Source organism: Dromaius novaehollandiae, chromosome W (assembly GCF_036370855.1).
Source record: "Dromaius novaehollandiae isolate bDroNov1 chromosome W, bDroNov1.hap1, whole genome shotgun sequence".
Classification (NCBI taxonomy): domain Eukaryota; kingdom Metazoa; phylum Chordata; class Aves; order Casuariiformes; family Dromaiidae; genus Dromaius; species Dromaius novaehollandiae.
Window position 1 is genome coordinate 50689614 of NC_088130.1, and position 544642 is coordinate 51234255.

At 40.4% G+C, this 544642-nt stretch overlaps 6 protein-coding genes and 3 long non-coding RNA genes across 14 annotated transcripts; 3 read left to right on the plus strand and 6 right to left on the minus strand.

The window, feature by feature from the left end:
* Positions 1-84993: 84993 nt before the first annotated feature.
* On the minus strand, positions 84994-108019 carry LOC135324386 (uncharacterized). Its single transcript, XR_010385727.1, has 3 exons — positions 107886-108019; positions 106432-106554; positions 84994-85917 (listed from the first exon to the last, which is right to left on the minus strand). It is a non-coding gene; the product is annotated as an uncharacterized LOC135324386 (long non-coding RNA).
* Positions 108020-180109: 72090 nt separating this feature from the next.
* LOC112995739 (uncharacterized) lies at positions 180110-329210 on the minus strand. The gene is made up of 5 exons (XR_010385570.1): positions 328185-329210; positions 261758-261828; positions 256902-257090; positions 185424-185514; positions 180110-183725 (listed from the first exon to the last, which is right to left on the minus strand). It is a non-coding gene; the product is annotated as an uncharacterized LOC112995739 (long non-coding RNA).
* Positions 255429-307626, plus strand: LOC112995738 (ankyrin repeat domain-containing protein 55). Its single transcript, XM_026120909.2, has 11 exons — positions 255429-255974; positions 265298-265420; positions 267281-267411; positions 269451-269560; positions 273137-273197; positions 276801-276929; positions 288934-289118; positions 290834-291001; positions 292479-293146; positions 298708-298809; positions 306859-307626. The coding sequence occupies exons 1-11, from the start codon at positions 255935-255937 to the stop codon at positions 307140-307142; spliced, it is 2001 nt and encodes a 666-aa protein (XP_025976694.1). The 5' UTR covers positions 255429-255934; the 3' UTR covers positions 307143-307626.
* A 6132-nt stretch (positions 329211-335342) lies between the features above and the next one.
* Positions 335343-369585, plus strand: LOC112995745 (interleukin 6 cytokine family signal transducer). 3 transcript variants are annotated; one of them, XM_064500453.1, is made up of 16 exons: positions 335343-335516; positions 342976-343056; positions 344119-344430; positions 346258-346390; positions 347591-347751; positions 348106-348257; positions 349996-350155; positions 354025-354107; positions 355309-355528; positions 356736-356912; positions 357616-357717; positions 358273-358419; positions 359384-359524; positions 360798-360894; positions 362309-362390; positions 363249-369585. In XM_064500453.1, exons 1-16 carry the CDS (start codon positions 335435-335437, stop codon positions 363975-363977), a joined length of 2859 nt encoding a protein of 952 aa, XP_064356523.1. In that variant the 5' UTR covers positions 335343-335434; the 3' UTR covers positions 363978-369585. The 3 variants fall into 3 exon arrangements, with proteins under 3 accessions (XP_064356523.1, XP_025976699.2, XP_025976703.2); XM_026120914.2 differs by lacking the exon at positions 335343-335516 and adding an exon at positions 335923-336132; XM_026120918.2 differs by lacking the exon at positions 335343-335516 and adding an exon at positions 335924-336132 and having other exon boundaries at positions 363446-363621.
* A 259-nt stretch (positions 369586-369844) lies between these two features.
* On the minus strand, positions 369845-371929 carry LOC135324378 (uncharacterized). The gene is made up of 3 exons (XR_010385719.1): positions 371683-371929; positions 370742-370879; positions 369845-370127 (listed from the first exon to the last, which is right to left on the minus strand). It is a non-coding gene; the product is annotated as an uncharacterized LOC135324378 (long non-coding RNA).
* A 2753-nt stretch (positions 371930-374682) lies between these two features.
* LOC135324167 (interleukin-31 receptor subunit alpha-like) lies at positions 374683-416674 on the minus strand. Of its 3 annotated transcripts, none has more exons than XM_064499832.1 (18): positions 416370-416674; positions 414956-415073; positions 413609-413793; positions 409390-409474; positions 406763-407059; positions 405294-405414; positions 403556-403740; positions 401699-401853; positions 398576-398741; positions 397384-397466; positions 396162-396378; positions 394496-394678; positions 391831-391932; positions 390572-390718; positions 387847-387987; positions 386983-387076; positions 385281-385359; positions 374683-384417 (listed from the first exon to the last, which is right to left on the minus strand). In XM_064499832.1, exons 4-18 carry the CDS (start codon positions 409442-409444, stop codon positions 383821-383823), a joined length of 2622 nt encoding a protein of 873 aa, XP_064355902.1. In that variant the 5' UTR covers positions 409445-409474; positions 413609-413793; positions 414956-415073; positions 416370-416674; the 3' UTR covers positions 374683-383820. The 3 variants fall into 3 exon arrangements, with proteins under 3 accessions (XP_064355902.1, XP_064355903.1, XP_064355901.1); XM_064499833.1 differs by lacking the exon at positions 416370-416674 and adding an exon at positions 415512-415775; XM_064499831.1 differs by lacking the exon at positions 416370-416674 and having other exon boundaries at positions 414956-415474.
* Positions 416675-432986: 16312 nt separating this feature from the next.
* Positions 432987-454654, minus strand: LOC135324480 (probable ATP-dependent RNA helicase DDX4). The gene is made up of 13 exons (XM_064500972.1): positions 454642-454654; positions 453590-453832; positions 452881-452922; positions 452769-452807; positions 451482-451624; positions 448818-448972; positions 446801-446930; positions 445664-445830; positions 442780-442925; positions 441926-442025; positions 437167-437437; positions 436920-437027; positions 432987-433616 (listed from the first exon to the last, which is right to left on the minus strand). Exons 1-13 carry the CDS (start codon positions 454652-454654, stop codon positions 433536-433538), a joined length of 1638 nt encoding a protein of 545 aa, XP_064357042.1. The 3' UTR covers positions 432987-433535.
* Positions 454655-456600: 1946 nt separating this feature from the next.
* On the minus strand, positions 456601-466281 carry LOC135324481 (probable ATP-dependent RNA helicase DDX4). Its single transcript, XM_064500973.1, has 6 exons — positions 466192-466281; positions 465949-466037; positions 464135-464201; positions 459473-459547; positions 458147-458218; positions 456601-456674 (listed from the first exon to the last, which is right to left on the minus strand). The coding sequence occupies exons 2-6, from the start codon at positions 466018-466020 to the stop codon at positions 456601-456603; spliced, it is 360 nt and encodes a 119-aa protein (XP_064357043.1). The 5' UTR covers positions 466021-466037; positions 466192-466281.
* A 6850-nt stretch (positions 466282-473131) lies between these two features.
* On the plus strand, positions 473132-526879 carry LOC112995751 (neutral amino acid transporter 9). Of its 2 annotated transcripts, XM_026120930.2 has the most exons (15): positions 473136-473281; positions 483104-483251; positions 491678-491810; positions 492389-492510; positions 492654-492717; positions 492828-492921; positions 494059-494229; positions 497082-497141; positions 499354-499551; positions 501772-501879; positions 505425-505531; positions 512235-512348; positions 513651-513799; positions 521802-521891; positions 523600-526879. In XM_026120930.2, exons 1-15 carry the CDS (start codon positions 473185-473187, stop codon positions 523763-523765), a joined length of 1821 nt encoding a protein of 606 aa, XP_025976715.2. In that variant the 5' UTR covers positions 473136-473184; the 3' UTR covers positions 523766-526879. The 2 variants fall into 2 exon arrangements, with proteins under 2 accessions (XP_064356905.1, XP_025976715.2); XM_064500835.1 differs by lacking the exon at positions 483104-483251 and having other exon boundaries at positions 473132-473281.
* Positions 526880-544642: the final 17763 nt, after the last annotated feature.

Genomic DNA, 544642 nt, shown 5'->3' on the forward strand with positions numbered 1-544642 from the left:
AGTTTGTCAATGATATTCAATGTGGCAGCTTGCTAGGACTGCTGCCTTGATCTGAAGCAGTAGTAGCGTGAGAAGTGCCTCCTAACAGAAGCAGATTCTTCCTTGTCTTGCATATTTCATCAGATGCTGACCTAAATGTAGACTATCTTTGCAGCACATTAAGAAAGAGTTCTTTCCCTGTAGACTTGTAAGAGCAAAAGGCAGAGATGACTATCAGATGATATTCCATATAACTGCAGAATAGTATCAGTATGCACAAGGCCTCAAGGTCACACTAAGTAAATCACTTAGATGATCTGTCAAGATGCCACAGTATCATTATGAAAGTTTTTCGGTGAAAGATGCAGTGACGAAGTCAGCGTCATTCATTGTCATGTTGTAAGCGGGGTACCTTTGGGATACATAGGTCCTCTAAATATCCTCTTGTAATGCATAACACAGGGATATACATTTAAAGAGAAATTCATCCTGAATTTCATAATATTTCTTATTTTTCTTGTTTTCTTGTTTTCTTGTTTAAAATCATAACTATACAAACTTAGGGACAGTTTTCTGGCAGGTTCCCAAACTAGGCCTGCGTGGAAGACCACAGAGAAGTATGTGCTTTGTAGAAGTGGGAGGAGATTAACCGCATGCAAATTCTGAAGCAGATGGTTGAAATGAACTCAAATTATTACCAGTTGTTGGCAGTGTAAACTGCATGTACGCAGAGCCCTTTAGTCTTCAGTAGGAAAAAAAGTGCAAAATCCTATCTTTCAAGATACTCTTCTGTACCATAACTCCCTTTCACAGAAAAAGAACCTATGCCTTTAAAATAGTCTGAACAGAAAAGCAACTTTACAAATTTACAAGACTCTCTAATGCCTAGTCTCTCACATGGAGAATGAATATGCCTTTGAATAGCAACCGCTTGGTTAGAAAGGGACACAGAGAAGAAAAAGAGTAAGTCTCTGATAAAACTAGATAGAGGAAATAGGAATGCAGACACATCTTTTTGGTCTAACAGAATCCTAGAGGACAGATGTCCCAGAATGCCAAAGCTCCAACAGGGCTTGAAGGAGAAGGAAGCCTGTGGAATTAGAAGCAAAATGTCAGAATGAGTACTGAGTGCATGTGTACTGAGGAGAATTTTTTTTCTGAAAAGCAGCTGAAGAAGAACAGGGCAAAACCTGAAATTCAGGGACAATGGGAGGCACCTGTGTAAGAAATAATTAAATATGGACAAGTGCCATCCCTGTTAAGTTGCTGCTGTGCTACTTGAGCAAGGCCCGTTCTATCAAGGTTTTGACTTAATTTTTGGGTAAGATGGAAAATGGAAAGACCTCACTATTTAGTCATTAAACAATCCATGGCATGCCTTATAGGGGCTGTTTATCCCCTGATTAGTGGCTGAAATCCAATTCTAGTAAACTATATTCATCCTATTGTTTCAAATGTTTTTTTCTCCACTCTGCCTTGACCAGGGGAACACAGTGGCACATGAGAAAATACCTGCCATGCTTCTTCACTCCAGAGTGCAAGATAAAGCAGTGCCTCTATACAACAGAGATTTACGCAGAATACAAGGACTCTATATGGTAGAGGCACTACTAGAAGCACTAAAATCTGTGAACATTAATTGAATATTCTGACTTGAATGTTTTCTTGTGATCTGCTTTTAAAAATCGTTTTGCATTAAATGAATATGAGTGGGCCTGACAGTAAAAAGCATATAACTTACTGAAGCATGGAGAAAAAAGATATTGAGATACCTCTTGCACCTATTCTTTCTTAGTTTGTCAAGCTGCTGAGTTCCAATAGACTAATTTAAAATATGGTTCAGGAGGGTAATATGAAACTTAGAGCAGTTTTCAGTGGGCCTTTTTCCCCTAAGTCATAAGTAGCGGCACGCAGGGTTTGTTATGAAACAGAAGCCTTTAGCCTCAAATTAGCATCGTGCAACATTTGGAACATCAACTGTTGTAGACAAAGAAAGTTCTGTTTGGGAACACTCTAAGTTTTTGCAAGCGAAGGAGTTTCCTTATTGCACAAAACCTGTAACAGTGTCATGAATAACCAACAATTTTCAACATGCTAGAGATAGGAATCTGCCATGCCTCTGAATACATAAAGTAGGCATCATCATCCGCAAACAGAATAAATTTGAGAGATAACACAGTCCATAGCTTCTGGTCCTGACTAAACATGCAAAAAGAGCTTTAATACTGTATACAAACTAGATTCTCCCTTCCTTATTTTTCTTTGTAGAAAGAGTTATCCCCACCTCGATCTTCTATTCATTCTTTCCATTATGAGAAAGGGGAAGCAAACCTATTCCTAAGCCATCATTCTTTTCTGTTTAATTTTTTGTGTAAGGGAGAACTCAAGCAACTAAATGAGGACCTAGAGACTGAGGTCCTTTTGGTCCTTGTTTGCAAGGACCTGCTGAGACTGCTGGCATTTCTGTTGCTTTTAAAAATGCTGTTCCACCTTACTGACTCTCAGCTCTTACTTGGTAGCATGACAGGTGTGCCTTTTAGAAGCCGTTCCACTTCAGAAACCAGGTTACTGTATAACTTTTCAAGAGAGAGAAAGCTAGGCAGAAACAGACTCTGTTACGGGGTGTCTCTGCATTTAGTTCAGACATTGACATAGACAGGGAATGTCTAGCCTTACTGTTTTTTACGTAAGTATTTTTCTTGTTGGCTGTGCCTATTAATTTCAGCATTGATTTCCAAGGAAAATGCATTTAAAGGTTTCTTCCCTCACATTTCACTTCACACAGAACTGAAATCCTGTTAAGAATGTACTCTGGATCAACAAAACTTAAGATTACATCTTGACCTAGGTGTCAGACACATTATGTAAGAAAACAGCTGTAAATAAAGCCTCTTTTTCTCTGCCAAAGCACACAGTTCTCTGTTTCTCTTTAAGTATTGACAATACTGATATTTCTTCTAACAGCCCTGTACTGTCTAGTCACATTTGTCATTAATTTTCTTCCTGTAGCATCTAGTCATGAACTGGGAAGCCTTTTGCTCTATGCACCATATGATCCAAAGTAAAAAGGTTCCCAAAGGATTTGTAGTAGACCGGCAAGGAATGGAGCAATCAGCAAGCTACATAGCAGTCCCTGTGCAGCAGAAGCCTATCTGCTATCTGGGACTTTTTGTCAGCAGTTTGTACAACTTGCATTGCCTACTAAAATCAGTTCATTTTGTGATCTCAGATAGTCTTTAAAATGGCAATAATTTGTGGATATTCTTCCTGGCTTTGCCACAGAGGATTTTTCTGACCTTTGATAAGACACTATCCTTTTGTGGTTCAATTTTGCCAACTGTAATGCAGTAACAAAAATATTTATCTACCACAGGCCTGTTAGAAGACTGAGGGATTTAGTATTGTTGTGTTTCCAAGTGACCTTTTGCTCAAAGGAAGTGTAGTAATGAAGTGGGCAAGACCCGTTAAACCTATTCTTGTACATCACTTGGGAAGAGCTACCAAAACTATTACAGCCATCAGCTCTTTTTCTGATGATCTTCCAGGCTATTAAATTGACAACATAGCTCCCATCCTGATCAGCAGAGTTACATCTATTGCGAGCACTGCTATCAGTGCTCTCTCCAAGGGAAAGCAACTGTACCATTTTGGACTCAGGAAACTAGCAAAAGCTTAGTGGTCCTTTACCCTGCTGCTACCACTGGTTCTTGTGTCTCTTTCAGTCTGAGTGCTTATTGTTCTGTTCTATAAGACAAAGGCATAGGGAATAAGCACAGCTATAAATACACCATGGAGGCCATTCTCCATTGGTAGCTATAGATTTCCAAATTACAGGGGAATAGATGCAAGAGTTTCACTAATTTTGGCCTCTAAGGAGAATATGGCAACCTACTGAAAGTGAAAGGGAGCGTGAAAGGTCAGGATGGAAGAAGGACCGCTTCTGCCCTCCTGCCGAAGAGGACCCCCTGTTATTCTTTTCCTCTGTCTGCTGCTCTGTCGTCCTTCTTCTGCCAACAGCAGGATCATGCAACACCAACTGCAGTTACTGGAGGACAGTGACATGACACTAGCATAAACATCCAACCATCAGCAAACACAAAAACTAGGCCAAGTCTTGCTGGTGTGTCACAGCATGGCTGTGAGCTGAGAACTACAGTCTAGTGTGATGGGTATATTCAGCATATACCACACAAGCTGTATGAGGAGCCTGTAGAAGGGTAGCAGACCAGAGGGACACAGTTTGACAACTATGTCTCTGGACAATTGCATCGCTAGATAATTACCAGACAGGCAAGGAACTGCCAAGTACACCCTCCACAGAGTACCCTACTTGCTATGTCCAGTGCCAGGGCATATCTGAATAATCATTTCTGGGTACAGTAATGGTGGCACCCTGCCTGACACATTCTCTCCTTTTTATTTCTGTTCATCCCACCCTGCCTCTCTAGTAGTATTGTCCGTATGCTTTCATTCATAATGGCTAGCGATGGTGGCAGTGCTGTTCTTCTTCTTAAATCCAGCATGCACACTCTGCCAAGGCCCGCACAGCTGTCAGAAAGAATAAGAAAATCCAGCAGCGACATTAGTGCCTACTCCATCATGTGATTCCTTCATGCCAAGCCTGTCAATTTTCTGGCACTATGGCAGGAGTAAATCAAATAGCTTTTTTCCTGTAATGATGACACAGAGTCCATAGACCTTTGAAATAGTTATGGAGACTAACTTTTAGGAATTTGCTGAACTTTTGTGTCCAGACAGTCAGATCCTTACTATACCCACCTTCTAGAAAAGGTTGCTTCATATTTTTCATAGACTCTTAAACATCTTATGCCCTCCAGCAATTATACTATGTCCAACACTGCTTTATTGCTTGCATGCCAGTGTCAGTCCATTTGAGCAGAATTTCCAGAGCCGCTTGATCACAGTGTCTCAAGCTGTCATCTAAACTGAACATTCTCCAACTCCAAAGATGGCCTGGACATGATTATTAATTATTTACCTATCCTAAGACAAAATATTTTCAATACTGTATTACTTCAACAGTTTTCTCTCCTGTGCATGCATAATTACCTGTAAAACAGCCAGTAGTCATGCAAAGTTTTCCCAGGCAGTGTTTCTGGAAGAAGAAATATTGCACCAGAGAATTTTGAGAAAAGCAACCTTTCAGTCTTACTGTTTGATTGGTATTAAAACCAAATATCTTACCTTTATACAACATGAGCAGCTAGGTCCATAAGAAATACAACAACAACAAAAATGTCTTTGCAGAACACAGGAATTACTCATCTTGAGATCTGATTTACTAATAAAAAGACATTTCAGAAAATATACTATGTATTGCGAAGTATAAAAATACTTCTTGAATTTGGTTGTTGTTCCTGGGGTTCATTTGTCATTCACAGGGCTCTTGCTGCCTTATACCATAGTTTCCTTTGCCAAGCCTGATTCATTTACATTTTTATGACATTTATAGAGATGAGACTAATGAATCTCACCTATGAATGAATCATCAGTAAACAAATCCACAACTTTCTGCATACTTACCTTCATTTTGTTAGATATTGAAATCATAAAAGTAGATGTTATGTTAGCTGATCATCTCTGACATCTGCAAAAATAAATTCCTTAGCATGTATGACAAATGCATGTGCATACTATAAGTAGATGCATAAAATATATATGCTTTTTATCTAATAGACTGTTTTTATACATTGCATTTTAATTTTGCTGATTTCATTTCATCCTGCTGATGAAACCTAAAAACATGGTAGGGTATAAAATTGAGCTGACTTCTCGTGCTATATCTATTTTCTCTGTGAGAGGCCTTGAGAATGACCTTGACTGATGATGTTTGTGTGGATTTAGGGGAAGGCATTAATTTAATGCTTACTGAGGTAGGGTACCTAATTTATTTTGACAGATTGCCCATCTTCATCATCAAAGAAAATGATCCTTGTGGTCTAAGCCAAATTTTTTCAGATTCTGAACAATAACTTGCAAGTCTCAAGAGCATAACTGACTACTTACTGTTTAACATATTGATCATGCAAACCACTTCCTTTAAGTTGCATAACTGCTTTTCAAGAACTGTGCCATAATCAAGTTTATCATGCATGGTGCTAACAATGCAAGTCAGATCATTATTAAAGTAGGTATTACTATTTTCTCTTGAATTTTGATAGAAAATCAACACAACTGAGCTGCTATTCTTAATTTCTCATGCCCTAGACACAAGATTTGGAGGTGACTTTATTTGCAAGCATTAATACCAATTTCATTATGTTAACTTCATTAGGTAGTCTCTAACGTCTTAATCATAAAGCTGCAGGCATTTTCTGCATTATGTTAAAAAGACCAATCTTCCTTTTAGTTTTTATCCAAGATAAGAATGTGTATTGACATATTTACATATTGGGCACAGAAGTTTTGATATTGTAACTATTTGTTTGCTCTGTTTAATCAGAACAAAAAATCATTCTTAGAATGGTAACATACCTTTCAGTCTACTACTACGGGAACTTCTGCAGGCCCCTTTCCAATGACTTCTTGCATCCTGTGGATCATACCCATTCTGCTGCAAACATTTACATTTTAAATATGGAGAGATATCAAATATAAAAATAAGGTATGGGCTGCAGGAGCTAAATAAAGCTAAAATTAGCTCCTCCTCTTATTTTCCTGTTCCTTCAGCTAGAACTTTTTGAGTTATTCCCTAAATTTCTTTATATATTATAACTCCCCATCGTTACTACGAACTATGGCAATATATATTCCTTCTCCCTCTTTTGCAGAGAGCTCAGATTTATGTGGTTTTAGTTCAGGAAAAGCACGATTGCAGCTACACCTTACATTAAGTACCAGGAAAACCTTGCTCTCCATGTCAGTTAAGATATAGGCAGGCATTAAACTGTTAAGCCATAAGAAAACATTGATACACTGAAACAGCCTCATCAACCTCAGGTTAATCCTTTATTCTCTTATCCTACCAATTAGATTTTAATAGAGTAGATTGCCATTCACTGAATGATTATCAGTAGATATCTCTTTCCTTTCCCTAATAGAGTCCTTGTTCTTTTACACGCTTTCACAGATCCTCCTAGAATTTCAACACTTGGCGTCGTTTTTGTGAACCTCCACTCTCATCACAATGATTGGGTATGTACTTCTGTAGTGCCCTATACTTGTCCCCTAAGATCTTGGATAGTATAACCCAAATATATGTAGTATACTCCTACATGAGAATCTAGATATCAAATTTCACTCAACTCATCTCTTCACCATCCTAAACTACCCTGTGTTTGAAGTAAGCTGCAAAGCATTTGAAAAGTATCACTTCAGAAAATTGCATAGGAAGAGTGTGGCCAACTGGACATGACTGCAGGAATGGGAGAGAAAAATCCTGTTTTGTAAACCCAGCATTTCCCCTAATATGAGTGGTATAAAGCAAATCATTTACCTTTTCATGTCTAAAATAAAACAGCAGTATTTCTCTCCCTCATGCAAGCCTGTGTATTAATTAGTCAATAAGCGTAAATTCTTTGTAAATAATTAATTTTTTTTCTTAAAATTATCTTTATTTCTTGGCTTTTAATTTTAAAACACTTTCTAATGCCAGCATATTAGAAAGGTATGTCGTATAAGCTCATGTCTCCTTCCGCCTCCCCCTTTTTTAAAGTACTGAAAGAAGAGAAGCTAAATACCAATGCATTTTGATGATGTCATGAAAGCCAAAGTTATAGCTATGAAAAGAAAATGCTTCTATCTTTTTCCCCAAACAAAGCATGACATAAAAAACTACTGTTTGAAAAAGAAGGATTCATGTATGTGGATTAGAGTAGCTTTATAAGTCTGTGAGTGAATTTGCTTGAAACCATAACCAAAAGTAGATCTGATGTCAGATGCCTGTTACAGAGCTGTGTGAGTGTGTTCATAGTCTGTGTTGGTACATGGAAAGGCATTCCAACTATCTTATTTTAGTAATTGTACCACACCAAAGACAACAAAAGCTTTCCTGAGATTGAAGTGTATGATGCTTTCAGAGCGGGTTCATTGTGAATATTCAGAAGGTCGTAGGTCTGAATTCCTCTGATGTCTTGCATTCTGGTCTTGCTGCAGAAGATGGGAAAGTGTGAATGAAAATTTTGCTAATAAGCTGAGGCTTACCATATGATTTACTGAGTATTTTCGCATTCATTGGTCTAGAAGAGGATACATGAAGGCTCTGAAATTACAGAGAAGAGGCAAAATTTGTCCACATCTTTTCACCCCTCCAATCTCAGCTAGGGTTTTGCAGGGTGGCAGTCACAGTCCCAATGGCTCAGCTCCACTGCCTGGGAAAGGATGCTGTTACTTTTCCTGCTAAGATCTTTGGATCCAGTGAAGGCAATATCCATCCGGAGCCCAACTTTAAGTGTTTAAAGATTGCTATGTGAACTCCAAGCTCAGAAAAGCCTTCTCAAAAATGGATGGTATTTTTCCACATGAAGCAAAAATAAATCAAAATACTGTGTGTCAATCCACGTGTCTAATGATAGGTATATGGTGGATTATATTAATACTGATATAGAGATCTACTTAAGCAGTATCACAAAGCACGCCTTACAGGGGAAGAGGGTTAAGGTTGCCCCACAAATGTAACATGTCATTCTCTGAATTTCCAGACTTATTTGTACAACAGCAATTCTGAAAGCTCACCAATCTAAATAACTTGCTTAACATCGCACAGAAAACTCATGGCCTAAGCTGGAAATGAGATCAGATCAGACCATCTGCTCTGGTCACCAGGCAGAGGCACATATCCTTGCAGGGAGAGGAAGGAGTTACTGGGCTTCCATGCCATGGCTTAGGCTGCCTTTTTGCCTCAGCAGTGAGTGTTTTGAAGACAGAGATCTAGTGCTTTGTTTGGTGCTTCTTACTCAAAATACCATTGATTGCAGTAACATAGCAGGTTGGCTAGATATTGTTTCTGATTCAAGCATTGAGATACTCTTACTGGAATCCTTTGAGACTTATCTAAAGCAGAATGTGTTTAACTCTCCTTGCTGCAAACACATGCGCTTCCCTCCAGAATTGATATGAAGTCTTTGAGGATTAAATTAATTCATCTAGGTCATTGAATTCTAGTATGCTTACTTCCTTTCCTTGTTACAGTCAGAAAAAACACATTAATATTTTTAAGCTCTAATAATTTTTAGATAGCATGAATTGGATAAGGGGGGTTGTAACAAAATGTTGTAGTAAATAGCATAGCTTTTTTTGCATTTCAAGAACAAACACCAAAATTACAACTGCAGTCCCAATACACGTTGGACAATGGACATAGCTCAATTTTCACTTGGTCCAGGTAGTAGAAACCATGACAACGGGGCTAGGAAGTCTGCCGAAAAAAGAGGCTGCAGTGGTCACGCCCTCCTCTTTGCCGGCACTGGACTCAGCAAAAAGCGAACAGAGCTGGCCAAAAATGAGTTGATTCAGCATGCTCTGCTGAAAAGGCTCTTAAGCTGTTCCAGACAAAACTATGAGGAAGGATGACAGTGACAACACCATCTATCCTTCAGACTGAGTCCCCCCTAGGCTTTGGACTACTGCCAAAATGAATCATCCCTGCTTTAAAATATTCTAGGAAGTCCGTGTCTGGCACAGATTGTTCCTTAGTTCTTTGTAATTGTCCTCCACAGCTGCGCAATCCATTGAAAGTTGCAAATATGGTTTATATTGCAGCACAGAATAACATGTGGTTGAAGTTCAGGTAAAAAGACTGGATCTCATTTGCTATTACATCCATTTGCATAAAGTAATACCAAATTAAAGCAGAAGAAGGTCAAAGCCAGTGAGAACTGGTTGTGACCAAAGTGTTTGCTTCAGATAATTTTGCTCTGTCCTGCTTGACCTACCGATATATTCCCTTTCCCCTGTATGATTGCTTCAGGCTTTTTCTTTGGTCTTTTCTGTACACAGAAGCTATATTGATTTAACTAAATCACTTTCTAAAGGAACATATCTAAACCAGAGCAATCCCTTTGTATGAACACTCAGAGCAGTCCCAAGTAATTCCAAGAAATATGACCTTGCGTGTAATATCAGTGAAGTCTCTCATTTACTATTTTTCATCAATAGATCTCAAAACACTTTATAAAGTATGTCACTGCCGTTTACTCTGTCTTGCAGAAGGGGAACAGTTGAAATGATTTGACTATTGCAGGCAAATAGAAAGCTGGGAATAAAAACCTGTGTCTGTCCAATTCAGTGCTGTAGCCACAAAGCCACATGGGGTTTCCAGGTTTCCCTGCCATGACTGTGCTTTGAGGATCACATTTCTGCTAACCTTGTAATGATGTACCAGTGATTTCACAGTAATCACAATCAACTTTAAAATACTACAAAATAATAGGCCTTATTTAATATAAAGTGTTTTTTTATACATTGATAGTTCCTTCCGTCTCTTAGAACTTACTCCCAAGGCATGAAAATATTGGAAGCATCTGTAAAATGTCTAGAAACTCTCCTCCCCCATCAAAAATGAAGCCATAAAAGATTTGTCCCAAAGATATGTTCATCCGATAAAAAAAACATCTAAAAGCCAAAAGGCAGTGCTATAGCAGTAAATAAATCAGCCAAAGTATGAGCATATAACAAATTTAACAAGGAGCAAGAAGCAATAAAAGTGGTTGTATTGAAACACCACCCCATTTTCCATCCAGCCTTCAGGATTCAGAGATAAGCTTAGCTTCCTTTTACAGTAGGGCAGTCTTCCTCTGTCACTGGAAGAGGATACCAATGGATGTAGTGGAATCTCCATCCTTGGAGGTTTCCAAGGCTCAGCTAGACAGCGCCACAACTGACCTGGTTTAATGCTGGCCGTAGTCCTGCTTTGAGCAGGAGGTTGGACTAGATAACCTCGAGAAATACCTTCTAAACCCCATTTCTGCAAGTCCTGTGGTTTTAAACTCGGTGTGAATGCAATGGATCTTATACTGAGATTGGCTTGTAGTATCTGAGAAAGCATGAGAGTGGATAAGCTGTTGCTAACTGGCCAAGTTAGTAAAATTCTTGATCTCAGAAACAGAAACATTTCATTTGTAATGGTGTGCTATCTGTTACGGTAGGAGAGGAAATCATCTGTTTTTTATATTAGTTAACTGTCATATTATATATAAGGAGATGCCAAAACACTTTACAGATAGGTCACAGTCATTAACCCAGTTTTACAAATGAACAAGAAGGTGAGTTCCTGTTACAAACGATACTTAGCCCTTTTCTAGACTTTATCTGGTGTTCTTCTCTCCCTTGGCAAGAAAATTGCAGATCAGCCCAGGCGTTGTCACGTGTATCCTTTACCTTTGTGCTGCCTTTCTGCTCAGTACTGCTAAAGGCTAACTTGCAAGAAGGATCCTGCAACAGGAAAGGTACTGCGGTCTCATTTTATTGTTAATCCCTTGCTAGACCTGGGAAGGCACTTCTGTTTATTGTCACAGGGAAGAAATGAAAGCAAGAAAAGTACAAACATCCACATTATATGCTATGTAGGGCATAGCTAATATGAAGGCACCACTTTTCAAAAGTTATATGTATTATGCATTGCTGCTAATTCAAGCCAGCCAGAAAGAATTAAGGGAACCATTATTTACCCAGAAGTGTAATCACACCTAAAACAGTGTTTGGCATGTAGTTATTTGGCTAAATTTTGTTTGGGTAAAGAAGCCCCTGGAGATTTCTGATGATGTCTAAATGTCCTGTTCTGCAGTTTTCTAAATTAATTTTTCCTGTGCATTTTAAGTTACTTATAGTGTATAAATTGATCACATGGGGAGTAGTCAGACCTGAAATAATCAGAACAAAATGCTTGTGTTGATTTCAAGTGAATTTTTTCCTTAAATTTTTCACTTGAAGTGTTAAATAAAGTTTTCTAATTCAAAAGAAAGTCAGATTTTGAAATGAAGAAATCCTTCCACAGAGAGAATTCCCCTGCTCAAGTCTGTTACTAGGCACATCCACAGGATTCTGCAGAGCTCTTACAGAAAAGTGAAATTTTGGTTCCATTTAGGTTATTGGGAGTTTTTCCTCTGACTGCAGTTGTAAACTTTGGGTAAAATTATTTTTTAAGCAAATGGGGTGCTCAAGTACAAGACCTTTCTTTGGGGACACCTTAGATATATTTGGGTTCAAACATTTCCATATATCTCTGTATAACTGCAAACAATCTTTGTATGTTGCTCAGTTTTCCCAGAGCAAGTAGTCAGCATGATGAACAGTTGCTGGAGTGAAAATAATGCAGAATTAGGATCAACATTCATCAAAGCTATCAAGGTTATTTTGCTTAGAGTGAAAGTTAATGGTATTTTTTCAGTGCTTCCTGTTAAGCTCATTCATAGAACAATAACTTACCAGAAAAAATATGTATACATCAATAGAAAGTCAGAAGCAGACCGTATCAACACTAGCATATTGGAGTTCTTTTTGTTAAACTTGGATTTGTCATGGTTATTTTACGACTCTGAAATCATCACTTTAGATATGGAAAAGTAGCAAGATGCTAAAAAGAAGCTGGGGCTGAATGAAATGATGTATATAGCAATAAATGCAGAATAGGCATTTTTCAAGACTGTAAGTCAAGGGTCCTGCTGATTTTGTTGCTACATAAATAGTATTAAATCTTTTCATGCAACTGCACATACTGCTATCAACAGCTGAAAACTGACAACTCATGTATCTGACCTGATGCAAAACGTCAAGAAAACTGGATATCCAATAGAATTAAGTGAAGTACCAAGTTCAATAACCATATTTTTGTTGGAAATTCTGAAAGATACTTCAAAGCACTTTGACAATGGAAAAGGACGTGCAGGCTTTGTGACATTAATATATATCTAAAGAAGAATACAATACAGTAAAGGAAGATATGTATGAGAAAGACCTTTCTGCAAATAAACAGTTGCATATAAATGAATATAAGTAAATAAAAATATAATATAAATAAATAAATAATAAATATAAATAAATATTAAGCAAATAAATATTTACAGCAATAGTCCATGGATTTCTAACTGTTCACATTTAGCATCTCCTAAAGTGTTGATGTGTGAAGAAAGATCTTTTGCTGCTTAATTTCTAATTAAAGAAAACTGTTTCTTATTAGTTTCTTTTGCTTTAATTTTTTTTATACACAGTGATTTTTTTTCACCTATGAAAACCGGAAAGTTTTGGGAGCATGAACCTGCAAACACTGGCACTGGAGAATGCATATATCCTTATAGCTTTCTGAATCACAAGCCGTGTCACGCTCAGATCCTTTGCTCTGATCATAGTTACCTGTGCGTCCAAACTGGATTCCCATTACACATGACTAATCTGCTGGGAGCAGATCTGTTCAAGATATTACCAGGCTTCTGAGCCCAGCAACTTGGTGTCAGCATCCCAAAGGTTACCGTCCGCCCAGTTGTGCCTGTTGAGTTTCTTATATGGCTGGTCTAAACCAGAATTGTGAAATGACCCTGCTTAAAAACCAAACAAACTCCTCTGAGAGCCCTGACTCCGAAGCAGATGTGCCTGGCTTAGGCTGGCGACTCAGGAACTGCTCGCCGTGCGCCGAAGGCTGAGCTGCTTACGGATCAGCCGCCGGAGCAGCGCGGACTGCAGCATGGCACGTGTCCTCAAACTCTGTTGTAAGCTGCACCTACACTGACCTTCTGTCAGATGGGCTCACCAGCAGCCTCAGGCCCTACAGGCATTTCCAGCCTCCTCAGTAGTTATTATTCCTAACGAAAACCTCACTAGAGACAACAGCACGTGTGTGCAGAGGACGGCAACTGTGGGAGTCCCTGGCAGGATGAAGTCCCAGCAGAGTCCAGTACTGATGTCACTGGGAGGAAGCCTGGAAGAGCTGGGATTTATCTGGAGCTCTGCATAGACTTACTCCCCACATCAACGTGTTCTCGAAGAAGGGGACTATCTCGCCCACATGTTGATAATCTGCTCTCCCTGCTGTGCAGCACTGATCTTAAATGGTGCCTTGAGGCTAGGGGTGGCCAGCTGCTGGCTCACGAAGTTTAGGGCCATCCACCTGGCCAATAGTCCAGTGTGGCTGCCATACTTGGGAATTTTGATCGGCAGCGTCTGAAGTTAGCTGATAGCAGGGCTGTGCTGGCAGGGAGCATGTTAGGCCATCACATTCCTTCCCTGTGGAGCGAAATGAGCCAGCGCAGGCTGGTGAGAGGGCCAGGCACAGCCCATCTTACCCTGCAACAGAGCAGTGGGACCTAAGAAATCACCCTTATTTCTGTCTGAACTACTTCTAAACCTCCTTGCTACTCTACTTTGCCACGATCACTGATAAACAGAGGTTAAAAACAGAGAATCTGCTTGCATTTTATGACCTTCGTTTAAACAAGTTGCATAAAAATCATCTGTACAGTGTTTCAATAATCACTTTGATGGCAGACTCTTCAAAATCAGAAGTGCCATTTCTTTGCTGCCATCTGAACTATGTAAAAAAGGCGATGTCTATGTGCATTTAAATGTAGTTCAAGATCTTATTGACTTGAATGCATGATGAAAAAAAAGTTAAATTACCTGAGATCAGGACATCAAAGACCTTGCAGAAGGCAATACAGATGACTGGCACCACAACACTGTTCATATTTATGACTTATAATGCTGCAGTCAGTCCAATAAAAAGAAAAACAATTTAGTTTAATGTCTGCAGACAAACATATCACCCTATCTGCATGCTTTGGAGAGACAGGAAATCCTCTGGCCACGGAAGCAGTAAGAAAATAAGGGCCAACACAAACTCACCATGGAGGGCAGGCAAAGGATGGACAGGTCCTTGTTATAAACATATTGGTGTGTTATAAACATACCCTTCTCTTAGCTTTCAGCTCAATGATACGGCCCCAGTCACCGGACCCCATGTTCATCAGCTGAGCTATCCTGTCTGCTGCCGGTCGGATGGTGAAACCCCAGGAATCTCATGTACTTGATGGGAAAAAGGTTGAGAAGTTTGAAGTAGCATCAAGATTTATCCATTTTGCCTCCTATCAAATTCTTGGAGTTAATAAAACAAGTTGTCAGAGATAAGTGTTAGTTTCATAACATTATCTACCTAACTCAATGGTAATGTTACTAAAACCTTTTTTATAGCAAGCCCCCTCCTCCCTAGTTTTCCAGCAACGTTTAAAAGGAGATGTAAACTGATAGCACTGACTGTCGCCAAGGCAGACTCGTTTGTGTGTTGCTTCAGTGTTGTGAAACTGGTGTTGTGAAACCAGCAATTGAAAGAAACCTCTCCCAACACAAAGAAAGGGGGATTTGTGCTACTGACTTGAGAAAGAAAACTCAGACACATTAAAAATAAATAACGGACTGGGATGTTTTAACTTATTTCTGTAATTATTGCCAACCGCATACTGATTTCAAATCTTAATACTATACAAAACTGCCAGCAGTGAAAGTTGGCAGGGAATTAACAGCTGAGACAGTGCTGCAAACACAATATACAGACAGTATAATTTGTAAATGGAGAATAACCATGCAAGAATTAATTATTCTTTCAATTACAATGCATTCACTTCTTTTAATAACCTGTTGCTTAAGAACAGTTCTAACAATGCCATTTTGGAGACCAAAATTCAAAGATCTGGAAGGGAATATATATTAGAGTCGCCTAGGCCAATTAATATCTTGTGTGAAGCAAACACTCCTTCTATGGGCAAGCTGAACTGATTTCAACAAGGATTAAATTGATTTAAAGGTATGCACACTCAGGGTTTACACTGTTAATACTAAGCCAACTTTTAAGTCTACTTAGATCTATATGATCTATACAAGCACTTGTCAGCTGGGTGCTGTCTCTCTTCCGTAAGTATAAAATGAAGGCAAAAGATACATTAAAAACATGTAAGACTGTCTAAATATGATAGACATACTTTACTATATATAAGAAATGACCAAAGGAGTTGATAATATTCTCTTTACTAACATGAATCATCTAAGACTACCTAATTAGAAAAATCAAGTTCAAGACATGTCTCTTGTATCATATTCTTCTAAAAGAAAAAAAAAGATTATTGATACTAAATGAAAGTTTTCTTTTGATTTCTCTCACTTTTAACATTTAAAGCCTCTCTAATTTTTAATGATCGATTCAGGAAGTACAAAGAAATGCACTTTAATGCTTGTTATAAAAAGAACAGGAAAAAAAGATTTAAAAAGTGTTCCACTCGTGCATTTGAATTACTATTTGTTTTCTTCTTTTATAGCTTTATACTCAGAGAGTCAATTTAATAAACATTTCGACAGAAGTCAGTTATGGCTGACCATGTCTGAAAATTCAGAGTGAAAAGTATTGATCATTTTGCACACAATAGGTTAAAAGTTAGGATAGTTTCCAGGTCACTAGTTCAGCTCTGGCATTGATCACAATAGTAATAAAAGAACTACTATCTGATTTCTAAATGTCCATCTTCTTCCATTTCTTAAGGGCTACATATCCACATCTCTACTGTTACACAGCTGACAGTCTGAGGAATGACCATGAGAAGAGATCATCTTTTGAAGTGAGAGGTCAAGAGATTTCCAGGGCAGGAAAGGATTGCATCAGTAGGACTGTATTCAGAAATTGGTACCATAGTTACTTAACCTGTGATGTGCTGCTTAGATATGGGAGCTTGATAGTTGGTTCAGTCATGATAGTAACATAGTAGTTTTAATAAACCCTGAAATAGCTTTATCAAAAAGAAACTTGGAGCCTAATTTAAGTGGTTTATTTTCTGACAAATCATGTATGGCTTTGTGGATAGCAAGAGAAATTTCAGGCTTAATGCATCTCTCTTCTCAATTTGTTTCTCACTGTATCAATTACCTCTAACAGAAAGTTGAGGTAATGATTATCTTTGTGTCTAGAAATACAAAATAACCCAAAGGAAGTCCCCCCCCCCCCCCCCCCGAAATTCTGTTTGTGGCAATTTAATGCACAAGAAAGCATTATGTTGAGGGAAAGGAATTTACCATTTATATAAGATCACAGTGTTCTTACACTTATATCTTACATCGCTGCAACACAGTGTATGGTGCTTTGTCCCAGTTCTGTTGTTAGATCATATTGGCTACAGCTCCATTCTTTTATAATGTACCAGATAGTGGTAGGAGTGGAGGGACAGAATCAGGAAATATCCATCTTAATCACAATGTTTTGATTAAAATTTGCACTGGAATGATTGCAAAAACATATTCCTATGGCACTTACATTAAAGACAGAAGAAGGTTAATTTTCCTTTAAAAACATAAAGTAATACATAGATAGAGACATGTGAGAAGGCAGAGATGTTTAATCTAAACGAAAGTCTTTCTCATATTGATGTGATTGTTTTAGGTGAAACATGCTTTCCTGGACTGAATAAGAGAATAAAAAATTCAGAATCTTCCATTTTGACAGGATGTATTTTGCAAAATACTGAAAATGGCTTATAAAAACTTTTGCTACTGCTTTATGTTGTTGGAATGGGCTAAATTAGTTGAAGCTCATGGTGATATCTGTCCTCAAATGCATCCTGATGTCCCATTATGTGGGGATCATTGGACAGATTAGTGGACTGGCCAGGAAAACTGTCATATCACAGTCCCTTAGGAAGTGCTTATCACATAAGGACATGCAGATTTTAAGACTACCCTGAAAACTCTTCAGGACTGTCTATGAATCAGTTGTTGGACTTAGATCCTCAGGTCCTGAAGGATTATAGAGCACATATATCTGGATTTCTTTAACTTGATTTAAATGCAAAAGGCCCTCCAGTTAGCTGGAGTTTTAATGCAACAGGCTGTTTTATCTTTCAGGAAACTCATCATTCTCAGCAGGTTCAGCCTGCTCTGCTGAAAGCACTGTTTAGGACTTCAGGTGCCGCCATGCATAGCATGCTCCTAGTGGGTGTGAGCCAAGGGGAACAGCGTTGCTCTCATGGACTCTAGCTTAATTGATGTACATGCATGATTAAATATCATTAATCTTTTAGTTGCTTTGGAGTAAACCCCTTTGCATTTCAACACGTACACTTTAAAATTTATCTGGGGGCACGTTTGTGGATACCCATTACAAAGATCCACTTAAATTTATATTCTCGTGCGCTGGAGACACGATTATTGGAAAATTTGTTTCAAAATGTGCATGATTATAAACGTGCATTGTTGCGGATGCAAGGCTGTAGCAAGGGCATGCTGCACAGCTACCAGGGCGTTGCACCCTGACTGATCACAGAGAAGATGGGATAGCCCTAGGAACCGGCAGCTTATACCGAGCTGTCGAATTGCCTGACTGTGCTGTGTTCTGCAGTTCATCTTTTCCTGTCCTTAGACGAGAACTTACCTAAGGGCCTTCAGCGCCCGGAGCCACTCGGAACCCGTCAATACTTAGGCGAGAAAGGACAGGAGCAGAAAACAGCACAGATAAAGGAGACTCTGAGGCGATAAAATACCAAGAGAGAAAAACAAAAAAACACTAGTGGAGACAGAAAGCAGGCAGAGCAAAGGCCTGATTCTTGTCTTTGATAAGAGAACGTGTATTATTTCTGCGTGTTTTCAACTCATGTGCTGTGATCACAAGCATATGTTTACAAAACTCAGGGTGTTGTGTGCCCACACTTTGGAGAGCAAAGTTGAAAGGAATAAAAGAGAAATGTAATAAAGAAGATGTAAAAATGTAACTTATTCACACTTGTTGTGTATTTACTACTTGCCTGTGATTGATCAGAAGATGCACTTCAAACTGTTTGCTGTTTTCTCTTCCAGAATTCTGTAGAAAGATTGATCATGCCGCGTTGTTCTAAGCAGTGGTAGGAACTCACAGAAAGACTTTTAAAAATGTGAGTGCCGTCAGAAACTTTTATTATAAGAATGCCAGCAGTAAAAGCCGTAAGAGGTACAAAACAGGCTGTTAACAATCCTTATGATTAATTTTAAATGTTTTATTATATGAGGAAACAACACAATCTACTGAGGATGTCAGAACATCAGAGGCTTGTATGTTTGTACTTTTCTCCTCATTCCAGCTTCTTTGACACCAGTGATCTACTTACATAGCTCTTACAGTTAGAAATTTTACAGTCTATGTATTTCAGCCAGCAGTTTTCCCTAATTGCAGTGAGGGGCTGTGGAAGTTTTAGCTACGCATTTGGGTTTCCACAGACTAGACCTCTGCATCTTTACGTTAATTTAGAGACAATGGATATTTTGAGAACTGTAGTAGTAATTCTATATCAATAGAAATTAGTACTTGCAGTCTTTTTTAAGGATCTGCAAGCTAACCGGCCCCACAAAATGGAGACAGCTTTGTGTTTCTCTTCTCTGAGGGTATTTGTGTGCTGTAAAATATGAAACAGAGTTCACACTCATCCTGAGTTGTCAGTACTTACATCAAGTGCCTCAAAAGCAAACGGAATAAAATAACACTGCGTGACCAGTAATAGAAATGACATGTTGCTAAAATGTCACCATATGTTACTATTTTGTACACTTCAAAAAGCAGCACTCTAGCCTTTAGAGGATAAAAAATAGAGACATTTGTTTGGCTTTCAAAATGTCATTTTCAATTCCCCACCCATTAGAAAAAATGAAAATTTTAAATTAGTTCAGAAATGCATCATATTTGTCTTTTAGCGAACAGTACTTTGTCAGACCAAAAGCTAGAAAATATTCCGACAACTGGAAACTGTCAATGTGATGAACCAAACAGCCTGACATCTATTTCTATCTCTAACTTTTATGATCTGAGAAAAGATGTCTTCGCAACTCTCTGCATTTAAGACCACTGATTTCTGAAGTGCTTATGCTTTGCCAAAGTCTAAGCAATGACGGATAGCATCATAACAAAACACAACAAAACTGCAAATCTCTTATTGCTTCAGACATATGGCCTAAATGTCTCTTATTTTACCTGATATTACAGATTAAGATGAATCTGTCAGAGAGCCACCCTTGGGACTGTGAGGGACCCTTGGCCTCCAACCGATGATCGGGTCTCTGACAAACATGAGCCAGTGCCATACCTTGAAAAAGAAATAAGGTGAAGGGTTCATCCAGAGTCACCACAGTTGAACTGATGGACTGGTAAGAAGTGAAGAAGTCCTGATAATTATTTATCAGTCATTCTTGTAATTAGGTAAAAATACTAACTTTTAGGCCCCTTTGAGGAAGACAGGTTTTATGGAAACACAAGAAAATAACTGTGAGGCACACAAAATAGGATTAAAAGACATTGTGACATACTGAAATGTAGGTGAATCCCCCGCGAGGGTTTGTTGTTGACTGTTTGGTGCCCACTGGAAGACTTTGAGACATATTCCTATCAGCCATAACAACCCTTCAGCTTGTCAAACTGATGGGTCTACAGGTGGTTTCCAGCCTCCCCAGGCACTGAACTCTTGGCAGCTTTATGACTAAACCAGACCCAGAGAATGAGATTACTATGCAAGGCATGAAGTCCTATACAGTATGATATCCTCACTTCTGATGTACATATTGGACCATTTGGTCCTTCAGTGTCAAATGTACTGCTGCGGCCTTTCCTGAAGGTAACTGAGGCATATGACTACCTGACCACCATTTGATCCGTATCTGAAAGGGCCATATGACTTAAGATTTCCAAATATATGTTTACATTCATGCACCTAAATTCATATGTAGCAATTAAACAAGTAGCCTGATTTTCAGAAGTGAATTCATTTGATCTTTTTAGTGCTTACAGTCAGTAACTCTTAAGCTGCATATCTTGTAGATATGTTTTTTTTTAATGACTGTGTTACAAAAGTCTCTATAAATTGATTTGCAAGTGTTTTGCTCATTATTAAAGAGCTAGATGGGATTATGCTTAGCATGAAAATCTATGACAGCCTTTGGTTAGATTTAAGCCTATAATTCCACTTTGATTCAAATATCTTAAAACATGTTAATAAGGGCTAGTCTGCTTAGTTTCAGTCCTCATTCAGGCACGTACAACTAGATCCTCATTTGTGTTTGACTGTCCTGGAGACAGTATGTGCAAGGTTACATAATATATAGCTTCTCCTTCAGACCAAGTACAATTAAAACAGAGGTAAAGACAGAATTAGCCAATTCACCCTTAATAAAGCTCCACTCTGTATATTTACCTGCACAAAAAATATCCGTTAAAATGCAGCTTGTTTCAGTTAACTGAAAACAGGTAAGTTTTAAAAAATTAGAGGGCAAAATAAGTGGGTAGACTTTATACTTGTTACACAACAAGGAACTAATAATCCTTCTGCCTTCCTTGAGAGAGAGTCAGGGGTTCAGTAGCTTTATGTGGGATGACTGTCATCATTTGTTGTACTGTGGTGCTTGCAGGCTCCAGCTGAGAGGAGGGTCCCACTGTGCTGCACAGAAACAGGGAGGCAATCCCTGCCCCAAAGCATTTACAGTCGGAGGCTGCAAGGGTACAAGGGCTGTGACGGTCTGCGCTCTCCTGCTAAATACCTGGGTCCCAGCACAATGGCGGTGGCTGAGCTGAGTTTTCCTGGATGTCCTTCGCTGTCAGTCTATTTAGCAGGACTTTGAGGTCAAGGTGCCCTACATCTTAGGGCCCATGCTAACATTTCAGGTCTGTAGTTTAAGCTTTCTAAGATTTTGATCAAACAAGTGCTTCATCTCACTGTTTTATCTCTCCAGACAAATACTAGCTGGCTCGTATAATATATGTAATTATTCTTTCTTTGTATGGATCAATAAATACATAAATCTATATCGAACTGTAGTTCCTTTCACAGTTTCACAAATTTAGATTCAGTACTCTGAGATCAGGGTCTCCAGTGAGTAAAGAATCACTGACTGAGTCTCTCACTCACTTTCTGGATGCAGTCTCTCTCTTAAAAGGTGGGATCTCTCTAATCTTTTCTGCCTCTGAGAGATTACCTTTTTTATGACCTCAGGTCTTCAGATGACTTAGGTTCATCAGCTATTTTATTGTTTAGTTACTTCTCCAGAGAAGTTGAGATTTAAACTTGTTTTGTCTGTAGCTGTTTCTTTAACTGAGGCCATTTCCACATGAAGAAAGATCTCATAACTACTCACTTCACACATGTCTACTCAGTTCATGTGCTAGGTCATCTCCACGGGACACTGAAGCCTCTGTACCATGAACCAGGAGAGGCCTTTCAGCATTTCCTTGTCCAGATAAAACCTATCATCTCACAGTCTGGGCTCACAAGAGGATGCCTTACAAGAAATAATCTAGCCCACTACCCTTTTACCTTGGAGCTCTCTATTGCACATTATCATCCTACAGAAATTATGCTGGAAACCCAAACTCCACCTTGACTGCAACTGAAAATACATCTTTCCATAATAAATTTGAAACTAACAAGGTACATGCTTAAGTATCTGCTCAAAACCAGAAAACATCAGGTGATCCCCTGCTACAGCCCTGATGAGAGCTCAAGCTCTTGGGAAACTTTCTGGGACAATTTCCGTGACAGCCTGGTTCTAGCACAAAGCTGCATAGTCCATGTAGTCCGTGTTTAAACCTGGGTCTATGTTATTGAGCATAAAAATATTTTTATGCTGTAACATTTCCTTTAAAACTGCAAATCTGTGATGGTGTTTTATTTCCTCTCTTTCTTTGTTCAGGTCAATGTTTCAAATTTTAAGGCTGTCTAAAGAATCTTAAAAGGTAATATTAAAAAACTGTTTTCTGTTGAAAATGACAGTAAATAACCAAATTCCATTTCCAAAAAGAGTCCAAATGGCTGCAGAATAATGCAGAAATTATTCATGTATCTCTTATTCACACTAGTTGTTTTAATTTTTTTTTGATGATCCATAGAAGTATCTTTATACAACAAAGTCACTATATATTAAAATCCTTCCAGCTTGTTTCCTTTCCATTTCTCAAAGCAATATTGATACCATTCTTAATGAAAAATGCCAGGAACATGAAGACGCAGAGAAAAGAGAAAGGGACTATCCAGTTGTAACTTCAAAAGTTCTCATTAACCAAAAATAACCAAATATTTTAGAAACCAAGCTTGATTACTAATGCTAAAGGCAAGAGGCTCTTTTGCTGAAATTCAGTCTAGTAAAAATCTTCTTTCTATGATTCATCCTGGGAAAGAATCACAATTTCTCAAAGTTCACAGGAGCAGGGCATGTGTATACAGGAATTAAATCTTTACCAAATATTTACCAAAGAAAAATGCCTCCAGTGTAGATGCTTCTGGAATTTTATTGTGCTTAAATAAGAAATAGTACTGGAATCTAAAATTCTCCCAAAATGTGAGAAAATGCTCCCGGGTGTCTAGTCCTCTAAATACGAAGGAGAAAAGATGCATACCGATCAAGGCTTTTTCTTAAATAAGAAATGATTATTTGATTATCATCTGTGTCCTATATCTCAGAGAGGACATGTATCTTTGTTTTCAAATGCTCAGAGGGATCAAACACAGATAGGACCATTACTAGATAAACTCAGAGGGAAAAATAGAAGTTGACAATATTTGCTCCTCATATTTTAAAAACAAACAAACAAATAAATATTCAAAGACATAAATTGTTCCATAAATACAGTCAAATTATACAACACCATTCAGCCAGGCCATAGGTAGGTAACCACTGAGTATCAGAACTAATGTTAATTAATACAGAGCATCAAGAATCACTGTCTGAAACATATTGTCTCAGCCCATGATCACAGGACATACCAAATTAAGTGTAACTATTACTGTGTACTGTCAAAAGATACCAAAAATTGAGGCATAATAATGGGGCCAAAAAAGCCCCCAAAAGCATGTGATTAAGCATGTCATTGCTCAAAGAAATATCTTTTAAGTGGTTAAAATCCTAATAATTGAGCCACGAGACATCATAAAGAACTTGTGGCATTTCTCATATTCTTGAAGAGGAACGTCCGTACCAATGTTCTCACTTAGCAGTTATTTTTCTAAAGGGTTAGTGAAAAGTAGCTCAAACACAAGTACGTTATTGAGAGGGTTGTTTGCTAAAAAGTGGCTTGCACCCACCGGTAGATTTTAGTGGCTTCCAAGCAGAAAGAGACTGAAGAACATTGCTGCAGCTAATTTCCCACTATATAATTAACATTTTTCTTACTTCAACCATCTTCTTTTTCCCTAGTGTTTTCTGCTTCCTGTCACAATAAAAAATGTAGTGTTGCAGTAAAGTGTTGGTTGAGTGCTTCTTACAGTCTTACAAATAAAAAAGTCAAATCAGAATTAAAACAATATTGATTCCATTCTATGTCAAAGGAAAGTATAGATCAGAGACTGGCCTCACACAAATTCATTAAAAATACTGAAATGAAGAACTAATAGTACAGCCCACCACACTCACAAACTGCTAAACTTACCACAGATGTTAGAACGTACAAGCTTAACTTTACATACTGATTTTTAACACGGATCTCAAGAGCCATCTGGGTTCCTACAGAGAACCCCAAGGTGACTTATACTGAAGATCAGATGGAAAGGGTTTTTCACAGTTAGAGGAGTAGAGCCATCAGGCCCTTGAAGACTTTCATAGCTCTGCTCCCTGTAACTGTAAACCAGCAGCCTGAGTGAGTTAAAAATACAAGAGAAACCATGATTTGTTTTTTTCTAGGGAAAAGGCTAAGAAGAATCTATACTGATCTTTCTGGCTTTTTCAGTGGAACTAGTTGCAGAGACTGAACAAAGCTTATTACTCTAAGCAAGGCGAGACCACTTAGCATCTCGTAAGATTTGGCCCTCAGACTTCAGCTTTCTACAAGTACTCTTGCTACACTTATTAGTCTTGACGTAGAGCTATGTCCAGACTTTCTGGGAAGCGAGTGTATTTTCTGTTTGATCCTGCTAATGACCCTATTAGTACAAGATTGCCACAAATGTCTCATAATTATAAACATCCTTCTTTCAACAGTCATATGAAGAAAGGAATAGAGTGCTACATGCTGTTGTATACTTACAGAGCCTCCTTTTTATAGATCATGAAAGTGGCTCCTGGACTCCAGGTAAGATACGTGGCATTTTGTTTGGGTAGTAATTATGTACTAGCTGAAGAAAATACCACACACTGATGCTTTCCATGGGAATTTGGACTGCATTAACTTTTTGGCTGTGGTCTGACACTATTTTTGGAAGCTTTATTTAAAAGAATCCAGGAAATCAGTTTCATTTTAGTAAATGCTTCTATTAATGAAATACAAGTGATTTCAGTTTGTTTAACTGTCTTGTATGTGAACACTATATGGGAAAGATTTTCTGAGTGTGGCCAGGTTACAACAAGCTTAGCTAGCAGAGTTAGCTTTCAACAGGCAGTCTTTCTGTCTCCATGTAATTAAGGCCTTTCTCCTTCAAAACCCACCAGGCCATATTCACTTCTTCCATTTGCCTTATGACCTTAAACAAGAATATCTTCTGGGGCCCCAGGGTTCAGAACACATGAATAGCTGTTTATATGGAAAGTAGAGTAATAGCCCTGAAGGGTCTCCATTCTCCCCTAGATTTAACTTTGGTCAGGCTACAGGTCTTTCACATCCCTGCCTACAGTTAGATCTGTTAAAAGTAGACATTTCCTCAGACTCTAATTTTTCATATTCTCTAGTAAGGAATTTATGTCAGATCTTTTCATAAGAGAGCTTTCTGTCCCTTTTCCTTGCACATCTGAGATCACTCCGCACAGATGGGCACAGGCTAGTGCATAAAACAGAGAAGTAGTACTGAGAATATCCAAAACTGCAATCATAGCAATACTACCTTGGGTGTTTATTTCAGGATTAGGCAAGCGACTTCACTCTCTGCCACGTGTTTTTCCTCATTTGCTGAGTAGAAAGAGTCAGTTTAGTCTACTTATATCCTTCCATACTCTGGGAAAGACTGCCCTGTAATTTACAGTGAGCTGTGTTTAGTTTTGCCTGAGAGTTTGTTTGCCCTTACAGCATTAAAATAGTTTGCTTGAGGTTATGTTTCCTTCTAGGAGAGTTTCTTCTAAACCTTCAATTGGCATTAAAAGTAGACCAAGAGGTATCTTGCACTTCACTGTGTTTATTTCAAGGTATGCTTACTATTCCTAATACTGGTATTTTTAAACTACTGCCAAATTCCTCTGAAAGAAGATTGAGATTCTGTACAAGAAAGAAAAATGTTGAATACTTACTATCAGAGGAAACAATGCAATCGAGTACAAGTCAAGTATCTAGCCAGAATTAAAAAAAAAACAACTAATATTAAATTCCCCCCTTTTCTTCCCCCTTAAAGGCTCACCCCCTAGGAAGGCCTGCTGGGAAAAAAAGTGTCCTCTATATATATAAGCAAGAAAAACAAACAAACAAACCACTTCTATTAGAAGGAGTAAGGTCAGAAAATGTTCTAGTGAATACCTTGAGGTTTTGATACAGTAATTTTTAGGATTTGCTGTTATATTAGTCTGCTCTAAAACGAAGTATGTTTTGCTTACTCTGCTGTTGGACATAACATTGTTTTCCTTTTCCCACAAGTAAGTAACTAGGACTCACTAAGAACTATTTTGTAGCTATAACATTTTTAGAGCTGTGTGGAGAATTTAACTATAATACCTCACTCCTAGAAGAAGGTCTTCTGACTACTTACAAATAGGAAGAAAGCTGAAGAATTTAAAAAAATGTTTTTATCTTATGCATTTTCATAGCCTTCAGCCAAATATGTTGCTTAGGTGCATTAAGAAACCCGAGTAAGTACTGTGCAAGGTAATAGGAAAACCTATCAGAGCAAACTGGCAGCTAGATTTGCAAGCAACACTCAGGTGTTGCAGTAAGTAATTTCAGAGGATGAATAATGTTAGTGCACTTACTGCTCCAGAGTCAGTCCAGGCTCCTCCCAAGGTATATGTAGTCACCCAAAATGAAATTCATAAAGGTCAGCGTGCTGTGGTTATTTGTCCTTAGGTGGGGAAGAGCTGAGGAGCATTGCTTTTAGCTTCAGATGGCTGCTGAGAAACATTGTCTTCCATCTGAACCTCCTTATCTGAAGGTATCTAAAACAGTCACTTTGTTTCACCTTTTCTTTCTTCCTGTCTGTCTGCCCTTCTTTCTGTCTCTGTTTTTCAAGTGTCATTTCACTCCACTGCCAAGACGTGACAGCCAGTGGTAGACTGCTTACACAACAGACTTAAGTTAAAATCGTTATTCTGGCTGATGCAGATGAATAACCTCGCCTCACATTCTCCATGTTCCAGTTTGACAGACTGAATGTGGCTGGTGGCTCCCTCTGAACTGCACTGTTTTGTTTAACGAATAAAACTTTCTCTTTGAGATGGGACTCTAACATCAGTGCTTTTCATCTCAGGCTGCTGCTGTAACCATTCGGGTACAGAATTTCCATCACTCACCCAAAAATACATAGTCATTTAGACTAAAGAACAGTCACACCAGGGGACTGAGAGGCCTTTCATCTCTCCTCACCTTCCAGCTACACAAATTCTCTCACCACTGGACTTCTTGGATGGTAGATGTCTGCACCCATTTTGCACAGACGGGTGCTGATTGTGCCTAAAGAATTAGGTCACCTAAGCAGGAAATATTTATTTTAAGACTCTTGCTTTGAATCCTGTCAAAGATCCAGGTCTTGGCTGTGACACAATATGGCTTTGTGCCAGGGCACTGATGGGAGGTGAGGTGCCCGGAGAATGGAGGTGCAGGTTGGTGTAGCTGCGTGGAGGCTGTGGGCAGTAGATGTGGACAAACAGGCAGCTTCGGGAATCTGTGATCAGTTCCTTGCCTGTCGTATAGAGATAAGGGTATTTTTGTACTTCAGTGAGCTGCTGTAAGGGTGAATATGTTGAAGAGTATCAGAGATTCATGTGCTGTGATGGGTCTTGCAGGGAGAAGTAGCCAGCTTCTCCTTATTGTGTAAACTCCCACAACATTGCTACATGTTTTTACTTAAATAGAAGTAAAATAATACCTTGCTCTTTTCAGCAGTTGACCTTCAAGAACCATGAGGAAATATTGGTAGCTCTATTTCAGAGACGGTGAAACTGAAGTACGGGAGGTGAAGTGAGGTCTGAGGTGACCCAGCAGGCTGCTAGCCAAGTTAGCTGTGAAGGAAGCCTAGGTTTCTGGAGATGTGTCCCAATACTAGACTGTGTAGAGGGTGAATTAACATGGCAGGATTTAGCCTGTCAGAAAAGACTTGATCTCACAAGCTATTCCCTGATCTCAGATGGTGAGATTGGAGCCAAACTGAAGTTCTTACGATCTGTTTCTTTCAGTATTTGAGCTGAGCACTGCCCAGAAGGCAAGCTGCTGAAGACGTCTATCTTTTAAGTGTGCTGCACTGTTAATTTTTCTGTTTCTTAAAAAGAGGCATTTATTTGCATGGGAACCATTTCTGCAGCATTTTGAAGCGTGTTGCAAATCACTCAGAGTATGCTACTCACAGTATGGGTATCTCTGTTCTCTATGGGCAACATAGGCCTGATTCTTCCCTATTGCTTTTAAGGAAAGTTGAAGCTATGAAAGTTTGGTATCATTAGAAGCAGCATGCTCATACAGCCTGAACAAGGAAATATCATACAATATGAAACTGGGTTATAGTAAGAGAAAAGGAAATAAAAATTACGGGAATGAGGATATTAATTCTTGCACATAAAAATGTCTCAGGGAAAATCCAAGGGAGATTTGAAAATCAGGGCTACCTATTCCAAATCGTGATCTGAAACATGCTCTGCGACACAACATGAACAATTGCATAGGCACATGTCCACTGAGTGAAGGTGCATATTAAGGCCCAAGCATACCCATCAGCAAATTCTGTACTTGCAACTGGCACTGAACAAATATTAGAGGTCAGTGGGAGCCATTGCATGTCAGCATACATAGATTATATAGCATGCCATCCACTGAGATGTACATATGGAAATATGAAATATGAAAATGAAGTGTGCACTGAGCACTACTGACCCATTTGTGAGAAAAACTGGTATTACCAAATACAGGAAAATATCATCTGTGCAATATTGACTCAGTGACCCAATGGTTAGGCTCTCAGCCAAGATCCTAGATGAAAATAATGTGTGAAGATGCACGTACTATTGATTGGAGCCAAAAGCTGCAATCCTTTTAAAGGACTACATGCCAGCACAAGCTGTGTGGCATGAGTACAGGTATCTGTCATGTCAGTACAATGTGACAAGTAAAACTGTGTCCTCTCAAATATCTAAACACACTTCAGCTTAACCCTGAAAATCTGAATGTCTTCAAGTCTGCAACAGTTTTTTGTTCTCTGTCATTGGATACCCGCTGGACATGATTCAACAACTTATAGGTAGATATGATTTCTTTGGTGTATTTCTCTCATGAATCCATTCCAATATAATGACTTCCAGAACAGTGAATATTTATAGCACTCTCTGTGAAGATGTATTACTTGATGCTTACATGCACTCTTTGACAATCATCATATTTCCTGTACTCCCCATGTAGTGGGCCAAATTTTTGAAGTAGGTCATGTTCGCCAATGCTCAGCCCTCAAACACAACGGGAAAACACTTGGAAAAAGTGCTCACTCAACAGCCAACCACTCCCATAGTGGAACTGATGGCCAGATTCCAAAAAAACCCTCCTGACACATATTGAAATATGCTTCTTTTCTCTATATTTATTATGCAGAAGAAATCTAAAAGTAAATTCAGAGATTCAAAATACATTTTTAGACCTTGATGTTCCAAATTGAGCCATGTCTAATTTTGTTCTAGTTAATCTGAAATTTTTTTACCACAAGTTTTTGAGCACTTACAAAGATCTGAGAAAAAATTCTAATAGGTATTTGGCAACAAACCTAATCTGAAAATACAGTTCTAGTTGTGTTTTCTAAGTTCTTGCAAACATTTTAATGTGCATCACTTTGCCTCAATGTAAATTTTCTGAACCACTTCATTGATGATGAAGATTTAGTACAATCGCATTGCTATACTTAGTGTTATTTCAGGAATTAGTAAAGAAAGAAATTTTAATTACTGGTGCTAAAACAAAGGAAAACAAAGAAGTTCATCTGAAATGATCCTCAGGCATGAGAATATTGTAAGTAGACTTAAGTGTTGCTGATGAAATGAAAACTTACTGGCTTCTTATTTCAGTTTGAAAATCGCCTAAAGCTGCAATGTGAGTATTGCTTCCTATCCACGTGACTCCAACTCTTTACTGACAATTAATTCTTAGCTGTTCTTGGGCTTCAAACGTTCCCTTTTTCCTATATTTGGTAGCAGAATACAAATTCAGATCTGCATAATCTCTCTTGACTACTAATCCATACTCAGAAAAAGTAAGGCATTTTTAGACCTCTCTAAGTGCTTAGAAATGATTTCTGAAGTCTGAAAAGCAGATTTATAGTGTGCAAAATTGGTCTTCCAGTGAGCTTGTTATGGTTCTTACAATACCTTGATTTGAAAATGTAACTGCAAAAGCAAGTAACATTAAAATTAGAGACAAAGTGTCCAATTTAAAACTTTTTCAGATTAACCAGAACAAAATTAGACATTGGTCAATTTGGAACACAAGGTCTAAAAGCGTACTTTGAGTCTCTATATTTATTTTTGGTTTTCATCTGCATAATAAATATGGAGGAAAGAAGTGTATTTCAAAACTGCATGCTAAGGTCTGGGTCATATGCTTAAGACAATATTATCTCAGTGTTTTAATTAACACCAAGGAAATCTGACAAATACCTACTTTCTTTTCGTATCTTCCCCATTATATATAGAAACCCATTTGATTTTAGTGGAAGGGAACAAAGCTGGTAATGACACAGTCCGCACCAATGGATTTCAAGGCAATTTACCGGTGTTTCAGAGGAACCTCAAAGCTCCCTGCCACAGCAGAGTCACGGTGCCCACCTGTCCTGAGCTAGGGGCTGTCAGTGGGGACCTGGCGGTGGATGTGCACTGCAGCAGACGGCAGTGCCTGGCTCCTGGCCGTCCCTGGACACCGGCTGGCCCAGCACAGAGGGCCGAGGAAGCCGCCAGCTGGCTCCTGCGAGGTGACAGCTGCCAGGGTCACTAGTTGGCTGGTTGTGCCGGCGTATTGCACCCGTGCACTGCGCTGAACCTTGTCGGATCAGATCTTTGCCTTCACCTTTTGCTGATAACTTTCATGGTTGGCACCTCCTGGGCCAACCAAGTGCAGCCCTTTGAGTGGGGACTGAAGATGTCTCAATAAGTTGTAGGCACTGGGAATCACTTCAGGTTTTATACCCGTGAGTCCTTTTTCTAAGGACCACTCCTTTAGTCAGTCAAGAAATCCTTCAAATCAGTGCCGTTATGTCTAAGAAAGGAGCGGTCCTGTGACTTTGGCTGTGCTGGATCAGGCCCAAGAGCAGCAGACATGGTGAGAAGTTGCTGTTTAGCCTCAGGGGTGCTCGCTGGCCCTGCACATGCCCTGCAGCAAGGAAGGATGCATGACTGTGAGGCATTTAGGGACTGTCATATGTCAGTGGTGTTCCTGCGGGCCACTCTTTCTCTTCTATTAGACCTTGTTAGATGCTTCTGAGAAAGGGTTTGTACAAAGTTTTTTCTTAACTCCAGGAATAGGCTGGATAATGCCTTGAAATGTGAAGGTTTCTCTGCTATCCGCTGAGAATTTCAAGTGTAATTAGAAGTTTGCAGGAGCGGCACAAAAGCTAATCCATTTGGAGTCTTCTTGAGCAATTGGCCTCCTTTGATCTTGGGGCAGGAAGCCTCACAGATTAAAGAAGTGTTGCAAGACTGTCGCTCTTCGGCATCATCAGGTCTTTGCTTCTCTGAAGACAGACCAGGAGGAGCAGCCTGTTCATGCGGTGTGGACGCTTCCTGGGTGACTGTGGCCCAGCTGTGAGGAGGAAGCGCTGCAGCACTGGTAGGCTGGGGTCATTGGTCAGTTGCGGAATCAGCCTGAACTAGGCTAAATGACTTCCACGTTTGGAGAATTTTTATTCACTAGCATTTTGTGCTCATTTTGCACTGCAGCAAATGAGACAAACTGTCCAGAGAGAATCAGAAATCTGTCACATTCAAAGCCCACATGTCATGCATCTTTGCATGAATTCTGACTTGCCTACATGAAGAAAGCCATGTCATACTCTGGCAGCCCCAAGTTATTACAGCTAGGCCTGTAAAGTGTAAGCAAAATTACTAACTCCCATAAAGAGCAACCAGACCAAAAAAAAAAAAAATCTCTGAGCCCAGTCATTCCTTGTACATCCGAAACCTCTCCAAAAGCCCAAACTAATAAACGGGTTGATTATACTATGCCTGAAGGTCAACATTTTGGAGCTATTTCTGACCAGCCAGGGAGGAGGAATGAATTCCAAAACTGAGTAGCCTTTGCATAGCCTGCCACAAGCCCTCTTTGGGTTGAAGGTGCACCAACCCGAGCTCCCCGCTCTGCCGGTTATTAGTGCCTCTGGGATCCCTGCCTTTGCAGACAGGTAGCTAGAATTTTGCTCAGAGTTTGCTCAGGGTTTGTCTGCTTTTGTAGCAGGATCAGGAGGGTCGTGCTCCCCGCTGCATGGACACACTGTGCTTTAGGCTAGTGTTTGGGCCCGCTAAGCAGTGCAGCTGACACAGCCCTTTTGCATTCTCTGTTATCTGTAACTGAGCGCTTGCTCCTTGCTGTGTCAGTACCCTCTGAGTCAGGGAGGCTGGTTAAAGGAAGGGGTGAACGAGTCTGAAGAAAGCCAGACACCTCATATTTTCCACCTGTGAGTTGAATATCATTATATTTAGGTAATAGGAAAATTGCAAATCAGTTCAACTCTACAGCAAAAGATTTAATGGGGATTTTTCTCAAACGGTCAGTCTGTATTCATCTTTAACTGCTGTGCAAATGACAAAAGTGTGATGCTTATGCAAAGGGTGATATGTTCAGTGCCCAGTAGATCTGCTACTTTATTCTGAAAAGGATTACAGGACATCTTAGAGCTCCTCAAAAGCAATTCTAGTGGCTTGTCCAGTTTGCTCACGACAGCCTAAACTTGCCCTCGGCAATATCAACAGGCTGTTTTAACCCTAGATTTGATAAAGGGTTGGACATAACTAGTTAAAGTGTAGAGTGGCTCTCTTTGAGATATATTCAAGCACTTGGCAGCGTGAGGTGTCCATAGCAGGTGCTGGATTTGCTATAAATGGACAATTTATAAACAGAGCTGACAACTGGGAAAACAGAGCGGTGGGAATGCTGGCATTCCTGAGCCCGTAGCTGCTTTCCTATCAGATGGTCCCCGGCGCAGTTAGTGACAGCTACTGTGCTGAAAGGGAGCCAGCTGGCTTACATGTAAAAGAGTGCTACCTCAATGCATGTGAGAGCTACTGCTAGATATTTTCAACAGGCCAGTGCAAATTAGTTTTTACTTTTGTCCTTCCTTAGGCAACAGTATATATCGGTTAATTCCTGCATTAACTGCTCTTTACTATCTGTTTTGCTAGAAGGAGGAACCCCAAAACAGTTTTACTCAAACTTGCTTTTAAATGTTATATAGGGTTTTGTCATTATCTCTGTAAACAGTTTGGCTAGACATATGTTTACACACCACACATTTTTGGAACAAATTGTTTTCACCAACAACCCTTAAATTAGACCAAAGCCTTCAGCAATTTAAAAATACAGAGCATCCTTCAAAGAAGCAGGGCTTGTGGGGCTTATTTTAGCAGATCTAGCTGTGAGACATTGCAAAGCAGCCAGCTGAAAGCCGGGGGCCCAGCCCATCTTTCCACTCCATTCACGCTTCATGGATTAGATGATCCTTACATTCGTTTTGCTTTCTAAAGCCAAGCGACTCCAGCAGGAACACAAGCTTCCCACCACTCCTTCCATAGGTCCTGATTTGTTTTCTTTGATAACAGACAAGCCAAGGAACAGAAAAGAAATGGAGAAATAATGCAAACTCCCTTTTTTTTTCCCCTCTTGCTTTGAGTAAGGAGATCATCTGGGCTGGGGAAGAGAAGAGCTCTGGGGTTTCAGCCGTTTCCCTCAAAGCATAGGTAGTAATGCATATATTGTCACTTCTCCCGATGTGCTTGCAAACTCACTGTTTCTCTGCTTCAGGCAGGGCTATGTCTGCTTCTGTTTTGCAATCAGCTCTTCTTCCTCCTTCTCTTTACTTCTACACTCTTCCAGAGTTCAGATATACATAGAGGTGCAATCTTTTTTTTTGCAGTCCTGGCTGTAATAATGGGGCTGCAGAATTTACCTTTTTTTTCTTTTTTTTTTTTTTTTAACTCCAACATACTCATCTTAACACTATATCAATGGCAATTTTTCAGATGACTTCTCCTTTCTACTGTTTTTCCTTCTTTGTCCAGAAATGGGGAGGTAAAACCTACCTCTGTGATTCCTACCTGTTCTAATACAGTAACTCACTTCCTCCTCAAAGCACCCATTTAGGGTGCTGGGGACACAGGTTCAAATCCTTGCTCTATCTGATTCATACTGGGAATTGGTTTAGAAGAGACTTTGTTCTGTTGAAGTTGATTCACACTGTGTAAGTAATTAAATATTCATTGGGATAGAAAGAGAAGTTTTGCCCTAGGCAGTAAATCACTCACAGCAGGAGGTTTTTCACTGTCCAGGTGGAGTGAAGCTCTGAATATCAGAATATCCGTAATACCTGTGATTCTGCAGCAGGGGCTTGTACATGTGCTCTCTCTTTCTTCCTCTTTGTCCAGAAACTCATTCTGGGATCCAAAAAGCATTTACTGATGCAGCTGCTATTTTGATTTGCTGCTATTTTTGATTTTAGCAGTCACGTTTTCAGGGAATAACTTTCAAATAAAAGGCTCCTAAGCAGTTGTAGATGTGCTAGCCAGGATACTGATGAGCTCTGACAGACACTAATTCAGAAAGAGTGATGGCAGGTTTTAATGATGGAAGTTTGGGTGGTTAGTACTCATGGTATTGCTCTCTCTCTAACTCCGCTATTTATAGTCCTAAATCAGTAAGGCCTTTAAACACAGCAATAGCACTGTGATTTAATAGGATCATTTACTTGCTCTCATTTCTGAAGATCCTTATGTATTTTGCTGGATCAAGGCTGTGGAGAACAAGCCATGAAGATTTTATCTGAAGGTTCACAGATGTGAATCGTGTGAAATGTAGATATATTTAACCTCCTAATATACCATGGATGTGGTGCTGAAGTATATAACAGGTTATAGGCTGAGCATCCACGGTGTCACCTATCACAATGTAACAGTGATGTTAAGTAGATGCTTCATCTTAAACATATGAGTAATATCTGCTAGCAGCGATTGCTGGTTTTGTATTTTTGTGACTTCTTTTCAGTTTGGTGCTAGAGGCAGCTGGAAATCATTTAAAGATGTGCTTAAATTCAGCCCTATTCTGTAAAGTTCTTAAGCATGTGGTAAACTTTAAATATATGTCAGCTAGCTTTTCCAAGCAGGATAATTTCCACAACTGATCAAATTCCACTTAAAAAGGAGAATGACTATGATAAAATTTTCATTCAGCCCATGTAGTATAGATCTGTGAACTTTCGTTGACTTTTTGGTGGTCTCATGCTGTCAGTGTTTCAACGTCCTTGGAATTTTAAGAATGCCTCAAAAGAGGTTATATTCAACCCTGGGAATTCTGTATTAGACCTCTCATGTTATCAGATGAAGAATTAATTACAAAACTAAAAGTTAGCGTTTGTTTAGACAAAAGCGATCAAGATACATGACTTTGTTATACTACATGTAAACAAATTATACGTATATAATATTTTTATATATAAAACCAAAAATATATAGTCTACCTATTTCGGTCATTTACAAGGGACTATTTCTCAAAATTGAAAGTAATTGTAAGTCAAATCAGTCAGAAAGAAAAATAGAAATAGGAAACTGTGGCTAACAACTGAGAGTTACTTAAGAACATATGTAGCTTAAAAGCTAAAATCAAAACAGAAATTTAAAGACAGCTTGATAAAAGTAAAGTGAAAGAGCAATAAAAATGAAAATGTAAAATTAAAAAGAAACAGGTTGTTATCAAACAAATTCATAACAATGAATATGAGTAGGAAGCCAGATGTAGAAAACTAATAGGGGAAGGAAAAAGACATAATAAGGAATATAATGTAGCAGCAGATGTTCAGGATCAGAAGTAACTGATAAAATACTGGATTGAAAAGAAAGAATTATCAATAATTATGAAGGAATCTCACAACTGGTCCATATATATTGTAAAACATTATTCATTCCTGATAACAACAGTGAAATTCCTCATTCCAAAGATAATAAAGGATAATATAAAACAAAAGCTATTAAGTCATTAGTAAATCATGAAATCAAGATAACTTATATGGGAACACTAATAAAGGGTTGTGGATCAATGCTGCTCATTTTTAATACATTCTGGAACCCTGGAGATATTCCATAGGACTCAAAGGCAGTTAACGCTGATCCAACACTTAAAAGGAGAAAACAACAAAATAAGTCTAGGGCTTACCCTGATCTTGATCTTAGGAAAAATAATGGAATAGTTGATACAGGTTTCAGTTAGTAAAAATTAGAGACCCAGCAATATATTTTAAGACCAGAAACACAGATTTGTGGTAAATCAGTCTTCCCAAAGTAGGCTGCTATTTTTTCAGGATAGTATGCTGAGTGCTCATGGTAGAAGTGTTAAGATAAAAAGGCATTTAATTTGGTTCTATGATATTTTTAATAACACATTAATAGTATATCAATGCATTAAACAGATTCAATATTCTAGTTAATATGTCTCAAATGTAATTCTGTGTGAGGATTTACCAAGTAAGTGTACTTCCACTGGGGACTATGACATTTTATAGTTTGATCAATGGCTTGGAAAAAAAATGTTATATCGTTGCAAATTCTATTTGCAATGACATGAAGATTAGGAAGTGGAAGAAGACGGGTTGCTGATACAGAGTGCTCTGGAGGGCTCTGCAGTGTTGGCAGTGGGCAAGCAATGTGCATTTCAAAAAAGCCAAATATAAGACCATGCATCTGGGCACAAATGCAAGCCAGGCTTACAGGACAGGAGAGCAATCGCTTGATAAAGGACCAGGAAATTATGGTGGATAATCAGCTACACAGGAAATCTCAAAGTAGAGCAAGAGGTTCTAATTGTTTTGTAGTCAAGGTCAAAGCCTGGGGGCAGAGCAAAATCGGCAACCTCCCTGCAGAACGAGGCCTCCACTTGGAGGCCTCAGTTCCCTCTCAGCTGTGCGGGGACAATATGCCATCCCTAGACTGGTTGTGTGGGGCAGGAGAAGGTCGTGGGAGGAGGTGCCAAACTGCCATCCACCGCCACAAGTCAGACGGCGCTTCTGTCTGTATTTTGTATTAGTGCATCTCTTCTTGGAGTGTTAAGCCTTCTTTGAGTAGCCATACTCCGAGAGTGGTATTGAAGAGGTGAAGGTAGCTCGGAGAAGAGCTCTGAGAGCTAGTAAGGGACAGGAGAGCATGCTCTGCTGGGAGACACTCCAGAAATTCCTCCTATCTAGCTTACTGAAGAGGAGGTTGCCTCTTCTGCATGTCTTCCAGTCCTCTTCCAGGAAGCTCTGCTCTCCTTCAGTGCTACTTCAGAATGTTTTCTTGCTTTTCTAGGTCTTTTCTGCACTGCAGCCTTTCTTCCTCAGACTGCTGCCCTGCTCTTCCAGCCAGCTGAGACTCCCCTCCACTCCTGCACAGCTCAAGTGCTTCTTCAGCTTCTGCTCTAGCTGTGACACTCCTGCAGTGTTTTGGAGCTTCCCCCAGTGCTTTCCCTGCACTGGAATACTCTGAGATTTCCATATCCTGTTTTTAGCCTTAATCTATTTAATTTTTCAGCATTTTTAAATTATGTAAGAAAAAAAATCTCCATAAAATCTTGCAAGTTAACCCACATAGGAAAGAAGCAGTTGTATGTGACAGTAATGGCAAGCGGCTCTGCATTGAAGGAAGCCAAGCAAGCTTAAAATGAGTATAGCTAGGTCATAGATTATATTCGGTCAAGAAAATCTGTTCTGTTTTCAAGTGGAGCTAGCATGGACCACCAATGGGAATGAGAAGCTATGACAGTCAAGGGAATGACAGCACTTACATTGCCTTTTAGATTGATGTCCAGCAACCTTCCTTCAGAAGTAACAAATTACCATATTTATTCATGTTTAGACCTTGAATAAAATAATACACTGGTTGCTGCAGGTCAAAAACTGTTCTGAACTGGAGCAACAAATCAATAATTATCCCAAAGCAAATCCATAGTACCTAATTATCTGATGCTAAGATGCAGCAGTCATTTGTCTTCTCTCTGGTAAGACTAAATTGCTGGTTATATGTCATCTCACAAGTAACACTTTTTCCAGGTAACAAGAAAAAGTGAAGTACATGAAAAGCATGTACCTCTGTTAGAGTAGAAATGAGGGCTCAGTAACCAGCTATACAATGCAGACTCAGTGGGTTTGAATGTCAGGGGTTGCAGCTTTGCTTCAGGTGTTGCTCTTCCAGGTTTTAGTGAATGACTTTATGTCACCTTAAGTTTGATCTAGATAATCTCACAGATCAGTTAGTTCCTGTTATTAGTATCTTTCCCTGGAAAAAAAATATGAGGAAACAATGCATTCATGACCCTTGTTTATAATGGCAATGCAGTTCACTTTAGGTATTCAACTTTGGAGGAATGGGAAAGATAATATGGTCCCTAAGTGAGTTTCTTGTAGAACCATGCAGTTACAGGAAGCACTGGGTTTTAAATAGTACATTATATCTCTCAGGATCTCAGTATGTGAGAAGACCTGGTCTGTTGGCACTGATGAATGTTAGGAGTGATTCTGATCCTACAAGCTTAGTGGATTCTGAATCCGAATTAACTAAAGCTGTAATTTCAGGACTGAGAATGAAATAGCTTTTTATCTTTCTTGTAAGATAGCAGCTTTTCAACTGTTCGAGTTCTTTTCAGACCTGTCGATTAGCACAGGGAAACTAGGAGATGGCACAGCAGAGGCTGCAATTACCCAACAGGTTGCTGATGCCCAAAGCACTCACAGACGTCATCCCGGTGAGGAATGTTGCTGAACACGAGTGCTTCCTGGGGGCTGAGGGTGAGCACAAGTGCTCAGGTATGCAAGGGCAGTTCCAATCCCAATGTACTCCTATGTCTCTTCCATCAGAGAAGCATAAGAAATAAAATCAGAAGAGTGTAGGAGATCTCAAGGAAAGCACTGGGCATTGTCACACTTCAGACTCAGATATGCAAGCAGCTGAATGTATCAGGCAACAGATATTTTCCTTAATCCACCCACTGCAAGAACATCAGTCTTTTCAGTATCTAGTCTTCTGCAGCTAGACAGCTGAGAAGAAATCCACCCCTGCTCCAAGATCCTCCACTAGTATGTCTTATCCTAGGATATCTCTGTCTAAATATTTCTAGTGTGTTTAATTATTGAAGACAACCATTTAATCCTTTACTGCAGCAATATACATGCTAACCCCTCCTTCTATGCCCAATAGTTAGTCTGGCAGTTTTTGATTTGGAAATATTTTTGACCAGGTTACTCCAAGGAAATCTAGACAACATCCTTTAGCCCTGAGTAACCTTTTCATTGTGTGTCTGTAATCCTCCCATGGGAATATGATGATTTCCCTGCAGGGAATGCTAATTCCTCAGTATATGCCAAGTCTCATATGAGGCAGAGTGCTGGGCCAGGGAACTGTAGTTGGGATCCTCTGTGCTCTCTCAGCGATAACACTGAACCCACACTTCCAGATGTCTGCTGAAGGAATCCTTCTACTTCAGCTTATGAATAGGCAGAATTTGGGATGCTAAAGGACTACTTCTGTAAATCAGATTCCTGCTATTAGCATTCCTGTGCCTGTTGCCATCTTCGTGATGCCTTGCACGTGAGCAGCTGGTAGAAGTAGCATGCCTGATGTCTCATTAACATTGCTTCAGTGACACTCTAGCCCCAGGCTAGGAGGGTTCAGCTACTTTGTGCAGAAGAAAGCCCAAATGGTTCCAAAACAGCAACAGGAAGTCATGGGGGGGGGTTTTTTACTTGGCAGTCAGGATTGTTTGAACATGCCTGATCTTTGTTGTCCTGTTGCAGGAGGAGTGGGTAGGACAACCCAGAGCATGCCTCTGTACGAGCTTTCCTACCCTGAGAAGGAAAGAGTCGTCCCTCTTCTTTTGTTTGCTGCCCTGGCTTTGAGAAGGGAAAGATGTGAGGAGTTCCAAACCCTGAGCATTCTTAGGTTTGTCTTGAAAAGACCCTAGAAGAAGCTGAGATGAAAGTGAGGTGGAATTTATTAAATAACAGTGCTGTAGTCCAAACTTTGTCAAGAAAGCATGCTGAATTTGTGTAGTTACCTGTCTGGTGACAGATATCCTCAGTTATACTTGAGGGCTGCTGTTTGTATGAGGCTCTTTAGATGTACTTATAGATTTATGAGCAGACATTTCCTATTACAGGTCTGAACAAGTCCAAGGAACATAATCACTTAGCAGTTTGAAACCTCTGTGCATCATGTCAGAAATAAAGCTGGACATAGTTTCAGACAGTGAGTGCCCATGTCTCCTTTGAACATCTTGTTCTCCTACTTCTCAGACCACAGTGCATACCCTTTCTCTCTATGGGTTTTAGGAATTGCTGTGTTTACTTACAAGACTCTGACTGTGTGCACTGAACTCTGCTTAAAATCCTACCCCACACATGCAAATGAGATACAGCCCTAGGGCTCCTGGCAATAAGCCATCGAAGCCCTCCGACTGCGCAGCTGATGCCCCAGTGTCCTAAACTGTGCTGCATCCTACTGGGCCACGAGTACTTGAAGGACAGGCTTTGTTTTGGAGTTTTGCCTCATGAATAGTGATTTGTTCTGTGGCAACTTCACAGTTGTTTTTCAATGGGTGGCATGTGACAACATGATGTCTCCAGTCAGCCGGAGGCCTTCCAAACCTGCAGCCATGATGAGGGAATATTTGTATCTCACACGCATAGCAGGCCAACATTTTCTAAGTTGTCTTGGCTCTTTTTCCCCACCCAAGCGTTCTGTGTGCACTGACTCTTTCCAGAGGAGAGGGAAGTAGGAGCTGACACAGAGTTTGTCGGATGTCCTTTCATGTCCGACATCCTGCCTCTGAGAGTGGCTAGGTGTAAATACTTCAGAGGAAGAAGCAAGAAACCTTAAAAACAAATAGTATGTCTACTAACCACCCTCTGTATTTGTTAGGTGATGATTTATATCACGATAGATAGTTTACCTTTCTCGATATATTTTTTTCCTATCTGAATAGGGAATACTAAATTTCTGCTAGCTCTTGACCACAATAATATCCTCCAGCAGTGAATTTCATAGGATAATACTATGGAAAAAGACAATTTCCCATTCCTCCATTTACAATTGTTTGTCCTTCCATTTCTTAGGCATGACTTCCATTATAAGAAATGTCAACAGGCCCTTCTAGTATGCCCTCCCAATCTAGGGAGCTATTTATATGCACTTCCAAATTCTTGCCTTTAATTTAACTGACTGTAATCATTCAGCCACATCTCACATGCTTCAAACTCCCACTTCCCTTTGAAGATTTCTTTTGCTTTCAATACACTTTCTCTGACTCCTCTCATTAATATTTCTGATGAATTAGACATTCATTTAAATGCAGTTTTAGTGTACCCATTACTATATCATGGATATTGCCCCACAATTATATTATCTACCATATAACCACAATTAAAGGTAGTATCAGCCTAACTAAGAGGATAAGTACTCCCTTCCTCCATCATTTTTTAAATGATTTTGTTGGTCCTAAATCTCCTCTATTTCAAAATAGGAGTTAATAAATAAAATCCATTTTAATAAGATTTTCATGCATAGCTACAGAAATATCATCGCAGAGTTCTTCCAGTGAAGTCTTCCCAGTGTGTTCAGCAACATAAAAATGTGCATATTTCATTCCTGAAATGCGCCACTGAAACCAATCTTAACCAATGCCTTAGTTCACTGGAGGAAGAATGGGACACTTCTGTACAGATTCACAAGGCAGTTTCTGTGGAGGGAGGAAACACCCTTCCTCCAAGTGATACTATTAAAGCTCATTAAACTTTGAGCAGTACAATGGTAGTTATTATGAAGACATTGAAGAAAATGCTTGAGCTCCTCCTCCTTGATCTTTCTATCCAATGTGTTATGGACTATTTTAAGAAAGGAGCTGTTACTGCATCTAAACTACCTTGGCAGCACAAACAGAAAGCATGTAATAGGCCCAATCCTTGGTTGTGTTCTTATACACCATTGACTTACAAATGGTGTAGAAGGATGAAGAATAGGCTTTTCAATATATTTGTAATGTGGCATGTAAGAAATGACCTGCTGAAAGATTGTAAAGATTGCACAGATTCTCAAAATGTTAAGAAATGAAGCTATATTTCAAATATAGTTTGTTAAAAAAACATAGAAATAAACATTTTTTAAAGTTTTAGTGTTGATGGGAAGCTTTCCCATATCCCACTTTACTAAGCCCAAGTCTTAGCGATTAGTTTCAGTAATCAAATCATTGGCCAAGTTGCCTTCTCTCTGTTTTCAATACCTTTATTGGCAAAACAATGTGCACCAGGTCTGCCAACGATAATAAGGTATGCTAAATACCTGGCTACTGAGCAAACTTCCCAGTAGTCATGGAGTTTCACACAACAGATTCATCTTTTATGTAGGCTATTCCTGAGAAGGAGTTGGAGATCACTATAATAACACATTAGAGTTAAGCACATAATGATTTTTTGGCTTTACGATCATACTCATAAATGAAGAGAAATAGATGTAAGATAGGTCAAACTGAAATGGAATTTTTCACTTTTCTCAAAAAAAAAAAAAATCTCCACAAAATGCTTGGTTTCCTTTCACCCAAAATGTTCCATTTAGTTTCAAGTTAGACATTTTTGTTGATCTTTTTCTTCAAGTTTAGGTCTATTTTAAAAGGAAAAGAGCTTTACCAAATAAAAGGTAGAAAAACAGTTACGATAACTTGGAAAAGCAGTTTTTTTTTTTTTTCAGAATGAATCACAGCAATTCAACATCTTCAATGTGAAAGATTTTAACTTTTTTAAAAATTCCCTTCTTTTTTTCTAAATGAAGAGGATCACTGAATCCAGCCAAAATTTGCAAATTGCTCCATTCTCATACTGCAGTTTTCAATGAATTTGCTGTTACCTGAAATGATTTCACTCCCTTTCATTCTTCTACATTTGAAGCAATTTTTGAAGTGCTTCATCTTTCACCCAATTACATTCTTTTGTAGTCTTTCCCTCCTAGCCTTCTAAGTTCCCAAATTCTTATTTACATAGCCTAGAAAATATTCATTTCCTTTTGAGAACATGGAAGCCTTAATCACATCTGATTGTGCAATAAAGACCTCAGGAAAAGAGTTAGTTCACCAGAACCTGTAATTCTTAAGCAATCCACTCAGATCAGCCACCTCAGAAAGCTCCCCGTGTGCCGGGAAGGCACTGCTTTTCCAATATGCAGAAATCCATAGCTTGGAGGATGGTGCCATGCAGAGCCACCGGTACCTCGGCTGACCTGAGTTAACACTAATTTGATGTGACCAAATTAGAATGCATAGCTGTGGCCAAAAAAAGAGGAAATGAGGTTCAGCAGCAGCACATGATCCAGAAGACTCACTGACTGGCAAATAGTGGATAATCTGATATGAACAGTGAAATGTCCCAAAGGATGGAAGAAAAAAGACTGTTTGCAGTAACCCTCCTAACTACATTTCATTGTAATATATATAGTGATACATCAATAAAGTATAGAACTAACTGACAGAGGGGAGCCACTTTTCTGCACCTCAAATTGTATGCCTGGTAACTATATGCTTCAAAGGCCGTCTAATGGCAGAGACTATGCTGGTATCTATATATCTAGGTGTATTTATTTGAGAGCATGCAAGTGCTCAGGGAAAAAATCAGTCAGTTTGTGGGGAATGGGGTCAGGCTATTCTAGAAAGGCCAGGCCATTTCATGGCCTAATTTACTCTAAATTTTGGGGCCTTGCTTTATGATTTAAGGTCCTATACAACAAAACCATGATTTGTGAATACTCTTAATAACTTCACATCACATAATCACCATATAGGCACAATCCTTTCAAGAGAGTGTTGTTTTTACCTCTTAAAATGTGTAATTCCAGTTCTGATGAGGTCAACCCTAGATAGCGGCCCAATCCTGCGGGGACTCAGTACCTACTGGAATTGCCAACCACAAGATGAGAGTGCTTAGCACCTTTCAAGTTCAGGCCCATGTAGCACAAATATCTCTGAATCTCTGAAAGGCAAGTGTGTGAGCTAATCACAGTAACACACACACATGCTCCCAGCAGTGCAGTCCAAATGGCGTTATGTTTATGAAAGATGTTTGTTTAAGGATTGCTGACTTTTTTTCCTAACAACTTATGCACTCTGTTTGGCAACCTGTGCTAATTTCAGTTTTGGCCTCAAATGCGGCAGACTCCAGAGACTTTCCCTGTTTAACCGCTAAATATAGTGAGAAGAAGAAACCACCTTTGCGCTGTGCCCAAAAGCTATTGCACCTGCGCCGTGGGCAACCCCACCTCCTTGGCTGCCAGTGCGCAGATACGTTCCCAGCTCCTTATATGGAAATCAGCCCATGCTGATCTTGCACAACTCCCTTTATCTTGAAAAGAGGAATAAAAGATGCTGGCACAGTGAGATGGTTGCCTGAGCTTAAGCTATGCCTGATGCACAAGCAGATAAACACACAAAAGTATTTTGCCACTGTATCCATTTATGCTGGCTTTCTTCTGCATAGAAGGGTACTGGCCTTTCATTTATCCCCAAGTTCTCTACACTTAGCCATTTTGCTGTGCTCACCTATCATTATTTTTTCCCCTTCATCATCAGTCCCATCTCTTCTTCGCTTATGGTCTCACTGTGCTGAGCATTTAGCAGAAGAAGCACTATGAAATTCCCAGGTGCATCTCTTTCAAGTTTGCTCTCTCTTCTCTTTTTGGTTTCAAGCCAGGCAAATCTGCTGTCCTCTGTTCAATTCTGCCCCTCTTCTGCTGTTCATCTTTGACATTCTTTTCCCACCTCAACCATTGTCAAACACCTTTCCATGTGCCTTTTATCCTTACTTCTGGCCAGGATCTTAAAACAAAGACACATGTGCTTTGGTTTGCGTCTGCCATTTGCCGAATGCCTTCCTTTCTGCATACTGTCCTTCCAAGGCCACACTTTTTCGCTCTCTCTCCTTCTCTTTCAACCAGGTGATCAAGTGCGTCCTTCAGGGCAGGCCAGGGCACCTTTCCGCTCTGTTGCTGGAAGCCAGGTGTGGAACTCCACTGGCAAAAGGCAAACTGTGGCCTGTTCCAGCTGCAGAACGTGCTGTTAACTAAGAAAATATCTGCATAAAAAACCCCAGCAGAGTTCTGCGTTTGCCCTTCCAGAAACCTCCACTATACATTAATATATTTTCTCCAAACATTTCCACTGCAGCTACTCCTGTGCCTGTCTTTATACTGCACTTTTAGCAGATTTTCCTCTTCTTAGTCTTACGATATTTTCTTTTCTTTTTCCTTTACAACCTTTTCTGTCATTCCCTGCCACCTCCTCTTCTTGTCTTACCACCTCATTTAGGACATTATTCCGCTTAGAAGTCTTCCTTTTTGCTCCTCCTTCTGCTCTCCCACCTTATTCCTCTACCCCACTCTCCACAGAAATACATCATTGGGCAGATTGGCCCTCCCTGGAGTCTGTTCCCCTCCCAGAAGATGCTGATGTCAGGTGCCTGGGGTTTAGCCCCCGGGAGGAAAGCCCTCCCCCTGAGGCTGAGCTGCCCAGAGAAGCAAGAAGAAACTTCCACTCCTGGACTGCTGCAAATGGCTCAAGAGCAAGGAGTGGGTAGGAGAGGCCAAGAAAGGACTAGGCAGTCCTTCAGGCCTGTGCTGGGGTGCTTTTTGGGGGGTCCCGGCTGCTCCGAAGCAGCAGGAAGGGGTTGGAGAGGGGCTCAGCTGCCTCCCCCAGCCAGCCGCCTTGGGCCCTCCCGGTCCCAGGGCCCTCTGCAGCGGGAAGCTGCAGCCATTCTCCCCGACGGGGCGGCAGGAGAAGCTGCTAGCTGGGAGATGAGGTTGCAGGGTATGGGCCTGGTCCACCGCCTCAGGATTTGGCAGCCTGACACTTCACCCTTAAGTGACAGATCTGTGTTTTTTAATGTAACAGCTTGTGCAATAGTGTCCCTTAACCAACATTGGCCTTTGACTCCACTGAAACAAAGACGATGAAACAGCAAATAAAAATAAGAGGACTTGGCAGAAACTCACCAGCTCCTACCCACATCCTTCATCTATCTTCTTTCTTTGCTGTCTCCAATCTGAGAAGATTTTTATTCAGAAATGTTCCCCCTCTGTCCCCCTCTTTTTCTTAAAAAGCCCACTCTGCTCTGGCTTCGTTGCCTCCTCACTCTTATATACTCGGTTCCCAGAAGGGAAGCCCACTTCTGCCTTCATCACAGTATCTATACTGTCATTGCTAATCATAAGGAGGTCACTTTCCCTACTTCTTGTTCCCATTGTCCTACTTTCTTATCCTTGTGCTCTCTCCTTAATCCTTCCTAGGCTGAAAAGAAATGCTATTGTCGATCCTCAACTCAAATGGCTCAGAGCAGAGCTCACAAGGGGGAATTTCCACATCTCTGCTGAGACTGAGGTTATTCATTAGTCCAGTCTTTTGTTGAAGGAGTGCTGAAAAGTTTTCTCTACCATAATTGCAACGTCAAACATAGAGTGAAACACAGTGGTGCAAAAAGACATTCTTACAAACTCCTCCTCATGCTTCAGGCCAAATCTTCCAGCAGTTTGTCATTTACGCATCCCAGAAAGTGGCCATTCTCTGCAGGCTTTGTGGTGCCACTGGGCCTTCCCAGGCAGGACATGGAGGGCAAGGACTTCTAACATACACCCTCTGTCTTTGGAGCAAATCAGCTGAGATCTACAGGAAATGAAGATCCTTTCTAGTCAGGATCCCACTTTGTATTTTGCAAGCAGAGGTGCCGCCTGAAGCTTGTGAGAGTCAATAGCTGGCTGTTGCTTTTGGAAAGAAGGGCACTCCTTCCATTCTGTGAGGAATGAGCACAGCTCATTTCAACATATTCCTGTAGCTCTAATCTGTCTGTAAATGGAAAAAAACAAAACACAATTTAATAGATGAAAATACCACAGAGCAAGTAGTGGTAGCCTTGGCAGTAGGCAACAGGAAGCTGGCAAGGGAACTGTGGAGATAATTTCCATATCATAATTGCTGTCCTCAGTGCACTTCCAACTGCTCTGAAAAATCAAAATGTACATCTCCAGTTTCTATCCGAAATCTGAAATTTTATTTTTGTTGTTTATGCTTAAGATTAGGGGAACATGATCTGAAAAGAAATGATATTTCTCCACACCCCAATTGATCACCATCATCACTAGCTGCATAGCCAACACTCTCTTACCAGCTTTCCTTTTGGAGTCATTGTATTTTCATTATTGGTTGTGCAGAGATCCTGCTTCAACAAGCAAAAAGGTGGTGATCTCTGCTATAGTCCGACAAATAGGGATGTGATCTTGTGCGTTCAATTCTTTCTCCTCATTCTCAGGTATATGCCCTAACCAGCAGGCTGGACCCTACCAGGAGCATCCTAAAATAGGTGAGAGCCATCCTGAATGGAGCTGTCTGACTACATCTACACAAATAAACGAAACAGGGCCAGGTCTAGGCCTGAGCAGCAGCACGCTATTGCCCATATGGTTAAACTGCTAGAGCTGCCCCAGCATGGTTTTGGCTGTTAACAAGCCACACTGTCGCTGGCAGCCCAGGTCCGGTTCAGGGTCAGCACGGGCCGGGGACTGTTCCCGGTAGGCATTTGAGTGAGGCCACCCGTCCTTGGAGACAAACAGAGTGAAGCCATATAAATGCATGCTGTGCTGTGCTGGCTGGCCTGAGGGTTAGAGAAACATTTTCTTTACTAGAATAGATGTAGTTTCTCAGTTTGTCTTAGGTGTGTTCTAGTATGCATAAAAAATCATGATCTTCAGGGGATTTAGGCACAGGGGCACTTAATTTCTGAATCTGAAAGAGCCATAGGCAAAGAGATAGGTAACTAGATAGACCAGCCAAGAGAGTAATGCTATTGGGCATGCAAGATAGCACAGCTACAGTTGCCTAAGGATGTTTTTACCAGAAACTGTAAGTGCTTATGGTATTTCAAGTGCCTCAGCAGGTTAGTCAGGTTTTTTGAAAAATTGTTTTCTTGCAGATAGGCACCTGAAATCCATGTGTGTTGCACTGAAGCTCCTCAGTGCTGTTTTGAGTCTCACCCAAATCTTTCAACCTGGTTTGGATATCTTTGTTTAATGGACTGATCCACTCACATTTAGATACATTCTGAAATTCTCCTTGTAGTATGTTTCCCATGTAGTGCTGGTCTGGCAAGTTAACAGTCTGTCTGTCACTGTGGCATTAAAATGGCTCTTTTTCTTTCCCTTCAAGATGCTGTGGAGTCAGTAAAGGAGGTCTGTGTGCTGTGGAATTGGCAGCTGGAATTTCCGAAAACGTCCATCACAATTTTTGCAGCACCACTGAGCATCCTGGCCTGATTCCTCATCTGTTTAGCATTTGTGTGGCCACGTCCACAAAAGGATAGGGTGCATTATGCATCTCCACCTGTAAATTCATAAGGCAAACAGCTGCTGTTACGATTTCCGTCACTTTGAGTGATTCTAGGATCAGCCTTTTTGCTTTTCATAAGGGCAGAGCTAGATAGGTCTCAGAAAGCTCGTCAACAGTGTTAGCAAGATATGCTATTTCACCTATATATAGACAATTGTCTCCTGATCTATCCAATTGTCATGATTTCTGGAACCCATCTTAAAATGTCTCACTAGTATGATCGTTGTCAATATCTTGTTCTAATTTGATGACACGTATGGTTGTTTTAAAGACATTATTATATACCATGGAGGATTTTGGCCAGACATTTTTGCCAAAGATTTCTTGTGGTGATCTGGGCAAATCATTTAATCTCTTGGTGCCTCAGTTTCCCCCCTTTAAAATAGAATAATAGGATCTCCCTCCTGGGAATGATGAAAGCCAGCACAGTAAATATTGTGGCTTGCTTCCATGGCTGGTCTAATGTGACACATTTAAACATCCCATCCTGGTGGGAATCTAAGCATAAAAAGATCTGGAACATAAATCTTAACAACAATATTCATGTCTCCATTCTGGAGATGGGGACTTTCCCAGATTTCTCTCTCCCTGTGTTTATGATCCTGCCCCACTTAAGTTAACAGAAGTTTTTCCAGTGCCTGAGATGGGGTCAAAACCAGCTCCTAGATGAGAGATAATACATATTTATGTTCAGTTTTTCTAACAACACTTTTCAAGTAACAGCATGGCTATGATTTAATGTATGTATTCTATCCTCATGTTGAACAATATTGGTGAAAATGAAACAAGAGATTTCTTTGTTGATAAGGCCCTTGTGGATAAGTGCACAGAATACAGACATTCTCTATATATTTAGGCCTCGGACAATTAGTCATGGGCAAGAAGAGGAGATACACTGGATTATCCTAGGAAACCCGAGAGAATTGAAATTGATATTGGTAAGCAGCCCACAAATTAAATATTTAAGTAATTTAAATATTTATCCAGTTCAGTTGTGAGCTTGTTGTGGACAGCATCTCACACTTATGCAAAACTAGTTTATGGAAAATGCCCTGATATAATCTGACACCATGTCATAGCACATCAGTGGTTTAAAGAAATATTTCTTATTCAGGGAAGCAAATTATCAGGTTCCTACCCGAGACATATATCTACCCTACTCATGTCAGGTACATGTCATAAGGTAAAAGTTGCCACTCTGTTTGCATGGCAACATAGTCTTGATCTTGGACTCTCAGGCACCCAAATCCAAATGATACTGCACCGCACAGTGTGGGCCAAATTATTCTCTGAACACACTTCATATACCTCTGCCTTCCCCAGCTCAGAGCAAAAAGGCCGTGCAGGGTTAAAGCAGAAGAGACTCTAGCTTTCTGAAATTTCATATTTTTATCTTCCTTCATTTTTGTATGCTATCACCTTTTAAAGTGTGGGCAGCTAAAAATGGTAATAGCTCTGGTTTGTCTCCTTCAGAGTTTCTAATTATCTTATGTGAAATAGAAAGCAGTACAGCATGTTACTACAAAGCAACTTAAAGGATGCATTACAGTATGGACACACACAGGCATTCAGGAGGGCAATGAATGATCTGTGGAGATGTGTTGGCCAAGTTCAGCCTTTCATTTGGATATTGGATAATATATAAGGTGCAGTGTAAATGTTGTCCCCTTTGAAAAAGGAGCCATATAACAGTCAAGAGAGAAGAGATTGACTTTGTTTTACAGGGCAGGCAAAGGGAGATCAGCAATCCTCTCTCAACAAACCACAGCAATTATACAGCAGGTGAAAGAGGATGAGTAGAGCTGGTTAAATGAGATCTTTTTTAATGGCATAATATTATAGAAATAACAGAGTTATATATTATTTATTAAGAGAAGCAGAATCCTGCATGCCACAGACCTCTGGAGAGTTGTTGGTAATAAGTACAATATTCTCTCTGTAGCGATGTTCTGCTTTATTATTAATGGACAAACTTATGAATTAACCATATCTATACGTGCAGACTGCACAACTGGCTTTAAGAAGTTACTTTGGTATTCACAGAACCAGAGAATATGTGGCTGGAAGGAGCTTGGGAGATCATCTGCTCCCTCCGTTTGCTAGAGCTGCTTGAACATTTTCAAAGGGACAAGCTTCAGCCTTTCCATTCTCCCCATGGGACAAAAATTTGGTTTAAACTACCTTTCTACTTCCTGACCAACTGTGATTTATGGCAAGGTGTTTTTATTTTCCCCTACCTTGAATAAACTGTTTTTATAACTTTAAAACATCAGCAAATGAAGGCAGGTTTGCAAGAAGTACAAGCAGCAAAACCAAAAGATTGGTATCCTCATCATAAACTATGTCCGTGGCTTATTGAACTGTTAGCTGTCGTAGGTGCCTTTTTTAGTGAGTGAAATCAATTGTGCACTGCAGGTTTAACTGCCACAGGAAGGTCTACTGAAAACAGGCAAAATGCTCAAGGTGCTCTTTGCAGCAACAGGACAAGAGAAGAAAGCACATTTGAGAGAGGTTCTTGCAGCAACTGAATGGTGGACTTAGCGTATGGCAAAATATTTACATCTATGGACTGGCACTTCCCTGCTCAGCTGGCTGGCTTGCATGTGGGATTTGCTTGAACTCAATGCAAATTTTGCACATCCACAACCAGCAAGCCATTTGAAAACACTGTGCTGCCATTCCCCGTGTCCCTGTTAGATCATTGATCTGCAGCAGTGTCCAAGAGGAAGCGCTGGCAGAGTGGAAGGGGTCTTTGAGAGCAGAGTTTGCATTAGTGCAGGAAAACCCCTAAGGCACAGGGAGGCTCGAACTCCAGCCCACAAGGATTTCAGCAGTTCCACATGACAACAGTGATAATCAGTCACTTCTGTCAATTCGTCTGTCTCAAAGTTGTCATTCAGAGGTGAGTTTATAGCATGCTTGCTGTATGGTGCTCACTTTCTGCACTGATGCAGAACCAGCTGCAATTTACTTTGTGGCTAAAAGCGAGCAACCTACAAAAGCCAGTTCCATGGGCTGCGATTGATTGCTCCAAGTGTTGGCTTGGGTAATTGCCTGCAAAAGAATATGCTTATCTGAAAGACATTATTGACTCAGCTGCAATGTTCAGAAGGTCTTCAGCAGAGGCTAGGCGGCATTTAGCCTTAATGTGGTATCCAAAAACAGCTTGCTCTGTTGTTTTTCTCTAGGTGTGTCTTTCTCCTTTGTTTCCAGGGAAGGACTGGGGGAGCTGAATTTCCACTTGTCTGGCTCTAGTGGCTCAGCATGGAAATGTGATGACTGCACTTTGTGTATTATAAACTGCTCCATATCTGCCACATTAAAGATGTAACATCAGGCCTGTTGTTGGACAGTACATTTTTGGAAGATACCCTGATTCTGCAGTGCATCTGCCAAGGGTAATCTGTTACATCAGTGCAAATTAGGAGTAAAATTCTGCCATTCTGATGTTTTACACATCTAATGATAAAAGGAGAAAGGCAAGAAGATAGTTAGCTGGGTTTTAAGGAAGCTGGGTGCAGGCACAAACCACAGTGTTTATGAAAATGAATCAACTCAGAAGCGATCTGGACTGTCTCCAAAGGGCAAAGTAACGTACTGTATTGACCTACTGATTTTCTCTGCCCATGTTTCTATCTCCAGTGGAAGTTCCTCTGTTTGTATAGCTACATAATTCCTATACTTTTGAGGATGAACCAATTTAGTTGGCAGAGTATGTGTCTAGGGGCCAGCAGTTACTGAAAACTGCCATGCTGTATGATTGTGTCTTTGTAATTTAAAATGTACTCAGTGGGAGCAATAGGACACCCAAAGCCTCTGCAAATGGGACTAGATTGTAAAGTTTCTTTTGGGTTTCCATTTTTGATATGACTGTAAAACATTTAAACTTCACCTGAAGCTGGTGAAAAAGCCATGATTATTGTGCTGTTTGTGCTGATTGCTCCTGGATGACACAGGGATTGGTCTCACCAAAAGCAGGGGTCACGCAGATGGGCAGGGAGCTCTTTGGCTTGGATGTCCCTGTGCACTGGCACTTCATGGGATGGTGACAAAGTCTCCTTTACCTTTTTGATCACTCTGAGATAGCTTCCTTCCCTGGCATAAGGAGGGAGGAAAGGAGAGCCGTGGGGCAGATAAAGCCTGAGCTACCACGCTCAAGGCAGGATGCAGACAGAGAAGGTCTTTTGCTCCCTCCCGTGCCCTGGTGCCCGGCCCTGCTGCTAGGTCACTCCCAGGCTTCGTGCTGCAGAGGGTCTCACTTCCTGGTGCAGGTCCCAGAGTGGCTGGGGCACCCAAAAGTCCTGCGAGATGCAGCATGAGGTGAGCCTGTCCTTCCTCCAAGGGGCTGTGGAAGTGCGGACTGTCATGTCATGACCTCAATCCTTGCTTGCTGTGGCGACTACTATAGAAATTAAATAATGCTATTATAAAAAGCCTGTCTGGGGATCATTGTGGTCACAGCTCCTAAAGGGATGTCTTGCAAGGCAGCTGCATTGGACTGAGCCTGTAAGGCAAATACCGTTGGTAGGAGGGAGGCTGCTACCCTGAGAGGGGAGGAATGAGCTGCAAAGGTTTGCTATAAGGAGGTGGAGACAAGAGCCTGGTCACCTGAAGGCCCAAGAAGAGACTGAGAGGTCAAAGATCCAGCCAGCCCTGAGCTGAGGCCAGTGCAAACCCAGTGACATATGTCGTATTTGAAATTCACTGGAACACACTGGCATTCATGAAAACAAAGTTAAAAATTCAGTGACTGTGGAAATATTGGCTGCCCCAGTATGAGAGTTTTGGGATTAAGCACACAAATAGCAATGGATAACTTCAAATGAGTTTACCACTGTCTTTTTTAAAGCTTAAAATACGATGAAAATATAATGAAAATAATCCTTATTTTCAACACTGCAATAGTGTTTCTTTTAAAGAACTGTTACTCTGTGTTCTCTCTCTCTTGCTAATGTAACTTTCTTCCTCACATAATAAGCTAGTTAAGGACATATGATGTGCATTACATTTGATTCATAATTAGCTGGAAAAGTTGTATTCAGAAATATTCCATCAATAGTCTGATCTTAATTAGATGCCTACAGCGGTCTGTACTAGACCCTCTAAATTCAGTATTTTCAGTTATAATTTTGATGAGGGAATAAAACACATAGCTACAAAATAGGCTAAAAAAGATTGCTCAGACTTTGGAAGACTTTGGAGGGAAAGAGAGAAAGAGGGAAAGAAAGAAGATAGAAAGAAAAGACAGACTTGCTAGACTGCAGAAAGTATTGAAAATGAGCAAGATGACATTTAGTAAGACAGGTGTGACACTATAGTTAGGACACAGAGGTCTGTAAAATGCAAAATGGGCAGGCAGTAGCCTTGCCACAGGATATCAGGGTTATAGTGGAGTCAACAGTGTGAGGCTGTTGCAAAAATGGCAAATATTATTCCATTATATATTAACAGGAGCATCATGTGAAAGTCATGGGAGGTAATTATTCTGCTGTATTTGCTTGGGTGAGGCCGCTCAGCTGGAATGAAGTTTCTACATTTGGACGCAGCACTTAAAGTTGTAAACAAATAAGAGAGAGTCCAAAGAAGATCAGAGATAACAAGAAAAGAAAACACAGTTTGTGAGGCGCTGGAGTTATTCCGAATAGAAAAAAAGAGCATTGAAAAGGGACATGTTAGCTAAACATAGAACAAAAGACACGAATCAACTGTGTGCCAGCTTCACTAAGAGTGGAAAAAGATGCAAGAAGTTTAATTTATAGTCAGTGAAGTTAGATATGAGGAAAACTTTTCTGACTATAGGGATAGTTAATGTCTGAATAGATTACTTAGGAACATAGTGGCATTCCTATCATCCCTATTCCTATATCCAGGGATATCCAGGGACATCCCTATCCCTCGACAAATGCTGTCTGGGAGTGTGCTTGATACTGCCTTATAGCATGGGAATGTAACTGAGGTCCTTTCTGATTCTACATTTCTGTGATTCTATGTTACTTAAACTGTTTCTGTGCAAAACCTCCTCCACCATGTGATCCAGAAGACACCAGCTACTGAGACTTAAATTTAGGTAGTTTCCTTCTTGCATATATCACAACCAGTCTTTTCATTAACGATAACAATGATAAGAGTGTAGGATGAAGATAACACCTTTTACCCATTGCTCTCCAAACTCCTTACAAAGGTGAAGTTATTATCGTATTTATTGATAAAGCAGGAAACTGAGACACAGAAAGGTTATGTGATTTTTGAGTGTTCATAAAGTAATCTGGTAGCAAAAATGGGCACAGAATCTGGGAGATGTGTCTCCCAGCCCTTTCACTAGCTGCCAGACCACACTATTTATCCAACAAATTATGCAGATGAAGGAGTACCCAATTTGCAGCTCTGACACAGCTTGTTTTTTCTTTTAATATATGAAATCATAATTCTCTGAATGCAGAGGAAGTCTTGGCTGGTAGAGATCCAAGGTAAAATTCATTCCACTAATCTCTCACAGAATGTGGGTTAATACAACCTAAGAAGTGGGGCCACGATGTTAAAACATAATTACCTATTTTTTCTCTAGTGAAAAACATTTTGTTCTGATTGCGAAACTGTCTATAATTTGACTTGGTAAAGTAGGAATACTTGATGTCAACAGAAACTAATATTGTCTAATTAATTAAACCACCTCATGATGCAATATGTAATATAATATGTTTTCACACAGTATTATGTTTTCACAGTGCTGTCACTCACTCTAAAGGTTACTATCTTTCCTTTCTTTTCAGTACAAAAGCTAACTGTAAATCTTGAAATCTTTCTGGGAAATTGTTTGGGTACACAAAGAACATAGGAGCCTGTTTTTCAATTTTCCGTGCTTTCTGAACTTCATATAAAAACTTTTTTGTCAGTTCCCTTCTGCTCATAATGGAGTAGATCTACAGAACCAGGTCCTCTAGGGTTGCGGTTTATTTCACAGCTTTCTCACAACCTTTATAACTGCAGATGTACATTAAGATAAAGCTCAGCTCTTTTGCAGGAGTCTGTTATAATTTATAGATTCTTGTGTTGCTCAGTTTGCTGTTTTATAAAGAATGCTCTGTATTCAAGAGCAAATCAGGTTAATGCTATGAAAGTGCTGCCTTTTCAATGTCTTCTTGTTATCTGTTTTTTACAGTGTGCTGTATAAATGGCTATGTGGCATTTTACAAATGAGTAAGGAGAAAATAGCCTGGCTATCTTTATTGATTATTTTTGTTTCGATATGACTATCAGTGTTTGCACTGGAAAAAAATATCTAGAAGTCACATGAAGAGATGAACACTTCGTTATGTTGGATGTTCTCTACGTATATGACAGCTTAGTTTGTGCTCCACTGATATTACAGTGCCATTCTTTCTTCTTGCTATCTCCTTTTCCTTTTTTTCTTCTTTCTGTATCAATTGCAAGTAGTCTGTGCTTGACAAAAATAAAGAAAAGCCATACACTACAGTTCAAAGTAATTAGACTTAAAAAAACTTCTTTTCTATTTTCTAGTTGCAATTAAATTCTCAATATTTCAGTAAAAATGTCTGTAAGAGAAGATGGTAATCCAGTATGTTAAGTGAGCAACCTCATAAAACCTCCTCTCACTTTAGGTAGATTACTCGCTCACAGGAACCTGACTTCCCCAAAATGTCGGAGCACAAAGTGATTGCTAAACCTGAATGCCTTGAGGAAAGGCTGTTCTCTTTTGCTCCAGAAAGAGCTTTTCTCAGGTAGCCATGTCCAGAACCCCTACGGGCTTGCAGGGGTTAGCAGCCATGGCAAGCTAAATTTGGCCTCTTCCCTGAACTGCATAATGCTTAATAATCAGCATTTTTGAACGCACCACTCGGGTTGGTCAGGAAGTGTTTTTTCCAGTCCCATAAAGCTTTCTGAGATTTCAAAGCTTTTCCTGTACCTCAGACGACAGACGCATGACCCTTCGGGGGGGGGGGGGAGGGGCTGCACGCGCACATGTGTGTGAGACTTCAGCAAGGGAGCAGGCAGTCTGGTGGTTTGTCATCTCTACTGATGTGAGGCAATTGCAAACCGCACGAGTTGTTCCCCTTCTTCTCATACCACTCACCTGCCTGGTCTGTGGGCTCTGCTCCCGGGGTCGATCCAATGGCTCGCGGTCGTCACCAACACTAGCCAGGTCTCTGCGTGAGGCCCTGACTCACGGCGACGCTCCCCTCCCACGGGGGCCGGGGCTAACCCCATGGCTAGAGGTTCGGCTCTTAGATGAACAAGAGGGCAACAAATCCATTGGCTTCTGGCACCGAGTCTTTTCCTGTTTATTGATAAAAGAAGCCTGTTTTACCAATAGTGTCACACATTGCAGATGGTACAACCAGTTCATCCTGGAAGTCCTCCCCAGGAGGTAACGGCGTCTCACCCAGCCCCATCTGCTTGGTGTGTGTAAAAATCAGTACGAAATACTAGTCAGGGCAGTTTTAGTGTTATCTGCTATACAACACATACTGACTCAGGATAAACAGACTCTGGAATCGCCGCCCACCTGAGTTGACGCCTGGTGCTAGTGTCAGCTGATAACAGCAAGATTAGCTTAAGCGCGGATCAAGACCTCATGTATGTAAATATAATACAGAGGGGAAGATGGGCAGAGAGCATCATCACTGGTTAGGCTGCTTCAACCACTTTCAGTGTGTTTTCAACAACTTTCGGTGTGTGTATGGCAGCATGAGACAGTGTGTGCATGTACATAGCATGAACACACTGGACTGTGCAAGACATGCATGTTTGATGGACGTGAACATGCACACAGCAGCAGAGCTTCAGTGCTGGGCAAAAATATGTCTAAGAAACAAATGACATACATTTGTGCACTGTTTAAATGTGGTCAAATAACATCCATCATTTCTTTGTTAATATAGTTTATTCATCATGTTTTGTTGCCATTTGTCACTCAAATTATTTGACTAATAATTTTTCACATTATAGATCCACCTCTATAAATTAGTCAAAAAGAGTTTGTTTAATAATTTAATCCCTTCAGTGTTTCAGGGAATTGATGATTAAATTATTGATGGCTTTTTCTACATTATTCACTTGGCCTTACTAAAGCACATGAAGTGTTGGCTAAATAAAATTGCTCCCACTGATTTCACAGCAGTGTAATGTACATGCCTTAGTCTGTTTTGATGCAGCTTTCTCATAGTATTTGATTTATAACATATCAATTGATAAGCCTGTTTCCAAGTGCGTGCTCTTCCTCTCTTACAGTTCCCTTTCCTTGATTTCTAATTAGTGCCTCGTGAACAGCATAACTGTTTTTGCATTCATTTATAAAACGTCACCAAGCAGCAAGAATTAAGTCTGATACAAGCAGGAAATCACCCATGGTTTACAAAGAGGCTGATCACAATAAGACAGCCCAGTTGGAGGCCAGTTTAGTGCGTGAAGCTACCTGCCACAGCCCAAATCAGCTTGATTTATTTATTTAGGTGAAGGAAAACGTCACTCTGTTTTCAGTAGGTTTCTCTCCACATTTACGTGGAAGTTTTCCTCCTGCAGGACGCCCCACTCCTTCCTGCGCCTGGGGCGAAGCTGGGGCCGCTCGGGGGGTGCCGGGCGGCAGGGGAGGGCGCGGGGCCATCCCGACGCCATGCCGTGGGTGCAGGGCCGACCTCGGCCCACGCGGGGACGCCTGGGCAGGGCACAGGCCGCAGCATGTCCGGGGCCAACTTGGGCGCCCGGGGCCCACCCGGCCAGGGCGACAGGGCAAGCGCAGCCGGCAGAGCCGCGAGGCGGCCGGCGCGCTGCTCCCTGCCGTTGGGTGGGACGCGGCTGGGGCACAGGGAGGGAGATTATTTTCCTGGTTTACATAGCCAGGTGGAGGGAAAATGAGCACCGCTTTCCCTCCCGTCTCCGTGCAGGGCAGGCCGAGTGCCCCCGACGACGAAGCTCTCGTCCGGGACGAGGCAGGCAGCGCTTTCCCCACGTGCGCATCTTCTCAGCAGCAGGAGCCGGCTGCATCTGTTTTTGTGCTGCTGCACAGCTGAAGGAGGACGTGGTCACAGTTTCCAAAGCTGTCTGGTCTCTTGCAGTTTCTGTAAGCCACCGGGAAGGAACCCGAACAGGAAATATTTTCTTGAGTGCAAGGTGCATTTTAGCAGCAGAACTGAAACCGCCAATGTCAAGTCTGAAAAACAGATGGCTGATAAAAGTAAAATATAGTCCATTCAGGAAGCACATAAATTGATGCAGCATGTTAATATTTCAGTAGTCGAGGCAGCTGCACTGTTTCTGATATGGTGAGACCACCCCTTTCCTCCTGCACGCAAGCCGAGCTGCAGCTCTTGCGAGCTGGAGACAGTCAGGTTGCTGCTCTCTTCCTCTCAGTCTGTAATTTTTATGTACCTTGGTTGGCCAGGGTTTGGCCAACAGTGGGAAAGAAAGCACTGAATACTGTGAGGAAAACTGTTTTTGACACAGAGCCAGCAGCGCACCTCAGCATAGGAATGGGCCTTTTGTCTGGACAAATCCTGAGCATCTCACTCCTGTGAGCAATTGCATCAAAATCAGTGAGGCTGTCCAGCTACTTATCCAGCCCTGAGAAAGGGTGGCTCTTGGCGCCCTGGAGCAAGTCATGCTGCTGGCCTTCCTGCCCTTGCTCCGTGTGGGTGTCCCGGCCCTCCCGGGCCAGCCTGCCCTGCGGGGTGTCGCCACGGGGTGACGTGCATCCATACAACCCCGTGCACCCTGCCAGGCGTCTTCTAGCCTCACCTGCAGGCTCGTGGCACTTAACGGGGGTGGATCGCATCTTCAAGTCAGCCTTGAAGCTGCCCCTTACCACAGAATACAGACATGAACTGTGTTATCTCTACGCTTTTATGCAGAGACTTGTTTTTCAGATTTTTTCAGCAAAAACTTGACCAATTTTGACAGAAGGGTTCTTTAAAAAGTGGTTTGTTTTTCACGTGGAGGAAATTTGCTCTTAAGGGCAAAATCACTTCCTGGTTTGCTCCGCTCAGCGGCAGAGATGCGGCTGGCTCTGCAAAGCAGGGGAGTGCGGTCAGCAGCTTCCTGCAACTGAGTCCAAGCATCAATAGTTTAAAAGCGGGAGCTACGCCAGCAAGCCAAAAATATATTCCCATGTCCTTGTGAAAAATCCTCATATCCCCTAACATGACCCATTAAAAATCACCTACAGGGGATCACAATTTGATGCGGCTTGTGTACTTAGGAGTTGCGTGGATATAAAATGTCTCAGATTTAAAGGATGAGTAATAATCCAAATTCCTGCAAGTAACTACAAGTCCAAATTCCTCAGCAATCGCTGAGCGGTTGCAGCCTGCTTTGAACATGCTTTGCTCAGGATGATGAAACCAAGAAGGCTTACAGCAAATTTGACTCTCAAAAAAAAAAAAAAATGTTTTTCTTCAGAACTGTAGATATGGGCTAATACCACAGTTGTTTGGATCTGGCTTTAGTCATGAAGTTTTCCAAAGTCCAAGAGGAATGTGGGCCCTTTGGGGTTCAGTGTTGCAAACGCGCTCTGAGGTCTGGATTCAGACTGAGCTCTCAAACGCCCGGTGGGAGCTGTGCGCAGATGCAAGGGTCTGGCGCTCGGCAGTGCACCTCTCCGCAGGGCGGTTGCTCCAGCCCCCAGACGGCTCCTTGGTGCTTGTTTGGTTTGGTTTTGCTAAGTGCTGCTGCTTTCGGTTCCTGTACAATAGCAGAGCTTGTGTACAGAAAGGTCAACTTCAGGTCAAGCCAGGATCTTTTATCTTTTTTCAAACCTGGTATGTGGACAAGCCTTATCCTGTAGAGATAAAGCAAATTTAGGCATTTGAAAGAGATGCTAGAAAATATTAGAAATTAATTATTGGACCAGTATCTTTTAGATCCATTCTTTTTATGTGAGCATCATTAATACATTTTAAAAGCGGACTAGATGCCCAGCATCTCTGAAAAGAACACAAAAACATACCACATCTGGATCAGAGTGTGTTTTCAAAAAGTGTTATTAAAATGGGCTGACAGGATTAACCGCTGCAACTGAGGAAAATAAAATCCACATTTTCCCACTGAATGTGAGCTGCACTTTTACCATATAGGGCAGTATAAGTCTCTCGTTTTCAGTTGCTAGCAAGAATCAATCCAAACATTTTATCCTGATTTTAACTTCAAGGCTAATCAGTGTAATCATGTCCTGTGACGATTCAGAGAGTGCTGTGGTGGTTATGGCTGTTGTTTTGCTGAACACTTCCCTGAGAAATAGATTTTGGCCAGAGGCAATGTCATGTGTTGTCCCCCCCCTCCCATGTCTCATTGCTGTGTATCTAAAGCCTGTGCCCAAGGGCAACTTTTTTCTCCCTGGGTATCTGAGTTTCTCTCCATATTTCATGCTGGGCAAGAGGTACTAAATAATTCTGACCTTGCTGCTGCTGTTCGCTGATTAGACAGCCATACAAAGGGGTGTAGCAATGGCACGGAGGATTTATTTCAGCTGCCTGTGTGCTCACCAACGATGTCTCTTGGTCAGTCTGCTGGAGCATGTTATGGAAACCCCTTTAGACTCCCAGCCAAGGTCCGCTCTTGTCATGTTGGGGCACTGTATAAACATGTAACCAGAAAGAGTGCTTGCGCCAAAGATCCTCAGTTCTGCATAGAAAAAGTAGATGAAGGGCAGGGGTGGAAAAATGCTCAGATAGATGGTGACTAGAATGAATTCACCCCAAAGCATCAGGCTTAAACCTGGTGCCCTAGGCAGCGTGTGGTTTGCAAGGCTGTGCTGCACTCCTATGTGAGTGTGGGGCAGGAGGTTAAGGCAGTCCCAAATTACAGGGTTGCTGGTTCCAGCTGGGCACCCAGTTTTATTTCCAGCTTAAAGTGCCCAAACTGATCAACTGAGAGGAAATTTGCAGTTAGCAAGGGAAAAGGGAGTTGTGGCACTAGCTCTGGCACACAAGGGCCCCTCTTTCTGGCTCTCCCTGGCCCTCTGGTCCAGGAAGGGAAAACTATGTTGGGGAGCCCAGCTGCATGCCCCCCTCCTCTTGGAGGACAAGGACACTTGTTCCATCATCAAAAAATAGTAAATTTTTTCACTGATGCACTTTTTTTTTTTTTAGTTATTAATTAAAGAAGTGCCCTGGCTTGCTGAGGTTAAACTTTCATTGAAGGTGTCTTTTTTGTGAGAGTTAGAAGAAGCCTGCACCTGTATCTACTGAAAACAACAGGAGTCTGTCATGGACTTCTGCAGGAGCAAGCCTGTAACCGAAGTGCTACAGCCCATCTATGCACTTTGTCTTCGCTTGCCCAAACCTGGAGGTGATAAGACCAATCCTGGAGCTGCCTATTGAAAGCAAAGGCATTTTGAGGACCATAAAGGACTCCAAATCTGACAGGATCGGGCCCTACAGCTGTAATAACAAATTACCAAGCATAGAAAAGAAGCTTGCATGGCTAAAAAGCTGAGAAAGTAAAAAAATTGCATTATGCCAACAATTGAAAAGCTTGAGTGAAGACAGAGCAAATGGGCTGACAGAGTTAAAGGCAGCTCCCTGGAGGGCTAAACATCCATAGCTCATCTTCCTTGGAAGACAGCAGTGAAACAGCCCCTGCTGCCTAGCCAAGATTGCAGCTTGTGTGTCAGATTTGACTTACATGCTGGGGACTGACCACAGGATACCATCTGAGGAAGGATGTAAGGGCTAAATCACAGCATGCCATACAGCTGCCCTGGCCAGGTAGTCTCCCAGCCGTCCCTACCCCAATGGATAAGTTTCCAAGTCCAGGAAAGGTCCAGCTGACCCCAAACAGAGCCTGGCGGGCTCCAGTGTTGGTCTGCAAGGTGGAAAACACAGCAGCAAGTACTGGTAGCTATCTGCACCACCAGGCAGGACAGGGCCTCCTCAGGGTTCCTTACTACCCCTCAGCCTCATGATATGGAGGGTTTTCCAGGGAAGGGAAATGGCAGGGTGCTACGAGTTTACTCCTCTCGCCTTTGCACTCCCCAGATCCTTTGCACTATATAGTCTGGGCAGTATCCTGGGATAAGCATGAACACATCCATGGAAGTGCAATGAGTCAAACCCACCATCCATCTTATTTTGTAATTACCTTGATTTTCTGGATCTCCAGCATGTCTGAGCACCTGCTTATAGACTCCCATTTGGCATGGGAGTGTAAAATGATGGATCCCTTCTGTATCTCTGGGCTTCTTTAGAAAGTGCATGGAATCTGCATAAAATGAGATCACCAGCCAGAGCCTTACAGTGGGAGACAGCTGAAGTAAAGGATATACACCTGCACCAGGCAGTTAAGGGGCAAATAATGAATAATTACCTCTACGTCTGGTGGTTATCTGCCACTGGCATGATGCCCAGGAGGGACAGGGGGAATATTTTCTTCTTCAGACTGTTGGTTGCCTCTGCAGACTGCAGATAAGGTAAGTACCAAAGGAAAATGTTGCTGTCCTAGACATCACAAAGGTTCCCCTTGGATCAGCCCTCTTTGTAAAGGACACTGTGAAGCCTTTGATTTGCTAAATCAAAGCACCAACAATCCTATATAGTAGGTTTGCAATTTAAAACATTGGAAAAAGTATTTCATGAGCCAAAAATCTAGTTGTCTCTGGTGTAACTCGGTTGAATTGAATAGAGCTACATGGGGAAAGGGTGGAGGCTGTGAATTTCATCAGTCTGCGAGATCTCTTTGAATCTGTCACATTTTCATCATAAAAAAGGAACATCTGGACATATTGTGCAAGGGCCACATTCTGCTTTCAGTTGTGTTGAGACAAACCCAGAGTTGTCCCAATGGGATAATTCAGGATTTACCCCAGGATAAACAAGAGCAGTATCTGTCACCGTATTTTTGGCTTTATTGATTTGTTCTCTAAGCTTAACCTGTTTTTGGCCAGCTTGCTCTGATTTTCTACATCTTCCTGTTTCTGAGTGAAACACAGAAGCAGAAGGGAGTATCTAAGTCTCCAGTCTTTCATTCTTGTGAGGATTTTATCATCCTTAGCATTCTCCAAAAACTCTGTCCTTTATCACTGCTTCTGACCACCTTTTCCACCTTTGGCAACCTATAAATTACTCCTGCTCTCTTCTCTCCCCCACAAACACACACTGCTTATTCTTCTTTATTTCTCACTTTCATTTAGGAAGAGTGAAAATTAGAGGAGTTTGTTGTTGGTTTTTTTTCCCCATTGGCTCCAAAGGCCTCACCGTAGAAAATATCACAATGCAGCCCACTCAGGGCCATGCTGGGAATTGTACTTTTCAACTAAATGCCTTTAACACTCTTTAGATATGAAGAATTTAGGGATCAGAAAAATGCTATCAAATGTAGCAGTCTTGCACTTGTTTAATTTATCTCTAATTCCTTTTCTTATTTTCTGACCATATCTTCAATCCTGTCTTCTCTTGGCCAGGGTGAAAATCTGAAGCTACAATTTGTAAGATTGATGAGTGACTTTAAGTGCCTCCTGCAAAGGGCATAATTTTCAGATATTTGTTCTAAACACCTTATGAAATTCAAGCTTCCTCATGGGGCAGCTCAAATGCTTTCTGCATTCAGGGTGTGCTGGAAGGTCTCGGTTTAACCATCCCAAAACAAAGGCACCTGAAAGCCCTAGACGCAGCTGGTTCCTTGCTTTGTGTCTGGAGGTGCCTGGCAGCCAGACCCAGCCTTGCTCTGAGCTGCCCAGGAGCTGGGCGGGAGCTGCAGTGCCCTGACTCTGCGCAGACGTTTTAGCTGCGTCCCATCAGCACACATCGGCGGCTGTGTGGCTGCTGGTGCCAAGGTGGGCTGTGTCCAGCCAGCTGAGAAAGCAAGCACAAGGAGCTCCCTCCTGCAAACGGGTGCCTTGTTCCACCTTTAGTTACAACGTGCAAAGGCTCAGCTCATGCCCACTCTGCTTTTCCTCTTTGTGGGACCAGCGCATGTTCTCTCACACCTTCTCTACTCCTTCTACTTAAAAAGGTGCAGAAAAGGGTACTCACTGCAGTGGTACTTAGAGAAGTATCCACAAAGAATACAGGCAATAACCTCTTCTACCTATTCCTCCCTTTCCTCCAGCTCCCTGTCCCACTTTCCCAGAAGGCACCTGGAAGCTTGTAACGTATTCTGCTCGATGCCACTGTAATTTTAGGATAATTGGCTTTGTTCCTGAGAAAGAAATGTTCTTGCCCTGGTAGACATGAAAAAGCATCTCCATGCAGACATTTCCTGGTACTTCTCTTTGCCAAAACTAGAACAGTGGAGCAGGAGTTGATGCTAGAATAGCCTTGGCATAAGGACAGGCTGATGCATGTAATGCATATCATTAAAAATAGTTAGCACAAAGAAATGGTTGTTATTTTGCTTAAATCGAGCTGGACTCAGTAGCTAATTAAGTACAGACTTTTTTCCATGGTTATATGCAGTTTTCAGATTCCTATAACACAAACTGTTTTAGAGGATAAGTTAAATACAGAATGCATTGAGTTTGGTAGAGAAAGTTTAAAGGTCTGCATTTTCCCACCAAAGCTATTTGATATCAGCTACAGAGTGGGTGTGTGTGTGTGTGGAGGGGTTGTGACCTCTTTTATTTTTACAACCATTGCCATGATTTCATAATACTGGCAGCAGTCACTTCAAGTGAGGGACCAGACGTTATTACTATAATTATATGCTAGAATGTGGGCATAAAACAGAAAAACTTTTCTATAGATAAATGCCAGTAGCAAAATCCTTTTGTCCAACAAAAGTCCTTTAGCAGTGTTATGAATATTATATTAACCTCAATAAAAACTATGCCAGAAATGTCTACTGTACATGGTGCAAGTTCTGTGCTCTTATAGTAGCTTTGTTCTAAGAAATGAATATACTTAGCGCTTGGAGTATGCAGCGCCTTTCCTCTGCAGAGCACATTACAGACGTCCACTCATTAGTCAACACAACGGCCCATTGTGGGAGGCAATAGCACCATTTCAAACATGGGGAAACTGAGGCAGGGAGGGTAAGGTTAAATGTATTGACTGCAGTTTTGAGTGCCTCCACTGAAATACCGCCGGCATGTCGAGGCAGCGTGATGCAGGTCCACAGAGCTACCCAGAGTGCTCTAGCTGGGCTAACACCTCCTGGCATTTATTACTGTTCAAGTTTCCAGTGAGAAACCAAAGGGAAGGATGAATCCCGCCAGAGAGAGCTGGGTGCAGCCACCGCAGGGCTTGGGGAGGCTACGTGTGCACCGAGCTGCACCCCCCAAGCCGGGAAGGAGGCTGGTCCCCACCAGCGCCTGGATAAACCCCCGGTCCCAGCCAGGGCAGAGCATAGCCAGAAGCTCTCAGGCTCCTGTGCATGGGAGCTGTACCAGCAGAGCAAGCAAAAGAGTGATAAAGAGATGAACATGACAAGGAAACAGGGCACCACCCATGGTTTTGCTCGGGCCCCGCACCTCTGAAAATCAGCTCCTAAGGCCTTCCAGCCTTCATGTCTAAGCTGCAGAGACACCCACCTGCCAGACATCTGGGATCTCGGGCAATGCATTTGGAATAAAAATGCAACCTGGAGAGTTAAAAGTCTTGGTTGTGAGATTCAGCATTGAGTCAGGATGGGCCTCTGCAGCATTCAGCTGTGCAGGAGATGGTGGGGGTGGCTGCTGTCTGAATGGGGCTCCAGGCACATCCCTAAAGACTAGGAAACACCCATAATTAGTGAGAAAAATTTTAGCCCAAGTGCCTTAGCCTAAGCAAGAGGAGGATTTGCCATCAGAGTGGGATTCGGGATCCGGCAGTCATTCTCCCAGCCCTGACCCAAACCCACCGCTCTGCCACACGGACCCGGGGGCCACGCGGCTGGGCAGCACCTCCTGCAGCCAGCGCGGAGTTCTGCTTGGCAAAGAGCTGAGCAAGACTTGCTAGCAATTTAGTTAATAGGATTATGCATTTAATAAATTGGATATAAGCAACACAGAATTGATCTTTAATTTTTCAATTTATTTGCCTTTCCCTGTTTTCAAATAAGCTGATGGAGGAATGCAGAGTGCTATATCTGTCTCAGCAGACACTTAGTGTTTTTCCTCAGTGTATTTTATTGTCATTTATATTTTCTATTGGGAAAGAAAAAGGACCAATTAAATAAATAGTGTATTAACTTGCAAAAGTAGATTGACTCAACTTAGTCTCAGTTATCATATTAGCAAGAAATTAGTAGAATTACTTTCTGTGACTATTTCACAATGTCATTTTGAGTACTTTCCCTATTTGTTAAAGAAATTATCTGATTTTGACAGGTAAAATTATTTTTAGGTAGTTGCCTGATAGCATATGGAAACAATGTTGATGTATGGATGATTCACAAGCTGTTATTAACTGTTTGCTATCAGACTTATAAGCTATAGGGGTATGCAGTATGTTTTGTAATCTGCTTGACTGATACTTTCATAAACAGAGGATAATATATAACAAATCAAGTGCTTTGTGATATATGTTTCAGTCTAACCATTTCTTTCTGCTACAAGTCAAGAAACACTGATATTCACAGATTTAAAAGATGGGAAATGGTGGTGAATAATGAATATGATCTTGCCACCACCAGTCGCATGCATTGTTTATACCCATGTAAATATTCACAGAATAAACTGATTTAAATAAATGTAAATATTGTCCATCTCTAATGACAAATGCTAGCATCAACTCATATTTCAAAAATAAATTCAGGTTTGTAAACGTGTGGTGTTGATCAAGACTGCAGTGACACAGCTTTTTCAAGGTATGCAGACCAGCAATAAGAATCTCAGCTGGCAGGAACATATATTTTAGCTGACTATATTTAAATCAAAGGTCAGGTGGAAAACAAGCATGACTGCAGGTAATAGGGACATTGGAAATGGAGAAAAAGGTCTGAGGGCAGAACCAGAGACTTATTCGAAGTGAGAGATGTCGTCTCTCGATCGCTGACGAAGAATGACCACTGGGCAATTCAGACATGAAGTCCCAGTGCTTTGTGATTTATTCACTGTGTTTTAAAATAACACGAGAGATGCCCTTGTAAGGAAAATCTACAGTGAGGCTGCAGCTCAAAGGAGGATTCAGGTTGCGAGGGGACACAGGGACAGCCTGCAGCTCCTCTGCTCCCTCCGTCAGCAGCTCCCCTCATCAGGGCAGAGACAGGGATGGTGCCCGGCCCTGCAATGGGCTCCTGTGTCGCTCTGGCTCAGCTCCTCTTCAGACATCCCGTGAGCGTGGACATTGGAAAAAACGGCTGTACTGTGCTAAGAAGGGGAATTTTTATATCATCATTTGTTTCTGTGAGTGTTTGACAATGATGAAGACAATGTGGGCAGCACAACCCTGCCAATGACCTGCATTGCCTCTTCTCACTGAGGATGCAGAATTATTTTGATTATAGGATTCCTTGCCCAGTTATTATTTCCATTGTACAAACAGCATGATGTGCAAGACAGGCGATAGAGCTGAAGAATTTACATCCAAAGGCCTGATTCTGCCTTGTTCATTTTCAGGGTAGTATCGTACTCTGGTTTCAGTATGGTGGTTCTTAGTGTGGGTGTTGACAGCTCTGCAATGATGTTTAAACTTGTACCGAGTTGTGCTTCCTAGGAAAGGCAGTCTGCTGTTTAAGTGAGTGAGGATCATCAGTACTTTTGTGACATACTTCTCGCACCAACTCTGTTTTGGAAAAGGAGGTGGAGTGTATAATGTGTTCCTGATTGAAAATGAGGAAGTAGCTAATAAGAATACCAAAAGTCATGACTGAACACAGTATTGTATGACCCAGTACTCAAGCAAGGATACTGAATTCTGCATTTGCTCACCTGACAAATATTTTTGCCATTCCTTCACTTCACTGGCACAGTCTTTTCTAGGCTTCCTGTTCACCCTCACAAGGATCAATATTAGGCCTTACTCAGTTACTGTAACAGATCTTTATTTCTCATTCACTGGGATTAACAGAGCAAAGATCACCAGTGTTCTGGGTGATCATATCTGGACTGCTGGTTTGAAATGCATAAAATTAAATTTCAAAGTTAACTAAAGATAGGGATAAGATAATGTTATTTTATTGACATGTTAATTATCATTTCCAAACTCCCACCCAACTTATTTGTCTCGCGGCATATAGATAAAAACAAAGAGAAACCAGTTTGGTGTCTATTCTGATACATAGGACCGTGATAGGAGGGGGAGAATTTTATCAGGTGCTGGTAAAAGGACCTAAATATAGCTCTGGTTTAAGGATCTGTACACCTGTCCCACACTACCTCATCCCAGGTTAGGACATGCAAAGATATTTGGTAAGAGACAATGTCATTTGTGCTGTCTGCATGGTGTGGACCAGCCATGGGGCAGCTTATGGGGCACACTGACTTACTCCTTACCCTGTATTGGTGAAAGAATATCATCCAGATTTGTGCTAGGATGCTCTGGACAGCACTGCATCTCCCAAGAAGAGAAACACAAGAAGTATTTTACAATTATTGCTTTTGATGAAAATTACCTCAAAGCATTTCCCCAAATAAGCAAACATTAAGCCCTTTGGTGCATTATCTTGAGCTTCCAGCCTATGCTGCTCATTTTGTTCTGTTCTGATGAAAGAATAACCCAAATCAGGGAGCTTGTTCAGGTAGGTTTGTTCTCCAGGTCTGGTGTTGCAGCTCAGGGACACAATCCTTTGTTTCCCAATTCTGCAAGGAAATACTTGTGTGTGAACTTTATAATTTGCATCCCGAATTTCTCAGAAAAAAAAAGTGCAACACAATTTCTCATAATATCATACTTTGCAGAAACTGTTTAATACTTGTCTGCTGTTTAAATTGTGCAGAGATGGGGAGCCTAACATACCTCACATGGGCCACTTTTTGCTCCAGACACTGGATACCAAGTGGGACAACTTACATTTGCAACTGCTGGTACATATGCTAAAATTAGAGTAAATAAAAACCAGCAGCTGCATGGGTGCAAACAAACCAAAACTCAATCACAGATGAGAGAGAGCCTGGGGAACTCAGGCTTTCTAGCTAGATTTGACACAGAGGCTGGTCCAGTGTAAGAGCCTGGTGCCTAAAATGACACAACAGCCTATGCTGGTAAGCCAAAGCTATGTCCTGCCCAACTCCCTTGCTAGGGAAATCCTTTCACAGCCCTGCACTTTTTTTTTTCTTAACATATGTTACAATGTCTCATTATGTAGGAACACACTTCCCTTTAACATGTCTGTCTTCTTCTATCCCCTCAGCCTCCCCCACAAGCTTGCCCTGGACAACCACAGTCATTGTGGCCAATGCCAAGAAAAGCCCACTCTCCGTTTGTATCCCGTCCTATGTTCCCTGCTTACTTCATGCCAAGACATTGACAGAGTGCAGGATCTTTCTCCGCAGCCATGTCACAGGCTATTTTTTATAGGATTCCCTTTCAAAATGCTAGTGCAGTGGAATTTCATGACCTCTTCCACAGCAACTCCATCCCATGCATTATATTCAGATAAAAGGATATATTGTGGCTTTTAAGGCGCAGTCTGTGTTATGGGGAAGAGGCTGCAGAAAGGCCAGACTGCACAATCTGCATACTCTCTGAGCAGTCAAATTTGACTTTCCCAGAGCAGAAAAGACCAAAAATTTCAACCATTTTTCATAGCTAATCTCAGCAAAAATCCTTTCAGCAGCTTTTATTTAAATGTGCACTCTATTCTTTATTATGAAGGATCATGGCTGGGACACCCCCTCATGGAAATCCCAGATAATATGGGTCCTGCAGGATTTCTGGGCAATGACTCACTGAGATATCCCTGTGACTGAGCACAGAGTCAGCTAAGGCTTATTGCCTGCACATCAGGCCCTGCATTCTCTGTTACTCTTGTTTGTAGGCAGGTTGAGGAGCTCAGGCTCCTCACAAGTGTGGCGCTTCTGGCCCTGGGAACAACCTTGCGTGCTGTTTTTCCTGAGCTAGGAGCTTCCACCAGACCCAAACTGCAAATTGTATTCCCAGGTGGTGACAAGTATATGGCACAAACACAACTCTGGTGTCAAGTTTTCAGGCAGCTCTATTTCTACACTTATGCAAAGTGGAAAAGGGACTTTACCACCTTATGAAGGTTCAGCTACATTTTTCTCTCCAGCTTTTCTCTGTCTCCATTCAAAGGCCCTGCTAGGACATTGCCTGGCAGCCACACCACCTTTGCTAGTGTTACAGCAGCAGTCTTTTATTGCTTACCTGCACAGGACTGTGCCAGCTACAGACGAATGCAGAATCAAGCACTCTGACCCCAATTCCTCTTTGAACAATAGGCATCAAGAAGGGAGGCAAAGACTTTGCTCTGGCACAGGTTACAAACAAGTTAACTTGCAGTCAGCTTCAAACAGCCTCTCTGAGCGCATCCCTGGTGGCTGGAGCACAGGCATGATGTAGGTGTGCCGCTGGGGCACTCCCAGCGCTCCCGCTCCCTGCCCCAGGGGTATTTTCCAGATGGGCCTGGTGGGTGCTTCACAGGCACCCTGCCTGCTCCAGTGGCTGCAGTGGCTGCAGCATAGGTTCAAAATCTCAGAGGACAAATTAAGCGCTTTTTCTACGAAGGGGCTCACCTCCACAGCTGAGAGCGTGGCACCCAGACCCAGGCTGAATTCCTTCTTCATCCTCAAGTAACTTGTTTAAGCTTTATCTCCTACCCAGGATTTATCTTCTCTCTTCTACAAACTGTCTTTCACTTCATCTTATTTTTATCTTGGATCCAGCTTCAACCAGAAAGCAGGACAATGTCTTCCTACCCTCCACACTCAGGTACTGAGGGCACTCTCTGAGGAAGTGAGAAACGTTTTAACCTCCTTGGGCTGAAGACGGAACTGAACCCATGTCTCCCATTTCAGGGGCTGCTACATTAGAGAGGGAACAGCTACCGGCTGCACACAGGAATAAGGGGACTGCTTGGTTTGTATCAGATCTGGGCATGCTAAGGAGCAGAATTTGATATACCGTGAGAGCCTTCAGTCAAATAACAGAGGCTGCTACATTTAAGGATAGGAACTTTTGGGATTGCAATTTTGTTCCAAGGCATCGCAATTCCACTTAAGCCTTCCTTTAGGCAAGTCCTCCCCTTCCTGAAACTTAAGCATCCTCTTTAATGACAGATGTCCTTGGATGGCATAGCAGCAGACAGAGGGGGAGTTTGAAAGCCTTCACCCTAGGCCGGTTCTGCACCACGTCTCAAACCCGTTTAGTAGCCCGAGTGTGAATGGGGCCTTTGTTAGTGACTGATGAGTAGGACGTTCAGAGAACTTGGGAAAGTATGCTTGGCAAGTAAACTCACCTAACTAATAATAAAAATGGTCTTCAAATTTGCCAGCCTTCTTTGCCTGAGGCGAGCACAATTAAAGTCAATGAATTGTTTAATGCGAGGAAATAATAAGAGAGGGAAGAAAAAAAGCATACTGTTCCGTGATGCTGTTTTGGAATTTCTCTTGTGTAGATCCTCCTCCGGATTGATGATAAAAGCCTTTGGCATGCATCCTGCAGAGAAATCAAGAAGCATAGCAGAGATATGTGCGTCTATTGGGAGCTATAGCCTACCTTAGCAGGGGGATGGGCTCTGTGATCTAAGGCATTTTTCATCTTTAGCTGGGATGATCCTCTATCTGGCAGACACATATTTGATTTTGGACCTGTTAACAAGCCAGAATGCTTTCATGGGAGCACTCCCAATGACATGGAGGGTTGTTTCAAATATGCTGGCAAACGACAATCCTCCTCCACAAGAGGCCCAGAGCAGGCGGTAATTACGGGATGGGTGTAGCGCATACCTGCCCATGATGGGAAAAAAACGAGCCTGAGAACTGCATCTCCAACCAGCTCACTCTCTTCCATGCAAAATCAGAAGACAGAAAATATTTTTAATGCTTGAGAAGAGACACAATCCCTGCAGATAAAGCAGGAACTTGATTCAGAAGCTGTCCTTGTGGCCTGCACAGAATTTCCATCTTTTTTCCATCACTTTTCACTTCACCTCTCATTTTAAGGCATAACAGCCCTGAGCATTCTTAAGAGGCAGACATCTTCCAAAAACTTGCAGATTAAAGCAAGCACTATATTTGTCAAATAGATATGGTGCTTATTCTGTGCTTTGGGAAGACCTCATGAATTCTTTCAGAGTTCTGTGTCTTAAACGACTCCTTACACAGAGTTTATTACAGATTTTGTATCTTTTTCTTAGATGATGTATAGGTAACCTGGGTTTGAATGAGAAGAACATATTTCTGGGTGGTAGCATCTATTATTCTGTAGTGCCTAGTTAATCTGCAATAGATTTTTGTTTTTTAATAGCAAAGAGAAAGAGGAAGGGGGAGAGATTGTTAGCGATGCCTAACCTGCATTTTTCTGTTGTGGAAAACAATCACAAAGATGAAATTTCTTTATTCTTCTGGTCTAAGCTGTTTGTCAGGGCTCAGGAAGAATGAACTTTTCGCCAAAGCGAAACAGCCTCGTGCAAGATCATTCCAATTTGGAATAAAGACACAATGCTTTGTGCTGAAACAAGCCAATGGCTGAGTTGTGCCCTTGTGGTTCCTCTGCTGCTGATTATTCCTGGGAGCAAAGAGCTCAGCAACACTTTGGTATTGGCAGTGGAAGAGAGCAAGATGTGATGGGACACTGCATTGGACCGAGTCTTGAGGTATAGCTGTCACATCGCAGAGTGTGCCAAAACCACAGATTTCCAATCTTTTGGGCTAACTTTTTATCAGAACACTAAACTTCAAGACAAAAAAAGATGGAAAAACTTAGATCTGCTGTGTGAGATAGATTAAAGCACATCTCCCCTCTTTGCAGAGCAAATCCAGCCCCACTTCCAGTGCAGCAATTTTCGGAGGCTTCCTGGGTTGCAAAAATCTCCATGCTGTCCTCTCTGGCTCCCTAGGAAATCCATATTTTCTCTATCAAGGCTGCGGTGTGGGTCCACTGAGACAAGCCCTCTGCTCTCCCCAGGCCTCCTTCCAGGCGGTCCTTTCGCCACTCCCTGCTTGTGGTTTCTCTGTTGCGCTGCCCATCCCATCCTGCCTTCCGCAGCCCCCCGGCAGCGCATGCCCAGGAGCTGGGGAGGAGGGCAGCTCCCAGCACAAGGTGCACCAGCAGCCTCCCTTTCTTCCACCCAGGCACAGCCAACAAGGCAGATACTCTCTCTGCCAAACAGATCGCATTTCATGCTGCAGGAGGCAGTTCTATCGGCCCCAGGGTGGCCAAGTGGAAGGCTGAAGTCTGATTGCTGAAGCACCTGGGAAGTCCAAGGCTGTACTTTGCAATCCCAAGGGAAAATTCAGTTGTAACTGTAATTCAGTGGCAGGCCTCGTGCAAAAGACGCTCCCCTCTTCCCCCTCTCCCTACCAATATACTCTGCGGATTGCCAGTGCCAGCACTAACAGCCCGGGAAGCACGCAGCTGGTGCCTCCATGCATGACACAGGCTGCAAGTTCCTTGGCTCTTGTTATCATTATCAATAAATAATTCATTCATGGGAGAGGACGGAAGAGCCAGGCAGCTAACACCGCTCTTGGGGTTGCTCAATGGCACCACTGTTTCTCCTTTTGCTGATGATGGTTGTGCGTGTAGAGAGGGTTGTACGTTCCTTGTGAAGATATATTTATGTAGTAGGCAGATTGTGTCTTTACCTCCAGGCAAGCTCAGCGCAGGGTGTCATGTTTATTTAGAATGAAGGAAATAACAGTTCTTCCTCCCTTCCCCCCCTACCCCTTATTAAAAACCTTCGTTGTTGCTTAAGGAAGAGGCTGAGGTGGAAAACAGTCCTGAGCTGTGCTGCCCAAGGAAGAGTGTGAGGAAAGGCTAAATTTCACATGACTAGAATAACTCATGGACCTGTTGGAGCTTGTGGAGAGAGCAGAACTCCTTTAATCACCCTATTTCAAGGTACACTGCATACTTACCTCTAGCTTCACTGTTTATGTCCCCCTTTTTTTGTCTCATTTAGTGTGACCATTGCAGCCTGGGCTTAGGTTTTGTGCAAGGTTTGCCATGCTCAGGGACTCTATTTGTGCACAGGAAGACATTTTTACTTCCCTAGCATATCCTTGGACACTCACTCAAGACCATGTACTGCCTGGTCCTCTGTTTCAATCCCTAAACATCGAGCCCTCAAGACTTGCAGAAACCTCCTTTCATGTGGATGTGCCTTGCTCAGGTATAGACTTCACCCCACTTGAGGGAGACTACTCATGTGAGCAAAGGTAAGGGAGATCCACTCTGATCACTCTCCATCCCTTTTCTGCTTCCGTCACATGTATATGTCAAAGGTAACATCCAGTGCACAGTCTTAAGCTAGTCCCTCTTTTCTTTCACTGCTCTCAGTCTTCTAAAAGCTTTTCTAAAAAGCAGAGCACTTGGAAGTAATGCTTTCAAGCTTGGGGTGCCTATACTCTCATCGCTTGGATATATTCTACATATGACCCGCAGAGATGTCGGGGTTTGCTCTTAGGGTAGACCACAAGACCTTCTGAGAGACAGGGAGGAGACAAAGGGGCATACAGAGTAAAACAGTCAACAGTGAATTATTCTCCCTTTCCTCTTGGTTTCTTTTTAAGTAGCTCAGGTGATTTGCTGTAGTTTGTCCCGCCACAAGCCATGCTTGGCAGTCCACTAGGCCCTGAAGCCCAAGAAACGCAGCCTTTGCATGGCCAGCGGAGCAGCCACAGCTGCCTCAGCTCCAGCACTGCATGACAGGGGCTGCCCTGAGCAGTGTCAGCGGTCGCACACCAGCTGGGCACGTCTGAGGGAAAGAACCGGATCTTTCTGCAGGCCCCTACCATGTGGGAGATTAAAGGAAAAGATGAAAGTATGTGTAGTATAACAACCTTATTTCACTACTTCATGATGTACAAAGGTCTTCTTGCCATGGAGATAATCTGTAGCAAGGTGTGATATGAGATGAATCTGTGAGTTAAAGACGTTTAAGTGAGAGTATGGTTTTAAACAGCATTTTTTCGTAAGGAGAGAGGGGTTAAAAAATGTAATAGGGGTGATGCTGTTTCAGGGAAGCAGGTTCAGTGCTTGAGTAGGCGTGGGTTCCTCCCACCAAGTGCAGCTCTCTGAAATGTAACCTTTGCCTTCAGTGGCCATGGCCCAGGAGCTCTGTGTGACGTCTGCAAAGGTAGGATGTGCACAGCGGGCAAGCTGGAGCATTGCTCAAAGGCGACTTAGCATGTGCCTTAGCTCTGCATTTCCTGGTTTACAGGAGTTTAAGTTTTGCTGAACTCAGTACTCTGAGTATGCAATCTTGGCACTGCATTAATGCAAATCTTTGCCAGTAAATTTCTTGGTGATTAAAAGAAGGAGCGATTTTCCCCTTAATATGTATTTAGGCAGCTGTCATTACTCCCAAGCTGTGCAGGTGACATGTTCTGGTGCCCAGCTGTGGGTAAAAGACCTGCCGAAATTGTGTGGAGCTCTTCCATTTTTGCTTTATACTTATCAAGAGTGAACTAGAAATAGTATTTAGAAGGCAAAGCTGTTGGCAGAGTAGGAAAAGAAACTATAGGTAGCGTTTTTAACCAAAAACCCTTGACAGCTCCATTCCATATTGCTTAGTGTCTCTCATACAATAGAAATGCACAGCTTGCTCGCTCTCACCAGTCCTGCTCCCACCACATCTTGCAACATATATCCACTACTATAATTTCCATCGTAACTTCTCCATAAGCTATTAACTCTTTAGAAGCCATAGCACATACAAGCCTAACTGCTTTGCTTTTACTTATATGTTTATCACTGGCAGTTGGAGAGAAACAGGCCTTTGCTTACTTTAGCTGAGCTGCACGTTGAGCCCAATACCCTCCTCTTGCATCTTCAGCCAAGTTTTCCCAGCCATATCCGCAGTCCATCTAGTCTTCCCCCACCACTGGCCAGCCCACGTTTCTCCCATCCCTGTGCAGCCATCCCCTGGCTCCCCACCACCTGGAGGTGCTGTATGTCCTAGCTTCATACTTCCTGCTTGACAGGACTTGGATTTGGTGTTACCTTAACTCATCATTTTCCAGATTTTCAGGATATAAGGCCAGATTATCATTGCCCCTCCTGCAAGATTCTGCCCCACATGATGGAGATCAGGAAGAGAGACTTCCACCCTGCCTCCTGATCCTAACACACACACTCGAGGGGTTGGGGAGGGTTTCAGATTGCTGGCATTTCCCCTGCCAGAGGGCAAACCCTCCGGACGCTGGCATGGATTCAGGAAGGGAAGCATGGGGTGACTCCTCGCTGTGACGGCATTGCCATCTGTGGTCTATGAATGTTGACAACTTGGTAATTCTGTGAGTTGTAAGACTGGCTGGTCCTGTTTGACTCTAAAACTGCGATCAAGAAATTCCTCTTGGGACCTATCAAAACATAACAAGCTCTACACTTAAATGTGAGCTTGGCAGCCAAAAATACAGATAGCCCAAGAATCATCAAATTAACAAATGAGATGACGCAGCTATGTTTTGTAAACACACTGGATGCAGCTAAGCTCCCATGAAAAGCCACAAGGCTGCAAAAACTGAAATGTTTATTCTTCCATTCCATCCAAGGACACGTGTAAAAATAAAATAAAGTAAATAGATGCTGAGACTAGAGGATTCCCAAATACTAGGTAAGGAAGCAAGTCTGCAAGCTGGAAAGAGAAGGAAACGGGGCTTGGTCACTGGAGCTGTTTTCATTTGTAATACCTAGTTCCTCTCCTGCTGCTTGCCAGGACACCAAAACTTCACACCTCAAGAAAGACTTTTACTTAGGAAAACCTCAAGCGGAGTGTCTAAAGAAAAAGCTGTTGCCCATGGCAGCACACATTTTCCTTAGTCATTTTGTATGTACTACTGGCAATAGAAGAGATGTGTGTGTTTCAAGAGAGGATTTTCCCCCCTTGCATACTGTCCTAATGACTCTGTGCAATGTGTTTACTAGATGAACCACACACAAAAGTGCTTTGGAGACCTAGGACCTTCCACCTCAGATATACAGGCTGCTCCGTATGTGATACTCAATTAATTAAATAGGCCCAGGTAACACTTTATATACACACGCACACCTATTTAGGCATAGCTTCAGGCAGTACATAACACTGCAGTAGCCAATAAATTCATACAAGGCAGCTCCATCTTCCATTTGGGGAAGGAAACAGAAGGAGGAGTTCTGATATGATGTTACTGGCAAACACCAGAGGCTGCTTTGACCACTTTGCAACCTTCCTTGCTTTTCTACTATTTGTGGGATCTCATGTTCTCAAATTTTCAAATATCTTCCAAGTCTTGTGCAAACTATCTCTTAGCAAATATTTTTTCCTTTTTTTTTTCTCAAAAGTTTTTTACTCCCTTTTTCTCTTTCTTGAACCTCATCCTACCTTTCTTGTTGCAGGTTCCCCCCCTTGTAATGCCCAGTCCTTAAGGCTCTCTGTATAGCTCTGGGGAATCTGCCCCTTCGGATCTTCCTTCATGTCTCTTCTGAAAGCGTTCTTCTCCTGGCAAACTTGCCTACCTTCTCATCCTCCATAATCCCTACTTTTCTTCTGATCTGAATTATTACCACTGTAATTTGTCTTGCCTTTGTCTGTCTTGTCTACCTTTCATTGCAAGCCCTTTAGAGCAGAGAAGAAGGCTTGCTCTGTCTGTAAAAGTTTGCTACTATCTGTGTCCCTTTAGACAGCAATAAATCTTGAATCTGCCTTGCTATGCCTCTGAGACTGCTTCAGACTTTTCTCAGTCTGGGTCTGATGGAAGATGGTCCTCTGGCACATTTGGATTGCAGAAAGGGGCTCTCAGAAGCCCTGTGGGATGCATGCTAGCCTTGCTGGCAGCACAGCTCTTCCATACTGCAGTGGGAGTTCTGCACTGAGGCCCAGGGCCACAGAGTGTGCTCAGGGTGCTGTGACAGAGGGTCGCTTTCCCTGCTCAAAATCATAATGAAGGAGAGGACAAAAATTGGGGAAAATATTACTATAAATGGAGACAATCCCATTCCCTGCTGGCAGGGGTATTCTGTGAGTCATGGTTATTTTCTTTTGAATACAGAGCTTCTCTGAGCTGATTAAGTGGAATTAACAACACGGTCGGGAATCCTTACAGATCCCCATTGCTCTGATCCCCGTGGCTCTTGTTTTACCTCTCTGGCCTTCTGAAGCACTTGAGGAATTTATTAATGAGGCCCAATTACAGAAAACTGTGGGTTTATAATCAACATTCTGGCTAATGCTGGAATGGTTCTTTAACTCCTTGGGAAATTAAAGCAAACACCAGAACTCACCTTCCCAGGCACATTTGGTCCCCAAAACACACAGAATGAAAGCTGTCCTCAGAGCTGGCCAGTTATCCCCGCTGGGGCATTGCAGCTGGGTCGCCAATTAGGCATAGTCTCCTGAGCAGCAGTATATTGAGGACTCCAGAAGACTCTGAGCAGGCTTTAGGTGGGGGGGACATCATGGGCAGGAAGGGGTTTCAATTAACTGTCCAATTATTCCCCAGCATTGTTTTTATTTGAGCAAGTGATTGGTATTGTGTGTGAAGCAGAGACACCCAGGAACAGTTTATGCTGACTGACAGCTGGGTTGAGCTGAAAGGCACACAACGGCTGCTGTCACACTTCTGCGGGTTCAGAGGGGCTCCTTTGCACTGATTTAATTTCAGTGTCCAAAAACTAGCTTCTAGCTCTTTCCACAGACAACAAACCTTGAAAATGGACAGCTGCTGCTGCAGTCCTGAGACCTCATGGTTTGGCAAGGGGTTCCTCCACTAGCAGAGTGGCTTCCTCTGGGTGACACTAAGGTCCTGTGAAAACACAAACCAAACCGATAAGATCCATGAGGAACAGAGGGGCCTGGGTGTTGGTGTGTAGGACTATGCTGCTGAATCAAGGGAGCCAGTGAGTGATTCTTGGTCCTAAGGACAAGTAGACAAGTAGGTTGACTCTACACAGCCAGCTTCTTCTAGGGCAGAATTGTCTCATGCACACTGCATAGCATTTGGCAAGAGGTCCCTAAGAGACAATTATTATTCTTTGCAGGGCTTTTTTCCCCATTTTAATGTGTTTGGAAATAATGGTCAGGCAGCTCACAAAAGTGGTGTCTACACAGTATGAAACCGAGCATATATGTTCAACATCCTAGGGTAAAGCACATGGCCATTGATGGTGCAATGCCTTTTGGGATAGTGTTGGTGGACTCAGCAGCTAGGAAGAATCAAGTCTAAAGAGAATATTTCATTCATGCCACCTCCTGGGAACAGGCCCTGGACAAATTGTTCCCTGAATCAAGGCTGGGTGTCGTCTTGGAGAGAGATGGTTGGGGCCATCTAAGACAAAGCCAAGAGTGAGCTAAGAAATATGGCATGTGGATGAGCAGGTGTCCAGAGGCTAGTCTTCCTTCCTTGTTCTCTTATTTAGCAGCATGGATGTATTTAGTATACGTCTGTCATATAGCCTTCTAGATATCTCATAAAAGCTCTCAGCTGAGGTATTAATAAGCCTTTCTCTTGTTTATATAAAGGCCTAATTTCACAGAACTTGCAGGATTTTTTTGATACATCTACCTTTTTTTCAAAATTATTTTGAAAGCTTTTAAGATCAGACTGAGAGTTAGGCAGCTCCAGAGAAGCGTGCATAGCCATGGGGGTGGTATGGTCACATAAATCCCTTTACGCTAGCAAAGCTGCCTAAAATCAGATCACACAAACTCCACTTTCTGTTTTTACAGGAGTGCTACAACTTATGAGGACTTCTGGCCCAGAAGAAAATTACCTCAATATATTCTGTAGTTCAGGGAGAGTATAAAGCTCTAACACTTTAGGATTTCCTGTTAGCTAAGGTTGAGTAAGACTACTTTGGCTTGTAGTCTTCTACCACTTCAGAAGTGGAGCTGTAGTTATTCTCCATTTCAAAAGGGAAAATATTCCATTCTAGAAGTCTTTGATTCATGAGATGTACCACAGATTCTCTCTTCCCCAAGCATCCAGCCCAGTTCCAGGGACGTCTATTGGTAAATTGCTGGTTTGGTGCTTCTTAATACTTACGTATAATTCTGCTTTCCTCTCAAGAACCCTCAGCCTAAAATATAGCTCCAGCAAAGTCTAAAGAGGCCTGTATAGTCCCAGAATGTCATTCTTTGTTATCCAGAATGATCTACAATGACAATGAGAAACATATGCTTCCTCCCCGTCAAATATGGCAGTGAGCTGGAAGTCCTCCACACCAAGAACACTGGATTTCTTAAGCAGGAAGGTTGTCTTCAAACTGGCCTGAGAGTCAATGTCCTGCCTGGGCAAGGAGCAGATCTTAGCCTTGTAGTTGCCATCACAGCCTCAGGAAGAATTTCTGGGTCTGAGTACAGGAGCTAGCGATGTATAGCTCCCTATCCAGCTGTACAAGGGAGCCTCCAGCATGGTCATGGACTCCTGTAACCTCTGTAACCGCCTGTCACTGAATAGCAGCTCTCCGAGGGCCAAGCAGGGTCGAGGGTTGGGCTGGCTCTCCTGGTGAAGAGCTAACATCCATGGCCTTGCACAGACTGCACAGCTCACAAGGCTTCAGATACTTTCAGCTTGATGAGGCCCTTTGGGATTTATGGGACTATTAGCATTGTCTCACAGGGGAGAATATACCCTATAGATTACATTACTCATTGTGTGAGTCACCACGTTCAAAAACATATGTTTCCTATATTTGGTATATGACCCAATACATTGCAGTTCTATCCAAAATTATATTCCATATAAACACCAGCAGCTTTTTTTATTTTTATTGTATAAGCCCCAAAACACAAACTTAGGTGTACTGCAAATTGATTGACTATGTCTGTATTTTTATTCTTAGCATACCCGATTACAAGACTTGTAGTATGAAGCCAGATCAGCCATATGCTTGCTGACAGTAGCTAGGTTATACCAAGTTTGTATGCATTCTAATGGAACATATGTTTACTTGACAGAGGAGGATTTCAGGGGTTGGCTAGGTTAAAACAAACAGAAAGAACATTTAACTTCAAGCACTTAGGTAATTCCACTGGAACCAATAAGACTATTCAGGTGCTTAAAGCTAAGCCCATGCATATTTGTTGGCATGGTTGCTGAACTATTGTTCTTCTAAGGGAATAATAGTGATCCATCATCATCAAATGTAATGCAGCGCTAGGGGCTACTTTCATAAGAGAGAATGGCAAAACTCCCATTGATTTGAATGGAAGCAGGAGCAGGCTCTGACACTGAAGTACTAAGTTTGTGTAAACAAAAGGTATAGAGAAAGCTCCTCATTAGAAGTATTTATGATGACTGTGGAGCCTGGGAGCCTTTTGGGTGTGGAGCCTTGGAGATAAAGTGATGTGGTGTGCAGGGTTTTCTAGAGTTAACTAGTTTAGTGCGTGCTATGGCAGTTAGTGGGGTGGATGGCTAGAGAGTGTCTCCTCAGATTCCTCAAGGCACAGAAATCATGTGGAGCATCTGTCATGGTTTAAACTGTAATGCTGGTTGCTCATGGCAAGCCTTGTGTAATCTTGTGGATCTTCTTGATTAATGATGAAAAATTACTCTCTGTTATCTTTAAAGGCTGCTGTAGTGCAAATACATGGGCATTTTAATCCATCTTGCCTCGACGTCATATGAAATTCCACTTGTGTGACAGTGGTTTGGATTTGACTCGTATTAGGGACAACAGAACAACGGTGGCTTGATTCTGCAAGACACTGAGGTTCTGGTCTTGGTTCAGCCCGGTGCTCATTAATGTGCTGGTAATACTCAAATGAGAAGCCAGTGTCATTTCCAGCATCTCCTTCCCACCTCTTTCCTCACTAACTTTAAATCAAAGAGTGGGTGAAAACAGATCTACTCTAGATTACACTTATGAAAGACCAGTCTTTCAAATTCAGATTTGCCATAGCAAAAAGACAGTGGTGTAGCTCTTTTTAATTCACTTTACTCCAGCATGATTAAGACCATTAGAATCACTGATGCTGAGCAAGGCCATCAACATCAACCCACTAACTTAAGGTAGGTAGGCTCTGACTGCTAAAAATGAAATTCTCTCTAGTGGATGGTTTCAAAGAGGGTATTAACTGCATTCAAGCATTTATTTTTCACCCTGTACATGTTCACTTCTTGCACTTGACTCTCTACTACAGTGAAATTAGTGTTATTTTTAGTTTTGCCCTCTCTGTTTCTAGAGCAGTGGTTCTCACTGTCTTGAGTGTGTGGAACCTCAGGTTTTCCTGATGAAGGCCTGGACCACATCACAAGGGTCACATAGATGATCACTGTCAAACAGGCAGGTGAATTTGCTTTTCCTGTCCCCTTCCTCTCACATCTTCAAACTAGTCAGCAGGCCCTGTGGTACACACAGACTTCTAGTTGAAAAGGGTGTTTCAGTCAATCCTAGGGTTTTGTGTTATGTGGGAATACCTGTTTACAGAGGAGTGTTTTAAACTAAAACCCCTACTTTTATTGAAAAGTAAAAAACTGACTGTTCTGTGGCTCTATATCAAGGCATAGAAAGCAGCAGAACCAAGTAAGGGATAAATAATCCGAGAGTCATTTGAGAACATATGAATTTCACAGAGCCTTTGGCTCAGGACCTAAAACCCGAAGAGTATCATCTTTCCTTATGACTGCAGAGGTTACATACAAAAGCTATGCATATGCATCATAAATATCTTGTATTCACAAGTTTCTACATCTTCTTTCACTATTAGATCCTCAAATTTGAAAGTGGTATAAGTTCTACTACTAAATAATGAACATAGCAATTATCACCTTGGACCCTGGCTATACCTTTGGTTCAGCCCTAGGAATGATCACAGCAGGTAATTCAGAAGGTACAAGAAGCCCAATAGAAGAAAACAATCTAACAATCTACCGCAGGTATATTTCCATTCTGAGTGTTTCCTCATTCCCTTTTAACTTCAAGTATAAATGCTTACATTGCTAATGTATTTACTTAGTAAGTTTTATGATCTATAATGTAATTGAGGGTATTCACATTACTTAGAGGAGTGCCTTTAATGCCTTTGAATCCTTTAAGCTTTTGATTTCTGGGATATCACGTGGAGGAGACTTCTACTGCATAAACACATAACTTGTTTTACCTTTATATCCCTTCACTTGAACTAAGTTTCTCATTATTTCCATCTTCACTTTTCTTTATTTTGCTATTTTGTGTGCCTTAACTTTATTGTGACAGAAGGACCAGAATAACAGCTATTTCTTTAGTGGCATTCTCATATTTCTAGTTTAGGGTTTCCTCTCTGTTCCAGCTTCAGAGTGATTCTTTCCCTGAATATTAGATTTAGGTTAAATCAGGATGTATAATTTGTTCAGCTTCTAGGACACAGTTTTGGTGATCTAGAAGGCAGGTTCCATTCTCCCAGAAGTGAAAAGAATGAAAAAGAAGAAGAATATAAACAAAACACTTTTTGGCATTTTTCAGGCCCAAGGTCCTTCCATGTGAAAATGGCTAGATTATATTTTCTATGTGTGTCTGTTTGACATTTTATACTGCAATGTATGTACTTGAAAGACATGATCAGACATGACTAGAAGAGAAGCTGTTAAATCCAAAGCCCTTTTGTGTGGATCCTGCCTAAAACATCATAATCTGTTTGTTCATCTGATAATGGGAGAGGCTACACTGTTAAGAGAAAAGAGAGTTTTTGCATACAAGCCTTGACTTGAACCCCAACAGCTTTTGACAAACAGTGTAATATAAAACTTACTCCTGGCTTGCATAAGTGTGAGATGTTCTGGAGCTTGTAGGAAAAAAGATGCAGCATGTCAAGTGTGTCTTTCTTCTCTTCTTGTAAGCTCTTTACTCTGCAGTGAGGACAGGCTTTTGATTAATACTGTGAAAAGTTCCTTGGATGACCTTCAGCAAGTCACTTGGAAGGGTTGTCATTGAGTCAATGAGCTCTGGATTAGGAGCCAAATCTCCCAGTCCCCACTTGGAAAATGGAAGATAAAATACTCCTTTCTCATTACCACTTTGTATTCAATTGTTTCCAGAGCAGAGACCAATTCCAAAGCAGATATATCTACAGTGAAGTTAGGGTGTATTTTTATCCCTTTTTGGTAGGGCATAATAATCCAACTGAGTGCCATGATATTCCAGATGATTATGATACCCCAGTACCTAAACTACTGGGACCCTAAGCATGGTTGTGGCATTGCAGAAGTAACTATAACCTCTATTTTTGTACAGTGTCACACAGCTTGTTTTAAAGCAAACTGATCCTACTGTAATGTAAGTCATAGAAGTAATACACGCAAATGCTGTCTTGCTCTTCTTTCAACAGAAAGAGATGACAGTAGCAGAATACCAAGGCTGGAAATGTTTTGTTTTATACAAGCCTATGAGAAACAGGAGAACTGCTGCACAGGATAAATATATCTGACTTCTTTGTGTGTCTTGATTTCAGTGGCTCTTGTTGAAGAGCTATTTGGCAGTATGGAAGGTTTATTGTGACTGTTTTTGTGAAAGCAAACATAGCCAGGGTAAAAATACCCAAATGTGACTCACAGAAGGAGATATCTTTAAAATCCTATAGTGAAATTGCATATTAATTGGAGTTAGGCACAAAAATCTCTGCACTCACAGTCTTTCAACATGAAACAAAGGTCTAAGCCATGTAAATTCCTTTTGGTTTTGTCATTTGCTTGTGTATCCTGTCAGAGATTAGATGCGCAAAATATTATTTTATAGTACCTTTTTCCCCATCAATTCAATCATAAAATTAATTATAAAATCAATTTATAATGTAGAGAGAAATATTATCCCCATTTTACAGTTAAGGCAACAACATAAACAACAAGCATAGCAATACAGGATTTTTAAGCAACTGATAATCATGCTTTGGCTCCTCTTGCTGCTTTTCTCTACGTGCGGCTTTGAACTCTTCAGAGCAGGTATGTCATCTTCTGTGTATCTTCAAAGCGAAATGCCCCTTTCTGGGGTGTTTGATTAACCAGTGTAATCCAGGCTTCACACTTGCAGCATTCCTGTGAAATGTATTGCTAGGTAAGCAGTTTGAGGAAAGATTCCACATTTTTTGCTTTTTGGTTGAACATTGTCTACAGATGGTGTAAGGATCCCAAGTCTGACTCCAGACTCTGGATACAAAATCATTTCAAGGTTGAGATTCAGTTCTGGTGGTGTCAAAATCTCACAGAGACCCTTGCGAGGGTTTAGCTCCAAACAGTGAGAAGACGGTGGGTTCTTGGGCTCTCCTGAGACTGCTACTGTCTCGGGCCACACTGAAAGCCAGTCCAGGACAAAAAAGCCAGTCCACTTCGACCCAGCTCAGCACTAGGAAGAAAGAAAGGGGAACAGATGCTCTCAAGTGCAATAGCAAGAGTGGGGGATTCTGGTTTAGACCCATGTCAGATAAAAATGCACCAGGACTATGCTGGCCCAATAGCCATCATACAAATTTTGTTGCCTCCTGTTAGATGCCTGCAGTTGTATTTTGACACCTTTAGGTAGACCTTGAATTTCAGATGCACTGTAGACCCAGGGCTCTGGCTTTTCAGAGAGTTTAGGTGCACCTTTTCAATCCTTTGAGCAACCTGCAGCATTTTTATTCGCTCATTTTTTAAAAAAAGTGATTTTAACTGAATATCTGTTGTTCTTTGAGTACTGAAAAGCACAACAGTGTTTAGATAAATTGGCTACAGAATCTATTTCATCATAATGAAAGCATTCACATCTCTGCAGAGGATTATTTCCCTGCTTCTGCAGCGCTTTCCACGTGCATTGGCCTTCCTAGGTTATTTTAATTTATGATTCTTAGTGTAGCTACAGGCGCTCTGCTGCTGGAACAGAGGGTGGTTTTACAGAGCAAACATCTGTGGGGGTTTCCAGATGTAGGAAGAGTATGGAAGTGGGTGTTATCTCTCAATGGGAAGAGAGGAATGTGGCTAGCAGCAGCAAATATTTGGATATAACAAAGCATGCAATTAAAATGTATCTATACTGTGCCCTTTAGAACAAAATAAAAAGAGGAAGGCAAGGTAAAAATTACCAAACACTGAGGCTCTAATTCAGTAAAAGACTGTAGGATTTCACATAACTGATCATATCCACAATCCACCTATTTCTTTGTTCTACCCTTGGCATTTGTCTGCACCAGATGCTTTGCTGTGTGTACTTAGGTCCTACAGAAGTCAATAAAATTGAAGCGTGTGCCTGAAATTAAATGTTTGTTGAGAGTTTGTTTCTTCATTAAATCTCACATGAGGAATGATCCTAAGTGAGAGAGTATGAAAAATCTGCATGAAAGGGAAAATTGGCCATGTTTTTAGTTTCACATGAACATTGTCAACAAAAGCACAAAAAGGGACTTTTCCTTGGAACTTCCCATGTCGACACAGCTGGAATCGTCAGAGGTGGGCAAAGATCTATACATGGGATGGGGATATTGTAGGAACAAGTCCTGAAAGAAAAGAGAATTAAAAATTTGGCCATCTAGGATTAATCAAAAAAATCTGCCTCCCTTTTAATTTCCCTTGACTAACTCAGGTCACAGTTTTGCTGCTGCATCTTAGGCCACGTGGAACATCAGCTGCCAATATCAGCTAGGGACAAGGGAGCCTCCCTCCTGCTCAGCACACAGTGGGTGTCAAAAAGGAGTCTGGCTAAAAGCCTTATAACAAATAATTAAGTTTAATATCTATTTTCTCTCTGGTTTCACTTGATGTGAAACTGCCTGAGAGATGTGTTTATATATTCACAGCACACATGAAAAGAAAATCAAAGCATGGCAGAAATGGATACTTGGGATACAACATATGTGAGGAACTTCTTGAAGCTGGGCTGAGGATCAGACAAACTTATAAAAGTGCAGGGAATGGTCATTATGTAATGAGTCAGCTCAGCAGCTGCTAGGCTCCTCCCTCCCATCTTCAATTTTATTACTGTTGTTCTGAGCTGCGGGCAGGCACTTTGGAGAATTTCTGTCGGCCCTGGATCTCTCTCTCTGCTGGATGAAATCGCGCCTGGGCACTTGGTCCTTCTGTTGCCCTTGTGAAGTCTGACTTGATGTGACATCTTTTGACAGGATGCAGGTGGCAAAATCCAGAGCAAAGTTATGAGCTCTTTGGAGACTTGACCTGCTCACTATCCGATGAAGATATTGCTAAACTAAAACAAAAATGGAAACAGAGTACTAGGTCAACTCTGACTTGACCTGCAAGTTTTAGATTAGGTCCTTTCTTTTGTCTCAGGTGTAGAATTTCCCAGTCCAGCTAATATTAGTTTGGACTAGTGTGTTTTTCAAATGTTTCCTCTCAGGTCCACTTTGGATTGGACATTCATCATAATCCAGCTTCTAGCTGCATTCTCAAGTGCTGAACACATAAATGTACTTCAACCAAAATGAAATCTGCTCATTTTGGATTGCACTTTTCCTCTCCTTGTTATTTCTTTTAAAGGTCATTTTGATGAAACAAAGATCTGAAACGTCAGGCAATAGCTGCCTTTTCTTTTCCTTTTCTTTATTGCTATGGGGAGAAAACTGAGAAGGTATCTCCACTTGATTTTTTTCTGTCTTAACCTCCAAGGATAACCCTAGTCCTTTTTGAAGCAGATGTTCTTCCCTGTGTGTTCTGGTCTGAGCCATAACAGAACTGGTGGTTATGCTCCATGCTATAAAAAAAAGAATTCTATGTATCAGAAGTCTTAAAAAACAAAAGATGATCAGAGAGAGATCTGCTCTGATGTTCCCTCCTTCCTTTGAAAGAAAGTGAACTTTGGCAGGCAGGAATAGACAGGGTTAACCTACTCTACATCAGTAAACTCTTTCTTTCAGAGCCAACCAGAAGGATAAAGCCATGCGTAGGATACATGAAAATCCAGGCCTGGGGTGTATACACTCATTTTTCAATAGTCTGTTGAAGCACATATTCTGGTTAGTGGTGTTGTACCCAGGGGAAGGAATGCCCTTCCAGCGGTGCTGCTGTCTGTGCCCACACGTGCAGTGCCCTCTCCCATAGCCTCTGAGCGCCGTACCACCTTTAGCCTGTCACCTCTTGTAAAGTGCAGAGGTGCTGCTACATCATTTTACCACCTGCTTTGCCAATAACAGTGCTTTCGTTTTCAAACATTTTAGTAAAATTTTGAATGAACCCTCCCAAGGTGGTAGAAGCTGAAACCCCATGTTACAGAGAGAGAAACGACACCATTGAGTATTAAAAATCTTGCTCCAAGTGGCAGGAAAGGACCATCTGAGCCATGGTCACAACTTCAGAACTCCTAGCTCGTAGCTTTGATCTCAGAAAACATCAGTTCTGTCAGTGCAAAGAATCTTACTGTACCATCTTAGCTGTGGGAATACATATTCCCCCATCACATTTCACAGCGTAGATAGTTCATCAGAAACACGGATCTGCTATCCACCACATATATTTTAACTTGCTGCCTCACCCCCAAATATATGTTAGGCTTAGTGGGTTGCTAAATGAAACAGCTCTCTCCCTCTCATACTACAGTGTCTTGCCTCATGTCATGTATATATACAAAACGGTAACAGGAAAGCATTAACTGAGTATATTTGTGTTTTCTTATGAATCAAATCCTGAGTCCTTCTTTTTGAGTGGAAATCTACTGCACTAAGTCAGCATGTGTTTATGCTCGTCCTGAAGGATTACCGCCACCAATCTCATTATTAAGTCTGTTTCTGCTAATGGCTGCATGCGCTGCCTAAATACACAGATAAGAAGGGGCAAGTACGGTAGCAATGACTCCACTGCAGAGCCCCCCTCCCCCAAAAGAAAATACATCTGTGGGACAGTACAACTGACTTTTGCAGCCAGGCAGGAGAAACAGGAAACGTTAGGAAGTGGCTAGACAAACCCAGCAAATACAAGCATGTTCAGAGGTGATTTACAGCAGCAGGTAAAAATTCAAAACATTAAAGACAATGCTAGCATTGCTCACGCCAGAGAACCTTGACTATGCAAGTTTATATGACTGTTTGGTGTGACTGCATGTAAATCTCATCTAAATACTGCAGTGGCACAGTCCTAGGAAAGCCTCACTTCACCTTTCCAAACAGCCCAGCAGAACACAATAGCACCATTTTAATCTGCACCAAGATTAAATCTGAGCACTCCAGATCAGACTTTTCCTTTCATTGAATGTAAACAATCAAATCTCACTCTGAAGTCCTTTCCTGCTTTACTCAGTAACAGGCTCTTACATTTCGCCTTTTTCTTTTATTTAACGAACACTGTCTAATTTAAAAGATGCTTTAAATAAAAATGTACTTCTTATTCAACAGGATGTATCTGAAAATCCATTTTAAACTGGCAATATAGAGCTGGGGGAAATCTGACCCGAGCAAGTCTGAGAAAACGCTTTTTAAGCTTTGGGGTCAGATCATTATCTCCTTTACCCCTGCATAAATCCAGAATACCTCTACTGATTTCTGCAGAGCTGCTCCAGAGAGGCATAGCTGCAAATAAGATAAAAAAGAACATTCTGCTTTTGCAAGACTCTCATCACACATTTCACCCTTGCAGCGGTCAGCTCCAAGTGTCTTGCTCCTGCTCTACCTCCCACTACTTCCAAGTGCCCTTCCTCAAAGAGCTTTTTGCCCACTTGGAAGCTCAGCCGCTCTAAAGACTACCCAGAGCCTTCCCCGTGCCAGGCTCCCTGGCCGCTGCCTCCAGCAGGCACCGACCGGGAGAGCCTCCAGCCCCGCAGGAAGCCGCCGCGCGCAGGGTGGGTCCCCCCGCCTTTCCGACACACCCGGGGGACCACGCAGATACGCACAAACGCCAAAAGGCAGCTTTAACCCTCTGCGGCCAAAACTCGAGGTCAGCGAAAGGCCGCTTGTAATGTGACATCCCATGTGCACCGCTCAACTCTGTCCCTTGGCAAGCATCTTTCTTTGTGCAAAGAGTTTTAGATAGTGTCAGTCATCTAAGAAATGCAGTTCACTTTCTAATCATGTCACAGAGAGGGAGGGGACACAAAAAAAGGAGAAACTGGCAGGGAAGTCAGTCATTCTGGTCTGTAAATGATTAAATCCTGAGTGGTGCTCAAATGTATACATTGAAAAAGCTTCTTTTGCCCTCTCCCTCCTCAGGACTAATTTAGAACATATCAAAGTTTTTGCAAAGGCATTCCTAATACTATTGTGCTGCAAATCCTGTCTGATCCAACCTTCAAATATTTATGTAAACTGCAATATGTCTGGAAAGAAGTCAAAACAAAACAAATATGCTACACAACCTCATTCCCGTATATCCCTCCCTCCTCATTTACATTCATGCTAAACCCTCTCCAACTGGCTCCCAACTGTTAGGTGGTGGTTAATGAGTGATAATCGCAGAGTCTATTTCTTTGAGTGCACTGACGGCTTTAGGTCTTACCAAACAATTTAGTCTAGAGTTTTCAGTATTTGCAAAATGCTTTTGCAACATTTTTTTTTTATCTCTGCAAGTAAGAACAGTAGTTTGGGGGTTTCTTTTTGTTATTATTGAGAGTGTTTAGAAAAAAAATCAGAATTTTTTTAAAAATTCAAGTGTACTGTGGGGTCCAGGGTGCGCTTACATACCATATCCTTCTTAGCTCACAGATGCCAGTAAACTCAGGCTAAATATGTTTAAAATGCAGCTACTTGTAAAACACTTTTGTATCATTGCAAACTGCAGCTGTCTCTGTCTTTGCAAAGGTATGGTTGACATATGCTGCCACTGAGCTTCCCAGAGGAACTGGGACTCTGCGCAGCATGAAGGATGCATGTGAAATGTGCCCTGTTCCCATGTGACTCCTATATGTGACCGTCTGCCCCCGGAGGTGATGAAAGCCTGCAATTGCATTGACTTCAGTGGTTGAGAATGCTCCTGGGCAGGAGGGCTGGGGCCAGCAGGCAGCTCCCCGGCCAGGGGCCAGGCAGGACCGCAGCGCGCTTCTGCTGCATAATGACAAGGAAGCTGGAGAACTTCTCAAGAAGTACCTGAAATCTGAAAATAGATGAGCTTTGATGCTCTCCCTTCTTGTATTTCGTCCCTGGGCATTAAGTATATCATGGGACTAGTGCCTTGTTGCGGGGAGCAGTGTTATTCCTTTCACAAACTGAAACGTTCTGTCCAGCACTTCTGACTCATGCAGGGCATTTTAAAGGATGCTTTTGGCAGTATAGAGCTATTTCAAGCCCTCCAGTTGGAAGGGAGATTGCATCTGCCACTGCTTAGGAAGGTCTGGATGGCCCTGAAATGCAGAGCAGCCTGGGGGAAGCCATAAATTGAGAAAGCACAAAATCCCAAAGCCTCAGAGGCGGCTACATCCTGCTCTACAGCAGCAGGAGGAAAAAAACAGAGCAGAAACCAGAGCCACCTCTGTGACGCTGTAATTATGACAGAGTGCTAGTGGCGACCTTAGAAGTATGAGGGAAAAATGCCTTTCCAAGGGGTTTATTTGTAAGAGTCAGATATGCTCATCTGGTGTTACGGCCATATTTGCAAACAAGAATGAGGTATATTAAATCTGGCATCCATATAGCTTTGGGGCAAGTCTGGGAAATGGAAGCTAATGTCCTCCTGAAAGTGAAGCTGGTCATCAAGAGTAATAGGTAGGACAGGAGCAGCAAGAAAAAGGTGACTTACCCTCATTTTATGTTTTCATACTTGTAAGAGTTTGAATACATGGCATGTATCAGATCCTGGCAGGACTAAATGCAGTGGCACTTAATAGCCCAAGGCCTTTTTTTTTTCTTTCTTTCTCAAAAGCAAAACTCTGGCTATATCCAGTTTTTCCAAGTTCTTGCTCCTGGCACTTTTTATCATTTCCCCACCCTGCTGCCCGAGGGAAAGGAGACTCATGTAATCAGTATCCCTATTTTGGTTTCAAAGGGACTACCAACACAAGCTTCACACCAGTCCTTTCACCGCTGCCTTGTGGTCTTGTGAGTGGGAACCTAACCCAGCAGAGCATCCTGACCCTCAGAAAACATATGCTGGGAAAAGGTGCTGTACCCAAGCTGGTTACATAATGGTAAGTCAGTCGTGCCAAAATGGAGAACGTTTGGTTTCAGATCTAATTTTGTTCCTTCCTGCAACCATCTCCCAGTGAGTGTGGGAGATTTGCCATAGGCTGGAGATCATGTGCATGTTCCAGAAGAGGTTTTCAGAAGGCACAGGCCTTTCTTTTTCTGACTAAAAGAAGTAAGTTGTAGTGTTTGCACACATATGTACATATATGTTTACCATTAAAAGGCATTTACCTCCGTTATGGTTTAAGTGCTGATAGCTATAGAAATAATTCCTCTTAGACAGGGCTGAAACAGGAAGTCCAGGATTCACTTCACTCCTTGCTCTGCGAGGTGCGTGCAGCAGTTTAGGGTATATGGGCATAATTTTAAGCAGAATTTGGCTGCAGAGCTTATGACCATTTTGACCCTCGAGAACTTGACAGTAACCAAACACTTTTTCTGGGTTTTGTGTCAAGCTCTTCTTCCTGTTAAATCCATTTCATTTAAAGTCACTTTCAATTTAAAGACATCTCTGTGTCTGCTAGCTACTCTAAGTCATACTTAAGGTGTGCTTTTACTTCTGGAAGAGTCACACCCCTGGGGCAGGTCTGGCAGAGGGAGTGCAGCCAAAACTGTGGCTCTGTGGGATTCTGCTGTCCCAGGGCTTAATGCTGCTTTTATGCCCGTGGGCAGAAGCCAAAGGTTGGGAGGAGGGGAAAGATGCTGGTGTCCATCCCTCTCTGGTCATTTGCCTGTACTGCCTGCCTCTGTCTTAGGGAGACTCCCATGTTGTCCCCCGCTACAGATGCTTTTGCCAGGGATATCTCAGTGGCTGATGATTCCTGCTTGGAGAGGATGGTGTGGACAATCAGCTGCTTCAGAGTGAGTCCCACAGTGAGGACTGAGTTTTTGAGGAACTGAGATCCTTTCTCCCGTACCAGGCTCCTTGGCCAGGTAACACACCTTCCTCCTCCTCTTTCAAAAGTAGTTTCTGTCTGCTTGGAGTGCCCTTTCCAGACACTCACATTCCCAGTTCTTCCATGTGTTTTCCTCCACCCTAGTTGGTTCCAACAGTCTGACGTGGGAAGTCTTCCTGGGAAAAAGGATCTTGTGACTTTCAGAAGACCCATATTTGCTTGGCAGAGCTTCAGTAAAGTCTAAATTCCATTAGTCAGCAAAAATCTATTGTACCAGTATACAGAGGAAAAACTAGCTCTCCTTTCTAATGCCAAATGATTTGTGTTTTGTATCTATTTGTATTTGTTTGTTTAAGCCTTTCCACTGTGAAGAAGGCACACCATTGATTTTCCTTTCTGAATTTGAAACTCCACCTGCAGAAATGAACAAACCCAGCCTGTTTCCTACCGAGTTTTGAGGCCTACAGGGGAAACAGGTCAGAGCTGCTGACTTTTATGGTCATTGCTCAACACTGGAAGTATGAGTAGTGACAATAAATCCTACAAAAGCTAGACTTTTTTCAGTTTTGTAAAAGTTGTTGCACTTGTCCGTATTATAATCCAATGAAGAGCGTCAGACTGTCCCAGTGCAACCGGTTGCAGACAGCTCATTCCAGAGTGGGTATCAAACTAACCAACTTCTGCCCCAGCTACTGAAACTCTCAATAAGTACATGCTTTACTCTTCTCTCCCCTAGTGCTTCTGAGAAGATACAGAACACAGAGATTCTCCAGAGACTGCATTGTGAGGGAACACCTTTAATCTCGCACGCAAAACAAGGGTTTAAGTTAGGAGGTATTTTTGTTAACTACTAGATCCCCCCCTGAAAACTTTCTCTGCACAGACTGCTCACCTGTGAAACTTCACCACATGGAAGACGAACAGTATCAAGCTTTAAACTCCCGTCTTTAATGTCAATACTTTTCTTCAAATAGACTTATTCTGATATTTCTCTAAGATAATATAGTATAAAAAAACAGCAGATAGTCTCAGTGGAAGCTAGTCAGGTGTAATGGACTATGGTTGGACTATGGATTTGTCTAGAGAAAACTTCTGCACCCTGACTATGATTAGGCAGAATTAAGCAGGAAAACGAAGGAGAAGGAAATTGTTATATTAAATATGTGTCAGTTATTTGCCAAAATAGGACCCAGACTGGGAATCTGTATCTGGGTGAGGTAAAGAAATATGTCTCCATTATTTCTTCCACATATGATTATTAAATCATGTCTTTTTTAGACATCTAACTTTATAATCCCTCTCTTTTGGCACTAAAGCTGCATTACTGAAGTGGGAGCAGGCAAATTTTAAAATAACAGCTCATAACTTTAATTCTCTTATAAATTTAGAGAGTTTTGTTGCCAGGTGTGTCTTCTCAGTTTTTCAAAGCTCTGGAATTATTCTGATATTTATCAGCTGACTTAACAGGAATCCTTTAGTGGGAGACTAGGCAGCTGGGAAGCTAGTTAATGAAATGCAAAATCTAATTCTTTACTCTGTTGCATCTATATTGCCTTGATATAACTTAATCATCTGCAGCAAGGTCTCTTTTACCAAAAAGAGTATTTAGAAGCAACAGAGAGGTCATAGGTAATGTATCTAGTCAAATAATTGCATTCTATCTTTGAAATGGTAGAATTTAAAGCATCCATAAGATCTAATGGTTTGGGACTGATTCATGCCTGTAAAAAAGGGATCATAGTCAAAAGTCCAACCCATCTTCTTTGAAGAGTGATCCACTTTTGCAAAGCAAAAAGTGACACACTTTTTAAAATTAAAATAACATAACACTTAGCTGTCATGTGCAGCCCACTCTGTAATAACCTGAATAGAATCCAGTCACTTTTGTTAAGTAGGTCATTTGCAGGTCATAGGACCTGAAAAACTAAAAGCTATTCTATTCTAACCAAAGCAAAATCTTTTTTTCTTTGCAAAAGTCTAGCACACTTAATTCAAAGAAGTACAATAGACAGCAGAAAGATTAAAAGAACAAAACTTGCTCTCAGCTAGTGGTGTCAAATATTGATAACTCCCTTAATGTTCTTGATGGCACTCCCTGCACAGCTTCTGTGATTGACACAGTCTGCATCCTGTCCAAGAAAGATTATTTTCCTTCTCTAGTGGAAGATGCAAAGGTGCTAAGCCATTGTAATGGGAAGCAAAATCTATCAACAGCCAAGAGGTACTTATACTGCTTTCAGTTCATTTCATACAGTCAGAGCATGGTTGGGGTTGGAAGAATCCTCTGGAGACCATCTAGTCCAACCCTCCTGCTCAAAGCAGAGTCAACTCAGGATCTCGTCCAGTCAGGTTTTAAATATTTCCAAGAATGGAGACTCTACAACTGCTCTGGGCAATCTCTCCCAGGGTTTGATCACCCTTACAGCACGAAAGATTTATCTTCTGCTTAAATGGAATTTCCCGTATTTCAGTTTGTGCCCATTACCTCTTGTCCTTTCACTGGATACCACTAAGAAAAGTCTGGCTCCATTTTCTTTACTCCCCCTCCCTCAGAGGATTGATACACAGTGATAAGATCCCCCCCGAGCCATCTCTTCTCCATGCTAAATAATCCCAGCTCTTTCAGCATCTCCTCATGTGGAATATGTTCCTGTCCCTGAATCATCTTTGTGGCCTTTTGCTGGACTCATTCCAATAAATCCATGTTTATCTTGTACTGGGGAGCCCAGAACTGGATGCAGCACTGATGTGAGCTCACCAGTGCTGAATAGAGGGGAAAGATCACCTCCCTTGACCTGCTGGCAAGGTTGCTCCTAATGCAACCCAGGAGGCCATCGGCCTTTGCCTCAAGGGCACATCGCTGGCTCACAGTCAACTTGTTTTCCACCACAACCCCCAGGTCCTTCTCCGCAAAGCTACTTTCCAGGTGGTTGGCTCCCAGCCCATACTGGTGCATGGGGTTGTTCTCCCCCAGGTGCAGGACTTGGCACTTCCCACTCAGTCACATCATCCAGGTCATTAATGAAGATGTTAAACAGCATTGGCCCTTGTATCTACTGCTGGAGTAGTCCACTAGTGACTGGCCTCCAGCTGGACTTTGTGCTGACACACACAACCCTCTGAGTCCAGCAGTTCAGCCAGTTCTCAATCTACCTCACTATCCACTTATCTAGTCTGTACTTAATCACTTTGTCTATGAGAATGTTATGGGACACAATGATGAAAGCTTTACTGAAGTTGAGATATATAATACCCACTGCTCTCTCCTTGTTTACCAAGCCAGCCATCTCATCATAGAAGGCTATCAGATTGGTTAAGCATGATTTCCCCTTCATCAATCCATAGTGACTGCTTCCAGTCAGCCTCTTGTCCTAAACATGTATGGAAATGGTTTCCAGGATTATTTGCTCCATCATCTTCCCAGTGGTCTCAGGGGTCTTAGATTCCTGAATCCACTCTTGCCAGTAAAGACCAAGGCAAAGAACGCATTGAGTACCTCAGCCTTTTCGGTGCCCTTTGTCACCAGGGCCCCTGAACCATTCAGCAGATGGCCCTCGTTTTCCCTAGTCTTCTTTTTGCTGCTGATGTACCTGTAGAAGCCCTTCTTGTTGCCCTTCATATCCCTCACCAGAGTCACCGTGAGATGGGCTTTGGCTTTCCTAACCCTGTCCCTGCATGCTCAGATGGTGCCTCTACATTCCCGCAGGTCCATTTCCAAAGCTGCTCCTAATCCTTCATCACAAGCAATCCTCTGGGATGTGGTATAGTCCCAGAAGCACCAGAAGTGAAACTTGCTAACTGCTTTTGTTGCATTTTTTAGCATAGGAATTGGACAGCAGAAGCGGGGCCTGGATTCATTCTGCTGAAGCCTGTGAAAAAGAGCCTGTCTTGGCCTGCATTTCTAATAGGGCAACACATCATCCAAACATCAAAGGGAAGAGGAGAGGAGCACATGCAGGTGACTTTTCATTAAAACTCTCCCTTGTTTTTCACTTGGCTCAGGCAGGCTATTCATTAGGTGCTCCTGGCCCTCTGATCACTTGGATGCAATCCATTCTTGCATTCATAACATTTTGCCTACTTTGGCATAGGAGTTATAGGTAGCAAGACTGGCTAGAAAACAGGAATTCAATTTCATGGAAGATTTCAAGGTTTCTTCCGTTAGTTTTTCATTCTGTTTTGGGACAAAACTGAGACTTCATAGATTCAAGACTCAAACTGGCTTTAAAACAGTATTTTCCCTTCAAATACAATGCTTTGTGATTTTTCCTTCTCTCTGCTACTCTGTGAAAAGAAAACAGGAGAAACATAAGAGAGTTGAGTGAGGTGACCAGTTTGCTTCCTGTGTATTTCTGCACCCTCCTTACTTGGAAATCTGCTTTACTCCTTCACATATGTTCATATCTTATTCACAGGAAGGTAATTTTTTAAAAATTTTCCTGAACTCTTTCCTTTTCTGCACTTTTTTTGATGAAGTGCTCCAACGTTTAAAAGGTGAAGCCACCAATACACTTCAGACACCTGTAACATATATCTTATTTGTACTACCTTCTTAATATTGCCTTATTTCTTGGGCAGGTACTGCACACTGACCTTGTGGCTTCACTGATCTGACCATGATAAGAAGTAAAACTCTTTCATAGGAAAAGATGTAGGAAATAATGGTAGAGTTCCAAGCTTTATCTGCTGCATAAGCTCCCTCCACCTATTTGAAGTGTGGCAATAGTATACCATTTGGAGCAGACTATATAGCAGTTCAAATGTGATCATCATGCTGTTCTAAAATGGCCCTGGGCTACTTCCCTCTCAAAGTCTCATCTATCTCTCCAACTTGTACTTCTCCCTCCAGTTTATCGGTCAGATAAGATGAAAGAGATTACATTATCCAGACCTCTGCTCCTTCTAGATCCCCATGTGAGATGTCAACCACAGAAGAATATGAAGATATTCACAATGAGATCAATTCCTGTATATGTTTTAATCAAATTAGTAAATGGTGCTGACATTTAAATAATTGTTGTTAGGATCTTGCTTTAAACCTCTTCTGAGATGAACAAAGCAGTTCACTCCTTTCTGCGTTGCTACTTCTGGTTACGTGCAGGTTCAGAATGACAACCTCCTGTTGATTTAACCTTAGCATTTTGAACACTCTTTTTGGAACTGGATTTATTATGATTTAATGGTTGTTTCTCTGCTCACTGCTTCCTCTCACAGAGAATCTTAAGTTCCAGAGTACAAGACCCAAGCTTGCTTTAGCCACCATGGGCACCATAGTCAGTAGAAAGTAATGGACATTTCTTGTGTGTGATTCTTCAAGCATATTTCAGATGTCCACTTCAAGATGAGATGAATCACACCCTGGATGTGCTTTCTCCATTATTTACAATGGAAGCCTAGAGTAGATTAGCTCAAAGGCTGACCTCTGCACAGCTGCCCAATGTTTGATGAGATGAGTCCTCTTCCAAGGGACAGCCCAACTCAGTCTTTATACCCTGGAAGCTTTAACTATCAGTCATAAAAAAATGCCAAGGGACAAAATTTTGGGACAAAGGGACAAATTTTGCATATCTTGCAAAATTGATGAAAGAATTGGTTGAACAGTATCAATGTAACTGGTTTGATCCCTTTCAGACTCTTTTACTTGTCAAATACCCCTAGCAGAAACATGCGCTTAATGATCTCCAAGACACGTCTCATCTAGTTTTGAAATGTAATTCATCAGACAGCAAGCTTCAGCGGGAGATCTGTGGGTGTGGGAAGTCTGTGTGAAACTTAGATGACATTAAAACAATTGACTTTTGTCTTGTAGCAGCAAAATCATTATTTTCCACTAGTCATCAACTAATTAATCCCCGTATTTCTTGTTTCCACTTCTGATTTGGAGGAATGTACAACAGCGGATGAATCATTATGAACTTATGAACATTTGAAGCTCTGGTTTTGTATATATGAAACCTAATAATTTCTTAATGGATCTAAATTTAGTTACAGAAGCTAAATTGTACCACCCACATTAGAAAACTCTGTAAAGTAAAAACTGCACCTTAACAAGAGCAGTAGTGCATGGAGATTAAAGCAGGCAGAAAGGGCAGAGGAAAATTCAGAAGACTGCGAATGAATGCAACCACAAAGTCATCTTCTGGACTTCATAAGAAAATAATCTATTTTAACTTCTTGTTCTGTCCTCTGAACAGGTGGAATTTTGAGAGGTGAATGGATTCCTTGCCAGTACAGGACACAACTACATCAGCTTAGGGCATGTAATAACGCTTCCCACCAAATAAAGAGGGCAAAGGTGGCAGTCTTGGACACATCAAGTCCGAGCACACGTGTGCTTTCACAATGCCAGATAAAACAGCTGTATCCAACAGCTAATCTGCTCCAAGCAGCTACATCCTCTCTGTTTCCTAAGAACACTGTCTCTGGTTCTGGGATGTCTGTCTTCACCCAGAATATGCAAAGCAAGTAGGCCTGGTAGAGGACCTCAGGTCATCTGGTCCATGTGCCCGGCCCTATGTAGGGCACAGCAACACTTTATTCTTTCCCCTGAGAATTGTTCTTATCTGAGCTCAAACTGCTGGTTTGGAGTATCACACGCTACATTTGCATCAAAGCTCAGCCAGCATTGGCAGCTATACCCTTCATATCCATCTCTATTTCTCTGGGTTTAAGAACCCCCAGCAGGACTCAGGGCTGTAACTTACACAACCAAATGAGTAACATAAAACAGCCCCATATTCAAGGAGCTCACAGTCCAAGACCAAGAAAACATGTGCCAGGTGAGCCAACAATTTGATAAGTAAACATGGAAAAGTCGTATTTGCATGTTGCTTTCAGGTGGTACCTGCTTACCTCACATATTAATATCAGAATATAACAGAATACACAAGAGTTCTGTGTGCAGGCTCATTCAGAAAGAAATGGCAGTCCATCTCAAATATGTAGAAGGTTATTGACAGTGATATAACATTATGCATTTCTGAAATGTTTTATGGAGGAGGTGACCTTTCCTTTTCAAGAAAGGGGGAAGAAGAAGGTAGCTGAATTTTCTGGTAACTTTTTCACCAAGAAAAGGGACTATCCCATACTTGATAGTAATTCAGAGTCTCCAGAATTACAGCAAAATAAGGTCTTTAGTGTAATAGGGCTAAAGCCATCTGCCTGTACACTTAATTTTTATGTTAGTGCATGGTCTTTTTTCTTATTTAGTCAGAGTCTTCCTAGTGGAGGATCAAAGTGCTGTTTGCATCTTGTTTGTAATGAGGAAGGAAGCACTTTTCAGCAGAGAAGACAAGTAACCAGCATCCCAGTTCCCACACTGGCAGGGCCTCTGTTCACTGCCATAGTACAAATGTATAATCACTACAACTTTCTCTCTGGTCACAGTAGAAATTGCCACAGACATTGGTTCCTTCTGAAAAAATAGTATTTAATCTGGGTCAAAGTAGGCAACCTTTTCCCTTCCTGTCCCTTTGCTCTGTGCAGCACCATATATGTAGCATTGTAGTAAAAAATAGCTCACATATTGTGCCTTTTTCATATCAATAGGTTCATTCTTGGTATAATATGAAATGATAGGCAGTACTTTTCTGCCCTGTTTTGACATCCTTCAGACAGTATTGTAAAGCATGAGTCCAAAAGCTGACTGCAGACAATGACATGGTCTTGCTTGGAGAACAATAATCCCCTCCAAATATACTGTTTGGTGTATATCACTGCTCTTATAACAAGGAATTTATAAACAGAGCTTGGAAAATGGCTAGGCCAGTGCATTAGCTGGGATCCAACAAGAGAGCTTCAGTGAGGTCTGGGACTCTGCAATTCTTTCATAGCTGAGAGGGCAGCATTACTGGAAACATCTTCAGTTTATATCCCTGTAAACAACTTTCTGAGCTAAGGATAAACAAATCAGGAACCATGCTCTCCTCCACGTCTCTGTGGCCAATATGGGCCCATTTCAGCTTGTATAGAGCATTGATGAAATAGGGGCTGCAAAAGCATTTCCATGAAAGTCAGTGATTGCCTAATCCCTCACTAGTGTACTGTTCAGAAGTTACACTAATTTGGGGTTTTCTTTTATTTGCGAATGTTGCAGCAATTTTTTATTTTTTACATTTGGTCTCCAGTCCATTCTAATTCCAGTGACTTGTATTATGGGGAAAATAAATTATGTTACACTCAGAAATGTTGGTCTTCTTGATTCAAAGATACAAGGAGAAGTACAGCTTACGCCTGCTCAGTGTGATATGCGTTGGATGCAAACTAGCAAGTGCTGAGGTGTTTACTGGATCAGGACTGAATGACTACAGCCACAGTGGGAGCAGGCTGGTGCAGGAGCAGAGTGGGTATTGACTCACATGACCAGGTGGGAGCACAGAAGCAGGGGATGCTGGAAAAGGGAAGAAGGGAAGGGGGATGGGATCTCTTCAGGTTTCCCTCAGCTTCATGTTCTCATTAAATCTGCATTGGTGCTGGACCAAGACTGATGAGATGAGCATTTTATTGCATGAGAGGCTAAGGGTGCAGACATTAGCCATGCTGATGCTGCAAAGTTGGGATTTGGTTTGCACACTTTCCATAAGCAATGCTTGCTGAAATATACTGTGAAACCATCTAGAGACTTTGTGCATATCCTGCATGATATTCAGGGCACTGAGCATTTGTTTCTGGAAGTTTTAGTCAAAGCTCTGTAGAAGCGTGTCCTTACCTCACTTGTGGAGCTAGGAGCAGTGCTGCAGGGACTGTACAGGAGATGCTAACTACAGAATAAGGGGTCTCAAGAAATTTATAAAGCTACAAAAGTCAAGCCGTGAGGATGTGACATCAACCTCTCTCATTTTCCCCCCACATCTTTAATTATTTATAACAAAGAAGTGCCAAAGGGGAAAACAGATCTGTTCTGAAAAAGGAAGCAATGAAGTGAATCTGGCAAAATAATTAAAAAAAAAGTCTGGAAAACAAAAAAGGATTTGGAGATGGAAGCTAAGTAAACACAAAAATGATCTGAAATACTGAAAGGTTTCCATTTAAACTCTGTTCAATTAAAAATAAGTCATCTTTTTTCAACCTGTAAACGATTCTCTCCATGAAATGTCTAAAGAAGGTCCCACCCAATTATTAAGAGACTGCATATGAGCAAATAAAACGTTTGCACAGCTAACACAACATCCTGCTTGCCAAGATCATCTTGCTCTAATTCTCTTGTCAGCAAAGCCACTTTATAGAAGAACTATTAACTCACAATTTGTTTACTTGATTTTTTTTCCTTCCTAGCAATTTTATCACTTTGATATTCTTTGGGCTTTTTTCCAGTTCCAAAGCATTAAGAAATTCAGTTGAGAACATAATAAACTAAAACAAATCAATGCATGTGAATGGCCACAAATGTCACATTGCTTATCTTGCTCTGTGAAACACTAAGCAGCTGCTGGCTTTTAACGAGGAGGAAAAACAAAGCTCTGTTAGTATTCCTGTGCACACTTTGTTATTTCACTTAGCAGCTGATTTTGGAAGAAGAAAGAAACAGAACTGATCTGATGTCTTTCCTCTCAAGATCAACCCACATCCTTCCTAGGGCAGGAAGAGCAGGTGAATAGGACACGGGACATTTGCCACTTCTATGGCTTCAATTATCTAGTTTATTCCACGGCTTCCCTGAGAACACCAGTAACAGACTCTAACAACATAATTAGTTCAGCAGAGAAGTGAAGACGAGAGAATCTGCTGAGGCATTTTGGCATAATCACACTGAGCATTGAAAAATCCCTTCTGCAAAGGACTGTTTTCCCTGGTCTGCAAGTAAATCTGTAGGGAGCAGTTGTCTCCTCAGTTGTGTGGATTGTCCTTGCATGGAGAAGGGCAAGTTGCATCTGGCTTGGTAAAAGAAACGCAAGATAGGCGGAAAGGGGGGCAGACTGGGGGGACACGGAGAGCACTGGCAGAGCGGGGTTAGCACAGTCCGAAAAGGCAGGCAGCGCAGCGAGTGCTGGGACTGTGAGGGGTGCACACCGAAAGGGCACATCAGTGGAAAGGTCTTTATGTCTGCCTGACATTGGTGCCCTCCACCTGCCCCCCTGCTCTGGAACTCACTCAGAGGCTGTGTGATGGGGTTGGGGGTTCGGGGGGAAGTTACCTTTTCGACCTTGCAGTCCATTGCCAAATCACCTGAGGTGATCACCTTCCTACCTACCACGAGCGATCCTGGACCGAACGTCCTGTTTATCAGCAGAGGCAGGGTGAGGTCATGAGGACCTGGGAACCTGCCCCTGCCCCCCAAAATGAGAACTATGGTGCAAGCTGTTTTAGGCATTTTATAGCCTCACCCTCTAGATGCACCTAGTTATGAGTGGGAGGAAGTACCCAGGATTTCCATAAAAGGTTGCTGTAGGTATCCTTCCGCATGATAAGGTAAGGTAGGGATCTGTAAACCACAGATAAGGAGTTGTTAAGCCATAGACAAACACTTTAGAAGTGAAGCTCAGTCATCTGTTCATAGGCATATTTTGGAAGTTTCAATGAGAAAGGAAGGATGTAGGTGATAACTGTAAGTGCACACATGAACTCTGCAGCCTTCTGCCACCAATAGCTAAATCCCAGATAATGGAAGTAATGTGGTTAATCGTGTAGCACGAAAGCAAGGGGTACAGGAAACTTGGACTCTCTAGGCTCTATTCCTGCTTCTACCATTGATCTAGCCCACTCACTTTAGCTCTTTACACCTGGACAGACATGTGTTCTGCTGTGTTCTCTGAGATCAACTAATGAAAAGCTTTGTATGAGATCTAGATATGATTATTAAAAGGTACACTGATGCTTGCATATGGACATTAATATGCTGTCATTGGAGTGCTGTGGATATGGCATTTATGATCCTAATGAGCAACTGTATCCCCCTGCCAGGTGCATCTTTTTGAACTTGCACTTCAAGAGGGACATTCAACATGAGGTATTGCAGATCTTAACCACTGCTGCCCAGCTTTCACTTCACTGCCAATATTCAAATACCCGCTGTGGGCTGCCACCACCCTATCAGCCATGGTAATGATCTTCCTCCACTACCTTTGGAGTGGTTACAATTGTAAATGCCACTGAGTGTCGGAGGGAGTTTCCTCAGACGTTTCCAGCTGATGTCAGGAAGGTGCGTGCACAGTCACAGCACTGGCTTGAGCTCGTGGCAGATGCAGCTCACCAGCAGCGCCTACAACTCTGCGCCCACGACGGGGAGTGCACTGTGCTGCCTGCTCCACGAGAGCTGTGCATGTAGGACTAGCTCGTGAATTTGCCCCAGATAAGCACCTAAGTTCAGATGGTTCAGCATGACCTATATTAGCCAGAGAACATAGGTTTTTACCTCTGAACAGTTTTCAGTAGGTACCTGTTCCTCCAATCCCTTTTGTTCAGCAAGCAACAGCAGAGTTGTAATAGCGTGATATTAAAAGACTGACTATCCTTTGGGCTCAGCGCACTCAGCTTTCACAGAAACTACTTTCTGGAGGGTGTCCCAGAGTCAGGAAGCTCATGTTTACTTTCGTATCAAATAACAGTTATGAATATGGCACAGCGGATACATTTAAATTTATAGGAGATCAGAAGTTTCCATGGTGTGATCCTGTTAATTTGCCCCATAGGCAGAAGTTGGTAGCGTCAGCTTTTGCCACTTCAAAACCTTACCAGGACAAAGATGTAAGTGTTTATTTTGGGTATTTCCCAAAATACAAAAATAGTAGTAATAAAAACAGAGAAAGCATATGGTGGGCCTGTGTCTGGGGATGCAACTGAGGCTGAGCAGTATGTATATATTTCATTTTTCTTTCAGAGGGAAATATGTTTATTCTTTGACTTTGTAAGAAAAACAGTGGTTTCTTGTTTTGAGCCAGAGGTCAGATAATTGCTGTGTTGTAATAATATATGCATTGTCTTATATCTGATAAAAGCAAGATCCTAGGCAACATAAGGTTTCAAAGGCAGTTAACTATTAATTCTTTTGCTTTAAAGTGCTTGGGGTTTGCAAATAGCTAAGAAGTAACTACACTGCTGGCACTGAGAATCTTACCTGTCTTTGAAATTGTTTGTATTTGAATAAGTTAGAAATAAATTCTGATGTACTAAAGAGATTTTAATGGCGTGCATTTGAGATGGTCATGAAAGGAGAAAGGGGACACCAATTACACTACAGCACTGAAGTTTTAAAGGTTAATTACTTTCCCCATCCCCCATCAGATGGGTTTAGAACAAGATATTGTTCAGATATAATGAAAGAGGGAGGTAGTGGAATTTGAACAAAAGCAGGATGGCATTTGCTTGCAACTGGTCTCGGTTCATATGCTTCTGCAACAGCTACGTAAGATGAAGAAAGACATGCAGAGATGGTGTCAACTGAGAGTTTGTTTTGCCTGACACACACTGGAAAAATTGTTCAATACTGGTTCATCTCAGCAAAGCTATTACCCTTTGAATGCTGGAAAGGTCAGCTGGGGTTATCTGCTGCATAAGTACTGGCTGCGCAAATTCCTGGGAGTAAGCTTAGCTCTTGTATTATGCCTTCGGAAACTGATTTTTAGATCTTTGTTTATGAATCTGTATGCTATGATTCAGTCCTGGTCTCTGTCCCCCTTTCAGATGGACTGTAAACAACTTTACAGATGGGCATACATCCCACTGTTGATCAAGAGCTCTAGATGAATATCCTTTTGTGTTACTCCAATAGAAGAGGTATGTTGTGCAACTTCTCTTCATGTAGAGCAGGAGATAGGAAATTAAAGCTGTGTGTGGATCAAGCTCATAACAGTGACTGGAATCCAAAAGGAAATCAGCATATTCTGCTTATTCTCCTCTGTCTCTGGCTATTCTGGATATTTCTGGAGGGCTTTGGATGAGAAAGATATACAAAGAATATTAAATAGCTTCAGAGAGAAATCTAGGTCCACTTACCTGAGCACCAGGCTGAAACAAAGGGACATTTCCAGCCAGCATAGCCTACATCTGACGGGGTCTTCTCTCGTGGATTGGTCTAGTCATTTAAATCATGCTTGCGTTTCCTCATTAGAAAAATGACTGCAAAAATAATGATATATCCCTCTCATTATTTCATACTGTGTGGGACACTTCCTTAATACTAAAAGTACCCTGTTTATGGCATTGTTAGCCATAATAGTGCTTGTGCAAGGTACAGTGAGATAGTATGCCTGGCAGCTAGAGTCCAAGTAATGAGTTTTAATCATTTCTATCTGACAAAATGCTTCTGATCTAGATTTCACTGGTGGCCAAATTTTGCAAATAAATGATTGTTAAATTCATCCAGTTCACATAGGTAAAGTGCCCAAGATCTCCTTCTCATTGCATTTAACTGCAGACTACATTAGTGATTACTAATATGCATTGCTCCTTAATGTGCAGTAATTCGTTCAGTTTAATTGTTATAGGACTGGCTTTAGTACTTTGATAGTTTTCAGATGTGTAAGAAGCCAGAGAGAGAAAGTACAGACCATTAAGAATGGTGTATTATTGATTGCTCCAGATAAAACAAAAAAAGTTGTTTAATCACTGCATAACGAAGTCTTAGTTGGTTTATTCTGAGCCTTAAATGCTGTTAAATGGGTGTAGTTAATAACTCTTGAGCTTTTTTGAGAGCAAGGGGTTCCTTGACTAGCATATCTACCATGACACCCTGTCATTCTCCTTCTTGGGTGAGAACTGAGCAATATTGAGGAAGAAATTAGTTAGAATGCAAACATGAATGTTTCTTTTTAATTAGAATTTGGTCTTTCCAGCAGTATTAATTTTACTAGGCTTTAGCTTAATAATAGTTTCCAAGGACCTTAGATGATTATTGAAAGTCAGCTACTTTGAGAAAGTTTAGTCTTTCACTTTCAGGCCAAATATGAACTGCTGGCAAATCTTCATAACAGATTAGTAATTCTCTAAATCCTTTGTAAATGGGATTAATTATTTCATCTCATTTGCAAGTGTTGCAGATCTGGGCAGATATTACTCACTAGAGGTCTTTTATTATTTCGTATTCTTACTACCAAAGTGTTTCTGTGTTTCTAGTACTACTCTGACAACAGCAGGTCTCCATTTTCCTGTCATTACTCTAACAAATAAATCAAAGCCATGGGACTCCTGAGCAACCATTTTCATCTCCTGACTATGAAACTCTTCCAGACCTCTGCCTCCCTTTGGCTCATCTGTATGTGTCTTGTGATGCCTGTGTGAAGACTTTGGTCTGAGGTTTGCAAGGCCAGGGAAGTTGGCTGTCCCTAACAAGTTTCTGCACATTTTGTGGTAGACAAGCATCTATTTCCTGAAACTATGATCTTGGTTGAAATCACTGTTGTCAGATACAGGAGCCATATACAGGAGATAGATATAAATGGATACTCAACTGTAAGAATTTTAGTCTTTTAGAGTCAGTTTGAGACATGTGAAAGGGCAGCGTGATGACGATTTTGCTTTATTGTCCCTTGTTTTTCTGCATGAGGCCTTTCAGTGTCCAGTTCTGATATTGCAGTCTTCCACCGCATGATGTGATGAAGCTGCAAAAGCAAATAAACAGAAGGATCTGGAAATATTTATTATAAAATATCAGCAAACATGCATATAGCAGCAGCATGCCTTGTCTCACGTGACGCTAAAGGCCTTTTGACATGGAGCAATTGTCTTCTAACACATATTGGTCAATCAAGCTGTTGTTCAGCTGAAAAGCTGTTTCTGGGGAAAATATGCTTGGATGAACTGTTGTTAATCAACACTGAAAATGAAAGAGGAATTCTGGAGCTGTATGCTTACGTTAGTTCAAGGTGAGCAGTAAGTCTATGGTATCTATAAGCATAGTCTATGCTCTCTATAATCCAGTCTCTGAGATAATTCCCTATACTCCATTATTTGTGATCTGTACTACAGCATCATCCTGAACATCCACCCTTTAATTATTTGGAAGTGTTTTAAATTCCAGTAAGAATTCATAATTGTGCAGCTCCTGATATTTGATTTGATGCTCTTAACGTCTGCGGCATTGAAATAACAAGAGTGAACAGCAATCTGCTAATAAATTATACTTAAAGAGAGGTAAATTGGGCTTAAACCTCTATTACTTGTCAGCTAAAATCAAAGCCATGCTTCTCATCAGACTCTTGTGCCATTGCAGAGTTGCTGGAGCTCCAAATATAAAAACATGGAGAGCCTGTGAGAAACTTCCTTAACTGGGTTTCACAGCATGCAGAACCTTTAATACACTGACATATGCACAGCTCTTATTTCATTGCACAGGGAGCTTAGAATAGACCTTCTGGGAGAACATCAGCGCACGCCAGAAATCTGAATGCGCCTGACTCACATTAAGAAACAGTGAAGAATTATTACGCACTCCAAGCAGGATCTCCCCTTCTCACAGCACTGATGTTGGCCAGCAAAATGCCATCATCTCCTAAAGCAACTAGCTGTGGCTGAAATCAAATTTCTGTTCTTGCAGGGATTGCTGTCAACCACCTCTTCTAGTGACGACAAGAAACAGTACTTCCTCTTGGACAGGTGTCTATTCTTTATGTCAGCAGAATAGTGACATTTCGAGAGTTGAAATTATCACAAATTTTGTTTCTGCATAGCCCAAATGAATTCTGAGGATTTGTTTTGGATTTGCAACAGAGTAATGATCATCCAAGACTTAAAAAGCTGAATACAGTACAATGTTTTCATTTTTGTGGGCTCAGTTTAGCTATCTTACTTGTCCTGAAGTGCAGAACACCTACTGAAAATCCCATCATGTTAAGATATTTGTCATTTGCTCTCCATAATCTTTTGCAATCTCCATAATCTCCTGGAAATCTTGGCCTGCATGAGAAGCATCCCACCTCCAGAAGTGCTCCCTGCTTAAAATATTAAAAAGAGAAACTAACGACAGACCTGAAGGAGGAGAGTGACAGGGTGGTTTGGTAGTATGAAATGCCTCTAGACAACGAATTAAAGACTTAGGCTCTTTCATGTGCGTTTGTTTTCAGATGAAAGTATATTAAATCCAACAAAGCCTTGGAGTCAAAGAATCCTTAATCAACAGGAGATATTGATGGTTAACCATGGCTGAAAATTTTCTGACAGTGGTTTTCCATTTGTGAATGTTATTGAAGCAGCACTGAACTGAGATGTTCCACAAGAATGTGTGAATAATGCCAGTCCTAGAGGATGACAGAAATACTTCGTTTTCAAGAAACCAGAACATTTTATGCCAGCATAGCAACTTTCATTTCTCTACAATACGTTGTGTCAGAGATGCTAACGGTAAAGTCAAAGAAAGATAGCCATTTTAGTACCACTTTTAGAAACAAATATTTTCTTTCATGAGGAGAATAATAGAGAATGTCATTTTTTGACCCACTTTGGGGAAATAATACAATGTCAAAACCTCAGAATTTTTCACTTGACAGCAGTTTTCTTTTCTGCCCAGGCCATTGAAGCTATCACATTGAATTTCTTCTCTGCCATCTCCATATAGCACTTTGCTGGGAGTACCAGGATGGCCATGATTCTTGAGGATTTAAGGGAAATTTAAGGTGCTACTTTCAGATCACTAAATGAGGACAGGTCTGAGAAGATCCTTCAGGCCAACCACAATATAGCAGTACAAAATGGTGTTTCAGCAAAGCCACTGCAAGGGCAGGACTGACACAGCACCAGGAAATGCCAGGAAGAAAACCATAATAGCAATGTGACATGGGAATGGAGAGCAGCCCTGCATAAAATTGTGACATAAAAGGGCCCCCTAAAGCCATGCTCGGTACCAGTGCGAGTGACTGAATGTGGAAATGAAAAAAAGTGTATTGAATAGAGCAGCTAGGGCCCTTGCGGGATCTTGTGACTGTGGCTGGCAGCACGAGTACCAGTGCAGAAAGAAAGAGGCAGAAGCATCTCACGAAACCTGCCTCCTCCCCGTGCACCATGCTGGAGCCATGATTAGAGCTCAGCTACAGCTTAAATAAACTACATTTACTATAGATTAAGTGGCCAGAAGGAACTGAGGAGGCAGAATTTTCTGTCTTTCATGTAGAAATAGGACTAGTTTATATAGTTCACTTTAAAATCCCAGAGCATGGAGTGTCCTTCCAAGTCATACTCAGACACACCTCTGAGGGATACTGCTGCTGGCTGCGCCTGGACACGGACCTGAACACTCTGCGTGGCGCAGTGCAGGGCGTTGCAGAGGAGTCCTGATGGCCTAGGGAAAGCACTGAGCTACCGTGGCTCTTCTGCACCCAGCAGCGTGAACCAGCTCACTGAGGGCTAACGCAGGCATCTCTGCAGAAGGCTGCCTGAAGTAGATGTGAATCGCGGCAACAATGCATTTGCCAGTTACACATTCTTTGCTATTAGTAATAAATGAGTCAGGCATCTTCATTACCGCACATTTTCTAGGATGGGAAGCAATCGAAGAAACATGTGTTTGATGTGCAGGCTTACAAACATTAGAAGATTAAGCTTCTACAGGGTTTATGAAGACTAAGAGTCTCCCATCTGTGCCTCCAGGCCCCTTAAATTAGCAGCTTCTGGCCACGCATTTTTGCACAAGCTTTTGGCACAGTGATATATGTACTGTAACAAGGCAACTGGAATTGTTACTCGTGAAGACAATATTTCTCTTCTCCTTCCTGTGAAAAAGTGCAAGACAAAGGGGAATGGAACTTGCTTACTTACACATGTCCAGCTGACAAATTGCCCTCGCTTACTCTGGGAAATAAGAACCCTGTTGCCCCTAGGGAAGTTGTGTCTTAGCACAAGTCCTTGTGGCTATTTTGCCATGGTTTCTGCATACCTGAAGTTGGATGATCTCACTTCATACTTAACTACCAGATGCCTTCTTTAAATAGATTATCTTCAGCCAGGCCCATAAACATAAATTCATATCTCTGGGCTACGAGAAGTTCCTGCGTGTTCTTTCCATCTGCGTTCTGCTGGAAAGGCTCTGCCCAGACTTACCTTGGGATTGTTTACTTGTATAGCAATATCAAATAAGAGTGAGATTTTTTTATGATGTTTCGATATAGATTTATTCTCTTATGTTGAAGCACTCATAAAAATATGAAAGAGCAACTTCACTTATTTCACTTTTGTGAGTGTAGCTTAGTTAGATATTTATTTTCTGCTATTGCTTGTATATCCAAACAGTAGCAGAAGGAATATCTTTTACTTTCTCAATGGATAAACTGCACATATTTAATAGCAGCATCTGCTGTCACAACCAAACCATTTAGCTAAAATGAAAAATCCTGTCTTATATAAACTAAGTTTTTAATGTAAATTAATTGCTTATGTTGAAACATAGTTATTGTAGGTAGCTAGAATGATTTGCCCTTCAGTGATAAAAAATACTTCATTTGCAAGTACCCTTATTACAGCCACTATTTTGATGAATTAAGACAATTCATTCCTCATCAGAAAAAAGTGCAAATGTCAATAGTGTAAAAAATATACAAGAAATTTATGTATCTGAGGGAGTGGGAATGGCAAGAAAGACAAATCTTATTTTTTAAAACTACATAGTATTTTTTAATCTCAGTTTCCAGTAGAAATTGAAAGCAACATTTATCTGCATTGTTGTAGGTGTGATAGGGGGGTTAGTAGCTGCCTTCTTCTAAAGGACCTTGAAATGTGCCAGAGTTGCTACACAGAAGCGTGAAGTATTCGAACAGCACAGTTAACAGGCAACACGTGAATGCCACCCCTAGCAAGTGACAACAAAGTAGTATCCAGGGCAAGGGAAGGTGTTATTTCTTGACCATAACACTCTAATAACATCCCTCCAGAAAAAAACAATATAATTGAGAAATCAAAATAGAATAGTAACCTCAGGAAATGATGTATCTATTAGCTAGATATGGAAGAATAATGATAAATTGTAATCAACATTCAGGAGACATCTTAGTAGAAGTTTTTGCTGCTACATTCATACCCCTTTTTACTCCCATTTACCTTTTTACAGACATCACTTTGAGTGAATGTTGGTTCATTACAGGAGACTGAATTGCAGGCTCATAACCAAGACAACCTTAGCTGCGAAACAAAACAACTGTGACAATGGAATTAAATCCTTTGGGGGCAGAAAAGAAATATAGACTTCAATAAATCCCTCACATTTATGTACATTAAAGGTACAATAAATGCCTATTTTGTCCTCTCTTTTTCTCTTGTCTTAGAAGAAGATAATTTTTTTTCCAGGTTCAGCAGAATTAAATTCTCTCTTTGCCTACTGCCACGGGAACACTAACAGTGCTTGTCCCTGTTATGCAATGTCAAAATATCCCTCATTTATATACTTAGTCTCTCTCACAAAACTATTTTTCCCGAATTTTCCAGCATTGTTCCTTGCAAAGACAGTATGTAGAAATTATTTGTGTAAATTATTTTGGGGACAAGGCCATGCCAAGGCCAACCATATTGATTGTCACCTCTCCAAATTAGCAGGAACATTTAAGACTTCTGGTCAAAACACTGGAAAATAATGCCAGGGCAGCTGTTCACAGGAGCAGCACTTCCACCTCGTTCCACAGCTCCTTCATCACCCAGGGAAGGTGTTTCTGGGCACGGACATGTCTCTGTGAAATGCCTGTTATCATCGCTGATTCCCACGACTCACATAGAAGATCACACCTGAATATTCACGTTGCTGAAGGCATATAGCAACATCACACCATTGTTGTGAGCTTTGGTCTTCTCTCACATATAAAACTTCCCCCCCCCCCAAAAAAAGGTAGGTGAAAATGGCCAATTATATTTAGAGAGCTAAACATATTTATATATTTGCCATGCTGAGTGCTGATGTCTTACTAACTGCTCAGCCATATGGATGCATGTATTTATAGCAGTTTAAAAATGATCGGTGTTAAGCCAGTTTCAATACAAACATAGTCGGATACTATTTTGCTGAATTTCTAGATTCCTGTCTCACAAAAGCTGTCTAGGCTCACCACTGCTTGGATGTTCTCCCTAGTAGGAAAGCCTTGTACTGGTGATAGCAGCTGCTTTAAAAAATAATAGAGGAGGGATGAACACATCATAAGGTGAATCTCCAAATGTGTTTTGGTCTCCTGTTGTTTGAAAAACAAAATTGCAATTTGGAATCCAGTTTGAGTCTCTGAAATGCAAACAACTGAGGTGTGTGGGGAAGGCTGTGAATAGCCCTACACAGTTAATAATTAAAGTAAAATTAGTTGGGCTGCAATACTGTAAATGATGTTACAGTGCCCTCAGAAAGTAGCTGGCTTGTAGAGCTTGATACAGTACATCTTAAATGTTTCAGAAAAACCAAGGATTCAACTTCTCTCTGTCTCTGAACAGCAGTGGTTTTTCTTAGAAGCACTAATAGGCAAGACTACCCAGGTACTTACAAATTCGCAGTTCAAAAGTCACTTTCCAACCGAACAGTAAATTCTCTGCAGCCTCGTTCATGTCAGCCATTCCTTTTCCTTGACCACTTTCTTTAACACTCACCCATGAGAGGGAAAGGGACAAACGCTGGTCATGAAGGTGCCACAGAAGGAGAGGTACAGGCACATGCTGTACAAGTGACGGCACCCTACATACTGTTTTACTCAAAATGAGCCCTCAAAGGAACCACTTCCTAACCTCGGGGTCCAGTCTTGTCAATTCTGATACCTCTTAGAAATTCTCAGCAGCCTCTTTTTTCACTCAGGAAGGTGGCAGGTATTTAACCTTCTGTGGTTACAGAGTGAGGACATTTTACACATTTACATGGTTAAGAGCTAATAGCGCGCCATGTTTAATTCTGCCATTAGAAAAGAATGCAAGTTCGTCTGAGAGCTAAATGAAACAGTATGTGCACAAAATTCAAATGGCTTCACAGCACAACTCAAAAAAGTGGCATAGTGGGAATCAGAGAGTGTCTTCTCTAAAGTCTTTTGCCTACCTATGAACTCTTTTCTCCCTGCTTCTTGCTACAAGCAAGAGCTGCACCGCATGCGCACTGAGATAGCTCCTTACATGGGTTTGCACTGTCAGTCCTCCAGCCGCCCCATTCTGCCAACCCCCTGCAACACAGACTCTACCTGTCACTTCAGGTACTATTCCAAAGCTGGAGGAAAAAATTATAACTACTTTATCCATTCAATGCGAAGGGCTTGCAAAATGAACTCAGTGTGGCTTAGGCATAACCTCTGTTTCTGACTCTGAACGGTTCCTGCCTATGTGTGAGGGGAGAAGGGGGGATTTAGGAGGAAGTGCAGCACTCTAGAGGAGCCTATAAGATAAGTGGCAGATTTAAATTTCTCACTGAAGTTAGAACTTTTTATAGCATCATTTTTGCTTTGTGGCTATGTCTAAATGTAGAACGAAGCAGCATGAAACTGTCTTTCCCACAGCCACCTGGCTGTCAGGGAACATGGCCAAGGGAAAGCCATCAGAGAGCGGAGGATCGCAAAAGGACTTCTAGCAGTCTTTTCACAGGCTATTAAAAAAGTAAATTCCCAGAAGGTTGATTTTTCTGTTCATGCCTCTCCACACAAATTCAGAATGAAGTTTTCCATGTGACAGGGGAAACAGGCAGCACAGGAACCCAACTGCTCTCTGAATAGCAGCCATACCATGAATGATTACTTGCTATCTTCATCTGTTGACAGAATGATTTGAATTGATTTAAATAGTTCCCAGATGGCTGGCTTAAAGCATAAATCTAATATGCACCCAAGATTCATCACCTCCTTATTGATTTCTCAGTCTACCTATCATTTCTAAGCAGTCCCACATCTCAGGTCCAGTGTGCATGTTAGGTGAGTAACCACTTGAACTTTTGTTGAACTGCTGATCCTCAGTCCACCTCTTCCTGTTACCAAGGAGAAAACTCGCTGCTTCTGTTTAATAGTAATAATACTATAATAGCTGCAGTGAACAGAAATAGCTTTTCATGTCTTGGTGTACCTTTAGCTTAGGGTTGAATGCCCTGGGAGACCTGCCAGCCAGTCACTGAAACTCGGTGTCTGCCCAAGCCATCATACTTCTGACTACTGAAAAAAGAAAAAGATTGTAAACAACCACACGAGTTCTGACGCAGGTCTGATGCACTGGTAGGATTGTGCAGTGGAGCTTGCAAGGTCAGGTATTCTGGTCGTGTAGAAGAAGAAATAACTTGAATTTGTGGTATTCGTCTAGAAGTAATGTGGAATTGGTGAAGCTATTAAGAGGGAAGGAATTTAGTACATCCTAACTTTTCAGTTCTTGAGGTATTTTCCACTAGACTTGCAAGTTCCATTGTGCATCAGTAGATGTGCATTGCTGGAACTTGCAAGTCTAGTTGGAAATAGCCTGTTAAAAGTTAACTAACTGTTAAGTCAGCTGATTCCTGAATGCAGCTACTGTGTTTGTGATATGAAGATGCAATTGGAAAATACACGTTTCATGTACCAGATTACCTACATTTAGAACCAAAGCAGCTTCAGGAAGCATGAAAACAGTTTCATTAAATGCAAGGCTTCTTCTCAGCTGCGCAATTATAATCCGTTTGATTATGCAGCAAGGACACATCAGTAGGAAGGCGTGTTGAATTCTGATCTTCCTAGGATGAATTTTGGAAATTTGGCCCTATATTCTTGGCTTTCTAATCTATATCCAACCCCAATTCAATATTTATTCATTTTTACATGTGTGTCCAAGCGTGTGTCCAAGATCTTCAGCTACACCCTCTCTGCAGCATCCTGAAATAACCTGGCAGTCAGGATCCAATACACCATATTTTCAGTAATGAGATTAGGAAACTGCTGGGAAAGGCATTCAGGTTACAGGCATAAAAACAAGGTACTGGAAGATAAAGAAAGATGTGAATTTATAGCACTCTATGTGCCATAAAAGCCTGCAGTAAATATGGAGCTGCTTTTCCTACTCTGCGTGAGGACTCAGGAAGGTATTCTGCATTCATGGTGCAATGACCACACGCACATGGGCACTGCCGTGAGTTCACACCCTACCTTACTTTGCAGAGACTTGTTTGGGTGCCCTTACTGCAAGTTATCCACCGACTAGATCTTGGTCAGTCATAGACAGAGAATCTCTAGTAACATTTTGAAAAGATCTGGTGAAGTACATGCAGTCTAGATGTGATTGGTTTGGCCCTGATTTACCTGTGATAAAGAGAGGAGCATTCTGTAGGTTTTGAAGCCAAAAAGAGCAATTTACCAGTGGCTGGGATTTACAGTATCCTCTCTTGCTGGAGACTTCTCGGAGGGATTTTGTATTTTCTATTAGCAAAATATAATGAGAAACCCAAATATAGTCGCATGCAAGACGTGCTTCTGCCTCATCAAGTTTGAGCACTACAGATTTTGCTACATGCTACATGTACTGCAGTCCAAATCACTCATCTCAGGTTCCTACCACGGAAATGGTTCACTGATATCGATAACATGTTCAGCATCTGCGTTAATCTCAGAACCAGACATACTTGGCTTGGATCCCTAGTTTAATTAAAAAATTAAATCACTTAATCTTTCACAACAACTCAATCACTAAAGAGTTTATTTTCTTCTGGATAAGCTTTCATAACTCAATAACACCAGTGGAATTTAGACAAACGTGGGGAAAAAAGCCTCAAGAACTTGTATCCATGAGCTACAAGGTTTCACCAAGAGGAAATGGAACTAAATCCTGTTCATATTATGTATTCTGTTTGTTTATCAAGGGCAGGATACAGTCTTAAAATACTATATCACTGTGGGATACACACCTCACTTCAGAATACCAGTCAGTCATATGGTGTAATCCCCATTTCTAAAAAACACATCCATGTTAAAATCAGCTTTCTCAGTTATTTGGAAAATGCAGCCACAGTACCTCTGACTGACTACAGGCAATTTTAAGAAGCTGGGCATGTTTACCCCTCTCCAGGGAATGCCAGTATTCACACTATATATGGGTCCTGCTTCTCACCCCCTTGCGCTAATGTAATTCCACAGACTGATGTGACTGAGGGGAGAATCACCCTCAGGCAGACTAACACAAACCCTTAGAAACAGAATCCTATGTACTTAAAAAATAAGCTGTTCTGCCTGGTACTGATGAACTAGAAACACAGCAACCTAACAAGAACTTCTGAGTGGTACCTAATGGTAAGGATGGTCTGATGGGGCTTTCAGCTGTCAACGAGGAGACAGAGAAGAGCATTTCATTATGACAAGACCTTATTTTGTGTCTTTCCTTTATATAAAGAGGTTCTCTTATGGTTTACATTCAGCAAACTTTGTTTAAGAAACATATGAACAAGGGGAGAAGGGGGAGAATACCACCTGCATTGGTCACATTGTCATGCTACCTGGAGAGTTTAGTTCCACATGGATGCAAAGAGTAAGAGCAGCATGACTGAGACTCATCTCACAAACCCCATATTTACACTGAAATAACTTCAGTGGAATTCCTGCTGATTTACACTAGCACTACAGAGAGCAGCCCCCACACTGGGAATGTCACCCCAAGTCCCAGTGTTAAATTGTCCCAACTGTCAAAATTTCTAACAAACTGTGATGTATCCTGATTGGTAAAGCTGACTGCAGTTTAAAAGGATATAACAAGCTCTGCATAAACATATTAACTGAATCAAACATTAGCAGGGAGGTTACTTCTCATGAAATAATTGGAGTCCTGTGAAAAAAACCCTGCGTTTCATATTTTCCACCCAATTTCTATGCAGCTTTGAGTGTCAGGCGTCCAAAGAAAATTGTGCTCTAATCACCCAGCCTTGTGTGGATGTCATGCCCTCTAACACATGCAAACACCTTATCAAGTTATCACAGCGTATCCTTTCAAGGACTCCGAAGGCAGCTGCCACCCACGATGGCTGCTTGCTCCCTGTAGCATTCCAGGCACTCGCACCTCACTTAATACAGCAACAAAGACAGCTTGGCTGCCACGCAGCCCACAGTGTGCTATTACAGCTGTGAAACAGCTAACTTTGGCAGCCATATATCATTAAGGCTTTGTTTAAGAAACTCAGAATAGCTTTTCACCATGAAGCCACTAGCATTATGCTTGTAGACTCGCACAAATGAACAGAGTATCTTGCTTATAATTGAAAGTGATGGAATGAATTTTTGAACCGGTCAAAATGCAAATCAAACAGCCTCCATGCTCATATGCCCCTTGTAGTCATTTAACAGTAGTTCTTCCCCTAATTCTGCAGTTTTGCGGCTCTTAAATCAATAAATGTGTTTGGGCTCTTGTCATTTTAAGACAGAAATAAGGGATTGGACAAACTCAGGCTAACTGTTGAAAGTCACTAGGCTGAAGGCGAACTGTTCTGAAATGGGACAGAGGTAGCGCATGTTGAAACCTGGATCCATTTTCACAGAGCAGGGCTCTGCTGGTACTGCCTTCAGGATATTACCAAAAAAAGGAGGGGGAGGGGAGTAGGTAGTCATCAGAGAGAAAATGGGTCAGATATTACAAAACAGCACCAACAAATAAAATGCCACCTGCACAGGATACATTGAACATGTCAAGGCTCAGAGCATGGGCGCATCCTTTCAGGCAGGGCTAGTGTTTTCTATGAGTGCTTGGTCTGCAGGAGACAAATGATGGCAAAAGTAAGTAGCAAGTGCATTTCTTCCCCAGAGATTTGTTTCTCCCTGCAGAGGCAGCCTTTTGATTGAGGGGCAAGCCTGCAAGCGAGCTTTTCCTCAGGACTTCTCTCTCCAAACAGGGGACTCGTGGCCATACAGTGTTCCCACATATCTGGGCAGCTGTCAGACTATGAATAAGGGAAGACAGGGAATAGCCTGTGATTTTTAGGAAAAATTTAGCTGACTAACTTTTAAAATTATTTTAGCAATCTAGAGCTCTGCTGTGGCTTTGAGACATGACCTGGACTAGAGAGGGCATGCACTGAACGTGTGTGTTTATTTTTGTGTATATGTACGTGTGTGTGTGTGTGAGAGAGAGAGAAAGAGGAGTCCCTCAGGAAGATACAGCTGAGCCATGTCACAGTTTGGGCTGGGTACACTCGAGTGACAGCCCACCATTTCCATACTGGTCCAGCTCTGCTGTGCAAGGTGGGGCTGAGGCAGGAGTCCCGAGTTTCCTACCCTCATTCATAAGCTAGCAGTGGGCAGTACTTCTGTGCCCCCATCAGACGGTGACTCACTCCTCTGCAGGCAGGAGAAAGCTCGCCCTCTCTTCTGGTCCTGTCTATACATATGCATGCAAGCACACACGCACATGTGAGTGCACGCAGCCTTTCATAATCCAGCCCAGACATTTTCAGCACTAAAATGAGCATCGACTGAAAAAAAAATAACAATCTCATACTGGAGAATCCCTATAATTGTGGTTTTCCCCTAACTCAGAAGATTGACTTGCCTGCACAGGTCTCTAGAAGAGTGGACTTTCTTTCCTGCATTTAGGTCAATGCTCCTTTCCATTCACATTCCATATTCCCTGTCACTGCATGCAGAAAGGACTAAAGCAGTAGATGATTCATATGGACGTTCCTCAGCTTATCTTTTCTTCCTGTTCTTAACCAGATTTGTAGGAAATACAGATGAATGTTTAAAGAAAGATAGATTTGTAAAATCCAACACAGAGATTTTAGAAATGCCAGAACTGAGGTTTCTTTTACAGTCTTAATTTGATCTCATTTGCTTTCATCTTTAATCAGTGATGACACTTCTGTTACTTTTCACAGGATCACTTTTCCATTAATTACTAGCTCTCATAGCCTGGGCACCTTTAGGATGACATTACAAAAGAGACTGAGAAGCACAGAGAGGATTAAGATTGAAAGAAGAGACCAAATTTCCCAACTTCTAATGTCTATTGCCTGGCTTTTCTATTTAAGCATCACTGAGTTTTCTAGTAACTGGTTGTCCTCTTGAAAAATCAACAGCAGACGCAACATCCCTAGTAAAGTACAGGGAATCTGGCATGTTTCCCTTTAGAGGGTCAAAGCCCAGCGGGGATATAATGCTGGCTGACTGAGCATGGTGGGCGCAAAGCTGAGGGCAGGAATGTGGAGCTGGAGGAGGTGTGGAGGTGGCACAGTCATGTTTAGCTTCAGCCTGCTCTAAAGCTGGTTTACTGTGATAATGGGAACATGTGTTAGAATAATTACAGGAGTAGATGTTTGGCGGTCCTGTATCCAGGCTCTGCCTCAAACCAGACCCCAGAAGTGAGGTATACATGGCTAAAAAATACATAATACGATGCTCAGAATGAGCAACTAGCCTAGTAACTTGCATGAATTTTGTGGCCAAAAAGCAATCCAGCTGCTAAGCAAAACATTCAGGCACGTTAACCTTGAGATCGCTCCCTGCAGCCCCTGCCTCATTTATTGTTTTACAACAAATGAGGCAGGTTGCTTGACACAAAGAGTTGAAGTGGTTTTGTGAGCCCTGCGCATCCTGTGCATCAAATGAGTTGGCTGTATATCAAGGATGCATGAGTACCCCTGTTGCCTTTACAAATATCACCACCAAAATGTCAACACCTTTTCCTTACTTAGCGCATCAGTGTAGATAAAGCAGATTTTAAAACCCTTTGCTTGTGGCATGAAAATACAAGCACATGCAAATACAGGGAACAACTAACAAATGTGCATTAAAAAATGTTAGGAAAACATTACAATGACACACTGCTGAAGCCGTAATCTCCCAGCACAAACCGCCAGAGTGGTTTTCCCACTAAAGAAACAAGATACTGTCCAACAGAAGACAGGATGCTGCGACATTGCCTTTTCATCATTTACCCCTGGGAGAGGAAGCAATGTGGGGGAACTCTCCTGCCTGCCAATGCCACTGGGGCAGATTCATAGCAAGTCTGAGTTTGGGAAACTGTCTGGAAGTTGGGGATATTTACCAGATTTACAATGCCAAAGATTTCACCCACCTGCATTGTGGTTGCTTTGGGGTTTGCATGTTGGATAACTGAGAGTTGTGAGCAGCACAGTGGTGTCTCCACAGGTGTTATTCCTATTTTCATTGGGTTCCTGCTGATTTAGGAAGTCATCTGTGTTCTTCCCCCTTGGCAGCAGAGCAAGTGCAAAACAGTGAAACCAGACAAGCATAATCAGTGAAATCAGTAAATTAACCCTTAGGAGGGAGGACCACCCTAGAGGACACAGTAGAGGCTAACAAGCTTCCTCTGCTAGGCTCTTCTCTCGAGGCCTGTTCCCTAACAGCTTGCTGCTGCAATGCACAGTGAAGGCAGAAATAAGCATGGCTGCCGGATAATAATGGACCCGTATACTGAGCCATGTGCTTGCCTGCTTTACTGTTTACCAAAAACTGAGACCAGGACTAATCGGGAGAGGAGGAAATAGTGGCATCATTGTGTGTACCTGAAAATTAACCCATTTATCTCCTTCCTTACACAATATACCAGATCATCAGATAGGCGTTGCAGAGTCCAAATCCGAATACCAAGTCCCTGTGCATGCCAAGCATTCAGACACTGAATGCAGAAGAAGAAAAACTGGACCTACACAAGATAGCCAAAGGGATGCCAGTTGTCTGTCTGTTCCCAAGTTTCTATCAAATCGCTAATTATTTTGCTATAGCTGCTGGTGTCAGGGGATGAATAGCAAATGGACAGTCATGAAGAGAGTCCCAACAAGTTAAAGGGAGGACTGAATTCACAGGAAGATAGTAAAAATAACAATTATCTCAGATTATAAACCAAGAGAGGACATTAGTTAAAGGGCTTTCTCAGATTCAAAATACCAGGGCAATTTCTCACAAGCTGGAAGGATGAAGGTCTACAGAAAGTTTGACTCTATATATTAAAAGAAATCCTTTACATGGTATTCTAAATAATAAGTTAACTTAAGCAGCTAGATAATATTACACAGATAACTGTGTTTTCTCTTTGTTCATGAACTTCCATTGCCTTTAGTTTTGCTATGTTGCCTGTGGTTGAGGCATTGGTTTCACTTTTACTTAACAGCTAATTTTCCTTTGATTTCACTTCTCTTTTTATCAGCCCTCCCCTCATGCTGTCCTCGCTGGGATGTGTACTCACTACTGGAAAAAGTTCATCTGAGTAAACCTGCTTCCCTTTGTCGAAGGAGAAATATTCCTACTACACTTAGGTTTGATAAATTGTTGGCTTTATCAAATCTTAATTACAGGCCAAATATGATGTCAAAGTCTATCTCCAAAGAATTGTGGCTAATAATACGCTGTTTAATAGCATCTTTTTTTTCCTACAGAAATGGAATGTAATTTTAAGGAGTGGAGACTGGAATTCTAGAAATAGCAACAGTGTAATGGGAAAGGGGAGAGGCCACACTGCAGGTCTCTCTGAGTCATCAGGAGGTGGGTGTAAAGGACTTCCTTGCTGTAAAGGACTGAGGACTTGAACACTGCTTCTCTGACTTCCTGAAAGTAAAAGGGTGATGTGCATTACTTTGTGCCTTGATTGCTGCAGGGGGATCTCTGGAACTGATGGGTGGCCAGTTGTTGGTTTCCATCTGAATTCAGAAACTCTCTGGTTATATCTGTGCAAAGTGTTCAAAAAATGTGCTGAAGAAAGTTATGAGCTGGATCCTGACTCTCAGAGGTTGCAGTACTTTTGTAGAGGTGCAGCATTTGTGTTGTACTCATCAAAATGCTTTTGCTCGAAGAAGCCAGACATATGCAGAATGTTCCAGGATCTTGAAAGAGCAGACTTTGCAGAAGCAAAGACTGCTATTTAAATAGAGAACTACTGGAGAACATACCCCTGTTCCCATCTTGGCATGAGCAGGATCGCAGGGAAGCCAGGGGGTGCCACAGTCTCCCAGGACTGCTCTGCCTCGCGAGAGCACAGGGGCTGGCTCTCCAGCCTGCTCTGCTTCAGCAGCTCTGTAGTCCCTGCAGTGCTCATGTGCTGGTGGCCTGTGTCCAGTGAAAACACATCAGGGCTCCTCCTCCAGAAGGAAAAGCATTCCTGATGAGGATGAGGAGGGAAGCCCCTTTAGGCCAACCACCCCATGCCCAGGCCATGTATAAAACCTGCATCTCCAAGAACTGTGAGGGAGAAAGGTCAGAAATGAATGGACATCTGGAGGGGAAATGTTGGCAACTGATCAAGCACACAAACTTGTCCTGAGGTTTATGCCTTGTTGTTTAGGGGTTACATTCAGTGCTACCCTTTTGTGTGCTGCTTAGAGAGAATGGAGGCCCACTCCTGCTCGATGGGAGGGAGGACATCTTTCCCATCAGAGCTCATCTGCCTCTGCAAAACACCAACCATTTTTTCCTCTGCTGTTTTCTAGCCAGAGTGAAGGAAGAGGAGGCTGGGCAACACCAAAGAAATCATGTTTGTAGATCCTTTATTATATGGCTTACACAGTGGAGCACATCCTGACACAGATTTTCTTTTCTGTTTCTCAGTCTGTTTTCCTTCCCTGAACGTTAAAGCCATGAAATCAATAACAAATGACACGTGAGTTTAATTTGTGAAGTAAAAGGAATGTAAGCCTATCGGAGTAGTTAACAATTAACAGTCCCAGACTGAGAGCAGGATTCTGTTCATTTCAGAAACCACCTGGGGCCATTTGCTTTGCACTAATATATACAGAGATCTGGAATGTACTACGTTATTATCCTGGTGCTTATCAGTACGTGCACGAACATTCACATTTAGAATAAATCCAGTTATGTCTGGATGGCTTTCTCCTCAGCTTTATGCAATTATGCTGTTTAGTCATGAATCACAGAACTTCCAATTAAGGCTCAAGGTCAGGAAAAGTAGGATGGAAGGTGACCAGATTTCTAGCTAACGGCTTTTAAAGTCTGCAGTTGTTTAGGGGAACTGTAGCACGCTTTCCTGAAAGAAACAGATTGACAGATCTAGTATTAACAGAACAAAGTTAATTCCCCTAATTTCTTCTGCATTCTTGCAGGCAATTTCCTCCAGCCTCGGAATTAAAGGTCATGCACTAGTTCCCTCCTGTGTTACTTCAGCCACACTTTCACCAGTGGTCAGCTCCAGGTTCAGCTTGGGGAGGTGACCAGTTGCAGCACAGCCAGTTACTCTAACAGCCAGAGCTCTTTAGCACCTTGATCCATCCTTCAAAATGATACATAATGTTTTCCTCACTTCATGTGTTAGTGGTGGTCCAGTACACAAAAATGGGCATACAGCTGGGAAATTCCATATTTCTTTATTCAGTTTCACATCTAGGACAGAACAACTTTCCCTGTCCAGTTTGACAGTCTACTACCAAGCTATGGAGGCCTTGGCAGTTAGTCATCCCTTGCGGTTCCCATGGCCTTTTGGGCTCTCTGACAGCTCAGCCTTTTTGAGGAACCTTCTCACCACAGCCCCTTGTCCCCTTCTCCTCCAGTGTTTTAGCAGCAGCTGGGCACAGGAAGCCTTTGCTGTGTTCTGCAGTCCTCCGGGACAGAAATTGCCTCTTCCTTTCACAGGTCTTTGGGCAAATACTGGATAAAGAGCCATCGTTCCTCTAGCCGTTGTGGTGTGTGAAGACTTAACCCCACAAGAGGTGGCTGCAGACATAAAATTAGTCTGGTCCTGCCACAGTTACAGAGGATTCAGGAAGAGGCAAGTAATACCCTGATAGCAGCTGCGAGTCCCCATCTGCATTGCCCCATGGGGCTTCAGCATCCACTTCACGCATCACTGTGCCCAGCTTACTGGTGCTAGCTACCAAATAAACAGCTTGTGTAGAGAGGGACTTTGCTCCTACCCTGCCATCTAACACTAAGTCTCTCCTTTAATGGCTCTCACAATAAGAAGGTAAGATAATTTCAGCAAGCAAGGATGAAATGTGCTCCATCACGGGGTCTGGCCTGGCGCCATGCCTTGCTGGACGCAGAGAGCTCACCTCCCAGCGGCATTTCCTGCTTGGCCTTCCAGCCAGCCAGGATGGTAAGTATGAGTCAAGGAGCAGAGAAACCTATGCTGAAGTTATCATCTCTGCACTCACAGGAATACAGGGAGTTTTGCCCCACATGGTTTTTGGGATGAGAGGTTACTAAAGACTGGAGTGACCTCTCCTCTGCCTCCTCTCCAGTCCTTTTGAATAATGCTGATACATGGAGGAAAGGAGGAACAATCCCACTAATTTTAACCAGTTGTGATATCCGTAGGAAAAGAGGATGTGAGTAAGCCCCAACTTTGGTTGTAGGGAGAAGATGGATGTGGAAAGGATATAGCAAAAGAAGACTAGGTCTACAAATGATAGGCCTCCCTACTTCAAAGCCCTGCCAATTTTCTCTTTGCAGAAGACCTTTATATAATAATAAGAGCAAAACAGAATTGGTCTCAGCTGTGTTAAATGTCTAGCCATACCCCATGTCATGTCTAAATAAACTGGCAGCTGACATTTTAGCTGTTCTTAGCCACGGGGTTTCCAGAAAGCAAAACATTTATTTTTTCCAGTTTGTATATGTGTGTGTGTGTGTGTGTGTGTGTGCATGTGTGTGTGTGCTAACATCCTCTTCAGAGAAAGCGCAAATGAACCGCAGAAACAGACAAAACTGAGCAAAACAAACTGTACTTGGGAATAACAGGCCCATGGCTGAAGGCAACATGTTTCTGAAGGGGTGGAGGCAAGCTTGGCTTCTAAAGTTTATTTGCTGAGAAAATAACCTCCTCAGTGTCATTGCTATATCTGTTTTTTGTGATGGGCGTATTGCCTCTCGTTATTCCAGCCTTCTCTTTGTGGCTTTCCTTGCGGTTTTGCTCAGTTGAATCATTCTCTGGCGCCGAGATGCCAGGTTTATTCATTCAGGTGAGCTTCACACAAGGGGAGCCTTGGGTGCCCAAGCAAATGCCTGGAGCTTTCTTTGCCTTTCACTCATTTTTCTCTCTCTGAGGCCAGATCCTGCCCTCTGAAAAGAGCAGTACCATCGGCATGGCTGGCCCCCAGCCAGATGAGAAGGAGACCAGCTGGCACCTCAGTCAAATTCATTTTTATGCCCAGAACAGCCCCCCCACCCCCCGACAGACCGTGAGCTGCTGGAGGCCACACAGGTCTCACCTAACAACCTCAGCAGTATAGGCAACTGGATCTTGCATCACCAAGAAGTCACAGCCTTTCTGTTAATTTCAGTGAGTTTTGGAATTAAGTCCTCACCAGGTCAAGGTGAACTCTAACGTCCTGCCTTTAAGCTGAGTTAGAGCTGCCACTCCTATGGCCCTGAACACCAAAACTGGCTTAGCTTGTTTTTTGCAGAGTTTGGAGGATAATCAAATGTAAAATAACTTTTCCTTCCACAGGTTATATCAAGAATCTTAAGACTGTATTTTCTTGGGCACTCATAAATTTATCCATGTCTATGGGATTTCTATTGGTAAGTGAATCTACATGTGGGACTTTATATCTTTGTCACTGACAAAATATTCTTGGGCCTTTTCCCTTGTTCATCAGAGAAGGAAAGTGTAAAAAAAAAGGCTACTTAAAATGTGATTAATTGACTAGTCATCTGATATAAAGCCAAAATCAGGGCTGATCAGAGCAAAGTTTGGTCACAAATATAAATCTTGATTTACTCTCTCTGTCCCTCCCTTGCCTGTGACTCCATTACTTTGAACACAAGTTGTAGCTAACACCAATCAGAATTTATCCTTCTTTTAAAACTGTGACACTTTTTACTTGCTAATTGCTGGGGTCCTAGAAAAATATTTGATCTTGTCCTGTTATTGCTGTGAGACATGTGCTTCTTGGTCAAAGAAAAAAGCTTAATCCTGAACTCAGTTGTTACTGTTTAATTTCCTTCTTGGATGTTGATGTTTGAATTAACTTTGCTTTAAAAGAATGATTTTTTTCCCTTTTTTTTCACGGATGAATTATAATAAGAATGACCTGATGAAAAGCAGTAGAATGGAACAAGGGAAAAAAAGGTCTGGCACGGAAAATAAACCTGACCTCTTGCTAGTGGGGCCAAAGTTAATGGTTATAGACAGTCTTTGTTCATGGAACATGTTCTCCTTCTCTGAAGAAAGCAAGTAATTGTTCTGCTAAATTAAAACTTAATGTGAAATAAACAGCCTTTTTACGGGAAGAGAGTTCCCCACTCTGGAGAATCCCCCCGGTCAGTTAGGAGTCATTTCATCCTGAAGGCCTGACTCTTACAGACTTTATCTCTTTCTGCTAGAGCATAAAATGAGGCTGGCCAGGACACCTGCTGTGGGAAGAGGTGCTCGTGATACCTAACGTAAAGTGAGAATTTTTGTTTTTGAAGGGGGAAAGGAATGAATCCCACAGAAAAGGGGTCAGCGCACACACCACCCTCGTTCCCTACTGCATTGTCCGTATTGTATGTCAAAACTCTGGTCACAGAGTGAAAATTCCTGGACACAATGACAGGACCTGTCACTTCATCCCTCATCTGTTTTGGGACAATGTCGTAAAAAGCTAACACAAGCCACCGAGCACTCCAGCTGATAACGAAGACCTTTGATCTTTCTTTGGTGTTTTCTGGGAATGCTCACTTTTAAACCACACTCAAAGTGGGGGCAGCGCCGGGGCACCTCTCCTTGAAGCATATTAACATACTGACCTCGGCCTCTTTGTCCTGGAGTTGGGAGTATGATATGGCTAATGAGTGGGATCAGCAATAAAATACTGGCCATGGAGGGGAATAAAGGAACAATGTCATATTGCCTGCTTGATATTCCAATAATACTGGTGCTGGCAGTGAACTGGGGAAGACCAACTGCCATTTCAAAGACAAGAGAGCACTTCTGAGCAGTCTAGTTTGAATTTATATTTTCTACGTATCATTTTCTCGGGAATTTCTGCATGAAGATATATAGCTTCTGGGGGAGCTAAAGATTTCATATGATAGGGCATTTACCACACATCTTAATAAATTAATCTGAGAGTCAGTTAATCCTGCTGTTTAAAAATGTGCATTTTATTTCCAGTGTAAATCTGTCTAGCCTCAACACCCAGACATTAAACCTTCTTAAGCCTCTGCCTGATTAAATATCTCCATAGTACTGATACCCTGTCTCCGTATGGTACCTTAAAAACTGTGATCCAGTCACCTGCTGAAGTTCCATTTGATAAGCTAAGTAGTTTGATTTGCTTTCCATAAGTCTTTCTCTGGGAGCTGTTCTCAGTTACTCTTGGGGCTCTTTCTAATTTTGTACACTCTTCTTAAGAGGTGGACACAGGAACTATGCGTAACTTTGTAACTGGGTGGCCCTTTCCTGGACCCTGCACAAGAAGGAGAGGAATTTTGTTTAGTCATGTCGTGTTCAGGTACCAGAATCCTGCATAAAAATACAGAGCTGCCTCATGCTGGCAGGTGGATCCTGTTAGCTCCAGCTAGGATGTGAGAAGAGTTTGTTTCTTTGAAAGAGAACAAACAAGGGGCTAGGACAGAGGAGATCCGTGCAGGGAAACCCCAGCCAAGTTTGGAGAGAAAACTTTGGCTGAGATTTGTTTTATTATTGTTGTTGTTTGAATTGCAAATAAAGGCCAGGAAGGAGGCAAGTTTGGACTATGCACAGCATGTGAGTACTCTCTTTAGAGCTGGTGGGAACTCTGCCTGCTCACCCCCACACACAAATGCACACACTCAAATCTCAGACTCCTCTATCCCTTCAAGGGATGAGTTTGATGAAGCACTTGCAAGGAAAAAAAAACAGAACTCCAGCTGCAGATAAAGAAATGCTGGTGACTAAATTATAGTCTTTAAAAACAAAGGCACTATCTGGGGATAAATATAGGTTGTGCTTAATGCAGAACCACATGAGATGCCTGAAGTTGTCACACTGGAATGTGCAAATAACATATAATGAGCACTCCTTTTGCAAAACTAAAAGAACTAGAGGACAAGTATAATGCCTGAAACAGAGATGGCCAGACAATGCAACTCTCACGTTCTGGGAATTGCCTTCTTCTAATGATATAAGGAACAGTCATCTGTTGAGCTGAGCTGTCATAATCTTGATATCATAGAACAGGGCTTCACTGAGTAAGTACGGGCAGATGGTCATAAATATGCAATAAGAACAGGATTAAGAAGAAAAAAGCAAATGCATTTCTTAATACAGAAAGACTGCTCCCCTCTCAGCACAAACACACACATACACACACACTTACATATACACACAGAAGCCTCTTATTTTATCAATACAGCCCGTCAGGACATTAACTGTTTAGGGTCTGAACAGATCTGTTCCAAAGTAACACATAAGGAAAAAGGCATGTGATACAATACCAAGGACAAAATCTTCAGATCTGCTTCAAAATAAGCAATGATAAGTGAACCTTGTGAAGGAAAACTAATACAGTATGAAAGAGTCATAAGACTGGGGGGTGTTTAATTTCCCAGGGCTTTGATGAGTGAATTTTCCACTCATCACGCTGCAGGTCAGGAACCCATGTCCATTCCAAAGTTAATGCTATTGTTTTCTGATCTTTGAACCCTAACACCTGTCAGTGCCACATTCCCAGAGGACAAGACTGGGGCTGGTATTTCTATTTAACAAAGAAAATATTTACAGACTTATCAGTCCCTGAACAACATCCATCCTGTTGAACTACTAGAGGAGTAATTTAAATGCAACTGCAAGTTATTAGGGAATTGCTGCGAATGTGAATGTAATCAAACAAGTCCTTTTCTGTCACACTACAGAACTCTGAAATAACTCCACTTAAACTGGATAGTTACTCCGGATTTACGGAAGGCAACTGAGAGAAGGATATGACCCAGATAACTGAAAATGCAATCCAGTTCATATTCAAGTTTCCAGAATTCATCTCTCAAAAACAAGCTTCCAGGACACTTTATATTTTCTATCATAACTCCCTGTTTGTACAGAAGTAGGATGAAATATGAGCCTTTTATAAACAAGGAAGTGGTCTAACTCACTCCCTTGTGCAGGAAAATCCAGAAAAGGACAATTCCAAAGTCAGTCGTTCCCTGGACTGTGCCAAATATCCACCCCCTTTGAAAAGGAAAGCCAAGGATTTGGCTCCTCTCTGCTGCAGACCTGCACGTAGAGCGAGAAGTTCCCCAGGAGGAGGTATGCCGCGAGCGTGGAAGCCCCAGGCGGCCACCCTGGCTCCGACTCCCTCCCTGCTTCCCCAGCGTCGGAGTCACGGCTCCTCTGGACTTGTGACAGCCCTGGTTCCCCCACTGCGACCTCCCTGCTCCAGGTGGGCTTCGCACCCAAGGGGCCTCTGCAGGGCTGGGCTGGGCGGTGCTGGCAAACCTCAGGGAAATGTGGAACAGAAAGTCTTCTCTTTGCAGGGCTCTCACCTGCAAAGCCTGCGCTCGTGGTTTGACTCCATGCAGGAGAAAGTCTCTCACCCACCTGCATGGGAACTTGGTCACCCAACCGTCTTCAGCAACCTGCAGACACACTGCTTAAGGGTCATACAGGCACAGTGCTTACTAAATAACTAGCTCCTCAGGCAGCAACTACTGCAATCAGCTTGCCCTCATGGATAATAAACACTAAGGCTTTCTCTGATCATGCTTAGTTAACACTTTCTCATCACATTTGCTCAAGGTTCAGGCTGCCTGTCTCTGAGTCACAGTATTAGGCACTCTCAGTTGTTTCTTTGGTTTATGTAAGGGAAACGTCTTGGGGAAAAGATAGCCTGAAGCTGAGTGAGGAACTTGGTTGGCTAATGGCTGACCCGAGAGAGATCTGCACTGAACTTCCACTGGGCAGTAAAACACTAACTCAGCTAGGTGATTTCTAATGGCTTCTCACGCGCAGCCAAAATAGAAACTTGATCAGTAAACAGCAGTAGCCGTTTTTAATGCAGAGGTGCTAAAACTGACTTGCAGTCAGGAGAAAATGTGATAGCTGGGTAAAAACCATGGCTTTGTTTTGCTGGCGATGCTCCACCCCGGGGTGCTTATGTTAGCTTTTGCATAAGTGTTGCTATTAGCTTCTATACCTCAAGGTCAGCTTGCAATTAGACAGCAACTAGCCTGGAGGGAAAAGATAACTGCAGTGGTTCAATAACAGAGATTAGAGTAGGCCAAATAATTTGTAGGAAATTATTTATCTTGAAGATGTTACCTTCTATGCAGGTAATGATTTTCACTAATTCAAATGGCATTTAAATTACTAGCTAAGCAGTTTGTGGCAAATAGCTGTTAAGTCATAGCTATTTCTGTAACTAGCTCTTTGGGAGTACTAAAAAGCAAGCTGTACAGATCACGGATCCTGTAATATTTCCTGATTGGACAAACAGCAATCTGACAACTGGATATCCATACTATATTACTGTGACTGTTACTCTAAAATCTCATTTTTGCAAATTGTCCGCAGTATTCCCCTAAGGTGGGCTGTAGAACAGAAATCTCATTCGCTATAATATTTATAAAATGCAAGTATACAAATAACAGGCTTTTGCCAAGTCCTAGTAGAGGCAGACATGACATCCTTGTTTGATGTAGAAAGTAGCAGACGTACAGCTTTTTCCACCAAACATCCTTCTGTCTTGCCAACTTCTTGGGACAACCTTGATCAGTTGAGAGAATTTCGAAGTCTCCAAGTCTGTTCAGTCTTTGACTTCTTGACGAAGCTTGTCAGTAATGGGGCTAATTGATGCAAATTGTAGTGTGAATTGTAGCATGGCTGTCTCTGTGTGTATAGATTGGTATGAGTGTGACAGTACGCTTATCACATGTTGCAACCCTAGCATAAGATCAACTGTGCTATCAACACCCCAGTTTGGCCGCCTGGACATCCCTTCTCATTCATACAGATAGTCTCATTCTCCATTCTTTTTTCACAAGCAATGGCTCAAGATGTAAGGCAAAGTGTGATTGGATGATATAACTATAGCTTTAACAACCTCAGACTGATCAAACTAGATGCCTCGTTATGCATGCAGTTATAAGTGTGGCGTCTTTTCTTCCAGCAATCTTGATATAGCAACGCTAAAAGTTGTGGGGTGGAGAGTAAATTTCCTGTGCAATAAGGGCTTGGGAGAAAATCAAAAGGCTATTCACAAATGAAGAGAATAATGTAGCCTAAAAAAGGAAACAGGAATGCAAAACTATATTTTGATGAAAATTTTCATTTCAAGAACTTGAAATGGAGTGTTTCATTTTTGCCTTAAGAGACATTCTCTTTTAGCATTTTTAATTATGATCTTTCAAAATATTTTCTGCATTTTAATTTTCACTTAAATGAAAATAAGAAAGATCAGCAAGAAGATTGAATAACAGAAAATTAAACGAAACACATTTTTAGTGGATAAGATATAAAAATGAAATGTTATGGATTTTCTTGTTGTGACAAAATCCTGGGCAATTTCTGTTTTGATTTGACACTAATAATATTTTTCTAGCTTTGCAACCAAATCTATAGCTCCATTAATTACCGACTTCATCTCCTGAGCACTCATTACCCAATAGGTATGAAAGAAATATGGACCTGTTATAGCCTGTAAATTTTCTGGATTTGCAAGAGGAGCTTGCAAAAAATGGCATAAATTTACAGAATAATCTAAAATGCTTGCAATTTAAAGTTTCTTTTCTGTAGAAACACAATCTCACAGGCCCAACAATGTTGCAGCAATCAAGATGCTTGACAGAGAAACGAGTAGAACATAAAAATCTGATATAAACAGATTCTAATATAAAAAAAATCTGATGGACAAACTTGATAAACAGTAACTTCTTGGAAGGGAGGGAAGGACATGACAGGACAGGGAGGGATGGGGAGAGAGAGATCCTTCTGAGAAAGTCTTGTTTCTTTTTCTAATGTGCAGTCAAGAGTAATTTGAACCATTTGAATTTGATGCATGTGTGACTGATTTAAAGACTAAAACTCAACCATGTGAATTCAGAGACCTAAATGACTCTTTCTTGCAAGAAAAAAATAGCTTCATATGTGGGATACATAATGAAGCACAGACCGCTGCAGGAAACTGATTTAACCTTCAGAAAATCAGAAAAATTAGGGAAATGATGGTCCATGTACTCTACAAGCTGTTGTCTGATAAGTAGGTGCCCTAGTTCAAGGTAGCATGATTTCAGAGAGAAAAATCTGGATAAAAGGAAACCACAAGACATAGGGAGGAAAGTGAGAGTTCTAGTGAGGAAAAGGTGTGGTTACTTCATATATGAGTGTTAGAAAATGTAATAGAAGGTATCCTTTTCTTTACTCAGATACAATACTCAAAAAAACTATGAAATTCTCCCAGAAACACAAAAGCAAACTTTTCTTAGAGAAAACAAATGATCAATTTTCTGCAGTAGTAGAGATGAGTTCACAACCACTGGCCTGCACCCATATGGTCAGGCCTGGCAGTAGCACACCACAGAGCAAGGCCTGGGTTTCTAAGGCCTTGCTTCTCCACGTTAAGTGCTAGTCTGGCCCCTGGGACTGAGTGCTCTTTAGTAGCAGGAGGACACAAGATGTAGCCCTGGTATACACCTTTCAGTTTAGTTTTACCTGAAAGGAATCCAGTTCACATGCTCTACACTGCTCCATAGCGGGAAACTAAAAAGTAGGTGGGGACAGCTGGAGATTTGCTTCAAAAAGGAGCTCTTGGTCCCACCTAAAATGCTACTGTAAATGCACCTTTATTCCCTGATTAACCCCAGTTCAATCTCGAGAACTGAATGGCCAAAATCCTCTGTTTAGTTAGAGAGACATGCTCACCAGTGGTAACAACCAGAGTCCTCACTATGGCTCTGGACCCAAATTTCAAGTACCTACAGCCAACGTCTCAAGTGCAAAATCGCTACAAAAGTCATAGGAGTTGCCCCTGCTGGCTTTAGAAAAGTTTTATTAGTGGCTGTATTCTGAGATCACGGAGAGCGCAACTGAGATCAATTATTTCTGGCAAACTGAATAACTCAGGGGAGGTATTCCAGAAACAAAATAAAATGATAGCTATTTATGCAGCATGTTTTGCCTCAAGTCCCACCTAAACTAAGTATGATGTGTTTGTAGTCATTGATCATAACATCTTTATCTGACCCACATGAAACGCGGGCGATGCACCGTGTCCACGCAGAGGCTGGCTTCCCAGCACGCCTTAGCCACTAGCTAACCACCTGCAAACTGTCAGGTTCAGCTGAGCTGTGCAAATCTTGTCTTGTGTTTCTCTTACAAAGCAATTTTGCCTTGATAAACTGAGTAATGAACTGCATAACGCAGTCTCAGTGGCACATGGAAACAACGTGTTACTTCAGGAGTGGAGACACTGTTAGTAAATAATCGTTTGGAATAATTTCTTACGTGCTTAAGCTATTACTTGCTTAAACTTTACTGCTTAAACGAGAAGCGCGTGGCACCCTGCAGATGTGTCCTGACGCCTGACGGAGATGGGGGCTGGGGGCTGGCTGTGGAGCGAGCTCCTGGCTGCGCGCTGCCATGTGGGGGGACCCAGACCCCCGGCAGGAGCACGGCGTGGGGGCTGGGAGCTGGGCTGGGGCCACGGCAGGGATGCGGAGCCGGAGCGGGGCCTGCGCCCGCTGTGGGGGCCTGCAGCACCCCGGGGGGTGGGGGTGGGGATGGGGATGGGGATGGGGCCATGCGGGAGCTGCGCAGGGACTGGCGGCGCAGGGAGAGCAGAGCCCTGGGCCGAGCTGTCCCCGCCGGGGAGCCGCAGGGCCGCGGCCGTGCACTGCTGTGGGGCAGCCATGGGGCGCCGCGGGGGCTGGAGGGGCCTGAGCTCCCCGGGGCGCCCAGAGGGGCTGGCGAGGGCACACGGAAAGGAGGGAGACGCAGAGAAGGGAAGAGAAAAACCGGAGCGGAGGTGGTGCGGCACAGGTGCCGATACAGAAGTCCCGCACGTGGGCAGGAATCCCGCAACCAAACATAACCATGAGCTGTTTCATGAATTTCTTGAATAATACAGCTGCCAAATTTCCCAGAGGTGCTTTCACGGTGTGGCGTGCCTGCCGCCACCAGTTAATAACCCAGGGTCCAGAGGAAGGGGCCGGCTTTCTGGCTTCGTGTGGAAAACAAAATGCACTGCAAAATGTTGCTTTGTTTTTTTAATTTTTTTCAACCTGTGCTTTTCTTTCCGTGTAATACTAATCCGTGAAATCCAGCTTTGAACTGTACAAAGTTTCTTGACAATCCAAGGTTATCCCATATAAACCAAGCAAAGCGGGGAGGCAGACGAAAACGCGAGGCTCACTAACATCCTCTCCTAGAGGTAACCGGGAGTTGACGCAGCCCATCTGAATATGTCAGGCAATTTTCATTAGGTCGAGGTACAGAGAATTTACAGCATCCTGAGCTGAGGGAATAGATCTTGAAAACCCGCCAGTAAGGGTTTTGTGTTTTATACAGCTGACTAAGGAAATGTAGTGTGCCCATACAGCCTTAGTGATAGCGGGAAGGCAAATCTGTGGCTTTTTCACCATTTAGTATACCTTGCCTGAGTACCAGTAGATGGTTTGTTAATTAGAATATGGGACTGAAAATTAAGGCTCTGTAGATTTTTTTTCCTTGAAGTTCTGCCACTAACTCACTGCATGCAGCTGCATTAAGTCCCTTAAATACCAGTCAACTGATTTTTAAAGCGATAGTAATAACTTTTGCCTCCTCCCCCCCTAAAAGTTAGTTGAACTCATTTTAAGAAGTTGAAAATTTCTCTGCAACTATTCCAAATAAGTTAGCTAATTTTCCCTTCCATCAAAACAATATAACGTCAGAGGGATGGCATTTTTTAGCTGTTATAGACTAGCCAAGGTCACATTCCACTGCAAGGCGATTGTCTTCCAATGCATACCATTCCTTGGGATAGATAAATAATGAGTTAATGTTTACAGGGAATACTGTCAACAGAAAATAATCTAAAAACTTCTCATTTTTGTATTGATTTCACTTCATTTGAAAAAATGTCAGGGAAAACAGTCACTTTCATTTAGATTTTCCTACACATAAATGAGGAAGCATTATTCATATAGTTTTGGTAACACCATTAGCATTTTCTTTCAACATCAAGGTGATTTTCCTTTAAAGGAAACTCTGCCACAATGGCATTATTTCACATTTGGAAGAGTGAAAGATACCCTACTCCTCCTTTAAAGTGCACAGGAGTGCATGATCTTTTAAAAGCAGTGCAAGACTTCTTGCTTGGTTGTGCAGTGTCACAACCTAAGCCTTTCATTAGTAACAGATGTTGCTTTCATCTTTGAACCAATAGAAAACATCTAGCACCGACAGAAAACAAAAATTGTCAAAGGTTGCAGACTTCCCATAGGAATACATGTGCTCCCCACATAGCCTTTCCTTTCCGTGCGGCTGATCATTACACCCTGTTAGAGTGTTGATCCTGCGCATGCTGAGCCGATAATGCCTACAGTCCTGTCACCAGCGATGAATTTAGTCCATGGCTTGGTCTAAAGATGGTCAGTCCTGTGCATACCACTGTACCTGTATTTTGCTGAACTCAATCCTCCCAGAGCATTTTAAATAACCTACTGTGCCCTCCAGTTAGCATGGAGTACGAGAGGAAACCTATCAGTTGACTCAGACTTCTGTCCCTTTATGCTCATCCTTATAATGGCATATTAATTAGCCTTCATGTTCCTGTCCTTTTAGAATTAGAGAGAAAGCTCCCTTCTTCTGAGTCAGAAAAGGATATTGTTTTTCAAGTTGGTTGTTTGGATTATTCAAACAGCACTCACAATGTGACTCAGGCCTTGCACTTACCCGGAAACTGCTGTTCAGGACTGTACTGAGAATACACGTTGCAACCCCTGCACTAACCATTGCTACTGGTATGTGCATGGTGGTTAGTCTTTCCATGGAATCACTCCAGGAGGAAATATTTTGTATATCAGCCACTGGTGCCTTTGCTGGGAGTAAAACAAGCCCAACAGGCCAAACTTTGAATCATTAAGTGTTTTGCTTTGATCCAGGACTGTTGTCTATGTCTGTTAGCGGACAAGACAGAGAATTTCATCTACATATTTCACCCTATCCTCCTCAACCCTGGAGGTTAAGAGAAGCAGTCCACAGAGTTAAATTTGACTGCGGGAGGCAACTTTTGTAGTAGAAGTTGAAAAAAGAAAATCTAAAATAAGATCCATCAATTTAAAAATTCTTCTTTGATTTTCTTTCCTCTCTCTTTTATTCCTTTTCCCACATTTATTTTCATGTTATTTTACTCCTTTTTCCCCTTTCTCACTGGCTCCACTTCTTCGATGCCTTTTTTCTTTTCCCATTTGTCCAGTTTTTCCCTAGGTATCTGCTCATAGCATTCCATGTTAGCATGAGTCCTGGTGCACGGTGCGAAACTGGTCCCTCCTTCCTCTTGAGTGCTGGCTTTCAGCTGACTTGTGCCTCGAAGCCCTTCATATGTGATGACTAAACCAGTTTTCTCCTGCCTTCCAGGCACTTCATTTTTGCTCCTGCTTTCAGTTTTTTCCTTCTTCCCAGCTGTGTCTCTTGCTCTCCCCTTTTTGTCTGTTATACCATTCCCTCTCCGCACACTTGGGAAGACTCTGCACTAAGCGCTGAGGAGCAGCCAAGGTGCAGCCTGGCCGCTGTGGCAGCCCTCAGGGCTCCTTCAGTGTCCGGTCCGTGTTCCCACCTGCGGTGCGGTCCCCTGGGGTCTCTCCGGCTCCGTGACCTCGGGACTAGGGAGGATCTCGGTGACGTGCCCTGCGATGGACGCGCAGTCGTGCTGGGCGGGGAGGCTGCTGCGCTGCACGGGGGCAGGAGGGGAGGCTCAGCCACCAGCACTGCACAGACGGGGCCGAGAGGCTGAGCGTGCCTCTCTTCACGGTACCCCCTTCTTTCTGGTAAAGGTGTTATGAAAAACACAAATGAACAAAACCGTCAGCATCTTTTTATCTCAAACTGTGTCAGCCACGGGAGGAAAAATGGGTTAATGGCAGAAAGGCTTTTAGACTAATCCAAGGCAAAAACGATCGTCCTTTCAAACGCGGTTATTAGGAAAGTGATTTGGAAGCCAGTGGGACGGAGTGCTGTGGAGTAAGCTGACTCTCTGATACATATCACAGAGACCTTCACACTGACTGGTTATAATGAATACCCAGTTGACATTAGCAGAGACAGAAAGTTACATGAGTGCAACGTCGCCTTTAACGGTTCCCCTCGTCCTTGAGAATTTTCTCAGGGAAAAAAAGGCATTCTTTTGTTTGATCTAGAGGGCAGCGAAAGCAAAGGTTTCTCTGGAGGTCGAAAGCACTGCACCCTCTAGAAAGAGCATAAAAACATCTCTGAGTCACACATAAGTATTTTTACAACTCAGACTGTGGAAATGCAAAGGGGACGTTACTTAAGGTTTCGTACAGAAATGCTGGCACAGGTTCAACCCTGGTGCAGCAGAGCACAGCAGAGGCTGCAATTTGAAGTTACCTTGCAGTCTTCAATGTGGCAGCTTAGGGTTTTTAATTCATTAAAGATTCTGTTTCTTTTTTTTCCTCTTGCATGCTTGCCCAAACCTTGTCGCCACACATCCCTCCCACCATGACGGAGGCCTGGTCTCTTCAGTCTCTGACCCCAGCCCTGCTTTATCCTGGTACTCTCACAAAAGCAGCCAGTCCTGGGGAGGAGCGGGGGAACAAGCCTGTGTAGCGCTCCCTCCGTGCACCCAGCTGCTCTGCCAGCCGGCTGCGGAGAGGGGAGCAGCCTGCCTTTCTGCTGGCTGGGAGAGCCTGCTCATGGCCACTGCACACCAGGAAACTTTGGGAAGGAAGGTTCCTCACATCATGGGCCCGTGCCTATCAGATATAAACCAGCCATAACATTTTAATGTAACACATTGTGCTAGAGAATTAAAACCTTTTATAAACACTTTCAAAAACTTGTGCTTACTGTGTGATATGGCACTAGCAACAACAGAACACAACATTAATTGTGCATGTTTCTGCAGCTGTTAAAGCAATTTATTAGTGAAACTTATATAAATAGAAAGCGGTCTCCAAGTGCAACAAATATGAGATGTTTAACCACTTATAAATGACCATCAGTCTTTCGTTTTTAACTTTGTATTAGTCAAAGTCTGCAGTCCTTATTTCACATTTATTCAGACATTATTCCCAGCACATATGAACTAGAAGTCAATAGGAATTTTATTTGAATTAAAAAAAAGATAAAGAATAATTTGGCTCCCAGGACCCCAATGTATTGTGTTACAGTGAGTCTGGGGAGCTGGGCAACAACATCTGAGCAGCTGAGACAGCTAAGCATATTAGTAAGATCAATCAGAGTAACATATGGGATATGTTACTTTGATAAGTACTGAGACTTCGCAAATGCAGAAATGATTAATTACCACAAAGGAGGAGGAGCACCAAGATTCCTTGACTTACAAATGCAGAACCTAATGGGTGTTCTGGGAACACAGGGTGCTCGAGTGTTTGGCTTATTTTGCAAGTTACTGGGTATGTCAAGCTCTTCTGATTCTCTGCTGAATAGGCCTGTCTTTCTGTTCAGAATACAAGAAAGCCTGCAAAGACTTTTTATCAGAGCATAAACACTCTCAAGGCAATTTGTTTCCAGGTGAGCTTGCAATTTGCTTTTCAAGTTTGCAACTGTTTTTCTCCCTTGCCTAAACAAAAAGGAAAAATCAGAAGGCAAACATTTTTAACACAGCATCTGAGAAATATCAAAAAAAAAAAAAAGAAAAGAAAAGAAAAGCCTCCTGGGGAGCACTCTCCTGGCTTTAAGGGTACCAGGAGTTACAGAACAGCAAGAGTGCATGTACTGACCATTACATGCTTAAATACATCATCCCTCTCATATCTGCAACTTAAGACAACAATATTCACCCTTTAGCCTCGAGGCACAAATTCTTAAAGCCCCTGTGCAAGAGTACGTGATGACACACATGAGTGGAGGTTCCCTTAGAAACAAAAGCAAACAGTTTCCCCCCCCTCCTCCTTTGCTGGACCAGCCCCACCCTTAACATGCCTGTGAACAGTGCTAGCCGTGGATAGTGTGGTTATGCGATCCATGTGTTTGCTCAGGGGTGATTTGCCCAGTAGCAGCCATTAATTCTGTAAATGGTTTTAAACGTTGTTTTCAGTGTAATGGGAAATGAATTAGAACTAGAAACGAGACAATCAGAATTAGAAAAGAGACCAGGAATTTGCTAGGGTTTTTTGGTCAGTCCTAGTGATATTTCCAGAGAGTCTGTACTCAAGAATGACATGTAGGAGAGAAATCATGAATCATACTCTTTGCTTCCCTTGTTTTTGGGATTTGGCTTTTTTCAGTGTGTTAAATTATCTCTTGCTGGGCTCAGATGCCACATTATACGGGCCTAAGAGCTTTCCCCTTTTGACTTAAGTTTCAAGGATTTACTTTAAAACCTCATCAGGTGCAGAAAACCAAATGATGTAACACAGAAAGTAGAAATACTAGAAACCTCTGAGAAACATGAAGACTGTGGTTTTAGACAGGGGATGAACTAACCAGCCCAGATAGAATAACATCCAGCGTCAGCTTTCTGCCATCTGTAATGTGAAACATTGAAGTAAAATTTAAACTAACCTTGCTGAGTGGACACTTACTCTGTGGTTGAGTGAGAGACCTAGCTCATTACCAGCACTCTCAATCTTGCCTTTTTCCTTCCTTTGACAAATTAAATTCCTTGCTTGTGGTCTTTTATTGCAAGTCTCTCTTCTCTCTATTCTCTAAAATCTCTTGTGAAGGTCCTAGGCTAGATGTGATGTCAGCCTTGCTACTCAGAGAGAAGCAAATGCCTATTTTAAAAAAGGTGATCATGAAAAAAAAAGGCTTGACATTTGAAAAACACCTCCTTCTTGCTATTTTTCCTACCCTCTCTTCAGAAATGCCATCTCTGCTCATATTATCCTATACACTTGTGAGTTTACTTCCACTTACTGCTGGGAAAAGGGCCTAATATATTAATAATTTCTCAAAAAGCAGACAAGCAATGGACAGTCTGCAACTCTTCGGGAGTTGATGATTCTCTTCTGATCTATCTTGCAAGTACTTACAATGAAGGAAAAAATTACTATATATACTGCAACTTGAAGCTGCTTGGCATACATATTTAAAGGTACTGGCAATATGAAAACTGCCAAAGCATAATTACCACCTGACATGGCACACTGTGTTCTTTGGATTGAGGTCAATTGATTCCAAGTTCATTCAAATAAGTGTAAATAGAGAAAAAGCTTCAGGCTCAATTTTTCCTCATGCCATCCCTATCCTTTTATAGTAATGTCTAAGAACAAGCTGTAAGTTATTCTTACCAGTCTTTCTACTTTGTGACTCATGCCTGACTAGCCTTAGATATAGGCGGTTATCGTTTCTGTCTACTATATATGGTACCTGTGGCTAATCAGGACAGTAATGTGTTATTGATTTCACCTAAAGCTCCTTGTCTTTTGGACATGGTAGTCACAGTCAATATACTATCTCAGGCTTTGGATTCAAGCAGCGTAACTTTAGGGAAAGGTGAGTGTAGGACAGGCCTACTTCTATTAGTATTCTTTTAATGAATTGGTAACCCTTTTTTTAAAATAAGAGCTTTTCCACTCATTTAATGTTACTGTTTAATTAAAAAAGAAGTCATCTATAACAGCGTGAAACAGGTTTATATCATGAAAGCTCTCACCAAACAGTTGAAGGGCTGATGCTTGTCCCGTCTCGCCTTGACAGTTACTGCACAGCATAATCCAGTGCTGCCAATCAGATGTGAACACAGGAAACAGCAGTTGTCTGACTGTGAATCACTTCTCACCTCAATTAATATAAATATTGAGTTTGCACAAATAGACTTGACAATTTGAGACATGCCCAAATTTTCTTTGTAACTAGCACTTAATGACTGATACCCAATACTTGGACCTGGCACCAAGGGTGAAGTCAACAGTTTAGCACTTTGTTTTGTGAAAGTGACTGGAGGCTCAGCAGAAGGTTTGAATGGTTTTTGTAGAAGTTTTGGAAATAACGTTTCTGTAGACGGAAAGGCTCACATTGATTTTAATAGCTCTTAGACATGTTCCTTACCTTTCTGAAGTGAATTGTCTTTCCTTTGACCCTACCTCGTTCATGTTTTCCTCCTGCAAATATTTTAATGAATTCACAGACTGCAAGAAATGTTCCCTAGAACAAAGTATGCTAAAGCTAGATCTACAGAGTACGTGAGCAAAGCCAAATCTGAGTACGCAATCGTGTATTTGTACCAGCAGGATCTAATTCTAAGAGTTATATCTATCCAACAAAGGAAAGAAACTTACAGTGTTACTGCTGTGTAACAGAATACAACAAAATATCTCATTTCATTTAACATGCTTGCAAATAATCTGCAGTCCAAGAGCTAGTCAATTCAGCTGAGAAATTGAGGTCCACATTAAAAAGAACCCCAACAAAGCCCGTTCCAAACAACGTATATGCCCAACTCTGACTCTAGAAAATTAGTTCAAATCTGGCAAAGGCTGATCCTAGTCACTGAAAGGCACAGTTGTCTAAGAGCATCTTATCAGACTTTTTAAAATGCTGCTGTGGTCTCATTTCGTTTCCTAGACAGTGGACAAGTGTCAGCAGGAAAATTACTCCCAGCATTAGCCGTAGTTAGTAACCTCACCTTCTGTCCGGGGTCTTAACCAGCAAAGATACTAAAGTGCTTCATGATCCTTATTAAGGGGGTTCTTCTGGGCTAAGATTTGTTGACAAGGACAGGAAAGAAAGCTTTTAGTTTGGATATCTGAATCCACAGGAGGAATACAGTTTCCAGTGAAAGAGACTGGTTAGTGATGTTACATTTTCCTGAACCGATATAGACAGCTTTAATACCTACAATTTAATGTTCACCTCTCAAATCAGTGCTGGAAAATTTAATTGATCAGTCTGACTTCCAGCAATCCCAAATATCCACAGTTCTTGCTCCCTTCATAGGAGCAGAGAATAGTCAGTGGGTCTGGAAATCAGACCACATGATTGTGGGTATAAACAAACATTTGTATTTGTGTTCATATTGCTTATAATATGCAATACTAGGGGAAAATTCTAATTCAAACCATTGTCTGTAACCAAAACAAATGGATATATGTGTGTGTGAGAGAGACTGAAATAGAGAGAAAAGCCATTTATGTATGCTAGGCAACATTATACTAAAGAATTAACAATATTAGGTATTCTTCTATTGCATTCCATTTCATGATCGTAATAAATACTGGTGTAAATGCATTATTGATACAGTAATACATCACAAACCAGCCTATTTTGCCTGTTGTATTTTTGTAATTGTGGCTTTATACACATATGAGTATTGAACGTTGATAGTGAGATATGAACTCCAAGAGTCAGTCATTAGAGAAATGGAAAAACAGTCCTGGCATGAGCGAAGAGTTGCAGAGTTCTGTTCAGCTTATTGATCAGAGGCCATGTGGTAACCTGACCTTGTCTAAGTCTATAAATACAAATAGCATCTGCTGGCAGAAGACACCTTAATGAGGCTGAACAGAGGCCAGATAAAGCTGGATATGTAGAAATAAAATGAAAATTTCTGACAGTGAAGTTATTTAGCCTTTGGAGCAACATAGGAAGCAATATAGTGGAATCTTTTTTTTCCCAGAAAGAGAAATAAAGGCTCTTCAGAGCTAGATAGGACACCTTTCTCATGTACGTGTTTAGATAAATCAGAAATGATGGGGCTTAATGAGACACCCAAGGAGGGAAATTCTGTAGCCTGTGCTATATGTATGAGGTCCAAGGGTCACGTCATGCCGTCTAGGTTATTGCCAACTTCTGAGATTTTACCGTGATTCTCACAGTACTGAATATTTTACATGAAAAGGCAAGGCCCAGATGTAAATAGTTACATTACAGCCTCGGCTTTCTTATTTCTTTTCTTCTTAAATGTCTACTTCCTGCCTTCACACTTAGAACCCCAGATTTCTAGAAATGGGCAGCTGGAAGAAACTTCAGCAGGTTATTCCCGCAAGGCAGTGGAGCAGGACTGAGCACAGCCCGTATGATGCATACCAGATGTTTGTCTAATCTGTTCTTAAAAACCTCCTGTAAAGGAGATCTCCATGTTTCTGAAAAGCCTGTTCTGATGCTATGCTGTATTTGTAATTAGAATATTTTCCCTAAGATTTAATCTAACTTCAGTGGTGAATTAGCCAATTACTTTGTGTCCTACCTTCTGTAGAGGAGGAGAAAAAGTTGATTTCTGCCTTCTTTAAAGTAATTTTTATATATATGCAAAGTGTTATCATCTTCCTTCTGTCTCTGCCTACTAGACTAAACATTCCCAGTTCTCTTAACCTTTCTCAGAGGTTCATGTTTTCTAAACCTCTTACTATTTTGCTGCGGTTCTCTAGCTTGTTTCCAATTTGTCTACAGTTATCTTAAAACATGGTGCCCAAAACTAGATACACTACTTCAGCTGAGGCTGCACCAGTACCAAGTAGAGCAGAATAATTACCTCTCTTGTCTTATACCCAGCGTTCCTGCTAATACATCTCGAAGTGACATTTGTCTTTTTTGCAAGAGCATCACATTGTTGTGAAGAGAGGCTTGAAAATGTGACCCAAGTGCTGGCTGAAGTTTCAGAATTCAAAAGACAAATAAAAAGAACGTTGGAAAAAGGTTATTTTTCAGTCACTTGCACAAAAAGTGACCTGTCTCGATATATTTAAATGTCTTGTGTTGGCAGTCCTGACTTAAAATCAATGAACCTCTATAGCCTAGCCTCATTTAATTTGCATCAATGAATGCGAAATCCCTGGCAAACTGCAGATTTTTGTAAAGTGAGATATAAATGAGCAAACACTGTAAAGAACAATGAATCACAGAACACACTTTGATCACTTATCTGCAAAATGGTATTAATTCTATATTAGCATTTGAAGTACATGAAGTCTTAGTGAGAAACCCTGAAGTCTTAGTGAGAAACCCTGCTGCAATGCTGAGAAATTGGGACCTATCAGGACTAGGGAAGGGGGGCAGGATGTGCAATTTGTACAGCATGCCAATTAATAATGTGCAAATACAGAAGGTTCTAATGTAACTGTCTTTATAGATTTACTAGTTGTTTTTAATCTGCGGCCCTGTTAGCCATGGTTTTCAGCAAACTGTACTTTTATGAATTTCCAAGGCCAATGCATCATGCTCAATTACATCAGTCACCTCATGTTCTCCTGTAACTGAGTTTAATACATTCTAGCAAAGACTTGTCACCTTAGCAAATTCAAAAAGACCTGATTTACAGAATATAGGATGTTAAATACAGCTTGGATGGTAAAGAGACTGTCAGTTGTTTACAGATTATTCAAAAATATTTCTCTGTGTTTGATGATTTATAGATCCAATGTAACCCACTTTCTTTCAACAATAGATGACAGTAGAAAGATTTTCCTCAGCTCCGCTTCCTAGGACCCGGACAGTCTGGGAAAATGTTATTTTGGGCCACTTGCCTATTTAAAGTGCAAGTCTGATTGATTTTACAATGGAGAAAGAAAGAGTGAACGTGTCATTGTGTTTCAGAACCTGTATCAGGAGTTTGGCCAAGACTGTCATGAGTAATTTGCTAGTTAGCTTGATGAGAGACCTCACGAGTGTTACGGTATATGTATAGGATGTCTGGAGTGTCTAATGATCCACAGTAAAGAGGGAGTGTACATGTTGGGAAGAGAAGCAGGAGGACACGATATAATTGTTCTAACAGCAATCTATTATGTTTCAGGGGAGGTCAAAAGGCAGATTTGGTTCTACGCCTGTGCAACTCTCCTGAGGGAAGAGAGCCACTACTTGTACCAAAGTGTTTGTATTAAAGTACTATCTGGTGGCAATGCAGCTGAGGTAGATGCTTCGAGCTAGGTCACAGAGAATACATGCAAAAGACAGCCCCTTTCACAGGGCAAATAGCAGTCTGAATAGAGACTCAGAAAAAGGAAGTACTGTCACAGTGTACAGCTGAGGATACCAGGTACACTGAAGTGATACATCTTCCCCAACATCGCACAGGTCTGTGGCAGAACCCAACTCCTCTCGTTTCCACTGCAGAGCTTTTGGCTAGTCCACATTACATTATCAGCTAGCATTGTATAAATTGAATTATTGTCCCAAAAGTCAGCCTTGTCCAACTTGTCTCATGATATCTGTGTACTGTGAAGAAACATTCCCTTTCATACTATTTCGTATATTATTCCATACATTATTTCATATAACATTCCCATGGACCTGATCCAGGCAAGTAAAAGGCAGCCTCCTAGTGAGGCCTGGAGTTTTCTTCCACCCATTGTGCTACAAACTGTCCTAAGAAATGATAACATGTCTTAGAGATACTGTGCACCAATACATTTTCACTTTTCCCTGAGCACATGTCTGTGCTCATTGCCCTATGCTCAGACCATAGAAACAAGAGTTGAAATGGGAATCCTGATAGCTGATTGAAATAAATTTTCTATCTTGTCTTTTAGGTCAGAAGTATGAAACACCTGATCTGGGGGAATATACAGCAGGTCCCTAGGGCATGTTAGTAAACTATTGTTTGTTATTACTTAGTGTTTACATATTAGTGAACTATTGCTGAGTAAACAAGCGGGAAGATGCAGGCAAGCAGTTCATGGGAGGGGAGTAAGACACACAGCTGGGAGGGTAAAGGGGGACTGATGGGAGAACTGACAGAGTGGATGTCTCACAGCAGGGTTCATGTGCTTTGTTTAAGGGGTATCAGTGTGAGGCGTATTCAATGGAAATCCAGGTCCGTGAGACAACTAAAGAAGTCCAAATGTACTTTGATGATAACAATATTGAGATGTCTCCTGGAAGGACTTGTGGTTTACACAACAGTGGGTGAGATTATCTTCTCCGAGTGGGAAAAAGAAAAGGAAATTGTTCAGCGTGGAATTTTTAGTCAGTCTGCGTAAAGACTGGCCCACATGTTTCTCCAGCTCTGGCACACTGGGTAGCACATACAAAACTTTAGTAAAATGCCTGTGTCAGGAGCACAACAGTCAGCGTGATAGCGGTGACATTACCTCTCCATATAGCACTTGGCTCAGGAGCAGAGAGACTGTGTCTTACAGGGTGTTATACGTTTCCTTGTTAACAGATTTCTTTGTGTCATGAAAAGAATTGTGAAATAGATTTTACATATTTTCCCCTTTCTCTTTCTCCCTCCTCTTAAATAAATTCATTTCTTTCACAAGGAAATTTCATGGGGTTTAAAGATTCAGGCTCCAACCTTCCCAACTATGCAGTAGTAAGAAAGTCAGAAAGAGACTTTCTCTTTCTTCACCCTCTCTTTTTTTATACTAATAAAAAGTCTTCTTGCTCTCCTTAGACATCTTTACCTTATGTATAACACTATTGTTTGACATAAATTCAGCATAAACTTAGTGAGTCATCACTGTCTACCCTCCACTTCAACTCACCCTATTAAAGACTGTAATCTTATATGAAATTCACTATATATGCAGAGATTTAAAAATGTGGACCAATTTTGGAGGCAGGTGAATTTACACCAGGTAAATTGAATTTTAGAGCAAAATCTGGGTGATTTTTTGCAGGATGTTTTTCTGTGACAGATATGTGTTCTTTTAAATTTTGTTCTAATAAATCAGAGAGGCCAGGGCACAGGATCAGGCACTGCCCTGAAGTCCTCTTTCCAGTTTAGTCATTAGCACATTCCCTGCTATGCTTTTGACCCACGCCAAATAGCTCAGATGACTTTCAGAGCTCACCTAAAAGATCTTCATTGAGTTCTTCCAAAATAAGCCTTGAGATCAACAGAGATTTACTGGGGTCAGTCATGATATTGCTGTGTTTGTGTAAGTTAAATTGCATCACAGAAGGAGCAGAGGATAGTTTCCTCCTTTTGAGAAATGCCCTGAAGAGGCTACATGTCAATCTGTCATCCTTCCAGATGGACCAGAAGAAAGAGAGGAAAGTGGCAAAACTTCCTTAATGGGTAGACATCCAGCGTGGGCTTTTTTCTTTTCATTGAGCCAGTTTTAGGAGACAGAGCTTTGAACCTGAACTTCCAGTGCTGCAACGAATACCATCCAATAGCCAGAAGTGTTTGTGCAGTTTGCAACATGTTTATTTCTTGATTTAAAGTTATATCGTAGGTCTAGGATCGCTTCTGAATTGACATCAGCACTTGCAGGTGGGCTACTGACTGCTAGACAAAATGCAGAGTGAGAATTGCAGCTGGTACCTCAGGTGAAAGAGCCTAAGGATCTATGAAATACGCTTTGAATCTTGCCTCTCAGTGTTGCTGACTTCTGGAGCTGCTATGTGCACGCTGGATGCCAGGTAACGGGGCGTCATGACTCGGTGCAGGAAACCAGCAAAGGAAAGGAGTGGGGTTCTGCTCGGCAGCTACCCACTTGTGTGTCCACTTGTAAGAAGATCATTTTAAAGCCTTTCGAAGAAGGATAAGTGAAACGGAAGTGTCACTGGTTATGGCAGAAAGTTTTGGCCTTCCAGTTTAATATGAATCTGCTTAAAAGAGACATAATTTAATCTAAGGTCCACAAACCCTTCTTGCCAAACAACCCCACTAGCAGTGGCAGCAGATACTGTCACCGGCAGTAGTAGCTCTCAGCTCTGTGCCAAGCTGTGTCCTGTCTTACTGAGATTTGAATATCATTGTTTGGGAATCCCTGACCCGGTGGTCTTATTGCAGACCTAGGAGAACAGCTCTTCTGAATCCTGATCCTGTTTGTTATCACTCCACAGCAGTAATTACACCTCGGGGACTGTTCCTGCCTTCGAAAATAATTCAGCCACTTTAATTCTCTACCTCAGTTTCCCCATTGTGACAATAAAGATAATTATACTGTGAAGGCTCAGCAGATCTTCAGGTATGTATTCACACTATTCTGAGCGCATTTATCCTTCTTGCACCTGACCTGACCTATTTGTTTGTCTCTTCTACTTCTTTTTGGCTACTTTTTTTGGCTTGCAACTTCCTGAGTCAGGAACTGTCATTCTCCACATAGCACCTCATAAAATTAGGCTCTTGGTTCTATACCAGCACAAACATTTAACAGCAGTAAACGCTGTGAGGATTAAATGGTTAGCGCTCCTGAATCTTTTAGAGGAGGACGTGTGGGTTTTTGGAAGCAAAGGCGGTGTAAAAGACCAATGAATCAGAGTCAGTCATGTTTTATGCTCCCATGGCGCATGTGAAAAGGGCTCTCTGAGGTGCAAGGCAGGAGAAAGCCTTGCCTGAAGTCTGTTCACCGTCATCAACGTGTATGGTAGAAGTGAGCCTTAACGATTTGGATTCTACAAAGCCAAGTTATTTCAAGGTGGGGAAAAGCAGCCATGGAAATAGTATGATTAAAAGCAGGCAAGCGAGTGAGCTGCTGCGTTAACTCTTTCGAATGGAGTTTCCTGGAGGGACTCCTGAGCATTGCCCTTAAGCACAGGACTTGAGTTTTTGCCAACTTTATTTGAGGAGGAAGAAGGGTGGGAGGGATGTTTTCTTGAGGGGAAAAAAAGAAAACCCACCCTATTAAAGCTTTCTGTTGCCAGGGAAGTGCAGGGAAAATTCAGGAAAACTCCTTTTTATGTTCTTTATGATGTTTACTCTGCTGCACGGTGCCAAGGCAGGGATGAGAAAGGCTACAGCATGATGCACGGCTGCGAAAGCTGTGTGTACTTAATAGGGTGGCATAAATGGTGTGTTTCTCTTTGCCCTCTGCCGAGTGCTGTGGGGAAAATCTGGCCTAAATAACGAAAGGAGAAGCCATGAGAGGGACGGCTCGCTCTCGTCAGTCGGCCGTCCCCAGGGCCAGGCCCACGGCTCCGACGGGAAGTACACAGCGGATGTTTAATGAAAGGGCTGCTGCAGCTTATCTCCATGTGCAGGGGACGGCTTTGTGAACTTGCCTGCTTTGAAAGATATGTGGCCCACTATGCTGGTATTGTTGGCTCCTACTTTAAGCACAGCGCATGATTCATGTAGGAGCTGCGTGATACATTTGCCAGGGAAAGCTTCCCCCTTTCCCTCCAAAGTTAGGAATAAACTTAGCAGAAGGCCATCGAGGTCATAAGATCTGCCTGTTATTGCATTTTACAGGAAGGAGGATACGTTGTCTTAAGATCAGTTTATCAGCTGACTTTCCTGTGAAGAAGACAGAGGCTATTTTCCTGTGTATCACCACCCCCGTAATTCCCAAACGAACGCGCTCTGTTTGCATCTCCTGTCCGCTCAGCTGTGCGCCTTCTAAAACAGTCCAGCATTAAGCAAACAAATAAAAAAGCCATTGTGAGCCCGCTCAGAATCAACAGCTCTTATCAAACTGCCCGACGAGAGGGGATAAATCTCTTCCTCAGGGCTGCCTGTGTCTCGGCCGCTCCCTCCCTCTCGGTGTCAATGAACAATTAAACCCGTTGTGGTGGAATAGACTCCTCCGATAACTGCGCCCAGGGTTACTTACAAGGGCGCTGAGAGCAGCAGAGAGCTGCGCTGCCTTGTCTGGCTTCAAGGTGGCTTCTTTTCAGTTTGCTGCTTTGGAAACCCACAAGTGTTCTGGTTTGTTAGGGTTCGGATTTTTTGGCTTTGTTTTTTACAGCCCAGTTTCTCTGCACATTTTTGGATCAGCTCTGCTTTTTCTGTGCGAGTGAACAATCGCGGCGCAGAGTCGGTTCCCTCCCCCACGATCCCTCTCTGAGGTCCCTGCTTTCATAAGGTTTTCAGTTGGGGCATGGTTGTCTGTTTCCTCTCTCTGCTCGCTGTGACAAATGCATTTCTGTGATCAGGAAACTGCAGATGTTACAGATTCACTAAGGCATAGCTTATTAGCTAATGATTCTTAATCTCTGAAGGATTACACATATTGAATAATGCCATTCATTGATAAACAGTAGAAGGGAATCATCCTGGCTTCTAAAGTATTTACAGTGGCAGCTTTAATTGATTATGTTCTCTTTTTATGCACCCATAAAGCTAAACTAACCCTCCAGTGCTCTTTGCATCTTAAGAACACTGATTAAGCTAGCAAGAAACAGCAATCGCCAGAATAAAATTGCTGGGTTTTAAATAACCCTGTCTGCTGGGCTACAAACCTGCACTGCAGAGGGAAATAGTCACTAATCTTTGATATCTTTAGTATCCACGAATTTTCGTGACACTCTTCTGGTTAGTTTTTTCACCCGTTGTTACATTTCTTTGCATTTCTTTCATCTACACAGAAAACCCTTGGCTTCTAATGCTCAGAGTCTTTGGATTCCAGTGATAATCCAGAGGGAATAAAAGGCTGAAAACTGGGTCAGTACAGACCCAATCCCATTCTCAAAGAAGCCAGTAAGAATATGATTTTGAGGCAAGCAGGATCAGGACTCGCATCACTCTTTCTGAGGCATTTTCATTAACTGGGAGGTGAATCCCTCTTTCCTGGCTTTTCAGAGTCTGTGTCCCTCTGAAAACATTTCATATCCAGATCTTAATGCCTAAATCCAGTCCCGTGCATGCAATTTACAGCTAGGCAAGGTGGTGCAAAAAGCTTAATATGTAAGCTTCAGCATATTATAATGCCTTAAATACTTTTATGATCTCCCTGTATGCAATATAAAATACATATATTTGGAAGTATAACACTGTGTTTATTCTCGAACAATGTTACCTTATCGAATTCAGGCAGCTGAAATTGTACTGATGCTGATAGGTAGCTAAGTGGATATTCACCACGCTATCTAATAAACAGTACTCAAGATCATTTTTGAGACATGTTTATAAAAACTCTTCATTAATATTAGAATATAATCCTAAAACATGGTATTTTTTAATAGAAAGGGTACATTAATGTTCTGGCAGTACAAAAAAAGAACTTGTACTGTTCTGTTTATTCCAAATGATTTGGAAAAGCCCTAGTCATATTGAATTTAAATTGGAGTATCTAAGAGAGAATTATAACAAAGCTGAAATGGGAGGCAAGAAAAGAGGCAGAATCCTTCCGAGCTTTGTTGTTACACAAATGGGTTTTGGTCTGAACTCTTTAATTTGCCACTTGCCAGCCTACATCTAAGAAGCAACCTTGTTTGGATTTCCACAAAGAATCTCATTCTTTTTCAATAAAAAGACCTGGCAATAATTCTGTTGGCACTAGATGAAGAGCTTGCTTATTCCACTGGTGATGGTTTCTTTTGTTGTTATCTAGTTTAATGAAAACTTCATAAGAAAAAGACTCTGAAAGTTTGTGGATAAAGCTTAAGTACATTTGTTTGGGTCATGTGCCAAGGGGTCATTTGTTATTGTAGAAATGATTGCATGAGGGAGAAAAGGGTTAATAATAGCACTTTTTGCAAGCAGTGGTCTTTATTCAAAAGTATGAACAACTGAAGCAAACTACAGGGCCTGAAACAGGCATATGGGCAATTCAACGATTTTGGCTTTACAGCAATTCATGGCAACTATTTTGATTACAGCCTTTCAGGAAAGTCCTATAGAATCCAGTAGGGAGGATGTCTGTGCTCTTTGGAGTCAAGAAAGTCCTAAAGAACCTTGTCTTCTTAGGGAATTTTTTGATTCCTTCCATATACTACAAAGCAGGGATTTAGTTTTCTAGTTAACTCCATGTAGGTATCTTCAAAATTGCATTAGGAATACTATTACTTTGCTGTTTTTAGTACTGGTCAAAACTTTGTGAATTTTGCACCTTTTCGACAACACGATACAGTTTTTTCCACCATGTCATCCATTTGTTAAATTCTGTGGTCTATAGTGGCTTTCAATACACAGCTTTAAATTCAAGGCTTTTAACAGAGCACATGCAGAGCACACATGATGAACCAAGTGGGCAGAACAGATCTGTGGTCTGTTCACAGTGGAGGTTATCAGCTGAACACGTTTTACTCTTCAGCTCAGAAAGGCACAGATGGAAGGAATGTCTTTGCTGGGATCTGCTGTGACCTTTAAACAAGCTAGCTGGGGAATGAGAGCACTTTAATAAGGCCAGAGGATGCGGCTGCTACCAAGGACCACAGAAAGCAAAGGTCCATGGAAAACACCAGCCCCTGTCCTGGTAACCTCCTCCACAGGTGTTTGGTGTACGAGAGGGACAGCAGTCTCTCCCCTCACTAGCCCCCCAGCCTTCACCTCTATGGGAATGCCAGGGGTTTGCTGCTCTGCATTTAACGCGGCAGAGATGAGCAAGAGCTGGTCAGAGAGACGCTCCCGGGCAAACCGCAGCCGAGGCCAGATTCCACGTAGTCTCAGCTCTGGGCGTATGCGTCTACTCTGTGCACAACATTTGTCTAAACAGCATTTTACTTTTTAACCATTCTAACAGCTTGATTTATGGTTCCCAAGTAACAAGGCTTAACACTGCAATATTAGGAACTTTTTACACATTTTTCTTTGTGGAACAAACTCCCCTTTTCCTGGTAAATAATATTAGGCCAAAGCTCTTTCTGGCAGCACTCCTTGAAGGCTAGTGGAACAACACCAAAAATGAATTTGGCTTCATGTTTGAAATTTGCACAATTTTCCTTTTATGGCAGTTCTGTAAGTTCTACAAATTATAGCTAAATGCACTTTCTCTGCATAGTCTTCTCCTCTCTTTCATTTTACTTTTCCTCCTTCTCTGCTCTCCGTGCCTCCACAGAAGCAACAACTAGGAAAAATCTCAAGAGTGGAGGGGCTTTTTTAGTTATTTAGGCATCATTCTCTGTGAAAGGAAAGAATAAAATAAAATAAAATAACCATATTGTCTCACTAATAAGCATAGTCTGGTGGTTTGAGTAAATCCTAAAATCAAAGCTTCCCTGACAGTCCCCAGACCAATACATGAGCAAATTTATATTGCAATGAACATAAGAATCTGTGGCTCTCACAAAACATTTTGCTAACATTAATTAAAGTTCCGCAAAACAATGGTGAATTAGGTTAATGTTAATTAGGTATAGTGAAGTGAAAAACTGTGGCCACAAGGCAACTGAGAGCTCAATAGGTTGTCAAATCCAAGCAGATCCTATCTGCAAGACCTATTCTTGTCAGCATTCTCCAATCTCAACCTTGCATTCTGCAACACTGCTATTACCACTAAGTTGATTCCAATCTTTTTTGATTTGTGAACACTTATGTTTTTTCAAATGAGGTAAAGACATACATGGTTTGCTATACAGCATAGATGAACATGCTTCTCTTAGCTGCCTTATGCGCACCCTCCCAAATAGTCTGAGAGCCAGAATAAACTGAAAACCTAGTCCAAATGGCTGATCAGAAAAAAAATGAGATTAGAACACCGCTACTCTCACTGACTTACTCTATGCTTCTAGCACAGGTAAATATCAGCAATATCAGACAGTATACAATAAAATACTTCATGATTTAGAGCTGAATTGTGCCCTCTGAGCTGAATTGTGCTCTCTGAGGTGCCTCAGTGCACCAGAAACAGATCTAGGGTGTGACATTAGAATATCACTTTGTATGCTGTTCGCAGGATACATAATGGGATGAAGACTTTTCTAATTTGAATTTGTCACAACACTATTACCAGAAGAACAGTTTTAGAGCATTAAAGTTGATACAATGCTCATGCATAGAAATTTGTTTTGAGTTTGCAAAGCCATCAACAGAAAATTCTGAAAAGGCAATATTCAAGTTATACTTTGTCCTAAAGTATTTGTTATTGTGGTGTTCTAATGCTCATTTAAATGTTCAGATATCAAAGCAACCCCATGCTGCAGTTTATCAAATGAAGAAAACAAGGATAGGTAAATAAAGAAAGGAAATGAAGTCTGAAAACAGGAAGAAGGAGTTGCCATACTTACAGATGCTGCTGAAATGTGAGCCTTCATCTCTGATAACTGGTTCCTAAGTCTCAGAGGAAAAAAATATGGGATGCCTGTCTTTAAGAGAGTGGTAGTTTTCCAATACAAATGTTTTGTACTTAGCAAGATTCAGAGAAGAGGTGGAACTTTAAACATTAACACATGAAATATTTCAATAGAAAATGTTTTTCACAAGGGCTGTAGCAGCTCACATCTCAGACCTGACCAGTTTCTGTTAGGATTAGAGGACTCCCAGGGGATAGATTTTTCCCCATCTATATCCTGAGGAGGTTCTGTACCTACCTCTGATGCCCTGACTGGAGCCAGAGCAGGGTGCGACGCTGTGTGTACTGGTGACACTCAGCCTGGGCAGCTCTCAGCATCCACCAGCACTGGCTCCATCATGTGCGAGGTGCTCCTAAAGCTGCTCATTCAGGACTCATGCCCTCTGCTTTTCTGGGTCTGTGGACTGTGCAGGGACAATATGCTGAGTCTCACCAGGAAGGCAAGATGCTCTGTGCTAGTCCCCCAGGTGAAACAAAAAGGGGGTAAACCCTCAGACTTTGGCAGCTGATACTCTGTCCTTACACCCTGAAGAGCTGTATGTGCACACACAGCTTAGAAGTAATATCATTCTGGTGAATGACTGCTACAAATAGGGTTATGCTGAAAGACGGAAGGGGCATTGAAACTGGGTAGTGCTAGAGATGATGCCCTACAGTTGTATTTGTCAGTCAGTGAGAAGACAGCAGGCCAAACAGGAAGACTAACAGAAACAAAACATAGCTTGAAGTCTTGATCTTTGCTGTCTTTGTCTCCAGGAACCCTCTTTAATCCCCTGTACGTGTATGAGCTGTGTGAGTCATCATAGGAAGACATGACATCTCAGGGATGGGTCGGGGAGAGGACCCAGCAGGCAGAAGTTTGGGAAATTAGAGTGGTCTATGTGGGAGGTTTGGAAAGCTGGAAGGGATGCAGGAGGAACAAGCAGCTGCAGACCACCAGGCCATTACAGCTCCTATCTGAGCTGTTGGCTCCAGAGGAGTAAGAATATGGACTTTGGCTCTCTGTCTCCAAAAGGACCATAAACTGGACCATTATTTCTATGCTGAATCTTGCTGTTGGTACAGTCTGTGGGATCAGGACTGTAATGAACAGAACCGTAATTACATGTTAATACCTATTTTGGAGTCTATTTCTAAGTCCTGGAAAATACTTAGGAAGCTTCCTGGGCTAAAGTCCCCAGGCAAAACAGGAGATCAGGCTAATGGAAGTAAAAGTGCCACCTCTAAATTTATTCATGTGTACATGTTTATTAATTATCAATATCACTGCATTAATGAAGTTTTCTTGTCATTTTTCTTCTATTTCAGATGCTATTTTAATTTTCCCTTAGATTCAGTTCACTGTTGTCTTGACATTATGTCACTGTAAATAAACATGTGGCAGAGTCTGGGGTACATCTGGCAACTAATAACCCCTTTAGCATTAATAATCTTATGCAAAAGCAACAGAACTTGAGGCAAAGATACTATTTTCATTTCACCATCTGACTCAGCCCTGACTCATTACTGGATTCCTCACTGTTTTCAGAACTGGAGGAATTGGAGCTGTGAAAGATCAAAAAGATCATCTTGTGCAGGGTGGACAGCCTTTTTGATCCTACAAGCCACATGCCAAAGTCTTTGAACAGTTAGAGTGCAAAGACATACAGAGCATTGCTTACAGAGCTGGGGGTACAGGACAGACATCTGGAAGTATTTCACAGACGTTAGATGCCAGTGGTTTTGGAGCTGGTCTCTGCTCTGTTACCAGATGGATTTGAGCTGGTATGGGAGTACAGCTAGGTCCTAAGAAGACTGAGCCAAGTTGGTCTGCGTGGCCTTGCTGGCTTTATTTCCCTCACTCCTAGGAACAACCCAGAGCTGCTGGGCTAGCATAGCCCTGCTGTCAATCATGTCATGTGGCATGGGAATCATGCTTGTACTGCTCATCTGCAACATGTGGCTCAGGAACTAGACTGGTCACCCCTGATGTTCCTGCTCACTGTAGGGCATTATTCCCAAAAACGTGTCTCAAGGTCTTGCTGATTTCATCTTAAAGGACTCAGGCAAAGAGGGTTTCCACCATGGAATCCCATAGATGGAGGAGACAAGTCTAGACTTGGATTAACTTCTCATTTAGATGTTTTAATTTTTGTCCTTAATAATCGAGCAAACTATTCAGACTACTCTTTCGCTTTGCTACATTTTCTCTTATTACACCCTTCTGATATGTCCATCCAATGCCTTTCACTTCCTGACAGAAACATCCTCCTAAAATGTTATTCTTCATTTCAAGATTCCATCTAAGCCTTCTGAATTTAACGGTTTGTCCCTCCCACCCTGTTTAGCTAGACAGCAATGTGCCTACTTACTTCCAGTCTTTCCCACTTATGCACCGTTCCTTCTTTCTTCCCAACCAAATTCTTTCCTTTTTTCCCCTGATTTACTTCCAGTTTATAAACATCTCTTGGGTACATGCAACATTCCAGGCCCTACCAAACCTGTATTTAATTCAGTCATCGTGAGCCCTGTCTTTGTATTTACAACAAAGATAGTCTAGCCTAAAACATATGGACAATCAGTGCTACCATATTACACTGCAGATTTATGAAAATGTATTGCATTGTATATGAATACCACTCATGCCAAATATCTCCTTGCCATTGAGTGGAATCCTAAGATTACTCACCTTGCTTGTTCCGGTCTCACTGGTTGCTTTAGTGTTAGTCTACCAGCTTCCAGGCTGATACCTGTTATCTTCCAGATTGCCACCCAGCCATGGTGTCTGCCTCTTTTGCCAGACCATTATTATAAATGGAAAGTTAAATAAAGCTTAATGATTTTCAATAGCAGCCCCCTTCCCCCCCCCCCCCCAGACTCTAGAGACTGAGAAACAACATTCTCAATCCTCTGCATAGAACAAATGTTGACAGTACCAGTCATCTAAAATCAGGCAATCATAGTCTCCCATCTTTCCACCCTTCCTCTGAGAAACACTGATGCCCTTGTAGCTGTGCCTGATCCAGGTAGAGGTTTATAGGGGTTCAGGGGAGCAGGGGTAGAAGAGGAGGCTAACACTTGCACTGATACTGCCCACGTTGCATATGAATTCCCATGATGTGTGTGACACAGAAACCACCGCAACCCACACTAGTTTCTTAGGCCAGGGCCTGACGCAACCATAAATTGTCTTGGTTCCTCCCTTTTTCTTCTACAGACAGATCTGAGAAAGAAGTAGAAGAGGAAAGAGTGCATCAGTTTTCTTGTTCCTTTTTTTTCTTACCCTTTGGATGCTTCTGCCACTCTACTAACACCCTTCTAGCCCTTTTGTGGGTGTCGTATTTTCCTTTGTCAAAGTGACCCTCCCCCTCCCAAAAACACATCTGTTCAATGGCCTTTTGTGCAAAAAGAAATATTTGAATGCAAACATTTCAACCAGTTCTTTTTATATATTTAATTGAATCAAATGGATAAATACGGTAAATTTTCAGGTCAGCTGGGAGATTTCCTTATGGGTGGAAAAGCAGCAGGAGAGTCTTCGCAATATAATAACATACAGATGTTGTGACATGGCTTGCTAAGAGCATAACCCCAAGTATAAGAATTCCCCCTTCCAGTTCATTGCCAGCACCTCTTCTCTCTCAGCTGCAGAGAGAGTGTGGAAATGCCTTGGAGCTTCATTGTAAGGGGAAAGATAATGAACGGCAATGAGTGGGAAGGCAGGAATGGAGATAACGGCCTGCATACTGAAATAGCAATAACACACTGGAGTATATCCTGTTGTGATGTATATATTTTGCTCTTTAATTCCTCCCTTGGGCAGTCTGAGGATGGAAGTGTTTTTCTCAGAGGAAGTATTCTCACTACTGACTTTATGGAGAAGCAGCAATTTCCGTAAATGGGATAATACTGAAGAGTAGTTAGAGATCCCTTTGTCAGATATGAATCTGTACCATTAAATGCTGGCGCTCTCTAGGGCGAAGTGTTGGTAGAAGCAGGAGTGTAAGAAATTTCTTGTGCAGTATTACAGCAAAGAAAGTTAAGGGCCAAAGATTCATTCATGTGATCACCCTTCCTTCAGTATCACCCTTCAGTAGGTCAGTGCTAAAGGACATGGTGTTTTTACAGCTTCCTCTCTGTTTTGCCCCTGTGCTTATATACATTTTAACAATGTATTCACGTGCTATTTCTCTATATTACAATGGATCGTTAATCTACAGCTTTGTGTGTAGATTATGTTGTGCATATCAATGCTTCAGTGCTCTGTGCCACTCTGGGTATCCCTGCACGATATAACACGGGTGCTGTGTGGAGCTGCTGAGCTGCTGAGCCATGGACGCTGGCTAAAGACCAAAAGCAGTAGAGCCACATTACTTCTGCCAGGGCAAATCAGCTTCTCGGCAGAGCATAGCAGCCCAAGTACTGCTGCAGCTGTTATGTAGTTTGTGTATAACTCGTCTGGAGTCCACGAGGAGTTCACCAGGGTATCTCTACACCACACTGAGGCTGGAAGCCATAACCTCTGACTTTAGCAGACAAGCCACAAAGTGCTATGTGACTCCAGACAGCGTGCTACTGTGCAGTGTATAAGGAACTGGACTATGAAGATGGGAGTATTTATGTCATGCGATGGATTGGGGTGCAGAAAACCATGATCTCTTTCTGTCTGTCCTAAGGTAGTACCTCACTTCATTCAGAAAAGCTGCGAGCTTGTCAGCTGAGGTGCTGTGCTGTGCTGCAGTGACTGTACTTCTCCATCTATCCATGCTAGGTCTAGCTTCACTAGCTCATCCATCACATTGCCCTGCTGCATGTTCAACGTAGATGTGCCCCAAATGTTAGAGCAGGTCCTATGGTGTTTACAAATTAGCGCCCATCTGTTTCTGTAGTCCTCAGTTCCCTGGTGCCACTGTGCATACCCCTCTCAAGTGCTGCTGCTTTTGAAATGCAAAAGACTTACCACTTCAGGTAAATGGTGGCTGTCTATGCCCATATCAAAAATCTTCAACAGCTCCGACAGGAGCCTGTAGATCAGTAAAAATTCAGGCAAACTGCTATAAAATGCTATCAGAACCCTCACTGCGAGACAGGGGTCCTGCAGTTGTGTCGAATTTATGGATCCCAAAGCAGGACAGGTGTGACTCTAGTCTAGAATCCATTCTCCTTATTTTATTTGAAACTGAAATTTGTTGATATGCAATTTCCTATGTAAAAGCAGTTTGTCAAAGCCTGATTTCCAGATAAACAGTTTTACCTTTATCTACCTTAAATGTGTCTTAAGTGAAGAGGAATGTTCTGATCTGGCTGTATGGGACAAGGAACTGTATCTCTTCAAAATGCTGGGGCGTTGAAATGCTAAAAATCATAAATTGCCATAGGGGACCATGACCTCTAAGGATGTAAATGGGAAGCAGCTTCATTAGCTCCAATATGATTTTCCTCTTTTACACCATCAGAGACTCAGCCCTATGTGTATCCTACCCAGAGTTCTGGAAAGAATGTTTTTTAAAAAATATAGTTTGTAAACATCTGCACATGATTTCCAAATTTCTTCATAAATTATTTTGCTTGAAATTTTCCATATCTAAATATTTCATCCAATAAAATGGCCGTAGGTTGAATATAATAGTTTTTTTCTTCCCAGAAAAAAACTTGGCATCCTGCAAGTTAAGAATGTCTCCAGATTCTGGGTGTTTATGGAGCATTTCCATCAGGGTGCTTGTTTATTCTGGATTCAGTCCAGGACACAAGGCTGGTCCTAGATGGCTGCTGTTGACAAGAGAACAATGTATGACTGATCATGTGAGATTATTCTGATCACAAAGCACCTACACAGTTTATTTGTGCACTGGGGCTACTTAGAAGCGCATATAAAAAGTCCTCAAGATTCAAACATATTGCTTTTTCCATAGAGAAGAATATAAACAGCTACCAAGGGGACAAACAGAAACATTAAGCTGTGAGGCCATACTTGACTTTTTCAAAAAGTTCAAAAGGTTACAATCAGCTACTCCCTTTCTCAACCTGTCTGTGTAGCAGGCATTTAATTTGCAGTCCTTGGTGCCACCCACAGAGTTTGATAAGCCCCTCTGAATTTCACTGTTGGTTCTTTCTGGCCAAAAAATTTAGGAGAGGAAATGTGGCATCAGACCCAAGCAGAAGGTAGGCATAATCTATGTAGCTCTTGCTCAGGAAGCTGCGAAGTCTTGGTTACAACATATGGGAGACTGCTGAAATCAGTGAGAATATTCAGGATATTACTCATGAAGTTGCCAGTGGCAGAAGCTGGGACCGTACTTTCCCAGAACTTGCAAAGCAGCCTTGTTTTGAACTTGTAACCTTTGCGTACATCTCAGTATAGGTTTCTCAAAAGCACTTCAAGGATTTAAATGCCTAATTTGTATCATGGTCAGTAGGACTGAAGCATGTGACCCCTCTAAGCAGTCATGGAAATTTCACCATCAGTAACCAATTTTCACAGCACTCCAAGGGATTATCCCTGATACAGAAAACTGAGGCAGAGAAGCCTCCAACTATATGGAAGAAAGTTCTGTTTTCCTGAGTTTCCCACATAGTCCTTTCTCTCTGGGTGAAGCCTAGAAGTGTTTGTCCAGCTTTTCCACTACAAGCCATGTGCCTCATATTTTCATTGTAAAAAATGCTCTGGGCTGATATTTAATTTCAGATCTGACAAAAATTAGTGGAAACAAACTTTAAATTAAATTAACAATGTAGGAATGAAAAAAAAAACCAAATTCTTTGCACTCAGATCTTGGTTTGTATTGCTCTTGTCCTCACCTGGAATTGTTTACAATGTCCTTGCTTTAATGTAGTCTAAAACATTTGATTGTGGTTAAAATTAAAAATCATTGGAAATATTCGCATTTAAAATGTGGTTATGCTTTTAAAATAAGTGCTTCTTCCTAAAAGTCTGTAGTATATATACATCTCCTTCATGAGCATGCAGATTATAAGAGGCCTTTTTTATAACATTATACTCAAAATATCACAAATAAGTGGACAGCATTCAAAGGAGACAATAGACTGTTCTACTGCTAATACTTAGGGTAGATAATCACTATACAGTGTCTTCATGTGCTAGATTATAACAATGCCAGAGGATTCTCTTTTTTCTTATTCATAATAATGAACTACAAGAGGGATGAAATAACACATTTTTTTGTGCAATAACCAATGGGCTATGTGTTTGAACAAGCAAACAAGTAAAACCAATCAGCAACAGTATGGGTTTGTACCTAAGTCAACATATGGGGAAGACTTCGCCAGAGCCTTTTTTTCCCCAGTGGTCTCTCTGCTTCTACATCTCATTTTGTGCAGCATGGATATGGTTGCAAGCCATCTCAGGAGTTCTTCTGAGAGAACTCTACTTTTAAGAGGTTAAGCTAAAAGAATGAAATATGGTACAATCTGCTCCCAAAGTTCTCCAGCTGACTGCAAAGATTATTTTAAACTGCTGTCTAAATGCTTGTAGAGAAGTTCATCACAACTCAAGTGCTTATGGGCTACGTGCCATAAATAAAGGAAAAGATTTCAGTAGCAAAGCAAAAGTTCTTATCAACCACTTACTGCCAGCATCAGTATAAACCTGTGGTCAGGATGCTTAAGTTCAGAGACTATGTGGATAACAAGACAATCCACCTATTTCTGGAGGCTGGGACTCTAATATCTGTAGTGGACCCAATGACAAGCTTTATGTTTGGAGAATCTGAAGGGAAATGTATTCCGTTAGCAGTAATGAAAGGGAATGGGTAAATTGATTAATAAGTGTGTTGAAGAAGATGAGTCCGGGTCATATGTGGTAAAGCTTATACTTCGGAGTATAATATCAACTGGAAAATATTTAGCTGTCAGATATTCAGGAATGTGTTGGTTAAAATTGGTTTCAGAGAGATTTCACAGAAATTCTCCAGTCTGTCAGTGACTGGGTTCACAGTCTGATTTTGCAGTCATTTTCCTTTCTTCTGCATCCTGTCTGTGTGCAGTCAGGGACTTCTGCAGGAGAGCACTGCAAAAGAGACCAGCAGCAAAACAGGCATTTTAATTGTGCAAGAACATGACCCAGTTTCTAGTTCACCTAGGCCTCAGAGACCTCAATTCAATTTGCTGTTTACCACAGATTTCTTTCTTGTTTTCTCTGTAGCTTGTCTGATTTTAAGAATGAGGCTGACGATTCCTAGAAGAGGTGCTGCGGGGTTAGATAGGTTGCAGGAGTCTAAATTGCTCAGATGTTATTGTGACAAGTAAAGAGAAAAGATAATAGCTAAAATAAGGAAAGGACACTTCAGAGAACAGACAGTTCAAATCTTATGGTGAACACCAGCTATAAAGGAATCTAAGCCCCTCCGGCTCTAAGGATTTGCCTACTGTGATAACTGTCTGAAGGTGGGCAACTGCTAACCCCAGTGGGTCTGCTGCCCTATGCTCAGTGGGCATTGCACTTAAAAGTCATAAGAGGCTGGGTCCAAAAGCAGCACGGCCTTCGAGCCCTGTATCTCAGGCAGCAGTGTGCTGAAAAGGTTATGCTTCTCCCAGTTCTGCCACAAACTGGCAGTCCATTGTACAGCGCAGACATCCCTCCATGAGCTCCTAATGCGTTAGTAACATGGTGGGCTCTGAATATATTTTATGCCTCACAGTATAGGATTAAACTCTATTATTAATCATGACAGCTCACTATGTTTCATCCTTGCCAGGAGTCTTGGCTGGCATATAGTTGTCTTCCTGTAACCAGTTTAGCACAACCTCTTTTGTGTGTGTGTGGGCAAGGCCCCCTACTAGTGCCTGTGTAATCAGTTTTGGCTGGTGCCCTTTCCTTCCCACTGCCTGCGTGTCAGGGCACCCCGGAGCGCTCTGCCTTCTTTGCAGCGCCTCTCTCCAGGCACAGCCCCCAGTGGACGCGCCACCCTTCACACGGCGGCACCACAGGACAGCGTGGCCAGACTACATACCACAGAAAACACTGATGTACGTGCAGCTGCACGAAATGGGAGGTGGAGGTGGAGGTGAAAATACGTTTTTGCCCGTGGAAAAATTTTGTTACGGAGGCACACACTGAACCTTGTTTTTTGAAACCAGTTGTGTTTCTTTGCCTACCAAGTGAAAAGAATGTGCATGTAAATCAGCCTGTCTTGACTGTACACGGTGATTTGTCTTGGCAACTTTTTCAGATGCAGCCATGACGCTAAAGAAGAACGGTCTGAGTCCCGTGTCCCTCCTCTTATGTTAGTCACGTGATGAAAGTTGCATGTCATTACGCATGGGAAGCAGATCTTCATGGTTTCTGTAGTCTTTCATATGCCTTGTCTCTGGCTTCCTAGAGCTGATGTATGGGATTGAGGAGGCAAAGACAGGCCACTGCCCTGTACTGAATGTACAGATTCCTGGAGCTACAGTAGGTAAATGGCAATAGAGATTAACTGTAAGGTACTCATCTGCATCTGACTGGTAAATTCATTTGTAAATGCATATCTTGTCCCCTCCTGAGGTTCTGCAGTGGTTTTAGTACTCAGTCTCCAATTATGAAAAAATGCAAAGTCTGGCAAGGTTCTGAAAAGATTATCTTCTTTTGATTCAGAAATCTCATGTCCCATATTTAATTTTAAGAGATTTTTGGTTATTTCCTTTGTCTGAAGAGCACATAGCAGCACCCATGTTTGCTGGGCTGACATGGAAGCTGTCCATCCAGCAACAGTGTATTATCAGACTTGAGATACTCAGAAAGTGGCTGCTCTGTGTAAAGAAGCTTACTAGAGAGATTCCTCAGTGCCCACAGGGCCAAAGGATGAGGTGTGGTAAAGCTCTACATTGAAATATCAGCTTAACCCTGGAAATGCTGTAGCACCATCTATTAGCTCTGAGCTGCCTTGTGGGACTCATCGCTTAGTGACAACAGCCTCCAAAGGTGAATGCACTGCTTGCAGGTGACTGCAGCGTCTCCTCGGAGTCAGCTTGCATGCCTCTGCCCCTGGTGCCCACTTGCTCTGTGGGTTTGGCTTCTTCTGGTTTGAGCTCAACAAGCAAAGCAGAGACGTCATTTTGAACAGAACCAGCTCGGTACCAAGCTATCCTCACCAAACCTGCCTTGTCCTTTAGCTACTGCTTCCTCCACAAGTATTGCCTCTTATGCCATGGGTGACATTTCTGTTTTGTCATTACTGTGAGAAATAGCAATACCACCCAGCACTGTTATATGCTTTCTCCAGAGGAAACCATTTTTATACCTGGGAGGAAAGTGATAAGCTGCAAAGCCCTTATGTCTGTCAGGTCGGAAGAAAAGTTTATGCCAGAACTGTCACGTAGGAAAAGGAAGAAGCACCCTGTAAGGTCATTGTTTTCACTGTCTTGGATAATAGAAAAAACATATCTAACCCATCTAGTCTGAAGTTTCTTTGTGCAGCTCTTGACAAGATCAAGGCCAGGGAAGCAAAATGCCTGCTAGCGATAGCAGCTGCAGCTGGAGCAGTACAACAAGGCTCAGACACCGAGGCCCCAAAATGCAACAAAAGACCCAATCATACCAGCTGCATAACTGAAAACAAGCAGTGCTGTGTGGCAGTATTTCTACACCACAGAAGTCATGCCATACCAGTTGCACTCCCATATTGCATAAGTGAAATTTGTCATGAAACCTGATGACCAGTGCACACCCAGATTGTCTTTCTACAACACTGTTGCCCTCCCCAATTAAAGTGTGCCCCAGTCCCTTTCCTGAGTAATAAAATGTAGTTGCAAAATAAGCTTCAAACGTGGCCCACTTTGCTCGGTGCAGGTCATATTTTAACATTCCCCACCAGGCTGTCGCCCTGTGGAGGGCTGTGGTAGCATCACAGCAGTAGGAAGGATTTTCCCGTGGTCCAGACAGCAAGCTACCAGTTAGGATACCTGAGAAAAATTCATAGCTCTTTCAAACACTTCCATGTGAGACCAACAAAACTCTTCATCTTTTTCAGTTATGTCTAGACCGTGTTTCTGGCATGAAACTGAATCTGAATTTGAATCCAAATCCACTTTTTATGCATGCCATGTAGGACATAAGCCTGCACTTCAGCGTAGTGAGAAATGGCCTGGGGGAGAGAGCCATCGGTGGGTCTAAACCTTTGCAGGGCCCAGTTCCAGAATCAAATGCAGAGTAATATTGGCCAGGGAAGCACTTCCTCTGCTCCTGGAGGAAAATCATGTGGCTGCAAGGATCTGTTTGCAGCAAAATCTTGAGTTATCATTATTCTGTGCCAAGCTTTCAGGCATTGCAGAGAGGATGAGATGGGTAAATGTATCCCAGGCTCTTAACATATTCAGGCCCACTCCCTGATTTGGCATCCTAAGGTCAGTGTGAACAAAGTTTTGGTGTCTTGCTTCTTCATCTGAAAAAAACGGAATAAGAATTGTTTGCTTCTTTTATCTTTGCCTGTCTCTCCTGTTTAGACTGTAAAATCTTTAAGGCTGTATCTCTTACCCTGTGTTTCTACAATGCCTACCAATTAAGATACTATATAATGCAATAAAATACATTCTTCCTTCTGTCTGAGGTTCTCCTTAACCACACTGTCTTTCCTATATTACTAAAATAGTAGAGCTTGCCTGGATCCCACTAGAGGAGGGTGAAGGTTCTGAGATGTGACCCTACAGTGGAAGAAATTGTTGATGTTGTGCCTTTGCCTCCACAAGACCTTTGGAACAGCAGCACTCAGATTAAAAGTATTGATTTTCCCATTCTGAGAAGAGGTTCCAATAAGAAAGGTGCTTCTACTGGTTCCAGGTGGCTAGCTAGCCCTGTGAGCAGAGGCACAGATTTATGTGTAGTCTGTTGGTTTCTGAAGGAAATAGACCTTCTAATGAAATGGAAAGAGGCTGATTCAAAATGATCAAAATCAGGAAAAGTCAAGAGATGAAGGACCTTAAATAAAGTTTAGTAGTGCGTACGGGGAATTTCACTTCTCACCATCAGAATTAAAGATAGCTGATCTTAAAGAGGTACAAAATAATTCTGAAAAAATATCTGATCCAATGGAGCCAGAAAGGTAAAAATACCCTGAATTCGGCCAACCAAGCAAATCTGATCTTTACCCCAAAGCACATCTAACACATAATGGGAACACTTCCCCCATTTAATCACACGATACAGGCCAAATCCAGCTTAAAAGATTCCCTATCACTTCATTAAATTTGGCAGATGGCTGAACAAAGCACATTGTACCAAACTCAGCTCTCAGTTATATCATTGGCACTTCAATGAAAAATGCAATAGGATGGCACCCAAATGACTGAGGGATGTATTTGCCATGTTATTTGTATGAAGGAAATAGCTGTGCCTCCCTCCAAAAGAGAACAGGTGAAATGCTAGTCTGCCTGTATACTTCTATACATGACTTCTTACCTACACACCACTTTTGCTTTATTTCTGTGAATGTAAAAGAGCAAACTCTTGTCTCAATGATATAATCAATGCAGTCATTGTCAGGCTCATGGAACTTGTTCCAAAAGTTTCCATTTACAACTAGTAGATCAAGTTGTGGGTTGCTGTATGGGCTTTCTGTACTCATGAAAACTGCATCAAAAAGAACTGGCACAGTAAGCTGTCTTGAAAATAGAGAGCTGTAGTGTATTATGCAGCTGACTAATCAATGCAGGCACAAGAAGAATGTTAAGTCACGTATTTAACTCTATCAGTAAAATAAATAATTAGCCATTACCCCCCCTTCCTCAGAAAACAAAGTTAAAGAGGAAATGATTAATGGTAGAAACTGCTTCTGTGCTTACGACACACACGTCTGTTGAAATGCTGTAGCAGAATGATGATTTTATCTTTCTTTTTTAGAAGAAATGAAAAAGAATAATTTGGCCACATGTCTAAGAGCAATGAATATATGGTGAATTAGATGATTTATTCTCACTTTTTAAAATAAGCTAAAAAAGAGCATGAGGAACTTACTGAAATGAAGAGGAGAGACTCCCAAAATGACTTTGCTGGACAGAAATATGCAGACTCAGTTCTGAAGTCTTTTCCTGGGCAAATCACCCACTGCAGCATTTGGACACAACCTTAAGATCTCTTCTCACATCCTCTGCCATACAGGGAGCATTCTCATTAAAGCACTATTCAGTGTTTCAAGCAAAACCTTTAAGCACATGATAAAGGAAGGATGCTGAATCTTTGCTAAAAAGGGCTGGAACTGTTGCTGATTTTAAAATCAGACACACGTTTCCATGCATTGCTGAACTGGATGTAATTCAGATGGAAGGACGGCCACAATGGAAGGACACACTGAACATGTGCTCAATAACCCTTCAAAATAAAGGAGAGCCTGCCATTGACAGCAGAGGAGTTCAGGATCAGACCTAGAAGGTCATCTTTTAAACAACAATCTTCATATAAGTGACCCTTGCTCTTTATAGTCTCTCCTATGCTCTCTCATCCTTTACATTCTTCCTAACATCAAGCTTTTAGTGGGAAAGGCATCATGAGCCAAGAAGAAAAAAACTTAATTCCTCATGATCACTAAACATGTTTCACTTGGATTGTTAGAGAGACCATTTCAGCACCACAGTATGGTCACAAAAAACATAACCATTAGACAGACTGGTAGCTTGTTATCATACAGCACACAAGCCCACAAATATTTGAGCTGGTAAAAATGTTTTGGCTTGGTTTATTTACAAGATGGGGCCAAACTGGCAAAGTCAAGATCTAGATCCAAGTGTCAAGAGTTCAGGTGTAGGGCTGCCCACAGCGAACATGATTCTGCGCTCACCTTTCAGGAGGCCATATGCCTCTCTCCGGTGAGTGCAAGCTCAATTCACATCCCAAAATTTTAAAATTCTGGGTTCCTTGATGGGTGAGGTCAAAGGGATTTTTATTTTGTGTGTGTGCTGGCTTAGTGACCTCATTACAGATAATGATGGTTATTGGCACATCTTTTTCTGCTGCCCAAACATAATTTTCCTGCCATCATGGGTGATTGTTTTATTACTTCAAAAAGAGATAGAGGATGAGAAGGACGTAGAAAGCATTTTCTAGGAAATTGCTCAGTAGGGTTAATGGCATAGGCATGGAGTATTTTATGATCTGAAGGAAGGAGAATTTCAGAATTTCAGAACTTCAGAGTGATTTTGATTAAATAGTTAATGTCCAGATTCATGAGAATGATATGTCTGAATGGGTCAGAGCCTCATCAAAGGACATGATAAGTTTTAGGACCTGAAGAGAGAATTCAGGTTTTTGTTGAGTTTCCAGTGATGCTGTCAAACAAATTAACTGGAAGGAGGCAGGCCAATATTTAGTATCTATGTCACGATTGGTCTTATGAGTTTTTTCTTTCTGGCATAGCATCATGGTAAAATGTTTGATGAACACAACAGTTACTCAGCACCATCACTATATTAAAATAGTGACATACTTGTGCACTCTCCCAAGTGCAAGCAAATAGGTTAATTATAAGTCGCCATGCAGATTGTAGGCTGCCTTTACCTCAGCTCTAGAAAATGAGGAAAAGGCTTATCCAATCTCCTGAGCTAGAGAAATCCTAGTTTGTGGCAGCTTCTCACTAGAGTTAGCAGGACAAGGAAAAAATACCCCAAAGTTAGCAAAAAGGTTTCAGCTCCCACTGGACAAAAGAAAAAGTAGATATTGTCTGCACACACAGCAACAGGCAGTGACCTGTGTTTCCTGTCTCACCCCCATTCCCTCTGTTCACAGATGATGTGACTTTGCAGTGACTTTTCATTTCCCAGCCTCCAAACAGCCAGCCACCAGCTAGAGAAGTGCACGTGTTACAGCGTGTCACTAAGGAGGAGACAGGCTGGCTGAAGGATGTATGCAATTAATCGTTGGGGGAGCAGAACTAGATACGGTCACTACATGATGAGAATATGTTTATCTGTCACATTTACAATGCTCAGGCACTTACTGCAAATAAATTATGACAGGCTCCATAAATCTTACACTAGGCAGAGAATAGCCAACCCTATTCATTTTATCAAGTAAGAAGAAACATGTGTTTCATCACAATCACACATTCATACTGACCTGGAGCTGGAGCAGTGTAATTACATATTATCTGTGGTTTTCGGTACCTTAGGGACTTGTAAAACAGGAAATAATTAATCTATTTGTTAACTGCAAGAAATGATTTCTACAAAGCTGCTCAGAATTGCTGTTTCTTCAGAGCAGAATGCAGTAAAATAGGAAAAGTGCTACAATAATAAATTTACCACATCATGCTGGATGTGCTTGAGTGTGCATAGGATGAAAGACATGATTAAACCCCAGTCCTTTAGTTTTTATGTTAAGTGAAGTAAAGCAAACAAATAGGAGGGAAATCTAATACGCACAGATAGTGCAACATTCTGCCACCACTGACTTCCATAGCAAGAGTTTCACTAACACAGAGGGGATGGAGAGGAACCTATCTTCCCTTGAGAGATCTTCAAAAACAAGGAGCACCTGAGATTTCAAAGAGTGCAGAAATCGGGATAGCTGCTAAGGGGATTCTTTTTCCTAAAGCAGAGAGATGCAAACAGACATAACACAAAAGAATAAATTCCAGCTTAATACTGTTGATGGGCAGAGGAATAGGGGAAAAAGCTGTAGAACGACATCTTAAAAACCTAAAATTGTCTTATGGATTGAATGTAAGCCGTGAGATGAAAGCAGTGGGACAGATTTTATTCCAGCTTTGCAGAAACATTCTGTTGGAGATTAAATCTGACAATGCCAAATCCATTTTCCATGGCAGGGTTATGAGAGCGGGAGAGCAAAGCAGGGACTGTACTGAGGAAGCCAGTTGCAGGCTTAACTGGGAGGAGAGGGCGAACATATGGAAAATGAGCAACGCATTCCCTCCAAAGGGAAGGTGGGGCAGGCTTTCCCCCTTTTCTATAAAGCTGATTGTTTCCACACCCAGAGATGATGTTTATGCTTGGCTCTAACTACAGCTTTTCAGTTTGTTTTTGGGAATGCCTCAGAACAGAGAGAGGGCTGTTAGCACAGCGACAGCCACGCAGACCCCTTGCAGGTACACACTGCACACGTGTCTCAGAGTGGACCTGCATGCTAGAAGCCAGAAACCTTGCAAGAGTTATGGGGCAGAGTAATTGTAGCGCTGAGAAAGGTGATAGTTGAAAAGGAAATAGCAATTTCATGTGTAATCAGGCTGAGAACTTTTATTTTTGCCCACAAAAACACTAATTGCAAGCATCATAATTGAACCACAAAATACGTTTTGAGTAACAACACTGGAATGGAAGAAGACTGCCACCTTCCTGCTTTTAAAACAGACCTCCCTCCTCACCAACGGCAGTCCTTTTCACCCATAGCCTGCCCTCCTTTTGCAGTTTTTATTACACCCAGGTTATAATTCTAGTCTTTTGCCATTTTAATAGACAAGTTAAGATCAAAATATAAACACAAAACAAGAGAAAACTATTAAAAAAAGCATGGATCTGACTCCACTAAAAGAGAAGAGCTGTGTTAATTTGCCGGAAATTCCATTTTCTCCCCTCTCTCTCAAAACCGTGTACAAATTAGACATTTACATGATAGATGAGTATGTTCCTTTCTTAGGGAAAGTACTGTGTTGGAACTCAGAGCTAGGGTAAGTTCCATGTAATGTGGCCGTTGCCAAGGAAACTACTTGTTCTTAATTGAATAGTAGAGAAAATATTTGTGTAACTTATTGGCACATAAATTAAGGTTGCCCTTGAGCAGCCTTAAACTCACACAACCTTCTTTTTTAACCAAATTGTCCTAGTTTCTTAGATTTTCTTTTAATGCACAAACATCGCTGAAGAGTTACAAGATGCCGGTGGCCTTTTCCCCAACTCTGACCGCTGTTAAACTTGCTTAACTTCAGCACCTAATGGAATAAGCTAGACTATTAGGGAGAAGATGACAATATAATGTGGGTTAAGCAGGGGAAAAGTATTAAAATAAACTATTAAGGACAAAAATCCTCTCCAAAAGAATGTCACAACTTTAGTGATAATAGAACATAACCTCAGCTTGCCCACTTTGGTGTAACACCGCTGAAGTCAATAGATCCATGCTGATTTACATCTGTTGAGCCTTTTATTTGTTGTTTGTGTCTTCCCCTGTCACCGGTTCTTACTGTTTATTCAAATTAGTATTGGTTTCTGCAGGACAAAAGAAGTGGTTTTCTAAAACAAGGATTGTCTTTCATGCAAAGGCTGAAAGGCTGCAAAACCCCACTACAGGCTAGTTAAATTAAGCAGTCCTCTGCTACTACTTATGTACAGTAGCTGGAGACTTTGCACAGCTTCTTAGCAAGGGGAGGAGGAGGATGGGGTGGACCAGACTACCTTTCTCTGAACTTTCCATTCCCCCATGTACCTTCTTCCTGCCACGCGGCTGGGACAGCCCAGAAATAGAGGAACACTGTGGTCCCTCTGCACCAGACACTGAAGGTACATATTCTGCTTAGTCGTGCTTTTTCAGGTTTTTTTTGGTAAACAAAATGTTTAATATCTTGCTCTTTAACAGGAACTGTCAGTAGTGCAGCCTCTGATAACCTAATAATCAATCCTGCTGTTCCAAAAACAGATGCATTTTTCATTTCCTTATCTCTTCCAGGCATGGGATGCTCATAAAATTTTATCTCTAATATTTCAAAAATTTAGTGTGTGAGTTAATTGAAGCTTCTCAAGAATGCTCTCATTAACATGCTTCACAAAAAGAGGTAATAAAATAAAAGTAATCAATTTGAGATTTTGTGAGGAACCAAGTAACCTCAAGAAATGTTGAACTAAACTGTTTCATTCTTTCTTGATAAATTGTGCTTTTCTCTTAAGCCATGGTCCTACTATTTTGGAGATGTGGAATGGCTCCTCCATTAGTCAGGTCCGCATGAGAATCATGCCCTGTCATCATCTTGGATTGCAAGGTCCCTCGGACACAGCTGTTGTATTAGATGTCTCTAAAAATGCCTTTAAATAATAGACCACTGTAATACTTCCCATGTAGTCCCTTGCCACTAATTGATTTCATTTTCCTAATGAAATACAGCTTTTAAAGTTCAAACGAAAGCAGATTCTTATCCAAGTGATTTCTCCTTCCGCTAAGGATACGGGAGGATCGCAGTGAGTGTGGTGTCCTTTCAGTCAGTGATGAATGAGTATATAGCTTATATATTCAGATAACTGCAGATAAATGTTGGTTAAATCAGGGCTACGTGCTTGTCAGATAAAACTCTCTGAATAAAAATGTGGCAAGATGCTATGAGACCAAGGCAGGGAGCCCAAACAGCATCATATAGGTGACCCTGTCATTTAGGCTGAACTTGTATTAATAATGGTCCTTAACAAGCTGTCAATCCCTAAGGAGAGCCTTTTGTGCCTTTTCCCTGGTGCTTTTGTGTTCGCTTACTCGATGGCCACAAATCAGCCCTAGCTGAGTTGCGGTCAGTCCTAGGGCAGCTTGGGAAAAATGAAGCTTCTTTCTCCTTGTCTTCCTTGTGCTCTTGCTTTTTTCCCCTTTCTTTGCCTTTCATTGCCACACAAATCATAAAAATCGCAGGCTGGGGTCAAGCTGCGTAAAACAAGCAGACACCAGTTTCCTCTTTGTTTCAGTGCAGAGCACAGATGGGGGGGAGGGGGGGGAAGACTGCTGTTCCACTAAGATAATTGCCATTAGAGTAGAAAATCCAAATCACCCCAATGACACTGGGAAGCACGTTGGCAGAGGGTGTTCTGCAGCAAGTAGAAACCCAAATGGGTTTCTTAATACCTGCTGAAAAATAATAGCAAGCAAATCGCTGAGCAGTTAAGCTCTGTGCTGCACTTCTCCCACCTTTTCCTTTAAATGAAGAACCATGCTGAGGACCAGAATAGAATCTGCAGGTTTGGAAATGCTGCAGCAAAGCCTGGTTGGTAGTCCCAAAACCTCAGGGCCAGCAGTGCTCTGGGAATGGGAGGGGGGATGGCTCGATCTTCCTCCACAGCCTACTCGTATCTGCTGGTGGGGGAGCCGTTACTGGACTCCAAACAACTCACGGAGTGAGAAGTGCAAAGGCTGCCTGGGATAAAGACGCTGGTGTGAGCTGCCCTTCCTGAACTGTCTTCTCAGCTAGTTTAAGATACAGCAACACAGAGCAAGTTTGTCTTTTTTGGCAAATTAAGCTTGGTTTGAGGCTTGTCTCAAGACTGGGCTTGCTTACTAGCTATGATCCATTCCTTCAGTCCCATGAGAGGTCACCGTGGAGTAAACTCCAGCAGCATTGCAGAGAGCGGGCCACAGCATCTCCTGTGTCCCCAAGGCTCCAGCCTGCTTCTTCATAGCGTCTGCGTGGACCCAAGGCAGAGGCAACCACACTCCGACCCCGCAGGCTTTGAGCCCAGGCTGCGGCCAGACTGCGGGCAGCAGTGCGGACTCACGGCATGAGCTGCGGAGCTTGGGATCACCGCAGCCGTGACGCCCCTTCCCCAGCCCAGGTTTGGGCTGTGACAGTTCTCTTGACGTTTCACTAGTCTAAAATCCCAGTCGTAGAGGATAATACTAATAGTACTAAATACTTTGGCAGCTGATAGGTATCAAGAGAGGTGCAGGCTAAGAGAGGAAGAGGAGAGAGAAAATACTCCTTTTCTTCCAAGTACCTTTTGCCCAGCTTGTATGCAGTTACCACACTCCTAGTCCCATACTGACAGGGAGGAACACGGAGGTCTCTCCTTATTAGATTAAGATGCAGTCGACTCTTGAGGTGGGAATTCAGCTGATTTTTGATATGCATCTGCATTGTTGTTTTCTTCCTCACTCTTGAGTCTGCATGTTGCTGTTTGCGAAAGAAGCTGTTTCCTTTGTAGATTTTATTTGCCCTTGATACTCAGCATCACAAAAATAACTTAAAAATCACAGCTGCTGCATTGGTAGAGACAAGACAAAAAGCTAAGCATCACCTCAGCATCAGAACACAGAGGAAAGAGGATTTGCAGGTGAACCACATTTGGCTTCCTTAGTACGCAAGTTTTGCCGCTAGCTCTGGTAAGCCGTTTCACCTCTCCGTTCTTCTAACTGCTGCTGCCTACAGGGATAATAATCCATTCCTCCATTTCAGTGTTGTGAGAAATATTTAACTTTTGCAAAGTGCTTTGACATCCTCAGATGAAAGGACATTTAGAAGTGAAAAGTATTTTATTACCATTGTTGTTTACTTGTTTGAAAAGCAAACCTTTGCATGACAAGACTCTACAAAACAACCCTCCCTCATGCTTGAAAGGCAGCAAACCCCAAATCGATTAGAGAAACCACCTACCTCTACAAACTTTGGGAATAGGGTAAACTACAAAGATTCAAATTCCACCCTTGTTTTTCACAAGCCTAGTAAAGTGATGAAAGGCTTTCTTTTCTCTTCCTTGTTTTAATTTGCTTTAGCTTTTTCACAGTCAAGATCATTCCTTTTTCAGTCCATTTTTTCTATGTATTTCTTATAACACGATTTTTGTAAAGAAAATCAATGGAAGCAGCTCATCATTACAATCCACTTGTGTAGCAGTGTACCCAAACTAAGGAGCCAGCTACAGAGCCTTCTCATTGACTGTGGCATATCCAGTGATTTTGGTTCTTGAGCCACACTTTGCTCATAGATAAGACATTTTCTGTTTGCAAGTATGCAAGAAAAGAGTTGCTCTTTCTAGCGCTTGTTCCTCTGCTGTTCTACACACAAAATCTCTTTCTGCTTCTTTACCTTATTCTGATATAAGGTAAACCTTATTCTGATATAAGGTAAATATCTATCTGTTGATCGAGGGAAACTAGTGACTATTTATTGACTTTAATCATAACTTAGATTAGCCAAGGACCAGCTATCTGATCTTAACTGTTGGCAGCAGGTCACCTCCTGCGAGGTGGGGGCATGAGGTTTACCGCCGCAGACAGCCCATCCTGGCTCCGCGAGACGGAGCCGCTGTTCAGTCTTGGGAGGGACACACGTCAGGGGCGCACAAAAACAGGGGAAGGGGAAGCATGCAACACCTTTGAGAACTAGTGATTTACAGGCAATCCAGGTCGTTTGTGACCTATATTACACCTGAGTCCAGATATTCAAGGTAAAAAAAAAAAGCCAGTCAGTTGCTACTAACAGACACCGCTATCTAATCAAGCGAGAGCGATATTTCCCTTGATTTGCTTTATCTGTCAATGAGGCATTAGAGATCTATTACAGCCAAGGAATAAAGACCCACAGAGGCTCATCCTGCTACACAATGAACTGGATACTTTGGCCTGTTATCTGGTTTTGGCTTTTGTTTCTTGATGAGCATGATCCATTGACTAATGGGGATAAATGGAAGCAGAATTAGGTCTCTTAAATCAGGTTGGCTATTGTTGTGGCTTTTTACATCCCATTATTATATCAGTATTCACAGCCTCTGCTTTAATTTCCAATAGAAAATCAGGCTGAAAATATTTTGAGCCTAGAAGGGAAGTGTATGCTATATGGAGCATTCATATGCAGGAAATATTTGATGTTAAATAATCTAGGTTAATTTTCCTTTAACCAAGTACATCACATTCAGGAGCAAAAGCATAAATCATGGCTTTGCACTAAATTAGCCTGCTGTTTCTCAAAGCAAATTCAGCCAATAGGTCTTATTTTGCTGATTATAATGTGCAAAACAGCCTACAGACAGGATACTGCAGAATGCAAAGATTTTATTACTGAGATGCTGGGCTTTCACTAAATTTATAAAGAAAAAAAACAGTATGGCGTTTTTAGTAGCTGAGGTGAAAGATTGACATATTCATTATTCTTGGGTATGCTTAGGGAGTGATCACAAAAAGACAGTCTGTCTTTCAATAGCAGGTCTTGGCAGGGATTTAAAGACTAACTGACAACAGTTTGAAAGTGGGACCTTTATCAGCACTGCAGGTAATATCACCCTTAGCAAATTACATAAGGAAATCTGCCAAGACTGTAGAGTCCGCAGGTCATCTGGAGAAACTGTTTGAAGCTTTATCTATTTAACAAAAAAAGTCAGAATACCCTTTGCACATATTAAAGCCCCGTGAAAGGGCACCATCAAAAGCAGATTTGCTGATATTGGATAGGCACAGGTGGCTTCCAGTAGCAAAAATATCTTGGAAATATTAAGAAGGTAAAACTGATGGGTTTACAGTTTGGGGAGGGTTGTGGTTTTCTGAGAGCGGTGTTGCATTTTTGTGCGTTCGTCATGCCCTGACATAATCACAGGGCAGCTAGAACAAGCACTTTCTCTTTAACACCTTCCTGCACCAAAGCCCATTCGAGCTTAACTTTTTTCATCTGTTTCATTGCACAAGATGGCTTTGAGGTTGCTATACTTTCAGTCAGCATTTCTTCACTATACTGATCAAATGAATTTCGTATGTGGTTTTAAAAGCCAGTCTTCAAATAGCAATTAAAACAAAGAAGCAGGCCTGCTGATTTCTACTGGGTGAGGATACTTAAGAGATCTAATCTAGAGAATACCTTGTAGGTGATAAATGTTCAAAGCAACTAATGACTGTCACCAAACTAATCTTTGACAAAGACAATCACAGACCCAATCTGGCACCCTGTCAAGTGAATATCACATGGTTCGAAGGACAGGGCAGGAAGAATGGAGACAAAGCTAGGGAGGAAGGTAGGAAAGCACAGCCACCTCAGGTGAGATGGCTTTTAATAGCTGGTTTGGGAACTAGCAGTGATTTCAGCAGCTGTTCTGCAGAGACAGACCAAAACTCTGTACCAGAGGTTGGCTGAAAAGTGTGCTGAGGCTGGGCGTTCTCCGTGCAGATTAAACTGAAAGTGCGATAAATACACAGACTTTGAGGGAAATAACAGATACCATGACCCGCAGCTGGATTCTTCATCTGACCAGTGCTAGCAGTGGAGGTTGAACGGCACATTGGCTGGTGGAGGATGGGTGGGTGGGCAGCCCAGAGGAAGGACGAGGCAGAGGACCACCTCTCGAACATCGACCTAGCAGCATCGCTGTCTCAGCCTGTCAGGCTGCTGTGATAGGGACTGGCAGCAAAGAACAGACCAGCCCAAAACAGCAAAGCAACGGTGGAGATTCTAATGGTGGAATGAATCTGTACGTGCCTGATATCACGACATTTCTTCCGCTTCACCAAAGTTGTTCCTAATCCTCTGCTCTGAGTATTAGCTGGTATATTCCAAGTATTTGCTAACTCATTGAAACAGCCTAACACAACCCTTGTTCCTTCCCTGCAGCTTTCAGAAATGGAAGCAGGACTCATGGGAGTTAATTACAGATGGTCCTAAACGTCCTTCTGAAGATGTTTTTTCATTGAAAATTCTGGGTTTGATTAAAAGTATTTCTTTCAAGGAAAATGTCTACTTTATAGACCATCTATACTACTATATACTACTATATACTACTATACTACCATCTACTACTTTATAGACCATCTTCCACCTTTGCTGTTGCATTGCAATAGTGATCCTATCACACCAGCTTGTTTGCCCCTGACAAGGGTACAGTGCAACACAGGAAATGCAGTGTGACAGGAAAGTCCAGGCTATAAACGCAAATGGGAATATGACACTCAGTTTCCACGACAAATATTTTAGTGTCAGCCAAAAAATGGTGGTGTTTGCATTTCTCAAAAGAAAAAGGCAAAACATTTTCTGTGAGGACTTTTCAGAATTAATGCTAAATCTATCATTTTTACTTCCTGGAATTTCTCTAAAAGTTTTCCAGGGTTTTCATGACCTTTAAAGTACAGCAAACAATAGGACCCAAAATTGTTTGCAACAAAAAGACTTACTTGGGCAAAAGCCAAAGCCCTTCCATCTGTCAATTCTTGCTTATCATTATTAATAAAAATACTATTTTTAATTGACCTCTAATACTGCACCATATCTGGTATCACTCCTTACAAGGTAGTATAAAATTAGTCATAGGGAAACACAGTTCAATTTATCCAGACAGCTTCCATTAGAGTACAAAGAGAAAAAGACAAAGAAAAAAAGACAAAGGGTAATTGTACTTCCTCAGTGATTTTGATAACGATTTCACAAGCTGGTGTAGTAAATAAAGGCTCTCTTCCAGGAAGGAGTAGCTGGAAAAGTGTGGGCTGCTGGTTTTCAGACTTGCATTGTAACTCTCTGGATATTTTAGCATAGATCACAGAGGCCTTGGCCTTGCGTTCTGCAAACGGGCAGGAGCACGCACAGCAGTCATGAGCTCCCCGATGGCTTTCCAGGGGAGTACTTTGCCCAGGCAAAGTACTCTTGCTTTTGTAGGGTAAAAAAAAACCAAAACAAAACTCAACTATTTATGAATTGTTGATTCAAAACTTCACAGCAGTGCGATTGAAACTGCATTCTGAGGCAGCGGTATGATGGGTTCCTCAGGGGGAGGACTGTGAGAAAATTTTTGAAAGTTGGAGTGGGTGCTGGGAGAAGTCAGTGAGGTTTCCAGAGCTAGGAGTGGGAGAAGGGCAGCTGTGAGATGGGACGTACAATCACAGCTAGATACAAGCTCTAGAGAACAAGCGCCCTCTACTCCCAGAGCAAACTGCTCCGACACCCACATGTAGATGCCCCATGGAGCTATACCTATACCCGTTTTCCAGCTCACAGGGAACCAGCTGACAGGGTGCAATACTTCAGACAAGGTACATTCAGTTTTCACTTCTTTGTTTCATTATGTAAAGTATTCAGACAAAGAAAAAAACTCAAACCATATAAGACACATTGTCATAGTAAAAGCAGTCTTGGGTCAACACTTGAAAAGAAGTGTGGATTTGAACTGCAGACACATTTGAAAATAATGTAGCCTGCTCCTGGAACAGATGGGTCAGAAGCAGGGACCCAAAATTTACTCAGCACTCAGCATTTACTTGCTGTGATTTGGGAGGGGAGAGTTTATGAACTGTGTGCTTACTCATGCAGCTTCTATGCCTCTTTAAATTCAGGGAAATAACACACAGCATTGCATGGCATGAACTATTTTTTATCGAAGCTTTCTCAAAGCATCATGCAAAGCTGAATTAATTAATCCATACAAAATGTTTCTGAGGTAGCCCAGCCAGTGTTATTTTCCATATTTAACAAGAGAAGAAAGTAAAACCTTCTGACCCCCACCCAAAATGGTATTGAATTTCCATATAATAATTTCCATAATCTCACTGAGAGACAGCAAAGTCCTTAAGTCCTTAAGTACATGCCTAACTTTTGACATGTGCTTAAGTTATTGAGGCACCTCAGCAGCTTGTCCTAGAGCAAATCTTTACAGATCTTGCTCAGCATCGGAGGGCTCTGTCCTGCAGAAGAGGGGGCCCTGACGTGATGGTCCATTTTCATAGTACCTAGCACAGATTGGAAGGGTTAGCCCTGGGCTCCACGCCAAATTCCAAGTAGCCAGTTGGCTAGTCACTGGGCTATGGCACCAAACGCCCTTGCTGCTTCAGTTGGCTAACACAGTCTTTGCCTCCTGTCCCCCACGGTGCGGTGTGGCAGGGCACTAGTGAACGGCTCTGCGCTCCTCCCATGAGGTGACACTCTCAGTGGTGTATGCAGCCTCCTGTTAGCAAGAAGAGTTCCTAATCTGGTTCTAAAGAATGTAAAGCACTTTTGGATTCTTCTGGATGAATGACAAATAAATGACAACAGTAAAGTTATTAACTGGCTGACATAACTGGCTCATTCAGACTCCCAGCTCTGCTCAGTATCTGTATGACCTCACCTCTGCTTGGGAGACAAGTTTTTACTTATTGGTTGGCCAAATCTGAAAAGAAAAAAAAAAAAACATTTTTCTTGCAAGAGGAATGAGCAATGACAGCAGTCTGGGCAGGGCAGTCAACTGGCCAACTTTGTCAGTTCAGGAGGTGACTTCAGTCTGAATTAGCAGAGGGAATACCACCCAGAGACACGGCTGAGCAAACAAGACTGACCCAAGGGAAAGAGATTGCTATTCCCTCCTGAACCTTGCCTGGACGAGGGGACATAAATAGGACTGTATGAGATTTAAGTAAATGGGAATAGCTGGCTAAACAAAAAGCATACCTTCCATCAAGGGCAGGAGCAGTCTTCCAAGCAAAAGGCTTACTCAACACAGAATGGATTTCAGGAGAAGTGCGATGTAACAGAAAGCTGATCTTTTGCTAAATTCCCTGATTTATAGCTACAGCTGCACTATTGTGCTTACATTTTATATGGCATGGTGTTATATCATGAGGCCTAGGAGATCACCAAAACAAACTGTACACAAAGAGCAAATAAATGGCTAGGCCTCATGATAGCAGCCACTGAGGTTAAGATAACCGGTTACATGTGAAGAAAGGGTGGTTTTTTTCAACCCTGTGCCATGAGCGTACAGGTGACAACCTCACTGTCAGCGAAAACAGAGCGTTGCTGCAATTCCTTTGTCACACGTAGCAAGCGGGAGCTGCTCGCTGGCGGACACATGGGAAACCAATGTCTGGCACGACACACGTGTCCTGGCGCAGAGTCCCCTCGACACCTTGTGCCCTGCAGCTGCTCAGTGCGGGACAGGCTGAGGCTGCAGCAGAGCAAGAGGCAAGGTGGCAGGGATGCCTGCTGTGTCCACCTCATCGGCCTGCTCCCAAGCGAGTGACAAGGCCTGGCCAACCTACGCCAGCCCTCTCTTGTGATACCCCATGCGGTTCCTCAGAAAAGCTTGAGATTCATAATCCCACAGGTGGCTATCTGGGTTTGCCAGAGAAAAGACTTAAACCATGAGAACAACAACATTTCAGAAGGAATTAGGTACCTAAGCAGCTTTAGAAAGCTGGCACATACTCATTGCATGAGGAATTTTGTCATTTCAGTTTATTACTGCATTCTTTTGTAGTCAGCAACAAAACCCAGTTTAAAAATAGGAAGCGACTGCTGAGAGGCAAGAGGAACAGGATGAGTTTTCTGTTTGTTTTACACACAGGGAATTGGCAGTGGTTATCTCTGCTGACTGCAGCGCTAGTCGTCATTCCTGTATCCTCACTAGTCCTCTCCGAGCGTCGCATGGGGATGCGTCCCAGCATCCCCATACCACTGCCCTGCTGGGCCCCATTTGTTAGGTAAACGGCTAGGTATCAGTTGCAAGTGATGATTATTTTTCTAAGATGCAATGGCATTTTCAGGAGTTTGGTGAGAATCCTGACAGGAGAGTCTCCTTTTTCATTGTTACCTAATTTTGTAAATATTGATGGCTGCATTATTGTTACTGTTTTGCTAGTATAGCTGTAACACGTAAATGCCAAAAGCTGATTCATTTTCCCCATGCTACAAAACTCATTGCTCAACAGACAAGAAAAACAATCTTGTTTGGATAGATGCTGTGTCTCTCCTATACCTGTCCTTGCTTACAGAGGTAGTTTAAAGGACAGTCAGATAATTTGTTCCCCAAAGCTAATGCCTGGTTTCTAATGCTGATTTTAATATAGTACTGAACCTTCTCCAAATTCAATGATATTTCTTTTTAAATCAATTTCTCTATTTTAAAAAAAATTAAAGTACAGCACTATTTGCACTCCTCCAAGACTCTACAATGTGAACAAAACTTTCCTGTCGTTTTCTAAATGGCCTCCTGGATTTTTGCCTAGGATTAAGTGCATTGGAGGATGTTGGGCCATCTGCGCTGTGCTTTGCTATTATTTTGTTCTGAAAAGTAAATGGACAGAAGAAGACATAATGGTAGTTGCATCCACCCATAAAAGGGCACATGTTTAGCCAAAAGCCAATACCATTCAACTATTGGCATTATTTTATGAGATCTCCTTTCTCTGAAGAAAATACATAATGTGCATTAAAAGTTCATTTTTTGTTATGTGATTTCCCAGCCTTGTTTGGGTTTGGAAGATTTATAATGGAATGTTTAAAATCTAAAATGTGCTGACTGTCAAAGTCTGGATTTACTCTGGCTTGAGAGGACAGTTATTCTCTGGCCAGCCTCTGTGCTCTCTTAGAATAAGAATTGAACAACCTCTGAATGCATATGTGGCCCCATTGTAATAAATAGAACATTTCATTGTATCCAGGTTATTTTAGTCCAAAGAATTACTTGCTATGTGACCCTGCATCAAATTATAAGAAACTTATTAATTCTGGGAATTATTTTGTTTACCATTAATAGCAAACCACGAGGCAATGCCCAGCTTTTTAAGACAAATTGAAAATGCAGTCATGGCTTGGTAGAGTCCCAATACACGCCATAGAACAAGTCCTTCTAGGTTTTGGCACTGCACTCACCTCCACACACGTGAACACTTCCACCTCTGGTACCTGAGCATAAATGCAGATATATTACAAATCCCAGCTGAGCACAGCTGTGATGGGGTTTAGAGGAACCTGCATAATATCACTCCTTCACCATGCTACACAAGGCTTAGGCTGCACTGGGAAGTGTAGCTGCAGGGAATACTGTCTTCCTTTTGCCCCACACCTACAAACATTTCCACCCAGCAAGTCATTTGGGGCACAGAGTTCGACTTGAGTGAATTCTTCAGTGTCTTCCTTCTCCTTTGCAGATAGCTTTTGAAGTTCCCCTGGAGCTCCCCTTTATTCTGCGCACTGGTACTTTGCAGGGAGCTGGACGCTGTGAAGAATAAATAATTTTTGTAAGTCTTTAGCACTGTCTTCAACTTGGTAATGAATTTCTTTAAGTATGTTAAAAATGAAATAATGAAGTGAGGGGTTCTGACAGAGCTTCCTAAAAATGGAGAGCATCAAAACAAGAAGAACCAGATGATCCCAAATTCTGATCCCAATTTGTCTTCTTGTATCCTTGTCTTTCTTATGGGCATAGCTTTCCAGAAAAAGTGTTGTTCCAGCCTAAAGTTTTGTCACACTTTGCATCCCTCCAGTACAGAGTGTAAAAAAAGTTCACAGAGGAATCCAAAGAACAAACCAATCTTAGGGGGCAGAAAGATACTTACTTCATCTCTGCAAATCAGCCCTGAGCTGCCAGTGCTGCTGCTCTGTGGTTGGTCCTCCCTGGGGATCCCTTTCATGTTCGCAAAGTTGGTAAATTTCTGATAGTAGTGACAACTGCATTTCTTTGGACTTGTTTGATTTTGGACTATTACTGGTTGCTATTTAGTTTTGAGTTAGCAGCAGATTGTTTCTGTGGTTACACCATTGGCTTGCTGCAAATATGGTTTCTGCTGCTTGGGTATTTCTTGGGACACATGATATCAAGTGATCTCTTTCTGGCTGCGTACTGCACAGTGCGAGACTCTTACATTTCAGGCTCCAGTCAAGATGTTCCTGTCTCTTGACTTGTTCTGCCCTTGAGACAGAGTAATATGCCATGAGTGACAAAAGAGCAATATCAGGGACTCCTACTCTGCCCAGAAGTGACAGTATAGTGATGGCATCTTGTCTGTACCAGTAGTTCTTTCCCACATGTGTTGAGTCCTGCCATGTTCTCTATTTATGCCAAATATTCATGTCCTTTCCCTCACCACACTAACAAACCACAACACTCCTTTTCCATTAGACTTTCTTCAACTTTCTGTCTGTGCTCATTTTCATTTTATATTCTGCTAAGCAATTCTCATCTGCTGCTTACATTGCTCGGGGCCTCTCAGAGAGGACTGCTGTGGTTGCATAGGATCTGTTATCTCTTGGGTCTCCAGGAGGTGCAATCGCCAATGTTTTAATGCATTGATACCTTTCCTGTATTTTGACTTTCCAACTTATCAATAAGTCATATACCCCACTAACAAAAGGGTAAGCAGAATTCACAGTGGATTTAAAAAACTCAGGCTTTTTTGTATCTTTTTCTTCAAGAGGAAAATAAAATAAATAATGCATAATAATTAAATCATCCCAGGTAAAAAGTGTTCCTGCTCTGTCTCCCAGCGAAGCAAGGCAGAAATACCAGCTTTGCCTGACAACATGACTACATTCCCTACCTGATGGAGACTGAACTATGACAACAGCCAGCAGGTTTCTACCAGGCTGTATTGCTGTCACTGAGAATGCAGCATTTTTCAGAGGCTGGTAGCAATTACACATTGGGATACTGTCGTGGCCCGAAAGGAGTTGTTTAGGATGACCTCTCTCCCCTTGGGATGATGCCCTTGGACTGAATTAAGGTGAAACGACACCAGCCAACCAGTTTTATGATTTATTAACACAAAGATAAGGCATGTGGTCAAATATGATAATTCAATGGCGGTTACTTCAACTAGCTAGACAAGTCCCATGCCACACATTTCGAACAGATCTTACCAACATTCAACAAAAGAGAGAGAAAGAGAGAGAAAAAGAGAGAAAAAGATATCACCACCCGTGGATCCAGCGGTGTCCCGTTGGTCCTCTTCCTTTGGGAGTCTCGGCGGTGGGGGCTCCCGTCTGGTGGTGGGTGGGTCCTCTTCACCCTGGGTGTAAGTTTTAGCAATGCGCGTGCAGTAATTACAACTCGAGCAGGGTCCGACCCTAGGTTCCCACTGAAAAGTTCGGAGCCAAATCAAGGCAATGGCACGCGTGCAGTGGTTACAGCTCGAGTTGGGTGCCTCCAAAGAGGGACCCCGAACAAAGAGATCCCTGGGCAATTATAGCTTTTTCAAATTAAGTTTCCCACCCCTCACATAGCAGTTCAGACCAATAGTAATATTTAGGTCTGGGGTCTCCTGCTCCTTATTGTGTCTCATCACTGTCCCTAGGTAGGCCGTTTACTATTGTGGTTTCTGCTGACAGGTGTGTCTTCCTTCCTCGGGTCCCACCCTTGTCTCTCCAGGTCTGACAAAGAGGTGGTAACTCCAGCAATTAGCACTGTTTCAGCAGTGCACAGGAATGCAAACTGCTGGTGACTCCCTTATCATTCCCGCCTGCACCAGCTCTGGGGCCCTTTCTCACTGAACTGGGGAGTGCGGCCTAAGGCTTCAGCAAATTTAGCTGCTCATGCTAAGCAAGTTTTATAGAAGTTGTGCTAAACAGCAATAATTTACAGTCCAGGTCCCAGAGTCTCTGCCCGATCGCGGTCTGGTTCAGCGCAGGCTCGGTGTGTCCTGGGTGGTCACAGGGAGACCATTTCGGGGGTCGCAGCAGCCCAGTCCTGTTTCTGCCGAGGACGGATGGCTTGTTCGGGGTTATGGTTCGCTTGCACCTTATGTACCAAGAAATGTTTAAGGCAAAAGTTCACTCATCTGTCCACCACAGATACCCCAATCAGACTGGAATTGTTTTCAAGTTCTCCAGACCTATAAGGCAAAGCTGTTCTACATGGAAGAGACTGAATAACTAGCTGAACAGCTTTGAGGCCTCCTGTCTGAGTGCAGTTCACCTCCCCTGAGATGAGGCCATTTGGAAGTTAAATGTCTGGTCTATGGTAACTGTTTAGGCCTACTCTGTAGCAGACAGAAACCTCTGAAAATAGGCAATTGAAAATGGCCAATTTGAAAATGGCCAAAATCTGGGGACATGAATCCTACTGCTGAGCCCTTGCACTTTTTTCCCCGTCCCCTAAAGTGTTTTCCAAGTTTGTCTGGCTCCATCTCTATAGTTTTCTTCTTCCTCTACTTTGCTCTTTCTCATTTGTGTTCCTCTTGACACTTTCTGTTCCTCTTTCTTTACACAGTGGCCTTGTGTCCCTTCTCCCATAGGCTGTCACTTTGTCTTGCCATGTCCTTTGCTGTCAGACAAATATTACATACCTGCTCCAGGCAGGTTCCGCTGAAGCTGCAATGCAGCTCATCTTCTCTGTACATATTTTTACAATCTCCTTACTATAGAAATAGCCACTGGCTCTTCAAAGAGAAATATCACATGATATAAGCTCTGGGTATAGTAGGAAAAGTTGAGTAACATGGCCAGGACATTATGAGTTCTGTAATACTGCTGACTTTACTGCCTCAAAGAGACAAACACTGTTAGTGAGCTTCCTATGCCAGGGCTCAGAAGAAACTCAAAGACACCCAAAAATCTTGTTAAATGAAGGGAATATAAAATTAACTGCAAAGAATGGAAGGGAAAGTACCTAAAACCTGTCGCTTTGCACCTCAAGGCGAGGGCAGCAGGAGAGGCAAAACTGAGAAATGAGAATGCAATATGCATTATTTCTTTCTTTCTGATGCAGGCATTATACAAACTATTGATGCATGAACATTTTCACACGACAGACAATGCTGGAGCCTCATGTGGAATCACAGTGCAAGTTACAGGAGTGCGAACTGAGGATTCAGCTATCCTCTTTGAACTGCCTGCTCCAAGGGGTGTTTCGTACATCCTCCTCCCCTGGACTGCTTAAGAACATTGAAAAGCTGCCCTGACACATACACACTTGTAACAAGCCAGGAAGTTAGTTCAGGATTTCTGTAATGGTGGAATATCCTAATCACACCCTCAGCTCAGCTCAGCTGCATGGTCCCAGGGTAAGTGTGCATCATCCGGGTGTATGCACAGACTCCTCACCATTGCTTGTAGTCTTTGAAAAGAAGGCAACACCTCTGGATGAATGCAACAAAGGTTACAACCGAGATATCAGTCCCACTGTGTTCTCTGCTGTTACAGTGCAAAGTAACACAAATGTCACATTTTAGGGAGCATTTCCATTAGTAAGTCAAAGAGCTGAGGTGTTCAGTGCTACGTAAAGACTCATCCCTATGCACTGCCCCTTTGTGGCAAGTAACCCCAAGGAAGGAGGCGCAAGCCCGTGGGAAGCACACTTAGTGTGCCATGCAGAAATCAGACCCAGCCAAATTCCCTCATGCACACTGGAGTCCCCGACACCAGCGGCATCCCAGAAGGAGTGGGGGCTAATAGTGTAGCCAGCTCTCATGTCTTTATCATGAATCTTGTAACAGTCAATGTTTATTGTAAAGTTCCTGGAGTCATAGTTTCATAGACTTAGCAATAACATTTTCCTGGGAGCTGATGCTTAGTGGATTAGCCACCATTTCCCTGAATCCATTTCAGTGTTGTATATTTCCTGCAATTTTCTTTGTTCTTCAAAGAACAATTCTGCCTTTTGTCATATTAAAACACATTTTGTTCCAAGGGGCCCACTTTGCCAATCAGTCCACCTAGTCTGCACACGTGATCTGTTCCTTTCACTATTTACTGCAACACCCATGTTTATGGCATCAGCAGTTTCAGTTGTGGTCACATTTGTTCCTTCAGACTCTGGCTAAAGGTACTGAATAGCTTTGGCCCATGTACTATCCCCAGAAGTTTGCCCACAGAATTCCTCTGTTGGGTGAGAATGCTACATCTACAACCACTCTTTAATATCCAGTAGTTCACCTATCTAATACAGACTAAAGCCATTTGACCTACTATGTATTTATATGGGTTTTTTTTGCCAATGTGTCATGCAGGAGTCTACAAGTGTTTGTTTCTGGGCATGGAAGCGAGCCAGCACAGCAGCACAGCTCTTTCAACCAGCACTGGCTCGTATCTGGTTGGGCCAGACAGGGTAGAAAGATAATATCATTATTTGCATCCACAACAGAAACAGACAGTCAGTTACCATTATAAGATTCCAGTCTCATCAAAAAATGATTACTGTTATGGGAAAGGGAGGTCTAACAACCTTGTTAGCTTGTTGACTGGCATCAATTACCCTGCCCTCCTTTTCTGGTTATTTCCCACATCTGCTTTTTGGTGTCTGGCCTGTGTCTGTGTGTGATTATGTGGGAACCGTAGCTTATACTTAAGATAAAATAAATATTTAGTCCTTGTAGTTTCAGGGAAAAAGCTAAAACCCAAAAGACTAATTAAAAATCCCAAAGTTTATAACTTGGTATAATCTCATGGTTTTTAAGCTGCTTTTGTGAATTTCTGGAACCTGCTTCCGTAGAGGACCGAGAAAATGTGCCTGGGGCTGAACACTGGGAATAGCCAGCAGCTGCCTTTTGCTGCAGCAAGGCAGTTTGGGGAAACTCTCCAGGCTGTCATGAGCATTGGCTGAGGTGCCTAAGAAGGGCAAACCTGAGGGAATAGCTGAGTATATATATTTCAGATCTGGGTGTAGGCACAGTTTGCAGAACAGGATATAGTCATACAGTATTGCGAGAGAGAGAAGGGACTGCAACAGCACAGTCCTTCTGCCTCCGCACCCCATCACCACGTGCAGCACAAACCAGAAGCGACAAGCCATTTAGCCTCTCCTGCAAAATCCATACTTGCCGCTATCTGCTAGTTAACTATGCACAAGCTGTGTTTAAATCCCTGGTTTAGTTAATAAAAATGGCCTTTCTACTGATTAATGATAGGAGGGAATATGCAGTAAACTAAGTCAACTGAAAGTCCGTGCCAGTGCCAGAGGACTAGTGGCAATCTTTCTTGCAGTGGTGACTAAGAGGTGAGTAGGAGCCAGGTACTAGTAGTAGTTGGGACGGTGTCTACATGTAGTGCTTCTTTCAATTCTTTGCAGATTGCTCACACCCTAGAGAGTCACTGTACACCTCCATCAAAAGCCGAGTTAGCAGGATTGAAAATATCTGACACTGATCCTCACTGTGTGAAAATATTAGCTCCTCAGGTTAAATCATCAGCTCCAGGGAGTGAAATTCCTAACACCTCATATGCCATTACTGTACATGAAATATCTGAAAAAGAAAAAAGCATCAAGGAGAGGGGAAACTGCTTTCTCTGGGAAGGCTTTCAACTTGTGGGAGTGAAGCACAAGGCAGAATTCACAGGAAACTTGGTTGCTGGAATCTCCTATTGAATTTAAGCAGTTGGCAGTTCCTGTTTAAACAGATTTTATAGTCTCTAAGTAGCCGCAGTGGCAAGTTAATCTTTACCTAAAACCCTGAGCAAGGCTGGAGTTCTCCTGTGCTATCTATGGTACTTACACAGGATAGGACCAATATACTCCAAAGACAAACAGATGAGAGGAGAAAAGGTAAAAGAGAAAGAGTACATGTTTTGCCAAGGGTTACTGAGCCATAGCCCAACCAGGTGTAGACCTCACTGCATCTAATGTCCAGTCCTGTCTCTGCTCCCCATTAACTTGGCTAATCCTTTTAGCATGCCGCTTTCTCCTTGAAAGAGAGCACAACTCCTTTAGTTATCCACAAAAGAGCTGGAAATATACATATATACATACATACATACATATATAAAATCTATTAGGTATGTCATTTAGAAAGGCTAGTTTGAGTGCCCTTTTGGAAAGCTCAGGTACCTCCAGAAGGCTATCTTGCTGTCATTTTTTCAGGTATTTTTCCTAGGAATGATTAGAAAGCTGTTCATAAGCAACGATGGCAGAAAATGGCAGGAGTTTTCAGAAGCTGGATGAAGCAACCAGGGTAGAAACATCTGCCATTGAGAGAATTCTACAGAAAAAGCCCTTTCTCCATCTGAATTGCTTTTACAGGCAAACCTACAGATTTTTAAGACTAGCTCAGACTGATCGATTCTAACATGGGTCCAATCCAAAACAAGGATCTGAGAAATAGTGATGCAAACATCTTTGCAACTAAAAACCTATACAGCTACAAAATTGTGGCTTCATCTGAATAGGATCACAGAGACAGGGCATTTATTTCTCTTTCAAAATGCCACTCCATTGTCCATTCTTAATTGGCTTTCTTCAGGACAGGATATTGCTATATGTTGTCTTTTTTGTATCTTAAAACAAGAAGCAAAAAACTTAATCTCTACTTGCTATTCTCCTTTCACATCAATGAGATCTAAAAAATGCCTCACATTTTTTAAAGCTGTAAAGTTAAAAAACAAAATAAAATTAATTGAAGTGAAACCTTTATGAAGTCAATTACTGTATGTGAAATTTCCTGTTGAGACCTTGCACTTACAAATGGAAAAAAGAGTTAGCTCTGGTTCCTGTCAAAAGAACAAAACTTTCAAGCTATATCTTATTCATCTAACTCTCCAGCTGTTCTGGGTTGCAGAATAATAGCTAAGTGCTGTAAATGAAGTAGGGAAAATTGCATCTGTGGCCTCATGCAATACTTTTAGAGAAATGCAAACACAAAGGGAAGAAATATCGGAAGCCTGCACAGGAAATGTTAGCTTAAAATAGTATTCAGCTTCTTCTTTGCTTGCAGATTTTGGATATAGCTGTATTTCCTATACTCCCCTATGCAAGAAGCCAAGCATTTGCAAACCACACAAGCCCCATCAGCGGGACACCACGGTAGGATTGGGTATATACAAGATTGCCATGTTGATGTCAAGAGAAATGAAGGATACATCTCTTCTTTATCTCCAGAGGAAAAAATAAACTAATAGTCATTACTAGATGGCCACAAAAAATAGTTCTTTCCATTCTGTCAGCAGAAGCAAAGTAGACCAGTCCAACATCACTGGCTAGTTTTGCTCCAAATGTGCCACATACCGCCATTCATATCGGCTCCTGAGCAGCCCACTCAGCAACATCACACTTTGAGGGTGTTTAAACCCTCAGGAAACATCAATAGCTATTTGCTCAACGTTGTTAGTTACCCAAGTTGCTGTATTCTGGTTTTCATGAAATTCAGTTCCTTTATTACTGTTTATGGTGTTCCTGTTTTTCTACTATTTAAATAAACCTTTTAAAGAAAATAATTAAGTGAAAAAAACAAGTTTTCTTTCAAGTTTTCTAACTCTGCTTGATCTGAGCTGGATTAGCTCTAAGCATCCTTTGCTCATGTTCTGGGTAGTACTATCTACTTGTTTTTTGCACAGAAAAGACAGTTTCTTGCATACTCTAGGTCAGTCCTGAACTTCAAGAGTTTTTATAATATTCCGTCACCATAGATGTACTTCCTGCCCTTTCAGCTTGTTGTAATCGGTCTTACCATGCAAATCCAACGTGACTAAGTTCATCCAGACATGTTCAGGGATTGAATGGTACTTTAATGCATATCATTGGTCCTGCAATTCCTAACAGGAATGTCAAGAGCTTTACAATGCAGGCTGCGTATCAGCATCCGTGCCCAGCGGGGGAAAGCAGATACAGGAATAATCCAACAATGGAAACTAGTGTAGGGGCCAGGAACCATCCTGAATGTCCTCTGAATGCCAGTCCAGTGCACTCTGTATGGTACTGGACACCTCTTAACACTGAACTGGCCCTAATAAAATCAGTGGCCCTAAAGCAGTGATGCTCTACCACTGCCATGGGAAAACGAACTTGCGTTTTATTACACACAAGGTAATTAATAACGAAGATGGCTAAGGAAATCACTCAGAAGTTAACAGAAGGCAGTCTGTCTGCTGAATATACATTATGAGAGTGTTTAAGTGCATGGTTCCCACTCCATCCTTGTGTCCATTCACTGCACAGGAAGGACCATGCTCGCTGTATGAATGGCTACGTTATTTTCTCACTGTTTTCAGCGTGTGGCCCTGTGATACAAAGGTATCCACAGTGCAGTATCCAACTGCTGTTCTGAAGACAAGATCATTCATTTCCTTACGGATCTTCCTGTGCTGCTCACAACTTCAGTATCTTCTTGATGCACAAGTATTAATTAATTTACCTTCACCACATTTATCTTTTTCATGGTTGGGTAACTGAGGCCCAGTTACCCAAGCTGCGATCTGTGACACACAGCGTTACGACAGTTCAAAGAGCAGTCCCCATTGCCTTCAGCTGCCTCTGTGTATACCCTGGCCTCCTGCAAATCAGACCCAGATGTATCAGGAAACAGACACTCAAGAGAGTTACCACCTGTTTTAAACAGTCTGCCTAGCAACACAACAAAATGCTGCGGCACACGCAGGGACTGAATCCAGTTCTCCAGGACAATATTTAAATTACCCTTACCATGAGGCCGTCTTTCCTCTCCCGCACTCCTTCGTCCTGCCCGTTGCAAACCATCAGGAGGACATCTGGTGGGTCTCCTGGGATGTGGGACCTAGTCCTTTTGTCTCAGTCTCCCAGGATGGTCCTTTGGCCACTTGGTCTTTTGAGAGATTAAGGGTGCCACAGGAGGTCCTTTCCTTCTTTCACCCCTGGCACTGCCTTTCCCTTCATGCTTGATCTTTCAATAGAGAAATCCTCCAAATTCATCAGGACGTCCAGCTCTGTGCCCCTTTCCCTAAACCTCCTGACAGGGAGGGCCTTTATTTCTGCACAGTTGTACCCCTGACCCTAAAGCAGAGTAGCAGTAAACACAGTCTTTCCAAAATCCTTCCCATGGCGGCAGTCTTAATTAGCGTTACTCAAACACTATCCATCTTCTGCACTGAGGGAGGGGCTATATTGGAAAACAATAAATGATCATGTGCTGAGAAACTATAATAATGCATGTACACAAGGGGGGCTAATGAATGCCATTTCTTGGCATTTGAATGTTTGACTTTATGGTGTAATGCATGTGTGAGGAAAGAAATATAAGCACAGACACTACCATAAATTCACAATGTAGGTTTGTAGTGGAAACAGATTTTCCCCCAGCTTTTTGCTCTAACCATTTTACTCTGAGACCATCCTTTTATTGTTTGCATTCAGTCTAGAAACAATGCTCTTGGGGAAGTCTTGTTCTTTCCAGAAGAATACAGTTGCTGACTGTGATTTAATACTGAGTTTTTAAAACAGGCTTGAACAGTTGTCCTACAAAAATACCTTTCTTGTGTGTTTTGGATTCCTGTGTGCTTCTGTCTGTCGCCTTTTATATAAAATGTGCAAAACTTTCAAACATGATGTGGAGAGCTCAGCTGCAGCCTCTGCAGACATCTCTGCAGAGATCAGACTGACCCGGAGACAATGTTCTGATTAGTTTGATTGCCTAGAGGCCTCCATCAGCCTAAAGTGAACAGGCCACAGCAGGGTTTTTTTCTTTCCTCTCTAAATAGCAGTTTGAACTTGACAGAACCAAAATAATTGGGCTGGAAGTAACTATTAGCAAAGAAGCATCATTTTAGTTTGGAAATGCAAAATTTAAAAAGTCAAGTTCATAAAATGGTATTCAATGCATCTATTGGAAAAGATACTAACATCTCCCCTTTTCAAGCAAAATTTATCCTCAAAAAGCTATAACATGCCTTCTGACCAAATAAGTGTTCTTATTTTTGTGGCTGTACCACAGGAACTGGGGGCTGTACTCTATTTTGCAAACTGAGAACAAAATCTGGTTCCTTGTTTTTACAAGTATATTAACAAGTGAGTTGAAATGTCATGAAGAGATTTAAGTTTTAACACACTAAAATCTTCTCTGCCTTTGATGACCAGGATATAAAAGGATTATCAGACCATGTATGCATTGGCAGCTCTTGGAATTTTTACATGAGTCCCATTATATTTCAAGATTTTTTTCTTAAAGTCCCTAATGCCAGATCATGTAATTAGATAATGATCACAGCTTTTATTACAAAGAAACAAGAAGTTTCTCGCTTCTTGCTGTGGAGGAAAAAAAGACAGAAAACAATCCCTAATTTCTTTTAATGATATCCACAAGACAAGTGAAAAAATCCATAGCTTTCAATTTTCTTTTTAGGACAATCTACTGATGTATTGAAAACTGGCTCCTGATTTTAGACTAACTATGGTTAGCAGTTCTGCCATCCATTTATGTGACAAACACAGAAAAACAGCAGAAAAACATGGAGAAAATGTTCACCTTCCCCCAGGCAGTGCCCTGAGAGCTGCAGGTCGTGTCAAAGTGTCTTGTGCTCAGAGGCCTGGCAAAGGCAAGACCTTTGAGCTACTGGCTTGATTTCGTGATGGCGTCCCCTCCTCAGCCAGCGAGGCACGCTTGTCCGGGGAAGAGCTGCAGCCACGGGTGAGGCAGAGCGCTCCCCGTCCCGCCCTCCTCCCTCCTCCTGCCCAGTGGTCTGGTACATGAGGAAGCACAAATTATGTGCAGCGTTTCTTGCAGACTAAAAAGGCTGAGGACCACTACATTAAAGATGTTCAGGCTGTCGTTCACTCATCTGATACATACAATTCCCTAGGTTGTGTTCATGCCTGGGGCCAGGAAACACGGCTTGGTTTCCTACTACCCTCTGTTTACCAGAGGAAGAAACAAGCTCTGCAGTATGCACCTTCCATCTGGCTTCTCCTTTGTCCTTCCCAGGGGCATTCATAAAAACCAGCAGCATTATGATGGCCTTTTGGGGAATAATTCTCACCTTTAACTCTTTCACTGGCAGGTTGATTTTGAATGAGCCATCCTAACTCCGCCAGGTCAAAATCCTCATCCCTGCACACATTCCTGGGCTTGCTCACATTAACGGAGTTCAGAAAGGTTATGCTGAGAGTTTTGTGCCATTGCCAATACATGTGTACGATCTACATAGCAACAACCTGCAAAACACATTTGCACCATTTAGCTGTATTACGTGAACAGGGCAAGCAGGATTCAGGTCCTGCGTGCTGTTTGTGTATTGCTCTGCTCATCGTTTCTGAGATCTGTAGCACCAAAGAGTATGATACCAGGAGTCTGTAATTTTCAAACTTCAACAAAGTATTTCCTTAGATTGGTGACCAAACTAATTTTTATGACATGTCATTTCAGTAAGGACATTGCTTTATTTCACAGAAGGGTTTCCCATAGATAATGGTTGTTAGTTGGCTGAGTTGGAATCTGACAGGATTAAGGAAATCTGAACTGACAGCTGGTTTTGTGCAAGGAAGCATAATGTGGCTGTTGTTACAAGAGGCAATGTGGGATGTTTGTGCACAAATGCATGACAAGAGGGCTTGCTCTTAGCTGTATATGTAAGTGCAGCTTAGCAGTTAAAGCAGCGCATCAGGACTGAATGCCTCACAGAGTAAACTTCATGTGACTTTTTGTCATGCACAGTTTACAATTATAAATATGGTTATGTTTTTACTTTCAGAGCAGTTGTCAGGCACAGATGTTTGAATTCCAGTCAAAATAGAAAGGAGCCATATTGCAGATCACCTTCTTAAAGAGAAGCCAAAACAGCTCACTATTTATGAGTGAGGATGTATAGCTAGAGGAACAGATTACCTCTCCAGATAACAACTAGACTTATAGGTGTTCATGACTGAAACAGAAAAGTGGTGTGTCCTGTCAGAAACAGTACCTTGGATGCTCAGGCTTCATACCTCAGCTCCTCGGTTTTATTTTCTGCAGTAAATTGATCGGCAATTTATGCAAGCTAAACAGTTGCTTTTAAAAACAAATGCAATTTCAATGGAACTGCTCAGCTCAGTACTCAGAGGCATCACTGTCACTTCTGCTGAAGGCAGCAGGCACGAAGATATCTACTGGAACTGAAGGTACCCAGCTGTAAGCACAAAATATTTCTCAAGGTATTTTGATCAGGAGAGGTTTTTCCGTGTAGATTGAGTTCATAACAGAAAACCTTAGAGGCAGCTTTGTTTCAGCTCTCTGTAAAACCACAGGCTCCACTACAGGCACATTTTGCACAGGTTTTACACTACTGATGAATACCCCGAAGTAACATTTGACTTACATCAATGCCAGCGAGGACAGAGTCGAGCCCAGGATTTACACAGTGCTCAGCACAATGCTAACAATGTTTTGGTGACACTGATAGGATAGAGGTATAAATGTACGCCCATGAGATTGACACTTGTCAGTACTGGCTAAAATAAAAACTGGAAAAGGGTTAGGAAGAGATGAAAGCAGAGGGACGGGATAAAGGCACAATGGTGAGACACACTGAAAGCATACGAGCTGGTAACAGGCATGAAAGCTGGTGCTGCAGGGCAGGGTGGAGGGCAGAGATGGCATCCGGGCTTCCTTTGCTGGCCTGCGAATGCTTCCAAGTGGCACCTTGCCCCAGCTCTGCAACATGGAGGAGGAGGCAGAAGCGTGGGCCTCCACCTTGCCCTGGAAGTGAAGCGGTTCCTGAGCACGGAGCACAAGGTCCAGCACGCCGGGCTTGTGAGAAGGGAGGACAGAGGGCTGGTGGCATGAAATATCAGAGTGCCATTGCCATGCAAGTGAGAGAGAAGAACCAGCTGTACTTCTATGCAGAAAGAACCCAAGGTCAGATTTGCCCATGGAGTTACTGTACCAGGAGGGTTAGTGGGAGGGCGTTCGCCCTCGGCCGTCCTGGGGAAGTGATTTCATTCCGGGAGGGGAATATGGGCGGGGAATGCAACCCTGTCCTGCAGCCCCTAAAGCAAAGGGGATTCTGAGCCCCTGGGGCCATGCTCTTTTCCAAGGTCCTTTTTGTAGAGGCTTGAGATATCTTGGCTGTGAGGTTTGATTTTACACTGCATTTTGGTATAGAAAATATTTCTAATGATTTTCTAATAATTCTAATTATTTTATTCTAGCTAACATAAACTTAGGAGTAAAGAACATTGGAATAAACACAGAAAATAAGTCTAAAGACCTAAGAGGCAAAGCAACTTGATATAAACCTTTCAGTAACATGCAGGCCCCCGAGAGTCGTATTTTATTCCTTAGCAGTTTATAGATCCCTTATTTAGAATACAATATACTTGTTGTTTTGAGCTTGCTGGAAAACAAGTTCTGGTCTTTTCCTGTTGAAATATTCCCATCCAAATTGCTACAGTTCTATGCAAAAACAACCTGTTCACTCCCGTAAAGTTGTTAGCATTTGACCACAATCAATCCAGTTGTTTTACACATAAGAAAAGAAATAGTTTCTCTTGTTTTTCTTACTAATTTCAATAGCAAAACGTGCACAGATTAATAATACATATAACTTTGAATGCAAAAAGTGTGCTACAGATTTATTTAAATAATATAACTGCTGAAGAAGTGTAACTAGACTTGTTATTTTCAAAACAAAATCTTATTGGGATTTTCACAACTAAGCCTTTGTAAAATATTTTTGCACACAGGTCATTGAAAATGATAGAGCTGCTTCTTGCTTCCTAAGGAAGTTCAGAAACCCTCCAGACTTGCCATAAGGGCAAACAAGTGCCAGGAATCCATACAGCGGTTGGAAGGAACCATCATCTAGTTTCATCTCCTGAATAAACAAGCTGTGGGAGGGCAGGGATACAGTCTTAGGCAGAGCAGCATGGGCCTGGCTGAATGTATTTTAATTAGAAAATGCCAGGTCACTGAAACAGGTTAATTCCATGTGTTTTCTTGTTCCTCGCTCACTGTGATCACCTGCAGGGCTCTCACCCAGCCTTCAGCTGGCGCCTGGGGAGCCGCCAGGCGCTCGCCGCGCATCACCTCCAGAGCTGCTCGCAGACTGAGCAAAGTTAATGATGTGCCCTATCCGCTCTTAACATTTTGAAGACTGCCTGCTCCTGTGCTATATCCCTTGATATGCTGTTCCAATAGATAGATACTTCTGCTTTCACAATCATCCGCTAGTTCCACGTTTCCCCAGATTCAGCTTTGAATCATTAGACTCAGTTTGTCTTGTTGCTTAATTAAGGATCCCACTGGAATCAGGTTTTTCCTCCCACAACGGTCAATTATAGAACAGGATCAAGTTCCTTCTCAATTTTCTCTCCAGTATACAAAAGCCTTATAGGACTTTTTAAGGTTATATAGTTGGATCTCAATTTCAGTCTAAAAAAAGCATACATTTAAATAACTGTTGGGTACAGTGGGATTTAAAATATGAAAAATATGAGAAATATTAAGACACTACTTCTTTATAAGACTATTGTTTGCAGCTCAAGTTAATATATTCTACTGATACCTAGGAATAGTAGGCAGATATTAAATGATGTAATTTATGAAGTTTGCATATCTATATACATTTATACTCAGTAAAACCACAACAGCAAAGAAAGTTCTAAAAATCTTTTATAATTTGCCCAAGAATCAACACCAAAAAAATAGGAACAAATAAACTTTTAACACTGAAAAAGCTAATTATATTGGATGGGCTAAATTAAAATTTAGAGCACAAAATTAGTCTAAAATCAGAACAAAAATGCTTTAGCAATAATTTAAAATTTAACAGGTCTTGGTATGCAACAAAAAGGTCATCAATGGGTGTAAGAAAGCCAGCAACAAGAGAATATTGCTAAACAGTAAGAGGACAGTAGAAATGAGGAAGAGAGCAATAGCATTAGATTTCTGACATATTTAAGTTCTAAGTAGAGGCTCTTTTCTACCTAAAATTAGTGAAGACTCTTGGTATCACCAGCCAAATTTAGCATTACAGAGGATTAACCTCGAAGCTTTTGGATTCCCTCAGAAACACAAATAAATAGGATGGTTTCCCAAAGCTGTTGTCAGAAGACATGACATTCTTCTGCTAACCTACTGGATGACACCCAAAAAATCACTTCATCTTTCCGTTTCCCTCGTCTAATAAAGTTTTGGAGGCTCCTCATGGCAGAAGTTGCCATTATTTATGTGGGCTCAGCTGGGGCCTCTAGACACTCTTCAATAAAAAACATAACACGAATTCCTTCTTAGTCCTCACAAACAACAAAATGGTGTCTGAACACACTGTAGCCACATCCCTTTGCACTGTCATTTCACAGATTAAGCAGCAGCTATTCAATGCTGTGGCTCTGCAACCCCCACCTTGCACCTTTTTGCTGCAGAAAGGTGATTTAGGGCATCCCCAGAGGGCAGCTTCCCCAGGCCTTCGTCCCTCCAGCTGATGCACTGGGGCTTGAGCATCCTCCAGCCAGTCTGAGCCTCAGATGAGAGGTAACACTGGGAGGCCCTGACCTCTTGTGGTCAGTAACGATTCCATACCACTTCTTCAGAAAAAGGAAGGAAAAAGGAAATGATGAGTTCATCCTGATACTGTTCTGGCTAAATTCCAGCTACCTACCTAAATTCTTCCTCTTTTCCCCGGCAGAATATCCTAGTGGCATTTAAACCATTGTGTGAGCTTGTTGTGGGGCTCTTACAGTACATATGGCTGCATTTCCCTGGGTGGCATGGCCCAGAGAATCTATTTGGCAAATCATTATGGGATTGAAGGTTGAAGACAAGTGAAGAGTGACAACACAGAAGGGTCACACTGGGAAGGGAAGGGCATGGGCTCATGTCCCTTCCCCTCCAGAGCCAGGTTTGGAGTTGGGATTCCCCAGGCTTACATGGCTCATGGTCAGCAATGTGTCTGCAGCAGCACTGGGCAAGGCATCACTGATAAACACCCCTTCTCCAGAGCCTGGTCTATATGGAGCTGCCAAGGATGAAAAATTGGCCCTGGAGATTTGGATTGCACTAGCTACCTGAAGTAAAATGCTCTCTGCACTAAAAAAATCTCCAGCATTGAGGCAGAGAGTGATAATCAGTACGGTTGACCATTACTACATTAACTCATGTGGCAGAGACCTGTGCCACGGATCTAATTTTATCTATCTTGACCATATGTGGTGGTAATGCAGTGCTGAATGATGGTATTCATACAGTTTTTTTCAGTTTGTTATTCCAGAATCCTAGAAAATTTTGCACACACAGTTGCATTAGAAGAGCAGAAGGTTAAGTACCCAAAATATCTGAGATGCCCAAAAGCCCTATGAGAACTTAACTCCTCTTCCTCCCAAACCCCACCTCTGCATGGGATATAGCCTTCAATTATTGCCCACATACTGTTTGCCCACAGGACACCTGCCCAGTCAGGCTCAGCTCTGAGGTCACTCTGGCAGACTGGATTTTTCTTTGTCTCTGCCACAAGTCAAATCACTTTAGCTAATGTCTTCCAGATGGTCTAACTTATTAGTGCCTGGCTTGAGACTTTCAGGCCCAGTTGGAATAAATGCTGAGTATTCACAGCTGTATTGACATCACTGTTGCTTTGAGCACCATGAAGTGCAAAGCAAGCAAAAAAAGGACATCCTTAGTGCCTCGAATTTGGAACCACACAGCAGTGGTTAATCTTCCTTCTAGCTTGTGGGTGCTACACCTGCAACCTTCTTCATCTTTTAACATTCAGAAAGACACTTGATTTCATCAAGTTGAGAAGGGGTATGGAACAGGAAAATGCCAGTGTCATTAAAGTCTATGTAAAGATGGAGTTCCAGGAAAGATATTTGCTGAGTTTTAGTTCTAGTGCAGTATATTGTGGATTTGAGATGAATGAAAAATAATCTGTGATAAGATTTCAGTTAAGATAAGCAATGGAAAGCTTTAGCAAAAAAAAATTGCATTTCTATCTAAGCAGTCCTTTTTACGTGATAGAGCGAGTGAACAGCCAAGAATATATATGGGACTGAGTTCATATTTAAGAAAAATGAAGTGTAACGAGAACTGCCCATACACAGAGATTGAAGATAATATACTGGTTAAGAGGATAAAGGAAATGATCCCTATCTCATGTTCAGCCAAGCCACTGGATTCAAGCGCACTATTGTGTCAGCAGTGTTTGATTTGAAAGACTTCATTATTAAGAAGTTAATACTCAACAGCAGTAGATAGTGGTACAATGAAACTGTGTTATTTCCAAAGTCCCTATCCTATAAGGCTTCTGTAACTTACTTATATTCCTAAATTATCCTTTAGGGAGTTAGACAAAGCAAGTAAATCAAAACTAGACCATAACAAGAAGTTATTTTAGATTAAAATAATCACCTTCCCAAGTGGTGGTGTTGCAACGTGCATGCATATATATTGCAATGTGCAACGTACACTCAGATAGCTCATGAAAAACATAAACTAAAACACTGCAAAGGCTTGACTATCACATACCCCCAAACTGACAATCTGGTTGAGTTTTCTTTTCGGAAAGGCTCTTGGACTAAAGAAAGGTGAATATATTTTCGCTGTATAAAAGTCAAATAAATCAGCATCCTGAGGATTTTGTGTTTGCTTTGTTTTGATTGTGGAACAGAAGCATTAATTTTTCAACAATGTCTATATGAAACTGTATATTCAAGAACTTTTCTGCTTGTGGAAACCTGATTACAGTCTTTACATATGCAAATGTACACACTGGTCAGCAAATATCTACACTCCTCACAAGTATAATTAGCAGATGTTCCCACAAACTGATGACCCATTCAACTTTATCATGAGTAAGTTTGATATGCCCTACATGAACCTCTGCGTTCTGTTTTGAAAATGTAGCCTATCAAGTCCTTCAGATAGGCTATTTAACATTCTAAATAAGGAAGAGGAATTGAGCATTATTTAGATCGTAAGAGGAGCTGAACACAGGGAGAAATCTTTATAGTATTTTACTGCATATGGATAACTCTTAGAGCCAGTTGAGGGCTATGTGTGACATGATTCCCAGCAATGAAATACCCCAGAGGGAAGGTTACAATTAGTCATCAACTTTCGTGTTACCACCCAGTAAGATTTTTATTTTTTCATGCTGAGAAACTTAAGGGAGAAAAAACAGAGCTTTAAAAGACTATGTCCAGACATACTTGCTTAATTTGGCTTTGAATTTGCTCATGCTTTAAAAATTATTCTGAACATCTGGCTTCTTTGTTAATCAGAGATAGCATGTTTTATTCCCTTGCCTTTTCGGCAAGAAAAAGTGAATGTATTGCAGTCTGCCATATGAAGAGAATCTGCTGTAATAGTTTGCAGGAACTGAACATGACATCATGCTTTTCTTGATACATCTCTGAGTGTGCGTGTGGATGTGCATGATATTCACAACAGCAATCATTTTCCCAAAGGATCCGAAACCACATATAGGAACCCCACTGCCACCTGCTTAGTACCACGAGGATGGGACGCAACGGCGGTCCAGCTCAGACCAAGCGGGAGCTGGCAGGTAGGCAGAATGACCTACCCCGGGTGAGAACACACAATGCTAATTATCTTCTTTAGAAGTGTTCAAGAGAGCTTAAAGATCATAAATGATCAAGATTTCACTTTCTGAGACACTGTGTTTGCTCCATCCCTACCCAGATAGTCATCCCTGGCTTTGGCTGCCCTAGTTTCCTCCTCATGATATATATAGCCACTTGTTGAGGCGAAGGGACAAATTCTAAGCCTCACGGAGACTTAAAGCCAGTTTAACTGGCCAGCAAATGATCCATCCCCTCAGTATGCAGAGAGGTCAGAGGTCTTCTCTGTGCTCCCTTAGCACATCTCAGAGATGTCTCCATCACCACCTCTTCGACCATGGCCACAGGCAAGGAGGAGAGCAAAATGTAGCTGCCTCTAGATACATCCAGCTGCAGCAGTGGCTCCTGGTAAGTGATGGCAGACAACAAGAAATAGAGCAAAGGCAGGCCTTTTCACTTCACATTACCAGCTCCACAGTCAGGTCAGGAAGCTGCTACTTTTCCCCTTCAGATAAGGGTGGAGAACAGCTGGAGTAAACCGGGGAGTTTAAATCATCAGTATCATTACAGAGGGGAAAGCAAGCCATGATAAAAAGACACCTCTGTGCATGAGACAGCTGATTTGCAGATAAGGGTCTGGGGCTTAGGTTTGAGGGGGGGTATTAAATATATGTTAAATACAGTAATGGGGAAATTTCAAACTCTAGATGTTTAATCAAAATGTTGGGAACTGTATTTCATTTAACCCCTCTCAGTTGTTACTTTCTCACAAAGTCTAAATAAATTATAGCAGCAGGTTCAAGGGTAAGGTCTAAAATAGAGCCTATAATGGTTTGTGGATCATCGTTTCAGAAATGTATCTAATTTATTACCAGTAAAGCCTCCTAGTTTTATAGGGAAAGCCTTTTAATGGGGCTGCTTTGATTTTATGTCACAAGCATAAAAACAGTGTTCTGGCAGACTCACAGAGTAATGTGAAACAGTCCTTAAAGAATAGTAAATATTAGGGCCACTGCTTCGCACTCAGTGATTAAAAAAAAGGACTTTAATGATTACCCACATTGGACAAATCTTTTGTTACAGAGGAAGACAAAAAATGCCATACTCCTTTCAAAACTGTGCTGGTTTCTGTTGACTTCCTCTATCATTTGGGATAAAAATTTGAGGTAGTAGTTTAAAGAGCTCTATTGTATTTCACATCTAAAGGCATACATGTGTGATCGGATGTATGGGCTTAGAGCAGGAAGCGACTGTGGTATCTCAGCTACCGCCGTGTGGTAACTAAACAGTGGATAGTAACAACAACACAGCACTTCTCTAAGCTGACTTGGTAGCACAGCCTGTTATTAGAGCAGCCTGACATTCCCCATTATAAGAACTTGTTTTCAGTTGCATTGCCAAGTTTAACTATTTGGGCAGCAGCTGCCTATGCCAAGTGTCTTCGGCTTTGTCTATGTTCAAAAAGATCTTACAGAAGTTTCCTGAATCCTCCAGCTCTTTCGAGCAGTGTCTTGAAATTCGACAGTGTGGGGGTCTCAAAGTGTGTCTCTGAAACGACGTTAAACACTGTCAAGTGACGGACCTCTGACCAGGGGAGGGTGCAGGTGCTCAGGGAACGCTTGCTGGGGCTCGAGCTCCAGCTCTCCGGCCTCCCTGTGCCCGGCGCAGCCCTTGCCTGCAGGCAGCTCCTGAGCACGGAGGAGGCTCGACCCAAACTGCAGCAGAGCGCAGGGCTGCCGGGCTGGGAAGGCAACGTCCCGCCGTCGCCCTCCCCTGCTGCAGAGAGCGCTGGGACTGCACCCCTCAAAGCAAGCTGACCAGCTCCCCGGCACTGACGGGACCTGCCCGGCTCGCTCAGGGAGCAGGATGGAGGGAGCAGCATGCCTCGAATATATAGCAAGGGAAGGACAGACGAGAAAAGGGAGAAACTGCAGAGCAAGGCCCGGGACCAGCTGCAAATGGTTCTGAGATCACGTGAAGAGCTCTGTGTCAGGCTTGTTGAAATGAGGGCTCACCTCTTCCACGTTGTCCAGTTCTTTTTTTTTTTTTTAACCTTTTAAAGGCTTGAGTTTGCAGCCTTTATGGTCCTTTCTGTGCAATTAAGGTTTCATATATATGCACATGTACACACAAGCACATGTATGAACTATCTTGCTTAGTCTATTTGGATCATTCATGTGAAACAGTCAGGCAATCTAAGATACCACTTACTCAACACAGGGACTGGGAAGCCTGCAAATGACTGTGGGGAGGAGGAAATTTCTTCCGCTGAGATACCTGAGTTTCCCCAACCAAAATAACTCTCTTTCGGAAGCAAGCTGTCTTTCCAACTGCACACTGACTAAAAAGGCCACTGATACAAACAGAGGCTACACTGTCACTGTGTGCCAAATGTGTTAGTAAGGCTCGGGGGCAAGTTGGACGGTATGAATTACAGCGCGTCCTCGCAGTTCTTGGCACTTCCGCAATGCTCCTTTCATTACCCCACCCACAGCCGCCCGAATTCGGTGATGGCCCGGCTGGGAGGGAAGGGCTACTGCGACTGCAGGCAGCTTCTTGAAATGAATGAATCGGAAAGAGAATACGCTTTGTGCAGCCAAGGGCTAGTGCTGGTTTCCAGAAGCCCGCGGAGAAGCTATTTACAATTGTTTTTTCCCCTACTGTAAGCATCAGTGGTATGGGTCTGAAATTTGACCTGGGTGGATCTCAGTGGACCTGTGTTATTTTCTCTAGCAAGCTGTGCTAACAAAAGGCTTTTATAAGTCAATGTAAAACAGAGAACTGACATTGGTGTACATTAACACGCTATTATTAAAGAACAGCACAATGATAAAATGTTGCCAGTGCCAAGCTGCAGGACCCTCTGGGATGGCAAGAGAGAGGTTCATTTTAACCTATTCGAAGCTTTTCTGATGGTCACAGGTAATCTGTGCCTCCTCTTTTTTCTCCAGACAGAACTTGGTTACTGGAGGTGGGGAAGGGGTACAGTCAATATAGGCATAATTAAATGTATTTATTACATATCTTTAAACTCTGTGATTTAGAATAATCCTGAAACCAAAGATTTAGCCTTACTGTACTTAGATGTAGTAAAGTTTTAAATGGACACCTGCTCTTCTGGGATAAAATGGTGTAAAAGAAGTTACATGAGACTGTATCAGTTGACGTTCAGGTATAAAATTTTACTCCTCTGGTTTTTTTCAAAAAATAAAATTAGATGAAATGTAGAACATTGATATGGATCGATGTGAGATCAGACAAAAACGACTCCATTTGTTTTGTAGCCTTGTCAAAACTCTGGCTGAGCTGTCAGGTTTTAGTTGATCAATGAGTTTCGAGTTATTCACAATGGCAGCTTAGAGGTTGAATCTATTCTTAAATGATTGCATTTCAAATTCCACTCTGTTTTTAAATCACAGAGGAGACCTAACCTATTTCCAGACATTTCTCTGATTAGTTTCTCAGCAACAACATCTAACTGTATTAACACAGCTGTCAGAAGGGGGTTGCTTAATAAAATGTAGCCTTTGTCAAGAGGGAAGAAAAGAAAATTTTATTAGTTTGTTAGATCAGAGCGTTTCTACAGATTGAGTCTGCTTCTCTGGTTTATATCGTTGCTTAGATCCGAGTCTTGTCACTGTCCTTTTTGTCTAGTCATTTTTAATTTCTCTAATATGAGTATCTGAAGTGATTAGGGAGAGATATTAAACTGGAAGCATATATGAAAGATCTTATTAAACTGCGTTCCTCCATTATCTAAAACAGATGTAGTATTGTAAAACAAAAAAAGGGTTTATTAAGCCTCCAAAGCTGTCTTCGTCCATCTGCGTAAATTGGCAGGTTGCATGAAGACCTTTTTGTTATTTATAAATAGAGTCGTGCCCAAAATAAAACTGCACATCCAAACAGCCTCTAATTTAGGAAGGGTTAAAATCCTGGGTCTTGATATCCATCTTGCAGCAAAAGCCAGTCATTGTTACTGGAGGTTTTACTGCTTGCTTCCTCTGGTTCTTCTTGGGTTTTTTTTTTTTTTTTTTTTTTACTGGGCAGCCTCCAGTTAACCATGACTCTTTCATTCATGTCATCAGCATCTTGCGTGTGTTATATCAGATAAATGTATCCAGCCTTATCAGTCTATGGAAAACATATGCTCAGAGGCCCCTAAGGCTATATGCCATTAGCCACTGGCTTTACCTACTTAGCATGAGTTTGGCCTTACATTGTTCTTGCTCGTAAAATGTAATATACTGGTCATTATACCTTATTGGCTTCTGCAATTACCTTGTAAACCTAGAGCAAGAAGGAATCAAAGGACCCAGTGCTGTCTTCTGTTTGGCTGTCCAATACCTCTAGAATACAATGGATGTCCTCCCTGAAATCACCTTTTGTGAGATAAAAGCCTTCTGGGTGAATATTGGAGAATATAAGAATATTAGAAAGCTTTGAATAAGATGGATGTTTGGCTGTAGATCTGTAAGATATGAGATCTGTAGGATTTGAGATCTGTAGCTCTAGATCTGAGATTTAGTAAGATAAATGTAGAGCTTCCCAAAGGAAGAAGATCTACACAGAATAAATCCACACAAAATCCTAACTAAAACTACATCCAAAATCTGTAGGGTCAGCAGGTCTGTGAATGCTTATCCAAGTTGAATGTAATTTGCATTTTACAGCAAGGATGTTAAAAGTGATTCATGGTGACTCACGATTCTGTGGTAATTTCTGTGTGTGTCAAAGCCTGAAAGAATTGTTCTAAAAAATTTGCTTTTGGTTTATCAAATATTGTGCGAGGCAACCACTATCCTGATTTTAGTATGCAGGGTGTGACAGCATGTAGATCGGCAGGGGAAAAAAAGGGGCAAAAATGAAGTTCCAGTCCTTACTATTCCCAGGGCAACAGCGCTGCTCCCTGCTCCCTCAAGTTGGGTAGGCTGGAAGTAGGAGGTGAACAGTATTGCTTTCTAACTTAATTTCAAGTAGTATGATATGGAGATTTAGTTTCTGTTAATTTCTTAATTACCTAGGCATCTTTCAGTCATATAGCAGCGGCTCTATGCTTGTGGCTGCATTCATCGATAGGAGTTGAGGAGATTTATGCCTGTATGCTGCACAAGGATGAGGGCTGTGTGGGAAGGGAAGGGCTTGAATAACAAAATGCCATGCTTGTCAGGAAACCTCTATTTTTCATCTTTGGATCCCCAGCTGAAGTCACTCAAGTTTCCTCAGAGTCACAGAGCAGAGCATGACATTACACCATTTAAATATTATTTACCTCTCACCCATAGAAAAAAGGCTGAAGTGAAGTTTTCTCAACAATCAGAGTTTAACAGCTGGCAGTAGGCAGGCAGAATGACTTATAGTGGTGGCTGGAGATCACTGTTTTTAACACAAAACAGCAGAGGCAATCCTTACCCTGAGGAATCACCAATGTTAATGACCCGATTCATTAAACTGGTAAAGCTGTTCATACTTGTCAACAGTCTGTGCTGGTGGAAAGTGGATTGATTCTGGCACTTTTCCTCAAGATGAATATAACACATTAGGTTCTTCTAGCATCTGATGCCAGCCACTGAGAAAATTATCTGGTTTCTGTAAAAAAATTAGGTTGCTATCATTGCAGTGCTTAGGAAATGTTCTGTCTTACAGTGTATTTTCTTGAACAAAAGCAGGAAATAGCTGAACACCTTACACCTGCATATTACTTTTCCTTCTCTACACTACGTCAAAATCAAAGTGAACATCAGTTAGGGTTACGTAGGCTTTTTAACAGTATGTTTCTCAGATTGAGCTAGCCAGAGTGAGGAGCAGTTAGGACTGATGAGAAAGTTCCACAAAGAAAGTTCCAACTGAACTGAGGTTCAGTTCCACAAAGACAAGAGTCATTAATGTTTTCTGGAAGGTTTTTGTAATCAATGCTTGGCTTACGTTATTTCTTTGCTCTGTGTGTGTGTGCGTGTGTGTGCATGTGCATGCTAGAAAATTAGGAACAGATGTGCTCTTTAAAAAAATACATGAAATTACATTCTTTAAATCTGATTTTAATGCTTCACAGTTAAAACAAAGAGAAGAATTGGGTACATTAGGCCTCACAGGACTGAGGCCCCTCAAATGACCTGTGCAAGACCAGAACTTCAGGCCTCTGTTCATTCCTCATCTCCGCTGTTCATATTCTCTTTTACAAAATGTTACCCATCTCCATTATTTTTCCTCCACCCATCCATCTCTACTGTCTATCTGTCTTTACAACATCCTTTGTTGGGGTATCTGCATCATTTTTATGCCTCTCTATGAGATTTTTGGGGTCTTTATCAAACTGGTCTGCACCTTTCCTTGGGTGACTTGAACTACCATAGTTCCAAAACTCCTCTTAGTTCTGATTCCCAAAACTGCCTCTCCTGATCTCTCTCCTTTCACCTTACATCCTGTCCCATCTTTCCTTTTTTTTTTTTTTTCCTGACTTCCTCTACTACATGCTTTGCAGGCATCTTAAACTGGACATCGCTAAGTCATTATTCCCTACAAAGGCATTGATGGGTAGAGCTGTAAGAGATGGCAAGAGATCCTCTGGGTTACTTCTTCCACTGACACAAAATTGATCCCAAATAAATGTTTCTCTATCCTCTTTTTAGCAGTTTTCAGTATTTTTACCACATCTTTAGACAGCCTTCTCTAATATCTGATCATAGTAACACTTGGAAAGTTTTTGAATTCTTTAGAAAGTTTTCTAATTCTGCCTTAATCTTTTTTGCTGCAATTTAAGCTGATTTCTTCCTGTCCCTCCCTCAGCTGACATGGGATTCAGGTGATCAGCATCTTCTTTGCAACATATTGCTACCTAAAGAGTGTTATGAGCTCCCTCCCTTTCTCTCCAGTCTTCTCTCTGTTTTAAACTAAGCAAACAGAACCCCTCTCCTAGCAGGCTATGTTTTTCAAACCTACTGTTATTCTGTTTGCTTTTCTCTGGTCTCCTGAGAATGTGTTTACATCTGAAAGCGTGAGGCATAAAAGTCAGACTCCCAAAGTGTTCTTCTCAGGACTGAGAAGAGTAGAACTTTTATCTAGTCTTATGCATGGCTCTCCTGGTTTTGCTTCTCAGCTTCTCCCTCTTTCCATTTTGTGCTACTATCAGTGCTGATACTTTCTCTTGTCATGTTGGCCCAAGCCATTTACTGACAAATCCAAAGCTACAAGAATACGTGAGATGGCTTCTACTATCTTTGTTGAGAGGATGCAAAAAATAAACACTATTCTCTTTGTTCTGCAGACCTTTCTCATGAAAACAGTGACGTTTTCCAAGGTTACCTCAAGGCTACAGTTACGTTTGCAGCCTATATCTCTGATTTGTAAATTCATTGTCCACCTCAATTCTCATTATTGTAAGTGCAAAACAAAACAAACCCACTTGATACAATTTTCTCCTCACCTCCCCCCCACCCCAACATTATTCATACATGTGATTGCCTGAAGGGAAGTATTAAATCACTGTCTGTTATGGATTCCCTCCTATACGATTAGGACTTGCAAACTCCGGTGCTGCTCCTTCAATCTTGCCTTTCTTCTGTCATCATTTAAACAACTGACAGTTCTAATTATTGTACTCATAGACAAGGACTTAATTAACCTAATCAGCCTGCCATGGAGCTGACAGGTATGCTTTTCTGTCACAGTTAGGTCAAAACATGTAATCTGCAATGAATAGGAGCTCTTTTTCAGCTGCTCTGGCAGTGGTTCAGTGCATCTATGACTCTCCTCAGGCCACTGAATCGTGTGACCTTGCAGTTCACAATGAAGAGTGATGATTATAAAGTATATGTCAAAAAGCCAGTCTTCTCTGACCTAGTTTCCAGACACAACATGATGGATAAATGCCAGAGAAGCAGCAGCCTGTGTTATTGAGCATTCTTGAGTAACAGGGCCAAAGCAGAGGGAAACGTTGTTCTAGTACCTCTCAAGAGCTATCGTTGTCAGTACAGAAGAGCATGAAGAGCTATGTTTTTCAAGATATGATTATGAGCCACAGGGTGACACCATACAGAGATATCTTCCTAAGCGTTCTTGGGTGTCTACACCTATACTGACTTGACACCCTGACCACTTTCTGCCCATCTCTACAGGAAGCAACAAAAATCTTTCCACAAGCCTTGGATGCTGTTTAGTTTTAGGAGTTGGTTGCTAACACATACCTGGTGGACTCTCCTGCTATTTTATTATCATAAGATCAGTGAGGGAGATAATTCCTGGAGAAAACTCCGGCAGAAAATTTATATCTGTTCCTCTCCTCAGCCCTCTCTGAAGTTGGAGCTGCTGTATGCCAGACTGGGAAGCCCGGAGTGATTCTTATTAACTTGCTGGCTTAGCCAGGACTAAAAATAATACAGCATACTACACATCCTGACAAAGCCTTATGAATAACACAGCTGATCTAAAATTAACCTTGCCAGGCAGTTACCTATAAATCAAAATATATTTAAAAAGCATTTATATAAATAGTTCCTTTAATGCTTGCTATTTTTGCAGTTACTTACTTTATGTGAATTCTTCACTTCCATATTTCTAAAGGAATTTCAATACAGCAAAAAAGCTGGAAGCTTTTCCCTCACATTTTGCATAGCTAAAAACAGTTTAGTTTGTCCCCTGCAAGGCCATAAATAGCAAAACGTATGGTTTTCCTAATTTCTTCCTTTTCATAAAGAAGTAGTTTAAATCCTAGCTTGCAGATCTGGATTAATGACTTATACCAGAATACTAGCTTAGGGAGCATGCATGAGACCACAACAGCCAAGACTGCTTCTGTGTGCCCAGCTGTCTTCTAATGGCTGCTGTATTAGATCTTTCTGTGTCAGTCGTGGTAGATTCAGCCCAGGAAAGTTCTCTTTTAGGTCAGCCAGGAGAAAAATGCCTTTTGCCAATCAGCTTTCTGGACTTTGTCCCTTGCCAGAGACCCAGAATTGAAGCCCAAATGACAAGGTGCTGGGATAACTATTTTGCTTTCAGAGCCAACTTGCTCTCCTTTTTGCCAGCATCAATTGCTTTGGTATGTTTAAATTATACTGCACCAGCAAAGGGCAAGCCAGACTTCTACACGTAGGCTTTGTATGCAGCGAAGGCCAAGAGTCAGAGGTTAAGCATGGGGTCCCTCTGGCTCTGTACCATACCTGACTACTTTCACAGTGCCTTCTCTTTACCCCTGAAGAGTTGAGCCAGTGTAAAGCCACCAGAAAGATCAAGGTCAGTAGTAGCATAACACTCGCATGTTTTCATAAATATACACATGCCTTTTATGTGAGCACAAGTGCCTTTTTAACAGGCTCAGGGAAAGGCAATGCAGCTGAGGGGGGGAGGATTTTCCAGGGCACTCCCTCTTCCCCTTGTGGGGTGAGCCGCTCACCCCCATGGTTTCCCAGTCTCTGCTCTCCCCGTGAAGATCTATTTCCTTCCTCACATCTCCGTTTCCTTTTACTAATGTCACCAACCCAACTTCTTCTTCCCTCAGACCGAAATTTCAGCTCCAGGCCTTGCTTGATTGCTTAAAGTTTTGGTTTCACCAGCAGTCCAAGATCTTAACTGTGCAAGGGCTGGAGCAACTTCAGTGCTGTTGGAGACCATGTGGGACTCTCTTGTTCTCCCTTTCCTCCCAGTCTCTCAGCATGCTTACTTCCTTCAACAGTTTCCCATCCTAGGATACTACGCCCTTGCTGAAAAATCAGTAAAGGCAGAGAAAGGTGCCTCTTCATTAAGAGCTTCCTGTCACCCCTCAGGGAAGACAGCTGCCAGCAGCAGTGACAAATTTACGGTAGAAAAAATTAAAGAAAAATTGGAAGCTAAATTGCAAAGCCAAAGACTGGGAGAACATTACAAAGAGCTGGTGTTTACAGCTGTCTTTATGTGAGGCCAGTCTGTCCTTGGGCCACTGTAAGGAGGAAAGAACTGGAAAGAAACTTGCATAGAAGTATTAATAAGATTTGATCCTCACCCATCATCTCCCAGACTCTCCTGCTGCAAGAGTCAGTCACAGATACTTGTGTGATAGAGTTCAGCTTTTGCAGGTGGTTGACAGGCATCTATTTCCAAGCGCTGGGCTTTCCTCTTCCACTATCATACCAGAAAGAATGAAAGCAGATTGGTACATAAATCCTGTTCAGATCATAATGCCTGTTTTATTTATCCACTTAAGAGTGCCTTTAAACCTAGCCTTACTTGAACCCTTCCCAGTTTTATTCCTTTCAAAATATTAGGGAAAACCTGGAATTTATGTCTGCCTAGATGATATTACAGTCCGTTCCATTATAGTCTAAATCCCATGAGCAGGAGTGCCCAACAAAAAGAAAACAAACATATCCTTGAAAACCAGGTCTGGGTAGGTTATACACCCAGATAATACATCACAAAATAAAAAGGACTGTAACTGTACCTGTGGGCGAGAGGGAACAAACCTGAAGAAGAGTGGACAGCCAAGAACAAATGTCCAAGTCCAAATTGTCCCTCAGGAACACAGGCATAGGCAAACCACTGATGTTTATAATAATGAATCTGAAATCTTATGCTAGCACTTCAGAAGTGCCGAATAATCCCTGAGCTAAGCTAAATCAAGCAGAACATCAGCACTCTGGGAAGAGCTTGAAAAGTTTCATGAAGGAACCCATAATGTGTAATCCCGTAAAATGTAGGATGTACCAGATGCCTACGATTCATCAGAGCACTGACCTGTTGCATAACTCAAAATGCAGCAAGCAAGACATCTGTGATGATGAAGTTTGATTTTAGTATTTCAGAAATCAGAGACATTTGGCTTGTATTTTTGAATCTATATACACATAACTTCATATTCACATGTGATGGTGGAGTGCTGGCCAAAAGGAAATCAAGAATCTGAAATAAGTAGATATCTGGTATTTAGTATTACAGTCAAACTAAATGTTGGACCACTGCAGGTTGAGTAGGGCCCAAGCTTTGCAAGTGGAGTTGAAGTAACAGCCTGAACTGTGTTGCTTAGATCCTTTTTATACAATGCAAATTGAAGGGCAGCTAATAGTAAGTGGAGCCCCATTCTTCTTAATGTGTAAGAAACAGTGGCTGAAATTAGAAGAGGAGATTTCTGAAGTGATTTGGAGCCCTAGGAGGCTCTCAAAATTATTCTGGTTTTTTTCAGTGGCATGAGGATGGATTTTAATGTTAATCGTAGGCACACATGCTTGAACATTGTGGCTATTGTGCAATTTACTTAACAGTTCAACTGCTGCTCGCTTCTGTTTATAGCCTCACTGCTATATTAGCTGCAGTGCAGTTACACAGATGGGGACAACTGAGAAGCCAGTCTGAGTCATCCTGACCCTTAAAAGCTTCTTAAAACATTGTTTGTAAGATACATATACAAGCTAACATTACTGCCTAATGCCTAAATTGGTAGACTAGATTGGTAGCATTTCTGAAAATAAGAGACTCTGCCTGTGTATGTTTGTGCCTGTGTATCTGTTTGCACTGCATCCAGAGCAAAGAAAACAAAATCCCGAAGTGTTCTGCAGCGTGAACCCAAACACTGGTTCTCGCTAAGCAATCGCTTTCCATCGGCCTGGTGACAGGATGCTTCTGATCACAAATATTATGGAGATGCTGTTTTCAGTATTATTTCTACTCAGTTTCTCACGCAGAGTAACTAGAGCAGGGAAACGGCTTTCAGTGGAAAAGCAAGCAAACAACAAAACAAAACAAACCCCTCTAAGTAAGGGTAGATTAAGAGTCTGGGAATCTTTTGATCCTTTGGACTCAGGCATCCTCCAGCAGAACAGAGGAGAGCTGACTGGGGAAAAATAATGCCAAATAACTGGATATCTGGAGGAGAAAAGCTAAAATAAGGCTAGGAGTGAATGGGAAAATGTGTTTGTCAGTTATGTTCATTGGGAGCCTTAATTTTGACTTCTGTGAAACCAAAGTTTTAACTACTGAGTTCAGTAAAGTTATACATCTTATAAACAGTTTTCCCCGGTAAGTTTTAAATCAATTATGTAATCATTTTGAAAATTCACCATTTGGATTAAAATATTAGAAAGAAATTAAGAAACTTTATTTCCATCTGCGCTGAACAACTGTAATGAGCGTCAGTGAGAGATATATTAAGATCATTACTGGAGATACAGTGCGAGACACAGCTGTCAAATTGTCAATAAGATGCATCTCTGTCTTTGACAGAATGTGCCCATGGGGACTTCAAAAACAATGAAGTCTTGTATTTATCAACTACATACTGTCATATAGAAGGTGTATGTTACCTATATGTATGTATATATGTATATACATGCACAAACACATGCACGCACACAGCAAAACTCATTCAGTGAGATTATTATTGTCTAAGGATCAGAACACTTGTGTTTGAAACATTATGCTGGTTTACTAACCCTAGGATTTGTAATCTCTGTATTGATAGCCAGTACCTGACTCAACTCTCACTCAAATCAAGATATATAGACAATTTCTGACAAGCATTTTTTTAATTTGAAATTGCCAACTTGTGCAAATGCAAATGTTCCTAAAACATGACTTGATTTTGTAGATATATTCCCTGGTTTCTCCTCCTCTGTCCATCATGTGAACTAAAGGGTGACCAAGATGCAAGGAGTCCTGTTTTCCCAGCTTCTGCATTCTCATAGCCCAAGTTCCCAGGCTTTTTCGAGTCCTCAGGTCTCAAATCAGCTGCCTGCAGTTGAAGACATCAGAGCCTCTGCAGACCACAGCTCAGAAACAACGTCATATGGACCAGGATCTTTTCACCTTTCACAGAGTATTTTTAACTCCTCATTTTATCAAGAATCAGAACAAGATTAAATATTTAAATATTGATGTCTTCTTCAAAATGGAATTGCTTTCTCTTCCCAGTTCTCCTTGTGTTCTCAAGTATGAAATGTCTTTTACATCAGGTAGCTAAAAATCATGGGGGCCTAATTTTCATAGTCTCAGCTTGCACTATTCTTAACATTAACCACGAGCCGGTTTGTGCATTGCCAACCATAACGGGCAAGTGGGTTTAATTCAAACTCTAGAGTTACTACCTAATGCTCAAATACAAGCGTGCATCTTGGAACCAACATTTGAAGGGTCTTCTTAAGTTAAGTGGGAATCAGCTAACACAAGCACATAAACATCTGTGGGAGTAACAAACATTTACTAACTCCCATCCCCCTGGGTCTATGACTGCCTGAGGGGTAAATGTTAACCATAAAATAGGCACTTGGACATGAAAATAAACCAGTGGGTACTGCACTCTCCTGAAACCTGTCAAGGTCTACTTCAATGCTGCTCCAGAATACTTTCTCTTCCAAGGACAGCAGCTACCCTTCAAACTACAGGAATTTTAAAACTCATTTCTATTCATTTATATATATCCTGTGCTGTGACAATAATAGCAATGAAGAAATGTGCTGCTCATGCAAATAATGGCACTACTTTCAAAAGAAACAGAATAAAAACTAGTGAAAAATGGATTTTTGTAGTAATTATTGATAAACTGATTCATGTCTCCATTTACCAACAAGAAACCTTTTTTCCTAAGCAAGTCAATACTGATCCATGGGGGCGGGAAAAAAACATGAAATATTTACTCATTGATAGAATAACAGTAAGCAAAATTCTTGCTAGGTAACCAGACATCTGCATAGGATGCTGGGAGCGCATGGGGAGTAGTCTATTAACAAAGCCGTTCTACATATTTTGTGTAGGTTACTCCTCATGTTTTGAAATTGTCCTGAAAGGCCAAGATTTACTGTCTGGAACAGAGGCGGGTGTTCATTCATCCAACAAAAATTAGTCTCTGGTGCAGGTTTAAGGCAACTGGCAATGCAGGCCTTAACTCGATGAACCTGGAAAGGCCTACACCTCCCACACCACTGCCTTTCAAATTAGAAATTCCTCAGCACAAAAGGCTCAGCCCACGGGACTTCTCCAGACAAACAATCAGCCTGCAGTGCTTCACTGGGCATAAGGGTCTTGGCAAGGAGCCATTCACTATCATTAAAAGTGTTTATTAAAAAAATGTTCATTTTTGGCCAGCTTTTTTTCCAAGGCCAGGCCTCCACCCCCACATCTTCAGTGGAATGTGTTAATAATTTGCTTTGTGGAGATGAAAGGCTCTTTGATAGGAGCAGCATAAACACATCTCACTGTGCTCAAAGGTCTTTGTCCCACAATAGAAGCATAGTTTCTGTACAGTGGCTTGAATGGAAAGAACAGACACATTTCTGAATCACTTTTCACTTTTTATTGCCTTTTTTCCCCCTTTATCTCTTCCTTTATTTCTTATAATCTCTTATAAATCCTAGCATGGAATACAAACAGGCAAGTGGTTCTGGACAAAATACCCTTACTGATTAGCAGCAGACTGCTTAAACATATCAGCCAGTCCCCAAAATCTGAGGTGTCAGACACCAAAAGCCACACAGGAACATGAGCCTATCTCAGAGTGTATGACTGAGCATTAACTGGAGCAGTGTGTAACGCGGGAGAAGGGAAGAAACTCCTCACTGTCATTTTCAGATCCTCTCTGCGGCAGTAGACTGCAGGGCCTACTGAATAGAGACAGCATACAGTGCAATTCAGCAGTGTTTTGGGAGATTATCATTTATCTGGGGAAAAACACAACTACTCCAAAATGTACTGTGTCTTAGCAGCACTGCCTAACTGTTGTCACCCAGCTACAATGCATCCTCTTCACAACCTTTCTAAGTCCCTGCATACATCTCCTCTATATCAGCGCTGTTCCTTTGAAACCCCAACCTAATACTGCTGTACGACAGCATCAGTGCTCAGCTCTACTTTAATCAAATCCCAATGTGATAAAGACATGCCTGAGATGTGCCCCTTACTTCTTTCCTGGTTTAAACGTCAACACGAGTCTTACAAACCAACCAGTCTGAAGAGCTATGAGCACTTGAGGACATATTTCAAGATGGGGCCTGTGCAGGTTTGGTTCCTCTCCTATTTGTCTATCCTTGTGATAAAAATGCCTCTTTCCATGGCACGCTGTCCCACCTTGAGCTGTGTCTTTGTTTTCCTAGAAAGCGTTCATTGTGCCTACTCATTGCTCCTATTAACTGTTGACAGGATTAAACCTTTTTTTCTATTCATGAGAGCCCTATCTAAACAAAAATCAAGCCATTCTGCAGGTATGTCACCTGTGTTACGTAATGCTTCTTAAGCATCATCATTCAGCATTAGGATAACAGGGTCAGAGATGCTGAAGTGACTTGAGAGCCTATGTTATGTTTTCAAGAGCAATTCAGGCATTTAGGCCAGGATTTTTAAAGGCATTTAGACACTGCTTCACTGTGTTAAGTTCTTTGTGGTGCAGGATATGGCTGCCTGTATGGGAATGGGCAGTCGCACGTCAGCTCTGCTCTCACTCTGCAGGGAAACCGCTTTAGCCTGGACACACGCAGCCATGTATCTCCTTTTGGGAGGGAGAGTATTCCTTGTGCTCAGGGCTCTGCTAACATTGTCACGCAGCTCTCAACATCTGTCCCGTTTCCAAAAATCTTAAATCCCTACTGAACTCTACTAAGAGTGTCACCACTGAAAATAGGGACTGAGGTTTGCTAGGAAAAGTGTAAGGTTTTAGGAAAAATGTAAGCATTGTACTGTAATTTAAATGTAAACTTGCCCCAATGCAAGCAAAACACACAGTCTCTAAGCTCACCTGAGGTGACAGCAGTGGATAGTTTTAAGTCAAGTTGCTCTGACAGTTGAGCTAGTCTTGTGTGTAGAAGGGGGATTTAGCAGCTTTGAGCTACAGCAGCTCAGCAAGTGCTAATCTGGTCACTTTACGCTGCTAATCTTGTTCTTTTCTATAATCATTGTTTCTTGCCTTCTTGTTTCAGCAAACATAATTGTGGTTTGTCATCTGCAATACTTCCTCCCCATAATACTCTTATAATATTAAAATTAATATTGAGTTTCAACTGTGGCCTGTCTCAGTCCTGCCCTAGAAATGCAGGAGGGCTGACATGGCAACAGGCATTTGGCATTGTGGGATTGAAGGTAAGCCTGGACCTGTCAGCATGGTTTCACATCTTTAAGCTAAATGATGTGGGATTAAAGAACATGTCCTGAAAGAACGGCTGAGCAATTATGGACAACACACATTTTCTCTCCTCCTAACCCTTATAAGCTCTGGACCTATCTATCGTTCAGTACGACCACTTACTACCACTGTTTGCCAAAATGTCACCACTCTTTTTGCATTTTCTAAACATGCCTTTCCACAACCATCTGTGAAATAGCTACCATCTCTTCTGACACAGTTTCAGTGCAAAACTACCTGAAGAATGGCAGTTTCACTTGAGCCTGTTTTGAGTGTTTTGGGCCCATTCAGAGCAGAAACTAAGGGAGTGCCACGATACCACAGAGCAAAGCAAATATTTGCACAACCCCTGGAGACCTAGGAGCACCAAGTTTAAAACAGTTCTATTGTGTGCTGCCGCCTACAGCCGGTATCTGTGTGTTCGCTTTTGTTGTGGCAGGCATAAGCAGGTGGACTTGTTACGGGCTGGCTCCAGCGCTCCTCCGCCGGCCTCTGTAGTGGCACGCTCTCTGGTGCAGGCTGAGCAATGGCCAGTGCCGAGGCGATGGCTTTTGGAGACATCCTCTGAGAGGGGAAGAGTTTCTCCTCATCATGGCACGGACAAATGAGCTCTGGCAATCAGGCTGCAGTTACTGTCCCCAGCCGTCTGCCCCACTCTCTGCCCCACTCCTCCTCGTCCACAGCAGAGGCAGCAGAAGGCAATGCTCACCCATGAGCCAGCTGCATTGGCGCAAAGTCCAGCATCTCCCTGCGAAGGTGTTTTTATATTAAGACATTGGACTTTGTACCGAAGCAGCTGAGAGGTGGGTGTAAATTCCCTTCTGCTGTCTCTTGTACTAGTGGTAACCTCTGGCAGAGAAGTGGAGCAGATAGTTGGAGGGAGGAAGGTAGCATGTGAAAGTGTAGCAGCAAATTCACCAGAGCTTCTCTGCATGCACCTGATTCAAAACTTCTCTAGTAGAAGTGGGGTCTTGAGGGAAAGCTGTTTTCCTGAAGCAGGGACATAGTGCTGAGGTGAGATTCCTGAAAGAAAGGATCTTCTGCTTGGTCGTATGACTTCTGCTGCATTGATAGAAACATTTAAATACCATGACATCCATTACAAAGCACACAGATTCCTTTTAGCTGATTTTTCCTTTACTTGCAGGCTGATTTGCAAGCCTAGCTGCATGTGCTGCTACCTGGGAGAGGGACAGGACAACATGCTGGGAAAAGGGGCTAATATTATGTAATGACCAGGAAACACTTAATCTATAATGTTTGACATTGGCTCACAAACATTATCCTTAGCAAATAACTCTATTTTCCCTCACCTGCTTAGAGTTATGTGGCACATTGATACAGCTGTCTGTTCCCTCTGAAGAGGAAGTCCAGCTCTGACAAGCTTCCTCTGTATCACACCTATTTTCTGTGTAGAAGAAACCTGTAAAACTGGACCAGGCAGACCCAAGAGTAGCAGTGATCTCAAGCTGACTTTGCTGCAAGACCAGTTCTGATCAGTAACAGTGAGAGTGTAGAGAAGACAATGTCTGTGCACACAGGAGAGCAGCTCTGATACTACAGCACTGAGCAGGAAGATTTTGCAAAGCAATTCTCTACAGATGCAATCAAAGCAGCGAACAGATGTAATCATGGTGTCCCAGCCCTGACTTTACCTGGACCTGTGAGCAAAGCTGGAGGAAGATGGAACTGAAGATACAACTGACGTCTGAGGCATTTATTATTTGCTTCCAGATGGGCAAAGCTGTGGCTGAACTTTTTTTGTGCTGTTCATTTGCATGTATAAAAATACAGGGAGAGCTGCCAATCTCCTCCTGATCTTTTTCCTGTTTCCTTAAATAAAAATCTCTGGTTCCACATTCCCAAGGAGTCTGAGGACATACAAGCAGAGGAAGGCTGGAGAAAAGCTAGAAGAACATGGTTCTGAGCTGAAAGATCTAGCCATAATTTTTTTTATTTTGGAGAGAGAAACATTCCAGGTAGATAGTTACGACAACCTGGGAGCAAGTGCTCTTTCGTTGTGAAGAATCATTCATGTTTGCCTTCATCTAATTTAGCTAATACTACAAATAGCTAATAACAATCCATTGTTCGAAAGTATAAATGAAATACAAAGTCATGTGAGGACCAGTCCTTACAGTCTTTACTCCTGCAAGAAGTGTTTACTCACAGTACAGTTTGCACGGACTAAAGCATTAAGTTTATGATAAAATGTTGAGTTTTTCATGTGCTTGAAGAAAGAAAATTGCTGTGTTTTTATTTTCAACATAGGGTGAAAATAATTCTTTGTAGAGGTTAAATCCCTAAATGTAAGAAAAATCTGGCATTTTCAGCAGAGCAGAACAATGGGAGTTCCCGTCCCGTCCCGTCCTGTTCTGGGTGCTGCCGCTCGCTGGGGCCTGGAGCTTTGCTTATACTCCAGCACGCTCCCAGTGCTCTGAGAACAATAACACGCCACAGCTATTTTTAGCATCAACTATAATACAAAGTAATTCAAGGCATCCACAGTGTATTTCATGAGGACAGTATTTCTCTTTTGCTTATGCAGTTCCCAGGCTGTAGTGCCATTCTGTTCACCAGTCTTAAACAAACACCACCCTTGAGATTTCCTAAATAGTTCAAAGTGGTGTCTAGGGAAACATTAGAAACACATATGGAAAGCCTGAATATGTTTCAGATGAAACCACTTCGAATGTCCATTTTTGTGCAATTTCTGGGCTGGAAGATACTATAAAGCAAGCGTTTTTAAGATAAACTTGTCAGGAATCATGCTCTAATAGCAAAGTTTTCTAAATATTTACTCCTGATAAGCTTTTCACAAGCCCTCCTTGGCTCATCACTTCATTCAATTTTTAGTACAAGAAACATTTGAGAAGGAAGAATTAATGATCATGAACTTTGCAATCCCTTTGCAGAACCTGATTAGAATGTATTTTTTGTGTTCTTTCCCTGCTTGTTTATTATAGGGAGCACATATGAATGTATCTACATACATTTACTGTTAGAGCCAATGTACAATAGGCACTACTCCCAGAGTCAATGTATGACAACAGAGGCCACACTTACCATAGCTATTTTGTATTCTAAATAAAAGGAGAAATCACAGTAGCTCAGACATGCTAGCTTGCAAAACACTGACTCACGCTGCCTCATTAATGGATAATCACTGTTTTCAGGTCCTGGAAATCAGTTCTTACGGACACCTGTAACACTTGGACTCTGCTTTGAGAGTATTTATAGTCAACTTAAATAAGATTTTCAAAAGCAGCAGGAAAAGATACTAACATGGAAAGAATATGGTGGATGATACTTCCCAACTTCTGTTCTTTATGCTTCTCTTTGGAAAGTCTTGGAAAACTTTCTGTCCTTTCTTCATCACTGTCCATTTCTAGATTCAGGAATGTCACAGGTCACAATCAAAATAGCTGGCTTTTCCCCCTCCGCTTTGTGATGTTTTTGCAATGTGGCATTAAATCATGTCTCATGTGGATGGAAGGCAGCACATGGGAACTCTTAACTTCTCCTCTTTAATGCATTCCCCCAGCTGCCAAGCAGCATGCTGTAAGCTGGAAGAACATTTTGAGGAATTATTACCACAAGTCTGGCTTTGTTCCTATTCCTTTCCTTAGGCATTCACTGTTGGCCACTGCTGGAGAAAGGGCACTCGGCTAGAAGGCCCTTTGCATTAGCCCGCACTTATTTTTTATGATGCTCACCACAAAGACAGAGAGATGACAGTCAGTCCTCTGCATGACGGTCTGGGCAATGGTCCTGCGGCCCTTTCTGTGATTCCTAAAGCTTGAGAGAGGTCCTGGACCCAGAGAAAGAGATTCATGTTGCTCCTTTTCAATGTGCTCAAAACTACCAAACCTCCTGCCATTACCCAGCCGATGCCTACTGAAACTCCATGGGGCATCTGTCAGCCCAGTCAGGTTTGGTCCAAACAACTGGCCGTCTGGCCGCTGTTATCCTTTACCTGGCCTCACTTGCGATATTAAGCTTGCAGCCAGGCACATGAATATAATTATGAGCCAATCTACTATACAAGTATAGCCCACTAGTTGCTTTGGGATACACAATTTGTCAGGAAATCTTACCCAGAATGTAGATTTCTTGGCCTGCTGATTAGGATGCTGGGGAGGGGGGGATCTGAGGCAAGAACCACGGCAGGAAACTGTGGCTGAGGCTGCTGCTGCAGCCAGCGGGACAAGGTCACTTTGGTTGTCAGATAGGCACGGTGAAAATGTAGCCAGAGGCTGGGCTGAAGGCAAGGAAACAAAAAGGTCTGTAATACTTGGAGGACAAGGTGGCCTGAGCCTGTCCCTGCCACAGGCTCCCAAGTTGATTGCCTGTCTCCTGCTCTGTCCCAGCCCTGCTTCCAGCTCCCAGCTGACTTCCAGCCGTGCCCTAGCCCTGCCTGCTCCTTTAACAACCCCCCATCTGCTATTACTGATGCTTTTATTGGCCAAAGACCTAAAGCTTGGCTCCCTACCACGCTGCTCCCTCGCCTTGCGGTCTGCCTTTTCCTTCCTCCGTCCCTGACCGCAGCCCTCAGCTCCCGACCCTGCTCCGGTCCCGTCCCAGTCTCCTGCTTCAGTCTAGCCCAGATCCTGTGGCCGCACCGACCGGCCACAGGCGACAGGCCCAAGTGCCCCCAGCCAGGTCCTCAGCACCGCTGCTCCACCGGGATGGGGGGATGCTTTAGGGCTTTCATGCGAGTGTTTTTATCAAGGTGGCCATAACGGGCAGCACAGGGCTTGTGTGTTTTGTCTGTGGTGCGTTTATTACCTTTAACAGAGACCATGGCAGGATGGCAGAGAAGAAGGAAGGCTTTGTGCCTCGTCCCAGGGGCTGGCGGGGTGCGGGGCGAGGAGGGGACTGCTCCCACCAGGCCACCCTGGGCCAAGCTCAGGCAGCCTGGCGAAAGGAGGGCCCCAGGGAGAGCTCCCCGCCGGCAGCGGAGCAGAGGCGCCAGAAAAGGGGCAAAATGCCAAACTTCTGGGGGCAGGAAAAAAGAGACTTCCTAGGGATCCAGAGGGGACAGAGCCGTTTGCTGCAATTCAAAAAAACAGTGATAGTCTGAAACCAGGCCCAGAGGAACCTGCACTGGGGCACATGTTTCAACCTGTTTTTCCCTATTTTCTTTCTTACATATTCTCTATTTAAAATAGACACTCATCCTACCATACTGGTCCTGTTACGGGGGCTTTAACCAGGGCCATACACATTATGCCATAAGGAGAAAATGATACACAAGCTTTTGAAATAACTCTAGCACTTGAGGGAGTCAGCTAAAAGAGAAACCAGAAAGGCCTGCCCACAGAGTTTGGTGTTTGTCAGATGCTTTTCACAGGCAGAAAGCCATCTGAACGCAAGTTTCAGAGGAAGAGCCATTCCCCTGAGTTGACGTTTGATCACAGCAAGGAAATAAATGCAGAGCCCTCTGACATCTCAGCTGAATTTCTTTTGAGTTCCCCTGGCCCGAAAGCACTCTGGATGTCGAAGAGTGCCCGGGCAGCTCCACACATGCAGTCTCATGCCAAGTGTACTGCTTACCCCACCGATGCATGTGTGTGTTTTGAAGATGGAATGTAAACTGAAAACTGTTTTAATACAAATGGTTTAACTTAGTAGTATAAAAATGACTTGCATGCAGCTATCTGACCAAGGAAGTTCTCCAGACTCCTCCAGTATAACAACAAACTCTAACATTTATACTGTAAGTCACTGCATGATTAAATCATATAAATGAATATAAATCTAATTTTATAAATTAAATCTTTATATAATGCAAATTAGTCTTCAATGCATCTGGCTCCATTTCAAAAATGACAGATTAGTGACTGTATTGTTTCTCTCCAAACTGGGTCACCAAAATAAAACTTTCCTTTTGCCATTTTACTTAATTTATTAATACATGTGTAGTCATAGTTCTGCTTTTACTGAGCTGAACTGTGCAAAACATTTCCTGTTTGCCAAGAGAGTGCCCTAGCTGCCAGTACTTATTTATGCATGAGAGTGTGTGTGTGTGCTCATGACAGATGTATGCATACACACACACACATGCTATGTATGTATGTATGTACGTATGTATGTTGTATGTATGTATTGCGTGTGTTGGGGAGGAAGACGCAGGAACTTACACTCAATTCCACATGTAGATCTTTGCATGAAATGAGTAAAGATTCAGGGAGCTGAAGAAGGTTGAGCAAAATTAGTGCTGCAGCCACATGGTTAGGGAACTGGCTGGGGAGCCCACAGTTCTGCTTTTGGCTCCAAGCACAGATTCTGTAAAAATATACAAACAATCCATGCAGTAGGCCTCAAGGCCCAGGTTTTTTATTCCTGAGTGCTCCAATCATCTGGCTAAAGGCTTATTCCCTCTTTGACCTGATTAATTTTTAAAAGTATCCTTCAGATGTTAGCAGGAGAGCAGTCTACATCCTGGTGTTCAGGGTATCCTCCTCAGATGTGGGCAGTGTGTCCCGCAGTGGCTTAGGGCAGAGGAGGGAATTGAAATGTGCCCTTCCGCATCTTAGGTATCAGCTCTAACCATTATACAGCTGTATCAAAGGAACCTACTCCTTCATAGCTCCTCCTGTCCCTTTATTTTAAATAAAAGCACTCACTGCCACTGTGTTTTATGTGGACTGTAATCCTGTGGATATGCCTTAAGTGTGCTCTGAAGCTACCTTCCAAAAAAGCAGATGAATTCCTCATTTGAGAAACCCAGTGGCACATTAGTGGAATATAGGGGTTAAGTTTTTAGGCTTCCTAGGACTGAGATGTTTTGAGGTTGCTGCAGAAAGGGAACTTAAGGGACTTAAGATTTTCTGTCTTGAACTTAAGGCCCCCCCAAGATTTAGGCAGGTACTGAGCCAAAGTTTTTGAAGTTCACAAATCTCAGGTGCATAATGTCCACTGGTATGCACCGTTTTGCAAACCCAGCTTTTACAGCTGCTTCCCTCACATCTTTTTGTGTTAGAAGTCCATGATATACATGTATAAGCAGTAGGACTTGGCAAAGAGTTGGCATAAATAAGGAGACAGAAATAAATCTTCCTGTGAAAATATAATAAAAGAGAAAACAGAAGTTTTGAAATTAAAGCAAGTCCTTTTGCCTCCTTGCTTCTGCTTTGAAGAAGAACTGAAAGTGTTTGCAGCAACCACCATGAAGGAGGCTGCTACCACTGGTGTATCTAACACTAGAGGTTAGTGAAACCCTCGTAAAACCCTGCCACAAAGCATCCAAACCCAGGGGCTGCAGAAAAAGCTGATGGTTGGCTTCCTGGAGAAGGATCCATGTCTTTACAAGAGAACCTGCTGAGTTTTGCACTACTTGGATATGTGATAGATACAGCACGACACAGCATGCTTGTGTGGAAATCATATACAAAAGATTGCTCTTGAACAGGAAGTTTCCCCATTATAGGAAGCATCTGCTGTTTAGTCTGTGTTGCAGTCTAAATAATAATGACCTATAATAACACTACACATGAGAACTGAACTCAAAGTCATGTGTGAGTAGGCTAGAAGATATCCAGAGCTCCACAATCCCCTGAATCTATTGGCCAAGTAGAAAAAAAGATCTCACTCATTTGGAAGTTATGTCCTTTGATCAAAGAAACATGGACCTGGAGACCATAGCAGACTGATTTCCCCGGAGGGTACACTAAATTAAGAAGGAAGGATCAGGAGAAGTCAAGATCAGCAAGCAGGAGCCCTGTGCCAGTTTGTGCACCCTACATGGATGTAGGGCCAGATGCATAGACCTTCCCCACTGCTATTTCATGACTAGGAAAAGGGGCTGGTATGAGAATGGGAAAGGTGGGCATAATGCTAACATGGTCCATGTTCTTTTATCCCCTTCCCTGTCTCCTATCTGGATTCCAAGGAACAATCTTTAACATTTCATCTGACGTTGAAAAAGAAAGAGGGACCACCACAGTTTATGGTATGTTGTTGAATACACAACTATGAATGCAGTGTGGCTAACGGTATGAAAACCTTGAATATCTAATAAAGAGAAAGGCTGGGTAATAATGCAGCCTTATTTATCAGTGCTTTCAGCACAACATTATGTTTTATTTCCTACATAGTAAAAACAAAAAGCAGAAGACTTGTGAGAGAGCCTTTCCAAGCTGTGGTTGTGCTATGGGATGCATTATCTAACATATGCATGCAGAGAAGAGCAGCCAGTGGATGTGAATATCTCTCCACACATTGTGAGTGCTTTGAGTAATCGCTTGTCCAATGTTAACATTACATGGACTACTTCAAAAATCAATCAAGAAGCCAGAACGTTAGACCCATTTACCACAGCCTAATCAACCAAGTAAGCTCAAATCATTAAACTAATTATGACTGGCCAAAATAATTAAGGATTCCCTTCTCACGTGATATCGTCAGAATTCTTTGTTATAGAACAACTGCATGATCATTAGTAAACACTATGCATGTGGCCAGACATTTGCCAGATTTGATAAACAGCCTTTGTTCTTGAGAAACTTTGGTGGCCTTTGTCAGCCACAGTCAGTGATAAATAAGTAAGAACAAGCAGCTGAAATGTTCAGGGAGGTTTTCTTGGGAAGATCATTTTTTGGTGGGAAAAGAGAAGATGGTAAATGACATGTGAGTACCTCTATAAAACTGCCGGTTTTATTGCCAGAAGAGTGCTCGCTCTATCCTGTGTGCACAAAGCAAAAGTAACCCCTGATGACTGATTAAGTTAACTGGATGTCTGCATTCCACAGATCTTTCCCGAGGATTTATACTATGCCAGGTCATTTCTCATATTTATAGTTGATCTAGAATAAAGTCAGGAAACAACTTGCCTTTCCTGGCAAATATCCAACAAATTCTGTAGCGGTACCAGTTGCAGCTTTCTAAGTGAATTGATCTTCATTCATCATAAGTCTGTACACAGATGTAGACAATTAGGCAAGTTAAGTTCTTCATTGTGTGCACTGTATTTGTTTTTTATATTTAAAGCATACTTCTGGTTTTGATTCATCAATTCCTTTCTGATGTAAAGATCCATTTGATGATTTTTATCCATTATGGGTGACAACTTCTTTTTCTGAAGCCTTAGCACTGGGCTTTAGCTCTAACTTATGCTGAAATAAAAGTGGGTTCAGGTGCAAAACTGTTTCTGGGCCCACCTTTCAATCCATTTAGTGATCACTTGCATTCTTGGTGTATTAGTTCAGGTCTAAATTTTGGAAAAGCCACAGAAGTCTCCCACCTGAACTGAACTGGTTATGTAAATCTGTCCTTACAGTACTGTGGACAGGGTAAAAAAATCAGGCCAAATATCAGGGTCAGCATACTTGAAATATGCAGAAGGTGATTTTGTTCATAAAATGTTATGAACTTAAAATGATTGAAAAGAGAGTCTTTCAGCTGTGGTCAAAGCCTTTTTCTAAATGGAGGGCTGCACAAGCAGACGACAGGGCCATGTCCTGTGACTCAGGAGTACGCACTGTGCCAAGCACGGCAGCATGGGAGTATGGTGCCTAAATAACATTATATCAGCTAAGTCTTACTCCTTTGTGACTGCTTAACATCATTTTCAACAGGGTCAGTAACTTCTGTGGGAATGGTGGAAGGTAATCTTTCCCCCAGTTATTGCCTGGCTAATGATTAAAGCAATCCCTGGGAAACAGCCGACGTGGCTTTCAATCACCTGGCGCTGAGGGGAGCCAACAACCCGCTCCCAGGTGGTGGTGCTTCAACCAGGATGACAACGGTGGTGGGACTCCTTTCTACCTCTTTCACAGGCACCTGCCCTACAGGAATGTCTCCCGTAGACTGAGCTACCCAGGGAGCACCTCCAGCCCAAGCGTGGGGGCCGGGGGCTCAGAAACGCTCCTGTGCTGATCATCCCCTTTCTGTCAGCCTCGGACCCGCTTCCTCCTTGGCACACAGGAGCACTGTAACTCCACTGCACGCGGCCGAGGCCTGTCTATGAGGTGACCTAAGTGATCCTGCTGAGACCACGGCAGGCTTTTGGGCATCGTGATGTTGAATTCGGGCACCCAGAGTAGGTGCTCTGAGTCCAGCTGTAGCTGACTGGGAAGGACAGTGCCTTGGCAGCCACTCACATGATAGATTTGCAGGAGCAAACATAAGGTTTGCTTTGGTTTGGTTTTGAAACTGTTTTTATTAAATGCACATGACAGCCTGACATAGAATATTTTACATATAGAAAATAGTTATGTAACACTGAGTTTTGACCACCTTTCTCCAGGGATGGGTAATGCTTTATATAGCATAGCACAGTGTGGTTGTTACGAAGTATCCCAGATATCGTGAGCAGAAAAAATCCGAATTCCGTAACCAAGAGGTTAAAATGTGTGCTGAGTTTCTTGAACTTACAGGCCTGCTTCATAAAACAGTGAAAAGACCACATTTTACGGTTTAATGCAAGTCTTTTTTTCCTTCTTCTTCTGAAAAATGACCTGACAGGAAATATAAACAGGCCTTTGCAGAACTACTTTAAAATCACTCTTTATCTTTCATCATATTTTCTAGCAGCTATGTTTTATTATAAACTGTATAAGCAGAGTTGGGGAAACAATATAGAAAGAAGAGCATGAACCCATGAAAGATTGATGCAAAGTGCTGTGAGGAACTCTTACGGGAGAATTTGACCTTTTCTCTTTTGCCTTCTTCTGCACATATGTGCATTTTCCCTGAGAAAAAGGGCATTCCTTCCAACTGTGCTCTGATAAGTAAACCAGTCTACAGTACTGTCCCTATTTTGAAAAAAAAACACACAGTGCTTGTATTTTGAATATTTATTTATAATGCAAATCTTGTCCCCTTAGAATAATTCCTTCACACATCCTTAATATATTTTTGCATCCACATAACGTCAAACCCACCATGAGGCAGAAGAATGTCGTATTAAGGCTCCGTAGCCACGCCGTCAGAAGTTAGAAAGTTCCAGACATGATTGTACTTCCAGGCTGAATTAGCCTTCCTCGCATGGACACGTTATGATTCCCTCTTTCCTTTCAGGATTATACATTATTTTTCCCTTGCCTCATTGAGTGCACCAAATGGACACTGTCTGTTTAACTACCAGCTATTCACTATTTTGCTTCACCTTGGTTGTTCAGCGCATGGCCCAGCTTGGGTTTTACTGCGTACCATCACTGTGGGCTTTCCTATGACATTTGTCACCGCAGGATGTGGGTGCATCACCAGCGGGAATGTACAACAGTCCTGAAGTATGTGTCTAAGCATGTGTATATTAAATGCCTGTGTGATTGGTGTGCTGCAGCCAACTTTACAATATTTTGTTCTTATAAACAAGCCTTCCTCTACAGAGGTATGAGCTAATCTTGGTGTGGGACAGAAGCCCTACAAAGCGTGCCCATATTTCTTAATGGAAGGTCAGGCTATATGCAAATATATATCCCAGCTGTTTGAAAGGCCAAACCAAAGGCCTCACCATTACAACCTGTTAGTTTTACAAGACCGAACCAGCATGCCTCCCAGATGCAGGGACCCCCTCTCCTGATATGGGCAGTAAACACCATCTTGAAGGGCAATTTTGGTAGGACGAGATGAGTCTTAGACTACATGTCTGGGCATAGAAAGAAGGGAACGTCCTTACGGTCTCATCTTTCATCCAAAAGCAAGACCTTATTGTGAGTCAGTGAAGCTGTTCTGCCTAGGCCAAGTGGACAGCAAAGCAGCTTTAAACTGTCGCAAGAAACACATTCCACATATATGCCATTTTTTATGGATTGTCATGCAATACTTTTAATTGGGGTACTGCTAAAAATAAATTGACCACCAAAAGATATGGTCTAGAGATGAAATTCTAAATCCTATAGAAGGTAGACATCAAGCTTAGGACTCTGTGCGAGGTAGACAAAGACTGAGAAAAACTGCAATAAGCAATTAAATAGATTGTCATTCATTTCCTTGGAATTTCTGGCTGTCTGATGTAAAGCAGCATTTTATGCCACAGATGATAGGAGTGTGCATGTGTGTGTGTGTGTGTGTGTGTGTGTGTGTGTGTGTGTACATGTGTATTCATTCCTGGTGCAAATCTTCCTGGCAGGCCTGTTCCTACAGGGTAAGCAGATCTGTATGTGAGGACTAATACATGAGTAAGACAAACCACAGTTAAAGGATATTCAGCAAGGTTGTCATGGAGACTTGCCAATTACATTTCACTTATAACTGATCAATTCATCAACTGATCAATTTTCACTTGCCCTCTCAGCCTGTCATCTCTGTTTATCAGCCAGATCTCTTTCACTGCTTCAGCTTCAGTTGGATGCAGGCCTATTCCAGATAGTTTTTAAAAATTCCTCACAGATAAGGCTTTTATATATTTTCTACAGCCACCCTGCATGGCAAATTAAGAGATGCTGTCTATATATAGTGTCTTACAAATGGTTTTGATTATTTTTATAACACTTGACCCTATGAACAATTCAAAGAATTACCAATGTATCAGTTTTAGTAAAGTGAAAACATTTTGAAAGTATGTGCATTTCAAATATGTGATATCAGGATATCTTTCTTGACCTATACACAGACTAGCCCAGAACTGACACTTAAATAATTTAAAACAGTACTTCAGATTCTCTATTATTCTATTATTCTGATGTCTATCAGAAAAAATCTACTCTGATTAGTGAGTGAAATCACTGACTTCACAGTTTAACTCCTCCTTTAGCTTGTTAATTGTACACATGGGGTCTGGCCCAGTTCGTAGGATCTGGCTCTAAAAACATGATGTGAGGAAATATTTTGACCTTTGGGAATGTTATATGCATATATTTTAATATATTTTAATTAATGCATATATTTTTGAGGCAATGTGACAGCAATGATATCCTGTCTTGTAAGCAATAGTCCAGTGTACAACAAAGCAAACATATAAAAATACTGGCCTTAAATACTTAAGCATTTGGATTTAGTGGTCAGTTGAAAGCTCCTTGAAGATGTGATCCTTAAAGTCTGACTGTCTTCACTCTGCATGAATATAATTTACTGGCAGAGATGATAGCCCTGCAACAGATTATGGAATGTGTTGCTCATAGTTTTCTTAAACACTGATTTGTTGACACATACTACCACGTCAGTCAGATAGCCATGGGCTGATACATCGCGGATCTAGCTGAAGCTGAGTAGTCCTGGAAAACAGATGCTCCCCAGCCATAGTAAGGAGCTGCCTCCTGGTAGGCAGAATTTGCTGTTTTCATTACCGATTGCTCTGACCAGAAAAATTTTCTCTAGTAGTGGATAAGATCTCAGCAGTATTTGCTATCACACATGAACAAGCCAGTGCAAAGAGAAGAGTGGAAACAGCTGCACTCTCTTTGTGTGAAGCTGACTGAACTCACAGGAAGGGTTTTGCTGGGTTTAGTGGCTTTGCTATGGGCACTGAATCCTTCACTTTCTCTCAGAAGGGAGAATTTGCTTTCTTCCTGAACATAAAGATAATGCAGAGATATGTGAGTTTGTCACTTAACTATAGTCCCTCGAGCTTCAGTAATGGCTCCATTGTAAGAATAATTTCTGCTTACAGGGGAAGAGGCATACTTTGCAGGCTACACACATTCTTCTTTTCCCTCAATCCTCACTCGTGGGAGCATAAAAATAATGATGCCATCCATCAGAAGTGCTCTTATCCCAGTCCACTTTCAATAACATCCACTCCCTAAGGCAGATGTTGTTGTGAACTAAGTGGGAGAGCTACGTAGCAGTGACCACATGGTGCAAAGCAGGGGACTGCACTGCACCATCCAGTGCCAACAGCGGGGAAAGGCTAAAGCCCCCCAAGCCGTTCTCTCCTGGTAAACCTCCACCTCACAGAGGCTTTAAGTAGCTGCGAGGATTCCCACCTTTGGCTATATGCTGGAGAGTAAATGCAGTGCAAGTCTTTAAAAATGTGCACATGCTTGAGTGGAAAGCACAGAAAGAGCCTGAGTAGCAGTGAATATGGAGGGCTATACAGCTGAATACATCCTCATACCTGAGTGCAAAAAAAGAGCATTGGTTAATAAACAAGAAAAAATATTTACCTAGGAAAACTTTAATTTTACAGAACAATGAACACGACATGAAAAGAAATGGGGAAGGGAAACTCCTTTTGAATGAAGATTTTGACAGATATATCCACATGGTTTAGAAAGATAGTGGCGAAGACACAGATAAGATCAAAACTGTTTGCGAATTCAAGAGAGAATTGTGTTACCAGACAGGCTTGGCTGGTCTGGCCAGAAGCTGTAACTCGTTATGTTGTTCAGGAGGTTCAGAAGTCAAGATGCAAGTTTTCTCACACAGCACTGCCAGAAGACCCCATTTTGGAGCAGCATGGGCAAACTTAGATGAAGGAGTAATAATTATGGTTTCTTGTTTGGCAGCCAGAACCAACTGATAACAGTGCATTCCTTTCACCTTAAAGCTCTATTTTGGGACTAAACCTGCCAGTAGAAAAGGAAAAGCAATCTCTTGAGGTTCTTTTTATGAATTAAATCTGTATTTACTGGGCAACAAAGAGCTAAATTATTATTTTTAGGGCCAGCACAATACTTGTATTCCCAAAGTCTCCAGGAGAAAAGACGAGCATAGACAATGGCAATGTCTACAGCACTGCACTAAGAATACACGAGGCAGCATGGATAATACTTTATACCCACTCTACACCTCCTCCAACACTGTCCCCGTAGGCTTTGTACCCTCACCTCAGTTTCATGTTGATGACACCACTTCAATACTTTGCAAAACAGTGCACGTATTATTTCACGTACCTTGAACTGAAAACAAAAAAAGAACACACAGAATGATCTTGTGAGCCAGAAGAACTGCCTGGGACCCAAAGGAGACCAGGGCTAAACACTGTGTAGCATGAACATGGCTAGCCAGGACCCAGGTCTAGACTATTCTCTAGCTCTGCTTTATTTAGCAATACAGACATAGCCTGACCAGAGGCTAGGACAAAGCAGAGGTTACTGACTCCAGGAAGGTTAGGAAAAGACTACAGGAAAGGTTTCGTGAATGAAGATGGATATTTGGCAAATATTACAATGATGGTGATGATGATGATGACAACAATGATGAAGCGTGGCAGTGCCAGAGAAAGAAATTATATGCCATTACCTAAAATAATCTCTTTATACTTTATCTATCATTATTGACAAAAGGTGAAAAAGAGGTAAATGGCTGGTTGGAAAGCAAATGAATTATGGATTTTACTTCTTACAATGCTGTTTTGCAGCTATATCAAACAGAGCAGAGTACAGCCTGAGCAAAAATCACAGACGTTTGATTTTTCTTATCTCTGACATTCTGTATCATTATCAGCAGAACTATGTAGATAAAAAAACCCTATATCGAATGAAACTTTAGCTAAAGTATGGCATCTGATTAATGTCAAAGTTGGATGATTTTGTATCTTTGATCATTCACCTAGGGCAATAAGACCAGCATTTGTAATAACTTACACTGGGCAGAATAAAGTCTGCCTCTGAGAAAACAGGAGGAGTATCATTAATCTGTTTCTAAATAAACAGGGAGTTCTAATAGCTCTTTAATCTGAAGAGGATAGATCCTGAGCTGGAACGAAGCACCTAAGTGCCAGCCAGGTTCAGTGAAGAGAGAATAGTGTGTATATTATAACTTATCATGCAATTGCTATTTCATGATCTAAAACAAGACATTCACAGTGTTGGAAATACTTAAGAGAGACAGCTATTGCTGATCCACAGGTGCATTGTCTGTATTTTCTTCTCTTTTGAAAGACTTTTCTTCTTCTTTCTTTTTTAACTCTCTTCTTTATCTACTAAGTCATTGCACTGTCCTTTCAGGACCTTTGGCCTATTAATTACACTTAGATATTCTTGATATCTTTCAGTACTGAAGTCACTAGAATATTTTAGAACACACATTGGAGCATGCATACCATTAGCCTATATTTATTAACATTAATGTGCAAGTGGTTAATGCTTGGGCATATCCAAAAGTTATTGTGGTTGTGAGGAGCATCTTGAAGTAAAGGTTAAAAATAGCATGTTTAGGGACTTGGTAGGCATTTCAGGATTTGCCCATCCATTATTAGCTAAATCCCAATAAAAATGATTTACAAGTCAACTAAGTATTCTTTTTCATCCTCAAAATTGTAAATGAGCAGCAGCTCATGATAATGAAAAGAGATTGTTTGGCAAAGGAAATGCCAGCAAAACACAATAAAAACACTTCTGTTGAAAGCTGCATAATTACAGATATATAATTTCAATGATTTACTATCAAAAAATTACAATGAGACAACTCATGAAGTAAAGTCAGCAACACTAAAGAGCAAGAAGTCTTCTTATACTAAAGGAGAATCAAAATGTTTGGTAACTTGGTGGTACATTAATGCAAGACATTAGCTGTGTCAGTCACCAAGATCAACAACGAAATGAAGCATGATATCTATATAAATAATGTTTTTTTTAAGAAAGGTTATTTGCAGCATAGCTCAGTTGTAACACCAGACCACAATACAAACTTTGAAACCAGTTAGAAGACTATTTTAAGGGATGTAATCATGAGGTATTGCAGTTTATACAAGCCTCGACACCCAAAGAACTGAACTCGCTTTCAGACTAGGGTGTCTAATGAACCGAAGCATGGTTTCAAATCAGCCTCACTGGCGTTTGAAGATGATGACTTCAGCTTCCTCTTAGGAAGTTTTTGTATACTCATCTTCAGAAAAGCCAAACCACAATTGAAATTGCTTTACATTTAACTTATATATTTTGCTTCATAATTTCTACAAGCATAATGAAGGCCAATTGTTTTATCAAGACAGTGAGCACTGAAGTAAACAATTAATGCAGTGAATATGTGAATATGGCTAGTTCCACCACCCCCAAATCAAAGAACAGAAAGAACAAATGAAGATGAACAGAAATCAGATGGAAAACAGAAATATATACATGTTAGATGGACACACTGGGGTTCTCAGAGATATCTAGCAAATTCCCAGTTGAATAAATGTTTGGATAAAGTAAATTGTTAGCATAATACCCAAAGAAGACCTAAGAATTATTTCTGTATGCTAATGAGGGAACAGTCTATCATGAAGAGCTTGCTAACAGACCTAGTGGTAATCAAGAGGCAAGTGATCTGGTTGTGGCAGACTCTCAAGCTGGTATAAACAAATGGGGAAACTGGAAATCATTGTTAGGAGAAAAAAATAGTAATGTACATATAAACACAATTTTATAAATTTTATTTTTTTTTATAAATACTAAAACTGTTTGCCAAAAATGTGATAAAACTATAAAGCTGAACAAATGTAAGAAGAACCTCCCAGAAATCTATTAGCATAAGTCAAAATAACCTTGAGAAGATGAGGTTCATGTGACAAAAAATAGTCTATTGGCATTGTGGAATTTGTCTTAAGATAGTGATATCTTTGAACCTAATGGCTTCATGACAAAATGAAAAGGTTACGTGTGTATGGAAGGCTGAAAAAAAAAATACCTCCAGGGAGACAGGGTTAGCTTGGCTTGGCTATTACCTAAATGCAAGGTAACTTTTATCGAGCTGTTCTAGAAATTCACAAACACCTTCCAGGAGCTGCTTGTATTTCACATGTGATTTCAGTGATAACAGATAATTATGGCTTCAAGTGTATCAGTGTTACTGGCCCTTCCAGTAATCTTAACTTTGCTCAACTGACTTAACCTCATTAAAAGACAAACCTGTATAACTTGTAATCATGTATTTTTTTGGCCCAGGAGCTGGAACAAGGGCACAGGATTAAAATATGTTTAAGCAAAGCCTGTGTAAACAGCAACAGGCCACCAAGAAAGAAAACCACTAGCATGATACAATGTGGATAAAATTAACACTCACCGATGAGACCTAGAGTTCATTTTCGAGGCTGTAGCTTTATATTTCATATTTGATCACCCACAACACATTGAACTAAATGGGAGATCCTCTTTGGCTTCAGAGGACCTGGATAATGTCTCTAGAATTTGACAGAATCTTTGAAATAGTGAAAAGTGTGAGAATGACATCACACTGATGTCAGGTCTTAAAAAAGGGGATTTCCATAGAAGTTCATAGAGTCTGTGCCCTACTCGTACAGTGCAAGGGTGTCTGAAGACATCAGAACTGGGACTGAAAACCAGTGGGGGTCCCTGGAAGACTGAAGACCTGTGAGTAATTTAGTGCTGACAGTTTAGAAGGACCTGATTTCATTTCACTTTCAAGTCATATAAAACAAGCACATGAACTCTTTCCTGTTTTCCCAACAATAACTATTTCACATATTTCTCATGTGTCCTACATAGCACTTTAACGGTGACATTCGTTTGACCTATTTTTGACATTTACTTTAGGATGAGATGAATTATGTGCTAGTAGCATCTGTTTTTCTCTTGACTGTAACAGACTCCAGGGTGACTCACTCAGAAGTTGGTATCTATAGTGCAAATAAGTATCTATAGCATAGTTTAATCAGATGGATCCCATCCATGGAATTCTATATATACTATATAAGTATATTATGCTTTATATGCGAGCACATACTTATCATGAAGTTACAAGACATGCAAAGCAATCTCTTCCTTCCAGCATGTCAGCCAATGCCTGGTTCCATGACAGAAACTCAGCCTCAAGAATTTATTCTGGTCAGGAGAGATAACAAAAAGTAAATTGTCTGGCTAACAAACATCTCCTTCTCCACGATTATTCAGCCTCAGTAAAGAGTCTTCTATTACAGCAGCGGCTGGATGCTTTCTTGCATCATAATTAATCATGGAAGTCATTAATTTACCCTGACAGGAATGTGAGAGTAAATTAGCTGAGCTCTGTGCTTATATGTCTGCACCACGACACACATCACCAGTACTCACCAACAAGTAACCCTGATTAAATCCAATGTGGCTATTTTAATGACATGCTGGCCATTTCTGAGGTACATAAAATGGAGAACTCTGAAAGAATACCACCTGACAACCCCTTCATGACTTTACTCTGCTATATATGCATACACTCAATATTGTTTAACATCCTGGTCTGTGCAAAGTATTTTCATCAGAGCTATAATGTATGGAGGGAAAATATTTTTTCCCAGAAAGGATTTGTAAAATGATCAAAAATAACAAACCCCATGGTCCAAAGAGACTTACCCTGCACAGATACTGAAACTTGTTATTTTAGTGTTTCTTGATATTCAAGTATCACACTGGCTATAAAAGACATTCTACCATTTCACACACCATCTTGAGCACTGGGAATCATAAAACCAGACAATGACTGCTTTCTGATGGAACTAAAGTTTTTATGCCAAATTTCTTCTGAACACATTTCTTAATTTATTGATTAAAACTTGTTTGAGCTGTCTCCAAAAATCAGATATTTGGATCAGCTAGCAAGTCATCAGACAATGTGTACTGAAAATGTAACAAATGCCCTGAAAGCATGTCACACTCTCTTGACCTTGTGGCCCTTTTTTTTTCTTTGCTAGTTAGTAATGTGAATTTTGTTTTGCGGATTGCTATCCTTTTGCTAATGTGCACAGAATGCAGTCAAAATTGACTGCAGCCAGTCTGCTCCTTTTCAGAATGTTATTAGGCCCAGATGTCAAGGGCACATTTCATCCACAAACTGCTGTGTGTCAAACGCGGCATGTTTCAGGTTACTCCAGCTTTTCATTTTGGGTAAAATGGTTTCAGTGATGCTCTGCTGATTTGCAGTAGCCAAGGATCTGGCCTGTTCTGGAGACACTGTTTGGTCAGGAGGAATGATAAATGTATATCCCCTTGAAGTAGAATCAATTTGACAACCTTTGGATGTCACTAAACGAGGTCTGTTAGGAGAAGCAGACAGACATCTCGCTGTTTATCAGTCCCAACCACAGATCTATATTTGCCCTCCAGTAACTAGCAGTGGGGGAGCCTGATTTAATACAACACTTTAATTACAACTCGGGTCAGGCCCACTAAGCTGATCTTTGTATGACTACCTCAGGAAGCAGCTGGGCTATTGCTTCAATCTCCTCCCTGCAAGCCATGGCAATATCAGTCGCATCCTCTGGTGGGAAAGATGTAGTCAGGCCAAAAAGAGCCTTCAGCTACATATTGAAAGATGTTTTAAGAGGGCTGTACAGATGTGCTCTTCTCATTAAAACTAATGTAAACATTGAGTTATTTCATAAATATAATTTTGGCAAAGTCTTTCAGGGATGGTTGCTCACAATGTCTTCAATAACTGCAGCAATGCAGGGAGTATGGAAAAGTAAATCCATGAAATATCTTTTAGTTTCAGAGGAGCCACAGTAGCCAGATAAAGTATTTGTGTTGAGACACAAGTGTTCAGTCTCTCTTAGATCAGCATGCAAAAGAAATAACTCAGTCAAGGGAGTGCACCATAGCTTATAGGGTCTTCACACTGACTGTGGTGCGGATTGTGCATCAGTGAAATACAGAGCAAACACCACAGCCCTGTCTTTGCTTTGAGCTGCATGGTGAGTCTTCCTCCCTTTCCCTCCTCCACTGAACAAACTGCTAAAAGGCATGTATAAAGCTGTGGCAGAGATAACAAGAACTAAAGGAGTCGTAGCAGGTGTTGAGCATTAGGGTACCATCTGGGGCTGTCTAATTCCAGCCAAAACAGTCTCCTCCGCAACTGCTGAGAAGGGTGGGATGTGATAGTTACTCAAAGTCAGGACAGGCAGAAAGGAAAGCAGAAGCTCTGGCTCAAGCCTGGAGATTGTTACAGGAGTCAGCAAGATTGTAGCTATGCTATTAATTGCTAGGAAGCATTAATGCAAGTGCCAGCTCACATTCTTTCTGTAATAAATTTTGCTCCTGTATCATGACATCTTGAAATTACCCTTTACTTTGACTGTGTGAGCCAGATCCCAGAAACCTGGTGCAAACCACATCAGCAAATACACAAACAGTGTTGCCCCTCCCTATTTGAGGTTAAGTTGAGCTAAAATATTCCTCATCTTCCTCAGACAAGGGCTAAAAAAACCAGAGGCCACCACAACATACTGAAACTCAATTATCTCTCAAAGCCTACAGCATGAGGCTCAGTAGGTTATAATCAACCTTTTGAATGGCTTCCAAGAAGCACATGAAAGTCAGTGCAGAGTTTACATCTGCAATGTTGTTTGTCATGTGTCCCCTGAGTGTGGCGTTATTAACTTATCTGTACGCTGTATCAGCTGCAACTTCTGAGGAAATTCAGGGATTCTCCACTCTGAAATATAGCAACCACTAAATGTTTCTCAGCAATGACAGTCTGAAACACACACATTTTCTGGTTGGCTATGTTGGGATAGGTAGGTCAGGGAAAACACTTTTAAATCCTATTAATATATAAATGCATTTGCTTCTGGAGCTACTCTTTTACTGGAAAAGTAAGAACAAAACAACAAATAATTTTTAAGGTATCTCACTGGTATTGGAACTGAAATATAGTGAAGATGTAAAATCAGACTCTAAATAACTGAGATGAGGCTCAATCTTTTCCATCTGAATTATTTTTAGCAATGTTGTGTAGGTTTTTTTAGGTAAACAGATGTGTGCAGACAGTGAAATGCTAACCAACCACTTTGTACTTGTAGCTTACAAAATTGATAATAGAGTATTATGATCCAAATTAAATACCCTGAGAAGGATAAGAATGGTTAGCCTGTTTCAGAAAGTAACTTGTGACTCATGCTGTTGAGTCATACGACAGAGGTTTAGCCAGAACAGAGGATGGGTGCTATGTCCCTCAGTGAATGCCATGCCAGGCAACACTGCTGGTCCTTCATACTGCCTCCTGCAGCGGTCCAGACCTGATGTTTCAGAAATAAAACAAGATATGCATTATATCTGTGCCATGAGTGAGACTTTAAAAAACATGTTGTATTACTCCCTCTTAAATCAATGTACAACTCTTATTGATAAAAGTAGGAGAACATTTAGCTCTAAATTCAAATGGCCAAAGTTGCATCTAAGTCTCTCAGCTTTGTGTTTCATGTTGACTAAACACTTCTGAAGAGCTGAAGCCAATAAATAGAAAGCAGTAGGGAAAGGACTTGGGTGGACTTCAGGCTTACACAGCTGTCTGAATCTGGGCTGAATGCTTTGGAAGACTTCACCCTAACAAAATCTCATCTCCTTCCACTGTAATAACTTTCATTTCTTGATAGGCTGTGCTTATGTTTAATCACCAGTTCTTCTTTATCCTCTAACAGATTTTATAGAACTAGTTAGTTTTATGCAAGACAAACATAATTTTCTTTAATTATGTTCTGCATGTACATGTTAGATTTCATTTAATAAAGAAAAATAATAAATGTAAAGAGTGTAAGGAAGTTTTGTATATGGTTAGCTGCATTACATATTACCTTCGACACTTGTAATTGCTATGTCTATAATGCCAAAGGGAAAATATAGATATTATATTATGAGCAAAAAAAAGGTTTATCATATATTCTTATTCTCATGTACATTGTATATTCAGTCCAGTAGATAACATTATGATTATCCTGCTCATGTGGTAAGCAAAAGCCATGTTTTTTCTTGGCAGCTAATGGTGTTAATTCTTATGATAGTATAAAAAAGGTAGATGTGCTGTCTTGTGGCTCTGGAAAGGACGAACTCCAGTGCTACAAAATCTTTTTTTCAAAGATTCTGAAACTGTACCATGCCTTGCAAAGTCCACATGCAGGTTTGGTCAGAGGCTTTGGATTCAGCTATCAACATCACAAAAACAATAACTTATTATTTCTAATCATTATGGTTTCTGCTATGGCAATACACACATAGCAGCCAGCAGAAAATGGACCTCTGTTAGGCTCAATTCTGTACAAACACCGGCTCCTGGGCAGCCCCTGCTTTCTTAAGCATGGTCTGCCTATTCAACACAGTAACTTCTGAGTTCCTTCACATCATGTCTTAGAGTCTTGGAAAGGTTCCCTGTGACTGATTACGTATACTTCTTTAAACTAGATCCAAGTGTCAGTGTCTAGGCTTAAAAATATTGGCCCATCTCCATAAAAGTATGTTTTATCACAGATTATAGACATTAGAAAATAAATGATGGAAAAGACCTATGATATCATCTTGTCTCTCCCCTGTGAGTGTAGGGTTGTTCTCTACAGTACATGTCAGACTGCTTTGTTCTGTCTAGTTTAAATGACTCTCAGGCTTTCATCAGGCTCTTTTACAGTCTAATTTATCTTACTACCATGACATCTTTCCAGATATTCAGCCTGCATTTTACTACACTATGTTTCATCCCGCTATTTTGAATTGTCCTTCTAAGTAAAGAATCAGGACTGCTTTGTTTTTTGGCTTCTTGGGAATCACAAAAAATTCTGGACTTAAGATTATGGAAAACCCTAAAGAGAGAGAAAATGTATGTGGGTCACAAGTGCAGCCAATTGAAACTCTCTCAAACAGTTATGGTACCCAGCTGAATGCACCCATCTCCAATTCAGAACTATTCAGAGTAATAAATTAGTTAGCTATTTTCTAACATTTTTAAATGAGTTTTCTCATTGCCATTTTATTTTTTATTTTCCCTACAGCACATCCTTTTCTCAGATTCAATAGATACAATTATTTTTTTTCTATTAGTGCCTTTTTAATATACTAGCTTAAAAACACTGCCATGTAACACTCAAGTTTACACTTTCATATACCCTGCAGGATCCTACCTCTGACCTTGGTCTCACACAGTCATTTGTCCTTCCAGGCATTCTGCTTCAAGCATCAACATGCCCTTCAGAAAAAGTCTAGTGGATAGGCCCCCCTAATTAACAAGAAGTGTTATCTAACTAATCTCATTAGACACCATAATCCTGATTAAAATGTCCAGGTGACCAACATTTAATGGGATGAGTAAAAACATAGATCCAAAGAAAATCTGGATTTTTAATTGTTCTCAAGTAATAAAATAATGCCTTTTACATCTGAGGGATCTATACAAATAGAGTTACATAAAAGGAAACAAGAGACTTCACAATATTTTTTTAGGCAACTGCACCATCTTTCATGCCTGCAGTAGCTTTTCAAATAAGTATATTATGTATTAGACAGGTATCAATAGTACATACATATTAGCTTGGCCATTATATACTGAGAAATAAAGAGAGATGTTTAGCACCCAGGAGAGAGAAATATTGACCAGAACACCAAATTAACTGAAGTGTCAACTTTTATACAACAATGAGAATTAAAGCTCGAGGAGTGTTGTATCCCATAAAACAAGCAACATACCATATCCCTGGCACCTCTTGTAGCTTTGGCTCTACTTGCTCTGCTACGAAAGGTATTATGAAGATATACTTTCTTCCACAAAGTGTGTGGCCCAGTGACACCTTGGGGTATATTTGGTCCATCTCTAATAACGAACACTGTGAAACACTGTCTTCCACACCCAAAGCAAAATGTGGCAGCAGATTGCACAGAAATGGCCTTACTGTAAGCTAGAGTTTGCTGATGTTTGCTAAGCAATTTTAAGTATGTTAAGCTTTCTAGCCTCTTTACAGTCTAAGAAAGAACTTTATCTTCTCTCCTCCCTTGAGTACCCTCCTACTACAGGAAAAGCAAACCTGCGCCAAGATACTTCATAAGCTTTTCTGCCATTATGTCAGATACTAATGACAGTTTTTGGTAATATAACCTGTGGCTGCCTTTTTAAATTTGTTTTACTAATTAATTACTGGCCTAAATTCAACACTGCCAGAACTCCATTCATTCAACAGAAGAATCTCCTAGATATATCTATCCCCCATGTTTAAGCAGCTGCTATACCTGGCCTGGCTCCTTGACCTTGTGTTCACCTAAGAAAATGATCATAGAAATATCTGTATCCCTTTCCCTCTATCACAGAATTATTTCTTCCAGGAGGGTCTTTCCATAACTTCCCTCAGTTTATCTCATTTCATGGCTCTCGGTTGTAAAAATTTGACAAAGAAAATATCCATTTGTTTCTACTGGAAGAAATCACCATTTTGCTGTTCATCACTATTACAAACTTCCACCAAACTCAGAACATCTGCACTGGCTGATGGCATAAGCCACATCAGGTAGAAGGAGCTGGGTCCAGCACCACAGTGGAATGTAGATCTCTAAGCATCACCGACAGAAATAAATAGACATAGATAGATATAAAATCAGGAATACTGCAGAGAATAACGCTCACCATTTCTGAGAGTACAAGATTACTGGGCACAACAACTTTAACCATATAATTTAGAGTGAGGTAGAAGGCAAAAGCATATATAAGTTCAATAACACAACAGATAAACTGATAAAGAATAGATCCATTGATTACAGTTATCCATGATAATCTGGACACAACTTCCAGCACAGGAAGTCTGTAAAACACTGATTGCTGGAAACTGGCAGGACATACCCGAGAATTATTTTTCTATACTCAGAAATGCTCAGTTCCTACACTTCTAAGCACCTGCTGCTGACTGTGGTTGGAGAAAGGACACAAGAGGAAATGGCCTGTTGGTACCATGAGTATGCTGGTTCCTGCAGTCTCAGTATCTTTGACGATAAAGGCCCCCAGTGCCTTTGTCATCATGTTGTATGGACCAGACCTCACAAAAGCCCTCCTCAGACAACCTGTCCTTCCATACTGGTACAGAGTCACTCGGGAGTTTTACTAATTGATCCAAGGGTGCATCTCTATGATCATGGTCTTAATTTTAGACAATTGCTCCTGCCTGTAGAGTTTCAATGGAGTGATTTCACATGGTCCCACCTGGGCTGAGTTATAAATCTGCCATGGATTAAGCAGAGCTCACCACAGCCATGGGGTGGATTGGAGAGGCTGCACAGCTGCTCCTCTTCCCTGTGACCTGAAGCATGTGCCACATGGAGGGCTAGTCTCCATCCCCCTCCCCACCATCCACCAGTAAATCTGCTCCTGGATTAAGCAAGTTCAGTATAAGGTTGTCTGTTATCTGGCTTTATTTCATACAGATCTATTTTTTCTGTGTCTGAGTCCGTTCTAATATCTTTGTTGGTGAATTTCTCTTGTAACCTATCTTAACTTCCAGCTCAAGATTGGTGTAGGCTTTACTATGTGTTCGTATAAAAATACAACGTGTGTGTGTGTGTGTGTGTGTGTGTATTGCCAAAGCTGGCAAATGACTTCAAACTATTTGCTGTTCATCTTGTTTGAGTGGTCATCTAAGGGTATTGTGTATAACGAAATTTACTTGTTAAATGCATCAGTGGAATTGTACAGCTACAGCCTTGCTTGTACAACCTCCTATAGGGACAGAGTTATCCTGGAAGAATAGCGTGTACTTGTCACTTTTGGTAAAAGCATAAGGAAACTCAGAAAAGTAGATGATGACTGATATTTTAGAATAGCAGAATAATAAAGATCAGCTGTATTCTCTCATTCATCCATACTGAGAATCATGACATTTTCCTGATTTGCAGACATGGCAGTTTCACATTCATGCAGCTGTCAAGATAACGGTGGATAACTGACAACCCCGCAAGTCATAGCGAACTAAAACTCTGAAATAGAAAAGTATTTGTAAAGGCCTTTCTTTACTATTCAAATAATTTGAATGCTAACACACAACAAATCAGGCATGCCTCTTCCTATATTTAAAAACATCTTGACCTATTCCGTAAGACTGTCTCTTTTCCAATAATTACAGTATTTGTTATATTTACTTCTACACTGCCCTATCCACCCACTGATAATTAATACCTTAGGATTTACAGACTCCCAAAGCGACTCTAATTAGGAAAGAACAAGCTAATGTGTAAAAGTATTATCATTTCAAAATAACTTGAGTCTTATGAAGTGCAGAGCAGAAGCATGCTCGAAGAACTTTAAAATGCTTCTGCCTTTAGTCAGGCACACAACAAATCAGAATCAAATTGTCTTCCAAGTCTCCGTGAGGCATAAATGGATGGGTCGGAAGGGTATTTATTTTAGTGCCTGAGTTAGGGAGAAAAAAGCCATTGCTGCCTTTGTGCGCTTCCCAGCACCTACTGCCCCTCTGTTGCTGGATACCGCAGCGCTGCCTCCAAACTCCGAATGAGCGAGACCGGGCTGCAATAGTTCGACGCAAACCAGGGACGGCAGGATCCGGCCCCGCATTGTTCCCTGAGAACAAAGGCTCGAACGCAGCGGCGCGGGCTGCCCCGAGCGCCGCGCCACGCCACGCCACGCCACGCCACGCCACGCCACGCCACGCCACGCCACGGCCGCCGCGCTGAGGCTGCAGGCGCGCACCTTCCACGTGCTGCGGGCAGCCCGGGTGCCTCCAGCACTGCCCTCCGCCAGCCTTGTTTCAGGAGGACCTGCAGGGCGGGTGTCACTGGAGCCTGTTGTTTTGCTCTGCTCAGGAAACCACATGATTTGCACCCAGCAGATGCATCGATGCTGTGCGGGGAGAGTGAGGGCAGCTGAGCTCATGCGGGCAGGTTTGCGATGTGCTCTCGTGCCGCTGTACCAAACCCACCAGCTAGCGGCACGTACAACAGGGGATCAGAAACCTAGGTGAGCAACCCGACACAGTCTGTTAGGAAAAACAGAACTAATGTGGGGTAGGGAATGCTTGCATTCTTCTGTATATGCTTCCCTGCTGTCACAGACACTTGAGAATAGACGTCTCAGCTAGGTAAAGATTTGGCAGAGAAAAACCTGAGACTCAAGAGACCTTCAGGACAAGAAAGCTGCTTCAGCACAGCCCCGGGCAGAAGCTCGCGCATGAGACGAGCGGCCCCGAGGCCCCCCAGGCGCCAGGCTCCCCGCACCCGGGCCGCATCCGCCCTGCACCGGCCGCGCTCGGCTGGGCGCCGTGGCGAGACCGCTGCCGGCCGGGAAAGGAGCATCCCTGACACCCGCCGGCCACGAGGGCACCCTGCAGCCCGGCAGCTCCGCTCAGCCCAGGGTGGGCCAGCAAAGACTGCGTTTCACTCACCGACAGTTTCTGTCGTGAAAGCTGTCCTATACCTAGAGAAAAGACACTTCCCTACCAGCTGCATGTTGAAAGAAGCTGTTTGTGTGTGTCTAGTGGGGGGTGTACATTCATTCTCACCTTTGCCTAGCTAACACTTGTTTTCACTCTTTTCCAGGAAGTATTTTACTTTAAATTTGCCTCACCAGACTGAAAAACGTTTCCCTCTCTCTGAAAATCAGCAGAGTGACAATTTTGCCAGGAAGGTCTGTGCTTATTTAATCTTTCGAGAGCCACGCCTAAGGCCCCTCCGCAGGGCGGGGAGGAAGTCTTGCGGTTTCGCGTGTCACCTGTTGTGCCACAGAGAGCTCGACACAGCGCGAAGCACTGCGCGCTTGCTGCACGCTGGGACAGGCGCTGCGACTCCTCCGAGCGGGTGCCGCCGTCGCCCAGGCGCCAGGCTAGTTACGGCCTCAGGTCAAACTGTACCAGTGCAAGGCCTGACTTGATGGCTTGGTTATGTCGTGTGGGCACGCTCCTGTATTTGGAGCTGGACAAAGCTGCACTAGTTACACAGTGGTGGCTTGCCATTGCGATCCTTTTACTATTCCCTCAGAGATCAAAGGGGAAAGCCACGGTCTTACATCCACCCTCCTTATTTGCGGTGCCAGGTATCCTTGAGCGAACCATAAAGGAACAGGTCATGCCGTTTTCTGAACAGTGGGACTGCAAGTTGTAGTTGCTAGAGGCACCTTCGGCATCTCCTCTCTTCCGCTCCTCCGTTCCCATTCCTGCATATCTACATGGAGTCAAGAAGAAACTGGCCTTTTTCAGGAGCAGTGACCTAAAATGTCAATGTCATACACAGAGATCATAGGATACTTCTGTTCATATCCTGCTGAACTCAGCCTCCTACATGAGACTGTTTGTGGAAATATTCACAGTGCTTAATCTGTGAATTATCTTCTGACGGACAATTCTGGAAGTTTCAATGACATCTGGAGATGAAAAGTTCCTCCTTTTGCTGTTTTTCCCATGTATATATATGGGATATTGTGCACAGATACTCCAAGCTGAAAAATGTTGTGTGACTGCATTAACATGGTGCTGAGCTTGAGCTAACAAAGCAGGCTTGTCTTTGTGTCGGAGCACAAATACAGCAAGCTCGTGCCTGTCCATCATATGCAGAATAAACATACACAGAGTTTTCAAGTGGTCCCAGTGAGCTTCCAGTTTCTGTTGCCAGTTAAATTATCCACATAATTTAAGGCCACACTTTGACCCACTTGGAATGGTTTTGTAATCTCAGAAAAGTCCTCTGAGATTTGAAAATTGCTTTATATAAAATCCACTTGTCAGCAGCAAACTGTGGTTTCCACTTTCTTGTTGCACACTGACTACAGAGATCACAATTAGAAATAAGCAAATATTACAACAAACATTCATTCAATCTTCTAAAAATCACATCAGTTCCGTATGCATATCTTTTGCATTTGCTTTCAAAGAATAGCTGATGAATATTATTATTATTTGTTCCACTTACAATCTGCCAGTAAACCAGAACAGCAGAGCCTACGAGACCAGGCTTGTGGCAGAACACAGATCTCCCAACTCCAAGACCATCCTAGCTCCCACAGCCACGATGTCCAGTGACTATATCACTGTCACCTGGAAGTCCTTCCTGGCCTGCTAGCCTGGTCTCTGACCCTTCTCTGGCCTTCTGAAAGCCGTCACAAGGCACCTTCACCTTGGTTTCTTTTTGTGACATTTTTATGCCTTGTCTAGGTGGACTGAAAAGCCTTGGGATCGCAACAGGGTTTCGGGATGGGTTTCGGCACTGCCTAGCATTATGAGAGCCCAGTGCTTGCTTGGCCCTCCAAGTACCACTGTGATTCCACGATAATTACAGTATCTATTGTACAGGTGGTGGGGAGGTGTCCATAAATAGGTCGTATAGGCCTGAGAACTATCTTGGCTCCATCAAAGTAATAGCAATTGCTACCGTAATCCTGAGTCCTGCTGGGTTGCAGATTTGATGTTCATTCAATGTCTATAATTGTGTAAGTCTTCAAAAGGATAACTTTGTTTTAGCCAGTGTGTTTAGTTTTGTTCTGAACTTAATTCTGCTGCTTTGGCCTACTCAGCTGCATATCTTCATATTCTGACAGTGAGTGTATGTACTGAGTACATTCAGATACCAGTTATATGTTTGCATTTCTGTGTGAGTTTCGTAGGTACAGGATTAAATTGTCTCTTCCATGTAAATATAATAATACCAGATCCTTTGTGCCCAGTTACTACTAATGCACTTGTCACCTTGCAAACCTGAAGTAAAGCTAGTAATCTAGGATGAGATATCAACAGGAGTTCTGGGTATGCAAAGAATGCAGGACTAAGCCCTTCAGGCTGGAGTTTGCAGTTTGCATGTTATAGACACCTGTTTTTTCTCAACTTTGAGGCTTAGACATACCTTTGCTATGAAATGTAAAATACTGCTAATCAAAAACTTAATAGACACTTATCTTTGATTACCCCAAACACAAAAGACAGTGATCATCAGCTCATTCATCCCACATGACATGCCTCATTGTAATCGCACTAGAGAGAGTCAGAGGAGCAGCTTTGGACACAACATTATGCAGCTGTGTTATTTACCTGTTATTTACCTGTTTATATCTGGATTAAACTGGTCATTGATAAAGTTACACAAGTAATGATTTGGCATATGTCATCGCCATTGTAGCTACTTCTGCTTTCAGCTTCCATGGTTGCTGCAGAAAAATAGGAAGTGTGGATGACCGATATCAGTATATTCTAAACATTAATGAGGAATAGAGGGAATTCTAGTGATATAATAATCCTGTGACACAATATAGAGATTCTTGCTGTTTCTACAATCAAAGCTGACTGGACTGGATACTTCACAGAATATGAAAGTGCCCAGAAGTAGGGAATGGACTAGTTTCCTTATTAACCCGTTCTTCTAGGAGCTGAATTCCCACTCAGATTTCCTGTTCAGTTGTGCTGTTGGGATTTGTTACACTGCCTAGTAATGCCATCCAAGCGGCCCATCGCACAACCTAGATTCAACCCCTGCTTATAACATGTAGTGCTTCTAGAGTCGCTGACAAATTCCTGACCAGCCTCTTTCTGTGGCTTACAGAAAAACTGTTATAGCAAACACACGAAAGCAGAATGGTGCCAATAGCCTTGAAATGAGGTTCAAGCAGCCCTCAAGTATGATTAATCCAAGTACAGTTCAAAGAGGGCTTGACCTAACTGTCCCGGCATATCACTGACACAGCAAGAGCGGGATTCCAAATGTCTGCTAGCGAAAATGGGGCGCTGGGCAGCTGCCTTCGCCTTATGCTGTGCTCGAGGGGGTGACTTTGTCCCTTCTCACTTTAACTATACACAGACACACCAGTCAGTCTTCACTTTAACTATACACAGACACACCAGTCAGTCTTTTTTTGTCATTTTGTTCCATTCTTCCTGATACTGTTCCCCAACCACCTGTAATTTCCTACCTACCTCTAAATGATTAGGTTTTCTGACTTAAGATATAGCATTCTGGAGTTTAAAAGCTAAAAATGTGTGTTAAGCTTTTCACTTTATCGATGAAAATTTACTTTCACAAAGGTTTATAGAGAGACTCTCAGAGCTTGTCATTCATGAACAGCTGATTAGTAATGCTCTGCATTGTTATATGATATCTGGAATGGGACTTCATTAATTTGCAGAGATTCTTAATGTATTGCACAATGTCAAAGATTACCTGTTTCCCACAAGTGAACTTTTCTTTCTCCGTTTAAAAGGGTCTAATAGAAAAGCAATGCAAGTTTCCCTGCTCACAGCTGCTTCTACTGGGTCCCAGAATCAAGTGTCGATCAAATCCCGCCATCTACTGGAATTCCACGGAATTGCATGGCTGCTTTACATGGTGGCTTTTCTGCAGCTACCACGAGGGTCACGATCTGAGTACTCTGGAGAAGTATCACTACACAGTTGCCTTGGTCTCCTGCAGTTCACTAGACATCCGCTGGTGAGTGCTAATTAGACACTGTGGTTACTGGGCTAGACAAACTTTTGATCTGACCTGGAAGAAAAACACCTTTTTTCCCTATGTAGGGCAAACAATAAAAAAAAGTTAAAGAAAAAAAGAAAGCAAGAGTTTGAACATAAATTTCCTCCTACCCCTGTAATACCACAAACATGACACCCACCCCAGCTCTGGCTCCATACTGTCACAGACACAGATGTGTACCTGGAACACACACCCACGTTTCCCTTGACTCTCCTGCCTTGAGCAATCTCCACACCCATCGTCTTCTGCTATTGCACAAGCATGTCTCTCTGGCCTGCTCCCCCAGGCTCTATGCACTGGCCTTACGTCCTGCCAGGGTTACTGAATGCAGTTTTAGACCTGAAAAGGCTGAAATCCTGAGGAAGTCTTTGGAGAGTAAAGAAAGCAAGCTACAGCATGGTAGGGCATGATAAACTCACTGGGATACTTCCCATTCCTCTTAAATAGGGCACAACACTCAGTCTGAGAAAAATTAAAAATTCAGTTTAGCTAATTTTAAATAGATTATCATTTGGGAAAACAATACCCAGAAAACCAGTAACTCATTAACAGCACTACTATAATTACAGGGTGGACTCTCAGGCATGATTGGCTTGTTATTATATCTGCCTCACAAAATCCTAGTGATATCTAAAACAACTGTACCATGGGAGACACCACAACCCCATTGAAGTCAAGGGCATAAACTCATATTGATTTAGCAGATGTATTTGGCCTTATAAAGAAGGGAGCAGAGTAGAATGGATGTCTTATATTTCTGTCTTATATTTCAGGTAGGAACCTCTAAGATCTAGCTGTGACTTTATTCTCCATTCTCTAGTCACTGTTTATCCATTGACATTTTAAGAGAGATTGTCTTCATTTGGGTGGATCCTGGGTCAGTCCTTTTCAGACACCACAGCTCAGTCCTTCTGTCTTGATGGGATTCTGACTTGTCCATACAAAGTCTAAGCTTGATGCTAACTTTATCACTCCCTAACACTGAGTCTTTAGTTCCACTTCCAAATCCAATCAGGAGTTAGTTTATATATGGTATCATACTTTAAATACTTTATAATCAAACTATTATAAATTGATTTTATTATGAACTGAAAATGAATGTTGATTTTATACCTTTGTTCACTTTGACTTCCACTCACTATATTATATGTTTATCAAGCAATACTGAGGCTGTAAACATTTAGGTTTGCAAAACACCAATGAAGAAAGCCAGACAAGCATTTTACTGCTGGTGTTGCTGTCTCTGTGGTGCTAGCTCCTGGGAGTGCCCTTTACGGAAGAGGGCACTGCTGTTCCAGCGCTTTGCAAAGCAGAACGAGGAGAGCATCCTTCCTCCAAAGCACTGGCATTGTCATGAGTGAAAATGGATGCAGAGCCTTGCCTACTTGCCAGTGTCCTACAAGAGCAGCAGCAGAAAAAGACCAGATGTGTAAGACAAGTCTATGTTCATGATTGCAATGTGCCACAGAGCAGGTGCTCTCAGGAGTTGTAGGCAAAGATGATATCTTAGTATCTGCATCACCAGTCTTTAGCCCTGCTCTGCACCCCTGTATATAACACTTCATTAACATCTGAATATGTCTTTCTGCCACTCCCTGTGGTCTCACCAGGAAAGCCCATGCTGCACAGGAGCACTGCCCTGTGCTCCCCGTCATGTCCTCCCAGGCAGAGGTATTTCTCTAGGTCTCAGCTGCATAGGTAGGTCAGGGGGCAGAAGGGAGATCTGCTAGTGAGAAGAGTGGGCAAGGGAAAAAAAGGAAGGCGATGTGAGGGATCACACACCCTAGAGAGGAAAGGAGATGTCAACATCCTCCCCTCTGGTTTGTGCTGCACTTCTGCTGGGGAGTGAAGTCACCACAGACTCCCAGTAAGGCCATATCAGCTGGATAGTGGGGACTAGTGGGAAGAAAACACCCTTTCCGCTCTGCCCTAGCCTTTCAGAGCTCTGCCTCCATTATTTACTGTCATGAAAATACATTTCTTGTACCAGTATCATGAGTGATTCAAACAGTGTCACGCAAGGCCAGTTGTACTACGAACTGCAGCAGGGATCCTGAGCCTGCTCTGAGCTGGCAGGCGTCAGTAATCACGCTACACGGCACTGTGAGAGACAGAGATACAGGTTCAGGTCCCCAACCCGCGCGTGCCACCAGCACAGCACTCCCACTCGCCTAATAAGCCCTGATTACACGGAGGGTTAATTACCCTACCTACCACCGAGCTCTGATGTGCAGGCAAGCACGGGCAGAAAAAAACCCTGTGCTTCTCAAGCCCAAATTCTAAATTTTATCATTTCTGCCAGCCTCTGAGCTGTGAGTTGTCTACCACGGCTGAGGCAGGCTTCTATTTACCTGGTGCTCATGTCTACATGGGCAAAAATCTAAAGCCTTGGCTTTGCTTCTTTTTTGATAGATACAGAGGACAGCTCTTGGGTGTTCTCCTGGGCAGCGCTCGAAGGGAGTGTGGCTGCAGGCAGGGGCCTGCTGGCTGAGCTCTTCTGTGGTGTCCTTTGGAAGATGCAAAGAGGAGAAAAAAAAGAAAAAAAAAGCACTGCCTGCTGGTTTATTAATTTGTGTGAATCTCCTGTTAAGGGAACAACGGGGAGAAAACACTGGAGAAAAGAGTGAGAGGTTTTTCACTTTTAAAATTTTATCTAGGAAAAACTGAAATTCATCCTGCTTCATTTTAGCTGTGTAGAAGTCAGCCCTCTACGCTAAAACAGCTAGGCGGCCATGTCTGCAGGAAAAGGAGACAGTCAGGCAGCAGCTAAATGCGATTGATTCTGGGCCCCTTGGACACCTAGGGCAGGAGGTGCTGGCTCACAAGCACAGTCTGTCCCCATAGACTGTGGACGGCTACCTCAGAGGAGGCGCCCGGCTCTCCCACGGCTGAAGACAGGTGAGCTGAGCCCTTGGGGAGTGTACACAGTGCCACAGGGAATATTCTTGTGCCCTCCACAGGACCAGCAAGCAGTCAGCTCTCCAGTGTTTCTCCCCCAGATCCCCTGGCTGTGCATCCTGCCGTGTGCCTCGTTCCTAGGCTAATGCACTACAACAGTTAGACTATAGCAGTAACATCCAAAGCCACTTGCCTTCATCACAGGAGCTGAGTGGAAGGACAGAAACTCGGTTATGGTAAAGGGCAGGTATAACTGTGAGTATTTAAATGGATAGGATTAGACAGAGCACTGTGGAGTGGCTGTCTAACTGCGTATAACCCATGCTGCAATAGTACCCAGGGTCAGAAGCCCTTTGTACACAGAGGACAAAGGACCTCTTGTCAGATGTAGGAAGTGAAGGCCACTTTCAAGAGTCTTTTCGAGATCATCTGGGGGTGATAACTTGCAATTTGAAGTGCCTGACCACATACAGACTCCACGTGAGGGTATCTCCAGCTCCAGTCCCTCCCCATGCAGGAAGCAGCAGTGGCAGCTCTTGAGCAAAGCCAAGGTATTAGGCTAGGTGGACTGTCCCATAAGCTGGGGGAAAGCCAGAGTCACCAGCTGAACCACCCTAATGGTGAAGAGCTGACAGTTAGCAGCTGACTGTCTGCAAAACTAATATTCTGCTCCTGGATCTGTGCACAGACAGCACTTACCGCATGGTGGATCCTTCCTCAGTATAAAAATGCTTGAGATGAGCCAAAATACAAACAAGTCAGCAGTAAAGAAAAGAAAGAAAATCAGTGTCTATCACCACAGTCCGACTACAGGCTGGGTAGAGCTTTCCTCGGTTAAGGACCCTTGACTAGATCACACTTACATTTTAGAGAATTTCAGCTCTGGTCTTCAGTTTCAAGGCTGTATAAGGCTGTACTTGCCTGGACCGTTCTGTTTTCTTTCTAAACAGATCACTTGGATTTAGATTCAAAAGTGGGTTTGGGGGATGTGAATCAGCTCCAGAATTCAACTCCTAAATTTATATATCTACAATGTCTATATGTAAGTTGTTTTTCTAAGCTTCCATTGTAGTCAGTGGAATCAGTCAATACAGCAGAACAAAATCAATACAGTAAATAAAGTCTAGGTTGACCAAGTTTAGGCATAACTCTAGGGTAGGCCCTATCTGCACCCTTGGGCCAAAACTGCTTTGCCTGTCTTAATTTTCATCTATTAGTTTGCCTTATCCACCTGTAGTGATGTGTCTCTTTCAATGCACCAGGGCTAAGTAAACTTTTTATATCCTTCCCATCCACCAGACCCCAGACAGTGCTGGTGATCCACTTCTCCAAGTAAATTCCAAGTCAGCCCATTTATTGTTACTTCTGCCATGGAAACATTTCAAAAAAAAGCAAAGCTAGCCAGGGTCCCCTCCCCTTCATAGCACACAGACCAAGTTCCCAACTTAGGAAGGCAGAGGCCAGTCTAAAAAGCAGCCAGCAGATGTGGGTCTCCTGTTGGTTTGATTGACACACAGGGTTTGGAGCATACACTGTGAATTATTAAACCTGTTACACAGTGTTGTTGAAGCCACCACTATCCACTTCAAGCACGATAACGTGCTCTGAGTTATTGACAACTATCCCTTCATAAACCCTGTACATTATCTACTTGTAATTGCTTGTTAATATATTAAGGTAGTAATGGTTTGCTTATTTATATTCTCCATCCAGGAGATAAATGAGTAAATAGCTAATTTCTGAAAGCCTCATTTGAATAATCAGCCTCAGACATACGGCATATGCATAGTGATACAAGCACCTTCTACAACAACGTTGTCTGCCGGCGCAGCACATGCCGCTCGGCTCGCGGGGAGGACATCTGTACCCGAACTGTGCCGGCAGCTCTGCACATGCTCCGTGCGCCGCAGCGAAAGCCCATTCACCCGCCGAGGCTTGTTTGTCTACGGGCAGCACTCTGCTGCTGCTGCTGGATGATCCGCAGCATCTTTCAGAGCTGCTCAAAGGCAATCTGATTCTCCGAAGCTAAGACGTTTTTCACCAGCTCCGCTAGGCTTCCAGAGACGTCATTTTAAGAGGGACCATAACAAACAAAATATACCATTCCCACTGTGCCAGTGACAGTGACCTTGCCTTGACAACAACCTGCAGCCGTAAAGCGAGTTTAATTCTCTGACAAGAAGATTGGCGACAGCTATCATTGAATATATTGTTTACTGTAATATATGGCATTCTTCCCTGGAAACCCTGGAAATGGTATTTGTCTGGTCTGCTTGTAAATAATGAGATAGACTACAATGGATTTCAGTTCCTCATCAGTGTTTGATCAGCACAAAGGTAAGTCACTTGCTACTAATTTCAAAATCCTCTGGTCCTCCCATGCCTGCCATGCAAATGTACTAAGATTACTTGGCAGAATTAATGACTGGAAATATTGGAAAAGGTCAGGTCTGATGGAGACTTATGTTGGTTCCACATGAGGGACTTTCAGCAATTTTAGAGATGAGTATTTCAGCCTATTACTACGGTTATTTTTAAAAATAGAATATTCCAGCAGAATAGTAACAGCAGTTGATTGTTTTTGTGCTTAGTATTGAGAGATGTACATGTATATTTATTATGATGTATATTTGTGTTTTTATGGATATATAACAATTGCAACATTAGCAGGCAGAACCAATTAAAATGGAGTGAAAATTTATGAAAAGCTGATTTTCACAAGTCTACTAGTTCAGATATGTTGAAAGGAATAGATGCTGACAAGTGATTGACTTTGCTTCAGTAAATCTTAGCTATACTAGGTAACTATTGCCATATCTATGAATTTAAGATATCTTAAAAAGCCCCAAAATGAAGATTTTCTACATGTTTAGGTTGCTATGGAAATACAAATATCTCTTTTTTGCCTATTTTTAAGTTAAATGGTTGAATTTCCTGTCTTTAGTTGCCTATACCTGTCTTTACCTCTTATGACTTAATCCACTATAAAGGATGTAGATGTATTCCTTTTATGTTCTCAAAGCAGGAAATAGTCCTTGCTTGACTACCCCATTGCAGCAGATTTCTCTTTAAGTCAGCTTGCAAAATAATTTGTGTACAGGGGCCACAGTTTTCCATGCACACCTGCAAAGTGTCCTAGCTGGTACCGCCAAGATGACCCCAAAACAAAGGTGCTGGCTTTACAAAAAGACAAAGGGCAGAAGTCAGTCAAGGGCAAGACAGATGCTGCCGTGCCCTTGGGTGTCTGGTTCCCACAAGCTGTACCTTTGTGCTTGGCGCCTGTGGTCCATTGGCCTCATAAAGGGGAGGTGAGCAGCCAGCAGACAGGTGACGGTTTTTGCTAGGCACCAGCCTGTGCCTGAAGCTTTGGCCCATGCTCGAACACAGGCACTGTCAGCACAGCTGTGACCGAGAGCCTCCGCTCGCTTGGGGTCCCAAGTCACAAATCTCCTCCTGAAATGAAGCAGTCGTTAGTTGATCTTGTGGCTCACATAGCATGGCCAGCTGGCCAAGCATCTGCCCCCTGCCCAAGCGGACGTATTTTCTCCCAAGTGGACAGGGTCCAATCTACATCCACAGAAGGATAGAAAATGCTATGAGCTGCAGATTCTCTGTTTGCCTCCCTTTCACCCCCAAGTAAATACACTCCATGTAAAGCAGCAGACTTATGTCTACCTTTCCTCCCTGCTCCCACAACAGTCCCCAAGGCCCGAAGCAAGTCCTGAGAGTACTGGTGTGTTCCAGCCCAACAAGGACCCCTCCCTGAGCAGCTGAAGAAGGACAGGGAGCCATCAAGCAAAACTGAAGATAATATAAAACAGTGACAAGAGACAAAAATACTACCAGCAAGGATAAAGGAGGGAGGGAAGTGTAAGAGGAGAAGGGGAATGTGTATTGCAGAAATAGAGATGAGTTCTCCCAGGTCACGTGCGAATGAAGGAAGGAATATTTTCCCTGGAAAAACATTGAGGCACAGGGCTGAGCAAGCTTCTGCATCTCCTAACAGCCATTCCTAGACTCTTCTTTTGCAGCCACTAAGAATATGCTCTGTGCCACATGCCCACCCAGCAGTGCTCAAACTGGAGAGGGAAGGAAGACATCCTGCACCTTCAGTGCTGTTGGGGTGGCCAACAGGGAGCTGATGGAAGTAGAGCAAGAGATGAGGCTGGTAAATGGCCAGGACTGGGGAAGGGCCAGTAGAGAGAAGCCTCCAGCCAGAAAGGGGAGCAGACAGCAATGCAAGAAACCATTGATCCAAACTACATTATCTGGATAGAAGTGAGTGAGCTGCAAGACAGCAGCATCTCCCAGAAGCTCCCCTTGCTCCTATTCTGCATCCCTCCTCCAGCCAGGCCACTCTCTGAACTGACCCTGTCCCTATTCCCATCCAGCATCTTCTCCCAGCCCCATGTCACACTCCACACACAGCATTTCCCAGCAAGGGAGTTGCCTTAGGATAAATTCACCGTTCCCCACCTCCACCCCCCAGCAAGAACTGCTGGGTCATTAGATGATTTGTGATTCACTGGTTGTTTTCCCTGCTAGCCACGTGGGAGGTGGAAGGGGAGAAGAAGCAGGCAACACACAGTAAGGGGACTGAACTGAATCCATTAATCATCAGGCAAAGAAAGCTCTGTTCAAAATTTACAGTGCATGGTGGCATATTAATGCCCTGGCACTTTACTGCTTTAAGCGAGGAGAGGTTTGTAGCAAGGAGAGTGGGAATATTTTTCATTGGTCTGATTCATAAAAATGGAAGAATGCAGGTATGCTTTCAGACACACCAGATCAATATCTGCTGGTCCAATGAAATAATTCATCTTTCCCTACAAATCCTTAGTCCCTCCCACCTATCAGAAAACTACTCCCAGCTACAGGTTACAAAAAGAGCATTTCAGGCTTGAAAATTATACTGTCTCTTTGTAACATTTGCTATTATATTGCTCTTTAATACCTTATATTACTTATAAATAGTAATAGCTGCAGTGATGTGGGACTTCCAGAAGCCCAAGCAAGATCAGATCCACCTCCTTGCCTAATAACACTTGGTGCCGTTTAAATGCATGCTGTGCCTGGCTTCAGATGTTTACCATTTAAACAGAGAAGCTGGACAAAGGACTGGATTGATGCATTCCTATTCACACATAGGGATTATCATTTTGTTAAGTAATCAATAAATCCATGATGTTAGAGAGCTAGCTATAATTTCCAAAATCTGCACTCATCCACCTCTGGCTGTCCCTTGACACTGATGTGCTCTTGCTGCCAGGCCAGGGAGATGCTTACAATTCGTGAAGCAGGTTATCACTGCACAGACACAGAGAGGGGCACATTCAATTACTTCAGGCGTCAAAGAGCTGGGGGAAGTGGCTGTTAATTGCATTCAGCGGATGCAAAGCTTTGTTGCCAGTTGTAAACCACTGCAAAGTGAGACTGCCATGGCACACTTCAGTCTCTGCCAAGGATTCATCATCTGTAAATGAGAACAGACAGCACCTTCTCGCTGAAATTAAATAAACTGTCTAGTATTGTGTCCTGCTGATAAGCTGTAGGAAATCGCATACAGCATTCACCTAATGGGGGAGACAAGAGGGTACACTCATTTGTGTGAAAGGGGGCAGTCCGTTATACAATTAAATATTTCTTTTCTACAGTGAACATAAACTACTCTGACATCCAGCTTTCTGTTCTCAAAACTCATGAACGCTAGTAACATCTAAACCTCTCATTGTCAAGACCATGCACACCGAACTGCAGCAGTTTTGATCTTAACAGAATGTCGTAGAAATTATGCACTTACATACATATAACATGCACTTTATAAAACAACAGATCAGCCAGCATTGCAAATGGTGTAAACTAAAACATATTCTTCATATGAGAGTCATGGAAGTGTTAATGACATAAGTACTAATTTCACTGTCTGAATCCTGTGATCATTCTTTATGTTGATTTATATTGGTTTATTTTAATATACCTCCTTTCAGACCAAAAGATTATTATTCTAAATGGCAGAAATGATGTGTTTTGGAAACACTGCAGTTTATTTCAGGTATATTGGCTTTTAACTTTCATTCTTTCTGAGCATTTAATGACAAAAGAAAATGTCACAAATCCGTATGTCCTTTGGTCTTTGCTTACTACGACTCTTCCAGATCCTTCTATGCCACTGGTGTACCATACACAGGCTGTTAGCTGTACCTTCTGCCTTCCTGAAGCTGACTGACAGCTTCCTTTCACCAGAGGCAAGTAATTTTCTGAAATAAGATCTAAAATGAATGTATCTGAAACAGCCCCAGTGCTCACTGGCATCTACAGAACTGCAGGACAAGAAGTCGAGTAACAGAGGGCCAGGCGTTCGGCTGCTTGCAGCCCCTTATCCCGCCTGAGGCCAGTGCCCCACCAGCAGCCGAGCTCCCCAGGTGGGTAAGCTCAGAGCCACGAGTGCTCAGCACCTCACTGCTGACTTCGTCACGCTGCCCACTCTCCGATCCACTCCTCTGCTGCCCAGGAAGGTGTCTGCAAAAAGAAGTGATCGATGAGCATCCCAGCCAGGCCCCTTTCCTGGTCACTGTCAGCTGGAGGAGGGTAAAGTGGAAGATACTATGACACCTGGAGCCAAGCACAGCCTGTGCAAACGATGTCATTTACCAACCCTCTTGGCATTCCCCGTTCCCTGTCACATTAAGCATCAGGGGATCATGCATCTGTATTCTTCCTTTTCCCTCACCCAGAGCCACCCATCCACGCAGCTCACGTTAAAGCAATCCTGGCCCTTGAAATCAGGTCACCCTACAAAAATGGAATTAGTGGCAGATCATACTATGTCAGATGCACAATACAGGGACCCCTCAAGCCCTCCTGGCCCAGGGCCCCCCACCAGCAGAGTAACAGCCTGGCCCGCCTGCCTCTCCTCACTCTGCCGGCTAGGACTCATGCATGGGGAAGTGTGAATCCTGGACGTGGCTTTCTGCCACTGAGCCTTAACAGGAAGAGAGACCATGTTCTGAGGGAGCAGGCACAGGAAAGCTGATTCACTCATTCACTCATTCACTCATTCAAAGTTTTGCTTCCTCTCCTAGTCCTGCAAGGCAATTGGTCTAGGGAAAACAGATTTAGCTTAGGATAGGTAAAGGCACAGGGGAGGAGGTGTTTAGGTTTTAGTTCAAATGAAAAAGGGTGGAGGGAGTCAGTGACCCCATGCAGGTGTGCATCCATGTTCTGATCTTCCTGCCCTCTTGGCCCCTGGGTAAGCAAATGCTCTGCTCACGAGATGGATAATTTCTTTTTCTGGCTGGATTGCTCTACTTTTGACTCATGGCAGAAAAATTTAACAGTACTTACAATGCTAAAGAGCAAAAAGTATAAAATCTGCATGTACAAAGCATAAAACGAGGTGAGGGTCTCTCTGATCCCTTATATATCCCAACACATCTAATGATTTCCTTCCCTCCCCAGCAATACCTTCACCATTCCATTCCTATATAATGACAACCACAGATAGCTGCAAGAGCTGCTTTATCAGAGCTCGTGACTGATATCTCCTGGGTGCCTGCAGAGCAGAACTGACCAAGAAAGAGCAATGCAAGCTTGAAATCTCTGCCTTGTCTCTTGGCCTTCCACCCAGCCCCTAGTACATCCCTCTTCAAGTAAGCGATTAGTTAACTTGAACTTGCTTTGAACCCATCTCTGCTGAGTTTACCTGTTGTGAGAGCAGTTTGCAGATTTGGCATGATATAGAAATCTGATTAATGGGCCCTGTGGTAAATCTAGTTCTTTTTTAATATACTAGTCACTGATGATGACCCCCAAGAGGTAACAGCTCTTAGTCTCCCCTGATCCAAGCAGCCTGAACAGCCCCCATGTCAAGCATCTGTGCCAAATGACCAGTTCTCTGAGCGATATACTCCCCGCTATAACAGATGTCAAGTCTACATTTTTGGTTTACAAATTTTAACAAATGTGCAATTTAAAAGACTAATTAGAACAAAAAAGAAATGGAATTCACTTCAGCTGAATAGTGAAGGAATAGAAATCTGTGTATTGGTGAAGGCAGATTTAATATCAGCTTCCTAATTTTCCCAAGCCTATAATCACAGCTCCAGATTTGACAGACTAACCTTTCCCAAGGCGAGAGTTGATTCTGTCTCCATGGTAGCCAAGTTTTAAAGCAGAGAATGATGATTGTGTCCTAGGGAGAGAAAGTCATATGTGTGGAATTACGCTGGATTGTAAATCATAGTGTGGAACTAATGCGAATTCAGCTACAACACCATATAATCACAAACATGAATAGTACAGCAAATACTTAAAGATAATCTTTAAAGAACTTTTATCATTCAAAAAACTAGACAACAATTCTTAATATAATTTACATCAATGTATTAATAATAATATTAATATATGATTAGAGAAAAGATTTTTTATTAACTCTTTTCAAACTCTCTTTAAAATATTTTTTTTGCTGCACAGCTTACATATTTATGCTATCCCCAGATGACATAAGGAAAAGTCACCAGTCACTCAGTTTGTCTTTCCTTTGATTAACTCTCTAGTGTGATTTAGGCACCACTTTTAATTTTCCTCTGTTAACAAGGTAGTGCAGTGGCTGGACAAATCTTATACTCTCTAGCTCTGATCCTCAGCTGCACTAATGGGCTTTAAAGTGACTAGGCTTACTATAGTTACATTTCTTTTTGAGTTAAGGGAGCTCAGAAACAGCTGTTTTTTAAATTAAAGATGGGACTGTAGCTGACCAACACTACATACCTAGAACATTTTACCATGACGTCAGGTTTGAGCCTACACAAAAATCAACTCTTTTGACTCATGGAGTTAATACTCCACTTGAAGCCAAAGGAGGTGTAGATGAGCATAAGCAGTCTGGAAGAAAGGATGTTGCAAGCAACGAGATAAACTGTGAACACAGAAAAAGGATCTCACTCATTTCTCTACTAACAAAAATCTGAACAGTGTTGAAGAACAGCTTCTGAAAGGCAGGCTCAAGCAGGCTTTCCTTCCAGTGTAAGGGCCTCATATGCTAATTACCTGTGTTTAAAATTCGCTAGATAGAAGGTCATAAAAATAATGCATCTTCAATCACTGTGCAGTAAAAGATAAAGGATAATAAAGGAAGCACCCTGCTCCACAGAGATTGTATCTCTATGACTCACAGAGTAGAAAAAAGATTGAAAAGTAGGTTCAGAATCCCAACCAAGAAAGTATAACTGAAGCTTGACAATTAATCATTTTGACTTCTAAGAAATGTTTCTAAATATAAAATGCCATATAGAAGTAGACATACAAGTGTATTTAGTAAGGAAAGAGCCTAATGAGCAACATTAACACGTACAAATTGTCACTGGTTGCTGAGTGCCCAGTAGAGCTCCTAAAACACCCAGAAATATCTTTTTGCCATAAATTAATCATGTTCAGTTAAAGGTGTGTTTAGTTTTCAGTGCCTCTGGAGCTGATTCAGTGTGGCTTAGATCAAACTATTGGGCTTCTCCAGACATTTCCGCTTTGTCTGCCTCATAGTGGGGTTAGGTGCCTACAAAGGTAATTAGATGCCTTTGTCTTCTCTGTGAGTCTAGCCAGTAATAGCCACATATGTGTTTGTGAATACTGGATTTGAATATATAAATACATATTAAACATAGCACTAGAGATGCCCATACCTAATTCTGAAAACTGAGTTCTTTTTTATTGATATCAGTTCATAATCTCACCAAAAATCAATGACATTTATTTCATGCATATTCCTGTATGTGACCATGCCTTTCTGTCATTTGCTTTTTCTCTTGTATAGCAATGCTTTTAACTCAGTCTAGGGGGCCAATGAAAATACCACATAGGCACAGATTTGCTGGGGGCTTTAGGGGACTGAATGTGGCTGTGCATGCCTCCCCACTTTAGACTCGGCCTGCATCTATCCTTTGCACAGATCTCATAATTTCTGCTCTGCTTTCTGTTTCAGATTTTCCCTGAAAACTCCTCTGGATCTGAGGAATAAGGTGGTTTTATAATAGTGTTTGGGTCTAAGATATATCATTAAGAATGCAATTTTTTTCTTTTAAACAGCTTTAGCTATTACTAGTTCTTGGGCTTATTTGCCCATAGCTTTTGCTCAGCCATCACTACTACACAATGTACAGAAGTGCGCCCTCACGATCCACTAATGACAATTCTGTTGACAATTACCACTGCTTTCTGTGAAAAATGTATTCAAAGAAAGTAGAGTGCTTTCTTTAGACAACCATTGGCTGGTTTTATGAACTGAGTACGGCTTACTGCTCAGGGCATACCACTGAATGGAAAGAACTTAAGGTTGTATGAAATCCAGTGCAGGAGTGAGAAACTTCACCAAGCAGCCTGACTCTCCAGGCCTGTAAAATCAGACTCTAGTATCAGCATTTTGGAAACAGAAACAAAACATTCCGAAAGCTGAGCAAAATTGAAATGCCACATTTTTGTGTTTGAAGCTCATTGCTGGTTACTATAATGGCCCAAATAAATGCTCTAGTTGGTGTAAAATAATTGATATAAAGTTCACAGTGATGGGATTCCAGTAGAGTTTTATATTAATAGTTTCACTCTATCTGTGTAAGTAAACTTTCCGAGCAACCAGAATTATACTCTTTCCTGTAAAATCACACAAGAAATATGCTTCAGTGCAAATTTTTTCCTTCCCTTTAAGCTAACATTAAATTGTGCAAAGCATTGCAACACAGAGAAATAATACCTTGCTTTTGGGTAGTGCCTTGTAACAGATGATCTCATTGTGGTTTTACAGATTTCCACATCTCTCATTTCCACATCTCTCAACATCATGGAGCTTACTAGATTGGCTTCCGTAGATCACTTTGCACCACTGGAGTATAAAAAAATGACCTCAAAGATGAGAGAATTTCCTTGCCCCAGAGAATTAGCCACTAATAGAAAACTGGTAGTGGTAGTTGTAATGCTTCCTTGCCCATGCATCCACTCTCTTTCCTCAAGATACCTCACTAAAAAGTGCATTAATATGTATTCCAGTTGACCAACCGTCCCCACTGGACATAGGTTATCTCTGCTTTAAATAAGCTCTTTTGCAATACTGCATCCTGTTAAGTGCCAAAGAAAAACCTTTCCTGGGTTCCTGCCAGCAGCTCACCCTTCCTTTTTTCAGGTATTGTTAGCACTCAGAACCGCCAGAAGTTCGTTTTTCCGAGAAGAGAATTCCTCTGATTGCCTCAGAGGAAGGAAGTAAAAAATCTCAGTCTTTCAACTGATGCAGGGATAAAACAGAAACTGAAAATACTTCTGTCTTTATGTTATCCTATCTCATAGAAGTGTAGCCATTAATATTATGAGACAGTTCAGTTGTTTATTGTTTCTCAATTCATGTTCCGCTACTGTTAGTATGATTTCTTATAAGGCGTTGACTCTTTCAAGAGGTTTTCTTATGTCACTCATTGTCTATGTCTGACAGTTTTTGGAAGAATTTAGTGCCAAAGAACAAGCTTCAGATGACTAATGAAAAGCACAATGCTGTTTGGATATACTTTGTTCCACCTCAAGTTATACAGTCACACAGACTCAGTGAAATACATATCACTGCTTTCACTATTAATCATTTGTACCTGATCTCCACCTACTCACAGACATACTCCTCCCTGTAGGTGATGCAGCAGAAGAGATTGACTTAACCGTGGTTTACCAAGCAGCAGCTAACGGCGATGTGAACACCCTGACTGCAGTGATTCGAGAAGATCCTTCCATCCTGGAATGCTGTGACAGCGAGGGTAAATGAGGGCCGAGCTCAGTCTCAGGGGATTCATTGCTTCAGATTGCAATTAAATCGTAACCTTTTTCCATTTTTTATCCTGATTTTCATGTTCAGCAAATTGTATATAGTAGCAAAAGTGGGAAATTTGAGTTATTCTTTGGAACATCCACTGGATACACACTTTGGATACTTCTTTCCCCTTGTATTTATACGATCTTTTATTCAGCTACAAGATGATTTGATATAATCAGACAGTACTATACCATGAGTCTATGTTATCTTCTTTCAGGGGGATACTGCTGTCATTTCAGGGAAGAAAGAAAAACCTTTTTATCAAAGCCAAATGCTGTACATTCTGGGCATCTCTAGAGTAGAGAGTTCCAGTCATTTGTGCTTAAAGTGTGTGTGCACAGACACAAACAGATTTGAAAGAATTTGCCATGTAATTGTTTGCCAAAGAGATGACTGCACGTTGCAACGGACTCAGTGGTCTCTCTTATCATTGAGACTGCCTTCCTTTTCTTTTTGTACTCAGGTTACTGTCTTGCACTATCACAAAATGCTGTCCATTTGCTGGCTTTTATATGCATCTATTTCCCAAGTAATTAGAAACACAGATCTCTGAAAGCTTCACTCAAGAAATACTTTGTTTATTCAGCAGTATTTTTATTGCGGTTTCTTTTTACAGGATCCATATGAACACTGTATATTCTAATCTTTACCAACTTTTACCAGGTTACCAATTTTTCCTGCACCTAATTTTGACATCCTAACTGTTATGCTCACAATGTTTTTGTCAGTGGAGAAAATGAGCACCCAATCAAGCTGACACCTTCTCAGTCTTTCAGATCTTTAATGGGAGAGGGATTGGACTGGATATAAAAGGCAGTGGTTGGAGATAGACTGATCAGTAAATAGAAGTATTGCAACTCCAGAATAAAGCTGGTTACATAGTTGTACATACAAATGTAACCAAGACCACTCTTGAAGAACAAAATACATGGCCATATTCTGCACATATGGCAGAGTCTGCATAACTTAAGCTTGAGTAGTGCATATTTGCTTAGCACTCTCATTGACTGCAATAAGATTAATTATTCTTAAGTTGGGTTTTATTGCAAATTACAGTTTCTAATATTCAGGTTAATTCCCAAGTTAGTCATTTTAAATCACTTTGTCATATTCTGCTGGAAAATCTCTTGCTATTATTTAGCAGTTAACAGAATAGAAGGAAGAGGAAGCAATTAAAAGATAGCATAATACTTCACGACAAAATCTGAATATTAAGTCTGAATGTAGCTTTCATAGTTTATCCAGCACAAAAATGGTTTTCAGAATATAAAGTAAGTTCTGAAGACAGCAGAAGAGAAAATGTTCTAGAGCAAAGGCAAATCTTCAAAAGAATTTGTTGCCTACATAAAACATCATCTCAAACATACACCCCTCTGCATGGCATAGGGCTTGGTTTCACACATCTTTTGAATACAGAGAGACAGCATGAAGCTGGGGTTTGAAAAATGTAGCCAAGCACTTGACTACTCTTCACTTTGAAGAATATCAGCCTCCAAAATGGTATACAAAGCCTATAGTTCATGTTCAGAGGTTGTCAGCAGAAAAATAATTTTCCCTCCAAAAGCAGAGTTAATGAGATGAGACTTTTGCTAATGAAGTCATGTTCTTTTTAAAATCAATGGTCATCTAGTTGGCGTAGGAGTTACTTCCTGCCTGAAAAAAAACTGAGTACAGCTGTTGGACAGTTGTCAAAGAAACAATTTGTTAATTTATTGATACAAAATTTAACAAATAAGAAAATATCTTTATCTTGTGCCTTTAACAAAACAAAGATTGTAAGAGAATATCCTGCTTTCTTCCCCAGGTTGCACACCTTTGATGCATGCTGTGTCAGGACGCCAGGTCGATACAGTGAAGCTTCTATTGAAGATGGGAGCAAATATTAATACTCAAGATGCTTGTGGACGTACCAGTTTATCTCTGGCAACGTATCTGGTATGAAGACTTGGGCAAGGAGGATGGAAAGATAGATGAAGGGAAGAAATGTATAGAGCAAATAGGATTGCTGTTCATACTACAGCAGGAAAAAAAGTACAAAACATGGTTCTAGACAACAGTGAAATTTTAACCTCTGCTATAAACCAAGGCAGGGAGCAATGATTCTAAGAAAATGATCACGACTCCTTTCAGCGTCCTTCCTCCTGTGGGTTACACAAATCAGTGCATGGTATGGGGATCTTACTAGACCTAGGGGCCTAGGAAAGCTACTGGTTTCCTGTGCACTGGAAAAGGACTTTAAGTCCTCTCCTGTCTTCCTATATGCAGATTAATTTTTCCCCTCCCACTTTCAGCATCAGATTTTTGTGCTCCAGGGATGCTATTCCTATCTCAACTTTTGGAGGACCAGCAGGCATGTTTTCCTCCATGCCACATAAGCCAGGGCATTACTTTTCCTTTCACTATAGCACTGGACTCAGCTGGCCGAGTCAAGAGCTGAAGTTCAAGTTGCTAAGGGTGCCAGTGCAGACATTTGGATCATAAGTGATCCAGTCCCCTGATCAATCCACATGCCAGCAACAATAGGGGAAGAGATCCCACAGCAGATTTTGGGAAGGGAGACGTGGTGCTCTCTGTCTGATGCACACAGAGGTGATCCTCTTCTCCTTAGTCTTCTACTCCTCAGTGGAAGTCATTCCACTCAGGGACAGGATGGGACCAGGTTAACGAGGAAGAGGGGTTGACCATGGCCTTTCTTTATTAGCTGGAAAGAAGGGAGGAAGCACTGTTTACCCATGTGCATGGTATGAGTTATTGCTGGATAATCACCAGTCCATTTAGATGGATAAAGTGGTAGCCTACTTAAATCAGATCCCTTACATCTAGTTTATTCCTGTGTATTCAGGACAAAAACAATGCTTCAGCTCAGCTATGAGACATTCAGCCAGAAAATAAGCGTAGATGGTAACAAAGCAGGCAGTTTCATCCAATGCAAAGAGCATGCCCCACTTACTTGAGAACAAACATTTCCTTTGCCAGATATTTTCAAAAAATCCCACAATCAGTGTCATGCTGCTTTTTTCCTTCCTCTTCTCCCAGAGGGGAAAAAATATTCTCTGGAAAAAAAGAAATGACTGGAAAAGATTTTAGCCACCCAGGCTTCAAAGTTTCCATTTCTGTTTTTATGATGGATGTAATCTGAGGTCTACAGAGCATTTGGCTGTGATGTCTGTGTAGAGAATTGAATTCAGCAGGATTCTGTATTCACAGTTGGATGCAGAACTCAGTCATCTTATAATGCCACTGGGAGCAGCAACAAGCATGTTCTAGCTCCCTCATCCCACCCTGTTTCCTTATAAATGCTGGTGGTACCAATCTGACTTGGGTTGTACAGGAGGGAGTGTTCTTTATAGATTGCTCCCAGAGGTTCAAGCAAAAAGCTTAAACACATGCTTGACTTCCCTGGGACCAGATTGTTTACTTGCCTTTTAGTTCGGGTGATCAATAGAAGGTTTTATTCCAAGAGCCATCCCATCTGTTTTGGTGCTGTTTTCAGCCTAACATTTTCACTGATTCAGACTTCTGCAACAAAGTTTAAAAGACCCCATTCTAAGGCTTTTTAGTATTGATTTGCCATCTGTGCTAAATTCTCATAAAAGAAACTGGATTAAGTGCTCATGTTCTTGGTTTAGCCTGGCATAATAAAATCCACATGCAGGAATATATGTGGCATTTGCCAGTGATAAAGGAATTAGCAGGTTTTTAATCACTGTTTACTCCTTGTCACAGCTGCAGAAAAGCCTGAATGCAGTGTAAATAAAACACCTTATCACAAAAATGAAAGGGTGAGCCAGTCTGAGACTCACACTCCAAAGGGGAACCACTCTTGGTGCCAAGAGACCTATTCTGGGGAAACGAAAGGCCAGTTCCTCAGGTGGTAGGAATGGCTATAATCCCACATTGAAGTCAGACACACCAAGCAAAGATCTGGTCTGATGTGTTTTACTTTTTTCTTTGACATGTCATTTCTTTTTTAGGGCTGGCTGGAAGGCTGTGTCAGCCTGCTCAGAAATGGTGCTAAACAGAACATACCTGACAAAAATGGAAGGTTGCCACTACATGCTGCTACCGCAGAGCCTGATGTGAGGTATGTCCCAGGCTCCAACAGTGTTTGATGGTTCAATATCAACAGATAGTCAATGAAAGAATTTACCTGGCACCAAAGGCAGCACAGGCCAAGAAGCTGTGACAGTTACACTTGCAACTTGTTCTTTTGCTTAGCATATCATATCATAAGGAGGTAGAGAGGAGGAAAAGCTTTGTACAATACTTCTATAACACAGATATATGGCCAAGCAAGGTGAGGAGCCTGATTTAAGATCTCAACAGCAGGAGAAAAAAAAATTATAATAGAAGTTGAAACTCTGGATTTCCCTTGACCAAGTACCCTTTTGCCAGTTCCCCCCAAGAAATATTACAGAAAGCTCTTTCTCTGGGTATCTCCTCTGAGTATCATGGCAAGTGTGAGAAAAGTTTTCCACAAGATAACCTCTCTGAGAGCTTCTACTGTAAAGGGGAAGCTGAGGTTTAGTGGACTGTTTCATTTTTAACTACTCTTAATGAAGGCTGAGTAGCAACCAAAGAGTATTTCTTCGTATATGCTTCCTTCTCGTCTTAAGGAAGATACTCTTTTTCTCATTCTAGCCTATGAAAATGGGAAAGCTGACAAAATTTTGGGTCTTGATTTGTACATCTGAATAAATTCACTCAAAAAACTCTCCTAGGTAAATCATGTATAGAGGGATAGGGAGACATTAGAGAGGTGTAAAACACTCGGTGAATGTAAAATGTTCATCTGACTTAATCATTAAGGTTATGGTTCTGCTGTTGTTACCAGCCCAGAGCTCTGTGCATTTCTGCTCAACTTGCTCTTCACCCTCTGTTCAATAGCTTTATTAATTTTTCATGTTCATTGCTGCTTTTCATGCATCACTTAGAGGGAATAGCTGGTAGTTTCTGCACAAGTATCAGTGCATTATCATTAAACAAAGCCTCTACAGAAAGAAGACAATGTTTGCACAATGCTAGGCATGCTGATATTTAAAAGGAACAGTAATTTACTTTAACAGCAGCACACAGAGTTCCCTGAATGTTTTTTCACGTTCCCCACAATCACAGGAAGACCTTTGCTCTGGCCAGTTTACCAGCTGCTCAGCTCCTTTGCATCTGTCTTCTGGCCAGGACTGCCCTGTGCCCAGACAACATGGCTGGAGCAGCAAGGGTGACTTTTCCATCCCAGTCATTGTTGCACTCTTGAATCCCATGTCACTGGCAAAAAGGCAAATGTGGTGGCCAGCTATGAAATGCTTTTTCAGCCAAGCTTAAAAGTTGGCAGCCCACTTCTACAAGTCCATGTGCTGAAGGCAGCACATAGACCACATGGAAAGACAGAGACAGCAGTCACTTGATTTATGATAATTTATCACTTGATTTGATAACTGATTTATGTGCTTCAGTGCATGTTCCACAGAGTCTAGGAGAAAAGGTAGAAAGGGAATCCATGGACTTCCTGACCTCTGTCTACAAAATGTATATCTAAAAGTAGTAGATATCAGAGGATTCTCAGCTGGGGTGGCTGAATATCCATATTTTTGAGTGGTAGCAATGCTATAGCCATAATGGTCTGAGAATAAAAGTAAGCTGAGGTTTGTGGATAAAGGCTTTAAAAGAATGATATTTGTCTTTCAAATACATTCATTTCATTGATGATATCTGGAGTTAAACTGCAGAACCATGTGAAGGATTATAAAACCAGGTGATACATGGGTTTTTCAAGCATGTTACCATTACCTCGCTTTTTTTCTGCTCACTCGTCTGTTTTTACCCAGACTTGTTTCAGACACTGAATTTCTGAGGTTCTGTTTTAACTCATTGTGTCAAATGACCATAAAACATCTCTTTCCTTTTACAATTTTTTACTGTACTAATCACAGCAATCCTAAACTGTCATCCTTTTTAGAGTTCCTATAATATGACTCTACTATGCTGTGTGATTCAGAAAAGGAGGTGTAACACCACTTTTCTACAAGTGGTTGTACCCACATATAAATGGAGTTGAAGTCCTAATAAAGCACTGGGTTATTGCCAGTCTTCACCCTTTAGGGAGCTTTGAGTTAGAAAAAAGAATTGAATTTGGACTTCTGCCACCTGAACATGGCATTAACAAATAGATCAGCTTTTCACCTACAGAATTACCCAAATCATCCCTAAGCAATTTGAAATGTCTTCCTTCTGAATAATTTACACTATATAGTTGTTTATTACTGAAAAAAAAAACCCACAAATGGATTTCTCCTACAACATTCTCAACTCAATCTGATGAATACATTTGAGCACAGTTCAATCCAGAAAATGTACTGGAAGCAACTGAAGATTATGCTGCTGAAAAGCAGTGAAAGATTTTCATTCAGTCTCCTTCAAGTGGGAATAAATGCATGACTGCAAACATTTAACTGTGCAAAATTTACAGACTCAAGGAGCAGATTGTACTTCTTGCTCTCTAATGATAATGAAGCAAAAAATCATCAGAATTCAAGAAATAGCATTTTACCCCCTATAAAGTGCTTCTGTGTTTTGTATTTGTTAGAGTTCCCACCTTGATACTTCATCATCTTTTAATCTGCTTGCAAAACCATATGTCTTTTAAAAATCCATGTTTTGAAGTTTTTTAATAAACTTATCCCATCATATGAGCCACAGCCACACATTTGCATTATGATCCTGATCCTCATAGGGATCTACTAAGAACAGGCTCTTCCATTTGCTAGACTCACAAGAACCGTGTATAAGGGCTAGCATCTGTGCTATTTGGCTTTGTTACAAGCTGTGACAGGATGGTCCTTGTCATTTCTATGGTCCACCCACCTGCATGGTCCAAATACTTTACATTCTTCTATAAGGCACAACCGTCTGCTCCAAACCTACTGTGATTTCAGAACATCTTCATAGGATAACATAAGGAAAAGGAAAGCAATGAAAATCCTGTGGCAAAAATCTACTGAGTGTTAAAAATGTTATTCCACTTGAATAATATTTTATGTGCCATCGTTTTATTGTAACTGTTCCCACCACCAGAGGGGAGTGTTTGTAGTCTGATAGTCTACAAAAATGTGAACCAAAGTGTTGCTATATTTTGTGCTACAACAATGGTCTTATCCCAGCAGACACACCATAAGGCCTTGTAAAATCCTATTGGTCTGTGTGTGTGTAAACATGTATGTATGTATGTATATACCCACAAACACACAAACATATACAAAACACTATATTACTTAGAGTCAAAAAGTTTGCAAACCCATTTTAGAAACAGGTCATTACCATTTCTGTTTGTTTAAAACTTTGTAAAATAGGATTACAATGAATTTCTAAGTTACAGAAAACTGCACGTGTGTATGGTATTACACATTCTCCCCTCTGGCAATCAGCATAAGAATTCTTCCCAACATATCTGCTTTTGATTCTCAGTGGTAAATTTAGTCCTTACAGTAAGCCATAAGACCCTGTTTGCTTTTCGAGTATTACAAAACCCAGACCCAAGATTCTGACCTGTGCCTGTCACTAATGCTGATTTTGCTTTAAATTGCATGGTTTGTTTCTCAAAAAATGTCAGTTTTTCAGATTTAGTCAGGAGTGCAGCACACTGATTATGTCATTGCTCCTGCAGGCTTCTGAATGTGCTTCTGCAGCAGTCAAATCTTAGTGAAATTAATCACCAGGACAATGAGGTGAGTGAGCTTGCACTGCAAGTCCCGGTCCCGGTCTCCGAGGTCACGCTGTTCATTCTATGCAGAAAGAAACCACAGAACCACCAATTTTATGATGACACTATGCACAGACCTAAGATTTCTCTAACGCTCTTACTGAACTTTGCACAGCCTTGTCTCATTTTCCTATGTGTGATGCACCTCTAGACTAATAAACCTTCTGTATATACTGCCAACTATGAGGTACCTTGAAAAAGTCTCTTAACCCACTTGCCAAGACATAAATTGCTTTTGATTCTTCTGAAGTCAGACACTGGACTGAATCTTTACCTTTTCCAAATTCCCCACCATTAAAGACTTAACAGTTCTCAGGGAAAACACCAGAAACCTGGTACAGCATGGAATAGTCACGGAGCTAAAAAATTATGCTAGGTTACTCTGATCCTGAAAGAATTGTGCCCTGCATACATATATATAAATACTGCGCACAGGAGAATCTCAATTTTCCAGATGTGACTGACTCTCCGAATAAAGAAGCCAATGCATGAGAGAGGCTCTGGATGCTTTTTCGTATGTTTCTCTTCACTCTAGCAATTGCTCAAGGATGCTTCTCCTCTCCACAGTGTCAGAACCACCACAGCGCTGCTAATTTTCTCTCTTCCCATGTACCTCCCTTATCCCCGGATAGTTTGCAGACCCTGTTTACAACAGCCTAAATCAGACACAGTTTGTCTTTGCATAGAGTTATGTTGCTAATGAATTATATCAAACCCTGGATGGCACTTCCAATCCGTAATGTTTTGCTGTATGCATCAATAAATGAAATTTAGACCTTTCAGTCTAGTTCACCATCATCTAGCACTAAGAAGGTATTTATTTGTTCAAGCATCACTCCTAAACATTTTCTGAAAAATGTGGGTCTTCACAACTGATTTCAGTTAATAAAGCCGTTCTCCCAGCATAAGGAAAACACTTCAGAAAAACACCCCAATGAATGCATGAACACGTAAGCACTAAGAAATACATCTGGAGGTTTCATAGTTTCCACAACTGTGGCTTTCTGTGTGTTTACTCATGAAGCCTGTAAGATGACAATGTGAACAAACGTTCCCTGAAAAAGCCCAGAATCTGGGCAAAATCCATATCACAGTGTATTTCCTAAATGCAAATAAATGTTCTGCCTGCTACGGTCATTGCCCATCAGCCATAGCTATTTCTTGTTTTTTCTCCTGTTTTGTCCCAAAGATGTCTGGCTTTCTTATCTTTAATATTATATTTTGCTGGATCTTCAAACTCTTCCGGCTTTGATAGTTCTGACATACCCCTCCTGCTTTCTCTCACAAACAGTAGCCTATCAGCATATGCCACTCAAGGGTGCTCTCACTGTGCACAAATCGGAGGGGTATGGGTTAGACAGCTGTGGCCCACTGCAGCAGGCCCGCACATGTGAGCTGCCTCTATAACCAGCTCAATGCTCTTTGCTCAGTTCAGTGCTCCGAAAGGACACGTGGAATGTACAAATTGTTAGAAAAGAAATAGAGAACAAAACAGGAAGCAGCATTATGCTCTGTCTGAATCCTTGGTACAGCCGCATCGTGAATACCGTGTGCAAAAATCATCTGAAAAAGGATATACAAGAAAAGCAACAGAAAAGGACTACAAAGATGGTCACAGTTATAGAACAGCTTCTTTTCATGGGCCGAGTAACTAGAATAAACTAACTAGAATGGGACTTGCAGCTTGGTAAGTATGTCAGAGTGATGAAATAATAAAAGTATGTAGCATCATAAATGTCATGAAGAAGGTGAAAAGGGAATGATTATTCACTGTTTTTTACATCTAAACTGTTGGAGACACTCACGGAAATTACCAGGCAGCAGTTTTAAAGAAAATGAAGGGAAGTACTTTTTCATATAATGCACAGTTACACTGTGGAAGCTGAGGCTTTAATGGTCTGGATGGCGTAGAAAGTCTTTAGCCTACTGATTACCAAATGTTAGGTGGCTGCATATCACCAAGCCTTTTATCTTGTATTTTCTCTCTAAGCATCTACTACTGAGCACTCTGAGTTATGTTCCTGGACTAGACAGACCTTTGATCCCTACCGACTACAGCTCTTTTTATATTGTTATGTTATAAATGGCTCTGTTAGTGACCACAGTGGGAGCAGAGAGTTAATTCTTCAAGAATTTTGCCCTTTTGTCCATACCAACAGACTGACAGTGGATGATGGTAAGCTGGCCTTGCACACTGTAGCTTCCCCTCTTTCACTGATTTTTCCTTCTCTCCAGACTGGTCTTGAGGACCCTTGTCCCAGCTGGAAATAACCTTACTAAAGCCTCATCTCATACCACTCACAGATATTGGGTGTCTCTCAACAGTACTAAGTCCCTTGTGTCAAAATCTTGGTCCACTGACGTCAGTGGCAGAGCTCCCATTAATTTCAGTGGGGACAGGATTTCACTCTCATTTTTGATTTTACAAAACCAAAACCCCCATGATTAAGCTTTGCCAACCCTAACTAGAAAAAAAAATCTGCTCTAGTTGAACTGCTTCTTTTTGACATCATCCATATTTAAGCCATCTCAGGACTTGAAAAGCTTACAATGAGTAGAGAGAAATTAATGTTAGGGGATTCAAGCTTTTACTCAGAAAATCACTGCTAACAACTTCCAGTATTAATGCACTGATAAGCTGTCTGAATGAATGTTTTATATCCAGTTCTTTTCCTGAGTTGTTGCCATTTGGCTTTATGGGGCTCTATGTTGAGTTTTAATTTATTTTCCATTCCATATTTTTTGCTTTTTATCCTTTTGGAATCCAGGACAAAGCCTTGAAATTCATTTTCCCTGTAAGAGGTAGTAAATAACACTTGTGCAAAGTACAATGCTACTGCATCTGAACAGAATTTTCAATTTTTAAGAAGTATGTTGAATGAGTAACTTTATACAGAAAATCTTTAATAGTATGGATTTAGAGTAAAATATAGTGGCTGTAACCATGCTGGTAAAGGTGAAAATATAGACCCTGTATTCTCTGCTCTTCCAAGACTGATTAAACACAGCTAAGATGGAATGAAAATGCAGGTCAACAGCTTCCCATTTGCTTTGTTTTCTCCTTAAACAGTAAATATGATATGTTTATATTGTGAGTTTCTTGTTGACATCATTGGGCCACTTCCTTAGCTAGTTGATTAGTGCCAGCTAAAATTCTAACTTATAATATTTATTTTGGATCAAAGATAAGACCTAAGATAAATATCACACAGTCTTGAGAAAACACCAGTCTAAAATAGGCCTTTCTCACAGGACCCAAACTTAGTAATGAGGGACTATTCCCCAACTGTCATGCTCCTGACTGTGCATTATTGATCACAGGCACGTTTGGTATGGTAGATGCATTCAAATTTGTATCAATTTCCTGTAATAACCCCCAAAAGCTAATTGCTTGGTTCCCCCTTATGACTCCACTATTTCAGAAGTTGCTACAAATTATTCCACATTAAGATAGAGAGGGAAGAGTCAAATGGCTTCAGAGCTGTCAAGCTTATCTATAGTTTAAAAGAAAATTGAAAAGCGCTACTGTGAGTGATGATTATTTGCTCTCTGGGTTTGCGGCTTTCAGGGCATGACTTCACTTCACTGGGCTGCTTTCCACAACAGGCCCCAGCACACACAGACCCTGCTGCAGAGGGGAGCAGACCTGACTCTGGTGGACAAGGACTTCAAAACAGCCCTGCACTGGGCTGTACAGGTGAGCTACAGCTGCTGCTATTTCAACAGGCAATTGTTTGAACTGAGCTGGCTATTGTGTCTCCTGAAATATTCAGAAAGCAAATGCTTTAGTTGAGCAATGAGGAAAATGGATGCTAAGAACCCCCATTTTGCCATTGGGCACAGATCAAGGACCTTACTTCTACTTCAGAGAGGCTCTCCTGTAGGCTCAGCATTGTCACCCTAAACCAAATTATCCTTTTTCTCACTGGGACTATGTGTATGCTTGATGTTAAACTTTTTCTTTTTACTGAATCAGAGTTGCAGAAATCAGCAGCTTAAATAGTGTTGCTGAAGACCTTTTGGAACAGAACAATGCAAATGTAATTTAAAACATATTTAAACAGCTACTGTTGTGGAATATTTAGCTGAAAAATTGAAGCCCAGCCTCTGTGGAAATTAAGGAAGATATGGAGTTAAGCACTTTTCTTGTTGAACTGTATGCTCTTATCCATCTCCTGTGCAAAAAACAATGCCAAAGAGATAAAAAATTACTTGGCAGATAATTAGAGAGGACAAATACACAGGTAAATAAATATATGTGATATTAAACATCATATTATGCAATGGTAAAGGATTTATTAATAAGTAATGTAAATATAGTGTAATTTAAGAAGTTATGCATAAACTTTACTGCAGAAGACATTCCAGATGAAAGGAGGAGAACAATTATATAAGTGTGTTTTTACTAGTTCACTGGCAATAGCACATTCCAGTAAGTACCAATATTCAAAACAGCTGCACATCAGATAAGCAGAAATGGAACTTCCAAGAAAATCCAGTAACATTTTCCTACAGTGACTAAATATTTGCATCCTCACCTTTTGGTCCAGGCCCACTCATCTTAAAATACGTGTCAACAAAGAAATAAAAAAGCTCTAAACTGCCAAATACTATATTTATATATGAGCAGGACATCTAGAAAGAAAAATGTTTCCTTCAATCACAGCCTCTCACAGGCTCACATATAGTAGACTCAACTTCTGTTTTTCTGAAGTAGAGTTACATTTGGGTCTCTGCAACTAGTGTTATTTCAACATAGTTTCATACTTCTTTAATCCTGATCAGTTTGAATTTGGGCTACATCCCTTGTTACTGTGCCTTAGAAGACCAAAGGCATCCATTCTGTTGTGCATTTTTTCTAGGCTTACTCCAATACAGGCACCTTCCAGAGGGAAATCTCTGAAATTAAGGCTCATGGAGGCTAGGCAGTGGTCTGGATTATGTCTCTGGGAACAAGCAATCTCTCCAACAGAAAGGCAAAGTTGAACCCCCTCCACATCAGGACTCTCAGAGATCCCCTCATACACTAATCTTTCTTCGACTCCATATTTTTAAAATTCTATGATTTAGTCACACCATTTAACCTCTCCATACCCTTTAGCTCACAAATGTGCAGATTAACTCTGGAAACAGGGGGAAATTAAAACTGCACACAAGACACCTCACCTCAGGTGGAGGCAAATCTCAAATCCCTCTTCTTTCTCCCTTCTAGCTGCTCCTAGAAATCAGAGGAAATACATACAGAATGACCTTCTTTTTTTTCTTGAGAGATTCCTGCTATGAACCCTTCTAAACTGCTACGTCCATCCACATATTCTTCCCATATTCTACATCAAGAAAGGCTAGCTCAAATATCAGAGCATGGAATAGGCCTGTTAGTATTTCTCTTACTTAAGCTTGGCCAAGAAGAAATACCTTCTGCCTTTTTTCCCTGCTGCCCTCCTAGGCCCGGGAGAACTAGATACTGTGGACAGCCATGACTTTCTCTGTTATAACTGAGAGCAGAACAACAGCTCTGCTGGGTGGGATCATCATTTTCACATACTCCTGTTTAATACGCTCAGTGAGCTTCCCAAGGTATTTTCCTCAGGAGTTCAAAGGATGGAGGCAGAACTGTGTTTGTTGAAGGGACTGTGCCAGAGAGTGCCTAATAAACTCCCCACTTGCTGCTGGAGAGGAGATATTTTTCCTTTAAGAGTTGTATTAATATCTTCAGAGCACAAGAGGCTCCCAGAGGTCAGGCAGTTAACAGCTGAAGGGTTTTTTTCAGCTGAACAGAGCCTTGTGTTTAATTTCAGTTTTTAAAAATGCAGCAAGGGAACATCAAGAACAGCACAGAAACTTATTTCAGAAGTTGCAGAAAAGAGGCAGTTTATGCATGTTGGGCTGAAACACAGACCAGGACCACATAGGAACCATCACCCATCATTTGATACCGGACTCTAATGTGTGTTTCATAGGAAATAATTGTTCCACACTGGCTGTTTCAAAGAATATGTTTGGTGTTTGGTCTCCCATTAGACAAACGGGGGCTGCGGACCAGACTCCCTGCTGAAGTCCCAGTCATGTAACTAGATAGAATTTGCCCACACTGAGGTCTGCTATATAGAAAAACTCAGACTTTCTGCTGCATGAACTGTTTGAATTCACACCCTTAGTGCAAATGTGTTTCATCACAGATGAAAATAGGACCTATTCCTTCAAGTAGGAATGTCTCATGTCAAATTTTGCATCCATGAAGTATTTTTAAGAATTTGCACAGATAGAGTTACATCAGGAGTGTCTCAGAAGGTATTTCTCACCTTTCATTCCAACCAGCAATATTCTCTGTGATCAGAAGAAAACATAGCTTTATACTGAAAAGCTGTTAACTGATATGGGAACCAAATTAAAAGCTTTTCTAAAAGCCCAAGATAATGGTGCTGTTGAAACCCTAGTATAATATAGTATATACAATGTTATTATATATACTAGTATATTGTATTGTAGTGTTAAATTATAGCATTATTGGTATAAGATTAGAATATGTTAGAAATAGTCTGGAAGGATTTGAAATCTTCCTGCATTGTCTTGCCATTTCTCATGATTTTTACCAGAAGTTTCTTTGTCTCTTTCTTAAGACTTTGGCTCCCAAAGTCATATGATTATGTAAAAATATCAGCTTTCATTTAAAGAATAAACAATCAAACTAAAATTTCTAGCCATCATTCTTGTAAGGTGAAAAAATAAGAGCCTCTAGGGATAAAAAGAAGGCAACTAAAAAGAAGCCTGTAAGAATAATATTCTGCCATATGGACCCGTGCTCATGATTTTTTTTTATAGTTTGATTCACAGTGCAAAGTTTTAAAAAATTACCAACTTGGAACATTTTCTCTGTAGCTATAGCACAACTATTTCATTCTCCCATTTCCTGTGAGCAGAAATACCTACATATTGTAGAAGAAAAGTATAGACAATTATTCATTTGTGTTTAGCTGACAAGGCTTGGCAGCCTTTTGTAATTACTTGGAAGGTGAGACCACACTTAAATGTCAGGATTTTTAGGAACTAATCTCTTTGTTGCTGCTGGGGATCTAGAAAGGCACAGCTGGCCATGCAGAGAAAGCAGTGGTCGTCAGGGCCCTGGTGTCTCTGTATGAATCGCTCTGAGCGCATTCTCAGTCTCCACATGAATGCGTAAAGCCCAGGATTTCATTTTTTTTTCTGTGGGCTGCCTGTGGTGGAAGGATTCAGAGAGAAACTTCTAAGATTTATTAAAACTATGTAAGTGTTATTCCACGGCAGATATGTTTGTTGCTGGATTAGGCTGGAGACGATGCATTAATTCTATTTGCTAGGCCTGGTTCACAGTTTGGGTGGTTTCAGGCACATTTCTTTCCTTGCAAAATTGTATTTATTTTCTCTTTGTTTCATGTAGTTTTCAAGAGAGAGCTATAGAGGGAGAGTAGCAACTTCCTTTGTTATCTCACAAAACTATAAAGACCATTTTGACTGTTAACAAACAAATAAAAAGACATATTGAAATTTCATTTTTTAACCATTCCCATTACCTTCCTTTGGTAAATATTGTCATTCCAGCAAGGCTACAGCTCTGCCTCATGGAGGATGGGCCATTGCATGGCAGTAGGGCTCTATGGAATGAGCTGTCAAGATGCAAAACAAGGAGGAAGAGAGGTTGCAAATAGGATAGTTTTAAATGGGTAAGAAATAAACACATTCCAATAAACATATTCCAATATCATCAGGAGCTTTTTCCAAAAAGTGCCCTAATCCTTGTGGCAATGTTTGTATCAGCAAATGAATTGTGCATGAGTATGATCTCTGGCACTGAGGTCAACTATCATGGGGCAGCCTGTGCCCCGCTGTTAAACTCTCTTATTCTCCAGAAGAGGATGGCCATATACAAACTGCCTACTGAGAATGCTCTGTGGCCCATGCTAACTCCTGAACCATGCCCAGGAGTAGGTGGGGAAAGTGTTAAGTGGCCAAGGCAAAATCATGCCAGAGAAAATTTTAAAAATGTTACAGTATGGACAATTGAGTTCCCATGTTCAGAAATGTTCCCTAGTGCTACTTAGCTTTCTAGTATAGCTATATCCTATTTCTCCACTTTCATTTATGTCAGTTTATAAGCCAAAGCCCCCATCATGGCTTGTACATGGTACAAAAGTGCACAATATCGGTGTCCGAACTCATCAGTACAACCAGATTGTCAGAAAAACTGCCTTTACATGAGATAACTGGCTGTTAAACAGTAAGTCTTTCAGGTATGAACGTGCCATTGACAATGTTATTATTCATCAATGTTATCATTCAATCAAATTTCCACATAACTGATTGCAGAACTCCCATTGAGCTCAGCAGAAATTTGTCTAGATCAAAACCCATAGGTAAGTACAGGGCAATTGCCAGACCTGTTCCCAGCACAAAGTCTATGTGTAACGCTGTAAATGGATGCCAGAACATGAGTAATGTGCATGGCATCGCACCTTTTGCCTGTCTATAAATGTCCTAATCTCCTATACCTTGCACAAAGCCACTCAGACATAAATGTTTCCATTTCTCTGATAGTGGTAAGGAATAAATCCTTCTTCTATTGCAGGATAAAAGATGAGCCCTTTTTCAAACCACATCAACTGCTCATCCACAGAAATCAGTCCTCATAACGTACTAGCTGGGAAAAACTGCCAAGTAATTTTAGTCATAGCCATAGTACAAAGTAAATCATACAGAATTAGTATAGAAGGGCCCAAGTGAAAATAAATTCTCAGAGGGACTTGGCCAGTATTTCATGCAGTTCTTTTATTTGAGCGAAGACAAGGTAAGAGAGACAAGGACATATGTTAGCTGTAGAGGTCTGCCTCCATGACTGTGTTCGTCACTGGTAGCTTTTTCCAAACACCACTGTGGTTGGTGAGAGGATAAATCTTCTGGAAATGCCATGTCTCCTAGTTGTACCAGTGGCAAGCAGTGCTCTGAGGACCTCAGGACAAAATATCTTGTACAACAACAACATGTTCTCTTTCCAAGAGTACCACAAAGTCAAGCCAAGTTGGGACGCTCTGAATCTGTGAGAGAGACTGTCTCAGCGGGTGTTTGAGGCTGAAGCGGTAAGGTTAGGAGAAGACAGATGAGCTCCTCTGTGAGCTGGCTGCGTCTCACCAACGTAACTATAGTGGCGTCAGTACAGTTCTTGTTAATTTATATTGGTTTGCCATCACAAACACACCCTGTGAAGTGCCTGGGCTGTGTCCAGGCAACTTCTGGCAAAGTCTCACTGGCAGGACAAAAGCTGAAGATTGTATTAGGGATCGTTCCTTTCCCCAGCACGGGGCCCTGTCTCTGACTGTAGAGAAACCATAGGGATCTCCGATTTTTTTCTCAGCAGCCAGCACAGCCCTTTAGCAGCCAGGGCATGGCAGGAGTGGAGGTAGAGTGAGCGTGCTCTCATTCCTCAGGAGCTCTCTCTAGTCTGGGGTTCAGAAGGGGAATGTCAGAAGCCCTTAATCCTTAAGGGGTTTGCACACGTGAAGAAAGCTCCCATGTGTGCTATACCCTTCTGTAACCCAACCTGCCAGCTTTATAGAGGTTTCTCACTGCAGCAGCCTGAATAGCCAAGGTTTATCTGCCAAAGACTGGAATGAGCTGCATTATGTCTCTGGTTTTGAGTTTGGCATTCTCCAGGTTTAAAACAGCAGATGTTACTTCTGTTCAGCTGAGAGAGAGAGAATTCCTTCACAGTGATAAGTCATCTACAGTGAGACCACGATGTGCTGCTTTGACATAGTCTTAATAACTGATTCCAACCAGACTTTTCCTCACTGTTAATGCAACATTAAGTTTGTCTTGCTCCAGTTCTAGGATGAAACTCTGAATTCATGTTACAGTACAGGTAATGATAAAATGCACCACCATGGTGCTCTGAACATGAATACCAGGACAGCTGAACTTCAGTGAAATCTGTCCCAAAAGGGAAAAAAATTGTGTCGAAGGAAGAGTTTGGTTTTGCCAGTATAGCTGTAACTGAACACAGGGCTTCTGCCAGCAAAGCTGTGAGTCAAGGATCACAACTCTTCAAACCGCAACCAACAGAGCCGTGTGGGAAAAGTCTGTGGAATAGCCTTTGCACTCAGTAAATACTGAATTTCAAAATGAAAAAGGAAAGAAGGTGACTTCGAAAGGGATGTATTTGCCAATGTAATAACCTCAACTGGAGTTAAGAAGGAAAATACTCCACAGACTAATTATTTATTCAAATTTTGTTATGGGTTACTCTACAAGTATTTGAAATTGTTCACGTTTCTTTATCTCAGCAAAGGAGAAAAGGATCTTTGCCTTCTTCAGGGGCTGTTTTGGTGGTACAGTCAAATTCTTATTAAAATATGCTATGTGTTTCTGAAAAGAAATGTAGGTGACCTGGAAAATTTTGCAACAGATGAGAGAAAAGATAAAACAGTTGGGACACTTGCTAGCATTCTGTGATGTACAACTCAAATATCACCCAGTGGCACAGAAAGATGGTTTCCAGGAGGAAAGCAGAGGTCCTGATGCAATTTTATTAAATCCATAGTCTTTTATGGTGTTTCTTTGCGAAAGTAAGTTAGATCCCAGAGTAGTGCAGTGGGAATGGTATTTGCTTATTGCTGCAGAGAACAGTGAAATGGCAGTAAAAACGGCAAGCCATTCAGGGTGTTGGAGCAGAAGAGCATCAAAGGGAAAGTAAGAGCTTTCGATTGTTTTGGATTCACAGGTATGGAACTGAAATAGGAGGGAAGAAGGAAGAACAGGAAACACAGACAGCCCTAAAGTGGAATGACATTGATAAGGAGCAATATGAAGAGCTGTAGTGGGGAATTTCCATCCAGCAAAGCTGACTATAGGTATCGGAAGACTTTAAGCTGCGCACTGATGAGAAGAGACAGGAAATATAAGAGAACTAATACAATCTAACCACATAATCTCCAGAGGCATTCACTGGGAGGAAAAATACTTTGTCAGGGTTTCCTGAAAATAGTTAAGTGGTCCATAGCTTGCCCCTCTCCCCCTCCCATCTCTACATTACTGGTAGCCACAAGCCAGCTTAGCAGTCTCCCTTACATACACATGTTCCTTCTCTTTGGCACTGTAACATCCACTTCACCAGACTATTCTGAGGTGGGGAAAAATTAACCCTCTCTACAGTGCAGTGAACATGGAAAACACTGTACTATGTAAGACTGAAGACCTGGCAGAATAAAATGCCATGTTATGGCAGGATATTACATCAGTGACGATGAACACTACAGAAAGGAAATTACATCTCTGTATACCAGTTGGACATACACAAGGCAGGAAGTATGAGAATCAGCTGTAACAACAAAGGCTTTAGTAAAGATGAGGATAAATTGAGCAGGTATAGGTGAAAAAAAAAGTCAAAACTAAAAAAGCAGCCCAAACATGCAGGATTTTCCACATGGTATTCAATGCAGTGGAGACTTCTTGGAGGAATATTTTCTTACTTTGAAAGCAGTGAGAGATGGAACTATCAGAAGGTGAACCTTATATTAACCAACTAAAGAAAATGGGGTTGTAGTCAAGTGAAAATGAGAGCTAATGATCCTCATGTTAGTGAATCTGTTATTAGCCTCTGCCCACAAATCACACAATTTTCCTCAGACAAAAGCTTGTGTAAAGTACAATGACAGTTTGCCTTGCCAAGGGCTCCAGGATCAAGGTTTTAGGACATTACTTCTTCATGAAGTGAGTTTAATTAATATGAGTGACCTAAGAAAGAAAAGCTCACTGAAAGATGTGAGATAGGACAAAAGTCCAAAGAAAACTGTGGGGGTAAGGCGGCAGCACAGTCCAGAATCATATAGAAACACAAAACCAAAAATATCTAATAATCTCTGAGAAAGCTGCTGAAATGAATTTGGAAAAAAAAAAAGGGTGGGGAGAGATGAAATGCAAGGATACATACAGTAGAGGCTGCAAAAACAAGTAATTTTCCTATGGTAAATTTACCACTGAACATGCTGTTCTAACAATAGTATTGTGGGTTCATGGTAAATTTACCACAGGAAGACTACATTTTTGTTGACCTCAACTTGAAGCTATCAATCTCAGAATAAGGGCAGCATAAGCATTTCAAGAGAATTTTGTGTGCAACTTAAAAAAGCCAATATGAGTATAAAGATAAGAAGGCATCCCTAAGAAGAGAGAGCTGGAAAGCCACACGGCAGCTGGTCAGAGATCTCTGTCAGCAGAAGGTTCAAAATATTAGAAGGTATCCTTTGATTATTTAGAAAAAGTAATTAACAACTCACTGGACCTGTTAGAACAGGACAGAAATTTGACAGCCATCTTTGATGCATTACTGCTTCCTCAGATAAGAAATTACTGAATATAATGCATTTGAATGTCAATGAATCAGTAGTGCCATGTAAAAAAAGATCTCCCACTGGGGATGAACAAGAAGGGGTAAGACAATCAAGATCAGCTGGGGACTTATGTCATACATCATATATTCACTATCAGCAACATGGAGGACAGTTCAAATAATCTTTGGAGGCGGACATCTCATAAACAGTCCAACCAGGGATTTATCTTGAGAATGGTTTTATTTGTTCCATAATGAGGTGATGAAATACAGAACACATGTGTAGAACCCACAGCTAAAAACAAATTAGAGGGGCACCCAGCACTTAAGGAGAGAAGATGAAATTCAGAATGATCTTGATAAATTATAGGAATAAACTGAAGTTAATAAAATAGCACTCAGAACAGAACAGTGAAAAGTGTTACATGAAGGAATGAAAGTTGTCTGCACAAAATGAATAGTAGACTTAGCGGATTACAAAGTGAGTAGGAGTTTAAATTATGGTTCTGATGCAAAGCAAACATCAAAACACCATTCTGGGATGTATTAACGAAAGTGTGATACATGTGGGATACAGGAAGTAGTTATTTCATTTTCAATGGCAGGAGGGAAGCCTCAGCTGGGTAATTAAGTCCAGTTTGGGGTGCCATGGTTGAAGCAGGATGTAGACAAACTGGAAAGAGGCCAAAGGCAAGCACCAAGTATGATAAGTGGGTTGAAAAACCTGACCTATGAAGAGAGGTTGAAATGGTTTGTTTAGTCTAGAAAATGGAAGATTTGTGGGAGACAGAACAGTCTGTAAATATATAAAATGCCAGTAAGAACAGTGGAAAAATTCTTATGCAAATGGTAGGAGTTGTGCAAGATTATTAAGGGACTCAAACTAAGGTGCAGGACACAAAATTTGTACTTAAAAGAATAATATAAAACCAGAGGTATAGTAGTGTCATTAGAACATGAGTATTTATAGGTATATACTGTTTGGGACATATGAAAATAAAAGACATGGTAGCATCATGTGTGTATCTTGCAGTAGATTGTTCTTATCCATAAGACACCTCATGTTAATAATTTTTTTTGCAACAAAACTGACTTGGATGAGCATGGTAACATATGTTTTATTGTGGTAGCACTAGAAGTATACAATAGACGTCTAGATTTAGTTAGCCCTGAATGTGACTACAGATTTCTCCGATGTTAGTGACAAAAACATGTAACGAAGAATAATGTCAGCATGGAGGACTTAAACTTTTGACACAGAGACTGGAGAAAAAGAACTGCTGTTATTCCTAGGGCCCAGATACGCAAAACATGAAGAGCAACATCTTTTTCATCAGGTATTCAGACAACTAAGAAGAATTGATAAGAATGTTAACATGGTTACTGAGAACGTTACAGAATGCCCTGTCATAGAAAATAAGTTTGGATGGCATGATCATGAGTAGACTCTAAACTGAACGGGGAGTAAACAAAGTACATATAAAACAAAAGTATTGATTTCAAAGGGACAAATTTTGATATATTAAGGGAATTCACTACTGAAGTCAGCTGAACTGAGAGCTTGCGTTTGGAAAGGGTCTGGAATGTCTTCAATCAATGCTGCTAAACTTGGCAGGAATCTGCATCCCAAGAGAAGGAAAAAATGTGTAGAAGAGGTTTGAGATATATCTAGATGAATAACCATCTTTAAAAGATATATTTGGAATAAGTAGACATCTTACAAAATAATAGGAAAAAGTACTGAGAAGCAGAGGAGGTTGTATCTCAGAGATCAAGTGAAGAGTAGTAATTAATGTTGAACAGAGGCTAGAAGGAAATTACCTTCAGGCATAAGGCTTGAAATCAATCTTGCTTAATATTTTCGTAACAACTTGATATAAAATACAGGTGTTTTCTGATGAAATCTGCCAATGACAATAAACTGTGTGGCATTAAGAGAAGAGGATGGGGATAAGACACAGGAAAGTTTGGATCAAGTTGAAAACTGAAGTAGCACAAACAGGACAAAATTGAATAGCATAAAACGCTTAACTCATTCACTTGGGTACTGGTAACAAAAGTTCCTCCTAGAAACTAGAAACTCTACATTTGGAAATGACTACAGAAGAGAAGTACCTTGTGTAATGGGTTATCCAAAATGACCAGGAGCTTCTAATGGGACGTAGCTGTGAATAAGGCAAACACTGTTGTGTGACATACCAAAAGAGGTATTTCTAAAAGGAATATGGAAGAGTTAGTGTCAATGTAAAAAGACCTGGCAAAAATATATCTGTATCAGTAGGTACAAATTTAATCATCCCTCTCCAAGGATACACACATAAAACACAAAAGGAAAAGGGTTAGTAGGTTGATCAGAGAAATAGAGAGCATATTTTACAAGGAAAACTGAAAAGACCTTGATTTATTTAATGCAGCAAGAGAACAGCTCAGAAGGGATTAGGTGGCTGTCTATAAATACACCTGAAGAATAAATACCAGCTAGAGGAAAGAATTATTTAAGTTAAATAATAATGCTGGCACAGAAACAAAGGATATAAATCAGCCATTAGTAATGAATAGAAATTAGAGATACTAATCATTAAAGCAAATAAGTTCTTGAACTGCTTTCCATTGGGAGTAACAGGGAAAAAAAATTAATTGCCTTTAACGGACACCATATGTTTATGAAAGGGATGATATGACATAGCTGCAAGTGACTGCAGGGATTGAATCTGATGACCTAGAAAGATCTTTCAGGCTTATGTTTCTATATTGTTATATGAATAAGAATATCTAGAATCATGGGGTTTTTTTCTCTATTTCCACCAAGATAGCATATAAAATATTCAGCTTCGTTTGCAAGTTAGAGAACAACATAGACCTTCTATTAAGACACTGAAGTGCTGGAGCAAACTGAATAAAAAAGTTTTTAAGAACCACTAAAGCAAATATTTGACATGGCTTTTCTAGGTACACTTGGACAGACTCACAGGACTGTGTTGGTCTTCTGAGTTCTCTTCCAATCCTACATTTCAATAAGAAAATATAGGGCCATATCTCTCTGGTCTCTGGCTTAGCAAAACAGCAAAAAAAGAAAAAGCTATTTCTGAGAAGGCTGTTGAGTAATTTACACTCTGTAACTTTTGGAGATATTTATTATTTCCCCAATGTTCAGAGTGTTCTAGGAAAATCATAAAGCAGGCCCCATTCCCAGCAGGAGGCGGGAAGCTTTTGGCTTTCATATCTGGGGAGTCTGGTATAGACAGAACAAAATACCATTATTGTGTTTAGTCTTTTCTAGCAGACAGAATGCAGTTTGATGTGAGCTCCATTGTAAAATGCTCTTCTATGAACTTCTTCTCAGAGTGGCAACAGGATTCTGTGCGCCATCATTCTGGACCACTACCAAGGCCCATCGATAATAAACTATGATGATGAGAATGGCAAAACATGTATGCACATTGCTGCTGCTGCAGGTTACAGTGATATTATCAGTGAGCTGGCTAAAGTCCCGGAGTGCAACCTGCAGGCCCTTGATGTGGATGACAGGTAACCATGGAAACTCACTGAAATTGCTGCTTCCTTTCTATTAACCTGAGACTAGGTCTGTTTATTCTATAATGATATTTCCTGTTACATAAGCCGTGACCTAGTTAATAAACTGCACTCACAGAGAACTGCGCTTGCTCAGCAACCCTGCAAAGCAGCCCATCTCACTTGTATCATGTCTAGTATAATAACTGACTAGTAAGAATGTTATTTAACTTTGTGTTCCTGATAGGAAATGATAAGATTATATGGGAAAGGACCTCATCACCGCTTGACTTAACTTCATTCCATCAAAAAAAGATCATTCTTTTCAAAACAATAGAACAGGATCCTACAACTTGAGGCTGGGATCCTGCTGCCGTTTGCATTCAACAGATGGTAAAACTCCCTTGTTGCAGTTAAGATGTTAATATAGTATTTCTAAAGGCCTGGAGAACCTTCATCTTCCATTCTCACAGGGCACTTGATGCCTTCCAGGATGAAATCCCTGCATCATAAGTGCAGAAGAGTCCTCTTCTTTCCTCTTTTACATCCCATACCTGTCTCCCTTGGAATTTGGCTCCTAAGTTTATTTAATGGAAATAGAATGAACTGACTGTTGCAGCTCTGATGCTTTCATCAAAATTCTGTGTTGTGTATCCTGCTCAGTGGAGCAAAAGCTAAGGTTTTCTTGGCTTAGATCTTCAGGTAATTAAAATAATAGCATTCTTCATGGAAAAGTCCAATGAAATGGAACAGAAATAAAATCAACAGGGTTCTGGAGAAGTCTAAACATCAGTAAAAAGTAGTAGAGAAGGCTCTCTTTTTATGGAAAGAAAGGGAAATGGAGGAGTTCAACTACAGAATTCAATAAAGAAGATGTGACCTTCTATTACATATTCTCAGATATTTCCATAGAGGGTATCGTACCTGAGGAAGGAAAAAGATAAGCTGTTCACTGTATATACACTGTAGATTTCCATTCAATTGTGTTTCCAACTGCACTTATCTGAAATCACTGGGATTACATGGAACAGGCATGTTCCTTATTCTTTATTCTTGCAGTTTTCCTTATGGTGTTTTCTGTGCTTTACAGATTTTTCATGTTGAAAAAAAAAATTTACAAGTAGTGATTTAAGAGCAAAGTATTACAGTTTTGAAGCTGGACGTAGTTTCCAAAGACTGTGCCCATCAAGGAACACAGAAACTGGCAACGAGGCAATGACAGCCTGGTAGATGTGTCCACTCCCTCTCATTTATGGGGGTGGAGGGGAGAGGCTTCTTCTATTACCTTCATGGAGAGCCCTGAGACAACAATTGCTAACTGGGTTTGGTGTAAGGATGAGCGGGACTTGTTCTTATGCAGTGGAAACTAAAAAGTTTCTTTCAAGTTCTGCTCTGAAAACATGAGGCACACCTCCCATCCTGCCACTCCAGTAGCGGAAGAAATACTATTACAGAGCACATGTAAGCATTCTTCAGCCCCGCATCTGCCTTTACTACAGCTAAATAGATGCACACAGGTAGATGTCACTCTCTGGTCTTACTTCCCAATCGTTCCTAATGGTGGGGGCTACTGGGAGCTACCTAAGTGTAAAACAAGTGGCTGCAGAATTCCTTAAGATGGATGTTGCAAATGCTGGAGAAGTAGCATAGGAGCACACTGTATTGTGTCACTAATATTTCCAATAGTAAAATTATTAATCTATATTAATGACATTCCCCCTTTTCCCTAGGACACCTTTGCACTGGGCTGCAGCAGCAGGGAAAGCTGACTGTGTGGAGACACTGCTAGAGCTGGGCATGGACAGCAGCCCTCGGGACATCAATGAAAACACTCCTCTCACATATGCAATGTACTGTGGGCACACAGCATGCATCAAGCTGTTGTCTCAAGAGAGCAGGTAAATCAAAAGTCCACACCTTGCCCACACGTTGGCACTGACTAGAAAAGAAAGGTACTGCTTTTTACATGCTACTGAAGGGTTTGAGCCCTGAGTGATGGCTCCTCAATTCTTATGCAACACTCAGTTCAAAGTTTCCACTAAAATAGCCATGTTAGAATTAGTCATCTACTGAAAGACTCATCACTGAGGTTACAGAGCTAATCTGCCAGTCAGTGAAGGGTTCTGAACCAAGATGTGGGTATAGCTGCTGCTCTGTCACTTTTGTGCACAAAATCTATTTTACAGGACAATTTCAGACCTCAGATGTATGCTCTCCACTTTTTTGAAGTCCCTATACACTGGTTCATGTGATCAGACAGAGGGTTTGACCAAACGCAAGAGAAGTTTTGCTAGCTATCTAATAAAATAAATGATCAGACCTAGAGTTCTCATGCTCTCATGCTCAGGGTAAAGATTTGGGGGCATTTTCCTACTCATCTTTGGTTCTCTACCTTGATTGCCACATCTTTTTTCAAGTCTTTTCTGTTTAAAAATATAATTTTTTTACCACTGTTTATTACTTTCTTCTCTCTTTGTATTTCTGACTTCTCAGCAGCCCCCATTTAATTCATTTCTGTTCTCCAGTTTTGGTAAATGAGCATGCACTTACAAAGACTTATTATCACATTTCTTTGTGCTTTCCCCTCCTTTCCAGTCAGCAGTCAGTATTATTTCCTGTGTTACAAATGATGAGACAAGCCCAAAGTTACCTTTCCTCCTCTTCCTCCTGCCGCTGCACTCTGCCAGTCTAAATAGGTCTGAGATGTTGATTATTAGTCAAAGATTTCATCTAAAACCTGCTGCAACAACACCACTTTAGGTAATTATCTTGATCGGTCTTCTGAAATTCTGCCAGACCTGTTCAGTACATGGATTAGTGACCTCCAAGAGAAATCCTAAGGGTATCGTAGAAGAAAAAAAGAGGAGAGGAGAAGAGAGGAAAAGGCAAGGAAAAAGAGAAGGCAAGGTCTTCTCTGAGCTGAACAGTCCCTCTGTCACAGTATTAGCAATGCCTGTGTTGTTGGAAATACCATTTTCCAAATATGACATAATACAAAGACCACTTGGTTTTAAAGATCCCAGTGTGCTCTTCTTGTTATTATTGGCTCCTGCCTCACCATTAGAAATAATGAATCTGCAGCTGGTAGATGCTGAAGCCAGAAAAGATTTTTTTTTTCCTGATAGCTGCACTGAGCCTGCACTGTAAGATGAGTTAAAGGCAATGGACCCCATAAGAAGAAAAAGTGAAGTCAGATGTTACCATTTGCACATTTTTGTTAATCACAAATTTACAGTCCTCACTTTCTGCCTACCTGAATCACCCCTGCAAATGTATCAGAACAGTATATACTCCATTTCCTGGGCTAAAGCAGGCAATATTTATTTCATTATCTGGTAAATAATGACATCACATTTTGATTTGTATTTCCAATAGATCTGAGCCAGTTTACCAGTTTCCCCCTCAGAACAACAGACTCCTAAAGAAAGAAGGAAGATTCAGTATGCTGAACCACATCTTCTCCTACAAAAAGAAGAAAGAGGATCAGAAAACCAATCAGAAAGACAGAAACAGAGACCGATATCCCGGAGAGGAGACCTCAGAAGTAGATGACATCATCACCACTTTTGATTGCATTATGGACACAAACTGCAAAGACATTCCAGATGAGTGTATGACTACTGCTGACTTTAAAAGAAGGAGCACAGACACAAAAAAGTACCTCATATCCGAAAAGAAGCAACCAGAGTGTAATGGACTTCTGCCCATTAGAACGCAGAGTCTCCCCCCAGTCACCATGGGCAATTCTTTCCTAACTGCTTCCCAGAGCACAACTTCAGGTTTCTCCTCCACGACCACCAGCACCCACCATTTTGCACACAGGTCTCAAAAGAGTAGGAGCGAACACAATTTGCTAGACCACCGAAGCAGCTGCCAAACTTTGCTGAATGACCCCTGGAACACAGATTCTAACCAAATACTCTCCTACAAAGTCTGTACTAGAACTCCTTCAGACAAACTGATAAATGCCTTAAGCTCTGACAGATCCCACCACTTGCTTTTGTGCCCTCCTCGCCTTCCCTCACTTCCCAGTTCTCCATCAGGTAATTTCTTTCTTCTCAGTCACCCATATCCTATAATCTCTACTGATGTGGCAAGCTGGGTAAGGAAAAATAGGTAAGTCTAAGCCATGATATTTCTATTTTTTAAAAATCCTTTCCAGTGACTTCTTGCTGTATGTAGTATAAATCTCAAAAAATGTATACACAGGACATTGGCTAACAGCTGAAGCAACGAGCTTAGGTGTGGGAAATAGGAGACTTGAGTAGAACTGATTATGCCTAGTAGCAAAAATGCAGGTAGTTAGGAAACACATCTGTACCTGAGGAAGGTAAGTACCTCCAGGTCACATATGTGCTTTGTGAAGTAGAAGTGAATGCCTACTGCCATGCCTGCTGCCTTGTGTCTGCAGTTAATACTGGAACTAGACATGCAAGGGAATAGTACTGCACTCAGAGCTGTAGCTATGCTCAGAATGGTTTCTGGATCCAAACAAGTGAGTCCACGTGTGCTGTGCTAGATAGCTCCACACCATGCCCCTCTCCTCTTATAGAGATGTTTTGACTCCAGGCTGCAGGGTCACCCCCTTCCCTCTCCTGAGTGGGAAGCTCTTTGGTTTAATGTGCTGTATTTTCTCCAAGGCTGAATTCAGGATGCTAAATTTAGAGAGTAAATACTTTTATGTTGTGGTTTGGAAACTGCATTGGAACAATAATGAAGCTGAGCATCAGAATTCTGAAGCAAACTTTGTGCCAGGGTTTGGCAGGATTTTGGATCTAGTACTGTGTTTGACTCTCATCCATGTCAAAATGAATCTGGCTGGCTGGACTGTATGCAGAAATTTACTTCAACATATCAGTGTCTCCAACTTCATCTCCACTGGGATTAGTCACATGCTGAAAATTAAACACATGCTAGCATGCCTTCCAACCACTCTAACATCCAAATGAAAAAGAAGCAAGCAAAAGCACTCCCCAAAACCACCAGTACACCATTACTAAGGCTAAACATTATGCAATAAATTAATCTACTCTCACCCCAACAGATTAGCCATTATCCTCCAGTGGAAAGAAGAGTGAACAGAAATCCTTTCTGACAGTAATCATCTGTTAGGTCAGATCACTATCTGAGCTCTGCATGCCAGTGCTAACTGTACTGTCCTTTGAGCAATGAGACCTACCAAATAGCAGATCTTTGTTCACATCTCTAATAATGAGAGTAGAGAAGGCAATTTCAGAAAGACAGGTGATTTTACACTGTGCAAATAAAGACTGAAAACAATTTTTCAGGGTAAAAAAAGAGCTATTCAAAAAGTTCCACTTCCTGAATATCAGGCCAGCTTCCTGAAAGCTTGCTAGACCTGGTCTATAGGTGCCACTACTTTTTTTACTGTGCTTTCTTCAGCCATTCACCCAGCCACACAAACCCCAAACTGCAGGTGGCTACCAAGGATTGCTCCAGCCCAGCTCTTTCTACACTGAATTCAGTGAGGCGAGGCTCACATGAGGAAGACAAGAAAACCTGCAGGGCTTCTTTGCACCAAAATATAATAGGACCCAATGAGGCTGAGATGTTTCAGATCATTCATGTGGACAGTAGGAAGAGAAATGAACTAAAACTGGATGAACCAAACCTGAGGATGACTATGGGAGAACATTTCTCAGTGGAATTAGCTGCTAGGCTGTGAATGCATTTGATGGGGAAGGACCTTCTCCATTATTTAAAATGAGATTACAGATTTTTCTTAAGACTCTAGAATACTATATGGTTAAATCCTAATTTGTTCTGGACAGAAGGACAGATGGTTTTCTTTCTAAGAGCCTCCTAAGACAAAAAGCCCCATCCAGGCAAATGAATCAGGGCAGGCCCTGTGCATCCACTCGGTGCTCCATGGTCTGCACTGAAGCTCAGTATAGGTACAACAATCTATATGATGAGAACGAAATCATATAAATTCTGGGAAATCTAATTGTCACAATGGGAGCTGTGTTTGTGCAAAGGAAGAATAAGTCCTTTCATCTCTGACTGTGTATTATCTACCTCAGAGGGAAAAAAGCTTGAGTGTGCTGAAAGCTCAGCTCTCTGTGTACCACCTCCCTCTAACAAAACTTTCCAAAAATAAAAAGCTTCCCGTAGCTGGCATAAAGGGCTTCCAGTGAAATGAGTAAAATAAAAGTATGTAAACAGGCAGAGAGCGTCTGACAGGAATACATTGCACAACCCAGATATTGTCTTACAATTTTCATGATAAAAAGAGCAGCTTATCCCTCTTCACGCTTCTGTGCGTGGTTTAAATCTGTCTGCCCTGTAGTTAAAGCCACCTGCCTTGCTGTGAATTAGGACTGCATTAGCGTGTGAATTTCAGGGCTGCTGGGTCTCCAGGACATGGAATTGCTGTGCCTGCGGGACTTGGAGGGATCAGAAGCAAAGTTAGCCTGGCTCTGTCCCAGCCAGCAGCACTGGGCAGACAGATCTCTTTCAGAACGACATTTCCTTCTTGCTCTTTTTCTGCAGGAGGCCTACCTGAGGGGAAAAAAACAACATCTGGTCTTTGATGCACAGTGAAGTGTTGAAACTCTGTTTCTCAAGTAATTGTCTTCTACAAGTAATTTTCTCAGTTGACACACAGTTTTGATTGTCAAATATGACCATGTCTTCTATTAAAGTCAGAGCTATTTTTTGTGCTTACTGCTGCTAAGACAGCTGGCATAAAGATGGGGATTTTTAGAGGGTTTTTTTTGTTCTGTTTTCTGTGCTCCTGGAAATGAAAGATGAGTCAATTTACTAGCTGAGACCTGACACTGATTCAAAGGGGAGAGGTTGCTGTGGGTAGCAGTGAGGCTTCTACTATCATGTCGCAGGTGTATTTTGGAAAAACTACTTTGTTTTGCCCTCTGCTGGGGAGAACAAGGGCCAACTGTACCAAAAACTACTGCCAACATTGCAAGAGGAATCCTTGCCAGCCACAGTGCTGAGCTGGCATCCACAATCTGAAGCATTTTGCTTTTATGAGCTTTGCAATCATCTCTTTTTGTAAAATGCACTGTCATACACATTCCACAGGGAAAAGGATGTAAATGGAGAAATTCTAAGTGATATGAGTAAAAGGAGGCCTGTCCGGAATGGCAAGCAGCTCTTACCACCCGCTAGCCAACCGGAGCCCCTCTTTATCACCCATTCATCTTTTAGATTGCTAACCACCAGGTCTAGGGCAATACTTTATTATAGGTTTGTAGAACAGTCCAGTACTTTCTAATTGCTTCAATGGGTAATGTAAAAAGATAGGCTATTATTACTTTTATCTTGGCATGAGCAGTATGGTATAGCCAAAAAGGAAAGACTTCTTGGACAGGAAAGAGAATGGAGCAAAGCTGATCAATGTGGCTGTTTCTTTCTCAAAGTGAAGGGCTGACTTACAGGGCTACATTGATCATAACATTTACTCTCTTTCCCACAAAACGCCACAATGAGGCGTTTACATATCCAGATGCAAAGGAAAATCAAATAATAACCTGTAAAAAAAGTCAGTAAATAAAATGCAGAAAAGTCCTGCATTTTATAATCAAGAAAATGCTTCCTTTCCATTTCATACAAAAACAAATGGCATCATAAATACACTCTTGGAGATGACAAAGATGATGCCTTAGAAAAAGAAAAAATCTTCTATGATATTATGTAGAGTAGATAGGAAGGAAGAGCAGAAGAATACTTGCACTTGATGCCAGAACTTTCAGACAAGAATTCTCTTCCAGGCATTCATATAAGCCTTGCAAACATCATAATGCTTTCTACTCTGTTCTGCTGCCAGATAGATATTTATGAAACAAACATATCTCTAAGTAGAAAATACCTCCCTTCATCAAAGCCATAATGGTGCATACATAATAAGCCATTAGTTCTCATCATAAGTATTGCAATAAAACCAATATAACTCAAATGGTACTAATGGGAGCAGTGGGCTTGGTTCTCCGCTATTTTGGAATTGATATATTTATTCGTTTGTGTGCAGCAGATGCAATGTGTATAAAAGACACTTACCATTTTTTACACACACCTTATGATCACCTTGCAGAGATGTTAAAGACTAAACAAAGGGTAAGAGGAGACCAAAGCCTGTTTTTGTTAGACACTCAGTTCATCTGTAACAAGAGAAAATCTCTGACTTCTAAAAGCAGCCTTCATGCTTTGGACCATGACTGATCAGCTTTATCCACAGAAGCCAATAGATTGACCCAATGTCCACCAACTGCCATGGGCTTTGGACCAAAATCTTGTTCCATGCTGAGTTGAAGACTACACCGTTACATGGATTTTTTTGTCTCATAAACACCATTTTAACTTCTTTCACATGAATCAGTTTGGCCAGCTGCATAGTTACAGTCTTGACAATTGATTCACTGCCTCTATAGGAAATTGTTCTACAGCTGTTTTCCCATAGATTTACCTTGCACAGCCCAGGAACACATAAGCGTATTTGATTACCAGTTCTCCAGCTCCCTAGACAATTCATATCATTCCATTTCTTCCTATTGCTTAAGATGTTGTCTCAGATCCAGCATGAGTCTCCCCTTACCTCTACATATCTATGGAGCATATGCTGGCTCTGCAATTAACTGTGTTGCAATGCCATGCTAGGAAAGCTGCTGTTTGGCATGACAACTCACAACACCTAACAAGGCTCACCTCAGATTTGGGGCCAACTAAAAACAAAAAAAGAAAAGGAGGAACTCAAACATTGCAGAATAAGATCTACTCAGGGAAAGATTTTGGGGAAAAAGGTGATTTGGAGCTTGAGTTTCTAATTTTTTTTTAATTTTGTGTGGAGTTTGTGTAGTGAAATGCACTAGATCATCATCATCCATTGTCTTTTTTAATAGTACAGGACCAAAGTCAACTTTAATCATAACTAGTGAAATACCAGAGTTAGCCCACTAACCTTTCATTTTCCAATATCTATTCTTGCTGGTGAAAATGAAATGGCCATGAACATAGCTTAACAAGAATCAATCTATGATTTATATCAGTTCTGCTATGCTTTCATCTGCAGCAAAACCTTCTTAAAGCCAACGTTCACTGCTTGTGGACCTCACCCAGCCTGATTTTACAGCCAGGAGTTAGACTCCATTTGTGTTTCTAAGGCTTAGGAAGGCAGACACTCCACCAGAAAAGTTTACAAAGCTCTGATTCTGAAATCACATCAATCTAGTTGAATGTTTCTATGAATTTCCAGTGTCCAAACACACTTACACAGACCTAGCTACTGGACCATGCCTCTTTTAAGATCAGTTGCTATAGCCAAGTATTCTAAAGGACAGGAGAGGAAGGGGGGCTGGGTAGATACTGATAAGGATATACATGAAGATTATATTAAAACATAGTCTTATTAGGTGAATAGCAGAACAGTTCCAAGTCATTCTTTTAAATGAATATAAACAGAACAAAGCAACAGTCCCCAGAAATCTCTTCTGTCAGTTGGAGATTTCCTGTTGTTACATATTTCTGAGTATTGCTAAACGATTTTTCTTCTATAAACCAGAGAGCTATTGTGCACCATAGTATTTACAACTGTTTTTGTATGGTAATAGATTATCTTTTTATTTCACAGGTAAAAATTTTCAACAGATGTCCTTAGACCAACCCAAAATAAAAGTTCTTACTCCTGTACGGAACAGCCTAGCTCCGATACACAACCACTGTGCTCAGAAAAGTAAGTACAGGCACGTCTCAGTTACAGTATCATACTGTGCCTACATAAAACATTGTCATCTGAGGGCTTGAGGGGCGCCATGTTCCTTTTTCACAGAATCACAGAATGGTTGAAGTTGGAAGGCACCTCTAGAGATCACTTAGTACAACTCCCTGCTCAAAGCAGGGTCATCTAGAGCAGGTTGCTCAGGACCATGTCCAGTTGGGTTTTGAATATCTAAGATGGAAACTCCACAGCCTCTCTGGGCAGCCTGTTCCAGTGGTTGAGCGCACTTAGAGTAAAAATGTTTTTTGCTATGTTAAATGGGATTTCCTGTATTCCAGTTTGTGGCAGTTGTCTCTTGTCCTTTCACTGGATAACACTGAGAAGAGTCTGGCTCCACCTTATTTACTCCCCCTTCATCAGGCATTTACAAACACTGGTAAGATCTCCCGTGAGCCTTCTCTTCTCCAGGCTAAACAATCCCATCTCCCTCCACCTCTCCCCATTTATCAGATGCTCCAAACCCTTAATCATCTTTGTGGCCCTTCACTGGACTCACTGCAGCATGTGTCTCTTGTACTGGAGAGCCCAGAACTGGACACAGCAATACAGATGTGGTCACATCAGTGCTAAGTAGAGGGGAAGAACCACCTCCCTCAACCTGCTGGCAGTACTCTTCCTAATGCAGCCCAGGATACCACTGGCCTTCTTTGCCACAAGGGCAACTTGCTGGCTCATGTTCAACTTGTCCACCACAACCCCCAGGTCCTTCTCTGTAGAGCTGCTCCGCAGCAGGTTGGCCCCCACCCTCTACTGGTGCATGGGATTGTTCATCTCCAGGTGCATTAATGAAGATGTGAAACAGAACTGGCCCCAGTATCGACCCCTGGGCTACTCCATTACTGACTGGCTTCCAGATGGACTTTTTGTGCTGCTGATCACAACCCTTTTTTTCTGATGAATTTCATAAAGTTGGCCTAGTAGAAGTTATCTACTTCAATACAGAGGAGAGTTTGGTTCTAGATTTGTTTTCCAGAGCGGAGGAGACTGGAATTTTCACAAATATGGGATTTTTCAATCTTGAAAATGATTGCATATGCATGCCTCTATGACTCAGGGAGCTTTTTGTAGAGGGCAGGACATGATGTACCTGTAGTAACTTACAATATGTAAAGAGTCACTGGAGACAGATGACAATACCCTAATGGCTGCATAGAAGAGAAAGGCTGGATATGTAAGATGAGAGCAAGATAAGGAGTGCCTATTTTACAGATAGCATGAAAAATACTGTAACAGACACTGACTTTTGTGTCTTTTTGCTAGTGAAAACAAGAGGGAAGAGGATTAGATCAACATCACCAGATTTCCCAAAACTCATGTAATTTTCTGGATGTAACAGAGGTGAAAAGATGTTCTATTTCACTCTGTCTTGCAGCACAGCAGCTAGACTAGCTCTTAAAGGAGGATGGGAATCATTCATTTCTCTCATTCTAACAACTGTATTGAGTAGTTCTACAATGCAGGAGCTAAAATGAAGGGATCAAGATAGCAGTAGCATTTTTTCCTCTACACTGTTAACCAGCTTCTCCTTCTCAAGACGAAAAGAGGCGAGCTGCCAGAAGAGCAGGGAAAGCCTCACTACACTCCCACAGCAAAGGCAGAATGTCAAAATAAAGCTTAGTGAGTGTCCCAGGTTCGACTCAGCCAGTGACAGGCATGCACTTGACATACAAGCACTAGCCCTACTCCCAGCACAATCTCCTGCCCTCCTGTTCCTGTGCTCCACTAAATGCAAATGTCCCAATATATTTTGAATGAGGATTTGCAGTTTACTATTTGCTATCCTGCAGATCAGCCAGGTCCTACAGCATTCACATTTCAGAGCTAAATATAAGATTTATTGCTCAGTATGACTTGAGCTTCAGAAGCAATTGTGCAGCTATAACAACATTACTAAAAGCTGAACATCAGAGGTAGCTGCTTTTCTTACACAGCTTTACAGGGAACATAAGGCTGCATAGAGGAAATACAGAATCCTGCACTACTGCTACACTAAGTATGGGAGAGCAAGGAGAAAAGTCAATACTGATATGTCAGTACTGAGGTGGTATTCTCTGTCTGCTCAGGGGAAGGGAAATCATGTAACTGCTTTCAAAACTCAAGGTCCAAATGTTCTTTCTATTTTTAAGCTTGCTACTAATGTTCTAGTTAAAGCATAATGCTATGTAAGCATAATCCTAAAAAAAAGGATTTCATAATCACTGGTGTTCTTGTAGTAATTCATACGAACAGCAGGGTCTTAGTTCTAGTCACATGCCAAAAAATGTGTTCAACAAGTAAGATATAATTATCACAGTTAATAATTATGGCCAGAGGTGGAATTAACTAACACAGTACATTTATCCAGGTGCCACTACTGCTTGAACATCAGTAGCTGCCAATAACAGAAAAGGAAAGTTATTTGCAAAAAATAGATGGCATTTCTTCTTTGCTAACATAAATAACACATTTGATCCTGGAGCTTTCCAAATAACTACTTCAGAGCCAAGATATCACTCACCCTCCATCCAGCCCTTAAAATATTACTGTTCTGGGCACAGCCTTTACCCAGGAAAATGGCTCGGGTAAGTTTGAGTGTAAACACTTGGGTTTTTCTAATATTTTTGTTACACTGAAATGTTTGCTAAAAACATACAACAAAACCAGTTAAAAAAAGCAACCAGGGAGCTAGAAAGATAAAATAAGTATATATTAGAAGGAGAACTGAAACTAGTTAAAAATGAACAGAAAGAAGAAACATCTCCCAAAAAAGGAAGGGCAACAAAAAAAGGAAGAGATGCTTTAACCTCCAAGCAAAACCTTTAAAAATACATGTTAGAAAGATGACAATAGGAATGAAACAGTACCCTAGTCAAAGAGCATTTAGGTGACTTTGGGTGACTAAACCATTTTTATAGACACCCACCCGTCAGATGTTCCCAGGGCCAAACAGTCCTTCACTTGCTTCCTGAGTAGCCTCAGCATGGCCTGGCGTCTCTGTTATTCTGCATGCTGCTGCTCTACCCACCAGTCCCTTCCTCTCTCATTATGCAACTCTCTCTTGGACAACTACGTTACAGCTATTACACACAGCTCACATAGTGCCAGAATCATTTTCCAAACAAATATGGGACTTCTAGAGAACTCTCTGCTGCTCTGACTTCTTCATATGGTACAGAAGGTCTGACGCCATGGTGAGGTTATCACTTATTAAACAATAAACCTGTTTCAGCAGGTCACTTAACAATACTCGTCTGGGATCAGTCGTTGCTTTTGCCTTTACTCATCATGATTTGAAGTTTCTTCTTTCCCAAGTCCACAGCAAAGGGTTCCACAAAGCACTCTCCTCTCCACAGAGGGCCACCATGAGCCACTGTTTGTAGAGGGAGAGAGCCTAACAGCCACCCCTCCTGCGGGACAGCACGTATGACTTGGGCAATGCCTCCCTGACAGCACTACTCTTGCCTCTGCGGTTTATAGTAGCAGTAACTCCTGAGTCACTGCTGAGTAGAAAAGGCTTCCTGAAGTAGAAGCTCTTAAAACATCACTCTTCCTTGGGTGACTGACTCCACCCTCTGAACATGAATAATTACAGACACTTTTGCTGTATATAGCTCTGGTTTTATGGGGAACCACCACTGGGCTTCTGTTCCTCACAGATCCCAGATCTGGGTCCAGACTCCTGTGTTGCAATACAAATACTAATACCTGTCACTGTATGTATTATTTTAAAGTCATCCATGTCCCAGTCCTGAAATCATTACAGAACAGAGTCCTAAGAGTCCTAAATACAGTGTGCAGGACTTGACAGACACTATTGGAATTTGGGAGCTGTTCTTCCCTTTTTTAAAGAAGCATCAGTTTGTGGCAGATACCCAGTGTGTGAGGGGGAAATTAAACTAAACTATTTATGCCCTACTTCAACCCATCATGATGGACTTATCTAGTACATAAGGTGTTCTGCAGATTTTTCACATGGGTGGAAATATCAAATGGATGAACATGAGCTTATGTTCCAAAGAGGAAAACAAGTGACCTTCTCAATATACATTTGGTTTTCATGCCAAAATTTCAAAGAACACAAAACATTCTATAAAGTGCCAAAAACAACTGAGTTCAGCTATTGTACTTGCTCCTGACTCATGCAAATTCATTACAAACTAAAATAAAGGATTAATGGCGCATGTTTTTTCTTGGAAAGCAGAACTAAGCCATTTCCTGAACTACTGAATATGAATGAGCCTTCAATATGACCCATGAATTATACTGAATTGCCAAAAGCCAGCAGCTCTAGTACAGGACTGTCTATTTGAGCCATCACAACTTGAACTGTGTATTGAAATAAGCCTGAAAAGGGAAAAAAAGCTTCCAAATTTTTTAATCTTCTCTATAAAGATTCTGCTTTGCCCCAAACAGGAATCTGGTGAGTCTTAGAGCTGCTGCTCCTAATAAATACATAATGAATGATGGAGCGAGTACATGATATATAGTACATAAGCATGTGGCAAGAAGAACTTCAGCCTCTTTCGCACAATATATCTAGTAAAAGAACGCAGAGATGCAGAGCTCTTCCAGTGCCCACTGAAGGCAGTTGTCTTCAACAGGGAAAAATTCTGACTTCTTAACTATATACTAGGTAAATCTACAGGCACAGTGCGGCTTGCATGATAAGACCGGTGTGATTGCTTTGCCAAGGCAGGGAAGCTGTAGGGTTTCTGCTTGAACTTCTGCACTACATATCTGACTCGGACACAGTCTGTGTCCTTAGTTACCTGCAAGACTGTTACTCCCCTAGCCAGTTATTCCCCATTTTGCATTTGGATTTTTGGTGGTTTGTGATTTTTCTCGTTTTTTCTAAGTGTAGTACTTTGCATTTGTCTTTGCTGAGTTTTGTTATCTAAATTTCTTATCATTTCTCCACTTTATCAAGATTATTTTGCATTTTAAAGTTGTCCTTCAGGGTCCTTGCAGGGTCTTCCCAGCTTACTGCCATCTGCAGGTTTTTATAAGTGCACTTTTCATCGACATCATTAATGAATGCATTGAATCCTCCCTCCTCAAAATCTCTTTTGAAATAACTACACTTTGAATGCATTTCTCCTATTAGCTGTGTGTCCATGTTACCGTAATGGATCTACCTTATTTTGTTTATGAAAATTTGTGACAAAGTTAACACTCCTTTCTTGTTAAAATTATGTAATTTCTCACTTGCCCTGCATCCACTGAGCCAGTGTCCCAGTCATTCTTTTTGGCGTTGCTTAATGAGCAGTGAGAAGGCAGACTTCATAGGTTCAGAGGTCCACTTCTGAGAAACACTAAGTGCAGGCAGGTTTTATATGTGTGAAGGTTAGGTTAACTGATCTGAAATTCCCCAAGTCCTCTTTTCTTATCTTTTTAATCTACAGCTCTCAAGACCCTCAATCCATTATTCCATCTATGAGTTCCTCAAATGTGTTGAAGGTTTAGCTTGTTTTTTTGGGGGAGAGGGGGGTTATTTAAGATTAAAATAGACTTGTAAGGCCCAGCTTATCACAGGTGCATTGGCTGTAGTAGTTACTGAGTTCATAGCAGTTGATTATGTGGTCTGTTATTTCTAATAAAAATGAGTTCATTTATCAGTTTATCCTCTGTTAAGTCAGTCTAAATCTAGATTAACTTCAGATGTTTCTCTGGAACTAGACAACAATTTTATAGACTTAAGAGAGAATACTCTTGTCCTTTCCTCATTTCTGTGGAATTTACACCAGGAAAATTTAGGTCAGAGATTATGGAAAGGAAATAAACAAAGAGGCTGTCAGCAAAAAATGGAAACATGAAGACACAAGTTTTCATTAGAGCTGGGCAGAAAATGGTATAATAATGCCAGGAAGAGAAAGATGCCTTTTGAGCAGAGTTTTTTATAGCAGAATTCTTCCCACATGTAAAGAATTGGGACACAAGCATGACAGCAATCTGAGGACAAGCAGGTGGCTCAGAGAATGGATTGTAATATTGGACCATTAGGAAGCACTTTTAGTCATAATGATGAGCCTCCAAATTAGCCAAAGAATCCAAATAACCTTCTGGAGCCTGCCATGACTAGTAGGATGAACCTAAACAGAACATCCTCTCAGAGGCAAACCTTAACAGACTCTCATATATTCATCATGACAGATGAAGTGGAACAAAAAAGATGGATGAAATGAGAATGCAACCAAGGAAAAATGAATGTGAAAAATGGCAAGGAAGATTCTGTGGCCAAAACAGCACTTACTCTACTTGGGAACTCTAATATGGTTAGACTGGAAAAACTGAACTGTTTGCACAGCAAGGCAAAGAGCTTGTGAAAAAAATGGAGGAACTGGAACTCAAAATGCAAGATGCTAAGGAAGGCAGTATAGGAATGACAGATACAGGACAGAACAGTATTGTGACTAAAAGACTAGTGGTAATGGATATAAACCATTTAGAAAAGGTAAAAAAATGGATGGTAAGATCACCTAATATGTAGTGAAACGTAGACTGTGAAGAAATCAAACATAAATTCATGAATAAAATTGAATCTGGGTGAAAATAACTTGGAGAGAGAATAAAAATGGTTTTGCAATAATCATGTTAAGGGTGTGTTATAAACACACAGACTCAGGAATCTATATCATTAATAAACTCTGAAAAACTATGAGAGAAATAAGTACATTCATTGGAAAATAATGGCAGGGCTCAGATAGTCTTGATCACAACAGAAAACAGATTTCCTCGCCAACCAGTAAATGAGTCAATAAGACATTTTGCTATTTTACACTCAGTTTTAATGAACAGTGAAGATCTTCTGAAGGAATCCGTTGTAGTAAAATAGAACTAACTGAATAGGAGGTAATGTAATTCACAATGAATTCCAAGGCAGAGAAAAAATAGGTCTATAATTACGGTTTTGAATTCTCCCTTGCAAACTTTAGGAAATTAATTAGTGAACTGCCTGAATGAAGGAGCTGGGGATTTGAATTTAGAGAAGGCATAGAACTGTGCTAACTCGAAAGCACAAACCCACCAGGAGGTTGCATCCAAAGCAAGGGAAAAGAATAATGAGGTGGGATTAGGGGACCTCCTTGGATAAATAAACATATCAAGCAGGATGGTAAGAACAAAAACACAAACAACCAAATTGTAAAGAGGGACTGATAAGAAAAGTGAACCAGAAATTAAGAAAGAAAACTACAGTGAAAACTTTAGCAAAAGTAATCAAAAGCCTCCTGGAACTGGAGGTTACACAAAAATTGAAACAACTACAAATTCTTCTTTGTTCACTTATCCAAAAAGAAAAAATTAGGAAAGATGTGAAGCTGTTCCGCTGCTGAATGTCAGGTGGAGTTTAAGGATGATCTAAACCCTCGGTTTCTTACAAGACTTCTGACACAAACAAGACATATCATAGCTGTGGCTCGTGTTGTTTCAATTTGGGTCTTAAGCCTGTTAGAGGGTATTGGGCTGCTTTTGTGGCCTTTGATATACAGAGCAGATGTTTTGTCTTCATAATCAATTGTGCCTAGAGCAACGCAGACAGGTTTTTCATCTTCCTCAGATTTTGACCAGGGTTTACCCTGGGCAACAGAGCCTTCCACCACAAAAGTTTTGTAAAAAACAATATATTCCCATGGAGCATTTCTGTTTCAGTCTGTATTTTCTGATGAAAAAAATGTTTTGCAGAAATCTTCCTGAACAGAGCAGATATCTCCTTCAGATAAACTGTGGATACAATGCTTATCAATAGCGAACCTTTAAACTGATCAGCTCTCATTGATCACCAGACACAAAGTAACTTACTTGACACCGAAATTGTTTTTATATATATATATATGTATATATTAGCCCTGCCAGGCTTTAGAATTTTTTTACTCATATTTTGGTCACATCTTTCAAGCACAGGTTTAAGTACACACAACACAAGACAAACAATCAACAGTCCTAAGAAAATGATCATAATGATCGTGTAAAAATAAATGCCATGTTTCTCATAGTCTGTGCACTCTTTCTTTGTCTTTTTTTCTCCAGTTCAGCTACCATCTAATCAAGTTCCTCAGGGCGTTAAGAAGTCTAAGTCCCTGCCTTTAAATACCTTAAGGACTGGGGCAGTTATTCTCCCACCAGCCCAAACCTCCAGATCCCAGAGAAGAGGATTTTCTCAGAGTCAGGCACTACATTCTTTCTTGCCTGGTTTATCAGGACAACCTCTGAAACCAAGTCGAGTCCTACCTGCTATCCCAAGCCAGAAGAAATCTAACCCTGCAGCAGAAGACCTTGAGAAATCCCTCACCAAACCAGACACTGAATATTAACTCATTACGCTGGCCCCAGGCACATCAGTTGAAATATATCTAGGAGCTTCTTACAAGATAACTATAAAGTAAAATCTTATTAATTTGCACTAATGATGCTCTTGTGAACTGAGCTGTAAATGAACAAACAAAAAAGAAATGGTATTACATCACAAAAGCTACACTGTGTATTTATGTAAGCATTTTCATTATAGTTTTAATTTATGATGGAATAAATGAATCATTATGTAATGTGCTGTAAATCTATTTTGTGAGTGGAATCCTCATAACATGCAGTCTTGCTGCAGCACTGTGTTAAAACCTTTGACAGAAAACAGGAAGAGAGAGTTAGATTCTCTATATGATTGACAAGTCTGAACTAGACAAGCACAAATTGATGGGGTGTTCTGTAGTTTGTAAATGCAAAGGTGCTGATTCTGAAAGCTGTGTGCCATTGAAAATAAGTTTTTAAGATTAAAATGATATGCTCTAAATAAAAGGAAGTTTTAGCAAATGAGCTTTTTTGGCTTTTTATTTTTAAAATATTCTCTATGTTGTGCGTTTGTGAGTTTTGCAACTTCTACAAGCCAAAAAATACAACAAAATACTAATCCTTGTGGGACAGACAGGCCATAGCATTGGCTATTCATCACTGTTGATTGCACTGACAGATTTATGTCTCCATTTCACTTAATACTTTGTATTCCTCAATGACGAAAATGCAATTTGTTATTTTCATAAAACAAAATTGCATAGATCTGAGTTATTAGCCATTACTTCATCACTTTGATCATCCAACTGATGAAGAAAATCTAAACTGACTGCTGTTCACTCAAGAGCCCTTGCAAGTGCTATAGCCTTTGACTAAATATTTTGCAAAACTGTCCTTTCACAGAGACTGACAAAATGCCAACTTCTACTAGCTTCAGGATTTTTATTTAAATTTTGCTGCTATAACCCAGTAGACTCCCCCATTTCTGATTAAAAAGAGGGTTGTTAGTATCAACCAAAGAGCATGCTTTTGGGGGAAAGCACATTGTGGGCAGCATAGGAGGGACAACAGTCCCCTTTTATCATCCCCTCTATATCACCATTGCTAGTAAACATGTCCTACATTAGTTCAGCTTATCCAACAAGAACATGGTATTTCTGTTTATCTCTGTATAAATGCTTTATTAGCTGTACAAATGTTTCTTTTGCTGTGTCACAGTAGAAGACAAACAATATGAAAGAAAAGATAATCATGTCCTAGTAGCTGCAGTTTCCAATTTTCTTGCAGTAATGATTGCAAATGAAAGGATGGCTGGTGTTTGTCACAGAGAATATCAGAAAAAAAAAAACCATAGCACAACGACAGCTGCTTTGAAGCAATGCAGGGAAAAGGGAACTTTTACACACAAGTGATAGGATATTTTATTTATTTTTAAACACCTAATCCAAATATCAGGGCATAAAGCCCAAATTTTATAAATGATGTAAAACTCTAGCTTCTTACTGAAATCCATGTGAGTTAACAGCACATATGCCTGGGCCTGACAGGCAGCCTGGTCCTTGAGACTGGGCAGAAAAAATACCACATGATAGAAGCATGCTCTGTTAAAGGAAAAACAATTCTGTCACTTTCTGCCTTTGCACCAGGCAAGTCCTGCTCAGTCCAGCCTCACTGAAAGGTCCAGAGTCTCTTCAATGGTGTAGCAGACTGCTGTCTGCTCCGCAAGGTCATGCCTGATCTGCACAGCTCTCCAGAGCCCCACTCATTACATTAGCCTCACTGCCTATGAAGCCCTCCAGCTGCAACCCCCAAATTCTCTACTCTGATCCCAGCCCTTCTGCACCTCTCCCTGCTGCCTCACACGAGAGGCAAGTGGTTCATAAGGCAATTCCTAGAACATTCAAGTTTTAATACAGAGCTTAAGGCATTCTCACAGCCGAAAAAAACAATGGTACAAAACAGACGGCTTTGGTGCAGGCTTCAAGGAAAAGAGGGAAAAGGTAGCTTATACAGCTCTAATTGGCAGGCAATAAACTCTATATTAATCCTAAATGTCAGTGTAGACATTACCAGAATGAGGTTTGTCTTTGCAGACAGAGAGCTCAAAGTAACTACTCTGGGAGATGGGAATGAAACTTCACAGTTTAACACATAGCTTGGGAATGGGTACTGTGTGAAAGGAAGAGCATATAGTCTAGCAAGCATATCCCAGGACGTTCAAATATGCGTAACTCTTGATGCCAGACTAGCCCTTTTGAGTGGGAGAGAAAATGGATCTTTTAATTACTAAATGGGTCACCTCAAAAGAGAGGCAGGTCATGTGCTGCTGGTTCATTTTTTCCTGGGTAGAAGGGGATCCCCATTGCTACTATCGACATTGAGAGAAGAGAGTGCTACCTTGCCTGTCCAGGGACAAGATCCTGTCTCAGGGTGCCTAATGGCAATCACGTAAGAGCTATAGTAGCTCTTATTTGTTTGCCTGCTGTGGTTCCATGCTGGAGATGAGGTTACAGGAGCAGCCCATGTTGGCTTCCCATAAAGGCTTGAACAAATTTCAATTGTTTCTACTATTACAGCAAGACAGAGAGGGAGAGACAATTCCACAAACCTTAAGCTAATACTTCTGTTCCCAGAAAGGCAGTAAACAGCTTTCTGATTTTCCTGTTCGCAGAACCATAGAATCACACAATGGCTGAGGTTGGAAGGGAACGCTGGAGATCACCTCGTCCAACCCCCCTGCTCAAGCAGAGTTAGTAATGTTTTGTTAATACAACATGGATGGATGAAGCTGAATAATGAACCCCTTTTAAAGAAAACACTGTCTTTCAAACAAAATTCCTTTTAAAACTTGGAGAATTTCAGGAGCAGTCACTTGAAGCTACGCACACTACCATTGCCTCCATTCTACACAATTAGTTTGCATTACAAGAGACCATTGTCAGCTGATTTCTTCCTTCCATTTCCCCTTCTTTTTTCTCATATTTTTCTAGAAAAGAGTGGGGTAACCTCCCCACCCCCCCACCCCCCCGGTCCTTAACCCAGGAAATAGTGTTTTTCAGGTAAAGAATTCAAATCTAACTGCTTATTCAGAGGTAAGCATAGTACTTCCCTGAACAGAGACAGTCTAAATGCATGCTAACCAGGTCACTTTTCTTAATGTGTTTCTTCTATAAAGTTTCAATAAAGTAGTTCACAATTTACCAAATACAGGTCTTTAAAACAGTAATGCTCATAGAAAGCACTGAAAATTATGCTCAAAAATGATCCCTCCAGAGCTATCCTTATCTTCTGGCTTGGATATCCAAAGTAAACAAACAAGACAAATTAAGCTGAAGTCTTCCACCTTCAAAGGAGAACAGACTGTTCACTGCAGAATACTGCCTGGAAGATAACAAATGAACCAATACCTACTTAAGCTGCACTGACCTCTTGCTCAGATCTTTCCTGGAAGACAATGGTAGGATAGACAATAAAAGGCTAACACAGTTGATTAGCAATTGCCAAGAAATGTCTGGTCAGTAGGTCATGATGGAGATTTTTTCCCTATATTTAGTGATTAAACATCTTTGTCACGTTTTTCTGTGACACTAGTTGAGTGTTAATTCATAGTGTTGCAGCAGTCTGAGCTGTCTGGGGAGTTCAGCTTGGCACACAGAGCTAAGAAATTATATATACGCACAAGGTACACTTTCTGACCGAAACACAACATATTTCCTTACTGGAATGTGCTTTACATTCCATATGTCATTCTTATGAATTGAATTTGAAAATGCTTTTGAAAATGTGTTACTCTGGTGGAGCCTCTATTTCAGTAGACCATTTGCTTACACATTTATACTGAATGCAGTGTTCTGCCCTTCCAGTAAACTGTGCAGGATGTTTTCACTGTTCCATTATTTATAGCAGAGAAAAATATTCTGTGTAAAACACAAGATCATCCAATATTATGGGGGTCTTTAAAAGGCTGCCCTATTGATAAGCAGGGGTAGCTAATCTTCTGGTATGAATATCTGAAGAGGAAGTTAAATCCTCTAAATTTTATTTTTTAAAAAGCCACCACTGCTCCTTCACCTCAGATACACTGCAGTCTTATACGATCACAAAATGGGAATTTACACATCCCATACGATTTTTCACCGCACAACACTAGGAGCATCATAACGACCACTTCAGAGTCACACAGCTTTTCAAATAATTCTAACTGTGCTGTAAGAGTTCATCTCATCATACTGTCATCATCAGTCATCAGATCTGTTTCCCTGCACCTGCAGTATAATAATGATTGGGAAAAAGATAGAGTATTGAAACTATAAGTTATTACACCTTTGTATTATAAAACTGGATTTTTTCTTCCATTATCTTCATACTGTTTTCCAATGTTCCTTAGCTTCAGAGAAAGCAAATATTTTTTTCCTGTGCTGTCCCTGTTGGTGGAAAAGCTTAATATTGCCACTGGAGACAGTTTAGACCAGAGGTTGTCAGGTGTCAAGCAATCAAAGACAACTCTAACCGGAGGCAGCGATTAGTACTTGATGCTGATGGGGAGCCAGGAAATAAACTCCAGGCTCCTAAAGCCCAAGTGCTTCCTGCCTGCTAAGCAACACTGTCAGTGATCTACCTTGTGCACTGCTACTGAGCCCAATAAGGTCTGCGGAGAGCTACATGATACAGCCTCCTGCAGCAACTTCCCACTCCCCATCTCACTGCTACAGAGCTATTTGGCACCATGATGCTACCTTCTGCATCTCTGCAAATGCCAGGAGGAACCTGTGGAGTCAAGGGATTGTTCTTACCTGTCCAAGATGTGTACTCGGCTCTGTGTGCATGTGTCTTCCTGCACCCTTGTGTGTGTTTCTGTGCTCTGTGTGCGGGATGGAGGTAGAGTCCCATTCTTTGAAAGAAGGGTGTTGGGGGAGCTCCTTGTATTGCACAGGAGCAGTGTGATGCTGTCTGCATCCATCCATGCACTAACGCAAAACTCAGGCCAGCCCTCCCAGTGTATCCTTTATCACCCCTTGAAAGGACCCCAGAGTCTTAGCCCTCCCCAGCAAGATCAGATTAGGATGATTAGCTTGGTGGGAGGACTAGAGAAGGGAGAGAGCTGGAGACACATCACCTGCTACTCCCAGAGCCCCAGACTTCAAATATAATTTCAGCTTGTCAGCTGAGCTGAAAGTAGCTTTGGATATGTACAGAAAACTGTGAAGGGAGACCTCCCCACAGTGCATGAATAGTTGGCTGTACTTAAATGATTGAAAAGAAATGGGGCTGTATTGTGTGTAAATGGAAGTTGAAGGTAAACATCATCTGATGAAGGAAAAGTGTGACAAAAGTATAAAGTCTAAACAGAAAGGTCATACTAAACATACAGAGTTCCACAGATTGCATTTTCAGTTTCTAAAATTTGCCAGTCATGTCCTGTTTTTGAAGTGACTATTGGTAGCAGACTCTGGGAACTCGGGCAGAGATTCATTACCAAGAACAGCCGAACCAAACTGTTAAATGAGAAAGTAACCCCATGGAGAGGCTCTGCCTCCCATTCTGTCCAACCCCTAGCACCAGTCAGCTGTAATCTGTTCTGATTTGGATGTCTGGAGCTTCTGAAAGAGTCATTCACTCTTCTGCTGTTGATCCAGTGAGACATCCTGTATAGGGAATTTATAAGAAAGCAGTCGGATGTTTTAAAAATTTTAGTACTTGAAATTCTAAAAATATTTATGGACTTTGGCCTCTTCTGTTGAAGTGTCTAACGTTTTTTCCATGTTCACTATGTTGTGATTTGCCTCACAGAGATTTTCTTCCCATCATTGATCTGGGCATTTTTTCAGTATGTACTAGAAACTACAAACTGAAGCCACTTGAAGTTTGTCATTGTCCCTGGGGTCTTTCTCTCTCAACTAAACATTTTTAAGTGACTTATTTCCCTACAAATAAACTTGCCATTTTATTTTCTTTGTGGGTTCAAAGATTTATGTTAGGAAATATGCCTCTACTCTGTCATGACTTAGGTTCCTTCATAAGACACATATCCCTGCCCACTAAAAGGGTTCATGACAATCAATACGCATGGAAATTTCCACTCCAAAATGTAGTGACTCATCAGTGGCATAAGCATGAAGAACAATTTGTGCCCTTGCTCTGCCTCTGCTTTCCTGTATTCTGCTTTTTTTTTTTTTTTTTTTTTTTTTACATCCAATGAGTTTACATCAGGATTTTACTGTTTTCACTCTTAGATACATGCCTACTGTACACTTCATCAAATGCTGCAATTCTAATTATAGACACTTTAAAAGTGTAACTCAAGCCCCTCCTACACTACTCTTGATTCACAGCTTGTAATACTTAGTTTCAGAGAATGATTATGCAAGCAACAATGTGTCAGGACTTGCAGCTAAATTACTCCTTTCCCAGGAGGAGGAGGTTGAGACTTCAGACACCACCTCCTTATCTGGGGTAATTGTGAGGTCCTAAGTTTACAACAGCAAGAAACACTTTTCAGAACTCTTTTCCACAAGGAGATTTTCATTTGACGTCAATACCGCTACATCTATCAACATCACTTTTCAATGTTAATATGTATACTAAGATAAGCACATGTCACACAAGTGTCAAAAACAGTCTGTTAAGTTATGGCAAGAACCCGTGGAAGCTTTTGATCAAATGGAAAAAGCAAGCACCCATTTGTTTTGCATGCTTCTGGTGCACTCTGGTAAGCTGGTAAACAGGAAGATAGTGTGCTTTCACAGAGGTTTTATTCTCCTCTGAGCTTTTATGTGAGGATAGCACCTGGTTACCAAAATCTAGAGAGATTTTGTAGTCAGATGGAGCATTTTTTTAATACATCCTAATGAAATGTAGCACTTAACAAACAGTAAGCACTCCATCACTGCAGCCTTCCCAGTAGGCTACTAAGTAATATTATCCCAATGTAACACATAAGGAAACTAAGGCAGGAAGATTATACACTGACCTTGACAGAACTTGGTTGTGTGTGTGTTCAGTATTCATGATAACCAGGTGGAGAAATACAGGACATAAAGTAAGGGCTGAAAAATAAAGATTATAAATGGCTCCCCTCAGGACATAGTGCAAAGAGCCAGAGTCTGACAGCAGATCCACTGGCCTGCACTTATTCTTGGCCAAAAGCCACCTTGGCCAGTCAGCCAAGGCAGCTCAGCTGCAAAGCTCCTGCTGGGAAGTGTGTAGGAGTCACAGTGTTGCACTGACAGTTTGAAAAGCAGTATCACCCATGGGTATGGACAGTTCGCGCAGGACTCCAGGGATCTCAGTAAGGACTGTAGCCCTAAAGCAGTAGTATGAGACCCAGAAAGAGGCTTTATCTTCAGGAAAGTTAAGTGACAACCTTCTTTGTAGCAGTCACATTGTGTCATTTCTGTCTGGGCTAGCAAAAGCCTAGAGCTGCACTGGGTAAGTTATCTGCCAGCCGAGACTTTCTCCTTTTTCTCTTTCTCCTCTTTGTCTCCTTGATCTCCTTGGAGGAAAGAAGAGCACAGCCAGAAATTTTGGAATCACAATTCCACTCTGCCATCCATAATGAGAGAAAAGTAATTAAATAAGCTAATGTGTAAACAGCATGTTCCAGCTGCACTGGTTTTCTGAACTCTGACAGGTGTTTTGAACTCTGCCTGAACCCATCATATAATACCGACAACAGGTTTTCTGCAATAGTCACTAAGCAATGACTGTTACCACATAGGAGAGCTGCAGCTATTCTCACAGAGAACAGTTTTGTTTCATGTTCTCCTAGCTGATAAAAATCAAAATAGCACTTGCCTTCTAGTACTACCAGAAGGAGGGACACCAAATACAGTACCAGAGGTCATCACAATCTTGCACAGCATCGCTTGATAAGCACCTCGGCACACCATTTTCACCCAAGGCAGTCACCAGTGCCCAGGAACATGGAGATGTATGTGCAGATTAACCACAGGAAAGTGCCGGGGGAAGGGGGGTGGGTTGTCACATTCTCAGTTTGTACCAAATGGAAACTCTTGCAGTAAAATCTAAATCACAGGTTTCTTTGTTCTTTTCTTTGACTTGTCTTTAAAAAATAAAAAGTCAGTTCTAAGAATGCTTACAACTATCTTGTGTGAACTGAACCAAAATCACCAACTTAAATCATGCAGGCCACTGAAAAGCTATAGGATGAATTCCGCTCTTACTGATACACTCTATTTCAACTAGCAGTCATTCGGAAAAGTTTCTTGTATTAGTGTGCCACTCAGCTATGCAATCATGAAAATAAAATTCATATTAGTGTAACTCGCATGTTTAATATTCTAAAATCCATAATATTAGTGTAGTAACCCAAATGTTGGGCTAATAGAATATCAGTTCAAACTAACAAGCATGAATTGTTTCAAGTGATGATTTAAATTATCCTAAATTTAAAATGTGCCTAAAGCCCCTAGACTTTCTTCTTTGCACTAACCTTGTTTATATTCAGTTCAGATCTTTTTTGAATATCCGAAAAAATGAGTACAATCTTTACTTATCATCTGACCCCTGTTTTCAAGACTGCCAGATCACCGGGTGAATTTTCATATCCCTGCACATTACTCCACATTTGCAATCTGCAAGAGCGTGACAATCCTGCATTCCACACAACCAAGTTTTGGGTTTTTTCTGTTGGCTGCTATGTGTAACCACATTGCATTATGTAACTATGTAACAGTATTACATTGATAGTCAAGTTGACTTTTCTATTCCAAATATTCTCCAACAAAAATTTTAAACCTCAGCTGCCTGAAGCTCAGAGGTATCAGAGATCTGTGTCAAAATACTTTCTTTATTTTGTATCTTCAAAGAAATGCAGCTAACGGTGTGAACTACTTCCTTTCAACCTATCTGCCAACAATGTCAATCCTACAGTCAGTCTGAGAAACCTACTCTGCAGTTAATTTTAAATATTTTTTCATAACAGAAATTATGTCTCAGCTCAAGAGAGAATTTTTAGAGAGAAAAAGATCCTAGTGACATTTTTGATTTGGCAGCCATCTGGATTTATTCAAAAGTCTGAATTCAGCTGGGGGGAGTATTCCTTTTTTCTGTTTACATTAAATCTTTGAAAGTAGTTAGCACTGATCCTCCAGTTTTTCAAAGGTTATGTACAAGGTAGGATAAACAGCGTTAACTCTTCAATACCATGAACACACATTAACGCAATGCATTATTACAAATGATAACCCACTGCATTATATGAACTCTCAAACAATCATGTCACATCCCTTTAATTACTTCCAGTACATCAGGGTATGGTGTACCACCTGAGTGCAAAGACATATAATTGTTCACACACTTTTTTTTGTACTAAGCTGTTGGTCTATCATCGTTATAATTTTGTGCTGATTATCCAGTCTTCCGGGGCAGGTTTCCCATTGTGTGCAGTCTTTTCTGTTCGGTGAGTAAGAAACCACTGAGTAAGAGTAGGTGGGGATGTGATTTTTTTTTTTTTTAATGGGAAAGGAGAGTTAGCTGAATGTTGAAATTCTAGGAAAGCAAAACCAGCCATCCCAGATGCACCAATTCAACCCAGCTGTGTACTCTGAAAATGACCATTTCTTTATAAAAAAATTTATTTTACTTTCACTTATTTCAGTGAAGTTATCAATGGATCGTAATAAGATAAATTATTTTTAAATCAGAGCTTGCTTACTGAGGCTTACACTTGCAAACCCAACTGTTTGCGAAGAGGAAACAGCAGTGCCTAGATCGCTACAATGGAACATTGCAGCAACAAAATGAAAGGAAAGACGACCACGTGTTATGTTCTGTGTCCTGTGTGTCCGTATGGAGGGACTCTGGACAGCTGTAGCAAAGGAGGAAGGAAGGAACTGAAGAACAACCACAACATGATATGTTTCCAAGGTAAAGCCCGCTATGTGATTTGAGCTAAGTCAAGAGCGTCGAGGAGGTTTTCACAGCAGTTGTATAAGCAACTATTGCCACTGGATCATAAGTGACTAGCAAACAAATAAGACCTGTATGAGAGGAAGAAGCAGGATTATTTTTTCAGAAAATATGCAGGGTTGTGCTTCCTGCATGCAAAAGAAACAAACATCAGGATGCAGTTCTAGTTCCTGCACCCACAAACAGGGAATCTGCTCTCCAGGCAGAGCCTGATGAGCTTCTATTCCTTCTCTTCCCAGTGTTAGGCTCACAGTGAATCTCCATTTTCTTGTGGACTTCTGTCCACTTTCTGCTCTGAACGTACACTGATCTCCACATCACCCAGTGCCCCTGGCTCATGATTTTCAGTAACTCTATAGGAAAACTTTTCTTAGCCTTAGTGCTTAGTGCTGTGGTTAAGCCTTTTTGTCCATGTTTTCTGTCCTTTCAGCTCTGTTAGGCCACAGAGGAGTTTTCTTGCTTCTGTAATTTTCTATGAAGAAAAGGTGAAGTCCATGTTTACAGCTGTTCACAGTGACCAGCACAACACAGCTAGTTCGGGTAACACTTCAGGAATATGGTATATATACACATGAACTGTTTAGAATCATACAGTTGTGTATATAGTGCCAGGATTTTGCTAACTGTTTTGACTTTCTGGGAATACTTATCTGGTTAAAATTAAGATCTTACTGGCAAGAACTCTTAACAGCCTATAGTGAGAGTTTAAGAAAATCACCAATAAATACCTTTATGAGAGTGTGGAATGTCTCAGGGCAATGGGGCTTGTCACAGTAAGCTGTACTGGGATTTATAAAAGAGAAATATTCTAGGGTGTGATTTGTGTGGCTGGCTTAAACAGCAAAAAAATATGCAAATTCCATTATGCAAAATATTCTTTCACTTTGCAGTCGGCATGACTGGAAATACAGTTTGTGGCAAAAGCCAACATTGCATCAGACTGCATCTGTCCTCTCCCAACCTGCAGCCAAATCTTTTGCTATTCATTCTTGTTCCATTAGACCCTAAGTGCCCTAATGTCTGTCTGTTACATGAGATGTTACTACTTATTTGACCATGTATAATTTATTTATTTATATCAAATTAGCACCTGGAAATTCCAGTGAAGACTTAGATCTCATTGTCATTCATACTGTGGAAATACATTACAATAAATAGACCCTGCATACCCAAGATTTATCATTTAAATAAGTAGGCTAGACATAGAGAGCAAGAGTAACAGCAGCAGTGAAATGAAATTATTTGGTCAAGGTCATACAGCAAAGATCTCTCGGCTGGTTTACTGATTGAGCCATACATATCCATAGTAGCTTTCTGAAACTGAAAATAGGATGCCTGTTCGCAGTTAATGCTTGAAAATGATGGTATTCCTATGTCTTTATCCTTTAATACCAGTTACTCTATATGGTTATCAGAATAGCTCAGCAGGAAATGAAGTTTAAGAGTAGCAGGGAATGGTCTTCCCTTTTATCTCTTTGCTTCCGTTCCTCTGGCTGTAAAAGAAAGATATGTTATTTGGGCCTGACTCTGCTTTGAAGGAACTCTCACATTGCAGAAAGAAAGGCTGAAGCACCCATTTCTGATATCTATGAATCAGAAAGAACATTTGTTGACAGTACGTTGTAAAATTTGCCATTTCTCCGCAAAACTATGGTATGAAAATGATAAAAGTCATGAACTTTGTTCTGCATTGTGTTTTCTTTATGTGAGCTCTTTGAAACAACATTCAGGAATGAAATAAATGGTGCTTTAAATGACACTTTGATAAAACCACTCAAGTGTGGAAGGTCTGCTTTCTCTTTCTTACACCTCTAGTTTTTCCCTGTACCACTTCTCTCTTGGGACCTTTTAATTCTCAATTAGACTGAAATCCTTCATATCATCTTTGCAATGTAATGGGGACTTTGACATGAGACTCAAGACCTCGCTATTTGATTTTCATAAGCTTACATTGACATATAATTATTTTATTTCTGAATGTAGGATTTTATCAGTGTTTTGCACATACATTGCTTGTCCTCTCCAAGTATGTACTGTGCATGCACCTGTCTCATTCCTGAATTGCAGGATGGATCTATTAACATAGACATATAACATATAGCCCTGGTAGTGCTGATAAGTCCTTTTTAACAGTCACTGTATTCTACCCTCAAAGGGGCTGCACTTCAGCAGTGATTAAAATAGAATAATTGTAAATGTTTAAGTCCTTAGGCTTTTTCAAAGGATTAACTATTTTTTAATTAATGTAACAGTCTGCACTCCTCCAAACATCTGAACAAGGTATGTAAGATAAGAAGTCAATGTCCTTCCTCATATGCTGTAGTGTCTTGCCAGCCACGTCCTTGAAATAGTTGCATAGCTTCAGTCTTTCAAAGGATCTTTTACATGGAGTACTCTTTAATCCTCATGCAGAGCATCTCTTACCCCTTACCTCATTCCTCTGGCTATTTTCAGAAGCCAGAGATTTAAACATAATCTCTAAAATGAAAGACTGCATTTGGCATAGGTCAGAAATAGTAAGGCCAGTTAAAAAGTACAGCTGCTTGGATTTTTCTTGCATATGCTACAGTGAAATCACTGTAAATGCACACACTAGGCCAGTCAGAAGTCAGTAAATTGCTTAGTCCCAGATGTTCCAATCAATTTTAAATGAACATTTTCAAAGCTTCTGGGATGCTGTTGGATATTAACAGTAGATAGTGGGGGCATGCCTTTCAGAACACTATTTGTCTCTTGTCAGTAGAGCCTCAAGATATATTTTAGTATAAAAACTTTTAGTATAAAATCTTGCTGTTTTGTTAGCATTATAAAGCATTTTAAAGGGTTTTTTTCTAAATACTTATTTCAAATGTTTAAATTTTAAAAATATTTGTTTAAAATTTTTAGAATTTCCAAACTTTTTTTTAGCTCTTATCTACATTCCTGAGGTGAAAAGAAATATGGTTTTTCTCCAAAAGGCAATGTCCCTGCTTCAGAGACATTGTAAAACAAATTAGGGCCAGTGGTTCATAGAGGAGACCTTATTACTGGGTCATCTGAGTTAGGATGAAACAGCCATAACGATTCTTCTATTCTTCTTCTCTTAGGGTTTTCATGATCCTATTAAAGTCCAAAAGACTTTTTCCAGTGGCTTCAGGGAAGTTTGAAACAGGCCTATATTAAATTTGTCTCCTTTTACTCTTTCTCTCTTATCTGTCCTGAATAATGACCATCCTGTCAGTTTACTTCCAGATGTGACAGTAAATCAAACAGACCTTGGATCTCACTGTAATCTCTGTGGCTCAAAGAAATTTCAGCACTCATATACCTAACTGGGGAGATGAAGTAGAGATACAATTATAGCCAGTAGCTTTAATGATAGTTCACTAGAAGTAGCATCAGGTATTTTCAACTTTTAGAACTCAAGTATATTATCATTATTCATTTAAGTTGTTATCTTTATAGGTTATGATTCAGCAAGTATTTAATGTTTTCCAGTGAGTGATTAAATATTTTATATCGAGTTTTAAGCATTTGCTCTTTATTTGTTTTTAAGCATTGTTTAAGCATTTGTGGTTGAACATTTGTTCACATATTTTGTGGAGTCAGGGAGATGATGCCTACTGTCTTCTAGATATTTTGCAGACATAAGGGACATCCCTGGTCTAATGACTAGATGCAGTGGTCCATAGAAAGTAGTTTCTGTGCCCGTACATTTCCAACAACTGCCCTGAAACAGCTGCCTGTGCGGACTGGATTGCAGTATCAAGGCACAAAACCCAAAAAGGTGATTAAAGAGTAATTGCCAGAGATTTAGTATGGGTGTAGTTAGTCTGTGATTCCCTTTTAATCTGATCTTAATTTTTTTTTCCTTCTCCTCTTGCTGCAGGCTTTTTCTTACTCTTCTCTTGAGGACCACTGGTTGTTCTTAACTGTCAAAGGGAGATGAAAAAAACTTCTTATTTCTACATGATAGACACATTTGCAGCTGTGCCTACATAAGTGCTTGTTTTAGAGAAAAGCATTACAAAAAGTAAGGAGGAAATACTATAACCAGTACCAACAAGCTTTGAATGATTTAATGTAGAAAGTGAAAATAGAAAGACAAACATCTTCCTCATCAAATATTTCTCCTTTCCTTTCAGACAAACTCTGATTTGTATCTGAACAATATCTCCTATGCAGTTTGAGCATTTATATTAAAAAAAATCACAAAAAAAATGTATATTTCATGTTCCCTGGTGCTTTCAAAAAAAAAGTTTCTCTGTCACAGAGTTTGAGGCTTCAGGCCAACAAGAAAGTGTGGCAACTGCTCAACAACTACTTGAGGTGAACTGTAGACAGAGGTACTCTTATACATGGAAATTCACCCCTCCCTTCTCAAACCAGAGAAACAGGCACGATGCCAGGAGCTGCGAGTTATGAGTGTGTTTGTGAAGGGGAATTCACCTGCCAAATCACGAGCTCCCTGAGGACTGCAAGACCTTCCACACCCCCTCTTCCAGAATACAGTCTGAAAAAGCATCTGCCTATGTTGCAGTCTGAAAAGATTTGAAACCATAATCTATTCCCATGGTCCTTCCCTGGACTTTCCCCACAAATGTTATTTGGGTCTCTTCTGTACCCTGCACAATATTTCTCTCTGCACATACAGAGAGGCCTAGCATGTAGCTACACTATCCACAACCTCTCTTACCATAGATTCAAGTGATTCAGAAACTCCTGTTTAGCTCTCTAAGCTACAGTGACTTCAGTCTATTCAAAACTGATGTAATACCTGATCTGGATGAATCAGCTGGTGAAAAGACTGGAAGGCAGACTTCCTGCTACCACAATTCTTTAACCACAGAGTTTAGATTAAAATTATTGTTTTCTTTCTTATCTGTCCTTCCTAGCCTTGGAACAGAATTGTTTCACTGTGAATGTAGTAATCTAACTGCCAAGAACACTCCTTAAAATAACCTTACCTAGGTACAACTTGAAAGTAGGTCACAAAATGTATAGTGGAAAGCAGCAGTTTTTCTTTTTGCTAACATTACAGTACAAATGTGAAATACAACACTGTCCTCAGCCCCCTTGACAGCAACTGGCTTCAATGTCAAAATCCAACACAAATAACAATAACCTGCCTATTTCCTCCACACAACACAGCTTCTGTTAGACACTACCCTCTTAAAAGTCTTGGCTTTACTAGTTTCATAACACTGCTAAGTATACTTGGAAAGTTTGTCTTTTCCAACTTTGCAATGCTACTGGTCCGTATGTTTAGAATGTAAATGTTATACCATGGTACCATATTTTGTAGAACCCTGCTCACTGATGCAAAGCACTAGTTAAAACGTAGAGTTAACCTTTATAACTTAAAGCTTCCACAAGCTCTCATAGTATGCAAATTTGGCATTCTTCCAAACCAGGAGACAACCTAGGGATAACATTTTTTTATTTTTTAACAATTCTTATTATCTCAGAGTTGAACACTATTTTGCTCTTCCTGTAATTTGGAGCAGTTGTTTGTTTTTAAGTTGTATTTGTTGGCCATGGTTAACATGGTTTTCATCAGTGCAGAGCCGTAAGAGGCAGTAGAAATGACTTAGAGTACTTCTATTCAGGGCAGACTGGCTCTCCAGACTATGCTTGTGTTTTAATGGCATAGTCTGAGCAACACGAGGTAAGATGATGAACAGTGGCATCTAAGACAGCTCTGGGATCATCAAGAAGTGCAACCATCAAAGAAACCCATTATGAAACATATTATTCCAGTGGTATCTTGTTCCATCATAGCCCAAAAAAAGACATCAGCATTCTCTGGAAATGTGCTGAATGTGAGGAAAATGGAATATTCCTCCCCATCTGCTGGAAATACTCTAAAGTAAATAAGGATGCTAAGCACTGGGCAGAAATACTGGAAGTAATTTTTTAAAATAACAAAAAAGCAGACGCCAATGGAGGCCCCTAGTTTTTCTACTAGGCTTTGCATTGGAAAGAAATTATAGTTTGTGAAATGAGATCTACAGATAGCTGCCAGATGGTTAATCATGGTTAGTGGGGAACACAAAGGACTTTGCTTGGTGAACAGCCTTAGCAAAACAACAGATGTCCCCAAAACTGAAAATTTTACACATTTTAAAAGGTCTGAAGTCAGTAAATTCTGGTTCACAAATTTGAACCCTTCATTTCAGCCCTCATTTAAATGTCAGTTGCTGCCTGGTTGCCATGAAAAGCCTTAACAGGCTTGTATCTGAGAGGAACAGGGCAGGATTTGGTTCTACTACTAGTAATACCACAACCAACATTAGACTAAGATGACAGAAGTATCAAATCTCATTCTTGTCTTTGCTGGGCTAGAAAGCATTTCCCATACCAAGTTTAGACAATATAATGTTAGCATGTATCTACAACTGTCATCTCAGGTCTTAGGTACTTTACAAAAGTAGGCAAGCATTATTATGCAGGATGGGCAAGAAGAATTCAAAGAAGTGATCTAATAAACACAATACATTACTAATAATTAGAGAGATGTGTTTGTTTTTCACAAGAGAGTAAGCCATATGCCATTTTACAAATATAATCAAAAACACATGGAAACCTCAGAGATTTTACTGCAAGAAATAGGGAAGGTTAAAATGGTGAAATTTGATAGGGTTTTATGTAACATCTTACATTTTTAGTGTAAGGTAAAATAAAAGATATTTTTCTTTTTCTTGCAGAAGCTGAAAGTCATGCACTAGCCAAAGCATGTTAAGGTTGACAAAGTCACATGTGCACTGTATCTTTTCAATGATCTCTGTTAGTTACCTTTTTCTCTTTTTAATTCGAAAATGTGTGGCCCTTTTCAGAAAACTTGCTTTGCTGTTATCATCCCTATATCTTTTTTTAGCACTATGGTGTGACTAGAATAGGAAGTGGATTTGCTGTTAGTGTTTCCTTTCCTCTCAAACTGCATGTATGTCAGTCAGTTGAGTAGTAGCATCCTGTCCTTGTTTTCTTGCTTACCAATTTCACTTGACAATGACATTCAGGCTTCATTTCATAAGGATTTGACACTAGTACCATCATCAATATTTTTCAAAAATCAGGATATTTTCAGTAACCAAAAAAAAGGCATTAAAGGCTCAAAATGCAAAGGACCTCAGTTACTGTGACATTTCTTTAAATTTTTGGTTAGATCTCACTCATCTGGGTAGCCCATTTTTGGAAAACTGAAAATGAAATCCTGACCTCGTAAAAGACAACAGAAAAAATCACTTCAGTGAGATCAGAACTTCCCTCTAGCTCCTCTTTTAAACACTAAGCTTTTCTGGGGAAATTATGTTTTCCAGTCCGCATTTGTACATGGGTAATTGTCACATAATATTATTTGGGCTTTAATTTTTTTGTGCACACAGCAGATCAAATTCACTTGCAGAAAATTAATTCTGTCTGCCTGTGGGAGATCAGTGTGTGTGTGTGTGTGTGTGTGTGTGTGTGTTTTAGTCTCATCTGCAAAAAATGATTTCTGCAAAACTAGCACCTATAGATCAAATTCATTCAACATAGATACACTGCACTAACAGTATGGAGTGTCACAATGCAGAGGATAAGACCATTGCTGCTGGAGTAGGGATTTCTCCTACCAGAAACACGCCTTCTATATTCTAGAACATTTTTCTTCTATATTCTAGAACACTTTTTTTTCCTCAATTAACTTTAACAACATGAAAAAATCAAAGGATGCTATTGGATCTTGGGAATAACTTTACTTTTGGATAGCAATGTTTGATAAAGTTTATAAAGTCTGAAATACTTTCACAGTGATCCCAGATGTCTGAAGCTAATTCAAAATGTCTTTCCTGTTACAATGCAGGTAAGTATTTACTCTTCATTAATTTCCTAGGAGCAGCCTTTCTTACGAGTACAGTGACAGGCTTATCCTCACTCCTTGAGCCTCAGTTTCATCCTGCATAAAGTTACTTCAGAATGGGATACCAACTTCAGAAAGGGATACCAGAAGTATGAGCTATAACCTTTGCAATCCTTTAACTAATGTTTTATGTCAAGCGATAAGATAAAGGTGAAATAAGATAATTTTTCTGACGATTCATATTCTAAGCATTCCCTGTCAATCATTATAAAACAATGGTACTGAGTGTTTAGTTTCCACAGAAATGAAGAGGGGTTACTGAAACTCAGCAGAATCCTGCAGAATTTGACAATGGGAGTCCTAACCAACTGTTACTCAACTCAACCGCAAACTCCCATTGATTTAAATTAAATCAAAATTAGGATTAATACACATTTACACTCAAGTTTACTTATCTAATAGTGGCTGAAGATTTAATTCCTCAGACAACACCCTGACCCTACAGAACTCAATAGCAAAACCCTCATGGGCCTTGCTGGTCTAGGATTTGATGAGTAAGTTTCACTTTCCAGTTCAGGAAACAAATTAGCTAGCCCTTTATCTCAAGAAAAGATATCTATGACTCTTGAATATATATTCATACCATCAAGATGATTTTATGTTATTAGCAGTGAGAACACTGACAACAACCTAGCCGTGTTTACTCTGACCAGTTTTGAGAAAAAGCAGTCATAAGGTATTACCAATAGGACCTTATCTTCTAAGAGCCATCCATGATGTCAAAGGGCATTCAAAAATCATAAATCAGGGCCTGAAAATCATCTACTTTTTTACAGTAATTGTTGAGACATTATGCTAGGTTGCATTTCTTTTCTCAAGAAAAGCATAATTGATTAACAAACAGGCAAAAAGTTCTGTTCCTTGAGCAGGAACATAGCACATACTTATGAATGATATATAAAAGGATGTCAATCACCACTTTAGAGCTATCAGGCCTACAGTGTGTCAGCTAATAAGCCAAATCTTGATCTGAATCCAGCTTTGGATAATTAACTTCTTCCTGACTGCAAAATCCCCCTACAGAATTGGCTGGATACAATTCAGGCTTCACATTATTAAACAACTGTTACATTCATCCCAGATATGGATGAATTCAATCATCTGTAAAAGGGACTTCTTATACATAGAACTGGGACTGAACCTTCTGTCCTCAACCTAGCAAACTCTCCACTGAACATTATCACATCCCGAACTTTTTTTTTAAGGCTATGAACAGAAAATAGCTGCTTATAGAGGAAAGAACTGTGTGAACACTGAGAATAGTTTCCTCTCATCCCTCAGATACAAGGGTCAGCAACTTGTCAAGGATTATATGTCAAATTGTATTTTTCTTTTCTAAACCAGTGGTTGAACTTGCTGGAAGAAACTTAGCAAGAGCCAGGAACTGCTGCTTCCCAGGGGAGGCAAGATCCCGTCACCGTACAGTCGATAGCTCATCTGTATGTGAGGTACTAGTTTCTGGCTGCCGCTGAGTCCTAACTCAGGAGGCAGTAGAGGCTGAGTCCCTCTCTTTGCCACAGATGCTTTGTTCCAGGCACCAAAGTTGTCAGCTCTGCACCCAGAGAGTAATGTCCGGGCAGTAGCCTATTGATCATGTCTTCCATTTCTTCTCTCTCTGTATCTACACCTAGTACTTCTGTCTGTGGTGACGGTTCCCAGAGATTGCAGGCTGTGATACCAGTCCACCTTATGAATCTTTGCTCCTGACACTAAGACAAGCCCTAGAGAACACCAAATAAAACCCAGAGAGGAAAGTCAGAGAAGAGAAATGTAGTGGAGCAAGAAAGAAAGAAAAAATTTAAGAAAAAAGTGCTAAAGGAAAAGAAGAAGGAAAAGGAGAGCCTAACATAAAATACTGTAGAAAAGCAGAGAGACAGCAACTCAGTTCATTCCTGAAAACACCAAAGGTTCTAAGAAACCTTGAGCTATAAACAGACTGTAGAACAACTTTAGATCATAATTTACACAACATTTGGGAAGCTTTTCTTAGGAAGCTGGGAGGAAAAAGGCACCTTAGGCTATTTTTTTGCAAAATGAGATGTGCAATACTTTCTTACACTAAACATGTAATTGCTCCAATGCAGACATGTGCTTATTGTGAATATATTGCTGCTATTCCAGGCATTAATGGTTATCTCAGTCTCTAGAAAGTATGCATATTCTCAGTGATGCATAAATTAAACTTGTAATAAGGTATGTATAAATGTAACATCAAAAAGACATCAAGGATCTAAAAAAACATTTGAAATATATTCCAGTAACCCCATAAATAGTATAGATAGGACAGAACATGGACTGATAGTCCAGTCTCCAGTGATAAGCTGATGATTACCATAAAACTGTAAAATAATTTAGGCTGGAAGAGACCTCTGAAGGCTCTGTGGTCCTACCCACCTCTCAAAACTCAAATTATCTACTGTCCGCTCATGAGAGAACAGTATACTCAACACATCCGAAAATGAGATCACCCAACTGTAGGCTAATGTTTTCCAAACATCTAATTTAAAGGAATCTGCATATAACATTGCTGCTATGTGTCAACATGCATGTAATACACAGCATGAACCTGCTGACAGGAACCTAATAGGAAAACTTTCACATAATCTGAGAAATTTTCATCAAATCAAGCATATTAAAGATAGTTTATTAATCACTAATCACTAACTACTTTATAATTCAAGCTTATCAGGCAATTAATGAGTGACAGCAAGAATTTATCAGCATTTTTGAAATACATTTATTCATATTGCTACAGACTACCTATAAAATACAAGGATCATCAAAATGTTAATGCCTCCTGTTGAATAGACTGTCACTGGTGAATGAATCGCCCTTCTGATTTGTTTTTATTACCACAAACAGTCATACAATAGAATTCAGATAATATGTCATGGGCTATAACTTTGAAGCAAATACTAGCAGGCAGTTTCACACAGGATCTAGTCACAAAAAAAAGAAAAGAATCATGGACAGGAGTAGCCTATGTGTTTCAAGATGTATTCATACCAACATTACTTGAACCAGATCTTGAATACATAAATACCTCGAAGAAGATTCTTCCACTACTTAATTAACAATAGAAGAAATATGCCTAGGTCAGCATTTTCAAGCTAAATGACAAGCAGCTCCAATTACAGAAGAAAGGAAGGGCAGGCAAAACAGACAAGTGAGAAAGGAAGAACTCGACTACGGTAATATAACAGCTGACGGAGTGTTAGTGTATCTTATCATAACCATTTGGTTTGTTTGTTACATCTCTTACCACTATCCCTTGTCTGTCATTTTCTTTAATCTTTTAGGACTCCTGATTCTGGGAGAAGGTCTGCATCTTACCACATATTTACACAACAGCAAGACAATGAGCTCCTAGTCCAGACTGGGATAGTTGAGTGCTGCAATAAAAACAAAAGCAAATCACCACAAATACAAAATTCTGCTCTTCGGAAGTTAGGGTTTGATTACACATATTCACACCAGAATTTTAAGTAACAGTGAGTTTCTGAATTGGGTCTTGGCTCTAAAAACAATGCTTCCTAGCTCAGTATAGCTGATGTTTTTAGGCCTATGATTCCTATCTCTCTGGCTTATTCTCTTAAGGCAAGTTTCTACTGCTGTGGGCACTACAGAGGAGTTTCAGCACTGGAAAACTGGGCTTGATTTTGCTGCACCTTATGCATAACCAGCATCACTTTTGTTTGCTAAATTCTGACTGCAAAGTATTTGTTACTGCAGGTGGTAAGACAAGGGGAAAAGGAACTCTGTGCAATTTCAGATTTTTGGCAGAATTAGATGAAAAATTGTGTTTTGTTATATATCTGATCAGTAGTATAAATATGGCACACAAATATGTTACTCTAACCAGTTATTTTTCTCACTAAGACTACACTTTAGAAGAAGCTATTCTGTAGGACTGATTCTGGACTAGTTGTAACAGCTGTATTTAAACTACTGCCAAAGGGAGAAGAGAAAAGAGGAAAAGATGTAAAGGAAGTCTGGCAGTGGAAAAGGAGAAAAAGAGTGCGAACAAAAGATAAAACAAAGGAGGAACTCTGAATAAGTGGTAAGAGATAATGGTAAGACAGAGGAAGGCAAACAGAATATAAACCAGAAAGATCAAAAATGTAAAATGCAAAGTAGCTTCTCAACAGTAGTGAAGCATGTTGGGCAAAGATAATGTTTACCTCTGTCTTTGTACCATATCTACAATCCCAATGACTAGCATAATACAAACCATTACTGTTTCTTCCATTTTCCAGAGAATGCATAAGTTTCCTAGGTTCTTATGTATATCATTCACTCTAGATCTAAATTATTTATGACCTGGAGCTGATGGAAGCTACACCATAGTCTAGTATGTCATAAAAATAGGAAATTATGACCGAAAGCCTATATTCTCCTTTGTTCTCTTTCATCCCATTACTTATTTCAATCTATATACAACCCTTTTGTGTTGCAATTTCATGTGCAAATTCCTATATTCCTTCTTGTATCTTTTAGTGACACATTTGCACAAACATGTCTGGCATGCCCAGTTTTGTCACCATTTTTTGACTGTTCCTTTTCTTCTCAATTCTTCTTTCCATTCCTTCATCAAATGAGATTGCTACTCTTTCTCCTAAATGTACTCACTTTTGCTGGCATTTCTCTGATAGTAAAATACTCAGAAATGAACATATTCTACACATACCCTTACCTCTAAATAGTATCAACCAATGTAAGGCATTGACTATAAGGCAGCAGTGAACCAGCAGTTCTCTAACCCAGAACCCAGCTTCAATTTTACAAATGAGATTTTACTTCCGCATGACTCCCACACCCTTTGCTGGTAGTAACAGGCTCCAGCCCTGTGTGTTTTGTAACAGCTCAACTAGAAAATTTCAAGCACAAAGCTGTCCCGATTCCTTTCATAATATGTGTCACTTTAAAATATTTTAATATATATCATGGTTCTCTTCCTAGAAATCAAGTGGTATCTCACTGCATTGATTTCTAACAGTAGGTACAGGAAGGAAAAATGTAAGAAGGATTTGTCTGCAGTTTGACTGTAGTCCCTCTATAGGCACCACATATATTGTTTTTGAAGAAGTCTTCATCATGCTATACTGAGAAGTCACAGCTGTATATCAGAAAAAATGCTAAAACAGAATAGGTCTTCCAAAGCTGGGTGTCAGCCCTATGTGATATTGATAGGAAGTGAATTTATGACTGTTAAAGCAAGTCAAGCTGAAGCAAGTCTTCTGTTTTAGTCATAAGAGTTCTTTTAACGTTGCATTGCTCTATGTCCCTTCTCTCCCTATAAAGAAGCATGCCTTGCACTTGGAAGAAGGATGAAGAGGTCCATGATGGTCCTTAGTGTGTAGGGTCATTCCACTTCCTACCAGCCTCCACACAGACAAGTTTTAGCCTTAGGATGGAAAGCTCCACAGTGTGAGGGTGCAAGCACAGTCTGGAGCCTGGAGTCAGGCACTCCCACACTGTCCCTGCTACACCCTGCTGCTGAGGACCAAGACTGCATGAACTGGAACACTGCTATAGCCGGTCCAAAACATAAGGAAGGTGTGAATAACCATGGCCAGCCGTAATCCATCTGACTAGAACTGTTCTCTTGCTCACTGGAAATAACAGAAAGTATCACTTACATGCACTTTTTTAAGAGTTCAACATCAGAAAAAATCCAAAATTACTTCTATATAACACAGACTTAAATTGGCTATTTGTATATATACATCGATAACAAATGAGGCTGAACCATGGCTTTGAGTCTTCAGAATGCCTTTTCTTACTGCTAATATCACTTCTGTCAGTCCATATTCAGGTTCAGCTGGTTGTTCTTCATATATGACTTTGTTTTGTCCAAATACTGGATTACCTTGGCAATGGAGGACTTACTTTTTTTGGAATGCTTACTATTGTCCATACTACTCATGAAAATCTTTGTGGTCAAATAAGAAAAAGATAATCCCACTCATTCTGACCTCTTCCACCCCTTTTTCAGCATCTTTTGCTATTTCTAGTTAGACCTTCTTGTCCACTATCTGAAAGTTTTGCCTCAAGCATTTGTCCAAAGACACATCTATACAGTGGGTTTGTGTATACAGTGTCACTCCACAGACTTTTTAGCATGCTAAAGACACAGGCAGCTCATGCATGTGGCATAAGTGACTGCAGTGAGCTCTCACACCTTCAGCTCATCTTAGCTACCACTCTGAGTCAGCACTTCCTTGCAGTGAGCTGCAATTTCTATTACTCATTCTAACCTAAGCATTTTTGCTGTTTTATTAGTTTCACCCTTTTCAGTATTTTTGCTTTATTTCTATTCTCTGTTATTTCATATTTACTGTCTTTGATTTACAAGCCTTTACATTTTTCTGCCCTCACTATACCTCTCTGACTTTTGGACTTGTTCCTCCAGTGAGGGTCAGACCCCTTTATTCTGACAGGATTCTCTGTCAAGCTTATTCACACGGGAAGTAGGCAGCTATCCCCATCTCTGTAACCTCTTCCAAGAATCACATTTTTCCTGAACTGCTGATGCTCGTATTTACAGCCCTGCAGATCCTGACTTAATTTTGCAAGACCTTGTCCTGAGTCTCATACTTTAGCAACCTTTACAGCATCTCTAGAAATATTTCTACTCCTACAGTCAAGCAGCTGCCTAAAAACCTTTGCCAATCATTGAATGTTCTTCAAGCAGTATTGCCCATATCCATATTCCTAAGATATCCCTTTCCTCCTGGTGTTGAAAGAACAGAGTGTGAAGGCAAGCTTCACCTTCTTAGATCCCAGCTGTGGAGGGCAGGAGCTTTGACTGGCTTACAGATTGCACTGTCAATGAGCAGATGGACATCTGAAAGAATTTCCAGTTCCTGATAATTAATTTCCCTTTATTCATGACTCATTTATTTAGTGAATTCAATACACTAGTTTATCTGATATAATGCCTAATTCAATACACAGATTAAAATGCAGATTTGCAAGAACACTTTAAAAATGGCAAGGATTTTGAATTTACCTCTGTATTTGAAACTGTTGAAATTACTGGTATTTCTATTACCTATATATCAGTACTGTATACTGTAGTGCATCTATAGTATAATATACAGCAATATATTGTGCATCAGAAGGGAAGAATACAATGCAGTATATCAAACTAAACTGAGACAGTCTTTCAGAAAATCATCCATGCACAGGAAAGGCACTTCACAGCATACTTGTCCTGACTCTCTCAAACGGAAACTGTAATGCTGTTCACCTGTTTTTACCTGCTTGCACCAGAAAATGTCTTTAACGATGTCCTATGAGAAAAGTTAGATTCTTTGTGTGTTATAGAAAGTACAGTCTGTTTTAAAAGACCACAGCCCAGACAATTTATTTGCTATTCCAAGCTACAAGACAACGGGCAGAGTGCAAACAATTAGAGTTCCTATGGACCCTGCTGTTTATGCCAGCAGAGGTTTCGGCCCAGTGTCTATCACCACAGTTGCAAGTTTCACCTTCACCAACAAGATTCAGAATGAGGCATTTATTGTTAGAGAAGGTGCTGACACAGAACCAGAAGTCACTGGAACATGAACAACTCCCCTGTCAGATTAAAACCTAGGTTTCACAAGAACAAAAACAAAACATAACCCACTGGGTGATGTAACATAATTGCCCAAAACTTTCAGTCCTGCCTATGAAAGATTTATATGAACCACATTTGGGGTAGATGGTAATCATTTGCGAGGGCAGTGGCTACCCCACAATCCAGCCACAGGTGCAGTCAGTGCTGGTGAAAAATACAGGACTGATTTGTGCCTGCTGTCTGATTCTGGAGGGAAATGGGATTCAGCTTGTCCATGAGACTATCTCTACACTTTTGAGGTATCTTCATGCATCTAGAGTTTGCTGAAGGTTCTGCAGAGACTGTGTACATAGGCAAGCATGCTGTCATCACTTTCCAAACCTACAGAAAATCTTTGGGAAAGCCAAACATCTTAGGAGAAGAGCTCTCACAATACTGAATACAGCAACTCAGTTGCTTCTGTATTAATGATAATTTCTGTGAATACATAAAAATTAAGTACAATCACAAAAAATGTTTTGTTCTTCTGTGCAGCTACAGCTATGTGGAAATCATTTCACACTAGGGCCATAAATTGCCTGTGAAATACAAAAGAGTTCTTGAAGAATTACAATGCATGTCACATGTGTGTAAGCGAGGCCTGATACAAGATCAGATTTGAAGGGGTTTTTTGTTGTTGTTCTACCAGTTCTGGAAATAAATCAGGAATTGCTTCAGGCTATCAGATTTCGGAATGAGAATGTCACAAGAAGCTGTCTGTTGGCTGGGGGGAGGGGGGAGAGTTGAGCGTCTACTGCTGAGAATGCCAATTTAGCAGCAGAACTCTAGAGATCTCACAGGAGACAGAAGATATGCTGAAACATGAGAGGAAAAACATACATTCTTTTTGCTGACTCTCTAGCTGGAGTCCGGTTCCACTTAAGCTTCTGTTGCCAAACACAGATGATTTTTTCTTGGAGGCTGCTGAAGCAGAGACATACAGACTGAAAATCTGTTAATTACACATTATTCTCAAAATACAATCCGACATGAATGTAAGCACAAGCACACCTGGCAGCATAATCTGAAGGGAGAACAAAAAGTGTAAAAAAATTGGATGATGAAGTAATTTTTTTCATAATAAATAAACTGTGAAACTTACTCCTCAGATGTCACCTCATCCAACACTTTAAGAAGGGTTTGAACAACCAAAAGTCTATAAGGGAAGACAGAAAGGACTGGGTCTACTAAGTGCGAGGCCACCAATGGGAAAAATAAGGTTGCTAGAAAGACGGTCAATTGTGAATGGGGACATGAAGTAATCAGTTTAAACTGCAGTACAGGAATTTTAGAAAAGACATTAAGAAAAACTTTTCAATAATATGGTTAGAAAACACTCTAACAGGTTGCCTGGGGAAAGGGAAGAATCTTTAACACTGAATATTTTTAGGAATATAGGTTAGATACATCAGAATACATACCTATCAGAAATAAGCTAAGGATAGCTGATTCTGTCATGAGGGAAATGGAGGTACTACATGACCTCTGAAGTGGCCATCCAGCCTCGCATTCTGATGTACTGAATATACAACATTCTCAGGTATATTGATATGGCAGCAATGTAGCAGCAACGATAAGATTAACAATATTGTTAGTAGCAACAATATTTGGGGGGGAGGGGGATTAAACCTGTTCATAAACTAAACCAAACACAATCAGAGACTGGCACTAAACATAAAGTGTGAGAAGGTTATTTTCCACCACCTTTTTCCAAAGTTCATAATCTATTCTCATTAGCAGCTCAATGCTGGCCAGCATGTGAAACAGGACAGTGGACTAGATGCTCCATTTGTCTGAGCCACTCTACATATTCCTCTGAAGATGTATACTGAACTGAAAACATAATATAGCTCACATCCCACTCAAGCCCAAAGACAACATAAGCAGTACATGGGCAAAGGCCTAATCCAAAGGCGTAGGGCAGGAGGCAACTCAGGCATGCATCCAGCAATTTGTGATGCATTCCTAAATAGAAATTACCTACTTTGGCACTCTTACCACGAGGTGAGTTTGCGGACATGGCACTTAAACATGTCCCTTCTTATCTGAGAATTGGAAAAATTTAACCTGGAATCAGGAGGATATCTTAAGAGCACACTCCTGCGACCCGTTTACAAAAGCCATTTTTTGGGACCACTCGATTAAGAAGCGCACAAGGAGAGACCTGGAGGGAACTTCTGGGGAAACCAGGCGCTTCCCTAGGCCCGATCACATGAACGATCTGCATTAAGGACCATTTCCTAGCAACGCGGCCTCCCACAGACACCTTTCCTAGGGACTGCTCTTGATAACCCCGCTGCCTCTGATAAGAGCGCGCTCCAGCCTCCCGCAGTCCCGGGGGCGCCTGGCGAAACCAGCGCCGGGCTGCTCGCTCCCGCGGCCGGCCCGGCACGACGCCGCCGCCGGCTAACGGCCGCCAGAAGCCTCCGGAGGCCGCGGCGGCGGCGCCGCTCGGGGCGAGCCCGCCTCAGCTGGGGCCGCCGCGGCCGGGGAGGGGAGCGGGAGGGGGAGGCAGCGCTCCCGCCCCCGCGTATGCCCGCACGGCCTGGAACACACCTGGGGCGACCCCCGCCGCGGGGCCGCTGCGCAGAGCGGCCGCGGCCCGGCCCGGCCTTCACCCTCTTCCCGCCCCCGGCGCCCGCCAGGTGGAGAAGCGGCGGGCGGGGGAGGGGGAGGGGGAGGGGGAGGGGGAGGGGGAGCTGGACCCACCCCCGCCGCGGCCGCGCGAGCCCCTCGCGCCCCGCGTCCTGGCATCGAGGGGCGCGTTCCGGGAAGCTCCGCCCCCCGCCCCCCGCCGGCGACGTCAGGCTCCCCGCGCGCCAATGGCGGCGCGGGCGGCGGAGGGAAGGGCGTGGGGGAGGGGGCGCGGGTGACCGGGCGTCGGGCTGCGCGTGCGGGGCGGCGGCGCGATGGCGCGGCGCGGCGCGGCGCGGCCGTTATTTAGGGGGGCGTCGCGAGGCGGGAGGCGCCGTGAGGCGGCAGCGGCAGCAGGTAAGGCCCGGCCCGGCCCGGCCCGGCCCGGCCCGGGCGCCTCGCGGCCGAGGCGGTTTTTTTCCCCTGCTGTCCGGCCCTCTTCAGCCCCGCCGCGGCCTCTGCGCGAGGGGGGACCCGCCGCGGGTGGGGCGGGCGGAGGAGGAGGAGGGGGGCGCCGAGGCCCGTTTCCCCGCTCCGGTCGGGCTCGGCCGGGCCGCGCGGCGCGGGCGGGCGGGGCGGGTGGGCGCGCAGCCAGGGCTGCAGGGGAGGGGAGGGGAGGGGAGGGCGGCAGCAGCCCTGCTCTGCTCCCCGCGCCGGGCCCTCGCCTCCCGCCGTGGCGGCGGCGCCGGGCTGCGGCCTTCGCCGGTAGCCTCCCCGAGCGGGTCCCGGCGGAGGCGGGTGCCCGCCGCCCTCCCGCCGCGGCCGCTCGCCTGTCGCCGGCGGCGAGGCAATATGGCCTCGCGCGCTGCCGGACCGTTGTGGGCCTCCCCGCCGGGGGGACCGGGGAGCTTCGCTCCGTCGTCTGCCGGGTCGGTTTGCTCGGCCACGCTCGCGCTGCCCGGTGTGCCCCGTCTGCTGTGCTGCGGCGGGCTCGGCTGCCTCACTGAAATGGCACGGAGGGCAAGACTGTCGGGTTGGTTGGTTGTTTTATGGGGTTTTTCTTTTGGTAGAGTAGTTTTTAATGCTGACAGTTGTAACTAATCAAGATGTCGTGTGCCTCGCTGGGCTCGTGGCTTTCAGACTTTTTAAACAGTCTAATAAGTTTGAGCATGTTATAGGCAGGCATTTTCTTACTTATTGAAAAGTGTTGTTTTATTGTCTTCATTAGAACTAGTCTACTGATATCTCCTGGCCTGCAGACCAGAAGCTAGAAAACTGCTGATCTTTGGAGAGAAATGTCTCTGGCTTTACACCTGGTCAAACTACCAGAGGATTTCCTGTGGCGTTAGGGGTGCGGAGTGTGCAGCACGGGTCACCTGCACCTTCTGGGCTCTACTAGGTCTTACACTGGATTGCTGACACCCTTCCTAAAGAAAACTGGTGTCAATATGTCCAGTATGTCCACATGATGAAACTGAGGCACAAAGAAAAGCGGTTTGCCAAGCATGCTGGTAGTGGAGCTGAAAATCAATCCCAGTCTCAGAGCTTTCATCCTTGTTTTAGGCTGGCTAGGTGACTGCCAGCTGGTGGCTTGTTGCCACTTCTAAGGCCTCTTTGAAAGAGGAATGTGGTAATAGAATTATGTGAAGGTATAATTTTATCCTTAGTGATCTGTACTGTTACTGAGGGGAAAAAATAGGGCTTTGCAAACTGGAGGTAAAACACACTTGGGGGTTATAAATGAAAAAAGGATGGAAGAAAAATTCATATAACACAAAAATTAATTATACATGTCTCCAAATAGCTGCTCCTCTCAGAGGAAGAATGATGCATAAAATACCATCTGCTAAAAGCACATAACTTCTGTATCCAACAATCTTATAATCTGTATGTTGGTGCATCATAATGGGAAAGTGGGAAAGGATGATGAAGTGAGATCGCTTCGTAGAAGTAAAGCACTAAGAATATTACTTTGATTTTTGTTTGCATGTCTGAAAACATGTTCTCTTTTGGGAAAGCTCGTAGATTAATGTTTTTGTAAGAACATATATGCACATCTAGGAACCTCTCCAAAAAAATGGAGACCCACTGTCTCCCAAGCTGTTTCACTGGAGGATTAGTACTAACACAGCTGTAGGAAAAGAAATAAACCTCTTGGCAATGTTTCCATTTTCCTGCTGATATGAGTATTAGCAAGAACTGTCTGAATTAGAGAACTGGCACTGGTGATTGTTGATCTTGAAGGTTTGACTTCAAGGTGAGAACATTGAATAAGACCTTATTTTGTGTAGCTTTAGTTGCTTTTTATACTAGAGATATTATTTGTTAGCTGCAAAAAAAATCTGAAGTATTTCAGAGAAACTGGTCTGCAGTTTAAGAAGATAACAAGAATAGAAACTTGATTATTGTAAGCCAAAACTTAGTGTCTTGGAAGTATCTTGATCTGTTTAATCACTGCCCCTTTGTTTTGGGCTTTATTTTGGTTTTGTTTTGCTTGTTATTCTGGTGAGTGCTGTAGTAAAGCCCAAAAGGAAAGGAGAAGCTTCCACCTAGAGCTAATGAAATAAGTAATGTACAGAACTGACTCTCCCTGCTTGGTGAAAGGGAGGGGGAGGATTACTTGGTATTGTTTGTGTTTAGTTATTTTCAATATGAAAATGAATTTCAGAATATTTTGTGGAGATGGATCACTTTCAAGTGATTCTCTTTGAAGAAGTGTTTAGAGGTTTTTTGAGCTGCTTAAATACTTCCAAGAAGGAAGCAAGCTTGGAGGAAGGAAGGATGCTTGCTGATGAAAAATTCTTAATTAGAAAGCAGTTATTGCTTACATAATCAAAATCACTTGAGGATAGTTACAACTTTTAGATCAGCTTTAAGTACTGTCAGGCTTGTTATGAAACCTTAGACAGTAGCTGTTGTGCACAGTGTTGCTTGTATGTACAGTTTCCTTGCTCTGTCTACCTGAGCTATATGGACTCTGTGTGAGAGGTTACTGCTTGAAGCGCTAAATCTTTTTGAGGAACTCCTGAAAATCTGTGCCAGTACTCTTTGGGCTTTTGACTGATGTGGAAATGAGCTTTACTAGGTTTAACCCCTTCCTGTGGTGATCCTGCTGTTATCTATGCTCTCTGGCTTGGGAGATGGCTTTGGGGAAAATGGAGCTTTGGCTGCAGTCTCTGAAACTGAAGCTGTTGTTTGTAGGTCACTTGGGCAGTAATGGATTAGCTGTGTCCTCACACCTCTGAAGTGAAGAGGTGGTGATTCATCATATGATATATACCTGTATTAATTTGGGGATTGTTGTCTTGTTTGTTTAAAACAAGATTAAAATTGTATGTAAGGAATTTGCCATTGTTGCTCAGAATAAGTAGTGATATCCCTTTTGCATGAGAGGCTGATGTTTCTTTAAAAACTTTGTTCTTAACAGATTAGTTGTGTTCCTTTTAAAAAAAAAATAAAAATTGTTGCTACTTTATGCATGTACTGCTTGATTTTATGAGAGTTATTAGGTTTTCCTAGAACACTGCCTGAAGCATCTGTGTAAAGATTCAGGCCTAAATGGTTATTGCTTTCCTTTTGAGATGGTAGCAGGATATGAAGAATAATAGAAGTCCCATATGATCTAGAGATTAAATAAAGTGATCTTGCAACATGAGTTTCACATATCTGTCTTTACTGAAGTAATCTCAGCATTTTAACAGGTGTTTATTCCTCTTTAAGATAACTTACCTCTTGTGAGTTCAGGACTGTCACCAGTTGTAGTTCTAAACTGATAGTGTTGTTTTTACTGGGTAGCATTTTGACAGACTTTGATCTCTAGCCACTTTGGCAGCCTTAACTATGAAAATAACCTGACAAGCTTCTAACCAGTCCCTGCCCTTTCTCCCTCTGCCCCTAACTTTTATCCTTTTCCCCTCACTTCACATTGTACCTAACTGGATTTAGCTAGGGAAAAACCATTTTGCTTAGTGGTGCACAACTACTACATGGTCTAGATAAACCAGTTCATTTGCCTTGTTAGTGGATGGTAGGGATTTGGCAGCTGTGTGTGTGTGGGAGGGGGGTCATTGGTTTTTTGTTTTTGTTTAAGCTTCTGAGCTGGCCAGCTTATTCAACTGTATTTCAGCATTGGGAATTTCCATGTTAGATTCCTAGTAAACTGCACCACCATAAAAAAGGAAGCTGCTTTTTTTTGGCTGTACTGCCCAGTTGTTGAAAATACAGTGTGAGTTTTCTGTTGTCTAGACTTGATCTTAATTTGACTTAAGAATTGGTTAATGGTGAATTGTTGGCATTTAGCAGCATCTCTTTTGAATGAGGACATGAACTTTGAAACTTTGATACAACTTATATTCAGGTTTCTGCAGCTTTCAAGTTTTTATTTAATCAGAGTAGTAAACATGAGCCTCAATAGAAAACTCTCCTTCCTTACTCTAAGGTGAAGTGTGGCTGCTTGTTCTGTTTATTAGCCCTGCCATACTTTTTTATAACTTTCATCTAGACAAGATGGATGAAAGTGTTTAGTGTAACACTGATTCTTAAACAAAATTTAGTTCTAGTTCAGAAAGAACTAAACTTGTAAAAACCAGGGAGACTAACATCTTTTTTTAAAAGAGCGCACCTTAGAACAGACTGTCAATAGCCTCTTTGTGGGTTCAGAACTGTGTGGCTTCAATCTTGTGACTGAATGGATCAGCAGGGGAAATAATGAAATACATGAAAACAGTCTAAAAGCAGAGATAGGCTAACTGTGATGTAATTAGGAAGCTACAGTCACAACTATTAGTTTCCTTAGTGTATGCAGGTGGGCTTTTTCAGCTAGTCTTCCAGTACAGGTGTTAGAGTGTGATTCTGAATTCTCTTGACCCTTCAGGAGTTAAGTTCAGTACAATGATACTGTAAATTGTGGAGAGTTTTTCTGCTCTCTCAAAATAGATAGTAAACTTTCCAGAGTGCATAGTAGAGAATTAGGCTTCAGTTTCTCGTGTGTAAATCAGATCCACACAGAACAACTCACTGTTCTAGTCCAGCTCTGGAAAACAGTTGAAGTGTAGAGATGGCATTAATTTAAAAGTATGAAGTCATCTTATTTTGGTTTCTTATGCCAAACCTTATATGGCAGTGACACTTCTTTAGCAAAAGAAGTGATAATTCTTCATTGTTTACTTCTGTTGAGTTTTTTGCATATTTAAGTGTTGGCTTTTATGTACCTGCAAGTGATTCACAAAGTATATTCATTTTTTGTCTGATTAACCTGAGCCATATATAATTTTAGCACTAATAGTTTTTGAATAGTTTGATTGTTGAATCTGAAATAAGTTGTTACCAAAAGGAAAACAATTACCTTGCTAATGATGCAATACTCACAAGATGGGTATGTCCACTAAGCTAATGTGGCACTAGTCATGGTATTAAATGCTTTTTCAATATGGCATTTTTCCTCATAGAAAATTCTTTGTGTGCTGCACTTTCTTCAGTGTGAAAACTGCATCTACTGCTGTTCAGCAGTTTTTGGCAATTAGTGGGAAAGTGGAGCTGCTTCTCTTTTCTGCCTTCACAGTTAGCTTCAGGGTTCTCAGGCGATTCGGATCTTTCCATAACTCAGTTGTTCAACTTAAGTAACTTAGTCTTCCTAAAACAATAAGTCTTAAGTTGTATGCTTGATATTTCACAAGCTTCTAGTAGCAAGCAGTCGGTATGTTAAATGTTTAGAGTAAGTCAAGGCACTGAAACAGTTTCCTAATCACTAACTGCACTCAGTGTGTGAGACCCAAACCAACAAAGAGTACTCCTCAGACTTTGGTCTCATTCACCAAGTTATTCAAATTTGTGAAACCAGTTGGGATTTGAAAAAGCGGAAAGGCATGGGTGGGTGAGAACTTAGGTTTCAGATACTGAAAGACATTACATCTGTAGTAAGCAGAAATCAATTGGTTTAGTTCTCTTACTGTACACTTGTAATTATCAAAAAATTTTTTGCATTTAAATCTGTCTAATGGCTGTCATATCCAGCACAGAAAGGATACTTTAATACTGGAAAAAATAGCAGAGGTTTTCTTAATTCTGGACTCCATATGAATAAAGTCTGATATTAAAAATTCTATTTAGTAGAAAAGTATTTGTAGGGACAAATATAAATGCATGCTAACCTAATTGTCAAGTTTTCTGATCAGCTGTATTTTTAATTTAAAATTACTATATTTCAGATTTTGGTGGGTTTTGAATAATGGAAATGGATGGCTCTTAAGTGAAGTATGGATGCAAATAAAGATTCATGAAGTGATTCTAATGGCTCTCTTCAGTCCAAATTGAAACAAACACATGTTGGTGACCCCTACAATAAGTCTATTATAAAGCTTTGAGATCAGGTTTCTTTTAGTTGTTGATTTGTAATTCTTGTGAAAAGAAACTCATTACTGTGCTGCTCAGCTTGATTTGTAAAAACTAATGGCTTAGGATCCCTAATGCCTGAGGAATGGGGTTCCAGCTTGTTATTGATGTGTCAGTGCTTAATGATATCTATTCTAATCTGAGTGATCTATATGAAATTCCCACCTTGTGTCTTATCACTTTATTTGCAGGTAGTTTATTTTATAAAAATAATGACATCATATTTGATGTCACTTTAAGTTGCCCTTTTTCTTTCCCTTTCCTAATAGTAAATGCTGCGCCTGAATTTTGCTTTGGAAGGGACACTGTGGAATTAGGCAATTCACTAAAGTTTAAACCTTCATTTGAATATGCATGTAATTAAAGTTTTCTTTTTTTCAATTTTAAACATCAGATTCTGACCCCTAATAAAAAATGGAAAACATTCTTTTCTAGGGGTAAAGCTCAGAATAGTTTCAATAGAAGGTTTGTCAGGTCAGTGAAGATGCAACTGCAGAAGCAGGATTTCCACAGAAGTCTCATCTTGGATCGTATTTAGTAAAGCTGGAAATTCTAGGCTTAGAGCCTAGCTATAAGAACAATTTTAAGTCTGCTATTTGAGAATAACAGCTGTTCACTAGTATGCCTGGTTTATAAAGAAGGTCACTTGCCTTTAGTAATTTTGGGCTGCTTTGCAAATGCAAGCTGAGAAATCCAGAAGAGATTTTGTGGCTTCAAAGCACCTGGAAAGGAGGCTGTCCTGTGATGCTTCAGTTTCTCCAAATCATCTTGTGGAATTCTCAAAACCAAGAATAAGTGAGCTCTGCTCTAACATAGAAACAAAGAATATGATGTGTTAGTTTTCTAACTCTTGAGGAATTAAAAATTCTTTTGCAAGGCTTTGAAGAATTAGGTAATATTTTTTTTTCTATGGTATTCAATGATTCCTGATATAAAAGTATGTTGCTTCATAGTTCTTGGGTATATGTTAAATCACTCTTGTCAATGAGATGCTTGGTTTTGTGGTGAGTTGTTTTGAACCTTACATAAGGGTTTCCAGTGCCTTTGAAAGCTAGTGAAGTATAGTAACCATAGTCAAATTCATAAGGTAGTAAACTTCATAGGGCTCTGGTTTAAACCCTGAGCCATAGTGTCCTGCTCTGTTCTAACTGATAACATCACACAACAGCAAGCTGGTAAAATTTGTTTCCACGTCTGACACAGAAGTCTTCAGTTGATGCATTTCTTATATTTGTAGCTAAAGAGGCTTTGAACTACATTGGTACAAAAAAAATCCAATGTCTATTTGAGCAAACCAATGAGTAAAACAGAAAGAATATGCAACCTCTTTTTTTAGAGAGAGTAAGAAGGTACTAACTCTTTCTTTAAAGAAGAAAAATCACTGGGTACCTGAAAAATTGTCAAAGGGCAAATGCAAATACAAATTTTAATTCAACAATGACCTTAAGAGTAGTAGCTTGAATGAAAATTTCTTTTTCTATTACAGGAATTCTGTGCAGCATGTTTTCTGGGTGGAACTTGGTGGCCCATGGCTTATATCTGTTCTTGAATGTTTGTTTTCTTGAAGGTAAGACTTCTGTCTCAAACATAAGACTTGTAGAATGGTAAGAAAATGAAACATTAAATTATAATACTGTTTCCATTCATAAGTGGTCTGTGTACAGAGATAGTGAAGCTGACTTCCTTCAGTGGAAGGCTGCGTTCATTCCACTGGCACCATAGCATTAGTCATTCTAACAGACCAAAGTGGTGAACTCGGTCCTATAGAGTCAAAAAACTTGAATATCATGTGATTTAACTTCACATGTGCCAAACAGTAGCTAGATGAAAGCCTGTCTTGGTCAAACTAAACAGCAATAAACTATTCATAAGCTTGTGTTGTAGGCTCTATAATCAAGATTTGGGCCACTTCTGTTCTGTAGCACATGATCATCTTAAAGGTGCTTAGTATGGCTATTGATTCAAGTCAGTATCTCAGTCAGCTGACTGTTCATCTTTAAAACTGGACGCTGACTTTTTTATATATGTGGTTGCATAGCAATAGTCAGTTTGTGTGGAAGCTTCTTTATAAAGAAAATAGTGTTATCAAATGTGTAGAGTTCACTTTAATTCCCAAATACTTTTAAAGTATACATACTGAAGCTTTCAAAATGGATGACTCAAATATTTAATTGTTAGTATGTGACTTTTCTAAAAACTAGTCAACATAAAAGATGCATGTTTATTTCAAATTTTTTTGTTCAAAAGGTATTTTCTGCTGAGGAAAAGTTAAATATAAGGGTAACCTCAAATATGTTGCCTTCATCCTTTGGAACATACCAAACATTCAATCTTTGATTCTTCTTCTCACCCTATTTAAAGGCCCTTGTAATTTAATTCACCTTTTTCTTGCTTGGTAAAATGTTCTTGCAAGGCCTAGGGAAAACCACACTGGTTTTGCCCTTTATATCTGTCTGTACTTGGTGATTAATGCATTTCAGTTTTACAACTGTCAAGTAAATAATTCATTTCCTGCCTAGACACATGGTGTAAGACTTTTCATGTTAAATAATATTGTACCAGAGTAATGGTTATGGAATTCTTTATATTCCAAAAAAACCCGACCAAAACTGATGCTGCTGTTCTTTAGTTTCAGGTGGACTTGTGCAGTCATGTGGCCACATCATCCCAGAGTCTCCTGTCTTGGCCCTTGGTTCCAATTTCACAGCATTATGCATTCTGAATGAGAGTTGTCTTGACTTTGGCAATATATATGCTAATCAAATTATCTGGAAAATTAAAAATAGACTGGTACCTAAAGAACAATACCATGAAATAAACAGAACTGTTTCCAGTGTCACATTCAATGACACTTCTTTACTTGCTACTCCTCTGACATGCAACATTCTAGCAGATGGACAGATTGAGCAGAATATTTATGGAATTACAGTTACATTAGGCTGTAAGTACCTTTTTCCTTGCCTTTTATTTTTGTCTGAAGCATTAACTTCTAGGAAAAATCACTTCTGATGAAGAATGTAAATAATAAAAAGTATACATGTTGTGAGACATTTATTTCTACTCACTGAATCTCTCCTGAATACACGCCTGAAACACTATCAAGCTACATGCAATCAAAGCTGGTAGAATAAAATTTTCTAAAACAGAAAATACTGTGACGTATTTCATGTATGGAAAAAGATTGTAGCAAGAAGACTAAATTTTGGAGGGAAAATGCAAGCTTAAGCAAAAGAAATCCAAGTCAAGAAACCAAATCTTCCTTAGTTCTTGCTGGTATTCAAAGAAATAAGGTAAGATATGCATCCTTCTTCCACAACAACCTTATAAACTTAATGTTTCCATCAAAGGGCTGAGAAGGATATCAAGTCCATCTGTAATACTGATTCATAAGTGAGTGTCCTTAAAAATAGAGTACACTATTTGAATTGCTCTACCCTTATACTTAAGAAAATACTTTTAACTAATTTTAAACTTTTCCTGTTCAAGCACTGAATCATTTGCATAGTTCTCAGCAATTACTCTTTGAGACAAGATTGAGATATTGAGAAAGTAATGCGAATGAATTGGTAACAGTGTATAAAATGACAGGTCAAAGTATGTTCATGAGTGTCCTTTGTGGGATATGAACTACTAATGAATTATAGCCTCCCAATGCTAGCAAAAGGTATTACAGCTATCGCATGTTCTGCATACAATAGGCTGCCTTGAATTCACTATTTTAAAGTGAGAGTTCTACCATGAAATAGAAAAATGAATTTTTCCATTCAAAGTTCTGATGAGTAAATTTCTGAGCAGAAAAGAAGGGACAGACAAAATATATGGAAAGTTGAGGATGGGGTAGAATATCTTAAACTGAATGGCAGTACTGCTAGCATTCTACAGGTAATTCATATATGCATCTTGTGAGGTGCACTTGTATTTAAAGCTACTCTATTTTCATTCTGTCAACTGAGGAGAATTGCTCTAAACAATGACAGTAGGTTTGAAAAGAATATGGTTATTCAAGATCAAAACTAAAAGTCTTTATGTAAGTCAGAAGTTCTGTTCAAAGTAAAACTGAAGTGATAGGATTCAAGTGTATTACAGTGGTAAATATTCTCAAAGCTAGAAACAAACTCAATATTGTCATTGTATGTTACAATTTGAATTTAAGAAGTGAGAGAAGTAATTCAGCTGCTCTCTGGAGGACATCTTACACAATACTAAAGTGCATTGCTGAGGATCACTTATCTTTTAATGTAATTGGGGGGGGGGGCAGATTAAAGTGTCTGTTCTCCATAGTTTGGGGGAGAGGGGGTGGAGAATAGACCTGTCAAATTTGCCTTGGAGCTCAGTTTATTAGTAGAGCCAGTATATGCAAATGTTCATTACCCATTAACTTTTTTCTCTGCAACTAAAATGGATTTAGTACTATAGATTAGAAAGGGTTGATATCTTTTTCTGCCCCAAAGAATGGGAAATATTTCATGCTGTTCCTCATTATCAGCTGCTTGTTCCCTATATTGCCTACTGTTTCTCAGAACACCTGATTAACTCCTTGACTTCCATCACTAGATGGTCTCTAGTGCTTTTTACCCCTCCTTTAAAAAAAGTCCTTTAAAATATACATGTGTATATATATTTAATATCTATTTACATATACATAGATATAGATACAGAGATATAAATATTTCTGATGTTCACTGAAATTGCTCTAATGGGTTACTTAGTGTGATTCTTAGTGTTAAAATGTGTTTATGGACTGTCTTTACTAACCTTTTCCATACAGTGCCGCCAGAGAAGCCAAAGAACTTAAGTTGCATTGTGCATCAGGTGTCAAAACTTACATATCCTATGACTTGTACCTGGAACCCTGGAAGGCATACATTCCTGGACACTCAGTTTAGGTTGAAATACAGGTGGTAAGTAGCTCTAAAAAGTACATCTACATCATTTTGAAGAATGTCTTGTAGGCTAAACTAAACTTCTCTGAAATTTCTTGATGCTTAGAAAAATCCAGTTTTCAGAAACATTGCTGCCTCTTTGAGGGCAGGGGAGTGTTAAATAAGTTCACATTTTAAGTAATTGAAAGTCAGACTTCAAACTTTGTTACTGCATTTGTTTTAGTAACACTGTCTCATTTTTCTGTTTCTCAAATGCACCATTAGCATGGCTTGAGTACTATAGACATTAGTCATTAGGTGGCTGGACCCAAATTACCTATTTTTACCTGTTTGTGGTGACTGTTCTATCCCATGCTAAAAAAGTAAAGAAACCAAAATATAGCGACTGAATCCTGCAGAGATGTTGTCTACTTTGTACTCCTTAAGAGCTCAGAATGGTGTTTGAGGAGCATGTTCTTGTACTGCTTAAATTTAATCCTGACACAGAAGCTTCAGCCAAGAGTGGAGTCTTTCCTGTGCGAAGGCAAATATTTCTTTCAAACTTTTCAAATGGCCTCTTGTAGTTTAAGATGGAGTGGACAGAATTGTTGTTGCCCTCTGGAGAGAGAGAGGGAAGTGGAAAGCTGTAGGTAGTCATTCCCCTCTTTCAAGTATTTTGATAATATAGGAGTGTAGTAGAAACCATGAATAGATAGGAAACTTACTTAGCATTAGTTTTCTTTAAATGCCCTTAAAACTATCTCTGTGCTGTTAGTGCAGTAGAAGATGAACAAAAATAATGATGTGTAGTAGATGTAACACTCTACCTAGAAGAGGGTATGCTGTTAACAAAAAATAGGCTACCTCTTTGAATGCATGACTATGCTTTGATGTTACAGTTATTAGCTATATTGCTTATGATTAAATGTACCAATTCTTGAACTTTAAGCTAGTGGGTTTTTTATAATACTTCATAATTACAGTAGCTTAGCCTTTTTAAGGTATGAGACTTGGAATCAAGAGATTGCATTCTAGTTTCTATTCTAATGCAGCCTTGTGTTTATGACTGAGGAAGCTGCTCTAATCTCTTCAACTCTTTCCCCCTTACAACGAAGATAATGGTAAAGAAGGGAACATGAGCTAAACTGATTACTGTTCATGGAGTACTCTGATCTCCTTGAAGACATTCTCTGAAGAAACCAAACTTGCTGCTTGATACCTTGTTTTTACTTCGTTCAGGCCACGGGAAGATTTTCCTGACTGCATACCAAAAGATGTGAATAATTCTTGTACCATTACTGATGTTCAGTTCTTTGTTAACCTGGAGGTCTGGGTAGAAGCTGCAAATGCTCTTGGCAAGGCTGAATCAGATCGTCTTGTTTTTGATCCCATTGAGATAGGTAACTATATACCTCTTAAAGCTTGAGTAGCACATAAGACTGCTGCCTCTGTGCATATTGCTGGATCAGTATATTAATGCTTCTTCAGTGTAAAATTCCTAATGTTAGCAAAATATTATTGTCTAAACTTGAACTATGCTGGACAAAGTTAGGGGAAGGTGACAGATTTACTTGCCATTCATATAGGAAGTCCTTGTTAAGTAGTCTGATTTAGAAAGTAGTGTAAAGTAGCAGCCACTTCTGCTTGTGAAAAGTCTTAATGATAGCAGAGTTTTGTCAGCATAGTGTACCCAGTTATAGAGGCATAATAAAACAATGCAGCTCTAGAGTTGACTTAATTTTTTTCTCTTCTAGTGAAACCACTGTCTCCGCATAACTTATCTGTCAACTCAGGAATATTGCCTACTGTTCTGAAACTGTCCTGGGAGAACCGGATTTCAGCAGCTGTGATGAAACTGAAATTCAATATTCGCTATAGGATCATTGGTGAAACAAATTGGATGCAGGTAACACTTATAAGTATTGTCTTGTCACTCTTATGGTGCAACCCAGAATCCATTTGCTGAACTGCAGCAGAAGTTCACTTACTGCTGTAATTTAGAGTGTTCAGCTCCCCAAGAGTCTATCTGGCCTACTCATGAAGGCAGGGGTGTAGGTGAGCTTTTCAGTGGTGATTTTAACCAGAATATGATGCCCCTTTTGCCTTTTTTGGTGGACTTGTCAGCTTTCCTCCCTGTCATGCTGAAGTATGTTCTGCATTTTTATTCTGTACATGCAATAGCTAGAACATCAACTCTGGACTTCCTTTGCACATGCAGAACTACTGATCTAAAATCCACTTAAAGCTTGAGCAAACATTGTACAATCCTGGGATGTGCTTTTTGAACTTGCAGCACATATGCAGGACAATCATTCTGTATATGTGCTTTGATGCAATAAAGACACTGGAAAAGAATGAGTATTCCTTAACTGTAGTGCACTGTAATATATAAACATCATATCAAGAGTTGTCTTCATTCTTGTTTTTTCTGTGTCACTGTCCTTGGGCATGTCCTCAGTAGCTTCTCATTTTTTGCCTTTCCCTCAGAGCATGAGCATTACAGAAACACTTGTCAGTTCATCGAGATCAGCCCCTACTTGGTTTCAACATACAAGCCCAAAAGCATTCTGAATTTCAGATCTTGTTGGAGTGAAGGCTGCTTCTGGCTTTCCAACAGGTGGTGTTTGAAGCAGGTAGCATGAAGCTGCTGCTTATGACTACTGCAGTGTATTCCTTTAGAGGAACTTTCTGAGCTTCAAACAGATTAATGCAGCAGACTCTTATGTTGATGTCTTATAAAGCACTATCCACTACACTTTATTCTGCAGCTCCAGGATCTGTCCATGTATTGCATTGTTGAGTCCTTTTAGCCTGTCTTCCCCTAACACAAGCAGTAACTCTTAAAGAACTGAACTTGTTTGGCTGGGATGATAAAATTTGAGTAGTATCTTCAGCTAGAATACCAGCCTATTAATCAATGCTCATGGTTCTTTGCCTTCAGAATTAGCCTCTTGAACTTTCAGCATATGTGCTTAACTTGTGGTCATTTCTGTTGCAGGTGAAGGGTTTCTTTGGTGAATGATTGCAATGTGAAGTTGCGTGTGATTGAGTCAGAGTGTGTGTGTGTCTATTTACAGAAGCTTACCTATTTCCATACATATACAGTAGGAATCTTTTTCTATGTCACTGGAAGCAATGATCCAGAGTTATCTAGATTGATAGGCTTCTAGCATAGCTGGTTTGCAACTGATAGTCTAGCAGATACCCAACAGAGCCCTGAAACATGAGGCAGGATATTATAGATCAATAAGTAGAAGAATTCTATGGGAAGGAAGAAATTTTGTACAATTTGTCTGCCTCTGTTTTAGCATAAACTGATTGAAAATGAAAGCAGATTATAAAAGACTGTTCTGAGATAGCTGTTTACATATTCTAGGTTTGGTTTGGTTTACACCTGAGTAAATAAACACACTGCTGTGTTTGGTTCCTTCCCAAAATAGTGGTTGAATTAAGGCTTTTGGAAATAGGATGAAGAAATGCAATGTTGTACAGAGTCTGTAGTATATAAAGGTGTCAATAGTGAAGCTATTATAAAATAAAGCTGTTTTTGTTGAGAAGCTCTCTTACATGGGAGCTGTAGTAGTGTAGAACTGAGCTTTTACAATTCTTGGTCAGTGCCTCTAAAAATCTTCCTTCCCTTACAGGTCCCTCCTGAAGATACAGCCTCACCAAGAACTTCATTCAGTGTTCAAGGTCTCAGGCCCTACACAGAGTATGTATTTTCAATTCGTTGTATGAAGGAAGATGGAGTGGGCTACTGGAGTAACTGGAGTGAAGAAAAGAATGGGGTGACAACTGAAGATAGTAAGTAAGGCATGACAGTAGGTCAGTGACTCTCAGTGTGCAAGTGCTCAGCAGTTTGTCAAAAGCCAGCTGAAATTCTGTATCCTTATTTGAGCTGTTTATACTTGCAACAAGGCCTCTCCTGAGTTGCTTTTAATACTGATTAACTTGACAGGCATTTCAAAGAGCATGAGAATAACTTTGCTAACAAGAACTCATGTTTTCAAAGGAGAAAGGTTTTGTGTGTATGTACCCCCTTTCAAGGGCTGCTGGAGTATTGCTTTTCTTATTCTGAGCTTATCCTCTGTTGTAACAGAATTTACTCTGCTTGTATGAAAATCTTGGTAGACAAACACTTATTTTGTAACTTAAGGTTCAGGAGGGTGCCAGAAAGTCACAGGGGAGCAGATATCAGTAAATATGGACTACAAGATTCTAGTCATATGGTATACGTAGACTTCTTGCCAAATTAAATAAAATAAAGAAATAAAACACTATGCATATGGGATGTGTAGCTGCTTGTTCACCAAAGAATCCAAATAACATTTCTGTTTTGCTCTTAACATCTTTCCTAAGAAATTCTGCATCTGCAATACTTTGTCACAGCATCACTTACACCCGTGTTTTACACTCTTGCATCCACTTGTTCACATTATTCTATCCACAATAATCAAGGGTATTATTCTTCATTATGGGAGGATAAGAAAGAAAGGATGCAATATAATGACCCGCTCATTTTAAGCAAGATTAAATCTGTATGTGGAAAATGGTTTTATTTGAGTATATTTAATCACAAAGAAATTACTGTTGCCTTACACTTTTCCTCCTTGGTGACTCAGTCATTGTTGTCTCGTAGTTCTAGGCTTCCAGCATCCTTTAACTTGATGCAATAGAGATGAACACTGAATTGTTGCTATCATGCTTTATTGAGGAAGACTTTTACCAGTTGTAACTATTTTTGGGTCAGTGTTTGGATCATGCTTAGTCTTGTACAAAAGCACTTTGCAAGAAGCATATGCACAACATCAAAGTGTTAAAGCAGTTATCTTTTGGGTAAGTTAATCAAAAAATAGCTAGGATTAAGCAAACCACTAGGCTAAGCCTTAATAAGCTTACTGACCTGGAAAAAAAGTACTGAAGGGCCTTTGTCAGTCAAAGATCAGCTTTCCCTGCTTCCTGGAATAGATACTCAACATTGGTAAATCATCCACCAAATCATCCACCATTGTCATCATCCACCAAATCCATGCACACTACAACCAGCTCATTGAACCAGCTTGACCGGCCATCCACCTCCTTGTGACATTTTAGTCAGTTGTAATGATACTGTCCACTACCATTCACCTGTATGTTCTTCAGTGTACAGTTTCAGATTCCTTCAGAGCAGTGGCCCTGGGACTGTTACTGCACTTGATGTCTGCTGATAAGATCTTTATCTATCCTTTGCATTCCACAGCAAATTTTTTAACCTCATTCAGCGCTTGCGGTTGCTCATCAACATATGCATTGCTTTTACACCAGTAAAAATATGCATTGTGGCATTAAAATAACTACAACCAAATGTGCTATGACATTTAACATACTTTAAAGCTCATGGAGTCATTCCAATAGTATCTCCTACCAGTGATGCCTTACTGTCTCTGCACTTCAAGCAAATTCTACAGGATCTCTGCAACTGAGTTTTGCCAAGGTCATTAGAATAGCATGTTAAGTATTTTCTGTTAGGTGATTTGGGGAGCTGGTTGTTTTGTTTTGCAACCTATTGTAACTTAGCAATTGTTGCAGCAACTATAAAGTCATACAAAGGAAAATTACACAACAATTGAGTAGTAATTATTGGAACACTGACATTAATCTCATCCATGTATGTTACAGTATGAAAACAACCACTTTCAAATAATACTAGATTCTTAATTTTTCTAATAACATGAACAAAGCTACATGCAGTGTATATACATCTATATATTTTGCCCTTTAATTGTGACAAACTGGATTTTTTTTTTTTAACAAAAGTTGCATGTTGCACTGTGTATGTCTGTGGAATCCAAACTGTAATCTCCACGTAGAAGCCCTGGGCTTCAGTGTCTAACTCAGTCTTTCTGTGGTCTGCTTTCCTCTTGTTCATCTGAATAACCCATTTCTTAGATTGAACTGAAAATAATTTAACATCATTAACAGATACTTACGATTGGTATCTTTCTCAATCTGAGCTTCACCAGTGTCAAGACAACCCGTGGTGGTGTATTTGATTTTCACTAAAGGTAGAATGAAGTAATTTAGTGTTCAGTAAGCTGTTGGGGAATAACTGTGTTACTAGTTCTTGTGAAATACAGCAAATGTAAGTATTATCTGTTTTCTGCTGGATAAAAATGACTCTTGCCTTTTTCTCCTGCTGTGCTTGCTAATTAGTTGGCATTGTTGCTATTGTAATAAACCTGCAATGACATGACTTCCCTTTCTGAGTTTGCTCAGGGACAATTTCAGAGGCATGGTACCCTCCTGCATGTGATTAGATACACATGCCAATTTATAGGATTGTAGAGTGTCTCAGGTTGGAAGGGACCTCAGGAAGTCTCTAGTCCTCCAACCTCCTGCTCAAAGGAAGGTCAGCTTGGAGGTCACACTAAGTTGCTTGGGGCTCTTTCTCAAACCTCCAAGGATTAAGACTGCACAGCCTCTCTGCACAGTGTGTTCTACTGTTGGGCTGTCCTTATCATGAGGACACAGGCATTATCAGGAGCCCTCCTTTTCTTTCATTGTATTTAAGATCCTTAGCCCTAGACCACATATTCCTAAGACAGAACTAACATTTTTCTTTCAGTTTGAACATTGCACTGATGACTGCATACTGTGTAACTTCTACTGCCTTGCTCTCCATAAAAATATAAATACAGCTAAGATTAAGACTGGAAACGCTAACTGTATCCACCATGAATTATTTTTTCTAAAGATCTGACAGTAGCTAAGACTTGTTCTTGATCTTTTTTTTTGTCTCCTTCCAACTGTAGGACCCTGACAAGCAACTTTAGGTGGCAAACCTGTGCCAAAATTTTACAGTTTGTTTTCATAGCACAGCTGCCTATTGCAAAGAGCACATTGAGAAATGTACCTACATAACAAATGATTAATAATAAAAACGCAATAAAACAACTCCCAGAGAAAACACAGACAATCTAGCAAGATTATCAGTGTAACTGCATTTTAAGATCGATCTTTCTTTCTGTCATGGCTAAGGCCTTCTCAAAGGATTGGCAACTCTCTCTTGCTCTGTGCAGTGTAACAGATTAATTCATTTTATCTTGAAATTAAATTTGTAGTGGAAATCTTTTAACAGTACTCACACCAAGAAGTATTGTAGTATTGTACAAAGTACTGTGGTTCTGCTGCCCTTTCTGGATAAGATATGTGGAAAATTAGGGACTTATGACAGTAGAAACCTGTCAGCTGATTAACTCTTTTGCGCTTCCTTTTTTTAGCTGGTCTGATCTTGAGACCCTCTGATCTTGAGGGGTGTGCAGGGGGGAGCAGCATACAGAAGTGCCTCTGGACACAGGCTGCCCAGGATAGATTGGTCATGCCTTATTTTGCACTGTCTTGTGCAGTCCATTACTGCAAATGCTCAACGTGGTGATGCTCAGTAACTTTGGCGTTGGTGCGCTTAGAATTGTACTGGTGTTTTGCTCATCCCTTCAAGAAACCTTTCCATGAGGGTTTTCCTCGTAATGTACTAAATATATTTGCATTTGTATCATGAGGCTTTCAAGGGAATAAGGAAACAATTTGTATAAGCTTTTGAAAAATGGAGGTAAGAAGCTAGTTGTAGTAAAATGATGAATTGAAGCAAATTGAGGAAAAATATTTCTATTCTTAAGCGTTGTTTCTTTCATCAGAGCCATCTAAAGGGCCACCTATATGGAGAATCATTGATGCTTCTCACTCACCAGCTTTCTGGACTGTGCATCTGATGTGGAAGGTAAAGCAAAGTGATAAACTGCAGGATTTGAGCATTGTTTTACACATGATTTGAAGTGAAAAAACTTTACCCCAACAAACTTGAGTAGATAGCTGGGATGGTACAGATTTTACTGACACTAGAAGTAACTTTGATTTTTCATAGCTACCTACTATAAGAGGTATACTAAACAGATAGATACAAATGCCATCAGTTAACTGGCACACATCTGCAAACCAAAGTATACAGAATCTACTTTAGCATGATCTGTTCTGATTCCTCATCTACTGTCTTTAAGTAGCTTGTGGAATTAGAAGCTTTCACTTGAACAAAATAAACTTTCATGTTAAACTTTCTGCTGTATCCTGCAGCTTTTTTAACACTGATTGGACAGTGATCCTCTAGCTTCAAAACTGAATAAGCGTAAAGATGTTCCAGAGACCAGATTTATTAAATACAGCATAGTACTTTTGCATGCAGTAGTTCTTTGCAGCTAGCTGACAAATTAGTTCAAAGTTGAGAAACTGAATGCAATTATGGTCAGTCTCCATCTCCTGCTTTCTTCTGGTCTGTGAACTTTGTGTCAAATTTGACCTAGCTGTCTTCCCCCCCACCCTGCCCTTGGTGCCTTGGGTGAAGTTATACATACATTGATACTACATCATGTTCTGCTCTAACTTGTATATCCCACATGCCACTTCTGAAATTATTAATTAGCTCAGCATCTGGTGTCAAGCGATTAGTTTAGCAAACTGGTGCTATTGTTAAACTATTAAGTTTACCTTTTTCAACAATTTTCTCTAAATTATCTGAAAACTAATACTGTTACAAATAATAGAGAAACAATTTTTTTTCTACATGTAGTAAAAGAAAACTACTCATGCTGTTTCATATTCAGATGCAACCTAGATTATAACCTGAGATTTGTTTTATACCCTTGTGCTGTGAAGGCACACAATGCATGTTTCATCCACACAGCTTTTTATTAGATTACTATATGAGATTGTGAGCAAAGAAAAGGACGATTTAAACAAGAAATAGTTCTGAAAATTACTGCTTTACAGAAATGAACTCTGAATTTGTTTGCACTTTTCTCAAACGTACGGCTATTCAATCTATATAACTTGTTTTGCTCTCAAGCATTTAAACTAATCTTCAAAGACACTAAAGGTTAAGTAACGTTAGTTCAGTATCAGTCTAACAATAGATATGTTTCTAACAGGCATTGGAGCCATTTGAAACCAATGGAATAATCTTGCGGTATGAGGTGACTGTCAGAGCTAAATCACCTCTCATCCGTCCACCAGAGAAATACAACGTTAATACGACCAGCCTTACCTTAAAGCTGCCAAACGGAACTTACGAAGTGACTGTGATTGCCCATAACAAAGCTGGGGCATCCCCTTCATCAGTTTTACTTATCCCAGCAAGGAATTCAAAAGGTTAGTTTCCTAGCAGTCTCTCTTAACAAATGTCATGCAGACACATTTGAAAGTTATCAGAAATCTTCAGTGTGTGTAAAATAATACTTTTGCATGGACTCAATTACAGAACCATTGGATGTGTCTCTGCTCTTAATCCTTATAACTATGCTACCATTTGTATATTAAGGAATGGGCAGGTTTATTTACTCACGGGTCCACTTGAAGCTGTGCCATTAAGCTTTGTTATTTTGCTGGATTTTGATCCTTAGAGCTACTGTATTCCCTATCGATTCTTTTTAATAGCATAGCATTGCTGTAGCAACCTCCCCTAAGACCTTATTTAATGTGGCAGGCATTTCTGTTTTTTTAAAAAATCAGTGGGTGTTTAGGGAGGCATCCTTTACTTCATGTATACACCTGTTGTTGTTCTTCCTCCTTCTCTATTTTCTAACCTTTTTAAACTTTTCTTTCCCTTTCTTGTCTTGTCCCAGTCTGAGCATTCCATGTCCCAGAGGCTGCTTTGTCCTCTGCTCGCACAGTTTCCCTAGACATTGCGTGTTGAAACTTCCACAAGAATTCCATTTACTGCTCATGTTCCACTTTGTTGTGTAGTAGTAGTAGCAGCAGCTACAGGTGGATTGCTCCTTATTTCTGGCATCTGAAGAATACAGTGTCTTTTTAGACATTTCAAACACTACCTGTACAGGCAGCAAAAAATAAGCATCCTGACAGATCTGCTGCTTTTAGTATGAGCACCAAGAGACAGACACAGGTTCTAAAACTGCTAGATCGGTTAATTAAGAGTATCAGTTAAGAGTGTCAATATACTCTGTGTTTCATAGAACGGAGTAGCATTTCAGCCAGACATATTTGGTCAGGTACATGAGATGAGGATTAGAATGTGAATTCAGAGGTGTCTCGAGATCTGATTTCCTTCTGAAATAGACCCTTTCTGTTGGAGGGAATATAGTATCTCTTTGAGAACAGAGAAACTGAGTGCACTTTCCAGTTTTTAGATAGCCTAATACTGCTTAATTTGGATCTCTGACAGAGATTCAAATGCTAGCTTCCAAATTTCAAAAAATGGCTTTTACATTTAATTAGGTTCTGTCAAATTGTCACTCTTACAGTAATCATGAGTATCCACATTTAACAGAAGCTTTTATTATACGTCTGCTGGAAGAACTGTCAACTTTTAACACTTTTCTATTTTCTTTAATCCCAGCTCCTGTGAAGAATATTAGAACACTTCCTAAAGATGGCAAGTTGTGGGTAGGGTGGACTGCTCCAAATAGTTACGTTCTCAAATACGTGATTGAATGGTGTCTGGTGTCAGACAGCTCTGACTGTGTCACAGAATGGCAGAATGAACCAGGGAATGTTCAAGGAACATACTTAAAAGGTATTCAACTCATAATTTTAAAAATACATTGTAGAACACTTAAAAACCTAATGAATATTCTGAAAGTGAATAACATACTGATGCAGATGAGAATTTTGTTGTGGGACGGGAATCTGGGATAGAGTTAAGGGCTACTCTTAGTTGGTCATGAGTGCGTGGAAGTGTCTGTATATTTTTGCCAAATATAAAACTTTATCTATTCTTGCATTTTGAAATTCATGTTATGTAACATCAAGGTTTTTACCTTTGTTTTGTTTTTAATCTCTTTATTCTCAGAAACTCTCAAAATAGTGAAAATAATTTCTTCAAAATCATGCTCTCCGATCCCTCTTTTGGTTCAAACAGCGAGACTTGTTCAGCTTTACAGTCCTTTTCAGATTATAATCAGGAGGTCAAATGTATAATTTTTGGAGTCACAATGTTGCAGACAGAGGAGGGCTTCTTATTTTAAGAAAAAGTTAGAAAAACAAAGACCTCTATGAGGTCTACTTATTACCTTTAAAATTTGAATGTGAACTACTTTATTACTCCTTAGCTAGTTTCTTGCAATGGTGTATCAGTGAGTTCTAGAAGAAAAATAGTTAAGTGACTTAGGTTTAAAGGCATCTAATAAAACAGCCAAAACTCAGAACCCTAGAAATGAGAGGGATGATGAAGAATTGTAGTATCTCTAAAACAACACATTTTTAAATTCTCCTATTAGGTGATATAAAGCCATTCAAGTGTTACTTGATAACTGTGTACCCTCTATATGCTGATGGTCAGGGAAGTGGACAGTCTGTGAAGGCTTACCTTCAGCAGGATCGTAAGTACAAAACTTTCATCTTAGAACACGTTAACTGACTTGGCTAAAATCATAAGACCTTTGCTTTAATGTGGAGTACATAATGAAAAATGATCCTACTCATGAGGATCATCTGTCATAATTGATTTCATCCCCTCCATTAACACATGTTCTGCCAACTTGAAATATTTAGGAGTTTAACAGATGTCTGTAATTGACTCCTTCCTTTTTTAAACTTTTATGAGATAATTTGGTATGTGACTTTTTTGATATTTTATTGGTATAGTAATATTTCTGCACTGATTTACTTTAGGTTTCGAGTGTGAAATCAAGATTAATTGACTAACCTGAATTGAAAATTTCATGTGGTCTGCTGATTACTGTTTTTTGTATTTTTTTAAGAGGTTTTTCTTGTGACATATCTTTGGAGTTGATATATTGACTGAAAATAACGCTTTGTAGATCAAATTCAGCTATTCCACTGAAAATTTTATGCAACAACAACTCAGTGCTCATTAATATACTACTTCTATGGATTGGACCCTAACAGAATCTAATCTTCATCTCCCATTACAGGTCCTTCAAAAGGACCAACTGTTCAGACGAAAAAAGTAGGAAAAGCTGAAGCTGTTTTGACATGGAACCATCTCACAGTGGATGAGCAAAACGGGTTTATCAGGAGTTACACAATATTTTATAAAACTGTTGATGGAAATGAAACAGGTAACAAAGTAGTGAACTACTTTGTAGCATTGAAATATTCATGTTTCCTTCCTAACATATGTTCCTAAAAAAACAAAATACAGACTCAGGTGTGGTTCTCAGTCTGTTTGATGACACAAAGCAGGTGCCTGAGGTGTGTGGCTTGCATGAGACATACACTGAAATGTATGCAGCTCTGCTACATACCAAACAGAAAAGTTCCTAATAAAGAATTCTTATCATTGAGTCTGTGTATAAGGTACTAAGTTTAGTTTCTGAAAGCTGATTTGCAAATATTCTGCTCCTATCTTTCTATCTAAATACAGGAGAAGATGGTGGTATAGCAAGATAAAGCTAGACCATTCAAGATAGAAATGTGTTGCATGTATTTAACTTTGATAAACTCTTCAACAAAAATGGATTTCTGATCCTCTTGGCGCTCTAAGTTAACATATTGCTGATTTGAGACACTTTCTATGATGTGATTTTTAGTTACTACTAGTCTGCATGACCTGCAGGCATAGACAGGGTGTTGCACTATCAGATTTTTTTTGTTGTTGTTGTTAAATCCAGTTAAAGCAGAAGGGCCAGTCACTTACACCTACACTGGTTTGGATTTCTAGATAACCATGTATCCTCCTTATTGATTAGAAGGCCTTTAAGACTGACAGCTTTACTACCAGTTTATTTTATACCTACTTTCTGAAGAACACATTAAAGAAGTTAAAAGTTAAAGTTAACACATATGGTATCATCAAGAGAGAGGCTAAATCAGTTGATTCAAACTCCTGTACAGAAACAAACAAATCTCGGCACTCCTTGTACAAATTTGTAGTTTTGCTGTTTCTGTTGTATTTTCCTTGCAGCCAGGCATTCCTCTAAAACTGTTTTGCACATCTGAAATCATGGTGTCTTAGTGCTACTGTGTTTGTGCAGGTCTAATAAATTGTACAGAAAATTAATATAATTTTTTTCCTCTATTTAGCTGTGACAGTGGATCCTTCCAAGACAGAATATACCCTTTCTTCTCTAGCCAGTGACACATTGTATACCGTGCGGATGATGGCATACACAGATGAAGGAGGCCGGAGTGGTCCTGATTTTACATTTACGACACAAAAATTTGGTAAGAGAGTAGCAGAATTAATAGAAGTAGGAGATAATGTTGCAACAGTGTAGCAAAGCTCAGTGCAAGACCTGATAGGAGGGGAAAGTGATTTTATTTAAAAAGATTATTCCAGTCACACTGTCATACTTGCAAGCAATTACTTGCAATTGTACGGAGGAAAAGGGACATCAGCTATTCTCTGCAGTTCTCCTAGATTGTTCTTATGTTGTCAAACATTCTGGTTTGGGTTTTTATTTGTTTTGTACCCCTCAGGAGCTGACACTGACTAGTCTTTTCTCCAGCAGTCATTAGGATTTATTCACTGTTTTTGTCCTCTTATCTGAGGTCTGATGGCTTTGACCCCAGTCTTTAAGACATAATGGCTGGAGGATAATGGCCTGAGTCTTTGTTTTAGTTTGAGTGTAGGACTGGCCTTTTTTATCCTCATCTGAGCATCCTGAGAAGCTGCAGAGAGATGTGCTTGGGATCTTGGCCTGCTAATCTTGGTGCTGATCAGCACGTGCCATTCTTAAAATCCTCCTTGGGCTTCCAGTCTTGCATTCCCATTCACGTCGCTACTAAGTTTTCTGTTCCAATTCTTTACAGAAACTCATTTTGAAGAGTTAAGTATCCATTTATTGTGTGTGTAGCTTTAGAGAGTGCTTCCTGTTGTAATGGTAAGAGTAACAAAATTAACTGAGCTCTGGTCTGGAAAGCGTTTTTTTAGACTTACACTTTTTGAGATATTATTCTGTATAGCTTTGCTCTTCCCTAAATATTCTGTAAGGTTTATTTAAAATTGCACATAACATATTGGAGAGAATACATTACAATAATGCAGCCTTAAGTGTTCGCAAGCAGTGGATATTTTCATGTACAAAGTAAGTGGATGGGTGACTAGTGGCTTTGCTTACCTTAGCCATTTGACCATGCCGTTGATGTGACAGCTGGTAGGCCACTGAAACAGCTGGACCACAGATACATTCGTACAGATGTTACTGTCATATCTGCCTAAATTGTAAAATTACATGCTCTTCAACAGTATTACAGCTTCTAGAGCAACCTGCTATTTTTATTGATGCTTTAGATTGTTTGGACACAGCTTTGCATGCTTTCCTCAACAGGCTTTTCCACAGAGTGAAAAGGCTCTTCTGTAGCTGAAACGTTTTAGCGTAAGCCCTGTGGATGTATCCTCTTTCAGATTCTCTCTGTCCCTGTGGCAATGCTTACTGTTACTGAGTTCCTTAAATACCAGAGAAAGAGTTATAACTGCTTCTTTTCCTTTTTTCAGGGAAAGGAGAAATTGAAGCCATAGTTGTACCTGTGTGCCTAGCATTCCTGTTGATTGTACTCCTTGGAGTTTTGTTTTGCTTTAACAAACGTGACTTGTAAGTATAAATGAAGTACATTTCTCTTATGCTTTCGATATTTCTGGACATGACAGGGACATGGCTGTAATTCAGTATAAACAAATGAATGCCCTGTACTTCAGGCAGGAGTGAAAGGTAAAACTCACATACATTCGTTGGTGATAATAATGTCTGTGTTTTCCCTGAGAAACTGGGAGCTTCTATGATACTAATTCTACTTCTTACCTACTATTAATGATTAGCACTGAAGCTCCTGCTTTTTTAGCTATGTTGTGGTTAGGATTAGGTTTGTTAGGTTTTGGTCAGGATACACTGTCTCTTTATATTGTTAATTTGATTCATCATATGAGAATGGTGGTCATCATTCTGTGAGGCACATGTGTTCTGGCTCTATTTGAGCTACTTAAGTAGCGTTTTAGCAAACATTTTTAAGTTCTGCAACTGAAAAAATTAGGCAGATGTCTTGTCTTGCATAACCTCTGTCAAATTCTGTGCGTATTTAGTAGTTGCTGGGGAACACCTTCTTGTCCTTCCTTCTCTTTTACACCCTTCACCCTAGAGCTCGTCTGTGACGTTAGCTAAGAGCTTATTGCTGAAGTATTTCCCCTGGCGAAGAGCAGCACCTCTCACATGTCCCCTGTCAGATATCTTTTCTTTCCAGTTAAAGACAGCACTTTATGCCCTTTTCCTTCTTACCTTTCTGCCGCTCCTAACACCAGTTCTTAGTGGACTTCAGTTGAAAAGCCCATCTTGCAATGTATTAATGCTTCTCCTACAGAGAATCTGCTTTTGGAGGCTGTGTATAGAGTAAAGAGTATGATAGATGAATCTATTTCAAAGTAAAAGTTTGGCTGGGATATTTTATATGTGATCTAGAGACACTCTTGTGTTAAATAAGTTATTACATTCTTAAATTTATGAGTTTAGAGTTAGAAAAGACTAAGCAAGTTTTTCTTTAAACATTTTTCATGTTTTTTTTATTTTTGTGAAGGTTGTTTAATTTTAATGACAGCCGTGATATGCCTCTGCATTTAAGAATTCAGTTATATTGAAGTAGCAAAAATGTATTTCTATATTGATATGCCTCATAATCTCTACGTCAAATAATTGCTCTGTAGCTTCTGGAATGCTATATGTTTGAAATCCTCTCCCTCCCCTTTACCATTTGTGGGTTTTCCTTTTTTATAATATGGGTACAGCTAATGCATGGAGGAGTTGTAAGTGCAATGCCACGTTTCACTAAGTAATACAGCTTCTTACAAAGATGTAAGGAATTGCAGGAAGTGTTTCTATATGGAAGTACAAAAATGGTCTCACACTTGAAAAATTGCTGTGTAAGGGACCAGTGTTCTGGATTATTGAACGCTTACTACCAGCATAGAAATTTGAGGAGTACCTCTTTTCATTTTATTCTATTTCTAATCCTCTACAGAATTAAAAAGCATATCTGGCCTAGTGTACCTGATCCATCCAAGAGTAATATTGCTCAGTGGTCCCCTCAAGTTCCAGCTAAGGTAATATTCATCTTTCTGCATCCTCTTAATCCGTAAGGTTTTAAATAAACTGACCAGTGGGAGTCTTCTCCCTTCTGGCACATGCACAGATTTTGGAAAAAAATACCCAAATGTTAAGTTTCTGGACGTTATTCTGGCCATACATGGGTAGAAGACTTAATTGCAGCAATAGATTCAGCATTAGGGATATATGGTCCTTCATGCAAGCTCACAGCATAGAACAGGCTTTAACATTGTGCCTTAAATTCAGTTTACTAGCTTGAAGAGTCAAGCACTAATTCTTTTACTCAGTCACATGAAATCAGGGTTAGGTCAACAGAATTCTTGAGTCCCCTTCTTAAAACCTTAAAGTTACTTGTTTGTACAATAAAGTAATGAATGAGAGAAAACTGTAACAGAGTTACTCTGGGATGAGGAAAGCAGCAGCAATTTATGTCCTGTGTGGGACGGAGGACACAGCAAATTCTGTTCAAGAAGCTATTACCAACTTCTATGAAAAAGTGCTCTGATGTTGAATATGCTATTGGAAAGAGTGTATTTATGTATGGCCTCAATCCAGAATGGGTCTGTGCTGCACAATGGACGGTACTATGTTTACAGCACTTCAGAACAATTGAAATTAGAGAAAAGCTTGCATGCAATTATGGTTTTAGAATATATGTGTAATAAAGACATTGTACTGAAATAGCTACATTCTTCATTTGGTAAGATACTTGGGAGATATTGCCAAGTTCTATAAGGAGGGAACTTATATAATAATCTCAATGCAGTTACAGGATAGGAACTGAGATATTAATGTACTTTTCTTTTAAGCTTAAATAACCTTCCTCTTAGGCAAAATCAATTTATTTCTTTCAGCATAACTTTAGTTCCAAAGGTCAGATGTACCCAGAAGGCAGCTTTACCGATGTAAGCGTCGTAGAAATAGAAGCTGATGACAAGAAGTCTTTTTCAGAACAGGATTTAAAACCCTTTGACTTGCTTAAAAAGGAAAAAAGTGCTTCAGAAGGGCACAGCAGTGGTATCGGAGGATCCTCATGTATGTCTTCTCCTAGGCAAAGTGTCTCAGACAGCGACGAATGTGAAACTACGCAAAACACTTCAAGCACTGTACAGTATTCTACTGTAGTACTTAATGGCTACAGAGACCAAACACCTTCTGTACAAGTCTTTTCAAGATCTGAATCCACACAGCCACTGCTAGATTCAGAAGAGAGATCAGAAGATCATGCTGGAGGGAATGACAGTACGACACAGAGGCATCAGTATTTCAAACAAAATTGTGGTCAGGATGAAACCAACACAGACAGGCCACGCTTCGAAAGAGCAAAGCAAGTTACTCCTGCTAATGAGGAGGATCTTGTTGGATTTGCACAGCTGCAGATCTCAGGTCAGAATTCACAGCCTTTGGGCCTTGGGCTCGAAAAAAATATCGAGGAAGCTGCTCTTTCAGGTGTCATACAGACAAGTACTGAGGGACAAACTGTGAGACCTGAAACAGTGGAAAAAAATCCAGCATCAGCTGATGAAATGCCAAAAAGTTACCTCCCACAGACTGTGAGACAAGGGGGTTATATGCCTCAGTGAGGGAAGAGACTGGCTCTATTAGGCCTTTATTAGTGCCTGCTCACACTTTCTCCTGTGTCTCTGATAGATTAAGCTAAATATTTTTTATCTGAATGCAGATAAAAATATTGAAGTTAAGTGAAGAATAATTCGACGAAGTATGCAAGGACTGTGTTTCTGTGGAAAATTTACAGTCCAGACCTACTGGAGACTTACTTTATGCACTACATAAAATCTTGTTTGTCTGAATAGCTGAACAGGCCTTTGTGCTACCTTGCTTGTTTGTGTCTTGTTGTATCAGATTTACACATGATTAAAAATAAGCAAGTTTCAATTAATCACATCAGCCAACAGACCTCCTAGAAGAAATACTTTAAGATTTGTGACAGTGTAAAAAGCCAGCTTTTATTTTTGGAGCATCTTCATGTAAACAGAAGACTTGAGGTTTAGTATTCTAATGCAGGAAAAATACTGAAATTGTACATTTTTCAGTAGCTTGATTGACTTTCTGAATTCTGATTTGGCCTAGTGTCATAATTCCTAAATTATGCAAATTGTGTTCATACCCATTTAAAAACTGAATAGAAAATGTGGTGGTGTGCAGATAGAAAAAAATGCCATGGTTGCTTGACTCTGAATGCTACTGTGGTAATCAGTATTCTCCTTACATAAAAATTTATGTGCACATAAACTATAACTTGGCTTTAAAATGTGCCTTGCAACTTGTTGCACAGCAGTTCAGTCTTCATATTTGTTTTCATCTGGATTTTTAACATTCAAACAGGTTGGGGGGGTTTTCTGGTTTTTTTGTTTGTTTGTTTTGTTAAGGATTTGTACCCAAATCATTGTCTAATTATACCACATCTCTTTGGTCACATAAATTGCCGTTATTTAATAATTACACCTTTGCCATATACAGCCTGAAGTAAATAATGAGCTGTAACTTTTTAATATTTTTCTAACAACGCTTAGGAGAAAGGGAATATGATCTCCTTCCTTAATGATTGCAGAAATTAGTATGCTGTAACTTCACTGCTAACACTGAAGGAGCTCCTTGAAATTGAAAGTAGCAAAAACCAAAGCACTGATTACATTGATGCTATGGGTGGGGGGAGTGACTCTGTACTCTCAACTTTAAAGTTAATGAGAACTGGCAGTGTGTATCTATTTTTTTTTTTTTGGTCTCCCTTCCTTCCTTTTCATACAGTTTGCATCTTATTCAAGAAAATATATTTCTTGAAGATGATCTCTACCAGGGTTTAAGGAAACAGCTAGCTCTTAAAAAAAAAAAAATTAAACATCTTCCCTGATGATGAAGTTTTATGGTACTCCTGTAGATTAATTTAATTTAGTCTAGTCAGCTTTCTAATCTGACATTGTAGAAGTCTTAATTCAAAACACTATGTGCTGTGTTGTGAGAATACAAGGATTTTGTTTCTCCTTCAGCAGAAGATCTAGGTATTTAAGACTTCCTGAAACTTTTTGTGCTGTGAGCTGTGGTGCTGCTGTTCTAAACACACTTGCTGGAAGGCCCTGGAAAGACAGGTGTCAGTATAATTTTAACTTCCCTTGTTCCTTTTGTGCCAGCTTGCATTGAAGGATTGATGTAAATATAAAAGTTCATGTGTTTTCTGCTGTTGCTACAAAGAAACTAGATGCTAGAGTAAATTTATAAGATTATCCCTTGAAGTTGCTGCTATTCAAAATAGATATAGAAAGCTAAATCTTTAATAATTGTCATTTTATTCAGTATTTTGCAATTCCTTTCTCCTAGCAGCACATTCATTAACAGCTTTAATTTTAGTATCTGGGCACTTTTTTTTTTTTTCTTTTTTTTTCTTTTTTTTTCTTTTTTTTCTTTTTAACTAAAATGCTTAATGTAACTACATCTTCAGAACATTCTTTGAGTATGTCAGTCCACCTCCTTTTCTCCCCATTCCACCTCAGCACCTTTCACCTCTCCCCCAGAAGGTAAGGACTGTAATATAAATTACACTGTCAGTAGTGCCCTGGAGAAAGTGCCTTTGGTTTTTGAGAAGTCCAAGGAGCATCCTTTCGAGGCCTTTTGGTTTTTGAGAAGTCCAAGGAGCATCCTTTCGTCAGAACACATTTCTCTGAAAATGGTAGTAGTTAGTTTATTGGGGAATGGGTATGTCTTCTCTATGCAGGCTTCATGATGACTGTAGAAACCACAAGTAAAACACAAAGCCTCAGCTGAGCCATCTGCATGCTTATTAGAACTATATGGCAGCCACGCATTGTCTAGTCGGCTATCTGTGAAAGTTTGTGGGCCACAGCAATTTCAGCACAAGTCCTTCTGTTAAACTACCCCTCTGTTAGCCTCTGCTCGCTAACTTCTGTGAGATTTATTGCATTAAATACCTGGCTGCTTAGTCTGACTATTGCTTCAGAGACCTAGATGTCTTCAAATGCAGGTTGTGGATACTAACTTTTGATTGATAGCATGTTTTTTTTTGAAGGACTACTTTGGTTATTCCTAAAGATGTTGTTTGCCCTTTCTGTTAAAGAAATGGAAAGCATTTTGTTCTTAATTATTGTTAATCCTGAATCATTTCCTAAATTAGGTAGTGTGCTAACAGGAGTTAGGCATGTCACTTCTGAAATCTTATATAGTTCATTGTGTATAGATCAGTGGTAATAATTGCAGAGGATTTTACAAGAATGTATCCTTGAGATAATTCTATTATCTATGTGATAGAATTATATTATCTTTCTTACTAGCTTGTGTGTTTATCTAGGGCTAAAATAGTAAAAACTGAGCAGGAAATACTTGTTGGTGAACAGCTTACAGATGCCACAACAAACATAAATAATGGGCCTTACAGCTTGTTCATAAACCTCTGTGCCAAAATATTACATCATATAGTGTTTTTTTTTGTTTGGAACATAGCAAGCTGATTGTATCAAACACTTGCACACAGGTTTTAGAGTGTATGTGATATAACGCATTGTAGCAGTTCCCTGAAATTGTCTGAACTGGGCCCTGTCTAACATTATAATTAAAGGGAAAGATTTTTTTTTTTTAACATAACTATGGTGCACTTTAAAAAAATAAAGGCATTAAAATAAAACCGCATGTCAGTATTGACACTTTCATGCCCATCTTGATTACCTAGATTGGAATTTTTCAAATAGGGGTGGGAGAATAAGACCTTGCTACTTTAGTGGTAGGGAAGGATGACTAATAAGAATAAAATTTTTCTCTGTATTAGCACACTTGGAATTTCTCAAGTGCAGGCTAGCTAGCTACTTTTCTGTTTGCAAAAAAAAAAAAAAAAAAAAAATTATTATTTCTATAGTACTGTTGTGATCTGTTAAAACATGAGTTTGTTTGGGTTGATTCTAGTGTTGTGACTTTTGCAGGGGCAGTTAGTTTGGGAATATACTCTCCATCTGTAGTTAGGATCTTGGGATTGTTTCATATGCGTACTGTAGTAAGTTAAGGTACCTGCTAAGCCTCAAACAGGCAAAACAAAGCACAGCAGAGAAGAAAGCATTTTTAAACTTAATTCTGGGCTGTGTTTACCTTGTGGGCAAGCATGCATCTATCTATGCTATAGCAGCCTAGCAGAATACTATTATTTATCAAGACTTGCAAAAATTTTGGCCCCATCACTGGGCTCAAGAGCTAGATGATCCCTTGGCTTCACTTTTATTCCTCCTGAGAGAAAGGGAGAGTTTTTAACAGAAGTGTTATTTCTAGGCTCAAGCAGTGGAAAAGCCACGCTGCCTGGGGTAGGTTTTGCCCTTCTGCTCTGAGTGTAAATCTTGAGCATCACCAGATGGTTAAAACTTAAATTAGCATCCCCTGTGTGTGGAAATCATCACACAGTATTACAAACCCTCACACTGATTTTAACTTCAGGCATTTAACTTAGTTTAATTAATGCCAGGTCTTACATACAGAAGAACCACATCAGCTTGTGTTGCTGTAGTACTGACTTCACAGTGGGAGCTGAAACCCCAGAGATTCTCAACCTATTATAGTCAGCTCCACTGGAGGGCATAAACCTTTTAAAGTCCAATTTATTTGTGTTAAATGGAACTAAATATACTAGTTGGTTTTCCACATGAAACAGCTGTTGTAATTAACTCCTTTGGACACATTCCTTTAAATACATTAAAAAGTTTTCCTGTTTGATGATGCATCATAAAACCATATTATTTCCCTTTAAGCTGTTGTCTCATTTGCTAGTATAGACACATATATGCATTTTAACTTCCAAGAGTTGATATTAATGTTATTTGGAAGCAGTTTATAACGAATAGAAGTGTTGCTGTTACAAAACAGCAAATTTTGAAGTACAGCCAACCACAAAGTCTTCAGTTTAGCTCTCAGGCCATAGAGCTGCAGTATGGTGCAGGTATTAAATACATAAGCCTGGAGAAGAAAGGCAGAATTCAATATCTTACCTTTGATTCACAAATTCCAAATCTCTTCCTTAAAAAGTGAAAGGAAAAGTGAAAAAGAGGAAGCTAATGCATACTTTTGTTTCTCATTTCTCCGCAGTACTCATGCGAGCTGAGCCATTCCCAAAAATGAAAGCAGTGCTAACTTAAATGCACAAAGATGTGTTTTTAAGACAAGATTTGATACAGATGAATTTAAAATTAACAGCTGAGAGCTAAATCTCATAGTGATCATCAGCTGCCCCTTAGTTTTAGAGCAAGGAGAAGGTAGGCAATAAATACCTCACAGAATGCAGGCCTTAGTCTACAGTTTTGTGACTATTTGCAAAGACAACCTTGCAAGTGGATATATGCAATAAAGTCATTGATACTTTGCAGAGACACGCTTCTGTAACAGTAGGTGAAAAACAAGTGCGTGGCACAACTGTCAGACTGCTAGAGAGCTTGATGTCCCTTCTGCTTGGACTAAAATGTCTTCCAAACACAGCACTGCCTGACTTCTTCACTGGCGATTGCAAACTCAGTAGATGAGCATTCTCTGCAACTTTTGAAACTGATAACACCTGTTGCTTTTCCTCACATCAAAACACATTAATTGTAGGATCCAGTCAACTTTTCAGGTTTTTTAGTATATCTAACCTCTTCTCCAAGTAATATATAGCCTGACACTTTGATACAACAGTGGATGGCCTAGTAACCAAGTGCTTTTATTTGGGGAGAGGGGTTAAGGCATTTATAACCAAGGTTACTGGTCATCAAATGTTAGTGAACCAATATATGCATCTAGGTAAGCATAATCATGGGACATGGGGACTTGCTAACAAGAAAAGTGCCTTGATGCTGGATTGAATGGCTAGCAAATGTAAACATTAGGTCAAATTTTACTATGTACTTAAGGTAACTATGTCTCACTAAGCTACTGGTAATTTGTATGCCAGCTGTAAAAGGCTTGCATACTCCAGCCAGAGGTTAAACTTGTAAACTGCTGCATAAACTGTCACTATATGGAAAAATGTGTTTTAATACCAGTACACTATCTTCATTCTTTTACAAGCTGCATGTTTATTGTCATGTAAACTCTGCTTTCTACAATTTACATTTTACTGTAATTTTCAAATGTCTTCCTCTTTGTTACCTAACTGAGCCTGGATGTTGCATTTGTCTACTACATAATACACAAAACAAAATTATGTATATACTTTGTGTGCTGGAGTCAGTGTTTTTGTAAAGCTAACTTAAATAATAATCACAGAAGGAGTAGAGTCTGGGCACTGCCTAATAGGCAAGCAATTAAGAAACATTCCCAGAGAAAGAAGTGACCACAGAACACCAAGGCAAAAGGTGAGACAGCTTTAATACATAGTGCTTTTGTCTCAAAAATACACACACACACACACACACACACACACACACACACACACACACAGACAAGTTAGATACCTATTTGGATATAGTGGGGAATTTCAGCAGCAGGCAAACTCTTTTCAATCCTTCTCTTTATTTTAAATCACTTTGTCATAGGTGTCAGTTGCAAATGTCTGCAGCCAGGGTGCTTAGATAGATTACTGTCCCAGGCAAGTAGCTCCATTCCTACTGCTGCTAAATGTATATATATTTTCTGTGTTCTTGTTCTCGTGATAACCAGCACTTCTTGGAAGAAGGGTGGCCCTGTCTGACTGTTGCTCAGCAGTTTGAAAACAGCAGTTTGAAGAATCGCATTCCAGGCAAGCTTGCTTGTGTCTGACAAAATTGGGAAGAAGAGTGCCAAAAAAAATCAGTTCTAAGAAAAATTACAGCACCAAGGTTGAGCATATAATGGGCAGTCCAGTCTACTCATGCAGACTTATTTCCAAGAAAGAAGTTCTGGCTACTTCTAACATTAGCCTTAGTCTCACTGGACTTTGCTTCTTCTATTTCCAAGGGATGGAGAACCCTCATAGCTTTACATTTCAGTGGCTGAGAAAGCACAGTCAGAGCTTCTGATGGTCAGAAGATGCACACATCAGTAAGGCTTCGAGGGCAGCAACTGAGAAAAGACAGCTTCTCCCTCCCAGCTAAAATTCTGTTTTTTGTAGACTGCAAAGCGTTTAACAAGGGCAGAATCACACCCGTGCATTGTGTGTATCCCTCAGCATCAAGAATCATTTCTTTCCCTGCCACAGCAGTGATCCCAGGACATAACAAGCAGGTTAATACATCAGTGCAAAATCACATGCAAATCTAATACTATATACCTTTTTCACAGATAATTTCAGCACTCAACATTTTTAGTTCACTCTGCAGTTTTCTTAATTGCTATTTCATATACAGGACCTTAAATTTCTACAAGAACATCTTTTGTACTTCTTCCTCACCTAAGGTCAGAGCTGTTGACCAGGCACAGCAGTTAACACAGTTGCACTTGACAACTGTATGGAGAAGTGTATGCAGAAGAGGCGTCAGCAGCTTTATCTTCATTGAACTTCTCGATTCTGACAGCACAAAGTAACTTCCTGTAACAGTTAAAATAAACAAAGGAAATTGGCCTGGACAGTGAATGACGGGAATGCTGTGCTTTCCACAGGAAACACATACTTCTGTAGTTTGTACATCAGGCCAGCAGAAGCCTGCCAGGTTCCATGGAAGAGCTATTCATCCCCATGGCCCTGCTCCAACAGGGCCCCAGAAAAGCTGTGGAAGCAGCTAACCAAATGCAAGAGATTGACAAATGCTGAGCTGCCTCATAAATGACAAACACCGCAGCAACACAGCACAAGCCACAGCTAGTGGTGATTAAAACAGACATTTAGACATGCCCTCTCACCCCACACATCTAGTGATGTGTTTGGAGTCCTGTGAGCAGGGAGGAAACACTGGTTTATTTTGACCATTGATAATCAGAGTAACATTAAACTTGTCTGCAAAAAACATCTTCCATGCATTCTCCTGGCATATATACTGTTTGTTTATGGTACAGTGGCACCATCTCCTTCCTGTCTTCCCAGCAGTCTCCAACTACCATGAAATAACTAGCAAATCCAAAATACCCCTCCCTGCAAATAGCTAGGCTACACAAATGAAAAAATTCCTAGTTCAGCCGTAGAGGCGCTCTTATATTCCAGCCTGAGCCCTCACTGCAAGACCTCACCTGATCTATTGCTCCCTGTGAGGGACAGCAGAGGGAAAAGCAGAGCTGAAAAAAACTTATCAGAAGGCTGAACTGGATGCCTCGGGGTGTATATATGCATACACACTGCAGTGTTAGTGGTTATCCTCTCCAGCCTCCTCCTCTTCTCCCAGCTATGAAGAGAGTTACCGTGAGAAACAGACTCGAAGTCCTGCAAAGCTGTTTTTGTCTTCCTCTCCAACAACATATAGTTTTGAACACACGAAGCAGAGCATGGACTAGGCTGAAGAAAACAGCAAGCTCTGATACAAGTTGCACTCATCTGCTGCCAGTCACTGCTGCCACAGTAGAGGGGAAGGGAGCACAATGAGCAAACAGGGAGGTACTGGATGAAATTAAGAGCAAGTAATTTGAGTCCAAGCTTGCCTGCAAAATGGAAACACATTGTATGCTAATGCCCTAAGCATTGCGCTGGCTTTCCTTTTATGATGATCCATAAGTCACACAGAGCTGGCTTCAGCGGCAAGCGTCAGGTTTCATTAAGTGAAACCAGAAGGCCTAGGAACAGCTCTGCAGGAGCGGATGGATCACGGATTGACCGTGGCCTGCTCCAGCCCTCAGCCGGTGCTCAACAAGCTTCTGGCACTGCCCTCGGTTGTGATCACACAACTTTTTGCAGCAGATCCTGGCCATCAAAACCCAACACAGATCCTCAAAAAAGTAGCTCTGATCTGCTACTTCACACTGTAGGTGCCACAGGCACTCAGTACCTCTAGGCTGCAGCTGAAAGGCAGTGATGTGCTGGTGCAGTTAACTGGAAGCAGGAAGGGAGCACTCCAGTGCTGTGGGCTGCAGGCAGGACCCTGGGCATCATCCGGAGCACTGCAGAGCCCTGCTCTCAGTACCAGGCTTAAAAGCAGCACAGCACAGTCCTGCTCCTAACCTGCCAGATTCGCTCCTGGGACCTGCAGGGTCTCACTCCTGCTGAGCACAGCCAGCTGCCCAGGCCAGCACAGCTTGGCTCCAGCCCAGGAGCATCCCGCCAGGCTTCCTCACGCAAGGGCGCGTTCAGCCCACCTGTGGCCGTGCCAGGAGATGGCAGCATTATGTCACATTTAACATCCAGACAGGGTGACTACTCCAGCCCAGTTCCAGCCCCTTCCCACTCCCAAATTACTCATGGGGGTTTTTTAATATTTCTTTGCTGATTACTTAACATCCCCTTGACGTCTCTCTCCTGCCTCTGCCATCAATAGCAAGAGATCACCATGTTGTCTTTCACTCTCATTACAAGCCTGAGTGGGCCACTAAATCCAGACCAGTCAGCAGGCCCAGTGCCTGCTGTGCTCCCAGGCAGGCCCATCTCTCACAGCTTTCGGCACATGTTCCTATCTGTCAGGGGCCCTACAATAGCTAGTCCACACAAAACAGGCCAGGATTACTGGTTCCTTGTCCCTGTGGGACTGATGGCTATGATATGGTTTGCCAATAGGACGCCTATTCTCATGCATTGCTACAGCCTGAGTCACTGCACTTAACGCTGACCCTCATATGTTAGTAATATAGATTCTCATGCACTTTGGGAACACACTGAGCTCACAAAGACCATTTCTGGACCAGACCTGTGGCAGCAATTCTTCCTGCTTGAACGGAAGCAGCTTTTTCCCCTGCTTTGAGAAAGCCTAACAAGGGAGAAAGACCCTGCACAGCTCTGTGCGCATTAAAGAACTGCCAAGGCCAACTCAGTGCACACAGCCGCTCTGTCGCCAGTGCAAGACTGGGTTATGGACAACGTGAACATGCTGTTTAGGAAAGGATTAGCACTAAGATAAATTTTTCCTTATTGGGACAATAGTAATAAGCCTTAAAATGTACTCCTACTGCCATTTATGCGGTTACTTAGACTTACAGTTAAGTCAAACGACATAACAGGCACAGCTAGCTACCCTGATTGCCTGTAGCAGAGCGGTGGGCTGGCAGCTGATAAAGAGACTTCACCTACTGGCATCTGGGACAACAGAGAAGTCAAGGGAGGAAAGCGAGGCACCTCCTAGAGCATGAGCAGCTGTTGTAGCTCCTACAAGGCTCTCGTGACTGAGCCTAGTCAAGTAGGAGTTTATGCCACAGCACTGCCCTCAGCCCCAGAAATCCGCGGAGGGATTTGATTTCCAGCAAGGCTGCGCAACCACTTACAGCTTCACACGCATCTGCTGCAGGCCTGGCCCCGTGACTGCAGCTCCGTGCTGGCACAGCCAGCCTCTGCGCCCTACAGCCACGCACACCATAGCTTTACTTGCTCCTCTCCCCTTAAGGCAGCCTTGGGTGAGGATGTGCCGTCTCCCACGAGAGCACACGGATACTGACCCTGCCCATCTTCCTCCTTAGCCCTCCTGGTCCACGTGCTCCCCCCAACCCAGTAATTCAGAGAGTCCCTAGTTTGCGCACTTCTCACTCTGAACCAGGGACCCTTTTCCCTCAGCACCTCTGCAAAGCCCTGGCCAGTATTGACACGTTGAGAGTCCCCCACCTCCTCCTTCAGATAAATTCCCTTCCAAGAAAAAAGTCACAAAACTGTCAAGTGAAAGCTGCAAACGCCGAACACCGCAACCTGGGCCTTGTTGCCAACTCGCCCGACCGTGAGCGCAGGGGTCGGCGGTGCTCCGCAGCCTGGCCTGGCCGCAGGTCTGCTCCCTCCTTCCCTTCTGCACCGGAGCTACAGATGGCCTCCGTGCCGCGCTCTGCTCTGCTCCACCCCATCCTATGGGCAGAAAGGAGCCACTTCCTCTTCACGTCCCCACCTTCCTCTCCAAGGCAGTTCTCAGACAAACACTTTTCGCAGACAAATAATTTTGTTAGCCCCAGCACAAAAGCAAGTGCCTCTGGAGCCTTCTCAAGGCATGGTGCATTCGGTTAGTCTCCGCTACACCTGCATCTGCCGCACATGCCATGGCGGGGTGTAATGTATTGGGTACATACATACAACCAAGCTGAAATACAAGGTTTTCAAAGTCATTTGTAAATAGTTCAACATTCTGGCGCAGATTTCTTGAGTGCTGATTTTTGTAAGACCTGATATATGTAGTTTTGGTTTCCTATTTCAAAGTGATTCTTACTTACCTTTTTGCTGGTTGTCTTCCTCCTTTAAGTAAAAATAATAACTATTCCCATAGGTCATAACACTTCTGTCTGTCTGTATCAGGGAGCCTATTAATTTTATTTATTTGGTAGTAAATTCATGCCATTTCAGTACAAGAGGTTCAACAGAAGTCTGCTACTTTTCACATAATATACACAATCTTTTGTTACTGTGGTAGATATAGATCTGTACACAAAAGCAAAATGAATCACAATACAAGCATGCAGAAAAGTGACAATCAAATTATTTAAAAGTAGCCTAAAGACAAAGATCAGACTCAGTACAAGAAGTGGAGTAACGCAGATAAAAATACCAACATGGAAACACTGATGGTGAACACAAACTCCTTTAAAGGCAATGAAACAGACTTATTCACAAAAGCTAGAGAGAAAAACCCATCATGCTACAAGTGTTTCTGTCCAGGAAGAAATTCAGGATAAACTTGGCCCTACCATAAGCGTGCGTATATACATGTATATATATACACACATATACACAAACACATATGTGTTTACACACATGTGCACTTGTGCATGTGTGCCTATATCCCCATCACTACAAGACTAAGCTGAAGGAATGGGAGCAGAACATGCACAAATTAGAGAAAAAGCATCCAAGAATTTATCTGAGGACATGGCAACAAAACCCAGTTACCAGGAGGCAAGCAGTGGCACATGAAGGATTCCCCAGAAGCTGCCCCTATCTATATGCTTTTGCCCACATTAGATGCGACATAGCCAGCCCACCTTTAGTGAGAAGTGAGTTACCTCACTTTTACCTTAAACTAACAGCACGAACTTGGGCCACATCTACAGACTAGTGGACCTACTAGTAAAAATCCAAACCGTAGATAGCATCACAATAACTTGTTCGGTAGTTTTGCATCAAGACAGTAACAGAAGTAGATGGCATGAGAAAATTATAACTGATCAACAGCACTCAGAGCCAGCAGAGCACTCGCAACATGGACCATGACAGTGTTCCCCGAGTAGCTCAAACCATTCAGAGCAAACGTTTTCCAGCTTTTGCTGCCAGGTGCATTCCAGTGCAGGCAAGAAGTGCAGCAGGAATGTGACCAACCAGGCACAGGATACAGTTCTGGGATGCTAAAGTATTGCAATGTGCAGTGGCAACTTTATCAATACAGCAATGATAATTTAACATACTGCTTAGGAAAGGATGGGCAAATTTTCTATGCAATGTGGAAGGACTGCATGGAGAAGCTTGTTGGAAAAATTGGTCGACACGAAGAGACATGTGAAGCTGTCTTTTTTCTAAGTTATAGTCACACTACCTACAGCAACTATATACTGTTATAATTAGGAAAAAAGTTCTTTATCAGAATATAAAGCAAAGGAAATCCACCCTAAAAATGTACTTCATTATAAATTTGAATTTTACTTTATATTCATGCTTGGAAGTTGCCCCCTCCCCCCCCCCCCCCGAGATAAAGGATGCATTAGATCAACTGCTTGGCAGCACCCATGCCCCATGCAGGACAAAGGTTTCTGTGCTTGCTTCACAGCACCAGGGAAGCTGGACTGTGGAGGGAGGGACAGACCCTGCAGGGAGGCACAGCTGGGAGCCCAGGGCTAGGGCAACGGGAACATGCAAGGGGAGGGTGAAGGATGGAAGAGGGAGAAAGGACAGGGTCTCTATTCAAGATCAAATGTCTCCCCCCACCACAGTATACCAGAACAATTGGCACCTGCTCAGCTTATATTCAGGATCATCCTTCGCTTTGATCAAAACAGTACTTCCAGACAGAGAACTGGCAGTGTGTACAGAAAAAGAGGTGAAAAAAAATCAGCAAAATCTAAACTGAGTCCACATTCACCAGAAATGATTTGCTCTTACTTCCTGCGTCTCACCACACACCAAAGCAAAGTGATGCGGACAGGGCGAAATCTTGTTGAAGCTCAAGAACAGCAGATTCTGTCTTGTCAAGAGAAGTGAAAAGCAACTGAGCCCTTGAAGAAGAAAAGCAAAAGCAGAAATAGATGCATTCCCAAAATATAAGCTGGACTCGGGGCCTATTGGTGATCCAAGCTACGTAGATGAATAAAATTCGCTGGAGATGAAGCGAATGCAGGGAGAGTGTTTGAGGGAACTGTAAAGCCCATGGGAGAAAGAAGCAGTCAGTGAAGGCAGCAAACTATGAAGGCAGCTGGATATAAGAGTTTCTGGGAAGTATGCTAGTTAGAAAAAAGCTTTAAAATTAAAGACACTGTCCTCTGCTGTTCTTTTGCATGTTCAGGGGATCTTGTAAACACGTTTTTTAAAAATCAAAAAAGTTTGCATCTCAAAAACTACTGACTCTAGCATCAGTTTCTACTCCAAAAAGGAAACAAACAAACAAACAAGTAAAGGAAACAAAAACTAAAACCCCTCCAGGCTCCAAAAATCAGCTAATTGCTTGAACTACAGAGAGTAACAGAAATACAGCCTAAAGCCCATGTCCCAGACTCAGGAAACATCCACCATGAAAAGACTGATTCCAGAAGTGTGCTGTGTTCACTTGTAAGAATTAAGAGTAAGAAGGTATTTCTTGTATTTCTGTTACGTTGTAATATAAATTGCTATCGTTTCATTTCAGAAAATCTTTCAAGGTCTCCTTTCAGAATAAGGTATTGTTTTTAGTTCAGTTATGTTCCACGTGGGCATCCCAGAGCATTTACCTTGATTTTAATCTTATTCTCATGCACTCTGACATTTCTGAATACCATTTCATAATCTTTCCATGATTACAAAATGTATTACTTCTGCAAACTCCATTAGACTTTTTATATAACAGTGAAAACAGTGTAGATCTTACCTTTGGATAGGACAGCACTACACTCTGAGGATAGTAACGATAGACCCAGAAAATCTAAATAAGGCTGCTTTTCTGAGAAATAAGTATTCCCTTCAAAACTTCAGCTGTCTAGAGCTGAAAGCGCAGACATTGAAATATCAATAAGCATAAAAGTTGGCTCAACGCAGTTTTAGCAACGGTAAAGCACTATAAACTCAGTTTCAAGACTAGGCAATGCTTGTAAATCAACACAATGTAAGGGGCTGAGAAAAGTGCTGACGGCAGACATTCAAACTTGAAGGTGTTGACTTAATTACTCTGTATCACTTGCTGATGTTAACACACTTTGGAAATATAAACCACGATACTATGGCACAGTTTGACTGCTTGCACTGGGAGAACACAAGCTCACTCCAGGCTTAGACGGAGTTACGGGAACCTTAGTTCTTGGTTACGGGCACCTAAATTACTGGGCATCAGCTGAACTACACTAACTTTCTCAACATCCTCAGCTCTCAGCCAGTGAGAGGTGATGTAACCCTCTACTCGCCTCACCACTGGCAAAGCTCCCCTAAATAACCTGCTACTGCTCCACGAAGGACCAGAGAAGCAGACAGTATTAAGCTATGGCATCTAGACCGTGTCCCTGAGCCCTGAAGTACTAAACATCTCAGAGAAACTTAAACAAGTTACTTTAATGACAGGATTTAAACTATTCCCCTTCCTTTCAGTGGACAGCAGTTTCTAGAAGCAGCTGTCTTTAGTAACTGAAGAAAGGAGAGCATACCACAGCATGAATACCTACTCTGTATTTGCAAGTATCCTGTTTTCAACAGAGTTTGGAGAACAAATCTATATCACATACACATCTGTTTTAGTTAATACTTTGCTATTTTACCATTTAAAAAATATCACATTTCACAAAAGAACATTTTACTCAAACATCTCTTCCAACTTTTGGATTGTCACTGCTCCTTTTCATATTCTGAATTCAAAAGAACCAGATAATGCAATAGTTTGAATTAAATAGTGACGTGGCAGTGCAGTGGTTATTTCCCCTGCGAAAGGAAAGAACAAACTAAGCACAAAAAAGCCCAGGAAGAGATCAGGCAAATTACTTCAAGGAACAGAAGTTCATTAGAATAGTTACAATTATGTCAAGTACTGAAAGAAGAATTTTTATCAAGCAGCAAAACTGCAAAGACTAAATACTTGAAAAGAGTACAGAATTAACATTTTGGTAATAAACAGGCCTGATAAGCATTATGGCTAAGAACAGTTTGTACTATAAAAAGAACACAATTTTTTTGTTGGCTTCGTTTACCCAACATGATCTTTGCACATGGGACAAAAGCCCTATCTTTAAGACAATGGCATGTGGTGCAAAAGCACATTTTCTGATAAATGATGAATAATCATAAGATGAGGACACCACAAGAAGTGATTTTGACCATTGTACATTCTATTTCTGTGTTGCTGGGAGGCAACAACTACTGGAACTTAAGATAAGCTCATATTGAGCCCGTAAGGGCTCAAGACTTACCAACACTGAGGCTACATCCCTGCTTCCTGGTATTAACATGGCAAATATTAACACAGAGCAGCAAAATGAGTCTTCCACTACTTTTGCAGTCGACTTGAAAACAGAGTGGAGCAACTCAAAACACTAATTCAAATCGATACTTGTTTAAAACATAATATGATCTCTAGCATTTGTTCCTCCAGCCCTTCAGAGCAACATTTTGCAATGTATGAAACATAGCCAAACACTACTGCCACATGATCTTTGTGTTCACAAATATGGCCACAACATGACCATGACAGTTGCCTTACCCATCATAGCTGCCGTCACCCAGCATTTAAAATGATTATCTTATTACTGACTATAGTAGTATCTGTTCCATGGGAGCACTGGAAGATACACCTATGCTCCAACTGTAGTTCAGGACTTGAACCTGCCTGTGTTTTAAGCTTCTTAATTATCCACGCTACTCAAGCGCTGGTTGGCACTGGACTGAGAATGCAGTTGAGTAGTCAATATAGGTGATACTATCTGCATAGTTGCATCACTACTGCCAGAGCTACACTAACTTGCAGCAGCAATGGGGCCACCTCAAGTTCTCTTCTTGAAAGTCTCCATCCAGAGGTACTCTGCCCGCACAAACTCTGAAGAACGCATACACTGTGAATCCAGCATCTGAACTTTCCTCACCTGTGAATGTTCAGCACACTGGAAAATGGTATGGTGCACATACATAGCACAACGCACTTTCCATTGCATATGTTGTGATTCTTTGTTCTCACAACAAGGATGCCTGAGTTTTCTCATACGGATCATTTGAGTGCACACAAGCATTTGTACATAAATTGTGAAATCTCTCAACACAAAAGCATTCACATAAAGTCTGAAACTAATAACCAGTGGTGAGGCAAAAAGAAAAAAAAAAAAATCTAAAATGCCTGTACAAGCATTTTACAACTAGGCTGGCAAGAAGCTAAGAACAAGCAAAACAGGAATGTGTCAAACATTAAAAACAACCATGATAGTTCAAAATTCATTTTTTGTATTTACAAGTGGTGTGCACTGGTGTATCTACAAGGATCAAATTTTGAGTTTTAGCAAATTTTCAAGTTCATGTCTGTCTTGGAGAATAAACAGAGTGAATTCTATCTAAATCGCATCTTGCAGTGTTAAATCTCAAAGCAACAGACAGACATGAAGCCTTATGGCATCACTGTGCAAAACTGGAAAAAAAAATTGTAGCAGGACTGCTGAAACAACTTTGCAAAGGTGACAGGAATCCATTTGCTGAGCCAGGAACAGAAGCCATGAGACACACACACACACTCTGTACTCAGATTAGGGATCTATTGCATGCAAACATTGACCTCTATTACAAGAGATACCAAACCAGAACTAGAGATGCAACTCTTCTATGTTAGTGTTTACTCATGTGAATAGAAGATGAAACATCTATCTTGAAAAGTGACCAACTATCTTGGACAGATCTGTTTATTATAAACCCATTTTTCCAGAATAGGAAGAGATAAACATGCTATCTCCAATGAAATACACTCTGTGGCAAGATAAATATTTGACTTATAGTACCAGCTGGCGCAAAGCCATTGCCAAGCTATCTGTGGCAGCTTTTTAGCAGTGACTGCATCATCTGTGGAGGAGCATGCACTGAGCAAGAAAGTACTAACTGGAGCAGGAAAGCTTCCAGGTTTCTCCTTTCCGCTCCATTAAGCACTAGTATATATTCCTCTTTTGGGGCAATTTTAAAGACAAGAAGAGCACAGCAATATCTTAGGTTATATTGGGGGGAGGAATCTGCCTGTAATAGGTTAATTTGTTATACCAAAGTTTGTGGGATTCCAGCTGAAAGAATATGAAATTCTGGGGAACTAGATGTGAATACAGGTAACAAGATCAAATATTTAATTTAGCTAAAAATCTGATAGGTGAAAAAAAAACCCTACTACTAATTTGCAGAGTCCTAAGGTCTAAAGAGGAATTGTATGATATACAGAAGAATGACAATTACCAAGATAAATGAAGACCTTACTGAAATTATGCTATAAGCTGGTATCTATCTATCTCACAAGGATCCAGACACTTGATTCATTTTCTGCATTTCAAACTGCTGAGGGAAGGGTGGAGATTAGCATTTTTTATATTCTTAATATCAGTGATTCTCAAATGGAATGAAATCTAGAAAAAAAGGTCTCTAGGGATAATTGTACCAGGTATCCTTCTAGAAAAAATTACCAAGAGTTAAATTATTGTAATGCCCAACATGCCATTGCCACCTCACATCACAAAACTGGAACAACTGCCCAAATATACAATGTTTGTGGCTCCCTCTCAAAATAAAGTCACATTTCTAAGTAAACCTAAATATCTAAAATAGCCAAATGGGATATTCAGTACAACTTGATACACAGATGTTCTCGGCATCAGAAATATCTTTCATCTTTTTTTCTTTTAATCCACTGTACGTTAATCCTCAACATACCTAATAAACTTTTCCACGTGCTCTCATCTTTTTTTTTCTTGGTTCACAGCATTAGTTTGAAAGACAAATTGTGAAAAGTCAGAAAGAGTACAGCTCTGAACACAAAACAAACCAAGACCAAGAAGCTCACATTCCAGAACATGGGCAAAAGGCCACCCTAAATGCTGGGATATACTGAGCCCATTTATTGCATTACTCTTTCTCAAAGTAACAGGGGAGGAAACAAGTAGTAAGGAGAAAAAAAGCAGGATAGCAATAAAGAAGAAAATGAAATGGGATAGAAAAGCAGCTTCTTGCCCTCCAGAAGCTAGATGTTACAGAAAGACCCTGTGCAAACCAGCCAACAAGAAAGCCTACTTTCTAGTGACCACTTAAAGGTTACGTTTTTTTATTTTTTTTACTTGACACAACTCAGAGCGTGCACCTTTCCTATGGTTGCTAAACAATTCTTAGATAGGTCCACTAAAACATCTCTGTGTTTCCTTTTAAATCTTGTGATATTAGAACAAATACTGAAATTTAAGAGGAAAAAAAGAGCTGTGACTGAGTCAGTGACTTCTGAGCCCTAAGAAATGGCAATGTAGCTGTAAGAAAATTCAAAAGTGAGTGAAGCAGCAGGAGCACTGGCAAAGGTGAATCTGCATCCCTATGGTTATTTCAGAGCATGACTTATCTAAGGAAGGAAGAACAATCAAACATTTTGGCTTATAGCACCACGGTTGGGAAGGTGATCTAAAGACCTTGTCGGGGAAGGATGCGGAATCAGTGCTGCTGTACAAAACGTTTGCGGCAATAGCTTTCTTATCATTTCTTGGAAAATAAGGAAACATTGCTGTAAAGCAGAAGGCACTTTCAAGCGACTCATGTAGCGTTTTTGTCTGAATGCAAACTTCACCCTGTCTTAGTAACAGCCAACACATTCTGAGTAAGATTCAGCTTAATTTATGCTGAACAATGGATTCTCCCTTCTCCCATTCCTTTCCCTGACCAGAAGGAAAAGCCATCATTGCCTGTTCTCATTCTCTCCTTTTTCCATCCCCATGAGTGGTACCTTTTCTCCCCAAAACAAGCCTGCAGTTATGCACAAACAAGACCAATTATGTCAAACCTTCACATACTGCCAAAATAGATTAAAGTCTAAAAATGACTTTATTGCCAGGCACATACCACACCTAATGCACCATTTTAACATTTTTTTATTCAGAGTTGAATACATCTCTTTTTAATCTGTCATTCAATATAATAAATATTTTTGGTGATAATTTTACAGTAATAGCCTCTTTTCTGCTGAAAAAAATCAGACTGAGAGTTTCCTGCTTAATTAACATGTTCATTTGCTGCATAGAACAAACTGCAAGTAGTTTTATGACTCAGAACTTACAGCCTTCCTGTAGAAACCTCTAGTTCTAAATCAGTTAGAGGACATCTTTGGATATTTTGCAGATGTTTTGTAGTGTTTTTTCAATACTTAAAGGAGAAAGACTTCCCTAAATATAAATTCAGTGCTTATCCCAGCATAAGATGCTATATTTAGCTGATTTTTTTTTCCCCAGTTAAAAATACCAAAACCTCAACTGGGAAAAACAGTCTGAAGCTAGAATAAATTAGAGGCGAAGAAACACTAAGATAAGATATCCTGCAGTAAACAGCTGTAAGTAGAAAATGAAGAGGAGACATGAAAATCCGCACAAAATACAGATTTAAAAACAAGAGATGAGGGGAAGGAAGCAAGAAAGCCAGCAGAAGCCTACCTTTTTGAAAATGTAGATAAGTCAATAACATATACATGACAAATATCTTCTCAACAAAAGATAGGAAAACTTGAGCCAACTGTTAACTCAGGAGCCAGGATACAACAAGATGATGACTGCAATCTACTAATTACTTGCCAAATAGGAGGAACACTACAGAAAATCCAAAATCAAACAATTGGAGGAAAGAAGAGTAGGAAAGTAGTTCTACTTCATTTAACTTCAAGGAAGGATTTGGCAGACCCTGGCTCTGCTCAGATAAGTACATTGTGCCCCAACAGTGCTCAGCTACCAGTCACCTGGAGGGAAATTGGTGAGCTACTTGCACTGCTGGATGTTCTCACAGGAAAGATCAGCTTGTTTTAATAAACTAATATGGGAGAACTAAGAAGAAATAAAAAAGCTGACTCCTCTGCATCATTTCTTATACATCTAACAGGTAAAAGAAACAACAGTTGAAGTGAACTTTCACAGGTATAAATGCAGTGCATTAGTTACTTCACAGCCTTTCAAAAGAATGGGGTAATTTCACCCAGAGTAACAGAGATCATCCAGGTTAGAACACATGAATATGGAAAAGGCAGCACTGCCAGGATAAATCTCACAAGGGGAGAAAGGTTTCTCATGCTAATGAGCTGTGGCCAGCCTAACCACGTCCAGTGTTACATAGGATTGTCCTACAACATTTTGTTGAAAAGGAGATATGGCAGTTGACTGGCTTTTGGGTTCATTCTTACTGTGTTCTGGCAAGTTCTCAGAAACGAGAAATTCCCTTGTATTAACAGAATTTTTAAGGTATGGATTGAACACTGCTTTTTCATTGAGATCTGAGAGGTTTAAAGCTTCTTCCTTATTTTCTTCATTTTGATGTGAAGTATGTTGGGATTCATGTAAATCATCTTCCAGCATTTCTATGGGTTGAATTTGCTTGGCTGGTATCAAATTTGAAAGCACTTGACTTCTGAAATCTTGGTCAGAAATTGTATAAGGCATGGATGGTGAAAGATGCTTGGCAGCTTCATGTTCTTCATTATATGGTATCGTTTTATCTCCATTAATCATGTCTTTTGTATTAGTATCAGTATATTCTGAAACATGGTTTTCACGATTCATTAGTAGTGAGTCTTCATGTTCTTCAGGAAAACAGGGTTCCAAAACACTTACATCTTCCAAGCCACCTATGGTTTTATCCTCAGACATTACTTCCTTCAGGAATGAATTATTCTGTCAATACAAAGAGATCAATTTGAAGATTATGATAAAGGTAGATAATGCATCAGAAGATTTATACACACACACACAAATATATGTATGTATATATATGCATACTTTTTTATATATATTTATATGCATACATATATATATGAAACTGCCATTTGAGCTGTTTGACTCTTTCCATTTTAAAAAGTGCATTAATGAAGACCTGATGCGCATTTCACCTGGAATGCAGTTACATTGTGAAAGAGGACTAAAAAATGACAATGTCATTCTGTTTGTTTCTTAAAAGCTTTCATAACAAGTTTTTTTCTGCTTAATAAAGAGTTTCAATGAAGGCTCAGAATCAAGCTGAACTTTGTCTCTTTTACACTCTGAGCAGCCATTTTTTCAGACCAAATTTTACAATCCCCTTCTCCAAAAATTACATGTTCTGTGGAATCCTGATCACATCATTTCATTTAAACAAGTGTCAAAATTCACTAAGCAGCAAACAAACAGTGAAAAAGATTGCTAAATCTGATTATACGTTCTGCAACCTATATTGTGGAGAAATTAGGAACTATCCAGATTTGGCAATCTGAATCAATAGACTCAACACCCTGAGAAATTATACTTCATTGTATTTAATGAGTCATGCCCATCAACCACTAACTTCAAAGCATTATTTATACTTATCATACAAGAATTAAAGGAACATGGTTTATAAACACACATCTTTTTCTACTAGTTTGAAATAAAACTAAGGATATTTTTTCTTTCATTTTAGTGTTATAAATTCAATACTTTTTGATTTAGTCATAGAACAACTGTCAGAGAGGCATTTCCCCCTGTTTGATCCCACCTTTAATAAACAAAATTGAGATTATTACCATAGATGCATCAAGAGGCCATTCTACTGCAATGCTCTCTGCAGGATTAGGTACGTCAGGCCAACAAACTTTTTTCAACCTGTAATTGAGAAAGGAAGTGTAGTCAACTGATGAAAGAAATAGATTAAATGTCAAAAAAGTCTGAATACTGATAAAATACCAAACTTTTACAAAGAAAGTCTTTCCTACATTAATATTATCTTTTCCAATAAAATTATTTCCCGCCCCCCTGTGTCTTTTGTAAAAAAAAAAAGATCTCAACAAGTAAAATTTTGGGACTAAAGAAAAATTGGAGAAAAATTGCTGATACACTGAAATTGACTTTCTGATTTAAAGGCTTGCAGTTAAGTATTAACTCATAATTGTAACTGTTTAGCCTAGAAAAGCACAAGATGAAGTAATACTATGTTAAAATAATGCCGTATATGAAAACTGTTGCGATCATGTTTCAGGACAGTTCTTCAGTGAAGAGCCACCTCAAGTAAGCTTTGCTTTAAGGAAAGTGGCACTACCATTATAGAAAACTAGAGCTACACTGAGCTCTTATTTCAGCAGCAGATAAATCATGTGAATTGAAGCTGTATCTTGTAACTCTGATGGAGCATTGAACAGGTAACAAAATCTCCTGCTCAGATTAGATATACGCTTAAGTGTATGCAAACCAGGCCATAGCTTGACAGACTGCTGAATCACTTTGCAGTTTGATCCAGACCAGAATATGAAGACACAGCTACATCTCAAAGTACCCTCCAGGACTGAAGCAATTTCTTACTATTGTGAGAAATCAGAGTATGCAACACAGATGAAGATATAAAGGAGGTGGAAATAACACATACTACACCAACATTACCTGCTGCTTCACATAATAAAAATCTTGGTTTTAATAGCTTAGAACAACCCCTCCAAAACAGTAAAGATTAAACAGGTGTATTACTAAGCTGCAACCAAACAACCCAATCACTTTTCATGCTAGAGAAAAGTATATTTTGTAGCCTTAAAAATTGTCAAGACCGTCTTTAGGATGTTTTAACATTCCCATGTTCTGAGGAAGCAGCTTGCTGGCAAGGGTCATTTGAGACAGTAGATAAAAGGATTAGGGATCATATGTGGATACGGATCCATACCCATCGAACAAGCAAAATTCTTTCATACGATGAAATTTCTAGTTTCTGTTTGACTGCTTTACAGCACACAGTAGTGTACACAGATGACATGAAAGTAGTATTAATGTAGCTAAGGTAACCAATAAAAGTTTTGTGAAATGTATTCTAGTGATATACTAGCAGACGTATTAAGACCGTATGGACAGCTTTATTTTTGGCTGTGTGTCCCCGACTTGATAGACCATGGAATTGCAATTGGCATGAAACATTTTCTGTAAACAGCAAGTTCAATCACAATATCCCATCAGTTGTACCTATCCTCAGACAATTCAGTTGCTAAACTGCCATAGGAGAAATGGATTTACATATCATTTACTTCTTTATTCTGATTTACTGCACTTTCTAAAATAAATATTAATTTTTGGACTATAACTTGTAACAGCACTTATATGCTAATCTGTATACTTAGTCATTTCTTACTCAAATTGCCACGTTTTCTTAATCTGACGTTGGTTCAAAACCCAGCACAAGCATTTAAAAAAAATCTGCCTTTTACAAGTTAAGATGTACTGGTAATAGAATGTATAAAATGTACTCACACATGCTTTTTAAGAATACATGTTATCCAAAGGACTAACAAAACCAACATACTTAATCCAACTAGTACAGCAATGAAAATAATGTCGTCTTCATCTTCAAAGAAAAAAACAAAACAAAAAAACAGATGTTTATCATTTCCTCATGTATTCTATTACAAAGTTAGTTTTAAACATCTAAGTCACCTAATTAGCACAATTTTAAAAAGCTCTGCCCAAACTAACCAAAATTACTCAGGATGCTGTATGGTACTCATTGTATGACAGGTATCTAAAGAGTATTTTGCATCCAACAAGTCACAGCTGCCAATCCAGAAAAGCAGTCTATGATGGAACAGGAAAAGGTATACTGTTTTTTTGAATTTACTTTATTTAATACAATCACACAGTAATTCAGATTCAGAGAGACATCCGGAGGTCATCTTGGACAGCTTTATAATTAGATCAGATGGCTCAGGGTCATACTGAGCCAAGCTTTAAATATCACCAAGGATGAAAAGTCTACCACCTCTTTAGGCAGCTGATGTTTCAGTATCACCTAAAACTACTGTATAGAGCCACTTCTCCCCATTATTATAAAATAAATAGGAAATTCAAAGCAGGAAATAGAGTAACTATAGTGTATGTATATTTAAAACTTAATGACTGAAGTAGCATTCAGATTTCTGAGCTGGCTTTCCACCACCTGCCACAGCTAGGTACTGATAGCAGAGACCAGCCCTCAGCCTAGCATAATTTACCTTGCATTTGAGTAGCAAACTACCAGATGAATTTACAGTCTAAAAAATGCTTAAATAAAAATATCCTGTTTCTTACCCCCAAAACCTATTTTAAAAATAGTAATAAGTAACTTTGAATATTACTTACTGAATTTCAAAGTCTTGAAGGTTTTTGGTTCTCCCATGGTTCCGCCAGCTTCATTGGTTGCCATGATATGAACTGTATATTGGGTATTCGCTTGTAAGGACTTCAGTCTGTATTGCAGAACATCAGGGTTCACCGTTTCATCTTTTTAGGAGAAGATTGATGTAAACAAACACACAAAGTGTTTGTCAAAAATCTTATCTTACACTGATAGCTGACAGGGTGCTTTACAGACAATTTGAAATACAAACCAATGCTAACAATCCTTTAAGATAAAACACTTAAATTATCAAGCAATGTTTTATCAAAGCTACCTAACAGTTGAGGGCAGAAAATAAGCCATCATGTATTTTTTAAATTCATCAAGATTTAAGATAGGCAAAACAATCTCACAAAATATATTTTACCCTTAAAAAGAGTGTTTTGAGAACTTTATACCCTCAAGCTGTGGGACCTAAGGTCAGAAATTAAGATCTTAAAATAGTTGGCAAAGTTTATGCTTCTGCGTGTCCTGAAATTGAACTGTATTTCTAAGTACGTGCAGTCAGACACCAAATATCCAAAAGGATGCAACGTATCAAACACTTGGACATCACCCCAATAAAGTCAGAGGAAGCTACCTCAAAGCAACATGCCCTCCCGCCCCCCAAGTTTCCAAATGCTTCTCTGAATAGAACGCAGTGTTTCAAATACCTTCTCTGTTACTGGAATTAGTATGACATGTTCTACTTTTTAAATTATTTTAAGCAAGGCATATAATATTCTATATCTACAAAGAATATTAAAAACACGTTCATGTTATAAAGTCACTAAAACATTTTCTACTGCATGAAGCCAAAAACAACTTATGCCATTATTTAACTCATTCAGTCAAGAAACACTCAGGAAATAGGTGTGCAGCAGTATACCCTGAGATTAAACAAATTCAGTTTCCCTTAAATCAAGGCAGGAAAGGCTAAGCTATAGAGTTAAAAGGTCATCAATGAAGCCACCTTGGCACAAACTCAAAGTTGTATTCTTATTAAAAAGATGTGATATGAGAGAATCCTCAAAAAAACATCAGTACAGTAGGACTTTTCCATTTAGAACCAACTCCCCTGAGTTACTACTAAAAACTAATTTCCTCTGGAAACTAATCTGAAGCCCTAAAACGGGCACAATCTGTTGTGTATGAGCAGCTTTGCTAAGTAAAATGGAGACAGCATTTTGCACCGGCTGAGGCTGCGTGCCTTGCGGATGACCTTGCACAAAGCAGCCGGTATCAAGTCACTTGGCAACTAACATGGCAAGAATGAGTGTACACAGAGGACAGAATCTGACTGAAATTGTCAGAGTTTCCTCTTTTCAATTCACTAATCACCAAGCCCTGGCTCTGAGCTGGGTGTCCAGAAGCAGCTGAAGATACGATAAGCTTTACTATTTTCAGATCTTCAAAAAAAATTAAGATTATGTTAGGTGTCTGCTAACTGTGATGTATAAAACAAAGAAGTAGAAAACGATTTCTGAAGTGTTGAGTGATACAAAGTATTTTTTATAAATTATACAGGAAGAACAAAGTTAGGTCACAGAAACACTTCGCATAAAGGATTCTGCTGAGATTTATGCTATGAAAGTTCTGAATAGAGGATTATACCAAGACTTTGTGCGGATGTCATTCCAAAGGCAGAAAAATAAAAACATGCTAGAAAAATTATGCCACCAGCCTCCAGAGCAAGAAAGCAATACTAAGGTCAGAACAATAAGCATATTTGATCAGATGAATCTAAAAAACTATGTCCAAAGAAGCAATTTCTTGGCAGATTTTATCTTCTTAGATATCATTTTTTATTTTGTTTTTCTTATAAAACTGACTGTAAAAACATCTTCACCAGAAAATTTCCACTATTCTGTTCCAGAAGCCAAGGACTTGGGAGAAGCATTCTTCCAAGGACACGCACAGAACTTATAAACTCACTAAACCCTCAAGAGCTTCATCATTTACGAAATTACACAGAATCCATGTCTTTCCAATATATTTTAGCTCCACTTTAACCCCGCTGTCTGTCTCTGCCATGATTCTTCCTATTGGGTTCAGAAGCATGTCATGAGAGAAGAGAGAAGAGATGTGGAGATGGACGGAGACTAGTACTTATGGAAAAAAGGGAGATCAAGTGTGTGACCAGTAACATTGTCCAATTTGTCACAATCCTGCATAATTGTTCTTTTACCATTAACAGAAAACAAGCTGCAAAAAGCCTCATATACTAGCCTCTACCCGCATCTGGAAAAGGGAAAAAAAATGACAGTGCCATCATACACTTCCTAAATTTAATGCCTGAATCTTGGAGAGCCACTAGCTTTGCATTCCCCTCAGTTACAGAAGCAGAAAGGATGATGTGGATCACAGTCACTGCTGCCCTACCACAGGTAGTACAACGCTAATAGCAAAGAAAATTCACTAAGAGCAAGCACTGCTGTACAAAATAAATCCCGAACAGTCAAAGAAACTGAGCAAGAATATACAGGCGGTATTAAAAATTAGAACACTCACTAGAAGGCTCCTATCATTTAAGTTAAATCTTAAAGACATTTGCTTGCATAAAGATTATGGAATTTTAGTACCAGTACTTTCAGATAGACATTTCTGGCATATAACAACAAGGTATGCTAAAAGCTATAAAAATAATTATCTTCAGATAACAGATTGTCACAATGCTGTTGAAAGCTTTGAGGTTTGATGTATACTTACTCAATTCTTTTCCACCTTCAGGTTTATAAAATATTGTATAGTTACTGATAAAGCCATTTCGTTTATCCTTTGAAATTTCCTTCCATTTAATTGTAATTTCATTTTTGCCTGGAATGCCTGTGTCAGCCACAGGTCCTTCTGATGGTTCTACACAGAAGTATTATAAATCAGAAAAAAAAAAACAAGCAAGTCTAAGTGTCACAATTTTATCCATCTGCATTACTTTGCACATACCAGTAGCATTAGCTGCTGTGATTGTATGTCTTAACAGTGCTCCAATAGAGTCCCTAACTTTCCTCACCCTCTCTAACGTGATTACTTCTGGTAGCACCTCCCAGCTTCTATTTTGGTAACTGCATTTGAGGACCTTCAGATAACTAAAAGTCTCTATCCTCAAAACATCACAGAGAAGTTGAGAGGTAAAATATCTTTTAATACTCTCACAGGTCTCTATTAGCAGGAAAGCATTTAAAAGCAAGTTCTAGCTATGCTTGTAAAAATAATTACTCACTGTATACGCCATTACCATCTCCTAGTAATTCACGCTGTTTAATGCTGCACAGACCTATACATATATGCACACACAAATTAAAATTTTTACCTGAAATCTTAAGCTTATTTGTGAACTAGAGTCTTACAGCTAGCTGTATAAAGTCAGTGAATTGACATTACATTTCTACAAATAATGAACCCTTCCCTCCTTGCAAAAAACATTTTCATCCACAGTTTCTGTCCAACTCAAAGCTCCATGGGCTTTTTACGATTTTTAAGATGCAGGATTGCACATATTCTCTTGTATTATAAAATTTAAGAAAAGCAAGCATTTCCATTTTACTCTGTGAGCAGATTTCCTCATGTATTAGTAACAAATATGGCACAACTAACTCAGTCATTATATCTAAATCACTAAAATCAAATCTAATTATATATCTAAACATAGATGCAAAGTTTAAGAGATTATCAGTTTAAAAAAATTATAAGTTTGTGCCAACATCCATAACAAATGCTTTATAAACAGTATGCAAACTTTACAAACGAGTAGATTCAAACAACACTGTACTTGTATCAAGACGTGTGTTTTCTTTACTAAAAAATACCATAGAGTTGGTTTATGAACAGAAATCAGGAAGCCTGGCTCCTGCGTTATTTAAATCATCTCTCTCTCCTTCAGTAATGTGAGTACCAAGTTGCTCAAAGATTATGCACCTTAACAGATCCACAACGCAGCTTTCACAGCATTAATAGTTGTAAATACGTACTTTTTTCTTGAACATAAGTTTGCATGGAATATGGAGCTCCTACTTTATTTCCATAGAGAGGATACACTGAGATGTTATAGCATATAAATGGTTTAAAGGTTTCTGTAAAGAAAAAAAAGATATTTACTTAATTTCTGCATAAAATTCATACAACAAAAGTAAAAAAAAAAATCCTGCAATTTCTTGCTAGCTGGAGATGGAATTCTAAATATGTTCTGCTCCATACTTGTATTTTCTTCAGCTTTTTAATAAACAGTATATATTTATCTTAAATGTTCATTACTACGTTTAACACAATGAACTATTTGATAGTATTCCTAAGAGTGCTTGGATTCTGACTCATTTTTCACTAGAAATACTTCAAATAAGTAATTATACTTCAACCTTATGTAGCTTCTATGCAGGAAGCTACCTACTCATCTCTCACAGTGTGAAGTTTTGGAGACAGTTTTTATTTTCAAAAATCCAGTATCCAGTGATACATCAGTGGATATCTTTGATTATAACATCATCTTTAGTTTTTTTTTTTTACCTCTGCAGAGGAGAGTTTACGTGAATCATAGAAACAGTTTAAAAGGCACAAGGGAGCTCTGATTCTTAACCTCATGTTGAGGTTCCAGTTATGCAAACTGCAGATCTACTTCTAACCAACTTGACTCAAAAGTACAATTCTACAAACAAAATCTCTGCACTGGAATTTTATGTATTTCAAGACATAGTTCTGGAAATGATATTTCAAACTCTGAATGATCTGGCAGCCCAGCACTTCAGGAGTGCACTCCTCCCTGCTTACAAGGAACTCTTCAGCTCAGGAAGGCCACATCTGCGTCCTCACATCCAGCGGGGTGAAGCCAGTGTGAAGGGTTTCCTAAGCCTTTCCTTCCTCAAGGTCTGCAGCTTGTTCGGCTGCTATAGACAGACCCCTGCACTATGTCAGCTCTTGGCTGCTTTTCCATTCCTTACACGTATTACAGTTCAGCACAGATAATGATGGTCCACGTGTTGCTCCAAAATTCCACAAAGAAACGCTGGAAACAGGCCTGAGCAACTGTAAGTCACCTTGAAACATCAAGTCCAACTTATGTTCAGGGTAAACAAAGATCTGTCCCCATCATGCTTAGCAGCAAGGAATTTTAAATGAGTGTCTATAAATAGCATTTTATTCCTCACAGCAACTTGCTGGAATAGCACAGAGCAATTTTCAGAATAAGACTCCAGACTTATCCATCTTATTTCAAAACATTATTTCAAGCAGATTTTTGTTTTACTGCAACAGAAACACTACTCAAAGAAGTGTTGTCTAAGCCTATAAAACGAATTTCATAGGCAAGCTAGACTGTCGCCATGAACAAACCATATGCTCCTTTTCACTATAGCAAATGCAGAGTACTTGTTTCCTGAAGACTGAAATTTATTTCCTTGATGTGCGATTCAGAAAGATCCTTACATGAACATGAGTGATCTTCAAATTTAATAAATTTAATTTCACCAATGGAGAACCAAACAAGAAATAATCCAAAATTCACTTTCTTATGTATATTAAACATTTTAACCATTGTTCCTATGTTCGTAAAATAAATAGCCAGATGTTTAAAGAAAAAGATGCATTTCTATTTTATTATCTAAAGACAACACGCAAGGGATATTCACATTGATATTAACATTCACAGTTTTCCCTTTGTACATACTTCTTGACCTCTACACACTGTTGTAAAATTAGATTTTTTTGTGGCAACTACGTGCACATAGCCAAATCATTACTATTTAGAAAATTTTGCAATTAAAGTAAGCCTCAAAGAAAAAGATGAGCAGATCCTCACCTATTTGCCCATGCATCTTATGGCTACTCAAACATCTGAGAAACACTTTCGGTCATATATACAAATCTTACTAAGATATTTAACATGTCAAATTGACCAATTACTCCATTTATTTATTTCAAATGAACATTTCCCCTGAAATTCTCTTTAAGATTTCATGTTCTAACACACATGAAGACGCATGTTCTTTCCCATCTTTGCATTCAGTTTTTTGGTTCTAGATCTCTCTGCTAAAATAGCATGCATCTGTCAGGCCTCCCTACTTGAAATTTCATGTCAGAAAAATCAAGCCACATAAGTGCTTGAACATGAAATCTGTTGCCTAATCTTATATGGGAACAAATACCATCTTGCATGGTATGTGAAAATTTGAGGCAGTTAAAATTGCTATTAAATTACACACAGATTTCAATAAAACACTTAATACTGTTGTTTTTAAAATGTTGTAAGAAAAGCTGCAAGAGTTCAAATCCTTTAATATTAAATTTATGCATCTTTCAAATGTCAATTTTATTATGTTTTATGTGCATAATAGATACAATTTACAGTATGGTGTTCTGGATCAGGATCAAAGGGGATCTGAAAGGCCATATAAAGGAGATGCCCAATTCCTGTTAGCTTTATCTAGAAGCCAGTAGAAGTTAGGTATCTTAATCCCCTTTACTCTATTAAACACATACGTTAAGTATGAAACTGATCAATCTGACCAAAAGTAGAGAAATAATGCTAACTTTATTTTCAAAATCAGCTTCTTGTGGCTTCATTGTTGTTTCTGCTTTCCAGTCTACATATAAATACATGCACATCTGTACATTGTCACAGCTGTAATGGGTAAATTAACGTACTCTTGTTAGTTCTCCAGTTTGTAGAATTTGATATATATAGCCATGATCTACAAAAAGGATCCATCTCCAGGTCCTCATACCACTCAACAACATATCTGGTTACTTCTGATCTGGAGGCCATCCATTCCACAACCACTTCTTCATTTGCTGTAAAGGTCCTCGCTGCCTCAATAATCTGAGCAGCTAAAAATTTAACAGAAAACGTTACAAATTTAATCCGAGTAAAAACTGCAGTAAGAAAACAATTCAGTGATAGCAAACAGATTGTTTCATGAGAAGCGCATAAGAATCTGCCAAGATAAAAAAGTGGAGATTGTAAAACACTGCTTCATTTATATGTACATGAACGTTTATGTGGTCAAACTTGCAACCAAAAAAGGGGTAGGGGAGGGGAAGGACAGGGAAAAATTAATGAGATAATACACAAGGAGATTTACACATACAGAATCAAAGATAAGTCTCTCTCTCATGATGCACTTTACACTTTGCTGGTTGCAAATAGTGTAGATACAGAAAATTTGACTGGAACTTCAGAAAGAAATACAAAATCAGTAAATCAGACCAGCAAGTTCAGAGACAGTTAAGCAAAAGGGAACTGTCAAGCTGCAGAACAGAGGTACTGTAAGCCTGAGTTAAAACTCAACCTGGCAAAGCACTGGAAAAAAAGATTAGTGTAGGAAAAAAAAAAAAAGTCACAATATGGAAAGAGACGGGAAGACTCTTACTGTGGGATAGAGGGGGGATAGAGAGGTAGTCTGCAACCTCCAGGACAAGATGCGGTCATGTCTACGTATCTAATTTTCTGATCAGATTGGAATGTGACTGAGCAATCCCAGAGGGCCACTTGCACTTTTTTTTCCATGAAAAAGCTCATGTAGAAGTGATTCAGTGTGTCAAACGTAACCTCCCTTCTGGAGTGTGGCTAGGCAGCAGACTGTTGCAATACAAGTTTAACAGAGATACCAGAATTAAACTAAGAGCCAAAGAATACAACTAATGTGCTACGGGAGACCAGCTTCCTGTCCCTGACAGTGGGCAGAACTGGGTATATTTCGGGAACACATATGAGAACAGAAAAAATGTTTCTCTCAGCTGCCGTTAATACATCTTAAGGACTTCTGTTAAACACATCTTTGTTTATGTGACATTGATTAACACACTGTAAAAATATCCTGTGGTAACAAATTTCATGAGTTGGTAGATAGGTGAAACAGAATTGGTTGGGACTATATCTGGGAGGTCCAAGATTAAAATATATAAATAAATAATAGAAATCCTAATAACATTGTTAGCTCTCTCATGTGCTAAAGCAAGGGTCCCAACAGTAATCGTCTATAAAGGAAGTACCATATCCGATAACAAAATATGACAACCAGAAAGATAACATTATACCAGTAACTTTAATTTCTTTTCCGTTGTGAAGCATGCTATTCAGTTTAGTCTCCGCAACTTTGAATGGATTAAATAAAGCAGAGAGACTTGATGTTTCCCCACTGCCAGAACAGTAATGGACTACACGTTTCTGTACAGCCTCTCGTATTTATAGATCTAAGACAAAAAAAATCCATAGCAGAATTTTGCTTCCACTACGACTGCACTTCAGCAAATGTCAAAAAGATCATTTGACATAATGAGAAAAATATATCGCAATATTCAGAAATCTTACTTTTTTCATCAGTAGATGGAATCCTCAAAGTAGCTTCAGGAGAATCTCCAGCAGAATTATAGGCAATAACAGATATTATATACGCCTCATCATTTAAAAGTAAAGTAATTTTCTTATTAGTAGTGATGTTCATCATCTTAAGAGAAGCATTGTTTTCTGGAAAATACTGTATTCTGTAGCCTAGAATTCTCCCAGGTGGTGGAAAGTGATTTAATAGCTATTTAAAAAAATATATTCAGTAATAAGTGTTTCACAGTGTCATTTATATAGTCAAAAGTATATTACTGTATTCAGACATTTTATCTCTAATAAAAAACTACACAACTATGAAGATAATTGAGAGAGGGAGGAGAATGTTTGGGTTTTTGAATGCAAACATACTCTAATTCACAATAAGCTCATCACTTTGCTACTCAATATAGATTCAACAGAACATCTCACTACTTCATAATAGCAGTTCTGTAAACAATTAGAAAGCATGTTTTTACTTCCATCGTGTCACTGATGCTACATCTTGAATACTTTTTAGTGCTACATTGTGCTCTAAGAATAATTTTATCACAAGAGAGTAAAAACCTCTTAAAAACTTCTAATAAAATAACAAGTGATCTAACATAACACTTCCTGAAGAGACCAGGAAATTTCTTCAGAAGTTACACTTCTGCATTAGTTACTTAAGATATAACTTCAACATAAGACCAGACGTCTTTTTCAGTAATTTCAGTACATAAATGTCCAGGTCAAACCAGTATGATTACAGTATATTTATAAAAGCAAAGTACTCTCCTTCAGTCACATCTTCAGAACAGTGAGCTGCAACAATTCCATTAAAGGAGAAGTTTAAAAGTCAAATAGTGAGATTTGAAACACAAAAAGCCTATGGTTACGCTGCTAGAAAACTGAAGAGAGTTAAAACACAGCTTTGGTAAACTGTATTACTTAAGAGCAGTTGTAAGGATTTTCAATCAGATTTTTCCAGATTTTTTTTTTTCTGGACACACTTAGACCTGCCCCTTCCACACTGGTTACTAAGCTGTACTCATCTACTGCTCAGCCAACAAAAAACTTTTCATTTTTCCTTTAGTTCAGTGATGTCCTTTTTTGGTGACGGCAAGACCTAAATGTTTCAGACTTGCTTTTATGTCCTACAACACAAATTTTCAAATGCAACATCTACTGCAAGATACCACTGTGACCATCAAATCACAAAAAGTATATATACCTTCCACATAAGATGTACAGATCTATTTCCAGCTGAGCATGAAGATTCAATTACCCTCCACAAATCCACTTTTTCTGAGGGAGCTATTTAAAGACAAAAAAGCCCTTGAAATTTCTTTAATATTACAAAGATAGGGTAGTATGGTAAAAACAAAAGGCTTCAAAAATACAGTCTGAGAGCAATTTACAAGTCTTTCCTTGTATTTGTGATGTGGTGCTCTTTTCCCTTTAACCATTTCCCTTGTAGCTTCCTTGTCCTTCTCAAAACTTTCCTGTCCTTCACTTTTCTTTTGCTCAGATTTTAGACACCGTGTTATACTCAAAAACCATTTATTCCATCTCTTTCCTGATTGCCATTTTTTACCACAGACATTTTAGATTATTAAATTCTAAGGGCGAAGACACTATCTTCTTACATTAATGTGCTATGTGCTATACATTGACAGCACTGTATAAAATAATCTTAACTTGTTGATTCTAGAATATGTAGCAGACTAATATCTTGGTTCATTTTGAGATAAACTACTAGAAAGAGGAGTTGAGAAACAGTTTCAACACATATACAGATATATATTTGTGTGTATATGTATATATGTGCTTTATAAGCAATGTTTGATTTACCTAATATTTTCAAATTATCAATGTTCTAGTCATTTACTCTTTGAATGTTTTAGTATTCTAGACATTAAAGATTTTCCTCTAAACCTGCGAACTTTATCTAGTATAGAAATAACAGGAAAAAGATGACATTTCCTTCTGCTTTATTTTGTTAAGTTCTAGAGGAGATTTCCTAGTCTCGTTTTTTTTTTTTAACTGGCAATTTAATTTCTCTACTTAAATTTTACTACACATACTAGCCTCACGCACTTTTGCTACAATACTATTTAGCATGTGTTTATTCTCCATCTACATTCTCATTTTTTCCTGTATTCCTTTCTATTCATCCTTTTTCCTTAGCCCTACATTTTTTTGTATTTAAATTTCCTTCAAATTCTCCTCCACTCATTGCTCTTTCCTTCCTTTCAGTTTTCCCTCTTCTATATTTAAACCGAGAGCAAATGTGTATTTTTTTAAAAAGAAAACTCTAAATTCAATAGACTGATAATATGCCGAAAATAAAGTGTTTTCTGTTATTAAATCCTAAAATCCCAAAGTATATCCAAAGAAAAATACACTGTAAATTTTTAGTCTACCTTTCTCTTCTGTGCTTGCCATTTTCTCTCTACTCCATTCACTCCAGAATTTTGATTCAACACTGATACACTGAATGGCAACTGCATACTCTGTGGAATCCCACAGACCTGTGAGATTAAGTGATGCTATTTTCTCTCCAGAAGTCAGGGTGACAGGAACAGTTTCCTACAAGTAAATATATGAACAAAAATCACTGTAAAAAGAAGATGCAGTAGATAGTTGACTTAATGTAAAAACAAAAAAAACAAAAAAAACAAAAAAAACCATTCAACAACTTCAAAGGATACACCTTTCATGTTTCCCATCTCACTTCTCTGAAACTTGAAACTGCTTGTTCTGTATTTCATTTTTCCCGTATACCATCCTCTTTCTTCCTTTAAAACTCTCAGCTTTGAGAAACTTGAGCCTGAACTAGGTCAGGGCTGACTGACCTGTGGTTTGAACCGCGTGCTGCTCACAAGCAGTTCGAGAGCAGGTGAGCTGGTGCAGAAGGTGCTGGATAACTGTAATTCCAAGGGTTGGGAAGCAAATGGGTATTGCTAAAGGCGGTATCATCATATTGCCCTGGATACAGCTCCATATCACAGCAGTGGCATGCCTTGGCAAGCAGCGATCACCTGCAGCTTGTGAACCAGGAGGTACTTCTGTTTTTTCCTGAGATACAGGGTATTGTAGCTCTTAGCCATGTAACAATGTGGCTGTAGGCAACCCCAAGGTTCATCAACTTACAATTAAGATGTACAGATCAAGGAAAATATAGGAAGTTCTGGTACTACAAAAAAAATCCTGGAGTATGTATTCTTTCAGCTGTGAAGGAAGACAAGAGTATGAGGAAATAACTAATGCAGTACCTTCCTCAAAGAGCAATGATGAAGTAATGTCCTCATCTTAAAACATCATCCATTCAAAAAAAATCTCTGATGGAAAGTCAGAAACTAGATGGTCGTTCCAAAACAAAAGGTGAAAGAAGACATGAAACGTAGCAAGGTTGATGCCAATACAAACAATAGGAACTAGAAAGATTAAGTGTTCATACACAGAAAGGCTGGCATAATCCCTACACCAACACTAGTGTCTTGTCCAAACTGCAAAAATTACTCAATTACCCACCCTCTCTTCCCCTGCACATTTCAAAAAACTGAAAAGATACATGCTAAAATAAAATTTAAGCTAGCTAAACTCTCCAATGTCAAAGGTAATTCTTAGAACAAGGGAGATTCCATTCTTGGGAGCAAAATTCGAGCAGTAGCGTAATGCTGGCGCACAACAGAACCACACACCTGTGATGGAGCACTGGTCTTACCAACTGAGCCTTCCACTGAAAAGCGCACCAGACTAACAGTGCGATAAGCAGACAGCCTTTAGACATACCGCTCCTTTAAAAAGCGGTATGGGAACTGCACTGCCTAATGAAATAGCCCTCAACCTCTGAAAATTTTAGTCCATTCTGATCTCAAGAAACTCGCTGTCAAAAATAGAAAAATGGACCTATGAGGATGAATTTTGGGAACTAAAACACTGGTAAGTAGCCAACCTATAATAAAAGGGGCTTTAGACCTGACATCAATTTCCTGCAGAACTTGACATGGAATTGCACAGACAGTGTGTATCTTTAAGTTACTTGACAAAAGGCTGTAAACAATATTTAATTATAATTAGAAACTAAGTATATGCAAGTAGAAAAACAGGTAATCCAGTTTTCACAGTCCACAAACTATTTAGATTCTTTTGACAAACAGTCTTAAAAGGTCAGGAAAACAGTCATTTGCTCAAACAGGTTTTGCATATCTGTGCTCAGAGACAGAAAAACAGCTCCTATATCAAGATGATTATTTGAGGCTGTTGTCTTTGGCCATTGCCATTGGCTTGGCAAAGGATAAAACTACGAACTATGCTTGCCCAATCTCCTACAGAACTAAACTCACTGAAACTGTGTCCTTCCTGACCCTTGTTAATAGTTTTTCTCTAGGAGGTCTGTGGGAAAAAAAAGCAGAAATCCTGAGGAAGATGGTTGTAAATTGTGTAATTTGATAATGAAAAAGTAGACAGGTGATTTCTTATGCAAGTGGTAACAAAACAGACAAAACAAGATAATGCTGTGACTTGGCAAAAAACGCGAACATTTTCAATGTTCAAGAAGGATCCCATATGCACGTAAGCATCACAAGGACAACGGTGTCTTGACTCCAAAGGGAGGGACATCTTGAAGTGATCTTTTAAATAACTATGAGTTCAGTCTCTGATATCCAGGGCAGACTAAAGCCATCCTGCCCATCAGGTCATCGAGGATATTAAATCTTGAATCCAACAACAAATGTCTTATATCTACAGTAAAGAAACTGAGCCATGAGAACATGAAAAGGAAGCTAATTAGAAACAGTTTTAGAAGCAGGAACTTCTTCAAAATCCTGAATACGACCAGTTACCATGATGAATTTTTCTTCTCTCCCAGAATTAAAAGTTTAATGTGCAAAATACTGAGGTGAAGAATGACATTTAAGCTTAATGAGCTTAGAAAAAGCCAAACCACCTGACTCATTCTTAAGTTTGGAAGAGGAAACAATAAGACTGCAAACGAAATTGCTTCCATAGTGAGAAGCATCAGAATAGACCATTTAGATGGAACTAAAGCAGCAAAAGACTAAACAACATTATGTTTCTAGTAGGCACTTTAAGTGTCAGGAAGACTCAGGAAGAATAACTTCCCTTATTTTCTATATTACAAAATTAATACTTTAATTCATTGAAAATTAGTGTACAATTATTCTTATAACTATTGTGGTTGAGAGTCAATACTGTTTTCATCACCACAACGTAACATGAAAATTCAAGTATTTTGACTGATTCTCTGTGTAACAGGTGAGCCCTGAAGCTTTTACAGAAATGTTCGTAAGTATGGTATGTACCAAAATAGACATGGACCAAAAGGAAGTGATCAATTCATCCTAGACAATGAAACAATAATCGTAAGATCGTATATACCTAATTACCATCCACTAAAATAACTGGATTTTATCATTAGTTCCAATTACTTCTTTCCTTTTTCTCGTTAGCATTTTATAACATTAAGAAAGTTAGTCACAAACAAGCTAACATTAGGAAAAAGAAACTGTGCAGCTTACCGAAGAGTTCGAATACAAGTTCCTGTATCGAACCCGGCAGTTTAAGTCTTGAGAAGGTATAATCTTCTCAGGTTTTTTCCAGGTTACTGCGAGCAACTGCTTTACACCAGCAATTTTTTTTACTGAAAGTATTTCAGGCGGAAATTTAAATTTCTCTAGAATGGAGAAAGAAGAGTATTAACATGAAAAAGAAAGCTTTATATGAAAGTTTAGAATTACTTGGCCTATACAGATTCCAAGAAGGAATATACTATCCATATAATGTATCTTTTATCATACACATAATGGTGCATTTTATAGAAACTAAATCTACATATGGGAAGTTATTTATAAGAGACACTACACACAACTAAGTTAATGCTAACAAACTCAAACAGATGTGCACATTTCTTTCATCCATATAGGTCTTGAAGAATACTACCAAAGTCTCTTCTCAGGGAAATCAGCAAGAAAAAGAACAAGTTGGAGCTGGGATACTTAACAGGCTTGAATGCAAGGAGTAAAGGAGCATAAGGCTGAAGAACTGTTAGAGTGCTGCAGCAAAAAGACTCAACTAAAGGGGTTGTCTTTGCTTCTTGTTCGCACCAAGTGTCAGATAACGGACTCTTCTTTAAAATTCTTTACCATAACCAAAATTCTACCCTGCATGATTATGTAGCGGTGCTGTACCATAGATATCTGTAAAACACTGAGTAGCTGGATCTAACATATGGGGTCCAAGCAGAAGCACAATACTACTGTTATGCAGTTACATATGTTCCACACAGTATGGTTCAAGGAAAGCTTTCTAGCTTGGACTCATCCTACTTTGAGCCTGAGCATCAACATTTCACATGAGCCAGCAAATCAAATAAAATTCCACAACCTATCACGTGCATTGAAAAAGACAGTACTACAGAGCTGTGCATTATGTAGGGAAGAATAACTATGTCGACCTTTTCCTACTCAGATCATAACCTTGGTAAACTACACCACAATCAACAGAGGAAAATGCAACACAGCACAGAGGGAGAAGAGATAGATTAAAATATCAGTCCCAGGGACTGCAGGACAGGTGATTTGTTTTACATTTCTAACCAGAAAGTAAAATAGCAGAGTAAATGATGGACAGATCCGGAGAAGCTACAGTATCATCTGTTCATTTACAGCCAGATTCTGCACTGATGTCCACTATCACTCAAAAATATGCAAGTACAGTCCAAGGCACCCCTTAGTCTGATAGAGTTTTAGCACATGGTCTTTACTGGTTAATAAAAAACCCCCCTAAGTTTACAACAGCTACTTCAGACATTAGCTAAAATATTGTTGTAGTTGGATGCTCCATATTATGAATATGACCCACTATCATTTTTAATCACTTATCTGTAAGACCTTAGTAAGAACAATTTTCTCAAAATTGCTGCCTGTTCCAATCAGTTCAAAGAATAGTATATGGAAATGCAATCAATTATAATGTAATAAGAGACTTCCTTCACTTAGATATATAGAAGTATAATTTTGCCTAAACTGAAAGCATCCAAATTTTGATGAAATAAAAATTGAGAAGGATGAAATAGTTTGTTCAATTCTAAATAAGCTCAATTTCAGAGAGACAGTAATTTTAACTAACAATTAAAATTAGATGGCATTTCAAAGCTAAACCCCATTTCAAAAAAAAATAATTTCAAAACTATTATATTGAAAAAAATTGTTTCTGTAATTTTCTTCCAAATAAAAAAAACCTTTGATCACACAATTTATTTCAGCATCCTCAAAACGTACAAATGCTGTACTGGAGGGAGGCGGGGGGAACTAGGTAGAGTACAATCAGGTCAACATGTAGTGTGTTTTATCCTCAGTTAACTTTTTTTTAATTACCTATTTTTTCCAAAGCTATAGGAACACAATCTGATGATGCTTCACCCAAAACATTTTCAGCTTTCACCTGAAAACAAAAAGAACTGCTATATGGGGTATTTGGGTAATAAAATGAACATGACTCAGTTTTGCTTTGGCAGCTGGAGCCAACCATATTTGGAATAGTCACACCTTGTTCTCTCATCCTACAAAAAATAAAGGAAAATAAAAGGAAGAGTTAGAAATCAGAGGATTTTCTTTGAATAAATTTATTTGATTGTTAGGTTAGGGTTTAATTAGTAGTTATCTGTTTTGGGGGTTTCAAGACATTTTAACCAATAAACATCTCCTTTGATGACATTTTTGTGAAAACAAATACTGTTCCCAAAATGAACTGCTCCTACAGATCCATTGTACCGTATCTAAAACTGGTAAATAATACATATAAATATCCTGCACAGAGTCAGTTAGTCCTAACTGCAATTAGTGAGACAACTTCCAAGAAACACGAATGGGTACAAATGTCTCAACAGGGGATCTATGGCTTATTTTTTAAAATTAAAATCTCAGAGCAGTGAAATCAGATTATGTATTTAAAAAGGAGGTCCTACATGCAATTAATATATATCTATGTATGTAGGTATGTAAAAAGATATAGCAAAAAGAAAAAACATAACCAGTTCATGAACACGGAAACACATCCCACATGGTAGAGCTACATGTTGACACTTTCATGTATCTTAAAAATGGAAAAAAAGAAGAGCCAAATTGTGCCAGTGCCAAACTATTACAAGAGACAGAAATCTGACAGATTTTCTGAAAGAACACACAGATAGAACACATTTCTGCCTTTTTTGGGGGGCTAAAAAAGCAGTTCCCTTGAAATAGTAAGTTTATCATTACAGAAGAAAATTTGTTCATATTTTGCATGCTAAGGGTAACCTTCTGTGACCCCTGTTTATTGGCCTTTTGACAGAACATGGCTAGCCCCTTGCAAGATGCAGCTAAATACCAAATATATTTTGGTGCCTGCACATGCAAATTACATAAATTTTTAAACATTTACACAAACAATACAGATTAAGGCTTTGGCTTGCAATGGTTCTGCTTTAGAGTACAATATATAATGCATAATATGCTTCTAATAAGTAAAGTAACTTGAATATTGCATTTCAAAGTAAAAAAATGTATACATTCAACAATATCCCTATGTGCAACACATTAGTACAAGCAATCATATTTGGTATGACCATGCAGCATAAAAGAGCCTTTGTTTTAAACAATTATCAGTTCAAAATCATTAGAGGAGGAAGTGATCTTTTTTAAATTCCCATACTAGATAGGGACAGATAGCAACAGAGCAAGTTTCCAGGTAACACTCCAACAAAGCACCTCCATTCTGACTTGGCAGCAGAAAAACCTAAAAGATTATATCTGCACCTAGGTTCACTGAGCTTTTGATTTCATTAGTAATGATATTTCAAGGGTACAACAGAATGTTACTTTTGATATAAATATTTGTCTATTGAACATTAGCTTGAAAACACTCACTTCTTTCATAAAGAGTACTAAAAAGGTATCAGATTGAAACTTCTTTCAATCATTACCAACCCAAAATTGAACTTAACCGACTGAGGACTGCCCTTGACTCTAAACTCTGTGGTGCTTCCAGGTTTTGCTCACACAGAAGCCAGGATATGAGGGAAGGGAGCTAACAGTCTTACCCCAATACCCCAGTTCCGATACATTCCATACTTACATTTTTCTATAAAGAGTATAGTTTGTTGTAAGATTCGTTTGTCTTCCTGAAGTCCAGCTACAAGCAAGTTCAACATTGAAGTAATAAATGCAGGAAATATTTCCTGGTGTGTCCGGCGGAACTACAATTACATAAAGAAAAAATTAATTCTGGTAAAAATAAGCAACTTTAATAAAGACCAATTATGCCAGTCAAAAGGCAGATTATAGCAAACTTCAGTAAATGGCTTGCACAGAACTTCTTTTTATTATTTCTTATTGCCCTCAAAACTCTTCACAAAACCAAAACCACTATTTCTTTCCTGGGGAGAGAGAAAGAAGATTTGCTCCAATTACTTCTCAGAAATACTTAGTTAAGTGGACCTAAAGGTACTTTTACGTTATCCCAATAACAACTTCATATCAAGCCAATAAATGCACTGGCCTGAACCTCTAAGTATAGCTATTGCAAAGTGACAGTAGCTAAATGCCAGTAAGAGGAAAAAACAAAACATCACAAAAGTCCAGGAAAAGAGGGCATTCTCTGAAAGATCAGACTCTTTTTTGTTCCTTCCCAGAATGTCTGATCACACACCCTGTAACACCACTGATCTGAGGAGCCTGCACTGTCTTAGAGCGCAGAAGACTACTTCCTGGGAAACACATCTATAAGACTCTGAAGAGACCACTAATTCCAGATTCTTTATCTTATGACCAAGACAGTAGAAAGGGAACTTATCCTCTGCAATCTCTATAGTCTAAAATCATCCATAATATATAACACCCTCAAATATATCTTATCAGACTTCTTCACTCAGAAGAAACTGCAGTTGAAAAGAAAACTGTTCTCAGTGAAATAATCTGGTTGAAGAAGCTTTCTCTCCAAAATAATCCTTCTCTCTTCCAAAACTTCAAAAGACCTCCCTTTTATCGATAAATTTATGGCATACTGAACACTGGGAACAGGCAATTCTTTCTGCTCTTCTTTATTCCAGGGATGTATTTCCTTGCATTTATTGCTCCTTTACTGGAGCAGAGACCCAAAACATATATTAATATAATCTGGACTTAATCTGTACAATGAATTAGAGAAATTTTATGTATATATTAATCTTGTCACCTTCTTCAGCCGCGACTGTAGTTATAATTTCTATGAAACATAGGATCAGTGGGGAAATTGTCCCTAGAGGAAGCTAAAGTTTGCTAGCCTCACAAAGAGACTTAATCAAAGAGACAGATCCAGTACTCACTGAACTCAACAAGAAACACCCTCCGACTTCAGCTGACCAAAAGTCAGCATCAGAGAGGTTATGGACTGGCACCAGTAAAGAGATGGCAGCAATTTCATGCTTTATTTCAGATAAAAAAGGAGATACCTGAATTCTGGTGTCTTAAAAATGCCACAAGCTAAAAAAAATATTTTTAAAAATCAAATTTTTACAATAAGTTACTCAAAAATATTAAATTTCATTGTCCTATATTTCTACTTACAGCCAGATTTAACTTCAGTGTGAACCAAAAGTTGTTCTTTGCCTAGATACTTAATGAAACATTTCACATGTGCTTTGTTGTAAGTGAAATTATGGATGGTTACGCTAGATACAGTCTCGTTGACAACATTATAGTTTTCCTGAGCAATCAGTTCATGATTCAATTTCCAGATGATGTGGCTTGCATTTCTGTGAGGCATGTAGTGTTTTCCAAGTACACAAAATAGTTTCAGGGTGGATCCTCTTTCAATTTCAGGAGATGAAGGGAAAATGTCAGCATCTCTGACAGAGTTTTCATCTAAAAACAAAATCAAAAGATATCTCAACCTACTTTCTTTTAAAATACCTGTAGAAAAATGATAACTTTGTTATCAACAAGTATGCCTAGAGATCATTTAAGCAATGAAAGATCAGAAGTCATCAGATGCTCTCAAAGAAGAGGCTTCAGGAGGTTTGCTTCCAGTGTGTTGGGCCCAACGCAATGAAAGCATCGCCTACACCAGAAAAATGTTGACAGTGATCATCCAGAATGGGCCAATCTCCCACCTAAAATCGGGACTTCTGGAGGTATTTGCAAGGTATTTGTTGTCTAGTGAAAATACACAGGTGTGACAGCTTGAGTGCTGCCACTGGGAGATAGAAATCTTCAAATAATATTTATATAACCCATTTGTTCTTCTAAGCATATTTTATGCACAATGTGAGGTTTTTCAAATGTAGTTCAAATAAAATGCTCAGTCACTGGAATCTGAAATTGCTGATCACAATAGTGTATTTCACGTTTATTACTGTACTAACATAGATACTGTATAAGAATGATGTTTCTGTAACTTCTCAGAAATAATGGAAAAATTTTTAACAAAATGTTTTTTAATAGCTGAACATGAAGAAAGGACTTTTTTTTTGTCTTTTCATACATAAGAACAGGTTTTTTTCAACACATTTCAGAGTGTATGTGACTTGGATGGTAACATGACTAATGAGTATTACCAGAAAATACAAATTGCTAAGTTTTAAAATTTATAAGTTTTTGTAATATATTTCAACATCTTATTAATACTTTTACCTTCATAGAATTTATATTCTCAAACACAGTGCAGGCATTGTATACAAAATTCATATAAAACACACATAAAAGGAAAGTAGCGAAGCAGGCTGAATGAATGAGATTAGCAGAGTTGTCAAACAGTGCAAGAATCACTCACTGGTCTCCTGCAAGGAGCTAGTTGTTTTGTTTTTTTACTGATACTTATTCCTTGGTGCCAAACTACATTAATAACTTAAATGACAACAGAAAACAAGTTTTATAGTTCCCTTTCATTCCTATATTCCTGCAAAGAAATTTTTTCTTCCTTGTTTTCTGATAATTCTCTCTTTTGGTGCACATTAACCATGCTAGATGAATTATGTTTATTTTCTTTTGTATCAAAGTCATACTACTGGTTGCTCTAAATACCACTACACAGAGATGCCTGCGTATAAACTGTAAGCATTCAACTGCACTGCTCATCACGTACCATTCCAGTTTGTACATACACGGGCACCTCTTCCATGTAATCCCAAAACAACTTAGAGCACAAGTGCCATTATATAACACATTACTGGTGTATTTTAAGTCTGAGAGAAAATAAAATTTATGTGAAGTGTCAGTCACTGTCACAAAGTCGTCATTCCAAACTGCATTATTCCAAACTGGGATTTCCTATTCTAACCAACCTATACTATTTGGTTTAATCAGTTTAAATTGATGCTGTTGTCAAAAGTAGCACTTTTAATGCCTGATCATTCACTCACTCCAGCGTTATCCCCTTCCTTTGCCAGAACAAGTATCTGTGTAGTGCACCACAAAAACTAGTACTGATGAAAATTAAACACCTGGCAGAAAACATTTAGTTTTCATCCAAATCAGTTTCATAACCGCTTCACAACTGGCCATACCAGCGTTTGTTCCTATGGGAGCAGAGGGAGCTCCAGAAGCACAGGGAGTGCATAACTACTATTTTTTCTTCTTCCTCCAACTTGAGCAGCTGTGGGGTGGGAGGGCGCTTAAACTGACTGTGGAACTGCTGCTTTAAAAACTGATCTTCAGACATTGCTGACTTAAAGTTAGGAATAATGTGAAAAAATTGATAGCCTTTCCATTAATCTCTGAATAAATAATACTCAACAATATTTGACTTAAACTAGTATCATGACTTTAGACATTAACTGCTCTTTAAATGTTCATGTTACGTAAATCTTAATTTGTTCTGTCAGGAGATCTCCAAATTTACCAGTCTCAACAACCCAATAGGAATTCAACTATGATATGATTTTCAGAGGCAGATTTCCCCCTGCTACACCCTGTGCAACAGGGAAATAGTTACACAGATAAGTTTTAAAATACACGAAAGAAAACAAACCCAGACTATAGTGATCACAGTTAACATTCCACAAAAAGAGATCAAGAACATCAAATGCATTTGTCATGCTATACTGTAGAGTACTTAGCCAATGGCTAACTAACTTTTATTTTTTAAATACATTTTTCCATTTTCATAAATCTTGGAAATGTCTTTTAGAAAAGGTCATCTTTTAGAAAACTTTCTTAACGACACACACAAATAATCAAGAAACTTTCCATCCTACCTGTTGCAGAGCTGCTGGAGAGCAGGACAAGCATCCAAATCAAATAGTAGAACATTTCCTTTTCAGTAGCTAGCTGCAGGAAATACTGTCATAAAATAAAAAATAATATACTTCAAGTAAAGATGCCCCTGAAATTTTAACACTTTGTAAACATTAATATAATAAGAGTTAGTAATCAGATTCAGCATACCTTACTTGCATCCAAGTTAAAAGCTAGCAGAAACAAATACAGCTTTTGCCTAAGTTAGCAAATGGAAGAGACTTACTGCACGATTTGATGTGATTTCGTACAATAGAGGAGAGGATTGCATGGGGTCTAGGGAAGAGACCTCCCATAACTTTTCCTCCTGGCAGTAAGCTGTCAATTTGTTTCAGCCAATGCTATGCCGCATCTCCTTCCACCCTCTCCAATGCTGATCAGTAGCTGGTTATTTGACATGCCAATTGCCAGTTACTACAAATCCGACACAGGGCAGCAACTCGCAAGTTACAACGCTCATGTCTTCCATGGTTGTCACCATGCTCATACGTGATTAAGTAGCTCTTTGCCTCTTGGCTTGTTTAAGAGGCCGCACAAGTGTTGACAGAACATTCCCAACTGAAAAGTCAATCAAATTCAGAAGTGCTTCACTTAAAGAATTATAAAATCTAAATTCAGACCCCCTAGTAAACAAATAGCATGAACAGCATGCCTTCTTAAATAAGAGCTATTTAGAAAGATGCTTGATTCATCAAAACCAGATTACTTGCAGGAAGGGACAATTTCAATGAAGGTCTCAAAAAAACCCCAAAGTTGCTGAAACAAGGCTTTCACAACACCAAAAACTGGTTTTCCATCTACTTTGAAATTTAGGCTGCTTAGAATAATTACAGCTTAAAAATATTAAGAAGTTAGAGGAAAAACTGACCAAAACTAACTTTTCTATTTAGGGTTATTTCTAAATCAACTTTCTTCCCCCAGTTTCAGGGTAAAGAAAGCTTTTTCCATTCAGATCTAGTTCTAAGATTGTTTAATTACATGAACACCTATTTCTGCATGCACTGTAGCAGTTACGCCTATGAATAAAGAACATGGTACATCTATAAATGGAAGCGATCATATGTCTTTAGCCTATACAAAGCATAAGTCCAGTAATTTTCACGAATTTTAAAAATTTTTGATGGAAACGCCAAACCTGATGAGGTATGCCTTCCTACTATAAGTGAAGTAAGAAGTATAAATAGCCGTTGTTGACTTTCAGTCTTTAGTAACAACTACTACTGTCGCACTGTGCCAAGCTACCATCCGGAGGGACAGATACCAGAACTGCTGACGGCTGAACACGGGGAGTCCGAGCCTGCACTTGGCCCCTCCGGGCCATCCGAGTGTGACGTAATGCACAGATTAATTTAGAAGGGCCGTAAGTATAAATGTTCAAAACTCCAAGACACAAATCCACCAGCATTTACACAAATCTTAGTGCGAAAGAGGACACTTCAGACAAATGGGGCAAATAGGAACGTCTGGCTCCTTCCCAGATGACGGGGTGGGGGAGCCTCAGCTTCCAGGGCTAATGCCACCAAGGGCAAATACACCATTGAGCATCAGAAGAGGAAAAGGGAGGTTTCCCTGCTTAGATCAAAGAGAACAACATGGTAATATATGGGAGGAAGCAGTGCATGAGAGAGAGAGAGTTAATGTCTTCTGCCAACTCTCTAAACCCTTACAGATCAAGCCTTGACATGCCCACACATGGAAAAGTGACACACACTGTAATAAATGACGCTGAGCACACTGGTTTCATAATCCAGTCCCTAACTGATCAAAACCCCAAGCCAGGATGAATAAGATTTAAAATCTGAACATTTAAAGAGGACTTGCGTATGTTCTGTTTAAAAAAATGCTATCATAATCTACTAAAATCATTTAATATTCCAGCTATTATTCAAACCATACATATTTGCTGAGAAAATAGAAACCATCAGACTTATGGAGACCTTTGACAGAGTAATGGGGAACACAGCCTCTTGAAACACTATGCCAAATTTGACAGCAGAAATTTGTTCTACAGATGCCAGGAAGAACACAGCTCTCGTTTTTTCTTTCTTTCAAAGTTCAATGACTTATTCATATAAAAACTGCAAAATTACTGGAAATTGAAAAAGCAGGAAAGATGTTTTCTTCTTTCAGTATCTAAATAAAAAAAAAAAAAAAACTAGGCACAAAAAGATAAGATACATTTGTTCTAAAATCCTGAAGGATATAGTGACCAGGAGAAGTCAGTTCAGTTAATAACTACTGATAGCAGTTCTTTTGTTTGCTACATCCCAGAGCTATGAAAGCAAAATTGTTTTGATAAACCTTTTCCTTCATACTAGAACACTACTTAACATATCAAATATTAACACATTTTAATATAAAATGCTATTTAAATTAAATTCCAATTTTCACCTAAATGCAACTTGTATCTCAGAGTAATTCATTATTTTGTAAACTAATATAAGCATAACAAATAAGTCTCTGAATGTATCTTACGATATAGCTGCTCAATAGATAACACAGTTGTAAAATGTATTTGTCTGGCAATATGTTACACCTCATAATAAAAAACTTAATTTTTAGGGAAAAAAAATTAAAACTCTGACCCCAAAATAAGATTAAATTTCTTTAACAAATACGTTGCTCTTGCTCATTCAAACTACATGACCATGTCTGATTTGATGATGCTCACTCAAAGAAAGGACAGGATACCAATACTGCTACAACTGGTGATATTGCTAGGCAGAACAGCAGAGCTCACAGCTGCACTGTCACCCCTGCTCTTAATCTACAGGAAAGAAGAAACAGGCAAGGAAGGGCTTAAATAACCTTCATCTACGGGTCTGATCTTTGAGTTTTCCTCTCAGCCTTAGTGTTTGAGAAACTACAACCATTAGAGTCTACCCTGAGAGATGACTGTGCGCCAAACATTTTCAGGCAGTAAAATGTTATTAGATATAATGCTTGCCTTTGTACCCTTCCCTTGAGCACAGTAACTCAAAGACAGAGAACAAGACAGAGCTCCAGATGCTTCTATTACAGCAGGCAATTACACGAGAAATTCGGATGGTCTTGGCAGTAGGATCTCTGCATTGTGCTTTAAAGAAAGGCAGAACTCCCAAGAAAGTTTTTCCCCAAACCAGATGCAAACCCCTTCCCTCCCAAATCTAGCAACTGTTTGAACTTGAAGTTAGTAACACGCATCAGCCAGAAAACAAGAGGGAGGATTTTCTGTACCACTTCAGAGCATTAGTTCACCTTGCACAGCTTTGCCTCAAACTAAGACCAATGCCAAATGCTCCAGGGTAGAAGACACACACACACACACTTGAAAACTGTTAGCAAACTGTTTTGGAAGTGGGAAGCAGGGGAAAGAGAAGGAAAAAACTTTCCTAGACTGCTCGAGTGATCAGCTAGAGCCCTAAAACATGAGGTATGATTAGAAACATTGTCTTAATGCAGCGCTAAAAGTACGACAAGAATATTGACAAAACTGTAGGTTATCCTGTGCTCCCACAGGGGCAAGAAGGAAAGAGAAGAACAAAGTGACCATAAAACATCACTTTCCAACTTTGTTTTCAGTCAGAAAAAGATACCATGATCTTGCAGCTTACCTGTCCAGATAATACAAGCATTCTCAAAGCCAGATTTAACCAAATATTCTAGAAAATCTTAAAAACTCATCTTACAGACTTAGCTGATGGTGAGTTCTACACTTCTACTGCTATTACAATACTTATTTTTAGGAGTTAATCTGAATACAGGCAATAACCATTTGATTTCATATCTTTTCCACAATAACTGAGAAGCTTGCTCCCCCCTCCCACCATCAGATATCCTTCCCCACATGCAAACACCTAGATGTACTCATCTCAGCTTTATATAAGCTGTAAAAACTATAGCCTTCATGTCCTGCTTAAAAAAGGTTTGTTTTCATTCCCTTGGGTACCTTTTTATTTCTCTTTTGAGGGTTCTCCAGTATTTCACACCCTTCCTGAAGTGCAAATACATCTGAATAGTCAGAGCTGGATTTACAGGAGGGGGCGACCATCTCCTTCACATGAGTGAAATCAACCTGTGACATGACAGTGAAGCCTCTGCACAGCTATTCTTCACCTTCCCCTGACCACTAGCACTGCTGGGCGCTAAACGTCTCACTTATGCTATTATATGAACATAAGATCACTACCGGACACTTACCTGCTATGCCTCTGGTTATATATATTTGACATATATCAAAGGACAACATTAGCCCTTTTTCCCAACAGTTGAGGCAGTCATCTATAAGGATCCTTACATGCTTCCAAGTCACTACTTTCCAAGCAAGTTTTTTGCCCTGTTGAGCATATTCTGTATTCTTTGATCCCAAATAATTCTGTGATAGCCTGTAGGAGACAATTGAATAAGTAAGCATTTTACCCTGCTGACTCAAGTCATCTTGTAGAGGTTTTATGTTGGTTTGCATCCTTTTTTTGTTTACTACCTGTAATTTTAATATAACATGTAAACTTTACCAACAATATCTTAGCCAAAGCTGCTGACTGGAATATGGAATGGTAGCGTGAAACCAATCTCCATGAGACCCATTAAAGACAATTGCATTTTGAGATCTGCGAAGATGTTTTTTAATTGAAAAAGTTTCCTACAAGTCCCACATACAGCAAGCTTTTTTTTTTTTTAATTGGATTACCATAATTAAGTATTCTACTGAAATCAAGGCCTATTATTTTCAGTATAGCTACCTTCACCATACAAACAAAGCTTTTTCCTGCACCTTTTCCTTTTGAAACCCTCCTTGGTGACAGGTTAGTCTCTCCTTGTTAACAGAATCCAAACTGACTATTCCATTCTTTTGCCCAATATATTAAGCTTTTTTCAAGCATGAAACCCCTTTCTTGCCCAGCATCTTAATTCAGGAACCAGAAGTTGGGCTTCAAATATTTTAGACAACCATCTTTAAAACACGACACTCACGCAGTCCCTCCTTAAAGAAAGGAGTTCAATGCAGGTTCTCCAATTTATGCACGAGTTTGTGTAGGTGATGCTGACCTAAGTCAGATGAAATCCAGATATGCCACTTTGAGAAAATCTGAGTGAATATAATCAAAGCAGCCAACATTTGGCAAACAGCCTATGCTGTCTCCAACAACAACTGCGTATATTACAAACACTGAGAGCTCGTGCCATTGTACACACAAACAAAACCACTGCCAAGTGACATGTATCACTGTAAGATAATCTTCCTAAAGGAGAAAAACAATTAGCTAAATAGAAAATTTAAATTCTATTTCAGGCACTCAAAAGAAACAAGTAAACCTGAAAGGAGCTGCTTGGCCTGGAGTCCTTCACGCGAAAGAGGACGTTATACAGGAGTATAATCTCAAACCTCAATCTGAGATTACCATCTGGAGACTTTTCAATGCATGCACACAGCATTGCCGCTAAAGATTATACCCCAGAGAAGAAGTTCATACTTTCCCATACACAACATCAACAAAAATTCACAGAAGGAATATTCTCCATTAGAAAGACGAGTCTTTAACTTACCACAGTTGCTGAACAGGAATTTCTCTTAACGTGGGATTGCAAGCTCTGCCCCTCCAAGATTAGAAAGGGATGCCATAAAGTAGGAAATCACCAGGCACAGCCCAAGTAGCGCTTTTTCCTGTAATTGAGAGAAAACATTTACAGTGCCAGCAGCAGGATTTACAGGAAGCCGGTGTAAAACTTTCTCCAAGATCGAGACACCGTATTGTGCAAGAGCGTAAGCAGTCACATTTCCCAGTACCCCGCCGAGCGCTGCGTGGTGCATAGGAAGCGAGCACGGCGTCAGGCCCTGCGCTGTCCGCACGAGCCTGCCCCCAGCAGACGGGGCGCAGAGCCAGGCTGCGGGCTCCCCACGCGCCGCCCCCGGGCAGAGCCCTCCGCCCCGGGCAGAGCCCTCGCCGCCGCCGCCGGGGTCCCGTCCCGCCCGCGGGGACCGAGGAGGAGCCGCCGCCTGCCGCCGCAGTGCCGGCGGCGCCTGGCGCAGAGCAGCGGGGCGCGCTGGAGGGAGGCATGGCCGGGGAGGGCGGCTGTACCTCGCATACCTCCCGCCACGCACCGTGGGGCGGCCGGCCCAGCGGCACCCGGCCGGGCTCCAAGCGCCAGGGGCTCAGGTGCTCCGGGACAACAGCGCACATCGCACAGCTGTCTGCAGATGTGGCACCGGCAAGCCGAGCGGTGGCCCAGCTCCACGGGCAGGGAGCCCTTCTCGCCGTGCTGGCGCCCGTTCAACGCTGAACCGCAGCACGAAATTCCCTCCTCCGTCAGAAAATCTTTTCTGGGGTAAGCCATTTAAGGCATGACCCCGCGTGGAAAAGAAAGATCCTCTGACTCAAGAGGTCAGAGAAATCTTAGCACGTACATATTACTCACAGAAAAAGATTAACTTAAACAGACAATCTGCAGTTTCCACAAGTGCAGATTTTAGGGTGTCTCATCACAAACATTATGCTGTACCTAACACTGTTTAAAAGTATTGTCTATATAATGATATATCCAACAGTTTGATGTAGATGAGTCAATTCAACAATACAGCTTTAAATTGCATAAACATTTCAAATGAAACAAGCACATTAAGTAACAGCCATTGCTGACACACACACTGACAGATGTACCTAATTCATTATTTAGGTAATCAGCACTTAAAGAGAAACAACAGAAGTTATGATCCCTTTTAAAGCAAGCAAATGTATTCCAATTAATGACTTACAGGAAAATCATCCAGCCATCAGCAACATAAAAAGGAAGGAGTGCAATCAAAATTGGAAGTAATATTGGAGGTAATACTGCAATTAAAAGGGATACTATAAAGTTAGTGGGGATTCAAAGTCCCCAGTAATGTATCTCTTATTAAGCACCAGCAGTCCTTCCTAAGCAGACAATTAAATCTCTAAGCACAGATACAACTTTTCAATACCTTTATCAATACAGAAGTCATTCAGAGGTCTTGTCCCGAGTCCAAAAGATCCGTGATGGAAGTTAATAACGTAGAGGAAATATATGTCCCAGGCAAGAAAGTAGACCAAAAAAAGTAGTAGATCTAGATAAAGCGTTTTAAATAAAAACAAAGCAAAACACAAACAAAACAAAAAACCCACAAAAAAGATTAGTCAAGCAGAGCCATAGCTCTGCCTCGCACACTGACACACTTCCCCCGCCAGCACGTTGTTCTCTAGGTGTCAGCTTCCCGTCTCTGCTAGCCCGGAAAAGCATGCCAGTTCCCTGCTGCGCAGCTGCCTGCGGCCCCAGCATTTGCATCCATACGTCTCTCCCATCTCCAGGATCCTTCCCCATTTCCAGAATCTTGCATCTAAGTCATGACACTCACCTTCTTTCTGAGCTCCAAGCCCCAGTGTTCCCAGTCTAATTGTCTACGTGCAGAAGCACAAAATGTAATCACACTACTACCAGGCGGCCCATCTCATGCCTCTAATTGGAGGACTCAGGACATGCCACTTTTGTTTAGTCCAGGTGGTATAAGATTCACACCAGCCCACCACACAGCTGTAGCTAGCAAGGAGCAGGCTTGACATTCCCCACCACCACATACACAATTATTTGCTACCTGTCACCATTCACAAGCTTTTATTTTTGTGCCAACTACAACTATCCACACCATTTCACTCTGCTGATCACAGTCTCTAAATAACACTATCTGATAAAGCAAAATCCCCCAAACAAACTGTACTTCTGAGGCCATGCTGCTGGTGTGCTTGAACACTCTGGATTCAGAATCAGTCCTGACATCTACCTCACTGACTCTTTCCTACTGCTATTACTCTTACTACTAGCTCCCATTTGCTTGGCCTTTCCCTCACAGCAGCCATTTCAGCCCACAACTTCAGCACCCCAACTTCCAGAGCATTTATTAGCCTTCATCTTTTCAGCTAATCATCCCAATTCATGTAGATAACTTGTTAATTTTGTTATTTTTGGATTGATGCTGCCATCTCTCCATCCTCCCATGTGCAAGGCTGTATTGTGAACTGTTTTGATGTTTCTAAATTTCCTCTGCTATTTAGGGTTTTTTTAAAATGTTAATAATGTTAGGTTATTTTAATGTTAGTATATATGCCAGTATTTGGAAACTTCCATTTATTTTACTATTAGATAGCCTATAAAATAAATGTGATTTAATAGAAACAGAAGCAAATTGACACCTACACTCTCCTTGACATACCAGAAATTTTTCTTCAATGAACATAAAAGAAATAATCAGGACTAGATGCTTTGAATTGTGTGCACCTGTATCCTGGACACGCTGTAATAGTTGCCTATGCTGACAGATTAATACAGTACATTGCTTTTATTGACTTACAAAATGGCTCAATCTTTCAGAGCAATGAAAACTTGCACCAGACCTAACAAAGCAAGTGCTTTAAAAAAAAGAGTCATCCTTCTGACTACTTTAGGACTTTTCAAAAGCTTAAAGTTCCCACAGTTTCAAATGTTGTGGTGGACTGGGCTGCAATGCTTTGGACATTCCAGGATGCAGAGGGCATTTGATGAGAACAGCAATAACTATTCCAGTTACCATCTGTAATGATTTAATTATACAGAAAAATATCCTACAAAGAGGTGACATGATTTATCAAAAATGATTTGTCATAGAAGATAGGAAACCTTAAAGAATATCATAGAAATCTATGCCAGAAATGTGTTTATGGACATTTTTGTCCCGTTTGTGCAGGAATGCTCGTAAAGAACAAACTGTTCTGTCTTGAGGGTGGGAAGAAAGCGAAGCTGCTATTGCTGAAATGTAGGGGAAAAAAAGGGCCCTCAAAAAGATGACTCACCATATTTCTTCCCCACTAAAAAAAAAAAATCTGACCTCTGATCACTTATTACCTTATAGTAGCTGAGTTTTGAGAAGCCTTTCTCTCCTGTACTATGTGAGACCACACTCTATAAAGTTACTAATCACTGTATAATTAAAGTGAGTCTGTATAAATTAGCGCTTGGGCACAGAAGAAAGTTGAATGTAATTGAGTGGAAAAAGTGAAATGCATTTTCATTGGCCAACCTTGCAGAATTTAATCTTTGCAGTCCTAATGAAAGTAGGTCTGATGTGATTTGTACTTCGGAATTCGACTTCAAAAAATAACAAAGATGGCTAAGTCCAACTTGTTTGAAGACTCAATATCTTAAAAAAAGAAAAAATAGGGTGTGGGGTAGGGACACGTGAAACATTAGAAAACATTTTCTAAAAATCACTCATTCACAGGAAACCCTCGAGCATTCGGAACTGTAATTTCAAGAAACAGTCAAAAACTACAACATTTTGAACTGCATATATATCTTCTTTTGATCCATCCATTTGGAATGAAAAATGCACAGAATCAGAGATACCTTAGTGCACAGCTGCACAAGGAAAGAACCAAGACACTTCAAAGACTTCAGGGAACACTCAGTCAGATTCTCATTCAAGGAGAAAAAGGTATGTAAGAAGTTTCTAACTGCATCTGACTCATTCAGCCATTTCCAATAACTTTCAAATTATTAAGTGATATATTCAAAGCAGTTTTAACCTAGCCATCCTTGCCAGTCAAATCATCACTGAAACTGAAGGCACAAGTGTATGAATCAGACATCTATATCAATGGACAAAACAGTAACAACCAAGATACAGACAAGATGACCACATCCACATTACCTACTTCACTAGCATCCTGAAAAGCAATTGCTCATTGCTGTTGCCAGGGAAAAAGTCAAGGTGCACATGGTAGTGACTGGCATTGAGAAACCAGCATCTCCTGAGCACATTTGTTACTTGCCTTGTTATTCTCTGGCCAAAACAAGCGCAAATCTACCTCTCCTCTTCACTCTGCTCTTTCCATCTATCCCTTCTCTTCCTATGGCTCTCCAGTCCTTACAGCAATAGTTTTTTTCCTTCCTGTGCTGATGCAAAGCCTTCATCCAGACCTTGACGAGCTGTTCTCTTGAAAAGCACACATGTTCCCCACACTGGGAACAAAGTATTTACTAATCAAATACCAAAGCCGTAAGTCCTCTCTTCTTCTGAATTTATAGTCATAACTTAATTGCAAAAACACAGTACATGTTTGGTTTTTAAAGGAGGCTTTGTTCTTTTCATCAAGTTAACTTTAATTAGAGCGTGTTAATATAGTCTGTAAAAGACGACCTGATTTATTCAGACTTGTATTTATTTTTATACACAGTTCAAAGGTAGCCACACCACATACTTTGTGGGCAGATTTTGTAGCTAGAGAAGGGTTACTGTTAAAAAAAAAACTTTAACCATCTTCTATTTTAATTTTTTTATAAAACCATTCTCAGTTCTTATCTATATTTCTAACTATTGAAAGGACAGCAGATAACTTTGAAGAAAAGCTCTCCCAATATCCACCACAGCAGGAAAAAAAACCCCCAAAACAGAACAACAATAGCTTGTGTTTATGTTTGGAAATTCTAACTGCTTCAGAACCTACAGCTTCATTGCATAATAGTATTAAAGTTACCTGTTCAATACAATATCAGATCTGCCAACGCAGCAGATTTACATCATGGAGCATTGGTAGCGTCGTTCTAAAGTTACAGCGCAAATTGGGCTGCATTCCAACTCCTTTACAATGAGATCAAATACACAGTTGCATAGCTATGCCATATGAAGGAAAATCATTATACGAGTATTTTCCACCTGTCAGTAGAAAGATGAAACTGCACATCAAGATGCATTATTATCAGTTTATAACAGGTACATTACCACAACAGTATAAGCTGATATTAAGATAGCACTGCCTCAGTCCCTTCTTTGCCTCCTTGACATTTCTAACTTCTCTTATACCAGTACAAGTGCTCAGACCCTTTGATAATCTAACTAGGAGCACTAAATCAGCAGAAAGCTATTCACTCTGTTACATTGATTTTCTCCTGGTTCGGTGACCTGAACTGCCTCTCCCCCTTAAATGTGAAGGGGAGGGACTGGAACAACGATTGCACTGACTTCCATTGGCTTCAGTCACTGAAGCCACAGTGACTGCAGCACCACAGAAATAACATCAGTGCCATCCTATTTCCCGCTGAGTTTGGGGGGGGGGGGGGGGGGGAAATCCAGTTCAAAGTAGTCAGAGTATAATCAATTTGAGTATTTCTGCTTTTCATTAGGTAACTTATTTGTTGTCAAAAATGTGCTAGCATCAGGAATAAGCGGTATTTAAGGGCAAAAAAACTAACTGTACTTCTCGGATTTCTTTTTAAAATAACATGAAATACCACAACAGCAGCACCAAATTCTAATATCCCCCAAACTTACCATACTCTCAAACTACTGATTTATGCCTGTGGCCTTAATTTCACCTCAATACATCAGCCAAGGTATTATTGCTTTATCACTCTCTGAACAAGCAATGATGTGTAACAACAAAATTACTTTAAATTTAATCTACTTTTAGTAGCAGGCATATGCAAATTGTCCAAACCTAATAAAATGGATAGGAAAGGTTCTAACTGTTATGATAAACTTGAGTAACTGCTCACTGTGTAACACATGTAAAGGGCTTTAAAAGCTAGCTGAATATGTAATTACTTGCAAACATTCTTAATCTGTTCTACAGAAGATTTATTCCTCAAGAAAAAGAATCAGGTGTTTTCCAAAGAAGGCCACAAAGCCGTTATCCATTTCAGAATAGAGAAGTATGCAATACTTCCTTCCTGTGACATCTTCCTTTACAGTATTGCAACACCATAACAGATTGCAATTACAGCTGATGTTAAAATGCTGGCAAAGAAAGGACATTTTCTCCCCAGAGTTTTGCCTCTGGAGGTTTACTACAGAAATTTTGAAAATGTTTTCATCCTAAGATAATTCAGACTTCCCCAAAGCTTGTATTTATTTTATACAACAAGTATTGCTTGTTGTAATAGTTGTAAAAGGCAGATATAGTTATATGCATTTGTACAAACAGATTAAGTGAATTAATCTGATTAATCTGTTGATCAGAGAATCCTGCAGGATTTTAATAGCAGGACAAGACACCCTTTGCTCTATTTGTTTTTTCTAACAAGACCACAAAAAGCATAGATTCCTGATTAGGACCACAACCAACGTGAGTTACTCCCAATGAAAAGTGCCCACCAGAAGGAAAGAGTTAAAGTTTATAGTAATAACTACCTAAATTAAAAGCAAGTTTCTCACAAACAAGACCAAAAAAGAAAAAAAGGTTACTTACCTGAGAATGGCTCATCATGTATTTGGCTTTGAGAAGATTTGCATGTTATTTCTGGTGCTGTCATCTTTCAAAGGTGACATGCCCTCTGGTACTTCACTTATCCAAGTTAGAGGGTAGCAAGTAGGAAGGACAGCAACACACACGCACACCAGCCTCCAAGAGCCAAGGGGGTCTCCAAAGGCAAATTCTTGTAATTGTCAGATTCGCAGCATCTTGAATCTCTAAGCAAGGCTGTCTGCATTCAAAAGAGCTGTGGGGCCATTACTTCTCAGTTTTCTCATCTTAAAATATGGCTCCTGGCCCCACTGTATGCCATTCACAGCTGGTATGTGCGCTGTAACTCACACGCACTCTATTTTCTGTTGCTTCTCAAGTTAACTGGATAAGGAATTCTGGTGAAACAGCAAGCAATTCAGATACACAGCTCGGCTGTCAATCCTGAATCCACCTTGTCCATACAAAACAAACAAACCAGACCCCCCCCCCCACACACACACACCCCTCTTTAACCTATGACCCTCTGTAACGAAGTGCTGGCACCCTGAAAAGATAGCTAAGGGTAAGGTGACACAGTGAAACAATGACCTACCAGCAAACCTAACAAGAACTTTGCCAAGATACCAACATTTTGCTTCGCAATGCCAGACACTAATATTAAATGTAATATCTGTCATCAAGGGCAATTGTGAGCACTATGAACTCCATTTGCTGGTGATGACATGAGACTATTTCAGTTCAGAGTTCAGCTGTGGACAGTATGAATAGGCTTCTGCAGTGTGCCGGCACTGCTGGGAAGCATTCTGTGGAAGTCTTTAGTGTGGAAAATATTAAGAGATAGAACACTAACAAACCTCTAATCCTGCAAGTCTGAGAAACATCTTAGAGACTGAATAGAGTAGGATATTGAAGTACAACTGCTCCTCATTAAAAAAAAAAAAAAAAAAAAAAAAAAAAAAAAAGCCACACACAAAACCAGTCACCATCCCTGAGCTTAGAAATAGAATTATGGAAGCAAGCATGACCAACCTGCAGGTACCCTGCAGCAGGGACCTGCAAAGTCATCGCATCTCTGGAATAGGACAAAACAGTTTAGGCAACGTCTCTGATACAGATAACTTATTTCCAAGCCTCTGAAATTCTCATAAGGGATTCAGGGAATGATTTGAGATCATCCATTCCTGTCTGGATACCCATGACTTGTGAGGAGTTAAGACATCAAGCCTTTGTATGGGGAAACTGGGCATTTGCTGTTGCTGTGGTCTGAGGTCACGTTCTTCCTCACAGTGGTTTTGGTGGTCTATTGCACAGCACCATTTAGTGAAGGTGGAGAGGCACCTCAAGACAAACGAGCTCAGTAAGGTGGTGATGATGATAATATATCTAATCCAGAAGTGTCAACAGATCTTTTTGTGGCACTATTCACTAATCTCAAAGAAGCAGCAGCAGAAGTGTATGTCCAGATGCAGAAGTATTAGACATCCTCAAGAAGCTATACAGCCTTACTGATATCAGGACACAGACTAAAAATCTTACCAAGATCACCCTCCAACTCTCATAAAGAAGTATCATGTGCTGTGACCATTTAAGTCCATGGGATGCATCTGCTAGAGGCCAGGCTGGCTGGTACTTCCAAGCTCCCACACAGTAGACAGCTTCCTGTTTCTCTTGCCAGAGGTAATGCAGTCTGCCTTAAAGCACAGCACTGAACACCTCATTGAGCCTGCACTCACTGGAGCCTCTCACCTTAGCCCTTCAAACAGAAGTACTGATATCTGTTGAGTACTGCTTTTTGTGCAGGTCACACTGATGCCAAGTCTCTGCTGTCTGCTCTAGCTGATTTTAGGCAGTAATTCCATTCATGTATCTTTAATTCTCAGCCTACGGGCTGAGTTGATGCACAGCTGCATGACCTCAGCTCAGTATTACTGAGAAATCTGTTGTTAAGTTTTGACAAAGTCAAATAAAGCCATGCAAGATAAGAGTCAGAGCAGACAAAAGTGCAGTTGTTGAGGCAGTATTAAGTAGCAGCTCAGATTACTGAGGAAAAATACTGACACAGACTAAGAAAAAAGTATGAAACCATGAGAAGAGGCAGAGAATAGGATGGCAGTTCAGCAACACTGAGGATCAGCCTGTTCCTCAGAGCAATGGAAACCAACCCTTCCCCACCTGACTACTGCCTAGTCAGCAGACACTCATCAGATGTCTCATGAGAGGCATATTAACACTTAACTTAGAAACATATTAATCATAGCTATCTACTTTGTGTTTCCCAATAAATAATTGCTTTGCACTCTTAAGTTGTGTATATTATCCTTGCAGTCTTTGTGCACAAGAAAAATACCCAAATAAAAGTGGTTCAATGAGAGAGGGTTACATATCCACTGATCTATAAATAGTAGATGTAAATAAAGCAGGTGTATTCAGTTCTAGAATCAATCTCTAAGGCTTGAGCATGCCAACTGATACAGAAAAAACTTGTACTGTATGCTCAGTCTATCCTGGTGAGGAATGTCAACATTTAACATGCCGAATACAAGTTCAAAATACAGAACCCTCTAAATAAAAGTTGTGTTCTTCCTTTGATGCTATTCAGTTTATCATCAGACAGGCACATCATGGATTTCACATCTGCCATGCAGAGGTGTCTATGGAATACAGCTGCAGAGGAAGTATTTGATTCTCATTATACAGTTTCAGTTGGTATATGTCAACTGTCTTAAACAAAAAAACAAACAAACAAAAAAGATTTTCTGACTTAAAAAAGAGTTTAAGATTTATCAAGACCAAGGACTACTGGTAAGTCACCTCCCAGCTTTCGCCTCCTTGCTACTAAAAGGGGGGTAAAAGGAAACTGCACAAGATTCATACACACTCTTCCCTTTTTAACCATCTGTAGGAATAAGGGACAGAGTCTAGACAGTGGTTGCTATTAAATGCATTGACCTTTCATTCTCAACATACATGTCTAGAGATGACCAACACTGCCACATTTCCAAGGAACTCTGCTTAAATACTTTCATTCTTACATTCATATCAACATTTGAAATTAAATAGAGAGAGAGGAAAAAAAGAGATCTGAATCTACCTCAACAATACTAATCTGTTTAAAAGAAGTCATCTTTCATCTGGGAAGTATACCAATAGCAGCCCTTCCATTTTAAATGCAAGTTAAATGAATCAGAAATCATCGTATGTATGCAACTGAAGACATACAATTATACACCACTATGCTAGCCAAGAGTGAAGGCCAAAATCAAGTCAATTTTTGATTCAAATCTCATTCATCTTTCCAGGAAAAAGCTTTATAAGCAGACATCGCACCTCCTGTGAAGAATGCCCATATTCCATTTTGATTAGCAGAAGAACAAAAGAGAGCATTCCTTAAAGTTCAGGGCTATTAGGCACATAGCTGACTTATCTAACTCTTATAATAGGATTAGATATATTGAAATCCATTCTAGCTTTAAAAAAGAAAAGGAAGGAAGGAAGGAAGGAAAGACAGAAAAATAGCACAAGGAAATCCTGACTGACAATTACATTGCGTTTAATCACGCAGTAGTGATGACAAGCTTGTACTCTAAAACTAGGTAACCACAATCACTATCCATAGTTTTCTTGGATGACACTAGCAGGCAACAGGCATGTTTACGGTTGAGTTCCAAAGAAAATATTATTTTAGATATGGAAATCAGGCTCTGAGAGACAACAGGTCAGATTTCTGCAACTACTTAGGAGCATAAAGAGGAAGATGAACATTTTTAGTCGTGTCTGGCTCCCAAATGATTTGCCTAACCGTGCTGGAACAGAGAACTGAATCCCTGATCTCCCACAACACAAAGGGGTTCCTCTAATTTTCCTTCCTCACTGTTGTATTTTCACTTCTGCTTAATAAAAAGAAATAAAAGCCAAACCGGCTGCATTCAAAAGTACCAACAATTTTGAAGAAAACTGTATGAGAAGCACTTAATATAATCTTTATATATTTCAAGTGCTATTGAACTATAGCCTAGATTTAGGGTCCCATTTGATTCCAGTTGTTTTCTTAAATATTTTAGTTAATAAAAAAAAGCAGATAAATTTAAGAGAATGCACTTCAATGCAAGACTGGATATCCTTGGTACAGGCACATATACCTTTCCATAGGTATGTGATTTCTTCTAATGTTGCTTATTGGCTACTGTAGCTGAGAAGAGATGGAAGCAACTCATATCATAAAAATCTAAAATAGTATCAAGTTTGTAAGAAACATTATTGCTGAAGACTAAAATTAAACATAAACAATAAATTCACAGAAAATAAAATCTGTGATGATGGAACTAACAGTATGACACAACAGCATAAATATCCATCTTTGACAATTCTTAAGGACCGCGGCAGCCAAATTTGACCTAAAAATGTCCCCCATATGGTGCTGCTGAGCACAATGTTTTGACAAATCTAATAACATGCCCCTGTCTCACCAGGGAATTTCCCAGAACTGCCAAATAGCCAGTTCAGTCAGTTTTCTCATTTTAACACACTAACACACCAAAGCAGCATGCATTACAATCTAGCATTACAGTTCCACAGTCTGCCTTAAATCCAAGATGGATGTACATTGTATGTAATCCCAGCTGACATGTTAAAGAAAAGATGTCTGGCTAGCTTGCTTTCTACCTCCTGCCCCAACTGAGAAGAAACTAATCTGCAGGAGTGGGGAAAATTAAAAAGGCATCTTCAAAACAGAATAATCATAAAGTCTTCATTAGTTTGCTTTGCTTTGTTTCAAAACATTACAAAGGATTTGAAACAATCTGAGATTAAATGTAGCTTTGAGAATACACATCTTCTATTGCTCTACACTTTCAATCCCTGAAATTCCTACACCCTCGATTTTAGTGGAGGTGCAGCCCCTAATTAGCAAATTCAGCCTTGTTGTCAGAAGGCCTGCTTTTCTCAGCTACTGTTTGCAGAGCCCTTAGAACGAGTTCATAGCCCACAAGTATCTGCAGATCAAAGGTTGCAAGCCACTAATTTATGTTTTCTTTTAGTGATTAAAACTGGGCATTGTTTGTATTCAAGCTTGCATTCTATTAGTATCAAGAACAGAACCATTACTGTCTACGTTGTTTTGTGTGTGTCTCCCATGATAAGCAAATCCCAATTCAGTCAAGAAGAAAAATCCAAACTAACCTCTGAACTACTGCTGTCTGCTCCATTCTTCCAACTACCCTAGTAATCCTTTGCAGGACCTACTACTACTTCAGTTCCTCTTGAACACTGATGACTACAATCTCACTCAGCCTTCTTCACTCCCATTTCCAAAAATATTTCAGATCATAGGATAATTCAAGTTGGAAAGGACCTCAGAAGGTCCCTAGTTCAACCCCCTGCTCAAAGCAGTTTCAAAGACGTCAGACCATATGACTACGGACTTTATCCAGTCCAGTTCTGAAAACCTCCAAGGGTGGAGACCACACAGCCTCTCTGGACAGCCTGCTCCACTGCTGGACTTTCTCCACAGGGAAATAGGCTTCCTTTGTATCCAGTCTGAACCTCTCTGGTTTCAACTTATGCCCATTGTGGCTCATCCTGCCACCATGTAGTGCTGCACAGAGCCTGGTTCCATCTTCTCAACAACTTACCTCCTTGTAGGTGCAGGAAGGCTGCTCCAAGGTCCCCCAAAACCTTCCTTTCTCCAGGCTGACCAAGCCCTGGTCCTTCAGCCTCTCCTCACAGTACCAGTGCTCCAGCCCTGAGCATCCTGGTGGCCCTCTGCTGGACTCGCTCCAGTTTGGGAGAGTCTGTCCTGTACTGGGGAGACCAAAACCAGAGGATGCAGTATCTAGGTGTGGCTTAAGTAGTACTGAGTCAAGGGGGAGACTCACTTCTCTCCCTTCTCCTGGCTGTGCCCCTGCTCACACAGCCCAGGAAGCTGCTGGCCTTTGTGGCTGCCAGGGCCCCAGCTGGCTCCTGTGCAGCTTTCTGGCCCCCAGGGCATTTCCACAGAGCTGCTCCCAGGCAGTCCCCGGCCAGCCGGGACTGCTGCCAGAGGCTCTCCCTTCCCCAGAATGCGGCTTGGCAGTTCTCCAGGCTGAAGCTCACAGGGTCCATTCCTCCAGCCTCCCCTGGTCCTTCTGGATGGCAGCACTGCTCTTGAGCACATTGACTGCCCCCTGCAGTTTGGCAATGCCTGCAAACTTGAGGAGCAAGCACTCCCTCCATTCCTCCAGGCCTTGATGCACCCTAGAATACTTCCTTTATAGCTACTTAAAATTGACACTTCAGTCATCTTGTGATCAGCCAGAACTCCTAGCTCTTTTTCTGCTTCTGGTTTTTGGTTAGTCAGTTGGTTTGCTTCCAAATGCTCTAAGTCTAAAACTCATGATAACGTCTCATTTTTACCCATGAGTAGTGTTCAGTTCTTTGCACAATTTCTTAGCCTTCTTCTGTACTGATATACCAACAAGTTTTCTTCATAAATAAACATCACCTCCTACCACTGTGAGTCATGATTATTTCCAAAGTGTCTGTGCCTGCTTACAACACCTGACCTTCTTGGCTTGTAAATCTATACCCAGATTACAGAGGACTGGGCATACAGTTTAGCTAGTGACAAGAACATTCATATAAACTAAAAAGATGCTAGTGTTTACAACCACGGCTGTATGCTGTGAGATTCATACCACACAGTATTATATCATATTACAGCCCATATATCTAAAGAGAATAGCAAGACTTTTCCTCAGTACAGGACTTGGACATTGTTGGGGTGCAATTCCAAGAGATGAAGCCCCAAAACATACATTTTTATCATTGGGTGCAAGTCCAAGAAAAAGGATATTAAAAACACCTTATGTATTCAAATTGTAGCAATATGAAGTGATGCACCAGGACAATTATGGTATGTAAAGAACAGTGCAAAGACAACCTTATTTCTTCTTATACATTCAAAAATACCAAATACAATTATGAGAATCATTTCAGGCATCTCAGAAAAAAAAGAATGAAAAGGGAGCCAAGTCCTGCCACGTGCTCTGAAAAACTGCATAATGATACCAATGATCACAGATTCACCAGTAATTAAAAAAACAGCTGTACATATATCTCTACCAGGTTTACAAGATCAGAGCTGACACCCGTTCCAGCACATTGCCACTGCAGGAGCTCACAGAATATCCAACCGCCCTGCCTCCAAATGCTAAATGGAGAATGCCTACAAGGACTGGTATTTACGCCAGATATGGAGCCAGAGCTTATTTCAGAAAAGGGAAACAGTCCCTTGATCAAAGCAAGCATTTCGCAAACAGTCCTCTCAGCTGCTGTTTCTCCTTCATTTTTTCAGCTATGCAAAAGAACCCCTTGACTACACTTGTTCTTTCCTATTCCTAGAACTACTGCTCTGACCAGCATTCAAAGTTAATGAACATTTCTTACAATCACCTCTAAAGGTCTTCCTTCCTTCCTTTTCACCCTCACGATTGCAGACTGATGGCAAAACTCAACCCACCAGAAAGTTCAGGCACTGCATTAAGTAGTAACAGAAATAAGAACATGCAGCATACAGCATACTGTTGAAGGGAAGAAGACTTGATGGAATTTTCCAACACTAGACTGTCAAAAGCCTCCAGCTTAATCTTGAACTCATCACCAACACAATTTTTTGGTGTAAAGAGCAAGGTAATGATGGGGAGGGGGAAGAACACGCAAAGACCCAAGGTTAGCACATCACTGCAGATGGTAGAGGCATCCAAAAGGAATCAGAGGTATGTTGCACTCAAGTTTCAGGTTTTAAGGCACTCAGGTTTTAAGAACACTTATCACAACTGCCACCTACAAAACTGGACTCTTGTCTGTGCATAAGAGCTTTGACAGTAAAAGATACACGCCATTTGCTCAGTCCTGCACAAACAGGAGGGAAAGTGAGCTACTTGAGATGTACTAATCATAAGACTAGCAGCTAAGGGGTGGAAACTACTTGTCCCTATGAAGGCTAGACCTAAGCCAGCCTTACCCAATTTTAAGGACCCGTATGTTTGAGATTTAAAAAAATCCAAATATGGAAATCATTGCATAAACACACGTTCCTGCAGGCTTACCTTCTGTAAGTCCCTCAGAAAAAACATTCAACCCCACAAGGCCTGCAAGACCACAGGCCAACAACACTACTTCCCGCACCACAGAAACAACAGTATCTTTATAAAGAACGAATGTAACAGCAAGATCTGTAAGCAGAAGTCATATCTTCAGTCTCAGAATTGCACAGAAGAAACCCACCTTAGGGGACAAACATAAATCAACGTTGTAGAAAATAAACCCCAAATGAAATGGAATGAAGCTGCCTCCTTGTTCCCAAAGGTTCACCTTCTCCTTCTACCCCTAGGGAAACAACCCTCCTTACAAGAACTCGAATTCTGAAACTCACGGGTACCCTTGTTGGTTTCAGAGTGAAATATGAAAACACTTACACTTTACACCAAGGCACTTGAATTGGCATACTTAAAACAGCATGCTTGTAATGCTTAAATCAGCAGAACTGGAACGTAAGTGACATATGACTTCCCATACAAGACTATTTGTGTGAAGAAGGTATTAGGTAAATATTTCCTCAGTAAGACTTTCAATTTATTCTCTGTATCAATATATAATTACTTATTTGAGCGCAGAAGTGATAACAACAGAGGCACATGGCAGTGCAGTTAATTACCACCCTCTCACACACTTACCTTGTCAGGGGGTTCCCCCAGTTGAGAATAAGACTGAAATGTTTCTCTGTAGATTAAATATACATGTAAAAAGTTGCAAAAGAGGCTAAAAGCTTAAGACAAAACTTAGTATTCAAGAAGGGACTATAGTTTCCTGCAGCTGTGATTCCTGATTCTCTTCTGCAGTTCTCTAATCCTAACCCTCTTCCCTCCTTTTAAGGAATGTTTTGTACCTCTGATCAAAGTTAGTTGACAGATTTGGTTCTTCAGTTTATCATTCTTCAGTCTCCAAAAACAAGGTAAATCTGATTTAAAGAGATTCTACATTTGGAAATCATCATATAAATGATTAAAGTTCTCATAAAAAAATACTAGACTGGTAAAGTGATGTAGCAATAAAAACAGTCACTTTAGAACACAAACATGTGCTTCCGCTAAATCCTACCATCTTCAGGAAATACTTAAGTGAAAGCAGCAGCCAGTTTTATTCCCTAAGGAAAGGGGCAGTTCTGAACGTGCAGAAAAAAAGATTCAAGCTGGAGAAAGCACAGGTAAGAAAAACTGTTCAACATAACACAATATACAAAACTGAAGCCTGCCATGCCAGAGTAAGACAGTCCATGTTGAACAGTAGAGTGTTTTAAACTTATTAAATAGGTATCTCTATACAAGGGAAATTAAACACAAATGTTTGCAAACTTAGTGCCATCAAGTGTTCCAGAGAGATACTTTACCAGAAGTTCCAAACGATACACCCACTATTCAATGTGCTATCAATTACATTGCTGAAGTCATCTAGTTATTACTTTTCTATCTTAGAGAAACTACTCTACTTAAATTTTGATAAACTAAAACATGTATACATCTACCTGAAGCAGAAGAGGAAAATACAGCTGGCAGATACATAATGTCACTTAAAGAGGTACAATATTTTAGGACAGCATACAGGCAAGTTTAACTGCAAGTTCTGTGCAACTTCTTTTTAGCTGGAAACACGAAGAAATAAACATAGAAAGCCTATGCATGGACAGACAACATGCAAAAGTACTTATAAAGAATAAAGTACTGAAACAGTAAATGTAAGCAAACACCTTGCAATGATACTGCACATGTCCGCACATACCCACACTTCTTTCAGTTTCACCTTTAACCAATTACTACCTCCCTTCCCATACATTCCAGATTACACAAAAAGGAATAGTCTTTTCTGAAAATAATAAGTTAAGGAACTTATGAGTTCTAATATACACTTTGTATACAAACTCTTAAATCTTGCAGGAGTCATTTGAAATGTTATGTTAAATAAACTGTAGTAGGTACTAAAGTTATCCTAATCATTATTCTACAAATTTCAAATAAAATGCAAGACAGTTTCTGCAGCTTTAGCTTCCACCCATCACTTGCACTAAAAGCAAAGTAAAAATAGCGCCAGAACAGCTCTTTCTAGTCAGTTAAGGGGATTTCCCCCTCACCCAAAGAGGTATAGGCTAGGAGGCAAAAGTGCACAGGGATAAGAGCTGATGCCAGAACCTAAGGAAGCAGTCCTTAAAACAAGGCCGTAAGTCAGGTTCCCTTTGAAGGTTTCTTTTAGGATACCAGCAACCCAATACTGTGGTTACTTTCGTTTCTTCTCACAGAACTGGAGGACTATCAGCTGTATAGCTTCCTCCAGAAATCATGCATCTCAGTCGCATTTGCTGTAGCCAGCAACCAAAAGCACCCTGAACTTGACTGAAATTCAGAATGGATATAAAAATCCTCAAGCAGAATTGTCAGGAGAAACAGTCACATTGCCCACGATGCTGTACTGTGAGCTACAGACTTCAAGCTTAAATATGTTTTCTGCTTATGAATTGCACTTTAAGTATACCTTCACTTCAACTCACTTCAACTACACAATTACTTATCTGACTGCTACATATTGTGCAAAAAAGTAAATACGAAAATATTTTTGTATACTCTAAGTAGATATTTAAGTATTTCTACAAAAAGTAGAAACAACAGAATGCTTTGCTGCAGTAAACGATTCCATGGTACCGCTTAAGTCAGTTCCGATTTTCACAAACTTTGGGACTAGACCCTCACTCTTAAGCAGTGTTGTTTCCCTATAGTAAGTGGAAAGGCTGAGCAAGAAATAGTGTTCAGCATGTTGTGTGCTGAATACCAGAGAACATGACAGAAACTTGTTCAGCTGTGCAAGACACAAACTGAAACAGCACAACTTTGCTTTTCCCTTTGGGTTATAGTGGTATGCACTTTCATAGCCTATTGCACTGGAAAATCCAAAAATACTCAAAGAACAAGCAATTTTAAGGAAATCTCACAGCAGAACTGAGAACATCTGCTTACCCTCTGCAGCTTCTGCAAGTCTAGGAAGACGTTCTGGACAGCTCTCAAACAAGCTTTTCAACAAGACAAATAACACAACAGTATGTATGCTTGTCAAAGGCAGAAACATTACACCAGATGCAACATGAGGCACCATCCTTCTCAAAAGACAGCTCTGTACAAGCATCAATTTCAGCTAAGTTGCGGATGTAGCCACTGAACTTTAGTTCCATACAGAAATACATGAATATGTGCATCAGTTCACGAAGCTGCAAATGACATAGGCCTTTTTGCACATTTGTCATGGAAACAAAACACCAATACAAAACATGATCCTCAAGTATTTATTAAATAAGTGTTCACAAGTTTAACAGCACCTTAAGATAAGCCATCTCATCATTTGGTACAAATTTTATAACTGACCTGTAGAAATAGGAAGAGACATTAAGTTTAGATGAGCTCTTTATATAGAAGCCTTTCCCAAGACAGGTTTTCACAACACAATTTTTCCATGCAAAATTTTGATAACAAAGTGGTAATTTCAGCAAATCTATTTTCCACTTACAAAACAAACAGGGATCAAATTCCACATCTTTATAGCAACATATAAGCTGCCAAGTATCAGTGAACTCTTACTGAAAGTTTTAACACTTAAAGAAATACCTGAAGTGTTTCTTAAAAATGGCTTTTGCATTCTTACATGAAGTGATAATCACAGGGTTCACCATAACTGAGTATGCATATGTTGTTGCAGGCATTATTATATGATATCAGCTAGCCTTTAAACATTGTGTTCCATAAAGCTCAACAATAAGGAACAGTAAGTGCAACAGCTCACAAAGCACAACAGAAAACAATCTAGTTTGGTACTAAATGAGTTTAATCCCATGACTCAAATGCACTTGCAGTGTATGACATTCTCATTCCTCCTGGGTTGGTGCTGCCTCTGCCTTCATAATTCTAGGAAACAATAGATATTAGTTTAGAATCAATTTAACATCCACATTCAATCCTTTCACAAAAGCTGTTATAAAACAATTTTACCCTTCTGCACACCTGACTCGCTAAATGTCATTAGAACATCATATTTAAGTAAAGAAGCTTTTATCAAACTTCTATGCATTAGGTTTTTAGACCCTAATCCAAAATTAAAACAATTTTACCAGCCTCAGATTTTATCAGGTGAGAGAATAACCTTTCTCCAGATTGCCAGAGACTTCTGTTCAAATCTAAGCTTCTTCTCTTACCCAACACAAAACAGTTCACTATAGCTTTGTGGAAAAACCTTTTTTCCACTTCTTAAGAACCACTGTCTTCATTACTTTCCCAGTAAAATCCTTTTGAAAAAAGGAATTGAGCCCAGTGACCTATACGATTGTTCTTAAGTAAACAGACAAAAGCCTCCAAACAGATTCCTTGTTCAAATCGACTACTATAAAACGGTCTTTTAAGCATTCAGTTTGAAAAAGAGTGATCACATGCACCTGAGGAGATTTGCTTTCTTCCTCAGTGAAGAAAATGAACATTATTAAACAACATGCCCATGTTACAGTAGAGGCCTATTCCAGCTGATACAGTGACAGTAGCAACTAGAACAAAACAATAGATACAAGCCTTTTTCAAGGGAGAACAGAGAAGTATGCTGACTATAAACAGTAGAAAAAGGTAGCTTTAATAGTCAATTTCAAAAAAAAAAAAAAAAAAAAAAAAAAAAGAGGCTGATTAGGAACATGCAGTTTGTTAGGATCACTGACTTCAAGAGGTCTTAAAAGTGATTAGAAGCAGCAGCACTACCAACAGGAGGAACAAGTATTTATAATTTGGCCCTTGCCCTAAGCATTAGGAATTAAAACACTGAAAAGCATTTGCAACAGTTTTGGACACCTCTGGCGGGTCTAAACTGAGAAAGAACTTTGTGTCCTTTTCAAGAACTTCAAGGTTTAACGATGTCATCAGCTGTAAAGAAAAACAAAATTGAAGAGACTGAAGTTGCAAGCAACAATTTTCTAAACTTCTCTAACTAGGAGTTGATTAGAAAAAAGTTCCTAATTCTCAAGACTACGAAGAGGGGAGGGTAGAAGAATTCGAGCCGCTAGAGGAAGAATTTGATGATCTCCAACTCAGTTTGTGTACTACATATCTATAACTAAGAAGGCAGCATTCCCAAGACATTACAAACAGCAAACAGTTTTCCCCTGAAACTTTTCTGTTCAGAAGTCAGTGGGTCAAAAGTCACAGTCAGATTTTGTAATTGAGAGGTCAAGGACATGAGAGACAGGCTCAGCCCTAGAAGTGACAGACTTCATGAAGCGCTGGAAGACTAAACTCCTTGCAGTGATTAGAGATGTATTTTTGGAGGCAATCTAGATTCAAAGGTTGATGAGATCCACCTTTGGAAATAATCTAGATAAAAAGCATGCTAGAACAGGAACATAAAAAAAATCTACTGAGAGAATGACTGCTAGAAATTGCATTTCCACAGCAAGGAGGAAACAAAAGCTTAAGTATAGATAACTGAGGTCCCATGGCGGTCCCTTGGGTCCATGAGGACCTAAAGGAAAAAAGTCAGTTCTGATTAGGGGGCTGGCAGATAAGTAGATGCACCCAAAACACCCAGTACTTTCACTAATTACAAGATGCAAAAAGGTAATTCATGAAAGGAAGATTTGAACTTGAGAAACTAAAGCTTCAGAAATGACATGAGCAAAGACAAGCAGCAGTACTTATTTTCCCCTGTAGTCCCTAAGATAGTATTACATTTGGAATGCAACTGACACGACAAAATTCTTAGAAGCAAGAGATCAAGAGGCTTTTAATGAATGCATCAAAATCCAAGTAGACAGAAACAAGAAATACCAAACAGCAGTTAAAAAAGCACTGAAAATAGGAGCACGCATGCTCAAAGATACATGCCCTGCATCAAAACCAGAGAGACTAGTGTGCATCTTACATGGATTCCTTAAAGAAAATCTTTTCAGTTCCATACCGGAAACTAGTGGGACTCACTACCAGGACTCACTTGAGCAAAAAATAAAGCTACTCCCTTCCCTATGAGGTGACATATCACAAGTGCCACTTATTTTCAATAACAAAGTTTTTAAACAAGCCTTCAAAGGGTATCAAAGATGATCAACAATCCCTTTGAACAAGGGAACAAGATCAAAATCTACTTTGTAAGCCTTTCTTCCATGGCTGTGCAAAGGGTCTCTTCTCCAAAGAGCCCCGTGTATAATTTTTTGGCTTTGATCAAATCCTTGCTAGGAAGCAACAATGTTTATTAGTTCAATATAGTTAGTTAAGATGAAGCAGATCTTGGGTCACTGCTTCCCCAAAGCTGCTATTGTAACTTTCCACAGTGCAATTAATCATGTAGTGATTCATGAGCACTCTGCTTGTAACAAAGATAACAGATGCAATGGTGAAGAGACAGACAAAAGCCATTATATCTTGTGGGCAATCAAGAACCACACCCCTCCCCCCCCCAATACTTGCACAAGAAAGTTTCAAGACACTTGGAGTATGTCTACAAGAATGATGCAAACTATATTCTACAACCATTTTAAATCATCATGTATCCATTTATAAGTACACACAGCTCTAGCTTGCACTAAGCAAGTGAACTACAGCAAAAAAGCTCTGAAGCTTAGCTTCTTAAAAGTTCTGATAAAAGCAGCATCAGAATATACACAATCAGCCTCAGGATGGGGTTAGGCTGAACAAGAAAAATGAAGAACAGGAAAACCAGAATTAGACACTGGGACCAAGAAAATCTCTTTCCGTTAGAGATGATACTGTGTTTGTAGTACAGCAAGAACTTAATTCTGAATTCTGCAGAAACCAACTGAATTCTGCAGAAACCAACACAAGTGGCCAAAACACTGAAATGGGAAACAAGATTTGCAATTTGTGCTTATCAGTTCTCTCCCAATTCCTTTATGTCTTACTGTAAGCATAGCATAAGCTCTGTGGAACTACAGCTTTAGGGCATGTTTGCACAAACCTTTTCTCCCAGAGCAATTCATGACACTGCACATAAGACTAACACAGCTAGTAAGGCTGTGCTGTAGAAGTCAGGCAAACTAGTTATCCAAAATGAGCTTCAGAAATACCATGAGCATTTTGAAGATGCACAACTAAGGTGACGGAAACTGTTCCAGTCAAAATAGTTTCAGTGGCACTAATTTCAATATACACAGCTAAACATGCTTTTATACTGACACAAAGTTTTAAAAGCCAGTACTTGAAGTTTGTTTCCATACTTACTTTTCGGGTATCAACTGATGTAAGGACACTTCCTCTTGGAACACTAAGACCAGTTTCATGGACACTAAAAGAAAATTCTTCCAGCCAAACTGGAACCTCCTGCTGAGCCTGCATAATTAGAAAAGTGAATTTAGAGACTTTGACTACTTTACCAATTCACAGTTCTGCAAGTGTTCCAAAGTAGCTACTTAGTACATTAAAGTCCTCCCAAAACAGAAGAGTGAACACAGTAAGATTTGAAACTTACATCTGAAAGCACTTTAACTAGAGATTGTGCAAGATGGCCATCTGAACCATTATCAAAGAAAGAAATGGCTTTGCCTGTATTTCCACAACGACCAGTTCGTCCAATTCGGTGTACATACTCTTCAATGGTGGAAGGAAGATCAAAATTAATAACATGCTGAACGTTTTCAATATCCAGGCCTCTCGCTGCCACTGAAGTTGCCACAAGAACTGGGCATTTTCCAGAGCGAAAATCCCGAAGAGCTGTTTCTCTCTCTCTCTGTTCCCTATCTCTACAAAGAAAACAAGAGTTAGAATAGATATCCAAGAAAAAAAAAATAAAGTCTGTAATATTAAGACACAAGCTAAAGAGCAAGGAAGATTCACACACAGTAGTTGTCCTTGCAAAAAATACCTACCAATTTGGAATTTCCTGATTTAACTGATTTGCAGTAAGGCACATTAAGTACTTTAATCTAAGCCTCTAGAGAAATTAGATTTTTTTTAAAAAAGAAACATATTAGGACTATTTGAACACTACATGTATGGTCCACTTAGAAGCAATGGAATTATCTCAAATATGAGGCAGTGAAGTGGGAAGGAAGGGTGCTAGGGCAACCATAAGAGAACTGAAGAAAAGGGAGAGAAGACAACAGGACTTCATTCTCAAGGATTTAAGTTATTTCCATGCTTTAAACAACAGATTCAGATATACCTACAAAGGGTGCTCTGTCACAGATATATCTCTTTGAATTAATCTCCTGTGTCAAGGCAGTAATTACAAGAGAGATTTACGTATCACATCCTCCCTAAAGAAGGGCCACTTATTTACTGATAGTTTCTTCATGCCATAGTTAGATGTGATTTCACTGCTGCTTTGCAGTAGAGAAACAAGAGAACAAAGGTGAAATCTACCTTTTCTCCTGTACAGAACATTTGTCAGACATCGCAGAAAGTCACCAGACAAGAGTACAGAACTTGCATTTGCTCATCCTCAGGAGGGCAAGAAACATTGGTTCGCTACATTTGGTGTTTTTTTTGTTGCTGTTTAACATTTTTAAAGAATATTTACTGATTAATTAGTACTTACATATTGTAGATCAGTTTTACAGATGCTCTTCTGTTGTCCAAATCAGAGAACAAATTAAATAGCAAAAAACACAGTACTTGGTTGAATCCAACACAGGCCATTTAGTTTACTCTGGTATGACTGGTATCCCAGAGAAGAGCAGTTAAGAAAGCTATCCTAACTAGTTTCCAATTAAAAACTGAAGTGAATCACAAATCAGTAAAATTCACGAGTTTAGCAGCTTGCATGGGACCAGTTACCCTTACTGTACCTTAACTTACAGTGTAGTAATTGTAAAGCAATGGACAGGAGCCTCCTCCAACAAAAGACAAGTAGTACAATAGCAATTCAGCTACATGCTACAGGTCAGCCAAGAACAGAAAACCAAATCTCAAAACAACCCTTCACACACACCTGTAGAACTGACAGGGTACAGAATACACACAAGCATTTTGTATCTGTGTACTATGATCAATTTTAACGTATCTACAAACAAAATAGTCTGATGTTTCTCAGAATGCTGTCCAAACCATCGTTTTCTTGACAAGACTTCAAAAGTCCCTTCCTCCAGTTAAAAGATGCAAGATACTGCAAAGTTGGTTTTCATGTGGTGAATGTCAACATTCAGTTTGCTTACCTATATTCTGAAGTGTAAACAACCACTGTGATACTGCATATTAGCTCATCACTTAAGAGATGGACATCTCTTTTAGATGGGTTTGGACCTGGAACTAGTGAGTATTTCACCTTGTTTCTCACTGTTGTGTACCTGACCAAATGCTAGTGAGTAACATACAAATGCAAGTTAGAAACATTCTTTTCAGACCAATCTCCTTACGAATGCTGTAAAAAGTCCATGAACACATCAAGGAGGCAGACTTGACAGCACGTCTGTATGATACATGATTGGACTTACCTTGTCACCTCTGGGGAAGCCTGTAAGACAGAGTGGAAACTCTACAGCTGCCACCTGAATTCCTGAAGCACCCCATTAACACAAAAAGATCCTCCTTAATCACAATGTATGATGACAAAAGATATAGTAGAACACGTTGCTTATATGTGTTTATTACATTCTAATATATTTAGCATTAAGATCATCCACTTATGAAGATTTTGAACAAATATTCATTCAAGCACTCTAAGCAAACCAGTACTGCTCCACATACCAGGTAAGTTTCTTAGAAGGTTGCTTATCAGTAACAAGACCTTGACAATGTATTCACATACATATTTGTGCCACTGTGCCACTTGTGACTCAGACTGAAAACTGCCCGGAGCAGTAGCATAGGCATCCACCTTACCAATACAGGCAAGGATATAGTTTTGGTTTCTCTGTATTTGCAATAAAGAGATGGACAGATGTGGACCACATATCAAAAAGCTGTTATTGGTAAATAATCTTTTTGTTAGAAGCAGTCCTTGCCAAGCAGCATTCTCATGCACCCAAAAGCTGAAAGTAGGTCTCCTGTCCTTCATATCCCAGATCTACTGGATTAAAACTCCTGGATGCTTCAGCAGTACAGGAGCTTGAACACTTGAGAGGAACGGGTAGGTATTCAAACACCAGGTAGAGAGCTCTCAAAGTGAGGCTACTTTAAGCCTCAGTTAAATATGTTCTGATGACCAAGACTGCTCAAGTAGCTCCGTAACGTGTTAAGCTGGAATCCACTACACTCTGAAGTTATGTACAAGCACCTATGTCCCTTGGACCACTAGGTATTCCCCTCCAATTCAGGAACGGCTCTGAAAGGCTTAGTAACATGAACAGAAGACACTATCCTGTCAATATTCATGTCTTTCTTAAGCCTTATCTACAGGCCAAATCTAGGAAGGTTTTTTTTTTATTCCCGTTAAGCTTTGAGGAGAGACTTCTGTGATAAACTTGGGATACGTCCTTGCAGTTCAAGCAGGAAGTCGAAAGTCACTCTTGTATCAAGGTCAAACTAGAACCTAGAGTCTAAAGGGTCAACTAGGGTTTCAAAGACAGCCCTCAAAGTAGATTCCACATACAAATCCAACTAACTTAATGGGACCACAAGGACAGCCATGTGTGGAAAATAAGCAGGCCAGAAGGATGGGGCCAGGCTCTTCTCAGTAATGGCCAGTGACAGGATGAGAAAAAAATGGACAAACATCAAATTCCACTTGAACACAAGAAAACACTTTATTGTGACGGTGGCTGCACACTGGAACAGGCTGCCCAGAAAGGTTGTGGAGTCTCCAACTCTTGGAAATATTCAAAACCTGACCACACACAGTTCTGGGCAACCTGCTCTAGCTAACCCTGCTTGAGCAGCAGGGGTAGACCAGATGATCTACAGAGGTCCCTTCCAACCTCAACTATTCTGTGATTCTGTACTAAAGAGTTTCAACAGGAGGGTGGCCAGAAGGGACTAGCAGTTTCTGCCGGCATTCACTTGGCTGCTGACCTTCACCAACTTTAAGCATCTTACATAAGCACTTCTTCAGCTGGCTGAAATCAAAACTAGCAGCAATTAGTGGTAACTGCTGGCCCTGCTCTGAGCATGAGGCTGTACTAGATGACCTTCTGAGGTCCCTTCCCATCTGAATTATCCCATGATCCTATGAATTGAAAGCCTTTACTACTATCTTCCAACAGCTCCATACCAGAATGAAATCAAGCATATCCTGCAAGCTTGGAGATGTAAGCTAGCCTTCTGAAAGTCAGCACGAGGACAACAAAACTGTCTGAAGAACTGTGGTCCCCTCTGATCTGGCAGTGTGGCTTTTCAGCTACAAATAACTGATAAAAAAAATTCTACAACCCTGTAATGAAGTGAAACCAAAACAGCCAAGCACAAGTCTACTTTCTATTGAGGGAGACTTGAGAGAGATCCTCAAGAGGTGTCAAAAAGCAGTTATCAAAGCTGCTATGACCAGTCAAGCACAGGACATACTGAAAGGCAACTGATCCATCAGTGAAATGCTACTGGAGCAAACTAGAAAGCTGCCAAATTGAGGAATTGATAAGATCATGACAAGAAATGGCTGGTTATCACTCGAACCATCTCCATAAATCCTGGGCCTAAGTGATTGCTTAGGAAGTATGGCATATGATCCTCTTGTTCTCAGTCTAAATAATTACAGTACCAGTCAACTGGAAAGCTCACAGAAGTAAAGTATCCTGCAACATATGTATGGATTCAACTATTTTTTCTGCCTAGAAACAGACTGGCAGACACATGTCTTTGGATCACAGGATTTCTTGGGAGTACAAATGTCCTCAGTATCCAAGTCTTTTGAAAGGCAAGGTCTTCCAACTGCAGCCACTCTTTCTCAACATTCCCCACAGCGATACATACGTGCAGCCGCACTGGCTACTGAGTAATAGGATATACCCACAGACCAAACTTTCCTAGCAGAAAATCTTTCAAGTGGCCTTGGCACCATTTCCACAGCTTAAGAGACAGCTCTTGATCTTAGAATTTACAAACCTGCCAATCAATCCAAAATCCAGATGAACAGAGGCCTTAAAGCAATAGAGCATTTGAAGTGTGGTCAACCATGAAGATACATACTCGGCAAATACAAAGTAAAAACTGGCTTTCAGAAACACTACATTCTCAACTGGGTGGAGCTATTGATTACTAGGGCAGCTAAGTTGGATAGATATGGCCAGGCAATGAATCTCAAGAAAAGCTTCTTACAAGAAATAGTATTAAGTGATTTTCACATAAAAAATACTTACCCGTGGATGCTAGTGGCTGGTATTTTTTCTTGACAAAGAAAGGCTGCAATGAAGTCCGTTTTTTTCTTTGTATCCACAAACACCATGGTTCGTTCACGATCTGTGTTAAACAAGAGTTCAGATCTACTGCAGTTTGAAACCTAATGCATTTTCACTATTCACACCTGCAGTTCTTACGTACATGAGAACTAGTTACACAGTGTTAGAACTGGTTTTGAGTAAGGTATTTAAGGTATGATTATGATTTCTTGCCTGCGTTAAACTGATTATATTCAATCCATCCATTTCTAGATCAATACAGAAACCTAGCCGAAGACTATTGCATTATATCTTTCTCCTCAAAAAATATCAGGAAACATTTAATTCTGATCTGTGGCCAAGTCCCAGTACGCAACCTACTTCTAGGGCATATGGCTAGAAGTAACAAACCATTCTGAGCACTGAGCAACAAGACAGACCATATTATAACTCCAAACTGCTTCCTAGTTTTCAGAGTTAAACAGTAAGATACATTCTGAGCAAAACTGGAAATAAAACCCAGACAAACTGCAAGCAATACCATAGCTGCTAAAGCAACTACTAATTGACCATTTAGAGAAATTCACCACCTGGGAAGCTTGTCTGCTATTACTCAGTACAGGTGAGACCTTGTCAAATACCCATTTGCAGCACAAATATGCTTAAAAATCTCAAACTCAGTTTTAGAATAGCAGCATTCCCTGGAGAGTGCTTCAAACAATAGTCTTACAAAGTCTATACTGAGCCTACTAGAATGGAATCATGACTGTTGGCAGCAAGAGCAGGGTTTAAAGTAAGGATTTTGTTTATTCTGGATTAGTAATAAGGAAAGTTACCTATGCTTTGCAGAATTTGTAACAGTTTCTCCCTCTTGGAATACTGAGCAACCTGAAGAATACTTTGCTGAACATCACTGCAGGCTCCACCCGCGTGTCCAACAACAACAAATAAATATTCAGTTTTCAAAAATTCACCGGCCAGCCTTAGAGAGAAACAAAATTGAGCAACCTGAAGTCTATCATGCATCTCATTTTGTAAGACTTACTCATGTATGTGTAAGCAACCACAACAATTACTTATTTCATTCCTCACAAGGCAGAGGATATGTATGCATTTTAGAGTGCTATGCATTTTTTAAAAATGCTAAGAAAGTTAGTATTGTTTTTCAAGCTGCTATACAAAAAAGACCAGTAAAAGGTCTATAGAACAATTACTTCCTTGCAGCTTTTTGTAACATGAACACTACATTTCCTAGCCATCTCAAAAGAATTACAGATACATATTTGAAGTAAAACAGGATACTAACACATATGCCCACATTGACTGTTATCAGAGCACTGTTTTGTAATTATCTAGAGGGAGAGGGGAGAATCCTACAAAGGCCTGAATTCAAAACTTACCTTCAAAAGACAGCACAGTCCTTATTGACTGTTCAACAAAAGCACTGCTTAAAAACATACAGCTATCTCACTGCATTAATCTACAGTTTCACTTATTCAGAACAGATACCATCGGCAAAAGTCAAGTTCTACCTCAATAACTGTTTGCTCAGTTAGTGTTGCTCTTTAGCTACCCCTTTCGCAGGTGATCTTTTCTGACAGAAGTTTGCCAGAATAGACAACTCCTAGGAATGCCCCGTAATAGTTGAGAGGTTGCACTAAACTGAACTTATCAGCACAGGTATGCTTAATATCCAGCAGCCTGCCACAGAGCAGCTGCCACTGCAGGGGGGTGGGGATCAGATAAGTTAATCTTTAAGTGAAAGTTGGCAACCTCAAGTTTTAGAGGAGCAACAGCAAGCAAGCTAAAGACCTAAATCTCCCAAGGTTATTAGAGGCTTAGTATGTTTGGTCTTAACATCTGACTGGAAATTAAGATCTCACTGCGAAACAATCCTGAATTGAAAGCAAAAGGAAAGATTAAACCCTTCAGAAACTGCTTAGTAAACAAAACAGGGAGGGAGAGAAGAAAAAGAAAGAATTCCTTTTACTGGATGACAAAGCCAGAATTCCTCATTTCAAATTCACACATCAGCTACAAAATGCGTGGTGTTCTTAACTCCAGTACATGGAAGAGCTTTATGAGTCAGACCAAATGCCCATCTAATAGCCAAGATCCAAGTCCAACCACAAAACCAAGTAGCATGGTAAAACTTAACTTGATTACGTCCGCTAAAAAGAAGTCTAAATACAAGCCTGAACCCACCAGGGCTAGCAAAAAGACTATCTTGTCCTGTACCACCTACCAAATTTGCATTGATAGGACAGTGAGGAAAAACACATTGGCTTTCCTGACTCCAGGATCAAAAAGGCAGCAAATCCAGGGAAGAACTGACTCCAGAAAAGGAAAGTTTTTGCTCTCTAAAGCGAGAACATTACCAGTAGGTATTCCAGTTTCAAAAGATGAAAAGAACGTTATGTATTTCCAAATCATGATCCAGCACACAAGCTACTGAAGTCTTCTACCAGTGCTTGTAAATCTTGACAGTAGAAAGGTAGATTTGGTTCTTTATAAAGCAGAAGCAAACTGTAAACACCCTGCACAGCAGAAGGAATCTCCTTTCAGGTGCTGGTGGTTATGGTATTCTTGACTATCACCTCTCAGTATGTAGCAAAACACACAGGAAGAGCATTAGCCAAAACACATTGATAAGGACAGCAGCAAGGCTCCTCTCAACCCTGACACCTTAACCATGCAGAGCATACTCCTCTTTTTAAAGGGAGGCACTCAATCTTCTCCCAGGGTATAGTGAGAATGCTTGATTCCCTGCTGCATAAACAAGCCCCATTATTAGTTCACTACAAGGCAGCTAAAGATGTTTTTATCTTGCCTCCAAAAAAGATCTTCCAGGCCTGTTGAAAAGCCAGAAGAGAGCTATCAAAAAATGACCCACTGAAGCTCCAGTATGGCAATGGTCTGATCAGTTTACATATTCTCAAACCGTAAGAGGCTTACAAATGTTTTAGTCTGACACAACAGTATCAATACCACAAAAGCTATAAAAATTCTCAAACGTTCAGATTCAAGTTTTAGACCCTCCCAGTTTAAAAACAGATCATCAGATATCAGTTTCTTCAAAAGCAGAAAATAATGAATACTTCCCATTCACCTATATGAAAAGAGGTGTTTTGTTCTGTTACTCCTTTGCTCAGCAACACTATCTGTTGCATCTTGCTCAAAGTCCAGAAAGGGAAGCTTTAACGGTAGTGAGTCATAAAGCTGTAAGACACATCTAAAACCCACTGCCAGAAGTTTTAAACTACAAAAAGCAAATAGTGTGCATGCACACAAGAAAGGATTCTAGATCAAAGGCTGGTAACTTGAGCAACGGTTTGCTTCTCCCTGTTATGCCTTGATACCAAAGACAGCAGTGCCAGCACTGCTTGTGAAAGAGTGGGATCACTGCTTTTGAATTTACACGGTGGCAAGCGATGGGGCGGGGGGACAGATGGGGCAGTATGAGGACTTTTGCAGAAAGGAATTTAAGAACTTTCACAAACTTCTAAAGTTGCTTGAGAGTCCCCAACCAAACTAAGCAATTCATCTATACATAAAAAAAGGAAAGCCTTCAACATGGAATGTTAACATTATAGCTTTTCAGTATCTTCTAGCAAGTTTATAAGCTTCTAAACATAAACAGCATCCTTAACTCTTCAGATAGTTATTTTTTAAAACATACAAATACACCTTCAGATATATTTCTACCCTTACTCTACCTACCTCTGAACATCTCCAGGAAAAGTGGCACTAAACATCAGTGTTTGACGTCTGTCCTTTGGCGGCATGCTTGGGTAAGAAATTAGCTTCTTCATCTCTGGACCAAAACCCATATCAAGCATACGGTCTGCTTCATCTAGCACCAAGTATTTCACTTTATGCAGACCAATCTGTAGATATTTCAGTGAAAGGAAAATTTATTGGTTCATTGACACTGACACTTCTAGAATTTCCTATTTGGCGAAATCCAACTTTTACTTATTTCTTTCCAGTGAAAGTCTAAATTTTTCCACAGTTAAAGCCCTATGTTCTCCTCAGGTATTATATTTTGTTTACATCCCAAGCTCTATTTAACTTTTTTAGCTTACATCTACACTAATTCTGATAGCATGCTTACAACAAAGTGTTTCAGAACTGGGTCAAGCAATGTAAATTGGGATGGAGCCTATTGTAGATCAACTATTATTACATCCATTTTGAAATTATGCCTGAACTTGAGATGTTTTCTCCCACCCTTCTCGCCATCACACATTCTCAAAACCACAGAAACCACAGTTTTATCAACAAGAGTGTTTTTTTCCAAACTTCATTTGTTCAGTGCAACATCACTGAGCCACCATTTTGCTATGCAGCAAGTTTCAGCTGAGAACTTACAATATGATGGCTGGAAAAATATAAATACAAAGATAACATTACTACTAGAGTTTATTATTTTGAATAAATCAGTATAAAAATATTAAAAGAGTTGATATTAGCAAAGTAGTTCCACAGACAGCTAAACAGCCATTGTAGCAAAAACAAGAAATCAAGTGAAAATCCAGTATGGAGTTTTCCCCACAAGGAGTAAGAAAAGGGTGTACCATTATTTAATACGCTAAATTCTGATACAAATCAGTATTTTCCAGTGCCCCTGAAAGAAACTGGAGAGATCTAGACTCAAGTTACTCTTTCAAATGTTTTATGGTACTTGGGTATCTCAAGAGAAGCTCAACTGTAGTTTAAGTGCACAAATAAATACCACATACTGACAGGTTTTCATGGCTCTTTCTTTACTTCTATCAACTTTGAAGAATGAATGCCAATATGTAGCCAAAAGGCTAAGAGTGCTTAGGGAATTTGGACTAAATTTTAAGATCTTACCTTCTCTCTTCCAATGATGTCCATAAGCCTTCCTGGTGTGGCACACAGTATATTACAGCCTTGCATCACCTGACGAATTGAATGACCTGTTTGTGTTCCTCCATAGATCACAACAGGCCTTATGCAAGTCCTACATACAGAAAATATTCCGCTTACATATTTATGTAACTGAACCATGGGTTTTTTTTTTTTAAGCCTCAAAACACACAGAACTCACATTTACCATGAACCAACTTGTTTAGCTTGAGTGGTTTAACTTCATCATACAGCACAGCTTATAATCAAAAGCAGGACCCAATTCAAACACTCACTGTAACCTCAGTGAAAGTTCCCATTCATATTACATAGAGGTTGTGTATGTGGCTTTCTGTGAAGAAACACATTGCATCTCACCTGCATTCTTCCCTCTCCCTTCAACTGAGATATAATCCACAGTATAAACTGAAATAACGTTAGACATTTTTCTGTTTTGTATGGCATACCGGCAGAAAAAGGAGAGGAACTGAAGTATGCCTTTAAAGCTTCAGATGTAATCTTATCACATCTCACAGGGCCAATGTGACAATATACACAGGTGAATCAGCTTGTAAGACAAATAATCGTATCAGCACACAGTGTGCCACTCAAGCATTAGACAGCAAACTTGTTCCAACACTGAACTGTTTAGTACTCTTCCTACTAGGGGCATCGGTTAGATCTATCAAGTAAAGCTACATCAGATTTTCTTCTTCGGTAGAAAAAGACAACCTCTACTAGCAAGTACTACCTCATGCAGTTGAGCAACAAATACAAGAGTTTATCTTTATAACCTCCTATTAAGGCTTCTACTTGCATGCCATGTGTAATTTGTATATTCACATCCAAACCAGCTATTTTTGATGATAATCATTTCAACTTCACATGCAACAATGATGAATCAGATAAACCCGCTGGTTTTTTTTTTTTTTTTAAACCCTCGAACTGGAACTTTGCAGAATGTTTTGGCCATGAATAAAGATGTTGGACTGCTAACATTTCAGCATGTATCCACTACCAGTTAGTAGTGGATATATTTTTGAACTAAAAGGGCTTAAGAGCACCATGAATCTGAACTGAGCAATATACACAATTCCTTAAAGGCAACAGATTAGCACACACCCTGGGGAATTGTTTAACTGCCCTCCAGATGCATGTCACTTTGATTTGCTTCAGGGCTGCTGCAACAGAAACTTTCTAAACTCAAAAGCTAGTTTATCTTGAAATAACCTGTATCCAGTTTCAAAGACACTAATTAATCAGCTACACAGGTAGAACAGTTTGAGACTAAAAAGAGCTATTCTTAGTAACGCATTTGGCAAACAATCACACTGATATGATGCAACTTCCCCAAAGCAAAGAACAGCCTCCAGCACCGAGTTTCTTTGAAAAACCAAAGGCAAGTGCAACCTGTCACTGTGCAACAGAAATATCGCTAGCAAACTAGTAAAAATGTACTTCATCATGCAACATCCAAGGGCTCAATGGCAACTCAAATTTTTGTTTCATTTTGAGGAAGCAGAGTTATCATAGCTTGTTTGAGCAGTGAAATGTTTTTGTTGGAGACCAATAACACTGGAAAGTCCAAACTACAGCAGTTATCACAAACTACCACAGGAAGTTAACTGAAACCACTATACATACCCTCTTACCCCTGGCAAAGATTAAAATAAAAGTACAGTCAAATTATACAAGGCAAATTAGACTTAAGTTATTCAAGTCATTCCGTTTTTCCCTCATAAAGACTACAGGGCAAGTTTCTGATTTTTCTCCTCTCCAAAATAGAGTAAGTCTTTTCTCCCCCAAGCAATGTCATAAGAATACAAGTTTAAATCCCCAACCATATAGTAAGAAATCTGCTAACCAGTATTACCATCTAAATCCAAGTACTTGTAGGCAATTTCACTTGCACAGAAAACCTTTTTGAAAGTGTTTGTGAAAAGATAAAAGTATTGCTATTAAGGCCAAATAAGCAGTATCAGGCAAAGGTACAAAAACTTACCCATACACAAATTTCCTTGCTTCCAGGAAGATCTGGTTTATCAGTTCTCTAGTTGGAGCTACAATAATACATTCTGGTTCTTGCTGCTCTTTAAAGCAACTGGCAGTTACGCCATCTCTCATCATATGGGCCACAATTGGTAGAAGAAAAGCTGCCTGAAGAGTAAGCATCACCATGTAAGCTATTTAGTCTTAAAATAATGTTTTCATTAGTCACACTAAAAGCTATGTGTCACTCTTACAAAACTAGAATGATACAGCACATTATCAACTTCAAGGAAAACAGACTGCAAAAGGAATGATCTCAACAGACTGCAGAACATTTAAGCTTATTTCTCCTTGTTTTAAGGTGCATGAAAACAACTCTCTGGATCTTAAGTGTCTAATAATGCAGGAGTAGTCATGCACTAGTTAACTTCAAGTTCTTCAGACAGTTCAACACGCCACACTGGCATACAATCATAATTAAATAGCCCAGAATAAAAAAAAATAAAGTAAAAAACTCTAAAACATTTATTTACAAGCTTTTTCTTATCATCAGTAGATATGAGAGATAAGCACAGATCTCCAGACTACTTAAACAGCAAAGCAGTAGCACATAGCTGCATCAGCAGTCTTACTTCCAGATAAGACTAGTTACACCCAGAATAGCACCTGTACAGCTACCCCAAAAGCAATTCAGAGTATTTATAGCATAAGTTTTAGGACATTTCTCCTCATCCCTTCCTCTAACAGACGGTTAAGAATGCATCTGCTCTTCAAAACTAATAAATAATAAGCTACATCAAGCTAGAATTACATGCTGCACTACATGTCAAAAGGCTATATTTAATAGCCTAATATTTTGATACAGGAACTGTTAGTGATTAGATTTTAGTATATTAGGCAGTTTAACAGGTTGAAACAAGTATCACCTCTAGTCACTGTACCATGATTAATACTGAATCACCTAAAACTACAGATCTGATTCAGATCAGATCACATTCCTCCTGCATTAGCCAAAGTGTGAGAAGGTGTTTGTGACCATCTTATACTTTTAGATCGGCTCCAGGATGTCACACCATATTAAAAATCTGGCATAAGCTTTTTAAAAAAATGTTTTGAACTGTTTTTTCTAATCAACACCTCCCACAACATGTCTATACCCCTTCTGATTCTGTATCAGTAGTCCTGAAGACTGGCCTGCTGTATCAAGCCACCAGTTCACTGAAATATTTTAAGAGAAATTCACCCTGACAACATCACTATCCATCCATCATTCATACTTGTGCTTAATACTACATCTGTCTAATGAATTAATTTGCACTGAAATGACAACAGAATTACACTAAATGCTTCACAGCAGAGGAATCCTTAATTGGAAAGATTGAGGCATCTACCTAAAAGTAAGGTCACACATTTTCAGGTATGTGCGAACACTTCAGAAATAGCTTACAGTTTTTCCTGATCCTGTCTGGGCACATGCCATTAAATCCCGTCCTGCAAGTACAATAGGAATACTGTACTTCTGCACTGGAGTAAGTTTAGAGTATCCAGCTTTAGCAATGTTCTTGTTTAAAGTCTGACAGAGGTTAGCTTCTTCAAAAGTCTGTAAGAAGATATTTTACAATACATAACCACACTTAAGTTACATAAGCTTAAACAATGGATGCTTACCATATGATATAGACATCCAAACACTAAAAAGCAATAATTTTGAGGGAGTCTCACTAGTCATCTAGATTGTTACGATTCCTACAGGAAAAGCCCCAAAGTTTTCTTCAACCAGCCCATGCCACTCAAAGTTGCCTGTAAGGACAGCAGACCTTCAGCAGGTCTTACTAGCTTTGAGAGAAAACTGCATAGAAGCCATGTATTACATCTTGGTTTAAACAGGTAAGCCCACATCATGGTGTCCTATGAAGCCAAATTCTGCAGTTTTATTTCGTGTAGATGTGCTCTTAGTTTCCCGGGTGATAGGGCTACTTTGGGAAGCTAAAACACCACCCCTACTGAGGGGGGAAAAAAAGCATGTGACAAAACCAGTTTAACTTCAGTAAGAAAACCATTTAGAAGATGAGCGGGAGGGAAAAACTGCATATTCTCTTCACTCACGGGTGCTGCTACCACTCCTCCTTTTCTTCCCCATCCTCCCCCAAAAGGGATTTCTTTGAAATAGCCACCTGAGATGATTAAGAAAACTGATACATATGTCTGGGAGCAAAGTTATATATTGCTTTTAAGCAATAAACTGTAGCCACAGCAAATAGGACCCGAAGTTACCAAAAAAATCCCACCCTGTCTGTCAAAACAAAGAGTATTTCAACAAATGCCCATTTAAGCTGTTAACGACCCTCCAATAACAGACTTCAACATGAAGACTGTCAGCCTTTCTATAAACTGATGTGAAAGATCTCTTTAAGGTCTAAAACACATATTTTATACAATTTAAGGACCATATTTCCTGTCCTGACAGTATTACTTTTTCTAGGCCATTTCTGTAGTTTGTAAATATCATTTGAATTCATATTTGTGTTTTTCAGAAAGGTCACATCTCTTTCCAACACAGTACTGTCCACAGGATTCAAAGTCTTTAATATTTTCATTAGCAGTGTACACTGGACTTAAGACACATCCCTGCAGAATCACACTCAACACAGCCTCTGAGATTAACGAGTTCACTCACTAGTATTGCTGGTGGAGGGTCAAGTCCTGATACTTCAACAATGCTTTGGTCATATTTGTCAAAATTAATTCCTGTCTGATAATGTGCAAAGATGGCTTCTTCATCATCAGGTGGAGGAGGGGGCACATAAGTCACCTTTGGACCTTAAGAATACAAGCGTACAAATTCATGAGCAATATAAAGAAATCAAACAGTGCAATTTTTAAGTAAGGAGCTACTGAAGTTCAGTTCAGTTGAATGTCACTTAGAGTTGCCTCCACTTTAGTGGAGGAAGACATCTCATAAATGAATTTTATTAAAATTTAGTTTTATACCACTAGCTCTAATACTCACTTGCAAGTATAAAGTCACTCTCGTAAAGCATTCTTGCCTCACATGTGCTCAAGGACCTTATCTGGAAAAGCTACTTATGGAAGTAAGGCTCTACCTTACAAACATGCAGAAAACAATTCTATCATAAAGGATCTTTACATTAGAAGTTGTGCCTATTCAATAATTTAATGCATTTATTTGTATACAAGGATATGATTACTTTGTCCATGGCAGCACATTTATGACCCTGTATACCTGTAAGATACTTTTCATGCTAAAAGTCTCAAAGTTTTAAAATGAATTATTTGATATTTACTTAAAGGTTAGCAACAGAAACTGTTTCAGAGGGACCTCAAAATGAAAAGGGATCATGAATGACTTATTCACACAAGAGTCAGTTCACTGTTGTCCTTTTGCATTTCAATAGGAAGAGAAAGGTAAAATAAATCCAGAATCATTTACCAAAAACACTCTAGGTAAGTAAACATTCTATTAGACTGTCTCAAACAACATTTTCAATACACGCTAAAAAGTCATTACATATTTTAACCTGATCTCCTGTATATATGGGGGTCATTCTATCCTTTACTAGAGCTCAGTAAATATATCAAGCATATTTTCCAAAAATGTTATCTTAAATGGAACATTCAAGACTGAAAATCCACTGCTCCCTTAGCAGTTTGCTTTAATGACTAACCACTTAGATGCTTGCACTACTAATTTAATTTCTTTCAAACTGTGTCTCAACTAGATAAGCACTACCTTTAAAAAGAAACAGCCCTCAACAGAAGAGTTTCTTCAGGTATAAAGAATTCTATAGCTATCCATTCCAAAGAGTTACTCATCTTTATTTAGGTGAAAACAGCCACATTATTGCTCAGTGATTTAAAGGTTAATGGAGTTTAAACATATCAACAGTAATTGCTTGGCAATTAATGTTACACACAAGTGTTTTAAGATGGTTGTATATCTTACCTGTATCACCACCTGTTTCACCAGCAGACTTCCAGGAACCTTAAGCAAGAGAACATTCTTTGAGTTAATAGCAAAGTGAAATTGACATGTTGCTCATAAAGAAGCTACTTACTTCTTCCAGAACCTATTTCTTCATTATGTCCTTTGTAACCTCCTGTTAAAGCAAGTGTTCCAAAATTAATTGCTTTTAGAGAAATGCTCATTTGATATATGTTCTAGGTAAGAACCTTAATGAAAAATGACCAGAAGCACTTAGAAAACTAAACAGTGGATCCCAAAACAATTGCAGAATGAGTAGTAATATTTAGGTCAGCAGTGAAAGCTTAGTTGTGGAAGGCCAGAAGGCAAAGGCTCAATGTTTGTGTTTTAAAGGGCCAAGAGAATATGCAGAAGCACAGAGCTTAGTAGGACCTGGCAGTAAAAATAAAAAAGGAATTAAATCCAGCATCTTGCTGATGACTGCACAGACTAGATGCTGAGTCTTATTTGATTCATAGTACAGAAGTCTCCTATCATCAAAACAAATGCAGTCATCCCAGATATGAGATGACCACCCTAAGACAGCTACATAAAATCACTTTTATCTTAAGACAAGAGAAGTGAGCCCTTCTAAACCAAGTGTATGCATGCTCAGAGCAGTTGTAGTTGCCTATAATCAGCCAAGACCAATCTTGAGCAAAAAAAGCATTTAACATGAAACTAAAGCCACAAAATGTCAGTTTTATAGCCTTACTTTAACTCTAAAGCAAGGCTTTTTTCCTAGAGCTGATGAACAAGAAATTCATACATGCTTATGGTTACAACTTCTTAATTTTAAGAACCAGTCAATGTTTCCACAAAGTCAGGAGATGCTTGTTTTACGCTCTCTATACAAGCAACTTCTAAATAACCAAAAAAGGCATAAAAGTCACTATCATTATGGTGACTAAGAGTTAGATGAGTATTTAAGTAAGGAGAAGTAACAGGATAATCTTCTTCAACAGCCACACATTTTGTCAAATCCACTCCATGAAGATTCTGACCTTGGCATCCAAACATTCTGCTTCTGTAGCTTTCACTATCACCTGAAAAAACAAAGACATTTATTCTTAAAAACTGCAGTAGCTCCTCACTATCAGATGTAAACATTTTATTAGTAAAACTGAGCTGTTAGGCAGCAGCATTTCCAGAATCCCTTTCCAGTCCTTAATCCTACAATGGTTAATGCTTTTTCTGTTTTATGTATCAGTGCTAGCCTCTAGCTACTCTACGCAGTAAGTTGCATTGCTGATTGCAAAGAGTAGGAACCATTAATATGAAGACTCTGCAAATAAAAAGGAGGCTAGAATCATAAACAAGAAATGCGAGACTGAATGAAGAGGATGGACAGGAACAGCTGGACATAGGTTCTCCTCTCAAATGTTCAGCTCAGGTCATTCATAAAAATCATGCTGAGAGACATTAACAATCTGACACTGGTATCACAGAAGTACAGAGATCCTGCAACACCTCCTTTCCGCTTCCTCATTTGCATTCCTCCTAAATGCACCAGCATAAAGAATAAAGGAAACGGATCAGGCAGCTTACTAATCCAACTGTTCATTCTCAACAAGATCTAATTGTTGACTTAGATTATTGCACAAATGTCGGTTCCAAAGAAGTAGCCAGTACAGTAACTTGGACCATGAATGCCTTTTCAGCAGCGATAGTCTTAAGCAACTTTGTGAAACCAGTTTCATTAAGGTGGTGACAGAGAATCAAAACAAAGATGCAACACAGTGTATGCAATCACTTTAACAGACTCATTTTCCCCTCAAAAGACGGAACACGCCTACACAGTATCTCTAATGTGCAAAAACCAAAACTGTTTTAAGAAAACCCAGGACTACCCTACCTTCATTAATCATACGATCCCCATTAGAAGGGCTTGACCACAATTCAGAGAAGGAGGGTAAGGAGACAGAACAGCCTACCAGAGCTTGTTCTGCTGCCCAACTATGGCACACAGCTGTTGAAATTGCAAGTGCTGAGCACATCACATCAGAGTTCCCTTTGTTAGATCCAGAAACATCCCCTGCCTTACTATAAAGGGACACATTTCCTATGCACCAAATTACTCTCAGGAAGAATTATCCTCCCACATGTCAGTCTCTCTACAGTCTAGACTAACTACTGCCTACAAAATCCCTAATGGTCATTAAGTATTAATACGTTACATTAATGGTGAAAGTGTTCTTAGCATCAGTCATGCACAACCCATTGTACTGGTTTAATGCTATTTCTGGTCTCAACTGTGAGATTTGGAGCAATGGATATTATGCATTAAGTAGCATGATATACAGGTTGCAAGTTACAGTAGCATCAATGGCAAAAGAAGATAGGATTACAAGGGAAAACTCTTTTACAGACCTCAAAAAGTCATTAGAATAAAGTCATCAGGAAGACCTGACCTCAAGCAACAAACCTTACATGTTGTCAGCCTGGACAGATCTAAAATATGGCTTTCCCTTGGTTGTGGGAGCATGTGAGTTTATAACTTATCCAAGTTCTAAAAATGCTTGGTGTGTGCATGCAAGGCAAGATATCTAACATTTGCAGTAGGCTACTTAATTCACACAAGGAGAACAATCAAGCTAATAGCATTTAGTGAAACTAAGTGTAAAGATATTATGTTGCAATGAATCAGCAATGAGGAAATCAAAAAGGTTCACTACCCCAACAAAATGTCTCACCTGTAGGCCCTCCAAGTGCTCCTCTCTCCCTAGAGGCAAGAAAACTGCCAGATTGAGGTCTGTCTCTTTGCTCATTTTTAATACCTGTAAGTAACATACAGGGTAATGGGTATTGCATCTAAAATTGTGTATAAAAGAGCATTATGAAGTATTGTGCTTAAAACTAGTATTATTTATTCCCAGTAAACCTTACAATGCAACAGCCCCAAGAGGTTCTTTAAAAATCCTACACATGCAGTATTATTCCCAGCGACAGTATTTGGCAAAGCAGCAGTCTACGTTCCATAACATAGCTACAAAACAAGAGCCATTTCATAGTTTTCACCTTTATACTTCTAGCTCTCAGAGCAACCAATCTGAAAAGAACAATCAAGTGTATGCTTTCTCACAAAACAGTCGATATAAATACACACATACTTAGACTTTGTCCAAAGCCTCCAGAAGCTCCTCTAAAACCTCCTCTTTGTGTACCGGGACCTTCTATGCTGTTCCTTTCTTGAAAACCTGTAGTACAGCATAAACACAACACTCTAGTTTGCCTAACTTTGCTGGGCAACTCACGTGCCTTTTATCCGATGACTATTCCTCTCGATCCTAATTTTATGAATTAGGATAACAAGTGATAAGTCACAGTGATTGAGTCAATCAGCATAACAAGGGATTAAGTCAAGACTAAGTGATTTGCCTAAACACATTCCCAAAGGAATAGGGAGAGAAGGAAAGTCTATCCCACCCCATAGTACTGCTTCTTGCAAGAAGGAGATCATGCATTAAGTCTTGAAGTATTTGAGTGTACACATGTAAGTGTTTAACAGAGAGCTCCTCACTTACAAGTCTTCAGTTTTGACGCAGCTCAGTTCAGTCCTCTGGTTCAGCCACAGGACAACTCAAAGGATTTGTACCTTCTTGGTTTTAGTAACCAGGTACTATAGTGAGGTAATATTCTATTTACCACCTACTATGCAGCTGGGATTAACAAGTCTTAACACCCTACATAACAGTCTTTTGTTTCTCTTTTCATTCTCCTATGAACACAGTCCATAAGTCTAACATTAACACAGAAATCCCCACCTTGTAGACAGAACGTATTTTTAATTTCTGCAAAACCAGGAACAAGTTCCTCATACAATTCTTGGAGTTATCCTAGACTGTATCCTAACAAAGCCCAGTACTGAGTCAATAACAAATCTGAGATCTGCAAAAGAACATTTAATCATCCATTTCCGAAGAATTTAAATATCCAGCTTTCTTCAAGTACCTTTTGTCTTTCCAATTTATCCACATTTAATATATTACTCAAAATTGCTTATTTAGTCACTTGAGACAATATGCCACTGTATTCAATGTATTTTCATGTCTACCCTCTTCTTTAGTTGCCCTTCTGATGGGAAGGGAGAGGATGAAGACAGCCACATTCATAAGCCACAAGCTATTTCTCATTTAAGAGACAGGGCACAGTTTTAGGTTTTGTCACAAGTTCTTAGCAGGCCACTTCTATTGTCATTTACTCCTTAGCCTTTATTCTTCTATTAAAGATCTTTTCTATTATCTTGTAATGACAAAGAGCACATTCTGCTAAATGTGACCACAAGGTTATACCACAGGCATCTATTTCCTTCTCCTCCAGTTCTTGGTACACACATATTTAAATATAACCACTGCCATTTGAGTTCTTCCAAATGCAAAATAGATAAATAGATAAAAATCCCATCTTAGACTCACATGCAAAAGGCAGGCTGGATGTAAACATTCACAAATATTACATACCTTAAATACAGATTGTAGGTTACTTAACAGTTGCTTAAGACAGTGTACAGCAGAACTGTTAGGCATTATCCATTGTCACTGGCAAAGCGTTACTGTCTGCTTAGTCAACTAAACCTAGCGCTCCCCTACCAAAGGGTACATCAGTCCTAGACATGGGGAAATAGTGTAGCGTTTTCTGAAGGAGTACACAGAACTCAAGTGATTGCACAGATATCCTCAGAGATGCTGCACAATGTTGTTCTGCAAAACATGCCAAACCAGTATCAGAGCTTGCTTTCCTTGTTTCTTAAGCAATCCCACTTACAGCCAGAAAATTGTTTGGACAGATGCTACATGGTAATAGTTTCCACTGCAAGATGCACTTTTGGTGGTAGCTGGTGGGAGCATATGGGCTAATACAAAGTAGCAATTACCAGTTTCTTGAATGTGCATCACATCAGGGGGACACTCTCCATTATAAAAGCTGGAAGCAGGATATGGGTTAAATATCACTTTATGGACACTCTAGAGACTAAGCTTTCAGGCCTTACACAGGAGAGCACTGGTATACTTTCTCATATGGGGTATACATGAATACCAATATTCAGCTGCCTTTTGTATTATATCATCACTCCAAGAAATCAGAAAAATATCTCCCTCCAAGGAAAATGGAATCAAAAGCAGAGGTCAACAAAATGTACTGATTTTAAATGTAGAGCCCTGCCTTCATGGCAAATACAGAGAGGTACTGTATTTTGTGCAATCAAAACTAAGGGGTTATACTGAATGACTAAATTATGCAGAAATATGGATTGTTATTTATCTCAAAGTCATAAACACTAATCTGGCTCTGATACAAACCAAATACCTGAATAGCAAATACCAATACTCATTAGAATTACAGACAGTCCATAAAGTTACCTCTGTTTCCAAAACTTCTTCCGCTACCAAATCTCACTGGCTGATCCTCTCTGTTCAGAGATTCATTGGTGTCTACAATTAGAGAGAGAAAAAAGAATAAAAAAAATCAACTTCACAACTGTCTTTTGTAGCAGTTTATTATTTAAATCAACATAGAATTACAGAATCATTCAGGTTGGTGGGGACCTCAGGAGGTCTCTGCTCTGACCTCCCACTCATAGCAGAGTCAACACAAAACTCAGACAACGCTGCTCACAGCTTTGTGCAGTCATGTCTTGAAAGCCTCCAAGGATGCAGGACACAGCCTCTCTAAGCACCTGCTCTACCACCGGACTCTTCCCCTGGGGAAAAAAGGTTTCCCTTATATCCAGTCTGAACCCCTCTTGTTTTAACTTGCACCTGTTTCTCTCATTCACCTGTTCTGAACCTCAGTAAAGAGCCTGGCTCCATATTCTTGATAACCTCCTCATTTGTACAGGAAGGCTGCTCTGAGGTCCCCCTGACTTCTCTTCTCCAGGCCGAGCAAGCCCTGCTCCCTCAGCCTCACAAGGCAGGTGCTCCAGCCCCAGGAGCATGCTGGTGGCCCTCTGCTGAAATTGAACCATGTATTAATGCACTAGTGATATGTTCACTAACTATTCTTTTAAGAAAAACCAGGTATAAAAATATCGAAGGGAAAGGAAACAACAAAAGGAAGAAATGCACACATATTCAAAGGCTGAATTGAATACATTCTCCAGTCAGTACCAGTTTAGCTTACTAAATACACAATCAACTTAAGACCATGGAAGAGAGAAGTAGTATGCAATCATGTCAGTTAAGATTAAATCATACTTGGTATTACAAATCAAAACATCTTCAAAGGATAGTAAGAAGAAAGAAGAAGGAATGATAAGAAGCTACATTTACTCCATTGGAAGTTCAGCTAAATGCATACATTACATACCCATATTCTGGATGCATACATACATCCAGAATAGACTGGAACTTCTACTAGCAGCCTAACCAAGGTCAACATATTACACTGGGAAGTGAAGACCATGAAATCAGTTATTTGAAAACAAACACATGGTGAAACAAGGTGTCCATTTACAAAACAATGAAAATGAACTAAACAAAATAGCTTAGGACAGGTATAACTACTGTTTTCCATAAGAAACAGCACCACTCAGCCACAGTACTACTATTAACACAGTATTATTCAAATTTTCAGAATATATTTGGGTACCAGTAGTATGGTTCTCCATCTCCATTGGACTAATGTTTAGTCCAAACTGAAGACTTCATTGCTCCCCTAAACCACAAGCATCAACTATAAAGTCCTACCTTTACTCCTAAAACATCCTCCAACTCCAAAAACATCCTGCATGTGCTGACTTTTGTTAGGTCCTTCACCAGCACCTGGAAAAGAATAACGATTAGATACTCAGGTTTTCGATACTGCCACCCATAACATTCTCACAAACTGTTAAGTATAGACTACACAAGTAGACAGTGACGTTGGCTGAAAATAGGCCTAACTGGTGCACTCAAAGTGTTGCGATCAGCAGCACAAAAGGTCCAGCTGGAAGCCAGTCAACAGTGGAGTACCCCAGGGGTCAATACTTGGGCAAGAACTGTTCAACATCTTCACTAGTGACCTGGATGATGAGACACAGTGTACCCTCACAGTTCGCAGATAATACAAAACTGGAAGGAGTGGCTGGCACACCACCAGATGGTTGTGCTGCCATTAAGAGGGACCTTGACAGGCTGGAGAAAGAGGCCGAAAAAACTCATGAAGTTCAACAAGGGGAAATGCACAGTCCTGCACCTGCAAAAGAAGAACCCCATGCACCCGTACAGGCTGGGGGCCAAACTGCTGGAGAGCAGCTCTGCAGAGAAGCACCTGGGGGCCACGGTGGACAATTGATCATGAGCCAGCAATGTCCCCTTGAGGCAGAGAAAACCACCAGCATCCTGGGCTGCAATAGGAAGAGCACTGCCAGAAGGTCAGGAGAGGTGATTCTTGCCCTCTCCTCAATGCCTGTGTGATCACACCTGTAGTCCTGTGTCCAATTTTAGGTTCTCCAGCACAAGAGACACGGATGTACTGGAGTGAGTCCAGCATAGGGTCACAAAGATGATTAAGGGATTGGAGCATGTCCTATAGTGAAAGGCTGAAAGAGCTGGGATTGTTTAGCCTGAAGAGGAGAAGGCTTGAGGGGAATCGATGTGCATTAATATTTGATGGAGGAAGTAAAGACAACAAAAATCAGACTCTTCTCAGTGAAGATACAAGAGAGAATGGGCACAAACTGAAAGACAGAAGATTCCATTTAAACATAAGGAAAAACCTTTTTTACTCTATGGTGACTAAATACCAGATGGGTATTTAATAGGTCCCATTCAACCTGAATTATTCTGTAATACTAAAGTTCCCTATTCTACAACACCAATCTCAGAATCAGCTTACATGAGCAACCATCATAAAGATATCAAACCTGGAATCAAGAATCTACAGATTTTTAGATAGATCTGCAAGTATACGGCAGATTAAGGAAACTGACTTACTGTTTTCCTTCCAAGGTAAGCTGATTTAACATAACAATGAATCTACCCCTGAAAAAAAAAAGCACTAGTACACATTCTTCAACAAGACAAACACGTTAGTTAATGAAGAAGCCACCCGTATACAAGAGGTTGTCATAATGGGGGGGTGAGGGGGGAGAATTGGGTGATGACATGCTTGTAATATTACCAAGTTACTCTATTAGGAAACCTTGCTGCTACAGCACTAAAGGTGTTAAAACTGCTACTTTAGTAGTCTGAATAGTGTTCAGAATTCATGTTAATTTGAATATTTAAGTGGGTAGTTTGTGATAATGCTGGTATGCAAGATTCCTTTACAGAACACTCTGATGCTCATATTTCTATTTAAGTAGTAAGCAAAAATCTCAAATTCATGAAATTGATATTTTAAGGTTTTATCAGATGATAGATTGGCTTCCCATTGACTAAGTCTATTTGCCTTTAAAGGGGTAAGGACTCTTCCCATTGCTTCCATTCCTAAACAATTCTTATTCCACGACTCCTCTTCCACTTGAGATTTCCATACCTTGAGCACGCCTAGTTAATTCAACATTCAGAGTTTCTGAAAGCACATCAGTTGTCAAAGTACTTCATCAGTAACACATCTGCTTTGAGAAGTTCCTGCCTTGTCTTGAGTTTTCTATCTCTACTTACAAAAGAGGCTAGACAAAAACACAGCTTTACAGACAGCTAACAGGAAAGAACTGATAATCATTCTAATTGTCTTTAGTGAAGTCTGATACACTTAGCACATTCACCAAATCAACTGAAGACCACACTGCACTGTTACCTTCCAGACAGCCTACTAATCCTGAGAGAAGTAACTGTAAAAACAGCATGTTGCTGTAGTTATCTTTCATTTGTTGTATGGGCTTATACAGGTTCTCGTATCTATACAGGATGGCAAGCTAACTGGTCTTCCTAGGGAGTCTAGAGGAAGTACCAAAAACTAAAGGTTAATTTACCACTATATCATTTATCACTCTAAATTTACCAATTTTCAAGCAAATATTAATATTAGAAGAAAGCCTTGTTTTCAGTCCACTGAAGTTAAATCTAGCATTGCATCAGCATAACTCAAGCAATAGCTGTTGGATCTGCTTTGTTCATTATGCACATTCACTGCTTTTTCTATTGTAACTGGGATTTAAAGTCATGATTTCTTCCATTCCACCTCCAAATCCTGTACATCCTAAATAAATAGCATTTCAGCATGATGTTTATTTTTTTTTAAAAGAGTACCAAAGGAGCATGAAACAAAAAAGGTCCTTCGGAACTGAAAATTCAGAATAGCCAGCTTGTAAACAAAGGTTTGCTTTCACATGGAAGCAATACAAAGAACAGAGTAATTTAAGTCAAATTAAAGGTTTATAAAACACTAGTTGCAAGTATGCGATTATTATTTTTAGCTTATGCTCATTATGACTTACACTAGAGAGCACTACTATTAGAAAGTGTTTCAAAGAAAAAGAAAATGGAAGGTGACCCTGCATACCCTAACTCTACTCATGGTATTTTGTGTCAAACGCATGAACTATACAATTAACAATGTAGTTATAAACTAAGCATAGTCTAGAAGTCCATTCCAGACAAGAAGAGCAGCCTGTAGGGTCTTGATTGTAAAAAATCCTTTGCTTCAAATGAAGCACATTTTCTTTTTTACAAGTTAGTTTTCCAAAGGAAAATACAGGAAAGGCCCACGTAGCCTTTCTGAAAAAAGGACAGCTTTTTCCACAGTAGTGTAGGGGGAAGAATCCCTAATACTGGTACAGGTTTTTAAATGAGGTGAAGACTAGATGCACAGACTCATCAATTCAGAGCCTTCCCTTTGGACTTCCCAAACAGCTTTAGTTCTTCAAGTTAAAACAGCAAATGAGTAAGTAACCTCAGAATTATTAAGTTTGAAAACACATAGATTCCTATCAACTAACAAGAACCTGAAAGATTTAGTCAGGCCAAAACAGAGCCTTTGAAACTGCTCACACTGATTGAACATGTCAAGATGTGCCTCGCCCCAAAAAGAAACAAGTTGTTAATGCTGACAGTGAAAGCAAGATCTTCAGCGACAGAAGTCCTCCCTCCCTTGAGTCCAGTGCAATACGCAAAAATCACAACTCTATTTTGTAATATGTAATGGAAGAGCCTTTGAATAGGCAGAGTTGACAGCTACTCAGAAAGAGTCACAGGAGCACATCCAGAACAGGATACAACAAAGCTCTTAGATTCACTTACAGCTAATGGTACAACAGAAAAGTTCACTTAAAGAGCACTGCCTTTCCTATTTATTGTGTCAAATCATTACTGAAGTTAGTCACCTGGAATCCTGATAAAACATTCTGCTGTTCTAGGACGAAAGCAAAGCCTGCCCTCTGAATTCTGCTTCCCATATCTGCTAGTCCACATTCAGAGGAGTTCAAACAGTGCAAGTGGCATCTTGTTCCTGTCCTTCTTAATTTCCCAATATCTTTGGGTGAAAAAATTGGAGAAAGATTATGACAGCCTTTCACCTACAGACTGAAAGGCAGGAGTGATAGACTGGCAGCATACTGCCCTGTTCTGACTGCTCATGAACATACTTATCTCAGATTTCTGCTAAACACAACTTGTTAAAATGAAGTTTAGGCTGTTCTTTCATAGTTGGGTCAATTAAATTATGTAAGCTCCAAGTTTTTCTCCAGATGCAATTTTACCGAAGTTAAATATCAAGTCACCTAAACAAAGACCATTTTTAAGAACATAGACCACAGTGAGAACGTCCTCATCTCCCTATCCCACACAGACTATGTCAGTTCTAAGCAAAACCTGTTTCCTGATCTGAATATTGTACAGCCACACAAAGCAATGCCTAGGGCAAATCACCTTCAGTGGCAACACTAGGTTGACATATTTAAACTAAAACTTCAGTTCAAGTTTATAAAGGCATCATCTTCATTAAACCAAGACTGCTTTAAGGAAAGCTCATACCTAGTATCAGTGTCTTGTTTTGTGAGGTCTTTTAAAATGCTGATATAGGTTTCTGTTCAACAACTTCATCTGAACTTTTCTTATTGTCAACACAACTCTTAGAGGTGACCCTGCTAGAACTACTCAACTCCACATACAATATTTATTCATTTTCAATATTTATGTTTAGCACAGGCAGTTCTAAAAATGCTTAGGAATTTGGTGCCTACTGATTTTCAGTAAAAGTTGTACTGAGTAAAGTTTTCCAGAGCATAGAACTGCAGTAAACACAGACTAAGGGTCAAAAGTAAAGTCTACTCACTGTATTACCTGTAAGATTTGATGTTGCTTACTGCACGGGGACACATGAAGAAAACAGAATATGATGGTATTGCAGCTTCCCTTGATTTCCTAAACCATTTAAGTGCTCAGCTCCCGAAAAACATGGATAAAAATCAAGCCTCTTACACATACCTAACGAGGTTATACTTTGACTGCAGTCAGACAAGAGGCTATCTGGTCTTCCAGAGAAGCCCATTTCCTAAAACAGGAAAAAAGGTACAATATCACGTTAGCTCCAGACTAAGCAAAATACACCCATACAGGTGCAGCCGCTAAGGCTTTCACTTGACAGAAATTGTTGCCTTCTGCACTTTCTGAAGTGCATGGTCTTTCCAACACTTTTGTTCAAAGTTTCTTATGTCAGTGTTACTATAAATACATATTGTTCACTACTCCATGTCACCACAAGCACAATATGCACAGCTGACAGATGGAGTTAGATAAGTTATCTTACCTTCTATCAGAGAATTATGGAGGCATCAACACTGTTAGCTGAATAAAAAATATTTTAAGCCTTGAATGTAAGAAAACCAAAACAGCACTAGAATGTTTTAAAGTAATTCTTTTCCAGTATTTATTTGGAAAGCTTTCAGACTTTTAGCATTGTGAATAAACACGGTTTTTATGTTTCATAACCGCACTTTCAGGGTTTTACTACAGCATATTTATATAGGAAATCTTTAATGGATATGAATGACTGATATCTGCCTCTTATTTATTCAAGGTTTCAGAAACTCCATTTGAAAGAGTTCATAACAGCACATTTTCCTCTTATGGTCAATTTTATCTCCAGTGAAGAGATCTGCTTTACTTTCTCTTGTCTAATGCAAACCAGACACACACTAGGTGCTTCTAACATTAAGAAACTTGATTGCTAGCTGACTGCAGAACATCACAGAACTACCAATACTTTTACTCTAAGATTGTGCTTTTTTAGATTTCACTACAGCTTTGCAAGTTATTTCAAAGTGGCAATTAACCATTACAAGAAATTAAACTCAATTTGAGAAAACTACTATTCTGAAACTGTATGCAACAATTTATTTTTTGCAACCTTACTTCTAGTCTCATACATATACTTGGATATATCATTTGCCTCTCCTCACCCTCCCTGTTCCTCATGGCTGGATTTTAAGTGTGCTTACTAAAGCCAATACTAGCTAGTAAGTATTCGGTGTAAAGCGCCATAGAATTTATCGCAATATCTTCCGTGATACTAATATTTAGTCACTGAGACTAGAAGTATCAAAATACTTGTCTCTTCTCATTCCTGTGTTTTGTCTTTTATTTCCCACCGAAGCATTTAGCTGCTATGCAAAAACAGCAAGCTTGAATAGGAAGAATTTGTACACAAGATTTAGGAGCTTAAAACTAGACTTGACAGCACTTACCTTAAGTCATCTTTGTTCTGCCAAGAACTCTGGAACTGAATTTTAAGAATTCTTACCTGTGGTCAGACTCAAGCTGCATACACAGGAATCTACATCAGACTAATTTCTATGAGCACTCTTTTCCAGTTTCAGTCTAAGCGAGTTGAACTCACAAATATTTCAGTAGTCCAACTCACTTAGTGGTGAAGGACAAGAAAAACAGGAAAAAAAAAAGCAGAGTAGAAACAAACTACAGTAGTAACAGAAGATCTGTGGAGAAGCAACAATTCTATCTATTCCTCTATGATAGCTTTTGACCTCTGACAAGGCTCTAAGAGCCTCCACGGACAGGAGACGCAGCAGCATTTGGGAGACTGCAACTGCCACTCTTTGTCAAGGAAGGACTTTGTCTCCCCAATACACAAGTTGGGGCAAGTGGCTGTTCGTGCTTCGGAGGCCACAGCAACAGGCAGCCCCCGCTGCGGCCACCCGGTCCGCGGCAACGGAGAGCAGGGCAGAGGAGCCCGGCCACGTGCCGCAGCGCAACGGTCACCCGCGCGCCCGCCCCTTCCTTACCAGCTCCTCGAAGGGCGGGAGGACGGGCGCCCCGCTGTCGCCGATCTCCGCATCCCAGTCCTCCTGGCTCATGCTGCGCGCTCCCGAGCCTGCCCGCAGGAGAGGGGACGCGTTAGCGACGCATCCGCCCCAACGGCTCAGGCTCGCGCGCGCCCGCGACACAGAGCCCACGTGCCCCACACCCCCACCCCGGGGAAGGCCACCCGCCCGCCCGGCGAGAGAAGCGCCAGCCCCACAACCTACCTCCCCTCCGCAGCCCCACGCTGGAGAACAATGGCGCGCCTCAACGCGGCGCCTAATAACGCTACCGCCACGTGCTGCGCACGGCCCGCCCCGCGTCACGCGCCTCGCCCGCCAGCCAATAAGGTTGCGGCTCGCGAGCGCGGCGCATGCGTTGGTGGCTGCAGTGGGCGCTGTGGTAGTGCGCGCAGACTGGTGAGAAGGCGCGTGGCAGTTGCGGCGGTTGCGCTGTAGGCGCGTTGCTGCGCGCGGGTTGTGGGGCTCGTGGAGCAATGGCTGGCCAGGCATCTTGTGATTTGCTCTATACGTGGGCAAAGGAGGGAAGCGGATCTCTCACTGTAGTGCGTATCGCTGTGTGGGAGAGGTTGTTGGCTTCGGGGGAGGTAAGGTGCCTGTGGCAAGAAAAGAGAGCTCAGGAAAACGCAGTGTTTCAGGGAGTTATTTTTACTAGTATATGGGTATCCTTGTACTTTGGTTCTTCTGCTTGATTCTCTGAGTTTCTGCATATTCCTTGGTTATCTGCATATGTTACTGTTAAAGTGTGATTTATTTTACAAGTATCTAAAATAATGAAATCAGAGCTGCTTGGCAGAGCTGTAACTAAGATATGGGTCACTTATTTCAAAAAGAAGTTTTAAACAGTAGTAATTAAGCATAACAGACAACTTTGTAAGATCATGAAAATGCCCCTTTGTGAAAACAAATTTGTTTAATTGAATTAAACAGACACCATATTTAAAAATAAATGTTTTAAACATCACTCTTTTGATTCTTTTTTTAACTAGACTTAGAGAGAAAAGGAAGAGGCTAAATTTCTGGAGCAAAAGCTTTATTTGTATTTAAGTACTGGAGTTCATAGATAGGACTCTTGTACAGCTCATCCTTTAAAAGTCTTGGTAGGTACTCTGATACTTTGCCTTGTGTTTCTGAGCTGCCTGCAATACACATCTTTGCTGTGTCTTTGTCATGCTGTGGAGTAATGTGGCAATACTTATTCTGAAAAAGCTTAAAGGCAATGCATGTTGTCCCACTAATATGATAAATTCTCATTTATCTGCTCCACTCTATTCAACATATTTTCCTCAAGTCAGGAAAATATTCTGAGAAGCTGTGTGCCTGTCTGAGAGCTTCTCTGCTGCTGCAGGGAAGGTAAGCCATCTCTGTCACTTTCTAGCGGGCATCTGAATGCCTAGTAGGGGCTTCGGATAACAGTAAAGCAAATTCTTGCGGCTGATGGGATTGAAGAGTGGTCCCTGAAGTAAAACTGGTAACTTTCACCTTATGCCTTGTCCGTTAATGTCTACTCCTTATAGATGTTTCTTTTCTGGAAACATCTGAACAGTACCCAAGTTTTGTTGAACCTAGAATAAAAAGCATCTGTGAAAGTTAAGAACCAGCTTTTTTACTTCAGAGTTTACTTAAAACTGTATCACCGGAACAGGCTGTTCTTACTGCAGATATCAAAGCTAAGCACTTGGAGTTACCAGCACTCAATAAGTAATCATGCAGCAAGATAGACTATGTCCAAGGATGAAGAACTCACAGTGGTAGCATCTCTGGGAAGTGTAAAAAGCAATTTACGAGTTCCTGAAGCAGCATGTGGAATTAGCAGGGAGGGTATGAAGCTACATGTCATGCACTGTGCTATGCTGAGTTATCTACTTTGTGCTTAATCGAGAAAGGAGAGCAGGCTACTTCATCAACCAAAAAGGCTTCTGTTTTTGCTGCACTGAAGAAGCTTTATTTTGGGCATTTGCAAAGGCAAAGGACAAGTATGTCTGTTTTTCTGAGAAACTTATGGTTGAAGGCAGATGTGCTACTCTGGTGCAACTATGCCAAATTTAGAGTGCTTTCAAATTGTTCACCTGCCTTTCCATCCACAGGTTACCATTTTCTCAGATTTGCCATGATAACTTTGTGTTCAGCACTCCCTAATTTAATCAAAGTGATACAGTTTAGCTTACCACTTTCTCATGGCAGGCTTATAGAGCAGCTATGCAGTCATGGTAGCAAATCGGTAATCACTGGTGGGTGGGTGATCTCTCAGTTCATGTCAGATGCAATCAGCATTTTCTATTTCCCATGGGCTCTCATAGTAGATAGACTTGGAGAGTTCCTACTTTCTTCTTCTGCTACTCTGATTCTGCTCATTGTAGGACACTCTCTATTTGTTGCCTCCCAATCACTTCACACAGCTTCAGGAGAAATCAAACAATGAAATTCTGTCAATGCCAAGAACCTGTGTGGTAAATACAGCTAGTTATTTCAACTCAGAAGATTCTGCAGGGAGCTCCAAGCTCAAGGAGATTTTTTTCCTAAGACTACCAACAGCTCAATGTAAGCTGTTGAGTTAGATGCAAAGTTGCACAAGATGTTTGCTGAGTACAATGATTTCTGAACCTCTTGAGTAGGATATATTATGTTATAAACTACTTGTGTACAATAATTTAGAAAGAAGCATTGTTCCTTGAATAGCATGAGAATTCTTGTCTTGTTGCTCTGTATTTTATAATGAGGTTCCACACTTTTAGTAAAGTGCAAACTCTTGTTTGAAGCTTTTCCTGCAGTAGATCAGATCTCTGTTATAATATGACGTCTCTATCCCATGTAGTTTCAGTGATAATCTTTAGAGGTATCCACATTTAGGTTTCTCTTCTCTCTCTTCAGTGATAAATATCCAGTAAAAACTTGCATGAAGTTAAAGTATTTGGAATTTCCTTGTCTTTCAAGGCAGCAGCATGATGTTCTGTTTCCCCAGGAAAGAAATTAGGCTTAAAACCTGATTATTTTCTGTGATCAGGTTCCCCCTGAGCTATGTGCTAATAGAATGCTCACACATCACATGAAAGAAGCGCTAGCAACCAACAAGCATATATTTGATTTGCTTATTTTGCTCCTATTAACATGTTAATTCATGCGCAGGTACTACCTGTCTCAAAATACTTGAGGCAGCAATGTACAATTACTGAAGAGTTTTATCCATAGCTGTGTGCTTGTGGGGTTTTTTTGTGGAGGCATACAAACATTTGTATGTGGGCAAGTCACCCTTGAGTCTTTTCCAAAAAAGACAAACCTTTAACACTTAGGATGCCTCTTGCAATTACAGTTAGAAACAAGAGTCAAATATACAGTTCGATTTCTCTTCTTTTGTACTGATTAAAGAGAAAAATATAACATCAGTGATAACATTTCTAAGCTTTAGCTGTTTAAGAATGTGAACAGATGAAAAAGACTTACCAGTGTTTGTTACATGAGCCTTTTCAGCTTTTTGCTGTCATTACAGCAAATATATATGTTTATTAAAGAGCTTGCATTAAAATTTCCCCACTATAGTGTGATGGGATGCTGCAGTGCCCTCTCTTAGATATTATCATGAGGACACAAATACTTTAGAATATTTTCCCCCTTTGCAGTGGGTGAGGTTGTAGAATCAAAAATTGTATATTACAGCTAGAGTTTATATGCCCCCAGAAAATTTTTATCCTGCATGATCAAGGGTTCAGTTGTAAGGATGTAGCCTTGTAATACAGTATTGCCATTCTCAGTAACAGGCTATAACTTTTGCACTGAATTTGCAAGGCCTCAGGACTGAGGCATGTCAGGCTTGGTCTTTCTGAACTTTTCTTGACCTGCCTACTACTTTGTTTTTCTTGGTTTAGCTGTGACAGCAATTTCTCTGATTGACCAGGTGTCTGTGGCCAATTTATTTTACCTTTGTTATCTGTGTGTGGTTATTACATCTATTATTACATAGATAGCAGTAACAACCAGTAGAATGAAGTGTTTATGACTAACACAATAATGTAGTATAGTGAAATACAGGCCTGGTATGGTAGCAGAGGCTTTGAGAAGTGGTGACACAGGATGCAGTGTAGAGGAGTACAGGAATGGGATGATCAGGGATAGGGTCCAGGCTGGCACTGGAGGCCCCATGGCTAAAAACAACTTGCTCATGGTCAGTTAAAGAAATGCAGACCTGGAGCTGGGCAAAACTGGTCCCAGGGGTAAAAAAAAGTAGTATCTATATCTAACATATGTGAAAGGCACCATGTATAGTAAATAAGGATGTAACATGGAAATGTAGACCACTGGAGAAAGGTGTAAAAGCACGTTAGCAAGCTTATAAAAAGGACCCCAAGTGGATCCTGGAGTGAGAAAGAAGAAACCACCAACATGAGTATCATTCTTCCCAGTGGAGGATTCAAGATGCTTACAGCTTACTGTAATTGCCACTGCCAAGATGAAACCACCAGTCTTAGGACTGAGAGGAGCAGTGAAAGGTAAGTATAACCCCAGGAAAAGGGATAGAAGCTAAGCAGTGTGTATATAACAGCTTTATTCTTCCTTTTTGTGTAACAGTTAGATCTGGACTAATAATGATTAAACTATTAAGATTTCAGTTACACTAACAGGAAGCTCTTGGCTTTACTTCTATGTATAAGGTATGCTTCCTCTTTGCCCAAAAGCAAGATTTTGAGCATAACACAGTATTTACAGCTTAAATGCTCTTCCTGATCAGTATGTATCAGAAAAATCTGGAGAGAGATGTAACTAGAAAATGCAACAAAATATGAAGTTCATTAGCTAAATGGTGATGCCATTTATGAAGTGTCTTGGTTCATACATTAAAATATACCAGTTCTGTATTACTTCAATTTTATGAATTTGTGCATATTAGAATTATCTTATACTTTGCTTTGTGCTTGCAGGTATGCCTTAAGGCTAAATCAAAAGATTCAATATACAGTGTGAAGTTGAAATTTCTCTGCAAAGCTGTATTTAATGCCTTCTTCCTCTTTCTGAAGTACCAAGTGGTCCTAAGTGAGTTTAGGCTCCCATTTTTCTGGATGCTGCCCAGACACATAGTAAGAGACAGTTTCATCACCCAGAAGCTAACAGGTCATCACAACAGAACAGCACAACACAAATGTTGCAGGACAGTTGTTGAATATCCTTTCGTGAAGTCAGCTTGCTGTTGGATGTGTTTTTTCACAAGAGAACAGGAGGAATTGCTACCCTTCTGTTAGGCTAGCTTGCTGATAAATCATACAATAAAAATTTTCCTAAGTATCATTCTTTAAAGGACTGTACTTAGTGAACAAGGATGCAATTAAATACATATTGTATATCTGGTACAGTAGCTATGTAAGTGTTTCATAGTATAGAACACAGGACAGGCATCAGGAGTAAGACTAGCTGCTTGCATGCTTGAAATGTTGAAGATTCACATGCTTGCTTTTGCATGGTTCAGTTGAATTCATTTTGATAGCACTAGCATTTGATGTTACTGTTGCATTTCAAATTCTTGAGGAGTAAGTGGCCAGGCTTCCTGACCCACCTACCAAAATCTTCTGTGTTCAGGAGCCACAGGGTACATGTGGCATTTGAATTCCAAGAGTGGCTCAGAGGCAAAAAAAAACATAGTGAATTTTGTGGGGTTTTAGTCAGATTCAGCTTGCGTGCAGCTGAATTTCAGGGTGGCTGGTAGGGTTAGACTCTGCTGCCTCATTTCCTCCCACAGTTTGAAATTCAGATTACACAGCAGTTTTCTTGAATGAATAGTCCCATTGCTGGTCATGCAGTCTGTTTGGGGCTGCACTTGAACAAAAAGTACAGCTTGGGATTCATGTCTAGTTTGTTTTGCAATAGCTTCATTACATGGGGAAGCTATCTCTGCTGCCATCCTTACAGGCAATTCAGTGATTATTTTTTTTTTTTTTCTCCACAAGCATGAGTTGTAAATATCCCTAAAATTTTACTTTAACAGGATCTCAACTATGAAAAGGGCATGTTCCCAACCTTTAATTGGGAGTGAAGAAGAGGCTTAGGATCAAAAATAGTGAATTTCTAAAACGTATTGGCTTGCTGATAGTCTAGTCTGCTACCTGCCCTTTGCTCAGTATGTGTTGCATACTTCCAGGAGCAGGTCAACAGAGTCATGACGCACCACTCCTCACAGAAAGACCTTAGCCAATCATGATGAGAAACAGTGCGGTTGGCTTTGGCAAGGATTATGTCTATGCTTATGCACCATGCAGACTGCAAAAGCAAGGAAGCAAGTGGGTAAGGTGCTTTTTTTGAATTGGACATTAAGAGGCAGAAGGCTGGCTTCCCAACAAAGATGCTGAAAGATCTCCACATCCTAGAGGAGCTGGTGGCATCCCATGGACCACCAGAGGAAGTCAATAGATGGTGGCCTGTAGTGTAATGCCAGGTACTAGCCACAGTGCCGGTCATAACTAGCACACTGTGATCTAAATGAAGGAGCATCTGATCAATCACTGATAGCCCCAGCAAGTGCAAATCTTTTCTTCATGGCTGTTTGGTAAATAGGTGCTTGTCCACAGCCTTATTACCTACTCAAAGCATGTTTTGTTTTAGCACATGCTACTTCATGGCAGTGAAGCCCAGGACCCGGCTGCACAATAAAATAGTTTTATTTACAAAAAAGAGGAGGCAAATGAAATGCCTGCTAATAACCATTACACCTCCTACCCAAACCAAATTACTACACTCATCTGATTAAATCTTTGTTTTACAGTTAGCACTAGCCCCATTAAACCAGGTAGTCTATCAGCTTGTATTCCACTCTGCAGAACTCGCAGCTTTGGGTCTAAGGTGCAACTTTGGCCACAAGTCCTGCCGTGGGAGGAAGGACATGCTTCTGATCAGAAGGCACGCAGTTCACCCGATTTAACCGATTCTCAGAACCCCATTTAGCACCAATTTGAGACACGAGTCAAAAGCGCGGAAACGGCTGAAGGCAAGCAAGAGGTGGCAAATGGTGCTCGCGGCGGTGGGTGCGCGCAGCGCGCCTCGCACTTGCGCCCCTCCGCGGCCGCTGCCACGCGCCAGTCCGCTCCGCCGACGCCAGCCGAGGGGCGGGGCGCCGCGACCTAGCGTCGCGCACGGCTCTCTGGGAAATGTAGTCCTGCGCTTGGCAACGCTCAGGCGGCTTCTTCGGAGGAGCCGTTCTCGGAAACTACGGTGCCCGGCATGCGCGCCGCTCGGAGCGGGAGGTGCCCTGCCCGCGTCTCTGCCCTCGCCCCGGTGCTTCCTGTTTTCGCTGGGCGAGGCGGTGCCGGCGCTGCAGGTAGAGCGGTCGTGTTTGTTTGTATGGCGGCAGTTAGCGGCGCCTGGGGCCAGAGCTGCCGCCGGGAGGGCACGATGGCTCACTAGGTGCGCGCTGTGTGGTCTTCGTGCTGACGCAGCGCCCTAAACCGGGGCGGGGGAACCGCTCCGAAAACAGGGTGCCGGCGGTGGGGGCTGCCTCGCCCGCTCCGGGCACCGGCTGGAGTTGGGCCGCGGGCGTTGCCGTGGGGAGCGGCGCGGGCGGGCCCGAGCGCGCGGGGCTCGGCGGGGAAGGGGCCCAGGCGGGAGCAGGGCTGGCGGTGTGGACTGACCGCCGAAATGGTGCCTGTTCGAAGAGTCACATTTTAAGTGGAGGAAAACGAAAATCACAGCGTTTTCTAACCCACGGAGGCGGCGTGAAAACGTTTTAGGCGATTCGTAAATCAGAAGGCTCATGGACAACCTTAAATCAGTTGTACTGAGTGTGTGGACCCATTCATCTAAGAAAAATGGTGATAAAAATGTAAATTAATCCATATGATAATTGCGTTTACCTTACTGTAGTTATTATTTGTATATAGACTTTTTATGGTGATTTTAAAGGATTAGTCATAGAAGTTTTATCTGTTAAAGAGACATCACATTATTGTTCCATGTTGTTTTTAATTTTACTTAGATTTGTCATCTGGCACCTATCACACGTGTCTTGGTTCAGTCTGAGGTATACAGAAGCTCAGCAGTGGCACAGCTCGTATGTACAGGAGCCTTTCTCCCAGATCTGTCGTGTGCAGGGATGCTGTCAGCCTCCTGCTTTCTGTGACAGTGTGGGGAAGGGCTAGTCTAACTTCTGTCCCCACTTGATCCTTTTAGGAAACATCTACCGTTCAGCTGCTCTTCTGTAGGTGTCTCACTACTTGCATCGTATCCCAGGGCTTCTGAAGTTCTTGTGCCTATGCACTCAGAATACAGTAGTGTAAGTTATTAACTTACACTGCTTATACAGCTTTAATCACTCTCAACCTGCTACAGTTAGTTATGGGAGCATATGGACAAGCTAAGTGGTGGCAAGCTGTCCCAGCTTTAAGGAGGCCTGAATGTAAAATACGTCTCTTAAGAGCAGTATAGCAGTCTACAATCTCCTCTAATGGAGGGCTCATTCCCCCCTGAAAGGAACTTGTGAACTTTTCTGTTCTGCTTCAAACTTCCTGTTATTCAGTGCAGAGTCTGCTCATTTCTCACGATTTTCATGCACAGCCATCTCTCTGCAGTTTACTTGGGATTTATGCTTTGAGCTTTATTCATCTGATCAGAATTTGAGAAGACCAGGTCACACTGGGTTGCATTTATTTTAATAATTTTCCTGATTTTGACTGAATACTTTCATTAGCCAATTGTTGCATTTAAACTATGGGTGTGAAGTGGGATTTTTACGAGTAGGTGTCTGCAATTTAACATGTCACATTTTTATTTGTGTAATCTAATTGACTGGGAGCTAGCCATATGAGAACCACTAGAAATCCACAAAACAAAGAAAACTACTGTTTCACATAAGCATAAGAACAGGTTTTGTGACAAAATCCTCACTGAAATAATTTTAGACTGTAGTGGTAATTAAACAGGTATCAAGTTCCAATCAAAAAGTATCAAGTTACAGTAGACTTTGGTTCTTTGATCATTTGCTTGATATGTCTTCCAAAGTAAGTGTTCTGGTTCTGTCCGTGATGGCTGATTGTCTCCTACACTAAGGATTTGTTACAAAGTCACTGCCAGCATCTCTGCATCAACTTCAGCTTTAGTAACATAAAATTGTAGTACAAACTGAGTTTCAGCTGCTGTTTTTCAGTGCTGTTTCCAGTTGCACTGGTACCTGTGATCATATACTAGAACTTATGGTGGTAGTTCCTCTCTTTGCTTTCCTCTCTCCTCCCCATAACACCTGTCAGAGTTCTCTGATAAACAGCAGTTCTGCAAATCAGCTAAGTGAAGTCCATGCTTGTAGAGTGGCTAGGATGACTGACTAACTGAACACAATTTTGTTCCTGCTATGGGATAAACCTGTTTGGTAACCCTCTTACATGGCCTGGGCTGTAAGTCTGTCTCATTGCACTAATCTGTAAAAATGGATGTTTTGTCTTAAAACATTGACACATACATACCTGTAGCTAAGCCAGATATTAGGATTGTTATATTCACAGTATAAGCAAACTCTAATGTGGTTTTGTCATCCAGTATGAAGAAGACCAGATCACATAACTGCCTTATCTAAATCCGTCACCTAGAATGAGGGCTCTCAATCTGCTTGGTCCTAGTCTTCACTCCTTGAAGCTAGGGGGAGAGAACCCGAAGGCAGAAAAAGCAGGAACTCAAAGAGACAAGCTATTGAGGATTAACGAAGGTCACCCCTGTTTTGAATATCACCTGAAAGTCATGTAGTGTGCAGCCCAGAGTAGGACTTGGGAAAAGTACCTTGCATGCATCTAGGTGTAGTTTCACAGTATATCACCAGCAGCAGAAAATCTGTATTAATAAATTCAGTTTTTGGCATTTTTTTCCCCACTCCCATGCTGCAGTTTGCTGCTTTTCTGATGTACTGCTTCAAATGTTTGTGGGAGAGCAATAAATAGGGAAGATATCCTAAGACAGCTTCAGTATTAGTGTCCAGTTAAATTATATCCTGAAAAGAAAAGGGATAATGGGGTTCTGAGTCTCCTCAGGCTCTTCATCATTGAGATACATCTTGAGATTAATGGTGGGTGTTTGAATATGTAGGTCATTAGGTATTAATGATGCTTAGGACTGCATTGGTAACACCTGATTGGGAACAAAAATTGCTGTTTCAAGCCCTTACCCTAAAGAAGATCCCAAACTATTGTTTTAGCATGATAACAGTTTGGAAAGATTTGGGATAGCTAGAAGAGTATTTTAAATGTAGCCACTCCTTCCTGTGTGAAAGGAGGACAACTGAATGTGCTTTAAGGTGGTATATAACAGTTGTTTAAAAGATGCTAGTGTCAACATTGCTCCAAGATTTCTTTTTGATACTAAAAAAGTATGTCAAGAATACATTTCATTTTTAATAACTGTTGCAGAAGCACTTCCTTGCATCTTAATTATGCTGGATATGGGCCATGAAAGTCAGGAAAGTGTTTTCAATGGCACTTCACACTGACTTCCATGGGAGTAATGATGCTAGATTTGACTCCTCCTGGAGTCAAATCCTTGGAGGACTAAGTAGTAGGTATCTGTTATATGATAGGTTAGGAGTTCCACAAGCAGAAACCCACCCTTTCCTCCCCAAAGCCCATTTGGAAAGGAAAAAAAGTATGGGTACAAAGAAAACATTTATACAGACTTTTCCCCTCAGCAGCAATACTGTCTGCTGCAGGGGAAAACAAAATTTCTTCTTTCATTCCTGATGTATCACTAACCTTATACTAGTGGGAGAATGTAGTTAGCACTCTCAGATCTTCAGCACTGCTGTCACTAGTAGACGTTAAGAGGAAAGACGTGGTTGTGGCAGAAGGGGACAGAAAGCATGTCTCTACATGTGAAAGAGGAGACGTGAACTTGCAGGAGAGTAGAATGGTGATGAGCAAATAGCAGAGGAGCTGGAGAGAGAAGTTTTTTTAGAAGAGAGAGAAGAATCTAGAGTACAATATGTTGGGGAGAAAATCTTCTGCATCTTGCTCATTACCAAATATCTTCCTAGACGAACCCAGTATCTGACCACAGATGATTAAACACAAACCTGCGTTAATAGGATGGAGGTTGGAATATTAAACTTGCCTAGGTTTAATAAAAATGAATTTGCCCAGGCAATCTTGGTCGTCCTGGTACATATGGATTATGATAGTAACTAGAAATCATTAGCTACCAGACTTTGGGGGGGGGGGTGAGGGGGGGGACTGGGCAGTTCTCAGGGTGGAGAATTTGCCCAACAATCTGTAACTATTCCTTTTGAACTCTCTTACAGTGCTTATCAGAAATTACAGCTAATTTTTTAGTGAAACTTCATTTCTCCTCACAATGTGTCTATGAGATAAGGCAAGTATTATTTTACAAATATGGAATAAGGCACAGGAAAAAATCCACTCATTTTGAATGCTGAGTTCGAAACCAAAACGTTATCTCTCAAAGTATTTAGCATCATTCAGCAGTGCACAGCACAATGCTGTTTCATTTTGCAGTACAATGCAAATCAGGTCCTATACAGAAGAAAAAAAGAAGGGAAACGTACTGTCAGAGGCAGGGGGTCCCTCGGGCTGTGGTTTTACTTAATCTGTTCAGCAGTATTGTCCCTTCCCCCACAAACCATACCTGTACTACTACAAGTAAGCAGTGAAATTGCTGGTGCTGCAGAACTACAATCCAGAGAATCCAGCCAATTTAGAACAATTATCCTCCTCGTTAGGGTGTCTTTTTTTTTTTCCAGCCAGATCCATTCCCTGGTTCTGTTCATTGCACCGAGACAAAAAAGAAGACAAATAGCTGTGACAGCACAAATAGGGGGAGGTGAGATTGTAAGAATGAACAGCGGGGAGCAGCAATATTTTTAACTCGCAGCACTGCTGAAGACTTTGTACCATGAATTCATACCACTCTTTCCCGCTCCCATGAAAGTCTGGGTTTGTGTGGCTCAATAGCACACAACTTCATGGCAGTAGCAAGACTAGCACCTGTTTCTCCTTTGCAGCATTCAGTTAGCCCAAGACCATCTCTTGTCCCTTTCAGTTCTACAACAGATGAGTCAGGTATCCTTCAAACTGTCTCCATTTCCATGCAGCTGTACATTCGTCCCCAGAGGTCCTTGATTTTTTTCTCTGAATGCAACAGTGGCCTCATGGAAACTATAGCTACCTAATTGTACACAGCATCATAGGGTATACAAACAGAATGAGGTTTGTTAACTTTGATTTTGGCAAAACTTCTTAGTGCTTGAGTTCCCACTCCTGATAATACAGTTTTTTAATGTATACTGAATGCTGCATGTCATGTCACAGATTTCTAAAAGACAAATAAAAATAAAGTTTCATCCAAATACAAAGGATTTACTAGCAGCATTTGATCTTGTACATACTGCCTCTTTAAGCTAGCAGAGGATAGCAGTAGCAGGTTGTACTCTGGGAATCAGCAGCAGTACAAGAAGATAGACACATTGTGATGTTTGAAGGTAATTCCTGATAGACGAATGACAAGATTCAGAGATGTTGTATTCCATTCTCTAATAGAGGGATAGTAAGTGAGGGAACATAAAATTGTGGATAGTAGGAGTGAAGTCTTCTGGATCCCTTTCCTGCTCTGCTTTCTGTCAGTCCTCCTCCTAGTTCTCTGTCTTTCTCCAGTCCTGCCTCATTTTATGCAACTTATTTTACTTAGTACTCAGGCTTCTTACCTTAGAGCTCCTAAAGCAAAGAGACCAGCTCTAATTTCACCTTTAGCAGCCCCCCCCCCACCCCACCCTGAGTGCTGTTGTATAGCAGCTTAAGTCAGAGTCCAGGTTCCCATGTTCCTGCCCTTAGAGCCATGCGTTTATCTTCTCTCCCTTGTGCTTCTTCTAACATTAATGTCATACATGAGCACTTTCAGAGACTGATACGGTTTTGGTTTTGCCTGGCTGACTGCAGGTCCAACATAAGGGAGAGTGAAACTACAATTAGGGAAAGGGGCAGAACCATAGCTGCCCCAACTTAGATTGGCTTAAACTATCATGGAGTTGCAGCATTGGTCTGCCTTCATAGACACTCCCATTTTTCTTTACTGCCTGTCCTTTTCTTCTATTCCTGCCGCAGTTTTTCCTCTTGAGACTCCTAGTTTTTGCATTACTCCATTCTAACCTCTTGCAGCAATCCCAGTTCACTGCATCCCTCCCAAGAAGGAGATCCCTTACACCAGTCTGTATTCGCAAAGGTTCTAACATGATGAGATGTGAGTGAGGTTTTTTCAGTATTCCTAATAAAGGCCACAATCCTGCTAAAATTCAAAGCTGTGGCATTTTGTTATCCAGTTTTTTATGCCAAAAGCCCACATACACAAAGGTTTTTCAAATGACTGTCATTTCACCTCAAATTTTTCCAGGATGAGGTGAGCCTTGAACAGCATAAAAACTTCAGGTAACTAGGACACTAGCAAAATAAGCAGATGAAAAGAGGGTCTTGTAATGGAAAGCGTCAGGCAGTAAGTTCAGATAGTGCAGCTGGCGCCACCCCATGTACTAAAAATGTTTAACGAGAATGCAATCCGGCCAAAAGGGCTAGAAATTGGATAAGAGGAAGGTTATTCAGGTTCCTTTTTGTTCATTTTGCTCTTCTGTCTGCAATTTTCTTTTAAGTTACGCTGGTTCCAGCTGCAGCCTTTGCATACATGGTATCTGTGTCTTATTTGTCAAGTCATTAATTTGCTGGTCATAACCTTCACCTATCTACTCTCTCCAATAAGCACTTAAAAATAAACTCTCTTCACCAATGCAGCTTTTAAATGGCTCATAAGGAGGCAAATGAGCAACAACTCCATCACCCCCAAATCATGTTGTCAAGCCAAACTTAATGTATTCTGTATCTTGGGAGGATTACTTTTCTCTGTAGACTATCATAAAATGTTCTGATCTCTTTATTCATAACTGTAGTACAGAGGAATTCAAGCTAGTGATCAATGTTGCCTGCATTTGTCAGATTGAATTGTAAAGCACAAATACATGATTTACAACAGGTTTTCAGGAGGGGATGGATTCAAAGCAGAAGCTTAAATTAGCGTTTAATGTCTGCTTAATTTGCACCATAAACCAGGCCCTGTAGAAGGAAGGGATCTGAGTACCTCAGTCTTCTGGAAAATTCTGACTAAAAATATTTCTGGATGTTCAACATTTGAATTTATTGCTCGTTTCAGTTCTGCCCTTAGAGGTTTGAATCTTCATCTCCATTTTTATGGTTCAATCCAAAGCATGATGTAAGCTCTAAAAAAAGAGACATCACAAAATGCAGAATAAGTGAGAGATCTCAGTTTCTGTGACATAGCTATATGTGTTTAGGAGCGGCGTGCAGGATGTTAAGCTGCAAAAGAGAAAGGAATGTAATAAAGTTAACACCGGGTTATGTGTCTTCTACTTGAGACAGTTAGTGAGGTTTTATGCAGAAAGGAAAGGGTTGTAGAAAGTAGAGATGAACATTTAAAAAGAAGGTCAGAAATAAAGACCGCTGTCTTTAGGCTCAGTGAGAGGGAAGTAAAAGTGTTTTATAATGATAGTGGGAATGGCAGAGGAGTAGGCGGATAGTTGTAACAGTAGGTGAAATCTCTGGGGCCCATGGTTTTCTTTCAGGTAGTTAGCTGATGAGGAAGTTCATGTGCACTAAGGTGAATTTAACAGCACGAGGGTGCAGTGTATAAAAGGGATTGAAGCTACTGTGGAATCAGTAATAAGGGGGAAGGATGCAACCTAGAAATGTAGAAAAATAAAGGAGGTCAATAGTAAAGGAATGAACAAGAGGAGAGCTGTAAATGTGGTTGGGAAAGGAACAGAGTGTAACAGAAGGAAATAAGTATTTCTGTGAATTAAGGAATCTCTTAGTAAACAGTGCTTATGAAAGACAGGCAGTGTATAGGAGAGACTGAAGATAGAAAATGGGAAGCAGGAATGTGAAAACAGAGTCACCAGAGGAGAGAATGTAAGACAATGGATTAGAGGCCAAAGAGCCAAGAACAGTGATGTGGAAGGGAAGAGCTTTAGGGTAGAGAGTCAGAGCTGATGGTTTAAAGAAGGGCTAGAATGGCAAAAGAAGGGAAGCAGTAGGTTAAGTTAGGTAGGAGAAGCCTCCCTGCCTCCTCCCCCTACCACCCACCAGAGATGCTCTGGGAAGAGCAGCTGAAAAAAGCTTTGGAGAGTGTGAAAGCAGAAACTAAGTGCTGGAGGAAGAAGATGCTATCAGGGAGTGCCAAGAAGGTTGTTTGGTTGCTTGACTTATTATCACTGATTGCTTATTATGCCCTCTTAAAGAACTAAAATGAGCAAGACAAAATCATGCATCTTTAAGTTTAGCAACGTGATTCCGGTCTCTTGTATCTTGGGCTGTAGTTTCATGGATGCTGAAAGCAGGCAGAAACTGGCAGCATTGCCGGAAGAAATGGCTTCATCTGTGCGCTGTCCCCTCCTTCGCGCAAGCATACAAGTGTGTGCAGCCGGACAGCACGGTGCAATCTCAGAATTGGTCTAGATTTAAAGCAAGGGAAAGAATGGTCGCTTTTCATCTGAATCGGTCTTCTCAGTCCAGTTTAATCTGGCGTCACACAGAATTGCTTGTGCTGGCAAGGGCAGGACTAGTACTCAGCAGCATTTCTGTGAAAATGGAGCCTCCAGTGGTCACCTCTTGACAGCAGAGCGCTTTTTACCTGTGCTCAATACATTTTACGGACCTGTACTCTAAAACATGGTTCCACAGTGCGCTGAGCTAATCTTAGTGCTTCTGCAGATCCCAACTTGCTCCTTCAATGTGTTCCCGTTTCTCCTTTACCACTAGCAATTGTTGGACCTCAGAGAGTCAGCTCAGTTGGAAGCTGCTAACTTTTTTCCTCTCCTCCTCCTCTCCTTTTTTTTTTCTCCCTTTTTTCTTTCTTTCAGATTCTTGGGTTTTTGACAGAGGCATTAGCGGGATGAACTAGTGCAAGAGAAGTGGGAACATGTAGCTAGAAGCAATGAGGAGGATAGAGTGCTTCGGCTGATGTAATCTAATCTGTGGATTGTTCCTTTGGGGTATATTTCCATGAGGCTGCAGAAGGCACCTCATTCTTTCTGCCTTCCTCCATCCCCACTCCAGGCTTCAAACATCCTCTAATTATCTTGTGCCAGCTCTGTTTCTCATTGAACCCTCCATCAGGCTGTCTAACTTACTAAAGCATCAGGAAACTGTCCCTGTGAAGAGCAGATACCTTTCTACCATTTTTGTTTGAAGGAGTCCTGGCTCAGGAGTTCTTCAGGAGGTAGCAGGGATGAGAGCTGTTAAAGCCATTATGTTTGTTCAGTGCATGCGAGACCACAGTGCGTCACCTGACTGCAATCCAGTTTATGTAAATAGAATTCCATCAGTGTAAAAGCAGTCTGCTCCCGGTTGTTTTGTCAGGAGTACTCTGAGTGCATATAATACATTATTGTGAGTGCATTATTAAACAGCTCATTGCCTTTAATTCAATGATTCTGAGCATGGTAGACTGCTATAATTTTATCTTTATTCTGGGAAGTACACCAGAAAACTCCATATGTATTTTTTGCAAAGTTTGAATTCATTTAATGAAACAGCAGTCTTTAATAACTGTGGTAAACTGTTCTCAGCTGTACTATTACAAATTGGAAATACCTCCTTTAAAAATCCATGGTCTTACACTGGGGCAGTCAGGATCGGAAAGGAGTCCCATGCTGTGAAAGCCATAAGATAAGACCTACATATGAATATACTTAACATTAATTTGCACATGATGGACTTGATTCTCAACTGTCATAGCTCAGAGAAAATTCAAATCCTGAGCCTCACTTGTTGCAGACTTGTCAGGTCTCAATGTAAACTACAGCATCCATCCTATTCCTTAAACTTGTATTGACTGTCGCAGTAGTAAAAGAAATTGAGAACACAAGGTACACTGACCACTTAAATGGGTAGGATGTTGTAAAAATATTGTCACTACTGGACCTGACCTGTGATGTTTACATTATGAAATAAGAATTTTCAAGTGGCAAGTTGAAGTGATTTTTGTGGGTGCTTTCACCCCAGGAGTTTGTGCAGTGGTGGGATTCTGCCTGTGTTAAATTCATAGCAGATATACAGTTTTACTTAACTGTAATTATCTCATTTCCTTTCTTTAGGTCAAAATAACTGTCTGAATCTAGAAGAAGCATTTTCTTCAAATATGGAAGAGGATGCCAAACCTCTTTTGATTCCTGTCGGAGGTGATGAAAGCAATTATGGAATCATGAATATACAATTTAATCCAGAAGATTTTAAATGCAAAAGGTATGAGGAAGGCTAAGCATGCAGAATGGTTATATAGTAATGAGTTGTTTAATCTTTGCCTTTAGAGACAGAACCCTATAAAGATGCATAGAAGATGAACGTGTAGAAACCAGTACCTAGATACAAGCAGCTCCTACTTTGTGTTTATGTGATGTTATTTGTAAGCACCAGAAGAAATGTGCATATTGTTTTTTGTTTTTGAGGAGACTTTTCTATTGACATCACTTCAGGGACAGTGCTCTCATAAGAATTCACCATATGCCTTTTGAAATGCTTTTCAAAGACGGAATAAATATAATGGGTGCATACTGAAGCACAATATTTTTTAATTTAGCACAACAAACTGAAGTGTTGACTGTGCAAGAAAGCTTGCCAAACTGTGAAGATAAATGGCTGTCAGTATATGTAAATGGCTCTGTGCATTCTGCAGGTGATACTGGGAAAAATACATTATTTGCTAATACTAAGGAAATAGTGACCTTTATTGCCTTTGAGACAAACTATAGTATTTTTGAGTTGGAGCAAGCATGAAAAATTTGGCAGCCATGCCTGCAAAAATAGATTTTATCTAGCCAAACTGTATTATTACATATTTTCTTAGAATTTAACACCTCTGTTCCCCAAAAGAGCTCTGAATAGAACTTCCTCTGCTGTTGCAGTTAGGATTTCTGTGAGCTGTTGCTGGTCCAGGAACCAAAACTGAGATCGAAGAGGGAACTTCCCTCTTCATGTTAGCTGAAGCTGCCAGCTCTCAGTTGTTAGGTAAAGGAACAGACCCTTGCTACCTCTTGAACCTTGTTTATGCTCCTCTGCCTTGTTTTCCCTTTCCATCCAGCGTGTTTCAGTGGTGCAGTTTTCCTAAAGGAGCTGCAGATGGCACTGTTGCATCTCAAATCCTTTTGTTGACAGCCGCTTCAGCAGAAGGGAGAGTTTTTGATGATAGTGAGTTTCTGCTGTCTCAGCCTGCAGCTTTGGAAAGTCATGAGTGGCTTCTTCCAGGTTAACCAGGGGCTAAACAATTTGTCACCTCTCTGAGAGCAAAGGAAGGAGGACGGAGGGAGGACAAGGGTCTGAGTTGGCCCAGAGAGGAAAATGTAGTATAGGCTTGGGCATGTACAGATTTGTGTATGCGAAGAACAGAAAATAGTAGAGTACTCTGAGATGGGAAAAGGAAATGTGCGAAAGGAATTCTTGTTTAACGTGTCCCTCAAGAGTGTCTGAACCCCTCAATGGCCCAACTAGCATAATAGGCTTGCTAATTTATATGGCTTTTGGGAGCTACTTGTATCAGAGGAGCCATGTGTTGTCGTCTTGAACGATGGGTGTCATGTATAATGGTAATGCAGGAGCAGTGAGAGAGTTTCTCACCTTTGTGATATGGAAATGCCAAGATCCACTTTTCAAAAGTGAGATTAGCTGTTGTTTCCTCACAGTAGGTTTTATTTTTTGTGGAGGGATTTTTGTGTGTGATTTCTTACATTTGGAGACTAAGCTTCATAAAAGGTATAGTTGGAGGACTTCATGTTTCACCTGGCATTTGGTTCCCTCTCCCAAAAGCAGAAGTGTATACTCTGACTGAGTTTTCTACTGCCTAGCTTGTTCTTTTCCAAGCATACAGAGGCACAAAGATGAGGACATGAGGCCTGGGATATCAGGAAGGCCTGGAAATCATAGGGTGGTGCCAAACAAGGCTAAACTCCATCTCTATATATTAGGAGGAGGTGGCACAATCTTTAGAAGTAGGAATGGAGAACAGGCCATCAGGGTTTGCCTCAGGCGTGATCTCAGAAGTGCTGTGGGGGCCTTGTAGTCTTGGGAGCACGGCTGGCAGGGCTTGTTCACTGGAGTTATAGACAGTCATAGTTTCTGTGAGAGAGATTTATCTTGTATAGAACTACCCGAATAGTGTAAGTGCAATAGTAGATAATATGATCTGCTTAGTTTGCTCCTTTTTTTAATGTGCTCTTCAGAAACCGTGATCAGACGTGGGTGGATGGTCATTTTCAGCATCCTTATTTTGCTTTGAGATAGCTGTTGAAGTGTTTTGTGTGGCTTGTTTATAACCGCTGTTTGTCTGTCTTGGTGCTATTTCTTTCTTTTGTTTGAGTTCTTTTAGATTTGGCCGCACTTCCATAGTTACCTGGTTTTCTTAACAGCTTGGAGGGGTTGGGATTTTTGAAAGGCATGCTTTTCAGTGTTTATATAAGAACAATGAGCTAGTTGTATTTTAGAGTTGTAAATTATTTTGTCTAGTATTCTTCTGCAAATTTGGGGAATATATAAAGCCTCTCCTAATCCTCTTAAAGTGGATGTTATTGTTCTTCACAATGCCTTTTAGGACCCCTGTTACTCACAGCTTAGTACGTGTGTTTTGCCCATTCTGTAGCTTTTTTTAAAGCTAGAATGGTGCAGTGGTTTATTGATGCTTATTGTATTCAAGAGAGGGAGTTTCTTTTTTTGCTTCTTCCTGCTCTTTAAATCTTAGTGTCAACAGATACTGTAGTTGTTTTCAGGAATACTGGAACTCTAAAGAAATGAAAGGTGTTTTGTGTTAGTTGTTTTGCACATGAAAAAGCTTGTCAATGCCCCCTGCTAAAGGGAGAACAAGCCTTCTTCCTTTTTTTCTATTCTTCTTGAATTCACATAATGTTTTTACACAATGTAGGAGAGATCAGTAGGTGAAATTAAAGGTATACATGTCTGTAGATGGCAGTCAGGAAAGCCTTTTTCATTCAAAAGCAGTTCCCTTTTGTTTTCAAAATTGTCTTAGGAAATTTGAAAAAGCTGAGAATGGTAGGGACTAACCTGTGCAATAGCTACAGTTTCTCCATTCAGTGTGCCTCAACTATCTCACCTCTTAAAGAAGTTGCACTTACCTTTCCAAACCCATGTGGTCTTTTTAGTGCATAGCTTGTCTTTTCATTTTTTTGTGTTGTCAACATTTTTACTTGCTTCTAATTCCTAATTAGACCTGACTGATTAAGAACCTTCTTACTTTGCTGTAAGAGAAATGTAGAACAGCATGGAATGCTTTGCCTTTGGCACAGAAGGGAGAAAGAATAGCCCTGAAAATGAGATACGATCAAGCTTGTGATTCCTTATTTGTTAAACGCGAATGTGTATCCTGTGACCAACAGAGATGACTTACCATTGTGTTCTGAAAGGTTAAAGGGTTTTTCATTCTGCTGCCATCAAGTATTTTAAGATACTGCATGGTTGTGCTGTAATGATTATAATGATAATGGAATTACAGCTGTGGAAAAGATGTAAATAAAATGTGTAGCTAAGGAAGTAAAGACATAGGATACACTGTAAACTTATGTAAAGATGCTTATGTAAATTTAGACAGCTTAGAAAGTAAAAAAGCAAATGCAAGTCATGGAATTTTTTGGAACTGGTTTCCTTAAGATAAGCTTTCTAACATCTGTGGTGCTCCTCTATCCAGATAGGCAGTTCCTGATTATGAAATAATTTTTCATGTTATGGTACTTACTTTAATTTCAGTGATAATAAACCAATTCTACTCCTTGACCAATTTCTTCTGTGCCATATGCAGTAGTCCTGTAGCAGTTTGGTAACTGTTTAAAAGAAGAAAGAGGAATTTGCTAGCTTTATTTCTATGTAGCACTTAAAAAAAAAAAAAAATCCTTTCATGTCAATCAGTTACTTTTCAGGGATGTGATCAAAGAAATCTGTGGAGTAAGCTGAAGTTGATTTTCATGTTCTTTTTTGGAGGAGAGGAGAGAAACTGTCTCAAGTATCTTGTAAAGAGTTTTTTCTTTTTCTTATATTCAAATATGAAATGTTTATATAATTTGAAGTCTATAATACTGTCATCTAGATCTAAAACAACACACTACAATGAAAATTTCTCTTATGTTGTAAAGGATCAATACTCCCAATAGTACTTTTGAGTAGATGTCCAAAATCAGTTGTTTGCCATTTAAAAATAATTTAACAAAGGTCCTGGGTAAACAAAATAATTTAGTTTTAAAACTTACTTGAAATATAAATTTGCCATAGGTCTCCATTGTTTTGTGAGATATAGTGCATTTCAGTAAATGTCCAAAAATAATACATGACAATAAAGCTTAGAAAATTCTGGTATTTTGAATATGCAAAGTCATATAAATTGTAACAAAGTTTCTAATTTTAAATAACTGTTTTATTTTCCCTTTAGCTTTATTGATGCAGCCTTTATGTTCATATTACACAGAAAAATATAGGTTACAATTGATTTTTACTCTGAAATTATATAGTAGGTTGATATAATAGGCCTGAGAAACTGATTAATAAATTTTAACTTTTGGAAGTTCTTTATGAAAGTGCAGCAGTGCCAGCGAGATCCTTATGGTTGCTAGCAGTTGCAAGATTGTATGTAGTTTGCCAAACAAATTTTGCTATTATGTTCTTTCCCCAGTCCTCCAAATCCAGTGCTTGAATTTTACAGGACACAATATTTGAAACACCTTTAATCATGAGCATCTTTTTTCATTTTACTTGCTTGCAAAAATCATAGCCCAAGTTCATAATGGACAGAAGCCCCCTCCTTCCTTTTCCTGGGCCAGGGCTAGAATTCTCATTTACTGTGTTGCTTCATGTGAGAGAGCAATAGCTAGCAGATGCATGTTGTTGCAGGGCAGCTGGGATTGGTGGCCAAAGCAGCATGTGCAGGGTATAATACACAGGAGGGGTAGATCTCCTGCATCTTGCACATACCCATTATGCTGTGGAAAACAGCAGTGTTTTAGTGGTGTGTTTGCCCTGGTAAAAAGCATTGTTATTTGGGTTAGCCGTTGAAATATAAATTGCAATTGTGTTTCTTAGTGTAGATTTAATAAATTCATTGGACGCTATATTCTATCTCGATGTATAGACATTGTCTGCACTGTTTTGCGTTAATAGTCACACCCTCCAGTAATGTAAACTCTCCATTTCCCCGGATTACATTGTCACTCATCATTTTCATACTCCTCTTGCCTTGTGAGTCTAATGTGATTGCCAGTCTAAAAAAGACAGTTTCCTAGGGATCTGCTGAAGCTGCTGATCCTTGCATGGGCAGAGTGCCTAGCTGTTAGACTTACACTCCCTAGAGACAGTTTCACAAAATACAGCCCAAATTTTATCCTACCTGCTTTGGGCATCTTAAGGTAATCCTTTGAGAGCTATTCAGACAGATGTCTGAGTATGCCCTACAACCAGTCTTTGATCTGGGTGCAACTGGGGGGCTAGGAAGTGGGCTCGATCCTAGACAGGGTGCTGCCCTTTCCTGGTGGAGGTCAGAGAGGAAGATTGCAGCCCACATAACTTCTGAATCAGGCTGATGTTTTCAGCAGCATCTCCAGCAATCACAAAACTGATGAGGGGAAGATCTATTTAAGCATAGTCAGTTGTTCAGGAGGACCATAGGTGCAGTGGTACTCTGGGGGGGGAGGTGGGGGTGGAAATCCTGCCCTGTCTCTCTAATTTTTCCTTTAGATCATTATCATTCTCAGGAATTGCACACCAAAAGGGAGGGAGGGGGGGAAGCAGCCCAAGTGCTATTAGCATTAAATGTGTGTGCTCTTCAGGCCGGAAGCAACAGATAAACAGATATATAGAATTTCCTTGGGACTGTTTCTTTTTTTCCCCCCTCACTCACAGACTAGATTCTGAATCATACCTTTATGTTTTGTACTAGACCATAAATGGCTTGTTCAGTCCAGACTATGTTCATGCTGCTGAAGAAAATAAAATCTTTTTCTTTAAAATTTTCCTACATACAGGTAGATATTTGTATTTTTTGCTACACCTCAATTTTTGTATCCAGAAGAGCATATTTCTTTGGTCTTGGACTAGCAGCACTGCTTTCCTCATAGAATAAGATGCCAAATTCATATTTTCTGTTCTTTATCTTTAAGGCCATCCGTGGCTTTGACTTGAATTGCTTTAAAAAATAATCTTCCACTCTCTCCCCATCTAGAAGAGTTTTAACAGCCATGTCAGCAGTTCTTGAATGCCATTTCAAAGGAAGTCTTTGCCACAGATCTCCTTTCTTTGAAGCAAAATATAAACTTTTTGAAAAACATACACTGTTTTAGTGTAACTTTCCCACACCAGCAATGGAAGATATAGGGGATGTATGAATAATACTAACTTGAGATGGGGAGAAAGGTAGTCCTCATGAAGCTCTTTATACTAAGCAGCTGATGTATAAATAACAAATACTTTTCATGTTCTAAATATAATGTATGCCAGTGATCCAAGAAGAAAGCAGCAGAAACCTCAGTCATGGGGGCCATTCAAACATATTAGTTTCTCTTGAAATCCCAATCTTGATTTTACAGCTCTTTTAATGAAACGTTTTTCAGCAGTGTCCAGTATGATTGGAACAGCCCGAAAACTTTTGAGCTAAAACAAGTAAAGCTCCTTGGAGCTGACAGTCCATGAGTATTTCTGTTTGTTACCTATCTGTGGAATTAGCCGGTGTGCTTCAGAATTAAATATTAAGCAATAGTTTTAGCGCTTATTTAGATGTTGTATCTCCCCTAATTATTTATGGGATCACCCCAGAGAATCAGCATTTCCCCCTTCATTTCATTGACATACGAAAGAAGTATCAATCAGGAATATTTTTTTAATTAAAAACGTATTCATTTTCTTCTCAGTGTATGGGAAATGACTTAGAAAATGTAAGCTTTTTTCATAATGAAGAAAGATGTAAGAATTAATGAAGTCAAAGATGAAGGAAAGAATGAAGTACTCTAATTTGTGCAGAAGCAAGTTATTTTTCTCTAATTTGTGAGAAAAATTTTTTTCTGCTTTTTTCAGTTTAAATTAGTTCTGTAAATGTTCATACCTGCCCTTCTGCCATTAAGCACACAGAAATGAGGCCCTGACGTTAAAGGCTTGAGGATGTAGCTTCATTTCTTTAAAAGATACAACAAGGAGCTTCAGAGCTTCATTCCTTTGTTTACCTCTAGATAAGCATTTGCACTTTGACACCACCTTTTTAATAGTTCACTGGGAAAGAGAATGAGACCTCTGCCAGGAGAAAATGGTATCCAAGATCTAAGGAGAGATTGTCATGTTATTGAAAGCTGCAGCAGGAGGGGTTGGCTAACTTCCTTTGTAGTCTGAGCCAGAAATGGGTATTTGAAAACAATCAGTTCAAATAGGCTTTGCACTTACTACAGGAAGAATTGCATGGATTCATTGCAGACTTAGTTTCTGCTGTTAGTGGCCTGAAACTCTGGTTGCAATACGTTCTTGTGGGTTCTAGTTTGGGAGTTCTTGTTTCTAAGTGATTTAAACACTTGCCTTGAATAAGAAGGTCAGAGTACTTTGGGGATTGCTTTAGGAATTAAAGGCAAAAGGAAAAAATAAAAGTGTAGCAAGGCTTTACAGGTCATCAGTGTCCCTTCTATTGTTTGGGAATTTAGCCTGTCAGTGGCTGGAATGCATGTCTCAGTATAGTACGCCTATGCACAAATCAGTTACAGTTGCTGTTTTAAAAAATATGTATTAGTTCTCCGGTAGTGCCTCTTGCATGGAGCTAGATTTATGTTGTGCTGCAACTTCAGGAATAATGCACAAAGAACTGAACTTTCCCTCTGCTTGCTCCATACATACATGTGCACAAAGAGAACATGGGTTGTGTAGCTGCATTCTTCTGTAGTGGTTGTGACCCTGCCTGCAGTCTGACTTTTAAGTAGAGAAGAGTAGAAGGAGACCGCTTGAATTCTGTACATCTCTCAATGACAGAGGTTCTCTGATTCACATTCTCTGTGGTTAATCTAATTAAATTTGAAGTGAAATTTTGAGGAAATCATGAGAACTAAAAATGGACATGTGTCGTTCAATGATCTGTGCCAAATTCTATTCTTGTTTACGTTGGCATAAAGATAGCATGATCACATTGACTTACTTGGGCTTGGTTCTTTCCGCATTAAACCCAATTCGATACAGTGGCTATATTAGTAGTTCTCAACCTTTCTATGGTGGGTCCTCATTGCCACTCCTCATTCTTCTCATCCTCTGTGTTTTTTATGCTTCTACATTCTCATGCCTCCTGTTTCTACCTCTGTTTCTCATTTCTAGCTCTGGCAACATCAGTTATAAACACTAACAAGCTTGGCCAAGCTTATTAGCATGTAGTTTTGGTATGAGTCATGGTTGAGAACTGGTAGACTGGATATTAGGTCTGAATTTTGATGCGAAGTTGCCCCACAGAATCTGGGCAAGAAGTCATTTTAATATGGATGATGTGAACACATGGTTCATTCATGGATAGCACTTTCCCTCATGGCAGTGATATTTTTGCATTTGCTTTGTGTTAGTGAATGAAAAATTCACCCTGAGTGATGCTGAACTATTCCCTGAATTATATGTTAGCGCTAGTGTTCTCAGATTTTTAATGTTTTTCCTTTTATTTTTTTCTCCTTTAGACCATTCCATGTAGAGCCTACAAACATAGTTAGCATGAATGATGACGTGCAAAGAGTCACTGATGAAGCCTCAGCAATGAATAAGCGGATTCATTACTACAGCAGGCTCGCCTCTCCTGCAGACAGGGCATTGGTAAGGCAAAGACAGGACCATATTAACTGAGTGGTTTCTGGCGTGTTGGGTCTTGCATAGCTCAAGTGTATAAAAGAAGCACAAATAAAGGTAGGGGGAGAATCACTCTGCAGCTTGCTTTTAAGTAAATATCTAGTAGCTGAGGGCCTTAATGAGGTTTTGTGTTACCAAAAGTCATGATTGACTTCATGTGCAACATCTTCACTGTCCAAAGAAAAGATACAAACTGTTTGGATTTTTCAGCAGTGGTCCAGGCTGTCCAGGTACGTCTATTCACTCCTGTTGCCTGTGAGTGGATTTAAACAATGGTCAGTTGTGACGATTGAACTTGCAGTGTCCATTTATAGTATGTTAGAGATGCTTTGCAGAAGAAAATCTAATTTCCTGCTACTTAGCTTGGAATCTTGGTAACTGTTTTTTATGGGTTGAAAAGTAATGCAGTCCAAAATCTTTTCTTTAAAAATAAAGTTTTGGTGGGAGGATTTTGTGTTTGGCAACAGTTGGCTTGCTGTAATTGAGACAATAGTTATTCTGACATTACTAATAATTCTTCTTGTTCTTTTCTGTCCATCTATTAGATTGCTCCTGATCACGTACTTCCAGCTCCTGATGAAATCTATGTGTACAGTCCATTAGGAACTGCTTTTAAAATTGACAGTTGCACAGATGGCTATGGTAAAAACTCCAGTATAGTGACAATGTATGTTAAGCACCTTCCCATATAGTAGCCAGAAAATGCATTATTCTGAAAGTTCTGTATTGTATACTGAATTTAGGTGAGAGGATAGTATGAAATAAGAGTGCTTCTTAAGTCATTAGCTGGCTGTTTTCTTTTCGTCCTAGATTTATGATATGGAATACAATGATGGGTACATCTATATTAAGTATCCCATGGGGAATAAAACAGGTAAAACTAGGAAAAAAATGTTTATGAAAATGTTTTCTGGCTTGCTCTTGTTCACCTTATCTATAGTATTATTGATGAATGAAGTAAACCCTATTTCTCCCTCTTAACAGGCAGGCTTTACTTCTGGAATCATTCTCATCTTACTGATGGGCATTTTGACACTTTATTGCTGTTACAGAGTTGTGAAATCACGGAAAATGATACGTAAGAAATGCAAAGCTTCATAATGCACACATTTCCACTAAGTGAGAAATCTAGAGATCTAATAGATTCTTAGTTTGTCTGTCTTTCTACTTGCACCTGACCCGCAAATAAAAGTTGTTCCTTTGAATGTCACTCCTTTTGGAGTCTGGATCTAAGCTCTGTAAATTAAATGTCTTATCTTCACTTGTTAGATTATTCTTTAGTTCCTTGGAACTTAAGTATTATAAGCAAAATCAAACTCTAACAAGCAAGGTTTAAGATGCTCATTTACTAAGTGTTTGGGGACTTAGAGTTATGAGTTCCCACTGCCTTTCCATAAGCATTGCCCAGTTCTCTATGTGTATTTCTGAGCACATCCTGTAGTAGGAGAGCATGTACTATAGCTGCATCCACCTCTGTGTTCTGTACTACCCTAAGGTTTGTGTATAACAAAGAAGAAAATGTCCAAGTCTGTTTCTGTGTAAAAAGGAACAAGATGCTTGTTATTTAGCTGCCTGAAAGCTGCAATATTGCTTTCTCTAAATGTGTACAGCTGACTGCATCTGTGTACTGTGCATTTGGTGTTGGATGCAATTTATGGACAGTTGCCTTGCTGACAGTAGTTCTACTTTGAATGTACTTTCATTGTTCAAAACCCATTTTGCAGCTCTTGTAGTTGGTGCTTTTATGTATAAACTACTCTCTGATTTACTTGAATAGAGGTAATTAAGAGCCACTACTCCAGCTTGTGTCAACTCATTTGAGGGTGTTGTTGAGGACTAGTTCATGGTCCGGCCTGCTCTCCATAACTTCTTCTGGAGGCTTTAGGTGCAGATTTGCGACCATGCCTAATTCTAGTGCTTCTGAGAGTTTTACTGTGGCCAAAAAAAAGTCTTTAGTTTTTCAGGCTTCTTCAGTCAAGCACCCAACATTAATGTAACAGCCAGTTTGGAACAGAAGTGTTTCCTGACAAGTGTTATCCTTTAAAGTTAGTGTATTTTCTTAGCATGAGGAAGTACTGTGAATTTGTGTCAGAATATTCTCACACACACAAAAAAAAATCCTGTTATGAAGAGTTCTAATATCTAAATCCTTAATGTAATTTTTTGTTTAGAAATGTTTACATTTTTTATATCTTCTTTTTTATATTTTCTTCAGCTTTAATAGATACCTCAAACTGGGAATTCCCAGATGTTTGCAAGTATTACTTTGGATCCTTTGGTCAGTGGTCAAGCCTCTTGTTTTCTATGGTGTCACTTGTTGGAGCCATGGTAGTTTACTGGGTGCTTATGTCTAACTTTCTGTTCAACACAGGAAAGTTTATATACAGTAAGTATTAATATTTAATTAAGGTTTACAGCTGTCTTGTTTCAAGATCAAGACTGCTTTACACTGACATAGTATTTTCCAGTTTATTAATCTTAAATTTCTGTTACTTTGTGTGAAAAGTTAAATCAGAATAGGTAACTGTGTGAGTTGTGGGCACACACACATATATATTTTCAAAGCCAGTTTCTCTATCCTTCAAAGTGTGGTTCTAAAGAGAGGTGGTTTAAGTGCCAGTATTCTGACTTGCATGTGAGTAATTAGGCTTCTTGGTGTAGTTTTAACAATGTGTTTTCTTTGGTGGGCTTAAAAAAATCCTGACCGCAGCCCAGTTGCTTGTTCATGCTTCTTATTTTCACTTCCCCCCTTGTTTGCACTGGTGTAACTATTTGAACAGCCATATGGCAAACCAGGCTGTTGAAATAATCCAGGTTAAGAAAAAGAATCTCTGCCAAAAAAAAAAATCTGTTTTAACCCAGATTTCTGCAAGCGCAGTTATGCTGCTGCTACATAGACAGTTTCTGTAAGCATCCCTGAAGTAGTGATGAGCTATAACACAGTGAAAGAACAATCCTTAGTCTGGCATTGCTGTGAAAGAGAACCTGTCGGGTAGTTACACCCTTGTACATGCACAGGCACACAGGCTTTTGTGCATACAGTCAATTAGGTATGTAGAGTTGTGGGAATAAATGATGGAATTGAGACCTTTGAAAATCTGACTCACTGCATTGAATAGCACAACTAAGATTTAAGAGTTTGTTTTCACAGTAATTAACAGATCTCTTTGGATTTTGAAGCAAATAGCAGCACAGATCCTTAAACCTCTGAAGCTTTAATTAGGGTTCCCACCATCCCTGAAGGACATGCGTTACTTTATTGGTTAATGGCTGGTGTGTTTTACAGCTGATCTAACTCATAGCTTCCTAAGGCCATTTCATCTTAGGGCTTTTTTTGTTTTATAATGTTAACATATTAATCCTAAACTATTCTAAACCAAATTATTCTATGATTTTCATGAGTAAACTTCAGAATGCTCAAAAGTGTTCTTTTACTAGAAAAAAAATCTACTTGTCTATGTTCTTATCTGCTATTTTATCACTTAACTATATTTTAGAGGGATTCTTATTTGAGTTATTTACTCTGTGGTAACTTCAATGGTTGGAGTTTTCTTCTAACTTTCATTGTGACTATTTAATTATTAAGTTATAAAATGAATAATAGGATGAGTGTTTGACCCATTGGCATCTTCCAGCCATGTGTTTCTAGGTTATCATAAGCAGGCTACTGTATTTAATTCTAATATGCTCAGATGACTCTTTTTTTTAATTTACACATACACTTCAAGTAGGAACAAATCAGTTTCCTGAGGGAGGATGTTCTAGGAGATAGTAATATTTATAGAATGCAAAGACCCTAAGCAAAGTATGATATCTTGTCTTTTTTTTGGTGTGTGTGTCCTATGTTTTTGTTCTGTTTCTTGCTTTATCGTGCATGTGTATTTTTGAGGCCAGAGTTTTAAGACAGCGTCAGGAGGACATTTCTAAGTGCGTAGTCTTTTGCTCTTAAGATCCATTCAGTGGGTCTATCTGATTTTCGTGGCAGTAATCCCCCGAAGGGTTCAGACACCTGGGACAGAATCTCTCTTGCGTAATACTTAATGCGCTGCCCATGAGAATGGCACTTCCTGTGCATCTTCTCCGGGTGCTGTCACTGCCAGCTTTTGTTAGTTTCTTTAATACACAAGTAGAAACAATGCTCTGGACCGTAGAAAGAGTAGGAATCAGTTGATTGATTTAAACTTCAGACTGCAAAGAAAGAAACTGCTGTCCAGAAGTCTGGAACTGGCAAAGTTACAGAAACTCAAAAATACCTACTGTGGCAGAGCAGTAAAGTGTCACAGGAGTGTACTTGAAACAAAGTAGTACTAGAGATGACTGTAGGTAGTGAGACTTAAACCTTTTTCCAGAGATTCCCTTACTTATAATACAACAGGAAAAAAGTCCAGCAGCCTCTTCTAAAACAAGATTAGAAAAATCAGTAGGGGAAGTTTTTTCCATATAATAACTGTATGGACTAAGGGTGTGGTTCCATAAACCTTTTTTCTATCCCAAAAGAGGCTCTTTTTAAGATGGATCTGTTCACTAATCTACTATGCAACACTGCAGACAGGTTGTCTGGGACAAGCAAAGGTATACTGGGGAAACAGAAACAAGCAGCTGGGAGGGGAAGCGTGGGGACTTAAAAATGGACAGGGCTGTTGAGAAGAAAGTGCAGAAAAGGGGGACTAGTTTAAAACACTGTGTGCTAGAAGTAGAACATGAAAACTCTTTGCTGTATGTGTGTCATTAGGCTCACTACGATACAGCATTCAGGGGAGGTAACCATCTGGGAAATTACAGTACTAGAAAGTGATCAAGCTCAAAAAATGTCATCAATGTTCAAAAACAAGTGATAGACTCTGTTTTTAAAAACAACAATATAATTAGTGTCTGAATGGAGGCTCTGTGTCCGTGTCCAGGAGAATGTCACAGATGTTGCCATGAAAGATGTTCCCGATAATGTTTTGTTATAACCGTCTTACAAAGTGTTGTCAAAAGAAGCTCCAATATGTCAAAACTGACACAAGTAAGCAGTAGCTTTGAAGGCAGCTTCAGATTCTTTCGAACTCCTAGTTAAACATTCTGGGGTTTTAAGATGAAAGTTCAAAAATACCTACTTGGGATTGAGGAGTACAAGCTGCTGTATTATGTCCCTGTTATACTCCAAAATGTTTCCTTAACTGGTTTTTCTTAAGGCAACAGCAGTCTAATAACAGATGTAGAACATCTATCATAAGATTTTCTTCTTCTTTTCAGACTTTGTTCATGATATTAATGTAACAGAAATTGTTCCTGGCACTAATGAAACTAACAAAGGTAAGAATCACTTATTAGTGTTGTGTTCCCTGTTTGTTTGGGGGGCCTTAAAGGCAAATCAGCATGGTTTCATGCCTATTTTTTATCCACATTTCAGTTATACAATGTATTTTAAGGTCTAACTACCTATTTTTAAAAACTGTAATTTTTCTATCTGGGATTTGTATTTCTATAAATAGCCACATACTTGGCAAGCCAAATAATTAAAACAAAAAATTAGATGCAGGGTTTAAAAGTAAATTACACGTTTGTGTACCCAGCTAGATACTCCTTGAAATCATGAATGTTAGACGTAACAGTAGTTGTACAATGAGGAATTCCATTAAGGAATTTTTATTTTAGCACCCTGAAACTGAGGCATGGCTGATCTGTTTGCTTTTGAAAATCTTGGCTGGGGCATCTGTGCTCCTCACAGCCCTACGATATTCTTACTAAAAAAGCTGTAACCACAGCTTTAATGATGCTGAACACAAAAAGAAACAAATATCGAGCTGCGCAGGTGTCCACTTGCTTTTGTGGAGAGCCTGACATTTTCATGACTAAGGCAAAATGCTGTAGTTGAGTGTGAAGATAGGTCTGTGGAGAATTCTTAAGTAGACAGAATAATGTACAATGAAGGTAGGAGCTCGGATATTGTCAGCATCTGATCTTTGTGCCTTTGTATAGTAACTGGACATGTGGTTCTTTGTTATGAAGCGGTAAATTATCTCTATCCCAGGTGCATATGGAATGGGGAAACATTTCAAAACCAGTCAGACAGCTGTGTGTCACAATGCTGCAGCATTGTTTCTGGGAGCAGCTGTTTAGAGTCAGGCAAAGGAGTTGAGAAAACTCTGAGAACTAGTTGATTGGCATTTGAGCTCATGCTGAATCCTGTTTCCCCTACAGTCCCCTTACCAGCTAGGCACCAGTAGCTACTGCTGTGTTCTTCCTCTTGTGATCTCTTGCTTCTGCTCTTCTGTCCCATTCATATACAGCAGGAGGTATAACTTAGAGATGAAGTAGAAAACCATATTCCACAGCATCTTCCACTGACTAAAAGATTTAATTCAGCTGCTGCATAAAATTAAGGGCTGCCAGATGTTTGAATGGCTCTTGGCAAGGCATTCAGGGCTAGCAAAGAGATCAGTAAGAATAAAAGCATTTTTCAAGGTTTGTGAAATGATCCTCTTACAAGCAATGGAGAGAAAACAAATGAAAAATCTAAGTAAAGTAATGTGATGGTCTCTCTTAAGAGGTTTGATAGGACATTTTCTACACCTTTTCCTTTGTAACAGAATAGGCATGAAGCTAGTGTGGGAGGGAGGCTGTGAAATATTGTGAGGTGCCAAGATTCAAAAAAGAAATTAAGAGAACAATAAGACAGGTTCATATTTCAACACATAATTTTTTGTAGGCATCTCTTAGAAACAAATGCTCATATTAGCAACAAGCAAATAAACCCCTTTTCATCAAGAGATATTTTTGATTTTCTTTGTTCCAGTCACGCGTCAGGTACTGCCAGTGATGAACCACCACACAACAGGATATTCCCTTCTGATAGCATTATGCATATGTTAAACTGCTTCTGCTATGTTGTCTAGCAGTGAATTGCTTGTATCTGGCAAGGCACCAAGATGATAGTGTTTTGCTTCAGTTCATGAGTTTTAGACCTGCTGTTGATTACAGCAGCTTTCTTGTCATCCTCAGCTTGTGTGTTTCCAAGGCAATACACTAATACAGGCTCCTCTGTATCCATAGGCACTTGAATTGGTTTGTATTATCTTAAGTGTGCAGAGGCAGATCATGATGCTAAATATGCATCCAGATGCTGAGATGCACTGCTATGACTGGATTCGAACAGGTGCACGTGGGCATTGAACACACACACCTAGTTGTAGGTATGTGACCTTTAAGGCTGATCCTATGCAACAGCTCACACTACATAGGAATTAGCATCTTGCTTGCTTATGTTCAGCCAGAAACACATTAGCATTTGTCAGCTTACCGTGCAAGGACCCTGGCAGTGTAGCCTAGCAGTGAAATTTTAGCACTCAACTCCTGATAAAGAAAAAAGTAAAAGTAGGAGCTGAGTTGTCAAACATTGCTTCTGAGTGGTCCTACTCCACACTGCTAAAACACTTCCCTGAAATTATTGGCTCTTGGTTGTGAAGATTATGTGCAAATAACACTTTTTTTCACCAGGGGATATTTTTGTTTTTCTTTGTTCCAGTCATTTGTCCAGGCGCTGCTAGAGATAACCCGCCACAGAACGGGAGTGTGACGTCCTTTTCTGGCAACAATACAGGTTTTGAGCTCTTTGAGGAGTGGTGGGACAAGTCACGAACAGTACCATTTTACCTGATTGCTGTTCTTCTACCCCTGCTAAATCTGAAGTCTCCATCTTTCTTTGCAAAGTTTAACGTCCTAGGTAGGTAACAAGTACTCTGAAAGAATAGGTTAATTGTGGTTAAAATATATACAAACAGTGAAAGTTACTCTAGTGAACAATTTTCCAGTAGCCAATATCTGACCTCAAAATGGTTTGTTGATTGGTTTGTTAAATCACCCACAGGCTTTGTCCTGCTTTGTTTGCACCTTAATGTTAATGAGGAGTAATTTTTTTTTCTTTTGCTTCCTTGATAATCCTGTAAAACAAGTTCTACTGTATTTACAACAGATTTTTCTAAACTATGGTACACATGCTTCAAAGCAGCATTTGATGCATGCTACCTTGAGACAGGCAGTCAGACATACCCTTCATCTGGTAACTGCTTCAACACACATGGTTACTTTCAAAGAGTAATTGCCTCTGACCTGAAGTCATTTGCTACCAATCAGGTGATAAATTAGTAGCAACATTCATCAATCCTGTAACTTACTGCTGTGCTTTGCCACAGCTCCCTGTTCTCTGCTCTATCCTGTGCTACGAGGACAAACATTTGTCATGTGCTCTTACTTCTCTGTATTGAGATACAAACCAAGACAGGGATTGGTAGGGTGGATAAAGTGCATGGATGATGGGTGGGGTTGGTCCACGTTTTTGGAAGAGGAGAGGTAGGAGGGCGTAGTGTTGAAGCCCATAGTGAAGGGGAGATGGGGAGCACAGAACTGGTCAAAAAAGATAGAGGTGTATGGTAGAGGGGGTAGAGGACGGGGAACTGAGGGCCTAGTTTGTCTTCTGTTCTGGTGTGACACCTACTTAGAGCTTGGGCCTTCTGCCGCTGGAACTGCCAAATGAAAATACAACACAGGAACTTGGATAAGTGACAGTGCTTCTATATAAAAAGTAAGGTTTTTTTATATAGAAAATATTAGGCATTGATGCATTAGGAATAAGAAAATACTTTTTCAAGTGAGAGCTGGCCATAACTGCACATCTTTTTAAAATATGTGTTATCACGGTAGCTATTTTCTGTTTAAGGACTAATCTGAAGTTATGAGAAATTTCATGTTTTAATATTCAGAAAATTAATATGTAATGCAAAAACTATTCAAAGTTGCCTTAATTTTGGTAAACCTTAAAGCTTATAGTACAAGGAAAAGTGGAAGGCAATATTTGAGGTGCTGAAATAATAGGGGTTGTTTTTTTACTGATCTTTACACTTACAGAAAGCTGAATAATTGGGAAAATACGGGCTATTTTAGCTATTCATTTGATCCTCAAGAACAGAACCTTTTCCCTACATAACTCCTTGACTCCTTTCTGTGTAATCAAATGAAATATTTCCTTAATTTATTTTGTAATCTTGGAGATATTGCTAGAATAAAACGATGTCTTCTCTGAATCTGTATTCTAACCTATACAAGTGAAGGTAAAAAATCAGCATTTATTTATAGCCTGTTCTCTGACTAGCAGGATTGTTAGCCAGGATGTTTCATCACAGTAGTCTTAATTACTGTTGATGTAGTTTCATCCAGTTTGGGGATAATTATTACCCTTCTTCTGTCTCCCTCTCTGTAAATGACAGGAGCCAAGATCATATGCTGTCTGTCCCACATGCAGACATAGCAAGATGTTTATATCCATCTCTGATCTTACTTGTAGTTCTCATGCTGTGCAAAGCATTGCTTGGTGATGCTGGACCAGTCAGATGGAATACAAATCCTGTGTGCTTAGGTTTATATTCAAGACAAGGTTTAAATCCATAGCGGTCAAATATAGTTATTAGGCTTCTGATTCCAGGTGTAAAGTTTGTGATGGCAGTTAGCATTAATTGGTATCTCACTGTGCCATTTGGTTCAAAAGTTAAGGACTGAATGGATGCTGTAATTCCTGCACTTCCTCAGCCAGCTGTGTCCCATGTCAGGTTGAAATCCTGAGAGCTGAAGCTGGAACCCTTTTACTGCCTGGAGACCTCCCTACCTACCCAGTGCCAGGGATTACCAGGCACCCCTTCTACCATCACTAATGCAGCACCTGGAGAACATTAAACATACTGAGAGCTTGTATGGTGGGTGTGTGTGTTGCTCTTTCTCTCTGACTTCTGACCTAAAAGAAAGGAATTCAGACTTACCCTGTATTTTTAAGAATGAATACCAACCCTAAATAACTGTTTGGACTTCTGGTAATTAATAGGATGAAGTAAGAATAAAACAGAGCACACTTTCTGCTGCTTTATGATATTTGTTTGGCTCTTGTCTTGTTTAGGCACAGTTTCAGTTGTCTACTTAGTTTTTCTTGTCACTGTGAAGGCTGCTCACCTCGGAATCCATTTAGAATACAACTGGTTTACAGAGAACGAATTTTTTGTACCAGGTAAGACAGTTAAAATGCAGTAATGAAACATGTATATTGTGGGGTTTAGACTTCTTAAAGGAATTCATAAATGTCTGTCCCATTCACCTTTTAACACCTCTGGGAGGTAAACAGAGTGAGGAGGTGCTGTCTGATGTTGCATCTAGAAGCTCAAGAAGGATTTCTTGTGATGAAGTGACAGGGAATCCCTTTCCCAGTGATGTTCTTATTTAGGAGACAGTATCAGTGCTGGAGAAGAGGTGGAGCAACCATTAGAGGTATCTCCAGCCTTTATCATGCAACAAGGAGCTTGCCACAGCCTCATCTCACCTATATTATAGTAAATCCTAGCTGCCCTGTTTTCAGATCTTACCTATTTCATCAGTGGTTACAACTGACAGACTTTAGACTGACTGGTAAAGGCGTTACAAACTCTCTACACATTGTCTTGCTTAAATAAAGTAGCTTGTTCACCATGATTTATGAGTGTGTTTTTCCCTTGCTTTCCAGCCTCTGGCAGGTTTTAGTCCTTACTCTTAGCCCTTCACTTTTAAATGCCTATTAGCTCTCCAGTATGTTTATCTTTCCTTTCTTTAAAGTATGAGTTTCTCTTCCTCCTCTCCCCTCCCAGTGATATTACAGATCACTGTGCAAGGTGTCACAGTCATATAAACAGTGCTAGAAGTGAAGAAGAGAACCAGAATGATTTAAAACATTAGGAAGAATTTTAAATTACTGTAGCAAGATAAAGATCAAAAGAGAAACACCAGAGCTATTCCACAGTTGGCAGTAAAATCCGTTCTGATCTGTGAAATCATGGTAACGCTCTGTGGCAACAGGCATTCTGGCTCAATAGATAAACTACAGGTAGTAGTCACTGAGTAAGCAATACAAAATTCGTTTAAGTGTGTTCACATGAAAGCTGTGTTAGTCTTGCAGCAGTTATGCTTTTTCTTATTCTACCGCTCCCATTTGGTTGATTCAGCTCTACAGTTGAACTTAAGCTGGTTTGGTAAAATAATAAGCCAAATAAACAGCTTAGTGTATTCTGTGTATTTTTGGCCAGGAACTCTGCTCATAACCCAGTGTCTTTCTTTTCCCCACCTCTCAGTGGGGAGAGCTGTCATCAGTTCTGTTTACTCACTCTTCCATGGCTGCTGAAGGTCATTGCTTCCTCATCTTGGACAGGCTTTTAGAACCCTATTTCAAGATCCGAATGCTGAGAAACAAGTGAAAGTCTTGGTAAAACATTTTCTTTAGCTCGGTTATGTCACTGAGAAGGAAAATGGTGGTCCGTTCTGGCTTGAGTCTTCAAAGACAAGCAATTTTTGCCAAGTATCCCTTTGCACAAGACCAGAACAGATGCTATGAGGATGAATTGGATGTAAGAAGGTTTTCCATAATTCCCTAAGAATCCTGGCTGCTGCAACATCTATACGAACATATAGATAGATGCAGATAAGGTCTGAAACAGTGTAGTCTGTGTTGTCTGTTTTCCTCCATAAGTGTGTTTGCTTTTAGAGTGTATTTTATGGACTAACAAATTACTTTTGCTTGCAGTATAACAATTTGGATTTCAAAGCACTGGATGATTAGCATCTATGTTAATGATCTAATTTATTTTGGTATGGCATTATTCTTAATACCATCTGTAAGTAGAAATAATGTGCTAGCCTGTGCTGCTCAAAGTCAATAGGTAGGTAGATCAAAACGTTTGGTCTTGCTCCCTTGCAAGGGAGAACTGCTGTACATAGATTCAGGAGTGAAGGCTTGGCAAGTGAAGAGTTCCCAGTATCCAAGGTCTTACAGTAATATGGGATAAAATGAGTCTTTAAGAAATTGGATTCTAGTTAATGGTTTGTTGGTTTGCTACAAGAGTTGGTTTCCAACTAGCTGATGAAATCAGGAAATACAAAGTGCTGAAGTCGGCCTCTGCTGATGATACTGCACACACAAGCTAAGATTTAAAAAAAATACAACAAGGAAGTTAGGTAAAATACAGTGCACTGCTGCCACCTCTCTCTGAGAAACCCCATATAAACTTTCTCTGAAAGCAGGGTTTGAATGCGAACTGCACCAGCAAACAATCTTGGAATGCTTGCGTGACCTTATATCTGCAGATTCTTTGTAATGCAGGAGAGAATTCACCCGAACTAAGATTCATAAACAGACCTGCGTAAACCAGAAACCAGACTGGCTTTAAGTATCTTGAAGTTCAAGTCCAAAGCTCTATTATAGCCTAGTATAAAATGAATTATAGCAATACATATGTGCTGCAAGTTACTGTAAGAAATGGAGTACCAAGTAGTTTGATTATTTTGGCAATGTGACTAGTACTGCTAGGAGATGAGGTTAGCACGTAGCTAATGCATACACATCCAGCTACAACTGGATGTTATAGTGGTGGGGAAGAACACAGTGCTGAGAGAGATTCTGCATCTGTCAGTTTGATTTTGTTATTGAGGTTAAAGTAGTGGAAAACAAGCCCAAGACTCACTTGCGTTCTCTGAGTTCTATTGGTAGCACATCATGCTAGTTAGATATTTTAGATGCAGTGAATTCTGCATAATGCCCTGGGGAAGGTACATTCTGTGAGGCTGGAGGAGCCCTCATTAATTACCTGGGGTACCTGTACCTGGCAGATTGCATTGCAGTTTAGAGAAATCTGGTCCAAATGTGTTTGTATGGAGCTCTGTATGGTTTGATCTGTGAGGGTTTGTGAGATTCTGATAAGTGCATTGCTGGATGCCTTCCAGAAGCTGAGCTAGCTCAGGGATCTGTAATTGGTATAACACTCTAAAGTGTGGGTATATCCTTATATATTACCAACCAAGATGGTGCTTTAATGATGTTTACAGCATTGGTAAATTCCTAGAATATTTGCAGCAGTTCCAGAAACACAGTCTTGTGGACATAATGCTCTGAGTATGAAAAGCAGCAGAACAATGATATTCTCATGGAGGAAAAAAAAAAAAAAAAAAAAAAAAAAAAAGTAGCAATGGGGTATGATAAGTCAAGAAGCTTCTTTGCCTGCCTTAGTGCTGTAGTTTGGAAGCAGCATCTCTCTTGTTTACACATCTACAGATGTCAGTTTTCTTGTAGCATAACTAACTTGTTGATCTTGGTCATTCCAAGAAAGAAAAGATGCTCACAGAAAAGATGCTCATAGAGCAAATGATACCTTCTCCCTATCTCCATTCTCAGGGACTGGTACAGGTACAATCTCCCTGGGACTGATTCCTGCCTCAAAAATGCCTTCTAATTACACTGTTGAGAATCAGAAAAGCTTATATAAGGTCCTAGATTAACCCAATAATCTTTGTTTGTTGAGGTCTTGGGAGACTCTTCTTGGAGACTGTGTTATATAATAACCACTGTCTTCATGAATTTTGTACTTCGTGATTAAATATCTGGATTGGCTATGCTCAGTGACAAGATATTGTCCCGTTTCAATATGGCAGTTCACGTTTCTGGCACTAGACTCCAACGCTATATATTCTCTGCATTTTGTCATTATTTATTTCACAGAAGTAAATATTAACACTCTTTTTTTTCCTCCCCCTTAGAGTTTAGAATTCGGTTTCCTCAGCTCACAGGAGTTCTGACACTTGCCTTCTTCATCCACAATTGTATCATCACCCTTCTTCAGAATAACAGGAATCAAGAAAACAATGTAAGTAATTTCACAAGACTTTACTGATTCGTATCTAGATTGCCAGGCGACACTAATATTTTCTTGTCTGCTTCTCTTGAAATTGATCCAGGGACTGTAATAGCTTCAGAAAATGTAAATTTCTCTTGTGATCTGATTTAAAAAAGCAGTTATACATACTTTTCACTGGCTGCCAGTGAGTAATAGGTGCATTACATATTTATTCAGATGAAACCCCTGAGTAAGAGGTACAAAATTATTTGTGGTTAGACTGACAGTAAATGGCCAAACTATACACAACAGGCAGGAGGCTTGACAATGTTGTAAGACTCTAGGAAAAGTGACAAATTTTAGAATGAAGAATGGTTGAGTGTTTTGAACATAGGGCTAATTCTAGTTAAGGGTTCTGAACGCTGATTTTGGGGTCTAGATAATGTCTTTTTTCAGAGTTGCTTCAGTAGTTTTCTGCCATAAATCAGGTTGAGGTCAGCAGGGAAACCTGACCCTATTTAGGAAGTCTTTGAAGTTGAAGCCTGGATTGGGAACATCTGTGATACGTAGGCTTTGGACTGCTTCTTTACTCTTTGAAAGTGTTATGTACTGCTTATCTAGATGAAAGTGCATTCCTTCTTAATATCTTCCCATCTTATGATGCAGGCAGGAAGTTTTCTTTTGACCGGTAAAATATGAAATGAAGTAAACATGATACAATGTTAGGGGCTTAGAGTACATTTTCAATCTAATTATCTTGTGTTTTTCCTCCCCTGCTTTGTCCAGCTTCATTAAAATCTTAGTTGGAAATGTAACTATGTTGACAAACAAAGATTTCTGCTATTACCTGTATCGGAAGCTGGTACGGCTGATTCAGAGGTGAATTGCGGATTATGTGCCAATGCAGTGAGATGACATTTTGCTTTACTGATACCCCAAGGTAACTTTCTTGTCCTTGTAAACCAAGACCAGCTGAGAGTGACCCCTTCGGAAAAGAAGTCATGACTTCTCCTCTAGAAAGCTTCTTGCATTTTATGAGCACTTCTGAAAGTAGTTTAGCAACTAAACAGTGGGTTCATGGAGCTCTTGAGAAAGAAAACTTAGTAAATTTCTTCTCAGTGAGTTTTCTTAAGAAAATCTTATGGTGTGGAAAAGGGGCAAGATTTCTCTTTTCTGTTAGTTTTAGCTTTCAAATCCTAAAGGAATAATCTCTCCTGCAATCAGTCCTATATGCAGAGGAGGCCTAAAAGCCTCCGTGTCACTTTCAAGACTTCCTGTGGCTTTTCCCCCTCCACTGACACTGGAGGAAGCAAGCAGAGCTCCAAAGAGCAGCACCTGGAATATTCATTCAACTTCATTTTACTGTGTTAAGGATGAGGAACCTGCTGTCTGCATTGAAGCAGCTTTTCCAAATGTTCTTCCTGGGATTTGAGCTGGATTTCCAGGTCAGTCTTAGCATGCATCCCAAGCCCTGAACAAGACTCACACTGCAGAAAAGTGCTTGAATTGCACAGGAAGGGCATCTTCAAATATGGCAGGAAGGATTTGTAATGGGAAGCCAGATCTGTGCGTAGTTCCTTCAGGAGCTTTATTTGGCTATAGATTCCTTTGCTTAGACAGGGTCACAGTAACTTTTAACATCATTAGACAGTATTCATAATTTCCTTCCTTGCTGTTTGTAGCTGTATAAAAGCCTGTCACCTAGGTCTCCAAACTGTTTTGCAGATGTTAATGAAGCATTGATATTCTTGAAGAACTAATTGTTTTGTGATTATTTCCTTGAGCTGCTGGACCAATTAGGAGTTTTACATTTGTATACAGCTCCCAATCTCTCTGAAAGTCACAGTTTTGAGGATATTTGTTTCATACATATTTACATCAATAAAATGTTTTCATTATATCAATATCTCACAGGGAGTCAGATGGAGAGCCCATTTTTTATGGATAAATATGTTAAAAAGTCACTTCAATCAGAATTCTGTTAAAAGACATAGAACTTGACAAGCTGGAAAAATGCTGTTTTAGTTTGAATGAAACTTGCTGAAACTAGTGGTTGTAAGAACCACTTTGGGGGGAGGGGTAAAAAAGTAAGAAAAACAGTTACATTTCTTTTATGGAATCAGAAATCCAGAACAATAGCAGCTTCCATTCTGTCCACAGAGAGGTATCACTGCTCAAGGTTAAAACATGCATTGGAGGAGGAGTCTTCTGGCTGCTATTCCAGTACAGTGGTGTGGGTGTGAAAGGAGCGATGAGCAAATACTCTAGAATAAGCCAAATATCAGCAGCACAGCCTGGAGAAGCCCTGCGAGTGTAGTTCTTAGTCTGCAGTTCAGTGTTTAGTAGCACTGCTGGTTCAGTAATGTTCTCCCTGTTCCTCTCTCCCACTGCTGTCCCATTGTATTTGTCAATATAAGTGTTTGTGCAACTGCACAGTGCACTAGTTTAGAAACTGGCTGGGTGGCAAATTAACCCAGATAGAAAAAGTGGTATGTGTTTTCACATGATTCATTTCTGTTATCTGGTTCCCTGAGCTGCTGTCCAAATGCTTGTGTAAGCCCAGTGCAGGAATGAGAGGAAGGACTACGAGGGCACTCAGTGCTGTGGCTAGCAGTTGTTTGTGAACCTACTCAAGGGAAAGCCGGGGGAAACGGGGGTGGGTTGTCCAGGTGGTAACTATAGAAGGCATGGGACTCTACATTCTTTTCTACTTTTTGCAAAATAGAAATACCATTTACTGGGTCTAAATAGAGTGAGCTTCCCTTGATGCTACCCTACCATGAGTTTCTCCTTCCAGCCAAAATAGCGCACAGCATTGTACATCTTGGTGAACTACTTTTTTTTTATCATCCTGTTAGACATTATCACTTGCTATTAAAACTGGAACAAGCGAAGGCCCTTTGTGCAATATGAACAGAGTCCAGTTGAGATATTACAGGGTTGGCACCTGTCTTTTCAAAAGTGACCAATCTGAAATGAGATAATCAAAAGCTACTTCTTCTAATATGGTAATAATTACTCTGGACTGATACAGGCTCCTCCACCCAGAAGGGACTCTACAGACTAACTTCAACTGTGCCACTGGGGGGAAAAAAAACAAACTATTATGCCCATGACATGCAACAGGGAAGACAAGGCCTGAAAGTTGCCTGTTCTTTTCAGCATCACACAGGAAATACCTGTAGAGAAGCTGCAGAACTTACACTTTGCTGCTTCCAGTCCTGTGCAACAGGCCTAACCTCTGCCAGGATACTCATCCTTGAGTCATGATATGAAGTTGGGTACTTTTGAAGCTCTCTTCAGGTTAGCTCTACATGATGTATTAGACTCATCCTTTTGTTAGAGCCAATTTCTGCCATTGTTTTGCTGCCGCTGCCAGCCTCAGTCACCCAGTTTTCTGTTCCTCTAGAGGTGCTTAAACACTGTCCTGTGCATCTCACCAGAACAGCCTCTGGTCAGCAGTAACTGTAGCCGTTATATGTCCTCCAAGTTCCATCTCAAAATCTGCCCATTACTTCAGGCATACTTGACAAAGGCTTGGCAGGTGGCAAGCTGTGACCCTTATGAATGGTGACCTTCATATGCACTGCATGTTATCTTTACTTCACTTCCACTCTGATCCCCCCCTTATCCTTGCTTCTTTCAACCTTCTGTTTTATATTTGATTCTTACATTGTAAACTCTTAGGTGCAGGGACAGTAATATTCTATCTATTTAGACAGTTCTTGCCACAGTGATGCCCAATCTGGCTATAAACTTCTTTAAAATAGACAAATGGATTTATCGCTGTGTTATTTTAAAAATTAATCCTTTTATCTCTCTCCATGTACCCTAGGGTTTTATCTGGAATTATACTGTCTAAATAGTATTTGTAGTCAAGGTCTTTAGAGAGTGAACTCAGGTCTCCTAACAGTAATCAGAAGGTGTTCTTGTTAAACACGCACACATGTGCGCGCGTGCACACACACATTTGTACGAAGGTAACTGTCTTAGCAGCTTCTTTCTTATACGGAAAAGGACATTTGCAAGAGAGCTGATGGATGCTTGAGCAAAGATAAATTCAGGTTGAGTTACTGTTACTACTTTTCTTGTTACTTATGGAAATCAAGATCAGGGTGTTCTTTGTATTATGGCAGCTCCTGAGGTCAAATCCATGTTGTTTTATGTGCTGTGAAAATACATAATCAAAATTATCCCTGCATTTACTTTTGTTACAGAGTAAAACAGGTACTCTTAAAAAGACTGTGCGAGTGTGAACTGGTTAGTGTAATCAGAGGTAATAGCATACCAACTGTCTACCCTTAATCAAGTCTAGTCTAAAGGAAGTGGCATGAATTTCCCTCTCTTTCAGATCACTTTCCCTCATAACTGCAAGTACTTGCCACAGGAAAAATAATTTAATACTTGGTTCTCATGCTTATATGCAGAGCATGTACAATGACAACTGTGAGTTACTGTGCATTTTGCATAAGAAACTGCAGTCTTCATACACAAGGAATATACCTAAACTATCTAATTTAAAGCAAGTGAAAACAGGTTCTGTCAGGTGATGTTCTTCTAGAGGGTCTTAGGTGCATTTTGAAAAGTTGTCCAAGTCCTGTCTTCAAGAGATGAGAGTCCATGTCACTGCAAAATGACCTTACCCTGATTAGTCTCTAATACTTGCCGTTAATGAGAATTACTCATAAATACCTATAAAAATCTAGATGTTTAGATTCATTATTCCTAAAATAACTTTTTATGCTGGGCCATGGGTGTCTGAAGATGTAGCTGTAATACAAAAAGCTGTACAGATTCTCAGGTCACTGAGGAGACATTCTGAGAATAACTTGAAGAAAATTTTAATGCTTAACTTCTGATGGAGGTTAATAGGCCTTATTCAGTGACCAGCACTAGGACAGCAAAGACTGGAGAAGCACCTGCCAGTTGTATATAACCAGGCAGCAACAGGAAGAGGTTGTAGCTGGAAGGAGACAGCTGCCAGAGGGTATGAGGACTGCCGTGGGACAGTGCATTAACAGCAGACAGTTGTCTGATTAGCAAAATCATTGGTTTGTTGAGGACTGATGGGAAAAGGGCATCAATCTACCACAAATACGCTGGCAAAATGAACAGGAGATCCTAGTTCCCTTGCTTAAAAACTTACTTAACTAAAAACTTACTTAAAAACTGGCTTCCTCCTCCTCCTGAACTTTCCTTCTAACATGTAATCTAGCATGTTTATACTTTCCTTGGGGACCACCTGCCCTCAGAAGACCCCAGAGAGGTACAAGATGCGCTGCTTTTATCAAGGAGATAGTGTGAATAAACACTTGGGGAATGGCTTTCTTGCACAGAAGTAAGCAAGCTTTGCCCACCCTCTTGAGCTGGCGGGATTCCATAAAATCCTGGCCTGGAAGCCATATAGTCCCATTACTTTGGTGCTTGTGCCTGAGCTAGTAAGGCTTGCTCCTCAGTCATAGGAAAACAGGGCCATGTATCAAAGGTATTAGCAGTAATCCTTTAAGAAGCTGATTATTAGCAGCAGCTGAGCAAATGGTTTGGTAAAAGGTAATAAATGTCCTGTAGTGTAGTATAAGCTTAAACAGAATCTAGTTAGAGAGACCATTTGTTTCTAGTTATTAACTATTTGGAAAAAAAAAAAATAAATAAAAAAGCAATGTACTTAATGGGTTATTTTACTGCATCAGTTTCTTTTTTTTTTTTTTTTTTCTTTCTGTTAGGTTATTAATGTGTATGTACATTCTGCAATTGCAAAAAGTGCTTGACTAGATTTGGTGCTTATTTCATAATACTAAATGTTGCTCACAAACTAATAATTTTGTGAAGTTAGCATGATAGATACAATATAAATATACTAAAAATTTTCAGAAGTGAACATGGAAGTTAAGCTTTTAAACCCATACTTAGGTATCTATAATACAGTTAAATATGGATTTAGGACCCTAGCTTCAGCATTCATGCCTGAAAATCTTTGACTGTCATTTAGTGCACTTATCTGGGATGTTTATATAAATTCGGTAATAGAACAGATAGGCAAATTCAGATAGAAGAGTCATTATAAGATACAGTAAGGAAGCTAAAGGACATATTTGTGTACCCATCCCTCTCTGTTTTATTTTGTTTTTTTATTTGTATTTTTATGTAATTTTGTATTAGCTATGTTTTCCATTATCCCAGCATTCCTACAGGTGCCTATCATATTAGTTTCTGTTTTGGAGACCATGTGTATGTGTAGATCATCCCCTTGGGTTTCAAAGCATCTGGTTAAAAATGTCCTTTGTTGTATCTGTATTTGGGTATGTTGATGTCTTCAATTGCAAAATTTTAGTCCTGACGAGAGATTTATCATATGGCGTCGATGGGCTTTCTGTCTTCGACAGTTGTCTCTGTGTCCCAATCCTCTGAGTAATAATAAGTGAATGTAAGAAAGTAGAGAGTATTTTTTGTTTTAATAGCTTGTGTATGTCTGTGAGTCCGGCAATAACATGCTACATCTATTGACACAACTCTTTCTTGCTGTCTTTTCTGTATGTAGATAGATACATAATATTTGTTTGGCTCCACTTTGGAGTATCTTCTTGCAGCTTTCTGACCTGATCCACGACCAAATTTGAAATTCCTACTCAAGTAAATCTTCTGTTTAACGCAATAGAAGTCTTCTCATGACATTTTTATTTTGTCTCTTTTGGTATGTCAGTGCTGGCCAAAGTAAGATTTTATTTCTCCTCAGGTGAGAGACCTCTCTGTTGCTTATTTCCTGGTGGGATTAACATATCTGTATGTTGGCGTGATAATTTTTGCATCTTTTCCTTCCCCACCATTATCCAAAGAATGTATAGAACAGGTAAGCTGTTTTAATGCCATATATTTTCATCCTTGACCTTTTAATAAATATGCATGAAAAAAAAAATTGCTCCTGCTTGCTTCATGACTCCCTCTGGCAGACATGTCTGTTTTTGATTCTGCTCGGTTGCCTAGTGCCTTATGGGCACTACCACAAGTATGTAAGTAATGCTGGTGTTATCTCCTTAGCATTAACGTCTGCTTGCCAGGAGCTCTCTAAAAACAAATGTGAAAGTGAATCAAGAAAGGACTGAAATGAACAATTCAAGCTTTAATTTCTTTAGTTACTTTAATCCTGAAGAGTATTAAGTATTATGGGTATATTGAATGCTGTGTGCAGTGACCAGTCCCAGTCATCACTGGGACTAGTTGCAGGTGCTCAAAAATAGAAACACAGAGTGAATGATAGCTCTTTTAGACAGGAGTCCTCACTGTGAATAGATGTGGAGTCTAACGTTACAGTGGGCCTTGCCAAAGAGGGTCTTTAAATACTAGCACCACACAGGTAACGCTACTGTTAAGGCTATTAAACTCTTATCAGCCTACAGGCAATGCTGATTCCCATGTCCTAAACTTCAAGGACAAAAGTTATCAAAATGTGACTCATTTTATGCAAGGTGTCCCACACCTCTTGCATAATATTTACTTAAAAAGCAGCATTTAAAGGCTTCCTCTGACTGTAGGTCAGTAAGAACCAATACTGTTGTTTAACCATGAAATGATTTTACGAGCAGCTTGAAATAATCTCATTGGGTGAAATCCACAGTTAAATAATAGATGACAAACCTTTAACTTTATTGTCTGTAATTATGCTAAATAGTTATGGAGCTGTGTATATATTTCCATGATATCTAAGTTTTATGTATACTGTTTTTCAGGGATTTCCGCTTATCGAGTATGGTCCATTCCTCATTTATATATGACCCAATTTTACTAATTAAATAACTTTTTTAATATCTAGAGATGATATGTTGGATAATAGGAGCATATGAGTTTATTTGCCTGAGAAATCAGGTGGCCATTGCACAGCCTTGATTATTGAAGTATGTTCCAAAGAAGACAGTAATTCCATCTTTAATGCCAGCATAAAAATGATAGCTATCCTTTAATATTCAAGAATTAGGTGCTTTTTGGTGGTATAGCAATTGCAAAGGAGAGAGAGAGAACATTATATTTTATGGAGTTGATTTGGGAATTTTAATCGTTTGGTTTTATTCTTCTGTCTTGCACCGAGCTATTAAAAATCAGCCAATACATGCTATCAAGTCACCATTGATAAATGTAACGTTATTCCTGTGTTTAGAATTTTCTAGATAATTTTCCCAGTTACGACATCATGTCATTTGTTGCAAGAATATTCCTGCTGTTCCAGATGATGACTGTATACCCACTGTTGGGCTATCTGGCACGAGTTCAGCTATTAGGACAAGTTTTTGGAAATGTTTACCCAAGGTAAGAAGTCTACCCTTGGACAAGACTTTGGCACGCTTACTTAATTGGCCTCCTGTTTGTTTACAGAAATTTGGCTGAGCGCTCAGGGGTTTCCTTTGCAGCATTAGGTACATTTCAAAAGCTAATTTCACAATGTTTGTAGAGTCAAGGAATGAATAGGTGTGTAAAATGAACTCTTGCCTGCAGATCAGGATTGCTGCAGCTTCGCAGAGCAGAATGGGGGGTTCTTTTGTTTTAACTGAATGTTTTTTCAATAACCATATGAATTTTGTCAACATGGTTCCTTTGTGTCATGCATTTATATGGCAGAAGAAAAGCTGTACAGAAAAAAGTCTCTTTGTTCAGTTCAGAAACATTTGATCAAGTAGTCTTTAAATTGTGAAGGGCATGCACATGTGCACTCTGCAGATTAAGGTTTTGGGGTTCAGTATGCTTTTTGGTTGTGCATTACTTGTAATCATCCTTCTGTTTTTAAACAGAGCTAATAGCTACGTGAGTTGTTAGCTGTGTTATCTAGATTGGTGCTCTGTGTATAAAAATAATTTTTCACATGCTAATTTTAGAGGTGGGCTCCACCCTTGCGTTTGAACGCTGTGTGAACTCCAGGGAAGAGCTGATCCGAATCACAATTTTAGTTTGTTTTTTTTTTTTTAAATAAAACCTAGGATGTTATATATTTGGAGTATTGTCTGACTTCGTCACAGCTGAGAAGTTGGCATTTATCTCTAAGTGAGTTTCTTATTTTATATTGTGAATTACTGTTGATGGAGGGAAGGAAAACAATACCCTAAGAAGAAATGTGTATTTCCTCTGTGGCATCAGCAGAAGCATACAGGTCTGGGAGGAGGTTGTTAAAAATCTCAGGTTTCTTCTGGATCCTGAAATATGTATGCAAAGGTCTAGAAATTGGATGCCTAAAATTAGGCAGCAAAATAAGTGCCTGCTTTTTTTTGATGCTAAATTGTAAGCAATTCAACGTTGAGGAGGTAGTTAGGAACTGCTGCAAGTTACCTTTGGAAACAAGGCCATTGATTTAAATGCTAAACATGGATTTCACAGCCACTGAAAAATAGTCATGTTTTTTATATTCTGTAGATGTGCCTCTTCCCAATCTCCTCCCTCCAGTTACTCGCTGACCAGAATGGTTTTCATTTCCCTCATGCCCTCTCCTAGAGTCTATGCTTCCCACCAGTCTCTGCTCAGGTTATCTCAAGTTTATTGTTCTAAGCTTTCATGCTTTCACCATTGTGATGATACAAATACTTGGTTCTTGTCTCCAGGATGTCCTTGTGGGGTTACTTCACTCACTTTTTTGTTGTCTTAAAGGGAGGTTAAATTGCTCCCAGCCTATGGCTATCTGTGTGTGTGTGTCTCTATCTTTTATCTCAGACCTTTCAAACATGTAGCACAAAACCCACTCAACTGATCCCCGAGCTCCAACTTGTGTATATTTACGGCCAGAAAATGTCAGCCCTTAGTTTTTCAATGCAATAGGGACTAACTGAACACTGGTAGCAAGCACAGGACTTGTTTCTGGGAGGAAGTGCCTGGCTGATTTAAGAACTTTGCTAGTAAAGACGTGCTACCTGATTGTGAAATATCTCTTTTGATGATTTCCTATTTTTCACCAGCAGCCGAAGCTGATGAAGGTCCTTTAGCAGCACTGTATTTATATCGCCTTTGTAGTAAGAATTTCAATATTCTGTATTTTCCTACATTTTCCTACTGCTAGCTAGTCTAGAAAATCCCCTTTGAGAAAAGCAGGACTGTGGCCCCAGGGTCTGTCAGAGAGAGGCTGTGAATGTACTGTTCTGTTCGTCACCTGTCACCAGCTAAATTCTACTACAGGCCATTCTACAGTGCTGGTGGTCCCAGTGCAGGATTCCCATGCTCATGCTTACAGAAGAACTTGTTAGATGTTTTCATACTCATGTGATTTCTCTGCTATTCTATCAGACTGACAGCCAGCAGCTAAGCAGATCTCCCATAGTTCTTGGTGTTTGTGGGGAAACTTTTTGCAGATATAAAGGAGTAGCTCTTACTGACTCAAACTGATGTCTGACTGAGGAGCTTGTTGATCCCTCCTGAAGAACCTACTTGACAATAAGAAGTTCCATGGCTTTTACATATAAGAAAGAGTTCTCCACCAGTAATTGTAGATATTTGGCTTCTTTTATGAAAATCATCAATGTCAAGGGCTAAGGGTTCTCAAGCAATAAGAAGACTGACCTGCAAGACTTAAGCTTTGGCTCTTAGGTGTGTGCTTTGGGTGTGTGTATGGAGGGAGGTGAAAATTTGTCTATAATTAAGGAACAAAGAGGAGGAGGCAGGAGAAGAAAGAGCAGAGCAGAACGTGAGGTTCTATAAGGATTTTAAAAAAATGAAAACACGTTAAAATCTTGTCCTTTCTTATGGCTGGTTCTGGATGTTTACATGATTTTCTGCCTTTTGTTTTTACTCTCTCCCTGTGGAAGTAGGGTACAGGGTTGTCACTGCTGGTGCATCCACCCATCTGTGTATATAGCACATTTGACAATGTGTTGATTTTGTACTGATTGTGCATTTGAGGATCTCTTTTACTTGGCAACTTGTTTAACCCCACCATGACTCAACTTGCTAAATCACATGTATTTCAACAGTTGCATCCTTCTTATATTAAATTTCCTTTGCAGCTGAAAGAACGCTATAAATTTACCTTCTTTCTATAACTGTCTATTTTTTCCTCTTAAAAAAAATTCTTTTGGACCCAATCCCAATGGTAAATTTTCATATCTTCATTTTTAAGCTCTGGGTTGCTCCATATGGACACGGCTGCAGGTTTCACATGAACTGGAAGCTCCCTCATATTGAAAGCCAAACTTCTTTCTATGAACAATTGTTTGCAGATGTGGGTACTTGCTGCTGCTATGAATGGAGTTAAGGGATGGCGTTTTAGGTATCAGCCCAAGCAGTTGGACTCTGGATTGATGCATATTAAAGCAGGCTGTTGACTGAACAGCTTGATCACACACGTGTTGCAGGCCTGCCAGATAATTTTTATTTCCAGCAGTGTATTTCCTACTTTATTGCTCAGATCAATTTGGTTCTTTGCTTTAAGTGCATTTGCTTTACTATTTGCTTGTCACTGGATATGATGAAGAGCTATTAGTTTGCTGCTTTGTAGTTAGCCTTGACGATTGGTCTTTCCAAGGGTATTTCTGACAAAAGCAGCATCCTTTTTCATATCCTGGCTTTTGCTGGTAGGCCATGGATTACAACTGGATGGTAATGAGGAACCATCTCTTCAACACTATAAGAGCCTTTCTTGCCTGAAGACTGGTCCCTAAGTCTTCTGTCCCACACACTTTAGATATTTTACAGCGCTGCTAACAATGCACTAACAGTGCAGCAGTGCTGCAACAAAGCTTTGTTGTGCTTAGCTGTGTTGTAACTTACTTCTCTGTAGTCCTGTGTGACCAGGAAGCTCATTCTTTCCAAGCATCAGAGCTTAGGCAGAAGATGCATATTTTTTCTTCAAATAGAACTGAAACTCCAGCATTTCACCTTGGGGGTCAGCTGAACAGCTACAGTTTTTCTAAAGCAGAGGGGAAATAAGTAGCGTTGTATGTCCTCCAGAGGCAAGTCTGTGATGCCAATTTCAAAAAGCCCAACTGGTCTAAATTCCACCTCTTGACAGAGAATCTACTTTCTCTTATGAGAACAAAATCCACACACACACATACCCCACCCCTCTCCCCCAGAAAGGGGGATTCTCTTTCCTGTTGTGTACCAGTGTCAAACTCTCTGCCTGCCTTAAAAGCATAGACATGTATAGACATGCTGGACACAGTAGTCTTCTGACAGGTATCACCACACAATCTGGTGCTTTTCTGTGCTTCCTGCAAAAGACTTGAGATAAAAGGTAAGTACCTTAATTGCTTCTCTCATTTTGCAAGATGGATGCCAGTGATGATCACAGCATAGAAAGGGACATCCTGGGACAGAATCCAAGGATTGTTTATTTTCTTATTCTCTCTCTGGTGCTGCAAAAGATGGCCAAAATGTCCTATTTTGAGAAATAGCTTTCTTTCTAAAGTATGTTTGCAATGGCATTTAATGGGTGACTTGGGGCCAGAGGCATGTGGTTTATCTGCTCTCTTATGTGATTGTGGGTCTTCTTGGATGTATAGAAAGCTAATTTATTTTTGTTGGCTCTTGGCTACTGTGATATTTGTGTCAGAGAATTCTCTTGATATGCTGTGTATAAAATAGTTTGTACCGATCATTTTTTTAAAATGTTTTTTAACATCTTGTTCTGAAAGGTTAAATAAATTGATGGGAGGAAATCACTTGGCTTTCTTAAAAGATTGTCCTCCCTTCACTCCATGGTAGCCCAGCAGACCTGCCAGTTCTCCTGCAGATGTATTTCTTCTGATGCAGTGAAATAAGTTTCTGCTGTTTGTATGCATGTTTGGTTATTTGTTCTTCACCTAGCTTCATCTTGCATCTTACCTGGTGTGGTTTATAGCCTTTGACTCATGTCACTGGAGTGAGATTTCCAGGAAGAAAATATATTTTTTCATTCAGTAACCTTTCCAAAATTGTCACTTAAATCATCCTGATTTGTTTTTTCCTCGCTTTCCTGTTTCCCTTATTGTTAAATTCTGTGTGTTCAGCCTGTGACTCCATGCTGAGTCTAGCATTTTTAATTTCCTTGCTTCTGACTGGAGAGGGTTTTAAATCAGTTTCTTATTTCTTTCTTTAAATCCCCCCTCCCTAGAGTTTGGTTTCATGGTTTTCGGTATGATTGTCTTTTGAGGATACTGAAGTTAGTTAAATGTATATGGTCGCTGTCACTTAGTGGCTTAACTGTAGTTACTACTGCCCGAGGAGAGTACTTGATATAGCAAACCCTCCAATGGTCTTTTGGCATGCCAGGTCGTCTTTGGACTCCATCAATCTGAAAGGTTAACCTTGCAAAGAGGAAAATCAGCAAAATTTGAGAAAAGTTAAGTTCTGTTGGGGGGGGGGGAGTTCTCCCCTCTACTATTGTTTTTGTGGCCTTTTGCAGCAGAGCAAGGACTCCCTTAAATATATAATGATAGAATCTTCATCTTTCCTACTTAGAATATTGAGATTGGGGACAGAGTAGAGAAGATTTTGAGCCATGTGTGCCACATTCAGGTTGTTGTAGATAGGCCTTTTTTGTGACTTACAGCCTCTGTGAGGCAATGCAACCTGTGCCTCAGTGCAGCAACCGTAAGCAGGCTGCTCAGGTGGGCGATCCAGGCCTTGCCTGGGCCACTCAACTCTCTTTGCCACCATTGCCTGTAAGGAGGAAGGTTATAGTGTTGCGTAGAAAAGAGCTATGTGCCAGCAGGTTGGATAGGTAAAAAGGAAGTGAATCTCTCTTAATCTCTTACATCTTCTAAATACTTTTCCCTCTGTAGTTATAATAGACGGAGGTAGTAGGGTTATGCCCAGAAAAAATACTGCTTTCCCGACTGCCCTTCAAGAGCGTGTGGTGACTGTTAAGTGTACTGTAAGCTAGCGTTCAGACTTAAACTGAGCCATTTAGAACCTGTTAAAATGTCAGTAGCTGTAAGTAATGCTTGTCCCTTCTGGAGCACACCTGCATAAAACTCAATCTTATGAAGCCTACTTATTATCAGAAATAATACAGCTACTAATAGTCCTAGATATGGGACTTTTATTTATTCTGTATAGTTTTTTTTTTCTAAATGCTAATGCCTTTCTCTCCATTGAGAATGAGGCTTGTCCCTGTTTCCTGATGGGGAGATGAACTAAGAATATCTATATAGGTAAAAGAAGAGGTCTGCAGATCGATTGCATAGGCATCCTCTTAGACCATTGTTTATCTTGTCAATAACATGGTTCCAGCTTGGGCCACTATCAAAGTGATAAGAAAAAGATGCAGGGTTATTCTGGGGAGAAATATAGCATAACCTTTTGCCCTGAAACAAATGGATTTATTCCTTTTCAGGCTTTTTGATTTTGGTATTGTTCTTGAGGATGCTCCTTAGCTGTAACAATTAAAACTGCAGAGCAGTACTGTACAAGTAATGGATTGTTTCAGAGACTCCAGCATTTTGAGATGTGTGTTTTCAGTTGAGCCAAAACAGATCCCCCTGCCCTAATTATATCCCAAATCAAGAAGTTTAAAAATGCATCGTTTCACGCACACGCACACACACACGTACGTTTGCTCTTGAACAGCTGTTTTTAAGAAGCTAGAATGGATTTTTTAAAGAGCAACAACTTTGAATTCAAAAATCACATTCTCTGTTTTAAAACATGTCAGAGCAAAATGCTTCAAACTTTTCAGTTTTTGTTCTAAAATATTCTGAACTGATCCAAATTTGCAAAACATTTCTGAATTGTTAAGCCTGTACCCTTTTTCATAATTCTTGCTAGAAAGCAATCTTAGCCAAAAAAGAACGAAAGTAGCGCCATTATCTTCTGTGTTTGTAAACTTTTGGCCTCAGTCATGTTGTATGATAGTAAGATTTGCAATCAGCTCTATGTGTGGGGAGAGAAGTAGTAAATTTTAATTGAAAACTCTTACATTTTTGTGAACAGTTTAGGTAATTGATTTTCCTCTGCAGTATGACAGAAGCAGTAAATACTTGGTCCATCTTTCCCTAACACTTACAGTCTGAATCTTGGAATTTTACTAGGTTTATGATATCTGATCATGTTTTTGTTGAAATTTCAGTTGCTGTATTCGCAATGCTTTCTTCAGTCCCTGAGGTCTACCTCTTCTTGAATCACAATTAAAATGCTCTGTGCAAAATTAAGGATGCTGTTATATCTGTCTTTTGGAAATGTACTTTTAAGAACAGGCATTAAAAGTAGTCTATATCTTAAAATTTTCCTTTGTGTTTGAAGTAACTCCATTCCCTTAACTTTATTGAGACAACTTTGTATCTCTCATCTTTCTTCCTACCTTGCAAATTGACACCCCGGCTTTCAGCTAAGGAAGTTGTCACTCTTGGCACTTCAAATGTAATCCACTTGAAAGCTTGTTAGTTGGTGACATCCTCCATAACACAGATACTTTCTGTAGTTAAGAAAAAAAATAGTGTCAGCTTACAGTTTGTGTTTATTTTAAGAAATCAAGTTATCCAGAAGAATAAACAAAAACTGTAAGTGTATGTACGTTTTCTGAGTGTGAATTATTTTCTCCTTTCACAGAAACAGCTGAATGGCCAAAATATCTCAGTTTTCTGTTATATTTCCTGACTTTACTTTATGTTAAGATAAATCATTTTATATTCTCTAAAGAAAAGTGATATTCTCCTGAGTCTGAGCTCTGTGCATAATCACTACACTGAGTTAGTCTTATGCATTTAAAGCTGCTTGTGGAGAACAAAATCCCTCCAGTTTTTTCATCCTTAATGCAAAAAGGAAAGCAGCAGGAAATTATTTATAAAAACATAATCAACAGAAGATCTAGTATAAATAGTATGTAGGTCATGCATTAAATTAGGTCCAACATCCTAAATGTTTGTCCTCTTATCAAAATACTTTAGGGGCCAAATATTAACTTTTTTATTATTATTCTGTCATGTTTTCCACTCAGTGATGTATCCTTTCTTTTCTTCTGGTTTCCATTAGTTCACTTTGGCCAACTTGGATCATTTTCTGGAACAAGCTATTTCTTTCTTTTCTTATACAGTATTGTTTCTTTGGTATTTGAATATCCATATGAAATACTTGAGTGCTGAGTACCACATATGGTGTTTTCAGAAGAATTGCCAAATTACACATACTTGCTCCTTAAGAATACTTTGAGTCCAAACAGTAGATATTTAGAGTTTGGCACTCAGAATATTCAGTAGATGTTATGTTTGCTGTGAAATTAATTAGCTTTAATAGAACAAGTCATGCAAATGGCAATGTCATCCATGTACCAGTTAAATGTTAATGTATATGAAGGATGATGGTCTTATTTTGTAATAATAGAGCATAGATTTTAACACTGTTTCCTAACCTCCCTTAGTGTTTTCCATGTGCTGGTCCTGAACATAGCAATTGTAGGAGCTGGAGTAGCAATGGCAAGGTTTTATCCAAATATAGGAGGTATCATAAGGTAAGTGTTGCTTGCACATTGAATTTACCTGTGGTGCTACTACATATTTACCTCTTTATGTTGAAAAGAAACTGTAAGAGATTGAGTAATTGTATCTTTATATTTAAGTTGTATCTTTATATTTAAGTTGTATCTTTATATTTAAGTTGTATCTTTATATTTAAGTTGTATCTTTATATTTAAGTTGTATCTTTATATTTAAGTTGTATCTTTATATTTAAGTTGTAAATAATGATATAAAATACAAATGATCAGCTCTTTTAAAGCTCTGACAAAAAACTATCTGTAATTGTGGTTTTGTATCTGAGGTGTTTGGGATGATTCCCCAAGTTTCACTGAAGCCTCATCTGAGGACCTTATAATTATCCAGGCTAAATAATATTGTGTCAGTATAAAAGTTGTCCAGTTACCATGTAGTTTCTTTCAGTTTTTCTTTTAAGGCCATTTGAAGTTGATTTGAAAGTCCATGATAAAAATCCAAGCAAGCAAAGAACTCCAAAGGGAAAGCTGACATAAAAATTGCCTTCTAAAAGATGTCTTAAATTTACCATGTTTATAAACACCTAGGTTTTCTATAATTGAGACTATTAGAGGAAATTATCTAATCATTTTCATTTTCTACGTTTGACGCCACTATGTATGTAATCATTTTAATTTACTGCTAGTTTGTATCTTTCCTACAATAACCAGGAGAGGGAGGTATTTAAAAATATAGAAATCTGCAATTATAAAACCACAGTGAAAGGCATGGATCTGACCAGTGTAGCAAACTAATTTACTTTTGCTCAATAACTGATCTTTGAGTTTTTTCTCCATTTCTTCTTTTTGTTGTTGTTCTTATTTCAGTGAAAACTTTCATATTCCATTAATAGAGAGGGTTCAGTTATTAATTGCAAATAAATAATATGCAATATTCTTTTTGCAAATTCTTTTTGCAAATTCTTTTTGCAAATTCTTTTTGCAAAATGATCCTGACCTCTGCTAATTTATTCATTCTGCATCATAAGCAAACATTCTGAACAGTGAGTTTTCAACTGATAAACTGTCTATATACAACCTAACTTACATATTTGCCTTTTCTGTTATGTGGTTGGCTACTTGCTACTATAACAAGTGGTGCTAGTTAATAATGCACATGTGGCTGCAGTATAGCTTAGTAGGTGGAAACTCACAGTAGGGAAAATAATGAGAAGGTTTTGGTAAGCAAGGGAGTGGTAATAAGAGCAGTTGAATGTTTCAGTAGCTGTGGTTGATCACATTACCAGGAGGGGCACGTTGATGGGGGGTTTTTTTTTTTTTTTCCCCCAAATCTGGAGAATGGTTTCTTAGGAGTCCTGACAGTAAAGGATGCTTAACAAAGGATGCACTGTCCAGTCTTTTTGTGTTGTGTGTTGACAGATTTCCCAAAAGAAAGTAAAAACGTAAAGGTAGGGAGTCAGTCCATCCCCAGAAACATCTGGAAATGTGACTGAAACATCAGAGGAATATCAGGGTGTAGCTACTCCGGGAGGTGGGGGAGAGAGTTAAATGTCAGTGAAGGAGGTGGAGGACAGCAAAGAACAGAAATCAGTGTTGAGTGACTGCAGATAGTCATTGTTCAGTCAAACTGTTCGTTGGTTTGAAGGAGGGAAAAAAAGCAACAAGAAATAAAAGTTAATATGAAGTGTTCTTTTTTCTTTTTCTTTTCTTTTCTCCCCTCCTTCCCCAGATACTCTGGAGCAACATGTGGTCTGGCCTTTGTATTTGTGTATCCATCCCTCATCTACGTGATCTCCCTGCATCGTGCTGGGCAGCTGACGTGGCCAGCATTGATCATTCACATCTTTATAATCCTCCTTGGACTGGCTAATCTGGTTGCACAATTCCTATTGTGAAAACTCCCCCTTCTCTCTGTGGCTGTCACAAGTGGCACTGTGACATTTGGCAACAGCCTTGAGCAACACTATCACACACGAGAACTGAACAGTCCTCAACATGAACTTCCTGAGAAAAGCTGCGCCTTTGAAACGAATTCAGATCACATCTTTTAGGCATTTGAAAGGAAACCTGCTTACTCCTCTATAAACTTGATTTTGTGAGAAGTGAAATAGTTCAAATTTGAGTGGGGTAGTTGCATTGTTTTTGTTGAACATACATCAAGGATTAATTAAGCCCAAATATTTTAATTTCCTACAGCCCACATCTCAAAACACTCAGCTTTCAGCCTTAGGCTGCAGAACTCCTCTTTCTTCTAAAAGAAGTGTTCTTACCCTTTATTAACAAACACACTATCAGTATTATTCAGCGACTATTTGAAATGCTTTTTGTTGCAGTTGTTTTCCTGTTTTGTTTGGAAAATGAAAAAATGGTTGTATATATTTTTTAGGTTAATTTATAGTCATATGGATCAAAATGCACTCTTAATTTTGAATATGATATTAATTTTTGGCAACATTTTTCCTCTAGGAAATTCCAAGTAAGAGAAACAATAAATTGATGTCTCAGTGTTTTGTTCAGAACCAAAATGTACACAAGTTATTTGTGAGCTTACAATGAAAAAAAATCAGGAGGGTAAAAAAAAATTTAAAACCAGACAGTAGCTCGATTAAAATTAGAATTCCGGGCTTAACATCACCTCAGCTCTGTTAACTGGGCTATTTTGCACTGTGAGGTTGTCTTGCCAGGAGTTGAGTGTGCTTTTATGGGTGTGTATATTGGATGCAATGTCCATCATAGGCTTTCTTCCTCCCCTGTACAGTCTTAATCTAGTGATCAGTGATCTCTCACTGTGCTCTTCAACTACATTAGTCTAAACATTTTGGGCCTGAAGAGAGAGAGAGAGCATAGACAAAGCTAGAACACTTGAAAAATTGTGGACTAAATCAAATAATTTAAGTTTTAGATAATAAGATTAACAGAAGCTGGAGGAATCTGGAAAAGGCTTTGTTTTTTTTAACTTCTTGTTTACTAACTAAGAGGGTGTACGTGTGTGTGTGTGTGCGCGCACGCACGTACTTTCCTTCACCTGCCGCCTGGGAGTCTGAGTCTTAACCCAGAATGATCATTAATTAGGTTGCCAGGTAGTAGTGGAATCTCATCTTTTAAGATGAGAGGGAGAGCAAAAACTCTTCTGTACAGGTTTTCAGTCTATTAAAAATAGTCAGCAAATGTAAAATAATTGAAAGAGGACTCTAAGCAACACTAAACTCCAGAATGAGCAGAAGAGGAAAAAAGTTGGAGTGATCCAATGTTTGTGAAGTGGAAGTAGATTTGGGAAAGCAAATTAAATGGCAGGGTAAGAATTTTTGTTTTTATCTAAAAGACAGCGAAAAGCATAACCTAGACAATTTACTATGTTTCTCTGGGAAATGACATGAATTTTTGTAGTAATTTTGTAGACCTGTTTGTGTTTGAGTTAGGATCCTCAAACTGTGCAGATGCTGGCTTTCTTAAATGTTGCTTGATTTGTATGAAATACAAGAGCAAACAGATCTGGAATAATATCTGCAGAATAGAATAATTATTTCAGATTCTCTTTTTTGTCTTGCGATTTTAAAATCAGAACTGGAGAATACCCCCACCATCTGTTCTGTGTTAGAGATACACATTTGCCCCCATCCTTGTCATTTTCCCTGTGTACTCTTATCTTCCGCTGCTTGGTTTCCTTATTCTCTAAGGCGTATCTATCCCCCCTTTTCACTGCCTCAGAATGAGTGCAATGCTGAACCGCTAGCACTGGCCTACACATCAGCTCAGGGACTGGGTCTGACCTTTCCCAGAAAATTTGAGTTAAGCTTCTTATTTGAATGTCTGGGTAGTCATCACTGCACGCAACATGATGGCTTCATTCCTTCAACATTCTCAATAGTGTATTTCATAAATTACCACCTCTGTATTTTGTTTTTCTTTTCCAAAAACCTTCCCTGTTCTGAGAAATTTGGATCAGTCCACAGCTGTAATGTTGCTAAATCTCAGCAGCTGTTTGATATAGAAGAGTAATTGAACACCAACCTAAAAGGGCAAAAGTTGCAGGATTTCAAGCATCATTGGTCTGACTCACATTAAGCTAAGCTGGAGTTCTTTATGCTTGCTTATTACAAGTCCAGTGCTTAATTTAGGTACAAACTCTGATGTATGCAGGTACTTCAGTTCGATGCCATTCTATATTTCATCTGGATTTGATCCCATGAGCATCTGTGCTATTGAAGTTGATAGTGAAATGCCTGTTGATTTCAGTGGAGTTAAATTTTGGTAGGATCTAGTAGTTCAACAGAAATTCCCAAATAAGAACAAAGTTCATGGTGAGGTGTCTTAATTGCATCTTCTGTTTTTCTCTTTTCCAGCTGTACAATGTACAATGATATTCAGTTAATATTTAGAAGCAAAGTACTGTGTACATTTTTATAAGCCCATGTTAGATCTGGGTTACAAAGATACTTTTTTTTGTTGTTGCACCGTTTATTTATACAGTCCTTTCTAACAGTTTTGATTTGAATTATAAACTGATAAGTATTAAAGTGATAGCAAATATTTCATTACATATTGTCATCACCTGAAGTACATATACTTATATCGAAGTATTTTTTGTCATTTTACTACATGCAGTTGGGATATTCACAAGTGCCAAAAGTGGGTTATGAGTGTGTAAGTAGAGCAAAGTTTTCTCTGCTTTCTCTTTTGTCAGCAATCATAACAAATTAAAAAGTCATGTTTTAAAATTTAATGGCAGCTTAAATGCCAGCTTAAAAGTTAGACCAGAAGTAAATTGCAGTGTCTCCTTTCATGATAGCACAAAATGTAGTTCTCCACAAACATACATGCTTCATCCCATTTGCCTATGCAGCTTCCAGTGATGGTCTGCTAATTCCAGTTCCTTATATTCTCTGTTCCAGCAAATCATCATGTAATTTATAGCAGAAAAAAATAATACATTGACCCAATGGTATATTGTGCAATGTCATTATCTTTTTTTTTATAGAGGAAAAATAAATTCTTCTGGAAATACTGTATTCTGTCTTTACATTTGAGTTTTGCTCGAGTAAACTAAGAGGTGAAAAACTGTCAGCTCTGTAAGGTGCCATGCCTTGAGTAAGATTCCGTATTTTCCTTTATAAGGTTACCAGGCTCTTTGTTTGGAAGCAGCCCCACCTCTTTGCACTCTGAAAATCCAGCCCTCCGTATTGTGTGGTAACTCTGTGATGCAAACCGAAGTTTCCAGATCTCAGGATACATAAGGAATTAACCCAGCATGACCTTTATACATTGCTGAAGCATCAGTAGCTGGGGAAACTCCCAGGAAGCTCCAAGAGCAGTTACTGACATATCTGTGCAGGAAAGTGTGGGTGATTACCTGTGGCCTAAGCACCTGATTTAAGAGATTAGTTTTTCAGTGAGAGCTTTATGTTGATCAGAAATGGTCTTTCTGTCTAAGGACACAGATGACTGGGCTTCTGTGTCAGCCTTCTGCCATTGCAGTATCTCAGCTCTTAGCAAGGGTGAGAGAACAAATTACCTTTTCCACGTTCTAGCTTGTAGTAGCCTCACTGCTTACTGTGATGACCTAAAATCATCTGTTCCAGTTTCTTAATATTGTTGTGGTCCAGATTTGTCCTTTCAGCTTTGAGCAGGCTTCAAAATCTCTTTGTTTATTAATTGTTTCCCCTTGCTTTTGTCAGTCACCCACAGATGCATCTGATCCTACAAATTCATTTTTCCTGCTGTATCTGGGTTAATGTGTGCATGGGTGCCAGTTAATGTATTTCATCCTGTAACTTAAATGATCTGTGCAGAAGAAATGAGCATTCAGGGTTTAAACATTGCATCTTTTAGATGAGAGGTGGGGGTTAAGAGAGGATGTTCTACGTAACATTTTTCTTTTTTCTTGAAATTCAACCTTTCAGACTCCACATACAAAAAATACATCAAGATAATGGCAGTTGGTTGCAATGCTGAAAGCTTTGTTGACTGACAGTTTGCCTGCCCAGCCTCCAGATTGCCCCCTCTTCTGCCAGGTTTCTGCACAATGGCTGGCTTTTGATTATCATGTAACTCTTTTTCCATAGATTGTCAGCTTGAGAGTTTAAAGGTTGCAAGGATGGTTAGTGCTCTGCAATTGCTTAGATTTGGTATTTCCTAATGTTTAGTGTTCGACTTTGGGCAAATGTTAATTAAAATTCAGGAATGTGCAGTCAGCTCGAAGGTTGCTTAGAACTCCCTTGAGACCTGTGTTGGTGAATGTCCATTCAACCTGGTATAATAGTGGAAAGTTGAGAGGCAGTGACAGTGTAATTGGATGCTGGAGCTGCTACAGGAAGGAGGCTTCCCATAATAATTTAGACAGCCAAATCTTTCAAATATGTTCTGCATTCAGGGATGTCTGAAAGACTCCTTTTTGTTGTACAGTCAGACTCTTGCTGCAATGGCTTCATTGGTTCTGCAGTCAAATGGTAATACGGGAGGTGAGAGACATGTTAAACTCTGGAAAGCATATTTTTGCCTTTCAGGATGTTTCATTCTACGGGACAATTGTACTAAACATCTATTGCAGTTATAATGGATATGAAGGCACCTGAGGAAAAATAGTAATGGGGAAGATATATGCTTGGGTAATAGCTAAGAGATTTTATGCCATACCAGGAAAGCAGTATCCCTCTTACCTTCAGTGAGAAGCAGAAATTTACTTCCATGGAGTAGTTCTTGAAAAGTGGGGGCTGTCTTCAGTAGTGAAAATGCTATTGTAGCAGAGCTGTAAATAGCTTCCTAATACGAAGTAAAATATTAATGATACTGCCAAACACCAACATGTAGTTTATTGTAGCTCATTGTACTATGCTTGACTGGGGAGTGTAGTATAAGCTTTTCCCTTTGAGTTGGTATTCTGTGAGGTTGGAGTCATGATCAGCATATTTAATTTCTTCTGCAGTTGAGAACTCCATTAAAATTTTCTTGGAAAGGAACAGGACTCACTTCTGCCAGAACCTTTCTACCCTGAACTGCTGTAATTTCAGATGGTGGAACCAGGGCTATGTAGCAGTTGTTCTGTGGTTTGTGTTTCCAAACGCCAACTGATCTGAGGGCGTAAGGGAGGATCTTTTTCTTTACTTACCTAACTGTAGCTTTTCCCATATGTCTCATTTTGTAATCCTAAATTAGATTAGAATCCAGATGAAAAACGTAGCTTTGTGTAAAACATTTTTCAGTTGCTTCTTACTGTGTTTATACTGCAACTTGGCTAAAGCTAATTGAATTATTTCCAATTGCCCAAAGACCATTTAAAAACTGCTGTCCGTGTGTTTCTTTTCATCATTGTTTGAATGGTCTTTTTTTCAATTCCATGGACCTTGTTCACTTCTGACATTTCATTAAACTGTTAGAGGAAGTTGAGATTAGTCAGGTCATTTCAAATCAACACAGCAGAGCCATTCAGCTGCAATATGAGGGGAGGAGAAAAGCCCACACGCTGAGTTCCAGACCAGATACTAAATGCCACACAAAACAGAAACATTGTCCCCACTGCCCAGCTGGCTGCATCTTTTAGAGCAAAGTGAGCTTGTATTACAGAATTACCACAAGGGATTCAAGTAACAGGCCAGTTATGGGAGGAGAGGGGAGAATGTTTTGCTTTGAAACTGTTTTTTGATTTATCTTTTTGGTGACTATCTAGTTGTTTGCATACAGATTTGTCATAAGAGGCCCAGATTCAGGATACCAAGTTAGCATGAACAACCTCAGGCAGAGATCCCTTCACCTTCCAGCATGAGAGATCTAGGGGTCTGGGCTGGTGGAGGGTCATGGAGGCAGTGAAGATGATTCCCCCTGCTTCTCTGCGCTGGCATTGTGAGTTCTGGATTTGGGAGAGCTTAATTTCATACAGTACCTTTTCTCATACAGGAGCACAACATTCTTTACAAACTGAAGGCTGAATCTCACCTCTCCTGTGTGCAGCCGATTGGTTTGAGAGGGAAAATTTACATGACTAAAGTCCTCCTCTGTTATGGAAATACAGCTGCTATTTAGAGTGGCAGCCAGATAGACCACAATGGGCTAAAGTTCAAATCCTACTTCTGTGAAAGTTACTATGAGATGTTTACACTTGCCCAGGAATCTGCTCTCTTCTTCCTGAGACTAGATTTATTGAACCTTTGACATCATTTCACTTTTTTTTTAATAGTGCCACCAATTCCCTAACTTTTTTTTTATATATAGTGTCAGGTTCAAGTGTTATTTTGTCCCTCCTTTTGGCATGTCTTACACAAAAGCAGTGTGAAATGGAAGAGTAATTTCTGATAGCCAAACTCCAGCTAGCTATGATTTGCTGTTTGAATAATCAGCTATGATATCAAAGGGTAGCAACATTTGCTGTGCTTAATACTGGGCTTTTTTATGTTCCCCCTCTCCCTTTTTTTAATTAACAAGTCTGGGCTAAAACAATGCTGATCTATGAGAATAAGTTTGAAGAAAATAAGTTTAAAGACAGACAAATGAAGACAGTCTTTGCACTCTGAGTGCACTGGTTTATACCAAAGAAAGCACTTTTGCAGACAGCCAGCTACCTCATCATATTGATTGCAAGAATGATGGGTTATCTCTCCTCTGAAAATAAACTCTTACCTAGCAGTTTACAAGATGCAGTTTTTCATTCCCTTCCTGTATGCTTTCACAGATAACTTGGATGCCCTAATGAGCCCCTTTCAGACAGGTTTGTTCACCTGATTTGCAGCTTAGTGTAATAAATTACCTTTTAGTGGCATCAAAGGAGCGTGTACATGACCACAGGCTCCCACACCTTCCCTAGGAGCTTACGAGACTGTCCTAGTTCTTTCCACACTGAAATCTGCCCTCAATTCCTGTCCACACTGGAATGTCTAGCTGCACAGCTTGGCCTAGGAGGTAAGCATAAACTTCAGCTGTTGGGTAAACTTGTTAAAAACCTGGCTTCTATGGTTTTATTGTGAAGGCACTGCTTAGTTTTCTTTAGCACATGACTGAGTCTTTTACCGTCATCCCATGTGTTTATACAGAGAAAATCAGGCCATTGCATGGCAGAATGTTTTAACATTGCTTATGCTTCACAGTGCAACCTGACTAAAGAGAGTCTCTAAAAAAACAAATCCAATAAAATTATCTTTCTGCTGAATCAGGAATAGAAACCCATCAGTCCCATTTTGTCCAGTAAAAAGAGTGTCCGGAAAAATTCACTGAAAAGTAGGATCCGTAAGAAAGACAACTACAAAGGAGAAGCTTTAAAAGACATCAGAATGCACATAAACAAAATTTTCTGGCAGGGCAGTCTAAACCTCTGGCTTACTTGGGCCCACTGCCATCAATAGGAATCTTTCCCTTTGCTTTCAATGGGCAGTGGTTCAGGCCTTGGAGAAATTGGTCTTGAAAAGATTTTGGCAGTTACTAAAAGATTCCAGCAGAAACAGCTGGACTCAGCTTTCCAAGCAAGAAGCTGGATATACTTCACCAGCTTTTATTCAGGTGCAGTGGGACCTGTATCACAGTTAATGTTACATTGTAGAGTGTAATATAACAGATTTACTTTTAAAAAGTCATCTAATTGAACAGGAAAGTTCCAAAGAAAAAAAGAGTGTAAGTGGGAAGCACAACCTGAATTCTTTGTTTTTCTGCTGCAGTGATAACTCATACCGGAAGAACCATAATACCTTTAAAGATGTCCCTGCTGGCTATTTTATGCCAGGGTATTTTGCTCTTTGACTCTGGACAAAAATGCTTAAGCAGTCTGGGATTTGTGCTTAGTTATATTGTTGTTCCCTTACGTGCTTGTTCTTTGCATGTTAGTTATTCATGTTTGTCTATGGAGTATTTTATAGCATTTTAACCACATGGAAAGTATGCACCAAGCTGAACAGGCTAAATTTGATGAAATAATCTGTTGTGTGTAGTTGTTGCCATGTATTTCTGGGGAAGAAAAAAACACTAAGAGCACTCTTTCCTCTTCAAATACACTTGCAAGGAATGGTCCCAGAGCTGCAAGGTCCTCCCTTTCTGAAGTGCTATGTGAATTTCCATGCAGTTCACTACCTTCATTTCTGACTAGAGCCACAAACCTCAAGCCAGTAGACAGCCGGAGAGGAGCTGTGAACTTTTCTGACCACATTTATTTTAAAATGTTACGCTGAAGTATATATAGAGTCAGAGAAGACCCAGAACTCAGCTTTCTAGCATATGCTTCTCAATCAGCACCACAGGTTGTCCATTATATTACACTGCTTTTTAGAGCAGCTAATCCAGTTTTGCTTAATCTAACTATAAACTACCCTTGATCCAGCATTCCTGATCATAGTTTTGCTATAACAGATGAATGAGTGGTTGTATAGCCCTTTAGGTATGTCTATGTCAAGCTCTTCTCCAGTGACTGGGCTACAGAGGGGCCACTGACTGTGCAACTCAAGTACAAAGAATCTCTTTTGGGATGTAGAGGCCTAAGCATCTACATTCTTCTGCTGACATATTTAGAGAGGGCACAGCTGGGTGTGCCTTACACACCAATAACCTGCATCTGTGTTCTACTGCGTGAATCCCCAAAGTATACATTACACCTTTTTGTCACGCTGGCCTGTAATCAGTTGCCTCATGCTTCCATTTTGATATCCAGTGCACCAAGAAGATGAGTTTGTAGCAACTGTCAGCTTGACAGCCTAGCTCTCAGTAAAACCTCATGCTTTTAGCTCTGAGGGTTTTGGTTTAATGCTGTGTCTTAGCCATGATGGCATGAGTGACTTCAAGAGTCATGTTTCCTGCTGGCAATAAAGGAAGAAGCAATAAGCAGATCTGCTGCTATAATACAGGTACACACAGTTGTAGCTGCTCCAGGCTATGTGCATTTTCCAGACACACACACACAGTGGTGCCCTCCAACTGAAAAGTTGCATCATCAATGCTAAACCTGGTGTAGCTCTGTGGATTGCTTTGCTGTTCTTACTCCAGAAACTTTCAAAGGGGATAAAGTTTGTTAGATGTCCTACTGAGGAACACCAAAGCTGCAGAAGAAGTAATAGGAAATGAACAGAAAAATGGCATGTAATGACAAAAGCTACCTCAGGACATGTGGAGTTCCACCCAAAAACCTTAAGATGCACAAAGATAGAGAAAAGTACTGTGTGATAGTTTCTATCTTTTTACCACTCTCAAGAGTATTAGTAAGATACTCCTGAGCTTCACTAAGCTCTCCTTTCAGCCAGATACTCAAAAGCAATCAGCCAGCTATCCCAAAGCAATACATATGCCAGTTTAGCCAAATTAGCACTATAAAGCTGTAAGTGGATGACCTCAGCACAGTAGAGCTGAATGTCTTCAGAAACTGCAAGTGGGGCAGTCAGAGGTGCAAATCATCAAACTAAGTGTGCATGTGTAGCTGATGCAAAAGCTGATGCAGTCTCTGTTAAGGTTTGGTTTTAGACTATAAACCATATGAGACAAATAGAGTGCATTATTTATGAAGCTGTAGGCAATATGATATGAAAAGTCTTTCTCCTTAGCATCTTATTTCTTATTTTTAAAGGTTTGGATCCTCAAAAATACATACTTTTGTTTACTAATATTAAATGAATCTCTTTTGGAGGAGCTAGATTCTGTTGCCTGGGCCCAACTCACAACTTTAAGGGCAACATAGCATTAAATAAAGTGAAACAATTTGAACTTTGTAGACTTTTCTACTGTGAAACAACTGCTATTATAGAAATGGCATTTAAGAGTGTTCCTTTTCTGCCTTCAAGAGTTTTGGAGTAGTCCTCCTTTTTCAGTTTTAAGATGACCAAATAGTTCCAGTAATTTCTGATCTCCCTGCCAGTTTATTATTAGTGCAATTGGCTACAAACCAGCTGACTGATGTCAGTCTCGTAATAAAGAATGACAAAGCTAGACAAGGGTCCCATGAGAAACTGAAAAAGGAGGCTCAAACACAATTGTAAATCTGTATAAGAGACTGCAAATTCTCTGGCAAAAGTTTTACAGTTTTTTATAGCACTACTTATTCAACAGGTTTTCTTTCTTTCCCCTTCCTGGGTGTGTGCATGTTGCATCGTACTTTTTTTTTTTTTAATATGTCATGTAATAGAGTACATGAATATTCTTATTTAATGTGAGTACATAACACTTTATTTAATATGACTCATGAATATATCCCCCAAGGTAAAGCATACACCTAATTATTTGCTATGCAGTCTTAGGTTTGCATCTTGTTGTTATATAAATGAATCGTAATTGTGAAAAAAGCCATATTTTCCAAGGCTGCAATAGCAATTTTTCCAGCTATTGTATGCACAGGAATGTGGCTGCACACACCCAGAGATCTGCAGACATCAATAAAGCTTATGGATTCTGTCAGCTGCATACTAACTAAGCGTTAGTATGAGAGCCACCCATGTCCTTTCCTCATCTCTTCAGTAGCTCTGTTCTCAACTCAGCCTCATCTGATTTTGCAACTAAACATTTTTGAGAGTCATGTTGTAGTATGGTCTTTGCAAAAATGGACAATCACAAGATGTCTATCTGGATTACTTCAGACAGGAGTGAAACAGATTGTAAACTGGTTTTCCTGGACTTTTAAGCACTAGGTTAAAAAAGCATGAGGTTAAAAAAGATACCAGATTTAGGTTGCTGACTATTACAATGTCTAATTTTTAGTGCTCTGCCATTCAGGCTAGGTTCTTGGAGGAAGGCTTATATGCCCAAGAGTGAGATTTTTTGAAGCCATTAGTGCTAAAAAAAAACCTAATTGTGATCTGGCCAGTAGGAAATGCAGTAGGGAGTTACTCACTTTAGTCTGACCTGCAGGGACATGGCATGTCACTCTTCTCCTTATAGCCAGGAAAAGCTGCTGCATTAGCCATATTTATGTCTAAAATCCATTCAGGGACCAAGCTGTACTTAATCTGAGCTGTCTCTGGGATCCAGTGCAACATAATCTGCAAATCGCAAAAGACATCTGGACTTCTGTATTCAAAAAGTGTTTTGAAGAAAATTTGAGTCTCATCTGATTTTCCATTGCCTGAACTGTATCTTTACTGTCATCTATGCTGCTCTGCTGGTGATAAAAAGTTTCCAACCTTCAGGCTATATGAATATGTAAAGCATTCCAGCAAATTCAAATACCATCTTGCCTCAGTGCAAATCTACAAAGGTGGTTTTCCAGCACACATGAGGCAACACCTAACCTATGAAAAATTCACTCTACTTCAACAGACAAGTAATGTGCTCTGGGAAAAATTCAAACTTGATTCCTTAAAACCAGACTATCAATTCAACCAGACTACCTTTAGCATACAATTTCTCACTTCCAGATTTCCACATGGTATGAAACAGATTCACATTTACAGAGGGCAAAAGTTTTACTAGGAAGGCACATAGAGCCTCATGATGTCTTTTGTTCAAAGAAACCACCAAAACATTCACAGGAAGGAAAAAAAGGAAAAGAGGAGGCATTTGCTATTCTTTTTCCATGTTTGCGATGGCATCTGATAATTAGGGGACCAAATTTTGGACTGGAATCTGGTTCCTTACTTTGTGCAATTTCTAAAGATTTGGATATGGTTGTTTCAGTTCAAGCTCATTGGTGACAATTCTGTATTACTGCCTTTTTCTCTAGTCCATTTACAAGCTGCAGTGAACTTCCTGTAGACAGGTCAAGAATTCCCAAAAGCCAGGGTACCTCTTTTAACAGTAAAACTCAAGATAGAAAAAAGAGAGAAACAGAGAGGAATTCCCATGGGGGATTACTCCAGGGCTTGTGTAGTAAGCAGGTTATTTTTTGCCTGGAATCTGTGAATCCCTTCATGTCTGTATTGGTAAGGCAAATACTTGTAATTCTCTCCACTTCATCCCATCACTCCCCATGCTCTCCCATGCCTTTAAGAGCTTGTCAAACACACAGCGCAAGGAGGATCCACAGGAAAGGTCATATAGCATTAAGGCATAATACCTTTTCATTAGGTACTTAAAATAAGACAAAACATGCATAGAGTAGTTCTCCCTTCTGGCTTTCTGTTCTCTTTCCTTAAGTTAGAGTACAGTTCCCCAGAGCAATGCTAAATGTCACTTTAATCCAAGTGAAAATTATCATCATAACCAACTGGAAAGGCACAGAAATGCAAAAGGTAGTTACACACCTTTAAATGTGATCATCAGGTCAGACATGAATTAGACTGTACCATTTGTAAGGGGATGCTATTGACTACAAGGAATTTGGACATTTGTTTTGCATCTGTTTGTAACAACAGAAGCTCCAGCAGCACAGTGGTCGCCTAACTCTGAATTGGGGCACTGGTTCAATACTGACTCAGAGGGAAGTGTGCCAGCAGCACCACTGAATGTGCATTATATATAATACAGCAGGAAATTTGGACAGCAACTTGCTATAACACTGTTTTGGAAATGCATGAGTCACTGTGTTTTTGGAATCCATGGTCTTTCTCAGCATGTTTTTGTTCTAGATACCCTGTCGTGTCCTTTGAGAAAGCCTGAAGCACTGATGCCCAGTTTGTTTATCCAGGATCTTCACGTTGGAATATTCTAATCCATCTGTGTCATCTTTCTTCCTGTTTTCAAAAAAAAAACACATACACAAAAAAAAAACCAATCCACAATTTTCTTCCATTGTGAAATGTTATTCAAAATGCTTTTGTAATTAATACTGATCTTTTTTAGGGCAATCCACTGAACCCTTCACTTCAGCTGTTGCACTCATTGGCTTTTCTGATGCTTTCAGATGAGGCTCCTCCATTTTTCCTTCTCCTGCCACCACATATACAGTATTCCTTCACCATTGTGTTTCAGAATGTTTCTTACAAGACCTGAACACTTAAAAACACTGATAAAATCACGTATATGCTCTTCATTTACTGAGCATGCCAGGGGATGCCTCTGCATTTCATTTGCCTCCTTTCTCCTCTGCTCCCACTGACAGCTCTGTTTCCAGAGCTGCACCTCCACCTCTGCGGGCTTAGAATCCATATACAACTTTGAACTGCACTGATGGCAGAAGAGCCCTCCATCTAACACCTCATAATTTGTCTAGAACACCTTGGCTTTTTTTTTTTACTGCTCACACTAAAATCTAGTGCTGAACTGAATTAAAATTAAATTAGTTTTATTTAATCAGATAAATATATGCGCGTGTGCACATGTACACACACGCACACACACATTTTTAATGAGATATTCAAATATAGGTATGTTCTAAAAGATCAAAGTGCACAAATAATGAACAACATGGTTCTGCCAAAAGCAGGCTACAGAGGATTGAGAAGCTTCCAATCTTGGAAACAATTACATGTGTCGGATTAAACATCTGAGCAAGCAAGTCTTACCAAAGATGAGTAAAATTATGGAAATGCAGTTAGGAAGAATCTGAAGAGTTAGAGCTCTATCGTAGTATCCATCGTGAGTCAGATACACAAGGAAATCTTAGATGCCTAACAGGCTTTTTAGATATTGGTGCTTAGATATTGGCACTCAGGCATATTCTTAATATCTCTGTGATCAGCTGTGAGCTAACCCTACAGGCATCTAAAGTCACCCCTGGAGTCACAAGGGTGCTCAGAGCCTACTTCACAGGTGAGAGCAAGGCAGATGCAAACACAGGAGTTTTCCAGTCTTTGTCACCTGTTGATCCTGGTCTAGCAGGAATAGCCAGAGCATGCCTAACGCTCCCTTAAAACACAGCCAGGAAACAGATGGGTTACGTCCTGCCCATGTCCGGTAATAAAAGCACTCAGCTGGGAGATGGGAGATTTGGGAAGCTGAATTCCCCTTTTTTTTTCCATAACAGATGTGGAGCAGATTTACAGCAACAGCTACAATCTCTCAGAAGAGTTTCCTAATCACCAGCCTTACAGAACCACTTCTCTCAGTTGTTCTTAAATGTGATAAAACCAACAGGGTTTTTACTGTAAAGAGTTGGTCTCTAATTTCTTAAAGAGATCTTTTCATTATTATGAAGCTAGTTTGGGGGGAGGGGACGTTTAATAAAAGAATGGTACAAAGGGCTTGATTGAAAGAATCAAGCCAGGCCACCGACATCCCTAGCAGATGCAGTATTACAGTTGCACTGCACTGCACAAAGATCACTTTTTAATGAGGTCTGACATGTTATATAGACCTACATTTATCTGCCTATGCCATATCCCCCCCTGCTTCTGGTTATATCTTTCCTTTGAGCTACACCATTCCAGAAGTAGAGTAACATCATGGTGAAACTGGCCACTCAGCATTTATTTATTACCTGTATTGATACACTCTTCTCAACCTTTTTTAAGATTGCAGGTAGCTGGGCATTAAAAATCAGGTTCACTCCTGGGTACCTCTGCCAACCTGTTGTGGCTGCTCCAATATATGGTAATTCATCACACACTTCATGCGTTCTTAAGCAGAACAAAGATCAGGTTCATAACAAATGACTGCAGCACATACCCGCTGCCAGCTGCTGAGTCTGGGATAGGATATTCCCTGGTTACCTACTTTTAACAGCTCTATGGCCCCCTCCATCCCCCTCCAGTACAGCAGTGCTATCTTCCCACCTGACAGAAGGGAACGGAGGCACACGGTGTATCTATCTTAGCTTGTCGCTTGCATTTCCATTCAAGCCCACACTCTGTGAGGTCTGCACCACCTGTTTGATGACGCACACTCTGAGACAAGCCAGTGTGTGCGTTGGGAAGGGAAACTCAAGAACAGTACAATGCCTTTGTGCTTGAAAATGAACCCCTCCCTCCCAGACACCACCACTTCAGCCCTCTGGCATTGCATGTTCAAGCCTCATGCCTACATGGCCAGGAAAGTCTAGACCTAGCTAGAGAGATGTAAGCAGTTCAACCCAGACTCCCTAGAAATCTATGGGAGAGTAAATCTTACACTAATACCTTAACAACTACATTCACTTTTCTCATTTATGGCTAATAAAAAGTACAGCAAGGATCAGTATTATAATGTTATCCACTAGTCTTGATTTGGGAGGGTCATAATCTGGGGGCTTCCTCCTATGTTTTCTTCTTTCCTTTTTCACAACATCTATGAGTTTCTTTTGCTCCAGTATGTTTCTGTTCCCTTCTGAACACTTTCAAAGGCTGAAAAGTTAAAATAACATAGAGTGGTTTTAGTGCAGTGCACCACACATTGTTTCTATCATGTGAGAATTGCTTAACTGTAGTACACTTCAGCAGCACAATTTATTACAAACCTTGGAAGTCATTTCAGGAGCCCAAGGACCTCGTGGACCTTGGACCAAGTTTCTGCAAACTCCTCAGATGTGCAGTCGTTTGGCAGATGTCTGGAAACGTGTTCTTGCACATTTATCTGCTAATGCAAACATCCCCATGCAAGCATTAACACTCAAGAGCATTATATGGATTTGAAACAATCCCTGGAAGAGCTGGGTCCCATAAAAATTATTCTGACAGACATAATCCTTCTCCTCTCCCTTGCCAAGTGCTTGCTCCCACTGCCGGAGCCAGAGCACATCAAGCGAGACTCCTGCCTGCTTCCACTGCTTCTGGTGCTCCAGACACTACAACATCCCTGCCCAGTGCTGACCTCACTCTTATTTTCATTGTTATTATTCTAGTTGGGAAAGAAGCAGCAATGTTGAAGGGAAAGATAAAATGGGAGATAAGAGGATATTCTTCCACTTTCATCTGCACAGATGACTCATGTGGGACAGGTTTATTCTTCATCTCTCTTGAGATTAATGCCTCAAGGAGAATAGCAGCAAAATTAAGGCTCTTTTTGCTGCTGTGGAAAATAATACTTTCTTTCTTTCACCCTGCTCTGTGAGGTCTTTCAGGCAATGGCTGTGAATGTGTACAGCACATAGCACAATTGGCTCCAATCTTACTGGGGCCTCTCAGTATTAGTGTAATAAAAGTAAATACCAAGTGGTCAGGATTTAATTATAATCTGGACATTCTGTGCTCTGGCAAAAGATTACAGGAGCCATTGACTTGTACCTTAAGGCACTGAATCTGCTGTTGGCACAAGGATGAATCCATGTAAAGGGACAAGACAGCAAAGTGAAATCCCACGTTTCCTGCCCTGCGTGTAGGACAAACTAAGAGGAAGTGATTTCAGTAACTGAACTCTCTTCATGTTGGAACAGCTCCAGCTGTGGCTTTTTGTGTTGAACTCTGATGACTATTTCAAGGAGTTAAGTACTATTTCATAGAAGATGGAGAGGCAAAAGCTTTCATTATATAATGATTATATTAAGACCCAAATCCTCACATCATGCTTTGAAGAGGAATGCTAAATAATAAATGTTGCAGTTATCTACTGATTTATTCTCCTCCACCCTCAATTTTACTTTAGTAGGAACTGATTCTGATTACGCTCTGTGAAGAATAATTCTCAGATGCAAGAAAAAAACGTGCTGTACAATCCATACTGAAGTGGGTTTCTTTTTGCCTTACTTAATTCTGCCAGCCTGAGGTTTTTGGTGACATTTTTCCTATTGTTTTTTCACTTTCAAAGCCCCCTTGTAATTTATTTTTGTAGTTGCAATTATTTCTGTGCTTGGCTATTGTAACTGCATTATATTAGCACAGATGTGTACAAGGATGAATTTTACCCAATATATTTATACTGTCTTAAGAAAACAACAACAAAATGTTATGAACTAGTGAATAAATTACTTTGATTCTATAGCACTGTAAAAAAATACCATGAATCTGTGGAGCTCAAACAAAAGCAGCATTGACAACTGTAATAGTATAATACCATTACTAAAAATGTTGCAAAAGGTCCCCTGCAGACATATTTCCATAGACATTCTGGCTGTACTAACTTTGTTTTAGCTTTGGAGTGTAGTTTTGGATCTATATGACTGATGAGTATTGCAGTAATGCTGGAGGCCCAGCTCATTCTGTTAGGTAATGTACATAGTAAGAGACTGTTGCTGTTCTGGAGACTTTTCTTCCTAAATAAGCAGGGCATGTAGAACTGAAGATGAAGAAGTCAGGAGATTCATCTGCCTATCAGGAGCCCAAGAATTGGGTCAGGAAAGAAATCAGGTCTACTCCTTCAGGAATGAAGGAGCTGAGGATCACTGGTGACAATCTCAAGTCACTGGCCTTGAGGGCAGGAGCTCTTGGGTGAACAGAGAACGCAGTTCAATAGACATTTGGGGGTCAAGTACCAAAACTAGTATCATCTGTATTTATAGGGAAAAGAAAGGAGAGAGGACAGGAAACTCCTCGTTTTTTTTTCATTAGAAATAGAAATGTTCTTTATTGCTCACTGCTCTGTGATTAAAAAACAAACAAACATGAAACATATGAGCCAACAAAAAATAAAAAAAGAAAAAGGAAACAACTAAATAAACAGACCAAACGCAAGTAGTGATGTGAGGCTGAGATACTTTGGGAGAATTTAAATTCTGCTTTCTAAAACTTTTCATGAAAAGTATGACAACTAACTTCAGAGGCCCAGGTCCAAAACTGCCAGTAGGACCGTGCATCATTTCATAAGAGGGAAATCCTATGCCCCTAGCAAACGATAAAACAGAAATTCAGGAGTGCCATCTTTGCAGACTTTCTTGGTCCTCTTCTGTAAGTCTTACTGCACATGTGGGGTTTTGCAGGTAAGTTCTAATTATTGACACAAATTATGTCAGAATGGGAGTATGGCAGAACTTTATAAACAAACCTCAACTATTTCATTTCTGCTAATTACTAGTAGTGTATTTTGCAGTGTAACACTACAACTGTTGACTAGCTTTGAACATACTAAGACCTGGTGTTCTGATTCAGATCAAGTCGATCCAGCCTAATATCCTGCAACAGTGGCCAGCAGCAGATATTTAGGGGAATAGTTTAAGAAAAAGCTCACCATGTTTAACAGTAGACCTGTCCTCTATGAACCCTCCTCTATGAACCTTACTAATCCCATTTGTCTCCCTTATAATTTTGCACCCCACAGCAACCTGAGGCAATGAATTCCACAATATTCTCATGTAAAAAAGGAGCCCTGCTGTCTGACACCTTATTTAGGTACTCCTCAGTTCTTACTTGGTAACAAATAGTGAACGTGTTTTATATTCACCTTCTCCACCCATTTCATGATTTTATAGATCCATGTTTTATAAAGCTTTTTCCTCTCTTATCATTTCTTTTCCATGTTGAAGAATCCTATTTACTTTTCTCTAGTATTGAAGCTGTTGCATAGAAACTCTAATAATCCTTTTTACCTTCCTTTGCACTTTCTCTACTTCTACTGTATGTATTTCGATGTAAGATTACCAGCATTCAGGAATGTGTCATAATGATATTTTATGTATTGTTCTCAAATTCTTTCCTAATGCTTGCCAGCATTCTGTGATCTCTCCATTGAGCACTGAGGTGTGGCTTCCAAGAATCGTCTTTGATGACACTGCAATCTCCTTACTGAGTGATAGCAGCTCAGTTAGACCTATTGACTCTGACCCCAGATCAAGCTACAGAGAAATAATCCTAGGAAAATCCCATCATGTACTAAAGTCACTGATCTATATGAATGTTAATTTCAGTTAAGAGTCCTGTTTGGCCAGTAGTAATTAATTAGCATTCAAGTACCACTACAGACTGTAAGATAAACTTTCTGAGAGTTCAATCACAGTATACACAAAACTGTTAAGGAGGATGGGTAAAAGACTGAAAATCCTCATTTCTGCAAAAAAAAAAAAAAAAGAGGAAAAAAAAACCAAACAAATGATCCGGGCTTTAACTTGGTCTTAATGTCCTCTGTTGTTCGCTGCTCTCAATAATAAAAAAAGATAAATGGGAAAAAAGAAAGAAAACTAAATAACCATACCAAACACAAGAAGATGTGAGAGGCTAAGATATTTGGGGGGGTCAAAATTCTAGAGAGTAATATTAAACTATTAAAAAAAATCTACATTTAATTAAAGGATAAAATATCACTTAGGAGCCTCATCTGTTGCCTTCATTTTACTGAGGTCCCAGCTCAAAATGTTCTTTAGCAAAGACCTTGCTAAGCATATGAGCTGATCTGACTTGACATCAGTGAGTCATGAAGGCGGTTAAGAATGGTGGACATCTAAGTGACTGGCTGGGAGGAACAGATATCAAGCAGATAGCAGAGCATTCTTCCTAGACAGGAAAAATGTCTTGGTTTTTTTTTTCCCCCCCCACCAAATGGACACTAATTTACCATCAATCCTGCTAGTGCCAGTGAGTCAGAAGATTCCACATAATTCTCATAGAATTAGGAAAAAATGAAATTCAGAAGCTGTGGTATTTATGTTGTACGTTAAAAAAATCTTCAACTCACATTGAATATGATTTCTATTTCTGGCTTAACTGATGTTCATAATCAAGTAATCTGCATTCCCTCTGAAATTTACTACTCCAGATGACTTGTCTGATCAAGCACCGCCAGTTTGCCATTTCTGCTACCTAGGCATCGTTGCTGCCACAGATACTTAGTTTTTTAGTACATGTACAGAAGCATGTTTCTATTCTTTAGTTTTATGCCAAAATATCCTTTTAGTGAGAAAAAAAATCAATAGCATATCTGAAGATGCAGTACCTGTACTAGGACAACACTGGGGTAATACAGGTTTTTGCTAATCTGAGTAGTAATTCAGTCTGCATGTGTTTGGATTGGTGTGCTTCCATAGTCATACATGCCTGTATGTGAAGGCCCAGAAATAACTTCTGAATGCCTAGAGTAGTGCAGAGCTAACCTAGTCCCATCCATGCTCAGACAGGGGTTTCCCAGGCATAGCCTGCCTTGTGGTGGGAATAAGGTTGCAACAGGAAGGAACAATTCCTTGTGCAATGGAAAGGTTGGAGAGGAACTGTCTTGAACTCTGTCAGAAGGTTGCTGAGATGTTTCTTCCCTTCGGCAAGTTATGTCTCAAGGATGAGAAAGACATGTAGAAATTGCAAGACGCTGAAACGTGATGAATTTCTGTTGTTTGTAAACACTGTTCTGCTGAAGTCAAATTTCCAGGTGTTTTTGAGTGTCATCACTATCTCATTGTCATTCTTCTGGGAAGTCTTCCATTTAAATTAGACATTGCAATCTCTTCTGTCTCTGTAACTGACTGAATAGGGGCATGGATCAGGAGAGTTATTTGATGTTTAGCCTGAACAAGATTAACGTGTTGTTTTTGGGTTGAAGAAAGCAATTACAGCACTTGTGCATGGAATTTTTGCATTGTGTTCTGTTTTTTCTAATCATCTTACAGTTCTTTGGAAAGTTACCTACTCCTGATTTAAGAAATATCAGATGTTGTCAATAATGTTCTACTTTGTGAGCAGATCGCGCACTTTCTTTCAGAAATAGTTCTCACAAAGATAAGTCCTTTTTTGTCATTACCGGGTTTTGCCACAATTGTTTCTATTCCTTTTTGTATTTTAAGACAACACTGGAGTTTCTGCCTTGAGACCATCCAGAATACTTGCATAGGAGTACGAGCTTTGTAAATTATACTACACCTACACAAATCGAGGTTAGTCTTAAATCTCTAGAGTCCCCTTTAATTTGTAGCTGGGATACTTCTTAGGTGTTGAAGTGAAGTCAGGAACTCCTCTATAGGCTTCTATATAAAACTTCTGTATATATTCTATATGGAACTGCTTTATATAACTTTATAGACAGTTTGAATCCTAAGAAACTGAGGATAGGGCATATTTAATGAAGTATTTCCACTTCAAGAGCTTGTTTCCCTTGTTGATCTGCCAAACCTGTTATGCAGCCTTTAGGATGTAATACAAAGTGAAGCTGTTTACAAGACGAGGGTGGAATACATAAGA

Excerpts from the sequence above, each read along its gene's own strand:
- LOC112995745 (XM_026120914.2), top strand. The coding sequence starts at position 335,952 with ATGGCCTCGCGCGCTGCCGGACCGTTGTGGGCCTCCCCGCCGGGGGGA. Across the intron at positions 343,057-344,118 it reads GAATGTTTGTTTTCTTGAAG|TTTCAGGTGGACTTGTGCAG; the intron begins GTAAGACTTCTG and ends GCTGTTCTTTAG. Across the intron at positions 348,258-349,995 it reads GTGAAACAAATTGGATGCAG|GTCCCTCCTGAAGATACAGC; the intron begins GTAACACTTATA and ends CTTCCCTTACAG.
- LOC135324481 (XM_064500973.1), bottom strand. The coding sequence starts at position 466,020 with ATGAGCCAGGAGGACTGGGATGCGGAGATCGGCGACAGCGGGGCGCCC. Across the intron at positions 459,548-464,134 it reads TCAAAGTATAACCTCGTTAG|GTGCTGGTGAAGGACCTAAC; the intron begins GTATGTGTAAGA and ends ATTCTTTTCCAG. Across the intron at positions 458,219-459,472 it reads AGGATGTTTTAGGAGTAAAG|ACACCAATGAATCTCTGAAC; the intron begins GTAGGACTTTAT and ends CTCTAATTGTAG.
- LOC135324167 (XM_064499832.1), bottom strand. The coding sequence starts at position 409,444 with ATGTTCTACTATTTGATTTGGATGCTTGTCCTGCTCTCCAGCAGCTCT. Across the intron at positions 403,741-405,293 it reads TATACTCTTTATAGAAAAAT|GATGAGAGAACAAGGTGTGA; the intron begins GTAAGTATGGAA and ends TATTTTTTGTAG. Across the intron at positions 387,077-387,846 it reads CTTCAAGACTTTGAAATTCA|ATGAAGACGACATTATTTTC; the intron begins GTAAGTAATATT and ends TTTTCTTTGAAG.
- LOC112995751 (XM_026120930.2), top strand. The coding sequence starts at position 473,185 with ATGCGCGCCGCTCGGAGCGGGAGGTGCCCTGCCCGCGTCTCTGCCCTC. Across the intron at positions 492,922-494,058 it reads GAAATCACGGAAAATGATAC|CTTTAATAGATACCTCAAAC; the intron begins GTAAGAAATGCA and ends TATTTTCTTCAG. Across the intron at positions 499,552-501,771 it reads TGCAAAGTTTAACGTCCTAG|GCACAGTTTCAGTTGTCTAC; the intron begins GTAGGTAACAAG and ends TGTCTTGTTTAG.
- LOC112995738 (XM_026120909.2), top strand. The coding sequence starts at position 255,935 with ATGGATTTCAGTTCCTCATCAGTGTTTGATCAGCACAAAG. Across the intron at positions 267,412-269,450 it reads TATCTCTGGCAACGTATCTG|GGCTGGCTGGAAGGCTGTGT; the intron begins GTATGAAGACTT and ends TTTCTTTTTTAG. Across the intron at positions 273,198-276,800 it reads TTAATCACCAGGACAATGAG|GGCATGACTTCACTTCACTG; the intron begins GTGAGTGAGCTT and ends TGCGGCTTTCAG.
- LOC135324480 (XM_064500972.1), bottom strand. Across the intron at positions 452,923-453,589 it reads CTTTGTGGAAACATTGACTG|GAGGTTACAAAGGACATAAT; the intron begins GTTCTTAAAATT and ends TTGCTTTAACAG. Across the intron at positions 442,026-442,779 it reads ACAAATTCTGCAAAGCATAG|ATCGTGAACGAACCATGGTG; the intron begins GTAACTTTCCTT and ends TGTTTAACACAG.